We start from the raw sequence: 570,398 nt of genomic DNA on the forward strand, positions 1-570,398 counted from the left end.
AATGAATCAAAAACTCAAAAGTAACACCCCAGTATGATCTATGATGGGATTTCCTGCACTGGATCAGTGATGGTTTGACTCCTCCAACTCTTGTGCTGACCTTGTCTGCTGTAGCTATCCCCAGAGAAATGTGCTAGAAACCAACAAAAGATAGATGGATCACTGTAACTCCTCAATAACCCGCCTAAGTAAGAATATCATCCTGTCAAACCTCTTTATTCAGATTAGTTTTAGCTGAATATATGCTATCCGTGCAGTCACGCAAGCAGTTTTTAGCTTAGACAGCAACCTGCAGTAGATAGCTCCTAGTCTGACTCACAGGGCTCTGGGGTAATTTGGAGGGGACCGTGGGAGGTGTCCAGCCCAACCTTCTGCTTGAGCAGCCACAGCTCTGGGGTCAGAACAGGTTGCTCCATGCTTTACCCAGTCAGGTCCTGTAAACCTCCAAGAACAGAGTGGCATGACCTCCCTAAGCCCCTGTCCCGCCACTTGACCATATGAAATGGTGAAAAATGCTTTCTTTCCTTTTATGAGCATCTGGATTAAGTGACCATGAAAGCAAGAACATAGTGAACATCCTGCTGCGCTCTGACTAACTCAGATGGGTTAACCTGTGCACCAGAGGGCAGCGGAAAGTCTTAGTACTAATGTTCGTAGCCTAAGTCCCACCAAAATGATTTCTATAGCAATTATACCACAAAGCATTGATTGGTTTGCTTGGTTCCTCACTCTTGGATAAACCTTGTCTAAAATTAGGACTCAGATTATGGGCTGGAATGAAAGCACCCTTGAAAACCCCCAAACATTATCTCAGTCTTCAACCACCACACAAGAAATATGTAGGTCCATGAAAAGCCAACAGAGCTCACAAAATCAGTATTAGTGACATTTAAACATCAGAGTTAAAGGTTTCTTGAAATGATCAAACCCTCATGCCTCTGTGCTACTATTGCACTTTTGCAGACTCAAGAAATAGCTAAAAAGGATATGAACTTACTATGAAACCAGGCACAAGCTTGCAAACAACTCCTGTCCTCTCCTCTCCTCCTGCAGACAGCCTTGGGTGAACTTAACCTCACCTTTATTAGCTGCATCTCCTCCTATCCCTGACACTAGGCAGGAGGAAAAATAGCCTCCTCCCCCAGTCGCCTCCCTATCCATATATCTTTTGCTGCTTGGAAAGGATTCTCGCCTCAGGCCATGCAAATCACAAGATTATCTGTAACTGCACTCCTCAGATCTGACCAGGAGGAGGTGGGGATAGCGCAACCCCCACCCTGGAAAAGCACCATAAACCCTAATCTCTCCCCACTGCCCCCAGTTTGGAAATGTATCCCAGCTTTTCCTATACTTTAAGCTCTGCCCCCAGCATCAGAACGTCCTGGCTAATGTCAGTTGTTAGGTTTCAGAGTTAACAAGCTAGTAAGATGAATGGAGCAGTTTGCACTCCTCTAAGAAACACAGGTTTTGCTAGTTTGCAGACTCAGGAGAAGAAGCAACATTGGAGATCAGATTTAGAAGGTGTCCTTTACTACCCATAGGCCTGGAAACTTGCTTTCTATATTTAATTGCAAACTTAAGCACTGCAGAAATTGAGAGGGCCACCACAGAAGGGCTAGTACTGTGCCCTACCATGTACTTTACCCTGCCTGGTGCTAAGAGGAGACAGTGGAAGAAACAGAAGCATAGAAGAACATTAACAAAAAAAAGCCATTTTATTGAAAATGAAATTAAAACTTCAAATTAATATTACAATCATGAGAAAATGCCAAAACAATTCAATTTACAGTTGCAACATACAATACAAATAGTCCCTTTGAAGTTGAAGTAAACTGATCCACAATCATCGTCTGTGGCATAAAGCAGAGTGTGTTTGTACAATATGTGCATGAAAAGCAAATCTCAGGTGACAGCACTTGAAAAAATAAAAAATTAAAGCTTGTATTTACACAAAATGCTACAAATATTTTGTTCCAGCGGAAATTCAAGACTGGTAAAGCATATTTAACAACAACAACAAAAAAAAATTGGAATGTCACTCATATTACCTAAAACAAAAGTTACTGTAAAAGTATGGGTTTGGCTGATATACTTAAAAGTACTGCATTAAAAAAAAAAAAGCAAAGAGTTATCTGTAAACATGGAAGTAAACAAACATCTAAAAAAGTTCTCAGAAAATGTTAAAATGAAATGCATTCTATTTAAAAACAAGAAGAAGTTCAGGGGTTCAGAGAATGGGGCTTCTTTGAGCTCATGGCTGATCCAGGTTTTAATTATTGCTTTTGCTCATGGCTTGTGGCCGCGTGCAGCCCGGCGTGGGGCTGAGCTTTGCTTTGCTAAGTGTGAAAGTGCAAAATTTTCCCCACTCAAGATGGTACCTGTGGAAACCGATAAATCTTTGCTCAGGGGACTGCTGGCAAAAAAAGTTCAATGCTAAGAAAGACACAGCAGCTGGTCTTTTAAAAGAAACAATAAATGCCACACGAATGATGCTGTGGGTTAAACAAATTGCTTTACTCATCCATCCCGACCCACTGACCCCGATCTGGTTACCCTTAGGAAGAGGGAGAGGAGGATTTAATCCCTCCATTTGGCAAAAGGGACATTGTGCCTGTTGTGCTGGAAGTAAATCTGTGGTAGGGTAAGAGAGCTGGAAAGTCAAAACCAGCCATTTTTAAACCTTTAAATCTATGACTGGTGCCAAAGTTTGCCGCTCACTGAAGGGAAGAGCTGCCGTACCTTTGAGAAAACTCCTTTCTGCTGATGCTAAGCACCTCGCAAAATGTCAGATAATCTGATATGATTTACTGCATAGTGCTGGTTGGGGTTTTTTTTTGGTCTGAAATCCTGATTCAAGAGTATTTCCAAGTGAACTCAAAAGCATTTTCCAAAAGCTTTGATGAGCATCTCTGCCTCAGCCTTGACACCTCCCTCTGTGACCAGCCTGATGTACCAGGAGAGATTTTCCAAAGGCACCAGGAGGGTTCAGGAGCATGGGAGTCTACTGAAAGTCAAGGGGCTGGTGCTCCTCCATCCATAGGTACTTAGAAAATCCTTTCCTTCCTATCTCAAGCAGGCAGGGCCAGACGCCTGCCTGTATGGCCAGGAAACTGAGGGTACGGGTTGGGCATGTGCACCTCGACCAGGCGGAGAAAATGTTTTCAACGTCTGTCCCTAACGGTCCAGCTGAAAAACCACGGTGACACAAACAGAGTCCTGTCAGTACTGAGCAAAACGTGTCTGGTCTGTGCTGGATTTATCCAGAAACAAAACCCAAGTGCTTGAATTTTACAACAAAGTCTTAAAAAAAAAGAAAAAAAGAAAAAAAAAATCCCACCCCCAAAAAAACACCAACCTGGGTTGCTGCCTGCAGCCACTCTTAACAACATTTCAACACAAAAGCACCCTAAAAATTACTTAATATGCATACAGTAAACCTTAAAAAGCCCTTCTCAGCAATAACAAATAATGTACAAATATAGTACCTTTTATTAAATAGGAAACAGCTTGCACTGGCAGTACATCTTTTTCTCTTGCTTACTAAACAAAAAACAAAACTGAAATGTGTAACCAGACACTGGCTTTTTAAGTGCTGCTGAGACTAACAAACGTATTTTACAGTTACAAATAAATGGACAGTGGTATGCTTCAAGCTACCACAAACCAACAATAAATAGAATCAATTACAGCTTCCATCTTTGAAGGAAAACTAAGTATTAGAAGAAAAACAAAGTGTCTTACTTATACTTTAAGCATACTTGGTATACAACCTTTAAAAGGCAAAGACTTTATTAATTATTTTTTTTAAGAGCGCGTCATCACGCAAATCAGAGGAATGTACCATGCTAACGTCAACTCGTTTAACAGCTTCGCTATTAACGAGTGGTGATGGTGTTGTCCAGCTCTGTATGGCTATGCCCAACCGATGATTTATTGCGATACTTTGGAGGTAGCCAAAGTACAGCCAAGGAGCGGTATGGTGGCCAACAGCCCCCCCGAGTAAGCTGCAGATGGCGACGGCTAAGGCAGGGCAAGGAGGGAGCACCGGCAAACGCCATCAGCATGTGCTGAACATCTCACTATAGCAGGCTTAGCATCACCTGCTTAGGGATAGTGTGGGGAGGGCGGTTCAGCTCCCACTGCATCCATCCGATGCCACGTTGCCTCCCTGTTTGCCATAGCAGCCCTGGGCTGGGCAAAACTTGGGCCCCTCCGCTGGATAGTTTGGTGGCAGACAGGTTGGTTAAGGGGTTTGGGTGCAATTTGCTCTCCCTGTATCATGCCTGAGAGCCCCAGGGTGGCTTTTAAGGTGACTTTTTACCTTCAGCGTTTGCAGAGGTGAATACTGTTGCCCTTGTGCTTGTCCCTCTAATACGGCAACAGCCACATCAGCTTCAAAGTCAACACAGCATCCTTACAGCTCTAGCATTTAATGCTAATGGGTGGGGATTCCCTACCAGGCAGTTTCTGTCTCGAGTTTTGAATCTTTTTCTTCCATCAAGTGGGCTGAAATTGCAAGGGGAGGGGAAAAAGTTTCACCTATTCTCCCTTAATCCCATTTCTGAGATATTTAACAGCTCATTATTTGTAAAAGAAGGGCTTTGAAATGGTTTTGTTTTTTCTTTGGGAAAAAAAAAACCCTTGTCGAAATTCAAATCACGCTGTCAAAACAGAACATTTTAAAATATGAATATTTTCAAATTTTGAAGTTCTAAGAAAAGTTCTGGGAGAAGAAGAAATTAGGGGAAGGGTGGAAAAATGTTTCATCCTTCCTACCATTTTTCCAGTGTCTCCACAACTACTGATTAAAAGGCAAGACTGTGTTGAAGGCAACCAGACAGCTAATAAAAATATTTTAAACACAATATTTCCTTCATAAGTTATATAAAAAGATCCTACATCCAAAATCATTTGATGTGGATGCATTTGGGTTGGGTTTGTCATTTTTAAGTCACATTGTAAACTGGTTCACACTGGAACTGGTTTTCAGAGCTGGGTAAAGGTTTGAGGTTTACACCATAGCAGAAATGTAATAAGTAAAAAAAAAAACCAAACCCCCAAACAAACCAAAACAAAACCCAAAAGACTTTTAGAGACCGAAGTCAATATATCATTACATTAAGAAACATTTAAAGGGTCCAAATGTCATTAAATAATTATAAATATTCTTTTAAACTTATACGATGATTCATGTTAGCAAACAACCTCAAATTTTACACATTTATAATTTAAAAAAAAATAAAAAAGAACATAGCCGAACAAAAATACTATGTATACCATTTTGGCTCTAGTAATATATATTGCCATTTTCATATTTTGCATAAGTAATAACATTTTGTTTTTTGTTTTTAAAGGTTGCTATTTTTTGGCTAATCAAAGGCAAAATGAACAGATACAAAAGCAAAAAGGAAACCCCAGGGTTGTCTAGCCTAACTTGAAGACTTGTTCTCTTTAAGTACCCAAAAACAAACCAAAAAAGCAATGAACACAGAGAAATTCCAACCATTATCTGCAGCAAGGCTCGGACAGAGTTTTTTGGGACAGCTGTTTTAATCTGAATGTATCATGGCAAAATGGAAGCAACTTGATCTTTGCTTTCCTTTTTATGTGCACCAATACAAGCCAGTTGAATTGCACTACGGGTGTGAAGAGGGTCCCATACGTTGTATGATTGCAACTGTATCTGGAGTTCATGGTCAGGGTTTTTTTGTTTTAAAAATAAAAGGGAATGCAGCCTTTGCCTTGCATCACCATGTTTCTCCTGATAGCCGGGGAGTCCGTTCTCTCCTCATTGGCAATATACTCACTAGTTATCACAACACTCTAGATTAAAAAAAAACAAACAAAAAAACAAAAAAGGAAAAAAGGAAAAAAAATTAGGGGGTGATTTGTGTGTGTGTGTGTGTGTGTGTGTGTGTGTGTGTGTGTGTGTGTGTAAAAAGTACATTTTAAATATAAAACAAAGCAAAATGGTTCCATGGAAAAAAAATAATTATGTTCTTTGATCCGCATAATCAGAAACATAGGTTGTGGTGTGTTGGTAACTCTTGTGTTATTTATGGCCATTATCATCCCATCTACACAGTTGCACATATTGGTAAAATGTATTAAAAAAAAACCAAAAAAAACCCCAAAAAAAAAACAAAAAAAAAAAAACAGAAAAACCAGGCACTTCGTAGTTACTTGACCGTTTGGTTTGGGTTTGTTTTTGTTTTTTTTTGGCTCGCGGAGGTCGGGCCAGCTACAGAAGAAATCTCAGTACGGCCTCCAAACGGACTCATCCATTCTGCCACTAGAATTCAAGACAGTTGGGGAGCTGCTGTGGCTGCCATCCGCCTCCACCCCGTCACTCTGGTTGGGCAAGTTAGGGTTTAACAGCGTGCTGCCGTTGGATGTGGTGGTGCACGGAGGAAGCATCCTGGAGGGGGAGCGGTCCCCTCCCGGCACCATGGGGAACTGGTATGATCCTGATGAAGTGCCATAGTAGAGATATGGAGTGCTGCTGGTCTGGAAAGGTCCACTTTGGTTTTGGGAAGAGCCAGGGTAGGGTGGTGGTAGGTAGGTGTGGTAGTGAGTGGTTGCGGACATACCCAGTGACATGCCTGAGGTGACTGGCGGTGTATAGGTAAAGGTGGCTGGATAGTGCATTCGTGGGTTGGAGAAGCGGCTCTCAGTGAGGGATGAAATGCTTGTGAACTGCCTGGGATCTGAAAATGGGCCCAGCTCTGAAGCACCTAAAAAATTATAACAAAAGACGGGGGAAAACAATTCTGTAAATACCATTTTTCGTATCAAGTGATGATAGAATTTTATTTTTCTAAGAACACCCACTTCTTTTGGCCCCCAAGAGAACAGCAGATCATATCAAATAATACATTGCAAGGAACAGAGTCATACACCTGTCTTCTACAAGTGCTGGGCCAAACTCATCCCTGGTCTAACTCCACCAATGCCAATGGAGGGACCGGCATTGCCGTCCTGAAGTGGTCGAGGGTCACAACAGGGGGTGTTGAAAAATAATCTCAAAAATCAAGAGACTGAAAAAGAGCCAAAAAGAAAAAGATGGATTTGGAGGTGATTTGCCTTCTGGTTTCTGAGCTTTGAGGGTTACGTATCTCTGGGTTTTTTGCCTTAGCCTCTCAAGAAACTCAGGTCTGGTTGCTGAGATTCCCACCTGGAAGCTGAGATTCCCACCTCAGCACACACCTTTGGGAGCTGGGGTTTCAAGAAAAGCAGAAATTACTGTGCAACTTGTAACAAAACTACAAGAGCTGGCAACACCAAGTTAGTTGCACCACTGACACCAGGGGAGTTACACCGGGGGTGACTAAGACCCACTTCTTTCCTTAAATCAATTTATTTAGGTGAGAATCTGCTCAGCTACTTCCTATAGCCAAAAAATATTACTTGTTGCATCCAAAGGATAGGGAAGGCCACTGAGCCGATAGCAAAGATGCAGATCTTACTTTTCACTGCAATTGATGGAAAATTACAAGCCCAACACTCTTTTTGCCATTGAAAAAAAAGTTGTTTTCATATGTAGTCTGTGCAGTCTGGTTGAAAAAAAGACCACACAGTTTATGGCAACTGTGAACGTCTGGATGGTAACACTGTGGATTGGAGGCTAACGCGAAACAGGGATGGGTAAACTCATTTTGCCTAATTTCAAATCCCACATCAAACACCCAAAGTTTCGGAGCAGAACTGGAAAGCAAACATTAGTAGCTTGGTGATCTGCTTAGGAGACTGTGGGATGGACAGGAGCAGAAGAAAAAGATGGTGAAAGCTCGCGCTGAGAGCCAGAAATGTGGAAAACAAAAAGGGTGTGGGAAAAGGGAGGAGGGAAAGAGAAAAAGACTAATGCAGAAGTGCAGTGCAGGAGGAGGCAAATGCTTTGGCCACTCTGCAGTAGATACATATACACATACTTATAGAGAGCTGAAAAAAGTGGGGTAGAAATAAAGGGGAAAAATAATGAAATCAAATGGACTTTCCCTGTGCTTCCCAGCTGACATTTCTACAGCTTTACAGTCCTCTAGATCCAAGGGTTCACTCATCTCTGCCAATCTGCCAAATCTGATTTAACTGAAAGGAAAATACAGCATCTTCTAGATGTCAAACTGATGTGCTAAACACTGAAACGCTCTGTGTATCCTCAATATAAGATGAAGCCATGCCTGCCCTGGCAGAGAGGCTTTGGATCTGACCTGCTGCTTCTGGTGTGAAGAAGGTCCCTTCAGCCCTTCTGCCCTTGGCTCCCTACAGCACCCACCATGGGTTGCTACCATAAACCACAAACTCAACAGACCCTGCCACCTTATGTGGGACATACTGTGATTTAGATCACTGTTCTCTCCTGTTCTACCAGCTCATTTAACCCACGCCTTCAATGACCCCTAAAAGCAGCAGGGGGGCAAAGCTCAGGCACAGCTTGGGTTCAGGCTGGAGGACCTGGGCCACAGCCAGCCAAGCATCCTGATCACAGAGCCTGAAACCTGGGGATTATAATCTGCCCGTCTCAAAAGATGTTTAGTGCAGAGCTTTAAATGGGCTATAAAAGCCCATTTTTAACTCTGATGACAATGTGATTACTATTATCTTTATCTGGAACTGAATCAGTGACCTACGGGTGAATGGGTCTGTCTCCATCATCAACCCCTCCAACCACAGTCCCATGGAATGTAATATAACTTGTACCTTTACAGCAAACACTCTACTACTTGATGCAACTTCTTTCGTTCCCAACTGCAAACAATAGCCAGAGGCGATACCACCCAGATTCAAAGCTGTAATTTTGGAACACTATCCTTTATATTGTGAACAGGTCTGATACGTATCTGGAAATATAAGGTTAGAACATAATTTCCCCAGCTGCTCAAAATACTGAGTTTCAATCTGCTACTGCTTATTCTCCTTTATTTTTTTTTCTTTTATTGTTGTTGCAACTCTCCCAACAAGAACAGAGTTGCTCTTAGTTTACCTTGATAGAAGCTAAACAGGAGATTTATAATCAAAGGTAGAATTGGTATGAGTGTAAGGGTGTAGAAGAACATCAGCATTTTGATTTCTTTGCAACCAATACTTTTTTTTTTTTAACTTAATAACAAACTATCCATACAGTTTTACACATTAAAAGGCAATCCCCCTTTCAGGGCTAGACCCAAATATTATCTGTATGGGTGCTGCCAAGAGATCATGCATGTGTTGAATGACTGGGAATGTGCACACCACACGTAGGAATTTCTAATGTGGGGCTACAGACCTCCTTACATACCCTAGTAAATCCACACTTGTTTGTTTTTACGGTTGCTTGTAAAGCGCAATCCTATTTACCTAAAGGCCAAATAACCATAACCCTTTCTTATCTCACGGATGGCTGTGTCTGCATGGCTCCTGCACACTCACTCCTCCAACCCCTGTTTTGTCCAAATGCCTTTTGCTGTCTCCATAACTCCCTGCACTAGGCTGCAATTTGTTCCCAGCCTCCTGTATCTCCATTGTGTAAAGCTATTTTTGGAGATCAGGAAGTTTTCTGTGATATTTGCTCTGAAGTGTCCTTTCTAAGTGAGTCTAGAAACTTCTTAAAAAATCACCTCTAAAACTCAGCTCCTTGCCAGCCTCACTGCTATGCAATCTCACTGACACATTTTCACCCACCTCCTCCTCCTCCTCCCTCCTCCTCTTTCTGTGCGACCTCCTTGTCTTGAGGTTGATTTTGGTTCTAACCTGGAAACACCATATGCATATTCATGTATATGTATTTAGCTCTTTGCCAGAGTGGGAAGATAAATAGCTCTTCTGGGTATGGCACCCATCTTTGTATATCTAGTTGTGCACAAATAGTGATGTCGATCAGCAATATAGTAACATGACAGTGCAAGTAAATAATTTATTAATTCATCTCCCCAGCAGGATTAAAGATTTATGCTGATTTTAACTCCGTCAGAGCAAGAAAACAATTTGCATCTGTGAATTCCTGCTCTCGTGATAGCTTGTATAAAATGGGTGAAGCACAAATCCTCTGCCCTACATCGTGGCCGCAAGATTGTGAAACCACACTTCTACAAAAAGAAGAGACTTTTATTTTGTGCCACCAGAAAGAGAAGCACAGCAACAAGCACAGCAAGTGATCTTCTTTTCCTATACAGTCTGACCAGCTCACTGTGCTTGACAATATGGGGGGGCGGGGGGGCAGGATATTTTTAAAAAACCTCTTTACATCTGAACGAGTCCGGGTTAAACTGTTTTTAAATCTTCCAAGCTGATTCCTCCCTAACCTAACACTCAAGTTTTCTGAGAGCTACAGTTTAGAACAGAAAAGTGGTCATGTTAATATGCCAATATATATGCTAACATCCTAGATTCAAGAATACTGCTCCAGTGTGTTTCATATTTAGAATAAGAACAATTAAAATTCCATGTGGTTTCACTTATTTTGATGCAGAAGCCTCATTAAAAACCCTAGACTTGGGCATTTGCCAGTAGCCGACTAAAATGGTTTTTCATTCGCGCTTAAAAACCAATTTTACCTGTTGCAGCTTTGCAACTCTACTGTTTCCAGCTGAATGCGTACCATGGTCATTTCTCTTTTTCAGTTTACAGATGCTAGGTAATGCCAGTTAATGTTCATTTCTCAATTAATAAGGTGTGCTTGTGGTTTGCAGAAAATAAGGCAACAAATTTCTGCCAGGTTTACAGCACTTTGGCCAATCGCTTCCAATTATTAAAAATCATAATGTACCATGGATAGATTAACTCCTTGTGGGTATAGCAAGCTGACGTCTACTTTAAAGGGTTATAGGATAATTTTATAACTTACAAATATTGCGATTTGCTTTGTTATTTTACACTGTAAGTGCACCACCGAAAAAAAAAGGCCTTCTTGGCTTCTCACGTATTTCCAATAGAGAAACTTCTAGCACATCAAGTCAATGCATAATCATTGGATGCAAGAAAACAGAGGGGTGCTGTATTGAAGAGTCACTGAACAGTCTGTCTCAAGGAAATTTGGCTACATATAGTTAAATATATTTACCAGTAGCTAAATGATTTACTTGTGTTTTGGGGAACTTGAGTGTTAAGACATTTGCTGAAGTAGAGACTAGGTTTTGTGGGTTTTTGTTCAATAGTTTGATTCAGGCTGGGACATAGCACTAATTGATCTATTAAAACTGGTTTTTCCTTCCCTAACATCTACATCTATGCATTATATGTACAGCTTGGATTACTTACAGCTGATAGTATTGCCTCGTATGAAGTGTGCCGCGCACTTCCCACGATGAGACAATTTTCAGTCTCTTACAGCTTTGCCAAACTTTAAGCATTCTGGCTGAAATTGTCCATGCTGGGCGTCTGTCTCAGACTAAATTGTGATTTATGCATTTATTTGTTTTTAAAATTTCAGCTGAAACTCTTCTGCTGGGAAAAATATATTGTTTTACTAATCTTAAACTCTGAGGAGCCTTCCTTTGAAAAGCTGTACCAGTTCCATGCTTTGAAGTAAGGACTTGAACTTTGGAATAGGAGTGGCTTTTGTGTGAGAGCTGTTGCCATGAAAATCCAGCCAAATATGAACAAATCAGAAGCATTCTGACTAAAAATGGGCAGAAGAGTCTGTGCCCCTACAAAGACACTTGTCCAGAGACTGGAATGAAATCCAGGAGTCCCAAGTCCCAGCATTTTTTCTGCAAATACTGCTGGAACACGGGGACATCCCCACCCATCCCCGTGTCAGTACTGATCAAGAATTGGTTCATCGGTGGCTCCATTCGCACGAATGGCAGAAGTCAAAGGAGCCCATGCGGATGTTTCTACGGTATCGCAAAGAAAAATTTAGGAAGGAGGGGTTACTTGGGTTTTGCTTTTTTTTTAGAAATCTGAGAAACTATAAACACAACTAGAGAGAAACAAAAGGAGATTATTAAGGTTACCATGTGAAGAGTGAGAAAGTTAGGCAATACCAGCATTCACGTTATTTCTCCACAGGCACTATGATACAGCATTCAACTACGGGAGAAGATGCTACTCCTTTTACACAAAACCTCCCTGCAGGCATCATGGAAGCTGACCTCCCCTGGAGTTGTATCAGAGTTGAGGAATAGAGGAGACCGTTGTCTATATATACCCCAAATCCACTGCTGCAAGAAATCAGAAGGGGTGTAGTGAACAAGGCAAGGGAGACCCGATTGTTTCCTGAGCAAACTGGATTTTGTACGTCTTTCTGCCACATGGCTCCTACATGACTCAGTTGAAACCTCTCCAAATCACATTTTCATTTCTCTCATTTTCTGTGCCCAGCAAAGATGTTGGCTTCTGATTCGCATGTGTGCTAAATATTCACAGCTGCGGCTGAAGCCAACAGGATCATAGGTGTCCACAGAAGGCCAAAGACAGAAAAAAAATCCTGCTGTAGGTGACACAAAGAAGGTGCACTGAATTACACCAGACCTTAGAGTCAGTCTCAGTATTCTTTTTAACACGTGTTCTTTCTTTCTTGGGAATATTGCACTGCAACAAACTGTATACGAATGCTACGGCAGAAATATTAGAACAAAGGCCATCAAGAAATTAAGAATTGCTTCTTCAGAGCAGATTTTAATGCTCTGCAATAAGCAAGGCCTGAGGAAATGCAAAGAACAAGAAGAAAACAAAATATTGAAGAGCTGCTCATTAAGTTAGCACTGTCCATCTTGTGCACTGAATGAGACAGGAATCCCGTGGGAAAAATATCATGTGATCCTGTAATTAAAATCTGTAATAAAATGCATAAGCAGAATGAGGCTGATTTAAAGTTGCACAGGCAACGTAAATACTGAGATTTCCCAATTTCTGAGCACTTAGTTTTGCAATCTTCAGGATTCTTTGGGATGTGTTTGGATGGGTGGGGAGTGATTATTTGCTAGCTGCATCTCTGTTTTCTCCAAGCATCCCTCTGTATCAGGGGTAGAGTGTTATTTTGCTCTTCATTTTCCTGCTAGCAAGTGTTTACTGAATCACACACAGCATGATCCTTCTCCTGCCTCCTTCCAGGCCAGCCTTGACTCTCCAAAGGTGCTGTACCACCTTCCCTCTGGACGCCACTGCAGGATGGAGCCTGGGACTGCAGTTTCCAGGGATCCCAAACCCCTTCCTCCTGTACCTGTCCCTTGCTGTAGCTGTTAGGTCCCGATCCTGCAAACCTACACTGGCACTCAGCTCCGTGCCAGAGCTCAGGGACACTCCTCCCACACATCCACCACTGAGCATGTGTCTACGTGCTGCAAGGGCCAGGGTCATGCAGTGCCACAAAAGCAACAGACAGGACTTCTCCCTCCCTGGTTCAATTTTGGGATGAGAGTGCGTCATTTGGATACTTGCAACCATTTATCATAAGAAATGCTATGTTTTCAAATGCCCTTTACCTCCCTTTAATTCAGAAAAAAAAATCAGGAAAAAAAATCCCAACCATTTTACATCTTTTTTTATTTCTTTTCCCTTTTTTTCCTCAGGTTACCCCAAGCAGGTCTGGCGAACAATAGCAGCAGAAAAGCTGTGAACTCCCCCTCCCCCCTCTTTCCTTCACCTCAATAAGGTGTTAACTTCAAGGCCTAGTTGGGACCATTTAAACAGCAACATTATTAAGCACAGCAGTCTCACAAAAGTCAGAGGGAGGAAGGAACATTTTAACCCCTTCAGAGCTTCACGCACAACAGGTGAGAACATAATTCTAGTGCATCTCTTCTCGGCATCCTTCAGAACCCCAGTTCACACGGTACACTGCATGCTTGTGCCTTCTGTTGTTTAGGTAACAGGGCTTTGGCACCTAAATACTATGGATTAATCTGCAGATAGTTGTATTCACTGAATTTATGGTGCAGCACCTAAGCCCTTTGCTGGGAGAAACACCCCATAAAAAACATAGTTAGCAGCGACCATTAAAGTACCACTCATGCAAATAATGGAGTGTTTCCCAAGCAGAGCTGTTACATTGCTTAACGGTAAAATCGGGGTCTCTTTGCACTTCTCCAGCCTGGGCTACATCATTGCCTGCCCTGCTCTCTCAATAGGACTTTTCTGCTGGATGAACTGTGATTTTCTTTAGGCATCTAAGTCTTACTGGGTGACACTATGCATCTAAACACAGGTGGCTGCTGGCTGCACCTGAAGAGGTAGCTCATCTTAGGAACATCAATGGGTAGAAATTCCTCCCATGTGTGGAAAAAAGCAACAACACACCCCTCCTAGGTGGACTGTTGGGAGCAGAAATGGAGCTATGAAAGCATCAGTCATCACTATCTCATTTATAGATGTTGCTTCTTGTGAAGCTGCACTTATACGGGACTCATAAACCTTTCTAATGAGAACCACAGGAGGGGGACAAATGGTCACATTACAGAAATGTGTTCTTGGCTAAAAGTTGTGACCTTCCACCCGTGGATGCCCGTTGACCTGGTGTGATGGGGAGCCTCTGAAGTTCTTAGTCTTTGCTATCCCATCTCAGCGACTTCAGTCTGGAGCTGTCAAGGGTGATTCAGGTGGAAGGGAATTGGTGCTATATCAAAAGCCCCCTGCTTTTTTAAAGTCTCAGGCCATCTACGCACTGCATTGGAAGCAAAAAGTAAATAACATTTCCTGGAAATAAGTCTAGCAGCAATACAACACTGCACGGCACAAACGCACGTGCAGGCGCGTCTCACTCTTCGTTCAGTTTTCCCCAGTTTTTCCTGCCTGAATTTTAGCCACTGCTGTTTTTCACCAGCCCCAGCCGAAATGCATCAGAAGGAACATTTGAGGCTTTTCTTGGATCGCAACCTCAACGGCGCTGCATACAGCAAGGGGGTGAAACCACAAGGCTGAGCACTGCGATGCATGCATGGCGGTGGTGAGCGTCAGTACAAGAATCCGGTATAAATCTAGTGAATGGGAAGATAATATACGTTGGGGCTAGCAGTCTACTTTATTACTTTTTTTTTTTTTTTGGCAGAAAAATGTGCCTTAACTATCCAGTATAAATATTTGTTTCCAATGTTGTCATGAATTGTACTTTTCCACTGCATGCTAGCAACTCAGAAATACCATCTGATCCTCAAGCAGACACAAAGAAACTATGTTTTGCAGGGGTGGGGAGAAGGGGGGAAGCCCTTGGCATTGCTCTGTAATTTCACCCTTTAAACCCCTCTTTTTTCCTCCCCATCCAAGTTTTCCTTTCTAATCTCATTCAACTAATATGCGTCCCTCCTGAGGACAGAGGATTCCTTGCTGGTTCTTGATTAAGAGTTTTTAAGAAGCCGGGAAGGAAGATATTCTTTGAAACTGGATCTACTGTAGGATGGGAGCCAGCACACAGGACACCGTGTCTTTCAGAGAGGGCCACACACAGTGCCACTCCAGTCATATGACTTCTCTGTCACATCCTGAAGCCATTTCCAGCTCGTGTGCGAGTTTGTACTCCCATTTAGAAAAGGATGGGATATATTGGGAACACACATATGGAAACACTTTCAGGGAATCAGTTTCCATGAAATCCATAATAAGCCAAGTGGCTTCAGATGTGGCAGTGTGCCTCAGATTAGCCAAAAAAAAAAAAAAAAAAAAGAAAAAAAAAAGAAAAAGAAGGGGGGGGGGGCAGAGAAAATAAGAGAAGGAAGGACAAACCTACTCTTTCAGCCTTTATTTCAGTTTCAAGGGGGAAAAAAAAAGAAAGACATTAAAAACCACAAATGACTTATGGCTACCAAAATAGGGAGCAAAAAAATGCAACTAATGAGAGCACTCCTCCCTCCCCCAAATAACGGCACTGCTATCAGTGCTGCCGCGGCTCCCGGAGAGCCCTGCCAGCACGTCGAGCGCGCGTGGGGCTGCCGGAGCTGTTGCCTTGTCTGCACCGGCACGCGTGGGTCGGGCAGGGCGCCCACCCTCTGATAACGTCTGCAGGCGATTAACAGCATTTCCAAAAAGTGCAGCTTGGTGATAAACTTGTTGGTTAAATAAATCTCCCGAGAAAGGCTGAATTTAGGAGGGGACATCCTCTGGATGTGGTTGACTGTACCCGGGTTGTATTAAAAGCAGGATTTATGGTGGGGATGATGTGTTGGGTGTGGGGCAGTGGTGTCAGGCAGGGGGGTGGGTATCATCTGCCTGGTGTGCTCTGGTGGCCAGGAGCCAAAGGTCACAGGTAACTCCCAGGTGCCCTCAGTGATGGGCACAGTGAGCAGGAGACAGGGAACACCTAGCGCAAGTTCAGCTGATCCCAAACGGCACAGCAAAGGGCCGGGGCCCACATCAGTCCTGGGCATGAGGGAAGCGGCCACCTCATCCAAGCTAGCGTGGTGCTGGGATAATTTTTGCATGACTGAGGAAGTGGGAAGAAGATGGAGCAAGTGGCAGGAGTTCAAGCGGGAACCGATGAGATGCTACGTGCATCTCTGTGACAGCTAGCCACGTTTTTATCACGAGAAAATAACCAGGAATTTGGCTGCTAATTGGGGCCGTATACTACAAACCCTACTTTTCCTGACAAACAAATGACTCCACAAATAGTCCCTCTGTTTTCAATAGGGTTATTTGCGGTAGGAGGGACCACCCAACACGAGAGGATCAGGCCCTCCACTCCCTCTCTCTGCAGCTCACTTAAACTTTCCACAGCCAAATCCCAACACAAAAATCCCCACAAATGGCGAAGTTTTTTTTCTCGCTGCTGCTGGAAAAGCCCTGGACAAGAAGCTCTGTGGAAAGGTCTCGTGTGCTATTAATACGACGCTCTCCCTGACTTCCGCCTGCAAAATGGGGATTTGCAATTTGTTTCTCAGGCTGCCTCTCTCCACTTGAGCCCCAGCACAGCAAACTAACTGAAAACTTCTGCATCAAGGAGAAGGTCTCTTTTAAAGTTTTGCTTGGCTTTGCTTTCAAAGAGTTGTCTGTATATTTTAGAATATGTAGAATTTGCCTTTGATTTAAACCTCTCTCTTAACAATAGACAAGAGACGATTTCTCTACTGAGCAATTTAAACAAAAACAAACATATTTTGGTTACCCGGGCCTTGTTCACAAAATGCCGTTTTTTGGTTTTTTTTTTTTCCTTTCCAGAGAAAAATCAAACCCTACAAATTCTTATGCTTCTGGCCAAAAAAAATTAAATTCACAAACGTAGATAGTCCAGTATTTTTTTCCCCTGAACAATATTGTACACAGAGGAAGAAAAAACACCTTCCAAGCCTCCAGACACCCACAAAACACACACCACCACCCCATCTAAACAATCAAAAACACACTTTTCCCCTCCAAAACAATTTCTCCTTTCAATGGACACTGTCAGCCTCAGTCCCTGTCCATGTCCAGGGCTATGGTGTTGGGGTTTTTTCTCCTCCCTGGTCCGAAGTCCTGTGTCCTCGCAGGCTAAACAGACACACCTCGACCTACGGGGAGGCAGCTGAAAGCAGCCGCTTGCGTTCGGACCAGGAGCTGTGCAGGAGCCCGCAAGAGCAGCCGCTTCAAAGGGGATGAGGGCACTTAGCCCACAGATTGCTTCTGAGTACTGGAGAAACAAGAAGGGAGATACCAGGGAGGCATTTCCATCTTAGGTTAAGGATTTTAGCAGCAGGCAATACAACACTGTTGGAGTGAAAACAGTGGAAAATAACTCACCCAGTGACGGTCAGAGCTCTTTCCCTTACAGTGAGAACACGTTTCCCCCAAGTAACACAAACAGTGGTAACATCAGGCCAAGATAAAATTGTCAAACATGCCAGCATGACCCAAGATCCACCAGTCAAAGGAATTTCAGGAGGACTTAGGGTGCGAAGAAGCCCTACAGGCAGCTGAGTGGGGGAACACCGAGCTGACCCGCTGTGCCCGTCTCATGGAGCAGAGTGAGAGCAGCTGGGGGACGTCACAACCCACAGCATCGCAGGAGCAAAGTTGTGGCTCTCGACAAGCCACAGAGCAGGACTGGCCACCATGCAGTATAGACTGTCCCAAGTCACCACAAGACAGAGAAAACTGCACGCAACCTTCGGGCTGTTTTTGCTAGAGCTGCTGCTTTTACATCTAAGAGTCAAAAATACTGACCAGCGCAAAGACTACAGCGGCTTCAGTCTGTGTGTTTAGGCCCTCAGTGCCCATATAGATACCAAAATGCCATCAAATTCAGCAGGACACAGATAGCTAAACATAGTTGTATAAGCAGGGCTAGAGGCACTGCAACCCTTTTTATATTTGGCATCATGTCACTTCAACAATGTATGATTGTCAATCTCATTTAATAAAAGCAGTGTAAAGCCTTCCATTTTTTTATTTTTTTTTCATTCACTTCAGACCTACCCTGAGTTTCTTACTAATTTAAGGCAAACTACTGTAAGGTCAATTTCAACCCATTATACGCTTGTCCATACAGCATCTCCATTCATCTGCTGAGCTGAAGCTTAAACCAGGCCAACTTTGAACACCTCTAAATAAATGCTTCTTCTCCATAGTGTAAAGTCTGAATATGGTTTTTATCCTCCCAGGAAACTGTGATGAGAAAGAGAAACAGACTTTGGTCTGTAATAGCTCACATCATAAACATGCTTTAGGCTGTTTGCCGTATGGCAGCTTAGGCTATACCACTAGCAGCTCAAATCACTATTGATGGTCTAAACTTAAACCCCAAGTTACCACGTCCCAGATAAACCACAGTAACAGTCACTTGAATGGGCACAGCTCATGGTAAATGTCAGATACTACAATTCTGTAACAGAGGATTAAGTTAAGGCTCACCGCCTTGCGCTTGCCGTAGGCTGTAGAAATGCACACTCCTACCAAAGTCTAACTAAGCCCGTAGTTAAGCCAGGATATCCTGACTAGTCTCTGAATTTGCTTTATTTCAAAAGTGAGCTTGGATAACTTCTAACTGGGCTGGTAAAAAAGAAATGTGTCATGAAGATATAGCACAGGATAACTGCATATCGGCAAAAAAAGCATATGTTATTGAGAAGTTTAGAAAGCCCACTTATCCATTAAAGCTGTTAAAAAGAGAAATGTGAGGCATTGCTTTCTGGCTTTTGCTACTGATTTGTTTTGCGACTTTGGGCATATAATTTAATTTTCCTGGCTAAATTTTGCTTGCTATAAGAAGGATATTTTAATACTTCGTATTAGCCAAGTGACAAAGGTCAGTAGCATGGTTTGGAAAATACTATGAAATCCTTCATTGGAAGATGTTGTAAAGTTACAAAGCTTAAAGGGAAAACCACCAGACATTTTTTATAAGCTCTTCAACAGGTGAAGACACAGAAAATGTCGAAGTCAGACAGAATAAAGCGAACGTGGCTTAAAAGAAAACTTTCATATGCAATCCCAATATCTGAAATAACGAAGAGGAGTACAAAGTCAGCCTAAATTATCGCCCTCATTTGTCTTCATCTGCTTGAAGAAGCAACAGCTAGAATTGCTTTCAACTAAGCGCCCCTCCAGCGCATCTGCAGAGCAGACCAGTGAGAGCAGAAGCTGGCCCTGCTGAAGACCAGGCACCGTGCTCCAGCTCCACTGCGGCTGGAATGGTTTCCTCCACGGGCAAGCAGCCTGTCCTCAAAACAGCTCCAAACCAGTCTGGCCCACCTACGTGGGCCAGGCCAAACTAGGAACTGGTTGGGTTTGGACTACCCTTAAACCCAGCTTCCTATCTAATTTTGGAATCTAATACGATGGCTCCTAATTAGGCTCCAGCGATACTTAGATCCTCCCCCACGCTCCTTTTCACCCATTAAAAAAAACAACATGGGTTGGCTTTTAGCGGGAATCAAAATGAAAACAAAAACAAAAAATCCCTTTAGAGGGAGATATTTGAGAGAGGAAGAGGGAAGAAAGGGGGAAGAGAGATGCCTTTTTCCCGTTGCCAGGATTCCTCTGTGGCTCCTCTGGCCATGCCAGCATCCACATCACAGTTCCCGGGGACTTCCTCTGAGGAGCTTCTGTGAGATGCCTCTTCCAATGAGCCATTTCATCTCAGGCTTATGTTGCAGAGATTTTGGGTCAGCAGCTCTCCTGGTGTTTTTGAGGCACTTGCTTCCCTTCCTAGTTGGTAAGACAGTCACTTTTGCAGAAGGTCTAATTTTCAGTTCTCAATCCCTAGCCCAGATCCCAGCCTTTGCAACCTGTGCCCCAGAGGCTATCCAAACGTTTATGCTCTTTCTCACACAGGTTTCTACTCTTCACCTTCCCACCGTCAATGCTGACAAACCCCACACAGCTCTAGCTCTGTTCACCATGCTGCAGCGATGACTCCCACTTTATGCCCAGCAGTCTCATTCAGAATCCCAGGGATATTTTGAATGTGTTCATACAGCTCTCATCGCTTCTCAAACATGTATTCTTTTATAACATTAGCTTTGGCTTCCTTTGGTTTTATTTTCTAAAAATCTTTTAACTTTACTGAAATATCTGCTTCAACCTTAATCAAGTTTTTTTTGGCTGGGATCTTTCCTTCTTTGGGACATGGTTTTGGTTTTGTTTTCGGTGGCAGCAATACACATGACTAGTTGGCTACACTTAACAGGAACGACCTGCAGACGTTTGATCCTATTTCCGCACAGGGGGCACAGATCCTATGATCTCATGAAGTCCCTGTCAGTTCTGTATGACTACAACACTACAGACCTATAGGAAACAGAAAAGTTGATCTAGTGGCTCCTCTGTTCCCACCTACCAAAGGGTAAGAAGATTCACAGAGCCCTATCAACAGCTACTAAATGGAATCATCCCGATATAAACCTCCAGTTTTGGAAACCCCCTACAGCTTGGGAATATATATATACTGGTCTTGCACTCCAGGGGAACTGAGCAAACACTTTTGGCCATGCTGAGAAGGTGATGGGTCCCAATGGACATTTGGTCTAACCTGGTGGGGCTAATATGCCCCACTCAGCTTTTCCAATGCTGATGCTGACAAACAGTGCTTGCCTCTTATTGCAGGCTGTAATGAGCAGCTTTGTGCTTTCTTTCCTGCTGCCCCTGAAGCCTGGGAGGAGGTGAAGAGCCACCAAGCTATTTCAATACCCTCCTTCAAACATCATTCTTGCACCTCCTTTTGAGCTACTACCACCTGGCTCTAGTGAGGATGCAGCCAGAGCTATCACCTCGCTGGCTCTCTTCATCTTTCCTCAGTTCCCTCTTGTATTCTGTTGTACAGCTTGTAACCAGTTGTACTGCATGTAAGAGTGCAAATTAATAGAGGACAGGGCTGACCTCTTCCCCCTCCCCCCTTCTTTAATTGTGTAGTCCTTAGCACAATGGGATCGGACTTCCAGATGCTACTGCAGTACGAACAGTATTAGCAGCTGCTGCCTATCGCACGGTCAGCCGTGATTCCAGCAAAGGCCCATTAGCTGTTCACAAATACAACCATGACTTTGATCACTGAACCACACCACCTGCAGCAGCCAAACTTGGGTGCTGCAGCTAAAGTCAAAACCTCATGTGAAATCTTAGAAAAGGGACTGGCAAGGGGACTGATCTCCAGTTCATGGAAATCTTTCTATCCCATGTTTAGCTTTCAACAAAACCCAGAACATAGTTTCAGCACAGAATTAAATACAGCAAGCTGTGTTTTTACAGACATCTATCACCTAAAGATGATGTGCCTCAGAGACTCAGTCTTGTACCTGTGCTGCAATCCTGCTTTCCAAGCAAGCCCATTGCACAGCCTGATTTTATATAAACTAAAACAAGGGGGACATGCCTTTAGCTGACGGTTTCATAATATTCTGCCAGTCCTAGACAGTGCTTGTTTAATAGAAAAGGTCATAAAAAAGCACTGATGCCTATGGATCAGACAGTGACAGCCCAGTTAACCATTAAAAATACAGAATGGAAATGATGCATCTGGCATCACTAGAGCTTGTGTAGGGACTTTTCATCTCAGCTAAATGAAAGAGGCTTTCTGGGTACCACTCCTAATCCAAGCATACCACCTTCCACTTCTCACTGCCAGAGAAATGTGATATTAAGAGGCAGAATGATAGAATGATATACGTGACATGCCCTACCCATCCATTTTGCTTTCAGAATCGATCCTTGGTTTAAATCCTCTGAGCTATTTTTCTCTGCTGGTGCTCTCCTTCTCTCAGCGTGGTTGCTCCTCTTTCTCACAAGAACCCAGGGCAGCTTTCTCCAGCTGCCTACACTCAGCACTTGTGTATTACAAAATAACATGTTAGGGCAAACATTCATGGCTAGCATAGGATGAAAGGTCAAGTGGGTGGTTAGAGAGACCTTTGGGAAAAATGATCGGGAAGCTTGGAGGTGACATAGCCCAGACAGGGCTGAAGACGCAGCACACCGACTCCTCTCCTCCTTTAAACCACAACCACCTTTAAAACACCACATACCCCCCCTGCATTTAGTGTCTGATACCTTTTTTGGCCAGAACTAAACTTCTTCACACAATGAGAGCGTTGCCTGGTCCAAGTAATTCCAAGAGTTTAACGCAGTTTCAACCCTCTTTGCAAATTTGCCCATGGAATAATTATGAACGTGGAGAGCAAATAGTCTGCTCTGTCTGGGTGACACGCTACCCAACAGGGCCACAGGCTGAGCTCTGATCTGCAGGCTTCTCTTCGTTTTTGACAGTTCAAATGCTAGCTAAACCTGGAGGAAAAAGCCCCCATGACTACAGCAGTGTTTCTTAAAATGAAAGGCTGAACACTGTATGGCAACTAGGGGAGAACATGTATCTTGTTGTCCTATTCCTGTATCACTATCTACAGTAGTGGATGAGGAATTAAATTCATTTTGTTAGAAAAAATGGGAGGGACTTTACAATTGGGCAAATATAAAAGCAGAAAAATTCCTAAAGGAATTGCAGAAGTCCAGAAAGTCAGTGAAAAATGCTTTCTTAGTGGGTTTTTTCAGGTGGGTTGGAAAGTAGAGTTTCACTAGTAGTTCAACCAAAAATAACTCCTTTTCACCTGATACCGTAGGAGTTTGGATGATTAGGGAAGGGAACTTCCACTATTTGATAGATCATACTGAAGCCACAGCAAAATTAAAAGACCAAAATACTTCTGCACAGTGCCTCTCCAGCCTCCTTGCAAGTCAAACCAGTTCTGCATCCCACAACTTCCAGTCCCCTGTGGCTTCTGCCATCTCCCCGAGACCCACCACAGCAACCTCCTTCCTTACCCACCTCCTTGTTGTATCTGTCACCGCCACAGGAACCTCAGAAATAAAAATCAGTGCTGCAATCTGGCAGACAAAGTTATAGCAAGTTCAAATAACTGGAAACTAAAGTTAGACAAATTCAGACTAGTAATAAGACACACATTTCCAAAGTGAGCTTAATTAGTGTCTGTAACCAAAGGTTGTGGTGGATCTTGCTTCCCTGGAAATTTTTAAATGAAGACAAACTGAGTTTTTGTGTTGGTTTTTGGTGTTTTTTTTTTCCCTCGAAGGTTATCCTCAAGTTCAAATGAGACATAACTTGGGGTAATCTTACAGCTGGGTCAAAGCAGATGATCACATGAGCTTCACTGTATTAATAAGCTATGAATCTACCTATGAATTTGTGTATCTGTGGAAAGCTGCTTATATGAAATTATTCTTCCCTAAGCCTTATAGATGAAACTCCACCATTACTAAAAATGCTTGGACTCCACAAAATCTCCTTGGACACCGAAGCAGCATTGAGCGCAGCATGGGTGCAGGGTCAGGTTCCCCCCCAGGGGACCCTGCACCGCCCACACACTGCTCTTGCGGACATGGGGAACCTGTCCCAAGTTCAGGAAGGCACCTCCAGCTTTGATCCCTTCCCTCACTCTTTTGAGTCAGTCTGAAAGCAAATATTAAGAGATTTCCAGATTAGTGTCCCCAAATACCCTCCCTTTATGCATATGAAATAGTTGCGTCTTTCTTAATAACATCCTTTATGAGCTAGATTAAGGTGCGCACCTTCACTTTATCTCATTCATCTTCCTCTCCTTCGCTGCCTATGTTTTTTTCTTTTGTACAACCACAGAAAGCCTGAACTTCTTGCACAGCTCTTACTTTCTCTTTTGGTCACCAGTATCAGCAATATCAATGCTTTTTTAAATCTGACAGCCAAGCTGGCATGACACCAGATCCTCTTCTGCTAAAACATCCATCAAGAGGGGAAAAGATTTGGACACTTGTAAAATGGGACCAAACAGCCATTACTAAACCACTTCAGAAAGGTGTTGTGAAGCTCTGCTAGGCTCTAACACTCCCTTCCTGACCAAATTCAGCATGGTCAAATTCTGCATGGCCAGAAATGCAAGGAAATTCCACCGTAAGTCAAGGCAGCTCCAGCTATTTCTACTAGCAGCAGTTTTTGCTTCTTGAATTGTGTTTTTTAGTGTAAGATTTGCAGAACTGGGACTTTAAAACTGTACAGCTCCTGGAGGGCATAAGATACTTTTCTACCTATCTTGGACCAAACACAGGCACAGTCTAAGAAGGATCAAAGTCTCCCGCATTTTACGGGACCATTTAGTAAATTCAGCTTGTGCAATTATTCAAACCAAATTCGGTGCAACAGACACTCAAGAGCCACAGAGACTTAAGGGCACAAGTGATCCTAATCACCCTGTATGTACCAGAGAGCTTCACGTATGGAGTTAGATTCCCTCTTCGTATCAAGACACACGTAGTCCTACATCAGCAACCACCACTGGCTCCATCCTAGGTAGAATATCAACAGTGATTCCACCAAGGGAATCAAGAAATCATCATACACCTTTATACAGGGATGAAACAAAGAGCTTGCACCCACAGCCTTCCTGTTAGGAGCTTATTGACTTTATTGGGAGCACACATCTAGGTAATGACTCAGGATCTGGCCCTTTGAAAGTATGGAATCAAGCACCCGGTTGCCCCATTAACAATTAGCATTCTGTTTACAAAACCCAGCAGAGTCAGTAAGAATAATCATTACAAAACATGCTCAGACTGTGATTCCGGTTTAAGTTAATATAATTTTAATGAGTTCTTCAGAAAAGGCCTGGCACTTATGGAAAATTTCCTTAATTAATATCAGACCCTAAATTAGTAATAAAAAAAAGCCCTGAATATCATTTGGTCTCAAGCTGGAACTAAAGTATGTTTTGGCATCATTACTAACTGTTAGCAGCAAGCTCTGGAAACAGATGCAAATCTTGATATGTGTCCTAAATATAAAACACATTGCAAAAAAAAAAAAAAGCTCAGATAAAAATATATCTATACATCCACATATATTTGAGTGTGCTATTTCCTGCCTGTATCAGCAACAAATTTATTCCATTTAAAAACATTCCACTTGTTTCTTTTCCGTATTTTTTAAATCCTTTATTTCAGGAATAAAACTCTTTCACTCTGCCTTCATTTTTCCTGTTTATTTCCTCTCTCAACAGCCGTTTTAAGTAAACAAAAAGGGCTTAAAGAAACGCATTATAATATTCAAACATCTGAAAATCAGCCCACTTGTTTTACCACCTAAATACGGGTATAGGTGCCTAATTTGAGGCCACCCACACTAGAAAAATTTGGCCTTAGTCTTTGAGGTAAGGATCATGCAACGCATCTTCTGGACAGTTACTCCAATGAGAGATTCTGCCCAGCAGAGAGGCTGCCACTGAAACCCCACAGATGAGTGCCAAGGTGCTGAGATTCCCAGGTGACACCAAGTGGGCAGGAGACTAAAAATGGAAAACCTGCGGTAAACAAAATAAATAGAACCACTGAAAAATAATGAAAAAGAGGGGGAAAAAAACCCCAAAAAACTGAGTTACAAGTTTAAGGAGGGTAGCAAAATGAGTGGGTTGTTTCTGAACACCCAAGCTCCCCCAAGTTCTTTACTTTGCCTTAACTCAGTGTCACCTCGTAGGGAAAGCATTGAAAATTAGCTAGGAGAAATGGAGACAGAGACATCCTTGAGTCTCTCTGCTTCCACTTTAAAAAAAAAAAAAAAAAAAAAGACAGAGTGAAAATTGTTATAGTCACCAAGAAAAACATCACAGCATAGCAAGCGCACCAGAAACAGAGCTGGTTTCTTGGGTTTGCCAAAAGCCTGAGACAATATTGCTGAAGCCTGAACTGCTCATTCATTTCAGGAGCTGCTACCACCATGGCCATTGCTGGTGATAGCCGTGGTATTAACTGTTTCCCTATTTCTCAGAGCTCATAAAGAGGAAAAGAACTGTATTTTGGAGGCAGCACTAATGCCTAATCTTATTAAGGGTCCCATCCTGAAATGTGTTTATTACCCACAATATTTAATGAAGTTAGTAGGAATTGAGAGGTGCAAGAATAGCTACTTCACATGATGGCAGTTTTTACTTAGGGGCTGTAAAGTTTTCTGAGCTCCTTAGAAGAAAATAAACAACTTTTCTTTCTTAAAGTTAGTATTTTTCAAAGACTGAATCCCCCTCAAAAGGGAAAAATCTTATTATAAAGATTATGTGTGTATGTGACATTAAGCAAAATCCAAGGTAATTCACATTCAGGGTTTGAAAACCAAGATGACAACCAGTGCAGGACCTCAAGAAAAAACAGCCCATCACTGTGAGCAGCTTTCTCATTAACATACAAACACTAAATCCAGAGGTTCAGCCGGAGCTGCTTCCATTATATGTGGGGAGGTTTATTTTAAGATCTGTAGGCTTAAAAGAATGAACCTTAGATTGTGTAAAGGAACAGCATTGTCACTGATTAGGGCATGGCTGGCATTTGCAGGGTTGCATTTACACTTGCCAGCCCCCAGTGACCTGGGAGAACAGGAACGTTTTTTAAATTCAACATCTGGTGAAGGTTCAGGATGGTCCAAAATGCTGCAGTGATATCTACAGACAAATTAATGGGAAAGCCTGGCTACACTCAAACTAGCAAACAGCCCCAGAGTCAGGGCCCGTTTTCTGGTTTTAAATCCAGCCAGGATGGTGTGGCCACAGCTGTAATATTAAATCCTTTTAGCCTCCACAATGGAGTGGCTGCCTCCAAGCTGCCCATAGGAATACGTTCGGGACTCTGCTCCTTTCCAAACCACAGCTGGGACCTGTTTGTGACTGTGCTGGCCAACCCCACTCAAAACCAACCTCGCTGACAATTTAACAGTACTGTTATTTAAAAGCCCAGACCCTATCGCTCTGTAATTTATTGGTAAAGATACTACTTTCTGGCCATTTTAGTTCAGATGGATGGGTCTGCAACCTTCTTCTGTTTAAAGGCTGAGCCCAGTATGTTCGTCGTCTATCTTAGTGTGTCCCTCATCTGTCTCAGCATGTCGCTATTCAATGACAAAGTAACTACAAAGACAGAAAAATCCACCCTACACACTGCAGGGACCCCAGCGTGTGGGACGAGAGTTTGGGCATGGCGGCATGAGGCCAGAATCCCCAGGTGACAACTATCTGCAAAGAGTGCAAGCCCAGGGCTGGAAAAGGTAGGTTTAGTGATTTGTCCTGTTATTTAGATTCAGTTTTAATTTTCTCCTTTGTCATGTAGGCATTTGTCAAACACAGTTGTGTAGGACAGGCTCTTCCACAGCCAGCACTGAACATGTTCATGTTACACTTGCAGGACAGGTCCTCCAGCATCTTAAGACCTTGACCCTGCAAGTCTGTCTCAAAGGTGAAGCAAAAAGCAAGAGACTAGCACTTAGGCAGAAGGGTGAGGAGGTGTAGGAAAAGTGCAGGGGAAGAAGTCTCCCCACCTCCCATCTCAGTATTTTCAACAAAATTAAATTCAAGCTTAAACCCTGCAATCACAGAGCACGCAGAGGTCAGGGTGAGGCAGATCATGGCAGGGTTAAGCCAGGACTGAAGCGTAACAAGGCTGTGATACAGATATGTTTATGGGGCAGTTAAATCGTCTCTTAAATCACCCCACCAAAGGCAGACTATCAGATCAGGCATGCTTGTACCTGAACTGTTCACCTAGGCTCGCTTTAGAGCCCCGGGAGAAAAACAGGCTCTTCCAAGGCACTGCCAGGGACCAGTATGGCTCATCTGCAGACTGGTCAAGTCCTGCAAATGCTAGTTTGTCCCCACTGACTCAAAAGGGAGCTGGGGGTGACTGTCACGGTTACGGATGTCTACCCTGGGGACATCTAATACCCATTCCTCCTTCACCTGCTGCGGAGCAGCTCTCTTGTGACTGCAGGAACAACTTGACCTGTACTCCCTGCTCCAAACCGTGCATGTGCTGAGGACTTGCTGGATCAGTCCCAAAGATTTATGTAAAATGGCTGTGATGTGTATTTATATGAATCATATACATTAATTACATAATAGACACTCATGCTCCCCGTCCCACATGCACTTTGGTTATGCATAGGGCACAAAGGCTGAGTGCATTCACTATGAATCATGCAATAAGACTATGTCCCTCAGGCAAAACTCTCTCTAAAATGACCATGTTCATATATTCCCATGGTTTCCACTACAATATTATTTAATTAAGAATATTAATCTGCTAGGCCACCAACTTTCACTGTCTTCTGGGGAAGTCTGAGCAGACAGATATTTTAATAAAATATGGGGAATCCTGCTCTCTTTGTGACTGAGTTGGTGCAATAAGGTAAGTCAATTGCATGGCCTCGTGGGCTTGTTTTTTATTTCTTCTTGATACGAACATGAGACACACACCAGAAAGATCACTGGTTCAAAAGTTGCATGAGTGATGCCAGATAGTCTTTTTTTGCTTTGCTTTTCAGCTACTGATGTTGAATACTGCCCTAATACATGCGGCATGTCATTAATTAGTTGTATGACACTGCAAAACCAGCAAAATCCCCATTTGCAGAATAAAAGATGAATACTTAAAGTTCGACAGCTCTGGGTGCTCATTTGCACGTGCCTGCAGCATGCATGCAAACATTTCAGTTGTGCAAAAGAAATCAGTCTAGACGCTGACACGACCAGTTCAGCTACATTGCAGCTGCCCGCCAGAGTCACTCCGCAGGGTTGCAGCCTGCTGCCCTTTTCCCCTCTCCCATGGGACAGAGAACCACATGAACTGCTATGGCAGTCCCTCATCACCTCCTGTCCTACAGCCCCAAACTCTTCTGATGGTCAGCTTAATCTGGGAGTGAAACACAGGTGACCTCATCATCAAGAGATATACGCATCCCTGGACGGGGAGGAACACCACCAGTTTGGCCATGGGATGGATGTGCTACTGGTCATGGAAGTACCATCAAAAATAGCTCTTGAGGGCTGCCACTGACAGTACCACCAGGAACCACTCTTTTGAAGGGCACATTGCTTTATTAGATGGTATATTTTCAATGTGTGGGTGAGCACAGATTAAGCAGTTGTCTGGGCAGAGCCACGGAGGCCTGTGAAAAGGCTGAGTGATGTGAAATTGTGGCAGGTAGGAAGTCCTGTGCCTGTAGGTGTGACATCCAAGGCCTAAGGGGGAAGTTTTACCCATTTTTCCTCCTGCATGATGTTAAGCAACAGGCAGTAAATATGGCATTCATTAAAATTGCCTTGTATACTTTTAACAGGCTTGATAATCAGATTTCTGCCACTGTATCGGAAAGCAAAGTTTGTTTTTATTCGAGGCCCTGTAAAACTCTAATTTCTCCCTCATGCACTGGAGGTGCCTGAAGTTTTCTAATGTTTTTAGTGTTTCTTAGCAGTCATTTTTTCCCCCCATCAAAGCTCTGTTCTCTGAAAGATGTATCGAGTAACTGAGTGGAGATTTGCATTTCTCCATGTGTGAGGGATGGACTGGTTGCTGTAAGGGGCAGCTTTAAACTTGCATTTCTCCCTCTACTTCATACACAAAAGAGGTTGGATCCTGCCCCTCCCTCCCTGTGGCCCTGGTAGGTAGAAACACTTGAGAGGAACCCAAATTCCAACGTGCCTCCTTGCAGCCTGAGCATCCACTCTCATCCTCCAGCCAGGAACACCGCTCTGTATTTCTGAACATCAGCAAACACTGCAGACAACCTCTAGCAGCTGTAGAAGATCAAAGTCCCCTTTTCAACCTCGAATCTAACTAGAAGCAAGATCCCCATGCTGGTGAAAGGTAAGAGCATTGCAAAGGCATCAGTTAAGCCCCCAAAAAATGAAGGACAAGAAGTGGGAAGGCAACCGACTGTAGAGTACAACAGAAAAGTTCAGTCCGCGGCCACATAATGTGTGCATCCAGGTCTTTTAGTCATTCTGCCTGCGCCCACACGCCAGGCGCTCACGTCTGAATACACACAGACAAGCAAGGGCTGCAGGGCAAGTATGCCACGGTACAGCTGCTGAGGTCCCAGCCGAGCCTCTCCTGGAGGTATTGCTGGGGGCACAATTGCAAAAATAACCCATTCGACATCATAGACCATCAGGAGGCATGACTCAAAGGGAACCTGTTTCGGGCCAAACAAAGCATTTCCTCCGCATCAAGCTGATCAAGTTTTTTTTTGAACCAAGTCAGCGCATTGCACAGACAGCCCGCAGGAACCTGTTCTACCACCCTCCAACCCTTGGCCCACATGGAGATATTCAGCATCTCTAAGAAAGCAGAGTGCACTAGGACTGGAGAGGTTTTTGCAGCTGTTTGTTTGAGAAACAAAGCTTCCCTCCTCCAGGATGAAAGAAATCAAGGAGTCTACGCTAATCAAATCCTACACGCCTGCTGGATGAATTTCAGCTTGTCAATGTTGCAGCTCAGTGGAGTGATCAACATTTCTAGCACTACGAGCTTGGTGGAAGGGGAAAACACGACAGCAAGAAATTCACCTGGCTGCAAGTCAAACAGGTGTATGGCAGCAGCATCCAAGATTATAATAATATCTTGCAAACATGCAAAAATAGATGTAATAAGACTGATTCTTTGGTTTTCATTAATGAATCATAAAGGCTTTCTTTACATTACACATGCTTTTTTGGCATACGCTGCTAATATTTCCACACTTGCAAGGCTGGAGTTTTAATACTGAGCCTCCCTCCCCTAAGGTTCCTCATTTTTGGCAAGATATACAAGGTGACTGTGTGCCATGACAGGCTCCATTTTACTTTGGGGCAATCAGATTACTTCACACAGATGGTTTTATCGCTGAGACCATTAGAGATTAATTGCCAGTATGTAAATGTACATTTGTTTGATAAAAAAAAAAAGTCTCAGTTCCTCACTGCTGTCTTGTCTATGTTCCTAAATGTATTTATTTCCTTTCTCCTGCATCATTCCAAAGCACAATTTGTCCAATCTTTACCTAAAGTGACTCAGCTAGTTTTTGATAGGCATCTTAAGTACACATTAACTAAGGAAACAGGCTTTCTTGAGCTACTGGATTGAAAAGCTGGAGAATGAACCTTAGCCTTAACTATGGAAGAAATAAAGGCATCTATCTGTCAGGACGCCTAACATCACACACACCACAAAGTAAAGCACCAAAACATAGAGAATATCACAATTACTTTAAAACATGCATGTAAACATCCTCTTGTGGGGGAAAAAAAAAAAAAAGGAGATAATTTGTTCATAGAATCAGGTTCACAATGTAAAAATAGTCTGATCTGAAATGGACTTAGAGACATTCAAATGATACATGTTCAGAGCAACACAGCAGCTCTTCCATTTCAAAAAAAAAAAAAAAAAAAAAGGGACTTTGACCCCCACCCACCATGCAGTAACCCTGTTATCACTGACTGAGCTTTGCTCTTCTCATCAAGGTTTGTCTGAGGCCACGGCAGCCTCTGCCAGTCCTGTTCCTATCTGCATAATTGTTTTAGGCAAAACAGAGTCTTTACCTGAGAGGCGTCTGGGCACATCGGTAATGGCTGGAAGTCCTGTGCCTCGAGTGGAGGACAGGGGAGTTGTGGAGTGAATGGATGGTGAAGTCATCTGGCTCAAGTAGGATGGGTAAGATTGGTCATAGGACCATGGCGGGGATGACTGCGCCTGCCTGGGGTCTAGGGAAAAAAAAAAAAAAAAAAAAAGAGAGATTTTTTTTTTAAAAGGAAGAAAAATTTTATGGCATCAACAGCCTAATGGAAAGAGGTGGGGTTACTGAACATACACACAGCAGCGCTATAAGGAATGAGAATGTAATGAGACACAACCTGCTCCTCTAGGACTCAACCCCTTCAAGCCTCACTCTGCGCTTTTCCCTCCCCGTAACAATTTTGGGGGGAAATGAATGGAGCAGTGAGCAAAGTTTTAAAAGATATAGCAGCTGTGCTGCAAATTCCTGGTGTCTGTTGCCCAGGTCTAACAGTGTGTTATACCAAGACTCGCCAGTCCTCTAGAATTGAGGCAGATAAGCAGACAGAACAAGAACAAGACCCAAGTCAGCTTGGGAAGTGGACTTCAGAGGTGGGGAGACTCTGCCGTTATCGCTTGACATGCCTGTCAAGTTGTTCTCCGGTTCAAATACTACACAATAGTATTTCCAGTGCTGAAAATACTATCCAAGAAGGAAAATGTCATTAATCTTATCAGCATCCAGCCAAAAATGCCACATTTGGATGCTGGCCCAATTACCTACAGTCACCTCAATTACAACAATATGAAACCAAATGGTTTGTGGTTGCTATCGCAAGGTAATGATGCCTTTTGATGTACTTGGAACAGCTCACTATGGAGGAAAGGATTTTAAGGATAAATACAATTTATTTTTTGCTGAAGCACCGGTGGATTGCACTGAGTGAGAGAGAGGGAGACCTAGTTTTATTCACTGGTGTTTGGATTTATAAACTATTTGCTCTCTCAGTTAATATCTGGTGATAAACATAGAGCAAATGCCTCATAAATTATTATTTTTACTTCTTTACATCAATAAAACCAAAGCACTTCCAACCCCAAAGTTTGTTTTGGGCACTGCATGATAAACAGAAAACTGTCTTTGAACTGGCTCATAGAAATTGTAGCACATCCCTCCAAATCCCCCCAGTATTTTCAGCGAAGCCCATCAGGTCCACTCCATTTGGAGAACCTGCTATATCAGAACACACTAAAGTCCTTCTTTGTAGACGGCAACGTGATAGCCACATGGCATAAGCAAAGGCACTTTTTCAGGAAATTCAGCCTTTTTTTTTTTTTTTCGTTTTTTTTAATGCCTTTCCCTGCTCTTCCACACAGCCAAACCTTGTAGTTTCAGCTATTCCTTGTTTATTTTTTCTGTTCAGACACGATTTGTTTGAAGAGATGTCTGGAAAGCAGATACTTCCTTGAAGCAAAATAGCTATATAGATATATAACCCCCCCCTACCCGTCCCCAAGTTTCCAATTTAATTTTAAGAGGATTTTCCTGGAGTTTTCCATTTATATTAGAGCTGAGTAATATAAATGGTTAACATAAACTCGTCAGAAATCCAAAGGACACTTGATCATTAAATGTAATGAACTTTGTTTTAACAGTTTCAAGGCTAAGGCTGTATAGATTGGCACAGGTTCAAATCTGACTGACTGCTTGTTGTTATATCTGATATCGACATATTTCTCTGCCTCATTCCCCTACTCTAATTCACCATACAGTCAATGGTAAATGATCTTCAACTGGGAACGGAAAGCCTAGGCTTACTGGGAAAACAATCTTAAAATTAATGATGTGTCAGGAGCACAATCTCAAATCCAAGCTCCTTCAAACTCCAAAAGCTTTTCAATCTCTGCTTCCAAATCCAAAACAGAGTGCCATAAAGTTTTGGGTTTTGGTCAGTTCCAATGATGGAAGGAAATTATACAGCAGGTAAAGGCCTGGGGGGAAAAAATCGTGGTGGAGGATGTTTTTACAGGATTTTGGTCTAAGATGGTGAAAGCCTTAGGAAAGGAGCAGCCTTCTGGAGGTTCATGCCACTTCTGGTAGTGCAATCCTCACAACACGAGAAGATCTTAAGCATCTCAGACACCCTCACCACTTTGAACACCCATGCTAGACTTGGGTCTACACCTAACATCCTTAATCCAACCACCATGAATGCCTACGTGGACACAAGAAGGATGCATGGAAAAAAGTGGTCTTTCAAAGGTTTGTGTGGTCTTTCAAAACAGTATCAAATACTGTGCTGTCCGAGGCAGAATATGGGGCTCAATGGACCATCAGTTGACCTGAAAACATATCATATATTCTCATGACATCTGACTTAGATTTATACATGCCTTAGATTTATACATAGCTCATTTCAACCTCAGAGCCACAATATCACGTTTCTTTTTTAGATGTATAAATTTCATTTCAGCTCTCCATGAGTCCAACACTGTAATATTTTAAAATGCAAAGTATGTCAGAGAATGAAGAAAAAGAGGATGGACTGTTAGTGAAGACACTGTGCTGTGTCTTAACTGCTTCTGGTCCTGAAGCAGATCTCCTGTTTGACTTGGGTAACTCATCCAACCTCCATTTGATGCAATTCCTACCTAAATTTAAGGACAACAATGATGAATTGCATATTTTGTTGGTCATTATTTTAAGGTGCAGGCACTCTCCAAGTACCTCACTCACAAAATGAGGTGCTTTTCTTGGCTGGAAGTTTTCAACCCAGATATTGAGGTGCAGACTTCAGCCTCTCTGAAACTAGAGTGCGAGCAACTTAGCTCCAGGGAAATGAGATTATGTCTTCTCAGGGAATAGGAAATAAGAAAGAGGAAAATCCTCAACCAAATCGAACATCAGAGCTCAGTGACTGAGAAGAAGGTCACAGTACTCCAGGCTGGAGCGTTACCGTGAATCCTCTACACCAAGACATGGCTGAGGTCATGGTCGAGGCAGGGTGGGGATTTTGTCCTGGGGCTGACTGACTTCCAGTTATCTTCGCCCCTTAGGAAACTAGAAAGCGAAGATACAAGTTGCACCAGAGTAAATGCCCTAAAACCAGCCTCTGCTGACTGGTTAGCAGCCATGGTTTGCATGGACATGACAGGAGCAGCCAAACGCCCTTGCCTTGCCAAGTCAAATGTGACCTGCTAGCCCACAGGATAAACGTCACTGCTTGGCCATGTTGCCCAACCCCCAGAGCAAAATGTTGTGAGGCAGAGTGCAAAGCTGCCCTGTGTAGTCCTTGAAGGCAGACCTGCATTTGGGTCTCACATGGCATCTTTTAGTCCCACCAGCAGATGTTCCTTGCAACACTGCAGCAGCAGAGACAGCTGAGGCCCAACCTGCCCACCTCTTCTGGTCCGACACGCCACCACATCAAACCTCCTGGGGGGAAGGAGGATGCAGGGGCACCAAGTGGATCTGCCAGCTGTCAGAACAGCACTTCCAGGGCAGATCCACACAGATGCTTCTGAGGGAGACACAATGATGTCCTTAGGAGGCTCACCTCCTCCTTGCTCAGGCACAGAAGGGGTGGAATGACTACTTAGCATATACCGGCAGGGAAGGAGCTACAAGCAGATTTTTGAACAGTTTTCCTTGACCTCCTACACCAGAGACCAGCTTTCCCGTTCACTCCAGCTGGCAGGCTTGTGCATGTCTGCTGGGTCCCTGCAGACCACGGGCTTTGCGCCATCACCCGAAGCACCATGTGCTCTGCAGACACAGATCATCTTCCCAATTGTGAAAAGCCCAGAACTGATGAGAAACCTTACAAGCTCTAAGGCAGACTGAATGTGGATTCCTTCCTAAAGGAATCCCTCTAAAGCAAGGGAAAACACTAATATAAAAGTACTGTGAATGGCTCAGGAGAAAGCCCCCTGTCTTCCTGTATGGCAACCACTGGGAAGGGGTAGCAGAGCCTTCGACAACAGCAAAGGAGGCAGAGGGCCACTTTGAGTTGGCATTTGCACTTCAAAATTTTGGAGTGATTGCTAAGAGCAGTCCTCCTTTTGTAAACATTTCTGTTATGCCTGCGTGGGTGTGAAGGAAAGTGCAGCTTTCAGCATACTCCTTCACAACAGGGCATATCGTGTGTATGCTAAGAAAGCCTGGGCATAGCTCAGCTGAAACAAATCAGCAGGGCGAGGTCTAAACTAATGCACAAACAGCTGCATCCTGTTTGCCCTTCCAGGTAAACCTTGCCAAAGCAGGAAATATTGAATATTGCAAATTATTTTGTGTCTAATTTTTACTGCCACATTTATAGCCAGTGGGAGATGTACACAGTTCTTGACCCTTGTGGTCTGTGACTGACTGCATCAATGGACAAAGGACATTGATGCTTAATGGACAACAAGCAGTTTTAAAAATCAGTCTAAGACTGGATGCACTGTATAAAAACTGGAAGAAAAAAAAAGGATAAAGAATGAATAAAAACCCCAGTGACCCATTCTCCCACCGATGACATTGGCTCTCCAGCAGCATGACTTCTCTTCCTTCAACAGAAATATTCCGAAGTGTCAATGCAGAGAAGAAAAAAATAATGTAAATAGCCTTGAAGAATAAGTTTCTCCATTGCTTTTGCACTGGATTATGAAGCACACAGATTTATTATAGGAAAAAACCCACAACAATCTTGCAAGTTGAGTTACATGATCAGAGCATGATCACAAGCTCGCAGCTCCTTGGCACGCCATGATAGCACCCCAACATCACGTGCCTGCACGTACTTTGCAAAATCACTCTCATTTAAATCTAGCCATCAGCTCTAGCACTGACTGCTGCTGATTGTATTAGTGCTGCTGCTGCTATTAAAATACAAGCTGTCTGGAGCTATCTTGGGTAAACACTTAAAGCAAATGTCCTCACTTCTGATCTTAACAAAGCCAAGGCAACTTTCTGCATGAATAACCTAGCGATTATAACACATACACTACCACCATCACCCCGGACCCAGCAAAACAACAACAAAACACAGCCTCCTTCTCTATTTCTTAGGCATCTTTAAAAAGCCAGGACTTGATCTGGATTGCCCAGCTCAATCAGCGCACTCAAATCCAATGGAGTTACACCCCAATGTACAGAAGCGTAATTAAGACCAGATTTTGGCCTGAAGAACCTCTAAAAACATTTCTCCTCCCACCCTGCAAGAGTCACATTTCTAACAGAAAAAAAATACACTGAACAAGTCATGCCAGTAGGGTGACTAAATTGTAAAGAGAAGGGGGAAATAAAGGAATACTTTAATAGGAGGGACACAAGCTTTACCAAATGGAGGTTCACAGGGGCAACTTGCCAGTCGCCTAAAAGGATGCAATCAATTTGCACACATACAGCAGACTGCAGCCACCCATGTGTTCATGGCAGCAGAAATCCCAGCTCCACCACCTCATCCACTGTCTTGTAGTTTTTATTCCAAGTTACAGTAAACTGAAGGCATAACTCACCCCATAAGCCTATTACTCGGGCTATTTCTAAATTATCTGTTCCAGGCAACCATGTACTTTGTCTGATGTGCTCTCAGACAGATGCACACCAGCTACAAACTGGTGTGTGCTTCAGAGTCCTGTTGGTCCTAGGTAAAACACAGCCAACGCTGGCAGGGCACTTGCATAGTGCTGGAGTAATAACAGCTACACGGCTGCTGTTTCAAACCTGTCCTGCAGCTGATGGTCTCAGAGAACAGACACTGGACTTTGAGGCAGATGCTGCACAGCTTCATATCCAGAGCCTGGGACAACGTGGTGATGAGCACGGCTTTCTGCCTTCTCCCTGACTCTGCAAAAGGGCAGTATCCAGCCTCCTGCCTGCAAGTCCTGAGCGGGGGAATTAAGGAGGTCCCAGCTGGTACCATCCCCATTCTCCATCTGAGAGTCGAAGGTGCTTTCTGCCCATGGTCTTCCCAGCAGACTCAGTTTAACTGTCCCTGCCTGCCACTGGAGATGGGTCCTCTTACTGACTTTCAGGTAAGCCAGCTCTGAAGCCTTTAAATCTGCTTCCTACAACCCTAAAAATGGTGAGGAACGAAAGCGTAACATCCCCAAAGTGCATGGGGAGAGGAAGAGGAAAGGGGGAAAAATAATATTTAATAGGACCTGCTTCAGAGTGCTGTTATTGCAGCGATGAAAGTCACAGGTTGCCTATAGATCAGACGGTGTCACAGTGGTGATGGAGCATGAAACCTCACTTAACTCCCACTTTGCAGCCCAGCTGCCGGGGTCCTCATGCTGACCACATTCCTGCCATCACGCCCGTGGCTTTTCCTGGCCAATAGAAGCTAATCCTCACTGGTTGCATTTTAGAAAAACAACAATTTTCCTCATTTCATACTGAAACACTGATGCAACAGCTCAGTGTCTGAACGGGAATGTAATCGGATACAAGAGTAAGTTGTGTGAGTGCTATTAGGGAAAGGGAAAAAAAATAAAAAAGCAAATATACCAGTATCCTAATGTGAACAGACAGGATTCCAGATTTACGGGCAGCAAGCGGCGTTCAAATTAAATCTGCATTGCCTCAGCAAAGGCATCTGCTTATTGGATGATTTGTTTTTTAATGACCCTTCGATGTTACTTTTGCAGAATCCTAGTTAAAATGCCATGTTGAATAAGGGCAACTCTGTGCCTTGTACTGCCACAGCCTGCTCCTGTTGTAGGTTTAGATCTGTGCTGTGATTTGTAAAACCTGTACTCTGATACTCTAGGAAAATAAACACAAGCTAGACAGAGAAAAGAAATATAAGAGTGAACTCCAAAGTGCTGAGTTCTTTTCAGACTCAGGTGTGGGCCAGCCAGGCTTTAAATATTATTTCTGTTTAATCATGCAATAGCTATGCAAGACCTCAAGCGGAACGAAACAAAAGCAGTTTATGTGCTTACTAGCAAGAATATGGATTTTGTCATAGGAAACCAGTATTTACTGTTAAAGTTATTAGGAATTAATTGTTTTCCCTAAAATCACTACGTAAAGAGATGAAGAAACAAAGGTATTTCTAAAGGAATGCTTGGTTAATTCCAACAAAGGTCATTAAAAAATCCTAGGTTTTCAGACAAGGGTCTATTCTCCTTTTAATGCATGCCCAAGCCATACCATCCCAGTGGACCATGTTAAGAAGCCAGTGGTATTCCCACCAAATAACGCACCCCAACAAGGAAACTGGTGGAGGTGGACAGCCCAGACAGCTCTCTCCCTACTACCATACCAAACAGGTGGACTTTTAGCAATTTCTCATGGTCACCTCACACTCGATCAAAGAGATGCCTTGCCTGCGGCATCCACTGTATCTCTCGTTGGCACCGTATGTGTGGCAATGGGCATCCATTCATGCCAGAAGAACTCAGAGGTACTGTCCACAAAAAGCATCCCAGCACTTTGGTGGAACATCAAAGCACATAGAGCTTTACAGATTACAATCAACGTCCTGAAGAGCACCAACAAGCCTTGCGGGGAAGCCAGCGTCATTCACAGAGCTGGCACTGATGTCAAATGCTCATGCTAATCACCTTATTAAATGGGAAGGCTACCAGAAAGCCAAAAAGTAGCCTTTGAGGGCTGGGTTTTGACTTTCCTAAATTGAGGAGGTTACCAGGGTGGGGAATAATGTGGCAAATACTGTACCAGACCACTTATTCTCTGCAAACTTTAATAAGTAGCTGACTCCTCACTGTTTGGGGGGAAATATAAGCAATTTGGGATTCTAAAGTATCACAAGACCATGAGTTTATCTGGCAAGAAAAGCACATAATCTGCAATAGATGGAAAAGTCAACCTGCCTTCCTCCGTTCAGCTCACTTCCCTCTGCCCTACCAGCACTGTGTCTTCCCTCTCTCAATGAAGTCTCAGCTGGTACAGTGAACTGCTAGCACTTCAAGCTGCAGGGAAGACAGGGAATGCCACAGAGCTTTGTTTCCAGTCAGGCTTATTTAAAGCTTATCTGAAGTTTTCACCTCCCGGATCTGTAAATGCTGCTGCTGATTCATAATGAGGCAGAGAAGTACTCTATTAATCAAACCCAGCAGAACATTTTCTACAGGAGGCATTTATGTGAATGAGAGCAGCATATGAGGTTACACTTAGCTAGGAAGAAAATTACAAGGGGATCTCAGTTCTCCTGCTTCAGGGCATAAGCTGATCACCAGATGGGGTCAGGAAGAATTTCACCCTCCTTCGTTCCTAGATATAGTGTTGCACAATAGGTAAACTATGGAGGCACAAGGAAGAGGGAAAAAAGCTGATTATAGCACCAGATTTTCCCTCTGCTTTCTCAGGAACTGTGTCCACAAGCACCACCAGGCAGAAGACAGTAGGTTAGAAAAAACACTGGGCTTCTGTCTGGCAGTTCTTATCCAGAAAATTATATGCAGAAGAGCCCTGACTTCACATGTCCAACAAACAAAACACTAAGCCCAGCCAAAAAAGCTGCTCTGGGAAGCTGGTGGACAGCACGTACTGTGTAATGGCTACTATCAATACCTTTAATATATTATAAATATTTTACATCAGTTAAAGTAGGACTTCTAGATCTGGGAGAACTTTGCCACAGCTCATGGGAACAGTTTTTTTGTTTCAGTTCTCTGAGTGCTTTGGGTTCAATTTAACCCATTTACTTCTCTTTCTTACTGCAAATTAATAAACCAGTTGAACTTAAGAAAAAGAAAGAAGAAAGCCACAACACTTTGTTAAAACCACTAAGTTTCAGCTGGTATCAAGTCAAAACCACTTGAAACATGAAACCAGAAATCTTCCTAGGTTGACTCAAAGACTGTGTCTATACTAGGAGTGCTTTACCAGTAAAGGAATATTGGTATATAACATTGGTAAAGGACTTCTGGTGTAGATGCAACTGTAGCAGGAAAACTGAGTTTTAAATCGGTCTAGTAAATCGAGCCAAGAGATATGTTGACAGACTTGCATCTAGGTGAAGTTCTCCAACAGTTCTAGCAAGTGAATTGTTCAGGGGCAACAACTCTTCACATCTTGGATAGACACAAATATGTCAGCAAAAATTTTTAAATGTAGAAATACCCAAAATCAGGTAGAGGTTGTTTCAAAACTCTTTTGAAAAATTTAACCAGCTCTGAATTTAGAAAAATGACAAAATTGGTTTATTCTGTGGGCTTCACATTTTCTTGCAAACTTCTGGCATAGCTCCAGTTAAACATCTTATTTCAGTCTTATAATCTGTGACACATGGTACTTTATGATTTCTCTCAGCACAATGAAATCTGTCTCTCAGCATGCAATCATAAATGTTGCATACAACCCTCACAAGCAACCTTTAGAGATTTCTCCATAACCCAGTTCGTTTATTGTAACAGTGGTCAGCACTGGTGCTAGAAGGAAACCGCCATGTGAGAAGACTGTATTATTATTATTGTTATTACAATAGGAAGACCATTAAATGCTGGCTGCTTCCCTCAACATGAGTGCAAAATAAAAAGGCTGAATAAAAATGTTCATTCCATTATACACAGATACGTACTACTGCTCACACAGAGGAGAAGGCAGAGTAACATGGCAGTTAGAAATTCACCAAATTCCTACTCAGTTTACCCGGATCGACTATTTTGGATTATTTTGCATTTATGGCAAAAGGATATTTTTTAAAACAGAAAGACATTTTTGGCTTCAAACGCTATAGAAAAATCCACTTCCCACCTAGCTTTGCTTGGAACACGTCTGTCACTCTGTAACAGCCTCTTTTACTGCAGTTGAGACACAAATATCCATAAGCAATTACTACCATTGCCTGTGCAAGTCAAACCTATGGTTCTGTCTCTTACCTGTAATCTGACTCTGTCCTTGTGGATTAAAAGGACTTGGTGCAGAGTTCAGAGAGGGCCGTGGGCTCTGGGTCGGGACCCCTACTCTCATACTGGGATGAGGAATGCGCCCTAAATCACTGAGGCGTTCAGAGAACAAACTAGGTTTAGAGTCATCAAGCTTCTGTCTGTGCCCTGGAAACAGCAAATCATAAAATAAAAGCGTTAATAACAAGATTTAGTAATTTAACACACCCCAAAAAAACCCAAAATGGCCTCTAAGGACCTGTTATCAGATTTAATGGACTTACAGGTATCTCGGCTACCCCCGATCCCACAACAACATTGGGGGGGGATGGGGGGGTGGGATTTGTGTTTTGGACATGCTTGTGCTGGTGAAAGCCTTATCAAGCACAACTGTGTCCACACAGATGTGTAACATTGCAATTTGGATCAAAATAAGCCCTTATCAGGACACCCACACAAGGTCTTTTTTGTCCTTTTTGTCTTTTTGTCTTTTTTTATTATTATTTTTCTTTAATTGATGCTTTAACTACACTTGGTAGTTAAAGAGACAAACTTCCTTTTCCAAAAGCAAGCCTCGTATGTAAGTACAAGTTATCAAGTGGGACAATTATTCCATGCCTGGTTTATATGTTGTGGATTTTTGCTATGAAAATGAAAGCTTTTCTTCTCCCGTTATTTTTTTTTTTTTTAACTCTGTCACAGTTAGTCATTAGCTTTCATTCCTCTGGGAGATTTTCCAAAGAGTAAATAGTCACTATCATTTGAGAACAGCAGTATTGCAAGGAAAACTTTCAAAGCTGCTGGCCACGACTGGGTCCTACACTCCCTTTGTGTGGTCAGCCTTCCTCAGTGCTCCTACTTCTCACCCTGAAAACAGACTAACTGCCCTCGTGACATATGCTCACATCAGGAACACTCATTTATGGGTGCTCAGTTGTCCAAATGTGAAGGGGGGAAATGGAAAAAGCAACAGGATGCCTCAAGCGCTACTGCTCATATTGTCATTGAGACATTTCAAGAGTAAAAGTTTCACTTCTCTAATTGTTGCATTTTTGCTCCTAGGTTTAATTTCTTTCCAAGGTAGCTATAGGACGCTCCTTGCCCAATGGTGCTTTTGAATGTGAGATGCCGAAGGTGTTACTTCTATTATTCAACGTATGGAGAAACAGCCGTGCATAGAGATTAAGGTCAGGACTAATTTTACTTAACTTTAGCCATTTATAAATCAGGCATCTAGTCTAAACTCTCCTAATGTAGACTTCCTCTACAGTTAATGGAAAGAAAGAGCTACTTCCAGAGGGCAATTCATCTTATTTGTCTCTGACACCAATCTTAAAATGGGATGATTCACCTTCTGAATTTGCTTTCTCTTCCTTCTTTGATCAGAGAAGGAGCACACATGACTAGTTTAATTAGACACCCTCACCATTAGTCAACACTAAATGGGATTAATCTTACCCTAAGCTACCAACCAAGGTCACACCGAAAGCCTCTGGCAGAGCTGAAATGGGGGCCAGACCCCGACATTGCAACCCAGAACCACATCTGCCTCCATCCCTGTAAGCAGTGCCACGGCACTGGCACGGGCAATAACTGAGTAGGATATTTTTATGCTTTTAACAATAAGAAGGGTCCCTGGTAGGGTTTGGACTTAAGCCCTTCCGGATGATCCCCAGAGGCTTGAGATAACCCACGTTGTCCCCCAGCAGTATGAGTACAGCTGTTTGTCTGGAGGCTATGAGAGTTCAGCTTTGCAGACATGGTCAGATTGTCCCATCGGTTTTAGGCCAGAGAACGAATTTTGGCATGGGTTGATTTATTTTAAAAGCATAAATGAGGGCACTGAGTTTTGAGATTGAGCTATCAGACTACCACTCTCTAAAAAAATGCCTTTTAATGGTACCTCTCACCACAGTACTGAAGTACTGAAGTACATGGGTTCACATCACCTAACTGGGATGTCGGCACTAAACAACTAAATACAAACGAGATTCAGAAAAATCATGGTTCTAGACAGAAAAGTGAAGGATTCAGGCTGACAGATGAGAAGAAACTGGATGGAATTTAATTCTGGAGAAACTTCTCTAGCAATTAAAAAACAAATAATTAGTTGACCCAATTTTTGTACTTTGAAGTATGATTTTTCTCCCCCAGGATGACTCAGTCTAAAAGCATGGGGTAGGCAGGAGCTTTCTCCTTAAGGATAAGGTGCTGCTCTGGTTAGAGCTGACATGGGTGGCTACTCCTTTCTTCAGGAGGTATCAATCATGTTAAACGGGGAACAATTTTTCGTGGGCCCGTTACAACTCTGTAATGACAGCTTAATTAACAGCATGACATCTAACCAAGTTGTCTTTAGCATTATCTTTTCAATCTATTTAAATGACAACTTGTACAAGCTGGGTGCTGCTAAATCTGAAGAAACTATTTGCGCGCACACACACACAGAGTCTGTATTCTCCTGGGATTTCTCCTTCTCCATCTTCTTTTCCTCTACAATACCTATGTATTTGCTTTTCTCTTTTCCAGTCATATTTTCCACTCTGTTTTTTAAAGGCATCTCCATCCCCTCCCCTTTTGTCTTCTACTCATCCCTAATCACATCCCAGCAAATCCAAGAGGGCTCAAAATAAGGCAAATACAATTAGCTTATCTCTGGCCTCACGCATCGGGGCTGCCTTTACCTGCCTTTATCCACCCCCAAAGTGAATTTTATTTTGAATTTTTGCAGACAAATCCTGTGCTATGTTCATACAGCACCCTTTTTGCTAAAGAATCACTAACAAACCAGTGCACAAGCTATTTTAACTGTCTTCAGATAACTCAATGAACACTTGTTCTACAGGTCATCACTCCTGCACTGACCTGTACCCAATAACCCCCAGCTTTGTTCTTATCATGCTCTGTTTGCCCATGCATAGTTTTGCTAGAAAAGAGTTTCTTTCTATTTAATTATGTGTATTATTATGATGATGAACTAGGTCTATCACAGAAAGACAAAATTCAGCAGGATAGCGGTGCACTTTAGTATACAGGCAGAGGGAAAAAAAGAAGAGGGAAAAAATGAGGGGGAAAAAGAAAGGGAAAAAAGAAATAAGAGGAAAAATACCCACATCTGGTTGAATTGAAATGATCTAGAGATGTGTGGGTTTGGGTGTAGCCATCTCCCGCCCCCCCAAAAAAAACTGTAGGGAAAAGAGAGCGATATGCACATCTGGAAGACCCCAGGCATCAATGGAACTGCAAGTCCCCAGAAGCCAGCAAGGAGCCAAAGGCAGACTTGCCTTCCCCTTCTGGACATTTAAAATTGAGGGTTGTAACACGGAGTCATGTTGTGACAAAGAGATCCACAGAAAGAGCCACACTCCCCCAGTGAAATGTCCCAGTGAGATGAGATTACATTAGAGCTTCACACATTACGGGTTATTATGCTTTGATAAAAGCTAAGACGTGCTCACATTGAAAGTAAGCAGGAAATGCAACAAAAACTTCAGGAGTTGCTCACAAAGAAGTGTAAGCAGCTTAAATAAATCTCTTGCCCTGATTCCTGTGCAGAAAAAAAAAATATCCTATTAAGTACAGAGGAGCCATGAGGTATGGGCTGACAACACTTTAAGAAGGCCTTCTGAGTAGCACATAAGCAGCAGCAATGAAATATGTGATACATGTTTAAAACTCATTCCACAAGCTGCTTTTCATCTCTCATTGATATATGTGTCTGTTGACAGAGAAATTCCTGATCCCAGGGGAGTGTGCTAAGAAAAGCTGTATTCCTTGGTCTCAGTCATGAGGCGCAATTTTATTTCAGGAAAAAAGATTAGGGTAGCAAGTGTGGATAGCTCAGGGAGAATCTGTGATCTGCTGCAGCAGTTAGTACATTAAAAAGCAATATAAAAGCTACATAAAGGATATAATAAAATAATGTTGCAGCTATACCAGTGCCTGCAAAGCTGCATTTAATGCCGGCTGCTCTGTTACAAAGATGATTATGTAGAATGGATTGGGCTTGGAGGGGGACAAAATGGTTATGGGCACAGGCAGTCTTGAGTATGAATTGAAGTCAAAAAGACTGAGGCTGTCCCATGAGTCACTGAATGAGGATGGGACTCAGCAGCCATTGGAATACATCAGGTCACAGGCAAGGAGATGGGAAAGAGATGAGAAAAACTGAGCATTAAGAGACAAAAGCTGTACAAGCTGTTCTGATTTGTTTGATTTGTTGGTACAAAACAAGTTAGCCGTTAGAAATCCATTATTCGCTCCAAAATGACAAGCAATATTCTGGTCTTTCACTGCTACTCTGCTGTTTCAAGCCAAACACCAACCTGAGTATCAGTTTCTGGAGACAGAAAGCATTGCCAGTAATCCCCGCCCCCCTCTCCCCCCAACAATTTTGGCCATTTTTCATGAATCAAACCAGAAAATAGTACAATAAAGTCAGTGTAAACTGCAGCCAGCCAGACGGTGCTTGCGCTGCTGCTTCAGCTTGCCAGTCCAGGATGGCCTCAGAATATGTTACAACGGCCCATAGAAGCTAATGTTCAATTATCACATCCCAGGCATGGCAGAAGATGTGGGGAGGCTTCATCTCCAACTTAATCATGTCAGTTTAAACTAAACGAAGGAATGCCTCCCAGATCAAAGCAAAGCAATCTTGATTCTGCTGGATGTGGTAACTGGAAAGGGACGTGAGCTCGTCTCTCATCACTGAACTTCCACCACTCTGCTGGAGAAGTCAAGATGTAAATTGGGCCATGGAAGAGGCTGACTTGCAGAATGTAAATATGGTGTTGATGCTTGAAGATTTTTACCTCCTCAGGGAGGAGGGGTGTGCGTTTTTATCTTTTAGCTTGTGGGTGTGGAACTGAAAACTAATCAGATAATGCTACACGTGGCCTTGCCAGATGCTGACACTCAGGGACTCCCTTTCTTTGTACCGTGTGCACCACCCACCAGTTTTTTTTGTGTGTGTGTGTTTGGTTTTTGTTTTTTTTTCCTGGTACCAAGGAGATCTGGTTACCAGATTTTCAACAGATGTTTTTATCACTCTCAAGTGGGTTAGCTATTTTCAGTCATCGCCCAGTTCTATCTTTTTTGCCTCTGCCTTCACAACAAGAAGTATCGTGGGAGGCAGGTGTCTTGATAAAAGAGCCAGGGGAAGGCAGGAAATTAAGTACCTGGGCTCTCACCTGGTGGGGGCAGGTTTGCTGGGACATCCCAAGGAATGGAGGTTGATGACCCACCATGAAACACCAGGGTTTCTGTTTGTTACATGTCATGAGTGCACTCAGCATCAGCTAGTGAAGTTTGGAGAGTCACTCCATGGAGTGACCACAGCTGGAAAGGGCAAACAAAACAAAACATTTTTGAACCCCAGGGCCAGTAACTGAGGCTTTCTATGGCTCTGGGTTCAGTGTTGTCATTGAAAAAAAAGAAAGCTTTAATGGAAAAGGGACTTTCCTTCAGGCTAAGGGGTGGCAGAAAGAAGAATCATCTAGTTTACAAGCTATAAAGCCTATACACCCCAAGCTTCCCCTGACTTCAAGAGAAGCACAACAGAAACCAAGAACTCAAGTTTTGATTATTCTCACTGTTCTCCAAAGGTGAAGTGCTTTAAGGAGGTAAGGAATGAGCACATATTTTCCTACCAACATTATATCTCTTTGAGACAAGTATTCTGATTATGTCTCTTTTAACACCAGCACATCGGTAACATACTTCTGTGTACACACTGTAGAAGACAATTTCACACCATAAAAAAGATAGGTCACATGTCCTCTGAATTTCATCACAATTTCTCCTTAAATTCTCTTTGGATGTCTTCCTGCATTTCATCCTATTTGGTCCTATGGATCAGCTGTAACTAGAAGATACTGATATGAGCTTGACTGTGAATTCAGCTACAGGCTTGTAAAGCTGAAGTCAAGGGAGTTACATTTATGACATGGTAAAGGAGTTGAGACCTGAGCCTAAGGCTTCTTAACAGCTGTTGTGCAGGGACTGAATAATGCTGAGCATTCAGCATGAAGCAAAAATATGCATTGTTCTGTTATAAATTTCAGACAATACATCATTGCAGGAAGATGTCACTCCAAACCACTGTCAATCTGCGCACTGGAGGTAAAAATAAGAGACCTGTAAACCAGCAAAAGCTGAGAAAATGCATGTCAGCTCTTTGCAAGGAAAAAATCTCAGAAGCAAGTAACAAGGGTCCCTCTTGTGTCCCTTGTCTTGTGATAAACTGTCATCCCCAGGCTGGCTTCTCCCCACCCAGACCTACTGAATGCACCCAATCCAAAGTTCATGAAAAAAACCCACAATCCAAAACACAAAAGAGCCAAACAATTTTTACCCAGGAAAGGGGAAAGCTTGGAACCCTTCCAGTCTCTTGGGTAAAGACACAATTATGAGAAGAAAAATATAATCCACCCAAGAGACATAATTACATAATTAGGCCATAGGCTGTGCATAGGAAAGGTTCTTATAGATCATAAAACAAGGAGCTACATAGGTGCAGTAACTGCAGTTAATTCACTCAATGGAGAAAAAAAAATAATGTTTGTTTTTTTAAATAGCTGAGGGCACCAGTTTGCCTTAGACTAGAGAGCTTATTCTCCCCACTGTACACAGAGCCCTATTAGTGTCAACAGGAGTCACTCAGACGCAGGCAGAAAACAAGACCTGTCTCTCTTTGTTCTTAAAAAAACTCGACACATTTCTTTGCCCAAAGCAGGTAAGCCCTCTACCTGAAATTACTGCAGAGAAATGGAAATAAAGACAGAGGAAGGTACACTGTGGATGGGCTCAGTTTCTGTGCAACAGATCTAACGTGGCCCATTGCCAAAATCCCACTGAGCTCCTCCACCCTGACCCCTGTCCCCCTGAAAGTCTGCAGACTCCTGGTACGGCTCCAAAAGGGCCAGATCCGGCTCCCAGGGGAACCAGTTATGCTACTGTCTTCCTGGAGCTGTGGTTCCAGCCCAGGGTGCGCAGAGCCAGGGGCAGGTTTGAACCTCAGCATAGAGGTCAGGCCTGCAGAGGATCCCTGGTGTCAATGGTCAGCTCCCCGCTGACTTACTGGAAGCAAAAGCAAACGTCAACTCAGCTCATCTCACAGGCAGCCCACCCAGCACAGGATGAAGTCAGAGCTTCCAGCAGGTTGAAGGCAAGAAGGTGCAGGAAGGGCGAAGAGAAATGATCCCATGGATGTGTAACCTGTGTCCCTTCATGCCCATGGGAATGATTCTAACTCAACGGCTGCAAAGCCTTTGAGGATATAAAGCGCTATCAATGGTTTTTAAAATTCAGCTGGTGTCTGTGAAAAGCATGCGTTCAGCCGAAAGACAGACCCAGAGCTTGAGGTTTTTCAGCAAACTGCAACAGTGGCAAAGAAGCCTCTGGCTCTCAAAATTTCTCTACCTTGAAAGGCAAAAAAATCCTGCTCGGAGCAGGGCTCCAGGCTACTTCTCTGTCACACAAGGGACTGATTGATGGGGGGCATGTGGTGGGGGCTGAGCTGGCCAGGAAGGCTGCCCAGGGAAATTTGTGTTAAAGCAGCAAAATCAGAAGTCTTAATGAATTACACAAACATGGTGCTTTGAAAAAAAAAAGATTTTGTTGTTGTTGTTGAATTGAAAAAGAAAAGGAAGGGGCTGGAGTGGGATTGCTTTTGCACTGGTTCCCTCCCAGCCTTCAACTCATCCCAGCACTGCAGCATCCCCACTGCCCTCTGCTCTGCCCCTCTGCTGTGGTACAGCCTCAGCTCGCTAGTAAATAAGCAAGGTCTCCCCTTGGTGTAGCACTTGGGTTTTTTCTTTCTCTTTGCAAAAAGCTTATGAATTCTGATTTGGCTCTTGAAGCTTGTTCTGCAAAGCTGAGCAACACCCTGCATGAACATCAGCACAAACCAACCGGGCTGGGGAGGGAGCAGGTGGGACTCTCGCACCACAATGTTCTGCCTTCACCTTTATCCATCTTTCACGAACATAAAGGAATCTGTGTGCACGTGTGCCAGGAAACCAGCTAAATATTGCTGGCATCGCTGCTCAGAGACATTAAAGACAACTCATATAAACAGAGACTGTCACGCAAGTCTCGGTCCTCGCCTTAATTCCCTCTGCATGCTGGTATCTGTTACGTTCTCCCCCTTCTCCTCCCCTCCTTTTTAGCAAAGGGGGGAAAGAGGGAGAGCACGGGCTGTCCTACAAAAGCGCAAGAGCTCCTCATTCTGACTTTATCATCCTCATCCTAACCCAGCGATATCTTCGAGGAATAAGGCTTTCCCCCCTGCCAATGGTAGCTATCCTGTAAAGAGCTCACCAACTTCTGTTGCTTGCTGCAGCGACCAGCAGCGAAGATCATAGCAAATGGAGGGGGCGAGAGGAGCGGGAGAGAAAAAAAAATCTCCTTGAACTGGCCTCCCTCCAGCTGGCAGGAGGGGCTGGTTTTCTTAACGCTTGCGAAACCTGATTACTTTAAAAGAACGAAAAGAGGGGTGATGTAAACACAGCCATTAAACCAGATTTAAGGCGCTTAGTTTAAATCTAGCCTAAGAGCTCTCTGATGCTATGCTGCTCTGCTCTCTAGACATCAATAATGTGCATTTTCAGTTTTGGTTTTCTTTTACACCCCCAAAACCAGGAGTGCATTGCAGGCTGAAGACTGCGGTTACAATGGGAATTCAGGCATGGAAGAAACAACAGTTAAGCAATAATAGATGGATGTGTGCATGTTTGCACTCTATCTTTCAACAGATTGTTTTGCTGCATTAGAAGACTCCTGTGTTTATATCCATGCAGCAGGTTTTAAGCAGATTGTTTAAACTTGATTAAAGTGGGATATTTCTAAAATAACCTTACTAATAAAACTCAGATGGTTAAAGAAACCTGAAAATGTGGTTAAAAATAAAAAAGATGCCATTTCAGTCTACACTGGTGGGGGTAACATGATATAAACTGCAAAAGAAAACAGTCTTCACAAGTTCAACTCAAAGGATTATCTTGTGTATCAGCACCCTCTGTGGCAGAGTAGCACTTATCCACGTATCCACCCGTGTTAATGCTATTGCACAATTTACTACAGCTGTGATAGACAGATAATTGCTTTATCCACCCAAGTGTAATAAACGGAGTCTACAATGTTAATCCTGTATTCTTATTGTCTGCGAATGCCAAGTAAGGGAGAGACGTACACTGAAAACCCTACCCTCTCCTTCCAAAACTACTGGAGTTTACTCACCCTCAGACCTGCTAAAGTGTTCTTACTGCATTCCACTCCCCTGCTTGCAGTGCCAAAGTATTTTGAGTAGTATCAAGTTATTGTTATATAAAGGGCACCTACACTCAGGCTATATGGAGGCAGAAGCCAGGATGCAGCAACCTTAGGAAAAAAAAAAAAAACACAACCAAACCAACCACCCTCAAACGTCTTTTCCTATTCGGTAAGTAAAACAGCCAAGTATTATTTGTTCCTGAGCATAGCACAGAAAATAATTAACCTGTCCTTCTAAAACTGGACGTCTGTTCAGTTTGTGTGGAGTCTGTCTGACTGTTGAGAAATGTCATTTAGCTGCTGGCCCATCGGTGTTTTCCACAAAAATCTATAAAGATTTTTTATTTTGAATGTCAAAAACAGGCATATCCTTTAAAAGGTTTACAGATTCCTGGCGGCTCCATGAGCTTAGGTTTGTGGCATCAAATTTGTAATGACAGTTTGATGGATGTTTCCCTTTCTTCCTCCTGAAAGGTACAAAGAATTGGTGGTTCCCTCAGTAAAAATTATGCTTAACACCGTTCTTTGCTCTTATTTATACACACAAGTGTTTAAAAATAAAGTCTCATGCTGCTGGCAATGAGTGGGTTTATTGGGGCAACTTTCACGTTGCAGAAGGTATCCAGCTTACTGTGTAATGACAGCCCTTGCGCAAGCACCTACACAATGTGCAGATTTTGAAGATGGACAGCCTTAAGCAGCACATAAATGATGTAGCTGGGCTTAAGAGAAGAAATGTTGGCCTGAAGATCCTGCCAACAATTCTGCAGCTGAGTTGCACATTTTATCCCCTTGCTAAGCTCCACCTCTACCTGCCAATGCCAGGAGGGACATTTATGTCTCAGGTGGAAACTGGGATGGATTAACCTCTGCTTTCAAGTCTTTGAGGGAAAGCAAGAGTCATTGAAAGGCTAAAACACAGCCATAGAAGATGCATGGATGGATGTTTGGTGTCTCAAGGTTGCCCGCTGGCTATCACTAGTGATACTGAAATGGAAGGTATTTTATGCATCTTTGGCCAATTAGTATTTAATATTTTGTCTAATAACTCAGATTATGCAATACAAAGCATGACTATAAAATCCTGAGGTGACTTCCAGTGGGAAGGAGTCCTCCAGACTTTGGAGAAAGGGGTCAGAATTCAAAACAACATTAGCAAATTGGAGAAATGATATTTGACATGTCATTAGTCAAATGGCATGCAGAAAAAGTGCGTTATACTACACTTTGGAGCAAGAAATCAAATGCACAAATGCACCACAATGACAAACCTGTAAGCCAGCAGCAATGCAGAGGAAGATCTGGGGACAGAAGGGAGTTGCAAGTTGAATGTGAGTCAATAGTAGGATTCTGTCATTATTTATATTTTTTTAAAATGAAGTAAATGCAGTTCTGGGAAAGATTAATGGTTATGTTGCATAGAAGACATAGAAGGTAACTATTACACTCTGTTCAGAAGTGCTGAGACATCAGCTGGACTGCTTTACCCAGTCTGGGACACCACCCTCTAAGAAAGATACAGGCAAATGAGAAAGAATCCAGAGAAAAGCAACAGGAGCGATAAGAGATTTAGAAACCATGACCTACATGGAAAAGTTGAAGGAAATACATTTGTTTAGTCTAGAAAAGAGATGAGCAGGAAAGCACATGATAAGAGTAAAATGTTTTCTAAAGAAAATGGTAATCAATTGATCTCTGTGTCAGCTGAAAACAGAACAAGAAAACACTGGCTTCATTTGAGGTTGAGGAGATTTGAGAGATTAATGTATGGTATTAGCAAACTCCTTTTTAAGTATCCCAGAAGAAAAAAAAAAACACAAAACCCAGACTTAGTAAGTAAGTGGAAGGCACAGTACTGGAGGATTTAAGAATTTGGACAGATGTCAGTGATGATCTAAGTATATATAATACTTCCTTTGAGGAAAAATGGATTAGGTCGCCTGAGGTTTCTTTTAGCCCTACCGTTCTAGGACTGAGTGATTGTCTGTGCTTGGGTAAGTCACGTACACAATATTTTTAACATGAGTACACCCAGGCAGGCAGCTCGTGCTAACTGGGGCCTGATTCTGCAGAGAGTTCAGCATATCCAGCTGCCATGAAAGGGCAGAGTGAAATGCAGGCTGTGTCTTCATAGGTGTTCCAGACCACAAGGAACCTGAGTTTGGAAACGCTGGTCTTAACTCTGTGCCAGAGTTTCCTATGGCTCTAACTTCATAACTGTCATTTCTTTGCCTCACATTGGATATTACATGATTGATTTCACCATTAATTTAGCAAGCATGACTCTGAATTTCCACTAGTTCTCAGGACAGACACAACGAAGTAAAACTGGAATTTCACACCCAATGCTCAAGAGTGTTCCTGCATCCCCAGATGAAGGTCCAGATACTAGTTCATCATTGGGTTTGGTTGTTGCTTTCTTATTTGTCCATCTGCTGGTTACTCAAAGACTGGTCTCATGCAGTGAAGCCCCGGCCATCCCCTTCTGCTAAAACCTGTGCTCCTCTCCATGCCAGTATGAAGAACAAGGGACATCAAAATGACAAACTTATTAGGGAAGAAAAACCCACTAAGCCTGGAAGCAAATGTTTTGGACAACCTATGCCTTCTATGAAAGCGTTGGGAGGTCCTCAATGCAGTGAGATATTATAAAATCCTGGAGTTTTCCAGTAAAACTGCCTCATTATTTGCATTATTTGCTCCTGGAAGTGTTTCATTCATAAACTCTGCTGGATTCTTTTCTTCTCTTTGGCAGGGAAAAAAAAAAAAAAGAAAGGAAAAAAAAAAAGAAAAACTACATTCTGCTGTGAGCTACACAAACACAGACCCTGTCCTTGCTATGGAAACTCCAGCCCTACATACACTTATCTCATACTAAAGCCCTCAAGCCCCAAGGCTGACTGCCTCTACCCCGGACTGGCTGTTTAATTTAAACATCATGCCCAGAAGTCAGCAAAGCATTGCAAGTGCATGAGATGCAAAGGCGTTGGCCCAAGCGAAGCCTGTCCTGACGGGCTTTGCAGGTCACTCATCCAGTGCCTAAGCCAGGTGTTTAACCTGCTCTGGGGTGATGCCTCCTACCAAAAGCCCCAGGGGGCACAGAGGGGAGGGAGGTGAGGGAAACTACTGCATTTGGCTGTGAGGAATGTCATTTTTTTTTTTTTTTTAAGGGCTCTAGCAGGGGGCTGACCCTTTTGCCGACAGTTGTAAAGTTTGTTTAGGAACGGGGAGCCTCCCGCGAACTTAAAAACAATAGGAAAACAGTCGTGGAGAATAAATCTCACCCCCTGCCCTGGTTGCCTGCACATTTGGCTAGCAGAAGGTAACAAATCCCTAGGAATGCGGGTGGTGTGGGGAGAGCGCCTACGAGATGGGGCTGGAGGGTGGCCAACACAAGCAGCGGGCGATGCCATTCCCGGTGCCGCGAACTGTGCTGATGAACACCTGGGGAAAGCCTGGGAAAGGCTGGGGCTACTGCAGGCAAGATGTCTCCTCTGACTGCTCCGGCTGCTTCTGCAGGGAGCTCTTCAGGAGCTCATCCCACAGAAACCCCGAATGCATCTTCCACTGCTTCCAGATGTATTGAATTTAGTAGAAAGTGGGCTTCTCCTCAGGGCCTGGTGGAGATCAGTCCAAACAGGACCTCCATATCGAATTTAGTAGAAAGTAGGCTTCTCTTCAAGGCATGACAGAGATGATCAGTCCAAACAGGACCTGATTTTTCTTCCTGAATTCATGAGTCTCACTTGCACATACACCAGGCAGGCTCAGAGGGCGTTAGTTTTTGGTCACTGGACAGGACCTAACATATAAGACAGGGAAACTTCTGTCTTATCACCAGCCCCCTGAGCTGCACAATCCTCCCCCAAGTTCATTTTTTAAAAAGGATTATAGCTTATAGGCTTTACTTTGACCCTCCTGTAACTAGTCCATTATTTCACTGCTAAGCAGAAATCCACTTGGGTGTTACATTGTGGGTGCAATCCACTGGAAAAAGGAAAATCAAAGAAACAGAAGCTGTAAATGCCTATTTACAAAAATCACAAATGGTTCAAATGGGCAGCTGTGAAGTTGATAGCTTTCAAAGATGTGCACAAGCACATACATACAGCCCTACCTATATATATATATGTATATGCTTTGAGCTTGGAAAGATGTTAGGACGTGTTGGATCATCACTGGCACATGCTTCGAATAATCTCTAACTATTTTAATATTATTATTTTGGTGAGTCATTACGTCTGGATACCCACTACAGTGCACCACTGGAAAACATTTCTGCAATGCAAGAGTGGCAAGGATATTTTATTCTGCTCTCTTAAAACAGGCAGAAATAACATTAAAGTACTTAAATTCTGGAAATACTCATCATCCCTGTGCTATTAAGATTGCCTCAACAGCTCGTTCTATTTAAAGCAAGTTTCTTTCTTTGGGTTTCACTTTGTGGGTGGCAAATCCTCATTTAATTCACAGGATAAAAATGTATGAACCTACAATTGGAAAAATGGGATTGTACGGGGCCCAAGTCATCCACCAGAGCCATGAACAGAGGCTTTGCAACCATCTTCAGTGGGACACAGCCTGACCCTGAAGTCTTTACAGCTTGCATAAATTTGAATTTTATTATTTGCTTTGTTTTTAATGTCATATGACTCATTTTAAGTAGTAATATAGCTGCTTCCACTGTAACGGTTACAGTCATGTCTCTGCGAGACCAAAACTTGATTCCTTGGTTATGGAATTTTATATACAAGTGGTGTAATCTACTTTTTAGCCCTGCCACTTGCTTTTATTCCACAGAGAAAGTAAGGCACAACCAAGCTGTTGGCACCATTTGTTAGAGGACAACACATACATATGAGGGTTTCCTTTTTTTTTTAAGTCCAACTCTGATTTAATTCCATCAAAGAATGATGGAAAATAGAACACAAAGTGTTCTTCCCCTTTTGTCCAAGAAAAGTAAAAGAGGCAATGCTGGTGATGCTGAAGAAATTGGATATCTTTTAGTGGTACATTGCCTTGTGTTTTTTTACAAGTAAAACTCATCTGTCTTAACCAATTTGAATGAAGTAAAAAAGCAACAACAGAACTGAGGGATGGAAAACTTTTTCCAGTTTCAACACAAACTGTGAGAAAGTCAAAGCTTAAAAAAAGTGATTTTTTCGGTAAAAGTCTACAGAGCGCTCAGCACTATGACGAAGGAAGACATTTCAGGTTTAGGTCTGCTTTAGGTAGGATGGATCATTCCTTGTCTTTCCGCTCCAGCTTCCCACAAGGCCCACAGGATTATTCTCCTTTTGGCAGCAGCGAAGGAGTTTGGCTGTCAGTGTCCCCATCACTGCTCAGTTCTGATGCACAAACAAGTTATTCCCCCCTTGACAGAAGACTCTGTGTGCTAATGATTCCCCTTCACCAAAAAACTAACATTAGACTAGGACTGAACCCAATTTCTAATCTCTGATGGATTTATATGGCCAAACTACTGCCAAGGGTGATCTGCTGTCAAGTCTACCCCCAGCATCTGGCAGTATTTCCAACAAAACATTGGTTTAAAATTATGTATCTTGTATACAATAGGGAAAATATGCTCCCCTCTCCATGATAGCGGTATTTCACTGCATCATTTGAACAGAACGTCTATCCTCAACACTCACTCTCTCACCAGGAGCAGTGGCAATTTAATTCCTGTACATCGCTGAGATTTGAGAGTGAAAAGTGGTTTTTTCCAGTTTTGTCTTTCACAAAGTTTCTTGATAGTGTTTGAGAATGACTGGTATTACTGTTTGCTAATGTTTTCATAATGTTTCTTCCTTTCTTGTTGATTGTGGCATAAATCTTCTCTAAAATAAATGGATGCACACCGATATAAAAGTGATGTGAGAGAGAATTGTGGCTGCTGAATTTAAAGTGAAAGTCAAGGCTTGCTCACCTGACAGTTGAGAAACTGTACAATTACCCAGCTCTGTGGTTTTCACACCTTCATATTTAGTGTTTGAATGTTTCCTTCTCTGCTTTCACAAAAATACCAACACAAAAATCTGGTGAAAGGCCTTCTCCTGTAAGGAACAGCTCCCGCATCCCTGGCAGGCAGGGGTGGGTACCCAGCTCCTGAGGGCTGCTGGGAGTATCCTGAGCACAAGTTGCTGGGGTCTGCCCATGCCAACCCAGGCATGGGACCACAGTCCCACAGCAGGGCAGGATCAGAAGTGCCACTGCATTGCCTAAAGCCATCACATCCCCCACCACGTCAGACCAGGGTATCCCCATAGTCACCTGTATAACTGGCAGGAGGTGACATGCCAGGGCAAAGAATGAGGCATACTGTAATTAAAACCTGCCCTTCGTATTTTATTTTGTGTGTGTGTGTGAGTTAAGTGGCCCCATTGAAAGTCAGGTAATATTTCCACTGGCTGTAGCTTCTCAAAGTACCGTTGCATATGCTAAACTTAAGCATAACTCGTTCTGATGGAGTTCCTCTGTCAGGCAGTTTTGGTATGTATGCACGACGGTACATTCCTTCCATGCCTCTAATTTTGTTCAGATGCAGTGCCATTTATTGCTGCTTCAGTACACTGAAAAGCAAGCTTACGGGTGTATGCAAACAAACACACAAACACTCTCACATATGCTGAAAATGACATTTCTGTGTCTGCTCACAAGGAAAAAGAAGGATTAATTATGCACAAACATAACAACTTTCTCTAACTCTGCCTAGAGACGTGAAAGAGAAGTGGCCCTGTAATCACATCTCTTCTGAGAATACTGCCATATGGTTTTAACAGAGGTTTATTTCCTGAAGCAAAAGAGGACTGCAGATTCTCAATCCAACTAAAATAATTATGCAGACAATTTCACTCCATTACTTTCAGTGGAACCCAAGCTGTGTGGTCCTCACATGCTTGCTGACACCTTTAAGGAGACATTAAACCATTTTTTACATAAAATTCCCTTAACGGGTGGGATGTAGGATGAATTTCCTGGAAGATTAGCACCTGTCGGATTGCATAAGGCTTGCCTCTGACTGCTGCATTAATTTCCTTTGGTTTATAGACAGCAAAACTGCAACTGAAGCCTCCAAAATATGGAGCAGTGAAGCATCAACCGTATCTCTACAGAGGGAAACTTCTCCCCTTGCTGAGATTTCCTATGCAATTATATTATCTCCCACATTTGACCCTGAAATAGCACAGGACTTAAGTACAGATGGGTGCCCCACATCAAGTACAAGGAAATTGAAATAATTTTTCAATTTAAATTTCAGCGATGAGTTATGCTACAAGCACAATGCAGACACTTTGCTGAGAACTTTTTTCAGAGGCACCCTGGGCTGCCGATCTTTCCCCTCAGCAAAGTAGACCACAGTATAAAACTTTCAGTCTTGTAATCAACATGGGTAAAAATCCAGGCAAAATGAAACCACTTCAACTCAAAACAATAAAACGTGTATTAAAACATCACCTATACAATTTTGAATGTAAACTAAAGGAATCCTGCAAAAACAGGGATGTCAACCAAGATACACAGTGATTAAAGGATATTTTAAAGGGAGAAGGAGACCACCCTTTAAAGCATGGAAATATCCCTTTTGGACTAAAATGCAATCTGTCTTTTTTTTCTTTTTCTTTTTTTTTTTTTTTCCCCAGCAACTATGCCCGATGTTAGTTACAGTAGCTAGTTTGTGGAATTAGCAAACACCCTACATTTCAGACTAGCAAATCCAACTAAATCAGAAGAAAGCATACACATACTTTTAGTGTGCCCATCTACCTATGGTATTAGAATGACATAATTCTCGGTAGTGACAGGGTGAGGGAAGGGGAAGAAGGTTTGGCACAGAATTGGGGGATTTTTCAGAGTGTAAAATGCTAATTTATTCAGATCACAGAAGTAAATGTAAAGAAAAAAGCGACCGGGACTACAAGATCAGATCAGAAATCAGGTATAAACCAGCAGCAAACCAGAGGGCACAAACAAATGGTGCACAGGTTTGTTTTCTTGATACTTTGCAAATCTTGGTGAAGCTTGAGGCTACCGAACAAGCACCTTTCTCCGCTGGGCATGGGAGCTCTGCAACGGTTAATGGCGCACTCTGCATGTGTGTGGCCTGAGCAGCAAGGAAACAAAGCAGGAAGGATGTTTCTAATCTTTTCCTAGTGGCAATTTCAACAGTAAGCTACAGATAAATTATGGTAATGTAAATAGTAAAATCCATTTCTCAGTTCTTCAGCTGGGCATCTGCCATCACCTTAGGTTTCTGCAGGCAGGATAGGCATGGGGTGCTCTGCTTGGGGGCAGAGGTTTTGTGCTCAGCTCCTGATGGTGCCATATGCAAGTCAGTCTCCTCTCTGCTTTCCCTCCCATGTTTTATCCCTTTGCATTGTAAGCTCTGGGAAATTTTCTCCCATTTCAAGCCTGGGGAGCATGGTACTGAACCCCACCCCCCAGCTGTGGTGTTGATATGTCTTCCTGCAAAGCAGTTGCACCTCTGAGCAAATTGTAGAAGTGTTATTGACCATTACGAAAGCTGCCCTTACCAATACAGCCAAATAAGGTTGGTGTGTTAAATCAACAGTACTTTTTCAGTCCCATGTCTGAACAAAATGCTCTGACGGAGCCTTTCAGCACAGCAAGGAACTACTGAAGACATTTGTAGTGGCACTGTCTTTCTGTGACACTCCAAAAAATGCCACAAACATAGATTTGTCCAAGCTGGATTTAAAAACGATCTCTCTCCCCTAAACCTGCTGTTTTCAAAACAAAACCTAAGTTTCAGGCCAATGTTTCCTGTGGTGATTGTTGTGGTTAAACAATATTTGTGAGTTTTGCATGCTTGCTAAGGTCTCTCAGCTCCATAGCAGAGGAACTGCTTGTCAGCTAAGGGGTGGCAATTGGAGACAGACATTAAACCCAGCAGAAACGGCCAGACCCAGTTCTCTGAGTTTATGGCAAGACACCCACTCACTTCAAGAAAAGCAAGATTTAGGCTGATACAGCTATTACAGTGAGCCTTTGGCTTTGCGGGGAGGGGTGGCAGCTTTTCTTGTGTTATTTGATGAAACCAGAGGAAAAAGCTCAAAAGGATAAGACTGCTGGGGTTTGGCCAGCTGCACCTACTCTTCATGCTACATGCCACAAATGTCTAAAGTGGATCTTGGGGAAATTGCCCATAGTGGTTTTGAGGTTTTAAATAAGGACCAAAAAAAAAAAAAAAAAAAAAAAAAAAAAGGACAAGAAAACTGCACTCAAACACTGATTCATTCTATAAATTGATTTAACTTTCTGACAGTTGAACTGCAAGTTCAAAGAGGCAAAGATAAACCTATTTTATCAAGGTGCAATCCTGCTTTGAAATCATTTAGCCACAATGTCACCTTCTTCCTTGAGAAGATTTTGGCTCTCCAAAAGTATTACCCATTAATTTGGGATTATTAAGACTCAGGTATTTAACACACTTTCTCCCCAGTCTGACATGGACAAGCGAGTCCTGCTCAATAGGCAGGACCATGGCTATCTAAAGGGATTCAGTCCTAGTTTAACAATAAAAACAAGCACCAGTGACTTACAAACAAGCAGCAAGAATTGTTGTCCTCACCAATGAATAATACCAGGGAATTTGGGAACTTTGCACAAAAGCCAGGAACTCAGCAGTCATATAAAAATGTGCTAATCCCATGAAGCAGCAGTGAAAACTCCTACATGTATGGTTATCACGGCTGGCGTTCATGGGCCAGCGTTAACATGCTGGTGAAAGTCCAATGAGATCTCTGACCACAAACAATAAGAACCTTAGGTTTATGATGCACCCTGAAGGCAATACGTTGGAAAACTCCAGTGTTCCCCTGGTCTTTTCAGAAATGGCACAGACTGTTGGTTCCTTATCTTGATGGGGATTTCCATTCATCTTGGTTCTGTAAGATAGAACCTGTGAAGCTTTTTTTCCCCGTACGTGAATGCATTGAATGCCTTCTGACTGACATATGCAAATTTGGACTCTCTTGTCCAGGTCAGTCTGGGGAGAAAATGTGTTTGATAACTAACTCACAATGCTCCAAAATTAATGGCTGATAGTTTTGGAGAGAAAAAATCCTCTCAAGGAGGAAAATAAGTCTATCTGCCCTGTACTGAATGAGGTCTACAAGAAATAGCCCACGCTGAAAATAACAACATGATGGGACATCTCACCAATTAATCTTAAAGTTATGGGCTTATTAGGCATCATTCCTTTCCCATCAGCACTGCTCAGAGATTATTAGCAGGTTCTAGAGCACTCTAGGTTATGCTCTGTCCCATGTCTTAGAAATTACTGAACTTAAATAAATGTGATTAATATGATCATCTAAAACATGCTGTATCTTTGGCTTTTAATAAAACAACTAAGAGGGAAGCAATTTATCAGCTAGCAGCACAGATAAATAGTATTCACATATTTCTTTCCCTGCCTTTTTCCAATGTTTGATTCCTCACACACCTAATCCATTGTTTTGTCTTCCTCTTTTTTTTTTTATTCTGGCAGCTTCCTTCAGAAAACAAACCAACAGAGACCAGCAAACATTTCTTCTTTGATGTCTTTCATTCATCTTATCTTTCCCTCCTTCTCTTAGCATTTGCTGTACACGTATTTTTGGGTGCTTTTACCTCCTCCCATTCACTAACCTTTCACTGGTCTAGCTATAACACTAGACATTTAAATGTACTTTCCTAAACCCTACAATTTTAGTAATCTGTTCTGCTTCTCTGTGAACTGTAAGCCTTTAAAGATGGGTATGCTACTGGAGAAGTTAGTTATTTCTTGACTGTACCAGGTTCCTTTTACTCTATGGTCGTACCCTGGCCAACATGTGCGGATCAGCAAGAGAGAATTCACCATCTCCAAAGATTTTCTTTTCTACCTGAACTTTTCTACGCCAGCACTTCAATGACTGGGAGGGACATGCTGGACAGTAATGCACAGAGGAACACACCCGGCATCCCAAATTACTCCCATGTGTTCACTGTTGCTAATGAAAAATGATGTTAACAAATACGAGAGGCTCCATTTCAGAAATATTTATATGGGCAGTGCGGAGAAGTGACAGAAAAGTAAGTCATTAATTACAAAAGGCAACAAAAAAGGTCATTGCAATACTGTAAGCCAAAGTGAAATGTGATTTCACAGCAACTGCTCTGGTACCTTGCATTTAGAAATGCATCAAGCCAAACTCTGTGAAAACTTGTCAGTTTATTACTGCCTGTAATGCAGAAATGAATTGGCCAAAAACCGGCAAAAAACCACCAAACTTTTTCTCATTAATGTCAGGCTGTAGAATTCCAGATTAAATCAGCCTGGAGGCTCTCTCCCCTCTGATGAATCTCAATTACTTTTTCCCCCTTAGGGGAGAAATGACCAACCAGGTCTTGTAGCAGCAGGTTTATGGCTACTACACTGTCAACATTTCCAGGAGAAGCTTCTGGTTTGGGGGTTTTCTGACACTGTTGTAGAGCTCACTCAGACTAACATTTTTTTTTTTTTTTTTTTTTGCCTAACCAACTCTATAAATTTTTAAATAATGCTTTAGAAAACAAAACTTGCTTAGGCACTCAGCTAATGGGAACTGACTTTTTAGGAGCTCACTTTCCATTCCCAAAGCAAAAGCCGATCTCAGCGAGACGTTTAATTGAAACCTGGTCACTGTCCACTTTGCAGCCCCTGCTATTCATCAGGAGGCTTGGACAAGCCACCAGCATGGGGGGTACCCCAGCCTGACACAATCAGGGCTGTGTTCATGCAGCCTCTTCAGGTTGCAGCTGTGCCAGCTGACGAGGTTATCGCGCCTGGCCTTTCTCTGTGGTTAATCACTCATCTTTGACCACAGTTACCACCGATTTGGAGCAGGACTCTGCTAATCCACCTTGTTTTGACCGATGCTGATTAGAGGAACATGGGGGAATGCTGACCTCCCCAGACAGCACAGCTGTGGCTGGAAGAGGACACCCAAGGAGCCCTCAGGTCCCCCAGCTCCTGGGATTCCTCCTGCTAGAGGATGTGCAAGGCAAAGCATTGTGCCTTTCTCTGGCATGGATTTACTGTCACACTGGTCTACAGGGCTCACAGACTTCCCAGTTTCCCTGGAGACATGCAGGGAGGCCAAGACACTTATGGCAGATGCCTCCATTCTGACACTTCTGCCTTTCCTACTGTATTTGCAGCAGGTTCTGCTATCAGCTTCCCCCGCTGGATGTGATCATGAGAATGCTGAATGCAAAGTCCACCTGAGCTCAGGAAGGAGCTAACCTACCTTCTTCTCTTTTTCTCCCTTAAAAAATCTTATCCTAATCCACAGGAAAAAGATGGGAGCTTACCCATGGGCATGCATGTTTACGAACATTCATGGACAGCTCACATTTACGTATAATAAGAATCAAACAACGTTAAGGACACCAAAAGGTTAGTGCAGGGACAGACATCATTTTCTAGACCGTTGCAGACACAGAGTAGAGGAACAACCCAGAGGACTGTGAGTTCAAGAACCAGGAATCCTGTTCAAAGAGGCTGCAGAAAGCGGAAAAAACCCGAACTTGCTACTTTCTCAAATCCTTTGTCTAAGAAGAGTCACAGAATGTTAAGGAAGAGCAGATGAAGGATATGTTGTTATACATGCAGAAGTAAAAGTTTAGGTAACTCACTCTGAGTTGAAACGACTAAATAAGTTGTCATTCACACCGACAGCCAACAGCAGAGCTCAGCTGCAGCTTGCTGGGCTGGGCTGATGGTCTGCCCATGCTCATGGCACGGTCTCACTTTCTCTCACGGAGCTCACGACCGTGCTTGTTGCCTATGTCCCGGAGAAGTGTTGCAACTTCACCCTACTCAGCGAGCAAAGGAGGCCACAGGGGATTTCAAAAGCTAATTTCTTAAATCAGCCTTTGGTTGTTGTATACTAAATATTATAGACTGTGGCAATTACAGAGTTCAAGGTAAACAAATGCAAGCTATTTTTCCATATGCAGAATATCTGAGAAATCAAGACTGGTAAAATTTAGGGCCTAAAATACCTGTCAAAGTCTCTCTAAAGAAGTCTCTCCCCAACCAGTCTGAGAAATCAAATAATTGCTGTTTTGAAAGAGACACTCAGAACGCCATTCTTCTGTGAGCAACAGTGCTTATGAGGCTGACAGAAAACTAGCAAACTGTCTTTATGCAAGCCAATGAACCCAGCTGTGTTAAGGATTCAACAACTAATTTTTAAAAGAGAATGTAAATGCCAATCTAAAAATTGGCTTGATTACTGCCAGTATGGGACCATACAGCTACAGAGCCAATTCCTGGGGCGGAATGGGTTACCATGTCCTGGACCTGGATGGTAACCATCTGCGCATGTGCTCTCTGCCTGTGGCAAGTGTGCAGCGATTCTACTTATCTTAAGCCTCTTTTATTGAGGGCTAAGCTAAATCAAATCAACTTACATTTATGGGGGGCCAAGAACACCTCCCGGGCAGCTGCTGTGGCTCAGCTGACATGTGGAAACACAGACATCCCCTGTAACTTGATCACGCATCTAAGCCCTGAAATTTGCTCTGTATGGACCCAACTGGAGGCTGAAATTAAGTGCAATTTCAGGTCTACCTTCTTTCAGATTGAAGTGGTGCACAGGTCTAGTGTTAACACTTCACAGTGGGGCAAATTCCATGCATACATACCAAAGCTATAATGATTCTGTAAGTTAAATATAAACAGTTTTGTTTGTGTTGAAATACTTGAACATCTGTCTACAGTGTTGCGAGCCTGAATAATGCAAGTACGCTACCGCACAAGAATCAAATGATAATTACAGAATGGAAAACAAAAACTCATGATAGGCTTTTTCATAAGCACGCGGTACTATTATGTACATATATATACATATGTAGGCATATAGCATAATAAAAGAAAATGCAAAAACTCAATAAACACCAATAAGAAAAATCTGAATATTAAAAGTCTGTCTCATTGAATAAGTGAGACTGTGGTTGGAAACACAGCAACAGACATACAACAGTCATTTATACTAAAGGCTTCAACATTTCAACTCTCTTTGCAATGTAAAAACAATGAAACCAAATGAAAAGGCCACATTCACAATGCAGAGATTGCTCCTCCCCATCAGACAGGGTATTCATTATTATTATTATTTTAAATATGCAGAGTCTAAAAGGCTATACAAATACTTGAGCATGGTGTGTATCCTTTTAATTCTGCACATACTCATCTTGTTGTTCCATCAAGCACTTGATATCAAAGGTTTTCTTTATGTGCAGGTGTGAAAGGTGTGTGTACAAATTAAGGAACTATCTCCCTAGCTATTCAGTCTGAAGGAGCACATGAAAGAACCTGATTATAACAACCCAAGGGATTCATTTTTACACTGAACTGGGATTCCCTGGCTCCAGAGCTGCTCCTATCCTCTTTGCACATCCAAGACTCACACTGAATTCTGCAGAACTTTGCAGGAGTCCCCATTCCAGAGAAATGTTCCCTTACTACAGAGTTGGATATAAACAGCTACTTCTGCTTTTTCTGTTAATGATTGTTGTTCAAAAATGTCAAAGGTATTGGGTGAGATTCATTTTCAAATGAGCTGCACATCCTAACGGGTGCAAGCGATCTCTTCAAATGTATGCATTTTTTCAGTTTAGATAGGGAAATCGCCTTGCCCTTACAAAATGAGCTTTGCCGAGGGCCCATGCCCTCCCTGCAGCTCCAAACGGCTATGACTTCAGTCATATATTCTGGCCCGTAGTCTCAAGGCTGGGGTTAAAAAAGCAGTTTGTTCCTCTCTTACATAAGCACCGAAAGACAATACTACATTCGAGCTCATAAAAATATTTTAATTGGTGATGATTTCCAGACAACTATGTCAAAATTAACTCAGAGTTGATGCCCACTTGCTTAAATTTCATTCATCTGGGTTCAAATTATTTGCTTAAAAGAAGAAACATTTCCTTTTATACACACTTTGGTTTCAACCTCCAAAACCATTGCTAGAAATTAGTCCTAACCACCCAGTCAGCTGCCTCAGAAACCAAGCTCAAATCCATCACTTTAATGACATCAATAACAAATACACAACTTTAAACTCTATTGTGAACAGTGGCATACCAAGAAGCACGTGTAGCTGTCATCTCGTTAGTCACTAGAAAAACACCAATGAAACCCAAAGAGCCTAACCATGACAAATTATTCAAGAGTTTAACCTGAGACATTAATGAGTGCTAAATAGCTTGTTTTCATGCTTGCTTAAGGAGATTTGTTTAAAATCCCACCAACCTCCCCTGAATGTCGCTTGGCGAAGCCGTTCATTCTTGTCAAGCTGGTTTTCCTATTCCAGCTAAAACAGCAGGTTGCAAATGTTTGGTTAAGGATGGCTGCCTTCCCCACCCCTCAAGACACACACGCGCACAGAGGCAACCACACCGGCTGTAAAGCTTCTCTCCCTCTGCTGCACAAAAGTGGCGGATTCACATCCCAGCGTCAGAAAACTTATGGTTTAAAAGCATGTGCACCTGACTGTGGTCACTCAACAGTCAGAGGTATAATACAAATGTGAAAAAAATATTTATCCCTCCAGGAGTTTCATCTTTTCAGACTTTTTTGTCTGGTTTTTGTCTCTCTGGGCTGCGCTAGTGTGAAGCTCCTAAGCAGGTGCTAGAAGAGCCCAACACTTACCATTCTGTGAAATGTATTTAACTCTGAGTAAGGGTTGATTTGATGAGAGGATCGCTCCTATGAGCCACCTTTACCTCCTACAATACCTTCAAGGAGATTAAGGAATTGGGATCTGGAGCCTGAGACACCGGTGTTGTTCTGACAGAGCAATACAGAGCAGCAATGTATGGTGGGAGCTCAAAGCTAACAGGACAGAAAAAAACACCTATTTCTTCCCATGCTGAGAATGGAAAAATATTAAATATTTTTTTATATATATCTTTATATAAAAATATATAAAGATATTTCCATTTATCAAAGGAAACTGAAGCTTTGTCACTCATATTGTGATATACCTTGGACAGGAATATGCCCTAAAAACACAACTCGAGTAAACAAACACCTCCATCTTCACCGTCTTCCAGTATTTATGTCATTCCTGGGGTAGGGTAGTGCCACGATTCCTACTGCACACAAGGGGAACTGAGGCTGAAAGAAAGAGGTTTCTACAGATATCAGTGAGTCTGGGTATCTGCTTAGAGGAACTTTCAAATGTACAAATGTCATAAAGATGTCAGTCAGATGACAGACCTGGAGGACCCGCATCCAACTGCGTCAGTCACTGCACCACCTTCCTACGCCCCTGACTTACTCATGCAGCCACAGAGAGCTGGTCTGCACAACTTCCTGATATGAGAATTAGAGAAAAAAATGGCATAGGGCAGGAGCGGTTTGCTCTTTCAAAAAAGAAACACTTCTTCTAACAGACAGCCTTTACGCTGTCGTTTCAGATATGTTAACATTGCTTTTTGCTATATAGTTTAAATCATCATTCAAACAAGACATGAGCAGGCTTCCAAAACAGAAGCAGTCTCAAATGCACTCCAAAAAACTGCACTGTGCTCCAATGTAAAACTATTCATCAGTCCATATGGGAGATCTCAGGCATTTGCTAGTCTGTTTCTTTTAAGGGAATTTATGTTGGAGAAACCATTTTACTTTGACCAGCTTGGTTTTTATGCCAAAACTTTTCTTTTTTCTTTTAAATTTTGGGCCAAATTTCACTTGACAGTATCGCGTTTGAAGAGATGACCAAGTGGATGCAATTGCTCCATGTTGCATATAAGCCTTTAAAATCTAATCCCTCCCCAAACTCATGTCCTTATAAAAATGTGAAGCCTTCTCATAATTTTAAGTTGTTCTACATATTGAACGTAAATTAAGTGAGGGGTTTTGGAATTTTTTTAATAACTCGTAAAGTTGGGAAGTTTTTAGCATGGATTCTGGAATGGAAGCTCAGGGCACACTGAACTAATTTAAAAATGTAAATGTAAAAAGATATGACTCATAAGTGACAAATTAAAGAGAGAACATAAATGGTTTGCAGAGTGCGCTGCCCTCCACCACTGACTGCTTACACAGAGCAGCAACTCTGGGGTCAATATTTTCTGGCAGCACAAAGACAATAAAAAATACATAAACTTGCCGCGCATGGTAAAGCTACTGTGTCTGACATAACACTAACGCAGAGGCCCAGAGAGGTGACTGAACCCTGGCTCCCAGCTGCATCAATCCCTGTTTTAATCACCCTCCTGACAACACTTCTCTTTCAGCTCTCAAGCCGCTTGGCTACCAAGGATGGGAACAACATGATAGTAAAAGACAGGGGGAAAAGCTTAAATAAAGTTGTAGCAGTGAGGGGAATAAAACTGCCTGTGAAGATGCCTTTTGCCCAGCACTCAGATCTGTCTCCAAAGAAGTTTGTTTTAGCTTGAAATAAAAAACCATGCAGCAGACCACTCATCCCCAAGCCCGGTTCCAGTGAATGGCAAACAACTGCTCCCTGCAGCACCATTTCTGGTGCTGAGGCAGCTTCAAAGAATGGAGCACAGGGTTTGCACAGAAGGAGGGGAAGGCTCCTCTGCAGGTGCGGATCTCAAGGATAGCTTGCAATGCTGTCTGCTTCCAGCCAGCTCCTCCAACATACAAACCTGTTAAAACAACTCTTGCTGCTGGTTTTAAAAGGGCCCAAAATCTTCAGCAGCTCTGAGTCGCATAAAAGAGGAGAAGGTAACAACAAACAACTATTTTTTCACTGGCTGACATCAGAGCATCCCGAACACCCAAGACCATGCCTTGGATGCACCTAGCACCCAGTGTATTTTTGCAGGACTGGCCATTTGCCCCAGGTTTCACACAGCTCCACACCCTCCCCAGGAGGCTCTCCGGAGCCTGAAGTGCCTTTCTTCACATTTGCTGACTCCAGCTGCCCCTCAGCAATGAGGCTGGATCTGGATTTTGCCCACCTTGAGGTTCAGATGGTGCCAGGACACAGGCTGTGGCTGCCTTCCACCTGCGCTAAAGGCGACTCCGACAGCAATGCATAGTCAACCCTGGGAGCTCTTTAGGGCAGAGGTTGGAGGGCAGATTTCAATGGAAATTTCCTATGGTCATTATTCTTAAACACAAGGGGGGTTGCCTAAAAATACTGCTTTTCAGGAGCACCGTTGCCCAGGCTGGATCTCTCAGTGTGGCAAAGGGGCACCGAGGTGCGGGCATGCTGGCAGCAAGGAGGCTCAGCTCCGCACCCTGGGCACGTTGGAGCAATCCTGTTCTACAGCCTAAACCTCTCTCAGCTCGCACCCTGTGTGTGTTACAGCCTGCAACATCTATGCAGACTGTGCCAATTCAGTTGAAGTGTACGCACACCAAATTACCCCTCTGAAGAGGCTCAGGGTGGGGAAGGAGAGCCCTGCCAAATGCTGGTGCCTGGAGGCACGCTGCCTTCTAACCTGCAACACCTCCAGAGGCCCTGCAGGCTGCGGTGGCCCTTGTTTCATCTTTTACAAAGGTTATTGTCTTCTCCAACACGTCCCCAGCACACAGGTAAGAGTCACATCACAGTCTCCTGTGCTACTGGACATGGCACGTCACTCATCGCCTGTTGGTCACCAGCCAAAAGTCTGACCTCTTGAAGTCAATGCTGGAGCTGCTGCAGCCATGAGGAGACCCTGCCAACTGCCAACTTCATTTTCTATGCAGGATTTCCACTGAAGCTAATGGATTATTTTTCAGTGCAAATTAATACCATGGTAGATTAAGTATGTCAGAGGTGGGGCTGGTAGGACTGCCTACCATTAAAGTTGCCCAACATTTCCCATTATAAGACCCAATTTTCAGTTGCTTGCAAGTTTGCTGGACTTTGACAGTTAGCATTCCATTTTTTCTTGCATGAGTAAGGAACATATTTCTTCAATTTCAACCAAAATGATATTCCTGGAAATGAGTTAGCTCAGGGAAAACGTAACGCCTCAAAAAACATTTTTGGCAATCTTTTCTTGAAGGAGCTTTTTTGTCACTGTATTTTGGAGTGAAGATTTGAAACTTGACTCAGCATGTTGGCACTTTTTTTTTTTTTCCCCAGAATCTCCATGGTAATCCATCTAGATTTGGTAAAATTATAGAACTTTGAAAAACAGAATTTCATAGAATGGAAATTCCTTAGATTTTATCAGCTAAGAGCTTTGATTACAGCTTGGCAAAAGTAGCTGATTGCTGGCCCACAGACTTCATGTTCCTGCCACATGATTTTTTGTTATGACAATAGTTAAGTTGATTAAAACAAAGTGTTCACAGATCATATTGACTGTGTGTTCATACTTTTTCCAGTGCCTAGTATAAGACCTTCAGATTTATTCTTCAGAAACACTGACCGTTCACCACTAACTCAACCCAAGAGTCGCATCTTGAACATATAAAGAACTATACATTGTTAGAGCTCTAAAAAAAAAAGAGTAAGTGGACATGCTCCATCCCACAGGATATTGCTGTCCTGTGGATAAACCAGTACATGCTCCTACAGTGAAGGACTATTTTGTCACACACACGACAGGAATGAATTAAAGCTGCACTGGTAACCGTAACCTTGGCATGTTTCAGATCTGAGTGCTCAGACATGGACTTTTCCTACTGTAATTTTTGTCTGTAGTGTATGCACGAAGTAAGACTTAGAGCTAGAGGTATCTGCCTCTTAATAATAAAAAAAAAATCTATTTCTCTTATGTCAACAAGTTATTATTTATTTGATGTGTAAGTATTCCCTTGTTACATACCTTTAATCTACTGTTTATTCCCTTAAATACTGGAGAAAAATAGTTCTCATTTTAATTCTCAATGATGTATGTCATGTATATAGTTAGTGAGGTGTTTACTTTGCATCCCACATGGAAGTAAACACACTTCCCAGAAAGCTTCCTTCATCCTTGAGCTGAGTTCTAAAGAACAGTCACGGTTATATGGATTTGGCGAGCACCAAGCCCTTACTGCTCTCTCCTAGCTGTCTATAAAAGGCCACTTCTACAAGCCAACTGCTACTAGGTTTCTCTTCTGCTGTTATCTTTCAGGAAGAGCAAGTATCAAGCAGAGTGAAACTAGTAACCCAGATCAGCGAGTCTGCATACATGCAAAGCACAAACCCTACCTAAATACCGGGTCTGAGTATCCTTCATGCACTGTAATTCTACTGTCCTAATTCTCAGGGATGCTTATGACTGTGTGTCATACTGTAGGCAATGAATACTGCTGCGTGAGACCTCTTCATGGCACTAACAGACATAGCCTGAGCTCACTCTTCCAGAGCAAAAGATAAAGGCTAATTAAACTGTCTGACTTTGCCGTGAAGCTGATGAGGATCACGTATAAAAGCCAGACTACTGCTGAGCTGCAGGGGTTACAGCCTTTGGGAGAGGAACAGTAACAAGTACATCAGCGTGTGGAAAGACATTTTAAAGCAGGATAGACGCTTCTGCACCGAGTGCCTCAGAGTTTCAACCAAGCAGGCACAGAAGAGGTAAATATAAAAGACCACACAGTGGTTATTTGTGTCTAACAAGGAGGGGTTCACCAACACCCTAAATCGTAACAAACTACAGACAGCAGCCCTTCAATGTGGCTGTTGAAAAAGCAGGCACTAAAGCCCCCTTTCAGAAGGTTTAAAGAATGATTAAAGGAGCATAAATAAGCATTTCAAAGCGGTGTGCTGGTGCAGTTAGCCCGGTAGCTTGTTTCAAGCTAGTGCAGGTATCTGCACAGCACTGAGCCCCAGCCCTGTGGTCCAGGCTGCTCCATGTTCCCTCTGCAAGCAACGTTCACCATGGCTCACCTCCAGAGATCTGCACGTTAACACTTGTAGATACTTCGGGGGGGATAAATCAGCTTCTAACACAGACATACATCTTTCTCTTGACTGCAACAGGCCAGAGGTGACTCGCTGAGGCACCATATCTAGGTTTCAGGCAACTACAGTTAAGGGGAGTCAATCCACCCTGTGTCTCTGAAAATTTTACCCATATGTCCCTTTACAAAAAGGATTTTCATTTTGACTGCTTAGCTGATGAATTAAAACACTGAATAATTTACATTCACAGCTCTGTCACTGAGCCCTTTTCAGCAGTCAACACTTCTGTCTACAGAGGTGGTAATTTTATTATAGCACTGGTTTTACAAGCAATTGTTCAAAGACATCAAAAAAGACCAAAAGTGGGAGTGGATCTATAGCCCAGATCATTAAAGCCAAAGAGTGTCCGGTGTGAAAGCAAAAGGTACTTTCCACAAATCTAGAGTTTGCAGCGATAGAGATTCAAGGAATGAAAAATTTAACTGGTATCCTAGAAACCTGGAACCAACTCTATTGCACTTCATATGTCTACAGTGCTTGATAAAGTCACTAGATGAATTAATTGAAGTATATTGTGTCTAAGAATCTGAATCTGGGTCCTTGATTCATATGATGTACACAAGTAAAAAAAAAAAAAAGTATTCCATGTATATTTCTATCTGTACTCCCAACCAGTGGCTGGTACCACACAATGACTGTGTATTGTATTTCCAGGTCTCTAGTTTTTCCATCTTCTATACTACCAAGAAACACAGGTTTGAATTCTCAAACTGCAACAAATAATTGTGAGTACCATCCCTTTTTCATGGCTAATCTCTGGACTTCCGATCCCTTTTATTTGTTTATTAGTTTATTTGTTTGTTAGTTAAAATTTGGCTTCTTTTGCAAATCTAAGATTTATCATATGTAAACAAACACATCAGTGCCTGCAAGTGCCTACTCCTTTCCAAGAAGATGCTGCACCGATGTGAAACTGCTGTATATAATTGCCTACCTGTCCTATGACATGTGAAGTGATACTCTGGAATATAATGAGCTACACGCCTGTTTCTAGCAAATTAAACTACAAACACAAGAGCTGGTCTCATCCATTTCTTCCACAGCGTACTTCTGTGGTGCTTGTGGGGGTGATGATTTTCCTGTTGAGCTCTAAGAGCAATGAAACAAAACACCGTCAAGTGCCTCTGACTGCACGTGACATTTAAGACCATGTCTACTACTGCAGGAATGCAAGAATAAGAAAGTGTATGAAGATTTAAGGAAGCAGACAACTAATTGGCATTACTCATTGGATTACAGACAAGCAGATTCTACACTTGTAAGCACCCTGATTAATACCTGTTTGGCATCCTGAATTTAATTTAGCAGGGCTACTAAAGAAGCCAGGTATTATGAAGTGGGAGTAAAGTTCACAATATGCAGGTACAAGAGTTTGAAGACTGATGGAAGCAACAAATACTTATGCTGGCAATAATCAGGTAAAAGGGTTTGCCTTCCCACGCTGTGGGAAAGATTATATCTCAGAACCAAAGGAGAATGGGCAGCATGTAAAGTTTGGATAAGGAAGGAACAATTAATATGTTCTGATGTGAAACAAAGCAGGAACATTGGAAATATGGAGTATTTCCCAGTACTAAGAAAATCTGTAAATGTGTTCCCCAATATTCTTCACCTTTAGGTAACACCTATAAAATGTATTATCACCTTTATATTGTTTCTTATGCAGATGCAGTATTTTAGTTAGTGTGAGAATCTTATTGAACACTACACCTACAGCTAAATAACCTGAATGTTAATCTCAGCAGTTCACACAACTTAAGCTGAGGAGGACCTGAGCAGTGCTTGACTACCAAAATCCTGCAAGAGGTGATAATGATGCCTCAGTAGATAGCATCATTTTTTAAGGTATCTGTGTATTGCACTCATTATGGCAGCTGTATAGACACTTCAAAGACAGCTTTAAACAATTCCTTAAATTGTCAGAAATGTAGCATGGACTGTTCTACCACAAAGCATCCACCCAAGAAGCTGGGGAAACAGTTGGTTCACCCATGTGAGTTCCAAGTTATCTGTGACCGTACTGCTGTCACTACCTGAGCTACCTGCTTTAAAGCTAACTCAGGTTGTCTGAATTTCACAGCAGTCATTAGGTACAACTTGGGGCTACAATATCTCATAATCTTACCTGATTTCAGCTATCTCAAAACCAGGGTGCCTAGTCTAGGCTAGTCATTTAGCCTCCATTTATAATCAATGGAAAGAGACCAACAGCTCTAAAGGGCAGTTCATTGCACGCTAAGATATGCATTAAGATAGGTGGGATGAATCACTCTCTGCAAGTGCCTGTGTCTCTTCATTCACTTCAGAGGAAACCTACCCTACATGTCCAAATTTTGGAGAGTTAAAAGCCACCCTCAGTCAACAGAGAGCCACTATTGTGCTGAGTAAGCTTGTCTACTGTAGGTGAGATATGTAACAGGGGATCTGAGAAGACACACATTAAGGAACCCAGTTCTTCATAAGAATAAGGTTTCCAGCATCCTAAACATATTGCAGCATGAGATCACTGCTAAGTTTCTTCCCCTGAAGTTTCAATTAAGTATGATATTCGTTCTCATTTCCTCTTCTGCATTCCTTGTCTGGTTAAATCAGCATCTGTGTTTCACGTCTGGGATGACCATGTTTCAGTGGAGAATGAAGTTTATATGGAGATTAAAAATAAATTTTATAAAAAACTTGTAAAGAAATTTGGGATTGCCAGCAAGGAAGAACTACATAAGTATTCTACTTGCACTACTCTGTGTGGTGTCTCCCAAATGTATTTGCTGTGTCCCCTCCTTCCCAACCCACTTTGGAAAGTGGAGGAAGAGGTATAAGAGGTGCTACACTGAAGAGTGAGAAGAAAATGGTGATAGTAGCAACAAGCTAAATGTATTTCAAAAGTGAAGATGTACAAGAGTTCCCTTGGGAGGAAAGTATGGAACAAAATGGTCTGGGAATAGCTACTCTAATGCCTTATTTATACCATCTTCCTCCACGGTACTTACATGGAGTAGAGTCACAGACTTATAAAAATGTTTTTCACTTTTTCTTTCCTTATAATCATGCTGTATGTAGATACAGAATGAACTCAATTTTACTGTTGACTTCATTTGTTTAGTTATAAGCCCTTTTTCCCATCTGTATTTTTAACGGAGAGTGTAAGCTATTCAGGGCAAAACTCTCTATCATACAACTACGCAGCACAACTATGCAGAGGGGCCATGATTTTATTTGTGGCTTGAAGAGACGCTTTGAATACAAACAGCAATATCTGCAATACCAAAAAAGCACCATGATGATCATCTTACATGCCAAATGTACTAGGAATACACTGTTTGGAAGCAGTGTTCCCTCTACAATAGGACAGAATCAATCTGTTCTGTCGACAAACACAAACCGAGACTGCATTACTATTGGTGAGGACATCTTAGGGAATGGTTTTATAGTCAGACTTGCCTATTTGTTTTAAATCATTTTCTCAAGGCCTTATCCCTCTCACCATAACGGTGAATACATGGTCACCCTGTCATCTCCCTGGGCAGCAACGTCCTCCTATGGAGACAGCCTGTGGGTGTCATGTAGGTCACTGAGATTTCAGAACTGCAGTGTATGAATTCAAGCCATGAATGAACTAGGCAGGTTTCGCTTTCATCTTACCATACACACTATGACAGCAGATACAAGTTATAATCACCGGAAAAGAAATTATTTTTACTTTCATAGTCTATTCCTTAGATGATGAGGTTTTATGCACCAGTTCCTCTCTAGCCACAGTGGAAAAAACAAGAACTGACTGGTCCTTGGGATGCAGCTACCACCCCCAGCTGCCCCCTGGTCACCTTCTCCTTCTCCAGAGGCATGTGTCATGCTCGGAGTAACTGTAAGAAGCCTTGCTCTGTGGGTTACACACCGACCTCAAATGTAAACCTAAACCACTGGAATATATAATGCTGCGACCTTTGATGAGGAACACTTGAATCATCCCACCAGCTTCTTACAGTCTCTGGGAACGCTCAGGACCTTCAGTCCCCAACTTGTACAGTTTTGTGAAATTACACATTTGCAAAAAATAAACCAGAAGTAAACAATAGGGAGTGAATGTGTCATGATGTCTTGCATTTTACACTGCAAAGAGGACCTGGTGTTGTACCACTGAAATCTGAAACACCAGCTCCTTATGGTCACCTGAGCACAGGAGGTCAGGTCCCAGCCCATAAGTGGACTGTGGTCATGCTCAAATATGTTAACAATAGTCACAGAAAAGAACCTAAACCCCATAGCATAGCCACGCTAAACATTTCTTTGGCTGTATAATCACATTTTGCCTTATTTCTTACAAAGAGGCATTATAATGCAAACATTAAGCAGTTACAATGTCATTCAAAGCAACTTGCAAACTGCCAGACTGCCCACTCTGCCTTCCTCTGCTCCCACTTACGCTGGGAGAAATTCGGAATAACCCAACCTATCTCAGTAGAGGCTTATCACTCTGAAAGACACCAGCGCGAGTCACAGATTTTCTAACTATGGTTTGGATCAAAACCCAGGACTCATTCATCGTATCTCAGGGTATTTAGTATTGACTTCAATTAAAAACCTCCTCGCCGTGCCAAAATGCTTGCAGATGCAAACTTCCGCGTTCAGTGTCTGCAACACATCGCTTGAAAAAAGCTGTGATGCTACATTTACAGGCTGAGGTAGATGGAGAAAGTAGGACCTGCCTGTAAAATTTCCCCTTGTTCTGCAAACTCTCTCTCTCTCTGCAATGCACCAATTCACCACAGTGCAAAAATACACACTTCAGTCAATACATTCTTGGGAAGGAATGGGGGCTGGTAGAGTGGTTTTTGAAGGCAAGCCACAGAATATTCTAAACAGGGGACACGCAGCGTGTTTTAACTGCTGTGATAATTCTGCATAAAGAGATGTTAAGGATCTAGCTCCTTGCTGTAGCATGCCATGTGTCCCTGAATAAAATTACTGCCATGCAGGCTGTTAGCAGAGGAATGCGTAAACAGACAATGTATCCTTGCATCAGTTCCACAAAATGTTGCACAACACAAATGCCTCTCGATGTGTCATTTCCTGCTTGGCCACCAGCCCAGCTGCTGACAGGCAGTCAACAAGAAAAAAAAAAAAAAGAAGAAAAAAAAGAAAAAAAAAGTTTTTCTAAAAAAAAGAAAAAAGAAAAAAAGAAAAAAACCCCCAAAACTGACAGATTTAAAGCTGTTCTACTCCAAAGGACATTCCACTAGCCCCAGACTTATCCCTCCACCCTGCGCCTTTGAAAGAAAAGGAGGAGAACTTCCTAAAAACTCTTACGGTTTTAAGTCTAGGAATCTCAAAAATCTCAATCACTTATCTGCTTTTTATAAGCCAGGTCGGCCAAACAGTTAATACAAAGGCTGAGCAGAACCTCTCACTGGCTTTCCCTGGCTTCTGCAGCGTGCATAGACAAAAAGGTGATGTTTGCTCATACCTTTCATCACGTGTGCACCTTGCAAGCTGCAGTGGCAGAGATATTTGGGAGCTGAATGAAGCAGAGCAGCTTTCTCCTACTGAAACGCTTCACTTCAAAGCTCAGAACTACTTTTCCACTCATGCTGATAAAGAAAATTGTAGTTGGTGACTTTGGAGACTACCTTTAATTAGAGATGAACTAAAGTCTTTGGAAGACAGGCAAAGTATGAAAATATATAGACTTCTCCTCCCTCCTTTCTCCTGATTTCTCTCCTGAATGGGTTTCTACCAAAAACAGCCAGAAAGAAGGACACGTCTCCTATTCAAAAGCTACCGCTATGGAAGGGCAAATAAATATTTCTGTAATTATAACAAGGTAAGGAAAAGGCATTAAATGAGGATTTAGGTAAAGGTCTGGGGGGGGGGGGGTGTTCTGGGTTTTTTGGTTTTTTTTCTTCTTATTTTAATTACTTTACAGTGATCTCTTGCTGTCAGTCAGTTATGACCTCATGACAACTTATTTCTCCAGAAAACTCCTTTCAGCCCTCCCAGCTGGAAGGCAGCTCTGCTGGCCAAGATGTGCATATGGCAGAGGTTTTATCCTGGATGTGAGGAGAGAAAAATATCTGCAGGATTTCCCAATGATTCTCAAAGATCTTATACAACCCTGCCTCCACACTCTGTCACTCAAGAGTGCTATGTGCTGTCTCAATCCAGTACAAAGACTGTGCAACACAGTAGATGTCCCTGGATGGTAATCTAGATAGACTGAAATAGATAATTAAAAATAAATACATCTTTTCCAAAGAAAAATCATCAGAAGACCTTTTCTCACATAGAAATGGGAAGTTTTCCTAACAGAGCAACCTGACATCACTGTCTCTATTAAACTGTTTTAAAATAATAACAGAGAGGCAAGGCAGCAAGCTTCTACAAGCATCTGTTTAATACAACTAAATGGCACTTACATTTAAGAACCTGACTTTCTGAAGTGCTGAGCATCCAAAACACCAACTGGAGTCACTGCATGCCACGACTGTTCAGCACTCTTAAAGTCAGGCTCTAAATGATTGTGATATCTGTCATGGTATTGCTGCTACTCCTACTGCTGCTGGAAAGCACGCAGCATTCGTTCGCTCCAGTCAACTTGCCAACAGAAGGTCAGAGTGCCTCGCCTATAAACAAGCCTTACAAATTCACGATCTAAAGCATGATGTCATGTCTTAAAATGATAAGCTGGCAACAAAGTAAATGACATTTTGTAAAGATGTGCATAATTTTATGTTTACGCTACTTAGAATGAAGGTTCTAATAAGTCATTGGTTGTGTTCCTTTAAAGGGAAGTTTTATAACTGAGATGAATCACAACTGCAAAAGATCAAAGTTTAAAAACATCAATGATGCCATGGGGTACTTTTTAATCTTGTAATGAATGATGATCATGTGCTCTTATGAAGTTGGTCCAACTGCCAACGCCAGATGTGTATATTAAGAAAAAAGTTGTTTGTAATGTGACAGCTCTGGTTGAGCTGCCAGAGAGAGGAAAACTAGGATAACATGCTTGAGATGTCGAAGCAAAATACTGATCCTGGCAGAGAGGGGCACTATTTGCCGATACATAATTTTTTAAGAAAAACAGATTAGCTATCACAGCCGCTCACTGACTTGAATTCCTTATTGCCCCCAACCACCTAATTTTCCTTATGCAATGTAAATGCCAGATACACTTCTTGAACAATTACTACCAAACGGCAATAAATCTACATGAGTGGAGGGGCTCTCAGAAGGAAGCAGAACATCAGTGAAATTCCCACAGCCCACTGGAGCTACTCTTTCCCTGAAAATTCAAGTTTAAAAACTGGTGATCCTTGAAAGTATCAGACTGCAATAACAGAACTTGCAGAACCAAACTGACCACAGAGTGGAGCTTCACTAAGCATTTAGCCAAAATATTAAAATTCAAATGGACATTCAAGCTCAAATTCGGCTTTAGAAAAATATTTATGAAGAAAAAAGACACTATAACTCCTGTAACTCTAGGCTATAAGGACTAAGTTACTGAGCATTCCTAGGTACTGAGCATTCAATGAGAATAGCAGACAGGTAACACGTCTAGAGGCCTTTCAGGCCTAAACTAAAAAACTCCAGCAGAACTGGGAAAATTTATTAAGTTATATGAACACAGCCTCACTTTTAATCCACTGATCACCAAAATACTTAGTCCCAATGCAGGCAGGTTCCCTTTCTGTGCTACACCGGGTAGTCCGTGCTAGCCTCTGTGTCATTTTCAAACTGCTCTGTTCTTTCACAGTGGTTGTGTCCCTGCTAGGAGGCTTCCTCTTTTGTGGATGCCCTAATACATACGTGGAAGCAGCCTCCAGATGGGAATGGCTAAATGATACATAACTTATTCCTGGTTTTTACTCCATGAATGCACTTTTCCCAGTGTCTCCAAGTAACCTACGTGGAGCACCAGCTGCAAGTGAAAATGAAAAATGGGAAGTGATTCAGCTCGGGATAGAAGACCGAACAAGAATCCCCTCGCTGTGACAGACTGACACCTCAGCTGTAGAGCAGGTAGCAATTTAACTATCTACGTGATGAAATTTATCGAGAGCTACTTGCTTTTTATTATCTGTTATTCAAGATGAAACTCAACAGTCTGGACAGTTCTTACAGAAGGCATTTCAGTTCCTTTCTCTCAGTGTAAGAGGAGGTGACACTGCAGCATGTATTAGCATGAGAAATACTTAATTGCGTGAATGCTGTCTACGTCTTTCTGTGTCTTCTGCCTTTGTGATATTTCAAACAAAACTCCAGAAAAGCTTGTTAAAGGTCTCATTTGTATGTGCAGATCAATGGTGAAATAATTACTTGAGATGCCTCTCTTATAGGGATTTTTTTAATGTGGTTATTCATCAAATAATTCTTCATCTCTAAATGTAATTTAAATACAGCTATACCTGGTTAATCCAATCAATTTAGAAAGGGTCGTTCCAGTTAAATTAAGAAAAAATTCCAGTACTGGCTCATCAGTGATACCCATATGATGTGAGACTGGTTACCAGCTAAATGTGCTAGACAGAGAGACAGCTGTATAAATCATGATGGATTAACCAGACTTGACTGTATCTAAAAATAAGCACTACCCATAACACTGCTAGGGCACGACAAAACACAATTGTCATAAAAATATAGTCAGTGATGATTGCAAATATATCCTTAGTAAGTTAGGAAGGTGCACTGCTATGGCATAAACGGCTGAGTGAAAACCTGCTGGACTATGTTTAAACAAAACATACTTTCCATGCACAAATAAGAAACAAAGACCATGCTGCTGATATGCTGTTTTTTTATCTTTCTTTGGCCCCCAGGGGTCTATGATGAGTCCATAGCTGAAAACCAATTTCAGGTATGATGAGATTAACCAGGTGCATTAATTATCTGATGGCAAAAGAATTTAAGGGCAAACAAAAAGGCACTATATTATGTATTTTCTCTCTGTGCTAGGACTGATCCTGAAAGATCAGTCTCCTGTTTTGTTCTAAACATCTTCAGTTGGAACCTTACAGGAGTTTAGGGAATTCAGCATATTGCAGGATTGTACCTATTATGCCTACATCAGATTATATATAAATACAGTGGGTTTAATTCTCATTTACGTTGGCACATAATGTATCAAGACCTTGATGTGAATGAGAATCAGGTTCGTGATTGCCCAAATTCAGCCAAACACTTAAGTGTGCGTTTAATGCAAGTATGTGTGTGGTCCAGTAGACTCCAAATTAAGCATGCGCTTACATATTTTGCTAAGCAAGAACCAATGTTTGACAAAGACATATATTTCATTTATAGGTCTCCGTTAAAACAAAATTAAGCAGACGTTAAGTGCAAAAATGAGAATATAATACTCACTTCTTGGCTCCCTTGGCCCATCCACTGTAACCTTTATAGCTCTGTGGTACGTAGCGACTTGGGGGGGATTTGTCAGGACAGTTATTGTCAAAGTAAAGCTCTTTCCTACAAAGGGGAAAAAACAACAAGGAATGAGTGATTACAACATGAAAACAGTCACATGCATGTTCAGTAAAGAATCAAAGACGTTTAAAATTATTCCCTGTCGTTACCACAATCGTGAAAATTAAAAACAACTGACCATAGGAGTTTTCCTTCCCTTCAGTTTTACTCTATGTCAAGAATATGTCCATGTGTTGACAATCTAAATGTTTCTTATTTAATAATGGGTCATCATACAATGACAGAACAAAAGTGATTCACTGCTGAGGACAAGCCAAATTCTTTGCTGCATTGAAAGTGGTGTAAATCCAAAGCAAGTCAGACAATTTAAAAATTTACTCCAGTTTTGCAGCTGTGTGACAGAGAGCAGAATGTGGCCACATGTTATTTACTTCACACAGTTTTATCATTTCATTTGTTTGACTCGACTACAATAAGATGAGGAAAGAATATAATTTCCTCCTGGGAGTTATTTTAGCAGGGAATCAGTGTCTCCTGTCCTTCATATGCCAGGGGTAGTATGATGATATCATTCTTACTGGAACACACTTTTTCCCTTACATATAGTCCATCTATGAAATATTAAGAAAGCCCCCAGCTTTCCGGTGAGGGTGAGAAACTGCTATGTGCATGTATGTTGCTATCAGAAGTTTGTATATTTTTTTAAATTTTATTTTCAAAATTCGAATTCATGCAGAGATTGCACAAGATCATCCGCAGCCTTTAGCTGAATCAAAACGTTAAAAAGAAATAAATAAAGGGAGCTGCCTGCGTCTGAGTGCACATTCTCACAAGGCGCTGGCCCCCGTTCGGGAGACTCACTGACAGTTGTAATCTGTTAGATATGCAACGGTTAGTCATGTCAGATAGTCAAAACTGAAAACTGTTTCAAGACAGGAAAAGGTGGGCGTACAACAGTGACTCAATAAAACAGTCAGCAGTCTTCGGCCTTCATGCTCATTTAAGCTGTTACTTTACCAGACACTTAAAACTCTCTTTCCCCCCCCTCCTCCGCCTCCTCGCTGTGTGTATACGTGCATTTTTGTTGCTAGGGCTTTTCCTCTCACTGAACTCTGAAGGCATTCAATCAAGACACAAATCTTAAATGATATGTAACAGCGCAAACTTAATGCATTTTTTTTGAGCCTAATATAGAACAGCTTATATATAAGGCATAATACAGAACAGAGCTTTGGCTGTCAAATCTGGTAATTGGTCTTTCTTTCTGGTCCAAGTCATATATCCCCCAAACCTGCCTGAGACACGCATCATTTATTATCAGGAGTGCAACTTCAAACTGTCTTGGCTATATTTTTTCACGAACTAGAATGCGACATGGATATTTTTTAAGGAAATATAACTGTCATTTAGAGTAAAATGATTTTCCAGGTGTGGCTGTGCCCCAGCTGTGCCCACCTCTCCAAGAGACACAGGTTAGAGGGAAGGTCAGAACCCAGCAAAGGTGCAAAAATCTCAGGAGGCTGAATCCCATCTCAGTGGAGATGCATGGCTGAAAGTGGCTTTCCCCAGTTTCATTGAGAAATGGATTATTTCTCAGATCTTTTGAGACTGATCATCACAAGAGGAGAATTAGGTGTATGTAAGGATGTCCAGCCTTTGTCAAATCCTGCCCATTCGCCATCCCCAGAGGTAAACTGTGTGTCCTGCCAGAGTACAGTGTGTACAAAGGCATCCTCCAGGCATACAGCAACAGCTCTACTTAAGCACATAGTGCTTCCATGCCTGCTTCTTTAGGGCTGAAAAAGGTCTGTGCCTTTTCTTCCTCTCCAAGCAGGTATTAGCCTATTGCTTGTATACGTATCATTCACCAGGGATAGGTTTAAGGCCTCCTGCAGCACCAGCTTATCATGTCAAAAAGTTCTGACTATTAAATTGTATGATGATGACATTCAGATGACAATTACCCATACAAAATCAGTGGCATGTTATTGGTAAAAAAGACACTAAAGGGATTTTCTATATACCTTCCAATGAAGACTTCAGCTTTCCAATGCTACCGTTCTGCTTATATGCCAAATCAGTATAAAAGTCCATCACAACTAAAAATTAACCCAACAAAATATACTGTTTGTAAGGTGCTGTGAAATCATTCTATAGCAAAGCACAGCAACATTTTCTACACTAAGTGTACCTCAACAGGATGCAGTGGCCAGAAAAAAAAGCCTTCCTCAATATAAAGAGCTATGTTTTGACCTCACCTGTGAGCATTTCTACCTTGTCACCTCTGAGCCAGCCTAAGTTGAAGAGGTAAGTATCTAATTTGAAAATGAAACTGGTTTTGTTCCCCAAGTGGTATTCTCCCAGACTAAAGCATTAATGAAGTAACACTGCTGAAGCCCACTCGCACTCAGTAAACAGTACATCACTTCATCGCAGGGAGCTAAGCAGCCCTGCCAGTGCACTCAGGTTCCAGGGCTTTCAAGAGATGATTTACATATTACAGGATTAAGAACAAAATAAATTTTTTAAGGTCCCCTCTTTCAATGATGCTTATGTCTTCCGCAGATACTTCACAGATATCCCTCTTCAGCCACAAAATCCTTTAATGCACTTTTTATCACCTTTCTTTATTGCTCTTAGTCATTTCAACTACTCACTTTCAGAGGCTAAAGTCTAATTGTAGTTCTCTTTTATTAAATTCCCCAGCCAAGCAGTCATCTGGCACTATTGCTTCAGTGTGTCTAAACTGTGCATTCTTTGTTATTCACACATGTGAGCCGAGCTGACACAGAGGAGGACGAGATGGACATATGCTGAAGCACAAGGCAAACCCCAGAAATTAGCTTGAAAGGAGACTCGGCAGCTTGTGTGTGTTGCATATTTTTTCAGTTAGATGCTAATGTGATTAAAGTATCAGGACACAACAAAATTAAGGTTATGATCCTTTGCTTATTGAAGACAGGAATTCTTTCTTCTCTGCGCTGTGGATCAGGCTTGTAAAAGTGAGCTACCGCCTGAAAACCACATACAAACAACTTCTGCATTCACACAAAGCACCCCAGTTCCTTATTCTTATGAATCCAGAAAAGGTGTTTAAGAGAAATTATACAAACAAAAACGTGAAGCTTCTGTCAGGCAAGCAACATTAATATGTATAAAACCCCAGTTGCTTCGTTCAGCCATGGGAAGCAAGAAAAAACGTGGGAGAGGAGGTGAAGTGCTAAGTTGATGATTCAGACTTCACAATCAAATTTAGAGATACAGAGATCAAAGCACGAGCTGTTTAGAAAGATGTAAATCTAAAGTCAGGAACAGGTGTGGATTAGTTTCTCGCCACCGAAAAATGATTTCTTTATTACTTTATTTTTCCTGTTCTACTTCAAGATCTGCATCTACCGGTATTTTTCTACGTAAGGAGCTTTCTCACTTCTGTTTGCAACTACTGCTTTCTTTTCCTGCTATTTTAAGCCGAGTTCTAAAAATCTATCATTAATGATAACTCTTTCTCCTTCTCTCCCTCTCTCTCTCTCTCTCCCCCTCTCTGTTCTAAGTCTGGAAGACAAGTCTGGACCAATTTCTCCATCCTGCCTCTGGCAGCAGAATGCAGCATTTCAGATCCTCCACCGAGTCCCGGCTGCTTCAAAGGAAAAGCCCTACTTTCTTCCGTTAAGATCATAAGAAATATAGGGGGAGGGGGTCAGCTCTGTTTGGACATAATTACACTTCATCAAAAGAAGCTTTCTTCATCTTCCATGCGTGAAAAGTCTGCAAGCAGTTAAGTCTGTCTTTTTTCTTCCTTTTTTTTTTTTTTTTTTTTTTTTTTTAAATATAAAAATTGCTATTTGGGAAACTAGCCAAAACTCAGAAAGCCAATATAGTAAAACAGTGCACACCCTTTGTTTTTCTTTGAAGTCTCTTAAATAAATATGTTGAGGGTTTGAAAAGTACACTATTGCTTTTCCATAGATACTACCCAGACTGATCAGAGAAAAAGTCTATTCCAAGTCTGCTAGACACAAATATAAATTAAACTACTGGAACACAATTTTAGGAGGTTTGTGCTTGTATGTGTCTGTAGCCGTATCTACTGGAGCTTTAGGCCCTATATTTCATTTCCTATGCTTTAATAAAAAGTATATATCATCGGTTTCAAATGAAATTCACAGATCAGAGGTAGTACATCACATCTCAGTTCTTTTTCAGCACTACTGAAAGACTGATACACTAGTGAACTTTTACTGCAAGGCAGCAGTAGTGATGGAGCCAGAGAACTTTCAAACCTAATCCATCAGCAGAATAACAAAGCAGACTGGGGTTTTTTAAAGAAAGCAAGACAAATGGAAGAGATAGGTAACACCTTATCCAAAAGGGCAGTGAACTCCATATTTATATTGCATTACTGTTGCAATAGTCATTCAGTCTTTCAAGTTCTTCTTTATTAAAAATACTTTTTAAGTTGTAAAATGATAAAGAGAATTGTTGACCAGGTCACTAAAATAAAAAAATAGCCACTGTAAGCCACGCTTATGGACACACTTTCAGAAAGCACTTCTAAAAGCGTGCCAACTGATTTAGATTATCTAGGCCTCTGTCATATGTTTAATATTTTTTTTTGGACAAATACTCTTCCCTTCATTAAGATGAATTACAACTGCTTTCTGAAGAATATTACTATAAAATTAGCTTTATTGCTAATTTCCCAGGACAACTCTTTGGCTTCTGTTGCTTTGTTTTGCCCCATGCAAGGCTAGTTAAAATAAAAATTAATAATTACTTTAAATACATAGAGGAAAAAAATGTAGGTTGGATCAATGACTGATAAAACAAACCCCTCTGAAGATTCTTGCAGCAACAACTGAAGTGCCAGCTTCCTTCGAGCTATCCTTTCAATCATTACCTGAAATTTGAAAGCAGCTACAAGGCTCTTAAAAAGGAATTCTTGCAAACTTGCAATAATTACAAAGGCTTTCTATAAGTGCAGTGCAGTTTCCAGATTATAGGAAGCTCCTAAACAGCTGGAAGACAATGACAGCACTCTACATCTTCAAAAAAAACCCCAACCCATATTGAAAGTTACCCTGTCATTTAAAGTAAAGGTTAAATTTAGTTCAAGCCCAAGCTTACCAGCAATTCATAAAAAGTTAACCAGTTTACTAAAAAGAAAAGTACAAACTATTTTTGCAGGTCATATGCAGTTTGATTGTAAAGGCCAGGGAAGTCACTTGAAAGCTTTCCACCAATAGCTGTAAGCCCTTAAAGATGTAAGCCCTTGAAGAATATAACCTATAGCACGTGATATGCAAATTCCCCTTAATTATAGGTCTTCTGCAACAGCTTCAGAAGCAGCTCTACTGCTGAAGGGAATTCTCCACCTCTCACTGCATGGCCTGAGATACACTCTCTGACTCCAGATAACCTAGATCACAAATACCCCCATTTTCTTCTACTTCTGTTGTGTGATTATAATAGGGAAGCAGATACTCTGCAAATAATTTTTCAAAATCTGTGTCTGATAAAAACATAGACACACGATGAGTCAGAAAAACATGAGAGAAACTCTTAACTTGGTTTGCACAAATGCTGAAGATTGCAAATAAAATATGCATTATCCCTCCAAATAAAAGGCCAACGTGACATTATTTACAGATTAATCAGTATTTCATTGCAATGTAAGTTTTACATCTAGACATCAGTTTTACTTCATTATGGATGCATAAAATGCAGTGGCCTACCTCTTCCACTTCTGCCCACAAATCGTAAGTCATTAAATCTGGCCACCTGGTTCTTCATCACAGCAGAAGCATTTCGTAGCTCTGCAGAGTAGTTCTCATCGTTTCCAGCCATGACAGTGACCACTGTTCCATCAGGCACTTCTCCTAGGGCGACCACCTGTTAAAATGGGAAGACAACCACAACTCGTGAAGCAACACTTTGAAAACGCATGTCTCCATCCCAGCTTTGCAGGCTGCCATGCTCATTACAAAGCTCTGTGGCAGCTTCTCCAGCCTGCTGTGGAGTCATGTATTAGCTGAACACAGAACAAAGTGCCACATCAAACAAAGAAACATCTTGTATTGTCTCCCATTCGCATAGCCTAATAGGGAGTTTCTTCTTTGTTACAGTTCTTCAGAAACATTCAACATCCTTATGTAGAGTGCATGGTTTAATGCTTCCTGAAGGCCAACTTTGTTCTTAGCAACCAGTGAGAGGCCAGAAAACATGAGGCATGGCTTGTATCCATAAATTATATGCGGGAACGCATTTGAAATGGAAAGTTAGAAATTACTATTAGCAGCCTTATCACCCAGATTTGGTTCTACTTCTCTGCTGGTTGCACTCATCGCCTTGACCCTAGAACTCCTCAAACTTCAAGCTAGAGAGACACACACACACACACCCCCCACCTACCTATCCCAGGAGTGGCACCAGGGGCATTAGCAGACAAAGCTCTCCACCCAACACGCTGTTGCGATGGAGCACTTTATGGCTGGAATTCAAACTCTTCAGATGCAATATAAAACAAAGGCTGTACTTCCTTGCAGGCATGCAAATTCTCATAGCACTCACAAGAGTTGCTTGTGGTTAGCACTGATACCTCCCTCAAATTCCAGGATGGGTGAACAGAAAATATCAAAGTATTTCTCCCTATGTTTCAGCTACCTGATAGTCTCACTTTTATGCTTCAGTGGTTGTGTAGTGCTCCATCACCTGATTACATAAATGCCACAGAGCAGACAGCTACTGTCTTCTAATCTGTAACCACCAGGGATACCTACAGTGTTACTGCACTGTGACTTTTTAAAGTAAAAATAAAGTTAAGCAGGAATATACTAAGTTACAAGGAAGAAATCATACACATGCCTCACATGGGGCAGAAAAGTCCACAAAAGTATCAAGAAAATAATTTTGTTTTACCCAGTTAGCTAATACCCACAATGGAAATAAATTGTAACAAAAAGAGATTCAGAAATATGGTATGGCTGAGCTCAAAGTTGGAAAAAAAATATACCTTGAGATACAAAGTCTGTCCCCTTCCAGTTTCTACTAATTGACATGGTCAGATACAACTTTTTGTATTATGCAGAGTAATTTATTCTGTCTCCTGAAATATATATTACATTTTGTCATAAGCCCTGCTTGAAATTTCTTTCTTGTAAGTGATCCTGGCTGAAACTAATAATTGCAGGTTGCACTGTTATATTAATTAAGTGGAAAGAATGAAGAGCTCTGCATATATAGGGAGAGCATTATGTCGTCCAATGCGCTGTACAATTTTTCTCTAGAACAATAAAAACTAACGACAAGGGTATACAAAATCTGAAATTATTTTAAATGGACTATATTACTGAAAATTATAGCTTGTCTTATTTAAAAGAAATACCGAAGAGAAAGAATAAAGCAAAGCTGAAAAGGATCTACCCTGGTGCTTTTCTGTCTTTCCGTAAAACACCAGGTAATACCACCCGAAACTGGAAACTGAGTTTTGCCACAAACAACTGTGAGGTCTCCATCTATCAAGCAAAGATTTTACTTTAAAGTGATGTGAACGTCCCTGAACATAACAACACAGGAACCACCGCTGCGGATAAGATCTGAGGTCCCACTAGCTCACTGCCTTGGGTCTGACAGCAACCAGGTCTGCCAGCTTCAAAGCAAGGTGTAAGGAATAATAAATAATAATCAAATAACAAATAATAAGCTGCTGAACAGATTACAGAGCTGACTCTAACTCTTAATAAATGGATATTGGCTTACACTTGACAGCATGGGGCTTGAGATTACTTATAAAACACTCTCCAGGTTGTGATAGACCACGTTATCTCTGGACAGTGCTGTCATGCACATTAGCATCCAGGGGAGTTGCAACCTATGCTTTTTATATCTCATGAAACAAGGAGGAAAAAAAAATAAATCACACCAACTCCAGAAATGCAAAGAAGCCGAGAACACAGGAGGAAGTGTGAGTCTGCCAGGGGCCTCGGAAGAGGGAGCAGAATGACTGCAGCCTCAGCTCACCTCTTTCTCTCGAGGTAACCAGAGCACAGAGCAGGCAGCAGCATCGTATCTCCCTCTCACCCCAGTCTCCCGAACACAGGTACCGCTTGCAAAACCTGGGCAGGCGGAAGCAAGACCTCTTAAAATGCCCCCCCTGTGCCCCACTGCTTTTCAGAGCTTTCCTCCCTACCCGTTCCACTCAACGATGTCAGTTCAATTTGTCAGCTTAGACATCAGCCTAAAACTGCACGTGCCGCTGCCAGAGTCACTGGGCTGATAGCGCCTAATCAAGAACTGCATCATTACTGCAATGCACTGGCTTTCCGATGCAGTATGATGCAATATCACTATTTGTCTAGTTAGCAGAAGACCGAAGGAAAAGACAGACTGAAATCAGAGGTGAAAATAAAAACTTTGGCTAATAAAAGAAAGTCATGGGAAACTCCCCTGCTATGCAACAGGAGTAAAATGCTTGTTCTCTTCATACTTTTTTTACCATGAATTAGCAGAAGATTATTGCACACATACATAATAGCACTGGTTAGAAAAAAGCTTTGCAGAACAAGTTTGAAACCTGGAGAAATACATATCATTTTGAGAATTTAAAATAGTAATGTTACATACTGAAAAGCTGTTGGCATAAACCCCGATTTGGTAATTTTATGCCATGTATCAATCCAAAATTATTTACATATTCTTAGAAAAAGGATTGTAAATGCACTGTGAAATTAACTGTGTAAGAAAATAAAAACTAAAAGTAGCCACAGTGCACACTCCTTACCTATTCTTCAAACACAAATATCTCTAGTATTTCAAAATCTTTATTTTCCGCATTAAACCACCTACACATTTTGGTGATTAAAGATAGATTTTGCTTTTGCTTTTTTTTTTTTTTTAACTAAAGCTCAAAAAGGTACATGAAGTCAGATGAAGCCACAAAATAAAACCAAATCAATTCTTACAAATTGAAAATAACTATGTATTTTTTGTATAACACAATTCTTGTCCGGTTAGGCAACCTGTTTGCCCAGTTTCGGTCCACTGAGATTTGAACTGGCCAAAGTATGTACCCTAAAGACGGAAGTTATAAGCATGAAGCAAAACTACTATACAACAGCAGGTACTAAGACTTGCTGCGGAGTAAAAGGCTTGTTTCAAAAAGGAAAAAAAAAAAAAAAAAGCTAGTATACATGCTAAACAGTTCCTCTCAAATACTGATATCTACCGCTTCAACAACTTTTCTAGTGAAACACTGCATTCAAACAGCTTCTGAATGCAAAATCTTCTGTATTGAGAACGCTTTTTCCAGAGATTGCCAAAAGAGCATCTGATACTATTAAAAATATTTTAATGTTCTGTAACTTAAAACAGAATAACTGATTTGCACTACTTTTTGTTTCAAAATATACATCTGGGCTGACAATTTATACAGCAGGTTTCAGCTTGAAGCTATTTAAAACAGCTGAGTTATAAACTCTGAAAATTGGGGTTTGGAGTGGAAATGCTGACAGACCCTTAACTACTGTGGTGCTACTGGGGAGAAGTTTTAGACCCCATGTCCCTTTCCCCCGCCCCTGCCTTTAGGTCCGTTAAGACTCTTTGCTACTATCAGTATCACACAGAAGCCACTTGTAACATCTAACGTGGCAAGTTGAGTCTTTATGACTTCCAGTAAAAAATCCAGGCAGACATATAAACAGAGGGCCGAAGTCTGATGACTTAAATAAAGTCCTGCTGGACATTAAGATTAAAAAGTGAATACAATTTGGACCTGGGTGCACAATATCCATTTATTTTATGCTGGAATACTAATGGATAGTTAGAGCTATACTAACAGGTACAAGTCTAATGCTCTTCCCAACAAAACCAGTTTGCAGTAACAGTCTTATTAGTTACTACACACAACAGGGACTCCCTCCCCAGTGCGTGTAAATATTAGTAATTAAAATTCAAATCTAATACTAAGCCAACATTATTTCAAAAAATTATAATCAAACCAGCACTGTTTATAACATACTTCCTCTCCTGCATAAGATTTATGTTTTTTTAAATTAAACCAGTGCTATATCCAGAGTACTTTTTAACTAGACATCTCTGCAAGAGAATTATGACACACTTAACACACCACTCAAAACATTATCATCAACATATTATTTATTGCCAATAAAACTTCAAAAAGTGTGTTGTCTGTGAGCTGTTTTACTTTCAAGTTACTCCTTAGCCAAGATTTCTATAGCCCAAATCTCTCTCTTTCTCCCTTTCAGAGATAATTCCCATCCTGTTGTAGCACAGTCAAGTGTTTCACTGTATGATACGTGCAGCTTCTTTGGTCTAAAAGTACTGGACAGCTGCAAGCAAGTCAAATTTGAAAAATAAAATTAATCTTTAAAGCTGGTCAAAATTATTTCCACTGAGTTTCAAATTAATTTACCAGTAAATAAGGGTATGTACGTCTTCAGTGTATTTTAAAAAGTAGGCATCGCATACTGCAAATGAAAACACAGATGAACCTACAGCAGAAGGGAGCAAGGGGTGATGCGTCTATCTGACACATCAGTAAATTAATGAGATCTATACCTCCCTGTCAGCAACCAAACATAGGACCCAAATATAAGATGTGTATAACTATATATATTTGAACACAAAAAGATTAGGGAACTGTCTAATCCTTTTTCTACCTTTTTATCACATATAAGGATTCTTATTGTAAAAACATTCTGAATACTTTAATATTTAGTTTAGATCTTTCCCTTATTCTAATGAACTGCCACCGCATCCTTCGAATTGCTGTAAGGTAGGAGATGGCTCTGACGTTTCAAATGAAAACTGCAATGCAAGTACAATAATGCAAGAGCTCTATCATCCCTCCTATAAACAGCAACTATAATACCAACTTAATCTAATGCCTGATTAAATTATAATCACAATTTTCCAAAAGCTCCTCCTTCTCACCCCACAGCCCCTGTGAATCAGAATCACTGTGATCAACACCTAGAGTGCCTTGGAATGCGACACCAAGTCACGAAAACAGAAAACACCCTTTTTTTTTTGCCATATCTACTTCATCCGACCATCACGACCTGCAGAAGCAGGCCCTGTGCACAGGGTTCCTCCTGCAACTCCAGGCTCTCCCAGCTGCTGCCCTCACACAAAAGCACTTTAAAGTCAACTCTAATCTGCACCCCTATAACATTTCCAAAGCAAAGCTTCAGCTTTACCACCACTCACTTTACCACCAGCTCATTTAACCACTTCTACTAATTTTTTTCCCAGATAAATGGCAACGATAACACAGCTAGTGATGGGGACACACGAGAACAAGGTGATGTTCTGGAAATGCGCTGAGTGAGACTTTTTTTCCAAACTGTTCTACCTTTTGAGTGATTTCCAGGCACATTATTTGGCACATCGCGGGTGAGGGAGTGGTAAGCCCCTTGCAGGGCCACTCCACCCCGTCTCTGACCCCGCACCCCACTCAGGCAGGTGCTCTGGGACACCTGAGCCATCACCATCACCCTACCAAAGGCCACAGGAGAGAAAGCTCTGGAGAGAATACTTGCAAATACTACCAGGGGAGGAAAAGGGGTTGCTTTAAAGCGTGGGATTATTCTTGTTTATTATTACAGTTTTTCTAAAAAAAATCGTTTCCTCTTATTAGCACGCCATGGGGATGTAGACAGAAAATTAAAAGCAGCATCCTCGGTGCAAATCGGGGTGGTATTTATTACTTAAACGAGCGAACCCTGCCAAGGAGAGGTCTTCTAGCCAGACACTTCCTCGCTTGTCCACCAGGAGAAGTGAAGGGGCCCTGCGCCCCCCCCCTCCCCAGGAGCCCCATCCCCCCCTGCTCAGCCCCATCTCAGCCCGGGCTGCCTCTGGGGTAGGGGGGCAAAGCCCCTCTGCCCCCTCTCCCACCCCAGCGCCCCCAGCCTGACCCTCGGACCCCAGCCTCCAAAGAACGTTTCACCCACCCCAGATCCCCCAGTGCCACCTCTGGGAGTGGGGAAGAAGACAGGGGCACCCCCAGGGGTGAGGTACTGGGTTTCTCGGGGGGGGGGGGGGGGACACGACACGACACGCTTTGCACCCCCTCACTGAGCTCAGGCCGATGGGTAAATAACCCCTTCCTCAGGGAGGGAAAGCAATTGATTTTTTTTTTTTTTTTAAGAATGCCCAGGAGAGGGTCTGTGGAGAGAAGGGGGTGTCCCCAGGGGTGCTGCTGAGGGGGGCACAGGGTGCCCGGGGGCTGCGTGGGGGTGTCACGCCGGCACTGCCCCGCGGGGACGGAGATAACGGGATGGCTCCCGGGGTGCGCGCGGGGCGGGCCAGAGCACGGGGTGCATTGCCGGGGGGGGGGGGGGGGGGGGGGCACTGCAGCCGCTGCAGGGGTGAGGGGGCAGAACAGGCACTGCAAGGTGGCAGGGCAGAGCGGGCATTTCGGGGGGCACAGGAAGCATTGCGGGGCGGGGGGGGCACGGGAGCCACGGCAGGATGGGGTGTGTAGGAGGCACCGCGCGGGCTGCACAGAAGGCATTGCGGGGCGGTGGGCGGCGAGGACGCTTCGCGAGGGGGGATGATGTGTGTGTGGGGGGGGTGACAGGGGGCACGGCAGGACAGAGGGCACAGAAGCTACTGCAGGACGGGGAGGGGGGGCGGAGGCACAGCAGGACGGGGGAAGCACTGAGACACTGCAGGACGGGGAGCACGGGAGGCACAGCAGGATGGGGACAGGATACAGAAGCCACGGCAGGACTTGGGGGGGTTGGGGGTGTGCAGGAGGCATGGCAGGATGGGGGGGCAGAGAAGCCCCTGTGGGCCGAGGGGGAGCACGGAAGCAGGATGGGGGGCCAAGGGGAGGTACTGCAGGACTGGGGGGACACAGAAACCCCTGAAATCCGGGGGGGGGGGGGGGGGGGGCACGGGAGACATTGGAGGCATTGCAGGACTGGAGGGGCACAGACACCCCTGCAGGACGGGAGGGCACGGGAGACATTGCAGGACTGGGGGGGCACAGAGACCCCTGCAGGATGGGGGGGCACGGGAGACACTGCAGGACTGGGGAGGCACGGGGAGGTATTGCAGGACTGGGGGGGCACAGAGACCCCTGCAGGATGGAGGGGCACGGGAGACACTGCAGGACTGGAGGGGCACAGACACCCCTGCAGGATGGGGGGGTACGGGAGCCATTGCAGGACTGGGGGGGCACAGAGACCCCCTCAGGCCGGGGGACCGAGTGAGACACCGCCGGACTTGGTGGCGGTGGGGGGTGGGTGGCACAGGAGGTACCCAGGCCGGGGAGGGGGGGGGGGCAGTGAGGCCCCTGCGGGCCGGGGAGGGCAGAGGCGTCTCTGCGGGAGGAAGCGCGGCGCGGCGCGGGGGGAGGCAGCCCCGGCCGGCGGCGGCTGCGGGAGGGGGTGTCTCACCTTGAATGCCACCGGGAGGGTCTTGTTGCAGCGCCAGTGCGAGGGCAGCACGGAGCAGAGGAAGTTGGGGCTGTCGGTGCGGACCAGCTCGGCGGGGTGGTCAGCGATGATCTCCACCATGGTGCGGTTATCGTGGGGGCGCAGCCTGGGCACGGCGGCCGCCGCTTCTTGCTGCTGCTGCTGCTGCTGCTGCTGTTGGGCTACTACGACAGGGCTGACTTCGCTCATCTTGCCGGGCTGCAGGCTGCTGGAGGGGGGGCTGAACCTCCGGCTGGTGCTGGGATCTACGGGAATACGCATCACAACAGCCACAAGTTAGCGAGTTGGGGGGCGGGGGGGGGGGGAGCGGTAGGGGGATCGCTTGAGGAGGCGTGTAGTGGGGGGTGGGGGTTGTAAAAAAAAAAAATCTAGCCGAAAAAGGGGTGAATGAAAAAGTGGAGGGGTGAGGATATGGGGCAAAAAAAGCAAATCGGAGTGGGCGGGGGGGGAAACCCAAAAAACCACACACAAAAAAAAAAGCAAAAACAGGAGCGGATTAAACGCACGAAAAAAAAAAAAAAAAAGTCAAGTCTTTTTGTTTTGGTGGTGTTTTTTTTTAAAGAAAGATTGAGGGGGCGGGGGGTGATGCCGGTCCGGGGGCGCCTGCAGCCTGGAGAGCAGCGAGGAGACAGAGTCTGGCTGGGGGGTCCGGGGCTGCCCCTCTTAGCAAAGCCCGGCTGGAAACTGCATGGTCCCGGCTTCTGCCCAGCTGCAAAGCGCTGCTGCTTCTCCTCCTCCTTCCTTCCTTCCTTCTTGCACAGTCTCTCTGCTCTTTTCCCTCCTTCTAAGCCACCGTTTCTTCCCTCAAGTGCTTGAATTTCTTTCCTTTTTCTTCCCCTCCCTCCCCGTCCTCTTTTCCTTTTCGGATTTGCAAAAAGGTTGTCTTGGGAGAAGTCACACTCGCTGCTGGTTCAGTTTCCTGGGCTGCTGCTGTTGGCGGCCGCCAGAAGAAGAGCGTAACTCTCCAACCCGGGAGAGGGGGTGTTCAGGGGAACGTCCCGATTTCCTCCGAAGAAATCTTCCTCCTCCGGACAGAAAAAAAAAAAAAAAAAAAAAAAAAAAAAGGAGCAAACAAAAAGCCCCGCTGGGACAGAGGCGAGGAGCCGCTGGGCTCCCCCGCTTATTGCCTTTGGCTTCAGGAAGCGGAGGGAAGCAGGAGCTCGGGAAGGGGCTTGGGAAAAGTGGCTCCCCCCCCCCCCAGAAAAAAAAAAAGCAAAAAAAAAAAAAGCGCTCCCGAAGAGATTTCGGCGTGGAAAGAAAGTTACTGGGGTTGCTGGGGTGAAGGGGAAAGTCACAGGACTACTAATTAAAAGTGAGACTTTAGCCGGCTCCTTTGGGAGGATTCAGGACTTAAGAAAAGTTGAACTTTCGGATTCCCAGGGAAAAAAAGCGGGGAGCATAGCTGAAACAAAAACCAACAAAACACCCCTCCTTAGGCTGATTTCTAAAATATGACCAAGTAAATTCTGGGAAAAGGCAGCCTTGGTGCAGTCCGGTTCTTTTAATGAAGTCGCTGCTGGATCCGAGTCCGTTGAGTTGAATAGGCTAACAAAAATCTTTTTTTTTTTTCCGCCCTTGATGAACAACAGCAGCAAAAAGATCATTAAAATGTCGGTTTGTTTGAGTTATTTTTCTTTCTGAAAAATCGGGATTAAAAAAAAAAAAAAGCAACCAAAACCAACAAACTTCTTTTGGGTCCCAAGAAGTTGAGGTCGGGGAAGATGAAGGAGCCGAAAAAAAAAAATATTACGCCACAGTTTTTTTGTCCTGAATGTGGTTTTTGGAGGCTGGGATTTCTAATGATTAGGTTTTTGTGGTTTATATATACAGGACTCTCTGGCTAAGGCGATCATTATGCTGATGAGAGTCAGCAGCACGTGGTGCTTCAGTCCTCAGACTTCTGCAGCCTTCAAAATAAATAAAACAATGTGCATCCCCCACAGGAGGAGAAACTTTGCTTTAAGTCGCTCTCACCCACGGGGAGGAGGACGGGGACGGGGAAGGGGGGGAGCAGGAGACGGTCTCCGATCTCCACTTCTCTCCGGGTTTTTTCCATTAACACTTTTGGTCTTGTTTGTTTTTAAAAAAAAAAAAAAAAAGCATGAAAAATCTTGTTTGCAAAAAAATATAATAACAGTAAAAATAATCTGGTGCCAAACGCTTTTTTTTTCGCTAAGTCTCCGGTAGTCTAAAGCCTAAACCATTTCCTTGAATGAATGAAAGCTATAAAACCCCCTTCAGACTATTAAGGTAAAGGGAGTCTGGTTTGTTTTCTCCCTTTAAAAAAAAAAAAAAAAAAAAAAAAAAAAAAAGGGCAGATCTTATTAAAAACAATTTACATACCCAATAGTAAAAAAGTGTAACCGCCTCCCAGCGCAGATAACAACCTATCACAACCCTCTCTCTAATTTCTAAGGCTTTACTTCGACTTGCTACTTCCACCTTCTTGTAAAAAGTCGGCGCTGCGTGTGTGCTCCTTGCTCGCCTCCTGTGTGTGACTCGGGGCGCTGTGTGCCTGCCTGCCTACCGGGGCTGGGGGCTGCGGGGGTGGGGGGGGGCGGAATGCGCCCTTCTTGCGGAGCCTTTGCAAACCCTAAGCCCGGCACCCCGACCCAGCAGAAAAGCCAGGTTTGTCCTGCCTGCCCCACGGCCCAGCAGCCCGGCGGCCCCACGTACGTGGCCACGGGTGGGGCGATGTGTGCTTTCTGCGGGGGTGGGGTGGTGGAAACAACCTCCGGGGGTGTTTCCGCGCTCCGCGGAGCCTCCGCGCCCTCCGCCAGCCGGACTGGCAGCGCTTCCCGCCGTGCCCCTCACCGGCCGCTTTTCTGTCCCCCCCCCCGTCCCCCCCAAATTTCAGCCCCCCCCCCCTTTGTCCCTAAGGACAAAACCCCCGGCTCTGCACGGGGGGAAGGGGCGTGCAAATGCAGCAGCCAGGCAGCCGTGCTGCTCCTTCCGTCTTTGAATTTAAAGAATAATAAGAAGAAAAGATCTGATGTTCGGTCACAGGGGAGAGCTCTCGCTCCGCGCACCGCGCACCGCGCCTGCCGCCTCCGCTCCGCTCCGCTCCGCGCGCGCCCCGCCCCGCCCCGCCCCGCCGGGGACGGCGCGACGGGCACCCACCGCTGCCGTTATCCCTCGCTCCTCTGCCTTTCCCACGGTTAAACCGGAGAGGAACAGCCACTGACCCACTGCCTCGCTGGGCTCTTTTTTCTTTTTTTCCTCTTTCTCCCCCCCTTTCCCCGGGCTAGCCTTGGAGGGGCTCCGGAAGTTCCCTGTCCCGCGGTGAAAACGCGATCGCTGCGGGGAACGCCGCAAACCCCTTCTGAGCTCGCCCCGCGTCTTCCAACAACCGCAGGGATCTGCTTTTCCCCAAAAGTGGCCGCAAGCATTTCCACAGGGCAAACTGTAAGACCTAGTACATTCAGCAGCCCTGGTTTGCTATAGTTGCCATAGAGAAAATATATTTTATCATAACTATTTTGGTAATATGTTTATACCATAGGTTCTTTTGCCCTCCTCAGCTGAAGGGGAAATACATTCCATTAGAGCCATTCCAAAGGTGCTAGAATGAAGGCAAGAGGTCATCTTATATCCAAATCCTATATAAGCCTGACAGTCACGATTTACTCTATTTCAAAGAAGATACATTTCCACTTTTAATTAGCCACACTAAAAGTTTTACAGTTGCCTCTCTTCCTACTAAAATAAAATAAAAAGTTAATTAGGATACGCTAAAATAAGTTATTGGAAGCTACCGGTTTAAGGTCACTTAAAATAGTCCATGGTTATTTATAATGTCGAAATAAAATTTTCCACTGAACACCCTAACAAAGTTTCAGGTATCTGGCGCAGCTGATTTTCAGTCTCCGTGCAAAAATATCTTTCTGCTGAACATTTACACATTTAACAGGAACTTACTACAGCCTGGAACAGATCACAGCTCAGAGCACTAGAATTTTATTTAAATGGTTATGGACAAATTAATAAAAGTACCAGTAATGTTTATGGACCTGCATAAAAGCTGGATGTGATTTTTCAGAAAAAGTAATTTATGTTATGATATATATATATAATCTGGAACATTGGCTTGGATTTGGCTGAGACGGAGAGCAACCCTGCTGCTCGGTTTTCCTCGGGTTTTATTTCAGAACTACTCGGAATTTTAGCACTGGTTGCAAAATGGGTCATATTTTAAGATGTTAGAGAATTGTAGGAGGCTAGTGAAAAAATGTGCTTGCACTGTGAATTATGTCTTAACAAACACCTTCAGATCCACTTTATAGAATGGGATTTTCATTAGTACGGCTACGTCTGCTGCCATTGCAGTTGTCTTTTAGCTCTTCCACTTTTAACTATGTTATGAATACAGCCATAATTAGATTGCTTGTAGACAAAAAGGTAGTGTTTGAAAGAGCACCGAGTTTGTTTATCGCTACATTTATAAAACATGGGCCCAGCATACTCCTGTTGTAAGCATTGTGTGCTCAGAATGAAAAATAATTGTCAGATTTTAAAGATTCTAACCTGGATGATGTTCCCCAAATAAATAGTTTTGATGCCGGTTTGTTGGGCTGGAATGTGCTGTAAATACGATGAATACAGAATTTACTTTGAGCTTCTCTATATATGTAAATAGTGTTTGTGAAACTGGATTAATTGAATGGGTTCACTGGGTTTGTTATTGTATTGGGTATTTTTAGTCAGAGCGACTACAGCAATGTCAGCAATTATTACTAGAGTTAAGGACTTGCCAATATTCTCTTTCCAACATCTACCTTCCCAAAGTTTTTTATTCAGTCGTGAAAATGTGCACCGAGCCAAAATGTGTGAACTGAAGTAAGCTTAAGGCTGGAGAAGGTTTTGCCCAAATTTCCATTCATTTCAGTAGGGGCAAGATAAGCTCCAGTGTCTCTTGGCAGCATTTTGCTTTCGCTTTGGTTGTAAATTGACTGTTTGCCCAGCTATTCTTTGCTTTTTCTTAAGTATGACAAATAGTAACTCTAGATTTGCACATTATTTGGTCAGTTAAGTAGGCATGTGGTAATGAGTTCTGTAACTACAGCATTCATAGTCAGACTATGGACTACTATGGTTTGTTTAACTACTGTGTCCCTGCCCCATTGATTTACAGCCCAGATAAAAGAAGACTCTTTGCGTCCCAAAATTAGTTGAAAGCATTTAATATTTCAGCACCACGCACTGATTTTTAGCATTTACAGTCCCTGATACAAACATAAGCATAAAGGCTTGAACAACAGGCTGGAAAATGATTACATTAAAAAAAAAATCGATCTTGAGAATATTACTGTTTCCCACAGCATTTTCAGTAGGAAGTGAGGACCGAGAGCTGAGACTCTTGGCATTCTGTCTCAGGATTTGGTGCTGGTTTGCTGTGTGACCTCGGCACAAGCCTTTTAGCAAGTTTTCCTTCAGCATAAAATGGGGCACTATTACTGTATACTTTTTGAGATATAAAAATATTTGTTAAATTCTCAGAAGTCCAAAGATTAGCAGGGCTCCGCATCTGTAACACATACCAGTAATACCAGAAGAAAAAAATCTAAAAGCTGGTAAGAAACCTGCTGTGTCACTACTGAAAAATTGTCGGCTTTTCCATGGCACGCAGTGAAATGCACGTTATACAAACAACAAAGTAAATAGTTACTGCTTCAGATTTTTTTTTTTTTTTTCTAAATGATGTATTTTCTGCTTCTCTAATAAGCATGGGCTGCAAGCCTAGGTCTCGGTCCTACTGTAGGGTTCTCCCATTTCCCTCCCTGTCTGCAACCTCTTATGCCCCATTGGAATTGCATGTATTTCAATGAGGTTTAAAGCAGCAAATGACCATGTCATCATTGCAAAGTAAAGAAACGTGGGCCTACTTGTCATCTTATAACAGCGTTTGAAAGAGAAAGTATGGCCTGTGCTTTCTGGTAGTAAAAACCTGAATGTGTTGTATGATTAAAAAAATGTACGGCCTGTCTTTTTGAAAATTTTTTTTTTTTTGCTTGCAACGTGCAAACTGAAAATTAACTGTAGAAAGTTGTTAGGGTCCTCATATTTAAGGGAAAACTGCTTTTTTCATGGCAAGACCAACTTTGTCCCTTTCCATTAATTTTCCTCCCCAACTTCTGTGTGACTAATTTCAGAACGAGAAAAAAGGCATGTTTTTTCCTTGAATGCATTCAGATAAATTCAGCATGTTGTTTTAGAGATATAAAGGCTAAAAAATGAAAGCTTAACATTTCTCCCCCCCTCCCCTTCTTTCAGCATATATAAAATCAGCATGAGCCAGAAACTTCACGGTTATTTTTTCTGTTGACCTCAATGAAAACTGGTTCCCTAGACTAACTGTGGGGAAAGTGGGTGGTATAACTGTTTGTAATTAAAAAGGGTTTATACATTTGGAACCTTGCAGAGTCCCTACATTTTGCATGCTGGTTTTTAAGAGACTAATGAAGTGCACTCTGGCCAGATACAAGCTCCATAAAGCTCACACAGAAGATACTACAAGGCGTAAGTCAGTCTCGAGTGGGAGAGGTGGTTTTTAATGCTCTCAACCACAAGCACACCACCAGACCCTTGCATTTACACTGCCAGTGCTGCAACGGTGAGGATTCCCATTGTGAGTCTATTCTCGATAGCATGAATGGCAGAAAAAATTTTCAGTCAAATTCTTTGTTAATAACATGAGTCTTGAAATTGAAACCATAGAAAACAACCAAACAGTGATAGATGTGTTCTAAAAAGGATGAAAACATACAACATTAAAGAGGTGGTGCAGTCTATGGGAGTGAAATAGAAGAAGAAAGCATATGGTGATGGCAAATGTAAACATAATGGCCATAGCAAACCAGCTCTCGGAGGTACTATAAAAATTAATCTATTTTTGCCCTTTTTTTCCTGAAAATTCACTCAAATGATGAACAAAGCATAGCCACGCCAGACCATAGTCATATTTACAGTATGATATAATGTAATCCTGAAAATCCTGAGCATTCTGGTCACATTTTAGCATAATGTATGTGTGCCACACATTGTGTGGCCTTAAGACCTTGGGTGTGCAGGGCATAACACAGGATCTATCCCTTAGTCGACTTGTGGAATTGGCAGCCATGTCACAGGAGACAACAACATCAGTCCAAAAACAAGCCATAAGAGCAGATGACAAAACATTAGGCATCACAGGAATGATTCTCTCTAGTAATAAAAGACAAAGATCTGGCAGAAAAAATATTATAGGTGAAGCTGCCAGCAGTATCTGCAGTTAAGCTTGTCTACCACTTTCCAGTATAAGACCTTGTTTTCACTCACATAACGTTGCCAATTTTTAACTGTTCAGGATGAGCTTTTCAATCCTGAGTCTGCCTCAAGCTGAATTTTTTTGGAAACTTCCAGCAGAAATACTTCTGCTGCTTCTGAGATTGGGATTAAGAGAAAACACATTGTTTCACAACAGTTTAAAATTTCTTAGAATCATCCTAATATCTATTTTAGAGCTGGGATGGGAAGTTTTACTAAGTAGCAGAGGAATAAGGAGGAAAAATCAGATAAGTGCCTTTTGTTACCCTTGACCAAAAGGATCCACCCGAACTTGGCCGAGTTAGAAGTTGCTGAAAATTGTTGAGGTTTTTCTTGCGCATGCTCACTACAGATGGAGTAGTTGGCAGCTAAATTTTGCAAAGCCTCCACAGCAGCACTGGGCTTGCTAGGCTGGATTGGATCTGTAGTCAGTCTAGTGTGACCAATCTTCTCCCCGACAGTAGGCTGCACTGTTTTAGAGGTAAGGATAAGAAACCCTGGAGTCAGCACATAGATACGGGATCTATTCCTCCTTTAAGGTCTCATCCTAGTTAATAGTAGCTTATAAAATATGATCAGAAGGACTGTCAGCAGTTTTGTTTAAATTGTGTCTTTTAGAAGTCTATAATTCAACCATAAAAATTCCTTACAGCCTGAAATCTGGCTTATACTCTCAGTCCAGAAGTCAAAATTCTCTACAGATTTTTTTCAATAGTCTGTTTTGAAGTGATAGAAAAGAAAAAATAGTCATGTACAAATTCTGGGTATTTCTTTCATAACACACTTAATAAGTCAGTTATGGTAAGTATGATAAGTTTTAAACTATTAGTTTAAAATGCTGGTCAGGGCCTAGAAAGAATGTGAGTAATTCAAATCTTCACCACTAACACTAGACATTCAAACATGAGTAAGATTCTCTGACCTTGGGATATTAGGAGTATTATGAAATTAGGAGCTTATGTGATGTAATACCAAAACCTGTTATTCTAGTTTATCTTGTAAGTATTTAGATAATTTATTAAATGCATACATATTGAAAAGCAAGGGCTGTCCTTCCACAGCAAAACCTATCGTGAAGACAGTCACTCAAATGTTTTCATGATTTAAGGATAAGAAGACAGACATAACCTGGAAGTATTCAGGAAGAACAAGTAAGAGGTCCTCAGAGGGCCAAAGAAGATGCAAAACCTCTCTTGGAAGACCACAGCAGCTCTCATTACTACCAAGCTTCCCTTTGTAGTAGAGAAGACAGAGCAGCTCTTCCCATCCTTGGAATGCTTTCAAACATACTGTGCTTGGCACCCTGAGGTTAGCATGATTTTTGAACAGATAAAAGCCCGTTACATGAAGTGGCAGATCCCACCCTCTTTCTTTTTTTCTCCCCCTTGGTAAGAAAGAAAGAAAAGCCTTATTCTGTCTCCAGTTCCACTGATTTCAGTGGGAGCCTTCATGGAATAAGGTGCTGCTTCATGTAAGAGGAGCAGAGGCAAGCCTATAGGTAACTTGCTACTTCAGGTTACTCTCCTTATCCTTTCACATTTCCATGTCTAAATGCCCATCTTGCTGAAGAATATGTAAAGTCTTTCAGCTCTTCATTTCCACTCCATTTTAAAGAGCTAGAATAATTCATATTTTTAGGCAGGAGAAAACCATCTTCCACTGTTTTTGACAATGGAAAAACATGGACTGAGGGAATCAGAGGAAAGCTCTATTTACTAAACACCACATGTAGATTACCACTGATAGTTTTTCTAAGGAAATTTATGACCTGCGTGGAGTAAATAAACTCCCTTTTTGGTAAAGAATCTGCAAGCCAATCATTCATGCTTGCTTAGAGACGTTACTGTTCATGTTGCTTTTATGTGGAAGGCTACAGTAAAGGGTGATGTTATGTCGAAAATAGACAGTTGGCAGCTCTGGGGAAAAAAAAAAGAGTGAGCCACTTCTGACATTACTTATCATGAGATTTTTGCTAGATTATGGCACATTCACTCTGATTCAGGAAAGAAAGAAAAGATAATGATAGGACAATTATAATTCTTGTAACTAATATGTTATCTTCATGCACGCACTTGCATGCCTAGCTACATTTACTGGCAAGTTATGTCATTTTACACATATGGAATAAACAGAGAGCTCCCAGTACGTACAAAATGTTTAGTAAGCCTGAAAGCTGTTTGCTCTGTATCTCAGAGTAGATGAGAATGAGACAGGCAATTTTCCTCTCCTGGCTGCCCACCCTGCGCTCCTATCATTGCGCTCCTTCCCTGCTCCCCTTCCTCTGCCCATTTTATGCTCTGGTTCCAATAGAGACATAACTGTTTAAGATAATCATGAAAACTAAGTGAGAAGAAGGAACTTTATTATGTGTCTGTATGTCATGTTTTCAGAAATATTGGTATTTTTTATGTACGAGTAATTTGGTGGCTTTCAGTGGTACCCCTCTTGATTTACACAGTGGTGGGAGAGGAGAACTGGGCTGTTATTATCTATTAAGTCTACCTAATTTAATAGAAGCATGCAATATGTGTGCTTATTTATTTTCGACTATCATATGTGAAATTACCGATACAACCTGCAGTAAATACTATTCTACCTGTGAAAGTATTACAAATTTAAAAAAAAAAAGTGAAGTGCCTTTCTGAGTGATGATCCCATGCCCTTAACTCACCCCACTGCACTTCAGCACATAGGCTCTTTAATGTCACTGGGGTTTTGCCTTCTCTAGAAAAACGATCTGTTTTTGACGAGGAGTGTCAAAAATAGTTTTCCACCCTTGGATCCACTCAAGTACTAGTAGAAACGGTTGCCTCACTGGTGTGGACAAGGTCAGGGAAGTTCACTGCTTACTGTAGCAAATCATGCCTGTCGAGGGCTCATGGGACAACTTGCCTGCCTTGGAGTGCACAGAAGATCTGTTACAATAGGTATTGAACTTGACTGACGCTGTCTGCACTGGAAGAGCAGTTGTTTTCAACACTGCTCCAAGATGTGCAGAGAGTGGGTAAGCATTTTAACAACAGTTGTCAAAACCACGTTGTTTGTCTGGGGTGGGTGCATACCTACTGACATATCGATGCTATAAAAGGCCCAATTCAGTAAATGTGGGATAGTGCAAAGTCTGCAATGTCAGCGTGGACTGTGACTTCCTATGCTGACATGCACTTGCAGGATGTTGGATGATGAACAGGATTTTTAATACATAGTCACTTATCATCTACATAAATACAGGATTCAAAGCCATAAGCCAGTCAGCTTGTGATTTTTAAGCAGGTGATTTTTAAGATTATGCAGTCTAATTAAAAGAAAAGTTGACTTTGATAGAACAGTTAGTGGAAAAAAATACTCATGTATAAGCAAGTGATCAATACTCTTTATTACTTGAAGCTGTTGACATAATAAATAATGCTGAATCTTGTAGCCCCTTCATACACTATGTGCTGTTTTGTGCTCTTATGTGAGAAAGCATAAGAAACTATTTTGCCAAACCAGACTGGACCAGGTATCTCTACTTCTTGGATGTTCACTAATAATTGATTAGCTCCATGGAAGCACCATGAAAGAAGTGGATTGTAACAGAACTTTTCTTTTTCTATAGTATTTATTTTTGCAATTGCACAAAAAATAAGATAGCATACGAGGAAGGAACCTGAAGCAGAAGATATTTTCAAACTGGTAAAAGGAGATGCTATTTTGTATGGAACAACTTCTAGTTGACCTTTTTTAATGAGTCCCATAAAATTCTATTTTGGCTGCAAATGGAACAACATTTCTAGAAGGATTGATGTTTAATCTGTCTGTCTGTCTGTTTATGTATCTATCTGTGCAGGATTTAAAAAAGACTAAAGGAAGCTAGCAGCTCACTCTCACTTATAAGATCTTTCTCTACTGTGCTGGATGCCATTAACATTAGCATACTACCACAGAAAAAGAATCTAAAGGAGACGGTGACATTCATAAGAAATCTTCCAAAAGCATTCCATCCCTCAAAAACTCTAACCCTGAACAAGAACCTGACTTTCACAAAACCCGTTAAAATATATGAACTGTTCAGTACACTCACAGAATTGATAACAGTCACAGCATTTTTTTATAATGATAAAATCCAGAGCTATATTAGATGGGAGAAAGTAATTTTTGAGGGATTTTGAAACTCTTCAGAAATTTCAGCGTGGTCAATCAACTGCACTTATACTTGGGGGATTTTTTTTTTTTTTGGCATTGTCTCTTTTTTGTTGGTGTTGGTACAGGTTTCTATAAGTCTGCCTGTCTTATAACATTCACACAATATTTCAGAAGTACAACACAGTCATTCTTTATCTTTCCTGGTCTCGGATGTTTGGTGAATGTGAGCCTTATAAATAAAATGGACACACAAGAATATAGATACTTTACAAATACTTTGTAACAGAGGGATAAAAAAAGATAGCAAGAATAGAGGAAGAATCTTCCCATTCAAGAGTTCTGCATTGGCACTTTGTAGCAATTGCCAGTAAAAAATGCTTTAGCATTTAACAATCCCAGCTGCAATAATTGGTTCATTGGAAAAGGTGACTGGGTATGTCCTTTGGCTGATCTGAACACATTGCCTACGGTTTAAAACCAACATCCTAACATTTTCATAATTTAAAAAAATGTATCTCGTTCATTAGTTTAAGCATATTTTTAAATGCTTCTGTATTTTCCATCATGATTCTAAGTTGAAACTGGCATAATGGAAATTGGAGAGAAGTAGCAAAGAAATCAAAAAGTAGTCTACTCTTTCCCAGCTACAGAAATGACCAAAGCTGCCAGAGAGGCACCTTATACAAAAGGAAGACTGTCTGGGGAAGAGGTAAGAATATTCTCAGGAGCTCTGCTCAAGGCAGTGTTTCTTATCCAAAAGAAAGGCAGAAACATGTAATTATACCCATCCTTCAAAACTAGGTCTTACTGCTTTCCTGTGTGTTTCAGATCACATGTTATTTTACATTGGAAGCTTAGTGCTAAAATCTAAAATGTAAGGGCCAAGTTCTGCTCTTAGATACACACGCACAACTCCAATGAACTCAAAGAGAGCTGTGTTCATATGTTTAGCAATGGAATTTGGCCCTAAATATTTAAACATTTATTCAGAGGGAAAAAAACAAAGCTTCTCTGATACATTTGTATCTCATATCTAATGTACACAGATTACCACCACTGGGCACCCACATTAAGGGACAAAAAGTTTTGGGGAACCATAATCTCAGCATTCTACCTGCTCTGCACAGTCAAATAACATGAATTTGTTTCAGAACATTGAGGAAATTAAATCCTTAGCAACCTGTGGCTGATGTTATTTATTCTGCAGTCCAGGAGTAATTTGATGCAAACTCCTGCCACTTTTCCTATATTTCAAGAAATTACTGTTTTGAATGGACTGATTCTGGAAACTTTCATTATATTAATATGCAATCCAGGAAGAACTAATGCCCTTTGCTTATATTTCCTCTGCAGAGGAAGGCTCTGTGCTCTGGCTAAATCTCACTTATCTTTCAAAGGTTTATGACAGGAGTCCATAATAATCTAAACGTAATTTGGAAATGGTTAACCTGAAGATCCCACCTGCTCCCCATGGCAAAATGACCCTGGATGTATTTTTATTAAGGATACAAAGAATTCAGAAACCTGCAAATTTTCTTCAAGCAACATAATACTCCAGTTTGTATATCTATATAAATAAACAATAACTACATATACATGTTATTTTCCTTGGACAAATGACAGCTAGAGGAGAGCTGAGTTTCAGGTTCAGACAGCTAAATTTGGTTATCTACAACGTGAAGGTTTATATTTAAGCTAGCTGTTTAAGCTCTCATTATACTCATAGTGATCTAAGGCTCAATTCACTTGCCTAAAATTAAGTCTCTGGTGTCATTACAGATGCCTCGGGCTACCTAAGAAATCGCCACAGGGCTGGCACATATGAGTCCGGACCTACGTGAGGCCCTTCACCCTTTGAAAAGGCAGATGGAGGCCAGACAACATAGCCCAGAGTGCTTGACATAGATAACTAAACTCAGCCCTAGCAAATGCAGTCAGTGGCTTCTCCAGAAAAAGTCTAATGACCGAAAATAGGTGTCTACTTTTGGATGAACTGAATTGGCCTCTTGCCTGCACTGACCATGTTGACTGGGTTTCCATTGACTATAATGGGAACCTAAACACAGCCCACATGTAGAGACCTAATTTTAGGTGACTGCACCTGAAATTGAAACCTACTCCTGATATCGTAATTACCAGAATAAATACTGTTATTAAGAGCAATTGCTATGCTTTTGGTTCAGCTGGGGTTAAGCTACTTTGGTTATGCATTTTGTGCAGTACGATGGTTTCATTTAAATGGTGGCAGGCAGGAGAGCAAGAGTAATAGGCAGCTATCATGGGTGATGAATCTTTCTTCATGTTGTTTTGCTTCAGTGAGTTCCTTGAGATCCATATGGACAATGTTTAGTTAAAGCTGCTACCTGCTCCCTAGCTAGAGGAGTGTCTGGCTACTAGTGTGGGCTCTTCCCGTTCCTTGGGAGAATCAGAGCTTTGCCTCCCCTTTACAGGTCTCATTTTTAGGTGACCAGAACATCTAGCGTACTGCCAGGGCACTCTTTGTAGAGCTACATGTTTTTTTTGGCACAGTTTGCTCCGTAAGAAAGACTCTGCACCAAGACATCATTTCTGTGTTGTTAGAGCCTTCTGGCTGGAGCAGTCTAATCAGAGAGGTTACTGGCTATAGAGGTGCAATGCAGGATGCTGCCAAAATTGTGACCATTGTAGGAAGTAGGTAGGAACAAAAGCATGTGCAGACTTTATGTTGATTAATAATCATCGTCGGTGGGGCCTTCTATCCAGGTCTTGCAACAGTGCTAGCAAGGTCAGTTAAAAATGACCTAGGACCATTGTTTGCTGGTAGAGATCATGATTTTGGTTTGCTCCGGTGGTTATCTTGGTTGAGATCAATCCTCAAGCGTTACTTCAGATAATATATACAATTACTAGCATAAGTTCCTTTGAGTGTGGAAACTCCCAACCTCATTTGTGGAAGCCATGGTTTTGAATAGTGTACAACAAACTAACATTATTTAAGCTATAGTGTCAGTTAGGGCACTTAATTGGAAAGGCTGAGGGAGTCAGTGCCTGCGAAAAGGACTCCTCTAAACAGGTTTTTTTTCAAGTGATTTGACTCAGATCAGTCAGGAACAAAACTCTGCTGCTTACTTAAGGGTGTGCCAATGGTGTCGGCTTCCAAGAGGAGCATTAATACATGTGCAAAATGACTATTACAGACTGAAGGTCTTGGTCACAACCGGATTATGCAACACAAACTTCTATCTGCAAGATCACAGTGCTACCTAATTCTGTTTCTCTAGGTCTTTAATTTCCAGGCATTGGAATTGCCTTAAAACCATTTTGGCACAGAATACATCATTATTTTCATATTGTGCTAGTCTGCTCTCCTGCTTTCATCCATATGAGCCAGGAGTGAATAAGAGTTGGCAACTTCATACTCGACTATTACATTGCAGAGCACACTTTAATCAGCACCCTAATAAATAGCATACCCAATTAATTGGGACATTTGCCAGCAAGCCAATTCACTCCCCTACACTTCAGCGGCTATAAATGATGGATAAATAGCATGCTTGCTGTTGTCTGCGAGCATATTTGTTGTAATTAAGAGGTATGATTTGGTGTTCACTGGCATGCATTTCTGCAGTAGCACTCTGCTCATTTTTGAGTAGGCTCCCTGTTCCAGCGCAGTTGCTAAAAATAAATAAAGGACAGATTTCCCTTTCAGTATTTGCTTTCAATCAGTGTAGTGCTTTTGTATTAAGAAAATAATGAATGTTATCTATGTATTTCTGTGTATTACTTTCCTATATGGTTTTGACAATAAAGGTGAAAATTTAATTAGCATGTTTCTGTTTTAATTAGTATAGCAAACAGGACTTTGCCATACTGTGGGATATTTTATAATAAAGGGAGGGGTTTCTGCTGCAGCTTTCTAAGGCTACCTTTTTCACCAGGGGTTGCATGGTGGTTTGCTTTAAAGTGCTGTTTCTTGAGGGAGTTCCACAGAAGTATGATCCATTTTCTGGTACATGCTGTGATTTACTGTATGCATGTGACACTTTTTCTTATTTGGAGACTCTCTGCCAAAGAATTAAATAAAATTGAACACAGCAAACCTTTCTAATCCCTGCATTCCTCACAGACTGCTTTAGTAGAGACTGAAAAAAAATATTGAAAGTAAATGAATATGAAAAGGGAAATGGTACTGGGGAAATCTCAACAAGGGATCTTTAAAAACCAGGATGGCTATGGATCAGCAAAGGGTAGAAACATTCATGTAATTAAAGGAGAACCTAATTTGTGGGCTATCTGAAAAGAATTGTCCGTGTTGGCATTTACTTCGACTTTTTGGCAGGAGGGAAAGAAACCGCCCTGTACCACTGCATACGGTTTCTTATTAGTTGTGGCTTCTGCAGAGGCTCCATCTCTTCTTTGGAGCATGGAGGATTTCTTTCATTACATAATCTAGATATTTTTTTTTTTTATAATAGGCTAATTTTTTTCTCTTGTGTGTGCAAATTCTCTTTGCACCAATGCTTCTATACTGAAGATATTTTGCCAAAGGAATGCAAGCATCTAGAGTAACAATGGTTCATTTTCCTTTAATGACTTTGTCGACAGGATGGAGACATTTTTGTGGTGTGATGAATTCACTTGGTCTCCCGTTGCGTTTTCTCCACATGCTTTGGAAACTCTCTCTCCCTCTTTCTCTGAGAATTGTGGCCATCCACTCCAGCAAGAGCTTCATTACTTTATATTCATTGTATTTAAATGACACCCCAGTGGTACTGACCTCCTGGGATGATTGAAGTAAATTATATGCTATGTAGGGGAAAATAAAATCTTTTTCTGACTTTTTATGTTCTGCAGAGAAATAAAAAGTGAAAACAAATGACAGAGAAAATCAGGCCTATTCAAAGTGAAACTGTGTAAGCATTATGGTTTGAGCAGACTCCAGTTTGTAAAAGTGCTGAGACAGTTTATAATGACCTTATGGTCTGAAAGGTGACCTGAAAAGGGAAAATAATGTTGTATGTGCCCTTTTTTGGTTCTGTATAATGCATAAAAAAACCTCAATCAGTTTTTTTCCTTCTCTGTGAAGTATAGTAAGAATTCAGACTCAAGTAGGGAGCAGCCACTGCACTTTTACCAGCTACACAAAGCCACAGTAGTAGAAGGGACATTGTGTTTCTCGGTCCTCTTTCCTCCTGTCTTCTAGCAAATTTTTTTGTATTGATTTAAGCTTTCATAGCCAGTAAGTATCTGTCTTGCTCAATTATTCTGCCAGGAGTTATCACCTACAGAAGTCTCAACAGGGGGAATGTTCTTTCATCAGCCCAGCTCATCATCAGGCAGTTAACTTCAATCACTTCTGAACTGATAACCTCTCACTGCAGGCAAAAGGGTTTTGCATAGCAGCAAAATTTGTCAGAAAATGTTCTGTCAGTGCTTTTTCAGGCACTTACTAAGTCACATTGCCTCTATCCAAGCTCCTGGAAGTTATGCAGTTCACGCTGGACATGCTCAACCATGTTACCCCAGTATTTCCCTTATTAAAATTACTATATCGATTTGGCATATTAATTTCTCTATTTTCTATGTTTTCATAATGGTCTGTCCTACAAATTCTGATATATGTAAACACATGCGTGGTACGTATCATCAAAATGTTAGCAATATGCTGCCTTTCCTTCCTCGGTTTAACGGAAGGTTTTGGCATATCACAGAAGTTGGCTAAAAACTTGAGTCACCTCAAGGAAGACCCCAGTACCTTTCATAACTTGACAGAATACTTTGATTCGCCCTTTGGCCAAGAAAATGCTTATCAATAATAATCCTGCTTTGGCTGGGGTTGCCCAGGTGTTTTAAAATGTGTAACAGCAAGGAACAGTTCAGGCCACCTTCCTTGCAGCAATAACTAGACTTTTCTGTGCATGCAAGAATCAGAGCACCAGGCCTGTGATTCTCAAGGATATTATCTTAGCTGTTTGGTGTTTTGCCCTGTTGCTGTCAGTACTTGGGCTGGTATCGGCTTTACTTTCAAAATCGTAAGCCAGAGCAGACGGTAAAGAGGCTGGCAGCAAGCAGCAGAATTGCCTCGCCTTTCTGAAGCTGGTGTGGGAGGTGGGAATGGGAAGGAAGCAACACAGAGAGGACTGCTAGGGTGTTTATGAGAGGCAGTAAGAAGGATGGGGAGTGAATGGTAGCAAAAAAAAAAAAAAAAAAAAAAAAAAAAAAGGTAGCAGAAGGAAGGGAGAAGGAAGGGAAAAAGGCAGAAAATAAGATGACTTTCTAATAAGCTGGATTCCAGCTGGCCCCTGAGTGTTAAGATCATTGCGGTGGTTGCCAGAGCTTCCTCCTTCCTCCTCTTATCTCTCTCTCAAAAAAGAAGTAAAACACTAAGATGTACATAAAATTACAAAGCCTCTAAGCTGTCAGTTTCTTAGAATGAATCCTAGTAGAAAAAATATGGATCCTGTTCAGTGTGCAGGCAGGAATTTGAATTAAAGATGAGAAGGGCAAAGCAAAAGACAGACTAACTCTGGAAGTTACACACCCTGCAAACTTTCAAGAAAGGCAAGATTTTTTGTAGCGAAGAAAGCATGAACAGTTACTCCATTTACCTCTGTTTGTTACATTTATTAATTCCAGTTTTTACCACTGTACAAATCAGCCTGTCTCCTAACAAACCTGTGTGTGTACTTGCAGATGAGTGGTATGACTGAACTGAACTCACAAAAATCTACAATTAGGAGGTGTCAAAGCAAGAAAATGTTGAAAGAAGAAGGGAAGGGCTAAAAGAAGAAATAAAAGGTAGGTTAAATGCTCCAGCCCCGCTAATCATGCCTGTCATAATGAACCTGTTGAGCTGGCAGGACGCAGAAATCAGAGGGAAAACACAGGCCCTGCTCATAGATGGGAGGTATTTACCCACCCCAACGCATTTAACCACCTCAGCACAGAACAGGCAATTTCAGATGGAAGAGACCTACAAGGACCATCTGGTCCAACTGCACAGCCACTTCAGGGCTGGCCAAAAGTTGGCCAAATGCCTCTTAAACACTGACAGGCTTGGGGCACCCACCCACCTCTCTAGGAAGCCCGTTGAGCGTTGGATCACTCTCTAGGTAAAGAAATGCTTCCTAACAATCGGTCTAAACCGCCCCCAGTGTAGCTTTGAACTATTAATTGTATGGTTGAGGTAGTACAAATTGCCGTGCGGTAGTAAGAATCCACCGGCATTTCCAAGGTCAAGAATAAGGGGAAGACGCTATACGATTTTCAGCCACCGCCTCAGCGCTGTCGGTGCAGAGGGCGAGCTGGTAGCTGCCCTGAGGCCCAGCCACCTGCGCTAGCGCCCACGACCCCCTCCTCTCCCCACACCCTTCCCGGCTGTAGCACTCGGAACAGCCCTAACGCCTCTTATCGCCACCCGCCAGCAACGCCCGGGCGCTGAGGGGGACAGCCGGCGCCCACGGCCGCCCGCGCCCTTCCCTCAGCCGCCGGGCAGCACCTGCGCGCGACAGCGGCGGCGGCGGGGAGGAAGCGGCGGGCGGCCCCGCCCCGCGCTGGCTCCACCCCTCGCCCTGGGAGGCCGCGGCCTGCCACACAGCAGATGGAGGCGGCGGCGCGCCGCGGCCGCTGTGTGGCGGAACCGGCCCCTCCCCGCCGCGGGCGGCGCCATTTTACCCCCCCTCGCAGCCTGCGCGCCTCGGCGTTGGAGCTGCGGCTGCCGTGGCGGCGGCGGGGGGGAGAGACAGAGCGAGAGGCCGCCGTTTCGCCTCCCCCTCGTTTCTTGCCTCGGTCCAGGCACGCGTGGAGGGGAAGGGACGAGGTTCAGTTCCTGCCCCTCGCTTTTCCCCTTTCGGATAAGCCGCACACGGGGTGTGTGTGTGTGGGGGAACCTGGGCACCACCGAGCCAGGCTGCTCCTACCCTCCCTCCCTCTTCCTTCCTTCCTCCCCTGCACATCTCAGCCGCCTCCTCCTCATCCATCCATCCATCCATCCATCCACCCGTCCCCGGGGGTGAGCCTTTTGAGTGAGTCACCAGCGAGGGCACGCAATTAAGACAATATATCGCTGTTAACTAAGGCTGCTCGGTTTTTTTGGGGCCTTCAGAAATAATTAACCTCGCGGGTTCCAGTCGGCGGTACCTGTGAGGCGCCGCTTGGCGGGAGGGGCCGGGGGGGGTGCCTGTGGGCGCGGGGGGTTCTAGCTCCATCTGTCTCGGTGGTTTTGCCGCCCCGGGGGTCGCGCCGGCCGGGGGCGAGCGGTGGCCGCGGGGGTGCGTGGCCGGCTTCCCCCCGCCACCCAAAGCGGGCTCCGCTCCGCTGCCGGAGCCCAGATGCGGAGGAGCGGCCCTGCCTTGCACCAGGCAGCCGTGCTGCTTGGGACCCGGCCGCCGGCTGGCCCCCGGCTCGGCAGCCCCCTGGCCGGGCGGTTTTGGGGGGAAGCCCAAGACCCGGGGCTGGGAGGTTGCAGCGAGCCGCTCTTCCCATGTTTTGCTCTTGTGTTGGTTTGCTCGTGCCCTGCGCTGGTGTTACACGTGTTGGACCCAGCCCTGTCTGTGGTGTTGCCTTGCTACTAATGCTGAAGGTGTTTTGAGAACTTTTATTTGATGGTAGGTTTAAAATCATGTGATGTAGACCAGGCTTTGGCCTGCAGTATGCTGTGTGCTGTTGGGTGTTGTTAATTTCTGCTTGTTGCTCTGATGCTGTGAAATGTCAGTGGTTTGCACTTTTTCTCTGGAGAAAGTGGATTTTACACATTTTGCACAAACAGGCTTGGTGTCTTATTAATAGGAATCCTGGAATATTCCTTGTAGAAACTTTTAATCCTTACGGAAATTACTGGCAAATGGTAAAAACCTAGGAATAACAGCTTATTAACAAATAAAACCCTAGGAATAGTGCAGAATACTTCTCTGTGTAGGCTTCAAGTGGTTTTGCCACTTACTAACTCTGTTTTTATACATTCTATGTAGAGATCAACTGCTTAGAATTTCCTAGAAGTTATACAAATGAATGCTTTGCGGTCTATGAATGCAAAGCACAATATACATGCAAAATGCTTATTACTGTGTATGAGAAGGGGAGGTAGGAACCTGATGTTGTGGACAACCAAGTTTGCTGTATGGCATCACTATTAATGATTTATTGTGAGACATTTGATTTCCTAAGTGAATCTGTTTCAAGGTTTGCAGTGGTGTTGGTGATATGCTTAAATTTTTTTTTTTGAGGCCTTTGATCTAACTCCCACATCATTCTCTATCTTGGTACAGGCCTCTCTCCCTTTGGCTTACAACGCTGCACCCTGTACAGCACCAACTTACTTGGCAGTGTGCAGTGCACCCTCCCTTTCTCCCTTTTTGCCTATCTTTTTTCATTGTTGGCCACACCCAAGTGGCATGGAAGGCAGCATCAGTCTTTCTGTTAACTTTGGTGGACTTTGCACAGCCTCTGATTTGCATGTTACCTACAGGCAAATCAGATTTTACTTTGATTCCTTTTTGTCCTGTGTATTGTTACTGTAATAGATGGGGATGCTGATGTTAAAAGTAGCATTTCAACTGTAGCAGCATTCATTTATGGTTTTCTGAAAGCCCCGTCTCTGAGTCGTTGGAAAATATTACTTTTCATTTAGATAAAGAAATTCTTAGCAGTGATGGTTCTGAAGAAAATCTTGAGGTCTAACCAGAATGTGCAAAAAGACAGGAGGAAAAAATCATGTCTCTGAGAAATAAACAAGAAATCTTTCGATGCTTTACTGGCATTTTACTCATGATTTTCAATTATATGGATTTGGAAACATTGCTTAAGATTTAACAGGATTCAGTAGCCTTTAGATTATTTGCTAAGCCTCTGAGTGTCATAACCAACTAAATTACTCTCATGGGCTCAGTTCTGAATAACATAGAATGGAGCTGTCTGAAACTTGATTAGTCAATTAGTAACTTGTCAGCATAAGCAAGCTGTAATTTAGTAAGCTACAAGTGTTTTAAGAATTACTTACATATAATAGTCTAGAGCAACACTGAACATTGTTCATGTTGTTATTGCTGTTCTGATGTGATGCCCTCAAGCAATGAGACCAGCTAGACAGTGTATTTCTAGGTCATTATTGCAAGGGTGTTTTAAGGCATGAGGCCAAACCCAAGCAGTGTAATTATACTGTAGAAACTACTGGAGTTGACGCTCTCGTTGAAATTGTGAAATATCCAAATGTGTAGACAAAGTATATAAAGAAAAGGAAACTAGTTAGGCCTATGTTCTCATGGAACCAGGCAGTAGTGACTCAGTTATGAGCCTATCTGAAGCTGATCAGAAAACTGCATGTCAAATGCATTGAAAATGATATTTATTAGATCTGTAATCTGTGTTTCAGGTACTTGACATTCATAGTGCTACATGTAATCACTATTCATTTGAAGTAATCTTAGTAAGTATGCATTTGCAAGCTAGCACAGAATAAATTTATATTTATAAATAATTGTTGGCTTTTCTTTACCACTGTATTTTGCATATGTTTGAAGCTTTACCTTTCATTACAATCAGATATTCACAGAGTCAACTGCAAAGTTTCTAGTTCACACAGCTGTTTAAACTGTTACAGGAGAAGGAATAGTAATGGTAAAAAGAGACCAAGAGGTTGTATGAAGGAGATGATTTTAAGCACCTAGGTATTGGTGCAATTCTTGCTAGCATCTCTCAGGTAAACCATAAGAATTTCCAATATGGCTCTCCAGTATTAAGTACTTTTAAAAATTGTGCTTAAGTAGCAAAGAGAAACGTGTGTTTTCAAGTAAACAAGAATGCGTTTTAGCAGGAACCTATTGGACGTTACCCGTGACCGTGAGATCCCTGAAAGGGGTTGGTGTCTTAGATGTTACTGACTTACTGTTAGACCTACTTCTTAAGAGCTAGTTTGCATGGGTGTAATGTATATCAAAGCTGTGACTGTTTTTTCTGTAGTTTTCCTTGTGTTAGGTGGTATGCAAATAAGCAGCAATTGAGGTAGATGTTTTCTGCTCTAGAGAATTTAGACATGATGGCAAGCAGCGATTTCAGAAAGGAGAGGAACAGTTCAACAACAAGAATTGGAGAAAATTCTTACACTCTCAGCTATGTATCTGGCTAATTTCTTGATTAGGAATTTTTGTTACAGACATCGGTACCCTAATTTGAAGGCAACAAATGGGGCAAAGTAGGAAATGCCTGGTATGCTAGAATGTTCGGTTGAGGTCAGGGTGGAATTATGTTATGGGATGGTCTTAATTGTATTTCAGATAGTGAACTAAACATAGTCCAGGGTGATGTGAAAGGAGGAGGACTGATGTAATCAGCGTGATAGGTTGGGAAGATAATCCTATCCTGAAAGGAGCTGAACAGATGAAGGCAGGTGAAAGTCTAGAAAGTATAGTTTAAAGCTAATGCTAAGAAGAGGGCAAATTTGGTTGTGCTTTACAGAGAATCAAACTGCATTTAGTTAAGGCTTAAATTTTAAATTACTTTAGATAGAATGAGAGGTACATGGGAACTATGATGACTAACGGATTTGCTGGTTGGCAAATAAGTGCTAAAGCATACTGGCAGAACTAACTTGACACCAGCATATTCATATAAGAATGTTTTACTCTTCAGAAAAAGCAAAATACTGAGTAAGTTACAGTTTGGGGTCTGTTCATCTTTGCATACTGGAGTTGAGTATGTGAATTCCTAATTACTTGAAGCGAATGTGCTACGTTGCACATCTATACAATTATTAAATAACTGGTATGGAAGATTCAGAATACTACTAAAATAAAGTGCTTTTTAAAAATAACTGCTAGTGCAAACAAAGTTTTGGTTACAGGACTCATTCTGGAAACTTTGCTGTTAGTTACAGGTTGTCTAGCCTATAGGCTGTTTTGTTAATGTGTTTTAAGGAAGGAGGAAGAAATTAATTGGTGCTTAATTTGTACTGCCACTACCAAATGTGGCATGGAGTTCTGCAAAAAGTGCTGCACGTTCAGAGAGAGGAGGGCATGTATATTAGATTCCTTTTCCCTGCTCTCTTGGTTAAAAATAAATCACTTCTGGGGAAGGACAGAGCTCTGATTAGACTCCAGTTAGAAACTCTGAGAGAAGTGTTTGTAAACATCTCCAGATGTGGAGGCCTACCTCACATGTAAGATTATGCTGTATGTTTCTCAGTCTCAAATAAAATAGTCATATCTGTGTATTAATAGTCTTTCAGTAATCCAGACCATTCTGTGGTCTGTTTCAGAAGCTTAAATAACTGTCATGTTTAACTTCTGGATGGGCATATAATACCTTGAAGTGCGAGGACATGCAGAGTCATTTCCAGTAAAATACAGCGGTTGTTATGCAGAATAGAGTCAGAAGGCTGTGCTTTAGTGCGTAGCTGGTTAGTGACTTTTCTTTCCCTGCAAAGTCAGTGAGTTGTGCTTGTTTACTGCTTTCATTTAAGGTCTTGAGTAAAATTAATGCACAAATATACCTTCTTAGGAGATACAGAAATGAACATTAAGGATTATTGTATCTCTAGGGGTGTCTAACGGGGCAGTTTTAAAGATAAAATCAGTAAGATGCATTTTATTCTTTGGATCAAAGTCTGTACCTACATGTATTTGAAAACTTGTTTTACCCTTTGTTATCAGACTTGCATGTTTCTTCTGTAACTTCTAAATGGGAATGAATGACTGAAATACCTTATAAATGGAGAGGGGTAAATGATGCTCCGTTGTATTCCTTATATTCGTGTGGGCTTTCCAAGCATGTTTCTTTCCAAGAAAGAGTGTCATGGTTGAAGATGAGATGCTTATTTATCTGGGTGGTGAAAGCTGGGCGGTGCAGTGGCAGCTATAAATGAGTATTTCTTTCTGGTATTCGCTTTAAAGTAAAACTGTCCTAAGCATCTAGTTTATCAGGTAATAAATGGAAGCAGCAGTAGCAGATGTAATGTGTTATCCTTAGCATGAATAGTGCATGCATTCCACTTCGTGATACTTTGTTAATTAATTAAAAAATGAAAGAAAGCTGAGATTACATCCCTAGCTTTGAACAATATTACTGTGTGCAGACTGTACGCAGATGTGTCACTGCCTGCTTACAGATTGCTTCTTATCCTGGATTGGGTCTGGCTGTTACTTGAGAGTTTGTGCCTTTTCTTTATCTGCTTAGCTTTTAAGGGGCTGTGTTTAGGCAATATGGAAGATACTCATCTTACTGCTTATAAGAAAAGCCATTTCATAATTGTTAGACAAGAAGCTGTTTTTATTTTTTTTTGGCCTGAACAGGTTAAAGGACAACAAAGGAGTTTCATTATATATTTTGAATCATTAATTTGTCATAAAATCTAAGTTATCTATGCATTGTGCTTATCTGAGGCCCTTTAAAGTGTTTCTAGTTCCAGCGTGCTTGAACAGCTCAGGAAAACTTAAGGACTTCATACTTTGTTTTAATTTTCAGTTATTCCATGCTACCGAGGAAGTGGGTGATCAGCAAAACAATATGTGTACTCTAGTATTCAGTTATGGGTTATTGTTTTTTTTAAACTTTTTAAATAATTTTGAGCATAAACTTAGAAACCCAGCCTTGCATGTATTTGACAGGGTTTATGGTTGTGTTTTTGTTCTTTAAAAGAAATGCACTAACAAAAATCTGTTTCCTGTAGTTAATCAAGTTATATATCCAATGCTAGAAGACTGTTACCTTATACTCTTGTCTGCTGGTGAGGCCACGCATGTAGTATACTTAGTGGTAACAGACTAGTTAATCTAATTACTCTGCAGTAGAGGGTGTGAAACAAAAGCATTCATTTTAATTTTGTGTTAATTCGTAGATATCTTGGCTTTTATTTCCTTCCTGTTTTGTTTGGATTTATATAAATGAAAATGTCAGTCTTTAAATCTTTGCATGGTTTCAGGTTATATGCAAAATGTATTTATGAAAGCAAGAAAAGAGGACTGATGCAGTAACCACATTAGATGTATGTTTGAATTAAGTCATCACAGTAAATTCTACTGTAGTGTATTATTTAATTTAAAATTTATGCAGGGACACTGCTGTTTGTTTTTTTTTTTCTCTCCTAATTTACACTTTCTTTGGACTATAACAGAGATGACAGATAAAATCTGTGAGGATCCACTTTTCTTTTAACTGACCCAGTTTAGACGTGTCTTTTTTTTTTTTTTCTTCTGTGAAATGAAAGCTGTAGTAATATTAATGTTTGCTGTTCCTGATTGAGTTTAGATCCAGCTATTAAGCAGATATATTGGAGAACTGCTCTGTGGTGACAGATCTGGCTGCACCTTTCTGCTAGATCCTCGTGACATTTTGGCAGCGGTGGCTGGTGAAAGTATTTGAGTAGAATTTCGAAAGACTGAGTAGTTGACTGTGTGTATGTGTATATATATTTATTTTAAGAGTCCTTATGTATGTCCCAAATGATATGAAGTGGCTTGGAGATTTGCTGCTGTACAGTTACTGGCTAAATGTGTAGCCTGTATATTAAATTTAAGTCTTAAGAGCAGTAGAATTTCAATTTTTATACATCTTTCAACTGGAGCTTGACTAAATAGATAGGTTATGCAGATCACCCACTGATTGTACAAACATGAGTGTGAGTCAGTATTGCTTGGTAATCTCGGAGTGGATATGGATATGAGATGAAAGTCTGCCCAGGTATCTTACTTTGGTGAGAAGGATGGGCCTAATCTCGATGAGAAATGACTTACAACTAGTTTCGCTCAACTGAGAACTCTTTTGTTCTGATTCATATGGAACAAGTACTGTTTTCTGTTGTGCCTAATGCAAAAGACATTAGGTTACAGAAGATGCTTTTAGATATTTATATTAATGATTATATATGCCTTTTAATGTGGATTTATTATACATTTGATTACAGTATTTTACCTACGGGAAAAGAGAGTTTGTAAAAGCTGGACCTCTTTGGATAGGAACTCATAATTACTAGTCCAAATAGCAAGGAGAAGATAACTTCTGATTAACACTAGGGTTCATGATTAAAATACAGCATGTTGAAATAATCTGTGACTTAATCTGAACATCTGAATTCATTTTGCGGAATATGGCAAACAGCTGCATTTCAGTTTGGAGCTAAAACAAATACAGTATATTGACCCACTGAAGGTTACAGTAGGCTTTTCAGTTCCATGCTAACTGTACTTATTGAAGAAAATTGATTTGAGAGTGCTTCTGCTTTTGAATGACTTTTTTTTTTTTTTAAGTCCGGAAGAAAGGAAATGGAACATACGGACAATGGGACTTTGATGTGTAAAGAAGTTAATTATCTAAACCATCAAACAAAACATGAGCTGTGGAAGTAATTATTGTAAAGGGTCTGATGAAACTTGACAAGCTGTTGGTTTTTTTATGTCAAGAAAATGCTGTACACCTGCTTGATTTGAAAGTTAAATCGTTTGGTTGCAATAGGAAGACCAAGTTTTTAGTGAAGCCCTAGCTGATCAGCTCAAACCTACTGATACTTTCAGGTGTATAGCCCTTCAAGTTTTTTTTTTAATTAAATTGTTCTTTGCCACTTGAGGGGCAGGAATCTTCAAAAAGTATTTGCACCAGAACACACATGAATCAGAAAACTTATGCTGTGAGGAGGCAACTGTGGAATAATATGCCATGTTTTTTGGGAATTTTGGGAGAAGGCTTCAGAAGTTAACAGAACCTCATGGATAAAGCAAAATGTCTGCTATGGATGTTCAAAGAAAATACCCATATGCTTTAAATGATATAGTTAGTTTAAAAAAAACACAAAAACAAAAACCCAAACACAACCTAAAACTAAAAACCCCCTTAAATATTTTTACATTATTCAGTTTTGAAACTTTAAGGCACATATGATTGGTATGTTTCAGGATTTTTTTTTTCTACAGCTGTTTTAGCAAGTATTAACTGAGGTGTTTCCCTAACTACTTTCTTTAGGGTCTGGGTAAAATACAGAATTTACAGTGTATTAATTTGTATTTAGAAATATTGGTACTGTGGTATCGGATATAAATATATAGCTGCGAAAATGAATCTTAATTAGTACCAATCAAATAATGAACAGTAAAATACATATAAACTTCCAGATTGTTGGGCTGTTCCTGTATGTAGATACCATTGCAGATTCTTCTTTGCTCCCTTACATGTGGATGTAAAGCTTTCCTAGAAATCCTCCATCAAGTTCCTTCATGTTATGATGTTTCTACTTTTTTCTTTCTTTTTTTTAAACTTACTGATTTGACTGTTGAAATTATCTGACACTGGTAACTGCTGATTGTGGCAGCACCTTGCCAACACTTAAGCCTGGTGTGTAAGTACTCATGTGACTAAAATCAGACTTCAATGGGAGTAAACTTGTCATTGAAGTTACACATGTGCATAAGTGCTTGCAGGATGGGGACCTAAATTAGAATCTGCTTGAACATGAACAGAAGTCTGAAAATCTGCTTTCAAGCATTAATAAAAAGTAAACTTAGGACACCAAGTTGTTGGGGAGTGTTGACCCGCTGTAGGGCAGGAGGCTGTGCAGGGGGATCTGGGCAGGCTGGATCCATGGGCTGAAGCCAACTGTATGAGGTTCAACCAGGCTCAGTGCCGGGTCCTGCCCCTGGGTCACAGCAACCCCAGGCAGCGCTACAGGCTGGGGGCAGGGGGCTGGGAAGGTGCCTGGTGGGAAAGGGCCTGGGGGTGCTGGTCAGCAGCCGGCTGGGCATGAGCCAGCTGTGTGCCCAGGTGGCCCAGGTGGCCATCAGCATCCTGGCTGGTATCCGAAAGAGTGTGGCCATCAGGAGCAGGGCAGTGCCCGTCCCCCTGCGCTGGGCACCGGTGAGGCCGCCCCTGGACCCCTGTGTTCAGCTTTGGGCCCCTCACTGCAGGGGGACGTGGAGGGGCTGGAGCGTGTCCAGAGCCGGGCAGGGGCTGGGGCAGGGGCTGGGGCACAGGGCTGATGAGGAGCGGCTGAGGGACCTGGGGGGGTTCAGCCTGGGGAAGAGGAGGCTCAGGGGGGACCTTACTGCCTTCTGGAACTACCTGAAAGGAGGTTGTAGACAGGTGGAGGTCAGTCTCTTTTCTGAAGTAGCAAATGATAGAAAAGAGGAAACAACTTCAAGTTGTGCCAGAGGAAGTTTAGATTGGATATTAGGACAAATGTCTTCAGTGAAAGGGTGGTCAAGCATTGAACAGGCTGCCCAGGGAGGTGGCTGGAGGTGTTTAAAAAGTGCATATATGTGGCACTTGGAGACGTGGTTTAGGGGTGGACTTGGCAGTCCTGGGTTAATGGTTGGACTTGATGATCCTAAAGGTCTTTTTCCAACCTAAACGAATATATGTAAATGCATAAACTTCTTATTTTCATTGTTCATCCATATGCTGTTACATCACTAGCCTTTGAAAACACTAATTCTTTTGTTAGTTTTTGAAGGTATCTATTCTGCCTAAAGTATTATGTTTTCTTAAATGAAAGTATTATTTGTGATTGATTGCAGTGCTTTTAATGGCATTTAATATAAATCTGGTCATGTACTTTTAGATTTTTTTGGTTTTGGAAAGTAATCTATCTTACATTTAACATTTAAAAGTGGAGGAAGGTAGGCTCTCTGTAGAGGCCTTACAGCAAAGTAAACTATATTCCAGGTTTGCATTGTCATTACTACTGCTACTACTCCAAGTACAAGAGATGAGCAGTACAACTCAACTTTTACTACTGTGTGGCAAACTAGAAGAGGAAGAAATGTAGTGGGAATATATCCTGTTTATCCGGAGACAGCATGTGCAGTTCTTAAAAAATATCTTGAAGGGAAAAATGAAACTCTCTATTTTATATTTATGGATTTTTCATTTGTCAGTCTGTTAGTATATTAAGTGATGTAAAAAACATGTTTAAAGGCATTAGACTTCCCTTTTAGAGGAAAATGTAGTTGTGTTAATTACGTCATAGAATAGAAGTAGAACTGTCCTGGCTTTGGTTTGAAGCTTTTGATGAGAAATTTATTTATAAAAGCTAGTATCTTCAGTCATACAAGTATTATGATGATGTTCAGGTCCCACTTTTTCTAATGCATTTCTGTTTTGAAGACTTAAGTAATATGTTTATGTAAAACAAGCTTCTTTTCTAAAACACCAGCTTTATCTGGCTTTTTCTGTGATTTGATTTTACTCTTCTTCGTCTCGGTGGAGACAGTATGGATGTGGTTTACTAGTGCTTAGGATAGTGCAAGAATATAAGAGTATGTTTTGCATGGCAAGATACTGGTGCCTAAGAATACCATGTATTCCAGAGTAACAGTGTTTTTATCCTAATGCTTTTTCATTCATGTTGCTAGGGTACTCCTAAATGGTATTTTCAGAAATAATGCATGTTTCTAATACTTTGGTTACAGTAAACATCAACTCTATTATGTTTTCTGCAGTGTCCTAGGCTTCTTTTTGCATGCAGAGCCTTTACATTCAAGTCTACTCTAAATAGCTTTTATTTCCTTTTGAATATGAAACATAAAATGTAAGTATTGTAAGTGTTATTATTTCTTTGTTTACTCAGATGAGCAACACTGTGGCTAGCCCGATGTCAACAGTTTCTTCTTCAGGCAGTGGAAGAAAATCTACAAGCTTTACACCTGAGTTGCAAAGTATGATGTAAGTAATCAGTCAAAATACCTAGTAATTTCTGCATTTGGTATGCATCTTTTAGGTGGCTATGGTTTCTTAGGATGTGTGTGTAATGCTGATGGGGGAAAGAACAAGTATTAGTGGTAGAATTGTTAGTGTTTTACTTCTGATTTGTAAAACTTTTTCAGAGGTGATTTGGATAAATAAAATTCCTATATCGAAAGGAGAGAAAAATCCTACTGAGCAAAGAAATTTTTAATACTACTTTAGAAGTCTTGCAGACCTGTATTTCTCAGTCCTTCATCAAAGAAAGCTAAGCTTCCTGTTGTTATATATACTTATTTAAATAAATATTTTGTATTAACATCTTTCAGTGCTAATACAGAAAGGTAGACTGCTGAGATCATAATATTGCTGATGAAATTAAGATATGGAACACTTGTAAATGACTGGGTTTTGGCAGATAGGAAGTGGTTTGAAAGATAAGTTATTTATTGTAAATTAACAGCAAATTTCTTAAAACCCCAGTTCCAAGCTGTGATACTATATGATATTTGCAGCTTACAACTTCTGAAACCTTCAGTGTTGTTTCGACAGGTGGGTTTTGTCAGTGTTAAAGATACTTCCATAATTAGAAGGAATCCTTCTGTAGAAGTCTTTATCTTTACTGGTAACCCAACTACACTGGGCTGACTGCAAATCTTCATTTTGTAGAAAAGCAACACGTTCATCAAGAAGTTTGACCTACCACTAGACAGCATTTCCCCCCCCCCCTTTCTCTGCATATCCAAGACACTGTACTGTCAGTATGGGGGTGGGGTGGGTGGGAAGTAATGAGCTTGTTTCTGTTTGGATTCATGCTCCTGATTTATCAAACGCTCTAAAGTATTTTCAGCCTAGAGCTAAAAGAAATCGTAACCTCTAAGGCTGCAGATAGACTTGAGCCACTACAGCCTAGCTCTCTAAATCATACATTTTTTTAAAAAATAAATAATTTTGAATGTTACTTATGGAGTAGGGGCGAGGATGCATATTTGCCAGTTGCTGAGGTCAGCTACACATAAAAGGGAGCTTTGCTTTATGAAATCTTGCAAAAATGTCTTAAAGGATTCTTCCCTGTATCCATTTGTCAGAGTTGAAAATGAAATTGAGAAAGCTAGTCCCAGAGTACTGAGACATAAATCCATGGTTTCAAAAGATAGTGGTAATTATTGGCTCCTTTCACTGAAGTGTTGGCCCTGGAAGATTGTCCAGGGTATTGTTTAAGATAAGATGAAGGAGGGTGGACTTAAATGGGAGTTTTGGGCTACTGATCTCTACTTTGAGTATTTTCAATGATCTTGCTGGTAATTTTTTACTGTGTTGCTTTTTTTTTTTCATAAATTTTGAATCGGCTATATATAAATCAAAATAATTACAGCGTCCACCTTCTGACCCATAGATGGATAACTATGTTGTAATGACAGGGAAATTTTATTTATTAAAATTATAGATGTGTCCTGACTGTTACCATGATATTATCCTTTTGACCATTTTTCTGTAGGTCATTAATTGTTGAGTATCTATTAATTTGTTTGCATGTGGCTTTTTGTACATGTACAAATGAAAATTTTTAGATAGTTTTATATGAAATGTTCCACACTCTTTCTTCCCCTTTCCATAGTGTTAGAGCTGAAGATTAGGACAGGATGAAAGTTAAAGCTTTATTTTTATAAATATGTATAAATCTACAGTCTTTTTCCTGCCAGCTGCCTTCCATGACTGTAAAGAAGTTAAAATTTCAAGCCTCCACAGATAGTAATTACCTGCATAAAACCTGCATTTGGCTTTTTAATGTAATGGAAATATTTAACATTTTGGTATTGCTGTATCACACTAGATATGCTCTTTGTTTTCACTTTTGCACTTCTGAAGGAGTTAATTTAAGGAGGAAGAAGGTGGTTTAGGTCACTTCAGGCTACATTTTAACTGCTTTGGTTGTTTTATCTTGGTCAGTTATGGACTTGACAACAGTTATATAAGAAAAATACTAAGTCTTCATGTTGTGTGCCAAGTCCCCAACCTTCCCTGCTCTCTCACGCTCAGCCTGTTCATAATAGTCCTCTCTGGCTCCTTGCTGCTATGAGGATACGAGATTTTAAGCAGGTTAAATGGTGGTGAGAATAATGCTGTCTTGCTTGTCCTGTCATGTGTTGTAGACTGACTGTCATGTGACAATTTCTGATTTGCTCTACAGACAGTAGATAGGAAAGGAATTACTTGCCTCTCAAATTCTACAAAGTTCCCTGTCCAAAAGTAGAAGATGCAATTTATTTTCAGTTAAATGTCCAAAGAGACCACTAGATTGTTGTTAAGTGGAGCATAGGATGCATGCCACTGGAGTATTTTTCAGTATAATGCAAATGAGATAACAAACTGTTTCCTGTGCATTGTATATTCTAAAGTAGATGAGTACTTTTTTTCAAATGCAGTGGTTTGCTGCACCGAGTTCTGTTCAGATAGAAAAACATTAGCTCTCTTCTTCAGGAGAGTTCTATTCAGTTATTGTTCACATCTATTATAGTCATCTGCACTGGAAAATGTAAGTGTTGTTCTTGGTGGAGAAAATAACTGTAACTGTGTTTAAAAAACAAAAGAGCAGTCGTGAAGTTTGGAGTGAAAGAAGCTTCTGCATTAATTTGGATCAGTATCTGGGGAGCCTGCATTTTATTTAATTGTGGACTTCCTGATAAAGTATTTTGAAACTTCCCTCCCCGCCAGTATACACACGATTCTGTCAGAATGTAGAAGTTATTGTTGGCCATATAAATGGAAGAAATGGACGTTTTCCTTTTGCTTCAGAACTGCTGCAGTTATACTTTGAAAGCTATGCAAACAGATCTTCTGTGCTTCGGAGTAACAGATTTCACAGTTTCATTAAACTAGCAGGAACTGAGGAAATTCCTTGAATGTAATGAGCACATTGAAACTTGCCTTTTTATTGTTTCCTGGAAAAAAGGGGAGACTTTTGAAATGATGGAATGCCAGGGATGAGCCATGGGGAGAGAAAAAAGACAGCTGTTTCTTTTAGCCAGGACTGGAAAATGAAGCTACTCCTTTAAGGGAACTTTCCAGGCTCTGACAAAACTTGATGTTTTTTATAAACTACATAATTTAGGAAGTTACAGATTCTCCCATTTAGGCAATTTATAATAAATCCATACTGACATCTTAAGATCCTGGGAAACAGTAAAGGCTGGAGCATTACAGTGCAAAAAAGGTAACAACCTTCTTAAAAGAAAACAAAGACTATATCTGCATAGTATGTTATTGTGAAGTTCAGTAGGATCACTAATTTCCTATGGATTGTTACCCATATCGAATAATATGAAGAGTAACTTCAACTTGTTGGGTCTTTCTCAATAACAAAAAAGGTGTGCAGCAAGAAGATGAACTTGTGAGAAATAAGTCCTACAGGGACATTGGGTGCTAATGTGCTGTTGTTAAAAAATGGGCTGCGGGATTTTAGGGACTTAAAAGACAGAAGGAATGCAGAGAAACTATCTTTTTGAAGTGGAATATCCAATCCTGTTATAACCCAGTAGCGAGATCTGGAAGTCTGTGGATAACAGTGCCTCACAGTCTAAAGGTGGTATCTTTGATTAGTTTATAATTTACATCACTTGTTTTCAGTCGGGGTTTGATTCCCTGGAATGCTTAAATTTATATGTAAAGTTTGTGAGTAATCCCATTTAAGATGCGGAGGTTATTCATATGCTGCATCTGTTATGTATGCTACACCTAATTTTTAAACCACAGCACTGGAGAATGAGCTCAATCCTTTCGAAGAATTGCGAATTGCATGTTTATGATAAATAAAAAAAAATATTTTTGAGCTTATTTGAGAAGGCAGGAAATGTATGAATCTTGAAATCGTAAAATACTGCAGAAAAGATGTACTATTTTTCATAGCATACATATATGTTTACTTTTTTAATAATAAAATAATTCTGTTTTTCCATTAAAAGTATTTAAAATATTTACTTGGATTTGAAGAAATTTTTTTGTTTGTCAGGAAAAAAATCCATTCTGTGTGACATCTAATGCCTTCGTAAATAGTATTAACTATAGCTGGTGATAGTACTTAATGTGCTGATTATCTTAAGAGGAATACAGAGTTAGATAACAGTATCAGGCTGTCACAAATCACCCAAACATGTCATTTTACAGTACATTGCTTTTTATGTGGATATGTTTGGTTTTTAATTAAGACCTTTTTGCTATTTATTTTAAATTCATTCAAAAGAACATACTACTATGTAGGATTTGCTTTGACGCCTACATCCTTTATTTGTGTTTGGATATTTTATTATGTTACCATCAAACTTAGTGGTAGGTGTTAATAATTCAAAAAGTTTACCACACATCTAGTGCGTTTTGGTGAAATTTGTTTTACATAGCTTCATTTGGCTGATCTACAACCTGTTTCCAAACTAAGTGATAACCCTAGGTCAGTTGTACTTAAATCATAGTTCTGCCTGTTAGATTCACAACCATGATGATGTAGCCATTAAAATTCATAATTCGGTTGATATAATCTATTTTTAAATCTAAATATTACTTATAGAGCAAATTTCTGGAAACCATGACAGTAGAAACACTTGTGTTGAACAACTTGCAGATGAAGAGTGTTTTTTTCCACCCTCAGTAAAATATCTTGATTTCTCTAAGCTATTTCAACTATTTACAGAAATACTAATTACTGTGATCTGAAGTTAACTGAGTAGTTGCTTTTATTGATTCAGTGCATTTTTTCCCCCTGAAAACTCACACACAGAGGGAACAGAGGCCATAGTCAAGGTTAGTTGAAGTTATCAACAGAATACTTTTACAAATCATGTGAGCAAAACTTTCCAATGGCAAATATATTTTAGACTAGTATGAATCAAATGCTTCAGTTTTCTGTACCTTACAACTTGATCCTGAGGTGACCAAGTGTTTAGCTTTCCATGTTTCAGTAATTTTAAGAAAGCTAAACATTTGTAGGATGTGAATCTTTGATTTGTATTGTATTAAGTACAGTTGTATTAGTTAAACTTCTTCAATATTTGCCCATTCAGACTGACTAGTAGAGAGCAGTTCTAGAACTCTGGTCACTCATGGAGTGTTTAGGTTGAGCATACTTTTATTTTAGACTCATGGGCATTGCATGGGATTTTTTCTTTCCTATATACAATGTGGTCTTATAAAATCTACTCTTTTTATTATCTGTTGCAACCTTGTCAATCAAATAAGTTACTTTCAGAGGTTTTTCTACTAAGGATTTATCATCCATTCTGAGATGACAACACCTTAAGGAACAATACTCTAAATTTTTGAATGTGAAGTGAAATCATCAAAAGTATGATCTCTGATGGATCTTTTCTCCAACGGATGTATTTTGATAACCACTGCTGACTTGAGTTGGATTACAGTTTGTTCAGCACTGAATGCCCTGTCAGATGTCGCTGATTTCTTTTAGTATTGGACGTAAATTTTTGAACACAGAAATGCAAATTGTGTTTGATAATAACAGTGCTTATGTGTGCTAAAATAGTGTTTTGTTATCAGTTGGGAAGTAAGGGAATTTTTTGCTCACTGCTGAAGAAATGCACGTCATACGTAATGGTAAAGAAATGTAGTGGTTCATACAGCTGTGCTTTACCAGCTTGGCTTGTGTTTGTATTAATCCTGTTTCAAATATCATAATAATTGTAATCAAAGTACTTGGTGTCACTCAGATTATATGATAACTAAAAAAAGTATGCAACATGCATTTTGTGCTGTTTGCGAGACATAATTTACTGTTGAATGATTTGCCTAAAGTGTTTTATTATATGCTTCAGTAAGATAACTTTTAAAATACACTCTCTCTGATTTCTAGCTCTTGCCCAAAAACTTTGTTGTTCTTTTTAGCTGTTACAGTCAGCCTGCTGCTTGGTTTTTGGTAAACAAACATCTAATTTTGTTATCAGTCTTCAAAACACAAATGGATGTTTTAATGTCTCTCTGAAAATGGGTTTTGTTGCTGGTAAATCCAGTTTGCAGTTGTTAAACCATGGCCTTGATTATTTTGTGGTTTTATTATATTTTTTTTTCTGTTCTACCCAAATGTCTAAGTTTGACTCACCCTTGTGAGGCAGGTATAAGCATAAAAATGAGAGTTGCCTTTCCCCTTGTCCCAGGTTCCTCATGAGGTTTCCCCTCATGCCAGATTCAGTTTTTTCCCAGGAAGAACAGACTTTTTAGTGTTGGTTTTCGTATGTCTTGGGTTTCTTGGAACGCAGAGCAGATGCAGACCCTGATTCTATTTGAAACAAGTAAATGATTAGAGTGATGAGGAAGCTATGCTGAACAGTCTAGATTGTTTTGAGTAAAAAGATCCAGAATTTATCTAGCATGCAACACAATGAGTGTATGCTTGAGTTGTATTTAATGATTTAGCTTATCTTACTGTATGATGAGGTATGGTAGTACTCACATTAACCCTATTATGACTCATACCTTATGGCTTCAGTTGGTTGTATGTACCCTCTTCGCTTTGAAATTGATCAGTAAAATCATCTGACTTTGGATAACTTGTTTGGAATGATAGTGGAAGAAAACAACAGTAATGACCTGGCTGAGGGAGCATTTTGGTTAACCAAACTGTAATTTGGGATTGTAAAGAATTTCTCTATTCTGTCCCATACTTGTTTACCATATTTGAACCCAGAATTGTGCTGAGATTGCATTGTTCAAAAATAACCAGTATAGCCTACTGAGCTGAACTGCTCTGCAAACATGCATAGAAGACTTGCCCCCCTCCGCCCTTTAGTAGAGAGACAACAGAAGGGCAGTGGCAGCAGATTTGGTACTTGTTTATCGGATTGTGTGTTGCTTTTTTTCATCTAGCTCATTAAATACAGCAGGCAAGAGTGGTATGAAATAGTTCTGCTCTTAAGTTTTCCTTTATAGGTGGGATAGAGTACAGGAAGGACATTCATTAGAGAGAGAAATTACTACAGCTCTTTCTGCTGCTGCTGTGATATTTTTAAGCTTTTAAAGGCAGAGTCTCTTCTGTGTATGGTGCTTAGTGCAACAGGATTTTGCTGAGGAGGCCTGATGGGGTTCGCACAACTGCTAATAAAAGATGCAAGAGCTGAAAATGGAGTGAGTTTTGAAAGCTATTTGAAAACTCATTCTTTCAGGCTACCACATTTCTGTACTGCATTTTAAAGTGTAGTTATTTTAGACCTCCCTTTTTTAATCCTGCAGTTTCACTTTACCTTTCAGTAGCAGAGGTCACTTGAAAGACAGCCTGAACCTTGGCCTTATTAGTGTCAAACATCCTGTCTGAAATACACTCCTCCTATCTCTTGCTTCTCTCTTTTTGTTTTGTTGGTTTTTTTTTTTGTGTGTGTGTGGTTTGTTTTTTTTGTTGTTGTTGTTGGGTATCCTGTCCCTACTTCTGAAGGGGGCAAAAGGTGATGAAGGATCTTAATTAACATATGGAGTAGTACCTGGGCAGTCTTTTACATAGAGCAAATAAATTGCTCTATGTATAGAGTCTCTTTACAGACATAGGAAAGAACATTCCTGTAACTAGTTTCAAAATTACGTTTGTATTCAGAAACTTTTAAAAAGAAACACATCAAGGGTGTTTTTATGAGGAAAGACAGAGATTTATCTGGGCAACAGTTTTTACTATGAATAAAATTAACTGAAGTTTAGCATGACTCTGGGTTATGTGTATCTTGTATTTCTGCTCTACTAGTACTACATTTTTCTCTTGCTAGTTCAGAGTTAATGTAGGTTTTGCAGTTAATCTGTGAAATCAGTTTTGATTAGTATGAGAAGAGCTCTTCCAAGGTTATGATTCATACAGTTTTACTCAATTTGTTCTGAGTTGCATGCAACTTCTCAGGTATATCCTGTATTTGAAATTTGTTTTGAATTGAAATATTTTAAGATATACGGTACCAGGATTTCAAGCTCAGATTCCCAAAACTTTGTTTCAGGTTTTGACAAGTTGCTTTAAAATATCATTAATACCTAAGCAAAAGATTTTAAAACTTCGAAATTATCTGTTCTACTTAAGTGAAGACTTACATATATTGTAACCAAATACTGATCAAACTGTAAACTAATACATGAATCAAGTTCAGCATTTTCTACTTCTTTTCCCCAGTGTAATAAATTGTAATACATTAGTTCTAGTGGGCTGAACCTGAAAATCCAGTTTAACTACAGTTATGACTGTAACAGGCAGATGTGTATGTTCTTGACTGTTGAAGTCTTTAAACTGCAGGTGCCTGCATGACTTGCAATCTCAGTTTATTTGTTTTAGTCATGTTTAATTTGACAGCACAGATTGTATTTTTATGTGTCTGTGTGCGGTGTTGTTATAGGACACTATTGATCCATACAGAACAGTAGGGAGGTGGACTCTATAATTAGTGATGACTCTTCCATTCTTCTGAAGTCATTGTGCCCAGTGGAATTATTTCCAATGTTATCAGATAAATTATTGAAAATTAACAATTAGAATATATGTTAAGTGACCAGACTTAGAAGAAGTAGAAGGAAACAGCAGATTGCACTGCATCCTAGGTAGCTAACTCAGAGTGTCTTTCTCTTCTAGGTCCTATTTCTGGCTCATTCAGATATCCGCTCCCTGGCTTTGGAGCGCAATACTTACACCCACCCCCCACCCCCTCCAAGGCACAAAGCCTGTATAATCCTTCCCAGGTTTTGCTGGATTGATGGTAAAGTCTGCCTCCCCTGGTACATGGCTGTCTCTTTGGAGGTACAAGGTAGCCCTTAGTGGTTAGGGAAATGTGTTTATGTGTTTTTCTCTATCATTGTGAGTTCAACATAGTAATTTAAACCATGACGTTCTCCCTAAATTGGTCTGTAAGGTGATTAGTTTATCCTCAAATCCCACACTGGCTCTGGGACTCACAATGGAATAACTTCTCCTCTTGCATAGTTTCTAGCACTCTACAAAAATGTGACACCATTTTTTTTACATATAACTACGTGTATAAATGGTTTTATCATACTCTTGATTTCCATCAGATTACTTACTCTTCCAATTTAATTATATATTTAACAGATATAGATAACAAATATATAGTACACTGCATATTAAATATCACTGTCTCTTTCTGTTACTAAGTTGATTTTTAAATCTCATAGATCAGCATTGGATCTTTTTGTGTGTTTCTGTAGGACCTTCTATAATGATGCACTAAGGTGTTGCAGCGGTTAGAAGGGAACCCACCCTCTCCTCCATACCTCCTGTGGCTGTGAAATAGCTGCGTACTTTTTCTTCTAGCTTGGCTGTAGAAATGGGAAGTAATATTTTAGCAGCTGTGATATAACTGGATGGAAGAAATGTCAATAAGACTAATGGCTAAGTTGGAGGTAGGTAAAGAAAGGACAAGGAGAATACTCTAATGGCATGTGTGAGGTTATTCTACAAAATCATATTGGCAGTTTTTTAATGTTGGCAATGATGAGCTTTCTTAGTTTCAAAAAAACACCACTACACAGAACATGTAGTTTGTTCTTAAAGCTTTCTTTTTTTCTTTTTTTTATTTTTTAAACAAAATGCTGAGCACACAACTTGTTTGCTCTCCTGATTTGGTGACTTTTTTTTCTGCTGCAGTTTTTGAACAGAAAGCTATAAGCACTTTATGGTGTTAAAAAGCAGCAGCTTCTGACCTAATGTACCCTTGTCTGAACGATAATGTTACTTTGTTACTTATTTTTAGCTCAGATTGTTTTTCTCCCCTTTCCCCCAACATGATTTGTACAACTTTTAGAAAATTGAGTAGTTGTGGTTTTGAATCATCCTCTTTTTCTAGACAGAATGAGTATTTCTGAAGAAGCACTAGCTTGCTTATGAGTGGATCTTTTTCTTACTTAAAAAGGCAACAGCCATGACACAGCTTTACCCCCTGAAAAAAGAAATACTATAGACCCTTAGTAGGCTGTATTGTGACCCTGGAAGGAACAATGTCTTAAGTACTGTTGTTTGTGCTTTTGGTGAAGCACAGCAAGATAGTATAAACATCTGATATGTACACACCAATAATAAAAAAAGAAAAGACAAAAAACCTTAAAGGAATAAAGTTGAATTTCACAAAGTATAAATAAATGTAACTGGCCATTTCAAGTGCCGGTGAATACAAATAATTATTTTCATGGCAAACTATTTTTTTCCTATTAAAAATTAACACTTTTGTATTAGAAAAGGTTCCTGCTAATTCTATAAATAAGGTAGCTCCCTTCTAAACAAAGCTTGTAGCTTTTAGTTGTGTAGTTGTTATATTCTGAATTAATTCATAGGAAATCGAGACCCTGAGGAGCAGACCCATGCTTTTTTTGTGTGCTCATATTATATGAGTTTTCATTTAAATGGGTATACATTCATTCTCAACAGTTTGGCAGTATTTCTGGACCAGTTAAATAATACTACTAGAGAATGGAATAATAGAAAAATTTAGGTTGGAAGGGACTTCTGAAGATCATTTGGTTCAACCTAACCTGCTTCAGACCTTAGATCAGGTTGCTCCACAACTATATGAGAAAAATGTGTTTTTATTTTACAGTCTCCTTTGTTTAACTGCTATAGCCTACAGTAGTAAACTGCTTTTTCCAATATAGCTAAGCTAGTGTAATTACTCTGGAAAAACTTTTAAATGTAGACTAGACCTTAATATCAAGCAGCATCTAAAATTACTAAATAATATTTAATTTTGAATTTCTGGAAAGTCCTTTTAACTAGCCAAGTTGAGGAGAAAATATATAGTCCTCATGGAAGGTATGTTTCAGTGTGGTTTAATATGTGACTCCATACCTATGACTACTTTTTCTGCTAGACCGCAAAGCTACTGCAAATCTATATTTTAAAATGTAGACATCAGCGTACTTCTGCATATTTCCCTGAAAAAATATGATTTAATGTTATAACACCCAAACACTTAGTATTATGTGTTTCCAATTTTTGAGGAACTTGAACAAAAAATCAGTAATTACTGTTTTACAGACCTGCTTCTCAATTATGATAAAATATTGTAACTGTTAAACTGTTACTGTTAAAACCAGAGTTTATTTTATATGCATGTTACAGTGCTGAAAGTTGCTATGAAGGAGTGGTTGGTTTTTTTTTTTTCTAAGTAAGGAGTTTGAGTGATCTTGGAGACTTGATAAAGTATTGGAAAACATGAAAAACATGCCCTTCTATTCCTCCCTCTTTTTAGGAAAAAAAGTATTCATGTTTTAATTAAACTCTGTCTGTTTCTGTCCATGTGTTTATAAGCTTGTATACAATCATAACACATTGCTGACTTCCAGTTAATATTAATCTGCTTGTCTAGCTATCTAGGAAGAAACAGAGGAGTAAAAACGTTAGCATACAGGAAGAGGTTGATGTGAGAGTGAATTTTCTTAACATCCCTCTACCCCTCAGAAAAGCTACCTGAGGAAGTCAGTGTTTTGTTCCTCTCCTAGTAACTGTATATTGGATGCCTAACTGTGTAGTTGGCAGATTAGTTGCAGCCAGATCTGTCTTTCATCTAATAATTTGATAAGGCAGTTCAGTCAATAGGAGCGAAGGCTGCAGAGTAATTTTTTTCTTGATTTACAGTCTTGGTGATGAGGACTTCACTGTGGTATACTGGATAGTATAAAAAAATTACTGTGTGGTATTTCTTGTTGGGTGTTTCTCTTTGTAATGTATGCATGTTTGTGTATATGTTTACAGAGTTTAGAGGAGAGAAAAAACATCTTAGTTGCAGTGTGCTGATATAAGGGGGTGATTATTGACTAAGACTTTAAAACATCATCCGTATACATTGTGTGACTGAGAACCATAGAATTGAGGATGGCTTCATATTACAAGTTCTGATGTAGGAGAAACCAGTTTTCTCTATATTAGCTACTAGGAGGGAATGTAACCTTTTTCCAGATGGTCATAGTAGTCTCTTGCTTTGTTCTTTATGCACAAAAATATTGTTGTTACCTGTTTAACTTCCTAAGCCTCTGCTGATGCCCCAGTAATTCAGATTTTGCTTTTGACAGTGGACAGAACAGTTGTGTGAATTTTATGTAACTATGAAAAATGTAATACAAATAATGTAATTAAATTTAACCGTATGCAAATTAACTTTAAAAAACATGGAGGTATAAATGCTGATTGTCCCTGAATGGGATGTGTTAGAGAGTTATGGAAATGCTACTGAACTTGGACTAGGCACTTCTAGGTCTGTTTATGCCTACTGAATTGAAATTGTGAGTAGGTAGCCCTGTGATGTGAATACTGAACACCTACTAAACTGATCCAGCTTTAATACATGTTGGAACAGGGCTAGATATATATCTGGTGCCTCGCTAGAGAAAGGCTCAGTATCTAGATAGTGAACTTCTGTATTCTTTGTTCCTCTATTAAATGCTAATTGTATTCCTTCAAGAATGAGACTGTCTTTTGGAAAGGAGTGTATTAAAACCAGGTCTGCCTGTGAGTTTGCACTGGCAGGATCTTCTACTCCACCTGCCCAGGTAGGACCCTTCACATACAACTCTAGTTATGTGCCCAGTGCTGACTTTTAAAGTGTCAGCTCAGTATCTGTTGGGTCCTGCTATGGTTCACATGACTGAAAAGATAAGTGCTCAATTTATAGAAGGAAAGGTTAAACTCTAGGGGTTCTTTCTAATGAAGTCTAGAATTATTTTTGAAAAAACACTAGAGTGTTTTTGTATACAAAGTCAAGTATCTTTCTGGAACTGGGGTTAGGATGTCAATATTTATCTTTGAATTCTTAAGAGAGATAAAAATACAAAAAAAAAAAAAGCTGGTGATTTGGGCTTTTGAATTTTTAGTTTAATCTGGAAAAATAGACCAAAACTTTGAAAATTGCTTTTTTAAATATGGATTGAGGAACTAGATATGGGGCACTTGATCTTTTTTAAAAAAGAGACTATTCTATGCAGCAACATAGGGTTTGAGGGAAAGATATTAATTGATGTATCATTATGATACTTTTGAAACAAGGAAGTCATAACACACTTCTATGAGTTGAAAACTGAGGCCCTGGGCAGAAACTGCTGGACACCATTTAGTGTTAATGGAGACCTTTGTCTTACCTGCTTTAATAAAGCTTTGTCCAGTCTGATGTAGTGATAGTGTTGCCAACAGAAAAACCAGACATCCTTGCAGATCTCAAACATATTTCACTATTTTTTTCATTCTCACCCAAGGGAAGAGAATAGTCTTACTCAAGAGAAGTAAAGCAGGAAGTAGACTTTTTTTGCATCGTTATTTGTTACGTGTAAGCTTGCCATGTGGCTTTCCATGCATGCCACATGTTTCTTGTATAAGCATCTACTACAAAAGGCAAGTGTTGGTAGCTAGTATCACTAACAATTCACATGCACTAGACTGAAAAGCTAACATCTTCTCCAGCTGATGATAGCTGTCATAGCTGTTTTGGTAGTCTTTTGTTGCTTTAAATGGGGATTGATAAAAACATGAAGAACAGCTGCAGCTACTTTAATACTACAAGGGAGGTAATATGCTTGTATTTGTTTTTGTTATTGGTGAAAGACTCATTTCTTTCTTGTTGTAGGATGAAAACAAAGATATTGGGAATATTTTACTATTGATCATAAGAACATAATTATCACTCGTGCACTTGAGAAATTCAAAGAGCAGTCCCTCTATTACAGCCAAAGATAGAGAAAAAAAATCATTGCAGGGAATTTTAAACTTAAAACCCAAAATAAATGGTTTTTGGACTGAAGGAATGAGTAGGTGTCAGCACGCTTTAAAACTGCAGTTTATTTTTTGTGCCTAGAACAGCAGTTAGATTTTAAATTACTGAAGGTTTTTGGATATGCTTGCTTATAATTTATGCATGTGTAAGTGGTCTTTGTTTTTTGCCAAATGGAAAGGCAAAGTATTTTCTTCTGAGAGGTAGTGATGAGCTGGTGCAGTCTTTCCTTTCACCTTGTCAGTATGTCTTTGTCATATGCCTCAGTTCTGTTCTTTTGAGACTATTTGTAGAGGGATCTGTGTGATTGTCTTCATATCTTAACCTTAGGGCTTGGCATGTTCAGTCTCGGGTTATGAATTAAGAGTCATGTCTTCTAAGTCTTGGTCAAGACCTCTGTCTTAAAGTAATCCTCTTGATTGATAAGCCAAAGTAGGGTGGACTAAATTCAAATGTCCTTAGAGTTGAAAGGCTAGAAAGTAATTTATCTGCAAAGCTATCACTTTTCAGAAATCTTTACTACTTAAAATTTACCAGGAATAGTCCTTTAACAAAGATGAAACACACTTTTTTTTTTTTTGCAGGACTTTTAAAACCTATCTGAACTTAGTACGGCACCACTCTGCAGTGAATTCCATTAGTTGAGTCCTCCAGCCATTTCTGCTATATGACTGTAAAAAAAAAGCAGCTGTAAACATGACTTAACTAGTTAAAATGACAGTTCAGCTGTTATCTGTTACTGAAGCAGGACAAACCTACCAAGTAACTTTTTGCTGAGTTTTTGCAGTTTTCTCTTAATAATGCATAATGTAAACAAAAAAAAAGTATCCACTGTTCAGTATATTCTTACAATTAGGATATGCACTTTTTTATTTTGTCTCCCTGTTTTTGTTTGCAGTCAGTGTTTGGATGCTTTAAAACTTGACTGATGTTATCTTGCAGAAATTTAAATATTTAAAAAGTGGAAGTGATTCCTATTGTCGTTTGATTTTATTATTGTAATTACAAATTAAAAATGAGTTGTGTGCATCACTTATCAAAAACAGTAATAGAAACTGGGAACATTTTATATGCACTTTATATGTTGTGGACAGACTTTGAGCAGATTATTTGGATGATTTCAGATTGAGTAGGGTATTAGCACTGGCTTTAGGAATGAGATACAGGTAGTTGTGTGTGTACTTAAGTGTTTTGCTGAGTAAGGCCTATTTATTTATATATAAAACCTGTCACTGAAGTCTAGAGATACCAGGACTCATGAAAATCCAACCTGGCAAGTCATATTGTGGCACAGATGGCATAGTTATAACCTAGCCATGGAATACTAAATTGTTCAAACTGTCTTGACACCTCTTTTGCTTCTGACTTCTATGTCTTTTACTGCAAGACCAGGAAAAAGTTGATCACCAGTCTCTTTATACTGACTAATCCAGTACCTTTAACTTTTTGACATTGATTATAGTTTCTAAACCTTACTAACATCTTATTTTCCACCAGCGTTTGAGATTCCACCCCCTACCCAAGATGGTGTCTAGAAGGGGAAAAAGGTAGAAAAGAAAGTTTTCCTGGTGAGCTCTTCTCATCAGTAAGATGTGCAGAAGCAATCTACTTTTTCTGTATATGGCAGGCCTGATAGCATCTGTGAGAATGAGTTGAATACCTGCCACCAGTTTAGTTTTAACCCTTTTTAACGTACAGATTTTCTTCAAATTTGCCATTCTTTAGAAAGTTATTCACCTTTATTTAAACAGCTGATTTGCTAAGTCTGCATTTTTACACTTGTCTGTTTAATCCTGTTGGTTTTGGGTTTTCTCTAATTGACCAAGACTATCACGTTCTCTTCAAATATTTGCGTGTCATCCAGATTGATGTCATAGTAAATTGTGATAAATATGGTTCCTGTTCTCTCATCTGGACTGAGAATATTAACCTAAACAAAACTGAGCATAGTGTGTCTCTGTGGGTCTCTTAAAATACCATGTTTTTACAGGGAGTCATTGTTACCAGCTTCAGTTCCACGTACTCTGTACTGCAACACTTGGCTCTCTTCTGCGTTTACATATTAACCAAGGCAACTTTTAAGTAGCATCAATTGTTTTCCAAAGTCAAGTTGCTTTGATTGTGCTGCTTAATATTTACTAATAAATTAGGTTTTTCTGTGAAGTGAATCAGTTAGGTTCATGTGTAATTATTTTTTCTTAATCAGTTTTGGTGTTTTTTTTACCTTGCTACTCTGTTTCAGTTTGTTCAGAATCTCAGGTGTGGCAGTGGCTTCAGTGAAGAGTATTGCTGTATGAGGACCAGATGTGGGACAAGAACTTAATATATAGTGTAAACTGTGCTTTTAGGGAACTGGCTGAGAAAGAATGCAGTAATCAACTTTTTAAATTGTTTTTTCATCAGAATCCTGTATGGTGCTGTTGACACAACCAGTCAGTCAGTGAGGTTTTTAATTGCTTTGAATTTTTTGAATTTTTAGTTGCAGTCAGAACCAGTTTTCTAGTTGAAAATACCTTCAGGATCCTACCCAAAGTAGGGAACAGGCTATATTTGGTGGTGGCACAGTTAGCATTGCTATTTGCAGGTTTAAAATATGCTTACACAAAGAAAATGGGAGCATTTTGCTGAGAATATTTGCTAAGCATTTTTCCAGCAAGAACCAAAATTACCAAGTCCTGACAATGTGAGTCATCAGTATGCCTTTTTAATTTATTTTTTTTTTTTTAGAACAGACTTCTCAAATGTACATCAAAATAAGTTAACCTTGAAGGGAGATGGCTTTACTTTGTGCTGAAATAAACAGACGCTCAGCACTGCTGAACTGATAATGCTGTTTGTAAAATGTTTTGCTGTTACTGATCTGTTGTCATATAGGGGTAATACCTCTGGATCAGTATTTTTATCATGGTGGGCACTGAACAAAAGTATAACAAAAATACAATCTTCAAAAGTCTTCCTAAAGAAATGAAGGATACAGGTTTTCTGTTAAGATATATGAATTTCCAGGTGGCTCTGACTTCTACATGAGACAGGACCTCTAAAAGGCGTACCAGATAACCACTGCCTTATGACAGTAAAGACAGCTGAAAAACCTTTAGTCAAGAGGTCATATTATTTTTGCTGATTTTGAAAGTGATAGAGTATGATTTATGATCATAATACATTTGAGCAAATTTGGAATCGGCTTCTTGCAGGAGCTGTGCCCTGTTCTGTTGGAAAATAGACAGACAGTGTTGAAGATGCTTAGAAACACCTGAAAGACCAATGGCCGAGAACAGGCTTTTGAAAATGGAGCCAGTCCTATACTTCTTACTTTCAAGACCTGAGGCTGAGAAGGTCAGAAGTATGAGAGATGGGTAGTAAAGTGCTAAGAGACAAGTTTGTCAGAATCAAAATACTTGGCTGTGAAATGGTATTCTCCTGCTATTTTCACCATTAGAAGACGTGGAGAGAATCATTAAACCAAAAATATAATCCACTGGGAAATGGGGAGGAATTATCAGAATTGCCATGAAAACAAGCTGTGTTACTCAAATTATACATTGCCATAATGTGTGCGTTGTCTGACCCCTAATGCTCCCATCATTCTAGGCCTCTGTGTGTCACAAAGGACAAGTATTTTTTGGTGCTCTTCTGTTGTGTAATACCAGTCACGTGTCAGAAAGATAGCTTTTCCTCAGCTGTGCAGCTTTCCTGCCTGAGTCCCTATAAAACAGCCTTGCAAAATGTGTTCCCAGAGTTTGCTGTCTCCTTCCTTTGTTTTCCCTTATTTAAAACACTAAAATCAAGCTTTAGGGTTCCTGAGGTATCACAGTTGCTCCTTTAATGGTTTGCAGACTTGAGTAGTCAAGTATGTTGTTTTTTACAGACATATATGTATGGATATATGTGTGTGTGATTATATATATGTATATATAAAACCTTTATGAACTGAAAATCTGGAGGCAATTTTACTGTGGCAGACCTGTGTAGACAGACTTACTCGGAGAGCTGCCATGGTGGCCAGCGCTCTTGAAGGTGAATGTGCACATGGTCTGTTCCATTGAAACAGAGCAGAAGGTTCCCTGCGTGAGTTCTTGGAAAGGCTGTGGGTCTCCCCTGCTAGGACACTTGTTAGTAGTCAGGAAAGGAAGGAGTTTACAGATTAAGAGCATGAAGTTCATTTTCCACCATCTGACCTTTCTCACACACCAACACAGAGTAGCTTTTCTGTAGCATCAAAAGATGTTATTGTTTGCCAGGATAACTATGCTAATAAATCCCCTTATACAAATGTATCTTTTATGTTATAAACAAAGTGCGCTACTATAAGTAGTTTTATTAGTGTAACTGCATTTAAACTAGGCCTTTTTCCATCATCGCTGTCTTAAAAACAATTTGCATTTCTGACATATTCCACTACTTTCCAGTTTTGCCTAGGTCCTTCCTTAAGGTGCACTGTAATAGCAAGTGACAACAGAAGTTCTATTCTGCAGTGCAACAGTGGAAGAGACATACAGCTCTCGTTACAATTTTCAAATGTGTATCATCTGAAGGATTAACTTTTATTATAAAAGTACTAAAGTTGAAATGAAGTATGTGTCATCTGATATGCTTCAGTGATCTTTCAGGTATCTTGTTTGGAGTTACCAGTTACTTAGTTGTCAATAGTGTCCCCGGTCTGCATGCCATAACTGATCGAATGCTCTGTCTACTGTACTGCATAAATGCAAGTACTTATGTGATCAGATCCTTGATGCGCAGCATGAATGTAGGTAGAACTGGGCTGTCCGTAGAAAAATCACTGCAGTATGCCACATGAAGCTCTTGGTTTCATCTGGTTTAGCAAAGTGTAAGGCTAGTGTCAAGGGATATTTTATGTATGGCTATTGTGTTTTTGGGTATGGATTCATCTTTAGAGTATTACTTAGAAAAAGTGGAAGAAGAAACCAAGTTAGTGATGTATTTTCTGAAGGACAAGACAAGCTTTGATTGAAAAAAGAAAAAGAAATTTGTAAGAATTTGCAGAGACCTATTTTTGATATGCAACACAATCTGTTACAATTAGTTGCTTTGATGTCTTGTCTACCTTATATTTGTAGATAGGCACTTATCTCACTAATGAATTCTTCTGCTATTTTTCTTTTTTTGTAGGACTGCTATGTATTTCCTCATAGATGAGATGTACCTTACTATCAGTGGCTTCTAGATGTTGTTGTCTTCAGAAAAGTGTAGAGATAAATCTTCCTAAAACTGGTGATCTGTGTCACAGTATACTGCCCACCTAAAGTGTGCCTGGCTGTACTTCCTTCTGCTGTGAAGAATACCATACTAGAACTTCATGCTAGTAACTATTAGGAGTAAGAATAATTTTCATTACCAGGTTTTCTCTCTTTTTTTTTTTTTTAAACAAAACACCCCTCCCATCCTTCAATTTTTCTTTACAAATTACCTTACTTCTATTTCTCATAACATTAGAATATTTGCTTTTGTTTGACTAACTCTTCAGTCACTGCGTTCACTTCTGCTTTACACTGTTAAGAAGTTTACCATAATAAGTAACTCAGAACAGTTTACTTTCTGAAAAACAAGTGACTCCTGGTAATGTCCAAGTGTGGTTTGTAACATTCCAAAGAACAGCAAATACTAAAATACACTGTTTTTTCAAATCTAAGTTTCAAAATAATAGAATGTGAATCTGACATCCAGAAATACTGATTTGAAATATGTATGAAATGGATTTCTGATGAAGAGGGAATTTGAGAAGTACTTCTTTAAGAATTCTGGTGAGATACACAAACCACCTTCTGTAAGCTCTCTGAACATAACTAGCATGCTGCTCAGTTTATTCAACAAGGACTGTAAATTCTGGAAGTTTTAACTTGATATGTTTGCAGGTAACATGATTGATGTGTAACTCTAGAATGAAAGGAGTATTTAGAGTCTTGGCTATCAGTTCACCAGTTCTTATTCCTTAAACAAAGACAGGTCAGATACTAGTCTTGTCCTCTGTAAGTGTTACAGTTTCTGACTTCATCCTATGAATACAGACACATACAAACTCAGAAAATATTCAAACACTCGAATGCCTATTGATCACTAAATCAGAAAAAACATAATAGTGGAGGGGGGCTAGCCTATCTATCATAAGATTATTTTCTTTTTCGTAACTTCTCAGAGGTATATCATATTATAAATGCATTAGAAATGTTTTGCTCTGAGGATATGTAGCATTCCTATAAAGGTTAAATCAATAAAAATGATTTGGCCACATTCCTAAGCATGGCTAGAACAGGTAGCCCGTTGTTTAAGGTACCCTTGAATTTCTGGATCAGATTATTATGGTGCAGCAAAAAGGCTTACTAAAGGTTTCTTACTGTCTGCAGACGTTCTGTGTTTCTATGTGAAGATATCGTCAGCCTAAAAAAAACTTCAGATTTTCTGGGCTACTGAAAAAAAAGTATTTTTATGTATATAGGTCTCAAATGTTGTGCTGTGTGTGCTGTAAGTTTTAAAGGAAGTTTTGCAACAAGGAGTGAAGACACATCAGTAATTGATTACAACCAGGTATGTAAAGAAGAAAAAAAACCAAAAGACATCTTTTAAATCAGTTTTGAGACTAGTAAAATTGTTGCCCATCTCAGTATCTTTATTAATTTGTTTAGATTATTATTATTTTATGCATATCTGCTCAAGTGGAATAGGCATTATATTGTGTATATTTACTATATATATAGCCAGTTCGGTAAGCAAGTAAGATTATTAAATGTGATGGTTGGAGATTTCAAACAATTGTTAGTTCAAATTCTTCTGACTTTATACAAATTTAGTAGCTGTTAAGTAGTGTTTATTCAGTACATCTGGTTGATTCCGTAGACAGTGTTGAAGTCTGACAGTGGACTATTTTTATAGATTTAGTGCATTTTAAAATCTTTCATGCACATTGAGGAGCTAATGTATGTTATTGTTACAGGGCAGATTTGTGTCTTACATTGCGTGCATGTGCTATGCATCTATGGTTCTGACACTTTTATATAGGTTTTATGGAGCACAAGCTTACTTTAAGAACATGCCACTAAGATTAGAGTTCAGACTGTATGGGTATCTTAAATTTATTTCACTCAGTCTTACTGTGCCCTTTAAGAAAGCTGGAACTGAAAACCAGTGCCTCTTTATTTCTTTGTTTCTTCCTTTTATATTTTTTTTAAATGTGAGAAAAAGATTATATTATTTTGTAAGGTATGTCCTAAAATGTAAAATGATGAGTAATTCTGATGATAAAAGTAAAAAGCACACACTACTGGTAACTAGCACTGTATGTTTCAAGATGTTTTTCAGTTGTGAAAATTTGATCAGTGAATTAACCGCACATCCGGCTACATACATCTTTGATCAGAATTGGAACATTCCAGCTTGTGTGTGTATATGTAAGCTGGCTCCATCAAGTAGTTTTTACACATGTGCACTACACATGTGCCTTGAAATTAGTTAGTAAATTAATATTATAATTTGAAGTAATAAAATTATACTCTTTCAAGCCTTTGTTTTGTACCTAACGAGTATTAAAATAAATGAAGACTTGAGCTTGTTCAGAAAGGAAGATAAATTATTGTAGTGTTGTGTTAATAAGCATTTAGGTAGCTCAGCTGTAATCAAGATTTTTGCCTTTGCTTTTAAAGGTAATATTAAAGTGTTACTTTAATGAGCTTAGAACCCCGAATTATTATGAGGTCATGACTGAATTCATTGCTATACAGAATAACAGAGCACGATTTTAGGTCCTCTTCTGTACTGTACTGTAAAATGAAAAGTTGTTCTAGTGTTTGCTTATGCAATACTCAGTGTTGCATTAGAATGAAACTGTTCTTGCAACAGTACGAAAATGATGAGTGTTGTGGAAGGTATTTAGCATCAAATAGGAAGAAATACAAGAATTTTTTTTTTGTGCTACCTAGATGGTGTTATTTTATTATCTGCAAATGACTGGACTTTTTCTGACTGATTTCTTTAATAAAATTTTGGTACAAGGAGTGTGCCCTTTGAATTTCTTTCAGTGTTTCTGTTTATGCCTTTTAATCAGAAAGGAGGAAATAAAAATATACTGAATAGCAACAAAAATACAGCACTTAGTTTTGAATGTACAGAGTTGGATGTAAGAGGGGTGGGAAGGAAGCAAAGTGAATGCCCTTTATGCAGAAAATCCTTTTGGGAAAAGAGAAAATTTTTACTGGTGTATACTAAGGTACGCCGCCTAAGTAAATAGTTGCTGCTTTCTGGTCCTGTCAGTTTTAAATAAACCATTCATTGTTATGGCTTGGTTATTCCACAAATAACCTAACACAGTGGAGTTAAACTTTGATACCACTGACTGCAGAAATGTAGATGATGGAACTCTTAATGTGAATTTATACTGGTGGTCTTTACTTAGAGGAAAGAAGTGTTGCGGATAAGTAAATATACTGCAGACTTTTAAGTACTCTATTACAAAGCTCCTGTGCTTGAGTATTATACAATAACTAGTAGCATTAATTAATCAAACAGTTGTTAATAAAGTCACTAAGCTAGACCATGTATCCCTGCAATACTGAACAACAAAAGTGACACTTCCTTCCCCCCCCACCCCCCCCAAAAGTTGTCTATGTAAATGTGGAGGATTCTCAGCTGAGTAGATGTAGTTGAATGAAAGCAGTTACTCATGGAGTTTGTACAGAAAATGCAGCATAGATACTATAGTAGTTCAGTATTATGGTTCATTTAAAAGGCTTTTTGAGACATGATAAAGTCAAATAGCAAACTGACACAGTCTTTAGAACTAATTTTTTTTGTTGTTGCTAGTCATAGCTTAAAATACCTTTCAAGTTCTGTTGAATCCTAACTAATCTGTGAAAAATTACTCTTGCTGATTCTACATGAAGGTTGGTATTTATGGTAAATTATTGATGTATTATATTAATATAAAATATTATGAAGTAATATCAATTTTTGGCAGAACTGCATTTCACATCAGAATTCTTTCAACGTAAATATGGTGTGCCTTATTTTTTTGATCACTTTGAGAAGAAATATATTGCACTGTGTCAAAAACAGCAGCTGACTCACAAATAAGACTACTTTGGCTAAAATGTATGGTTTCACTTTGAAAATTGAGGGTGAGTGAAGACTGGCCAATCTAGTCCACAAAAACAGTTTCTCTCTTCATGGGACTATGGGAAGAAGCAAGAAGATACCAAGAGACTTACTCCCAAAGATCTGTTTCCTCAGAAATACTGCTAAATATACTAAAATGAGTACTTCTGCACCTATTATTTCACTACTAGCACTAATGCTTGTAATTTATGTAGAAGAATTTAATAGCACTAATCTACATTCTTCTTTACAAATATAAAGACAAGACCCTTGCTGCAAGTTCTTACAATGCCTGTTAGCAGAGTAAGTAGAGATATGTGAAGAGTTGGGAACGTTCTTTGGGTATTTGTACTGCTGGCAAATCTAAGTGCGATAGCATAGTCTCTCTTACTTAATGTTAGGATAGAAAAATATTGTACCAATACAGATGTTTTCTAAATTTACGCTATTACTGTTTTGGTTTTTTTTACTTGAAGAATTTCAAAATTTTGGAAGTATGGATTAGTAGGAATTAGAGGTTTGAACTGTGTACACGTGCATGTTTGCACATACACAACTCATTAACATTTATTGAAAGAAAGAATACCCTGTTCTAATACCACACATGGATACATTAATATACTATGCTTTTTTTAACTCTGTCTTTTCTGGTTTGAATTTAAATACATCACAGATATTTTGGGGGATTAACACTACCTGGAAGTGTATGTACTTAGGCATAATTATTTGTCTGTATTTTTTTTTTTTTACTTACACACTCCCCACCCCCCAACAAAACACAACCCTCTCTTTTGCTTATGTGTATAGGGTCATATATATTAAGTGTGATTGAAGCAGTTCAACTCAACAATTAATAATGACTTTTAATGTCATCCTGTTCAGATTTGTTATACCAGACCCACTTTCAGAAGAACTGCACCCAGCATATGGTGGTTGATATATATGTGTATACATGCATATAGATGCAAACACATCTTATTTGTGTTATAGTTAACTTTCATTGTGATTGAGGCTGGGTCCTTTTCCTCTGAACAGTAAAATATTATGTAACTGGCAGTGGCTCTGTCTTTCTGTTTTAGTAAACCACAGACTGGATTTAGATGTAAGATATCTGACCGTGAGGGATAAGTAAACAATGGTTTGGCACACTTACGTTTCAAATGAATTCTGGGGAAAATAAATGTATGTAAGGTCATCAGCTTTTAACTTTCCTTATTCAAGAAAATGAATGATAATAAATTTTAAGTCATTGTGAAATGCTAGCAATTCTGATGAAATATAATATGTGAAATAAGCTAGTGTCTATCAGAAGTATAGTAACCATATTTGAATGAATTCCTGCCAAAATATTTTTGCCACGGGGTTTTCAGCTATAACATATTAAAACTTATAACTATTGTTAATTCCAGAACTGCCTGACCTTAATGAATATGGCATTTTTAAGAGACAGACAGCAGAAGAAACTGATTTTAGCCTTTGCTATAAAAATAAAGGTAGTTTTATTAGAGATGAAAAAATATTCTTAAGCTGTTAAAATACAGTAAATATGATACAAAAATACCTTACTTCTTAAAGCACCATGTGTATTTAAAGGAAAATGTAGCCCTCTTCCTTTAATCCTTGCTGTGCTAAAATTAATTTTTTAAAATAAAAATGTTTAATAAAGAATAGGTTGCACAGAATAATTTAATTGCTCTGATAAAAATGTCTTCAGCACTTAAAGTGAGTCAGTAGAAAACCTATGTTTTTTTCCCCTCCTGGGGCAAGTTCATACATGAAATAGGAAACTTATAGCTTCATGAGGAAGGTTAGAACAGTACACAGTATGGTAACAAGCAGAATAAAAAATATATACAGGAAACAGATGCATGAATAATGGATTTTTTTTTTTATTGGAAGTGTTAAACTGTTTTATGATATAGTAACCGGAGTTTATTTTGTCTTTGTGCTCATCTTTAAAATATTCTCTATAGGGTGTGCTTTTCGGTATGTTAAGTGGCAGGTTTTATATTTATTTGTAGAAGAGAGCATGTTTACATAAGGAAACGTGCTCTTAGATTTAAGCTTTATTAACTTAAAAACAAAACCACCTGAGAGCAGAAGATAGACCTCCTTAGTCTGTTCCCCATAAGACTTCAGAAGGCATTTTGAAATAAATGTATACAATAGAAATTAAAGCTATTATATATAATGTGAGCAAAAATTAATTTGTTGCTAACAGTAGTTTCTTGTGGGGGTTCTGTGGTGGAGGAGGTAGATATTCTGCATTTTGTGGGTATCTGCTGTCTTGGTGAAAATCTGTGGTTAATTCATAAGTCTGGCAAAATTTACAAGGAAAATCTCTTGGAAATAGCGCACAGTTTACTAATTTATTTCTGAGTACACTTATCAGAATGTTGCATTTATTCCTATTAGACAACTTTTACATTTAAAATAACAGTTGAATATTTTCATGTTGCAGTTTCTTAACTGTTTGTATGAAACTTGGATTCTGGCAGTGCCGAAGTTAAGACTTTAAAATCTTCAGGTTGTGCAGTCTTAAACTCACTATTTATCTTGAGGCTGCCTTAATTAAAATATTATATACTCTAGGGCATATTAAACGTTGCAATTTATTGTAATTCTTATTAATGGAGTGTATTTAATGAGTTCTCAGAACCAACTTCATCACCTACAACACACAATGTTGATTTTTTTTTTTTTTTTAGGAACATAGAGTAAATCATACACATGGTCTAATTTTCAAGAGGTACCACACTGACAGCTGCCGTTGGCTCCTGTCGCAGCCAAGCAGCAGAAATGTGGGTGCTCAGCACCTTTGCAGCCTGGCAAGCACAGGATAATTCCTCCCTTTCCTCTCTGCTTTAATTTCCACCAGAGTGTGCTGGACTTGTGCATAGAAGAATGCAATGTTTTGCTTGTATTTTCAGCTTCTTGTGTTAACTTACAGTTTTAGAAAGTATTTCTTCTTAGTTGCTATTAATGCTACCCATTGATGGGTGTGTGCCACAAGGTGTGACATGTCCTTAAACAGTTATTATCTAGCTTCTGTTTTTTTTCTGTCTGCACTGCATAGTTAGCATCTCTTGCAAGAATTACTTACTGCTTAATTTTTCCCTTTATACTTAATAAATGGATACAGAATAAGATGTTCATTTACTTAAGACTGCTCTGAGGTTTTTTTTCCTCATAAAAAGTACAACTGTGTTCTGAAAAGCAGTCAGGAAAAATAAAGGTATAAAGAGCAATTTGAAGATTAATATTAGTTTGACTATGACCAAGAAATCATACTGTTTGAGGGGAATTTTGGTATTATTGTTATGCTCTTAATGTGGGGTGGCAGAGCCTTTAAATATTTCTGGTAGAGTAGTTAATACAGCATGGAAGTTTGATATTTGTACAGTTTGTAAAGGAATTTGAGGTGTTACCCTATTTTGACTTCAGTTTTCAAGTATGCACTGGTGCATCATTAATCATAGGAAATGCAAAAATAAATAATATAGTCCCTTTGGATTTTTCATGTGAATACTTACCTTTTCCTTTTTTTGTATATACAGTTGAGGTATTTAGGTAACCCCTAACCTTTTGCTTCAACAAGGAGGTACAGTATAAAAATATTACCACAGTCTTCATATGAGCAGTTCTCCCTAAGAAAACCTTTAGATGAATATTTATTGAAAAAAAGCAAAGTTGCAATACAGAATGACTTAGCTTGGCCTGAATATTATATTTTAGACCACCAGTGAATAAAATTAAAAGCACATGGATTTTGAATAACTAGAAAAGGTTGTAATTGATTAGCACTGCATGAAAGTATTGAAGTGGATTAAGTTTTGATTTGTGAATAGTTCTATTCAATAGAGATTAATCCTATATATTTGATAAAATCTCAGTGCTTCTAATGAGTGAGTTGTTTTTTTTTTTTCCTCTCCTTGGTTTATTTAACCATCAGATATTTTGATGTTCTTCTAACAAACTGGAACATTTTAATCTTAGTGAATCTTGTATCAGTGTAGTTGATTTAAACAATATTCAGTATTAATAGTTCATTTGAGACAGATAAGTAACTATCAGTGCATTTTGCTGCCTAAGAATCCTGTAAGTGGTGTAGTACAACTCTGCATGGTTTAGGGGTTTCATACACTGAAAGCCTTAATGGGAAGCTTGCAGCTTTCTTAATGCACATGAGAATAGTCATTCATGCATAGTTTTCAGTATTATTTTTTTAAAGTCCTAGTATTTTGAATTATATTTTATGCAAAGAGTAGTGATACTTGAGATTTTGCTTAACATTCATAATAATATGAATATATTAAACAGAGCTGGAACATATGAAAAGTTTCTGCTTTATGTACATAGATAATCAGAAAGGATCTATTTCTCCCTTATCAATATCTGAATTAAAATAAAACCCTAAGATTCCTTAACAAATAGTAAAGCAGTTAAGAATTGAAATGTACAAATGGTTTGTTTGTTTGGAGAATAAATGAGAAGATACTGAGTATTATAATATATGCAAAATAAATTTTCTGTTGTTAACTTTTAAAAAGTTTAATTCAGATTTTACCATGTCTGTCTATTGGGATCAGCTTCCAGAAGTTATATGTGAAATAACTGATTAAAGTATCAGCCAAATTTTTATCTGATTTACTTTCTTTGGTGAGATCTTCCTATGAAGATGCACAGAACACATCTGAAAATGTTGTGGGTTGTTTTTTTTATTTTAATTGTAACTGTTGTGGGAGGCATTTCAGAAGTATTTCATTCTCTTGAAATACTTTGTGTAAACACTGGTTACCAAATTTTCTAATAAATAATGCTTTTTGGGTTTTTGCATAGTGTTTATTTTTGAGCATTTTTCCCCCCCTTCAATATAATATAATATAGCCTTTTCTGGTTGAAATGAATGCAGTTATATTTAGAAACTTAAAAGGGTTTAGTTTACATAGGCATGATGCAGTCAAAACCTGTGTATAACTAGAATGAGGTGGGAATACTCTGGATATGAAGCATAGTATCTAGTTATTTAAAATCTAACTAAATTGTAGAGGAATATATATATATATGTTTGCATGAATTAGGAGAGGATCCTTCGTCTTCACTACTCTTGTGTTCCCTTTCATATGAAGCAAAAAACATAGATAAAAATAAGTGAAATAAGAAATATGGTTAATGGCATAGATTAGCAACCATGTGAATTCATCATCGTAGTGCTGTTTTCCTTTCCTATTGTTACTCAGCATTGTTTCATCAGTTAATCCTTGAAGAGAAACATAATTAAATTCAACAGTCTTGAAAGGAATAAGGTGGAGACTGGAATAGAAGGAGCTATAGACAGTACAGAAAGGAAGAATAGATTGTGTGTTCTGACAGACTTCTGCACCATTGGTAGGGAATGGCAAATTCACGAGTAACTAGGGTCTTCTAGCTTTTGTTCTTAGTAAAATATACTGTTTCCTTTATAAAAAGCTGAGTTTTTTAGTTTTGGTTTATGCTAAAGATCTACTGCTTACATAGTGATAGAACTGATGAGATTTTGTAGTTTCTTGCATCCATTGTGTGTGTCCAAAGTGAAATTTGTGCACCCAACCCTATTTAGAGAAGTTTCGGGAACAGTATTATTCATGTTACAGTACTTCTCACTCGCTTTAGGAATGATCAAAAGTAGATGAATTAAGCAGTCAGCACTCTGTGTTTTGATAATTTTAGCCAACTAAATTTCTTCTAATCTCTTTTGGAAGTCAAAGCAAAAGAAAGTCCCTATACATGTAAACTGTATTTCCTGTTGTAAACACTGGGATAATGTGGTCTGGCTATGCTTCTGCTGTGCTTCATTAAGACAGCAGTTTCAGTAGAAAAGCTGCCTACCAGTTTTGTGCTAGCATTTCAGCTCGGCGTCCGCTGTGTTATAGTTACGTGACCAGCCGAAGGTTAGGTTACCTCTTCTGGTCTCCATCTATAGATCATAAACTGAATTGGTCTCTCTTCTGGAAGAAGCTGTTCTTCATTTCTTTTCCTACACACGGTCTGATAGCTTATTCATGTGCTTAACTGGGAACCAGTCAAAGCGTGTGAAGTAGGAGGGGTAAAAGGAACTCCAGTCATCAGTCCATTACAATACAAGCTTAATCGGGATGTATATACTGGAAATGGTTCTAGTATTGTTGTTTTTCTTAGAAGGGGGGCAGGGGAGGAAAAGGAATAGGTTTAGCTACAGTCCCCAAATAGTTTCAACATGATGGACACCATTAAGAAAATCTTGTAAGTTTTCAGATTCTTTTTCTTGATCTTTCAGAATTTTCATTTAACTTTTCCTGATCTGTCTCAGTAAAAGATGCTTTGAAAAAAATTTTGAATATACTTCTTACTACTCATCAGAGATGACTAGAATACAGCATTCTCCAACTCGCTTTAAAATATAACTTTATTTTACTTGCAGATAAATCAGTGAAAAGTCAAATTTGGTTTTATTTAATATTTTGTGAGTGAGGTGCTTTGTACTAATTTTAAGACTGTGTCTGAGAGGAAGATGCTTTTCAAAGTTAAGCTATGGTAGAGATGCAGTTTTATAGTGTATTTATGATTTTTATGGGCATGTATGTATGCAGTGCATATGAATAATTACCTCAGTATACATATATGATTTCTTAAAGGAATCTGTGTTTACAGTTCAGAATATTGAAGTAAATATTTGGCAGTGCTGTTCTACAGAGTTTTCTAAATCCCACTTTAAATTAAAGCTTAAATTCATCAGCATGTTAATCGTGGGGTTTTTTTTATTTCATAGCTTAGTATTTTTATGCATGAATATTTTGCCTTGTTCATAATAAGCATAATGGGAAGAACTAGCTTTTACAAATGGATAGAGTACCAAACATGCTTTGGTGTGAAACGAGGCAACAAAAGACTAGAGGACTGCAGATTTACACTGATAACTTCATCTGATATAAATGCTTAAAAATGAGATAACTGCCCTATTGTTGCTCCAGACATAGGTAGGACAGGCTGCTATATGCCACATGCTACTCATTTTCATCGGGTTAAGAGAATTAGCAGTCTTAAATCATGTCATTTAAGTCTCTTACAATAACTTTCGTTAACCAGTCATGGTGGATGCATCTAAAAGTGTTATGCTTTATGCCACAGTTCTTTAGTTAGTTGGTGCTGTTGTTGATTAACTCACTAAATACTTTATCTTTTTCCCCAAGATAATATTAAAAACTATACCAGATCCCATCAGCCTTTTCCAAATGTGTGTAGCTATACCTTGACCCAGGTGACAGCTGAGCACACCTGCTGTCAGACACTAAGGGCTAAGCTACTGCCTTCATTTTGCTCAGCTTGTCAGCTAACAACTTTGTTCATAAATCTGCAGAAGTTATTTATGGTGCTATTCCCCCCCGCACCCCAAACAGGTATGCTTTTTTAACACTCTTAACATCCCACTCAGTAAGTTTTTGCCTAGATAACTATGAGCAGCATTGCTAAAAGTAAGAAAACTCCCGACAACGGAAAACAGAAGCTCAAATATTGCAGTACTTACCCCAAAAGAAGTTTTGCTGACATGGTGTCACTGAGCTGAACAGGCTGTTTGATGCCATAGTCCCTCTGTTCACGCAGAGCTTTCACCTTCTGGTGTAAATACTTCTTGGATCCTCAAACTGAAAACACAAACCATAGCCAAACCTTGTTTTAGTTTTACAGTGTTCCTGGATTGCATAGATTCTATAGTTGGTATTTTCCCTGTCAAAAAATTGTGTAGCACTGGTAACATGTGAAAAGCAAGGAAACAAAACAAAAAAAAGAGAATGAGCAAATATTTGAAGGACCTACTATTACTGCATAGACTGTGGTTAGAGAGCACTTACTGACTCTGTTGGTCTCAGTGGCTGGTAGTGACCTGCGGAGATTAACCATTTAAAAACCAGAGACTTCTTTGCTGTCCTCCTGGAGAAAGTTTGCACCGCACTTGTGGTTCTGTGGTTGTTTGTGAGGCGAATGAAGCATTCACACAATCCAAAAAAGCAAAAGCTTTAAAACTCCTTTTTTTTGCAAGCACTGTTACTGGAGCGAGCGAGTCATGTGGCTGTGACATCAGAGGACTCCAATTAGGACTGCCTACACTGTGGCTTTTTCTTTCTCTCTTTTTTTTTTTTTTTCTCTTTTCTTTTTTTCTCTTTTTTTTTTTTTTTTTTTTTTAATATTTTGACAAAAGGCCCGTGGTAAGGCCCTTCCTGGCATCCAGAAGGATATAGCTTTTTAATTTTTGTGACTCATGAGGATTTGGAGAGAGTACAAAATGCTGTAAGAGCCCAAACTTCTGTACAGTTAAAGCATATGGACAGCAGAACTTCATTTGTACTCTCAGTTCAGGTTCCCCCCACTCTTCTTCCCCCTCCTTTTTTTTTTTTTCTTTTTTTTTCCTCCCTTTTTTTTTTTCCTTCCCGTTCCCTCTCCCTACTTCATTATTGTGTCTGTGGAAAAGTGAGCAAAATTGGCACAAGTGGCTGTGTGAAATTCTGAACAACAGTGATGATTTACAATAATTTACATCTTTGGATTGTATCACGATCTTGGGTCTGCTTCATATTTGCTGGGTGGCTGGATTCCTTCTGTTTTACTTTTTCTCCTTGTCTTCTTATACTTGTGAATCTGTAACTCATTGTAAGAAACTTTACCTTTCCTAAGGTCTAGTAGCAGACTGCTTGTTGGGGTTGTGTTTTTTACTGTAATTGGCTGTCACAGAAGTGTTAGTCTGGGGATTCCTTTGCAAATCTTAAATCATGTCTGCCTTGCTTTACATGCCTTCAAAAGTACTTGGCAGTTTTATGTAATGCAAATTAAGGGCAATTATGTTTTTTATATTTGGGGTAAAATATGTCATTTGAATATCATAATTAGTTGTGTACTGCAGTCTAAGTGATGCTTTTGATTACCAGTCTTGCTAGGATTTAATGTAGATGTTGCATAACAGAATGAACTGTGAGAGTTGGGAGGTTCTGATTGTGCCTACATTAATTGCTTATTATAGTTTCAGTGTTTAAGAGAAATAGAACAGTCTTAGACTTTTTGGGAGACTATAAATAACTTTATTCACCAGTTAATGTTAACACTTCGTTTTAAAATGAAACATAAATTTGATGCATATGTAAGATTTAAATACTTAATATCATATGTGTGCATGTGTGTATAATATTTTTTATATACTTAACATATTGTAACTTTGACTTTGATTGTGTAATATAAGCCTTTACTGTACCAGTATGGAGTGGGTTAACAAAAGCAGTATTTTTTTGTTTATAATAGAGGCTTTGAAATAAATTGCAAAATGCTGTGTGTAGTAAGGAATAATGTGCACAGACAGTGTGTATTAGTAGTCTTGATTTGCTCACTCAGATTCAGAACAAAATTGGAAACATCTTTGGGAAAGTATCTTACTTTTTGCCTCTTTGGACATCTGTCTAGAACTTTTCTTATTAGCCTGATTGTATCACAGATGCACTGTATTTTTTTTTTTTGTTTGTTTTAGCTGAGTGATTTTGAAATTTCCTTTTCTTGGGTCATATTTTTGGGAGCAGAAGAATTGTATAAAACATTTTCTAGATATTGTTCAGCTTTTGTTTGTAAAATAAAATACATGACTTTAAAGCTGCTATACCTCCTTTTTTATTTTCCAGTTTGTCCTTGGCCATCCCAGTAAGAAATTGGCTAGGGATGATGTGAGATAAATAGCTGGAGGTGTGGGTGGAAAACATGTTCTCTGTCTTGTGGGGATGGAGAGCAAATGGGAAAGGAGACTACAGTAAAAACTAGAGATTGTGTTTAGATTTTTACTCTCTATTTATCAAAGCAACATAAAACCCTGTTCATGAAAACTAATAATATTTAATATAAGGTAAATGGCATTGTTCTTAATTCAGTACTTTAAAAGTTATTAGATACTGCCAAATTTGCAGAATTCTACCTTAAAGTGAAAAAGGAGTATTCTGCAAATCACCCATCTCATATAAAAGCAAGGGTGCTGCTTAATTCTTCTAATGATGGATTGCTTTTATTTCTTTATATTTTCACAGTATAGTTAAGAATGTCAATGGAAAATAGTTGAGTGTAAAAATGATGGAAAGTGTGGTAATCTTTTCATATAGACAGAATATGTTTGTGTGCATTACAATTTTAATCAACTTTTGATGCAGCAAAAGCTTTTGGTGCTGCTTCTGTTCTTTGTGGAACCCTTAATTGTAAGCACAATGTTTTTTCAGCTACAGTTACGCATTGAAGATACTTAGGAACTTCTAATTGGTAGGTAGATTCAGTAAGTTTATAGATATGGTTAACTCAGGTTTTGATTTTAAATATTTGTTTTCATTCGTATGAATGCAGTTGTGTGGTTGTTTTAGAAAAAACACCAGAATTTATTCTTAGTCACATCTTTAGAATATTGAACTTCATACAGAAGTCATAATTTTTAAAACTTACTGCTTTGAAATGCTGTGCTCAGGCTTTCTCTGGAATGACTTTTCAGTGCTTTCACTTGTGTACATAAAGTTAGAGAATAACTTTGTTACTGTTTTGATATGATACCTTTATAAGATATTTTTTTACTGTACATAGTTTACCACCTGTCTTGTCAAGATCAAGACCATTACAGTGAAGTCTTCATCTAGTAAGGCAAAAGCCGTTAGAAGCAGAAACACAGGTAGTTTAACAGATAATCTAGATGTAGTTTGCAGAAACTGTCACTGAAATAAATGCCAGTTTTTCAGTACAGAGGCATTATAAACTCATGTGAAACTCATGGTTTCTAGTATGGTTTACACTTCTAATGAAGCAGAGGCATGAATCCTAAAAATCCAGTGTATAAACCAGTGTCTCGATTGCAGACTTACGCTTGACAGCCTTTTGTTTAAAAGGTAGGTCTACAAAAATTCAACTTAACTTATGTGTTCCATAGGGGATGCTTTTAAGTCACAATTACGCTTACAAAGGAAGCTAAGGAATTTCTCTGGTAAACTATGAGCTTGATCTTTGATGACAAATGAAATCTTACTTAATCAATTGTAATGCAACACTAAAAGATAATTACATCTTTCACCTTTTTTTTTGAAATGTGTTTTGAAACTTTTATTTCATGCTTTATTTCAAAACATTTTGCCTTATGTCACTCAAAGTTCATACAGTGTATGAACAGTATGATACCCTGCTGAAAGTTTATTTGTACTTAAATGTTTGTTTCAATTCTACAACTGGAGAGATATAAATATTCTGCTTAAAGCAGTGTGATGATGAAGTTGTTAAATTGCTCTTGTAAGTTTTACAACATGTACTCTAAGAAGACACTGACTTTCATAATACAGAAAGTCCTAATGCAGTTTACTCAGATGCAGGTATTAATTGTAGGTGTTAAATGCATCTCTTTCCACTAGAGCAACATATTTTTTTAAGGAGTGAAACCTCTCTGCTTGGTTCTGGTTTTCATAACTTAAAAGTAATTATAGTTTTTAGAAGGATAATACTGTGTTTTCTGATGGCTCTCAACTAATGTATTTAATGTACCAGTTGATATAAAATATTTGAACGTTTTACGAAATGTTCTGTTGCTGGACTTGGGTATCTTCTAGACTTCTAATTTTCAACATCTCTGTAACAGCTTCAAATGCTGATATCACATACTAATCTGTTAAAGCAAAAGCTAAAGCTGCCTGTTAATTAAAAAAAAATTGTAAGAGCTAGGTTATTTTAGCAGCCCTTCATTTTAAAATGTTTTACTTGGTTTACTGGTGTCTGAAAGGAGTAGTACTGAACATCTGAGTTATACTGCAGCCTTTTTATGATTACTGTTCTCTGCCTTATAACTTTTTTCTAAGTAAAATGTGGTTTGAAGTAGACAGTGCCTGGGACCACTAAGCATGTAGAGAGGGTGAAAAATGCTGTTACATTTCTAGTGTAAACAAATGTTGTCCGTTTTCTGTACAGTGGAATGAGGCTATTGAAGATCAAATTAAACCTTAAACTGAATTGTTAATCAAATTAAAAAGATGATCATCTTTTGTTAACCAGTGCATACATCAGGTAATAGCAAGCAGTAATAAGTTGTTTTTATTCATCTTGAGTTGCCAGCTCTCTCACTTTTTCATAGAAAAGATATTCTCCAGTGAAATAATCTGAGCCCTCATCAGGCTTTGAGTAAGGTGACACATCTGACCATTAAGATACAGCCCATCTTGAATATTCTTGCTGCTCAGACATTTTTTCTGATAAGTGTGACTTTTGTGTTCCTCAGATACATGTCTTGTAGACTGTACAATAATTTACAAGAAAGCCTTTTTGATTACATGCATACATTGTAAACAGTCAGTATATGGTGTTTAAGATCATCCTAATCTAGCTATTTTCTCCTGTCTGTTTTTTCTTTTTTCTTTTTTTTTTTTTTTTTTAAAGTTAACTTGCAGAAAATATGGGAAACTTGTCTCATATAACAGCTGAGGATGTGGCTAGGTTAAGGCAGGAAACTGCTACCCACAATGCAATGTTACATACACTACCACTTAATAAAATTTATTTCAAACATGCTACTGACAAAACCAAAGAAAAATAATATCCTAACTATGCTAGTTAGTACACTAAATATATCTAGGGAAAAGCGAAAGTAATCTCTCTAGAGCCTTTCTTGCGTCTAGGATACAATGCTACCAGTAGTTAAACCAGAACAGATCTCAGTAGTTAAAAGCAGCAACCTATTTTTAGAAAATATTCACATTGCTCTGGAAATTAATGATTATATGCTTTTTAATAACAGTAGCACTTATTTTATATAGACAGAATTCAGATAAGCTCTCTCCTTAGATTTTTCTGGTTGTCAGAATATCCTCTTATGTAGTTTTAAAACTGGCAGCTTTTCTTTCTTCGGGTCACTTTCACTGATTCTTACCTTCACTGTAGCCAAGCAGCCCGTTACCTCTCCTTCCCACTTAATCTATTTGGAGGTTGGTGTCAAAATATTTTCCATATCATATGTGGGAAAGGAACGGAGAAGAGGAAAGTTCATCTTCCCAGATTATATGAAGATTTAAGGTTTCTAATAGTTCTATTCGATTGCCTGCAATTTGAAGAGCGTAATGATTTGTGAGAGGTAAATGCATTTAGTTCAATTCTAAGTTAAATTTAATAGACTTCAACCTTCTGTGATTATCTCCAAGTATCAAGACAGATGCGCATGAAGTCACTGATGCTGCTTTGCTATAAATGTCTTGAAAGTCTTGTTCTAGATGTATTTTTGTTTCTGTTTGTTTTTAAATGCACGTATGTTAAGGGCGATCCTCTTACAGAACATTTTTGAAGCATTTGCCTCTATAGTTAGAGAACACTTATCAAGAACAGCTGCTGTAGTGCTGTGGATCCTATCCATGGACTCATGGTGGTCTGCTGAACAACGTTCTTCAAGTTTGACAGGTGAGACAGAGACTCTCCAGTGCCACTGCTTTTGGATGAATCTAGCTGTGGTTGGAGAAAGTGCATCTTGCCAAAATATATGGGTAAGACCACACACAGTCTTTAAAATAGTTATTGTAAGCTTATTTTTAGGCAATATATGTCTTGACAGTTCCTTTATTTGCATGCCAGTTTCACTGCTGCTTATAGATTTTTCATTTATTTTAGTAATGGCAATTGCAGATTTAGATCTATGTTTGTAAAGCTTTTGCTTTTACAACATTTACACTGGAAAAATACAGACTTGGTACTTTCAAACCTTGGTCAAGATTAGCGAACAGATTTTAAAAATTATTAAAGCAGAGTATTCACGCTCTTCAGATTTGGTGTAGGTGCTCTCATATTAAACCCCATTTTCAGGAGCATGGTTCGGCAATAAAAATTTGCTTCTGGTTTTAAAATTATACCAGTTTCAGTAGCTTCTGTGCTTGTGTAAGTCTGCAGCAATGTAGATTTAAGACATGGAATTATTTCAGTGAGTAATAAAAACAAAATGTTTTTTTAAAATTACGTAGTTATTAAATACTGAATTTAGAATCTGTATTTTAGTTATGTTATAACTCCTGGACAGTATTTTTCTTGTGTATTTTAACGTGTAGAATATTCTTTGCATTCTAAGTGCCTGTTTCAACAGTTGGCTCCATAATGTACATTTAAAATATTGTATGTTTTTAACTGACAGTATAGAAGGAGGTTGCACCCTGTAGAATTTCTGAGTAAACAATACTCGTGCGGTAACTTTCAGAACAGATGTTTTTTTAAATACCCCAAGAGAAATTAAATATAATACTGAAATGGAATATCATAAACCATTCATTGGGTAGTGATGCTTTAAAGTTATGGATTTATAATTACATGTTTTTTTCCCCTATTTCTGTATTTTTCAGATTATCTTGCATAATTAATGCATGACTTTTTCTCAACAAAACGTTACTCAATTTTTTTATTACTTAACGTTGCATAGTACTGTTGTTTATAGCAGCAGACTTTACAGACAATTAAGGAAATAGTCACTGCCCTGAGGAGTATACAATTAAATATATGCAGCTAGCCATTTAAGAAAAGTATGAAAAAGGAGGGGAAAAACTCCATATAATGAACTGTAATAAAAATGAGTGATTTGAGGAACTTCATGGAGAAGGGAAAACAGTTAGTTATAACTTTAACTTTCTCCACATATTCTAGTATGAAGAGTGTTAATTATTTGTGTGCAATTGGCTGGTCTTGCTATCTGCTTGAACTTGAGTCTGGTGCTTGATCATCACAGTTGCTTCTCTATATCTTTTTGGGAAAAAAAAAGCAAGTAAAAACAAAAAAAATCCCAACCCCATAACATTTCCTTATGGCATGAATACAAGTAGAAATATTTCTCTGTCGTTTATGATGTTTATGTAAGTTTGAGATCTTTAGTCCTGTAAGTGTTTTTTAGAAAACAAATTAAATAAGGTGGTTTCATCCTTCCTCCCGTTTATCTCTCCATGTCCTTTTTGTATTTTTTATTTTTTTTTAAAGTATTTCGTACCTGGATATATTTCTTTTCCACAGCATGTCAACAGTCTAAGCTTTCCCTTGTAATTAAAAGTATATTGTGTATTTTTGTTGAAGAGATCTGAAGATCCTTCATGAAAAGGAGAGCTGAAAAGAGGATGAGAGGGGAATGGAGGGAATAAAATGGGAAGCAGGAGAGTTAAAAAACTTGTAATGAGTTTCTTTTTTAACAGCATCACTCCCATTTTGTAGAGAAGGAATACTGAAGGTGAGGAGAAATGAAGACACTGAAACAGGATGAAGAACAAAAACATGCACCTCTTTTCATGGTGACAACATGCATAGGAGAAAGCTGCCCTCCAGTCTCCCAGGCAATGTGAAACACAGTTTGTTTTGAAATAGCCAGTTCAGATACTGGCAGCGGCTTAGCTGTATTTGGTGGTGTTGAACTCACTTGGAGAGGATTGGGCTGCTCTTAAAATAGCCTGTATAGGTATGCCTAAAGAATAATAGAAGACAATCAGACTTAGGTGAGGTTGGGAAGAGTGGGGGAGATGTTTGTATTAAATTGCCAGTGCACGATGTGTTCTGTGCCAGAGAGTTGACTGGTTGATTTTTAACATCTGTAGGAGAAAGCAGGCAGTATTCATAGACAGTCCATTCACCGATGTTCAGTTAAGCAGGTGGCGATTCTTTTTAAGACTTTTTTTTTGGTTGTTGTTGTTATGCTTGGAGTAACAGACTGATTAACTTGAATGGTGGTAATGAAAGAAAAAAAATATAAAAAATTAGTTGTTCCTTCCACTCGTACCTCTTCCTCCTCTGACCTTCCAGCCCTAAAAGTGAGGAATTGGTTGGGGTTTTTGTGTGGTGGTTGTTTTGTTGGTGTGGGGTTTTTTTGAGAGAGAGACCCCGTGGTTTGGTTGCCAGAATCCAGACTTGTAACTTCTAAGACAAAAAATGTAAGCTTTGAGGAAATACTCTGTGTGGATAAGACAGTATATGTGTTACTTATTTTTTAATACTTTATTTCTGCTCTGTTTATGTGGATAAATAATAATTTGTTTTAAGAAGATACACCACTGCATATACTTTTTAGCTCCGGGAGGGAAGTGCCTAGTAAGCACCCAAACCGATGGGCTCAGTTGGGTAGACAGTGTGCTTTTAACTTGGAGACCCAGCCTATCATCCAAGTGAATCGTTACGTTTCCATTTCAAGAGCAAACTCAGGGTCTGGGTCTGCCGCCTGGCTGTATGTGGTGTGAGCGGTCAAAGGTGCCAAGCAGGATTTAATTTTACATTTTGGCATAAAAAGATGATGGTGGAGAACCTACAGCCTACTGATTACAACACAGATGAGGACAGGCCATAGTAATGAATGGGCACTTAGTACCCAAATTGCTTTTGGAACTGTATGGCCAAATCCCTTGTTAGTGATTGGAATAGGAGTGTGTTGGAACAGGGGTGCTGAAAAACAGTTTTGTTGGAAAAGTTGGCAGTGTAGTCACAAAGTAACCCAGAATGAAAAATCAGCAGTGTTTGCTAGTATTTTCTAAATTCTTTTCCTGAGAGCATTCTGCTTCTGGTCTGGTGTTTTTTATTTGGTCTGGAGCTGAAAAAACTTTTAGCTCAAGGTTATTACTCTGAAGATTAGGTCAAGAATCAAACAAATCTGTTTCACCTCTTTGCGTATCAAGGAGCATGTTTATTGGTTAATATATGCATGGAATAACATTTCTTTGTACTTTATAAGCTTGGTATTTTGAAGAAAACTGTGTTTTAGGAGGATGGGTTCTAAATTATAGATTAATGCCTATGACACATACTTTGTACTGAAATCCATTAGATGAGGTAGGTTATAAGAGTTACATCCTTTGTGACATTCGTCTCCTTTGGATTTCTGCTGTGTAATTGTGCTGCCAGAGCAGGTCCTTGTAGCCAGGATTCTTCATTTATTTGGGGAACCCATGGAGCTGTACAGGTTGATGCTACCAGACCATTTTGTGAGATCAAGCAGGGCTCTGGGCAGTTGGCTGCTTTGCCAAAGACCGACACTAAAGGAAGTGTGGCTTTTCATGAGCCAGAGTTTATTCTTGTGGCATGGGCTTTAAGATTGGGGCCCTCAGAAATAACTCTATTCTCTGAGAATTGTAAAATGAACAAAACTTCTTTCTTTCATACTTTGTGCATTTACATCTGTATAGGTGGAGTATATCTTATTTTAAAAAATCTTCAGTAACTGTTGGGATTTGGGAATAAGGTGGGATATGCAGAATAAATGATTATATTTTGCCATCTTTATCTTGCTCATTCTGTAAAACTTATAATTGTTGTCTTTTTTAAAATTATTTTTATTTCTTCTGAAAACCTAAATGTTTTCTTGCTTTTTAAGTCCAGTTTTGCCCGGTGTGCGTTTGAAGCAGCTCTACAGCAGAATGTTTGTATTTCAGTTTGGGGAAAAATGATACCAGCCTGTTCAGAAATGGGAGTATTTGCAGTAGCAAGTGGCATCTTTACAAGCTAAACATAATGATCAAAGAGTTGAAGAAATAACAAATTTAGTTATTTTTTAGACAAAATTACAATGGAGAATAGCATTTGGTTTGTCATTAAGCTTCAGAATGATTTATTTTTCTTCTCTCCTAATTGAAGAACAAATCCAAATGCAGTTCAATCTAATTTTCTGATGTGGGTAGCAAATACCAGTTTTATCTGTGCATAGGAGCTACAGTAATTCAGGCTTGTTTTTCCTTCTGAATAACTGAAATAAACGGAAAGAGTCAGACATTCATTACATGACATTATTGTGCCCAGACACATTTTTAGAATTCATGAATTTCACAGAACACTTAATTCTTTGAGTGCTTTTCTTTTCAACTCTCAGTAACTATTCAAGATTGAACACATTACAGATGTGCAGCTAAAATAGCCAATCTTGTAGAAAATCTTTACTATTAATTTAGAGGTAGGATCTGAAGAACTTGCAGATAGAACTATTACCAACTGATAGAATTTTTGGTTTTGTTTTGTTTTTTTTCCTTAAATCTGTGTTCCTAAAAAAAGTAGGCTTAGCTAAACTCTACACTGGAAGAATAAGTTGATGAAACTAGCACCACAGAAATGCTAGAATTAAGGTTTCCAGTGATCCTCCATACTGTCCCATTGTATGTGGCACATTATAATAGAGTTAACTGATTACATTTATTTTTTCATCCCCAGAACTCCTGACTCATTCTTTGAAGTGAGCAGTATTCATTCCATGCAGAGTTATTCAGTGATTTTCTTTTTATCACTCATTGCTCATTATATGGCCGACTGCCATCTTTCCTGTACAGTGTTCAAACCCTACTATGAAGAAGAATTACTAACTTCCATGTGCTCTTTTGTGGCACATGTCACACTATGAGAGTACTTAGTAAATACTAATTCTTTTCTTCACAGTACTCTTGGGACAAATGTGTTATTCTCTATATCACATAGGTAGTTTGGAGGTACAGAGAGAATAAAACTGGGAAAAAAACCCAAAACTGATTAGTTAACTCCCAAACTTCTTTGTCACTCTGCAGTACCCAACTAGGTTGTACTACTTCTGAAAATGCGTAGCTTTATCTATACATCTTTAAGTTGAAACATATAATTTTTTTTCAGTGATGCATGTATGAACTTGTAAAAATCAAATACCATGGTTTAAACAAGGAATGGATAATTTTTGATAACTTCATAAAAGGGGGCAGGTTAGATGGAGTGTTGTTGTGGTCTAGTATGACGTTTCTTTATTGTGAAAGGCATGGCCTGCTTGATGAACCCACTCTCCTTCTATTACAAGATGACCCACTTAGTAGAGGAGGGAAAGGCTGTGGATGTTGTATTCCTGGACTTTAGTAAATCCTTTGACACCATCTCCCACAGCATTGTCCTGGGGAAACTGGCTGCTCAGGGCCTGGACGGGCGCGCTCTACACTGGGTAAAAACCTGGCTGGATGGCTGAGCCCAAAGAGTGGTGGTGGATGGAGCTACATCCAGCTGGCAGCTGGTAACAAGTGGTGTTCCCCAGGGCTCAGTATTGGGGACAGTCCTGTTTAATGTCTTTATCAATGATCTGGATGAGGGGACTGAGTGCACCCTCAGTCAGGTTGCAGATGGCACCAAGTTGTTGGGGAGTGTTGACCCGCTGTAGGGCAGTCAGGCTCTGCAGGGGGATCTGGGCAGGCTGGACCGATGGGCCGAGGCCAATGGCACGAGGTTCGACCAGGCTCAGTGCCGGGTCCTGCCCCTGGGTCACAGCAACCCCAGGCAGCGCTACAGGCTGGGGGCAGGGGGCTGGGAAGGTGCCTGGTGGGAAAGGGCCTGGGGGTGCAGGTCAGCAGCCGGCTGGGCATGAGCCAGCTGTGTGCCCAGGTGGCCCAGGTGGCCATCAGCATCCTGGCTGGTATCCGAAAGAGTGTGGCCATCAGGAGCAGGGCAGTGCCCGTCCCCCTGCGCTGGGCACCGGTGAGGCCGCCCCTGGACCCCTGTGTTCAGCTTTGGGCCCCTCACTGCAGGGGGATGTGGAGGGGCTGGAGTGTGTCCAGAGCCGGGCAGGGGGCTGGGGAAGGGGCTGGGGCACAGGGCTGATGAGGAGCGGCTGAGGGACCTGGGGGGGTTCAGCCTGGGGAAGAGGAGGCTCAGGGGGGACCTGATCGCTCTCTACAGCTGCCTGAGAGGGGATTGTAGGCTGGTGGGGGGTTGGTCTCTTCTCCCAGATAACAAGTGACAGGACAAGAGGAAACGACCTCAAGTTGTACCAGGGGAGGTTTAGATTGGGTATTAGGAAAAATGGCTTCACAGTAGGGGTTGTCAAGCATTGAACAAACTGCCCAGGGAGGTGGTGGGATCACTATCCCTGGAGGTGTTTAATGAAAGTGTTTAAAAAAATGCATAGATGTGGTGCTTAGGGACATGGTTTAGTGATAGAATTGGCAGTGCTGGGTTAAATAGGTTGACACAATGATCTTAAAAGTCCTTTCCAACCTAAATGGTCCTGTGATTATTAAATGTAGACCTTAGTTTGATTTCTAAACATAGGATCTTAGGAGTTGCAATGGAGCCTTTGACCAGTGTCTTTTTTTTTTTTTTGTTGGCTTTAGGCTTGTCACTTCAGCTTGCCATGCATCTGTATTGGCTTGCTTATTCTTTCAATTTACTATAAATCGAGTGACTATACTGAGGTTACTGCAATTTTATGGAGATAAAAGGGCTGTAAAAAAAGCAGAGAGAATGCTTATAGTGGCGAAGTGCTGTAGCTTGGTGCTTGAGAGGTGAATTTAGCTCTGGTGCTGAACCACAGACTTCTCTCTGAAGCTTCAGGAGGTTAGATAAATTGTTCAGTACTTCAATTTGTCATCTGAAAAATAGGAATAATAGTTCTCTTTTCCATTTTTTTTTTTTTAACTTTAACTGGTGTCATTTGAAGGATGTTCAGATAGCAATGATGAGGGTCATAGGAGTACCAACATTAAGACTGAGTTTGTCTCTTGCATTTAGTAAGAGTTTTTAGTCCCCTCTAACTCTGACAAATTGAGAAGACTGCCTGGAATATTACCATGAAAGTGAAGATTTACACTACTTAAATATTTGAAGTGCGAAGCAATAGTACATTTTTTTTACTTTGTCCATCAGTCAGTCGTGTAGAACATGTGTTTAGTAGAGTATTAGCATCTCCCAATGGATTTAACTCCCTTAATGGAATCTCCTACAAGTTTTTGGATGCCAGGTTTTCTGATGCATTTCTTCCCAGTATCAAACTTAATATCCTAGGAACTGCTTGAGTTAGCAAAAGAAATTGCTAGTGACTATGGTACTTTAATATTTGTAGATTTATGTTGCTACTGAGGCTGTAACTATAGGGATCCTTTTTAAATTTAAGGAGGGTGCAGAGCAGAAACAAGTGTTATACTTAATCCTGTCTATTAAACATCACCATGGAGTCATCAGAGTACAGTCATTGCCTGTCCCTTGTGCTTTTCTCAATATAACTTATTGCTTTGTTTAAAAAAAAAATAAAAATCAGGGCACTTAACAAATCTTCTGTGAAACTAGACATTTCAACTGAGATCAACATTTTGTTGTTCAAAACAGGGTAACAGCTGTGACTTTGTAAGCTACTGTTAGTGGTTTTTAGAAGCTAATTTGTCAGCTAGCTGGCACACTGAGCTCATTTGCCGAAAGAAGTTGATGTCATCTCCCATATCATTCTTTGTCAAAGCTCAGTGTCTCTTTTTCTTTAACCAGTGATTCTCAAATAGAATGTTACAGAATGGGGCTGTTTGCCAGTGACATTAGTTTTCTATTTATGTAACTTCAATTTAGATCATTCATGGCTTAACACAAAATCCAGTTGTCATGTGCAAGTTGATTGCTCTCTTTTTGTGTCCTGTATTCATGACATGTAGCTCCTTTTTGTGTGCTTTGAATAAAAAAAAAAGCGAAGAGCAGAAATGTTTATTAATTTCAAGTATTGCTACTTAATTTTATTCAAACAGTATTCAATGTAGTTTATTACTGCTTGTTCCACATGTACCACAAAATAAGGGTTTATTTAATGACTATTGATTAAAAATAAGGTTTCTTGGAAGAATGAATGAATGTCTAAAATTAGTGATTATTAATTAAATATTGGTACTGCACATTGTTTCAACAAAAGATTATTTATAATTTCTGTTGAACGTGCTGTCTAAATAGGAACTGAAAAACGGCATGTTTTCAGGTTCTGTCGTATTGCTAAGAAGTTATTCCAACACCGGTGGAACCCCAGTGGTTTTATTCTTAGTAAATTATTTAGTGGCTTTTTAGTACCTTCAGCATCTCAGTAGCTTTACAAAATGTTGTGGGCTAGAAATAAGATGTTCTACAAGATGCCAACTGAATAAAAGATGAGAAAGTAAGGGTAGGAATAATTTTTTTTGCACTAAAGTTACTAGTGAGATCTGCCTGGGATCTTGGAGAAGTGAGAAAGCTGCTAATGGCAAAGTTATTTAGAGTACTGAAATCCAATGCTGATTGTGTAGAGCCACTCCAGGAATTCACAGAATTGAGTGGGTGATAAAACAGGTGAAATCAGCTGTTAACAAACCCGAAGTCATGTGCATGAACTTTGCTGTTTATTTTCATTAAAAAAAAATAAAATCTGAGATGGACAATGAATAGCTCTCAAATCTTAATAGTTGAGGTGTCAGAAGTGGGTTAGATTTTAAAGGAATTGAGTGTATATGGGGGAAACAGTGTTAGTAGTAGTTCTTCTGTTGTGCCTACCCTGTTATACAAAAAATATTCTAGAATTCAATTTCTAATTGGAAAAGAATTGAGTGAATTCCGTACAAGGAAAGCTAAATTGGCAGGGTGCTAAAGCCTGGAAAGAGACAGCTGGGAGGCGAGTGTGATAGAAATCTAGAATTATGAGCAATGTGGAAAAAGTGAATGGAAACAATTATTTCCCTTTTTCATAACAAAAACTAGGGGGCACCTAATTAAATTATCAGATGGCAGGCTTAAGATGAACACAAGGAAGTATTCTTTTTAACAGCGCGTAATTAAATGCTGAATTCATAAATTCACTGCCACGAGGTACAGTAGAAGCCAAAAATTATAGTAGTTGAAAAAGGAGTAAGAGGAGATCACGGAGGTGAAGTTTATCTATAGCTATAAAACACAGTTGTCTAGTCGTAACCTTAGGGTAAACTTCAGCTCTGTTAGAAAAGCAAGTAGGGGCTTTCCCTATGAACACAGCACTGGCCCGCGGAGAGGTCTCTACAGATCCCTGTTGGGAAGGTTTTGGGTAATAAACTGATAACAGCCTCTAGATTAGTGCTACATGCTGTGTAATAGTGTATTACTATGGGGCTGGGGAAGTCACCAGATCTTCCAAGATTTGATGGTAGTGTATAAATAACTGGTATAAAACCGGGTTACAGAAACGTAAGAACTTCACTTGCTTATGCTTATAAGGCTAAGTAGGCTGTGCTTGTGCAGAAGTATTTTCAAAAGCATGTAACCTCAGTAGTTATAACTAGATCTGTAATTTATTGGTCATCCAAACATTAATATTTCACTCTGAGTTTTTTTTAAAAACAATAAGGTATTTTTCAGTTTTGTTTTACCAGGGTAGTCAGTTTGTGGTTTTTCAGATTTCACCTCCCCCCCCCCCCCCCCCTCCATTCCAATGTCATCTTTATTTTGTTAACACTTTTAAGCCTGGTTCTTTGAATGGTGATATTTTGTGCTCCGGTTGTTGATCTTAATGATTTTTGCCTGCTCTATCTAGAAGAATTGGTCTATTGAAAGCTGTATGACTACTCTTAATGCCTGTACATATCATAAGTGAGGCTTCGAATGGGATAAGGGGTTACCACTTTAAAAAGTCTGGAAAATGCTACTTTAAATAATCTGCACCTTAATCTTGTCCTTTTCTGAAGGAAACAGCCCCATTTAAAGCTATGTGAATACCCATTGTATTAAGGCTTCTATATTTCTATTAATTTATCTAAAATGACTGACTATGGGGAGAGATTTGCTTGTGTACTTACTATTATTTTACTTTATTTCCTAAAAGTATGCTTTGATGAAACCCTTTTGGGCATAGATTTTGTTCCATTTCATCCTTAATTACAGATGAAATTAAGCCTTAAGGTGTGCTTAATAATAAAAATGCTCTAGTAAATGTTAAGAATATAACATGGTAGATGATAATCGATAATAACTCTTAACATGCTGGACAGGCAAAATATACTAAAACAATCATGTGTGTATCTGTTATTAAACATTTATTTGAGATTGTTTTTAATTTCAGTTTTGAATCCAGCATTTATCATCTTAGATTTCAACCATGCTTTTATATGTGCCTGAGGTTGAGCTTTATACATCTTTTTATAGATTAGAAACACAAAATGTTATCGCACTGCCATCTGGACTGATTTATCCTTATATTGTCACAGATTTATGATGAGTATATTCAAACACTTAATGTTTTCTCTTTCAAACTTTTCAACACAGTAGACTAGTAAATCAAAACTTCCTTTTGAAAGATTGATTAGTGCAAATGTGTCTAATCACATCCGAAATATATTCAGAACTCTATTCAAAAGCGTTGATACTGTGTTTTTGGATTACAGAAGGACCACACATATTGTAAGTGGTTCTTTAATGGCTGCATAAAACCTGTTTTCCCTGAATCCTGATTATTTCCAGAGGTAGTAGGTAAAAATTTCTAACTTCCCCTTCCTCTTTCTCATCCATTAAAGAGTTTTGTGAGGTAGCAATTTTGTGGCCTGACTGTTGATTTCTGTATCGCCATGTGATTATTTAAAAGTTTATGCTTCTATCAGTGTGACAACAAGATAATTGAGCTACTTTTCCTATCTATATTTCTTAGGTTTAAAATGAAGTATCTGTAGTGAGGCATGCATAACTGTAGACTTCTCTTCCTCCTCTTCCTGCCTGTGAATGCCCCCCCTACCTTAAGAAGTTTTTTGGGGATGGTCTGTTGATATTTTTTTTTTCCAAGTGACACTTAAAATTCAGATCAGAAATTGTCAAATGTATTTTTATATTTTGAGAAATTGTTTAACAGGGCTGGATGTTAGGATGAAGTTTTTGTTGTATGTGAACCTTTCGGGGGATAGCCTGTGCAGTGTACCTGCATGTTTATATGTATTTTCAGTGAAAATGGACTGGCATTATAGTGTGGCTGAGGAGGATGTTGGAGGTGAAATTACGGTTTTCTTGTTTAAAAGGGAAATAACACCTATTTCAATGCATAGACTTTTAAGTGCCTCGTGTTACTGTAATAGTATAATAACGCGCACAACCCTCTCTTAAATAGCAGATTCAGTTTGGTTTTGCCAAAATGCCATTATTTTTTTTTCATTTGTATAATTGTTACAGCAGTGTGAATATTTTGAAGCATGTAAAACTGGAAACACTGTAGCCAGATGTACTTGCTAATCTCTGGAAAACCTCAGAATATGGATTAAGCAAAACAAGTAGCATAATATGGGGATACGTGTGGCATCAGTAGTAGTTCCAAACAAGTACCATGCAAATACAAATGCAAGTTGATTTGTGGTTGGTGTGTGTTGGGGTTTTTTTCTCTTTTTTTTCCAGAAGTAGCAAGCAAATAGCTTTGTTAAAATGTAAACAAAGTGTTTATCAGGAGGAATTTATGGCTTGTTATAATAAGCCCATATTGAGTGTCTTGTTCATGTATTTTAGTATTTTGTCTATATCAGCAGCCAGAAGTGGTTGCTTAAGAAGAAAGTATAATAATTGTGAAAGAGGACAGTTGTACCATAGCCTGCTTGTATTGGGGGGAAATGACGTGGACACACAATAGGACAGGACAACAGGGAACACCTGATCATCAGTTAGTGACGTAGATTTCTGAAATACAAGCATATTTTGTAAGTTACATGTAACAGGAATTCAGGAATTCCTGATTTCAACTGTAATCTGAGGTATTGTGTTGTATTACCATCACCACATGTTTTAAAGGAAGATGAGAGAAACTTTGCTGTAAATATATGGGATAATCAGCTTTCCAAGGAGGTCTTGTTGTAATCCTTAATACAGGGACAGAATTTTAAACTTGAGATCTTGAGGTTTGTATTCTTTTCAAAATATGTTTGAAGACTAGCTCACAAGGATCCAAAACATATTTGTGTACTGATGGATAATTGTTGTCCATTTAAGCGTTCAGTTATAAAACCATTGAACAAAGTACACAATGAGCTTACTTTTCTTGATTCTCTCTTGTCCAGAAGCTCCAGCTCTAATCTTTACTGCTTTGATTTATCAAGGGAACTAGATCACAGCTGATTTAAGGCTCTTTTCTTTATACAAGTTTATTGTTACAAAACTTCTGCATCGTTATTACCCCTTTGCTCTTTGGCCCTGTTCAGCAAAAGTGACAAAATTAAGAGGCTGGGGGTGGTAAGTGGCTGGTCAGTGCAGTTGTGTAAGCCTTGTTTCTTAACACTACAGGCACTGAGTGTTAAGAGGGATACTGAGGGATCGGTGAATCCATCTTCCCTTTTTAAATAGCAACTGTACTTAATATTGGTGCATCTTACATTTGTAAGGCACGTTAGCAGAAATTTTAGCGTTCCCCGTTTAGTCTTTTTAAGGCTTCCCTTTGCTTATCTTTGAGTCTTGCTAATTTGTCATCAACACTGTCAACTGCAAATGAGTTATACAATGTAAGTGCATTCTGTGGGAAGGTTACTTCTTTCAAGAAGTAGATAATCTTAGAGCTGGGCTACATTCTAGAAGGAAATAAGCATTTATGTTCATTGGAACTCAATGAAGAGAGTGAGAAGGTTCCATGAAGTCTTTCTCTTTCCATCAGGGCCATGACATACAGGTGACCTGTGATGATATGGTACCTTATGGTTTTGATGGTATCATCAAAAGATTCTGCACTGACAGAGGGAATAGTTCTGTAACCCTTCTCCTGTTGACTTTGGACACTTACCTGTCATGCTGATGGAATGATTTGGGATTTTACCCACCACACAGTTGTTTAAGATTGATATTGACAAGTGAGAGATTTGCTTTAAAGGCCTATGCTGTTTTCAGTCATTAAAAATAAGCACAGATCAATGGGGTTTGTTGTGAATTCCAACAGAAATCTCTTCTGTGTAAAAGCAGGAATGAATGCAATCTTTCCATCGAATGAAGAGAAAGATTTTGTGTGTTCCCCCTCCGAACCCTTCTGTTATCCAGAATATTTTTAACCCTCTAGAGCTGGATAAAGTTTTAAGAATACTGGGGCAGTTGTAGTTCCAAGACCTTTTGGTTGGTGATACCTTCTGGTTCCAGGAAAGTGTATGTCTGAACCTTGCTAGTTTCTCATTACAGCATCCCCTGGATAGAGGATGGGTCTTGTTGAAGGGCATGTGCCCCCTTGGTGGGAAACCTTTCACTGGTGGCAGAAACTTCTGTTATAACTTGAAGTAGTTTTCATTTCTGGTGTTAACCAGGCATGAATCTTCTCTTGCTATTAATTTTTAGATAAATAGCTGCTGCAAGGCAGATTCATTTTGTGAACTTCACATGCCTGCGCTGTCAGTGTACGCACCTGGGAGAGTGAGCAAACCCTTTCTTTCTGTAGAGCAGCAGAGAGAAAAAAGCAGCTTTAGCTAGTGATTCACTTGAAAAGTGTCTAAAATCACCAGAGGAATCGTAACACATTTCTCTCTACTGCCCTTGAAGGAAGCATGGGCTGACTCAGATGTAGGTGTTTGGTCCCCCTCAGAAACATCGTGCTTCACCCATAGCATAAATATTTTGTACTCAAACCGGTGAAGAGCAGGGCCATGAAGTGCAGTTACTCTGATGTTACCGTCAGAATCTTTGCTGTGAATGTGTGCTGCTGTACTTTTGTCGCACAGTGTATTTCACTGGGGCAGGTCTTTAAAGTACTTCTACATTGTTTTATGTGAATGGTGTAAAATAGTGTTGTTGTTGACATCAAAGCTTCTCTTCTAGGCTGTATAGCTGGACCTAGGTCTCAGGTTGCTTGAGGTTTTTTTCCTTCTTTTTAAATGTGCTGACTTAACTATTTTTTCTTACAGTACAATCACTTGTATACATGTTATGTTTCCATATAATGATTGAATCATTAAAACTTCTCAAGTAAGTACACTAAGGGTTTTTAGTTTTGTTAGGGCAGGCTTTGTTATCTTTTTTCTTCAGTAATTAAAAAAAAAACCAAACCAAAAGCAATCAATTGGTCAATCCGAAGCTCTTATGACATTAATCATGTTTCATCTTTGAAACAGATCCTGCATTCACTTCTGTAAATCAGCATTGTTGCTTGTGGAAACAGTTCAGTGGGTCTTGGCTAGGGTAGGATAATCTCCTGTCGGTATTACATTTGTAAGAGCAGCCCATCAAAGAGCCTCATGCCCCAACAGAGAAACTACACCTGTCTTCAGCACTTAAACTGGTTTATTGGAACTTCTGATTTTGGGATCAGACCCTAGATTCTTTGAAATCTCAGGAAATTCTAATGTTAGTGACTGCAGCTGCAGTTTAACTTAGTCTGTGAGCTAAAGGAAATAACTTACCTTTCCTCTTAAACATATCCTGTCTTCTGTGAGCGTGAATGGTATGTTCCCTGTTTCCCAAGCTTGTGATTTAGATGTCATCTTCAATGTCCCTAAGATTTACCTTGAAGCAATTATGGCATATCTTACTGTTAAACAATTTGCAAGATAACAATATCTTCTTCAAACTTTTAAGTTAGTTTAATGCCTTGTGATTTGTTGTAATTAACTCTGAAAAGTAGGTTTTTTTTTTCTTTCTATGGCATGTGGACTCCTTTGGAGATGTATCTGCACACTTTCTTTACACTGTGATTGGTGCATGTAAGTAATCAGTGATAACAGCTTAAAGGCCATTCAAAGAAGAATGAGAATAGTATGTAAAATCCTGAATTCATTTTTGTGGGTGGATAATACTTCAAATGATAAATTCTTTTAGTGCAGGTATTTGTTTTCTCTATTTCAAGTTGACTTTCGTTTGTTGAGTTATGTACATAGTCATCTCAGCAATTGAAAAGGTGAATGTATTCTCACCACCCTTCTTGTATTTGTGTTGTTTTTAGAAAGTTTATCTCTTTGGGGGGGGGAGGAGGGGGCAGAAAAAAAGAATAGTCGCTATTAAACACTTTTGTCAGTTCAGGTGGAACTAAAATAATACTAGGAGCAAATCTTGGTTCTAAGCTTTGAAGAATATTGTTGAAAAGCAGGAAATTCATATTGGGACAACTTATAATAAAATCAATGATCAGAGTTGCATTGTGTTTAATGGAAGGGCTCTGAGTCATTGTCAGCCAAAGCTGAGAGCAATCACTAGAGTCTGTGCTGCTCAAAAGGACTGATTCCACCACCCCACCCCCCCCAAAGAGGAGGTTCATGTGGACTGAATTCCCTTTTGCAAAATGGGCATGTTTCCCAGGGAAAACATGATACTTCTTCACTAATCACGATGGAGCCTTATCCTGCAATGGGACCTACATTTTGGTCTTTTTGCCACATCATTGCTGTTTTCTACATGGACAAAAATAGATATAGAGTAAACCAACCCAAAAAGTCAATTATAGGGTTTTATAGTGATGTACTGTGAAAAATTTGGTCATGTTTTTCATTATACGGAATGTTCTTTCCGAAGACATAAACAGAAAAAAGCACATATGTTTGATTTTAAAAATAACTTTGCTTAGCTGTTTAGAAACGCTGGAGACATTTTGGATAGTTCTAAATGATCAGCATCATAATTATATGATAAAACTTCTGCGTAAAGACCTATCTGGTTTATAATCACTTAACTGTTGGGATTTTAGGGTTCAAGAGATATACTTTGAAAAATTTCTCATACATGTCTGAAAAGTCTTGAGTTATTCATCTTCCTCTCTCCTCTAATCAGGAAGTAACTGTTAAATCTGTCATGTCAGTTCAGGGGGAATAATTTAATTTAAAAAGTATTAACATGTGAAAGAAATGTTGGAATGAATGAAAACAGTTTGGGCGGCTGACATTTAAACCAGTGATTATTCTAAGATAGTGTAGTGTCAGAGAGATGCTGAAGTAATAATTACAATTACAATATCAAAGCAATAAAAATTAATATGTTATAATAGAACTATGCATGAAAGCCACATTTTACAGTTGCGGGTGCCTGAAGTTCAATAGCTATATCCATACTGGGACCTCTGCAGGAATGTGGTAAGACTTCCATAGGTGTGGAGCTCTGGTACTTCATGTTGTTTTCGTGGCAAACTGCAAGTCCTCAGCACTTTTGCAAATGAACACAAATCCATTTAGGTTTCTAAATATGACCGCTAATATCTGTAAAATGCAAAAGATTGAGAGATGCTAAGAGTTATACAAATGAGAATAACTACTTTTTGAAGAATAAATGCTGGTGGGTTTTTAAGATAGTTTTAAATTCAGTTTGTTAGATTTAGTTCTTGCTAGATTTGGTTTGGGCCTGATTCAGTTACTAAGAAATTTAGTGGGAACTTTTGAAACCTTTATTTATATGTATTATTGCTGACATGTTTTCTGACTAAATTTGCTTGTTGGTTTGCTTGACACTGAAACTTGAGTAAACAGTTGCTTGCTTAGATTTATAAACACCCTTTAATCTTATTCTTTAAAGAAAGAAATAATTCATAAAAATCACTGTTCCTTGAGATTATTACCTATGCTGAAATTATCAAATGTATAATGCAGTAGTAGAGATGCTAAGTTGGTTACTAATTTTTTATGATTTGTAAGTGGTCTGTTTCCTGTTCGCAAATACTTGGTGTTAGTATGGTGACCGCAGTGAAAGAGTACCTTTACCCACGAGCAGCTCCTGTCATTTGTGTGGTGTCCTCCTCCTCTCCATTGTCAGGCTGCATCATCTTTTTTATTTCTCTGCAGAAACCAGACCTTTACCCCACCACCTTTTCATTTAGTTGCCATATTTATGAGGTGCTTCCTTTGCATGTTCTGGGTAACCCAATATATATATTGTCCTACTTATTTCCTCTGTACGTCTTTATTTCCCCAAGTGATACTGTATTTCACTTCCTTGAACTTCAGTGGCTCTAGCTGAGCCATTGGACATGTCTTTAGTTTATGCGTTTAAAGGCTAAAAGTGTATGTTAGCTTATCTGGCCTAACCTGTTAACATCAGTTATCCCTGTTAAAAAGTACTTCCACCGAAAATTTTAGTGAATGTTTGACTAAAGCTTTTCTTCCAAAATTTAATCTGGATTGGATTTAAACCATGCAAAGATAATTAATCTACCATGTCCCTTGGTCCTCTGTTTAATTGATCACTGTTAAGAAGCAGTCATATTAAATCAAATCTGAGTGTCTCTAGTGTTGATTTCCAGTCAGTTTGGTGGTCTCCACTCTGTCATGCATCTTCCTCTAGGAAATACACTTCCATTAGGATATAGAGTCACCTCTTGATGATGTTCTTTTTTTTATAGTGGTTTGTTTGTTGGTTGTGTGTGGGTTTTTTGTTTTGTTGGTTTGTTTTTTTTTTTTTTCCCTAAGCTAGAAGGTTTGGATTCTGTCTTTTGCTATATTTTCTAGTCAATAACTTGTTTGTTTTACCTTTTAAAACTGGTTCTGGGACTGGGAACAGGATTTAATGTTTGTATCACAAATAAGGCATAGAGATGTGGAATACCTTTCCACTCCTACATCTGTGGCGATCTCATTAAATGGTTTTAAGTTGTAGTGTGCACTCCAATTAAACTTAATATCTGCTCTAAATCTTAACTTCTTTTCAGTGTTGCCTTCTAGAATGTTGTCCATTTTGCAGGTACACAGTGTATTTTTTCTCTGAAATACGTAGCTTTACTTTGACATTATATCAAACTGTGTTTTGTTTGAATGAACTCCTGTTTACTAGGTAATCCCCATCATGCTAAATTACTTTAGTCTCTTGCACTGGATGATGCTGGGATGGCATCCCATTGTGGGGGCAGTGAGGGGGTGGGTAGCTGTGGGGGTGCTTAGCTGCTGGCTGGGGTCAACCTACCACATCTTCAGGTTTTCTGGTCTCCCAGCATATAACCCCCGACAAAGGTTGAAACAACAGATGCATAGAGTTGTGTACGTGAAGCAGAGTGAGAGAGAGGATGTAGGACAGGACAAGCTGATGGAAGAGTTGAAGAATGGAAAGGAAGGCAGGATGGCAGAGAACAGAGGTGACTAAAATGTGGAAGGGAAAAGGAGAGGAGGAGAAGGGAGCTCAAAGAACAGTTGAAGTTGTCTCATTCTTCAGAAAAAAAAGAAACCAAAACAAAATGAGAGTGTGATGAGGTCATCTCAGTTGCAGCATTCCTCGAAACTAAAACATGAACAGAAATACTTATTATAAAAATTACTTTTTTTAATTTTAACTAGGTTAAATTTTCTCAGAAACAGAACTGCATGAGAGGTCCTTGGGATCAAGGTGGTGCAGGAGTTCCAAAGACAAATTATTCTGATGTATGCCCATATATATCGCTTCTGGGCTTAATGGAATCAAACTGTGGTTACAATAAAGGGAACTTTGTTTACATTCTCTGGATCCATTTTATGTAGTTAAGTCTAAGTAATGTTTCTTTTATAGGGATCATCACATACTTTAAACTAGGGCCCAGCAATGGAATGCAACAAAAAAGTGTGACTAAAGTATCTATGAAATTCATTAAGTCTGTACTCAATTCTTCTTAGCTTTCATAAAACGTAAAGTTTTTTTCACAGCTGCATTCACTAATACTATAAAGTAGTCTGGCCATCTGCCTTAATATCAAACTTTATTTCAGGGGAAGAAAATATTTTCAGATTTCCGATTGCTGGAGAAGGTCAACAAATCTTTATTTCTTTGATCATGTAAGTGGATTTCTTGGTGACCAGAAAATTGGCTTCATATAATGTATGAAATAGAATTAATTTCAGTTACTCCAGTTGTATTTTGTACAAGTGAGAGGATGCATTCTGGCACTGCATTTGAACTGGATCGGACAAATTGTCTAGAGGTATTTATTCTCATTTCTAGCTCTTTTAAATATTTTCTTGTTAACTTGACGAGAGGTTAATCTATAGGTAGAAATTGTATTAGCATGGAAATGAATTTTAGAGTAACACATCCAGTTACGTGTGCTTACATTTTTGTGTAAAGGCATGTAATGACTTTAATCAAATGTCAGAACAACAGCAAGGTATAAACCAAGCTTTCAGAGAAGACGTTTGGTGTGGCCTCTTGCTGTAAGAAAATGTTGTTGTAGAGATAAACCTTTTGAGGTGTAAAATGGGTTTAAGAAAAGCATGGCTTTCTTTTCTCTGCTGCTGGGAAGTACATGTTCCGTTTTGATCTTCCTGAGCAGCATAATCTTCAGGCATCTCGTTTTCTGAACACCAGCTTTTTTTTTTTTCCTCCTTATTTTGAAATTCCTCTATAATGCCACAAATAAATCATTCTCTATCATTTGTTTACTAGTTTGGATAATTCTTGACTTTATAAGTAGATACTGTGTATTAGCACTGCTGGCCTTGTCTTACTCTGTACCTTGCATTTGTGATTATGGGCCAGAATGCATTTTTTTGGATCTCTGAAGAACAGAACCGCATCTTCTTACTGTCTAAAAGTAAGATGAGGTAAAGAAGGTAGACCTGGATAAGTGAACTCCTACAAATAATTCATACCTCTGCATTTTGCTCTCTATGGCAAAGACAAGAAGAACCTACTACTAGATCATTCATAGAGCCTATCTTAGGAGAAAGTGAATCTCTTGAGTTGCTTATTTTTCTTTTCTGAGAGTGTAGGACGATTGACATTACTCTAAATACTGATATCTGATGTTTAACTATCAAAGTGTGAACCGAAACATTTAAATAAATGGAGTAATGCCTGCCCCTCCCTTAGCATTTGGAGTTCTGTTATTGGATCTCTCTTCTCTGTCTAGCTGCTCTTTTTTTTTTTTTTAACCTGAACTATAGAAGGTTTTAATTTTATTTGGGTCTTTTACCTCTTTAGTAAGATGTTAATGAGCTTGTGGTTCACAAGTCATTAAGGAGAAGCTGGCAGATAGACCATATGATAATATAAACATATTTATCATCTGTTTTCTTAGAAAACTAGGCTAAAGACATTAAAGGTGTAGATCAATGCTAATCTTGAGTCTGGATGTAGGAGCAAGTTGTAGACCAACCTGGAGAACACTATAAAGTTTTGGAAACAACAGTGAAATAGGTAGTCAGAAATCTCAGTAGTTTGGGGAAGGAGATGGAGAATCATCTTCATCTGATCCAGGGACCAGCAGCGTGATCCTTGAATCATACACCCTTCTGTGGATAGCTGTGTTGGTTAAGTGCCATCAGACTGTAAACACGACTGTTTGTTTGTGAAGTGGAATCAATTTAGAACAGTCCTTGAGTTGTAACTTAATTTTTCATTGAGGACAAGCTCTAAAAATGTGTGGAGATAAGTTCTGCCATAAATTTGATGTTCACTTCCGTTAAGAACAGTGTGGGTAATCAATGCTAGCAGAATGCTTTCATCCACAAATGCTGCACTGAAAATACAGTCCTTCAATTAATCATGTATGAGTTCTCCTCTTCATTTTGGTTTTTATTCCAAGATGCTGCTTGGTACGTTGCATTGCTTGTTGACTTACGTGACTTAGCTTGCAGATTTTGGCTGCTTGTTACTGTTGTAGCATTCTGAAGTTCAGCAGACGCTAGGACCATTGTATGGTAGGGACTCTTTGCTGCTGTGGTAATTTTTCAGTATATAAAACTAAATACAAAGGGGTTTGAAGATAATTAAATTGGTGTATGGATAGAAATTTGTGCCTTTTTTTTTTTTTTTTTTAATGATTTAAAGTTTCAGAGTTGCCCATTTATCCCTTAGTCCATTTGCTGGAGAATGACCTTATGCTTGGTAAGGAACTGGCCCATGAATAGTGCTAAGGGAACAAAGATGATGGTATCTCTTGGTAGGAGCATCTCATACTTAAAGTATTTGTTAGCACTTGATTTGAACAAAACTCAGATAAAATTTCAGGTGATTAAACAGAGTAAATTTTTGGATGTTATAAGGAAATGATTTGAATTAGCTGTGTACAGGAATGCAAGAGAAGAAGAAAAAAAAAATACTGTTAAGACTTCTCAGAATGAAGACCCATGATACTTTAGAAGAAAGAGAAAGACCAGGAGAAAGTGGTATTCATCCTTCTGTTACTACTTCACACGTGGTACCATTTTATCTCTTCTAATTTGTACACTTTGATACTTCTGTGTGCCCAATGAATGTATTCAAAAGTTCATTCACTTGGGGAATGATGTGATTCCCTGGAATGTGAGTTGGGGCAATGGCTCCGACTCTATTTCCCAAGTACTAGCCAGTCTGTTTTCCATGGAAGGCTGAAACAAAGACTACACAGTCTCTTGTCTTCAAAAATAGAAGCAAGCTTGCTGGAGGTGTTCCTTTTTGGAACGTTTTTGTAGTTTTCCAATGACTCTAAGTCACTTGACTGAATGAAACAGTGAAAAGGGTGCGTGATTGTGTTTATACCCAAGTTGCATGCTTTCTGCTATAGTGTGTGAAGTGCCGGTTAATTGAGAGGCAAGCCCTTGGATGCCAGTTGTTGGCCACTAATTTTGTAACATAACTGATGATGGAAAAATACATGTTTGAGGGAAGGAGGAAAACTTAGAAAGAAGACATGCTAAGGTCTCAACAGGATGAAGCAAATAGCATTTAGTTCCTTTTCCATTTTTAGCTTTTCTTCACCCTTTTTTTTTACGTAAACCAGTGACAGGCACAAATTATTTCTTTAGTTGCTAAAATGTTAATTATACTAATTCCATAGTAAAAATGATTTTTGTAGACATGGTGTCTGTACGCTTGGACCAGTAGCAACAGATGGATTAATAATTTTATAGGTACACATATTGCCTTATGCTTTGGATTTTGAATGCAGAATTTGGCAAGAAAGAAATCATCTTTTATGTAAAGAACAGTATAAACTGCTGAGATTTATATTTGACAGTTATGTACATACCAAGAAATACTTTTTAACCTTTGATGGTTTAAGACTGCCAGGCTAAGAAAAAGGAGTATGATTTTTCTCTTTAAAGCGAGTGTATCTTTGTATTTTGTCCCAACGTGGTAGTGCTAGTTGATGGTAATATTTTTCCTTTTGGTTTTCTGAGCTGATAGGTGAAACTTTTTGGATTAACTATTGCCCTAAGACTTTCAGAAAGTTTATAGTGGTAGTCACTGCTAATTTAAGGAAGGCAGTATTAAATATTTATATTTATCCTGAAGAGCTTTTGATCATAGCTCCATCCCACTCCATCTCAGAAGCCAGCATTTTTCTCCCGTCTGTATCAACAGTCCCAACTTCTTAGAAGTTGGAGATCATAAATAAGTATTTAAAGATATCTTAAATCTATTTAGTTCCACAGATTCCTCTCTATTACCCGCCTCCATGCCACACACATACATGCAAAGGCAGAGCTTGGTGGCCCCATAAAAACTCAATATTGACCCTAAGGCCCTCTGAAAATCTGCTTTGAAATCTTGGTTTTATTTTCTTCAAGTTTTTAATGGTTAAAGTTCATATTCACAAGTATTTAAAAGGTGTGGATCAGCACCTTATTTGCAGTGTGTTATTTAAAGTCCTTGGTGTTCTCAAATCTGATCTGAGTTTTTTCATTGGGTTAATTATAGTGGGATTTATTTTTTTTTTTTTTATCAAAAAGTATTACTTCGTCCTTATGCCTAAATCTTGAAAATTCCCAGGAGAGAAACTTTTACATTCTGGAGTTTAGGACAGAGTTTTGCAAGACGCCTACTGTGTTTGGCTATTTCCATCGTAATAAGAAGGGCTTTATGTCTTCTAAACCACTATTTCTACGTTTTTCTGGAATTGGGCAGTGCCCGCTTCCATAAAAAGCCATTGTACCGTAGCTGTAGCAGCAGCATTTCTGCAGAGCACCTACATGAAGCAGTCTGTAATAATTTCTAAAAAGTTAAAAATTGAATATAGAAACTTCAGGAAAATAGCTTTTCTAAAAAGGGGAGAAAAACTGCAGTCGTTTAAGTTTGTGTGATTTATCTGGAGTATTTTATTTTCACAGTCACTTGGGCATCTCGCAGAATGAGAAGATAAGGGAAAAAATCTAGAAATGAATTATTTTAATATTTTCTGAATATTTCATTTACCTAGAAATGAATTATTTTAATATTTTCTGAATCACTACTGAAATGCTTTGAAATGTATTTGTTTAGTGTAAATTGTTTATGTCCAACATAGCATCTTAAAGCTTATACTTGTAGGCTTAAAGTTGCTGGGTTTTTTTTCTGCAGGTTTTGGTGTATGTTTAACAGGTTCTTGTGTTTATAACTTTTTTTATCCTGAATATTTTCATATTGACATCAGTGATAACAAAGGAAGGTTTTTGTGGTGCTATTTCAGTGCTGTAAAGTGGTAGTCGGGTAGAAATTGGTAGCTTTAGTAGTCCCATTAGCACCTTCAGTGCTAAATAAAGAACTCTTCAGGGCTTTAAAAAGCTAAGCTCAGTAGCATAGATGCCTACAAATATTGATATTATTGGTAATATTGATATACACACACCGCTGTGTGTTTGACTTCCAGCAACACTGAAGATATATTAAATTCATATAATTAAATAGTAATTTCTCTCTCAATATTCTAAAGATTCCTGAGGTGGTTAGGACTTCCTGATAGAAAGTAGAGGATTTAATATGAGAAAAATTATCTTAACACAAGTGATGCTGCCTCTTCAGCAGTTCTCTGTTGACTTCATAGCGCATCGAAGAACATCAGGCTATGGACAGAAACTACTTGTGTATCAATATAGTGGCTTTAAAAATACAACAAAAATGAGTCTGTTAAGACCAATTTGTTCTTTTGCAGGATTTTTGTACATTACACGTGTAACTTTGCAAGAATGAAATTCTTGTAAAATCCGTTTTATAGAAGTTGGTTTCCTTTAGAAATGTTATGTTTTTGATCTGGTTTTATAAATGGTGTTAAGTATAAATGCAACATGTGTGGTACTGAAACATACTTATGAAAGTTTCAGAAAGATTTTGGTTTTGAAGTGCTATTTGAATACTGTTCTACATCCTCCGTATGGTTTTATCTTCAAATCTGTAGTGAAGTATGACATTGTATCTTCCTGTAAACTCAGAGTGGCTGTACGTAGGATTTGTCCATGTTTTGTTTGTATCCTTGTATTAGAAGCTAACTGATTTGGTGTAACAGGATCACACTGATTAAACCATGTATCTTGTGGTAAGACTTAAGCAGGAGCTGTGCTTTAAAGGAGCTGTGAAGTGGGGTATAAGTTTCCATGTTATCACGTACAGCTTAGACATATTCTGGGTGATTTACTTGCCCTCTCTTTTATAGTAAGCTAGATACCTGAGCTCTAAGCAGAAATTGCAAAATTGGTCACAGTGTGTATGTATCAGAAACCAAATATATATTGTTAAAGCTAGTTTACTTTCTTAACTTCATTGTATTTTCCATTTAATTCTATGTTGTTGTGTTGTTTGGTTTTTTGAAGGGTCATATTTTCAGGGTCTTTTAAATGCAGTTTGCTGGAAGAATTTTAATGAAATAAATTCATTTTTCATCTCTTTAACTTTCACTGTAGTCTTTTTTTCTACTGAAAAAGGATGGTATCAAATACGAATTGATTGCTTAAAGATAATTTTTTTCCAACATGTGGTTGGTAAAAGACACATTATCACACATAGGTTAATTTTCTCTTTCCACCTCTTGAAATTATATCAGACATGCTAGTTATAGCAATTAGACCTGAGAAAGTTACATGGTTTTGCTGAAATATCCCAAAGGTTTGTGGAATTTTTTTAAACTCACTATCCTCTGATCATTATGATTGTTTCAACTTCTCTAAGATGGAGTTTCTGAATTGTGACAGTATTTTTCTGCATATAATGCAATGTAGCCATGTCAACGTTCTTAAAGGATCCTGCTGAACTTAAGGAATTGGAGGGTATGTAATAAACTTTGATTATTGTGGTGAATTTACCAACTGTGGTTTTATCAACTTAAGTATTAATAATGGCAAATTTTGGAGGATGAAGATAAAAGAGCAGGTTTTATGTACCACCAAGCAAAATACTTAGGTCATTTAGAGTGGTAATGATACATTCCTACATTTTTTATGTTCATCTACTGTTTGTGACTTTTGAGGACGCTTCTGTTTAAACAGAGATACACTGTGTAAAGTTATTTTAAATTTTCTTGATCTAAGGTGAGCTTACACCTGATATGCCATATTATTTTTTTTTGCTATTGTCTCTGTCATAGGTAGTTGATAAATACCAGTGCTAATTGATGGAAGTACAGCATTAGAAAAAAACATCAGGAAAAATCAGAGCACCTTTTAAACATGTTAAAGGTATTTTTCTTACTGCATGACTTTTTACTGCAGGTATATACAAGTACTTGGCTTAATATGCCGTTCTTGGGGACAAGTGTGTTATTACAAGTCTTGCTGATGAAGATATGGTTTATATTTTTAATCTTTGAATTGGCTTGGCAGTTTTTTACTGTCAACAATGGTCAGTTTGTCTCCATCTTTTTGAAATGGGTTGCTTGGGTTCCACCACTGAACAAATGCTATTTGATGTTCACATGCATCAGAAATCCACTTAAAGTACTCATGAAACATGTATTTTTGTACTGCATCAGAGTAATGGTCATTCACTGGTCAAGGACAAAAATCTTTGAGCTGAACAGAACCCAAAAAACCAGAAGTCATTGTTGATCAAAGAATACTTAGTGATGAAATGTGTTTTCAGACACAACTTCAGGTTTTATTTTCTTTCATTACCACCAGTTGATTGCATAAGTAGAAGAGGACTGTGGATTGGCCACAGGCAACATGATGCCCGACATCTGCCTACTGCCCTCTCAGAGGCTTTGTTGCTGGATAACCCAAGGACCAGAGTAACAAGAACTTGCCTTTATTGGCAGCCAGGGGATCATTAAGGAAGGTGTTGAAACAGTTGGACCCAGTATTGATCCCTGAGGTGCACCAGTAGTTACTAGCCTTGAATTAGACTTTGTTCCACTGATCACAACTCTCTGGGCCCAATCACTCAGGCAACTTTCAACCCACCTCACTGCTCCTCCATCCCATACTTCATCAACTTCATCTTCCTCGTGTACAAGCAAAGATCAGAAATTTGTTGCCCTAGTTGATCATCTAGAGTTTTCAAGCACTGCTGCCTCTGGCTTTGCCTGGCAGATCTGCTCTGTCTTCCCATGCTGCAGACTTAAGGATAATAATGTATTTAGCACTATTTTGTAAATTCGCAAAATTAAGGAATCTAGAGATTATGCGTCAATGCTCCTCAGCTCCTAATTGTTAGTCACTTTCACCTGCCCCCATTTCTTTTTCTTGTCTGTTTCAACCCTTTTTATTCCATTATTCCTTATTCTTGAAAATTCTTTCAGTACTAGAAGAATGAAGTCTTCCTTTGTTTTCAAACTCTCCCTAAAGCAAAAACTGTGTTCCAGTGATATGTGCATACACCAACACCCATGTCTATTGGGACAGGGATATTTTTTTGTTTGGTCTGTTTTCTTAAACTTTCTTAAATGTAACTTTCTATGCCTAGTAGGAACATGAATGGATTGTATTCTTCTCTAGTTGTGTTTTTTTCTACAAAATTTCCATGCTTTAGACGGCTTAGTAAGTAAAGCTGTATTCCACTTTTGACACTTTTTTGTATTTTGATACAAATAAAGGTATTTAAGCATACTGACTACTACTTAATTTATGAGAACTTTGGAAAAAATAATCACTATGGTCAAATATCCAGGCTGTGGATAGTGCAATGAATTGTTATTTGGGGGGGGAAAAAAACCCCATGACTTCTACAGAAGGTGTAAGTGGGACCACATAAGAGTCGAAGTCAGAAGGACTCTCCAGTGGTCATCTAACTAATCCAGCCTTTTCAAGGCAGGGTCAGCTAAAACAAGTTGCTCAGAACTGTGTCCAGTTGTGCTTTTTAGTATCTCCAAAGATGGGGACTACAGAAGCATCTCTTAGCAACCTGTTCCAGTGGTTGACCACCCTCACAGTAAAAGTGGGTTTTGGTTTTTTTTTTTTTCCTTATGTTTAAGTGAAATTTCCTGTATTTCAGTCCATGCCCATTGTGTCACTAGGTGGCTCCAGATAGGCTTTGGCTTGCCTGATGCCATTGCTTGGACGTCTCTCTGTTCCTCCTGGAGCACCTGTCCTTCCTTCCACCTCTTATGTGCTTCCTTTTTATGTATGAGTTAAGTTAGGAGTTCCTTGCTTATCAAATAGGGTTCCTTCCTCCTTTGCTAGATTTCATGCGCATTGAGGGTGGACCCTTCTTGATCTTGGAGGAGGTGATCTGTGAAGATCAGCCAGCCATCGTGGATCCCTCTTCTCTCCATGTCTGTATTCCATTAGATGCTTCTGTAGCCTTGTGTCCTTGAAAAAAAAGACTGAGCATTGTCCTCACATTGTGTTTTTTGTCCCCAATGTATTTTTAGTTTTTCAGTTATAATTGGCAAGGCTTAAGCTTTCCTTGAAATTTTTTTCAATCACGGATAAGTTTAGGCTTGTTAAAGTCATATTGTAAAACTAATGCTGTTTCCCAAGCCTTGGGGATATCCTGCCTGTGTAATTACAGGTTTATGCTGCAACTATGCAGACGTGATTATTACCAATAGTATGAATAATTGCACCACTTGGCTGGTTTGTGGTCAGGCACTGTCTAGTATGTAGATGTGGAACAGTTAAAATAAAAAATAAAACAGAAAATTGCTGAAATCCTTGTAAATAACAATCCTGACTGGCAGTTTTGTTTGCTATGGTTGTGCAGGTATGATGAGATTTAATTGACAATAATTCCACAAGGTGAAAACTGGGTTTTGTTCTAGTTTACTGGAAAGAAGATAATGTGAAGGGCGTGTTACACAGTTTTATTGTTAATTTGGAAGCAGTTCTTTCCTACCCCTTCTAGAAATACTAATTCATATAAACAAATGTAAATAAATGGCAGTGTATGTTACACTGGAAGTTAGTTCTGATTAAGAAACTACTCAGGAATGGAATTGGTTATTATATGAACATTAACGCTTTTATTGCCTTGTATTGTTTAATGATTTCTCTTATGTTTAAGAAGTTGACCCAGTTTTTTGCACCCATCCCTCTGACAAAATTTGACTTCAGGGGCTTAAATCAGGATGTTGTTCCTGTTCTGTGTTCCTGTCCTCCCCAGCTATGACTCTGTAATGATCTATGGTGAACACATGCCTGGAAAACTTTACAATTTGAGGTTTCCTTTGCACTCAGAAACTAAGAGAATGTGGGAAATTAACAGTAGCTGGAAGTAGGATTAGTACTACTTAGGAAAGCTGTTGACTGTTAGTATGTAATATATAATGGATCAATTCTCATCGATTAGTTTTCATTTTTATGTACTTCAGTGACATTTAAAGCTAGGCAATTACTATGATGGGGTAAATGATCTTTTGTAAGACAATATTTATTTCCATATAAATCATGCATTTAAATTGCAGTTAGTACTGTGCTTACTAGCTAAGCAGGTGGTATTCACAGCTGATTGTGGCCAAGGAGAGATAACATTCCCAGTGTGAGAGTGCCAGTGATAAAAACAAAGTTAAAATACCTTTCTGATTGAAGTATTTGTGTTAGATAAGAAGAGGGTGGTGTTCAGAGGGAGAAGGAAAAGAAATTAATCTGTACGAATACAAGCTTGAAGTCTTGAGATGCTAATAAACTGTCACTTGGACCACGTAAATCAAGAGAGACCTTTGAGGCACAGCTTAAGTAGCATTTATATGCTTATTTTTCATTTTGGTTCCCCTGTTTACTTAATTTTCAGCTTTCTTGCCTGTATGTATTTTTCTTCAGGGTAAATGGTAAACACCAGTGGATACTGTTGCTGTAGACACCTTGATTGTGACAATGTGTATGCTAGTGTAGTTGAGCAGTGCCCAGTGTCTTGGTTATGTTGCTGTAAGATATTCAAAGGCTATTGGGTGTTTTTCCACTTCGCTGCCGCTTAGTTTAAAACCAGCAATGCAGAAATAGGTGTGACAAAAGTTTCTGATGGGTAGGATTATCTATGCAAGCTTCATTAGAGATTCAGGGTAGCGGGGAGAATACTTGCATCCAAAAGGCCATCAGAAAATGTAACACTATATGTAAAATCAGATCTGAAAACCATTATATGATAACTTAAGGGTAAGAAATGTGGTTAAGACAGAGAAGAGCACAGGTAAGTTAGTGAATGTACAGCTTCAATGATTTAGAGTCCGTTTAGTTCTGGAGTAGTTTCAGGCTCACAGAAAACAGTCCTTTATTATTCTCCAAGCGTTTGCTTTTTCTACGGAATCCTGTAGCTGTAGCCCTACCAAGAGCAACAGAAGGGCCATGAGCCACGAATTCCTTTAAAGCATTTTGTGTTTATTCCTCTTATTATTACAGAATTTCTCCTTGGTAAGGGAATCCCCTCTGTTTCTGAAGAGGATTTGAGGAGGGGAAAATGAGATGGAAAATAATGATTTGCAGATAAGCAGGAAGGAAAGACAGCAGCTAATAAACAGAAAGTGAGGTTCTTGGGAAAATAAGTGTAGTAACAAGTAACCAACAATCTTTTTAATTTTCATTTTTGTGGTGTTATACTATTCACTTCTTTAAAAGTAATGTGAAAATCTCAGTTACACATGAATATTTAACTGATATGTGAGCTCTAAAGCTTTGGTTTGTGTTTTGTCTCAAAAAATGGTACTTTGAAAGGAAGCATTCTAGAGTGGCAGATCACAAGTTATGTGTTGAAGCTTAAAATGTTTTTCTTAGCCCTTAATGGTGTTTTCTCATCAACTTTGTATATATTGTTAGTTATTTTTTCTAGGAGTTAATTCAATTTAATGTTTGGAGAGAACAGTGCTCTCAGAAATAAGAGCCACTTTCTTATGACTCAGGGATATTTTTTTCTTATTTTAGAAATAATTTTAAGATTGTAGATATGTTGGTGCCATCTGAGAGGAAAGACTGCTGCTTTGCAGGTTCATGTAAGCACAAGTGGAAGGCTAAATGAGGTCAATCACATCGACTCAGATTCTGCTGCAGTTGGCATAACCCGCTCCACAAGTATGGAGAGTAAGGAGAAATAATTTAAGCTAGATTAAATGTAAATTGGGTTTTATTTTTCAGTTTCTCACTTTAAGACCCATATTGATATAACAGGGTGCTAACCTATCCTTTATTAACAGGGTTTTTTTCTAATATCTGGAAGGATTCTTGTATTTAATAGGAAGTCTGTTTAAGCTCTTTTTTTTCCAGAACTGGACTGCAAATACTGTGAGCTGTTGGCATTGGAATTCATTCACTTTGTTTAATTCTGTAATGGTTTTCAGACCTGTGAAGTGTCATGCTCATTCAGCCTACCTTTAACTCTCTCATCGCTACCAGGGTGGTATCAACATCTCTAGCATTTGCAGAGTTGTGCTGTTACTTCTCCCTTGCCCCTTGACACATAGGACCATGCACTGAAAGAAAAGTATTGGTTTGTTACCTTTTTTCCAGTCAATCAGTATCAAATTGCAAACCTTTCCAGGTGGTCAGATACACGTGACATCAGGAGGTGGGCATCCTAACCCTAACTGTGGCGTGATGTGCTTGCACTGACACATGTTTTGTAGAATTCCAGGAGTAAATTCTTTTCATCTTTCTCCCAAAGTATATGGGAAAGAAGATCATATCTGTAAGCATCCTAGATTTGGAATTTTGTTCTAGGGAATGTATCTGTAATCCTCAAAGGCCATTTTCTTACATCTACAGACACGTGTGTTTTGACACTACAACTCACTTAAAAATTGAGCAATTCCTTTGACTCAAATACATAAAATGCTCATATCTCACTTGAGTAATGCTGCATGCCCCGATAGCTGGGGTTGAAACTGGGCTGAATCTAGTGTTGCGATCAAATTGATTTGTCACGAAAAGCTGTAATATACTTCGACGCTAGTGTTTAGAGAACTTTAGAGGATTCTGTTGTGAATAAGTAGAGTTTGAAAGCATTTTAACAAATAGGATTACACTACAAAAGGGGTTTTGATCCTGGTTTATGGGGATTGATTATTTTTTTTCTACTTCCAAACCACCTTTAATTATTTTTCTTCTTTGTATAGTGTACTAGATTCTTCATTCAAATGCTCAGTAAAGCATTTAAGTTAAATTATTATATTGAAGTAATAAATATGAAGTGAAAATGATTTTTGGGGAAGGGAAGGCTCTGTTTCTCTGCTCAGGTTTAAACACATTGTTTGATCATACTGTGTAATGCAATAATTCAAAATTCCTAATGTTTTAGGATATTGGGGAGGAGAACCTTAACCAGGGCTGCAGTTTCCTCACCTGGTTTTTTTGGGTAGTGGATCAGTGTAAACTGGGAGACCCAAACATTTCTTGGAAGAAGATGAAATCCAAATCTGAACTCCAAATATTATCTGTAGTAATGACAGTACATAGTCAACAAACTTGAAAATGTATGCAACTTCAGGTTATAAACTTGGCTTCAGTTCTTCCATTATTTGTTTAAAAAACTGTGATAAATACAAGGGAAACACCAAAGGAAAAAGGCTAACCATCAGGATACATGAACTTAAATATACTGAACTAAATGAAACACAAATTAATCCTTTCAAAATACCACTAAATAGCATGAAAATGATAGTGAATAATTACACAACAATGGGATAACCTGTCAACTAGCTTACATAGATACCTTGTAAGAAAAATTATTGCTTAATAATAGGGTTTAATCCTACCTAAGAAGGTAGGATTAGAAATTTAAAGCTTTATTGCCAAGGCATCTAGACTGACTTTTAAACTTAGTACTGGGATGAGACCAAAGCTTCATTTAACCTGTTATCTCCAGTGCTGGCCACCAGCAGATTTTAAGGAAGGAATATGAGAAAAGAGGAAACATATAGGGATACTTCCACAGGATGCTTTCCTAACCTCTAGCTACGTGTAGTTTAGAATTCCTGAGCCAGAGGTGTCTTTGTTTTTAGTAGCTCTTGATGAATGTTTCTTCCATTAGTTTATCCAGCTGCTAGTTGAACCTATCTAAACTTTTAGTCGTCACTTGCAGCAAGTCCTTTACTTCTGTAAGTCTCCTGTTCCTGCTTATACAGCATGACTTCTAATGGTTATAAAAATACCCTGATCTTTGGGTAGGAGGAGTGGTTGGAAAAGTTAATGGGTTTTATCTGTTACTTTTGTAAGATAGTCTAGCAACAACAGTTGTCTATTTGTTGTATGATAAATAAACTAGAACTTCAGTGTAGGACCAAAAATTTATGATTATTTTTTGTCCTCTGTCAGTGGCTGATTAGCTCTACAGTCCTGAGCAAAATATATCACTTTTCTATGAGGCATAATATCCTAGTACTGACTCGTAGTGGTGTTAATGCAGGTGAGTGTTTTCTGAACCAGGACTTATGCCCTGCTGGCTTTGAGCAGAGTTAAGTGCAAAATTTCCTACACTTGTTTTTGTAGACATGACTGTTTCTCCTTTTATAAAATGAAATGGTCATTGAAATCATATTTAGTATGATAAATGTATGGTAATACACTCTGACAACTATTGAATGTGCTGAGAGTTACTTAGTCTTTTTAGACCATGTGAAGAAGGGACAGTATGACTGCTACACTTGGTCTGTGGGTCATCTTGTAGGTATTTTTAATTATACAAGTCACATCAGCACTTAAGATTTGTGTTGGTTTTTTTTTTTTAGAATTGGACAACACTGGCAGTAAGGCAAGAATAAGAACTTTACACTTAAAATATGTTCTGCTTACCTTCTTATTGTATAAATTCGCTAAAATATCTGTAATGCTCTAAAGCTCAATATTTATTTTCAAAACGTATTTAGCATAAGAAAATTTACCTTTTGTAACCTTTTCCTTAAACCCCATGTGCATACAAAAAAGTACAGCTGTAACCACAAAGTAAAACCTTTGACCAGTGGCTTGTAAAGTTGTTCAGTGCCCATCTACTCCCCCAAATCTAACTCAAGTCCCTGCCTTATCGCTGGTTGGCTTTATGGAACATGGCTGAATTTTGAATAAGTTAATGCTAATCACTTGCATGGCACTGAGTTCCATTTATTTTAATTTAGAAGGCAGTGAAATCAAGCAATTTTCTAATTGACTAAAGATTTAATACATGCAATGAGAAGCAGCTTTTGGATGAAAGTCTATTTTTCTCAGCAGAAGTTTCTGCTCGTAATGTGTGAAGTAAGCTGATTTTGTCAGATTTTTACTTTTAAGGGAGTGAATTAGGTGTGTTATGAACTTCATCTGCTCATCTAAGCTCTAATGTATTTTAAAGATTCTGGGAAGTAATTTCCTTCATTTATCACCTGTCCTCTGTTGAATGACACTAGTGTTTCAGTGAATTTTTTTCTTTTCAGCAGAGTATTTAGTGTGGAGGCCAGAAAAACCTGCAAGAAAACAGATTTTGAAATGGATTCTTTGAGTAAGAATGGGTATGTAAAAGGTACAATGGAAGACCAACATACTGCCAGCTGTATGAGCTTCAGACTCTTGCTGTTACGAGCAATGGGTTTCTAAGCTTTGTAGCATTATAAGCTTTTTCAGGATTTAGTCTTCATTCATGGACAGCAGCCGTGGTGATTAAAGTGTGTGGGGACAGCTACATGGATCATCACAGTAAATCCTGTATGTTGGCGGTGTGTGGCCCTTCTCAGTGCTCCGGTGCTGAACCATGGAAGTGAGAGCTAGATGAGGTCGTGATGCCTAAGAGGAGCAAAGGCAGATGGATCTCAGCATGGGACGTGGTGCGATTTGACGTGTGCGTTTGGAGAGACTGAACTCTGGGACAGATGTTACAGATAAATGCTAGGAAGATAAGAGGAACCTGAAATAGGATAACGTGGTGGCGGGTGAGCAATGAGAAAGAAAGATGCAGGGGGATGGGAAGTAGTTATGGATAAGGGTAAAAACTGGGCTGTGAGAAATGAATATTGGGCCTGTAGGCGAGAGGTAAGCACTAAACATAGATGATATTTGGCAATTCTGTAAATTGGAACTGAAGAGAATAAACTGATTCCCGAGATGTCTCTGTTAATGAATCTGGAAATAAGATTAGTTCCAAGTCTCAGTATTTCTTTGCTTTGTGTTAAGCAGTACTAGATCCTTCGAGTATCCACATGGAAAATCTTCAGAGGTGATAAATAACTTTTCATTTTTACCTGCTACTGTTTTAAATCAGGTGATAGGTGATAACTTCTTGACTCTGAAGATTCTAAAATTGCTCATGATCCATGCATACACTAAATGTTTGCATTGAAACAAACATGTACAATTTATGATTTTTGTTTTAAAAACAAAGTATGGCACATGGAATTTTATGGACTGTGTTAAAAACATCAGTGCTGTAAAATGAAGTATCAAATTATTGCTGCCACTTTGTTAGGACACTGTCCTGGAAAGCTGCAGCAGTTCCTTAGCACTGATTAATAGTTAATACCATCTCACTGACTGACTTACCTAGACATCAAGCCTTTGCTGAAGCCGTTTATGGTATCAGTTGCACTGTTGATAAGCTTGATATACATGGCTTTCCTCTCTCAAAAGAATTTTTGTGAATTGTCTTCAATTTCACCCTGGAGGGAAGGAGACTAGGGTTGGGACCTTATCGCACTCTACAACTATCTAAGAGGAGGTGGTAAACAGGTGGGGCTTGGTCTCTTCTCCTGGATAACAAGTGACAGGACAAGAGGAAACAGCCTCAAGTTGTGCCAGGGGAGGTTTAGATGGGCTACTAGGAAAAATGTTTTCGCTGAAAGGGTTGTCAAGCATTGGAACAGGCTGCCCAGGGGCCTGGTGGAATCATCATCCCTGGAAGTCTTTAAAAAACCACATAGATGCGGTGCTTAGCGACGTGGTTTAGTCATGGGTTAAGGGTTGGGCCTGATGATCTCAAAGGTCTTCTATAACTTCAACGATTCTATGATTCAAACAGATACTAGAATCTTGTTTTATGTATTACTACCAAATCTGGCACCTTAAAAGTACCGTGCCAAACAGTGAAATGCACCACTTCTTATCTCATTGCGTACAAACAGTAAGGATTTATTCCAGTTCTCCAAATAGAACTTTTGCAAGAAACATAGAAATAATGATGGGAATAGGTGCTTTGTTTTGTTTTGTTTTTTTAAGAAACAATGCTGCCTTTGTATCTGACTGTAGGTGCATTTGTCGTCTCTCTCAATTTCCAACTTCAGAAAAATACCTTTATTTCTGGTAAGTCTACTTGTGCAGATAAATCTGCTACAGGTCGTTTTACTTTTTCAGTCCCAAATGCTGGACATACTGATTTTCTGAATTCCCTTTCCAGTTTTGGTGGTGCTTGCTTGTTTTTTTTCCTTCATGTCATTGGATGCTAGGTAATGATGAATCATGGCTACAGCAAATTCTTCTAAAGTAGTGGACCCCTTGCTTTGCAAAGACAGACTGGTTCAGCAAAGCCTGTCCCCATTTCTCTGCTAACTGGAATCCATAACCCTAATTTTTTCTGATGGGGAAAACCAGAAAAGAAATAATGGCTGCTAATTATGACCAGGATGCTCTATATCAGGTGAAGAGCATAAGTGTGAAGATGCAGAATTGACTTTTATGTAAACTAGGTGTCTGCAGTCCTTCAGTACATGATAATACCCTCTGGGTAACATAGCATAAACATAACATAAATGGTTAGTGTCCTTAATATTTGAATGAAAATTCATGCTTGTGATCATCACTTCTTATCAGATGCTGTCTAAAAATGTTTGGTTTATGCAGTTATTCTGTACAGGAGTTGCTACAAGTATATGACAAAAAATTTTTATAAGCTTGATTGAATTTATTTTCTAACCAGACGTAGTATATTTTTAAAAAATCTGAATAAAAGATCCTTTCTTGCAATGATTCCCTTTGAAGGCTATGTAAAATCTGTTTTGTTAACTCAGGAGGCTTTATTTAGCATAGCTTGATTACGATTTTCCATTCTTTTGGTACTGGCTGTTAAAGACCATTATATTTTACACATATCAACATGTTGGTATTTAAAGGTTTATTCAAAATTTCCATTCTTGGATCATTATCTGGAAAACCATTGCTAAATTTCAGTTATTTACATTTTCCTATTCCTTAAATTTTGGCATTCAATAAAGTCTTAACTAACCTGTAAATAGTCTCCATCAGGATATTTGGAAACCACCCTGTAAGCACTTTCAAGCTTTCTATTCATTTTGGTAGTTTGAGATAATAAAGAGCGCTACTTTTATTTTTATGATGCTGTTGCATGTTTCAAGGCTGGCATTTATTTTAAGTGGATAATAGTACACCACAGGTTGTTAGTTTTTCCCCTTATGATGCTGAACAGTTGAGTATGTTGGTCAATTGCTGATGGAAATATCTCTTTGATCAAGTTGTGTGTGTGGTGAATTTTAAGACAGAGAAGATAATATCCCAAAGTAAGAGTTTTTTGTTCCAAAAAGGCCTCCTCCTTAAGACATGAAATGAATCTTGCTGATTAATTATTTGTTGATATTTGTTTTTGAATGTGTTGCTCTCCACAACAGAAATGGTTTGGAGCAGAGAGTATTATATAGGAGTCACAAGTTCTGTGGCCAGCTTGAGAAGGCTGGAAATTGTTTGGATTAAATATTTAATTAAGCAAACACTTAATTTCAGTGTTATTAACTGGAATAATAGTTTTTATTTTCAGCAGGTTTACCACAAAGCATAGGTGAGTATAAATACCTTCTTTGAGTGAAAATCATTACCTAATAATCTTGATCTGTTACTGTTTGTAGCCAATGGAATGAGTCAGCATTAGGAGACTTGAGAAAATTGCAAGTAAGAAATGAATTGTGGAAAGTTCATTTCTGTAAAACATTAGAAAGGAAATGCTGGTCATTTTTTTTCAAGATGTTCATGCACCTTCATGGCTTACAGCTAAGATTTTGTACCATTTTTCAAGATCTGGAGTTGTTTTGTAACACCTGCATTTCCAGTATTTTTATTGAGGATACCTGCCTGTTAAGGAAGGCGGAGGGTTATTTCATTGTAGCATAGTTATTTTAACACTTAGAAACATAGGGATGCACTGACAGAAAAGGGGTCTCTTTGCATACTTTCTGAGAGACTTGACCAATAAAGAAAATGTTATCTGATCTATAGTAGCAGGACTGGTACCGGTGTATTTTAATGCATACTGCAGGTAACACAAGGCATTTCCCTGTATTAGAAAAGCAGTTCTAAGCTAGAAACATGTGTTTAAGTGCTTAAAATATATAAAAAATGCTCCGCTTATCTACTGTTAGAGTAATGTTATGGGAAATGTAAATAGCTAGACAAGAAAATAGATATAGTCCTGACTTTTAAATTGTAAGTCTAAAAAAAGCCATGTGTAGTTAAAGTATTAATAAACTCCAGCATTGGTGTATTTTTGTACACGTGTAGTACCGTACGTTGGAAACAAACGGTATCCTATGTATAATATGGATGTATTTTGTTTCATAACACCATGTAGGTCTAAAACAAAATTGTGTATTTAATTTTTCCATTAAAAAGAGCAGAAGAATATGATTATATATTCTAATAGGGATGTATACTGTATGTTAAAATGATAGCTTACTAAAAAGTTCTTCTTTACTCATAGTATGTATAAGGTAATTTTGTCTATGGTATCTTAACACTACCCTTTAATTTCATTTGTTTGCTACTGTCATATAAAAGTTTGTATTGAAGTGATAAGTAGTTTCTAATAACACCAGAGAAATAAAGATTGATACATGGTATTGGCCATTGAGAGCTTGGGATCCCACACAGATGAGGGAAGATAGTGTGGTTAGAACAGTCAGTGTAACTGTGGTTCTCAAAGAACCTTATTTCTACATAATGAAGGAAGTTTAGGTGGAGGAACAGAAGTTTTTTGTGAAACAGAAGTGTTCCAAGATTTGCAGCAAAAAAAAAGAAAGGTTGTTATTTGATGTGCTAGAAAACAGCAAAAAGTCAAGATGAGGAGCATGGATATTTATAAGCATAGTTCTAAGAGAATTTATATGTCTTTTATTGCCTTAGCTGTAATTCGTAGAGGCCACTGCTGGTAGTAATTAGGCAGGTAAGAAGACGTGATTGATTATTCCTTGATATTAACAAATCTACCTGTTTTCCAGTTATTTTCATATACACATGTATTCCCTTTTATGGCTGTTTCCTATTATGTTTTACGTTAAACATATATTGTGGGACTTTTTGGCAGTCCGTGTATGGTTTGTGTCTCTGCTTGTTTGTACTTTCAGCTGTGGACCCTCAGCCCAGCGAGCCAGCCGTGCCCTGGGCTGTATCACCAGCCACGTGGGCAGCAGGGCGAGGGAGGGGGCTCTGCCCTCTGCCCTGCCCTGGTGAGACCCCCCTGCAGCGCTGCATCAGCTTTTGAGCCCCCAGCACCAGAAGGACATGGACCTGCTGCAGCAAGTCCAGAAGAAGCCATGAAGATGGTCAGAGGGCTGGAGCCCCTCTGCTGTGGGGACAGGCTGAGAGAGCTGGGGTTGTTCAGCCTGCAGAAGAGAGGGTTCCAGGGAGACCTTATAGCAGCCTGCTAAAGGGGGCTAATAGGAGAGGTGAGGACAGACTTTAATAGGGCATGTAGTGACAGGACAAGGGGGAATGGCTTTACATGAGAGAGGGGAGATGTAGATGAGAGATGAGGAAGAAATTCTTCCCTGTGAGGGCAGCGAGGCGCTGGCCCAGGCTGCCCAGAGCAGCTGTGGGTGCCCCATCCCTGGCAGGGCTCAAGGCCAGGCTGGACGGGGCTGGGGGCAGCCTGGGCTGGGGGGAGGGGGCCCTGCCCGTGGCCGGGGGGTGGGAACTGGATGGTCTTTAAGGTCCCTTCTGACCCAAATGGTTCTGTGATTCTATGATCCCTTTAAGTCCTCATTGTTACTATAATACAAAAAAAACCCCAACCCCCCAAAAAACCCACAAGACCTACACACACAAAAAACCAAACCAAACCAAAACCCCAACACAACTAGCACCACCGCCACCGCCCCCCCCCCCCTCCCCCCCCCATTTAGAGAAGCTGTGCCTGGCATTTTGAGTAATGGATTTTCAAACTTGCATACTTTACATACAGTACTTCTGTTTATGTAGAGTTATTACAAGGTATTTTGAGGCTGATCTGCCTGACTTAGAATGCATATAATAACTATAGATTTTAATTTCATTGTAATTAAACTTCATTATAACATTTCAATCCTTTCAGTGAAGATTTCGTTTAAAAGTGAGAAATGGTTTGTGTCTCCTCATGTTACTGTCACTTTTTCATGGCTGGCTTTTTCTGCTCTTATTTCAGGCTCTTGGACATTATCAATTAGAATTTGTTTAATAAAACACATTTATAAACTTCTGTTTGCTTAAATTTAGACTGTTTTCCTTAGTGTTTTTCTTTTTTTGCCACACAGCCTTTGTGTGGTCAGGAAATTTTGAGATTGTTGTAGGAAGTGTGTTGTTGCTTCTAAACTTCTCTGTAGTTGTATGTTCATTGAATGGCTAGATACTGTCACTATGAGCCATGCACCTTCTTTATACAAAGCTTTAGTGTTCAAAATCTATTCTTGAAGTTAATTGCTGTAATTATATTGGCATTTTTCTGGGTTTTAAAGGTTTAATTTTCAGCTTCATAAAGCTTTTGCTAATGTGCTCTCGGCTTGCTTAAATTTGTTATGGTACAGCAAAATTTAACTTAACAAATTATGTTAAGTAGTATGTATGACAATGTTTTTCGTTCATGTTTCTGCAACATCATTTCATCAGCCATACTTTTCAAGTGATTAGGAGGGTTCATAAAAATATTCACTTTTGGTATAGCAGCAGATCAGATTGGTTTTCAGACTGCAGATATACGGGCAGTAAAAAAAGGATTTAAATTGCCAATCTGAAAAGACATGGGCTTGTCTGCATGCTCTGTTCTCTACTAGGATGGATGTAGATGGTCTGGGGCACCTCATTTGTTTGATATCTGGCTGCCTTGCTTTTCAAAGGACAGATATACTGGCTTTCTCAAACACTTTTGGATTTATGGTAGGTTGGGATATAAGGTAGGGCTTTTGGTTTAATGTATGTTGAGATGTTTTTTACATGTCAGCCTGTTTGGTAAGGTGAGGATCATCCTTACCTGTTAGTTGTGAGCCACAGAATAAAACATGAAAAGGAAACAAAGTAAAAAGTGCCTATATCCTGTCAGGATTTTGGTGAAGCATCCTGTCTTACAGCTTTTGTATTACTTATTACTATTATTTGTGTAGTCATTTTAAATAGCTAACTAGGAAAAAACTCTCCAAACCTGGTGATAAACCTGGAATGGGAATTTTCAGCATGATAAAAGTATATATCACAGGATAGTTGAATTTATATATATTGTTCTCTGTAAGCAACAGTATCTTTCAGAGGTGCTGAGTGTTAGGTGATTTTTACTGTACTCTTAGTCTTCACTGTAAGCATAATGATGTCCATTGAAACTGGGCTCTTCTCATGTGTATTCCCTATTGTGACTAGCTACAGGACCTAACAATTTAAGCTAATTTTTGTGTTGTACCTTTATAGTCTCTAGCATTCTCAGAAAAAGGACAACATACCTTGTTTCGGAAATCTTACTGCCCAAGCTGACCTAATAGGCACAAAATCCAGTCACCTATCAAAGAGAAAGTAGCTGAGTAAATCTCAGTGTAACACTCCGTGGGTGGGTGACTGTGATTTCCAAGTCTTACTGGATCATCTGTACGTGACCTTCTTCTAAAATAAAAATAAAGTCTGTTTTCAAGTAGAAACAGTTTGTTAGACCTAAGAGTATTGTGTGGAAGTCTTCACGGAAATGGTGAGTCCAGAGTGGCCAAGGGGAAGGAAAGGATTAGAAGTTTAATATGGAGAAAGGATAGGACAGAAAGAAAGTGTTGAGCAGGAGGAAAGTTTCTGCAGGAGCATAGTTACAATGTGCGAGAATTAAAAAAAATTAAAAAAAAAAATAGATTGAAGGTGAGGGTAAACCTTTGGAAAAATATTTTGCTGAAAGGTTGAAATATTATGATGCCTTGAAGTGATAGCAATGTACAAGGGTTTCATCAGCACTTGGAAAACTTTGAGTAAGATAACAAGCCAGAAGAGATGTTTAAGGAGGTTAGGTGGAAAAGGAGTTGCGTATAGTTTGCTAGTGGGGACAAAGACAGATGGATTTTTGAATATACAAATAGTTACTATGCTCTATTGGAAATGAAGGTAGAGCATTTCAAATTGCAGCTGGCTTTGTAGTTTATGTTTATTTGCAATGGCAAGACACTGGACTGTGCAAATAAGTAGGTTTCCATTAATGGCACTCATAACGAATGCTTGAGGCAGAAAAATGGAAATTTCAATATGTGAACTTATGGATTGCATTAATGAAAAATTAACCTCAGTATTAGGCAAAATTTAACCAGCATGAGTTGAGATTTGGACACTGAAATCCACCTAAGGTTTAGACAGCAGTTAATTCCTATAAGCCTTTGGAGGTTACCCAGTCTTTTATATCATTTATAGATTTTAGCACCCCCTGTGGAAATTTAAACAGAATGATGATCAGGGGTCCTTTCCAACCTAAATTATTCTATAATTATGTTTAGCTTGATAGCTTACAGCATACTTAGCTTTGCTTCCTCAACGTATGCTCAAAAATGCCTATTTCGAGAAACGCACATCTGTCTCCCATCTGTCTCCTACCTACAATTGGGTTTAGAAAGACAAACACTTGAATTCTGCCCCTATATTCTAGATAAAAGTTAAAGCATATGGGCTATATTATTAATAATGCCCATATTTTTCCAGGGTGCCCTCATGGTATCTGGAAGAAGTTGTAGCCTGGACTGCAGCCAGCTGAATGGGTCTTGTGTCCTTGGGGTTTGCCTTGCGTCCGTAGGATGGGTATCGGCCCCAGAGGGTCTTAGCAGTTGCTCTGTGCCTTGATTCTGTTGAGCTGGACCAAGGTGCCACCAGGGATAGAAGTCATAGATTCCAAATTGAGAACCTGACCATTCATGGTGTGCATGTTTGTGGAGAAATTACGGAAAGCTGGAGTTTGATACCTGTTGATAGAGCTGTTTTTTATCCAGCTGTGGGATCAAGTGAATATACTGCTGTTTGGTAGGGAGGTGGTTTGGAACAAGCTTGTAACCTTTCCCAGCTGAATGCCCTACGCATCTAGGGCGGCAGGTTTGGGAACAGGATTATCTCACTGGTGTGGAATAGTCAGAGGGCAGAAATTTATTAGAGGAGAAGACAGAATAAATGTAATGAGCAGGTGTGACACTGTAGAATAAGAAGCTACTGTGAAGAAGAGTGTTTTCTAGTTTTATTCTCTGTAGTGCAATGGCTTCTTATAAAAGTTACTCTGTTATTGTTAACTCAAATTTCTTCTGAGATGCTGCAATTTAAAAATCATTGGGTGGTGTGTTTCATAGTCAAACATATTGTAATTAATACTTGTAGTCTGATTTATAATGACATGTATTTTTCATTTAATTTTAACGTTTGCCTTGTGCATGATATCTCTTTCTTCCTTTTCTCTTTAAATACACATTTCTTTTAGCGTCTACAGATCTTACTTCAGTGCTGACTATGTGAAATCTTACTTGCTATGATTTCAATTGTGGCATCATAAATTAAAGTACTGAGAGGTTACCAATTTTATTTTCCTGCCTGGGCAACGTACTGCAGAGAAAGTAAAACAAATTTAACAAATAAAGAAATTTAAAATGCATAGGTTTCTGTGCTGTTAACATAATTTTTGAATGTGAGTATTGAAGTTGAGACCTTCTCTTAGTATATTGATGTTGGAAAATGAAGAGTCTGTGTGGTGACTGAATTTCCATTGACACTTTTTTTGCAGTTTCTAGCAGTACTTACTTCAAACATTGAACGTTTAGCCCCTGTTATTTCAACTGTTCCTAGAAAATGGCTACTTCAAATCAATATTAAAGCTACGTGTCTCATGCTGGCCTGTCACGTGATAATGTCATTTATTTTCACTTTTTAAAATCGCTGATCACAGTGGAAAATAACTTTAAATACATTTTTAGCAATTTTATTATATCTATAGGTATTTTTACAGCTTAACTCTCTTAAGAGGGGCAAAAGAAGAAACTGATTTTGTCAAGTACTGTTTTAATTTTTGCTATTAATTTAAATAGGAAAGTTTTGCTCAGAAATGCTGCTTCTAAGTTTCATGTATTTTTATTTGAAATGCATTTAAATGAGACTTCATAACAAAACCAGATTTTTGTCTCATAATAAAAACATACTTCAAAGATGGATTAGAAATACAGTACATATTGATCCAAATTAAGAAAAAAAATTATCTTTGCTCACTGAGGAGAAAAATGTTATTTAGTGATTATTACAAGATAGAAAAGCAACATTAAGATTTGGCTTGACTTTCCAAGTTGTTATTTAACTGTGAATTTATATATTTTTAAAATGTGATAATTCAAAAAAATCTAGGGAAGTGGTTGAAGTTCAAAACGATTGGGGAAAAAAATGCTGCTCCTTTGTAATAACTTTTTTTGAATTTTGGTGTTTCAGCAACATAGAATTTTCAGTGATTTGACTGTATTTAACTTACCTTAGCAAGTACCCATGAAATAATTTTTTACTAAATCAAATTCAGACATGTGGTGGAACATTTGCCAAGATTATACTATAGTAACAGCTATGGCTACCTTTGAGATAATCCTAAATTTTTGAAAATAAATTTAATGTAACTTATTACACCAGGAAAATGTATTTTTTTTTTTAAAATGATATTTAAGCAGCGTATTTTTCATTTTCTAAAAAAGTTGTCATGAAGCAGAGATGTAGATATGCTGATCCGACCATCATTTGCCAGTTCTCACCCTTTCTGCGCATGGAAATAGGTGCCACCTTAGCTTATTCTTACAAACTTCTAAGTATTAAGTGCTATTATATGGATACCATGTGTTTAAAGCTGTTGATTCTGTTTCTGAAATGAGTGTATTCTAAATATTATGTTCTTGGAAATAGATGAAGCTGAATATATGAAAGCACTGTCTTTGGGTATTGGGCTGATTTTGTTACGGATTCGGAGAGGCGTGATCCCTTCTGTTATGCCAAATGAAACTGGACTGGTCACCGCATAAATGATACCCCTTTCTTTTGGCATCTGAACATAAGTTTCAAGTATGTTATGCTGTGTAAAAGTTATACAAAAGGTGACATGGTTAACTGGTTACAAATAAGTATAGCAAATAAAATTTTATAAAGATTCTATGTGTGGAAAATCAGCAATAGGGTAAAATGATGAAGTAATTTTAAAATGCAATTGTCTTTAGGGGCGTTTATCCAGTCACAGCTTAGTAATGGAATTTTGTTCAAGTTGTAAGGTTACTGAACTGAGGAAATTCTTGTATAAATTTTTCAAATCAGAAATCAAACAACTGAAGTGGCTTCAGTCAGCTGCAGCTGTTTTGGGGAGTGTCCTTTGGTGAAGCCGAGGAGCAACACATGAGTATGTATGGAGTAGCTGAGGAAGCAGCTCTTTGCTATTTTAGAGTTAATTTTAAAAATAAGATCACCTTGGAAATCAGCTTATTTTGGTGCTTTAATCGGGTTTTCTGCTTTGTAGGCTAGCAGTGTAAACTGTATGAAATTGAGAGTGTTTTGAAAAGTAAGCATCTCATAGGTGAGGAGCCCTAGTAAAAAACACTGTGTAGTTATGCATATTTTAATATTTTTGGAGTTTTTATTTTACACATTTGAATATAATTCAAACACTGTATCCCTTCTTATTACAAATTTTTAAATGTAGCTTTTGAAATCGTTCTTCTTGATACAACTCAGAATGCCAAAACAGTGGAACTAAATCACAACTTATTTGAAATCCGAAGTCAATAAAACTGCTGCTTTGACAGCTAATTACCCGTTTCGTATTTTTGAGACGCTAGGTGTTATGAGTAGGCATTTTTAGGCTGTGCATGATGGACTCAAATAACTTGCATAGTAAAGTATATATATTGAGGTATGGGAGGAATAGTTCATTTTCCATTGTCAACTGCCAGGCAAGTCAAATTCCGAAAGAAGAATGTTATTAGTTACACATAATTTTATAGTAGTCTGAAAAGAAGCAGTACGTTTACATAATCTACATGTGAATATAAGTTTTGAGCAGTGTCCTTTTCTGAACAAAATTAAAACAAGAAACTGTAATCTGTTGTAAGTTAGCTCAAGGCAGCTTGCTAGAAGTTAAATAACATTAATGTTTTAGTTGGAACTCGTGTAGAAGAGGTATTATTTTAAACAAAAATGAATTCTACAGCTATCTGGTTGTGAATGTCTCTCAATTACAGTGGCGTCCGTGGATCTTGGATCTGAATGAAGATTTGGCTAGAAATTCTCCACATCCTTATTCTGTGTTTTTCTCTGAATAAGAAACAGCATGTGTGAATTACATTTACTATAATCTGCTCCATAGAGGAGGATAAAAATTATGTGAAAAATGATTATGCATGGCTTAAAATTGTTCTGATTGTAGTGGGTAGATTCCGTTTTACTTAGCTAGTTAGAAGTTAAAGATATTTTGAGAAGTAATGCTGAAGGGCTAGCATTTTAATATTTAGCTAAACACAAACCTATGAATAAGAAGTAACTGCAGTTGCAGACAATCGCATTCCAATGGTGGTGTAACTTCCTGCATTTAACTGAACATGAAACATTATTCAGTGAAAAGGAAAAATACCCTTTTTCCTGAGTGTGCTACCCAAGCAATTAGAATGAATTGCTACCACTGTAAAGTGGGGAGTTACTGAATGAGATAATCTGTATTTAAGCTTCCCATAATACAAGCCTACGGAATAAAAACATGTTCTCTTTTGCATCAACTTAAAATATTTTTACAGTTGTAGCTACCAAGTTTATAGAGAGTTTTCTCCTATTTTCACAAAAACGGAACATTTTTTGTATGTTATGGAAATAAATTTCAATTTAACTGCTCAAAGTGCAGTGACGCGTACAGCATTTGCAAAGGAGTTACTAGCTCCGAAGATAGACCCAGTTCCTCACTTTCCAGTTCCAGTCAAAACAAGGACTTTTTTCACATTAATGCAGATAATATGAATACAATCAAATGGAATTGATGGTTGTGTGGGTGTTTTCAGGGGAAAAGATAGAGCTCGGTGAAAAATTATCTATTTCTAAATTTTTTAACTATTAGTAGTTTTTTAAAAATGAAACAGCATGAGTAATTTTCAATACAATACTGTTAGACTAGAATCAAAGAGTACAATTAAGACAAAAATTTAAAGCTATATATTTAGTGCTTAATTTCCAGCTTCTTGTTTTTAGAATACGATGTGACCTTCATGTGGAAATTCAGTCTAGTATTGTAATTAAAAATGGCATTTGCTCAGTTTCTCATTTAGAACTGAGAGAAGGGATTGTCTGTGTCTTGTATAAGTAATATTCAGTATACATAATTTTAGCTTGTTTTTTTTTTAAAAAGACATAATGAATAAACTAATGATTGAGTAGTAAAGTATTCATAATTCCTGATACCAAAAAAAACCACCCCAATAATAAAAAGTCTGAATTTGTCTTCGTTCATACGGAACCACTTAAGGAAAAGGTGAAATTCGGTTTGTGAATGTCCAGTTTGGGCTGTTAGCTGAGGAGGTTACTGAAAAAAAATAAACTACTCTTTAGCTTCAGATTCTAATTCATGCAGAAATATTCCTTCTCAGATGTTAATTTTGAATTAAAAAGGCTAAATTGCAGCTTTTACTGCAATTATCTGTACATCTTGGCTACTAGATCAATGAAGTTTGTCGTGAGAGACCACTATCTCAGAACTGGAAAGTCTCTGGTGAATAAATACTACATAAACTTGTGTAAAAGAAACACAGAGAGAAAATATTCATAGTAGCTAAGAAATATAATTTTCAAGGTGCTGTTTCCACGTCTCCCAGCAAATTAAAGAGGTCAAACTCCTGGCAGCTTGTAAACCAGAAACAGTTAGCCCATGGCCTCACATAAAAATGTAGCAAGCTATTGCTTATATTCCACCTTTGCATTTAAACCAAGAACTAACTGCTATTTGTATTTTTAAAAATAGAACTCTGTTTACTTTGATTAAGCAATCTTGTGAGCTGCAAATATATTTGACCCTCTCACACCTCTCCCGTATTTTTTCTTTGGTAGACGTAATGAATTTCATGGATTGTGTTTGGACTGTCAGTGAGATATAATATAATTTACTTTACTGACTGGTTCCTTTCCAGATGTCTATATGGGTTGAAAAACTGGATTATGGTATTTAAGATACAAACTGTCTGCCCTTACTTGTCATAGAAAAATACTTGTCAGTTAAGCCACAAACTCATATAAATAAGACTTTGGTCTTAGAGCAACATATTTCTTAACTGATCTTTGAAAATATGAGTTCAAAAGCTCTGTTCTGCAGAATTTCTGATTTATATATGCCTTATGTGCTTAACAGGTAACAGTATTTTATTTATGGAATTTTAAAAGACAAATAGGGAAAGGGAAATAGAGATGTTACATACGTCATTATTGAATGAACAACTGTAGCATATCTGAGAAGAAATAAGAAATGAATAAATACATGAGGGGATTAGTTAAAAATACAGATTTTAATATAGAAGACATTGTTCCTAGTATTTAGCCAAAGTAGATTTTACTTGATATATGCTACCTTAAAGTTGTAACTTAAAAAAAAATTGTTGTGCACACATTATCTAGGCATTTCTCTTAAGATATTTCTTGAAAATAGTCATAACTAGAGTAGTTAAACAGTAACACACCTTTATTAGTGGTTTTTTAAATGCTGACTTCTGCTTGATTAGAACTCATCCATACTTTCATACTGTATTAGGTATTTAATATGCTCTGTAATTTCTGTGACCCTCAAAGAAGAAAAAAATAATTTGCTGACCTTGCCAACATGTTAACAAGATACTTATTTGAGAGTATTTCTGCTATTGCATTTATTCTGTGTCTGTGTCAGTCCTTTTAGGAAGCTTCTCTGCATGGTACAAAGATGCATATGATTAAAAAAATAAGAAGATTACCCAGACATTATTTTTGCTTCATCCTGTGAAATATTTTTTTTTATATTGGATAGTCCAGCTTGTTCTCACTGAACTACAAAATATGTGATTTAACTTTGCTTAGGAAACTTGTTCTGTTTGTTGTTAAATGGTCTAAAAGAGTGGTAATTCTCAGAACAGAAATACATAAATGTTTCCTATAAATAACCCAGCCATCGTGTCAGTCTCACTCCTGTCAGGGCCATTGCCTGGATGAAGGTTCCTTGACCTACTATGGTTCTTCTGTTTCAGTAGCTTTGCCATGCTTCAACCATTTGGATTGAAATTCCCATTGAATTGAAAAGCTCGTATGGACAGATGTCCCCAAAAAAGGCTGGTAGCATGTTAGATTTTCAGCTGGGCAGTAAAATGCTCTGTGTTGCATCCCTACTGAGCGCACTTGAACTGGGGGCGGTTGGGGTGTCGTAGATGCTTTTTCTGGCAGCTTGCAGAGGCTCTAAGTGATAACTTCTCTTGGTGCCCCAGGACCAGGGAGAGAGATTAAAATGGCTAGGGCAATGAAAACGGAGAGGGTATTAAAAGAAAGCGAGGGCAGGCATCTGTGTTATGAGGAATGGGACCACACTTAAGTAAAGACCATATGTAAATTTGCTGGACCAAAATAAATCTTGTGCAGCAGAACATACTTCCCTCCACGATGTGAGGGAAGAGCCCAGGACTTTAGTTTAACCCTGTGTTCTTATAATTTCTCTGCTGTACGCAATCATTTGTGAAAGCTGGAGAGGGCCTGGAGGGGGTGAGTCATGGATTGGTGGGGCAAGGCAACCACACTTTGCTGGATGAGGGGAGAAGCTGGGGATGGCATGGCACACCAGGCCCTGATGGCGGGCTGGGACAGAGGCAGGCATTCTTCCAGTTGAAAGGAGAAAAAAATACATGTCATCTTAAGACAAGCAGACCATCTTAAGACTGGCATTTCCCAATTTATGAATGCAGGCTTTTGCAACTTGAAATGCTGTTTAATGCAGGTTTTGTGTGTAATTTTATTTGTTTGTGTTGTGGTAGCACTCAAAGAGCCCAGTCATGATTATGGTGGCTTTATGCAGATAGGGAGACAGACCCTGTTCCAGCGGGTTTGTACCGTAAGGCTTGGCGTCCGCCAGATGCTACGCGCAAAAGCCGTTCCTTTTTAAGACGGTGGGTGTGCTTGCATGAGCTCAAATTAAGCAAACCTATACGTGTTAGCAGGGTTTTAGCCTTAAGAGTGAGCTGAACTTCAACACTTGGAGCTGTGCCAGTAAATTCTAACGAGCTGCACGTTATTTGCTGTTACAGACCTGTGTATGCCTTTGAATGACTGGAGCCCAAATTCTTCTGTGTACGAATTTTCTAGTGAAGACTTTTTTAATTTTTAGGATAGGTTCTTGTTAAAATTGGGCAGTATGTGCCCGCGGCCTGTTGTTAGAGTGGTGATAAAATTTCCTTTCCTTCAGAGGTTACAACATTGCTAGTACTGGGCATGCATGTTCAAGAGCATCAAATTAAGGAAATGATTATGTAGCACTTACGCTGATGTTCAGTACCAAAGAGCTCTTCAATGCAGCATATAAATTTCATTTATTCAGCTTTTTCAGATTTAGCTGCAGCACTGTCCCACTGCATCTCAAGAATCTGCTCAGGAAATTTTGAAGAGTATTCAAGGAAAACTGTATAACTTACTTTCTTAAATTGTAAATATTGCTGACAGATACTTACTGTATCTGGGGAAAGGACCAATTTCTGTTGCTGCCTGTTTGGTTTAAGCAGGCATATTTCTAGAAGCCAAATGTCTGGATATTCTTTACAAGAATTAAGATTTCTCCTAGTTTGGTTTTATGGGTTGGGTGGTTGGTCGTTTTTTCTTTTGTTATTTTTTAAAATTTGCTTAAGGTGATTTGAAAGGAGTAATTGGATTAAATTTTTTTTTGTTTGTTTTAAAGAGGAAAAAAACAACCAAGGCTTAAGTTAAAGTATTCAAGTTTTCCATTGAGAAAGCCTTATAGCAAATGGACTGGAAAAGCCAATGACTTTCCTCTTGCTCTATCTCCCCTCTGCCCGTGCTGTCTTCTATTTCCTTGTACTAGTATCTATACTCATTCTCCTACTGTACTGGTTCTGAACCGTATCTCCTCCCCTGCTTCCTGGTAAGAAATAAGGCAGACTTGAAACTTCTTTTTCTGTGATATTCCCAGTGGCATTCTACTACTCAAATCTTCTATGTTTTTTCTTTTAAAGAACATTTTTGTAGTTAAGATAAAGGTTGGACATTTGCTGCACTTCTCTCAGTATTTTTGTGAGGGGTATACATTTTTTTCACCCTGCCTGTTGAGTGTATAACTTAGTTAACTACAGCTTGTAGAGGAAAACATTTTCTTGTGTAAGAGTGCAGTACGTTACAGTTAGAAGCATCAAATTTTTCTTTCTCTGGGTTCAGTGGGCTTAGGTTGTATCTTTTACTACATTAAGAATTTTTTATTTTTTTCATAGCATATTAAGTTGTGGTTTACAAATATATTTTATCCTTTAAACCTGTATATAACAGATGGACAAACAACATTGTTTCTGTGTTAAATTTATTTTTTGTGTGCCTTAGTTCTGAAGATGATTTTAAAAAAATCATGTATTTAAATATTATTCTTCATATAAGTGCAAAAGTAGGTACTTAAATTCTGAATGTGTGGATATTAGTAAACTGGATGGAGTATTTTTTGAAAAGGAATGAAATGATTCCTTTAAATAAATTCGATCAAACATTTATTAGCACTTTTGCCATTATTTGTGTGTCTCAAATAATTTTTCCCTTTAAAGTCTATGCGTAATGTTGCACAACCCTTTTGAGTGGCAGGTGCAGTTAACCACATCACAGCATTTCAGTTCGATATTTACAACAGGAATTTTCCTAGTTAAAATTATACTTCGCAAACAGTTTAAATTTTAAACTAATATTTTTCTTCTAATGAGCAGTTGCGAAAGGTTTTCCATCACAAAGCATAATATCTGGTGAAAAGTACCTGCATAACAGTTTTTGGGAGAAAAAATTAAAAAAAAGGCAATTACTGCATGTCCCCGCTGCTCCCCGCAACCAAAAAATTCCCAATTGTACAGGTAACTCTATAGTAATGCAATGTGATGTGCACATCAGTTTATTCTTAGTTAATTAAGAGAAGATTCTGTATTTTCTCTTAATCTTTATTTATGCAAGACATAATTTAAATTCTGAAATATTAATGATGGAGCTTGACTTTTTTTAATGTTATGTATCAACATTTGAAAAGTAAATACAAAAATGTAAGGCCCTCTCTATAGAAAAGATCTTCAAGTTAGACTAAATGACAAAAATAAGTGCCAATTTGTGATTTCGTTTTAGACTGAGTTGTTTGGTGTTTTTTTTTCCTGTCATATATTATAAACCAATCAGAGAGCACAAAATTGCTATGGTGTGTTCTTAAAATAAATCTGAGGATGCATATAAAAATATGAAGGAAGTTGGGTCATGCCCAGCTGACACTGCCTGGGGTCGCAGCCTGTTCCCGTGTCTGCTGCTGGGATCCTTTGCAGGCTCATGATATTCCATTGTTATTTCTATTTGAGGCTTCAACTCCCAGCTTGGGAAGTTTTATTTGGGTCAAGTACTAGTGGGAAATGCAGTACAAGAGAAATTCATCCATTTCCATCTTTTGGAGGGGGAAATATTTATCCTGGGAGTGTTTTAATCACAGTATCCTACTGTCAGAAACATGTAGTGTTTCAGATTCAGTAAATGGGAAAGAAAAAATATCAAGTCAACAGCAAAAAATGTATCTAATGGTATGTAACGTGTGGATTTTAGCCAGTGTGTTATGGCCTGGTTGGACAAATTTTTACTTCATAGTTTGACTGTGATCATCTTACTTCCAGTGTTTTTTTGTTGTTTTGTTTGTTTGGTTGGTGTTTTTTTTATATATATATGACAGATGGCAAAATTATGCATACATGTCTGTAATTCAGTCAGTTCACTCGGAAATTGATTTCTGCCAATTCACAAAATGTCTACTCGGGCAAAAACTCAGAAGTGTATGGAATTGTTTTAAAGAACACAAATATATGCCCATGCTGCCTCCAAACTGGGTGGTTAGTAATGCTTGTAGTAAGTAACCTCTGTACCAAAAGAAATTCCTCCCCAATTATAACAAGTTGTATATATTTTTAGGTTATCTTTATAGCTACAAGTGATCAGAAAAAAAAATCAAAATTCTCTCCATCCTTTATAAAAATACACACTTCAAAAGGATTTGTAGTTGTATAATCGTGGATTGTTGTGGTTTTTTATTTATTTATTTTTTTAGGACTGTCCCTTCTCAAAGGTTGGGGTTCCTGGTGTTAGGCCACTGATAGACTGTTTCTATTGCTATAGTCTGCTGCTTTTGATCAAAAGGAATATTACCTGTTTCTACTTTTAGTTGCGTTTATGTCAGGATAAAATAGTTCCCAAACAGCACTCGCAATAGATGTTTTTCTTTGTGAGCTCACTTGAATTCGCACACGCTAGGGCTGAAATCTCAGCCCCATTGACTTTAAACTCCCATCAGCTTCCTTGGGATCCAGACTTCTTTCAAGAAGTGTACTTCAGACGAAAAAATATTGACATTTCCTTCAGGTTTTCAGACTTTTGATGTTCATCAGAAGAATGTAATCACATTTTTTAACTTGTGTACTTTTACCTTTACCTAGAAGATCCTTTGCTGTTATGTGCTGTGTTTCTTGAAATAAATCCATGTAAAAATATGATATTATTGGACTACTTAAGCTTTTAATAGAAATATGTACATAAAGCTCCAAATACACGAAAGTATAATTGTGAAGGGTTGGATTATTTTGAAATGACCTGTGAAATTGAGGGAGGGAAAGAATAATTTGTACATCTCATTTAGTGATCGCCTTTAAAATGATTTTGTCAAAAAGTAATGTGCCTTGGAGTATTTGAAATCAAACACACTAATGCAAGAGGATATCTAAGGTGAAAGATGTTTGTGTAATGCTAAACATAACCAAAGAAACTGTGGTTTTAGCAAAGGTACCATGCTCTATTTTATCAAGTGCCAGAAGGTTGCATAATGAAAGTCTTTCAGTTAAAAAAAAATATAAGTAAAGAAAACACAAAAATGCCACCCAGCTGGTAGAGATCTTCCTAATTTTTACCTGATTGTATTTCTGAAGAAATATGGCAGGGCCCTCGTAAATTTTCAACATGAACTGCATTTTTGTTGCCAATTTCCATATCCTTTTAAAAGTGCTGAAGCGTGCATTTGCTATTTATGTTTGCAGTAGACTGAGTACACTTTTACTATTTGTGGTTTCAGAAATTGGAAACAACCAAACAGTGGTGCTATGGTCTAAAAAAATAAATTTTAAACAGCTGTGGGACAGTATTTTTAGAATGGTAGGAGTCCTTCTGAAGACAGACTTGTAACTGTGTCTCTGTGCACAGGAATGCTGCAGAGGGATTTTAGAAATCAGAATTGTCTTCACACCTTCGGCTGTATTGTCTGGGGTAATTAAACTCTGGGACAAATAGAACTTACTCGGAGGAGTATCTTCACCCCTGTATTTTCATGCTATCTCTATGGGTATTCAAATTACTTTAAACAGTTCTTATATCAGATTCTGTATATCCTATTCTCTCTAGCTTAACTGTTCCTTATAAATGCCCTACAAAATAGATAATTACTATAATCTTATTTATAAAGATAATAAAATTTTGTATGAGGCCAGAAATCCAATGTTAGAGTTCTTGCTTATTTTGGCATGCCAGTTTTATTTGTTCCCTAAAAGTTGTCCTGTATAGTAAATTATTTCTTCAGATATAGCAGCATTTAATACTTTTAAGTAATTTGATTAAAATAAATGTTTAATTTCTTTGCTATTTAAATAGTGAATGTAGTCCTGCCACAGAGAATACCATACTAAGTTTTGGATGGATTGCTCTCCAAACAACTCACTATTCCAATTTTCTTTTTTTTTTTGTAAACAGATTTTTTTTCATAATGATTGTCTCCTAACATTTCAGAAATAGCAGGCATAAGTGTTTCTTTTACTTAACCCAAGTAACTAATTAAATCATATACTTAGTTTAGCTCAATGGCCTAGAAAGAATCCAAAATGATAACATGGTTTAACCCTCTGTATAAGAACGTCGTTGTAATGTGGCAGCTCCTTTGTGGAGGCTGATGGATATGCAAACTAAATCATCGTGTGTACCATGGGTCAATGATTTCATTGATTGCTATATTTGATTTTAGTTATAGCTTATTTTTGATCTAGGGTTTCTTGGGTGTTAACTGTAATGACTTAATACAAATTTTAAATCAGTTGAATTCTGATTTGTTAAACTTCTCACACTTCAACTCTTTCTAGAACTTGAGGGGTGACTATATAACCATACCAAACTTTGCAAAATCTTTTTCCAATGTACAGAAGAAATGCAGTTATGCTTCTGATCTCAGCGATGCTGTTGAGTTCTGTTCTTGCCATGGTTCTGTTCTGCCTACATGGAGCTCTTTCTGCTCTGATCCTGCAACTGAGTGGGTTATTTACTTTTTCTTTTCTTGTATTCCAAAATTGTGTGGAATTGTTGGCTGTTGGATCCAGCCTTCTAGCTTTGATTTTAGGTGACCATCCTTGCATTTGGATGTGAGTTTTACTGAGGTCATCTGTTCAGGTCAGTTATTTATCTGCTGTATTTTGGGATCCACCACTAAAAATTCTCTGTGTAGTAATTTTTACAGCATATTCTAATTTATTTATACAAATAGTGAATATCAAGGATGTTGAAATGGTCATGTGTATGATTGCACTCAGTAAAGAGTGAAAATAAAGCATACCACTGACACTTTATGAGGTTGTGAATTACCTTACTGTAACAAAATACTGTAATTCTTAAAAAAAATTGTGCCCTTCTCATTGTTAAAAGTTGAGGCCGATTTAATATTATTTTTATATTCTGACAATGAATGGCACTGCATCTCAGTTCCAAGAAATACACTGTGCGTTCGAGATATTTGCTGTCAGTACAGGATGAAAGGAACTGTTGCAATTTTTCGTTTGTTAATTTTAAGAAATAGAGGGAGATACAGCATATTCTCATGTGAGTTAGAGCACTTTGGTACAGTTACTTTTTGAAAAGTCATTGAGTACTACTTGGGAAGAAACAATTATAAGTGTCTGTTCAAAAATGTTTTAGTTAGTAAGGGGTTATTGTATTAAGCTGTGAGTAGGGTTAGGTAGTTTCACGCTACTATCAGGGTCTCCTTATAACCCACATCGCTACTAAGGTGTGATACACCAGGATTGCTTTCTTCATGGCTTTCAGGCAGTGCTTGTAATTCTTTGCATCTTCTGCCTATCAAAGAACTCTGCTGCCAGAAATAATATTGTGATCATAAGGTTAACCATTTTGTGTGGAATTTGCTTTCTCAATGAACCTCCTAATGCCACTTCATTAAGTCCTTATCATTGCCCCCAAGATATTAAAAATAAAAAAACCCTCAGTATTTAAAGACTGCATGATCCATCAAAAGATTCAAAAACTGCTAGGTAAGTGTATATATGTGTGTATATGTATACAAATACATATGTATATGTTACGGAGATGCTAATACTTTCAGATGGAAAGCTGTTGTAGCAATACATTAGAAATAAAATGTAAGTAGTGTTTGTCATTAAAAAATAATATAAATTATTCACGTATGGAAATGAAATAATAAAGAGACTCCAGAAAACTATCTTGATATCAATTAATGTAAATAATGGAAAGGCTTTCCATAAAAATGGAAACCACATGTAGTATGAAGTAGATACCTGGTGTACCAGCTTTAGAGCTGGTTTTGACAAAACCTTTTTGCTGCATTTCCAGGTAGTTGTGTTAATACATTTTTTTACGACCTTTCAGATGGTCAAATATAAAAATAATAAAAAAAAAAGTTTTGGGGAGATTCATTTCAGAACAGCTGTGTTTTGGCTACTGTTTGAATTATGTTAATTTGTACTCAGACTTGAAAGCCAAAATCCAGACATTCTTGAATTCTGTAGACTGACAACTAAAGTTGGATTGTGAGTTACAACCATGTCATTTACAAAGGGCAGTGCTTCTCTAGTGTTAAAAAAATAGCTGTTAATTGATTATTTTTTTAAAAAAATCATTCTGACTGGATTTTTCAGTTAAATTGATATATTCCCTATTTTAGAAAAATACTTAAAAATTGAATATACTATGAAGATTAATATAATCAAAGTAACTTTTTTGTTGCTATGGCATTGCTGTTTTATTATGCTATGTTTGAAAAGGTTTAGATGATCTTACACACTGTGAAAATCTGTTTTGTCATGTTATTGCTTCAAAAGAAGGTCTTTATATTCAGTAAAAACTCAAGTGCTGTTTACATAATATATTTTCTATGTCTAATTATAGTTGCCAATTAGTAGTTACATAGCCGGTATTTGGATTTCTGATACAGAGAATTGGTATCTTAATAGGATGTACGTATTTTAGATTAATGTGTGAATATCCATTATCGTTCAAGGTAATGGTTATGATAAATGGATTTTATTCCACTGTTACAGGTAAGGCAGAAATTTAGCAGTTTGCCAGATGTGTGATCCTGACAGTGACCCTATAGGAGGACCCAGCGTTAAAATTTTTAGCTACCTGTGATTGCCACTAAGATGTTATGATCCTATAGTTCAGCTAATCTGCTTTGGTCTGGATCTGCTTTGAGTTTAAGCACCAAGTGGACCACAGCATCTGTCTTTGTAAAGATTGGAATTGTTGTGGTGATTGAAAATTGATTATCCCAGTGATGTTCAAACAGTTTTAAATATTGAAACGGATCTTATCACAGGTCCTGGTCTCTGTCCTAACACATCTAGTTAATTGCTACTTTTTTAGGGGGTCTTAAATCTGAATCTAGCAATCTGGCAAGTCTTGGTGATCTCAAAGTGGACCTTGCTTGTGCATTTGTTCTGTGATGTATGGTATAATTTTTGTCATATTCAAACAGGTAGGGTTCAGAAATGTGTTCTGTCCTTGGGCCAATCTGATAAATGCTAATCTGCAGGTCAGTTAACTATGTTGTTTTAGGGGGTTTTAAGGGCGTTATGTTGGTTCCTACTCACTAAATAGAAAGCATTCTATAAATTCTATGTTTCTTATCTCTAAATTCAGAAAGGTATTTAAGAGTCAATATAGACTTGCATCTTAAAAAGGGTCTCAGCTTTAAGGACCTCAGTTAGACCTGCCATAGTTTCTTCTGGAAAGTGTGCTGTTTTCTTTGGTCCAGAGGACTTCCTCTTTAAATTTCTGAGCTTTGACCAGTTAAAATGTCTTTGTGTGGTCTGATGCCTGAGGGTTTGAAAAAGGAGGAAAAAAAAAAAAAGAGAAAAAAGAATTTGCTCTTACTTTTTTCATAGGAACAGCAGCTACAGACATCCCTTTTCCATTCCCGTCTTTGTAGTTATTTGTACGTTTTAGCCAGATACTTGGTCATAGGTGGAAGTTTTAGGATCATTTTTAATAGCGAGCAATTCTTCTTTGTTTAGATTAGTACCTGGCAAAAATGAGAGATGGCTGAAAATATAGCGGTGTTTCTATAGTTATATCAGAGCCTTGTTTTAGCATTTGAGGCCAAATTCTAATTCAATTTATGATTAGATTAGGTGAGATTTGATCATATCTTTCTCAGTTTAAAAAAACAACTGAACCAACCTCCCCTCCCAGCTCTGCGCTACTCCAGACTTTTCACTGGTGAAAACTCCTGAGCACAACACATGGTTTGGTGGTGAGAAACAGGAGCAGAAGCCATGTGCGTGTGGCAGGGTCCTGAGGCTGCACACAGCTTCCCATGTTGATTAGGCTTCAGACTTAAAAGAACTGGTAATTCACGCACTGAGAAAATTAGGTAGTGACAGAGAGGGCAAGACTGTATAAAAGGAGAAAATAGAACCTTTTTTAAAGCAAGTACTTAGCATCCAGCCAAACTTCATATAAATAACCTGCCTGAGGTCCAGCAACGGAAACTGTTACATAGGAGATAAGATGCCATATGGTTGGAGTGGTGGCTTGGGTGTCAAGAGAACAGTCACCCAGTCTTTACAGCGTTGCTGGTGGTGCTACTGGGTAATCTTAAGCAAATCTTCCCTCTATGCTCATCACAGTTTCCTGCTATTTCTAAAGTAAGTTTATAAGTACCTGATAAGCGCTAGATACAAATTAGAAAGCACGTAACACTGATGATTATTACTTACAGATAACATAAAAGTGTAATTAAAGGACATTATTTTATTACTGAGTGTTGAAGTTCTCTTCCGTGCATGATGGCTTTAACTAAGGATTTCCATTCTAGTGTGGTGTGCTAAAGTGATGAATTTGTTCAATTACACTGTCTTGCTGATGCCAACTAAAACCATTGGTGTGTTTTAACCACATTTAGCTGAGTGATGATGATATCAGAGATACTAAATTCCCCCCTCGTAGGCACAATATCTGGGCAGGGAGCAGTTTGTTCGGCCCAGCAGAAGCTGGGAGGTCAGTGTGCACCTAGCAGCCGAGTGGTACCAGCTTGCCGATGCATTTGATGCGGCACATGCTGTTTCTTGCCTCACAGGCAAAACGTAAGGAGGCATCTGGCAGGGGTAGGTGGATTGATAGCTGCTTATGCAGCTGATGTGTCATGGGGTCCACTGTTTGAAATACCAGAGAAATGAAAGCCCAAGCAAAAACTTATATGCTTAAAAATTAAGTTTCACCACTTTCTTGCTTTGCCTCCGGGATTGGGCTGTGTGGTGCAAATAAACTTCGTGCTCATCTTTTTTCTGCCTTTAAGTTGTTCTGTTATATTGTCATTAATAAATATATTAGAGACAATGAGTTAATTCTTCTGTAATCTAAAATACTGTCCCAGAAGACTGGTTTCACAAGGGTATCAACCATAAAGTTACGATGCGTCTCTCTGAGAACTGTGGTATGTTGGAGATGGCTTGTGCCTGTTGTGTCACTTGCAAGGGCTCACGGGATCCTGCTAAGAAGGTGGGGTTGCACCTGGCAAGATGCAAATATTCCATGTCTTACTCAGGATCTCCTTCGAGAAGATCTCTCTGGCAACAGAAACTGTGTCTGCAAGAGCTGAGTACCAGAGCTGGCAAGGTCTTTGCTGCTTTGCAGTGATGGTTTTAAACAAAACACTGTCGGGGATGGGGGTGGGGGGTGGGGGGTGGTGCAGGTTACATAGCAGTGATATGAAAGGAGCCTTAAGAATTGTTTGTGATTTTATACTGAATTTGGGTTTTTTTGCCATTCCCTAATAGCCTTAATTAGTCACAGTCATGGCCTATTTCCAAAACTTTGATTGAAATAAATTAGGTGATTTAAGTGATCATTGAGTACTTACAGAGATAGATTTAAGTGAAGCAGGATTTGTAGGGAGAGGTGATTTATTACATAGACTGAGACAGCTGGTTACAAGTGAGGGGCTTTTGAGTGCTTAAACTGTTTTTCAGGACTACTTCATGCTGTTCTCTGGGTGATGATACATGATGAGCGATGCAGATTGTGGATTTAGGAAAAAGATCTCCTTGAAGAACCATTCTAGGTTTGTTATTGGGCACACAAGCAAGAGATCTCTATCTTTCCTCCCTGTCCCACTCCAAAGATTTTTTTGATGCTCTGCTATTTTTCATTCTAAGCTGCAGTAAGCTTTATGGATGTGCATCTACAAAAGGAACTTCTAAAAATCAAGTGTTACCATACACAATTATGAAAAATTGCTCCAGATCTGTATCTCTGAACTTCTAAACCTTACGGGCTCTTTGGGGTAGTCAGCAGTTTATAGAGCAGAGTCTCGTGGCTTGCTCTGGCTGTGGTTGCATGCCTGTAACAGCTCACTAGCACTTTCTTTATGACCCTCCCCTAAGACCATAGCTTTACTTCCTACATTGCCACTGTTGCAATTTGTGCTACTTTCACTTCTCTGTAGGGGTTTTGCTTTTACAGCAGTGATTTGCTGCAGATCCAGAAGTGGATCTGAAATAGCCAGTGCATAAGACCTATAAGAATGTCATTTGTTGCCACTGTTCTAGCAATCAAAATCGGTAAGGATGGTCATGGACAAGCTGGGAAATTTTGTATTTTGATGAATATGGGCTATTCAGTCAGGATAAGTACTCTGAAGCAATATTTTATCTTTTGGGTTTTTTCTGATTACACCTCTAGTGTTGTGAAAATGATGGAAATTATTTAACTAAAAACTTCTAGTACCTGTGAAACTTTGAGAAGATGCCCTTCAAAACTTGAATCTTTGGAAGTCCTGCAATGACCTCTAAAATAATGTAGGGAAATACTTGCTTCAGTGCACTGAAATCAGCAGCCTTGGTAACTGTCACTAAAATACATCAACACAGAAGAAGAAAAGGGAGATTAGCTCTAACCTGTGGGCACTTAACAGTTTAAGCTTTGTAAGGATTTTGTTGCTCAGGTAAATGTTTAATATGAGAGCACCGCCACTTGGAAATGTGGAACATCCATCCCACTGTTTGGGGGTACACAGATTCATTTTCAGGCAACCACTGTGCCACTGAGGGTACAAGCAGCGCATCTCTTGAAGTATGGGCTTGCTTTGGATGTGGATGCGGTTCTCTATGAAACAGTTTACTTAGACAAGCAAGCGTTGCTTTAAACAAAAATTTTAAATACATTTGGGCAAATCTCAACAATATACTGTGAGATAAAAATGGACAGAGATAATGGATCTAAAAATCAGACAATTACTGGAAACAATTTCTAAAAAATAACTCTTGAAGCTGAGAGTAGAGGCACAGTATTTTTGGGGTGTACCATAATGTCTTCTCTGTAGTAAATCAGACCTATGATATAACTCCCAAATCATTGCTAACCATTATAGTTTATTTTTATTTCCTCTGTTTACAAAAAGGTACATTGATTATTGATTGTTTTATAGGACCTTAATGGCTCTTTCTGTACTGTTAAATAATATCTTCATCAGAAAAAAACCCCTGAATTCTGACTTTCAGTCAACCTTTTTATCACTTCTCATTTGTAAATTTTTCCACCAAGGGTGCTCAAATCTTGCAAGTTGTATAGAAACTCTTGCTTTGATTTTTTTGAACCTGTGATACTTATATCTTCAATAAACACCAGCAGGAGCTTTGCAATTAAGTAGTTTATAAGATGCAACTGTGTTGAGAAGGGTAGGTTCCCCTGTGTCACTCAGCTGGTGTGTGTCTCATGAGTAAGTAGTAAAATGTGTGCAATTTTATTGCTAGCTATCAACCAAGCTATTGAGATAGTCCTGTGACCTATTCTGTTCTCTTGATGAATTTTACATCACAAATTCTGATCCAGTCACAAGCTTGTGTTTACTGTGGACCCAAATTTCTTGAAGCCTCCCTTGAAACTGTTACCTCCACCTGAGATGTTTTTGTGGACCTAGTCCCTGTTCTTTGCTTAAAGCAAAACTCTTGCTCTTCTTCCTGGAAGTTTTGCTAAAAATAGGAGTGTGAAAAAGGTTATTAAAAATCTTGTTGTTCTTATCATGGTGTATGTTTGGCAAATGAAGATTGTTTTGGAAAATTGATGTTACTTGCAATTGAATTTATTTTCCTTATTTTTTAGTGATTGTGAAAAATTAATTTCATTTACTTTCACAGTACATTTCCCATACTTCACTGAGGATAATGATTGCTCACCTTTTAATAAGCGTTTTCCTAATCTACAAAACATTATTGAAATGTTAGATACAATCATTACTATTTCCTAATAGTATTTTTTTTTTTTAATAAGGGAGGGGGGGAGGGGAAGAGAAGTTATTTCAAGTACATAACCTTTCCAGTAAAATGTAGTTTCCAAGACTTGCAATTTTAAAAAATTAATTCCTTTATATTGACAAACATGCAATGTAAAAATATGAATTGTAGCATGATTTAGAAACTGTAGAAAGCAATCATAAGCTGTTTTAGTTGAATTAATTTTGAAAGTTCCATACAGTGTACTTTAAACCTTGGAAGCTTGACGAAACTAAACAATGAAGCGAATGATTAGGATTTATAACTAAGATACATTTGCCTTTGGTTTTCTACAACAGCATTTTTGTAGCCTCTGTGTTGAAACCATATTCATTATTTTATCAGTAGTTGTTATCTTTTTCAGATGCTGTACACCTCAACTGACTTCTAAGACATGCTAAAATCCCCTCTTCCCCAGGGAAAAAAAACAAACCAAACACAACACAGAAAGACCCAAAAAGCTGTTCATTACTGAGCTAAATTACAGGCAACAGGAAAACCCACCATAATTCACTTACATATGCAAAAAGTTGTGTTTTCACCACCTAAAATAATATTTTTAGTTTCCAGTTCTGCTATGCTCTGCAGAACCCACCAATTTTGTTTGCATCCATTTTTATAGACATGCTTTACATGAAGACTTTTGTTTATAGAAATCTGATTTTAGAGTAACTTGCAAGTGCATACTTAGATATGTGAGTTTGCTATCCTTTTTTTCTTTGGCTTAAAACATTCTGTCTGTGCTACAAATGTAACATGAATTAAATCATAACATAAACTTAGTTGTTAGTATACATGTCCAGGTCATTCCTGGTAAGGGAAGGAAAGCTTAGCACAGGGTTAATGAAGACAGATGTTACCAATTTTTTGTTTTCATGTCATTGTCATTTTGATATTGAGAAAAAAACCCATGGACCTCAAGGAAAACATTGATTTTGAAGCAAAAATTAATAAATGGTCAGGTGGTTGAAATTGTTAACTCAGTTCTGAAATATACTAAATTAAGAAAGTGAAGGAAATTTTTGTTTTCTGTTATGGATGTGGGATGTTTACAGGCTAAAGATTGTAACAGAAGAGCCAGAAGATACAGAATGACCTGTGTAAAAAACAAGAATCTGCACTATGGTTTTTATCTCTGGATTCAAGCTTAATTCTGCACTTAACACAAAAAGAAGGGACTTAAATAGTTGGATTTGGTGTTCTTGCTTTAAAGTACATATAGCTGTGTCTATATCTGTATCTATTTGAAACTTGGGGTCTGGTTCCACAGGGCTGTGCCATTGGCTCTGTGCTGGCTTCCATGACTTTCCTGCCTAAGTTTTACATTTTTAGATTTATTTGTGCAAAAAGTTTATAAGGAAGTAGATTAACATGTAAATTTGCAATGATTGTGATTGCCACATCTGGTGAGGACATTACCCCCGGGGGGCAAGGGAATTAATGTTGAGTCATAATGGGCTGTAAGTTTTCCTATGGCTTATTCCTCTGTGATTTCTCTAAAAGGACAAGTGAAGAAGATAGCAAGAGGTTATGTTAAAAAGAAGCAAGTGTGTTAACACTGTGTATGGAGATGTTGCACCGTATAAATCCGGGATGTGGCTGTGAAGCAGGTTGTGTTGTAGAGGTGTGAGGAATGTTTGTGTTATGGATTCATTAAAGTAGTAGTTTAATGAGTTTATACTACCCATTGTCATTTTTTTGAAGTAATATCACCTCTTTTAATCAGTTCCTTCATATGATCCTGAACACTTCTCAACGTTTATGAATATATAACAAAGTTCAAAATAAGCATCTTTGAGGTTACATCTATGGAAACAGAGATTAGATATTGACTGGACACTGCTGTACTACCAAGTGGGGTAACAGGAGCAGGACTTCCTCGGGGGAAGCTGCAGGCAGAGGATGACTAGAAATGAAGAGCAACCAAAAAACATCTCTAGTTGTTTTATTTCTGACAACCCTCCCCAAATAGGAAATAAGTATGATTGCAGAGAGGTTTTCTTCTGAGTTCGGACTGATGAAACTTATCTATGTTTTTCCAGGTGATGTTTCTTTTGCTGATTGGAATATAAAGATCCATATTAACTTGTTCACTTTGACTGAAACATGTAAAGGAGGATTAACAGACAGTTAACAAATGCTGGGTATATATAGTGTAAATATGAAATAAAGCTTATGTAGTACTATATGTAACCATCAATAGAATTACAAAATGTATGCATGGAGAAGCTAAGCAAACTTAGCTTTGTTCAAAGGAAGTTGGGAAAATTGAATGAGCTCAAAAATAATGATAAAATATCTCTAATTGGTTTTATTCATTTCCCCACTAAAAGGACAGTACAGGATATTATTAAAAAAAAAAACAAACAAAAACCAAACAACCAAATCTTCATCTTTATTTAGATTTAGCTAAAACATCTGTAGCATCAAATAGGTTTGTGTCAAAACCTCAAACCCTGCAATTTTTCAGATTTATTTCTACAAATATTTGCAATTCCCAGTAAGTTCTGATTTTCAAGCTCTAATTAATGTGTTCCAAAACCTTCATTTTAGAGATATGTGTCCCAACCTGATTTTTAAAAATTGGGCTGGATAGGAAGTGAGAGGTACCATCTATAGTGCATATTTCAGCCAAGGAGAAGCCTTCTTCTTGAAAGTTTTATAACGTCTCTGACAGCAAATATAAAAATGAAGGACCTGTGCAGGCAAAGTAAAAAAGTTACTTGATAACATGAAACCAATTAATGCAGTTAATTGTTATTGTTAAATTTATTATTTGCTCTCTGACCCAAAGGGTCTGAAGTAAAATAAAGGTCAATCTCTCCTTGATTTCCTGAATGGTTTTAACTCTGATTATGACTGCATAACAAAGCATAACACTTTGCAGTGTTCTGTTTTTGCAAGAAAGTTGACAAAATACTATGTATTTTTCAGTAAAATTTGTGAGGGCTGACAGAATTTGCCACCATGAGAACTATTTTTGTCAACGTCTGTTTATAGCCTTTGAAGTAAGTACTAATAGCATACTTTATTTGCAAAAGTTCTTAGATCAAGCCAAGTAAAAGCAGATTTCTTACTACGGAGTTGCCCGTGCATTATTGGCTAAGGAAGATACAATGCTGCGTGTTTATATTGGTCAGTTAATTTTTTCGTATCTTGTCAGCAGCAAGCCAGTAAATTCAGAAGTTTAAGAACAATTAAAAATTAGCCACTTCGGTAGCAGACATTTTTAGCTTTCCAGAAGAAAAGTTGTCATATTTGAAGCTAGGTGTGAAGAATAATTAGTAACCCTTCATTAGAGCTCCTAATTTTGTATTTTGGTAATGGATGAGAGTATGGAAGGAGATTTCAGTGATACTGCCTCTTCTGAATATCCTCTTGCTCTTAGCATGCATGCATGCTCATAGCCTTCCAGTCCCCCAGCTATGTGAGCAAGGTTGCATGAAGAGAATAAAATATGAGTGTCATTGAATCTTAAGAACCTGTAGTGTGTCCAGAAGTCACGTCATGAAATGGTCAGTTGTCTTCCATAAATCTGTGCTGAAGAAGAGCAGGTGAAAGTCATGCTTTACCCACCTTGATGATCCTGTTTTTTCAAATGCGCGATGGTAAGGGTTAGGGAAAGAGTTGCTAATTTTTTTGCATTACCTTTGTTGCAGGAAAGGTCAGGAAGGATGTAGTAATTTTGTTATTTAAAAACACTATACAAATTTTGAGGATGTCCACCTGACATTGGTAAATTTAAAGCCCTTTGTCATCCTGTGTGAAGAGTAAGCCCAGGTGCCTGCCAGCCTGTGGCTTAGGATGTGGGTTTCTTTGGGCCAGGTACATCCAGAGGCAGGGGAAGCAGGCAGGGTATGCAAACTGGGCAGCCGTTTGGAGCTGCTGAGATTTGCGCTAGGATCTCACATACATTTGGGAGGTGTGATCTCTGTGGCTTGTCCTCTTGTGATGTACAGCTCAACGTTTTCAGGCTGTGTGTCAGTGATGTTAATGGCCAAAAATGAATTCTCTAGACCAGGTTATAAGAGAAAGTGTGAAGTCTTGGTTTTGAAGCATTTCAAAGGGCCTTTCATAAGATTTTATGAGTACGAACTTCTTATTAATGGTTTGATACGCTTTTTATTTTCTTTCACATATATGGTAGCTGTCCCTCAGCAGTCTCTTATTAAGTATTTAGTCAGTAGTAACTTATGTTACAAATAGCATATGCTTATTAAATATCTTGAAACAGCTTTGCCTAAAATCTTAGTGAAAATTTTAGTGATTTTTTTTTTTTTTTTCCCAGAATATAGGACATTATAGGGCAAAATTTGTAGCAGGTACCTGGTCATTTCAGCAGTTTGATATTTGATGGTAGTTTTGTTCTGGTTACTTTATACCTGAGTGGTTACTCTTTACTTGAAGTGATTTGAAGTGAAAGAATTTAAATGTAGTAAAGAAAAGACTGCTCTTTGTCCTATCCTTGGATGTAAACCCCTTAATGATAATAAAAAGTTCTCCAGCATTTGTAGTGGCATTTTCATGTCTTGCTTTTTTTTTTTTTTTTTTTTTTTTTTTACCATATGCCATATAATTGGTTTCTGTGGACTAGATGCTGATGCAAATGATTTAATTTCTGGATGTTGTTTAAGGTGAAAAGAGAAGAGGGCTGAAATACGAAAGGGAAAAAAATGGGAAAAAAGGGAAAAAAATGGGGTTTGCTTTACCTAAAAGTTTTTTTTTTTACCTAAATACCTAAAAGTTATTTGCAAAGTTTCATCTTTGGAAGCAACACAAAGACTGCTGTCTGATTGATTGCCTTCTAAGAACCATGTTCGAGTCGCAGAATTACAAGAGGGTATTTTGGTGATGGGATTGCAGCCTGTAGCTCTGGGCTGGGACACAAAGGGCTTTCCAGCAACGTTTCCCACTTGCTTTTCCAAACTACAAATTTTCTGCTGCGTTTACTGAGAGTGCGGCACAGACCGCTGTCTTATGCCTAGTTATCTTGTTACTTGAAAATCTTGTTAAAACTCATTTAGTTTAGTGACAGTAATTCCACAAACAAACAGATGTGACTCCATGTGGGTTATCCTTTGCAAAGGTTATATTGTGAAGTGAAATAAACTTTTTGGATAATCTTAGGAGCCTTTGGAAAGCTGAAAGGGACAGGGGGAGCTTGCTATGCAGAGTCCTTAGGCTTGGTTTTGGGGGCATATTTCCTTAGAGTGTTCTTTAATGAAGAATTTGAAAGGGATTTACAGAATCTGTTAAATCAGAAGTTTAACATCTCCCCTGAATCTTATTTGCTGTAAAGCTTTCTGAGTGTCTGCTCTTCCCTGGTACTCCACCAGAGCCCAGGCCTGTGGGTTGTCAGTGTGTTTCCTCTGGTGAAGTGATTATAGGCATTTACACTCTATATTGAATATATGTTCTTTTTGACTTTGGTCAACAAGTTAGGATAGTTCTTTTACAACTTTTTGCAGTGCTAGGCATGGGAACAAGGTGCTCATATATTATAAACTTAAAATGATATAGTATTTAGTGCCAAGGCTTATTTTGCTAGGGCTTGTTGGTTTCTCATATTAAGCTTTTCAACTCTAGCACATGAAAGCCTCCCAGATACTCTAAACACCCTGAATCTCTGCAAAGATGCTAATGAAACAGTAGTTAAGAGATTAAAGGCTTTTGGAGTATACAGGCTGGATGAAAACCAAGTCAAGAGAGGAACTAAACGGTCCCATTGTATCCTCATCTAACCTGATTTGTTTTTGCTAGCTGTAAAGGTCTTTGATATTTGGAATCCATGCATGCTTCACTCCTGATAAGCATGAGAAACCAAAACAGTAATTAGAAATGGTCATTAGTTGAGACAATTTTGTTTCTCCTGCCCTTTATTCAGTTTAGTAAAGTGTATTTTTAAGAATCTGTCTAATGATTTCTGTGATTCTACATTTTCTTTATTTTAAAAAAATTTGAACAAGTCCAGATTAATGACATTTTTCCAATTTCTCCAAGCTCTGTATGAACATCTGACATCTAAGTGTGAACACAGCAAGTTAATACACTTTTCAGTACCTCTTGACTTATATATGCATGGATTAAAGTTGTGGTAGTCATGTTCTTTAAAACATGAATTGGCATATTTTCAAATGTGCTGTATTCTTCTAGCTGTAGAAAATCATCCATTTTATGTTGCAAGCATTAAGATGAGTTGTATCTTAAGTGGCATACTTAAGGGATACTGCCAGTGTTTAGAATAGCTGATGCAATTTAGGAAAGGGGACTTAAAAATATAAGATGATGGTGTTTTGAAAAAATAGGAAGTATAGGAAGAATTTGTTAGAATTATTACTATGCCAGCTAAAAGCCAGCATAATCAACTTCGTTATTGACCACAAGCTTAATCTGTGATGTTTTTTTTTTTTCTAAACTTACTTATGAAAGCTTTAACTGGTGGTTCAAAATAATCTTGTACTGCATGTAAAATGGCACTGAAATGTCATGGGTTCCCCACATTCGACCTCATAATCCATGCCAACCCTTTCTCTGAGTTTTCAGTCCTTACCTGCATTGCTGTTCCATTAATTGGAATATAGGAATGTGGTAGAAATATAGGGATGTGATTGCATGTTCATTGTGCTTGCGCATTAATTATTCTCACTAGCAGTACTCTTGTTATTTTTTAGTTGGTGAAAAGGCATCTGAAGTCTTTTAAACATATTTCCTATGTATTTTTTCCCAAACAAAGCACCTCTATTTTATTACACAAAGAGATTCAGAATTAAAATCATATGTAAGGACAGTGAAGACTAGACGTTTAACGTGCCCTGCTTATGGCTTTGCAAGAAATTATGAAAAAATTATTTCCATAAAACTGTGGATAAGGGAGGGTGTGTTGTTTCAAGCTTGGGTAACTCCTGTTAAAAATAAAATGATAAATATACATTATGTCACTCATTGTTACCTGATTCTTTTCCAAGATAAGTTATTAGCGATTTAGAACAAAGGGCTTTGTATTTTCAGAAGCATTATATGCTAATTGTCTATGCAGTTGATGATGATACTTTGGTAAGAAACATCCAGAGTCAATTTGAAATCTAAAACATAGAAGAGACCTGAAAGATGATACCATCAGGATTTTACTGGTTATAGACATCTGTGATAGATTAACTGTATTATTTTTCATTAGTGTAGATGAACAAAATCAGTGTTAGTGACATCTTCTATATGACTTCTTATGTATTCATCATGTGTTATGCAATGTTTGTCATTCATATTGGTTAAAATGGCTGTCAAAATGCAAATACTTAAAAACCTGTAGCATTAATTAAGTCATGTTATTTGAAATAACCTTGAAATATTTAATGTTTTTAACATGCTAATAGTTTTTGGCTTGTTACATGTGGTAGGGTTTTTTTGTGTCAATGTCATGGCTCAAAGTATAACTATCAGACTAATTAGATCAGATTTATTAAGAATCAAAGGTAATGATATGATCAGTAGCAGATCATGATTGGTGGGTGGACTCATGTGAACCATCTGGGTTTTAATCTAAATATTCCTGTCTGGCTTTTGGGAATAGAGGGGTGTTGTAAAAACAGTGGCAGATATGAATCCAAATCTTACATAGTTTCTTTCTATTCTCTCACTGTATAATTCATGAAATAAAATGTCAGAAGGTGCTTGGTCACTGTTAACATGGAAAGTTAAGGTATGTAATCTCACAGAACTGATCAAAACAGCTTCCAATTAGTGTGCTGTGGAAGTCTGAAATCCTTTTCTAGTTTGCACTGCCTGGAGATCCAGTAGTATCACCATAATGTTGACCCTACATTTGGTCAACTGGGTTGCTGTCAATTGTATATATTGCTGTCTGGTGACTGTATCGACTGAATCTCTTAATGATTTTCAGAGCGTTGAATCCTACGTGCATGATAGATACTGGTTGAAAAATGAAGTGAGGTACATAAATAACTAAAAGCAAGGCATCTGTTTAACAGTGACATACTAAGTGGAGGAGTTCAACAGAGGGAAGCAGTGGTAGGTTCTTCATCTGCCTAATCTTTGTGGTCAAACATGAATAAGTCTTTAAAAAGTAGAGGTCAAGAAAATGACACCTGTGACTCTGAGTTGATCCACTTCCACTACCCTGTGAAACCTTCACCAGCTAGATGCATGCCTGATTTTCAGGAAGGCTTTCTGGTCGTCCTGTCTTATCAGTGTTACCTCAAAAGTAAGTATGAAGGCCACAGATCTATGGTGTGGGGTTTCATTGGTTTCAGAGGAAAGGGTTTGGAAGAATCCCATTTGTCTTCATACTACTGAGATGTTTTGTTTCCAGGATTCTTTTGGAAAGTCTGCATGTGTCATGGTCACCAAAAGATATCTGTTTGTGCTCGTACAGGCAAGTTCTCTTGGATATTTACAAGGCAAGCTAGGGTGCAGTTAAAGTTGATTTGGAAATAGCACCTTTTGGTGTTCCTCTTGCCTGGGATTATTGGTAACAGATTGGGGAATGCTTGTCTTCAGGCATTTCTTTGGGTTTTGTTTGTGGGGATTTTTTGAGTTGAGGACTTTATTCTGATAAATATGGGTACATTTTATACAGTAGCTGCTCTGAGTCTTCAAAAACAGTAGACATGAACCTAATTTCATCTTCTGGAAAAGCAAATTAATTAATAGATATCAATCAAGCCCTTCCTCTGAATTGATTCCTCTAGGACAAAACTAGCACTGAAATTTAGGAAGTGCCATCAAATTTTAGTTCTTTGTCTCTTTCAGTACATGTATATTAGTGGTTGATCTGCTGTTATCCTGCACTATCCTACAAGATCGTCACTAGTAATTTGGCAATGTTCCTGTCAGTCCTAGTAAAGGAACTGTGGACAGACATTGTTCTTGTTAAGAGTCTGAGGCCAGCCAGCTTGCAACCCAAGTTCTTTGTCTGAGGAATTGTGGTCGTCTTGATGTGTACCCAAAACTTATTTTTGTGTTTGAGCGCACTGGTGAATTTAAAGCAACAATAGTGGGAATCAGGAGTCATAACAGGAAAAACGGGCACACACACAGCCCCCTGAGCTGGAAGACAAGGACAGGGAGCAGAATGAAGCCCCCATAATCAGAGGTAAGGGTCAGTGACCTGCTACACCACTTAAACATACACAAGTCTATATGGGACTGGATAGGATCCACCTGAGGATATTGAGGGAGCTGGTGGAAGTGCTCATTGGGCCACTTTCCATCATTTATCAAGTGTCCTGGCTAACTGGGGAGGTCCCAGGAGATGGGAGTTTAGCCAATGTAACACCCATCTACAGGAAGGGCCAGAAGGAGGATCTGGGGCACTACAGGCCTGTCAGCCTGACCTTGGTGCCAGGGAAGGTTATGGAGCAGGTCAGCCTGACTGCCAGGACAGCCAAGGGATCAGGCCCAGCCAGCATGGGTTTATGACAGACATGTCCTGCTTGACAAGCCTGATCTCCTGCTATGACAAGGTGACCTGCCTAGTGGATGAGGGAAAGACTGTGTCTTGGACCTTAGTAAAGCCTTTGACACTGTCTCCCACAGCATTGTCCTGGAGAGGCTGGCTCCTCGTGGCTTGGACGGGTGCATTCTATGCTGGGTAAAAAACTGGCTGGATGGCCAAGCCCAAAGAGAGGTGGTGGATGGAGCTACATCCAGCTGGCGACAGGTCACAGGCGGTGTTCCCCAGGGCACAGCGCTGGGGCCAGTTCTGTTTAATATCTTTGACGATCTGGACAAGGGGATTGAGTGCACCCTCAGTGAGTTTGAAGACAGCACCAAATTGGGGGTGTGCATTGACCCACTGTAGGGCAGGAGGCTCTAAAGAGGGTTCTGGACAGGCTGGACCGATGGGCCAAGGCCAATGGCACGAGGTTCTACCAGGCTCAGTGCCGGGTCCTGCCCCTGGGTCACAGCAACCCCAGGCAGCGCTACAGGCTGGGGGCAGGGGGCTGGGAAGGTGCCTGGTGGGAAAGGGCCTGGGGGTGCAGGTCAGCAGCCGGCTGGGCATGAGCCAGCTGTGTGCCCAGGTGGCCATCAGCATCCTGGCTGGTATCCGAAAGAGTGTGGCCATCAGGAGCAGGGCAGTGCCCGTCCCCCTGCGCTGGGCACCGGTGAGGCTGCCCCTGGACCCCTGTGTTCAGCTTTGGGCCCCTCACTGCAGGGGGACGTGGAGGGGCTGGAGCGTGTCCAGAGCCGGGCAGGGGGCTGGGGCAGGGGCTGGGGCACAGGGCTGATGAGGAGCAGCTGAGGGACCTGGGGGGGTTCAGCCTGGGGAAGAGGAGGCTCAGGGGGGACCTTATCGCTCTCTACAGCTGCCTGAGAGGAGATGGTAGTGAGGTGGGGGGTTGGTCTTTCTTCTAAGGTAACACGTGACAGCACAAGAGGAAATGTCTTCAAGTTGTGCCAGGGGAGGTTTAGATTGGGTATTAGGACAAATTTCTTCATGGAAGGGGTTGTCAAGCATTGGTACAGGGTGCCCAAGGAAGTGGTGGAATCACCATCCCTGGAGGTATTTAAGAGGCACATAGATGTGGCAGATGGGGACCTTGTTTAGAGCTGGACTTGGCAGTGCTGGGTTAATGGTTGGACTCGATCTTACAGGCCTTTTCCAACCTAAACAATTCTATGGTTTTAAATGATGCCAACAAGAGGATAGCAATAACTTTGCTAGTACCTTACGTATTGATAACGCCAAACCATGGAGAAGCTTGAGAGAAAACACTCCTCCATGTGAAGGCTGCATTCAGATATAGGTATTCATATAAATCCATTACATGATCTCAGTGTAGGCCTCACTGGAAAGATGTTTGTGTGTCATAAAACTACAGCACTTCATAGTATTGTCTTTGACCAGCCCATAGAAGAATTACGTTATTGTTGGTGTAGAGTGTGGGAGCCTTCTGTTTTCTGATAGTGTTAAAGCCCACATTTTTTTGGCAGAGACCTGTTTATTTTAAGCAGTACCTCCTTTCCCTAAAAAGCCATTTGAGCTCCTCTAGCTTGGACAGCATCTCAATCAGATTCTTAAAAGAGAAACCCCAAAGCCCCCATTCCCTCCCCACCCCAAAACAAGCAGAATAACTTGTTTTCATTTGGTGAAATGTCTAGCAATACCAATAGCTCAAATCTTGACACTTCTTTCTGCTAACATGAGTTCTTTAATGTTGCACAATGCACTTTTCATTCACCCTCCTCTTGCTTGAGCTTCAGTTTTCTTGGCCAAGTTTATAGAGAGACAGACTGAAAAAAGATGCCATGATTTGTCTGCAAAATTTACAGATAGAGATGAGAAGATGGGGAACTTGGGGAACTGTGTCTTTTTGTTTTCCCTTTTGCCCTCTAAGGTATGACATCCATTTACTCTTGCACCTTCTGATTCCAGTCCATTTGAATACTTGCATCCAACTGAAGTTTAAGCAAATAGTTTTCTACAGGAGAGGAGGACCTACTTGTATAATGTGAAAATCTTTCTGCCTCCATAAAATTGACTTTGCGAGCTGCGGTTTACATACACAAACCATTCACACACATGCAGGAAGTTTTCTTGACTTTTGCTAACGACAGTAAAGTCAATGAAATTAGAGAATAAATGATTCGTTGTAAATACTTAGTGAACTGTGACTAAGCACCTTTTAATAGAAAGTGTCAGTGTTTTAATTCCAGAGGCTAGACTGTTTATGAATAGTTATATTTTATAAGGTACTTTGTCATGGCTTGCGAGATATTTACAGCAAATCTTTTTTTAGTGATTTTTTTTTTTTCATTAAGAAAACTCATGAGAATTTCCTGAACATACAAAGCAGGCTCATGATTGCACGGTATGTCACTGAAAACAACTTACCCTGCAGTTTGTATTTCCTTCTATCTTGATGGACTGGGTTTTTAAAACTAGTGTTATTACCATACCTACCTTTGTAGAAAATGCCTTTGTGGGAAAAGAGAGGCAGCGGGGGGAAAGAGAGGAAAATGTTTGTGTAGTTCTAAAAACATATTTATACTCCCTACTTTTCTGTAACTGTTCGGACAGCTGCCAGAGAACGTTCCTACCAGTTAGGATATATGAGTCAGTTGGGGTTATTTTCATTTCATTAAAAGAAAACCAAAACCCCAACCAAACAAAGAAAAAGACCCCACCCACCTTATTAATATTTTGTTTTTAAATTAAATATTATATGCTACTCCCTGTCATAGTGATGGAGGAACAGTAACCATTAGATGATGATTAAGCTTCTGGGGAAGAAAAGGGAGGAAAACCCTCATACATGGAAGTGATTTTTTCGATCCAGCTTCGTGCAATTTTGTGTTTTACCCTGTCAGCCATTGATGAACAAATTTATCCTCCTTAAATCCTTCTTAAGCCAAGGTTTAGGAAGGCCCTCAGTTGCAAAGTCTTGCAAAGTGATTCAGTGAGACTTCTGTGCTGAAATCTTATGAACGGCTAGAGCCAATAAGGGATTTGGTGTTTTCTAGGCATCAGGCAAAAGCTCTTGAGAATAGTAAAAATTACCTCTCTCATCTGAAGGAGGAGGGAGACATTAGGAGCCTGACTTTTTTTTTTTTTTTTTTTTTTACTGCATTTATTTAATAAATAAATCCCTGTCTCCAGCGACTGTTTTCCTAAGTAAGAGTAACTCGTATATAAGCATTGTTGTTAGAATAGTTAGCAGAATTCAGAAGCTGAATACTTTCATTTTTATCTTCTCTAATATCCAGTGTATTTCTCCTTAAAGGTAGTATAAAGCACGCTTGCGCGGTTAGGGACTGACTTCTCTCAGCTGTACTTTCACTAGCAGATTGGAGTCTGCTAGTTTCATGGATGATTAAATAAGAATGAAAATAAAAACAGTATAAAAAGAGGCTTTTCTTTGTTCAGCAAATGTTCCCCATTTAATATTTTTATACAATACTTTTTAAGTTGTCTCCAGTTGATTTGATGAGTCTCTTCTGATCAGTCAAAAGCAAGATGAAAGTAAAGCAAATACTAAGGCAGTAGAGGCTATGTGGGAAATTTATTTGAATCCTAGAAAGTTTTAATTTTTTTTCAAAAATAAATGTTAAAATAGCACAATTCTAGTTAGTGGGTTGTGGCCAAAGTATTTTTTGGAAGACTTTTTTCTACTTTTCAGGTTGGTGAGTTAGTTTCAGACGTTTCTGCTGTACCTAGTAATCTCCAGTTGCGTATAAAGCCTAGGATTTTTAAAAAATATATAAACCTACAAAAATCAAGGCCAGCAATTTCACGTATTTTTTGATCCCATTTGTAGCTTGTCTATGTCTTTTTTGAGAGCTTAATCAGGAAAGTGAATATGACTTCATGTGTGTGTATTTTTTTTTCTTCCTGCTTTTACTTCATAGCAAAGTATATGCATATGCATAGCAAAAAAACCCTGCAACTTGTTTGTTTGTTCCTTCATCCTCATTGATAATAATGAATGTGTCTGCAGAATTTTGGGAGAAATAGATTTAAATTGTTCATTTCAGGGAATGGAGACACAGTGGTATTAAGACCATGGCTCTCAGGTGGGTTCCCACCCCCCTCTTAATAAGGAGGGTGTCTTGTGCATCTTCTCCCATACTCAGCTGTAAAGACCACCTCTTCTCCCACTGGCTGCTGAATATCACTTCTGTTGCCATCCCTGGTAACCACACTAATTGCTTACATGGAAAAGGAATATTAGGAAAATATTAAGTGAAGCTAAAAATACATTAAATATGATATAGCAGCTGGAAACAGGGAAAGCCAGCACCTTCCACCAGCCAGATCTCCACGGACCACCAGCAAAGTGCTCCGGGGGCCACTGCAACCATGCAACCACATAACGTGCTTTGGAACATTTACATCAAATATCACCTTCTGCTTTTTACCTTGACCTCAGAAGACTTACCCAGCAAACGATAAACAATAAACTTACATAGTGTGCCCCAGAGGCTTAGTTTCTAAATAAACTCTGTATGATGCCACACATTTTCGAGGAAGCAGAGCTTACCGTAGACCACACAAATCTCAGCCACGAGCATCATTGCTTGTGTGTTGAGTGATGCCAAGCTGGAGCTTTAAGAAGTGACGACTGTGCCTGGATATAGAAGCACAGTCAGGGTGTTTTAAAAAAACAAACAAAACAACAACAAAAAAAAACAACCAAGAGAATACCTCAGCATTTTGTGGCTGCCCCCTCTGTGGCACCAGTGTACTGTGAAGCACAGCTCTTGCTCTCTCTTCTCCGGCTCCAAAACTGAAAGGAAGGAAAGAAGACATGTTCAGTAACTGCAGCATGAAGGGAGACATTAATTACTCTCCTATAACAGATCATTCTGATACCAAAAATTACATTTGCTTTTGACTCTGTAGTGTGTGATTCAGTGAAACCACAGCTTTTCTGGGAGAATTTGGTCTTTCCCTATGTCCAACCAATCATTGCTTCCTTGGCTTCTAAGGAGGAAGAGTAAGGGAAAGATGAGAGGCTGAATACCGTTCCCTCAAGCACGGCAATTCCTGACTTTTGTCTATAGACACTAATTCTTATTTTGGAAACTTGGTTCTCTTTAAAAATTGCTTGCCACTGAGCATCTGTCGGTATCGGTTAGGATGCTGCATGTGTGCCTAATTTCAAGAATCTTGTCTTCTGCAATCATAGAAATGTGTTCTAAGTAGTTGGAGGTGCTCATTGGAATGACTTATGGACTGGTATGCTTTTTTATTTTGCCTAGCTTATCTGTTTTAAAAAGTAAGGGAATTAGGGTGTTACTTGGTGTAATTTCATATTATGTCCTGCAGATACAGATAAGAAAGCAAAGTACAGTATCCGTGGTAATGATTTTATTTGTTAACTCATGTACTGGCATAATGCTGGGTGGACTGTATATAAAACAACCCCAGCCTTTTAAAATGTTTATACTTGATTACTGGTTTTACCCCTATTTGAGCACTCTGAAATTTGTAAATTGAAATTATAATTTCGTATTAAGATATCAATTCAATCTAACTAAAATTTTATAGTAAATTATCTCAGAATTGTCAATTATTCAAATCTAAATGCTTGTCGGTAAATAGGAAGTCATGCACATTTGGCCTGAATGAGCACAGCTCATGTTTGTCTATTTTTTTTTTTTTTTTTTTTTTTTTAAGGCAAAGTTGAATGGATGCCAAGTGGTCCTTTACATGAACCCCTTTTGAACTACCATCAATAAATTGAAATAATTAACTGTGCATTTCTTTCATCTGATGTTCAATTGAGCTCTATGAGAGTGACACTTGTCCCTCTTTTTTTGTGTTTTATTTTTGACTCATATACTATATCATTATTAAGCAGTCAGTGCCTATTTGGTGCTTGTAATTTTGCTACTTTCCTTTGTAAACTAAATAATTTTCCATGTTTTTGAAAACTAAGTTTTTGATTGAAGTTTTTTAAGCTCTTATGCTTCAACCTTAATTTGCTTATGAGAAAATCTTTCTGAAGTCCAAATATTCAAATTTTCAGTTTCCTACTTTCCACGGAGCCACTTTTCCTTGGAAAAAAAACATAACAAAACAAAACAAACCCAAAACAACAACCAAAAAAACAAACAAACAAAAACCCCAAAAAACCAAAACCCACAAAACCCCAAAAAACAACCCCGTTTGAAAAATCTAAGAAAACTGCCTCTTATTTCCTTTTGATCGTCTTTGTGCTCAAAGTGATTATTTAATAATTTTAGTGCACAAGAGGGTTAACGTAGCCTGTTGCTTCTGTGTAAATCCCTATCCTTAAGTCTTGGGAGGGACCTGAGGTGTGGAAGAAGAGGGAGTAACTGTCTATATTGTCATTTGGACATATAGGAAAATAGAGGTTTGATCTATAGGTTGTGTATACAGGAATATCTTTTGCCAGTATTTTCATCCTTTGGTTTTTAGTTTGGGTTTTTGTTTTTCTTTTTTTCTTCATCCCATATACTTCATTAAAGAATATATTTTGTCAGTAATAAAACAAGAAAAATAACTGTGTTTTTAATGAGGCATTAATTGTCTAAGTGACGATTTAGTGTCTGTGCTCAGTATAACTGTTTGAGAGAACATTTTGGACAAAATTAAGAACTAAACTGTAATTAGTAGACACAGATGTGGTCATCTTCCAAAGTCCTTGCTTTTGCTTTTGTAGCAAGTAGGTCAAGACTAGGGTGACTGTAAAACATCAATATTTTGTAAAACTCTTCTTTTCTTCTTCCAAAAATTCTGCCAAATTGTACTTAAATGAAGTCTTCTGAGGAAAAAGCCTGTAAGAGTTCTTTACTATAAATACATTTTTGTGATTTTAAGAAGAATGGGGTATTTATAATGGATTGAACCAGAGCTTCTCTGCTCTGTGTTATCTTTATAATGTTTGCCATAAAGTGCTTCCAGGCGACATCTTGACTTCTGTAATTTTTTTCTTCCTTTTCATTGGTGCCTGGAACAGATTATTGTGGGTTATAACATTTTAAAACATTTAAGTAATCCATTTGAAAGCAGGAAAAAGAACACACCATTGATATGAAATTGCACTGAGTTTCCAGAAAAGATTTTATCAGACAACTTCCAGTTTCTTACTCTGGGGAGAAGGTTGCATAGTTTGATTTCTGAAATAAAATACATTTTTTAAGCATTTAAAAGACACAAAGTATGTCATTTTCAGTGAAACTGATGTGTCTTACAGCAGAATTTTACTTTCAGAAAAAATGAGAATATTGGTATGCTTGGTGTTATTTGAAGTCAAACCTAAATTTAAACCAGCTCTTCAAAAGAATTAGTCTATATTTTAATTGTTGTGCATCTTTTCTTCTTAGTTGGATATATTTTATCTGTGCCTGGTGGGAAAATAATTTCTGCTTCTATTTTTCACTCACAGCTTCAGTGATAACATGGAGTAACTACTGTAACAGTTTAGAGTAGGTGTGATTTTTTGGTAATTAGGAGCTTGTGGTGCTTCATGAGTTGTAGAAGGCATGAACTGCCATGCCCCTACATCGTTAACTGTAATTTAGAGCACTGATTTCCAAGCTATGATCTGTGGACCACTGATGATCCAAAAGTCCAGGTAAGTATTTTACAGCAGTTTTGTTTAGTGTGTGTACTAGCTACATCCCCCCGCCCCCCCGCCTAGGATGACTGCATATATTACTTTCATAGTTAGTTTTTACAGTGTTTGTGAGAAATGCTGACATTTTTAACACTCTTTTGATCTCAAATATTTTGATATTTTTGAGATAATGTTTTTGACACCTCTTCATGTTTCTCCCCATTATTACAGTGAGTACTGTAGCATCTATCTGACACATACTGTGACAATGAATAATGAGAATAAATGCATAGGTGGACTTTTCATATCATTTTGGTTTACTTTTAAAACCAAATCTAATTTTATCATTTACCATTAAAATAAAACTAATTTGCAAAGCCTGATTTGTTAGTAGAGCACTTGTTACCACCTGGCCGTGGGAGGCATAGGGGGGTAACTGTTGCTCTTTCTGCCACAGACCACCTGTGGATGTGTTGCTTCCCTTCGCCAGGCACTGACTTCAGGAAGGGTAGTAAAGTAAAAAAACTGATGTTATAAAGCATGTTAACATCTAATAAGGAAGTGCGTTCTTTGAGAATTGCCTATAATTACTGTCATGTAACACCCAAAGATCTCATTCGTGAGGTTGTGATGTGAATTTTTGAAACAATGAAAAATGGTCTCGATGTTTTGGGGAATGTAAAAAGAATAATATTATTTACTTAAAAATTAGCATAAAGCATTCATCCTTGTTTATATTTTGTATCTTGTGGATTAGTTTAAATTGTCTTGTGGGTTTAATCTAGATTTAAAATACCTAGGGATTTCCACATTCGGTTAACACTTATAATGTATGTATACAGTCAAATGATGTTTTGACTTCCCGCTCTCCTCATCACTTTTTCGCCCTGTCCTCATGAGAGCAGACTGAAAATTCATCTCTTTTGGCTTTGTTAAATTCCATTTGTGTTTGGGTATATTGTTGAGATGAACTTTTTCCTAGAACAGAAATGACTGATCATAGTCCAGTCTGCCTAGTCTAGAAAGAGAGTTGTCTCATTTATTTCCTGAAAAACTGAACCCCTTTGTGAATGAGCAAATGGAACATATTATGCTATACAACTGGAATAAATTATATCTTTTTCCTTTGCCAATCATAAGGATTTGTAGAATTAATTTATGTTTAAGGCACTTAACTGTTAGTTTGGTGTATTCTGATTAGTATACAATGGTACTGAAAAGGGTTCTTGCCACAGCTTTGTGTTGGGATAAATCTGCTGATTTTCAGCAGTTAGAAAGTGTTTACTATAGTGTAAGACAAAAAAAAGGAGCCCCGAACCCACCAGGGTGAAGTCTACTGTTTTTCATTAATAAGCAGGACTTTTAAAAGTACCTGTATAACATAGCTGCCCATATTCTAGCTTGTACTTAGGTTACAAAATCACACTTATTCTCAGCAAATGGGTATTGCATTTACAACAGCTTACAAAGAGTAACCAAGTTAGTTCAGTGAAACCATATGCAGAAAGATTATTCTGCAGAGCTTTCAGCAAAACTGAGAAAATTAGGTTTTGATGGAATTTAGACATATTCACCCTGAAAGATATGTACCTGTAAATAGTTTGTTGGAAGTAGACCTGTATAGCATCTTGCATCAAAATTGACAACATTTTGCATATTGACAGTTCATGAGGTAATAGACCAGGCAAGAGGAAAAATATTTTGAAAACAGTTTGCTTAAATGCATTTTCTAAGTTGTGTTTTTCATATGCATGAATCCATTTTTCACGTCTTAACTGTAGTCACAGCAGTTTTAAGTATGGATCATCTTACAACACTTTCTGCTTGAAATGAGACTTTAATTTACATATTTATTCTTCCAATCACATAATACACAGTATTCTGCTTTGATTTTATGTACGATGTTCCTCATGAAGAGAAGTCATGGCAACTGTGGGAAGCTTCTACCAGAGGAGTGAAAGAAAGCAAATGCCATATCTGTCTCCAAAAAGGACAAGGAGGATTTGGGGAAATGACAAACCAGTCATCCTCACCTGGATCCCTGGGCAGAATCATCCTAGAAACCATTTCTGAGCTTGGTAAGAATCAGAAGGTGATCTGGAGTTGTCAGCATGGATTTATGAAGGGGAAATCATATATGAACAACCTGATAGCCTTCTGTGATGAAAGAACCAGTGCCATGTATGGGGGAAGAGCAGTGAATGCTGTTTACCTTGACTTCAGCAAGGCTTTTGACACTCTGTCCTGTAATGTCCTCATATAGAAGCTGATGAAGTAGATAAATGGAGGGACAGCGAGAAGACTGGAAACTGGCTGATGGGCTGGGTTCAGAGGGTTGATATCAGCAGCATAAGGTCCATCTGGAGGCCAGTTATTGGTGGTGTACTTCAAGGGTTGGTCCCCAGGTCATTACTGTGTAATGCCTTCATTAGGGACCTAGATGATGGAACACTGTGCACCCACAGCAAGTTTGTTGATGATATAAAACTGGAAGGAGTGACTGATCGACCAGATGGGTGTGCTGATATTCAGAGGGACCTTAACAGGCTGGAGAAATGGGCCAAGAGGAACCTTATGAAGTTCAGCAAAGGGAAATCCCAAGTTGTGTCCCTGAGGAAGAATAACCCCAGCCACCAGAACAGGCTGGAGGCTGACCATCTGGAAAGTAGCTTTGCAGAGAATGCAATGGGGAGTCCTGATGGACACCAAGTTGCATGTGTGCCAGCAACATGCTCTTGTGGAGCATCCTGGGGTACATTAGGCAGGCTGTTGTCAGAGGGTGAGGGATGTGTTCCTTTCCCTCTGCTTAGCTGTGGTTAGACCCATCTGGATTGCTGGCTCCATCGCTGGATTCCCCAGTACAAGAGAGATGTGCACGAACTGGGGCAAGCCACTAAGATGATTAAGGGACTGGAGCATCTCTCATACAAGGAGAGGCTTGAGAGAGCTGGGACAGTTGAGCCTGGAGAAGAGAAGGCTCAGGGAGATCTTATCAATGTCTATACATAACTGATGGGATGGAACAAAGATGACAGAACCAGCTTTTGTTCAGTGGTGGTCGGTGACAGGGCGAGAGGCACTGAGCACAGACTGAAATACAGGAAATTCCATTTAAATGTAGAGAGAAAACTTTTTTACTGTGAGGGTGGTCAAACGTGTGGAGCAGGCTGTGCAGAGAGGTTGTGGAGTGTTGATCCTTGGGGATGCCCAAAACCCAACTGAACTCAGCCCTGAGGAAACTTACCTGAGCAGAGGAATTGGACTAACTATCTCCACATGTCCCTTCCAACCTCACCTGCTCTGTGATTCATGGAGTAGCAGTGGTATAGTGGTATCTGCTTTTTTCCCCTTTTTTCCTTCTGTCCTGCAAGATAGTAATTTTCCAGGTATGAATATGAATTTATTAGGGCAAAAAGTGATATAAAATTTGTACTGCATATATTATAGTGTACTCAAAGAAATATTAACAAAAGTTGCCCTTTCTAAAGGGAAAATTTAGGATATTTTTTTGTTTCCACAAGTCATTTAAACGTTCAAGATCAGCTTAAGAACGTGATTCAGAAGGTTCATGCTTAAACGAAACACTTTGGGTCAAGACAGAGTGACCTCGCATGGAGTTGGGAGACTTTGACATCTCTGAAATCCATTCCCTGAGGATTTTGTGTTATTCTTGATTTATGGTGATGTCACTGAGGACAGGGTTTGTCTTTTTGTGAGAAGAACTGGACTTTTCATTGGTGAGATGTTACACATAGTTAATCCTGTTGTCTGGCAGACCTTACCATTTAAAAACTCATGATGTAAACAAGCTACTTCCATTTTCAAGTAGACAAAATTGCTCTTACAAATGTTTTATCTTGTTTAGATCTTACCTCAGTGGAGCAATGAACTTGGCTGATACCTTTGGGTGTTGCTTTCCACCATAGTAACTGAGAGGTATCTGTAGTGAAAACTATAAAGTAAGCATTAATATCTTTTTAATAAGCTCAAAATAATTATTCATTATGGCATCTTTTCCTGGTTTTAGAATGTTATTAGTTGTAAGCATCAGTGCAGCTTTATTTCAGACTCGATACAGAGTTCAAATAACCATTGGTTAGTTCCAGGTTACATACTGCTTTAGAATGTGGTCATATCTAATTTTAAAGTATTTGAAGTCACATAGTCCAGATTTCTTTTTGTGTACTTGTTTAACATCAGAAGACCTCCCAGTTCTTGGTTAAGCTTGAGTTTTCAGTGTTTCCAGTGGTGAAACTTCTGTTCTTTCTGAGATGGTTATAGAGGGTTTTAGCTCTTGTTTTCAGATGTTTTCCTTCTAGTTTGCTCTAAATGTTCCTTTTCTAAATTTTATCCCATTACTTGTCACTATGCACTTTTGAATAATTAAGTGGGATTTGGTAGTGTTTCTGTTCTTTTTGTTTACGCTTTTCCGATTTCTGCAGACATCATCATGGCTTAATTTTATACTGAAAAATACCCGTTTTGTAGCTGATATTTCAGTTTCTTCCTGTGCTTGCTGTTCTCACTACCATACACATTTTGGAAAAAGCATTTTCATTAAACTGAGTTCCTTTTAGTAAAGATTAAATAATTTAGTAATCAAATTCTTAGAGTTAAAATTTTAAGAAGTGAATAGGATGTCTCCACTTGCTGAATAAGTAGATGGTAATTAATTTTAGTAACTTCCTATAGCTTTTCTTGACTTTGTAGAAGTAGGAGAGCAGGGAGTTACTGCTGTTCACATCATCAGGGTAGTGAGATACATTCCTCAGTTATTAGACAAGAAAATGTGACTAATTGTCTACCAGAGTGTAAGTCTAATAAAAGGAAAAAGCGTGGTCTCTCTCCCTTCAGGAGTTAGAGAAAGGTGTCGATAACACTTTCAAGCATTATAGAAGTACCGGAGTACTACCCGGGTGTGATGGGACAGACATACAGTAATGAGCTGGTAGAGAAAGCAATGCTGGAAGACAGTTTGAAGTCATTACTGATCAACTCAACTTCATAAGCAAAATAACATAACTGTTCACCAGTTAGCTGGATATTATATAGCCAGTTCTCTATATACCTACCTTTATATCTACTTTGATATACAAATTACCTAGTCTGTGCACATGTGTATGTACAAGCAAGTTCTAGTCTTGTGTCAGTGATGCTTGTTTAAATACATGCAGCAGTGGCAGCTGGGACCATTTTCATTCACTGGCAAAGGTGTTAAAAATGCAGGATTTTGACCAGAATTAAGGCACTGAATTTAGTGCTTGAAATACAGACACTTCTGTGTGCATCCATGTGTCTTAGTCAACTATAGGAAATGGAAGCTTTTGTACGTACTGTTCTCAGCCATATCTTAGCGAGCTTAATAATGTAAAACTCTGCAGCAGTTTGTTAGAACAAATCCATAAAGTTTATAATGGACAGGAGGAAGGACCCAGATTTGGGCACTGGGGAGCACTCCCAGGTTCTACAGTTCAAATGTAATGTATGTAGGTAAACATATGCCTTAAGGTTTCTCCTGTCCTCTGAAGAGGACTACTTGAATTTGGGAATTGTGGACCCTGTTGCATTCTTCATTAATTGGGGACATAAGACTAACCATATAGATTAGATAGGTTCATTTTAAAAGGTTGCATGATTCCTAGTTGGCTCTTGGGTCTTTGTATTGGAGAATGAGGCTATTCTGCTCGTTTCTCGGGTTTTACGATAGCATGGTTTTGTCCTGAAGTGTTCAGAGTAACATGGAGTAGCTCAGTGCAGCTCAGAATAGGGGACCTCACTATTTGTCCTTGCAGCTTTTAAGGTAGCACAAGGAAGAGTGCCATCCTGGAGTAAACCGGATTGTCAAAATATCCAGTCTACTTTTTCAGCTGTTCCTTCTGTGAGGATGTAAAAAAAAAGCATGTATGCTTTGTCTTGACGTAATTTGGCACTTACATTTGTTAGTACTTTTACGTAATGGGCTTAGCGCAACCTCCTTTTAAGTTTACACCACCCCTGTACTAGGGAGAAGCTGTGTTTGCTGATGTTAGTGTAGACTTTGCTTGATATAGCGCGTACGGACTGCACAAGCTGAAGTCTGCGATATTGTGTGAATCAGCATTTCTGCGTTCAACTCATCACGTTTAGGACAACTCCCCTCGGCGCTGAGTTAGGATTAGGTTAGGATGGTGGTAAACACTCCCAAGTCAAAAGTCATGGAGACACGAACTCTCCCATTTGATCCCTTTCTCCTGATAGACCAAACGACTGCTTGGGCTAATTCTCCCAAACGCCTCTCAGTAATGCAGTGCTGTTTGCCACGGTCTTGCCCGGGGTGGATGATCTGCTTGGTGGGGCTGTCAACTGTACACAGCAGTTGGAGTTAAGGAGCCCTGGAGCTGTGGGGGTGCACAGTGCAGGCAGGTTATTTAGAAGCTGCCCCACAAGCTTTTTAAAACCACTGTCGGGTGATTACTAAGGTACCAAACAGCACGAGACAATCTGAATCTCCAAGAATTGCTTCTTGCAAAATGTGCAGGTATTTTCTTTCAGGTTTAGCCACTGAAGGTCTTGGCAGAAAAAATTTGGAAAATAACCCCAATTTTTGTAATTTATGTATTAAAATTGCTGTAGGTTTTGAATGCTTGTTTGTATTGCAACAAACATTTTTTTAAAAAAAACTTTAAAGAAAAAGCTAGCAGAGGTACAAATTGCAGTTTCGCTATATCTCTCATGCTAAATCCTGGTAGAGAGCTATGTTCAGTGGACGTTTGAAACCTATGTACACTTGGTGTCATTAATCCAAGCAGATAAGTATATTAACTATGCACTCTGATTGGGATTAAGATTGCATTTTCTTTTTAAATGGGCTTTGGCGGAAGTTACTCGATGCACAGATAAACATAAAAATAGCAATACAAATTCCAGGCCTTTTTCAGGTAGCACTGGCAGAACATGCTGGTTAGTTCATAACTCGGTGCTTAAATTGTTCCCTTTTTCATTAAGCTAAGGCAATAAGAAAGCAAGATTATTTAATTTTTAAGTTAATGTCCCTTTACTGAGTTCAGTGATGGTATTAGGAAGGAACAGTGTCTACAAAACAACAATCTGGCATGTCATCTCTGATATAGTGTACCTTAACATAAAATAAAAAGTTTGAGACCTCGTTGTTTACTGCTCTTACCCCTATAGCAATCATCCTTCTGCACTGGGCAATTTCTTCCTCCTGGATTTTTTTCTTTGTTTCCTCTTCCACTGTCTGTGCAATGTATCCTCTTGTGTGTGTCTAATCAATTTTCTGGTTTGGCACTAGTCATCTCTTTCTTTTCAGACTCTACTGCCTAATTTGTTCAGCTACAACCGTGACAAAAGAAAAAAAAAAGGAAAAAGGAAAAAGAGGAGCTAGCTTTAGAGACTATATTTTCTTTGGGACATCTATTGCAACGATACACTTGTTCCCATGCTTGTCAGAAAGAAATGAGTAGTCTCCCAGTTTTCTGTCATCTAAGGGACCAGATCTCCATATTTTTGTCCTTCTCTTCATAGACAGCATCTTGTGGTACCAAACTGGATTACTTCAACATGTTTTACATGTTTTATTTTTTTGTTTGGTTTTGTTTTGTGATTTTTGGGGTTTTTGGGGGGGTTGTTTTTTGGTTTTTGGTTTTTGTTTGGTTTTTTTTGGTAGTGATTTGCAATGCTTGTCCTTCTAGTATTTGAATTGCTGGAACATTTCTAGATGTTCTGCTTGGTATTGTAAAACTGATTTTCTTTGTCAACACCTGGCTGTCACGTCTCTTATAATTCATTTAATTAGGAAGACACTTCCATATAGTATGGAAACATCTCTGGGAATTAATATAATGTGTATTCCAAATGCATTCCTGCCAAACAGCTGACAGAAAAGAAATTTACTGTGTATTCTTACAGTACTGAGGAGATGTGAGCCCAGATATTATCCAGTCCAAATATATCTAGTAGTTGATTTGTCCTCTGTGATTTTTATGGGATCCTTGCCTGGTTTTAGATTTGTAACAGTGAATTAGCTGGTTGTGTATGCAGTGAGCACTTATATCTGACCAACCAAGCAGAATATGGTTAAGATAAAAATGCAGGGTGGGAATCAGCTTGCTGATACAGACATGCAGGTTCGAATGTCAGCAGGTAGCTGTCTGCATGTGAGTTAAGTCTGGTCTCTAGGTTCCCATCATGTGTTGGCTGAACACCTTCCAAGCTCCTTTGATTTCTTAGAGTCACAGAATCATTTAAGTTGGAAAAGACCTTTAAGCTCAAGTCCAACCCTTAACCCAGCACTACCAAGTCCACCACTAAACCGTGTCCCTAAGCACCGCATCTATCTGTTCTTTAAATACCTCCAGGGATGGTGGTCCCACCACCTCCCTGGGCAGCCTCTTCCAGTGCTCTAAACCTCCCCTGGTGCAATTTGAGGACCTTTCCTCTTGTGCTGTCACTTGCTATGCTGGAGAAGAGACCAACCCCCCACCTACCCACAGCCTCCTCTCAGGCAGCTGTAGAGAGCGATAAGGTCCCCAGTGAGCCATCCCCTCTCCAGACTAAAGAACCCCAGTTCCCTCAGCCCCTTCTCATAAGGAAATATAAAGGAATATAAAGAATTAAGATTATTTTGAATCTTCTCAGTATATTTTTGTGTGTTTTTTCTCCATGTGCAAATACTCTTCTTCGCAGATACACCTAGTCTGAGTCTGACACTTAATGTCCTAAGTTAGGAGCCATGGAATCTGGTAGCCTCAAGCTCGGTCATTCACTAGTGGAAAGCCTCAATCCTCACATGCAGAGATACCTGCGAGCAGGTCTCTTGAACTAGCCCCAGGTCCCATGGTCTCCCCAGCAGCTGGTGTGGGCCTCCTGGTCCCTCCAGTAGCCAAGTCACAGACTGTCTGGTCTCTCCAGTATCCAGCCCGGATTCACGGCTGCTTTGATACATGGATCCCAAAACTCCTGTACTCGTGGGCTACACTCCCCCCCACACCATGTGCACCCATTCAGATCTCTCCTGCTGCTGGCACTGCGGCATGTGGACCCCTGTGACCCACAGTCCCAGTCCAGTTGCAGGCAGGAGCAAATAAATGCCTCTGTGCTGAGGACAGAGTAAGTATCTGCTTGCTCGGTATGAGACCTTCAGATGTGTAAAAACCTCTCAAGCCTGGAGGTCCCATATCTGTTGCTGCAAATCCTTGCATGCAGAACCAGAAGAGGAAAACAGGGATTTCTAGAAAAGAGGGAGGGAAAAAAAAGTATTTCCTACCAGTCTATCTCACCGCTTTTATACTTTTCTTTGAATAAATGTGATGAATCTAGCCTAAGTGGTAAATTCTACATGAGTTGGGGCAGCTTTGTTATGGTATGAACTCAATAGAAGCCCCAGTAAGGGAAACTATTTATTCTAGCTTAGTGCACTCCCAGCCACCCTGGTTATAGTTCCTTTCTGGCCAGGACAGCTTTGCAAGGCAGTGGAGGATGGGAGACTGCAGCAGCTTTCTGTCTCCGCAGCCTACTCTCCTGGTGGTCTGGCCACCTGGAGAGCTCTGCATCAGGCTTTTTGAAGCAAGCCTGCACTGTGCCTGGCCCAATACCTTTCTCAGGCATTTAAAACCCCAAGAAATGTAGCAAACAAAGTGCTTTGTTTCTGTAACTGCCGAAGATTTTGAGGTTCTTACCAGTGTAGGTCCCTGCACCATGAGTAGCTGTCGTGCCTTAGCACGTGCCAAGTATGCGCGTTGTGTTTACACATAGTATGCCATGATACTTCATGTAGGCATTTAGTGGCTTGGACATTTACCCTTTTGATGAGCCTGGAAACATCATTACAGGAACTTAAATACATTAGAAATAGAAGCTAAAAGTAAACAATAAAAGAGCTGCAGCAGTCTTTTCTTTCGCCATGCTACTATTTTAATCCTCCTGTGAAAATCTGGGTAAGTTGATCACCCTGTTGTAAAAATGTTTCCTTAAAACAGACAAACCTTTGAAATTGGATCTTCCGAGAAGGCTTTGTTATTGTATGGCATGACCAACGGGTAGACGCTTCTATTATCGGGACAGTCTTCCATCCTGTTTTACTGGTTTGATGCGCTACTAATACAATGTTTTGATACATTGCCTCTTCAGTATTTGCCTGTGGGGAAACAGCTTTCCTATTTTGAACAGAATTTTTATATGTTGTGTAGGAAGACTTATTTATACTTCTAGTGAATGGAAGGTTCTTTAAAAAGACTCTAATGAACAGTTAAAAGCAAAGCAGACGTGAAATGAAATTCGTAAGTTATATTAAAGTACCAAGTTCAGTTTCAGTTCCCAGAAGCAAGGGCACCAAATGTTGGTTTCCTTTGACTTTTTACAGTTTTCTTTTGGTTCTTAACCTACCTCGTATTCTGCTACTTGGCAAAAATTTGAGCCCCCTGACTCTTAGTTTAGTGTTTATTCTGCTACAGAGAAGTACAATGGCAGAAGTGAAGAAAAAAAAAAATGAAGAGTTTATTACTTTAACTGCTTGTGCATTTGTAATTATTACCACTGGTAGCAGAAGGGGTTGAAAAAACATTGTGGTTAGTATCTTAAAGTATGTTATTCTAAAAGCATGTTACTATTATAATAATCAAGGAGCATATCAAATGTTATATGAATACAATTAACAGGTATTGAAGCTTTACTTTTTTTTGGGTGTCTGAAAAATACCGTGTCCATCACACAGCGAAAGGAAGCGGCTGTGGGTAGGTGTGGTGGTTTTTACTTTTTGCTGAAACCACCATGCCAGTATCTAGTTTTCTGTGTGTGGGAAAGCAGCTGGCAGAAGTTACGTGGGAAAATGGTGAAGGCAAACTGAGATAGAGCTTTTGAAGGTAGAAAGAGTATGAGGGAGGGAGGAGGAAAGTAGGTGGATCTGGAGCTTGATTTTCTATGTAATCAAGCAGTGCAGCTGACTTTGCATCTGTCCATGTTTCAGCATCAACTCTGACATATCCCTTTGCATTAGAATGAACCAAAAAGATTTGGTAACTGTTTCTTCTCAGATGAACGTGCTTTATCTCGGTGGCATCTCTTCTGCTTCTTGTGCCGTTTAGGGAACTAATGTTACCTGTTAGTTACTTGTGAGTTATGAGATAGTTGTGAGAGAGGCTTCTAAACACAGACAGGGAGAGCATCTCAGTGCAGAGGCAGCATCCTGCGTCAAAACCAGAGTTCAGTTCTTGCACTTTGTCTTTGGAAAAGAAAACCAAAAACCTTTCATTTGTATACGCGGAATGCTTAGTAAAACTGAAGAAATGAAATTTACGTTCAAGATGGTTATACTGGCAAACAGGCATTTCCTACACTCTTGCGTAGCTGTTTTATTTTCCATTTTCAGTCTTAGAAAAAAAAGAAAAAAAATTAAATATTAAAAGGCCAGTATGTAAGAAGGGACAATGCATTATATTATGGTTGTAATAACTAAATTCTGTTTGGTTTTTTATACCTTGTGTGATTAGGGGAAAAAAGTACATTTTCCTGTTAATTTATATAGTTACCTTAACTTATATATAAAAAAGAAACATTTAAGTTTTATCCTATAGGAGCACTTTTGAATCTGTGATGGTCTTAATATTATTTTACATTCCAGTGTAATATGATAATAAATAGTACCATTTTCATATGTATTTCTTATACAATATCCAGGTACTTGCAGTTTGTAAAATATTTAATAGTATCTGCATTGTTTGCTGCGCTTATAGTGCGAGGAAGTGTCTGACATTATAGTTCATGTACATGTGCAGTCCTGCATAATAGAGAAAAAAATTGAGTTGTGCTCATTTTAGTGGTGTTGTACAGCACATTATAAACCATGACCATCTCTTTAAGATGCTGATAGTCTCAACAAGAGAAACAAATGATAGGGAACAAATATGAGTGTAATTTCCTCATGCTATGACTAGTGTAGTACAGTGGGTTATGCTCAGATGTTGCCTGAGTAGTTCTTCTTGTGCTCTTACTTGCAGCAAGCTGAAATTTAATATCGTTAGAATTTCAAATGCTGTTTGAAGAATACTGGATATAATTTCATTATTAGATAAAAGAAATAAACCCTACTATATAACTCTTCAGTTGTTTATAGATAAAATACTGATTTGTTTTATTGCAGGATATAAGAATGCTTCTGTAAAGAAGTAACTGATATATTGTCACCTGTGGTGATTTGAATCTGGCTTATAAATAAAACTTCACTATTTTTATAAGAATCAGTAGTGTTATTTTTGGCCTATACTGTTTAATTTACAATGAATATATTTTACTGTACAAGTTTTCTTTTTTAAAAATTCAGCTTTAGGAGGGGAGAGAACATTTTTTTAGAAACGCCTCGAGGAAATTCTGGAAAGCATAGCAAGTTGTCTTTCACTATAGTGATGGAAGACTGGAATGGCATGTTTTTTATATTGATATCCATGTAAAGGTAAGGTATTTTCAGTGCACATTGGGCCCCATTGAGACCGTTTTAAAATGAACAGCTTTTAAGTTTTAAAAATAATATAGCCTGAAGTCAGATATAGTGGGACTGAAAGTAGAGCAGTCGGTAAACCTTTAGAATGGTTAATGACTTTGATTTCTTTAATGCCTTTGATTTATTGAGACTTCCATTGATGGATAATTTTATTTCAAAAATATTGTGGCTGTTTCGGGATGCTGGAGTGCAAATAGCAGATACTAGGGTTGAGAGATTCAACTTTCATAAAACCTGTGATGCTGCAGATGTCCAAGCAACTGTAGAGCATAGCTCTTCATGAGCCTTGCACTGCGTGTACGTGATGTGGGAAGTCAGTTGAGAAAATTTCTTGAAGTTACCAGTTACTCTGGCTGACTTTCGTTTGACATTGTCTTGGGAAACCATGGGGGTTTGCTGTCAGAGAGGGAGAGCTATGGGTATGTGAAGTAACTGATGTGGCAAGAGGACTAACCCATTATTCTAGAGCTCTCTTAGCACTTCTTTATCCCATCACAGTAATGTTTCTCTGGCCCTTCATACATAAGAAGCAGGACAACATTTTACATATACTGTGAGAATGCTTGAGCCAGTTCTTGCTCCTGATCATTGTAACGTGGAAAAAAAGGTGCCTGTCTTTTATATAAAAGTGAAAGATCTTAGATAAGAGAAAGGGAAGGATTTTGATGTTCTTGAATCCTCTGTCACTTACACAATTGACTGAGTAAATAGGCAAAACCAGTGTTACTTATTTATAGCATCTTTCTTGAATAGGTTGTATGGCTGATACATGAAGACATTGCTTCAAAGTTGTGTGTAGCACAGAGGTGTATGTGTGTGTGTATATATATATATATATACACATACACACATATATATACAGGAATCATAGCCAGAAGCCTTGAATACCACGTTTCTGCTGTGTGAGGTTGAACTGAAAATGTAGGTTTCAGAAGCAAAAAACAGAGAGTAGTCAGCTAAAGCAGACAGCATCTTTTTGCACTTTGTGTGATGAAGGGAAGCCACATGGAGAGACCTTTTAGTTTCTGTAGACTGCAGTTCAACTACCAAGATGAAGGTAGGGCATAGGGAGGGCTTAAGCTCTCTAGACTCACTGAGCTGCGCTGATTAGGGGTGGAGTTTGGTTGCAACCTACAATTGTTTGTTGACACACCTGAGGGACAGGATGCCACCTGTAGGGACCTAGACAACCTCGAGAAGTGGGCCTGTGTGAACCTCATGAGGTTCAACGAGGCCATGTGCAGGGTCCTGCACCTGGCTTGGGGCAACCCCTGGCATCAGCACAGGCTGGGGCACTGGAAGGATTGAGAGCAGCCCCGTTGAGAAGGTTTTGGAGGTACTGGTGGATGAAAAACTGGACGTGAGCCAGCAATGTGTGCTTGCAGCTCGGAAAGCTGACTGAATCCTGGGCTGCATCACCAGCAGTGTGGGCCAGCAGGTTGAGGGAGGGGGCTCTTCCCCTCTATTCCACTCTCATGAGATCCACTGCTGCAGCACTGCATTAGTTCTGGGGTCCCCAACATCAGAAGGGCATGGACCTGTTGGAGCAAGTCCAGAGGAGGGTCACAAAGATGACTAGAGAGCTGGAGCACCTCTCCTATGAAGACAGGCTGAGTGAGCTGGAGTTGTTCAGCCTGGAGAAGAGAAGGCTCCGGGGAGACCTTATTGCAGCATTTCGATACGTACAGGGGGCTTATAAGAAAGATAAAGACAAACCTTTTAGTAAGGCCTGTTGTGGTAGGGGTATGGGTATTCAACTAGATGAGTGTTGATTCAGACTAGAGAAATTCTTCCCTGTGAGGGCGGCGAGGCGCTGGCCCAGGCTGCCCAGAGCAGCTGTGGATGCCCCATCCCTGGCAGGGCTCAAGGCCAGGCTGGACGGGGCTGGGGGCAGCCTGGGCTGGGGGGAGGTGTCCCTGCCCGTGGCAGGGTGTGTGGGAACTAGATGGTCTTTAAGGTCCCTTCCAACCCAAACCATTCTATGATTCTGGACACTAAAAGGTCTTTGCTAGGTCTTCAACAGCCTCTGTGAAAGAGTGCGGCTACCAACAAGTACTACTTGTCAACCCTACTTTGATGTCTTAGACCAGGGGTCCTCAAGCTTTTTAAACAGGGGGCCGGCACGCAGATGAAGTGGCAGGCAGTCATCTGCGGCCGCTTGATTCCCCCCCCAACCCCCAGTGGGGTGTGTGTGTGTGTGTGTGTGTCTGTAAATACTGGGGGCCAGATTGAGGACCCTGGGGGGCTGTATCCGGCCCGCGGGCTGTAGTTTGAGGACCGCTGGCTTAGATGTATCAAATTAATTGCCCATGTACTCTGCCTGGTTCTGAAGCTGAAGCCCACCATCCTAATTTCAGATGAACAGTTTTATAGAGCTTTTGGGCCATTATGTGGGAAATGCTCAGGCTCTTCAATGGGTCAGAGGTGCTACAAAGTGAAGGTCTAGCATTCAGATTTTCTACAGCACCTACAGTATCCTTTAATAGGCTGGTGATGCCCATCCCAGATCAAAGGAGCAATCCCAGCTGTAGTTGAGTGACTAGCAGTTATAGTAGGTGTAGAGAGCAACTTCTGGTATTTCTTAGAGAAGATAAAACCTTGCAAAAAGCCCATCATCATGATTTCTCATTTCATGATGTCCGTTGGGTGTGATTTTGCCTTTTGTTTACTATGCTATATGAACAATACCATCTCTTTATGATCTAATGTAATTTAATTGTGCAGTGTAGACTTTAAAAGCCTCATATTATCATGTATAAAAATGTTTACCTTTAATTCATAGTAGTTCCTTCCATATCTTAACACTAGTGTTTAGATTTGGGATAAAATACCTGTCAGCATTCTACCTTTTGAAATAGTTATCTGGTAATTTTGTAAGCGAAGGGGGCTACAAATACAGAATTACTCCTAGTAGTGCACGTTACACATTTGCTTACTGTTTGTTCAAAAGTTCCTGCAAACTGGATTGTCGTCTGTTTCTTCAGTTTTTCTAACCATGTGCTTTAGTATACATTCTGGCAGCTCTTTTGTTCCTTTAATCAGATTACTGTGGTTTGTATTCCTTGCACCGTAATGAGTAATCCATTTCTGTACATACAGGTGTATATAAGCTTGTTGTTATTATTATTATTTTCTTTTTACTTTTCTAGAGACCACCTTCATTGTTTCTTTTTAACTTACTTTCACAACCTTGCAATAAACCTCTTTCTTTCAGGTTTTCCTTAGGGGATGCTCGCAGGCCACTCCATGAGACTGCAATACTGGTGGAAGATGTCGTCCACACCCAGCTGATAAATTTGGTAAGAACATAACTGATAAAATAGTCTTCACTTTGAAAGATGACATTTGTATGATCAATTGACTAAGTACAGATTGTTCTGGTTTTAGAAACAAGTGAAACAGAAAATAAGGGTAATTTCTGGTGCCAGTAATCTGTAGATTTGCATTTTTGTAATTGTAGGTTAGGTTTGCAGATAGAGAGTGTGCACTTTGCTAATGGTTATACACTGTATTTCTGTGATACCTGCAACCCCACCTAGCCTTGGGAATAAAGCTGATGTATTTTTTTGTTAATGACTTCAAGTTGTTTAAAAGAAAAAAAACCTGGCTAGTCATCTGAAAACTTCATTGCCAATTTTTTGATGTTCTAGTATTTGTGCTTAATGCATTATTTGCTTAATATTTGTGTTCTAATATTCATACTATTTGATGTTTTAATTTCTGTCAAAAATAATGCAGAAATATTGAGTGTTTTTCCTTAGTGAAAGCCAATGAAAGTGTTATGTAAATGAAGCTGTTTGGAATCTCATTGGTCAGAAGCGGCTCTAAATTTGAACTTCTCCGTAGTTTTTAATTAAAATTCAACAACACCTCTTCAGAAGTGAATAATGCTGTTTTACACCATGGCATGAATCTGCCGTCTGACATGTTGTACAGAAGGGCATACTGTTATGTGTCACCCATAGCTTGGGAAGGATAACACATGTTCTTTTCATGTTATAGTAATTCTTCAAATGAAATTGCCAACACATATGGGTATGGACATTATATAGAAGAAAAATGCTAATATACATTATAAGTAATATTTGTGCATGATGAGTCCCTGGATCAGCTAGAGTGTTGAGCTGCAAGTTCCTAGATCTTTTCTCCATAATGAGCCCTTTCAGCAATCAGAAGGGGGTTTAAGTTTTGAGCTAGGTTCTGTTACTACATTAACTAGAATTAAAAACTTTTGTAAATGGAGAAAATTCAAAAATAGGTAGACCGCATATTATAAATGTATATGTGTGTGTATATATATATATATAGTGTGTATATATATTTATACATGTAATATTTGTATTTTATATACATTATATGCTTTATAAAAATATAATATAAATCAGTGTCCCCCTACCCACTGTTTGCCTGCAAACAGGTGCTTTCCTTCAGCTGTGCACTCAATCCAGCAGCTGTTTGGTGGCTTCCTGCATCACAGCAAATGCTTTGGGGTCACTTCCAGCTCTGGGCAGTTTCTTTCTGCTCGTACCTCTGAAGCCTGGTGGTGTGTCTCTGCAGTCTCCTGGCATCTTTGTGCTGTGGCTTTTTTGCTTGTTGTGCTCCTCTTGGTCTGTCCCAAATGTGCCCTGTGGCTCCTGGGGAGGGGACAACATCTCTCTCCACGGGTTTCCCACTGGTTAAACACACTGCTCCAAGCATATATTTGTAATTCTTATTCGAACTACTACAAAATAACATTTTCTTTTTATTAGTGACCCCCTTAATTTATGCAAACTGATGTCTGCGGCTTCGCTTTTCCTTTAACAGTAATGTGGTGAAGAGTCTGTGCTGCTACGTCCTGCCAAGGCTCAGCTGAGTGGAGCTTTACATCAATATGTGCGTTTTGAGAAAATGCGACCTGCAGCCATGTGGTCTTTGCACTTAAATCAAAGCTGGGCACTTACTTGGGGAATGACCATGACCCAGGGTTAACCCTGCGTGGGGTGTAAAAGCATGTATGATTTCCTGACAGAAGGAAGAATGGGAACGGAGAGGCAGATAAACAGCTTTTCTAACCTTTCCCCTCCGAGCCCAGGACGGCACTTTATTTCTGAGGAAGTGAAAGTATCTTTAATAGCTCATTGCTTTGACCTCTGACATTCACATGCCGGAACTCTTAAATCAGGAGCTTTTTATGTGCTCCTGATTTCTGATAGGGATTTTTGCACATCTGTCATCCTTAATAACTGCACATCCTTATTGAGCTGTTGCTCATAGTTATATTAAATTTTCACTTTAGATGTAGGTGTTCATCAGGGTATATATCCAGTCCTAGAAAAAAGCTATTTTTATAATTGAAGCTGAGGGCAGATGTAAATTTATTGTGTACTACCTGGATTTTGTCACATTACTCATGTTGATGGACTACACGGTTCTCGTTATGTGATTTAATGATTTCTTCTCAAAATTCACGTCCATATTGCCATCCATAAATAGATATATAAGGCTAAACTGTAGAAATTACTTTATGCCTGCAATAAAGCTGGCACATTGCATACATCTTTCATAACAGACATTTGTAAGAAGAGCTTGTACTTGTTGATTAAGCCCAGGTTTGAGTTTCTGAATTAAAAAGTTGCCAGCATGATTACCTTTGGTGGACTTTTGATAACTCACAGGTTTATAGTTCCAGCTTCCTATTTTCAAAATTGACCTGAACTCTATTAAATCAGGGTCTGGTTTGAACAGACTTATACAGCCAGTGCTTCAAACCACTATCTACTTCATGAGGTCTGACTGCTATAGCAGATGACTGCACTAACAAGTCAAATTCTTGAAAGAAGACCTTTTAAAATCTGCATCATATTTTATGATGGATTTTTTTGTGTATGTTGAACTATATGTACATTGCTTTACATTAAGTTAATTTCTTCTAAAAGTATATACCAATGTGTAGAAGGAAATGAGCATCTCCAGAGGATGATTCACATCATCCTAAAATTAGTTTCCAAGTGAGATGAGATGAATTTCTTGAGGAATTTATTTTCTCAGTTGACTAAGGAAAGGATCCTTTGACAGCTGGCTGGGCTTTAAATATCTAGGAGATAGGCGTAAAAGTTCTGGGGTAAATTCTATTCAATTTGTCAGAGTGCCTGCATGAGTGAAAATTTTTTGCATCTATTGTGATTAGAATAAATAGGGTTTTGCATATTAAGCAGTATAAAACCAAAAAAACCCCTCATCCTAGAATGAGAAAGTTCTGTACATTTTTTGTTCCAGCATAATGTATCTGAAGAGCACAATGAATTTAAGTTTTAATTTGAAATTAGTTTCATTGCTGACTGATAATGTTTGTTCAGTAACTGATCTATATGTATTTATAGATGCCTTAACCTTACCCCTAAACCTGTATTTATTCATGCATGCTAAGACTAGAGGTTTCAATCCATGCTATGTTGCCCTTTATGGGTAAGCACAAGTAGTAGATGTCTGTTAAAAGGAGAATTGTGCCTATTAAAAAAGGTTCAACAGGGAATTCAAAAAGATGTTAATCAGAAGGGGACAAGCTTTTGAATTAATTACCATTTGAAGTGGAACGAGGCCTCTTTTAGTTCGTTCTTTCATCATATCCAATACAATTTGCATGTGCGATAAGCTTTTGAAGCATCGTCTTTTATAATAATCTTTTTTTTATACAGATTTTATAATAATCTGTTAATATCTATTCGGACCCTTAGAAAGAGGACTCAAAGATCCTGCTTTAGGAAAAATTGATACTATTTAGGACTTTGTCAAAAAAAGTCTGTAACTAAGAGAAACGGAATTTTTCTTGGTTTTTAAAATACCATTGAGGGGTTTGGCATCAGAATAGCTGAAGTCTTGCACATACAGGGATGTAGAAGCATCTGGAAATTGTTTCATGTAATACTTAAAGCAGAGGAAAAGAATCTCTTCACCTTCACCATCTCTGTCCCGAATTTTTGTCATGCTGGGCTGGATCATTGGAAAATGTAGTAGTATTAGACTAATATTAAAAACTAGAGATTACATAATATCTTCTCTTGATAGGGCCGTAGCTCCATGTTCTTGCTTCAGCTGTCATGTTTAAAGGCTAATGGACAATAAGATCACGACGTACGACTTATTTAAATCAAAAAGGGTGTTAAGGAGTTACCTTCTTGTGCTGAGAATGTATCAACTGCTGTTATTACAATGAGCTACCAGGAGTTTATTCTCTAGGCGTGCTGAATATGGCCCCAGACACCTGCTGTCACAGCATTCACTGCTTCAGCTTAGCACTAGATTTGAACTTCAGTCCTTTACGTTTTGTTTCTGAGATATCAGACGGCTTCTGGGAAGAGATCAGATGTCTTTTCACAAAGTGAACGACGTTATAGCAGTCGCACAGAGTTCAGCAAGGGAATAGGCAAAATTACACGTAGGCACACCCAAAATAGATGTGCAGATAAACAGCAGAGCCCCACAGTCCCGCCTGCTGGTAGGTGACCTTGCCCGTCGTGAGACACTGGCTGCTCAGAGGGAAGGGCACAGCACAGCAGCCTTGGACTGCAGCCTTTACATGTTTTATCCACTGGAATGCTTTGTAAAGTGTGATAAATCATCACTGAGACTGTCACAAGTGATAGAATTCATGTTAACAGAGTTGTGGTTTACTCCCTGTCAGCTAATGTGTGTCCGCTGGAAGATGGACTCTGATCTCTTCAATTGATGTCAAATGATTTAAGCCAAACCCTCGTGGCTGGCTTCTTTAGAATGCAGTGGTGTCAACTTAAAGGAACTTCATGTGCCAAAAATCATGTTGTACATGATATCTGTTGGGATTTTTTTGATTACTTACTTTTATCTTCCTATGGAAGAATTTGATTTCACACAACTTGTGCTGCTGCCTAATACTTGTTAACATTCCACTCTTGGTTCCTTTGTAGATGCATGATTTGGGTCTAGCATTACATATATGCATATATGAACGCTTTGCACACACACATAGATAATTTTAATGTTTTCTGGTTTATTACTATTGGAAATTAATTCTCTCTTACACAGGCAATATAGTTAATTCAGAGTCAGCCCTTTGATCTCAACTGAAGCACAGAACACAGGTCGGCAGGTGAGAATAATCTATATTAGAATACGCAGATTATTTTAAATTGTGGCTCTGATTCATAGGTAGGACTCTTACAGTGAGATGCAGAGATTGAGCTGTATGTCAAGTCCTGAGTAAGTCCATAGTAAATCCATCTTGTGGAGTAGATTGCTTTTTATAGTAGGAACTTAAAGATTGGGTGGTCATTTGCCACATCTAGGAAGAGGAATGGTGAAAACACAAAGACTAGCATAAGGGTAGGGTGCTGATACGAAGTGCTAAGTACTTAATCATGATCAGTGTGAATTTTATGTTTTCAAAGGGCTGTACATTTTCTGGATGAGCGTGGTGTGCTTTTTGTGCTTCCCAGCTTTATTCCTCCAGCTGTTAACCATTTGATTGCAGTTTAAAATCAAAGGAGAAGGAGGAGGGAAAACTCACCTTCACTTGCCCATCCAGAGGAAAAGGCTGTAGCAATGGGAGAGGGGAGTATTTAAACAGAAACAAGGATAGAGCTTTCTTGGATCTTTACAGGCTGCTCCTACAGGTTTTGATTTTTTAAAACCAAATCACACTCATTATTTATTCACAAACTGGATGAGTTATTTTAATGTATGTAACCTCTATGCTTTCTGAAATCATACAGTTCCAGGTCTGTTTACTGCGTTTTTGAACTGTTCGACTTGTGACCTTTATATGCATAGTTGTAGAATTTTTGACATTCCTTTTAAAAAAAAGAAAGAATTGAAACCAGCTCGTTCATTAACAGAAATTACCCACTGATAAAAACAGTGTGAAGCACTGTTCACTCTGCATTCCACAGTTATATGCAACTGTCACTTATGCCACCCTAGTAATGGGAAAAGCCCTTGTTTTATGAGTCTGTTTTAAAACAGTAATAAAGTTTCCTGTGCAGGACATTAATTAGAGGGGTTATCAAAATAAGACAAACTAATATAATTTGTGATTGTACAAAATAAAGGAAGTAGAGTGTACCATAGGGACCTAATGAATCACAGGATGGAAACAATCTTCTGGCTAACTAAACATTCAGACTTTGTACTAAGTCACAGGGTGTATATACAGCTCAGCAAACCGGAACACGCTGTGTGTTTACACGAATGGGATAAAGGAGTTCACAAAAACCATCTGGGAAAAATCCTTCCACTATTCATTCTGTTCCTACTGTGGAGTAAATTAAGCAACATACATGCATTTGCAGGAAACACATGGCACACCTGCCCTGGAAGAAATCAAACTGGAAGATAAGTCTTTATTACAAAAAATTCCCTGGGTACCAGCAATGTGCATTTATTAGTATTTCCCATGTGTGATGGAAAAGAAGAGAAGGGACTTTAATCTCTAGCAAGTACTTGTTAATTGTTTCCTCTGTCATTTAAATGGGGTCTATATTTAGATTATGTTATTGCATTGGGAGGAAAATGTTTTAGGTTGTTTTTTTTTGTTTGTTTTCTTTTTTTGAATGAAAATAGCATCTTTGACACCAATTTCTGCAGTTGCTGTTCTCAAAATTGATTTTGCAATTTTTTTTTAAAGATACCTGTGTTGACTGTAAAAGGATGGGCTGCTTTTCAGAAAACTTTTTGTTCAATTTACATAATACTATAGAGAAGGTTTTGTCATTCTGGGTATATTGTTTTTCTATACAGTGAAAAAGCCTGAATAGACTCAGCGCATTCACTGCCATTCTATAGAGTTCAGATGTTATAACTTGAGTATCAAAGGAGCTCAGAGACAGTGTGTCTGTCATTCATGGGTGAAGACAGCTCTGGTTTAGAAAGGCCAACATCAGACACAAGACAATGTTTTATCAATTTCTTGTTAAAAACAAAATATTTTTTTTTCCTTTCTGCTGTTTCTTGGCAATCACTTGACTTTTGATTACTTGAGCAAATAGACAGCATTTTGTCTTTAATATACTAGGGTATTATAAAACTTCTTTTAAGGAGGTGTTTTATGGAAAATTTAAATTGAAAACAATGAAGTCTGTTTTATGGCTTTTGGTGACGTCTTGCCTTTTCTTCGTTGGTAATTTATATGAAAAGTGATGTCCTGAGTTTTCTGCTCCTAATGTTAACTGCTGCTTGTTCACCGTATTCATATGTATTTATCCTAAAGCACAGAATATACTTCAGGATAAAGTTCAAAAGTCCCAGTTAGGGATTCCGGCCACTCTCTGTGCTTTCTGTTAAGATGAGAGCCTTGATGACTGACTGACTTTCTGAGATGTTTTCTTTCCCATGGATCTTTCTGCGGAGTTAACACATGCTATGAGACAGAGCTGCTGCTTTTTGCCTGGTCATGCAGAAATGCTGCTCAGCATCCAGTGGTGATGGACTTCACTGATCTTAAAAAGTGGAAAGACTGAGACACTGTTATTAAGAACCTAAAAAAACCCCAACAACCGAACAGAAGGAAATGAATTATGCCCACATAATTGTAGCAACATGTTCAATAGTGAAGAAAAAAAATATCCAAACCATTGAGTAACTTGAATGGAAAAAACAATGTGATCAATGGTTAAAGATTGTCTTGTAGTGCATATAAAGTATAAAGAATGAAGGTAGTGCAGGCAGCTACAATCCCAGTATTTCCTGATTTTCCTGTATCAGTCTTTGGGCCTTTCCTAACAACATAGCTTCATGTGTGTTGCACATGTGTGTGTATATATGTGTCTGTATGTACAAGTCTGGTTTTTTCCACCCTTCAAACATCAGATTCCCGTTCAGGCTCTTGAGCAAGATAAATTAATTATGTATGAAACCTCACTCATGGGGGCTTGGAATCTATGGCATTCTTAAATATGTATGTATTCAATTACCTTGGCTTTTCTGAATCAACTCATAAGCTGATCCCAGCCTGAGTTTCCAAAATACAAATGCATCCTCTATATAATAATTTTTTAATGTATACTGTTAGGAGTAGAGCATAGTTTAATAGCTATTGAAATCACAGATGAGCTGAGGCATTCTGCGTGCAGATACGTAGTGTCCGGGGTGTGCTGGCTGCTTATATTGTTGTCATTATTTTGCTGTAGCTCTACAAAATTCTAGGTGACTAACTCTTTAGAAAAGAGCAAATGAAAACTTTAAGAAGTTATCATTAGATTTTTATTGCACAATATGATACGCTCTGGTAAATCAATATTTTATCAATGGCTTTACTCTGTAAGCTCCTTTATTGAAAGTGTTTATGACTGAACAGGCTTTAGCCAAGAGTATTTTTGACATAGCCTAAAAAATGTCTGAACTCATTTAGCTGGGCTGAAATGAAGGAGCAATCTTTCCATTTGGGAAAAGTTGTAATTACATCCCAAGCTTCAGAAGTCAAATGGAAGACTAATACTGAGAGTTTCATACTTTAATTGATTTGTATGATATAAATTTAATATTATAAGTATATGAAGCTGTGTGGGAGACTAATACTGAGAGTTTCATGCTTTAATTAATTTGTATGATATAAATTTAATATTATAAGTATATGAAGCTGTGTTAAGGTCCGTATCTGCACACAGAGACTCATCTTGTCTAGTAGTCCAATTCTGGCAGCAATTAGTAAACTCAGTGAAAAGGACCTGTAATGTACCAATAGTGTGCAACACACGGATATTTGATGAAGAAGACTGACCTCAAGTCAACTTTCTAAAGCATCTGTGTATTTTTGAAATCAGCTCCAGAATCCAGTAGACAATGGGATTTTAATTATTTTTATCATCTGACTTGCTTAGTTTCAAATAGTTGTCCAGATATGTTACCCTCCACCAGGTGCTGACAGTTAATGTTCCTTCTGCTTTTCTTCTGACATCCTGAGTAGATTTGCCTCAACAGACATAAAAGGCAAACGCTGTATTTTTCGATACCTGAGATGATGATGCCAGATCATCTTTTGTGTCAGGGGAGATAAATGGGTACTTCTAGGATGTGACTCATCATGTCCTGAAGTAGTTAGGTAACATTATGGCCAGCTGTTTAAAATCTGGACTTAAGTGAAGTGAGAAACATCTCACCTCTGACTTTTGGCGCTAGCTGTATTTTTTTTTTTTTGATATTTCACTTTTCATTGATTCACTCAAAACTGTAAACTTCAAGTTGTGAAGGACACAGACTGATTTATGGGTGTCTGTGGCGAAAAAAAAAAGAGTAGTGTAAAATACTGCATGGTCGTTAAATGTAACTCGTAAACCTTAAAGGTCATCTCAGAGTGTTTAACAGAGCAAATTCATTGTAGTTTTTAAATCACCTTATCTGATTTCAAGCAAACCTGATAGTTTCAGAATAACTTTTTTTAAGACTATTGGCTTGTTAACAGTGTTACGCAGTTACAAGGAAATGTGGTCACAGCTGGTTCTGGTTTCTTAACTAATCCACCTGATTGGAAACAACAGGTTTTTGATATTTTTCCATTTCTTACACTGACACCTAGTGTTCAGAGGTCTTGGATTTCTAATATTGCACTTTGTTATTAATAGATAACTGTCAATACAGAATTTCTCCACCTTTGTCAACATCTTCCACTTCTGTTCTGCACAAGAAAACAGTAACTGAAGGCAAAGTGTTACCATCATTTAAAAAAATTTTACTTCGGAGATACAAATAGTAGACCACTACTGGAAAACGTGGTAAAAGCTGTTTTACTTCTTGAAGCACTGCAAAATTTGTTTTCTTAAAATCCAAGTGCTTTAGTTTTGGGAAATACAGCTCTTTTGTGTCTGAAAGTGTCAGTAGCCAACAAAAACAGTGATAAGCCCTTAGATCAGTATTTATTTAATTGTGGGAGATGTGCTTTTTATTTCTGTATTCTTTTATCTCCAAGCCATGAGTTCTACCTGATAGGATTGTTGATGGCAGCACAGTCCTTGAGCGGACAGAAAATACACAAAAACTAGAACAAACAATCTTTTATCTCATACTTGCAAATAAATGGAGTAATCCAAGTATGGACTGTAACCCATTCCTGACAAAGATGACAACTGACAGAGTAAAATTTACTCTCAAATTCTTATATATTTTGTTGTATGTTAACAGGAGAACTTCCATCATTTGAGATAATATAGTAAGAATTTTGTGTTGCTGTGTCTATAAGTATCAATGCAATTTTGTGTTTTAGAGATGGGTTCCATAGAAAAGTCAAAAATATTCAGGCAGAGAAAATGCATATTAAATTGGCCTTGATTTGATCATTCTTCCCTTTTTAATTTTGTTACTTTACCTGTAGCTGCACTGATAAGCTGCTTTTTTAAACTAAGTCATACAGGTTTTACATTTCCTATACTCCTAACTACCTTGCCTTCTTGGAAAACAAAGCATCAATGACAATTCACCGAATACCCACCTGGGTGATGGTCTCTTCTGAAGGAAGCCCATGGTTCTTACCCAATTTTTGAACAAGTCAGAATACGACTGTAAGAACATTCTTTTCCCATAAACTTTGGTAAACTGTATTAGCCAGATGTCAAAGTTTAATTCCACTGTTCTAGGCTGAAGCTTTCCCTCCAGACATGTCTCCTTTCTTCAAGATCCTGTCACCTACAAATTTTGTAGATTATTGTGCTGTTAAGATAACTAGTGTTTAAGAGAGTGGTTGTGGCTGGTCCAAGACTTTTCTGCATGAGGTGATGGAGGTAGTAGCTTGGTCAGAGGAGGGCATAAAGGAAATAAATTTAGGGAAACATGTGAGGAGCTCTGTACCAATTGATAAAGAGGTGATGCTTTCAAAAAAAGTGTAGGCATTACAGTCAGTCTGATTCAGGGAATTATTTTCAACACAGCTTTTTAAGTACAGTGGACTCCATGCCATAGTTGTATCTATGATTTACATAAATATTCCCAAACTCCGGTAACTCTGTTTTCATGCACTTTTCCTTTAAATTGCCACATATAATCTACCAAGTCCACCCATTTTCTTTTCTCTTGGGTAACTGCATTTTACTTCTCGGTGCACATGGCATATTATATGCTATAGTATGTTATTGCCTATCCGTAGGTTGTATTCCTGTGAACCAGTCATGGTGTGCTTATTGGAGAAATAATCAGAGACAATAGAGAGAAATGTTACTTGTAGGACGTCATTTCTTTGACTTCTTTCAGGCATTTATTTTCAGGTTCAGGTGACTTTGGAGCCAGAAAGGTGATTTCTGTGTAGTGACTATATAAATGATGCCTTGTATGACCAGCTTAGGTGCAGACATCTGTGTTTATATGTATAATATATCCCACCTGAAAGAGAACTCCCTCATGACAAAAGCCTCAAAAAAAAAAAAAAAAAAAAAGGTAATTAGAACTTCCATGATGGCAAAAGGAGATAACATTGTCAAAAGCAGCAGAAAAGTCGGAAAAAATAAAGACATACTAGAGGCCCAGATTTCTGGCCAGGAAGAGGCACATAGTGTCCCATATATGAACAGTTTTAAGCTAGGGAATTTAAGAAAAGTCAGGTTGGAGCTGATCCAAGACAGAAGAGGTGAAGTATGTGCATTAGCTGAAAACTGCATGTTCTATGTTTTTTACAGATGAAGAGAGAGAAAGAAATGGGAAAAGATTTGGAGAGACAGGCTGGGTTGAGATATGGTTCCTTTAAAAGAGAGTATAGACTGAGGACATCTGTGCACCAAGAGCAAAGAAAAATAGGAAACTAAATAAGCAGGGTATGATGCATCTACTGAGGTGGGTCAGAGTTGGGAAGGCTGCCAGTGATATTTATGACAAGAGAAGGTGGTCAGGAACAAAACCTAGGTGCAACTTCATGGGGATGCATTCTTTCTTGTAGTAGAAAAAATATGGAGCTAAAAGGGGGAACCCAGGTTGCAAATAAGGAGTAGGAAGCCTGAGATGCTGCAAAGAGTTGTTTAAAGAAGTGAAATAAAGAAAGATGAAAACAAACTTGCAATGGAAGGAGTTTGGAAGAGGATCTCGTGGCGCTCTCTCAAAATGGTCAATAGCAAGGGGATAGGAGTAGTTAATAAGAAATAAGAGGCAGAGGATCTTGAAAGAGAAGCTATGCCTGGTGCATTGGAGCTTACAGGTCTGGTCTCGAGAATGAGTTTTGGAAGTATCTTTACAGGACATAAGTGCTGATGACAGAGAAGCCATCAAGAAGTAGCAAATGCAGTGAGAGTCAGCAGATGTGCTGCTCCCAAATCGAGTCTCAGATGAGGCCAGAGAAAGTAGGTGGGGTAATGATGGAACAGGTGGAACGTGGCTACTGGTGTCACTGTGAAGGAGACCACAGGTCTATGAAGAAAGGGAGAGACAGATTCTACATTTCAGTGAAGAATTAATGGTAAAATAGCAAGTCTTGCAACAAATGTTTCTTCTGTGGAAATCACCATACACATGGAAGTCTGAATGTGTGTATCTTTGCATCATCATGTGCATGCAGGCATATATGCATAGATACATAAATAATGAGCGCTTGTATGGTGAAATACAGCCTGATGCCAGTGAGCACTTGTATGGTGAAGACCAGCCTGATGCTAGTATATCAACGGCAATATACTCACAAGATACTTTTCCTAGCAACCAGTCTCACAATACTCAGTAACTACATCTTTTATAGTCTCTAATTCTTGAATATGTTTGTTCACCATTTTTGTCTTACATTGTGCCATCTCCATTCCAAATTAGGGGGGAAAATAGCATCACATTCCTGATGACAAATTAAAGTGCAAAGACGACTAACTGGATTTTCCCCATGTCATGAACCGAATGGCAGAGCTGAAATAAGTTGACTGGTTGTAGTTGAGAGGGAAGCCGTGCAAAGCTATTTTATATTGATGGCCTATGTCTCAGCCAATTGGATTTTTATTTGACAATCCAAAGGTGTAATAACTTTTATTGTAAGAGGAAGAAAAATACATCAAGGCTAATAAATAATGGAGGACCTACTAGGGATATGCATAAATGCATATCCTGTTCCTATGTATATACAAGCTTAATTGTGTCTCTTTTAATTTTGCTGTTTGATTCAACAGGATTGTCAGGTAATCATCCTATTGAAAGAACAGAAGAGGATAAAATTTCAAATAACTTTGTTAATCTCTTCTGGCTGTTAAAAGAAAAGATTTATTGGTATCAAATTTTATTGCATTCTTAGAATTTAGGGATTGATTGGCTGCTAGTTTAGCTTACTTGTCTCTTCCAGTTAGAAACCCAAACACAACAGAAGAAAGACATCACATTGAAGCTGACATGCAACAAGTGAGTGAAAGTTCACTTGGCTTTTTCTCTCGGCACCAGGTGCAAAAGTTGGCTTAAAAGTGCTGTGGTAGGCAGTTATTTTAAAGCAGTTTCTGGTTTAGTGTTTTATCAAGCCCAGGAGTAAAATATTCTGCAACTACTGCAGTTTCACAAAGCTGCTTTTTAAGGTAGAACTCTGAATTGTTTAACTAATTAAAATGGCACAGTACAAACATTAATCATACCATAACCATTAATGAGAGGGTTTACGGGATTTATGGAGGGAGGGCTGATATGATATTTTAAAAGTGTGTGTATCATTTCTTTGTTTCATACACAATATGCTTGCATTCTCCAAATGTACCAGAGGTTCTTGAAACCCTTAGAAGCTATTTGTGATTTTCTGCATTGCCTCTTCTAAATGCTGGAGGAGGTGTATTCATTTCTGGGGAAAGATGACTCTACCAGTGTCCTGATTAGTGACTTAATCTAGTATGGTTTTTTTCTTGAATAGTTGCTCCATTACAGCTTTATAGTGTGCTTTAAAATAATAGTTCTCTAAACTGCAGCTTTCTCAGAGTGGAAAGGTGGTGGCTCAATGATGACATAAGCTCCAGAAGTGTAGAGTTCAAGTGGTTTGCATGTGGGATTGCCAAATAACACGGTTTTGGTTTGTTTTCATTTTATTACACCAATTCTCCTCCCCAGATGTCTTGGATTTCTGTGGTACCCCCTTTCACCTTTGATTCTTGCTCCTTGTAGCTAACAATTTTTATTAGTCATCCCACTTACACTCAGGTTTTCTGCTTGGCACCTGTTGTCTTCAAAGCACTTTGCCATAATAACTAATGCTCATGCTTGCCCTGAATTTCACTGTCGTTCCTCTTCACATGTGAAAAGTGAGCTCAATGATTTGCCTAAAATTGTATAATGGTTTTGACACCTGTGTTAGGACTCAGTGTGCCTATTCCTTGTCTGCACTACCCAGGCTGATCCTCGGCCCCTCTACATGCTGAGTTTGTGGCACGTCAGTCATAAATTGAGCATTTCCTTTTGGTTAATGACACATTTTTACCCTGATTGCTCTGGAATTTCAATCCTGAACCTTGTAGAAGAACTATGCTGGAAAGAGCCTCAAGAGGTCATCTGAGCCATATCTCTGCTCCTGAACCAATTTTTGACTTTGTTCAGGGAAGCTCTTCAATATATAACTAGATATGTATGTGTATATATGCATACATACACACTTATTCATTGAATCAGGTCCCATTTTTTGAAGAGTTACAGATAACTGCCCAATCAACGTTTGATGTAAGCTACCAGCAATTGCTTTGAAATACTTGCACGGAATATCATGATTAGTATTGCTGTGGAAAGTACTAGTACTACAAAGAAGTTTATGCTGGGGAAGGCGGGGCTGTTAAAATCTACTGTTATGACTTCTGGAAGTATTGCTTCTTTTTTTTTTTTTCTTTTCCCTTTTTTTTTTTTCTATTTCTTCCTAATGGACCTGTAGCAAGAAATATATTCACTCCCTCAAGTAAGTTAGTGATTTTGCTTCTATAATAAACCCTTAGCTAGTCTGACTATTCTTGGCCTGTCCATCTGAAAGCTACAACTTTATGGAAACAGAATGAAATAAAGTGTTCTCTAATATGTCACAAATCATAGTTAAAACTGGAAATCCAGTCTGACACTGTGGTCTTGATTTGTATGGTTTGCGTACTCTTTTTTGTTTCTGCAAAGCTGTATATGTATTTGAAGGCTGGAGTTCCAGCCAGGATTTTCAGTCTTAACTGTGAATTTCCTTCCTTGAACAGGTTTAAAGCAAGCCTTTCAGATTGCTTCATTATAGCTTTTAGGACTTGAATTTCCTTTGTGCTCGTTTTGGTTCTTTTCCAATATTTATCCATACATTTGAAACTCCTTCAAATCTCTGTGTATGGGAGCAGTTACAATAGGAGGCGGTGGCATTTACAGTGCTGTTAGAGTTGATTCAAATGATGCCTGATTTTGAACTCAGTCAACAGTGCAAGGCTAAAATTCAGGCTCTTGCTCAAGTATACAGGGTTCATGTCCTGCTCAGAGGTGTCTATAATTACTGTGTCTGGATGGAAAACAAGAATTGTGATTCCTGAAAAATTCAGAGCTTTTGACATTTGCCTTACTATTTCATCAGAACAAAACTAAAAGCTTTTTTAAAAAATTGTAATGGTCTACTGAGATGAAGAGGACCCTTATCTAGCTGATAGTCCAGTCGATAGGACAGCAGTGTTGGAAAGACCGGTGTTCAAGTCTCTGCTTGCTGGAAGAACATAAATTTGAAACAGTGTGTCCCATATGCTGAGTGAGTGCCATAATATAAGACCGCTGAATACATCTTTCAATGTCATTATTTCTGTCTATGATCTTAACCATAGACTTACGAGATATTGCTCAGTACCTGGATACAAAATTGGTTCAAGTAATATGATTATACCGATGGAAAAATATTTCATTTCAAGGTACTGACCAGTGCTCATAATTAAATTATTCATATATTTCACATGTGCATTTAATTCAAAACAATACTTAATAGTGATCATTTGTAGTTCAAAATCGAACTTAAGTTTTATAAATCTTTTGCTTCAGCTATAGCTGCAGGGTCTCGTAAAAGCTTGACTGCTTCGTGTTTATTCTTTTTTAATGGTGATTAATTCATATTAGTGGTGAACATTATTTACAAAAAAGTTATTTTAAACCTTTTGCGGGTTTAATTCTGTTACATTATTGTAATACAATACCAAATGCAGCAAAGCCTCGTCTGAACAGATTATATGATTCAATGTTAGATGTATCTATTGGTAGTCTGATCTAGTGCTAGAATTTTCTATATTATCATATGCAATCCTCTGATATTGCTTATAGGTAAAGAAGAATATTTCCTTGTTTAAGGAGAGCTTTCTTCCTGCTCTGTTTATTCTCTGTAGTTTCATATTTAGGACAGTTTTGAAAAGGTCTACAGAGAAAACTCAACCTGAGCAATTTAAATCTGAAGGGAACAATGAATGTTCGTTCTTTTCCAAAAAAATCAGTGGACTTGTTTGTATCAATACGACATATTTGCATGTTTGAAGTCTGTCAGAATGCTCTGCTATATTCTGTTATCATGGGTTGGTGACCTTCATCAGAAAAATTATGTAAATCTCCCTTAGAATAAAGTCAGCATTGTAAAGGTGGGGTTTTTTCCCTATCCATTGTTATGAAGAAAAGGGACTTTCTTCAATTCAAAAAGCAAATATTGGCTTCTTCCAAATTCTTGCTGAACTTCCCATCTGTTCTAATATGTGCAAAACCATCCATGGCAGTTGAATTTCTGAGGCTATGTTTGTGTGTGTGTGTGTGTATGTCTGTCACTTGCGATCCATCATCCTGGACCGCAAGCTTTGTGTGACAATGTCCTTTTTTTATGTGACTCTGTGATGGCCAACGCTGCAATCCTGTAACCCACCCGGTATCAGTAGCATATTGTTTTGTGCTACTACAGTATAAATAATAAACAACTGAATAATTATATAACAAAAATAATAAATGAAAAAAGGAACTTTTGTTTAATATCTTGGAAGATACTAGAATTTCAAGTGAAGGCCTTCAAATGACTCTAGGCCCTTGTGATGTTTTGGTATAACTATGGTCTAATATAACTAAGCTGTCTAAGCTACTTAAGACTCTTGTCTTGCAGGACTATGTGTGATTGAAACAGCTGCTCAAAATCATGGTAATGAAAAGTTTGCATCTTACTGTTATGCATTTTATATGTATAATTTATATACTTGCGGTTATGAAATTGTATACACACCTGTTTTGGGGAGCAGGAATTGGATATTCCTTGTTCATAGATTTGTTACTTTAGTCTTACCTGCTAACTACAGCTCCTGCAGACCTTTTTGCCCTGCAATATCCAAGATGGGTAAGAGGTATGTCTACTTGGATTTCTGTATCAAATCCTTTATCACATAAATTTTGGGGGGTGGGGTGTTTTTTTTTTATCAGCAGTTAGGCCCTTCAGCAGTTAATCTGACAGAGACTTAATGTTGTACAAAAGTTATGGATACGGTGCAGTTCTGGAGGATGGTTAACTCAGAGTTTACATTTCATATTCTAAGGGAAATGTAGTGCCGTGACGCCGCTGTATGCAGTGCGTTTCATTAGTGTTGGAGACAGCAGGAGGCTATTTTGTGGAAATGTTTCTGTCACTGTCAGTAGAAACATGCCTGTCTGGTTGAAAAATAGCCTGTGTCTTGCCAGTTCCCTACTTCTAAGCAATTGCAGTAGGAGGATGTTAATCTTAACCTGTCACAACCCATTTCAAATCTAAATTTTTATTAAACTTCCAAATGCTTCAGTAATAGAAGTATGGGAGACATGACTGTGTTCTTATGCAAGAGCTGCTGCCGTTCTCAGATGCAGGAAATACTGTAATTAGTGTTTATTAGTTGTTACTAGTTAAGTTCGGTGAGTTCTCAGCCAGGTGATGTGAAGGGATGCGAAGCCCTAAGGTGGGCTTGAGTTAACTCAGGAGCACTGGACTGCGCATCTGTCTGTCCTGCTGACTGTAGATTAGCAGTTGCATGCTTCCAAGAAAATTATAGCAACTTTGTTGTAGGTATCCATGCCTTTTTGCAGGAACCCTGAACACATCTGTTCTTACAGCCATGTCAGGACCCTTTCTGGGAAGATTAGTTCCCTAATGGATGATACAATTTCTTACATCCATGGTTATTATTTGAAAATATATTTGTGTTAGAAGCTTCTCCTGTGATTTGAGATTCCTCTTTTGTTTGGTTGGGGTTTTTTGCATTGCGAGCCTGGGCTGATGGTTACAACACATATTTGGTGGATGGGCTGTTGCAATGTATTTGGAATGAGATACTTTACATCTTGGTTGACAGGAGTGGGCATGTGTATAGGTGCTTAAATTCCCTCCATGTTCCACTTGAGGAAGTGAGATGTTTGTGGATATGGGCTAAATCTTTGCACTGGACAGATTATAATCTCTTCCCGAAATGTGTCGCTGGAGAGGTTAAAGGAAATTTTTTTTTTTCCTTCCTTGGCTCAAGTTGTTAGAGCAAAGAACTAGAGGGTGTCCTTCTGCAAGAATCACTGGGGTTGTCTGGGCATTTGGGGGCTTTTGCCTTTCCAAGTATATAATACTTGACTGAGATATTGAGATAATGATGTTCAGCAAGTGGATTTAGTGTTGTAATACACAAGGAATGCTTTTACCACTTAACTGTGATGCCTTAGCTTATTAGCTGGTTACCTCTTCTCTGAACCAGTGTTACTGTTACTCGTGATCGAAGACTGAATTTAAGAAGCTTGTTGTTTTATTCCTCCCTGTTAGCCAGCATCCAGGCAATGAAAATTCATTTGTTGTTGGCAAGACAGGCATACTTGCTTCAGTCATTGCAGCAGCATCTTCCTGATGGAATTGATGTAGACTGAGAAAATCCAGTATGGGATAGGACTGCAGGAATAGCCCAGAGATCTAGCAGCTGGAAAGTTGTACCGTTTAACCAAAGGAGTTAATAATTAAGATGATATCACTACTGTATTTAGTATTTGCTAGAGGCGGGCAGTCAACATAAAGCTGTCTGAATTCAAGACGTTTTTATGCTGCATGTTTTGGGAGTTTCCCACAAGACATACTGTAGGCAAGCTGCAAAAGATGTGTCATGCCACTGAATATGAAATGACATTAGAATTTTTTTGCCAAGGTGCTTTTTCTTCACAGCATATTCCTTATGTTATTCCTTAGTTCTTCTGTTATTAAGCATGATGTTCAGGGAAAACATCCCATCTGGATAGCATTACCTGTAGGATGTGCAGCTTGTATGTATCTTCTGGAGGTTAGCCTCTAATGTTAAACAAAGGAAGCTGATTAAAAACATCTGTAAAGCATTTTCATAGTTCAGATTTTATACAGTGGGTATTGAATTACCTTGCACATGACTGCATGTCTGAACTAAAAATAATAAGGTAAATCTTTTCCTTTTATTAAAATTAGTATAATATTAATTTTATAGTTAAACTACATTTAACTGTTTCCCTACTTGGCACTAGAATTTAATGCTGCTGACATCACTATGTATTTTACATGCCACTGAGAAATAATTGTTCATTTATTGATGCAGTAAGCTACAATAAGCACATTTTAGGTGCAGTCAAAATATAAACATTAGATTGAAATACAATTTCTTATGTAAAAGTGTGGCATTTATTAAATGCTAAAGGAGAGACTTGCCAGCTAAATGTGTAATGTTTCTGACTGTTAAATATATTACGTGAAATGGTTATATAGAATATATAAAATGATTGTAGTACTGCCCACTTAGGTATTATGTTGATTTATGAATTCAGTTAGAGTCCCTAGTAAATACCAAAATTGCTGATTCTAGGTCAGTATTTATTAGGTTGGTAAATTTTATGGAGAGGAAGGATTTGTGCATCCCAGAACTGACAGAGAAAGGTGTTATTTATGTAGTTAGAGCAAGAATGCAATTGTAATTTCACAGCTGAGCTGAAAAAACGTTATATACTTTCTTCATATTCTAAATTACTTTCTAAAGTAGCTTATAAACCCATGTGTATTACAATAGTAAATATATCTAAGAGGCTAATGCTCAAGATTTACTGTTCAATAGCATAAGCAGAAACTTCTTACCTTTCCAAAGATCCATGCAACATACTGACTCAGATGCATGTATCAAAACAGAGAGAGGCAAACATTATTCTCTGGGAAAAATATTTTGAAGTTCAGCAAGTGTTTTGAAAATTATTATCATTATTGTTTATTGTAAGTGTTCTAAGATTGTGAGAATGAAGTGTTGCTCATAAATACCACGCAGGCTGAATGGCCAAGGGCAGTTCTCATCTCTAACATGCAGACTCCTACTCAGAGCAGTTTTATCCAGTTTGAGTGCTTGGTTTTATTATGTTTTTAACTAAAATTAATAAAAACTGCAAGTGGAGCAAACAATACGGTATGTATATACAGTTATTTTTATCCAAATTAGTGTATCAGCACAAAAACATTTTTTAGAACAATGTAACATGAACCATTTCCGTTTCATCAATTAGTGGCCTTATCCGTAGTGAGAGGTGTCTTGTATCTTACTGTGTGCTGAAAAGACAGTGAGGTGTTTTATCATTTGAAAAATAAAAAGGCGTGTTGTACCATGCTAGTGAGATTTACAGAGTTTATTTTGCTATCCTGCTGGGGAGTGTGTTTCGGCACTGATAATGTAGCTCATTAAACAATTGAGAACAAATAATGCTCTTTTTTAAGCATATCTTAACACAAAGTGTCTTACAATCATTTCTTTTGCTTGTTGAGGGCTTAATATTGTTGCCCGTGTTATTGCATGACGTGTTTGGAGTTGACTGATCTTGTAGCCCAGGAGAAGTGAGGCTGCTGCAGCTGCATGTCCCCAGCTCCGTCCAGTACCAAGGCTGAGCGTGGATTCCCACTGGGCACACACACATAAACATAGGCACACACACATATACACAGGCATGCTCACACGTGTATAGGCATGATCACACTACTTACATGATTGTACACACGGCCAGCCACAAAGATCAACACAGGCAGAAAACAAAAAATTTGTGCAAACACAGACAACGCCATTGGCCTCATCCTGTTGCCTTCTGTGACTGATCAGGATGAAAGGGTGTTAGTGGAAAACGTATAAATATGCATACATACACATATACATATGTAAATATGTGTGTGTATATATATATTTATATATATACATACACGTATGAACACTATAGGTCCCTCCAGCAGTTTGGCTTACATGGTCTTGTAATTTTGGAAAACTACCAAATCACTAACGGGAATGTAAGCAGATAATTATTTAAAAAAAATACAATTGGCAAATTTGTGATCACATAGTTGCTGTGCCTTAGGACTGAAATTGTCCCAAATGCCTGTCCTGGGAAGGTTTGTAAGGAAAAAATTTGGGAGTAGGTGGGGAAAAACAATTTTCAGTAGGTTTGGAACTGTATCAATTCACCAACTGTGTGTCTCTGCTGTGTAAATGATATTCCCCCATCATATGCTGAACTGGGTGATTACTTCAATGGGTAGTTTTATGGCCAAAACCAGCAGCCTGGGGCTTGTGTGTCTTTATCACAAACTATACTATATGAAGTGCAAAGCTGCAAAGTTTACTTGACAGTTTGAAGCCGGAGTAATTTACTTGACCGAGACCTTAATGCAACTCCTTACAGTACATCATCATCATTTGAACAGAAGGGATGTGCTTTAAAGCAGAAATTGGTGGTGTTTGCCAGACGGGGCTCCAAGCTAAATGCTAGATGAAGAATTGCTGTTACTGAGTTTGCTTACTTTGTAATTGCAAGTGCGTTGGGGATACTGGGCGAACTGTTTAAGAATGTTGAAACACCTGCATATGGCACAGCACCTTTATTTTAACAACCCTATAGGTGCTCATACAGCAAATTATCACCCCAATGAATTCCCTTCATTTTGAGTTGAGCCTTTGCCAAACAAAAGACTCAGCTGATAGAAAGCTGGCTGAGACACAATTGATTTTGGATTATAACCCTGAATTTAACAGCATGGGTCAATGGATGCTTTTTTTTAAAAAAAGATGCCATGGTGACAAACCTGGTAAAGCTGAAGTAATTTAAGCACAGATTTTATTTATCAGATCTTTTAGAACCGGACTGGGATATGTCCACGATGATTCAAAAATGACTGTACTCTTCTTCACACTGGAAGTAATATTCAACTATTCATGTCTTTTTTTGTGTATGTGACTTTCGTATAATGCTTGACCTGTGGAGGGGTTGCCTTGTTCAGTCACAGAGCTTTTTTTATCTCTTTATTCCTGAAGTTTGTCAGCTATATCACAGATAAATTGGACTGAATAGTCTAGAATCATTGCTCAATGTGTTTTTCAAAGAAAGCATCACTTATAAATAATTAAATACATTAAAATGAATAATACTTTTACTTAAAAATTAAATCTGTGCAGGCCCCAACAGGGTGAAGATAATACACATATGCTGTACTTCATCACCACTGGAAGTTAGGGGGTTTTGTACTTTTTTTTTCCTCTGTCATGAACTTTCCTGTTATGTTCTCCCTCCTTCCCATTATCCCTGTTTGTTATTTCTTGTTTCACTGACAGCCTGCTCTCTCAAGGTGCTTGACTGAGTGTCATCTGATGAAAAGACATTGGTTTTCTTGTCTCAAAATGCTGCCTGACATGATAAAATTTTCAGATTTTAAATTTCTAAGGTAGGGGTTTATTCCTTTATTTGTCCTTGGAAGATGCATATCTTTGTAACAATTGAATTCTTATAACAGCCCCACCAACAAAACTGTTCCAGCTATAATGGGAGGGTGGAGAAAACTTGCCTGCCTATTGAAGTGCATCTTTCATCATCCGAACAATAGCTGGTTCTTTTCCCTTGTCAACTGACCATCTTTTTTCCTGCTGTTAATTAGCTGAGAACTTGAACAATTCTGTCCTGTCCTTAGCCTTCCACTGCTTATTCTGATAATCCCTTGGGATACTTGGGATAGGGTGACAAATCACAAGAAAAGGTGTACCAGTTTTTGTTCTGCTGCTGATGGGGTGGCGATGTGCCTTATAGGTCTGGAGGTAGAACTGGTTTCCTGAGCTCTGCCCTGACCCTTGTTATTTATTGATTGCCTAAGTGCAGGCAAATTATCCAGCGCCTCTGAGCTGCACCTCTCTGTAGAGAGGAATATTTCTATGTCTTAAATGCCATAATTAAAATTTATATAAGTGCTATCATTAAGCATCCATGTAGGAGGAGACACCAAATAGGTCTCTCCCACCAGTCTTTTCATATATGCTGCTCAGCAGAGCAGAAGGGGAGGCATCGAGAACACAAGAAAAAACTCATTCCCTTTTCTTTTCATGTGCCCAGTGCTGCATACAGCTACTGGGGAGAGCTTTTAGGAGAAGAAACTGTAGGGGAAATTCTGTTCAACTTCCAGCCCTCTGGCTGCTGCAGATGGAAACTTTGTAGATTTTGCTTCTGAATTCCAAACAATTATCCACTGGCATGTGCAAATACAGTTTTTTTCATAGGGCCAATCAGCCACATCTGGTGGCTGATTTTTCTCAGGTATTGCAAAACCCTTTTTATGAGGGCAGCATTTTATTCAGCTGAATAAAGATGTTCATAATTCTTAAAAAAAAAGAATGTAAAACCTTTTAATGTTTACCAAAAAATATTATTTTTTTTCTCCTTTAAACAACACCGGTAAAGTAGTGAGCTATTTCTGCTGTGCTTTATCTCAAGTGTTTTAAAGGAATCAAAATTATAGAAAGCACATCAGGCCTATGCTTAACTTCAGACATTATTACCTCAGTAGCTTGTAATTTTGACAGATCACAGATTATCCTTTCTGGGTCATCAGTTCAATGACTCATCGTTCACATCTCTGTGACTAGAGGTGGTAAAGATCTTGAGGTAATAAAATTGAAGGTGGCAGTAATTTCTAAGAACCCAAGGAAGGTTTTGAGAACTTTCCAGCCCATGTTGGTAAATGGTGGGATTCAGGATGTGTATCTGTGTGTGTCATTTGAGTACTAGAGTTGCTGAATGTGCATTTCGTAACTCTTGGTGAAAAAGACAATGCAAAAAAACCACCAGATGTAACTGAACGTATGTATATTAAACATATATGGCATTGTATTAGCTGCAAAACTATAGTTTTTCATTTCTTCTGAGGCCTGACTTACCAACCTCATCAGACAAAATATTGTGTTGCCTGTAGTATCTGCATTGTCATGAACAGATATTTTTGACTAAACAGATCGTAAGCAAATTATCTTTCTCTAACTAACCTAGGAGAAATGAATTCATCTGTGTTTCCACTGGAACTTAGTGCTTCTCAGACCTAAAGCTTATGGTATGAGGTTTCCAGAACAATAATTATTACAAGGCTTGAAAAGTGACTTGTTCTGTATTTGAATGAGCCTAATATATTTTGAAGTTTTCTTTGCAATCCAGAAGAGAATGTCCTCTGCACCAGGGTTCAGTGGTAGGCATAGTTGCCTGGCATACACAGGAGGTCGATACTCAAGTTTCTGCCCAGTTCAGGCAAGGGAATTTAACTTGAGCTTTCTCTCTCTCCTACACAAGATCCATAAAAGTCTGATTCTGTTTTGTTCATTCCCCCCCCCCCCCCCCCCCCTTCATGTGAGCCCTTTCACTTTTTGTGAAAAATTAAATGTCTGTTGGCCAAGTAAAGTGACACAAACTGTGTCCTCATCCCACCAGAGTCTGGTTGTTCATGTATGGTATGCTAAAAAAAAGAAACCCACTCCCCCCCAAAAAAAAAACCAAAACAAAACAAAAAAAAACCACCCAAACAAGCAAAAGGTTTGTTTTCTGATAAAATAAAATAAGGAAATACTGATACAAAGAGGAGTCCTTCAAAGAGAGAGTAAGAAAGATCGCCCATGCTTCATAGTTGTGTTTTGGCCTTCAGTAGTGATGGTTGGTCTCAGTCTCTCGCGTGTGTATTTCCTCTGAAAGTTTTGGAGAATCAATATTTTCAAAAGAAAATGCAGTTTGTCAGAAAATCGGTAGCAAATTCAACTTAGGCTTCATTTGGTCTCTCTGGCTTCATTTTTTCTTTTCATTATATCCTACACTTAGTTGCTAATCTGCTCCAGTTTTCCAGTTGTACACTCTCATGGCAAAGCTCTTGGGTTTTGCACTTTTCCAGAATTTCATGAGCCCAGCTGTAAACAGATACTGCTATGACACATAACGCTTGCAAGTAGTTCTCCCATTCTTTATGAATTCATCAAGCCTGGCATTTTGCTTGACATGCCTTTTTATTCACATGCACTGGAGAGAGAGCTCTGCAGTTAATTTGGAATTGAAGATGGTGGAGGAGAGGATTAGTAATGCTAAAGTGTTAGGAAAATGTCTAGTCCTCCTGAATGCTTTAAGAGATGGAGGTACTTGAATGCACTCGCTGCATGATTAAAAGAGTTAGGTGTTACTTTACTGAGAAATACTGCTACTTCTCTAACAGAACCCATTTTAATGTATGCATCTCTCTGACTCGTCTTTTAAAGCTCAAAATCCAGTGAATGGTGTGAGAGCCTTTCCTATTTTCTTGCCTTATTCTTTCCACCGGTGGGCAAAAGTGGTATATGTCATTTTTGTGAGTGCCATATTTCACACTTCAGTTTAATTTGGCTGATAATGATTTGTTAAGCAAATGTAAGTATGTAGAGCACATGCTGGGTCTCACACATAAAGTGTTCAGTCACTTCAGCAGTTCCTTTAAAATCCCACTCCTGCCTTATAAAAGCTGCAGGTGCAAAACAGTTTGCCTCTGTACTAGCTCAAACAGAAGATAAAGGTCATATGGAACTTTATATTCCACATAACTCTCTGGTAAGTACAAGTTTGTAAGAAGGGGCCTGGGTTGGAGGATTCCATCAGAAATACATGTTCTAATGAGTGGGCTTCCTGTTACCCCATGAGCTGTGGAAAAGGAAGGACAGCTGACCACGATGTGCACCACGTCTGTGACAGTAAGCATCATAAATGGAGTAGACAGCTCTTCCGGCCTCTGGAAGGAAGAGCTGGTCTGGAGGCTCTTGATCTCCGGGCCCCTAATTATGAAGTGATTCTTCTCACAGGGGTTACAGAATTACTAAATCTTACTTTAAAGGGGAGGTGGGTTATTTTTCCAGCCTAGGGAAAAACACTAGATTCTTCTAATCTTCCTCTCCCTCCGCTATGTAATTCAATGTATCTTTCAACAGAATTTTCTTTGTGCATTCCACAAATTTCTGTTCTTATCCCATTCCCTTTTCATCAGTGGGCTTTCTAGCCTCACCTGCTTTCAAGGATTCAACATAGTCTTAACACTGGTGTTTTGGATATTTCTCTCTCCACTCTCAACTTGTCTGTGTTTACCCAGGACTGCACTATGGCGTGTTTCCCGAGAAGTACTTTTTTATCCACTGAAATTCAGGAAGGACAGAACCAAGCTCCTTATCTTTTCTGCCTTACTCTGAGAGTTGATTAACACTACAGTGTTCTGGGACCTTCTGCCCATTTTTTCTCTCTATCTTCATCCTGGCCCATACCTAAATCTTGCCTCTTTTTCAGCAAAATATTTTAGATAGTTAATCTTCGTGTCCAAATTGCCAAAACTATCATCTGCTTCCATGTTCAATAGGATAGGAGTCATTCCTTTTTGTATTTTTAGAGTAGCATTTGACCATTTTGTAGTTCAAGGCCAGTATTAGTGTTATGATCAAAATTCTTGCTGCTTTCAGCTCAACTGTATTTAGCATCCACTCTGCATCTATTTTGTAATCTCTTAACAAAACCTGTAAAACAGGAAACAGTGAGATTTTAGGAAAACCTTTTTTTTTAAATTGGATTACTTAGTTTGCTTATTTCTAACTTAATTGAACATTTATTACATTTTTGTAACAATTCTTCACTGAAGATTTGTTTTTTTTCAAGAGTCATGTTATTTAAGTACATAAAAAACCTGTAAGCCTTTTGAAATAAGACATTTATTTTTGTCTTGACTAACTTGAAAATGACCAGGTGCATTTTTCTCAGATACTCATACCAAAACATTTTTCTTAACTGAAATTGGGCATAGAACATGGCAAAAGAAAAGCTAATTACAGAAGAGAATAAGTGAGGAAGGGATTTGTAGTAAAACTTGCTGTTAAAAACTTAGCAATACATTTTGAAAGATAGAGAGTTTTAGAATATTAAATATATGTGTGTGTGTGTGTATCTCTCTCTATATATATAAACTTGAAAGGGTATTGAAAATAAGCTGTCATATGAATCCAGTCACACATAGCTGTGTTTGGTGGGTTTTGGTTTTGGTTTTTTTCTCTCTAAAAAGCAGGAATATGGAATGATTTTGAATAGAGATCGTGTTTTACTAGCCAGCATTGGTGCTACTGGAAGAGATGTGGGGAGGAAATAGTAGAAAATTTTAAGAATGCTGTAAAACCCAGATGACCTTTTGAAAATTAATATCTGTATTTTGTGGAAACTGTGTTAGAAGCTTGAAGAGCAAGAGGTGAGATGCAATCACAGCCCCATTTCCCACACTTCCTTGCCAATGACCTCAGCCTTGGCTTAGGCTTGAGTGATAATTAGCGCTGTGCTCGTCTTTTCATGAGCACGGGCTGCCACTGATGTCAACTTGCAGCAAAGTGTGGAGAGGGTATTTTGTGAAGGGAATGGCAGCTAAAGATCAGGTACTGATTTAATTTACTACTTCAGATCAAGTTCGAATTGTGGTACCAGCGGTGAAGGGGAAGCACGTGACTCAGTTTTCGCTTAATCTTACTTGTTATTGAAATGGCTACTGATGTGGGAGGTGGGAGCAGGCATAGGAAAGAAAAAGGGATAGATAAAAATAGGAAGGGTACTACTCTGATCACCTATTCCCCCATCAAAGTGAACATGACTTAAATTATTTTCCTTGACAGGGAGAGAAACTGCAGCACATTATTGTTCTGGTTTAGATGGATGGAGAGAATGGCACACTTGAAATTACCACCTATAATTATAAAATAGGTGTTCCAACTGGCTACTCCACTACTACAAAAAGTGAACGTGCACTAAAGCACAATCTTTCTATCGAAAATAACCTGCGTAAAACAATGATGGAGAAAATAAATACGAAGTGGAGGACCAGGACAGGAAATCATTTCAGTGTTTAACTCTGCCAAGACCAAGGGATTCACTTTCTACTGGGGAAGTGTGAGTTCAAGTGCATTGCTGGATTGCAGGAAACTCCTTCTGACATAACTATAAAGGCTGAAAATGAAAGTAGTATTTATAGACTTACTTTAATACTTGGCATTTACACACTGGAATTAGGAGCAAAAGGAAATTTTGAGAATGAATACATTTAATTTCTAGGACTCATGTATGCATAACTGTGCTGAAGCCAGAAATATGATGGTATGCACTGAATGGATAATGCACGCTATTAGTAGAAGCTGCTTAATAATACTTAGATGAGGAATTTGTCACTTTACATCTAAGATAATATTACTAATATGATCAGATCCACCGCTTTAGTCTGTAGTTGATCAAATACAATACTATTTCTACTTCATTAAAAAGCTCTTTCATTATAAGAAAGTATTAGCACAAGTACATTGCTCTTTTAAGGATACAAATCCACTGGAACAGCTAGATTTTCAAACTAGGGACTATTTCATCCTATGTCTGGGTATAATGTATGTCAAAAGTTTCCTGTTATTGCTGCAACACTCAACTTTGTGTTTGGGCCAAGTATCATCCATCAAAATATCATTTAGCCTTGTTTTGATGTTGTTGAATACAATCTTCAAGACAATACATGCAGATTTACTAGGCAACCTGATGTACATCTTAAACCAGTATCATGATGGATGATGCATTTCCCAGAGACACAGTACATGTGAATTCTGTTGGTGATTCTTTGTTCATGTTAACTGTGCAAGCCTGAACTTCTGTAACTGACTGAAGGCTAAAGAAATGTGAGGCACACAGATGCATGTTTCTGTGCACTGGGAGATACAGGAAATCAGCATATGAAAATGTCTTTTTATATTTAATTTCTGACATTAAATGACATTTAGCAAAACATTCAGGCCTCATCAACTGACTATACATTAGATATCACTAACCTTAACAGTAGGACAACAAAAAGTGGACATCAGAGCAAAAGTGTGCTTTAAAGAATTCTTTGCACAGATTGTCATCCTGCTGATTAGATTGAAGATGATTGGAGGGAGGTACCTGAAATATGGTTTGTCTCTGAAGACAAGCAGCAGATAAAAGTGATAAATACTCTCTGGTGGGTCATATTCAGGTACTGAAAAGATGACCTAGAATCAGTAAAATACTATGTTACCTTAGATAAATTAATTTTTGTTTCTGTGCCTCAAGTATTAAATTAGAAAAACTGGGATAATGTTACTGAGTTTAAAAGTATTTTGAGACTATTAGAAAAGGGCAGTATAGTATATGTGTTTTGTGGTGTTGCCTGTTTATTTACAACCTGGAACCTGTCCTGGCGTGGGAGACCTTGGCCATAGTTCCATCATCCTTGCCGCTAATTTTACTTCAAGTGTCTGTACAAAGCAGAAACACTATGGTGCTGCCTTCTCATGAGATAGATGTCCTCTATATCATTAGCTGATATACTACAGTTCATTACATCTGTAAGGTATAAAGAGAAATATATCTAAAGAGAATCTAAAACTCCCAACAGCCTTAAGTTTATTAACAATAGTAACTCCAGGCTATAAATCACTGCTTATGTGAATCCATTAAAAAGGCCTCAATTCTGGAGCTATTCTGTAGATACTTGTGTTAGGTCTTTTGGATTTAGCTTATAGGGCTTTAAGAAGGCACATCTTAACTGGATGAAATTAGAAAGTTAACTGTGAGGTATGAGCTCAACCACTCTGCGTTTTATTGTTCATTGCAGTACGTGGCTAAGTACACACAGCAGAGATGCTCACATCTGTAACGAATAACTTTTTTTTTTTCCTAAATGAAGCTCAAAGACATATTAGCACAGCTTATTTATCTGAATTAACCAAGGCTGCAAATAATTAAGGAATCTACTCTGGGAATACTTAGACCATCATAGAAGCTGATTTTCATTCAAGTTGTATCAAAAGAAACCCCACTAACCTTGCTCAACTCATTTTACACATACTGCCATTCATCAGCCTAGACAACTTGCTGTGCATGAACCTGTTATTTTTACATATTTATTTATTCTTACTGAAGGAGACAGCAATTTTCATCTTGTCCTAGGTCTGGTTTAGCACATGGTGAGAGTGCTGGTGTGAAGTAGCAGACCTTATTTCTTTTATTACTTATTGCAAGTCTCATTGCAAGCCTTTTTGTCCAATCGTTAAGTATTGAGGAGCTGGCAGGGGCTGACAGTTGATGGTTGCATCTCGAAGATGGGGTGAGGTTTGTCTTACCTCCACCTACGTTCTCTTTCTTTTGCAGAGTCTGCAGGGCTGGCTTTCTGCACTTTCACTTTGTTGACACATGAGTTTTGTTACAAATTTTAATTTTGGGGTAGCAGTAGATAGGAGACCCTGTTCCAAATGGAAGGGAGGGTGACTGCATGTGGAACCTGCACGAACAAAAGTAAGCAGTTTCCTTTACTCAAAAACTCTGTAAGAATACAGAGGGGAAGGAAACTATCAAAGCCATGGAGACACCTAGCCTAACCTGTTCAATAGAGGCCTGTCACCTGTACCGGATCTGGTCAGCCATGGCTTTGTCCAGCTCAGGCTTTGGAAGCTCCGTGGAGAAATTTTCCAGAGCTTCTCCTACTTAACTGCTGCAGGGCTGTGCAATCCTCCCATGAGAAAGGTTTTCCTAACATCCTGCTCGATCCTTCCAAATTGCTATTTCTGGCTGTCACCCCTTATTATATCATCTGACACTACCAAGAAGAATTTGGATCCGTCATCTTTCTAATTGCTCTTCAAGTATTTGTAGGCAGCAGCCTATAATTATTAGATCCCTTTAGCTTCCCAAAACTTAGCTGATTTATTTGAATATTAATACCAGCAGACATTCAGTTATGTTTACAGTTCATTCACATCTGAGATATCCAGTTCCAATGACTGGAATGCATTAAAATCCTTGAGTTCTACTTCCAATTCAGTACATTAGAAATAATTTTTTTCAATATACTTCTTCCATGAGTCGTTGTACCTTTGCTCCCTTGCTCAAATTCTCAGTTCTTCTCAATGCTGACTGAATTTTATTCTCCTGTTTTGGAACCATGTTTATATTTTCCATCTCTATTTCATTCTGCACAGATTATCTTGTTTCATGCTGTTTTATGTCTGAAGCCTCCTTTGCTTTGCTTCTTAATTTGAACTTGCAGACCTAATTAGGCTTTACTTTTGACAGTTTATTACCTTACTGGTTGACCTCCAATGGTATGGCTTTACTGTGTGCTGCTGATCCTATTCCTCCTCAAAAAGCCACTGATTGAAAAGTGATTTCTTGTGAATGCAAGGATTTACTTTGATAAGATTCCAGGTCCAGGTTCTAAACTGCAAACTAGTGACCACATTGACATTGTTTATGATACTTTCTCTTAGCTTTATATTAAAATGACTGATGCTATTTGTAAAACTTTATGGAGGTTTGCAGGTTTTTACTTTAAATGTTTAGTTAGTTTTTGGTTTAAATGTCACTGGGAATTACGATTATATATGATATAAGGCTAGACCACTTACTCTAAATTAGAAGAAAAATATACTGGGCACAATTTTTATAGTTTGCATGTCTGCTAAATCATCTCTGCATTTCACAGCTTTAGGCGTTGGGAAATATTTATAGTTTTTGCTTAGGAGTGCACACAAGTTTACATACAAAAACCTGTTAAATTAAAGCTCAGAAGAGGGTTGATTGTTTGGTTGGGTTTTATATCTATATCTATATATCTATATCTGCATTATGTTGCAGGTTGGATGGGGCTCAGAGCAACCTGGTCTAGCAGAAGGTGGCCTTGCCCATGGCAGGGGGGTTGGAGCTAGGTGATCTAAAGGTCCCTTCCAACTCAAACTATTCTATGATTCTGTGCTTTGTATTGCATTAGAGAAGAATTGTTAGCAGTGAAGTGCTGCTAATTGGTTGGTAAGGGAGGCAAACGGGGTTTTTCTTTTCCCAGTCCTGTCTTTGCCCACGTGCAGGGAGTTGTTCAATGCCTCATTCTGCCTATTTGTAAAACTGATGCAGAACAGATATCACTGTCATATGAACAAAAAGGTAAATTTCATGTAGATAACCTAGCTTTTCCACAGTAAAGAAACTAACCTTAAAAGCAACCCAGAAATTTATTTTAGTATTAATAGAGACTGTTCTATTTATTGTTGTTAATAATCTTATCCCCTACTTCCTTGACCTGTTAAATCCCCTCAATCATCAATTCTCGTTCTTAAATCTTACCCAGCCTTGATCTTTTCTTCATGTGCTCTACACTTCACTTTGGATCACTCCTTTCTCTTGTCTTTTAGAAAAGCATCATCTACTCTGTCATTCAGAGAACAGAGATTTCTTTCTACCTTTGTGATAGCTGTATTGATTTTACCGATGCTTGTTTTCACTTTTTTGGCAAACATAGTCTGTGACTGATACTTGAGTTTACTTTCTTACAAATATATGATAAAAATGGAAGTATTCCATTTTTTTGAGGAATTAATATACTTTTCCATTTGTTTTCTGTGTGGTTTTGTGGTGTTGTGGTGTTTTTTGGTTGGTTTTTTTTTTGTTTTTTTTTTGTTAGAAGTTCATTGGTTGCACTTTAGCCTTATCTAGTCTTCCCCCTATTTCTGTAAACACTGCAGAGAATACCTCTAATAATTAGAGAAATATGTCTCCTTTTGCACACAGTTTAAACTCTGTGCTTGTGCAGAAATGTCAAGGTCTCTTCTTGAAGAAATCTGTGTTACCATTTTTTAGGAGCTGAATGACCTGAATTCTGATGATTTTGCTAAGGCTCAGCCTTTACCATGGTCAGAATCACTTTGTGCAGATGCCAATGTACAGCATGGTTTTCCTGCTCCTCTTGAAGATTTTTGCGATGTTTTTGTGTCTCATGAATTCAGATCTGTAGTGCTGATGCTTTGCTTTGTGGCTCCCAAAGGATAAAGATAAGTGCTGGAAACACTAGTTTCCCTCCTCCCCACTGGCATCATTGACATTATGTTCTGACTCCTCTGGTACCAGTAATGGATATCCTGGCTTTGTTCTCAACCTTACTAACTTAACACACGAGCAGTTTCAGTGGAGCTGCGTTTAATTACAAGATTATACAGTTGGGATTCCCAAAGCAGAGATCTTCTCGGGGCAGGGGATATTGTCTTCTCCTAATGGATGTATATAGGTCCACAGCTTGGACCTGTGGTCTGTTTCCAGAGCTTTTTTTTGCAAAAGACTGAGTACTTCTGTCCCTTGACATGAATCTAGTTTCCTGTGTTTTATCAGACTCCTTGCCCAGTCAATTGATAGGTTTTTTGGATTGACTCTGGGCTGACTGTCTGCCAAAACCTTTCTGCTTCATAACCATCTTGAGAATGTGCAAGTTTTAATTGTGAAACATTTGTAAGTAAAATATTTTTTAAAAATTAATGAATCTGGCCAGATGTCCCCATAGCCAATTGAAATCTGACAGTAGCCAATGTCTTCAGTTTCAAGAGAATAATAAGAAATACACCATGTACAATGAGATTCATGGCATATTTTCTTGGATTCCTGCATTCAGCAGGTGAAGTTTGGGTTCTTCAGATACAGACTTCTACTCATTAGAAACAAGTAGCCTCCTAGCATTTTCCATTGAAGATCAGACTTCTTTAAAAAATACAAGAATCATGGAGTTCTGTGAGACACGACATGACCGAAAGGTTTTATTTTATGTCTGCTTTCATAGAAGTTTAGACGTAGACCATGGACCAAATACTAGGAGGACACCGTGAAAGTCTTCAATCTAGAAAATTTCTGCAAACAGCTTTTGCTGTCTTATTTCCTTTATACCTCTCAATATTTCTCCAGAAAACCTCATGGCATATACTCACTTCCTTCATGTCATCTATCCTGCAGTCTCGAGAGGTCTGTCCAGTCTCTGATGGGTGTAGGAAATCAGTCTCTGTTGCCTCCAGAATAGCTTTTTTAAAGAAATGCTTTTTCCCATACTGCCCTTAGGCTTAGGAGAAGCTTTCGTGAATAACTTCAAAGATATTTTCTATTGTTCTTCAAATTATCTGTGAAATGCCCTCATGTTTTAATGTGTTCTAGTTTTGAGAAATGATAGTATTTCCGTGAAAGGTAACTGCAGAACATCTCCACACAAGTCAAAGTGAATTTAAATTATATAAAAGATTCCAGCATTTGCACATTCATATCCCCGTTGTGGACTCTAGACCAGTTGCCAAGTTATCTATTCCAATGTCTTAGAATTCAGCCTATCTTTTCATTGTAGTTTAAAGTCATCCTATTTTTTTATGTCAAGAACATACTTAAGAAATAAAATGCTTTAACTTTTCCAACAGTTGCATTTAATTTGAAGGATCTAGTAAACATTACTGAAGCACAGTTAAGGGAAATCCCTTATAGCTAATAAAGTTTTGGTAGTAATAGCAGATAAATTTTGAAGTTTTCGTAATAGATTATCTAAACATGTCCACTGCAAAGCATACAACAAAGCAGCCCAGAACCTATTGTATAGTTTTTAAGCTGTCTTCAGATTCAGGAGCAGATCTGAACAAATGTAATCATTTTCAAACTATTGATGTTCTGGCAGAAACGTTGCTACTTTTTTTCCCATATTGTTACCAGTATTGCTTCGAGGAATTTCAGAGTACATTTAATGGGGTTTTTATCTTAGCAAGAAGATCTTCCTACCTCCCAGTACTTGTGATTTTAACCATTTCCATGGTTTTGGTCTGTTAAAACTGTCTTTTAGCAAGAGGAAGTGTAGTAATTTATCCTTACAGGGATGTTGTGACTCGAACACTCCATTCTCTTCCTGTTTCTTGATCCAGTGTAATTAAATAATAGATTTCATTTCATAACCTTGTAGTAGCAATAAAGAGGAAATTATGTTCAGAAAGCATGTTTATTTTTTTTTTCCCCCAGCCTTTTCGTGGCTTACAAGTGAATCTTTCTCTTTGTGCTAAAGTGATGTGAAACAACTTTTCAAACTTATGTCCTTGGGAAATGGTTGTTAATTAAAGAATGAACTTTAAATAAGAGTTAGGAAATCAGTGCTGTTTTTTAGACACAGATACCTGTTGTTCAGATTTTACATTTATGTTCCTTTGTGTGGCTTTCATTTCTTTCTCTGAGTAAGACCTCCCTCCTTTTTTTTCTTCCTTTCTTTCACCTTCCCACGAGAAAATCTGCCATGTTCATTCCATCATCTGTACAGTTTACCTTGTATTTTTTTAAGCTCTGAGAATTATAATTCATATAAAAAAGAAAACACAGCAAACCAATGCATACATGCAAAAATCTGGACTTCCTTTCCTCTTATTTTTCCATGAAAATGGGTCTACCTTGGGCTTGGGACTATTGCTTTCATAAATTTCCCTCTATTTTTATATTTGATTAGAAGATTCTTGGAAGAAAGCTGCATTGGATTTAGTATTTTGAAGCCACTTTGAAATGAAGAGATTTCTTGATAGAAGAGAAAAATTTCATAGAACTTCCTATTTGATTACACATTCAGGTTACACCTTGTCCCCATTGACAAATAGTTTTCCCTGAAATTAAAGATTACAAAACAGACTGAGACTTTCTCTAGGGTTATAACATACACTCCACACATACATAGTGGGCAAAAAAGTGTTGAAACTACATATATTTCACTTTTTTTTAAAAGAAATCTTATTACTGTTTTCTTTTTCTATTGCTGATTTGGGTACATCTTGCAAGATGACGCTTACCTGTCTGTCAACACTCTGCAGGCAGTATAATTTACCTTAAGCCCAGACACCCACACGGCCTGTCTGCTATACAAAACCATCTAAATCAGGAGTCATTTGCATGTATTATGTGTCTCACTTTTTAAATCTGTGCGATCCTGTAGCATTTAGTTGCCATCACCATGCAAACAGAGAAGCTAAATTATTCCATTCCCCTTTAACGCAACATCTCCCTTGGTCAACGTGTGCATTTGATCAGATGAGAATAAAAATTAAGATAGACCAATGTGAATCATTGTAGGTAAAATCTTTTCATTTACAAAGTCTTCCATCACTAGCATAGTATTTCCAAGTATGAACATAATGGTGTATCTCTTCAGGCCTGTGAATAATTGTAGAGCTTTGTAATGGAAAACGTTGCCATTTTGTATTTTTGATTGAACCTGAATCCTTTTTTCTCCTTCTGTCTCCTAGTCTAAATCTTCAAAGCAATGTCTTGCTTATGTAATTTGCAGGACTTAATTTTTTAAAGTATGTTTTTGTCCTTCATTTTGAAGTGTTTGAAGAAAATTTTTTTATGACTTTTGGGATCAGTTCAGCCAGAGGATCAAGGTCCTGTCTTCTCTATATTCAGTGCGCTGATGGTTGCCTGCTCTTCATAGTAATACTTGCTTTGCAGTTCTTTTATTAGTCTGAGGCTTGTTCTAAAATCACTTTATCTCTGTGCTTGGAATAGGTGAACATGTGTCTTATTTTCCCTAGGACAAACAGTGAAGCCTGATTCCAATTTGCTGTCATATGGAAAGGAAGAGTATTTATTTCGAGTCCTGGTGAAACTAATATAAGGCAGTGATTATTTTCCTTTGTGAGCAATGTTAAGGATGCATGATTTAAACAAATGTTACTCTCTACAGCACTGGGAGAAAGAAACCTGTTTATATTAGATGGTCTCTCAATCAACAGAGAACAGGTTTTTTTCTGCTTGCAGCATTGGAAACTGCGTAACAATAATCCTGAATGGTGGTTTCTTCTGGGATTTGAAACCAAAGGACAGGAAGCTGTGGTATAATGTAAACCTCTGCTGGTTTGCATGCCATAGTAATATTGGAGAAAGAAAAGAAATAGAAATAATTGATGGAGAAGAAATAAGTCTGACTTAATAGACTAAATATTAAAAAATAATTTTATCTTCAGTTCTTAAGAAGGGTAAATTCTAATTGCCTTTTTTTGTTTTACTAAAGGAAGGGTGAATGCATTTATTGCTGAAGAGACTGCACATTCCTATTTTGTCAAAGTAATGTTTAGTACTAAAAAGGCATTTGAGGATGTAACTTGGAAGTAACAGTTAGAGCTGAGACTCTCAGCTTGGAATATAGTGAATACTCAACTTGGAATATAGTGATACTGCTGTGAAAACGAAACAGCTTGTTGTGAAAGTTTGAGTCCAAATGTAGTCAGTTTTATTATAATTTGGACTAGATGACCTTTAAAGGTCACTTCCAATCCAGACTATTCTATGATTCTATGATAATTTCCTCCAAAACATCAGCATTTATTTAATCTAGGTATATGGAAAATTGATACCAGTGAATTACAGTGGGGTGGTACCATTTACCTCAGCATCTAGAATATCCTGACAATTCTAGAACATGGACAGTCAATAGAGGACCTTGTGCTCATCTTCAGAAATACAGAGATGTGTTTGTAGTGGTTGGAGTGGTTTTGGCTGTAAGAGTTTTTCAGTTTCATACCGGCCAATGAATCTTTCATACCTGCAAATTTCACATTTCACACAGACTTTTCATGGTCTCTTCTTTGTTCTAGACAACACTACTCTGTCATTTCCCCTTGGATGATATTTTTCAAGCTTTTTTTTTATATATATCTTTGTAATAATAATAACAACTAGAATAGAATTTTCCAAGTTTTTCTTGCCTGCTGTTATCACCGGCAGTGGAAGAGAGCGTCAGCAGCAGCCATCTCCAGCACTACACCAGATCTTGAATTAAGGTCTATGGAGCCACTGAATAATTTGACCAAATTAAAACTGGATTCAATGAGTCTGAATACTTTTCCGCGCTTGGAGACTTTATGGTTTTAACATTGGTATAAAATTTAACATTTTAACATTGGTATAAAGTCACTTTGGTCAGTACTGCCTGCTATAAATGAGAGGCGAGCAGTAGGGTTTCTTTTGTTTCATAGAGAGTAGAAGAATTGCAGGTATAAAATATTGGCCCAAAATGTTGATTTTGGAATTAGAATTGAAAGAAGGAAAAATAAGAAAATGTCATGCCTGAAACTTAAGTTGAAAGGTAGTTATTGTTCATAAATGCATTAAGTTCTTTTCCCTGTGTGACAGAAAATGCAACAAGCAGCTCTAATTTAAGAAGTTGAGCTTAAATTATTTATAAAGAAGAGTTGTTTGTTTTTGTTTTTTAAAGACCTTGATTTAAAGCTCATCTTTTGAAAACTAGCAATATTAATTTCACTATTTACTTGGAAATTTATTTTCCTTATTTATTCCATTTAATTTTAAAAAATTATACCATCTCCAATAGATGCAAATCTTTGCTTTCAACAGCAGAGCTTAGGCTGTTGGGCTTTAAAAAGAAGTTATCATTTTTCTGATAATTGTGCCTGCTTATATTTTAAACAAGAATGGCTCAGAGTATCAACAAATGTGGGGCTCAGCTATGATTATGCCTGCTAAAAGTAAAAAATATAGAGCACAAGGATTCATCTTTCCTTAATCCCAGTTCATGGGATTCAGCATACTGAACTGCAGGAGTTACTACACCGTACCCAATGAGCTGGACAAACATGCAGAATCTGTTATGAAAATTGCATCTTTCCACAGATGAGAAAAGATTTCCACCTACTTTTCCCCCTCCCTTTTCCTATGGAGCAACACGTCTCTTAGATGTTGGTAAAGAGTAGAGTAACAAGGCCTGTGTGTCTTCTTCAGCAACCTGGGTGGGTGACACAGGGTATGCCCAACAACTTTGTTGGTAATACTGAACTGGGGGGTGACTGACAAATGGCCGAGCTTCACTCCAATGGGAGCTTGATAAACGTGAGGATCAGATGGACATAAATCTAGTAGGTGTCTGCACCCATGAGAGAGTACCCCCATGTGTCACTGTGCTTTGGCAGTCTGCTGCTCAGAGGTGCACAGGGGGGTACAGCCTGAAGATGCCCTGGGTGGCCAAATACAATCCAGCCTCTTCTGATGTAGTAGTTGTACATTTCCTTGAAAATAAATAGTATGTGCTTTAAGTTAGAATTGTTTAATTATGTTAAATTTTATAACATTGGTCAGTAGAAAGCCTTCCCCTTCCAGTTGCAGGGTTTTCCCGCGGGTTAAAGTGTGGATACACCAGAAGTAACCTCCAGGACCATGGTGCATTTTTCTGTTAGCCCATTCCATTACACAGGTTGAGTCCATGTCATTTTCTAAAGGCTGTGTGTATCTGTCTGATTTTTTTTCTTGTATATTTTTTTTGAATGATCTTGTTTGTAACATGAAGAACATCAGCTCAAACAAGGTGCGGGGTGTTCTGCTCTTGCTATTTTCACTCCCTATAAGTTGTGTACCTTCTTTCATTGCATTTTTTCTACTCCGATTGTACTGTGTTGCTAAAAACAAAAAACAAAAAAAAACCCCAAACAACCCAAAACAAAAAACCCTCCAACCTTTTCTGTCATTAAAAGAAGTACATGGGTTGTCAGTAGAATGAAGAGAAAGGATGATGCCCAAAATGATATTAAATGTTCCATTTGAATAAACGGGAATAGTAACAAGACATCTTCTCTTCATCATACTCATCTGTAGGGGTCTTTGATAGCAGCGGCGGGGTTGAAACTGTGCAGGATGAGGTGTAGGGGTGTTGACTTTCACACAATCTCAGTCTGAAGGCAGCTGAGGAAAGGGCAGTTTTCTCCCGTCTTTGCTAGAACAGCCTGACTTCTTACATTTATATCAACTGCTTGTTGCTTCTGATGTCAAAACCACTGTCAATTGCCAGACCTGTAGACATACTCTTCATGCTTTCGAAAGGGAAGAGTCCTTGTGTAACCTGCTTATTGCTGGAGTTGCTTTTGGAATAACTCTTCTGCAGCTGCTGGTAACTGGCTGCAGACTGTGTCCAGCTCCAGCTCTTGGGGCTGGCTGAAGTGTGGAAATCAAAAGCCATTGCCACCTGCTTGAAGGCAAGATGAAGCAGTCAGTCTCACTTCAGAGACTAGAGTAAGGGGTTTCTTTAAGAAAAAAAACAAAAACCAAAAACCAAATTATGTTCTTGAAAACAAGTTCTCAGTAAATGCCAGAATGCCAGGGACTGGGGGGTATAAACTGATGTTTTCTTATTCCCATGATCTGTGTGGACTGAAATTCACTGGATGTCAGGCAAGAAATTGCTCCTACCGCTATCTACAGCTACCTGAAAGGAGGCTGTAGGCAGGTGGGATCGGTCTCTTCTCCCAAGTAACAAGCGATAGGACAAGAGGAGACGGTTTCAAATTGTGCCAGGGGAGGTTTAGATTGGATATTAGGAAAAATTTCTTCATGGAAAGGGTGGTCAAGACTTGGAACAGGCTGCCCAGGGAGGTGGTTGAGTTACCATTGCTGGAGATGTTTGAGGTGTGTAGACGTGGCACTTAAGGACATGGGTTAGTGGTGGACTTGGCAGTGCTGAGTTTATGGCTGGACTTGACCTTAAAGGTGTTTTCCAACCTAGATGATTCTCTAAAGCCTTAAAACATGATGCAGAGCTTTTATCTTCTCAAGTCACACATAATCACCTGGTCTTATATTAGATTTGAAAACAAATACTAGTAGTAAGAAGAAAATTGATTGTCTTTTAATCTGCAGATGAAAGTTCTGTTTTGGACAGCTTGTGATGATTTTGTCACACTGTTTAACCCTTGTGTGGTGATCCTAAATCATTCCCTATTCAAGTGCTTTAATGGACTCCATAATGTAATTATCTTCCCTGGATGTACTAACTGCATAAAATGAATCCCTGTGCTGACTTGTGAAATCAAATTCTATATTTTTCCTGTGTGCGTGAGAATTAGAAAATCGGGTGTCAGCATTAGCAGCACATGAGATTCTATATGGAAAGTTGTAAGTGAAAACCTGTATTTACCTTTTCTATTTAATTGCCTTCAAAAAAGTATTGAGATGTTCTGTTTAGAATACATTTACAGCACTATATCTAACTTCAGGATGTTCTTTGGTATTTTTATAGTTGCGTACTTTTGCTTTAGAAAAGATGAAAAAATAGGACATTTTCATGCATATTTAATAACAAAACTTCCCTGCCGCAGAAAAAAATCGGCCAGGTGAACTATGATCTAATTTTCTTCTAGAATCAAAACAAAATTATAGCTCCCGAAGCATTATTCTTGGCTCCCAGCAGTTTCAAGGCATGCAAACATTACTGTTTCAACTCCGTCCTGCAGTTTAACTGGAAGGATTATGTCACAACATAGTATGTTTGTTTTCCAGCTTTTTGTCTGTTTGTCCATCAAGACAGTTTTGTAGAAGAAGTATTGGTGATTGTTGACTTTGGAGGTAGTGGAAGAAAAAATAATTATTAAAAAAAAAAAAGAAAAGCAGACAGTACCATTGAAGTCACTGTGCTTCTGTCATAGGAGAATGAATACTCCTTTCAACAAATCTATAATTCGCAGAAGTTGCAAAAAGAAAATAGCCGTAAGGTGACTGTTAACATACTTCAGTTCATCCTGCCAAGAAAGTTAACTTCATAAAGTCATTAAACCAGTGATTACATTTTAAAATATTATTCCCCAGCCATTTTTTCTTAGAGTTTAAAATATAGTTACTGTATATACTACCTTCTTTGTAATGTGAAAAATTGTAAAATACACTTATTTTTCATAAACTCCTAATTATTAACAGAGCTATTTGCGCTCTATAGTTAAAGCCATTTCAACACTTCCGTTATTTAAACTTCGCTTTTAGGGGTTCATAATTTGGCTGTAATAGAAAAGATATTCAGACTCCGAGGACTCAAATATTGTCTGCTGGTATTAGGAAATTTAGCCTGGTTTTCTTTCAAAAGCTACGTAATTTGGATTGTTTGCTGTTTCTCAAGATTATCCCGAACAAATTATTTTGTAATGTGGACTGAATAATTTTAATCATTAAAAAACCTAGGAAAAGATAGTGAGGATGTTGGAACTCTTGCTGCCCCAGATTCTGTGAGTGGCACCGAATATCGCTGAGGCTTGGAGAAGGGAGATGGTGGGAAATCCTTGCCCTGTCCTCACTTTTGCTATATAGTAACCTCATATATGAAAAGTTACTGTAGCTTTTATATCATGCCTATCATGGGCTGCTCACAGAGTAAACCCCCCTCCATGCCCCCACTGCAGTGAAACGTGCAAGACCTCCTGACTTTGAGGTTGTATAGCTGAAAATTGCTTTTCCGACATGATAAATGCTCGGGTGTTCAGAGATGGATCGTTTCTCTGGTACAGCTTCCTGAAATCCTCCTCCATCATGTAACATGCCCACGGTAATGACTCAACAAGGCCTTCAGCTCCGGAAATTAAGGAATTGGGGCTTGTTGCATATTAATGGCAACTCTAGGACAGTCCAACAAGACAGCTTGTTATAATACTAATTATAGCGAAGCACTCACGTTGAGGTTTTAAGGAGTCAATTACGTGTGTGTTAAAACTATAAATACATCTTCCCCCCAACCTCGGTTGTGTGGTATGTGTTTTTTTTTTTTTTAATTGCTTGGATACATATTTACCGGAGCATATCCTGGTTTCCCAGGTAAATATGTGTACCAGTGCAGAGCTCATTATGGTCTGTTTGGATAAATAATCCATATTTTATAACTGTACAGGAAGTAATTATTTTTGTATTTCGCTTTCTTGAAGCCAAAGAAATTAAATGCTGTGTGTTCATTCCTTAAAATAAAATAGATGCAAAAGTTGAGGCAATAAGAGAATAAAGTTTTCATTGTTACAGTTGAAACTGAGAATATTGTTCCAGATTTTGATCTTGCATTTAGCCCAGAATAACTCGGTGAAAGTAAACAGCGTTTATTCAAGATTGACTTAGATGCAAATGGGATGTGAATTTGGCCTCCTCTCCTTACTCTCCCTTACTTCACTGGGAGGTTCCTGGAAGCAACTTGCACACCACCTTTGCTTTAAATCATGTTGTCACGTGTTTATCATTTGGGAAAATAAGGTATTTCGGCAACACGCAGAAATTAACATTTCTGAATTTTATGGTAAGAAAATTAATGACTTACAGAATCATAGAGTGGCTTAATGGTTTGGGTTGGAAGTGACCTTAAAGATGATAGTTACGGTCCTATACGTGTTAGAGAACTAGAGCATACTTTCACGTCGGATATCTCTGCCGGTGTTTTATATGATTTTTGGAAAAGCTGTGTTGTGTTATCACCATGCTAAGGTCAGGTTTTGTAACACTTTTAAGCTTAGCAGGGCCAAAGTCAGCCTTGGCATCCATCCATTAACTGCAATAGATTTACGCTAGAGATGAATATTGGCTCGTTCCTGGTAAATTTATTTTTACCCAGCTCTTTATATTTTATGTTAGAAATATAAGTAGCTTATGTGCCCTCAAACTAATCAGAATAAGAAACAGTTTTTGCTTATGCCAAAAAAATAGAACTATCGTTTTTCACATTCTTACATTTTTCAAGTAAGATTATATTACTGTGACTTCTGAATTCCTGAAATCTCTCTGGTCTGTGGGACTGCCAGGTCCAGGAGAGGGTTTCAAGGGGAAAATCTGAAACTCTTCACGCAGTATGTTTTGTGTTGTGCATACAAGACACAGTTAACGTTTTGTATGCATGTGATTAGTGTGGAAAAAAATTAATGCAGTCCAGTATTATGATTTATGGACTGAATCTTTTGCCCACTGAACACTTGCCAAAATGAAAATCTTTCTCCCCCCGCCCCTCCTCCTTTGGATATTAGAAACAGCTACTGTTTTTGTTGATCTTTTTAACTTCTGAATAGGCCTATTTCAAGTCATAGCAGCATGGGAGCACAGATTAATAATATACTTATTCAGCCAGTGATACTGAGTGAAACCATTGCTAGTGTGAGTATGATGGATAGGATTTCTTTAAATTATTTTCAGGTGCATTAATGCATTTCTGAAAGAATAATATAGAGACATTTGAAAATAAATTAAATTGCTGTTTATTGATTGTGTTACAGGTGTGTATGAGTTTTAATATTCACTGTCAGTTCATCCATCAGATGGTTAACGAGGATAAGAGCAAAGAAACTATGATTAAATCTTGCCTTATGGACAATGTTTCTGAATTTAGAGGATAAAGGTGTATTCCATGCTGGGAAGTATCCTTTCTATCCAACCTCCTCTACAGTGTCATCTTATGCCAGAACCAAAGGCTAGTGAGTTGAAAGAAGCAAATCCCATAGAATTCTCTTGTGCATTTGTGTTGGACCTTCTTAGCCCAGTAGTTCAATCGGCTTGCACAAGATTGGTTTCTAATCTTCTATTGGGTTTGATATGAACTATTTGTGTATGAAAGAGCCCGATTTCCTGAACCTACTGAAGGTGAATCCAAAGCTGATGTGCTCAGTCCCTCACAAAGAGATTTAAGTTGAGGAGTTTAGGTCCTTTGGAGGCGCTGGTGCAATGGAGGTGAGGACAGTTCCTTGCTTCACACTCCTTTGGCAACCTCTTATCAATTTTTTGTGTCATTCGTTGCTTAATTCCATCTTTATCTTACTCATATCTGAACGGCCTGGTCTGGTCAATAAAGTTTTTCCTATTTATTAATAAAGTCAGTGTTTCCTATCAATTCATTTTCTTTCTCTCAAATGAAATAAGAGTATGCCTAAAAAAGTTCTTCATGTGAGTCTGGTTTGTACTAATGATAAGTCAAGTAGGGATAGAGTTTCTTTCAAAAAATACTTAGGTAAGCTGTTTAAAATTAATATTTATTATTCTAAAAAATTGTGAGAGGGATCAGCCACCTTTCAGCAGTTGCAGATAAAGTGCTATGGCAAGAATTTGGCATTTTTACATTGCCTGAGAGAATTATACGTTCATTTTCCAATATAATGTGGTGCAGGAAAAGAAAAAAGGGGATGTAGTGCTTTTTAAAAGCAATCATTTTGAATATGAACAAAAAAGCTTTTGCTTGAGATTTGTCAAGTCTTTCAGACTTTTTGTAAAATTGTTATTCGCTTGGCTAACAAGAGCCGAGTGAGTGACACCTTTGAGAGTCCCAGCTTGTGTTTTAATGCATAGCTTGTATTTTGCTGTGCACGACCATTCAAAATATTATCTGAACTTATTTAAAACAAACCCTGGTGAATAAATTTTTAACGCAGAAACAGCCATCCTAATTTATTTATTTATTTTAGTTGCAGCAAGCGGCTGAAGTTTCTCAGCTGAGAGGAGCTCGAGTCATCTCTGCTGAAGATCTCCTGTTCTTAATGCGCAAAGATAAGGTAAAGTAATACATCAGAAATTTCTTACTTTACGTAGTAAGCTGCTTATCGTGTTTTAAAGGGCTTCCTTTAATATATGTGAAAGGAGTCCATCATCAGGAATAGCTTTATTTAAAAGTATAGTTCTCTGCAACTGTACTGTATTGCTCCCAGTACAATACTTGTATAGCATTTTAATTAATTCTCATTATTTCCCTGTAACTTAATTATCAATAGATTTTTTCAACCAAGCTTTAGGGTGGGTGTAATGTACCTTAGAGCTCAAAACAATTTCTTAATAAAGGTATTAATATTGTTCCTTATCCTTTCTATCCCTTTCATTAAAAATCAATCATTCTAATGTCCCCCTGGTTATGCAGGATGGAGATGTAACATTTGACAATGTGGCCATTAACATTTCATCATCTAGGCTGTCAATAAATACTGTCTTGATTTTCCTTTATAATATTTTTCCTACGCTTTATCTCACTAAAATCTCCAAATGTAGAGATGGTCTTGCTTTCTCTGGATAGCAAGTAGAGCAAGACAGCAATTTTAGAAAAACAATTTCCCATACAAAGATTAAATTTATTTTCTTTCTTCAAATTTTAAAATTATTAAAAAATTACTGTCAACTATTTTATCAACATTTTTTATTCTTCCTTTATCTCCTTTTCTTCCTTAGTTCCTGTCCTTTCCCTGCCCCTTTTCTCTCCCCTTTATTTTTCTTTCCTTCTTTGATAGGCAAAACCTAATCACCAAAACCGTATCAAGATTAAAAAATACCAAAACTTGAAAAACAATTGTAGTTGCTTTATCTGATGTGATGCGTAAGGTTATGCAGAAAATAGTCCCTCATATGCATGTCAAAGTTCATGAAAATATGCATTTGTAGGTTTGCATTTCCAAACTAAGCAAAGATTTTTAGAGTGCCCTGAAGAAGCCTGGTTTCTGAATTTCTGCTTTCTGAAAGTCAAACCCATTTCTTTCTCAAAGTTGGCAAGCAAAATACCAAGGATCTCAAATGAATAATAATTAATAGGGAATTTTCACTGACCTTGATGTACTTTCAAATTATGGTTTTTCTGCAGTCAAAAATTATGAACACTTTAAAAAATTATATTTACTGAGTAATGTATTACACAGTCATATGTTTGTGTGTAACAAAGTTAGTCTGAAAGCAAAGTAACTATATGACAGTAATTAATATAAATGCATTTATTTTCTTTTAGAAAAAGCTTAGAAGGCTGCTAAAATACATGTTTTTTCGAGATTATAAATCCAAAGTTGTCAAAGGAATAGAAGAAGACGACCTCCTTGAAGGTAGAAAAAAGAAATCACTTAAATTGGGGGAAGCTTGAGATTATAAATGCACTGAACAGCTCAATACAAAGTATTAATGTCTTGCTTAATAGTTGAAGACACACAAATATTTTCTTCAGAGTAATTTGTTTTAAAATCTCTGCTTTTCTGTTTGACATACTTCTGAAGTAAGTATTGGCACATACCATCCAAATGATAAGTAAGACTACTTAATGTCAGAACTCTGTTGAAGTAAGAAACTGGCGCTGATTAAAGAAAGGGCTAATTGATTTCAGCATGTGTAATTTAAATGTGGCAGCTACTGCATGCAATTTAATGGACATTTGTTAAATTCTTATCAAAGGGTTTTCACATGTTTTACAAAAAAATCCCATAAACTGAAGTCACTGAATACTAATATATGACCTGGGTTTGTTTTTAGTGTGGTTTAACATTTTGTATTTTGAATCTGTAATTTAAAGAATGGGAAACACTTTTGTTTCCCTATTCCGTGAGCAAGTCACAGATTTTATAACCAATGTGTTTAAAGGAAAAGCTCTTTGCATTAAAATGTATTAATTTATGCCATATAATTTGTTAGTATAAAGTGTTGATTTATATTAATCAAAGAATTAACACTTCCTAGTAAAAAGTTAGGTTAAAGTTTATCATAGCAAATCTAAACCTTGCCATACTTGTTTAACATCTAGCAATGTCCATACACAACTTTTTGTATTTAACTTAGCTCCTTTCTCAGAGCCTTTTTTTTTTATCTCCCCCTTTACAATGAATTCCTTGTGTTTGGTTCCTCTGAGCATCCACACTGATGTTAGGTAAAAATTGTACTCCTTGCTTTGACTTGATCAATCAAGGGATAAGTTTTTGTCAACTCATTTGAGATTTAATTTGCCTGTGGCATTTTATTTTCACCACATATGAAAGTGTATTGTTTCGCACAGGCAATCTGGCAGTACAGCTTCCCACCTGACAGCTTTGGTTCTTTTAATACTTGGATCTGTGTCACTATTAAAAACAAAGAAATAATTTTTATAAGCCATTTTAGATGCTCATGAAATGCTTCCTAAATGCAGTTCATCTGGGAATTAAAGATTGCATTTTCTGGCAGGCTTTGGTAATTGAAGCCATTAATTTAGTTTTGTGAAGCTGTCTTTATAGCTGCTATTCTGTTTAGAAAAACAGAGAGATCACCATGCCAGGCATCTCTAGGGGTTTTTTATCACTGTAGAGCAATGGTTCGTCACCTGTGGAACTGCGTCTTAATGTTTGTGTTATGGTTTGCTTTAGCCTGTAGGTAATGAAGATGCTCTGCATGTTTTGAGGAAAGAACTTTTCCTCTACTTACTCCGTTCTGTGAGTCATGGTGTTGTGCAACCAAAGAAGTGTAGTTTCTTCTACAGCTCTGTCCACTGTGGATCCTTCAGTAAGAAATAATGATACATGAGCAGGAAACTAGGTTTCTCTAGATTGCAAAAACCCACTAGGTTATCCTAGAAAACACTAAAGGTGATTTTTCACTACCGTTGTACTGCAGCACAGCAGTGATATCACCTTGGTCGGGTAGCACAGCTTGTACAGGGACAGTAAGAACAAGCTTTTTCTGCATAGTGCATCTGATTCTAAAATGTCCCTCCTAGGGACATCAGTTGATGTTTGGAGAAGCCAAATAACCTGTTTATTGTTCTTTGCTTACCTTTGTGAAGACAAATTCAGCAGTAATAACACTAACAAACGGCAGAAGCTTGCTCAAGACTTTCTCAACTCCATTGACCAGACTGGAGAGCTCTTAGCTATGTTTGAAGATGATGAGATTGATGATGTCAAGCAAGAGCGGATGGAGGTAATTTTTTTCTTTTACTGGTACCCAACTCCAGCAGAGAAAACTGTGAAATATTTCATACATCACGCTGGTCTGATGCCTTTTTCATGTTGCATATTATATAATTGTTACATGGGGTCTTTTCCTTTTGCCCAGATGGTCTAAAGGAATCCTATTTCCATATTTTCCCTATTCACTCCAGTATTTCCTGATATTTAAGCACACATGCTGAGAAGGAAGATTATGAAAGGGTAGTTATGGATCTTTCTGTCGGTCATGCATTTGTATTTCCTTCCTGTAAAAAGTAGATTCTATTTATAAACATTTCACACATTTTTCACAATCTTTTTTTTTCTTTTTCATTATTTGTCTCATCAGAAAATTGTTTCAATAGCATTTGAAGACTCTTTTCATGTAACACAAATTACAGGTTAATTAAAATACGCTGTGCAAGCATGCTTCAGTATATGCCATTGCCATCCTTCTTTCAAGTCCTATTTTCTAACTGGTGTACTTATGAAAAAATATGTCTACATTACAGATGCAGTACCACATCACTCTCAAAAAGCTGGGTGGGATCAAGAGGCAGTTTAGCTGTATTAGCATGGGAGCCTGTGGAACGGTGGTACTGATACCGGTTGGTTTTGATGCCAGTTTTACTTGGTTTTGCTGAGGTTTAGCTATACTGGCACAAAATACTTCATTGTAGCAAGTATGCCTTATAGATCTTATCAACCCTATGTCTTCTCTATCAGTAGAGCTTCTTCTTCAATGTAATTTGCTCTGAAGTATGTATAAGATCCAAAGGCTGTACCTGTATGAGTTAATGAACTAGGCCAGGGCCAGATCTCTGGTGACATGGCCTGGGTTGGATCCCTATGGCCAAATTCTCTGTAGGTGGACAGGACTACCCTGCCTTTTTCGGTAGTCTTGTCCACAGTGAATACAGAGAACGGTCCATGGCCCCTGTTCAATGCTCAGTTGCTCAGTTCTTCCTCATGTCTTGTGTGAGCAACTAGATGTCAAAGGCAGAATTGCGCTGGGAGCATGCTCATGATTCCACACTGGTGTTTCAGCCAATTTCCATCCATTTTTAGACAGCAATATAGTGCACAGGGCTGTTGGAAATTTGTTATTTTTAGAGTGGTTTTTATACCCTTTCAGCGCTAGGAGCTGGGTGATTTTGTTTGATTTTCTTTTCTATGACGAGGTGGCTCATCTGTTGAGTAATATTTGTGTATTAATATTTGACTGCTAGAGTCTCATTTCACTGAAAGGATTTCATGGAAAATTCTAGGAAATAATAATATTTTTATGCTTCCCTGGGTGTAATTCTCATCTTTTCTTCTTAATGGAGTCCCTTTTCAGAACTGGGACTTTCCCAGTCTTGTTTCCCCTTCCTTCTCCTCTGTAATGTGGAGAAATCAAAACCTAATCAAGAATCTCTTCTCTGTAAGAATTTGGCTAGGAACAAATCCCTTTTCTCCACAGCTAAGAATTAGTGTCATAGAACAGTTGTTCCCAACCACTGTTTGTGTTTTGGAAACTGATGGTTTCTTTGCTTTGCTTTGCTTTCTTATATATTTATGCAAAATACTGTTTTGCATAAAGGCAGACAAATACTTTGAGCTTGTACAAGCTAAAATACATAAAAGCACTTTTCTGAATGAATGGGTTATGTGCTTGACTTCACATTCTCTTCTGCCATTCCAGTATAATAATTTTTTGGTCTAAAAACCTGCAAAAGTTGCTAGAAGTATGAGGTTCCCTGTCCTAGACAAAGACAAATCTGACTTAATGTTTGTCTGTAAAGGAATGTGTTCCTGTAATCAAATAGTTACCTTTCATCTGACTACATGTTTTGTTTATTCTCACTAGACTGTAATTCATGAACTGTAGAGTGAGTGTGTGTGTGTGTGTATATATATATATAAAGTAATTCTTATCTACTTTTTTAGATTTTCTGAACTCTTGATATGTTCCCATGTTAAAAAAAAATAAAGATCTACTTATTTTAGAACAGATCCATGAATTATATACCGGTATGAAGTCATTACTATGTATTTTCTTTCTTATTAGTTTTTAAAACTAATGACAAAACATGGAAGATTGCTCAAGACTTGCTATTCAAAATCTTTAACATATTTTTGGCTTTGTTTTGTTAGGGATGTCGTCGTCACTTTCAGGTAGGTGGAAGGGAATCAAAGACAGAAGGAAATGTGATCCATTCTTAAAGGAAGAGTTGTTAATGGATGGGCTAATCTCATGTATCACATTTTCTTTGTGCAGTAGATTGTTTAATCCACACTAAGTTTTGGAGGAAATCCAGTAGACACTTTAACAGCGTTCTTTAAGGAATTAGCATGCTTGAATCATGAATTACAACCTAAAGGCAGTGTTCCTTTTAGGTATCAATTACCTCAGAAATGTGTGGTTATCTTGGTTTGGACAACTGTAAAAGATTTCAGTTCCACTTTGCCTTGGGCCAAAATCATGCTAAGTTGTCCAGAGCAGATGATAAACATGTATTTCTGATGTCATTATGGGCTAAACAGGATATGATTGTTTAGCAGTATGGTTTCAGTTATGATACAAAAAGAAAATATTGCTTATACTCATTTCTTTTAAAACATTTTATAAAATTAGAGCTAAGACTTCACGACATCGCTTGCCATTCTGTGAGGTCTATTCTGTATATGTACCACAGAGGAGCAGAGCAAAGCTCCAAGGCACTTTCAGACATTACTAACGAAGAGCAAACGATGCTACACTTTTGACTTGAAACCACCCACTAATGCTGTCATATTAAAAAGAAAGGACATTCTTCTAGGACTGTATGTAGAACTTATTGATGTATCCTCTGGTTTTAATTTGAACCGAAGGGACTATCTCTAAAACAGTAATAATAGCAACGTGCAAAGGAAAATGGAATGCTCTTGAAATACAGGGCAGAAATTAAGAACAAAATTCACATGACTTTGTCGTAATACATGGTTATGTTATCGGTACGTTGTGATTAGATGACTTACAAAAAATTTCAATAATAGCAATAAATAGTGGCAAACCTGCCAACTGTATTGGCAAAAACAAAAATTAAAAACTGGAATAGCATCTCTGTCTAACTTTGTAACAGTTAGTATTTTGCCCTCCTAAGACAGCAGTGAAACACCAGTGAAATGCTGCTGCTCAGGGTAAGAGCAGTTATAGATGGAATAAACTATTCTTGCTCATAGATGTAATTGAACTGAGTGTGTGAAGGAGAGTTATCCAAACCATAGAAGTTGTCTTTGTAACAGGTGACAGTCTCTTGCGAACAACATATGTACTGGTGCTCTACCTAACACCCCTTTGTTATTGTTTTTATTTGTTATTATTCCAGGCTAGGCTCTGGAAGAACCAGAGCTGGTGGTACTCTGGAATTCCATTTCTCTTCTGTGCCTATTGTATGACAGAATCCAGGAGAAAGGAAATGTTGCAAGTGGATTGCAGTTTTGCTTTCCTCTGTCTCTTAAAAATCATTTAGAGGGGGGAGTGGGAATTCCTGTGGGATATGACTGAATTGGTGTGGGAAGAAGGGGCATGTAAATTTTAAAATCTCTGCATTTTTCTGTATTTTGAAGTTTGGGTAGAGATGCAGATTTGGGTGCTTGTGTCCTTATGTTGCTACTCTGAACCTCACAGGTGACCTGTCCATAGTAAAACTGGCTGCAGGTTTGGCTGTGATTTTGTGAATGGTAACTCCAGTTCTGCATTTTTCTATGAAAACCACTATCAAATTCTCCATGTCATTGTTAAAATCAAGTACAGCTATTTTAAAACGTCAAGTCCAATGTTGTTGGAAAGCTGACTTCTTTCTCAGTCTGTAAATATCAAATTTTTTTATCATTTGATTTATTGTTCCAATACCTCCCCCACCAGGAAAAAGTCTTCCCCTCAGAAATCTGAACTGACATACAGAGGAATGCATAGAGCATCATGCTGTGAATGCTCTGTTTCGCTTTTGTTCCCCAAGGATTAAGAGAAACACCATTTTTCTGTCACTCTGACTGCTAGTTTAGGGGTATATTTCCAACACTCAGATGTTATATGGCAATAATTCAGTTGCAGTAGCTACCATAATGCTTTCATAGTACATTGCAAGTTTGAATAAACAGCGGAGGGAAAATAACTTCCCTAGAAGATTACACTACCTTGAAAGCAGGCTGGAAGCCATCAAAATATTAAAACTAAGTTACATCCCTATGGAAAGGGATTGACAGAAGCTTGTGGTTCTTTAAGGCGTACTGTCCTATGGCTTACATTAGGTATTTAAAAATTACAGGTACATACTGTTGTTCTAGGAAGTTCATTGTGGATGTGATTTTTCCTGTGCTGCTCATTAGTATGCTTCTGTTAGTGGGATATCTGCATGAAGCTCACAGAAATGCTATGGGTCCTGTGCAAAACACAATATATTGCAATGAAGTTTAGGTGCCTTTGGAATATATCGTTTTTTCATGTGAGGTTTATTTACTCCTGTTTAATTTTGTCTTTGTTCAGACACGGTTAATTTGTGTTACAAATTACAGACCCCTAAACACACCTAAGTGCACCTTGGGGTACGAGGAGCTATGCTCTGGAAGTCCACTCTATTTCAGAAATAAAATAGACTTGGGCATGTAGTAGTAAATTAGACAGTGACCAAGAAGATTCCTTCCTACTGGAATACGATCAACTTCTGAGTGGTCACACTTTGACCTGAGCAGGTCATGTTGTCCCAAACAATTCCTGGGAGCTAGCCAGGGCCAGGAGCTCTTTCCACCACACGGTCTGGATGTGGCCGTGCTCTCTGGAAGGCTCGGAGGGCAGGAGCACAGGCACAGGTTGCTCCATGCTGACTTGGGCACGTCGTTTAATTGGGACAGCTAAAATTTGATGGCGTAAGTCAGAAAAAAATGTATGAGCTCTTCTGTTCAGGGAGGATACGAAGACGGGGTTGAAGTACTCCGATTAATTTTAATAATTTGGGGAAAAATGTACAAATTAAATAAGCAGGAAATTATTTAGAAAGAGCTCTAAGGCCTTTTAAGTACTACTGTGCTCGTTTGGCTGGCGAAAATTATGCCAGTGTAAGTGCTGTGTGGGGTCATTACTCTTTAGGGAGTATCTGTTCATGCAGGGTGTATCAATAACAAACTGGAATTTGATTTAAAGCCCATATGGAAAGCTTAGTGCTGTAGTACAGACAACACATACTTAATAGAAACTGCATGCCGGCAGACAAGCCGAGAAGTTTTATGTTACTAAGCATCAGTGCATTGTTGCTCGGAGCACATCTTTTTTTGCTATGTAATTTTTATGATAAATTTACTTTTTCTTCAGAAAGAATTGGTTTTAACTTTCTTATTTCAGATTCTTGTTGGCAGAATCTATGTTTTGGGACAGAATCTTTGCATGTAGTTGTGCGGTGACTTCTGTTATCTCACAAGATTGTGCCCAGATATATAATTTATTAATTTTTAGAATCACAATTTATAACCTTTTTCTATTTTAACAGCCACACCATATGAAGGAATGCATCTTGGGATAAGATTCGTCTGCAGATGAGAATGTTTAAATTCATTTTGGGTTTTTGCATGTGAGCTGAGTGTGTCATCTCCCAGTGTAATTACTGGACACCTCGGCAGTATAAATAGCAGAGTTTAGAGACCTGTTCAGCTGATGAAATGTTAGTGTCTTCTTTACAGAGAGCTACACAGTTCTGTAGGCTCCTCGGGATGTATTTGTCTTGCAGGGAATTTCTTTGTGTTGTCAGTGACCATTCTGCTTCTGTCCTGGCCATATGTGGGGAGTGGAGGCTGAAAGGCCAAGATTAAAAGCGTTAGAAATGGAAAAGGCTTGTATTTTGGGGAGCTAGGAAAGGGATGGAGTCTATATGGCTACAAGTAAGCATGGCTGCACAGGTTCACTTGAGAATAGGAATGTAATCCCTGTTACATTTTTGTGCTGTCTCTAAAAAATACTCTCACAGCTCTGTCATCCATTTATATTGTGCTGGTCCACATGTACAACTGCAGCTTTCTGATATTACATCATTTACACCAGCAACTCAAGTTCTAGCCTTAAATTTTAAGACATTAAATTTTGAAAAAAAAAGGGGATAGAAAATAAGGTTCCTTATTGTTTACCCAGCACTGTCAAATTCTGGCAAAGGGATCCCAGTGATGGGACGCAGAAGGACAAGCCATACCATTGAAAACCTTGTGATATATTATTGTATGGACTAAATAATTGCAGCCCTAAGGTAAACCGGTGTCATCCTCATCTGTGTGTGCAGGTCAAATAAGAGGAGATTGCCTTGAATTTGAAAAGGGACTTAAAATGGCTAAGTAATATACTCAAATAGGAGTGGGAAAATTCCTGCCCAAGAACACTAGATTTCTGGGACAATGATGAAAAAAACCCCAGGCTCTCCTTTTCCCACCCACATAAGCTGCTTTGAGAGCTCAGTGCATCACTGCCACAGTTTGGCCTGAATTTCACTTAATTGTACCTGCCTACAAGTTTAAACATCCCAGTAACTTAGGGCACCTTCCCTACTCAGAAACAAGGGAGAAACGATCCAGGGGAAAGTTAGTTCTTTAGATCAGAGAGAAAAATGCTTTTTCTTTTCTTTTCTCTCTGCCCCCCCCCCCCCCCCCCCCTCTTTTTTTTTTTTCCAAAACCATTTGAGTCACATTTGAGTGTAATTCATCAGATGTTAGGAAAAGTACTTCTGGTGCCTCTGGGGTGGCTGTTTTTGGAGACTGAAGTTCTATGTATGCAGTGGGACCTTGATGATATGAAAGAGTGTAGTGATGATCTCTAACAGTCTATAAGGTCACCAGCTCCCTGTATGCTGTCTGCTTCTTTTGATATACATAGATGCAAAGATTAAAAGGAGTGTAGATGGAACATCAGTCAAGAAAAAAAGCCTTTATTCTCTAGGCAGTGGGTTTTTTCAATATTGCAAGACATACTTACCGAAGTTAGGAATGCAAATATAGAGGGAATTAATTTCACTGCATCAGCCCAGTGTTTCCAGATGACTGCAAAGATAGCACAACTAGTAGCATCTCAACTGTAAATTAGCTGTCTGGGTATCAAAGTGTTTGTAACCATTATTTGGTGTAAAAATAAGCCTGCTGGTATTAATGGTTTCTCTGGTTACACGTTGCTTGGGAGTGTTTGGGATACTGGGAAAACAGTGTTTCTCTTGGGTAATGGTTGAATTGGTTAACAGTAAACAGAAAATAAACAGAAACAGTTTTTCGTTGTTATCTGTATGTCTGTATATTGTGTCATTCTCATTGGAATGGGAAAAAGATATCAAGTGGAAAAGATTTCTTGTTACAGGCTGCAATACCAATGGACTTTTTACTGTGGTAAAAATCTCAGATTATTAGGGTTTTCTCACACTGGGGTTGATTGCTATGGTTACGTAAAGTGTGCTGTTTGTTTGGGTCTTCAGTCCTGGTAAAATATTGTTTGGTTTAGAGCATTTTAGTGAACAGTGCTCATACTGCAAGTCTGGGCAGTTTTGCTGGGAGGACAAGGTGTTATTTGCTTTCCTGTCTTTTAGTTCTTTGAATATTTTTTTGCCACTGTTTACTTTCTCAGAGGAAGAGGAAGAATCTGGGCTGTTGCATTTTGTATTTTTGACACACAAATGACTGTTGTAACAACTTTTGGAAGGAAACTTTAAATATACACACACACACACACACACATAATTAAATGTAGACACACATATACGTAAACATTATTTCCACAGAGGGTTTGATTAAGATCTAAATGTAAGACTAGGGAAACATTCTCCTTCTACATGTATTTTAATGCTGTGTTTATTTGTGATCCTATGTTTAACGTGTTTGTGGCTTAGATAGACTGGTCACCACGTATTGGTACTCACAACACAGTTATTGTTTATGTAAATGTTGAAGTACTGGGAACAAGGAATGATGCTGAAATCTGGCAATTTGTTGTAGGTTATTGATTGGTATTAGGTTATTATTAGAAAATTTGTAGTACGTTATTGAAATTGCTGTCGTACTTTGAAGTAACGAAACAAATCAGCACTGATAATGATTTGTATTTCTGAAGTTGCGTAGAAATGTGATGATGCAAATCTTTACAAGACAGAATGTAATTCAGATGGTTTTGGGGGGAAAAAATTTATTTTTTTCAGTTCTTTGAACCTTTAAGTAGCAAAATAACTAATCTTTTAAGCTCCATTACCTGAATATTTAAGTCCTTTCTGAATGAAGAAAAAATGGTAACAGTTTATTTCTTAGGATAAGTTAACCAGGCCTATACTGAGAAGTGTTTTAACATCTCAAGCTTTCCTGAACTAGTCACTCACATAAAACCATTTTTGAGGCTGTTTTGCACAGGATTCACAAAACTCAAAAGAAAAAGCCATAGACTGGCCACACCAGTGAAAATTACACAAAAATTTCAAACACAGAATTAGTCTAAAGTCATTCACACTTCTCACCTGTTGCAAGGAAGAGATTTTCTGACACTATTATGAAGAGCGAGACTGAAACCTCAGCACAGAGACCTCCATTTTTTGGCAGAAACCTTCACAACCGCCTGCTTCTCTCGCTCCCACCTACAAAGCTCTGTGGTGCAGGAGCACCGTGGATCATCAGCCACTGTTCGACCAAGCTTCAATGCCTGCTTCTGAATTCCTTTTTCCTTCCATTTAAGCGTTCGTATCCCAAAACCTTTCTGTGGAAGAAAATAAGGTCTTCTAACAAGTGAAGACGATAGCAGAAGGTTCCCTGTAGCATGAAATAGAAGGGGGTTTGATGGTGGTCTTCTATTTTAGCTGCTGCATGTAACAGTAACAGTAAGGTCCTGGATTTAACAGATAGGTGAGAACATTCACAAACCAATACTAACGAAAGGATTTTTTTCCCTGCTTCATCTGTAGGAGGCTGATGCACGTCTCAACATAAGGCAGTGCCAAATTAATTTATCTGAATGTTCATTTACCTACTATTGCTAAACATGACAGGTATAGTAGGGAGGCCCCTTTCTTCCTCTCCTTACTCTGTATATTCACTAGGGAAATAACAATGCCTTTCTCAGTATTAGAATCCAGCAGGGAACCAAAACCTAGTGTTAATCAGGCTCATGGGTTAGCCCTGCAAATACCTTCTACAGAATTACTGAGGATCCCTTTCTTTCAAATTGGCATTTACCCTCGATAGCAGAGTGAGCAAGCCATGTGTCATCACAGCCTCTCCATCCACGGTTTGTAGCTTGTAGCGTATGGACAACACAGAGGAGCAGTGAAAGTAACTTCCAAGCTGCACTCCAGCTAAATATAGCCAAAATGAGCTAAGATCTATTGAATAGCACTACTTAAGGGGTGGGGGGGTGGGGGGGGTGGCAGGAATCTATTGAAAGATATTGAATACAAAGGCATATTTGGTTAAGAAAGTGCTTGAGCCACAGGTCACTGGGTGCTGTATGACTATTCAGGGAAATAATTATTATAAGCTCATCTTGTAGTTATACTAGCCCCTAAGCCTTCACAGCTAGCTACAGTTGGAGCCTGGGCTAAATGGAGATTTGTTCTGTCCCTTCTTATGTACGTTTGATCTTTGCTTTCCTCCTTTTGTTTTTAGTTTGGACTTTTGTTTTTCCTTTTTCCTCCTGACCACAGGATTAGCCAGGGCGAGTGCAGTTTTTCTCCTCGGAAGTAAAGAGGTCATTTTGCTAACTTCTGGTTTATATTGCCACAGGTATTTAGTTGAATTCAGATAAGATTTTGTGAACCTTTGTCACAGACACTTAAGCAGAAAATCAAGAATCTCAATTCAGTAGTTACTGTCTATGTATCATCCTCCTCCTCTGAGTCCATTCCAGCCTGAAGGCTAGCATGTCATGAGATTTGATTACATATTGCCCAGTTCCTAAGTACAAGTGTTGTCATTTTTCATTCCCATTTGCAAAGCTACCAGGGGCCAAGTCTTCCCACCTACGTTCACACTGGAGTTCAGATGTCATTAGGAAAGCCAGATGATCTGTTGCCTAAGGTGAAGGTCATTAAGATAATCTACTAGTGACCACATTGCTTCCTGTTGAATTCAGAAGTATATTAGATATCCCAGCACTGTTGGTTTCACAGCTCATTCTGATAGGGCTACACGTGCAACCTCATGCTTAGACTGTCCTTAAAATTGGATCCTACGGCAGGTTTTTAGAGGAGCTATCATTTTATTACTGACAATAAGAATAAGAATACAAGTGCAATGAAGAATGCAAAGTGTGCATCTTCATGTAATTTTAGTTTTATCAGCTTTCCATGCAAATTAATGTGCATGGCATTGAAGTAAGCATAGGACATCTCTTAACCAGGGTCGCTGTCTCCCTTTGTACTGCATTTTCTTGAAGCATTTCTTTCTCTTTATGCCTGAAACTCAGACGTAACTGGCTGTTGAATCTTACAAATGAAATAAAAGCAGTAATTCATAGCGTGGTAAATAAATATTGAGTCATAATCCCAGAGCAGTCAAATCTCTGGAAAGGAAGCCTGCCGTTCAGAAGGATCTTGTTGATAGACTGGAGACATGGGCTGATGGGAACCTTGGGAAGTTCAACAAAAGTAACCGTGGGATGCAGTAACCCCATGCGACAGAGCAGCTTGTGGGGCAGCCACAGCAGGCTGCGTTAGCCAGAGGTTAGCCAGCAGCTTGAGGGAAATAATGCTGCCCCATTGTTGGGCATTTGTGAGACTGCGTCTGGAATCTGCGTCCAGTTTTGTGCCCCCAAGTACAAGAAGGACTTTGACATACTGAAGTGAGTCTGACAGAGGGTCACCAAGAAGTTTAGGGGGCTGGATCACCTGACGTAGGACAAAAGGCTGGTTGGGAAGAGCTGGTTCAGCCTGGAAAAGCAGAGGCTAAAGGGAAATTGTATTGCTGTCTATAGCTGACTAACGGCAGGATATGGAGGAGCCAGAGCCAGACCCTCCTTGAGTGTGCATGGTACAGGGCAGAATTTGGACCGATACGTAATGCAAGAAAAAAAATCTTAATCAAAGATTGAAACTGGTTGGTCAGAGAGCTTGAGGAAGTCTCCAACTTTGAGGATACTCCAAACTTCACTGGTCAAGGTCCTGAGCCACTGGATCTAATTGGACTGCTTTTGAGCAAAGAGTTGAACTGGAGATCTCTGGACATGTCCCAAACTTTTTCTGGTGTAAATTATTCTGCCATTCTATGATTCTGGACTGAAGTTTCCCATTTTAGATATTAAAATGGCAGGCAGAATGGAAATAGAACAACTTTTCTAAAACACATAGATGATAAACCATCTCAAATTTCTAAAAACTCTTTAAAAATCTAGGTAGCGTATAATTGGACTTTCCAGCTTCTGCACTTTCTGTAATCTGTAACTGTTGGTATTTCCTGCAATAGACGTTTTATGTATATAAGGAACAGGGTTTTCTGTCTTTCATTTTGTCTCAAGTCATTGTGGTTTATTTTATCTACAATGTTGCTTGCTGTATTCTTCCGTAAGAATATGATCTGGCTGCTGTGCAAAATTGCACTCCGTGATAGCTTCACACATGTGTCACAGCTATGGAATCAGAAGCAGTAAGATTTAAGCATCTGAAGTGTCTGTTGAAATGGTAAAGTACTATAATTAAGCTCCACATGTTGCAAAATGGGAGGTGCATCCTTACCCAATCCAAGGGAAAACAGACCCAGAACAGCCGGGATAATAAGCCGGCACAGTTTACTAACTATAACAAGGTAGCATATGTTTCCATTTGTAAGTTTTGTCCTTCAAGCTTTAACTTTTGTCTCCTCTCTTTTCTTGCATTTTGCTTTTCCATCTTTGATTAAAATTGAGGATACCTAGACAGTTACACATTTTCATTAAATGAATCAGAAAAGATTATTTTAATTTGAATACTCAGGAAAAACAGTAATGCTTCTCATGTTTAGATGGCTACCTTACATAAAGTCCTCATGGACTGAACATGCAAACTTTAATCTTACAAATATTCTTGAGATCAACATTTCACTCTTAATAATCTGGGATTCACATTTAGCTGACTTTAACGTGGCAGAAATCAGGCATCGCTGCTACTTTGGCTTGAACAAGTACATCCACAGCTAGACCTAAATTTTCAAGGAAGACAGGACCATGCTACTCTCACTAGAAAAAATATTAATTTTGCAAGAGAATAAATTTCAGACATCGATTTATGTGAATTCAGTAAAAGCTTTATCAAGTGGGGGGCCACAGGCTTATTTCTGAAAAGAAAAAAATTCTTCTCGAGTGAACGTGTGGATTTATGGCTTAAGGTGTAGCTCTTTTCACTTTTGTATGCAGGCAGTGGCAAGCTTTTAGGATTTCTTTGGTATAAGGGTATCTGTCGTATACACAACATGCTTGATGTTCTAAAAGAGATTTCTTTAAAAGTAATGGCAAGAAAGCAATGTAAAGTGGTAATATAAAAAATACATTAAGATGCATATATTTTATTTTCAAATAAGTCTCAAACATTTTTCCCAGACTCTTCTTTTGAGTGGCGCACGTCAGGGGCAAAGATAGGGGCTTCTTGGTAGCAGAGTTAACTGCTGTTGAAGATTTGCCTCTGGAACCTCAGAAGCAATCATTAAATTTAGTTTTCCATTTGATCAAACAAACAAGGGATGGGTAGTCTCTGTCAGAGGGCTGGACTTTATTTCCCGATGCTAACAGCCATTTCCAGGACTTTGTCAGACCTACGAAGAGGGATTTTTTTCTACCATTGTCAGATGGTATTATTTAAAATCAGTTCATCCACTTGTGTGGGATTCATATCCTATATCATACAGTGACTCTGACAAGAAGATGCTTTTACTAGGAGTGTTATTCAAAGCACTGTTGATTTTCTCAGGCTGCAGACATCTGCAGAAAAAGCTTGTAGAACATACAGCATCTGGTATCGAGTCCTAGCTCCTTACACAGACCATATCAAACAGCTAGAAACGGAACACATACTCTACATCCGCTTGGAAATATTTTTTTTTATGTTTATTGTAGATGTATTAGCTGTCAGCTCATATCATCAGCTAATTATTTTATATCTGAAAATCGTAATAACATCCTCAAATGTACTAAACTCAGGCAGATTTCCAGCTACTAATCACACCCTTCTTACAATAGGAGTTAACTCTTGATGTATCCGAAGGCTGGAGAACTGGTTTCTCATTCTAGTATTTAAAGAACTGTATTGGTGAGATGAGTGCTGTGTCTGCTAACCTTGTTACCCTGAATTGTATTTTAAAGAGAGACAAAAATGCTGAGGAGATATGGGCATCTTTGAGAAACGATAGATCTGACTCTAAAAATGTCAGAAAAATTCAGAAACCCTGAGGAAGCCAAGCAACCACCAGCGGTTCTCCAGCAGCATATATGATGGCATGAGAATCTACAGCAGCTTCTAACAGCACAGTCAAGTAATTGATGCCAAACTGTGGCTGTTAGTGTTGCTACACTATAAGAACCTTTAATACTAAATAGACTTCAAAGCTGTGTTTAAAAATCTTGCACTTTTTTTTAATCTTTATCTATATTCTTTATTATCCAGTTATTGTTCTTTGCATATTACTTATGTTAAATTATTAAGTATAATATTTTGAACTGAAGACATTTTTCCATTATTCTGTGAGTAGAGTTGTGTGATTTTTAAGGCTTTTTTTTCCTTTTTCTTCATGGATCTTTGATTCCTCTTGCTACCCCTCCATCTCCAAAAAAACACCTAACTCTTCCAGTTCAGTTAGCCTGGACCTCCAGGAAAATCTAAATAGAATGAGAGAGATCCTTAGAAGTGTCAGTAGGTTTTGACGTTTTCAAAATTAAATTAGTTTCATTCTCAGGTTAAATTTACAAAGCTGTCAGTGCCCAGCAACAAGAATATCAACCTTAACTATGTCATACATTCAATGCCTTTATATCTGATTTTGAACATGAATTAGAGCCATGGCATCCCTTTCAGGAGCTTATCTGGGTAGTAGGGTTCTGAGCTATCTCTTGCTACGGTCTTGAATTCAAGGCTTTCTACCTTATTAAAAAAAATAATTTGACCAACTGTAGGATAACAGTGGGGGAAAAAAAGAATTCTTTCTATATTTAAAAATGTTTTCTGTTTTCCTCTTTTGTAAGTGACTGAAAATTTTGCATGCTGAATTGAATGGTGCAAACATCCATACAAACATTGGAATATGTTGTTTTCATTGCAAGCAGATTTAAGAATGTGCACAGGGAATAGTGTCTTTTTAAATTTATTTCTGTATCAGGATGGATGAATGAATACTATGTTCAAAAGCTGTTATTAATGCATCGTAACGATTTGTGTCAGGCACTGCGAATTAAGAAGATTGAAAGTCAAATTCCCTAAACTACCCCTTTTTGTTTCTTATAGTCTGAATACTCTTTATATGACTTTTAATTGCTGATTTGACATAAACAGTGGCTTCTCTCTTATGATGGGGGACTCGTAGGAGCTATGCTGATTTAGAAGAACTGCAAGTCCGAGCAGTTAGTTTAATAGTTCATAATTAAATTTACAAATCAGTTTACATTTAAATGAATTCTTTTCAAGTGATTTTAAAATGACACATTTCTACAATGTACAATTACATTAAGACTGGTGGCGTTGCTTTAAGTTATTACGGTATTATTATGGCAATTTAGAAATGTTTCAAAATATTTTCCAATTATGTGTATCCAAATGAGATAAAAGTAAGCAAAGCTTTTTATAAAAAAATAAATGCATTAAAATACTCTTAGTAACTCAGAATATTATGCCTCAAACTTCATAATAATTTATAATTCTGATACACTCGAAAATTTGATTTTTGTGGGTATGTGCAGCTAATATGAGTTTAGATTTACATCCAAAAAGGAGAGTCCAATGTCTGCATCCTTAGACAGCGCATCAAAACACTTAATTTTGGACCTAAAACTAGCATCCAGTATCCAGCTCAATTAATGAATTAGTGCTATGTTATTAGACAAAACTGAGAATTTTAGAGATCATTAGCATACAGCATTCAGATACTTTGAGTGGTATGAAGATCTGTCTTTACCAAATTATGTCTTGTTGCAGACTAAAGGAGTTTTAAAATAATTGCACACGTGTAGCATCGGACAGTGGAAGAGTGCTGTAGGATTTAGCTGAGATGGTGTTGACGTTAGCTCATTGTATCCATATTTGTAAGGTTCAGGTTCTCAAGGGCTGGTTTTTTTCGTAAGCTGCATATATTCACTATCAGTTTAAGCCATCAGTATAACAACTGCCTTTGTCTTGGAAATATAAATAAAGACTTGTCAGTGAAGATGAAGACTCTACCACTTTACAAGCGAAGGAAATTTGTAACAAAGGCTGTAGAAGTTTGAAATTTCAGCTGAGCATATTACTTCCATGGCATGTTCCTTTTTTTACTAAAAAACTTCAAATATTTCACAAAAAATGTTTCTTCTAATGTGTTGTTTTAAATTCTATATTACTTAAGCAAATATTTAAATATTATATTAGTTTTTCTGCATACTTGACATGAATATAATTCTACCTTCTTGCCAAGTATGTCAAAACCCAAATTCACTTTCATTTGCCAGGGTAAATGTTTATTTTGTTTTCCCACATAATGTGCTCTTTAAAGTGTCACCAGGATACCAAATCTGATTGCTTTTTAATAGAGACACAGTGGGGGGTTTTTTGCTTTCATTAGGAAGCAGGATAAACTATCAGTAAAGCATATGGTAATGAATCCATATATAGTAGATGCTCTTTGCTCTCCTTCCCCTCATCTCAGCATTTATAAAAAGAAATTCCCATCAAAACTATTGTAATGGTACCTCATTTTTTATAAACAGATGAAGGGTCTAGGGTGTTGAGGGGGCAGTCAGTGCTGCAGAGCAAGAGACCAGGGTACGTAGGATTGGTTTCTTCTGTTAAAGGTAAGCTATAATCACTTGAGAAGGCTCCCCAAAACAACATTGTGTTTGTTTTGCCATGAAATGGTTCAGATTATTTAAGATACAACTCATTGGAAGTTTGCTATTAACAAACTGTGGTTTCACTGGTATGGAACATCTACATTTCAGATACTAAAAGCTGCCGGCATGTGCTTGCATAGTTTTCAAGAGGCAGTAAGTTTCACTGACTTTCAGCCTTGAAAGCCTTCAAGTATTCCTCCAGTCTTAACCAGACTAACAACATCTGGCAAATTGTGTTCACAAAATAAAATTTTGAATTTTCTGCTTTTAAATGATGTATCAGTAAAGTTTCATCTAAAACTTGCAGTTCTACTTCTTATGCAAAGTGTAGCTGGTTTAAGTATTACTGTGAAAGTTTTGCAGAATTCAAAAATATATTTTTTTGAGGTTTCTTTTTTTTTTTCCCCAGAGAAATGAATGGGGATGTTTAATAAAAGAACTCCTGTCGTGTCTTTGGATGGTGGTGATCGTTTTGAATTAATAACAGCATATGTTTCTTTAGTTTTATGTAAACGCTTAATAATTTTGTGGTATATTTATCAATGGGCATGGTGTTAGGGACTAACAAAATAGATTGTTCCAAATTAGCTGATGGTTCAAATTAACTTAATTCCAAATGCTAAATTGTTTTGTTAAATCCCAGAATCTTCACTTTTTCCTTTTTCTCTCTAACATCAGAAAGATGAAAGAGAAAGTAGAGGAAAAAAAAGAAATGTTTGCCAATTAAGCAAACCGCCTTGGGGAAAATGATCTTTTTATGTTTTTGTTTCTCATATATATATAGTGTAGATAATGCTCACAATGCTACTATGAAGGTAAATTTGCTCATATTTAAGTAAACTAAGAAAGAATAACGAATATCAGCATAGAAAATCCTGCATAGTTAAATAAACAGCAAATGTCACACAGTCATTAACATTTGACTAAGGAAATAATCACCCTGGGCCAAATTCTGCTGTCAGTGTCATGAAGTAAGTCCCAATTAAAAAAAAAAATAAAATTAAAAACCACTACTGCTTTTGTTCAAAGCATTTCAATTTGGATGGAGAATTTTAGGGTCTCCTTGCTTTTCATACCTGGGCATGTTGTGCAGTTGTGATTCTGCTTTTCTCTCCCCCAGCCTGTGCACTCTGGGTGTGCATGGCTAGCGTGCACCATGACATCGCCGCGCGCAGACTTTGCACTGCTTTAGTATCAGGGCCAATAACCCCATAAACTCTGCAATAATGGTGAAACAAGCCCTAAACCGTGATTAATTCAGGGCTTTGTTTGCACTCAGTCATGCTCAGATGGCAATTTACTAGCAGAACCCAGGTAGGAGTTTGGAATATCGAGGTCCTGGTCTCTTTCTGATTGGGAAACCAGGGTTGTTTGAGAGGCAGCAGGCAGCCAAATCCAGCCTGGGAAGTTGTGAGAGACATCTCTCTTACCAATTATTTTGAGCTTGAAGAGAAATGTACTCTTTCTTTATAAAAAAATATGCAGATTATGTGTAATGCACATCAGTCACTGCTTTTCTGGGGGAAGCATTTCCTTTTTAACTCAGTGTATGACTCGCTTATACCCTGAGTGGCGTGATGTGATTTTGATCTGGAGTTCCATGTTGTGCAATTATCAAATTAGAAAGGCTTTTCCAAAAGAGTAAAAATCTAACCACAGGATTGGACTCAGTGGTGTAAATGCCACGAGTTGAATGTGAAATGTCTATAGGTGCACTTCTTGTGTTAAGGAAGCAAGAATACATCTTTGAATGGCACTTTGTAACATTCTCTGATTGCAGGGGACTCTAACAGACAAAGGTAACTTGAGTAACTGCGTTCTTTGGTCACATGCCAAGGACAGCCCATCTGTGTACACATAGTACTGTGTATTTTAATTTTAATTCTATTCAATGAATTAATTTTAATACTTTTCTTATAGACATTAGTGAATGTACTTCTTACACAAGTTAATCATAGAAGTTGCCAGATTTGGATTTGTCGTGGAAAGTGGCTGAGCTAAATTGTTTTACTCATTTTGTTAATTAAGAGGTTATGTAAATGAATGGATTAGTGGCCTTCCCTTCAAAAACCAGATCAGTGTCGTGTGCTAGGTGCATCACCTAGTTTATAATCTCCTGGTTTGCATTAACATGTCTGTAAGGCTAAAAGGTGAAGTTCTCAGCTGGCGACCAGACAACTATTCCTACCGGTCATCTGCATTTCTCTTTCCATCAGTGATCTGCATTCCTGTGTCTACAGGGAGAAGGGCACATCCAGAGGTGACACATTCTCTTACCACACCTGCAGTAGGTGTGATCAGCCCACTTTTCCCACTTTTTTTTCACAAAAGATCCCTTTTCCCATTGATTATAAAGTGACTAAATTATACGAAAAGACACAGTGTTGCGTGAGGTGAGTCCTAGCCCAGGAGGCAGGGCTGTAATGGCTTTGTGAAGAAAACCAGCCAGATGAACAGCAGCTGGAGTTCTCCTCTGTAGAGCCCTACTGGCCTGTTTTCATTCCAAAATACCTTTATAGAGAGACTTTAAGTTGGATTTCTAATCTGCATGTGGGAGCATAAAAAGAAAAGGCTCTTTTAGGATCTGTGTCCCATCTTGAGAGCCCATTTTTCTGCTTTCCTTTGACAAGAGGGTGATAACAGTCTGTACTAGGTGCAACCATAAGGTCCGGGAGATGTTCGTAGGATGAGATCCCACAGCACTTTGAAGTTAATGAAAGCTTTGCTGGGGACGCTGTAGAATCAGGATTTCATCTATAAGTTGTAAGACCAAATTCAGGCTTGGGAATTGGATTGCTATAATGCACACCAAATTACTTGTGCACATGGCAACGTTTTGTGTCTTGAATTTCTTATTTCTGCATGTATGTTCTACCATTATTTCTGAAGTTGGATTTTTTAAATTAATTTTTTCAAGAAGCAGCTAAAAAAAAAGCATTTTTAATTATAAACCTTTTTCATTCCACTCTGATGGAAAGAGCATCACCTGCAAAAGACGCCTCCATGGATATGCCTGTAGTATTTGTGAATCTCCTGCGCAGAATGGTAAATTTCTTGTGCAGCATGGTGATGTCCCACAGAATGGCAGTTACCATAAGAATTGGCTGTGCTACTGGGAACGAATATAAGACAAGTCTGATTTTTTAAGGGTAAAGGAAAAGACAGAATTGTAATATTCACAGATAAGATAGCAGGAGTAAAACGCATATGTATTGTTCATATGGTTGGAAAATTACTCATGTTTCTCCTAGACAAACTTTTCCTTAAATTTCTTATGCCTCTCCTTTTACTGTAGAGCTCCAGAGAATTATTCAGGAGGCCACTTTACAATGTCTGTTAGCAGGCCTGATTCACAAAGAATTACAGAGATATGCCTTACAGGATAATGAATTTTATCAGGTATTGCTTACTGCTATGTACTTTGAGTTCACTTGGCTTGCCTTTCTTTTCAACACTGGAAGCGTAAGAACAATTCTCTTGAGGACATCCTCCGCCTTCTTCATTTCTCATTTAACATTAGCAAAACTCTCAAACTACAGTTTTAGAAGCATATATTGATACTGGATATTAACAGGGCAGAGTTTTGTGGTGTCCTGCTTTTTATTTATTTTTTTTAATTAGGTTTGTTCCCTTACTTACATTTACCAGTTAATACCAATGAATGAGAGGGCTGGTCCCTAGCTTTTCCCAGCTTACTTACTGTTAAGTTTAACTAACTTTACTGGACTGTGAGGATGGTGAGGCGCTGGCCCAGGCTGCCCAGAGCAGCTGTGGGTGCCCCATCCCTGGCAGGGCTCAAGGCCAGGCTGGACGGGGCTGGGAGCAGCCTGGGCTGGTAGAAGGTGTCCCTGCCCATGGCAGGGGGGTGGGAACTAGGTGGTCTTTAAGGTCCCTTCCAACCCAACCCATTCTGTGATGCTGTTATTCTATGTATTGCTGAACAAGTCATGGCTGTAAAGTGCATAATTCCGGACATAGTGTAGTTGGGTGAGTAGATAGAATATGCCTGGGAATTGAGTTCCACTGAAGCTGATTATGTCTAGGATTGATCTCCTGGTGAACTTTGAGTTGGAACAGCCTCCTTCGCTTTATGCCATTCCATTTGGATCTGTAGGAGCAGAGCTGGATCCTATAACTCTTCTAGACCCAGGATGGTGAGCAAGTGTGATAGGCACGTTGTGCCTGTACCACTCCGAGCCAGCTTCCATCCAAGACCATAAACAGCCTCTGAGCAAAAAACACACCATGAGTTTATAGCCAGAAATCCAAACAGCACTTCAGCCTAGTGTGGGAAGGATTTCAGTAGAGTGGAAGGAGTGCAGTTTAAGGGAGTCAGATAAGTTGTAAAGCAACTCCTTAGTTATTCAGCCCTACGTTACCTATCCTGGATGCAAGTGGCTGTAGCTAAATTGGATTCAAAACACAGCTCTCTGCAAATGGCAATGGGGGAAAATATTATGAAGGTGAGAGGTGCTCAAGGATTTTTTGAGATGACATATAATACAGTATAAGAAAATTGCAGAAAATCCAATATAAATATTAACTATACATTTCTAAGCTGTCTGTCCTTTTATTTGACCATCTATCCAGATCTCTAGTCATAAAGCTAAAAGAAATATTTTTAAAATTTCTCATGGCTTACAGTATTTTCCTTTTGTTTACAAGTGAACCTCTATAATTGTATTATTGTTAAATAGTGTGTGATGGCTGATTTTGACTGCAAATAATAGAAAAAAAAAAATGAAACTCATTATGTAGAAGGGGCTGCTTTGCTGCTGGTATCTTCCGGACGATGCAGTGATGGCTGTTTTGATGACTGCAAGCTTTACTTGTGAGATGCTAAAGCTGTTTATATGAACCTCATCTATGAACTGATACGGAGTCAGGATAGGCATTCAGCAGAATGCTAACCAGAAGGCATCCTAATATTAATGTGGTATTTAAAGTTTTTGATGTACAGCCGGATGGAAACCACAGAAGGGTGTTACAGTGTCCTCAACCAGAAAAGTGAGGGAAGGTCAGTTATCTTAATATATTAGTAAATCCCACATAACTTTTTAAGTTTGGTACATAGTTGATCCACAATTATTTTATGGTTTTTTAGAAAGCACTGGTAGAAGATAGCCATAAATATAACACATAGTTTTACAAAATTCATGATGATACTTATTATATAGTGGGGAAAAAAAAAATCCTGTAGAAATCAAAGCTGTTTCATGAAATGGAAATGTTTCATTTGCAGGTTCCAGCTCCACATTTCAGACTAGCAGTAATAAATTTAGACCAGGAATTTGGATATGATATGGAGCTGGTTCAAATGAATACAGTATGTGTAGATTTTGCATATGTTCAAGGGCAAAGTATTACAGGGGCAGTGAGTCCCTGTCAGGAGGTCAGTTTCATTTATTCCTTAAGCAATGAGATCATGACTGCTGGGAATTAATCCATTCATTTTATTATTGTCTGTGCAATTTCATTTGCTTCCTTTCTTCATAATTCCCTTGAATTTTTTACGTAATCTTAAATAGCCTTGCCAGCTCCCTTCCCCCTACTTATCTGCACATACTTTGTTAGATTACATTTTGCATACTTTGGGGAAGATGAATGGGGTTACCATACACCCGTGGTACAAAACCGTCTTTGTGTGTACTTGCATTGCTTTGAGATCAGAGCAGGAACCAAATTTACTGAGTCATTCTTTAGTCTTGGCATTTGCTTAGCCTTAAAATGGAAGTTGCCCTGTGGGTGATGGTGTCCATTGCTCATCTGTCATCAGAGTAGGATTCATCTTGCTTTTCTGAGGATGTCTGTACTATGGACATGTAGACCTAAGCCAGTGCTCCTAGGGCTCCGTTGCTGATGTCTGCAGTTGGTGAACTTCAAACAAATTTGTAGATGTGGTTTATCTGGCTTATTTTAAACATCTAGTTTAGGATGAAGTTGTTCTGTAACTGCCTAATTTCTTTTTTTACTATAAAGGGACTTTAGGTGACTAATTTAGATACTGCAGATGTCTAACTTGTTCAAGTGAATCCCATCTTTTGTCCCTGGACAGAAAAGCACCAGTCTTCTATAATGAAAAATTATAATTTAAAAAAGACTTATTTTAATTAATATTTGTCTACGTGAAAGGAAGCTGTGGATGTTATTTACAGTTGTAGATCCTTAACATCTCTGTAATAGTTAAGATTTTTAAGGTTAAGGTCTTAAACTCTGTTTATTGGGGGTATTTGGGTTATTAATATTGTAGAGAAAATAACACAAAACTGCTTTTACTATTTATAACTGTGAAAATACATTAAAATTGGGATCACCTTGGTCAGCCAGGAAAAGACCTCATGTTTTCTTCTAATATTGGGAACTTTGTAGTAAACACACGAGCACTCAAAAACAGTATTACATCAGAGGCCTCACGTTTGCTATGCAGACTTGCTCAGATGAAGGCTTACTGCAGAATGGATGGTATGCTTTACAAGAGGTGGGTAAAAATTTTAAAAAATCTCTGTATGTCTGTACTTTATAGCCAAATCAAGTATTAAATTGCAAAAACTATTGATCTTTCCCCAAGTGGCATGTTTATTTTCTGTATAAAATTCTGAGTAAGCTCAATCTTTGAAAATGCGTACTTTTAAAACCCCTTTTTTCCTTGCTTACCAATTCAAGTGATTCTCAGAAGAGTAAATACATTTTTCCTTTATGTAACAAAAATCTTCGGATAGTGATAATGCTCAGATAATTTCAAGATACAGAAGACTAAAAATGTATTTTCAGCATATTTTGTAAATGCTTCTGTATTGAACTACTTTGTGCTTTATTTCTCAAATGATTCTTTTTTGATCTAGGTAATTTCTGACCTACATCCCTAGAGCTGTCAGTTACAGCATACAGTGCTCTGTTATTCTCTTATCTAAATATAATAATAAAGTAATTATTTAGTGTAGGCTAAATAATATCAGCCATCGCAGGGCAACTTTGTTTTTTCCCTAGAGTAGTTCCCTAGCCCCTTTGAAGCCGTGATGGGTACACAATGGAGAGGTCTTTAGCGATGGACATCAGGGAATAGCACCACAATATGAATATGCAAGCAGCTTGGGATGCTGACATCTTCATCATCAACATTGTTGCCAAACACAGGGGTGTCCAGCCATGCTGCATACATTTTTGAAATGTTCCAGCTTAGCAGCTACTCGGCACATTTCCTTCAAACACAAAATAGTTGGTAAGCAAGTTAACATTTGGCCTCTTGCCTTCCTCCCACACAAAGAGCTTTATATGTCAAGTGTGAAAACCTTTAAAATGGAATCATAATAAGGTTATTTTTCAGCCTGGATGGTAAGTGACAACATGCAACTCTTTACCTTTCCTTTCCTTTTTTAGTCTTCCTTTTTAGTTCTTGTTGCTGAAAGAAAGATATGATGCAACACATTTTTGGAAGACAAAGCATACGTTTACTGTGCCAGGTCCTATCTACTGCATCCTTCAGCATGTTCCAAGGAAAGCACGCAAAGTATTTTAACTCTGCTGTACACCATATAACTCAGCTTCTTAGCTGCTTAGAGTGACTAGTACTACTATAAAGGGAATAAAAACTATGGTTTTTTAATTATTTTGATAAACTAGTGTGGCAGTGTCATTGATGTCATTTATTATATCTGGTTTCAAGCTGAGATTGCTTCCAGGTGGCATATCATTAACGGGTTACAGGGCTTCTTCATGTAGGAAAAAGTCCCAGCAAACTTGCTTTTATAGTGATGAAAGAGGACTTTAGTCCTGTTGCAGTGACTTGCTACTCCCAGAATTTGGAAAATTTCGCTTCTATAAAATTGAATTTATTTCTTAGTTAAACCATCCTGTATAATTTCTTGGTTTTGGAAAAAAAAAATAGATGAAAAATTAAGACTGTGAAGAAGAGAAAGTAGGTATTCTGTAGACTTAAAGCATTACTTATAAGTTGTAGCATTTTCACAAATTTTCTGTGACTTCCACAACTTTAAATGCCTTTTCCATTAAACCCTTGGCCTGGAATAACAGTGTGTTCACAGTGATGTGCTCTGTCTTCTCTTTTTTTTATCCCATGTTATTGATTCATTTTCAGTTTATGAAATATACCTTAGAAATATAGAGATAAGGCAACATTAAATTTTTCCAAAGAAGGGATGATCTCAGGGAAAATAATTACTGTTTGTAATCTTGAGAAGCAAAGAGGAAAGATGATCCGCTGTTCATTTCTGCTTCGGTGTTTCCTTGAAGACGATACACCTATGCTATCCATCTTTATTTCTCCTGCATTTGCTGGTTATTTATAGTCTATTCTAAAAGCGGTAGGACTGATAGAATGGCCATTCTTATCCCTTGAACCATGGGTTTCCGTATTATGATGTGTGGGGGGGTTGTTAAAGTGTATTGGGAACAAAATATAGTCCAGTTATTTATGATAGAAGCTATTTTATTTGGTGGTGGTTTACAGCATTGCTTTAGAACCCACCTTTAAGAAAGACTCCTTTTAGAGAGGACAGTTGAAAGGAAAAATCAATTTTATTTCACAGATATGTAGTTCATCTTACTACCTAAAAAAAATATACAGAGGGAAAAAAAGTATTCATTTAATATATAATTGCAAAATTAAATCCATTGTTTAGACAACTACTGTAGGCAATTTGTAGAGAAAAATGAAGCTCCTGTGGGAAAATTCCCTCAGAAACATCTTTCTTTTACCAAATCTTTGATGGGTATTTTTTTGTTTCACTTCTTATAAAGAAACTTGCAGTTTTTTGATAGTGAACATACATGACTAGCCTTTGACAGCCTGCATTTTGAAGTTTTGTAGCCTATTTTCTGAGAGTAACCATTGCTAAATCATCTAGTTTAACATAACTGCTCTTGAGATTAATCTGTTTTTGCAGTTTCCCTGTTACATGAAGGGATGCCTGTGAAAATTAGAGTAGCTTTGTCAAATTTTTAGATGTCTTTTTTTCTTTGTAATCGCAGGCAGGAATTCAAAGCATAACTCCTTATGTTAGCATTTCATGTCATTTTGCTTTCCTGTGCCTTCCCTGGTGTTGCAAAGGGTTGTAAAACCCTGGAGCTGCTGGATGTGGAGGGTAATAGGCAATGGTTTGACATAGAGATGACAACAGGTAAGAACTGAATATCCCAGGGTTGATAACTGGGGGCCATACCGTTCAATATCTTCATGAACAAGATGGACAAAAATGCGGGCAAAGATCCAAAATGCATATTCTGCAAAACTGTTGATGACACTTAAGAGTGGCTGGCACACTGATTGATGGAGCTTCAGTCCAGACAGGTCTTGAAAACCTTGAGAGATGAACAGACTTCACTGAGTTTCTGCATCTGGGACAGGGTAACCCCATGCATCAGTACGTGCTGCATAACAGCTGTCTGGGTAGCAGCCCTTCTGGGAAGAACCTGGGAGGTGGTAGTGAACATCAAGTTGAACATGAGTCAAGAGTTTGGTCTCATATTAAAGCAAGACTCACAGTTTTGCAGAAATGTGGCTTGCAGACCGAAGGAAGTTGTCATGCCCTTCCACTTGGTGCTGTTGAGCCAAACCTGGAACACGTAACCCAGGTTTGGGTCCTTCAGTTCCACAGAAAAGCTGAGAAATTGAAAAGATTTAGCTGAAAGCTACTGAGAGCTGAGGGCCAAGGAGCACATGACCTGTCAGAAGAGGCTGAGAGAGATTACTTAGTTTTATTATCTGAAGGAGGCTAATAGTAGATAGCAGCCTACAGCTGCTGAAGGACAGTTACAACGAGAAGCAACCTTTTCTTAGTAGTGCTGGGTAGAAAAAAGAAAGTCTAGAACTGCAAATTGTTCCTTGGCAGTTTCAAGTAGGACATTACATATCTTTTTGACACTGGAGCAGGTTAGCCAGAGAAGACATAAAATCTTGGTCCTTGGAGGTTTTCAAAGACTTTCCTAGAGAAAGCCATAGCTGACTTCATCTAGTGTTGGAATAATCCTCTCTGATGCTGGACATTGGGCCAGAGACCTCTAGAGGTAGGGTTGTTGGAGAGGGATCTCAAGCAACATTTCTGGAAGCCTCCATATTTTGATGTAAAATTTCAAGAAAATTTTGTCATTGAAAAGTTCAGTCTGTTTGATTACCACCTAAAGGTAAAGTATTGCGATATTACCTGGGAGTACCCAACTAGTAATTTCTGACTTACAAAGACACAAATGATTACACAATTTAAATCATATTGCTTAAAAAGTTGGCATTTTAAATTATTTGAAGAAGCTATCTCTTCATATGTCAAAACTTTAAATCCAAATTAGATGCCTTTCTAAAACATAGTAAAATTGCACAAGAAATTCTAGGACTGCCATTTTTAGGATGTATTAGGTGAGAAGTGCCCTGCACTATGCAGAAGTTCAGATTAGATGATCCTGGTGGTGCCTTCTGTCTTCAAATATAGGACTGAATTAATTTGGAGGCAAAACAGATCTCTGTTATGGTTATGCTAGATGACGGTTGAAGTTACAGCATGTATTGTGAAAATTATTTTTAAAGGATACAAAATCAATCTGGACTTAATGTTTTGGTGGAATAGATTAACAGAAGATTTTTACTTATCTGAAATGGCAGCTCAACAAAATGTAGTCAAGATGCCAGAAGCATGCATAGGAGAACTGAAAAATGCCCAACTACAACAGTTTCTGTCCTGGTAACTAAAAATCAAAATACAGTAGAAATGATTGACTAGGTAAAGAAAGAAGGAATATCCATGTATGTTCCTGGATAGTTAGTGGTTTAGTTTACAGCTAAATTGAACATGTTGACTGTCAACAGATCTCATAATTGATGGATTGGACTGTCATAGAAGAGTGACCTAAAAGGCAGAGAAGAGAGGAAGAAACTGTATTTCAAGTACTGGGTTGTGGGGTTTTTTTTCTCCTGATTTGAAAAACTGCTAAGGCCAAATGCTGGTTGTATAGCCTGTCTCCAAAGACACTTGTCATCAGCTCTTTTATTTCCCATTAAATCAGATTAAACGTCTCTGCAATTTCAGTTTCATCAGATGTAGAAGTGCTTGTGGATTCAGAGCAAAATTTGTGTGTATGTGTGTGGGTTTTTCCCTGTTGGTTTTTATCCTTTATGCAAACACACCTGTACTTTACCTCCTTTGTGCATGATTTCTTGAGCTGTATGGACTCACTGCAAAAGTCTCGGTGCTATCAGCCACTCCTGATACCATTTGGTATCCTTAGTTATGATTCCGTTCTTACCAGGTGTAATGGTTTACTAATTGAGTTATTGTTTGGAAGATGTATTCCTTTCCTTGATGTTTAAGACAACCTCTTTTCCTTGTTTGAGAGACCAGAGTGAGCTGTCTGCTTCTGAAGAGGATAATCATTCTCTTTAATCTAACTTCCCTGCTTTCTGCCTTTTGATATGTGAAGGATTTAATCTCTTCTAGAGATCGGACCCTTAACTTGTGAAAATTGCCCCTGCTCTGTGGAAGTAAACAAAACCTCAGGCACATGCTCAGACCTAACTATGAACTTCAATGCTGCTCCAGCCGTGGTTCAGCTCTGGCACAAGGCATACGTGGAGGGTAGGGTGTGCACGGGGTGTTCATGGTTTCATACCTTGACTGTTTTGAAATGTACTCTTTTGGTTGAAAGTGGACTCTGTGAAATATGGTCTTCAATCCAGTAGTGAACATCTTAAGCCATTTTTTCTTGAATGAGCTCAAATCAAGTCTGATTTCCGTTCTTGTCCTGTAGGTGTTCAGGAGTATAAAAAAATCAAGCATAGATTAGCAGTGAGGAAAAAAAAAAGAAAAGATACATTTACCAGTTAGTTATTGCTGTGTATCGAGTGTGGGAAGGGGCACTTCCACGCTCCCCTCTGTCTGGTGCATCCTCAATGTGTTTGAATGTATGCATTCCACTACTGCTAATGCTCCCATTTTAAAAGCACATAGATTCAGTTCTGCTCACTGCAGAACATGTTGGCCTTGGTCCAGGTGAACGTTTTACTTGTCTGGTCATCTGTAAACATGTAGCCAGGCTACTCATGCGCTTCAGTTGAAATGTGCACCACGGTCAGGGCAAGAGTGCTCAGCACCTTTCCTGACTCAGTCCTTGCCACTGTCGTAGATGAGTCGTGTGCAAGCAGGTTTTTAAAATAAGAATTGACATGCTTCTCAGGGAAATTTAACTCACAAGATTGATAACCGATCTGTGGTTTATATTTCTGCATCTTAATCTGTTCAATGCATGTTTAGTTTGGAAGGGTTACTTCAAGGTTATGGCAGGGGCACTTTGGTGCTGTAATTTCTGTTGGGGAATGCAGTTCTTGTTGGAATAAGGTACATCATGTACTTCTTCTCTTTTGTCAGAGAGCAGAAAGACAAACACGAATGATGGACTCGGTCCAATATGCGGAATTTTGTGAAAGTCGGCAATTGAGTTTTTGTAAGTATTATAATGGCTGCACTGTATTAAGATGTTCAATTATTATTTCATGTAATTGAGAACACAGCACAACCTCATGTTTTTTGAAAGCACTTGTGTTTCATCCGCAATAATAAAACTTTAAATTCTCTGTCTGCATAACTCCTGGGAATGGTTAATTTAGCATAGTTTCAGGCTGTCAGGCAGAATATTTCACTTGAAAATTTATCAAGCTTTCTATATGCTCAAATATCGTGCTGGTAGGGACGACTGCAAAGACAGAACTAGTAAAGAGTTAATGGATTAAAACAACCATACTTGCCTGAAGTCTGCCATGGTGCTGTTATAGTCAGCATATTAGTAAAGTTTCATGGTTGCAGGTTTTTCGAAATGCATCTAAAATTAGAGAAGAGCAGCAAGTTTTGCTTTTATTTCCCTGTCCACAGAGACACAAAGAACTTACTAAAGAGTCTTTTCTATTTTAAGCTGTAAGCTCCTACTGTGGAATTTATTCAGCTTTAGCCAAATTCATCAGTATATGCCATTCCAACACTAATAACATGATGACAGAATTAGGGCTTTACTAGCACTGGAAACCAACTTACTAGAAGTACTTGTGGGCCACAACTATAATGAGCGGTAAATTAATGGGCTTGATCATGTAGCAAAACATCATTACAGAAGCAGTTAAGTGATGACTAAGGTTTTAGGTCAAATGTCAGAGAAAGTGAGGTGAAGGAGCCAGTAAAATCATGACAAACCAGCACATGATCCTACAACACAGACTCGAACACAATGGTGTCTTTAAATGAGACTTTATCTTGTTCTTCCTTCTAAGTTCGAAGAAAGCCTGACTCATTTATGGCAAATAAATGACACATTTGAAATGCTGTTCTCTATCAGCAAATGCAGGAAAACATGTTTTGTAAGCATTTCTTTTACTAATTCAGTATGTTTTGTAAGCTTAGTTATAAATTGGCATCACACATCTGTGAGCCATTAGAAGAATGATACTTCAGATTAGGGTGACTTCAGGAAATGAGAGGTTTGTGATAAATTCATTTTTTAAAACCCCGAAATTATCATCTGGAGACAGAACAAATAGAAATCTTAAATTTGCAAAATAAAATTGAATGTTGCTGACCAAGGAATTGTGATCTATAAAAATACATCAATGATACTTTCACAGTGTTTTTAAATGACCGTGTCTATGCAGTTCTTGTTCACTGACATTTAACGTCATTAAAGAAAAAGAGAATTATGGTGCTTAGAAAATAGCAGTAAGACAGACCTATGCACAAATTCAATTGCATAATATGAACTCAGGTATATAAAGTGTACTAAAGGCTGTGCAGAACATTCATTCAAAACTAACGCAAAGGCTATTTTGTACTTATCTTCTTGTATTTTCGTAAAAATTGAATATATTGCTATGTTTAAAGTAGTAAACCCTTTATACTGTAATATAAACCCATGAAAACTGTGTCACAAGAGAATAAACCTGGAAGGGACTTCAAGAAGCCTGTTCTAACAATATATATGTAATTACAGCGCCACATATCCCTGTGCACTTAAAGGCAGGCAAAGGAAAAGGTCCATCAAAGGATCAAACACTACAGAATTAAACATTTAAATTCTAAGGAATATTGTGTGGTCCTGCTGTCACCTTCATACTTCTTTGGCTTTGTTTTGCGTTTTTTTTGTCTTTAGTGACCCAATGTAGCCTTCTTATTCCCTCCTAAAAAAACCCAACCGTTATTTACACCTATTTTCTGTTTAACACCCGACTTGTCTTTAGCTTTTTAGTCCTCGTTGAATACTGTCTTTGAAAGACCTGTTTCAAATGACTCTTCCACTTGGTGTTTACATAATTTTTGGTTGTCCTGTCTTCACAAACAGATCACATTAAGACCCCTCTATATTACTAACTCATTTCTGTCCAAGTCTCCACAGCTTTCTGTGATCAGCTTGTCCACCACCGACCCTAAGTAAGAGAACCCTTTTTTCCTCCCTTTACTCTCTCAGCAAATACCGCACTTCTTTGTCCCGTATTTGTCTCTCTACTTTCTCCTAAGCAATCTCATCCGTGAGTCTTGTGAAGTTCTTGTATGAATGTTGAACATGTGTGAATCTACATCTATACTTATTACTGTCTATCCAAAGCATGTTTTAAAAACACTCATCTGCAACTTATTTTGGGTAGCCTGTCAGCACCTAATCCCTCTATAGTTAACACAAGGACTTCCTAGTTCTTCTGTCCTGCATTTGTCTTTGCTGTTAGTACAATTCCATCATTTTATCTGGACTCAGATTTGTGTTGATTTCTTCTAGTGCGTTCTTTCATTCAAGATGTGACGCAACTATATTCTTTCTTTTACAATAACATGTTCAAAATCAGGTTTGTCCCATATACAGTCCTCTGAGGTACACCCTTCCTTGTTGTTAAGTCTCCCATAGAATGATTAACTGTGTGTTTTTCTCTTTACTCCACGCTGCTTATGAGTCTCCAAAAGGTTGTGTATGAATAACAGCCTTTCCCCACTAGTTCCATTTTGGTAATTCCTTCCTTGGCCAATGAAATCACATTCACATTCCTTGTTTCACATTTGCAGTATTTTCTGCGATTGGAAAAAATGCATTATTTTGGCCTACCTGTTGTTAACTTTTCTCCTTATGATTTTAACTGACAGCAAAGAAAGCATCCAAATTCCGTGACTGGTTGGACTGTAGCAGTATGGAAATAAAGCCCAATGCAGTTGCAATGGAGATTTTGGCATATTTAGCATATGAGACTGTGGCGCAGGTAAGGGAATATCCTGACTGAACTCTGATTAAACAAAATGAGTTAATTACTGTTGGATGTACTTCATCCTCAGGCGACTGTGTGGTGAGCCCCTTCAGAAGTGCAGTCACTCCTTCAGCTAGCCAAGCTGACTGGATTCCTGTCTGTCTTTCAATTTACTCTGTGATAGATGCGTACTGTGCCGTACTCATCCATCTGATACACAAATAGAAATGCTTTATAATGGTTACAGAGGAGAGTGGAGTCCAGCATGAGCTCATGTCCAAACTGAAACCACAGATTTTGCTATGTAACCTTCAGCAGTGTGCTGAGGCTCATTCAATCCCGTTGCACAATTTGATTTAAAAGCAGGATTTCCTGGAAAACAAAATGTCACCTTAGTGCCAAGCCAAGCCCTCTTGGGTAGAGAGAGTATTCTGTATATTTACAGAAGTGGAAAAAAAAAAAAAAGATTCCTTAGGCTGAAATATCTCTGAATAGTTTTGTTTTCAACAGTAAGAATAACCTGCCTTGTCCCACAAATCCTCTCTCTTTTCATTGTTACAATGGCATTTATAGTAAGTATCATGTCAGTAAACCCACCTGTTTATCGACTGGTTTTGCCTCTCCAGTTGGTGGACTTGGCCCTTCTGGTGAAGCAGGACATGGCTCCCAAAGCTGGTGACCCGTTCAGTCACGCCATATCTGCCACCTTCATACAGTATCACAACTCTACCGAGGTAAATCTTGTTTTCTCATGTAATAATGCATTTTATCTTTTACTTTTACATGCATTTGGTAGTTTGTTGCTTTCAGAGTAGATGTTATTGAATCTGGTATTGATACAGACTTCTGCTGCGGAGTTTATGAACATTGAAGTTACGGGTGAGACAGAAAGACATTAAATTATAGCTCCAAATGCTAACCGTGTCTTTGTCTAGCAACATCTTTATATTTAAATGTAAATCCTCTTTTCTTGGGCGGAAATTCTTTCTCTCTATATTGAAGTCTCTCTCTGTTGCAGATTTCGAGATTAAAGTTGTCAACAGTGGCAAGTGCAATAAGTGCTGTATGGCATGAATTGCTATGATACAGCTATAGTAACCTCTGGAATGACCAAAAAGCATTCTGTATTACATCTCTTGTAGCAGTAAATTGAAGAAGGCAATAATTTTTTTTTATTTTTTTTTTATTTGATTATATAATGCCTGTTTGACATCCTGCTTTTGTAGCCACATCTCTTAGGGCAATCTACAAGTGTGAAGACCAGTCTTGACTCTCCTGAAAACACGCCTCCTCCTACACCCACGCCCCCAGCATCAGCAGGCCAGCAACATCTTGGGAAAACTCCTTCAGGAGCCCTGGGGAATGGTGGAATTGGACAGGACTCTACCAAATCCAAACAAAGGAAAAGAAAAAAGGTATTTGGTGTGCAAGCCTGATAAAGAAACCAAAATGTTTTCAGGAAATGTGTCTGGTTTTAATTATTAGTATTAATCTATATCCCATGTTAACTACTGATGTTATCATAGGGCCAAATGTGTAGTTCAGTCTTTTTTTTTTTTTGTATCAGAACTAGGCTAAAGCTTCTCAGTAATGCCTGCACACTGAATTTTGTTAACAGCTCCTGCTTCTATGATGAGCTGCTCTTCCACAGCCAGGGCAGTAGACACCACCCCAAATAGTCACCCCCTCTCTTGACACTAGCAGCTAGCATAGGTTTGGAGGCTCAAAGCATAAGCAAAGTAGGCAAAGAGGTGGTTGTGATTTTCCGGCTCCCAGCAGCCTTAGGCAACTGCCTTCTTTGCCTAGAACAACTTTGCCTGACCTGCTTTATTTTTATGCCAGTCGGTTGCATTCAATCTATTTGTTTACTTTGCATAAAATATGGACGTCTCATATTCAGAGTGTGAAATGTAAATATTACAATTCCTGTCTTCTCTTGTAGAGCCTTGGTATTCTATCTGAGAGGGATATATGTACCTTAAAACCACAAGGGAAATAGATTTGATTAAATAAATTGGATAGGAAGCACTGTGTTAGTCACTTAGGGCTTTTTTTGGAGAAAAAAAAAAAGCGATGGCAGTACTCATTTTGCTGCAAAGCAATAGAGTGACTTGTGATTTTTCTCATGTGTGCTATTATTCTCCTAAAACAAATACTCATTTTTCACAGAGTTAAACCAGTGATTTTTACAAGGACAGACAGAAAAAGATGTATTTTCTCCTAGTGTCATCAGTGCTGCAGATACTCCTAATACATACAATTTTCTCTTTAATTTTATACTTTGTTTAGAAAGTCTTTAGTGAATCCTAAAAACTTCTCTGAAGACTTTTGCTTTTTCTTCTTCCTTTTTTATATTATATTTGATTATGTTTTCTTTCTGTGGATTATTTCCATTATGACTCCTAGGAACAAGAGTTTTGCTGGGTATAGAGTTTTTGATGCATCATATTTCACTAGTGTTGTGAGTTTATTTTAAATTCTTAGTGTTTGACTTAATACCTTTTTAAATAGTTACAACTAAAATGTGCACGGTTTTAATGAAATGTTCCTATGACTTCTCCAATTTGGTTAGCTATATACAGAGTATAACTGAGGCATCGAAACAAACGAGTTAACTTGGTGGAGAATGTTATTCTTAGTCCATGAAGGCCCAGTCCAGCAGAAAGTTTTTGAGTTTCATATTCACTTTATGAATGTCAATCGGCAAGGGAAGAATCTGGCATCAAACTGTGAATAAATCTGTGTGTTCAAACACAAGCTCCAGAGGGCTCAGCAAGCACTCTTAAAAATAAAACATTTTGTAAAAAGTATCCCAAGTTTGGAATCATTAGTATATAGTGTAAATGTATGAGGGAACCATGTATGTGTCTTCATTAAACTTCAGTCTATAATTTCAGGGTTTGTCATTCTTAGTGCATTCACTAGTACTGTTTTCCTGAATTTATTACCAAGTAGCCATCATTCTGATAAGTCGTCTGAATTCTGGCAAGCAGCTGTGTCTAGATGCAACCTAAACCAACATTTCAGTGTAACTAGCAAGAAGAGAAGAGTAACTTTTTCCTTTTAAATCCTGGGGATATTTTTGTAAAATCAATGGACCAGTAGGAGTGAATTCTTATTTTTCCTGTTTAGGGTACTTAATCCAAAAAGTAATTTGAAATTTGAAACGTTCCAGTTTGAAGTAATTAAAATATTTCTGCATCCCTCTTACCACCATTATGTCACATGTTTCATCTTCAGATTTCATTCTGATATTACTAAATGGCGATTTTTGTGTCAAATTGCTTTCCACTTTGGGTACTTGTTCAATATTTTCCCCACCCCTTGACATCATAATGAGAGTCTGAAATGTTTTAAAAATAGTTTCTGTGGTTATTGCAGTATGACTTATATGACCCTTTCATTTTAGTTTGAACATTTTCTGCTCTTTTCAATTGCAACATACAGCAGCACTAGGTGAAAGATTTAAGAGGACAAATATGGTGTTCTTTGGGTCTCTTAAGCAAAGTTCATGTAAAAGTCCTCTTTGATTTGTTAATAGCTTTTTTTCTCTAATGTAGTATGTGGCAGCAATGATGTGTATCCTCAGGAAAAAAAAAATTGGTCCATTTTATAAAGGTTTATTTTCATACTTTATGCACTGTAGGTCTGTTGTGTGTTTTTGATTTAGTAACAATTTATGTGTTTTTCTGTTGCAGAGCACTGCAGCCTGTGGTATGGAGGCTCAAAGCGATGCCATCCAGCCCAGCCACATCAGAGAGGCCATTCGACGCTATGGCCACAAGATTGGCCCCCTTTCCCCATTCACAGTACGTAATAACAGAGTTATAAAAAGTTATATTTATAATCTTAAAGAACTTTGATTTTCAAGTGGTCAAATGAAGAAGCTTTGGAATTGTTGAGAGCAATTTGTGGTGACTGTAATTTTCTTTATAAAAGTGGCATAATTCTCTTGGGAAATAAAACTTAGTAATTTCTGTCTCTTTTTGGAAGGACAAAAAAGTTTTTTTTTCCTTTTAAATATTATTTTCTTTCAATTACAAATTATGCTTTTTTGTTAGTGCTTGAATTTTCTGTTTTTGCAAAGTTTAGGTTTACAGTTATTTTAAATTATATGTATTCCAAGATGGTGAGGAGCACTTTATATTCTAAAATTAGTTGTGTGTCAGATACTGCTCCTATTGGAAGTTGAACTCTCAAGTGACACATTTACAATTGGAGAAAGAAGACAATGGTTTCTTTAGACACTTTGAACCTCCACTAAAATGTAATAGAACTGAGCTTGTGGCAAAACACTGATGGTTTATGAGGTTTTGCCATCATTTTTTCTATGCAAATTGCAAATCCATTGTTCAGAGCAGCCAAATAAATTCTTTATTTAATTCTCTCAGCTGATAAAAATGTGAAAGTAGTCTGCCTCCAATGTCATAATTTGGGGTCATTTTCTTCTGATCTGTTGTTCTATGGGGCATATATCCTTGCTTACCTCAGACTCTCTACATTTAGGAAAGAATGAATGTCAAAGAAATTGTTACAGTAACAAAACCACCAAACTAGATCTGAGCTCCTAAAAATCACGAAGAAATTGTCTGGTTTTGGAGGGATTTTATGAGAGGAATATTATTCTGAATTTGGAGGAAGTTCATCTTCATAAAAATATAGAAGTGTATGAAGACCATAAATATCAAGAAAATAGTGGGACTTGACCTCAGAGGCAAGGAACAAGAAAAAATAAGAGTAAATGAGTATGTGAAGTTATAATTTTCCTAGTGTCAAACTGGTCAATGCTTTAATAACTGGCAGTAAATATTTAGTTTGTTAATAATAGTTTATATGTATGCAATTATCTTCACGTAATTTTTCCCCTCTCTTTTGCCACTTACAAATGCTAGATTAATATCACGTAAAGCATAGCATAGAATTTCTAGTCCAAAATAGAGAAGTGTCTTCATCTGAAGTTTGCTAAGAGATGTAGCTAATAACACGGCAATAGCTTCTGAAAGCAGAGAATGTATTTACTTTTATTATAAAGAAGAGCTCACATAATAAACAATTACAGAGATGTAAGTCTTCCTTCCCTGACTCTCACTAAAAATGTTTTGGTTAATTATTAACCAAAGTCTGAAATTTCTCTGCGACCGCAAGATATATTAAAGTACTGTGTTTTGGGCTTCGGGTTTTTATGTCCTGCAATCTTGTGAACTTCCCAACCAATACAACCAACTGGACGGTTTAATTTGTTGACATTACCTACTGTCAATGTGGTTGATGAGGTGAGCAGATCTTGTTCCCTCTAAACAAGCTAAGAATAAGAAGGAACCTTGGGGCATCTACATGCTGTAGATGGAAATTTTGTAGAGCTATAATACAATTCCCTTCTCAATGAGAAAGTTCAGGAAAAGTGTTTTGAGAGCTTTTATTGAGTACGCATTTAGGTCCGCTGATCTGCCCACTTTTCCTGTCAATGCCTATATTGGCAATTTTGGGGTAAGTTCCTTACAGGTGCAGAAAGCATGAAGGTAGATTGATGCTTCCTTTGACGCTGCCTTTTTGTATCACCAGACTCACCCTGTTGTATTAAAAATATTATCTCTAGACATTTTGAACAGTACTGTGGCAGCACTTCTTGCTCCTGTTGCCACTGTCTTCACAAGAGTTTCTTTGTGTGTCAGCATAACCTGCTAGACAGGATGACAGAACCAGGAGGAAAGATGGCTTTGTTCAGTGTGCATCTTGTGATTCTGTGGTGACACTTTAAAAACTGCATGGAAAGAAATATTGAATGGGTATCTCTGTCACTGGATCCAGTGAAGTTATGGTCTCAGCTGTTTCCACTCTTAAAACTAACCTAAAGGTCATGTAGAGTAGTTAGGAACATTTGCACATTGTCTCTTCCATTTCTCTTAAGCCTGTTGATCGTCCTTCTACATAAAATCTGATTTTATAGCCCTGGCAGAGTCTGCTCTAGGTGAGGAGGAAGGAATTTTCTGCATGTCCAGATGATCTACAGTTTTCTGATGGCACTTTATCATTCGTGTTACCAGTCCTATTACAGATGGAAAGAAATGAATAATGAAACAGCCGGTTTTGTGGGCTATATACATGTTCAGTACAGTCCCTAAAATGTATAGATTAGACTGAAGTTCAAGTAGAAGACATAGTTCTGCATTTTTACAATAGTAACAAGAAAAAAGCGCAACTCTGCTAATAGTAAAATGCATTATTATCATAGACTCATAGAATGGGTTGGGTTTGAAGGGACCTTAGAGACCATCTCGTTCCACACCCCTGCCATGGGCAGGGGCCCCTCCCACCAGCCCAAGCTGCCCCCAGCCCCGTCCAGCCTGGCCTTGAGCACTGCCAGGGATGGGGCACCCACAGCTCCTCTGGGCAGCCTGGGCCACTGTCTCACCAGCCTCACAGCAAAGAATTTCCTCTTTATATCTAACCTAACTCTACCCTCTTTCAGTTTAAAACCATTTTTCCTTGTCCTGCCACTACAGACCCTGATAAAAAGTCCCTCTCCATCTTTCTTATAAGCCCCCTTTGAGTACTGACAGCAAGTTATCTCAATTTTCCATATGCCGTCTCACATCTTGAGCACAAGGTTCTCAGCGTAGCCCCATTTCTTGCACACTACCTCTCCAGAGGATTTAAAGAAGTGAGTTTAGTTTTCCTTACTCATTTGACTAACCTTTTTTCATTCAGGTCTGTATTTTTAAAAAGGTGAAATGCTTTCCATGAGTAGCGTTGGCATACGGTTGGTGGCTGTCTCTCCACATCACCCATCCTTGTGTAGGATAACACAACGTTTCTTTCTTCTGGTTAGAAAACTCATCCCCTAGCAGTTTTGGTTCAAATACTGACTTAGTGAATACATCAGGCCTTTGACAACTGCCAGTCTGTTGGTTATTACATTGATCCATAAAAATATCCCTTCTAGTGGCTTCAAAGAGATGAGGGGAGGATTTAGATTCTTCTGATACAGTTTTTCCCTCAGATACCATAGAGAATAGCTCAGACTTCTATCTAACATTATGTCAAGGTTTTGCACTACCTAGAAAATAAACATAGCCTATATCAAAGTTCCTGTTACTGAGATGTAAAGAAATAGCCATACCTGGTTATAAAAAAATCTGCTGTAGGACTGTTAATATATCTCCTCCACGTTTAGTTACATGTGTGCCACCAGGCCTTTACATCATTGAAGTGTATTTGTTGTGGAAATCTTTCTTAGTGTAGCTCCTAGGGGGCTACTCAGTACTCTGTGTACATTTTCTTCAAATTAAGACACAGTGGTCATTGTTATTGCATGAAATTATTCATTTTGCATGAAAACTCAGAGGTGTGCTTGTGCTTGTATGTCTGGGTAGCAAATTTTGTCATTGGATTGATGCACTGTGTGAATGCATGTGAAAGTATGCCCTTGAAGGTTGATTTTCTGTAATGGATTTGCATATATTTTGATTGTATATTTTCCCATATGCCTGTCTTTTCTCACTTTTTTCACACTCCCAGGCGGGGAAAAACAAAGGGCTTTTGTGACAGTTTAGCTAACACAAAAAAGTAACTTGATTATGGCTAAAAATCAGCTTGACTGGGAATTGTAATGGCTTCTCAGTACTTCAGGAAGGAGCTATTCCCAAATACACCAAGAATCATTTTTTACTCAGCATCCAGTGTTTAACTGGGTGTGAATCTTATGCTAACTGCATTAGTGTCCTGGTATGCTTTGCTTCCTTATGTGAACAGGTTTCCCAGGAGAATCAAGGAGTGGTTCCTAAATACAATCAGAGTGGGCCAGTGACGGTTTAGCCCAGAACTAGTGAAGTCACTATCTGAGAATTAATGTGAATTGTTCTAAGTGAATAAATAAATATTTCAGGAATGTTAGGTAACTATTAGTTTTGTTAGACAATTTTTTAAAATACAAATGGAGATAGTTATAAGGCAGCTTTAGAAGAAGAGTTAAGCTGCGTAATTTATTCTTTAGCAGCATTTGATGAATGTTGGTTTGGACAAAAAGAGCACTTTGAAAGTTTTGTAATCATATGGTAAATGAGAACTAACATTAAACTAGTGAAAATGATCTGTTTGCATTTATTTTGACCTAAATAGCTATGTCAAAATGACTAACATAATTAAAGCATTTAGGTTTTGTCTCCAAGTGCAAGCCATAAGGGAAAGCAGCAAGTGTACTCTAGATTCTTCTGCATTGTCTCATGTCTAAGGTAGTCCAGACCTATATTTTATCTACATATTCTCTGCTAACAATATTGGGTGGTACTCAGTATTGCCTGCTTTAAAGCATGGTCCACACTTTCAAGGAACAGAGAAATAAATAATTTAATTTTTAAAATAACATCATATAATTTTGCAAGACGGGAATGGGAAATGTGTAAATATTCATCATGTGGGATGATGCAATGCTATGGACTTACCTGAATCTATTTCTCTGTGCTCTGTGCATTTAAGTCAAGGAAGTGAGACATTTTATGTGTATTAATTCATTCCAGGCTAAATCTTGCTTTCTTGATCAAGGAAAATGGGGAATTTGTCTACATAGGATTAACAGAATTTTTATATTGAGAGTTGAATTTACATTTGGATAGAAAATCAGTAGATACGAATATTCTAATATTTTTATATCACATTAGTTTGTAATTGTACTCTTCTACACATATTCTTCTTATTATTATTCATTTAGATAGTTAAGGAGTGGAATAATCCTGAATGCCCAGTTGTTAAACATCAGTTAGTTCATCCCAGATCTCAAGTACAGTGATATTGGTATTACCACCCTGTACATGGAGATTATACATGATTAAGTAATTTCATGGTTCCTTTGGACGAGTGATCTAACTATTAGACATGTTGAAGTACGGCCTAGGATGAATAGAGTAAGAGGGTTGCTTCTCTTACATTTACAGAATGTATTGGAATTCCATGGAAAGTCAGTGGAAAGTAATTTTGAGAAAGAGCACATTGTCATATCTTGTAGTGTGACTTGGGTACATCCCTCTTCATGAAATTTTGGTTCTGGCCCCTTGCTTACTTGACAACATAGCAGCATCATGGATTTTAATAAGATTCAAGATTTAAATGAGATCAAAATCAATACCAAACCAATTATAGTAAGTTCAATCTTCCTATAGACTAGTCAATAAACTAAAATAATTATATGTTACGTTTAGATTAATCTAAAAGGCTCATCTCTGTAAAGTGCATAGTGAAAATGATCTGCAGTCTTGACTGGGCCTATAGATATAATCCTAATGTTGATCTGAATATTATTCTAAAAGATAATATTGAGTATGCCAAGGTTTTCACAAAGATATCGGATTATATTTCTTACCAGGAATACAAGCAATAATGTCTTTAGAGAAATGATTTTAAATTACTTTAATTGAGTGTATTTCTAACAGCTGGAGTAACAAACAAAAAATATTTTTAAAAATATTTATTCTGTGATCAATATATAGCAATTATCTGAAACCTTGATATGAACAGTTTTCTAAGTAGTATGTGAACAGTTTGTAAGTAGTACTTGTGGCCATGGGAGAACAACTCTAGGAAAAACTACAGCTAGCATCCACTACTCTGAAATTAAAAACAAAGTGGTCAGCTACAACAGGGGAAGACCACAGGCAGAAAGAATAAGAAAATGTTTCCAAAAGAGATTCTTTGTCCCCTCTAGTTCATGCCAGTTCTGAAATGAAATGTTTTAGTTAAAGAAAAATGGAGTTTCTAAATTGTAATCCTGCAGAGACTTGCGGAAGACAGTGGCCATTGTTCAGCAGCGCATGCATGTGTAAATGGAGCGTGTTGAATGAACAGAGAGTATAACCGACTTCTGTTTGGTTGTTAACTTTTGGGGGGGACGCTCCTTCAGAGTCCAAGTCATTTCAGTATGAAATGAAAAGGTTTGCTAGTCTAAACCTTCTCTTGTTAAAAATTTCAATCCCGTAAAAGTGCTTAAGCATCCTAAAACAATGAATATTTACAAAACCCTGTTTCTGATGCTGCTTGTGACATTCCCTGCACGCAGAACGTGTGACACCAGGGAATGCTATAGCAGAGACTTACATTGGTTGGGCCTTATACAGCCCTGCCTATACTCTTCTAGGTTCTTCAGTAATAAATGCAAATATTCCGTGTAGACTTCAGTATGTTAAATGTACATGTAAATAGTAGTTTCACAACCAAATTATACATTTAGCCAAGACCTTTCACTTCTGATGTTTTAAAAGTGCTTGTTATTGATCCTGATTGAGCTCAGCTTTTAGGCAAATGCTTAAATCCATTTCTGTTGTGAAAAATACTGAAGTTTGTCACAAGCCTTTAGTAATTTCAATTTCATATTGTCTCTGCCGATTTCCTTTAGAAAAAAACATTTGTGAAATAGTAGCTGAAGACCTGACAAAGCTGAGCTTGTGAGAGGTAAAACCAGCAGATTCTGGGGGTGGAAAGAAGAGAGGGAAACTTAAAAAATTTAAAGGATAGTGTGGTAGTATGATATTTGTGGGGATAAACAAAACAGAACAATTTGAAAAGCAAGGGGTTTTTAGGTGCTTTAAACATCAAGAAAAATTCAGCTTCACATGTTGGTCTTAGTCTTCTTAACTGAAAAAAAATCTGCATATTTCAGACCAAAATACTAGTGAGAAGAAGTTCTGGAATACAATCTTCAATACTTGCTTTAATATACACAATGTGGATACGTTACATCTAATTTTTTTGTAAAGTGCTTGAACGTTAAAAAATTTTGAATGCTGTTTCCAAAAGAAATCAGGTACATAGAAAGGAAATAAGAAAATTCTGGTATTTAGGGTCCTGTCTATTATGTACTGCCCCTGTTGATACTCAGAATCAATTGATACTGATTTTGAAGTCAGGATTTCATTCTGAATCGGTTTTCAAAAATGAAATGTATGTATTTATGTCAAAAGGCATTTGAAAACTTTTCCTTTGGTTATTCAGTTTCTGATACAGAAAAAGTCAAATAGACATTTTTAGTGTTTCCTTTCATTTTGAAAGCAAAAAAAAAAGCATTTTATTTCATTAAACAGTTATATGCTTCTGATGTCTTTATCTATATTTCAAGCTATTGTCTGTAGTTATTTGTTATTATACAGTGTTAACACTGTGCATTTGAAAAATCTGAGCTATTATTCTATAAAACCAGTAGGAAGTCAAGTCTCAGTTTGAAAATCTCGTTCCCTTCTCTCCCAACCCCCAACCCAAGGTTCCTCCTTTCAGATTTATGAAAGAAAACATTTCTTTCTCTAAAAGGTTTTTGTATGCCAGCATCTGGAAGTGTTTATTTCAGTGGTGTGTAATCTATCTGTGGATTTAGTTAGCACCAGACCCCCTTTTGTGTACTCCTGACTTAAAATTTTTATAAATGATCTTGTTGAATTTGTGCCAGTGTGCACATGGTCTGGCTGATTGCTGCATATATCCTTTACCTGCCAGTCACCTTTGATTTATATTCCTTCCCCTCTGCTTTTGCCTTCCAAAAATGGTGCCACTGAACTGTCCTTTAAATCATCTTTTTGGATAAATTACTCCAAGATGAGATGGTACGGTTTTGGCCGACTCCTCGACAGAAGGCATTCCTATAATCCATCCTTGCCTGCTCTGTATAGAACCATTCAAAAAAGAGAATGAACAGGGGGAATCAGGCTCCCTCTTCGAGCTGAGCACTATTTCTTCCAGTGCTATTCAAAAATGCAAAATTGGACGCTTGATTTATGTAGCTCTTAATACCATCTGAAGACACATAAACTGTTTAAGAATCTTTCACGTACCCTCTCCTAAACCAAACTTCTTCTTTATATGAGTTTAATTTGGAGAGTATGGTTAGACGGTTCTCTCCCAGAAATATTAATTTGTGAATGAATAGCATATTTCAGATTATTTTAAAGCCTGTCACTTGGAATAGATTATACAATATACATGACAGTTCTTTCCATGATAAAAATCCCCGTTGGTTTCCTTAAACTAAACAGCTAATACTCCTTCAGAATAACAACAGTTCTGTAAGCTTTACTTAATGACATTGCTAATTTGGAGAGTTTTATGAAGTTTCCTGCAGAAAAGCAGGTGGCTTGGCAGTAATTTAAAAGGTTCACAATTTGTGGTAGCGGTTTCAGGGGGTTTCATGTTTCTAAAGAGGGAGACCAAGCTGCATATTCCTTAAGAGCGTCTGACACAATGATGTATCATTTTGGACTAAGTTTCCAGAAGTTCATTGGTCATTAAATGTGCTTCTTGACTTTATATTGCAGTTTCCCAGCTGTCTCTACTGGGGGTAATCTTAACGCTCAAGAATTTATTAATGAAGGCATAAGCTTGCAGTACTGATGAAACAGTAAGTTGCCCAGATGATTTTATTAAAGAGAAACATAGATTTTTCGATAAGACAAAAATGTCATTTAAGGAGATGTGAAAAGAACTGGCTCGTTTTCTGCAGAGCGCTGGGAAAGTATTTACAAACGGTCTGGATAGTATTTGATATCCTGTGGGGACAGTTAAAATTCTTGGATTGCACATACATCAGTGTCTTACTACACAAAACAGTACATGAATTGTTGCAAGCAGCGCGCAAGGCTTTCAGGCAGTACAGATGTGGTTCTGTTGAGGTAGGAGATACTGGCATGAAATCACTGTGCTAATGTACGTTGCACAACCATGTGGAGGGCTGCTACTCCATTGTGTCGCTACCTGCTCAGGCATGTTACTCTGGAAGTACTGAACAAAACGTGCATCTTGCTAAACGTAGGCACTTGCAGTGTAGTTTTGTATTACTTTTCAGATCTCAGAATTTAAAAAAAAAATACCTGATTTAGCAAATAAATTTATTAGCTCTGTTAATGAGAAGATAATAAGTAAGCTATCAGCTGCATCTCTCATAGAAAACAAAGCAACTCCTAATCTTGTGAGCCTTAGGTAATTATTTTTTTCCTAACTGTATCACCGGATTCAAATACATACCAGAAATATTTTACACACAGAAGTACTGATGTAAAAGGGTCTGAGAATAAGAATATATTACTTTCTAAATGAAGTGTATGTTCTTATATGCCACCTGAGAAGCTTAAAAAACCTTAGTATAAATGAGAATCTGACTTCTGGTACTTTGCTCAAGGCAATCTCACATGTAATACATAAATATGTATTTCCAGGCTAAGGTGAGAAAATACAATTCTGCAGCAGATGCTAGGAGAAAAAGGTAACTTAACTAAGTGTTCCAAGATATTACACAAACATAAACATGCCCATCTTTGATAATTTACATTAATTTTTATAAAGATAGTGACGTTGCATCCATTTAGCATGTACATTCTGCTGCAAAGGTTAATAAATAGAAACTTGGTAGTTGAAGAGCCTTAAGAACAGAGTGGGTTTACTTGTCATTACTCAGAATAATAATGCAGCTCCCTGTAAGTTTCACGTTTTGGTGAGTCCATTAGATTTTGCACAGTATCATGTATATATACCCTCATATAATGCAAGACGAGTTGCTGTAGTTGTACGCTGTACATATATGTCGGATTTCCCTTGAAAATGAGCCTTCATTCATATTTTTCTCCCTGAAAGATTTAGAAGTGGTTTATGAACTAAAGCTGCTCGTAGCTGTCAGTTCATCTGTCCACTGGGCTGGGCCAGCCCCAAGCTGAAAGGCAGCAGCTGTGTGTGCCTGCAGCAACGCTGTGCAGCTTTGTAGCACAGGATGTGAGCTGTCTAGATGAAACATGATGAGAACCTGAGGATCATGTACTATAACTGTTTGAGTTGGAATTAATCTACGGTTGAAGAAAATTGCATGGAACTTAAATTCTCCTGAACAGGATCTCCATTTTAGATGTTATGTCTACCACTTAACACTTGACAGACTTGTCCTGTTGTACAGAGCTTGGGTGGAAGCGATGCCTGTGGGCATCTACGGCATCACTGACCCGTCGCTTTGCAAATAAAGGATGTAAAATCTCTAGAATAACAGGATAAATCTGGAAAGGATCAAATAATAATCTGGGAACACCAAGACCAAGTGGAAATATTTTTTGTATCTCTTCTTTTCTGTCATTTTTGTTCTAGTTGCCTACTCTCTTGTTTGTGAAGCCCTATAATAATATTCAGACTTGAGCACCTGTTGAGCTGGGCATTGCACGCAGGAGAAGACAAAAGATTTCGAATGTTTAACCAAGGACTTTGTGTTTTGTTTCTGTCCATTTATCATGCCCCACACAGTGAGGTGTCGGTTTTTATTTAAATCTTTGATACTGTTAACAGCAAAAAAAGTGTTTTAGCAAGCAGCGGTACAAATGATACCTGATTTCCTTTGGTTTGTCCTCTGCCCTCCCTATCCCCCATGGCAATGCTGCTCATTCTCCCTTTACCTCTCTGATACGCCTCCAGGCAGAAGGCGGCAACACTGCTATATGGTTGCTAGAAAATCTCTTTTTAACACCTCCGTTTTCCTTTTCTCCAAACTAATCCCATTCCAGGGAGCCTGGCTGTGCACTTGGTAATGCTCACAAATATTTCTGTAGCAGAATGAAACGAAAACACCAGGCTTGAGGCAACTGAACACAATTTACGAATTTCAGTTTGGGGTTTCTGCGTTTCTTCCCTTCTTTGAGGTTTTGCATTGTTCCAGCTTTCTGACTTGAACTTCAAGGTCTTGTAAACCTCAATTCAGAAAAGCAATCATCTGCTTAATTTTTAAACTATACCTTCAGTCTGACAAAAGCATGTTCTAAGTTGAGGCTTTCAGTATTATTAGTAATACATGTTTTCTTTCATCTGTTATTTCAGCATTCTTCTTAGTAAATTTATTGCACATAGGAGAAGACAGAGGAGGATGCTTGTAGGAAGAAAAGATTTTCAGAGATGTAAACAGATGCAGGGAAATATACGTTTATATATGTATATCTAAATATGTATTAGTAAATAAAACTAAGAAAATAGTCTTTGCCATGTGAAAAGCTTTACTATTTTTTATTTGTACTTAAAGTACAAAATTCTTCCTGGTATCTTGGTTTCTCTGAACGTTTAATTTATGGTAATTCTTTGTCAGTGATGGTGACCTTAAAGGCACCAGGAGTAGACTTAATGAAGATGACAAGATCCTGGCATTTGTGCTGCTGGGATGAAAGGTAGAATGTTTCAAAAATATAATTAGTGGAGAGAAGGAATAGTTTAAGCAAGTGGTAGACTGAAATTAGAGATTTGGTTATTTTTAATGTGTTCCATTTCTGTAAATAAGCGTGGACGCTACTCAGCTCTGTAAGTGCAAATTATGCATCTGTGTGTACTGTAAAGGTAGGTGCTGGAATAAGAGAAAATAGCTAAGGGTCCATAAAAAGTACTAAAAGTACTAGCAGTAAGCATAAAATGGGATGAAATTAAGATTAGATCCTTTTTCTGGTCTTTTTTTTTTTTTTTTTTGTCACCCCCTCTTTTTTTGGTTTTTTTTTTGGTTTGTTTGGTTTTTTGTTTTTTTGCTTCACTAGAAAGTTTTGGAAGATACTTAAAGGATTTAAACTTAAATAGAGTAGAGAACCGGGTCAATATTGTGTTAGCAGAACTAGAGAAAAATCATGAAATGAAGGGAAATTCTTGAAAGCAGTATCAGAGTCTAGAAAATGAATAAAGTTTATCAGGTACCAGTCATGTTTTCAGTTCCGTGTACTACTCTACTTATATTTCTGACTGTGATGTCCAGTTTACGACTAAGTTTCAGCTGAGGTTTTCAAGTACATGTCTTGTATTTACTGTTCTACAGTGACAAAATGTCACGGTCAGGATGGTTTTCTGGCTTTGAAACCATGAGCTTCTTAATCCTACTTATATTACCCTGGATAATTCAGTTCCCTTCTCAGTGATTAAGATCTTTAGTTATTTGTTAGTAGAAGTTATACCCTTTCTTCCATGTCACTTAGTTACAGGAGAGAGGCTGTGAGGAGGAGGGATTTTTCCTTGGTGAGCCACTCTTCTATGTCTTTATGAGTATTTATGTTAGTTAATATGCACATGGATACAAATGTAATGCATTGGTCTTTCATAAAGATCCTGAGCTATTCTGCAAAGCCCTGAGAATATGTGTCAAATAGGTGGTTTCCTTCAGGCTTCACTTGCTGAATGACTGTGGAACCTGGAGTATACCTGAGTGGTTAAACCCCATCCTGTTCTCTTTTATCATTTTGGAATGAATTCCACAGCTAAAAGCTCTGCCTAAGAATTATAAGCCTCTAATTTAACCTAATTTAAATTCCAATAATGCTAGGAGAATAATAAAACCAAGAAATAAGAATAAAACTAAAAATAAGAAAAAAAGTATCACATGGTAAATGTTTGCATAGGGTTGCTAACACTGGCAGGTTAGGTAGCGGGGGAAGAGGCGGGTATCCAGCCTGGAGAAATTGTGTTAATGCAACATTCCAGGCTGTGTACTGGCACAGGTTGGTCTTTAAATGTGGTGATGTGCTGACAGGATTGTCATTTTGACGGTAAAGAGTTGAGACAACAGGAAAAAAAAATACAAGACTCTCTAGAGAGCTACATGTGTAAGTTTTACTGCAGAAGGTGATAAAACTGCTGGAAGCAGGCAGACTCCATGCAGAATTACTGCAATATAAATGGCCTGGAAGTGATACATATTAATTTCACTAGGTTAATTTTGTCACTGCTGAAGGGTTTGGGTATATTTTTTTTCTTGCAAGAAGCAGGTCAAATCATTAATATTTACCATCAAGAAGACTGTAGTTCTTATTAGTGTTTAGATACAAGACTTAAATTATCATCAGAAGATGTAGCATAGCTTTGGAGTGTAGGTTAGGTGCTTCTGAGAAGAAGCATGCAGTTTTTCTGCACCTGTTAACAAAAAAGTTGAAACAATCTCACTGTTGTGCACGGAGCATTTAAAAAAAAAAAAAAAAAAAAAAAGAAAGAAATGTATGGTACAAAAGAAAGGTGTATCCTTGTTGCCACTTTAAGAAGCTTGGGATTTAATAGCTTATCAGGTAGATTAGGTCCATCTTTGTCCATAAGTTGTTACGGTAATACTTAGGTGATAAAAAGGATAACTAGGTACAAAAGAGAGAAGCTGGATGGCTCAGCAAATGGACAAAAAGCTATTAATCACAGCTCTTTTAGAAAATGTTGAAAGCCATTCATGTGATCAAGGAATATTAATTTTGAGGCATACTTTTATAACTAGTTCCAAATTATCAAAAGTGACTGGACATTTTGAATGCTTAGCCTGAAATATCTAAAAGAGCACTGGTTTTACTGTGGGTGGGTTTTTTTTCAAGTTGCATGATGGCTTTTCCTGAAGGTGGGATCTTTTCTGGAGTCTAAGCTTCCATAACAGAAGTAAATTGTTTAACTTTAAAAAAAGGGGGGGAAAGTCTTATTGCTAGTACTTTTCAATGTAAGAACATTAGTCAAGATCCAGGACTCCTCTGTATTTGTATATTATTTGTAATACACAAATGCAGAACAAAAGTTAATGATAGCTCAATATATTTTTTATATATATTAGACAAATGACAAGATTTCATAAGGTAAACAGGAGAGTACAGGGTAGATAGTGTTGTGTAGCTTGTGAGGAAGTGGTCTCAGTATGTAAATTATCCCATCAGTATAAGATTTTTTTTTTTCTGTAGGAGTCATAGCCCAGAGTTTTAAGAATTAATTGACGTGGGTGACGATGTTAGTCTGCTGTTCCTTGTTCCTACCAAAAAGATGATGCAAAAGATGTGCTGGCTTGAATGTTTGGTGTGTGCACAGCAATGAGTGGCAAATGCACAGATCCAGGTTGGAATCTGCCATTTGATGGTAGGTGTGCTGCTGCACAGGAGGAGGATACGTCCCGCAGGAAAATGAAAAGTGGCTTCTAACGCTGCAGCTGAGAGGAAGATTCAAAGTGATGGACAGGAGCAATGAGCTTGGCAGGAGCCTTGTGACTTGGTACAAACCAGAAAATGATGGTTTTTTTCAAAGCTAGATTCATAAGTGTTTCTGTAACTTCCTCCGTGAGAAGATCAGAATTTGCAGGAAGGGTAAGGAACGCAGTTGCATGCCACTAGGATGTGGAAAGAAAAAGATGAAGTACAGCTGCAAGCTGAGTGTGAACATAGAGGGCATCCAGAAACTGAGGTGACATCCCTGTTATACACCTTGATGGTGGTGGTCACAAGGTTCTGGATGAACAGAGATGGGGAATTTGGAACAGGCAGGAGATGAGGAATTCCAGTTTATCCATGTTTAGCCTGAGCTGGCAGCTTGACATAAGAGCTCTCAGAGGGGCATGAAAAACTAACTAGCCCTGAGTTATTCAGCCAATAATCTTTATCGGTTGTATTATAGGGTAAGAAACGCTTACTGCCATGTCTGTGAGCAAAGGTTACAATGCATAGTATTATTTGCTTCCCCTAATTTATTACACACTTCCCAATTCATCAAAGCACAATTTCCTTTAGCTTGCTGAAGCAACCCCTTATATTTCTTATTTTTTCATGGAAAGAATTCATTCCCAACTTCATAAACTGTATTTTGAAGAATTTGTGGGTTCAAGGTTTCTAATAATGTCTTTTTCCAAAAAAGTAATATTTCACTTTAAACTAATATGGCAGTATTCACTTGCCTGTAGTCAGCAGCAACCTTTTGGCTTCAGTGCTTACTGACGTATACCACAGGAACAGCACTAGATACTGGGAAGTTCTGACTTCCACTGTTATAACCAAGACTGACATTGTCAAAGAAGCTTTTCCCAGAGGGACAAACCCAGCCTATTCACATTTGGGTATCCTCATCTGTGTATTATGCCAGGAAGCCTTGCACATGCAAACACCCATCAGGTGTTTTTAAGCCACATATCAACTCAATTCAGCACATACCCTCCATTTCATGCTGTGAAGATGTGATCCTAGGAGGGTAGCCCCAGCATCATTGCAGATACTTAGAATTAAAACAGACACACAGAATAACATTCTGTCTTAGGACCTTTGGACGCCTTGTCAGGGGCAGAAGAAATCTGTACTGGAGTGCAGTGTAATGTAAAGGCAGTAAGATCATGCTGGTTGGTCTGAGAAGTTCCTGATGCTGCTGTATTTTATAATATAGATATAGGTGCAGTGACTGGAGCTCTGGATTCGTAGTTGGTGTTGCAGGTTTGGAAAATTTATATTGCAAACTCTTAAACTTTCCAGTTCTCCAAACATAGTTTAATTAGGGTCTAGTTTCCTTGTCAGATATTTGGAAAAAATGTTAATTGGGGATTGTAAAGTAAGAAAGAGGACATGTTCGTGACAGAGAGTTACTGAGCTGCCATTTGATAAATTGTAAGGAACTATTTTCATTCCAGAAGAGCCATTTGTTAAGTATTTCATTTGGGAATGAAGAAAATGGGCAATGTTTGCAGGCTCTGGGGTTGTATCTTGCAGAGGAGTGTGCTGGAGTCTTGAGGAATCAGCGGAATGTGGTGGGTCCAGCACACCACTGTAGCTGAAGGGGTTGCTGCAGTCCTTGGGCACACAGGCAGGCAGGAGGATAAGAAATAACAGTTTTCTGCTGTACTGGGGCAAGCACGGCTAAAATACTGTTCCAGTCTGGGTATTCACGTTTTAGTAAAAGCGTCAACGATTGGAGAAGGCTCAGAGATCTAGGAGAAATTGTGAAAGACTAGAAATCCTGACGTGGAGATACACACGGTGTATCTGTGGAATTTATCAAACTAAAGGAAGTATGTAGTCAGTCTTTAAGGACTCACCAAAGAAGAAAAATCTCATGGTTTAGGGTTTTTCAGCCCTAGCATTCAAATGTATAAGGATGTGCAGGGTGGGATTCCTCTGTCTAGATACAAACATCTGTATCTGAGCACAATGGCAATATTTCCTGTATAGTCAATTGAGAGAAATCAGCATTTTGGGGCTGTAATTTATCTCCTGCCAAGGTAGATGTTTAAGAGGGATCAAATGAACCGTGCTGTGGAAGCGCCTTTTTCTCCACTTTGACAGGATGATGTATGTAGATATTGACATTGTGGAGCTCTAGGTTAGGTGAGAGGAGTCCTCCTATTATGCACTTGACATTTAAGCTAGGCCAAATTTAAACTAGAAATAAGGCATATATATTTTCAAAAACATAACTAAGTGCTGAAATAACTTAACCAATGATTGTGACGGATTGACCATGCCTGGAAATCTTAAAATCAAGATGAGATGTTTCTGTAAAAGTTATGCTCAAGTTCAACCACAGCTGTTGGATCTGGAGAGCCAATTCAGGAGAACTGTGTGGGGTTGTGTTATGCAGCAAATGGTCCTTTCTCTCCCGAAGAGCTATGAATCATACTTTGCCGGTGCTTTGGTAAACTGTAAATGTGAAAATCCACTTTGAATGCAGGTCAGCAGCTTACCCAGTGAGAATTCCTGATGTTCAGGTGCATAGTTTGAGAGGAAATAATTTTGCTTTCTAAATAGAGCAACTTCACTTCAGAGCTGGAATTTTCAATACCTTTTCATTAGTTTTATGCTACACAACATAGTCTGATCTTTTTTCTAGAAAAAATAAACATCACATGTATGTAACAAGTTTTGGGGAGAAACTATTGATTAGGTAATTATGACATCTCTTTTAAGAAATAAAATTTTGGTAATCCGTTCCTAGAAGAGGCAGATTAGAAAAAAGTTGGCATTGCTTTTAAAAGTCAATGGAATAACCCTTTTCTCAAACCCTCAGAAAATTTGCGTCATTATTTCTGTATGCAGTATCTCTATACATTCTTACAAATATTCATATTGCTCTTATATTTTGACTAAAATAGGCTAAATACACAACCTTAATTAGAGTAGTGGAAATAACTTGTTATTTCCATTCTTTGAATGTCTTTGGCAAATTTCCATTGTGTCAACATAATTAAGATATATTAATATTAATCTGGTAAGTACTGTAACTTTACATAGTGGAAAAATAAAATAAAATGGACCATGAGAACATTTTTCAATATCAGTTTCAATTTTAATACTTTATATTGTTGTGAAAAGTTATAAAAATGTGTTATTATTTTATTACCCCATTAAGAAAACAACGCAGCAACAGATGCTTGTTACCCTGATTTTCTCAGTCTGTTTATGGGGATGTTTTATCAAAATAGGTCTTTTAAAAGTTATAAAGATGTAATACTCTCCTAAATTAGGTCATAAATGCCTAATGTGGAAAACTAATACATTTTATTATTTTTCAAGTATGGGTTTATGTATATTAAAATATGCAGCTGTTAGGAAGTCTGGAGAAACATATTGCATTACAAGATGTTAGTGTCTCTCTCCGAGTATGTACATTCTTTATGCATATACCCACACGAGCTTTTGGCATGTGGAAGAGACTACATTAACATTTTGGCTCAGTATTATTTTCTAATATTGTAATTATTTTTTTTATGAATAGACGTAAATGCTAAATATACTGAGCGCATACATGTATTTTTATTCTGTATTTGCCAAAATCTTTAGTGCAGCCACATACACAAGTTGAGCAAGTAGATCTAAAATGTGTACTTAAACAATGTTCAGTTCCAACATCAGCAACTGTATGCTGTGTTTCTGCAAAAAATGATAGATGTTCCAGTACCAGCAGGGGTAACAAAGTAATCTCTTAGTTTAAACCTGTCTTCCATCTGACCAGCTGGAATGGATTTGTGGTGGTGAAGGGATTCAAGCACCTGCTGGTTGCAGGTAGCATGGTGACCCTGAGTGCTTTAGGAAATGGTACAACCACAAGGATTTTCAAATTTCCCTATAATTTGAGGTGGATAGACCAGTTGTCAAAGATGGACCTGCTGAATCCCAAACTTCCCGTCTCTGTTCATGGCAGTCTTTAATGGTCACAAAAAAAAGTCTGTAGAGAATACATCAAATGTGGCAATGCACATGGGAGTGCACCAGATTAATAGGGGTCTGTTTCCCCCCTGCACACACACACATCCTCTCCCTTGCTGATCTATGTATATGGGAAAATCGATGTATAGTATTATTTTGTTATAGTAGGGAAACAGGATTGCATGATCTTGTGACATTTCACTCTAATTATTGTGGCTTCTTCTACTACTTCATTTTAAAAAAAGCACAGCCAAACAACAATATTTATGCTTTCTCATGTTCAGACCCTCATACTTGTGGACTGATAAATACACACAAAACTATCTTTCCGTCCTTCAAATACTTTCTTCAAAACACTCCTTTTTTCACTGTGTTTACAAAATCCTTGTCAGTAATTCGGTTGTTAGTGTGCTGATAAGTCATATATGGCATACATATTTTTTTCTTGGCATTTCCTTTTTTTTTCCATGTGTACCTTTTGCCCTTATGTGAAGATCGGTAACGTCTTGGGAAGAAGTTTTATTTTGTTTAATGTTCCTCTTGTACTTCAGACAGTAGGTTCCTGGGCTGTGAGTATGGACTCCACCACAGCGTTAAAATAATTGCAGATGTCATAAAGCAGCAATTTAAGTGAAGATAAATTAGTGATAGATACTTCTAATATAAACAATGTGAAAACTGAAACTTGAACCAGGAGAACCAAGTTAACCTCTAAGATTTGTAACTTCAACTTGGGTGTTTCTTGGAAAGATCAAAATATCGACAAACCTGATCCTGACACAAAGGAAAACTCTTCCTTCTTGCTAGGTCTGCTCTCACTGTGCATGGTTTCATCTAACACTATGTGGAATCATTGCAGACCTCTCTCCATGCATGCTTGCTTTAGCCTCACTTCTAAGCTTTCTGTTTGCAAGAAGTGCTGAGCTGCAGAGCCCGATTTCCTCCAGATGCAGAGGAATTTTCCATTTGAAGAACTGCAAGCTTGGCTCTGCCTATGAAACCCTTTCTTTCTTCAAAACTGTGAGCAGTTGGGTTTAAGCTGTAGTTTGGGTGACATGCGAGTCACGCTGCTTCACTCACTTCTGCCTCTGAAGTTCCCACTAGTTCAGAGATATCTGGGCCAGGGTTTTGCTTTTGACCTAATTCTTAGCTGGTAATTTTCTGTCTTCTTTTGTGTTACATATATTTTTGGTGAGGACTAAAAAGTTTACTACCTTCTGTTATTGACCAGCAAATATTGTTCTGTTGTGGCTGTGCTGATGTTGACACATAGAGTTTGTTAGAAAAATCCACAGCATGGTGCCCTCTCTTGTCCATGTCCCACTCACTTGTTCTCTTGTGTCTGGTTGGCATGGCATGGTAGTGCCCTCAGGGTGGCTTATATTCAGCTTTTCAACCTACATTGGATTCTGTTATCACATGGGGTCTTTCCACAGGGAAGCATCTGGAAAAGGAGCTTTGCAGAGAAGGGCCTCGTGGGCACCAAGCTGGCCACGTGCCAGCAATGTGCCCTTGTGGCAAAGGTGGACAACAGCATCCTGGGCTGCATCAGGCAGGGTGTTGCCAGCAGATGGAAGGAAGTGGTCCTTCCCCTGTGCTCAGCACTGGTCAGACCCATCTGGAGTGCTGGGTCCACTGCTGGACTTCCCGATATGAGAGAGACATGGGCATACTGGAGCAAGTCCAGTGAAGGGCCACTGGATGATTAGGAAACTGAAGCATATCTCCCATGAGGAGAGACTGAGAGAGGTGGGACAGTTCAGCCAGGAGAAGAGAACCTTCAGGGGGACTTTATCAAGATGTGTAAATACTTGCCTGGGGGGAATGAAGAAGACAGAGCCAGCCTTTTTTCAGTGGTTCCTTGTGAAAGGACAAGAGGCAATGGGCACAGATGAAAATACAGGAAATTGCACTTAAAAAGAAAAAGCTTTCTTGCTTTGAGAGTGATCAAACATGGGAACAGGCTGCCCAGAGAGGCTGTGGAGTCTCCATCCTTGGAGATATTCCAAACCCCAGCAGACATATCCCTGAGCAACCTGCTCTAGGTGATCCTAATTTGAGCAGGCGACTGGACTAGACAATCTCTAGAGGTGCCTTCCAGCCTTAATGAGTCTGTGAATATTTGCAAATTGCAAAATTGGAATGAGACCATATTTAGGGATTGTGTGAATTCAAGTTTTCTGTCTTCTCATCATTCTCTGGATTCAAGACCTGCATTCAAAAGGCTTTATAGATGTACCCGCTACAGTTAAAGTCATGCTGTAACACGTTTGCCTCCCTTCTAACCATGTCAGGAATTGCACATGAAGCCTGCACGCCATATAGTTTTAATTAACCTAATTGATCCCAGTAGCTGTGCTGCCAACCACCAAAGTGTTGATAGGACTTTACCGGAAGCTCAGCTACTCTGTCATCATCTGGTCTCAAAATGTAGCTAGGAAGATCCTCCTTCTTCAGAACTGCAGGTTTTTATGAAGTCTGAAATTCTAGCCAGTGTGCAAAGGTCTGAATTTGCTGTCATTTTCTACTTTTCAGGCTTTGCAAATAGGTGACTTCCTGGAGCACCCGGGATGTAGTTCACATGAATGAAGTAGATTCTGTGATAGCAGCATAAGAACGTACCATGGTTTTATTATCAGGAGTCCATGGTCAACAAAGATTTTTGTTAGTCCTTCTACCAGGAGTTTGTGCTTCAGAGAAGATCAGTCAGAGGTGAGCCTTTACGAAACGGAAAACTGGAGATGTGTTTTTCTGAGTGAGTTTCACCAGACATCATTTCTGGTGGCTAGATACGCCTGTTGCTTCATTACAGCCTGATAACGTATCTTACGGTCTGTTCTATGTTGAGGCATATTTCTTAATTTAGCACTGAGTCAGTGTTCACAACAGAGTGGAGCAAGGCTTGGTAAACAGTTGGTTTGTGGCTTCAAGGTTGTTTTTTGAGATACCTTTTCTGGATTAAATACTTCAGAACCAAATTGGTTATCTGCTCGTCGCTTCCTTCTAAACCAAACTAAAAGGCATTAATGCTTAGTTGTATGCTTTTCTAGGCCCAGGCTTCATTAATATAATCTGTCTTCTCTGCCATCCACAGGTAAGTGGGAGGATTAATAATAATAAATCAATATTCTATCTGAAAGTCAATTTTTCTCAGCTGTGCAGCCAGATTAATTTTGGATCTTTACACACTACTGATACCAATCCTAGGACTGCCAAAAGAGAATGCTGAAAATGGTACATTGCTTATCCTGAGAAGGCATGGTAGATCATCAGGAAACATCCCCAAACTATGCGGTGCTGAGTGTGCTAAACTGGACCAGCCTGCAGGGCCACCCACATGCTTTTGCTCAACAGGGACCCAGATGGCTGCAGTTGTGCCAGTTGGCTCATGTTATGGGAAGGTACTGCTGTGGCTAATTTAAATTCCCATACATTTTAAAAACCAACAATATTTAGGGGTAGCTCAGTGTTGTAGGATACACTTGCAGAGGATGCAGTCCAGTACTGCGACTTTACTATCGTGTGGTCTAAGAAAGCCACAAGGATGGTTCTCTGCATTCTCATTATACCCTCAGACTTCATAAATGTAATGTTTTTGTCATCCTAGCCATGAATGAAAGGTGTATGTTTTTCTGAACTGTTCACTTTCCGATTTGTAAGGTGTGTAAATTCAGAGCAGTTATACTTTGGGAACTTCTCCTTTTTTTACAAAGAGGTCTGTGCACTCTTGTTTTCATACAGAGAACTCATATCTTTAAGGTGCGTAAGCTGGGAGGGTTGCTTGGGTGGCAAACCACTCTTCAAGAATGTTGCTTACTGAACTTTGCAGTCATTGGCAAAAAGGAACTACAGTTTCAGGAGTTTCACTTAACAGTCTGATTTGTTGACAACTGGCTTGATATTTAAAGGAAGCCACTAATAATTTATCATTTGATGAAAATGTTCATGATTAACCACTCTCTTTTTCCAGAAAGCTCAGCTTTGTATGTCTAACATGGTAAAATAACATATATCATCAAATAAATTGTGGAGTTTTGTATGGTTACGCTAAAGAAGTTTGGATTTTCTAAAACAACGAGATTGGAATTTATCTTGCCAAATGCAGGCATATAGAAGGCACCTTCAGAGATGTATTGTCCTTCTAAACAGCATATATCTCAGCACCGACTATAAATGGAGGAGGGGATGACTAGCTCAGGTTGAGAGATGTCTGTGGTCTAAACCAGAAAAAAAAAAAAAAATGAGGTAAATGCATCATAAATAAGCAGAAAAGCTTTTGGGATGTCTTTTAATTCATAAAGAAGGTGATGTTAGCACTGCAGTGTCATAATGATAGGATTGTTAGATACAATACAAATTATGTTTTATTCAGCCTAAAATATGAAGAATTCATGCAATTTTGTATTCATAATACTATCTCCAGATTTTTATTGTATATCTCAATACTTCTTAGTCATCTTAAAAGTGGGTTTGGTATTATTATCAGTAATTAGTAACAATATTTTAAGGTGGAAGTTGATTTTTCTCTTAGGTTTTTCCATCTCATGTTAATAGTAAGTATTTGAAAACTATACATAGATAGACTATTTTATGTTTCTAAGTATATTATATAGATTTAAAGTTTTTAAAAAGCTTTTTTTAACAGCAGCAGCAGTTCTATGCAATGTTATTACATCCTACCCCTTTAAATAGTTTATGTGTCAAGAATTATATACAAAAAAACCTACATTTTAAATGTATGCTTAATAGGAATCAGTTTCAGTGTTATGAATAGACAGATATTTACTTGCAAGTCAAATACAGTAAAACATGGCACCCAGAAGTTTAAACTGATAGGTTAAATTGATTAAGAAGATTAAATTGATGGATTTGAAAATTTATGATCCTGTTGGAGATTTTGGTCATTTTTTGTCATGTTTGCTAAAATCACATCCCAAGGCTCTTAACTTTAAACTTGATTGAGCTAAGCAGTGTACAAATGCAACTCTCATTTTAGATGCATGAAGTGGATTAAAATGAGAAATATTTACTTGGAGCTGCCAAGGACAATGATGGAACAGCAGGATCAGACTGAAAAGAACAGAGAGAAGTCCAAAGGCAGATATTGGTGCACATGCCATTAGTTCAAGCCAGCACAGAAATTAACTACAAATTACATAGAGGGTAAATAGAAGGGTAAATTATTGTAGGCCCCAGAGAAAAGGACTGAAGAAGTAGGTCCCTTAAAGGGAGGTCTGAAAGGGATGATGAGCAGTGGGTGGTGGGTGGAGAGAGGATAAAGTCATGACTGCTAGAGGAAGCTGTGGTTTTAAAAATATACAACTGACCATACCCAAAGCAGCTAAATAAACCAGGACAAGTAGGCTACAAATGTACCCATTAGTTCTGATCTTGAAGCCACCTTTATGCATCTTGGTGAAGGTGATGGAGCTGTAGAGGTAGCAGCTGTCAAACTGAAAGAAATTTCTGACTGAATTGAACATTTAGCTTTGCTGCTAATGGGTTATATTGATGTGAATAAGGCTTACTAACTGCACAGCCATAACTGTTCTTATTTTTATGCATAATATAAATATCACATTGTATAATAGCTGTAAGACAATCCAGAGCATTTCCGAGGGATTATTGCACATCTCGGGTAGTTTAAGTCATCCAGCCTTTTGGCCTCATGCCTTAAAACAGTACCAGAGACATACTATAATCGTCCAGAAATGCAATGTCTGTTGCGAATTACAGCTTAAACCAAAATAGTCAGTACATTACATGTATACCCAAAATATACAATTTAACCAGGTAATGTGATGTGCGCATTTTCAAAAAACTAATATCTTCATATGGACAAGTTCAGTATGCTCTTCCGTAAATGGAAGAGTAAATTTACCTACCCATCCAGAACAGCTCCAGAAAGTCCTTGCTAATTTGCAATGTCATTTTTTTCTGCATTTGATGACCTCATACAATCACAGAATGGTTTGGGCTGGAAGGGACCTTAAAGACCATCCAGTTCCCACCCCCCTGCCACGGGCAGGGACCCCTCCCCCCAGCCCAGGCTGCCCCCAGCCCCGTTCCAGCCTGGCCTTGAGTCCTGCCAGGGATGGGGCACCCACAGCTGCTCTGGGCAGCCTGGGCCAGCGCCTCATCACCCTCACAGGGGAGAATTCCTTCCTCATATCTAATCTAAATCTACCTTCTTTCAGCCTAAAGCCATTCCCCCTTGTCCTATTGCTACAGGCCCTATTAAAAAGTCCCTCTCCAGCTTCCTTCAGGCCCCCTTTAGGTACTGGCAGGCCGCTATAAGGTCTCCCCAGAGCCCTCACCTCTCCAGGCTGAGCCACCCCAGCTCTCTCAGCCTGTCCCCACAGCAGAGGGGCTCCAGCCCTCTGACCATCTTGGTGGCTTCCTCTGGACTCGCTCCAACATGTCCATGTCCTTCTGATGCTGGGGGCCCCAGAGCTGATGCAGCGCTGCAGGGGGGTCTCACCAGGGCAGAGCCCCCTCCCTCGCCCTGCTGCCCACGTGGTTGGTGATGCAGCCCAGGGCACAGCTGGATTTTTGGGCTGCAAGTGCACATGAAAATGGAAGGAGGAATAAATTATGACTAAAGCTCTAGCACAATCCCTGTGATGTTCCTCTAAGTTACGCTTCCCAGGAAGATGTTTTCCTGTACCAGAACTGTGTCCGATCCAAGTCTTCATCTCAGTCCCTGTATTAAACTGTCTCAGTGATAGGATTAAATGCCATTACTTACTCATTTTCCTGTCTTCTCTTACATGAGATGTGTAATGACAGATGAAATAGGAGATCCCTGTTTACCTTCTCTCTACCTTTTTCTGCTGGTCATCCAGTCTAAACTCTACCATCTTTGGCTGTTCTCTCTCTCATTCTGATGAACAGGTTTCTCAGCCTAATGTTTTTAGTTGATCTGTCTTTATCAGCCCTATGATAGTTTGCTTTGAAAAACATTCCCCACTAGAAAGGGTTAAGGAGCTGCTGGCAGCCAGGCACACCTTATGTTGTTTCTTTTTCCCCAGGCACCTTGGTTTTGTCAGATAAAATTGCAAGCAAAAAGCAAATTACAATGTTTTCTGATATTAACTGTAATATTCTGTCTTCTTCCTTGTAGGCAATTTAGCTTGAGCTGGCGGGCTGCCCATTGTAATGTGCAAGGACACTTCTTTTCTGGGAGGCTGTGTCGGATAAAACAGTTAGCTTTTCTGAAAGTGAAGGCTATTTTCCCCCCCCCCCTCGTTAGTGGAACAAGACCTTATCAGCCTATAAGCACAGCCTGCATGGCAACACAAAAGATACCTGTTTTGCCTCATATTCGACTTCCTCAACAAAGCATATTTCTCATGTGGATATTAAAATAATAGCTTTTAAGTTAGAAAGCATGCGCGCTTGCACTGGGGTTATTAACTACTCAATTAGGACACTTTTCCAGCTATCTGGGCTGAGGTTTTCAAAGGAGCCGAGGGAGTTGACTGCATAAGGCTGTGTCTGTACCAGGAGATTAACTATGTCTGTGCTCTCCGACACTGAGGCTAATAAGCATGGGATGGCCCGTGTCCATATTGTTCAATTTTTTTATCCTCCAGAATAGGGTGGCTGTCTCCAAACCACCTCCTGATAACGGTTTCTGGCCTCCACATACCTCAGAGCTGTGTCCCGGCACTGGGGAATGGCGGTTGCCCTGTGCCAAAAGCATTCCTGGGGCTAGTCAAACAATTTAAGTATAAAGGGGTCTTTTGAGAATATTCCCTGAGAATGTTTTAGCTTGAGGTTAAGCCTTAGTGTCGTTGGCTGCTCTAGAGCTGAAGTCTTAAACCCTGGCCCTCAGAGCAGCCACATGTGCAGTCTTCGTGGTGTTAACCGCATGCTGCTTGATCTGTGAAAAGAGGTGCCTTCCACTCAGTAACTTCGTGTGGTCAATTGTGTTTTTTAAATAAGTCACTTTTAACTATTGAAGTATAGAAAGTGTAGTCGTCTTTAAGAACTGCACAACTCTGTCATGCTAGATCCCCTTCAACAGCGTTCAGTAGCTGATGTATCTTTTCATATGGTGCTTATGGTGCTTATAATAATGGTATCTATAACAATAATAATATCATAGTCTCTCATTTTGTAGGCTTCAGCGTTCTGAAAGGTTGCCCTGTCTTAGTGCATGCTGTGTAGCTCAGGGTTGTGTGAACCACAGATATTGTTGATGACGTCGTCCACTTGCTGCTGACAAGCAGAATACAAACACATAATTTAATTATTTTTTTTTTCATTTGGCTTTCCTGTAGGAGTATCTTTTATCTTCTTTAATACCATTGGGAGGGTTGTTTTCAAACCATGCTTTGAGATCCTCTGATCAAACACTGTAGAGCTGTAACTGGTGTTTTTGTGTACCCCAATGTGGTCTGTACGTTTCCTATATGCTCCTGATGGTCAGGGACCTGCTCCAAAGCCTCTGTTGGTTTTTGATTCAGGTACTGGATATCCGTCATGTGGACTGGTAATGTTTTCACACAATCCTTCTATGTTCTGTGTACATATAATGAAGTCATAGCACTTTCTGTGTGACATCAAAGCTTGTTGGCTACGAGAGTGAGCATAATCTAGCAAACAATGATCACATTGTGTCCATAAGCAGGGAAAATAGAAGGCAAGCTGCAAAGCAGAACCTTTTTTATTTACACAACAATGTTTTAATAACCAGCAAATCTGGGGAAAAGGGCTGGAAAAATAGTAAAAAGATAAATGTACTTAAGTTTTAATGTTGTGGTTTATTTTCTTTTTAACAAGTACAAAAGTTCATTTCTACGTATTAAAATATAAAATGCCCTTGAATTTCAGGCAGGATCCTGAGAGAGCTATTGGCATTCCTAATCAGTGCTTGTCAGGATTTTTTAAATTTTTTTTTGTCCCCAATCCTTCTATGGTACTATTAATGCTAACCTCCTTAGCTGCACACTTGGAACAGCCCAGTGTGATAGCTTTACTACAAAGGGCTTCTGTATATTCCAGGAGTCAGGATATAGCACTCTTCTGACAGAAAATGCCCTGTAATGAAGGTGAAGCTTAGACATTATTTATTCCAAATACTGGATCTTTCCATCTGCAAGTTTATAGAGGCTGAGAAATTGTTGAATTTGGAGATTTGCAAATACAAATTACAAGCTCGACTCTGAAAATATTCCCTCCTGGAAAACAAGTCCTATTCCCTCTTGTGAGCATTATCCTTATGCAGCGTCAGATTGGGACAGAAGGCGTTTCTAAGGTGGGCAGCTTTGCTCATAAAGACATGGCACCACCTTCTCCTGGAACGAAGCTACTAAAACATTTTGATCCTGCACTCAGGTACCTGGAGGGAACAGACTGTCACTTGTGTTGAATTACGTGGAATATTTTTTGTGTCTCTTAACCAGGTCCACTTTTTAGGCTGCAGCAGGTTAAAGTTAGAGCTGTGCAAACTTTGCGCAGCCCAAGTCCAAATTAAGGCTGGCTTACTTCCAGAAATGGCTGGAGCTGGCAAATTTAAATCATTTTCAGGTTGGAGTTGTTTTTTTCTGGGTTTTATGTCATCACTTATGAGTTAAAACTGAGGAAAAACCCGGTTGTAACTGATTTAACCTCTTTTTGCCTCCTGCCTTGGTCTGGAGTCTTTTTCCCATATGTGTGACTTGTTTGTTGAGAACTAACCACTGATGGGATTATACAGTGTGTCAAGTCTCTGCAGCTGCCCATCTAATAAAGCATGGGATTTTGAAGCTCTTATTTCAAACCTTTATAGAGCATCAATTGCTGGAGTATCTAGAAGAAAGTGGTTCTTAAATCGTTGTCTCTAAAATAAATTATTTTTTGACCTCAAGTTTTTATGCAGTTCAGATAATAAATGACATTTAAAAAATTGACTGACATTACCAACAAATTGGGAGGTGTCACGCTTCTGGTTTAAGATCAGTAATAAATTAGAAGTTTCTTAGCGCTTCTGTTTTCAGAATTATTCCTGTGGTAGGGGAATAATTTATATACATAATGAGTTTACAGGTGAAATCACACTGAAGCCCCAAACCAGCACCTAACTTTTTGTATATGGGTGGTTATGATGAATGTGGATAATCTGATCTGAGAGGCTCTGGAGAAGGGGGTCATCATCATGGGAATCTGAGGAAACAGCTTACTTCAGTAAAATACAGGTGTCTGGTTAGGACCTGACCTTTTGAAGAGCTCTCCAAACATTTACTCACTCTCACAGCACCCTTGTGAAGTAGAGGATAAATATTATCTCAATTTTATGGAACAAGAAGGTGAGCACCAAGAGAGTCTGGATTAAAACTCAGGAATCTGTGGCATGCAGTTGCTTGCTTAATCCATTAGACCATGGTGTTTGGTTTGTCAATAGTCCCGTGCTTTATAAACTGGATAAAACCTTTAAAATACCAGTTAGTTTAGATAGGCAGGAGTTCAGTTCTCTGCATAAAACAGAGAGAAAGCCATTTCACATCATCATCACCATAGCCAGACTTGGCGAATTTGTTCCGTATTTGTCTTAAAGTGAGGATTGCTCCTGAAGGTGGTAGTGTATCAAACAAACCCCTTCTTCTGGAGGAAGGGGAGCTCGGAAGAAGGGATGGTATTTCCATGTTAAATGAAGCAGATTGTCACTTTAGCTTTAATTTACCAAAGCACATCATTAGGGAGGCAATAGTGTACATGTAATTATCTTGGTGAACAGTTCTATCGTGTTTGTGTACAATGAGTGTACAATTTTTTTATGCAGAATAGGATTTATGAAGCATTTATATCACTTACACCAAGTCCTTGCGATGCTTTCTGTCACCCATCAGTTGAAACAGGGCTGAAAAGTACTGTAGAAATGACAAAGGCTACCGCCATCATCTCTTCCAAACTGCAGTGGAATTGAAATGATACAGGACAAGAGGGCAAATGTCGAGAACTGGAAAAATAGAAAAACAGAGGAGCATGAAATGTCAAACCACATTTTTAAGGCGCTTTTTACTATATTTCCATAAATGCATGAGGGAATTATGTTGCAAATACTTGAAACTGTTTATTTTCATTTTTGGCTTGATTTTCTAGCATTGAAAAAACCATGTCTAATGATCTTGAGCATTCTTAAAGAAAAAAATTATATTTTACATAATGGTTTGCATGTGTGAGTTCCCTCTGGCAGGAGCACTGTAATTAGCCTGTCGTCTCTCAGAGAAGAGTCTATCTGTCTTAAAGATGCAACAGCAAGTCTTGGCTGCTAGAGCTAGAAGCAAAACCTTGTGATTTTGTTAAAAGATAAACATTATCCCTTTTCACTTATTCATCTTTCTTCTCTTCCTGCTTCTTTGGCTCAAAGCTAGCTGGAGAATCAAAGGACAGCTGAGTACAAACAGTTTTCCTCCTTCCTCATTCAGCAAGCCATAGCAAAAGATCTTGGCTTCTTGACATCAATAACTTTGCTTCAGCTCAACTTGGAACTGTTTGGGCAGCCTTTCAAAAATAAAAAGGTACAATAAAAGGGGACTGAACTTCCTCTTTTACTCATAAAGTAGCAGATTCGGCTAAGGCACACTTTCCTTTGGGATTGTCCGTATACTGCCCAGGAGAGTCATAGGATCGTAGAATCGTTTAGGTTGGAAAAGACCTTTAAGAACATTGAGTCCAACCATTAACCCAGCGCTGCCAAGCCCACCACTAAACCATGTCCCCTAGTGCCACATCTACATCTCTTTTAAACACCTCCAGGGATCGTGACTCAACCGCTTCCATGGGCAACCTGGTCCAATGCTTGACAACCCTTTCAGTGAAGGAATTTTTTCCTAATATCCAACCTAAACCTCCCCTGGTGCAGCTTGAGGACCTTTCCTCTTGTCCTGTTGCTTGTTATCTGGGAGAAGAGACCAACCCCCACCTTGCTAGAACCTCCTCTGAGGTGGCTGTAGAGAGCAATAAGGTCCTCCCCGAGCCTCCTCTTCCCCAGGCTGAACACCCCCAGTTCCCTCAGCCGCTCCTCATCAGACGTGTGCTCTAGACCCTTCACCAGCCAGTCAAGGATGTGAATATTATTCCTTTGCACAACTTTATTGTAGCTATTAAAAGACAATCATCCAGAATAGGGTGGTGGCAGACAGTGTTGTGCGTTTCAGTCTTTTGCGGTCTTGTTACTAAAGGAGAGTAATTTTGGTAGAAAGACTTTGCTGCTTTTGGGTAGCCATGTGTGTCCTTGATCAGAGAAGGGGGAAGGAGAGAAGGAAAACTCAAAACCACCACAGAGGCAGAAAAATGTAACTGGTTTGAGCTGGCATAGCAGTGCTGGTGTGTGTTAACTCTTGGTATTATCATGCCTGAGGTTTTGTTTCCAGCATTGACAGAGAGAGCTGTAATACAAGAGATGATCACATATGGCATCTTTCCAGGCCCAACTGGTTGCATTAGCAAGGACTGGGTAAGAAGGTGAGGTTTCCAATAGGGACAGGAGTATACTGAATTTCATTTTGTAGATTGTCATGCACATGTGCCAGTCCATAAGAGGAATGTGTCGATATGCTGATGAAAACTTAACTGCGGTGGCAAGGACATTTCTGCACAGATAATGACCTGTGGACCAGGTTCCTTGAAGGTGCCCGTTGTCATATTCTTTGACTTGTGCCATGTCTGTTTATTCTTGAGCTTGTTTTGTGATCCTTGTACTGTAGCTGTCCTTATGCCCCTCTGCCCTCTGACGCTGTGCAATTTGTCTGAACAGTATAATTTTCTTTCCTTATTCCTTACAACCTTTCCCTCTCCACCCCTCTGCTTTCCTGATACTTTCCTTTGCCAAATAGTCAGAGATTTTCTGAATTCTGAGTTCCTATGTAAGCTATAATTTTATTCTGTTATGAGTGAGCACTGCTACTGCAGGCCTGGAACTGATTACTGTTTGCATATATCCAGCATTACCAGCCAAAGAGTCAAAGACCAAAGAGACTTCTCGGAACCTTACAAGGTTTTCAAAATCACCTTGTTATTCTTTTCAGATTCCCCCTTTGTTGGAAGTTTCTTTTTTTCTGGAATATCTGGAATTCAAAGACCAAGTTTATCTTTTGCAAAGTTCTTGTAGATCTTGGTTGCCTTCCTAAACAGTCTAAAACCTAAAATCTGATTTTAAATGAACACCTATTTCCAGTCTCGCACATCCCAAAAAGACATTGATTAGATCAGCATGAACTCTGTCTGCTTTTGTCAGCGGTGTATTTCAGATGTCTGGATTGACAGACCTTTGCTGGGAGGCTAAGAGCAAAGCATTTGTATGTTTTGTGTTGGTATTTGGCCCTGGTTGGAAAAGATTATTTTCATGGTCTTTGTAATATTTCAGTACTTTAGTTCTTCATCCCAGAAAGGAGAAATCACAAAGATAAAAGGAATAATGAATAAATCCGTTCCTTGGAAAATTGAAAGTATTAGAAGGAAAAAGGAGGGGGGGGGGGGGGTATTTTCTTTTTGTAGTGAAACACTAAAGAGAGGTTTGTGCTCTTCTGAAAGTGCATGCTGAAATTTCTAGTTACTGTTTTTCCCTTTATATAAGTTACATGTTACTATTGTGTTCTAAAAAGATGGGATATTTGAGAATTGTGATCTAGAAGAGGTCATACCAACCGATCTGATAGCACTTCTGCCTTTCAACTCCTGGAAAGGAATACCTACAGGAAATATGATTTAAAAGATGGTTAAATGCATAGTGACCTAAGACTGCAACGGTTCTTACTTCTGTTGGGTCAGTCACTTCCCTAAAGGTCTCTGTAATAAGTCTTGGTCTGCCATGCTCACCCATGCATGGAACTCCAGGAAGTTTCCTCAACAAAAATAGAACATACTTTTAAGTGACCATTGATCCAACCATCTTCTCTGTGCTCTTTGCTCATTTCTTGGTAGTTTCCATCCTACATAGAAACACTTATTTCTGAGAACGGCACTGCTGGTCTGGCAGCTGCAGAAAACAACTTTCTTAAGTGGTCTTATGTGGAACTGTATGTCTCATTTTAAGTCACTTTTAGCATGAAATGTTTACTTGACCTATATCTCTGAACAGGGTAAATGGATGCAAGTTCTGAAGATGAGTTTCTGTTCTTCTTCCCTTTGGCAGTATAATGGTCATTGACTGGAAACAAAAAATTAAACCAACTATATTCATTGTTTCTCAACTGTTCTGGAATAGCCATTTCTTAATCTTGAATTCTGTTATTTCTTAGATCAGGTGTGGCTTGTTGTCCTTTTCAGTGTCACTGTCTCTCCTTATCTTTTCCTTGCAGTTCTCCTAAAGCGCTTTGTTTCTGACTTCGTCTTTTCAGGATGAGCCAGGTGAATTAGTCCACATTTGTTATTTCCTAAACAGAAGAATACCACAGAAAAAGGAATTCTGTTGGCTGTATTACGTTCTGATCACTGCCATTGTTCTTCAGTTATGGATTAATACCCAGCTATTGTTCAACTAAATTAATTACTCCAGTTACTGTTCTCCTGAAATGATTTGCTAAATCTTGATTTTCTGTTCTCTGCTGCTGCTGGCATGAGGGTTTTTTAAAGTCAGGGGGAAGCTCAACGTGACCCAGCCATGTGCACTTGCAGCCCAAAAATCCAGCTGTGCCCTGGGCTGCATCACCAACCACGTGGGCAGCAGGGCGAGGGAGGGGGCTCTGCCCTGGTGAGACCCCCCTGCAGCGCTGCATCAGCTCTGGGGCCCCCAGCATCAGAAGGACATGGACATGTTGGAGCGAGTCCAGAGGAAGCCACCAAGATGGTCAGAGGGCTGGAGCCCCTCTGCTGTGGGGACAGGCTGAGAGAGCTGGGGTGGCTCAGCCTGGAGAGGTGAGGGCTCTGGGGAGACCTTATAGCGGCCTGCCAGTACCTAAAGGGGGCCTGAAGGAAGCTGGAGAGGGACTTTTTAATAGGGCCTGTAGCAATAGGACAAGGGGGAATGGCTTTAGGCTGAAAGAAGGTAGATTTAGATTAGATATGAGGAAGGAATTCTCCCCTGTGAGGGTGATGAGGCGCTGGCCCAGGCTGCCCAGAGCAGCTGTGGGTGCCCCATCCCTGGCAGGGCTCAAGGCCAGGCTGGACGGGGCTGGGGGCAGCCTGGGCTGGGGGGAGGGGTCCCTGCCCTTGGCAGGGGGTGGAACTGGATGGTCTTTAAGGTTCCTTCCAACCCAAATAGTTTTGTGATTCTATGAATTAGGCTGTCACTGCTTTGCAGGTAGTACAAATAAGAGCAGATGTGCAGAAGACAAGTAGCTGGTGCTGACCCAGTGTGCACGCGATGAGCATTTCAGTGGGGTTTACTTTCACTTTAGCACTAGGTCTCCTCTGGCCCCATTGCCTGAATGTCTGTTAGTGGTTGGAGTACATCTTTTGATTTGGTTTTATCCAAAAAGAGTCCAGTGAGCACTCTCTGAAATCAAGCCACGGTGCAAACCGATGTGCAGTAAGTGGTGATGAATGGGAGATTTGTTTCAAAATCGTACCCGTGATCCAAACTAAAATGCTTCTATAGATGCATTCTTTCGTACCTGACTCAGACATCTCAGCAAATCCAATAATGGGCTTATCTGGATCAGCCAGTGCTTAAATATTTCTGTTCATGGGGCCAAAAGGCTTCTGAACATCCTGATTGGACATGTTCTTTTCAGATTAATGTTACCATTATTGTGGAGACAGTCATAATTGCTGTTCTTATAACTTGTATTTATGTAGAAATGGCATACCAGAGAAATTCAGGTTAGAAATAAGACACAAGGAAATCAACAGTGGAACAAACTACCAAGTGAAGTTCTGCATTGTCTAGTTCCTGATGACTCCAAATGGAGGTCAAATGAATTTCTGGAAAATATTCTTTTGTTAAACTGGTTACTGGCTCAAAATAGGGGCAACTGGCTGAAAGTCTGTGGTCTGTGGTATGCAGGAGGTCAGACTAGATGATCTAATTTTCCCTTCTAGCTTTAAACTGCATGGATGTGAGCAATTCCCCTGATTACAGGACACTTCTGGCTATTGAAAACTGCAGGATCAAGCTGTCGCTTACCAGTAAAGAACATTTGCTATTCTGCCATTAAATTAAGAAATTAGTTTTAAGGTATCACATTGTTGTATCCTGGTTTATGATGCAAAGAGCTTTGTGCAAGCAAGGGGAAAAAACTCACCACCTATAGCATGATTTAGATTACAGCAACAGTGTATTTTAGCCTTTGGTATTGCTTATCAAAATTCATATTCAAAATCAGAGCTGAAATAGGACTTTGTTTTAGAGTTTCAGTGCCAGGAAGGTTAACGGGTTATTGACAGCTTTGGGAATGAAATGTCAGGGAGGAAATCAGAGCAAACATGTATCATGAGCCAGCACACAGCATGGCTGGTTTTAATAGACACAGCAGATCTTCTGTAGTAACGCCTCCATTAATAGTGCAGTTATCACTGTTTCCAGATGGCGTGATCATAAACACACAGAGCTTTTGCAGGGACCTATAATTTATCCTGATCCCTTCCTCCTCTGGATTCACCCAGAAGGAAGGCAAGTGGTACCACAGCCCACCCCAACTGTTTTCTTTTTTTTTTTTTTTGCCAGGAAGTGTGGGGTGGGGCAGGATTACATCTGGGGGTCTGTGGAGGCCACCAACAGAGACTGCTCCAAGTCCTTATGGAACAAGAACATGCACCGCCGCTTGTAGCTGCTTCCTTCTCCCTTCACTGTTTCATTGTACCGAGCTGGGCCATGCCCCATGTTAGAAGATAGGTTGCATCTCCTCTGCACCCATTTTAGACCCTTAATCTGACATTTTCTTTTTCTTTTTTTTTTTTTTTCTTTAAATCAACATTTTATTAACTAAGCACACATCCGTTCTCAAAGAGTTTCACTCAACCAATGCAAGGTCATCATTACAGGTAAAAACCTGGAAAATCAGGAAATGGGGAATATTTCTAACTGTATTCTTGACAGAGCATATTCCTTGAAAAATTGATAAACTCCTCTAGTCTTCACTGTAAGTATGGGTTTGAGCACATCTGAGAACTAGAAAAATAAGGGATGTCTCCTAAATTAGAAAAGTACAGCAAAAATATTTTTTTCTCTTCCCATCTACTAATATAAAGATGCAGCACTGTAAAGAAACGTGTCTCAAAATATACTGAAATGATAGAGTTTCCTTTTCAGAAATGTCTGGGAAGTAGGAGGATACAGATGGGAACTAAAAAAAAAAACAAAACTGTTGTAAATGCATAGAGAAATTTTACACTTCCCAGTGTAGATCCCTGGGTTACCCAAGACAAGTGTATGTCTGAATAAAAGGTACCTACTTTTGGTCTTCAATTGTACAAATAGGAACAATGTGCATTCCCAGTGTATTTCTTTAAGTTTCTGTCTTGCACATTTTGGAGGAAGGAGTGGGAAAAGAAAGAAGGATCCAGCTTGTACTAAGCTTTGTTTGGTTTTGAACTGTTTGGGTATTTCCAAAAGCCAGGTCTGGCGCCTTAAATCTTGCTTTCATCAAGAAGACGGTAATTCAAAATAGTTAGCTGAATTTTGGTTAGTGTAGCAGCAGGTCTCTTCATAGCTTGCTTTTTGGTACTTGTAAGTAAACACACATGATTTACAGAATATTTTATTTCAGTTATTTTGACTTTGCCTTTCACCTCTTTGACCTAGAAAATCTAGAGTGCTATAATAACCAGTGTCCTTGTTAGAAACTTATTATGTGGCTCTTTTTGGAAAGGCAAGTTGAATATGTGGCATAGTGTAAGGAATTTTGATGTAATTTGTTTAGAGAGGCTGTTGCTTGACAAACCTTTTCAGAACAGGCTACATGGTAACTGAGAAATTGGAAGTCTTGGAGCTAGACTGGATAATGGACAATAGATGCTTTCACTTCTGTTGCCTGTTCAAATCCAATCTGTCAAAGATTGAATATTGTTCCCTTTTCATGCTGAGCAAGTGGCCTGTGAGTAATTAGTTGGTTGACTCTGCCTGGTGCCTGAGTAAAATCTGCCCACAAGACAAAAATGCTACCCTGTTTGGCACCCTGGCTGGTGGCCTCAAAAGCCAAAGCTGAATCAGCAGCCGTCTTTGCCGTATTCTCTTCCAGATCAGGACCAAGATGTTCTATTGTGCAGCGTGGACATGCTTATATTGTGTTGTCCCTGATTTTGTTCCCTTAACACCTGTCACAACTTAGCAAAAAGGGATTGTTTCCTTGGGGATGGATGAATTTTGTCCCCCTAGAGAGGGCCGGGATCAGTGGTTCACACCATCAACAGCTCCCCTTGGGGAATGAATAGCACCCCAAAACACTCTGCTGCACAGTTATCTGCATTTGCCAAGAGCTACATGAGATTTAGTCATGGATTTTCAGTTGATGTGTGCCCAGGTGAAGACAATGGGAGGAAATACTACAGCAGTTAAGTGACACCAATTTATCAAGGAGTAATAGAAGCTTGCTAGAAATGGCAGCTTGCAAGTTCATGTAGTCTTGGAGGAGGGCTTCGAGCAACCTTGGGGCAACTATTTCTGGGGCCCAAGCCCCAGCATTTCACAAGGGAACTGTTTCCACAGAAGTGGTTTTGAGCAGTCTCTTCAATGGAGTAGGCACAAGCATTCTTCTCTTTGACACAAAGATGGCATGTGCCTTTTTTTTTTATTATTCATTTCTATTTAATATCCAAGATTGAACTTCAGCTTGTGGGAAGTATGAAAATGCCTTCAAGCTTCTGAGAGCTCTGTGCCCCGGATGCCAACTGCTGGCAACTCCCAGTTGACATTTGTGATCCTCCTGCTCCTATACACAAATACGGAATTTTGCTTGCATCCCCAGTGGCCCCTTTGGTATTGCCAAAATTCTTCCTCTGTCCTACAACTACCATAAACAGTAGATTCGGTTTTCTGAAGTTTCTGCAATGACTGCTAATACAGCTGTAGAGCCAAAAGCTGGGTGGGAGAGGATGAAGTAAGTTTTGGATGGAATTATATCAAGACAGAGAAGCCCTTCACTTCTTCACAGAAGAGGTGATGTCAGTAAGAGGCAAGCACATGCAGAAATAAGGTTGGAAAGAAAAACAGCAGAAAGAGAGATGCTGAGCTAAAGTGTGTGAGAGTGATGACTTCAGAAACATGGAAGAACAGGCTGGGAAGCAAGGGGAGGATAAGCAGAGCTGAAGGGCAAAGACAGAGATAAATAGAAGGAAAGGTTTAATTAAGGTTGAAGACAATACAGTTGGTAATTAAGAATTAGGAAAGAATGCTGTTGTGAGGAACAGAAAAAGGTGAACAGGAAAATATGTTGAGAAAAGGAAAGATTTCAGGTGATCGGGGAATATCTTGTAGATTCTAAGAAATGAGTCAGTGGTGGTGCACATTTTAGAAAACTGAAAAGGAAATAAGAAAGAAAAAGCAAAGAAGAAAGAAGAAAAGTTTAAGTAGATATTATCTAAGGTTTATTTCTGAGCCGACTTAAAGTTTTAGCCGCGTAGGTCCTGGTGAAATGACCAGGAGTGGAATAGTTAAGATCACTAGTTGGCTTTCAAAATCTCAACATTACAGTTTATTTTGTAAAAATGTTAGAGATTATATTACCATTATGCAATATTATATAATAACTAAAGACGAAATATACAAACTATTATCTATATATGTTACAAATACTGGCTAGAGTGAAGAAACGTAACGCTCCAGTTATAAATTAAATGTAGACTAACACGGACAGTTCCATGCCTTGTCTAGGCCAAAAGTGTAGGGAAACAGGCAAAAAGGATTTTTATTATTTTTTAACACAAATTCTGTGTTTGTTTGGGTTCTTTTTTATTCTGAAGGTTACTGTTTTTGAGCTAAGATAGTTATGTGTTTTGTGAAAAGAGCGGTTAAGGTGTGGAAATGCCTCCATTACATGTTGAACTTTTAGAAAGTCCCACCTGCATTCAAGATTCAAGTGTTAGAATAGCTCCAACATCCAAAAAAAAAGTATCAGGATTTATGAAAGGACAAAACATCCTAAGTACACCTAGGGTGATGAACTCCTTTGAACCATGCTGTAAGCATGACAAAATGGTGCTTTGGAGCTCCAAGATCTTTTGAAGATGCAATTCCCATTACAGGTGCCGAACATTTGGAAAAACAGCTCTGCTTTCTTAAAAGTCCAGCTGTGCTTTTAAGTCCATTTTAATTATACCTGTTATTATCTGTTGGATAGGAGCAACACAAAACATGGGGCAACAGATCGTCATCCTGTGTGTGTAACTGTGTACCAATGTCTGCAAACTTGGTCTTAGACCCACTGAGATGCCTCAGATTCTTCTCCCCTTAAAATCGTGACCTTTTATGAGAGATAATTTTCCTTCCTGCCCATAAGGATTTGAGGGAGAAGGTGTTGGACCCATCAGCTGATGCAGCATGATAATCTGCAGTAATGTCTTCTAATTTAATCTTTTTTTTCCATTTCATCACCTTAGCATCTGAAGCCTCGTCTGGCTTCTCTTGACCACTTACCCCAGAGTATTTGAGCAGTACACTGGTAAAACGGGAAGACAAAGAGGCAAAACGTTCACCATAAATGGGCTCCAGTAGTGCGTGTGCCTGCCCTCTACAATGAAAATCAGCTTGTTCATTTACAGTACGTGCTGATGGAGGCTTCTGTGCAATATCATTTACAGCCGTGTTGTCTTTGTAGATGCCTTCTACGATGTGAGAACAGTGATGAGTGGAGGGGGAAGGGGCCGACCTTCTACTTACCATATGGAAAACATCTGTAATGGGCAACTTAGCTCTCTCTAAAGAAATGTGTTGCTGTTTCATTGTTTCTTCAAAGTGATACATAGACAAAAGGTATCAACTTGATTTTTTACCGGAGTTTACTGTCCCAGCCTCTGGAGCTGTTTACTGTAATACCAAAGTATCTTTTTAAACGAGACAGGCAGTAATGTTTTACACTGTGTCACACAAAAAAAATGTAACATCAACTGGAAAAGTATAGAGTAGTCAAAGTGCTCCAAAAATAAAACAAAAGAAACAATATCATGCCCTTTTATTGTGGCCCCTTAACTCCAGTCCTCTGAGAACAGTGCTGATTGATGTCGGTGATGCAACCTAAAAATTAATGTCAATTACCCAAAACAAAATGCACATAAGCAATGTTAAGGGTCTGATTTCAGTCCACAAAGCCAGGAAATGCAGAGCTACTGGAGAGACGAAAACCTGGATTTGACATTCCCATCTTACCAACAGCCATTCTGCTGGGAGGAAGAGAAGAAACAAAGAAAAAGAGAGTTAAGTCATTACAATAAATAATGTGACTGAGACAACACGCTCTCTTTTTGCTGAAGTCTGGATCCACTGGGTCCCATTAGCTTTAAGACCAGGAACTGCAATGTGTTCTAGGTTTGGGGCTCAGTAACTCCCCACCACCACCACCTTTCTACCTTTTTTTAATCTAAACTGGTCTTGCTTTAGTAGCAATAACATTTGGTAAGACCAAACGAACTCTTCATTTACAGTAATTATTTACTGTTCTTGTATTTCCAGCCATCGGAAGTGGGGGTGTTGCTGTCAGCATGATTAGCGCATGTTATGTATTTGAAGCAATAATTGCGCATCCGAACAGGATCGACCCTGCGTTCTTTGATAAATGAACATGCAGTAATCGAGATGTTCTGGTGTCAGCATGCACACAAATCAAAATGTTCCAACATCAAAGAAGTACTTATGAAAAAACTTTCATACAGGATTTAAATATTCCTCAATGTTATTAAAAAAATATGGGCTGCGATATCATGAAAAGCCCTTGGTGGACTTACAAGCGGGTAATCCATCTCCCTCTTTGTAAGCCTGTATGTAATGACTGAATGATGGCAATCAGCCAGAAGAGTCTCATGGCCTTGGCCACTTTATTTTCAGATAAGTATCAGTTTTGTAGATGTGCATATAAATATATGTCTTCTGTGAAAGCGGATGCAAAAGAAAAAGACAGGATGTGGTGCTGAAGAAGAGAGTTCGATATTCTTAATGGTCAAGAGATTCTTATTTTCATTGATTTGTCTTAGCATTTAAAAATAAGTCGCGATAACAAGTGACGTGTATAAGTGGGTCTATGGAAAGGGAGTATAGCATGGAAGGTCAGAGTCTGCCTAGTTGTTTCACTTTGTTTGCAAAGTAAATCTTACTGCCCCCTCCTCAGACCAGTCAGTCAGAAATGGTTGAAAGGAATTTTTTAGTCAACTCTAGGAAGGACATTTTGGAATTCTGTTCTCAGCAACTGTCCAGTGTCTCTGGCATGGCCCATTTTGCCAAGTCATTAGTCAGGTAAAGAATAGATGAACAGAAAGACATTTGGAAAGGTAACTTGAGCCACACATTAGAGGGACTAGAAGGCCATCTTGCTTTTCCAGCATATGCATGTAGATATAATGTAATTTTAAAAGTATAATGTAAAAAAAAAAAAAAAAAAAAGCCTGGCCTTCCTTGGGATCCCGACTTTCTTGGAACATCCTTGCAGCTCATAACTTGCCAGAAGGTCTTGAAGGTTCAACACGGCTCTTTTCTGTGCAGGCTGCCTTACACAGGAGCCGGCGAGGCTTTGAGGAGTCTCCACATGCTGGCCAGTGTGCCATTGGCACTGCTAGTGCTTGTTTAGACCCCTGACTAAATACGTAGAAGAGCCTGTCTGTCTGTCTGTCTGTCCTGCAGGTAGCTGCTGTTGGGAACTGCTGGGGAGGGACCCAGGTCCTGGAGCAGCAGGACCAATTCCTGCAGCACCAGTGGTGATCAGGAGGAGATTGCCCTCTCCGTGTGTCCCCATTTGCTCATTCACAAATGAAGCCACCCACAGTCGAGCTTTTCATGCGCTTGGCGTGTTTCAGCGTTGAGTTCCTAATTGCAGGCTGTCAGGATATAGTGAGCAGGGCCACTATCACACAGACCAAGTCAGAGGATCTGGTATTGTTCACAGATGAGTAGATCATTCCTGTAGCACGCCCCCCCCCCCCCTTCTCTTATTCACTTTGCATATACCAAAGAAATCTGTTATTCATACTACTTTCTTTTCCACATCCTCGTGCTTAGATCTGGCTTGAATGGGATAAATGTGTCATTGCCCTGACGTGGCTGGCCAATACTAAAATGGGTTGTTACTTAAGGGAGGAGCATCTTTCTGTGATTATCACTGATTACAAGTGAAGTGTTAACTGTTCAAAGAAATTAAGTGCTCTGCTTTATATTTTTTGCAGGCACATAGCATTCTTTTCATAAGGAGTAAGATATCCTGCATGTAATTAAAGAATAATGTTTAATTGCCTAAATTATAAATGCTTCCCGTCATCAAAACTCAAATAACTGTATGAATATATGCCTGGATTAAAGTTCAAATTAGGGGTGGAGCTTTGTTTTGAAGGATAAGGGCATTTGGCTTTCATACTTAATGGACCATTTTTTAAGTTTTAATTTGATCCTGGTCTTCAGAAGTTCAGGAGGGACCAGAAATTTTATTTTGATTCAGGGCTATTTCTAATATAAATGTCATAAAACCTAGTAGTGTATAATAATTTATTCGGATGTTAAAAGTATTGTTTTAAAACTGCCTCAGCACTTGGATTTTTTCTCTAGCATGTTGCAGAAATACATGTGAAAGATCGATTGGATGCCATTCTGCAGCCTAATCCTTGGTAAATTATTTAGTTTTACCTGAGAGAAAGGTCCAAATATATGTTCTTCTGTTTTTAATCAGTCTGACTACAATTGATTCAACTTTTTGCCTGAAAGGAGTGAGTATAAACTGAGTGAGAGCCTCAAGATTTGGCTCTTATTCATTAACCTCAGGGCAGACTTCATTTTGTATGATTTTTAAGCTATTAAAATGTTGGTTGGCTTCCATTGAGCTCGAATTCCTAATATCACCAAATAATTATGTGTAGATGATGAAATGAAAAAACAGGCATGTAGTCTCTAAACGTGCATTTCAGTCTGGGTGGCTGAAATGGCTTATAATATTCAATGCATGAAAATGGGGTGGATTGAATAAATTAGCAGAATCACAAAAGGAAACCACTATAGGAAATAGCTTTACACGTGTAATCACTGAAATACTCTAGTGAATGTGTCAATCTGTACTAAATAAATATATTTGTTTATAGACATGCTCTGTATTAGCTTCCACTCTTTCACAGCACTTTGCCAAACAAAATCCCACTAGAAGTAGGATGTTCGCACCCGAGTAGGAGTTTCTTGGATAAATATTTTTTCTATATTGAGACCAAAACCACTTCTACAAATTTCAGACTTTGATTGAAATAGTATATTTCTTTTTTTTTTTTTTTCTTTTTTTTTTTTATTCTTTCACATCTCCTCCACTGGCAACCACTGATGTAGTACCTTAATTCCTCTTACCTCCCACCGCTCCAGTGAGCGGGTGCCCCTCTGTAGACAGAGTACATTAGTCAGTAAGGAGAACAGCTACAACTGGCCGCACCCGAACGCCGCCACCAGCAAAGGGCCTCGGAGCCTGAGAAAATTTCTCTGTTTCCAGACTGACTCTCTGCCCTGCGTGGTTGGTTGGGTTCTCCTTTCCCTGGTGAAATGCTTCGTTGAATCCAAGGGAGAATGGAGATGCTGTGCCCTCTGCAGAGAGCATTCACAGGATGTTTTCAGGGGGTGGGGGAAGAAAAGTATGTTGCGAAATGTCATGAGATGCTCCTTTTCATTAGTTTCAACAGTTTAAGGAAAGAATGTAGGTGGACTGTCTTGCTTTGCCCTAATAGTTTAATTTATTGCAGAGCAATACCCGCTCCTCCTATCCAATAACTGCCAGTTTCACCATCCGTTTGCTGTACATCTGGTATTTTCACCGTTACAATGGAAGATATAATGTAATGAAAATAATAATTGTGGAATAGCATATGGCGTTTTCAAAACGCCGTTTATTAGCTCTGTAATCAAGCAATCCTCAAAAATGGTTTGCAGTGAGTGATAGTATTACTGTTTCAAAGGCGGGGAAAATTGAAACACAGAGACATTAAGTGGTTAGTCTGAGGCCACACAGCGAGTAAGTGTCAGAGCTGGGAGCAGAGCCCAGCCCTGGCTCCTGCCCTTGTACTCAGACGACTGTACCACACCATATTGTTTCCAAATAAATTCTCTCCGAATCATATGCCAAGCTCCTGAGGAGTAGTGACATCGAGGGGGAATTTAACCTTTTCCGTCACCTCCTACAGAAAAAAAAACAACCTTGAGCCTCTACAGCAGTAGACGGGGACCTTAAAAAGCCGAGAACAGCCACCCTTGGAGAGAGGGAGCCATCCAGGTTATTTCATGCTGAATTACTCTCAGGTTGAAGGAGTTTTTATTATTAGCGGTCTGTTTTCACATGGGAGTGCTGTGACTGTGCAGTGCCCTGAGGTTTCGGTATCTCACCATACCTCAATCTTTTTTTTTTTTTTAAGTCTCAAGGCTTCTCCTTCTTTCTCAGACATAATAAAGTTGCCCGCATACATTATTGCTGCCGAAGAGCTCAAGCAGCGAGTTGAGACACATCAGGAGAGGAGACGTTGGCCTGCAAGCATCTAAAAGTGTTTTGACCAGTTTGATGTAAGGTGGTAAAATTATTTAGGGACGTAATTGCAATGTTCACAAGGACATCAGGGATCCTGGGGAACCCCTGCGTTTCCATTGCGATGGAGGGATTAAGCTTTCCTGGTTATGCAGGGGGGTCCAACAGGTCGTATCCATCACTCATGGGGACCTGCCATGTGTTTTGCCAGTAGCACATCCTGGGCAAATAGCTACGGCCTGTTAGACCCATGGCAGTACTAACTTGCTGGGTTTCACAGGAGAAGCATCTTGCTCCCTTGGCCCAGGGGTGGGTGGGCATGGAGCCCAGCTACAGGTTTTGCAGCCCGGGGAAGGGATCTGAAGCCAGAGAGCAGGGTACGGTTGAAGTAGGGCTCAGAAGAGGAATTTCTATCTGTGTGCTAAGCAGCGTCGCCTTTTCTCTGTCAGTTAAAAAGGGTTTCTTGCTCTCAGACAAAGCCTATTAAAGTTGGTGGCAGTGATGGGAAGAACTTTGCAAAAATATGTTTGTTTTGCAAAGCTGGCTGCCAAGTATTGTTTTATAGTTCCATTTTTTCCTTCTTTCTCCACTGTTTACAGTACCCTCTGAGAAACTTAAAATGAGCTCTCTCTCCCTATCAATTTTGTTCCTTTTTTTCTTTTGGCAGGCGTTGGTACCCCACTCCCACACCCCAGTTCTTGCTGCAACAGAAGCCATGATCCTTTCGCCTTGTTTTTCTTTCTTATAATACCAGCCCAGCCCTGAGAACTGCATTTGCTAGTTAACTGCAGCATTGCAAATTTGGCCAAATGAGCTGAAGGACAGCAGCACAAGCCCTACATGTCTTCTCCTTCCACTGGTGGTATTGCATGAGGTGCCTGAGAAATGCATTTGGTCCTTGTTTTTCAGAGATCCTCCATTTCCATCGACCTTGAGAATGTCGTTATTCCCAGTAGGAGAGAGCAATAATAAAAAAGTTGGGTAGCTGAGATCTAGGCTATGTTCTTTAATAGCCTTGGATGATACATGCTGGATGTATCCTGTTCCTGGACACAGCAACACAGTTTTATGTGATTATTGCAAACGTTTACACCCCTGGCAGATAAAAGGTAAACCAAAGCCCAGAACTGACTTTGCTGGAAGGCATTTTGTTACAAGCTGTTGAAGGCTGGTTTACTGAAGCAGTGCTTTTATCAGTGCATGATGTTTGTGGTCGCGTACATGAAGTGTGCGGGTGATCTCGGCCCCCTTCCTGGAGGGCAAGTACTCACGGCAGCAAAGCTGCTGCCGTTGGTGGTGTCTCACTGGATGGCTGAAGGCTCAGGGAGCGGACCTGAGGAATGAAGTTGTTTCGTTGGTGTTTCTTACACCTACCTGTGGTTTCTTGGGGAGTAGCTTAAGTACAAATGCGGTTGTGCTTCCAAAGGGACCGTTACTGTGCAGATAAATGGATGCTGTAGCTTTCAGCACATCACCCTGGCCCCATCATAAATGAAATCCATGAGATTTCAAGAAGATGGTGGGGCAGGGCACTGTACAAGTGCGTAACCTGCGAAACCTGCGTGTTCATAGTTATATATTTGGGGTTTGTTCTTCATTATTGACCACGTACTAGACATTATATACATGAATTATGCCCTCACCCTCTGAGTAATATCAGACATCTGTGCTTTGGCTACCGATTAAAGACGGGTTTGTAGAATTAGAGCCTTCATTGCTATTGTTTTAAATTGGAGAGAGAATTATCCATTATATTTCTTTTGTAACATGTATGCAGTTTTAATAAGGAGAGTTTATATCCTCACGTATTTATTTAAAATTAAACAGAAGCAACTAATTCTAAACAACATATGGATTTTCTTTTTTAAACAGTGTTGCTTATACTTTGCCTCCTAAACTAATTATTATTTCAATCTCTAAATAAGCTGACACTTCTTTGCATGTGGTTTGTCTATGCAGGCTGGGAAAAATTAGAAGAGTAACCTTTTAATCACAGGGGGTTTAATGTAGATATTTTTTTTATGTACAAAGAGCTATGAATCTGTCCAGGATGACTTGTTTGATATTATGGCGGGCTAATGAAATTTCAAAGTTAACATTCCCCAAATAAAATGGAAAGAAGACACAGGGAGAAAACGAGCAGATTTAAAATTAGAGAATCTTTGTGGTTTATGGGTTCCAGGTTATTTGGAATGGAATGAAAGTTAATGCTACATCCTTTTTTCCATCCTGCCAGCCAGTGTCTGATCCAAGAATGTCTCTTATTTAAAGGGCAGGGCTCCCTCCACTGTTCTTAAATAAAGGCTTTCACTGTCTGAGAACGAACCCTCCCTGATTTTCACAGTAACATTGTAAGACTGCATGAAGAGAATTATTTAATGAAAAGAAGTTTTGCATATGATTCCGCTATCGTAAGCCTGTTCAAGTCATATGTTTCGATTTACATTTATGCAAATATCAGAGAATAGAGTAAAATTACCAAAGGAGGAAAGGACTGTGGCATGTCACAAACAAGATGTGCCTATTTGTATTTATGTTTGCTAATGAAGTTCAGCCAGGACTTGCTCTTTGATTTTGATGTCTCTGTCTGCATTCCACTTTATGCATTGTAATTAAACCACTTGCCCACACACATACAAGAGGACACCAAGAAAGGGAGACTTCAAGTTTTAAAAACACTGTTCTGTAACTTGCTTATACAGGACCTATAATTCAGGATTTATCATCTTTAAGCGATACAACAGACTTGTAGTGAGACATTGTGCCTTAGCTTTAAGCAGAACTGCAGACTTAAACCAATGGAGGATTTGGTCCAATAAACTTCAGTGTCTAGAATGCCTTCTGAAGATGTTTTACCTTAGACTTTCCAAAATTTATCCCAAATCAGAATTAAACATCAGCCCACTCAAAAATCACAGCTGTTTCTTTCTCTTGCCAAAATTATTCTTTCTCATCGTGCTACAGCTGTGAAATTATGCACTAGTGTAAATTGTTAACTGGAAACCATTTCTAGCTAAGTTGCCTGTTCAGAAGCCTTTAGTTTTCTAATCTGATATGTTACCTAGTTGAGGAGTACTCACATCTTCAGGTTTGGCTAGGACTTGTCTCTGTAAATCACAGCTTCAGTATATCTGGTGTTAATGAACATGTGATTATCTGCTCCTAAATTGGTCCTATGGACTCTGCAGTAAACTGTTTCATTTCATGGGACTTGCTGTGGGGACAGGAGTTTTGCTGCCCTCTTCATGGCGTGCTTCTTTGTGGTCCTTCATAATACTCTACTTCAAGCTACCACTACAGGAGAGACTCGGGATCAAAGAAAAAAGTAGAAACCAGATGATTTTTCATGAAATTTGAGGCATTGCTTGACCAAGGCCTCTTGTTTCAGGGCACTTTCTAAGCTGTTGGTTTTCTCCATTTTTCACCAAACTAAGGGCAAAGCATGGACCTTGCTTTTAGGCGACTGACAGCAGTGAACATTGCTTATCTTTTGTTCTTTGTGCCTCCTTTCTGGCCATTTGGGAAAAAAACAACTAAAAACTACCTTCCTTTATTAAATAATGATAACATTCCTAGAGAAGATCCTTAATATCAGAATCCAATGTGCCGTGATAACTTGAAGGAGCAACATTTTCAGGGTAGAGGTCCTATACTGTAGGCAACTATCAGATGCCTGAGAAGCCATGAGAAGGTTCTTCACATAGTGCCTAGATGGCTGGCACCAGGACTGGGAAATAGAGGACTAGGCAGCAAAATCTTGCCTCTGCCCTAAAGGAGCAAGTGGGAAGAGTGGACTGAGTGAGGTGAAGGTCATGTTTCTGCTTTCACTTTGGTCCAGCCTGCTTAGCCTCTGGTTGAGGATAGCACCGATCTGCCCTGTAAGCTTTAACGAGGTCAGAGGAGAGGATGCAAAACCTTGTCGTATGTTAGCAAGGAGCAAGAAGAGTTTCTGAGACCTGGGTTGGCCAAATAAGGTTGTATCAGCTTTTCGGAGCATGGAATCTATTCTGGGAAGATGAACTGTGGAATCAGGGCCAAGCTAGATGATATCCCATGTCCAAAAGTTTATCCCTTGATCACCCATGCACATAGCAGGTATAGGAACGGGCTGAAGGACCTTCCATCATGGCAAAGAGTCAGCTCACAGCAGGAAAAATCAAAGCACAGTCTGGTAGACAGTAAATTTTGAAAGAGAGAGCACACAAAAAATTTGGATCCAGTAGACACTTTTCCAAAAAGGGCTCCAGGAGGGACCATGGGCTTATGTTATCTCCTGACATTGGGCTGTAGCAAGACATACCCAGCAAAATGGATACTGCCATTTTAATGCCACATCAAGAGTCTGCATCATCCTCTATCTATAATTCTGAGCCAAATAATCATATTTTTTTAAAAAGAATTGAATACTGCCAAAGTGGCATAAAGCACCCAGAAGTGTCATCCAAACCCTTTACATTTATACCAAACCACATTAAATGACTGCCACATACATATAAACTTTCTCTTGCAAGGGCACATGCACATGCAAGTTTTATAAAAAACATCTTGCAATTTCTCTTTGCAATTCTTGGCATGTATAATTATGTCTTTTAGTATAACAGATTCAGCTGTATGGATCTTAAAGATATATGGTATAACTCAGAACCATGGAACGAGTGTAAAATAGTTTTGCTATGCATAAAAGCATTTTGGAGGTTAACCTTTATTATCTAGAAATGTATCAAAATAAGAATGATGTGTTAACCTTGTTATGGAATGGGATGAATCAAACTCCCTCCTCTGAAATAATGATTTTCAAAACAGTTACCCTTTAAGCTGAGGTTGAAGGTAAAGATTGTTCCTGGGTAAAATGCTTCAATTTATGGCTAAATTCCGTAATAAAATATGCATATATCAGAATCACTTTCTCTGGCTTGGGAAGGAAAAATGTGTTGTTTTCATTATTGCTGAACTTCAAAATGGCTTAAGGAATTTTGTTGGTCCTTTCCAACGAAATTGAACTTCAGGCAGAGATTAAAGCAGAGGAAATTTCAGCCCAAGGGCAAATGTTTCAGAAAGTTTAAAGTATGTGAAACAGGGAGTTAAGTAGGAAATAGTTTTCAATCCTAACTATAGCCACACTAGTTATAATATATTGCTAAATATAGACTGGTGGGTGTGTCCAACTTTCTGAAGGTGTTATCCTCCCTCCTCTGAAACTTGCTTCTGAAATGACCTTTTCAGGGATATAACCAACTGTATAATGTTGCCCGTGTTGGAAAATGTTAAACTTCATTATTTCCCAGGTGAGCCCAGCCAAGCCCAACTTCGCTTTGCAACCAAAATTCCTTTCACAAAATTTAACCTTCTGCCTTTCATGTGGATCCAGCTTTATACTCAGGTTCATTTATCTTCAAGCAAACTGCACAATAGCCCTGAATATTTAGTTTATGTGTTAAAGGTTGTCGCTTGGATTAGAAAGCTCGGTAAAAGTATCGGGGTCAAGGAGCTAAAAACATTACTTTTGCATTGACTTCAAAATGCCAGCCAGAATGGTTTGGGCAAGCTGCAGATCCAAACTCCCTTGGACTTGCTGCTTGTGGTTGTGGGAGTATATTGGATCCTTTCAAAATTATTGGCTAGTTTGTTTTTGTGCATTTCATGTTTGGATATAGAGTCTTTGGATTTATTTTTTGTTTTGTTTGCGGTGATACTGTCATGTCTGATGACTGGCTGTATATCACAGAGCTGATATTCTGCTCTTTGACTTGAATGCCATATGCTGCTAGATCTCTGTGTGGAAGTATGGTGTTAATGTAAAGGATGCTGTAATGAACATCTTGTACCTATTTCCTTTTGCATATTCGGTGTCTGTAAATGTCTCTCTGAATACATGCTTGCTGTTTTTGAAATTATTTCCTTACAGTTCAGTATAAATACTATTTATATACAAAGTTGTTTGAGGTTATCCTTTGCTCTTAAGTATACTCTTCTAATTCTAGTTTAAGAGAGGAGAAATTGATCTCACTGAAATTAATTAGGAAATTAGTAGAGCCACTAGAAATAGTAGTTATATGTGGCACTTCCTGAGTGCTTGAACTTCAGAGGTACAAAATAAATCTGACAAAGCACTAACTGTAATGAAATAGATGACTGTATTTTCATTGTCAAAACTTAATGACTGCTGAAGGTGAACCAAATAAACCAGAAGTATTTAAACTCCTTTCCTTTTTGAAGATATTATTAATATAAAAAATAAAAACCAACCCAAAAAACCAAACAGCAGTACATTTTTAAACTGAGAATATCCCCTTAAAATATAGCGTTTCCAGTGTGCCTGGCATAAAAAGGCATAGTTTCCTTTATTGATTCAGAAAGAGATGTTAAAAATGTATAAAAGGTATTTTAGTGAGACAGTGTCACAGGACCTTTTAAAATTGTTTTCTCAAATGCTGTTTAACTCTTGTGCTTCTTTACCATTGGAAACGCTCAATCCCACATTACAATGGATGGGATATCAAATTATTTTATACTGACCAGAGGGTCTTTGAGATTAATTTTGTTCTGGGGGGTGGGGACTATCCCAATGTCTGTTTATGTAGCTTTAGACTCAGACTATAAAGTAGGTTTGGAAAACTGTAATTATTCAGTAATTTATAGACTTTTAAGTTAGGTTAGAAATTATTCTTGAACAGAGTGAATAGAGAACACATGCTTATAAAGGACAAACAGATTCAGCATAATAGCGTATTTTTGGTCTTATCCATTTTGCAGGCAATTAGCAAAATAGGATGATACATTTTTGCATATCTCTTGCTCTCCTGAAATAGAGTCGCTAACCACTTGTTAACCACACTGATTTTTTAATAGGCAAAGTGGTTGCTTATAGCTTCCCCACCAGAAATGTTCAGATTAAGCACACGATTAGATTGCAGCCAGAATAGCCTAAAAAACAGGAAGAAAGCCTTGCCTTTCTCTCTGCCTTCTTCCCTTGTTTAAGTTGATGTGATAATTCAATACAGATTTTCTCTTTCTTTGACAGAGTGCCTACCGCAGAAACGGGATGACTTTTCTCGCCTGCTAATGTGGATGTGGCTGCAGCAACAGGAAAGACAATGTTATATTAAGGTGATTTTCTTTTCCCCTCCATGGAAGGAAAAAAAATACAAGCTCCAGTGTCTCTGTGTACCAGTGAGTGGGCTGGTTTGTTGTGACTATCTGCTGGCTGACTCTGTCTCTTTTTTCCAGCCCCCTCAACCGTTATTCTTGTTTACTAGCTGGAACATTTAGCTAATTAATGGCAGGATGTTTGGGATAGGGTGTAGGTGGACAAGAATGCAGATGGGATGATTCTGAAATTTGCAGGGGACTTGCTGCTGTCAGCCCGTTTTTGAAATGCGATGTCATTTTTATTTAAGTGTTTGGAAGTCTGGATGTTTTCCTAGAGAGATGTTGGTGTTTTTGCTTTGTTTTGTTTTGTTTTGTTTTTGTAAAGCAGGACAGGACAGAAAGAGGCCAGAGATAAGAGACTGGGTGATACACATTTATATATGTTATATAAAGATTATGCAGCTTTTCCTTGTGATTTTTACACAACTGTTATCCACTTTTCCACTGGTGTCTCTCAACTAATTTTTAAGTGTTCAGGCAGTGTAACCCCATTTAATCTAGTGAGGGGCTTTTTGATGGGAGTAATAGCAATTTCAGATCCAAAGATACGCAGAAAAAAGTCCAGGTAAACTGTACTTTGCCAGTGAGAGACTTGTCTGTCTGCAGACCCAAGGACCAGCTGAGCAGTAATTCTCAGTATTTGCATCCCCTAAGGCTCGAGCCACCACTCTCTGAAATCAAGGCAGGCCTTTGCAGTGGCCTGGTGCTGGATTGGGCCCCTATTTAGAAAAATACATCCTAAAGTATTTCAATACCTGTGTTTGTCTCAGTGGTTCTAGGCAACGGCTTAACATTATGTACTTGCTCAGCATTTGCTGCAGGAAGCAGATGCTGTCTCTGTTGTTGACAAAGGCAGTGTTACTGTTGGGTTTGGTTAAGGAAGAAATGGGTTCTTTTTCACCTTTTCTTAAAATATTTTAGCTCACGTTGTTTGTTTTCAGATTTATTTTTTAAATCTCAGTCCCTCCCTCTCTGCTCCTTCCTGTCCCCTGCTCCTCCAGCCTTTGCTGGCCTCACAAACACATTCATTTCTTCCCATAAAAACTGTACAAATATAGAGCTAACCACGATGGTGCCTGACCAGAGGAACGGGCTCATGCTTCAGCCCATCATCAGGACCTACAGGCATGTACTGCTTGTGTCCCTGTGGTACCCCACAGGCTCAGGGCTCTGCTTCAGCCCCTCTTAGCCCAGGCTTGAAATCCAACTTAAACCTCAATGAAGCGAGAACACTCTAGAGAACGAGAGGAGATCAGCAAAATATTACTTTTATATAGTGCAGCCATCCTCCTCCTTTGTGCTTAGCATGTAAGGTCTCAATTTTTAGTCCCACTGTATGCTTTTGTGGTCATTTGTAAGTGGTTTTCTTGCCTTGCTTTCCTGGACCCGCTTGCAAAAACTTTAAAAAATATATATATCTTTTAAATAAACAGAAAAAATGCCTCTTCTCTTTGCAACCAAAATACTGTAAAAATGAGCTTTGTATATTACTGCCACTCATAAATTGCTTTTTTCTTTTACCTGCTGACGCTTCTTTTTTCTGGAGTTAATCTGTGTGTAAAGGACTAAAAGTAATGTGCACAGTGCAGTCTATTAAACAAGAGGGGGGAAGTTTTCTGATGTTCCATCTGTGCTTCTTGAAATATATGATTAAACTTTTCTTTTTATCATCACCCTTATTTTTGTTGGCGTCCTTAATCATGGAAAATTATATGCTTGCTATAAACATCCAGACTTTTTAAAAGGACACCAGCATTTATTGTATTTGGTTTCGATCTGCAGGGATATAGACAGAAGAAACTGTTTCAGGCACTGGGTACTGGAATCAAAATTCCTTCCGTAGCTGTATCTCTCCCAGATTTTACATTTTAAAATATGCATAAGCAGGAAAAATACTGGCACTTATTTTTTACTGGTCTACTTAAAGTCCCAGAGAATGAAGACTCAACATACATTTCTCTCAGAAATATGACAGATCATGTTTTTGTTGGTCTGCTGTATGTTTGTCTATCTTGAACAGCCTGACAGGCAATTATTTATAAAATCTGGGTTTGCCCAGTAAACCCATATAATAACCTTTCACTTCTCTAGACAAGTCAGTGAGCTGAATTTAGAGTAAAACAAGGTAGGTTATGTCTCCCTATCTCAGATGAACCCAGTTGATTCTTCTTTTTTGGGGGGAAATAATCTCTTTTTTTCCCATCTTCAGAGTTTTCTGTAACTATTTAAAACACAAACAAGACCACTGAGACTCGTGCTGCGTGTGGAGGGTGTCATAACACCACTTTACCTGCTGCAGAAGCACAGATGTGTGTTTAAGCTGATACCACATGTTCTACCTTTTGTCTTTGTGTTATGTATAAAAATCAGTTTGAGACTCAGTTAATGACTGTGTACGAAGAGCTTTGTGCTTGTGTAATTTCAGCTTGCAAGTCATTTTGGTTCTAGCAAGGATTTATAGTAACTGAACCAGGTTGTGCTGATTCTTTACCATTAGCTGCCCGAAGAAGGGAAGCAGAACTAATTTCAGTAGGAATAAGACTGCGTTACATTTAAGGGGGTGCGAGTTTTGCTCGCAGTTCAGTGTCTGCCTTGCTTTGTGGTTATGCTACCTAGTTTTTCAGTTTCTTAGCCCAGCCATCTGTCAAACAGGGATAATAATTCAGCTTGAAAATTGTCGGAGGTGGGGGAGCCCAACGCAGATTTCTAATGGGGCTTCATCTCATTTCCTGACCTGTCCTTCCTCAGGCTTTCTCCTGAGAAAGTAAAGCCCTTTTAAAAAGCTCTTGCCTTCACCTGGAAATCAGGGAAAGGTGACAGTGCTCCATATTTCTCCAGAGACACTCGGGACCTTGCAGGATTTCCACCCCCCTGGGTTTTCAGAGTACACTTCTCTTTGTCAAGTGAAGATGTCACTGAGGGGGGTGTAGGGGTGGGGGTGGGGGGGTGGGGGTGTGTGGTGTGTAGTTTTCTGCCACTTCTTGAATTTAGATGAACCTTAGCATTGTATTAACGTTCTGCCATCAGCCATGTGTAGATCTCATAAAATGTTTTATAGCTTCCCGTCTAGCTCATACAGAATGTTTCATAGTACATAAACACTTCTACTAATAATTTCAGAATAAACAGATAGTGACATTAGTCACAAGTCTAACCTCTAGTTGAAACTTACGCAGTTATAGGGTTGGTGTTTTTTTATTTTCCTAAGTGAATCATCTTGTCCAAGGTTAGGTTTTTTTATATCTCTACTATATATCTACACTGAGCAGCAGTGCAGCTAGGGAAACGCGGTGGTGGCATGCATTAAATCCACAGCTTTATTCAGAGGGCACAGAGCCAGCGCAAAGCAACGGAGCCATCCCTGAAGGAATTGAATGTAAATTTGATGGTTTAAATAAGGCCAGATGCCTTAAAAAATTATTTTGAAAGCTGTATCTTTAATGTAACTCTTAACTTTTTTTCTTTTTTTTTTTTTTTTTGTTTTTCTGCTGAAGATAATGGCATTGCCTTTACGAAATAATAAGAAAAAATAGCTCTCATCTATTGTGGAGAGACAAAAGTCAGATACTTTGACTTCTATAAATCACTGAAATGTTGGCAACTGAAACAAACTTTTTGAAGGCAGATGACTGCAAATTTGAAGGAAACCTTCATATTTTACTGTTAAAAGCCTTTTAACTGTCTGGAGAGCACTCTGAGACACTACATTAATAGCCATTCTCAGTAATCAAGCTCCACTGTACTTACATACTATTTTTCCTAAACAAGATAGATGAGTCGTAGAAGAGAGCTGGAAAGATAAATAAGGAACATCAAGAACTATATTATAATAATACAGTTTCATTTTACATTTCATAGCTGTCTTCTATATTTGTAATTGATAATTCATCTTAATTCCTATCAGACAGAAATACTGGCACAAGAGTCTTATACCAATATCCGTGCATTTCTGGACTAGTCTTCATCCAGATGCTTTGCAGATTTCCTTACTGATTTTGTGAAGATGTGATCTGTCAATCTTTGGTACTTGTATGACTTTGATTACTGTAATATCTGAGTGCCTCACAGTATTCCATATATTTATGCCTGCAGCACCACTTTGAAATAATAATATCTCGTTATCTCCATATCTTCTGAGGCATGGAAAGGCTAAATGACTGGCCCCATGTTGGGAAACCTGGGATGATTCAGAAAACCTGGATTTCACTAATCCATACTGATGCTCTCGGCTCTAAGTCATCCTCCCTCTGCAGTGAAAATGATAGGTGTCTCAAAAAGCACATAACCCAGTCCCACAGCTTAGGACAGAAAGTGGCAAAAGCAGAATCCAACTGCATCTACGGGAGGCATCTGGGGAGGAAGAATGCAATCACTCAATTTGGTTCCAGTCCAGGGCTCAATGCTTTAAAACCTTCCAGCTGAAATGTGCCACAGCCACTCAATGACCTCGTGCAGAAACATAAACGTTAACATTTCCACCAAAACACGGACTGTGGGATGCTTTCCCTCCTCCTCACTGTGTTGGATTTCTGCATCAGAGATCACCACGAGGTATGTACTCATTAAAAAAAAAATCCTATTTTAGCAGTGCCAGTGTGTTCTTACCTTGATCTCCTCCCAACCTGCCTTTGCATAGTGCATCAGAGCTGCAAGAAATAAAAGGAGAAACAGAATTAAGAAATGTAAATGCCCTCTTTTAAATGAGGCAGCAGCTGTGAAGGGTGTTCACAAAGATAAAGTAAAATGTTATTTTTTATTAAGTGAACTGGGTCTGAATCTAATAAAGTGCAGCTGAAGTGTGGTGGCTGATCTTCAACCCCTACCTAGACCTGCAAGAAGAGAAGGTGTAAGATACCTGAAGCCATAGCGGGATTCGGAGAGTCAAGAGTCAATAAAGCAAGTTGGCTCAAACCAGTTCTGTTTAGCTCTCATTTCCATAAGTATTTAATTAATCTGCAAAATAAATAAAAACCCCAAAGAAACTATTGCATTTCTTGTACTGACATGATTTCTTCAGATCTGCAAATGAAATGGCAGCAACTGTGTGTCAAGCCTAGGTGAAAACAAATCTGAAACATTGCTGCAGAAGGAGAAAGAAGGCTTTTATAGGAGCAAGGCTCCAGCTGAGCTTCTCTCCCTGAGCTCCTTTGCTCAGATCATTGTGTATCTGCCCATCAGCAGCGCTGAAACCTGCTGCACGTGCACAAATGTTGTTGTAGCTTCATGTAAATGATTTCAGTAAATTAGACATGATCTGTCTAGCGTTCTCCATGTCACCTTGCCCTTACTTTGCTATTAAAAGAATTTATATTCCTCTGTTTTGGAATGTCATTAACATTTTGCTAGACCTAAGTTTTCACTGTTCGGCAGACTTCGCTGCGGACAGAACAAAAATAAATTGAAGCAATTCTTAAAGGGTGCTTTTATCACCTCGGAAAGGGTGTCTTTAAAAGCCAGTTTCTTCGTGGAAGGTGCTGCTCTTGTTCATCTTTTCTGGGATGGTGGCAAAATTGATGCATGGCTTCTGTAGGGCTTGAACTTGTACAACAAACAGTTGAGGTCAACTCCCTCAAACTCGTATGCATCCCACTTGTCTCCTTGCTCTGCAAATCAGACACAAGCCCAGGAGGAAAAACATGACAGATTCTTCCACTGGAAGACCAAGAACCACAGCACTGAATATTCCAAGGTAAGACAAAATAACCTTGGTCTGACTGGACTTGGCTACATTTGACTTGAGAATTATTATTTTTTTTCCTATTTGAGATTATTATTTTCACACTCTGGTGATCAGAACTTTCTCTGCATACATTCAGCAGTGAAATAGTTAAGAAGAGTTATTTCTCATGTGTGGTCAGGTTTCAGAATCAATACAGTGATAAACAGCTCTCAGTCTTACTGCAGATGTTGTATTTAACTAGTGGGTTAAGACCTTTCACATTTGAAGGGCAAATGTATTTTAGAGCAGAATCTTAGTTACTTTTCTTCATGGTACCCAAATGGATGTAACCATCTAAGCTAGTCCACATTGCTCTGCTGATGTGTTCAGAAGAGAGGGAGTGTGCGAATGCTATCCCTGCAACAAAGTCATCCCAGAAATGGCCAAAGCTCCATCCACACATGGGTTAATGGGGGCAGTATGAAGATTATTCCCCCAGGACTCTAGAGTTTCAATAGCTGTAAGTCTCTATGCTCAAAACCCCATTAAACCTCTTTGGACAGGTGTTTGTGAAGCAGAGGACTGTATCCTCATGTCTGTGAACAGGGCTTGTGTAGGAAATTAGTGTTGCCTTAGGATCAGATGTACCCTACTGTCAAACTCCATGAGAAGGAGAGGCTTGGCCATGGCCTGTGGGAGGAGGTGTGGCCATGCTTTTGCAGGTTACCGTCTTCCCAATGTTATGGTAGTGAAGACAAAATTTGGTATAATCAGCCAAACTTTTGAAATTTTGGCCAAAGTCCAAACCTTCCCATTTTTTGCCACGGCTAGTTTTTATATGTGTTTTTTATGGTGTTGAAGTTGGGCTTGTAGATGATGCTGGATTCATTTTTATTTTGTTGAGGCTTGTTTTATTTGCACTTTGGTATGTATTTGTGGTGCATAGTCTGAAAGGATTTTGCATCTTATTTGGTTTCTTTGGTGGTCCTAAAGGCAGGGTAAAATTAATGCAGCACTTAAAGAGCCTGTTATTAAAACTTTATTCATAGGTGAGCAGGAGAAGTGTAGAAAATGCAGTTCTTTCTATGCATATATATTAAATGAATATAATATATATTCATATTTTTCAGAAAGACTGAATTCCAAAAAAACAGCTCTGCTATTACAAATCCAAAAGCAAACTTGACCCTGTTTTGATACCAGCCTCTCTCTGCAATGAAAGTAGTTGTATCCTTGTAAAGATAAAGATTTTTACTTTGTGGAAGTAATTTGATTGTAACCTTGGTTGCTTTGCTGTCTGTATTACTCCTTTTTCTCTTGCACAAAGTTTAGTGTCGTACTGTGAATCTTTAAGAGATTGTGAAGGCTTGTGAAGTTTTTAAAAAATCATCTCTGAGCTCCTGTTTGAAAAAGGTATTTTGAATCTACAACTGAAGGTGGGGTGGGTTTTTTTGTTGTTGTTGTTGTTGGCTTGATGGGGATTTTTAACATCCAATAGAATATTGTTTAAGAGGGAGAGATCTCAAAGGTCAGGGAATAAGTCCCCAGTTTATGCGCTGAGGGCAACAGCAGGTATTTTTATGGCATTTGAATGTTGAAGGGAGTTGTCAGAGTTGGATGCTGCAGAGATACCTCATTGCTCCCTTAAACTGTGTCTGAAATTTCCTTGTATTTTATAGTACATGAGTTATGCTCTTGGCTGCCATTTCCTTCCTTCAGACTCCCAAAGGTAAGTGGATTGTGCCCTCTGGGGGCTCTCTACTGCTCTAACTTAGATTTAAGGGTGGTGTTTTTTTCTTGTTGTTCTTTCTTTCTTTCTTTCTTTCTTTCTTCCTTTCTTCCTTTCTTCCTTTCTTTCTTTCTTTTGTTCTCTTTCTTTCTTTCTGTTTTTTTCTTTCTTTCGTTCTCTTTCTTTCTTTTCTCTCTTTCTCTCTTTCTCTCTTTCTCTCTTTCTCTCTTTCTCTCTTTCTTTCTCTCTTTCTCTCTTTCTCTATCTCTTTCTCTCTCTCTCTCTTTTTCTCTTTCTTTAGTATAAAATATCACATTGATTTCCTCCCCGCCCCTCCTTGTGTCTTATGAAGGAAGAAATTTATGGCCTTTTTACGTCAGGAAGTCTAGCTTTTCCTGACATTTTATTGCTTTGAATATTTGAAACATTTCAATCCCAGACAATAAATATTACATGATTATTGTTTTCATATGGATAGGCTATTTCCCCCTGGTTTTCCTATCCAACTTTTTTACTAGCAAGTGACACCCAAAAATTTATGGATACTAAAAACATTACTGTTCAACCTTGCTAGGAAGGTCAGAGATGGTCCCTCAGTTTGCATGCGATATATAGGGAAAACGAAGTTAAAATAACCTCGTATGTTTTGAATCCTGTAGTGATACAAACTTACAGCAAAAAAGAAGGTATGATATTTTTTCTTTCAGAAAAGTGTTTGTATTATAGGTCAAGCCTTGTTTCCAATGAATTAAATGATAGCCCTTGAGGTGTAGGTGGGAAGAGTTGTGAACCCCAACTGAGCGTTTCCCAAATCAGCAACTGGTAGCTTGCAGGTGCAGAGTTTAAGAGTTTTACTTGAAGTTGGTGGGATGGGTTATACGCTTTCGTAACTCAAAGTGTAGGTTTTCTGCTCACCCAGGTCAGCATCTTGTTGCTCTCATGGTGAAAAGAATTCCATGTCAAGTGGGAATTGTGAAGTCCAATCTGAGGTTACACTTTTTAATGCTTTCTATTTGGGAGAAGGCAGCTGGCTCTTTGCTATATGTATGGATGATCAACTCTGCAGTATGAACCATGGTGACCAAGTCTGTCTTGCAGTCCCAGGTTTGATTTGATAACCAGTAGATAAAGCAATATCTGAATTTGATTTGAAAAATAAAAAAAAAAAAAGAAATCTCTGGTCAAGTAGCTATGATTATAACAGGCACAGATTCCACTCAGAAGCACTAGATTGTCTAATTTTTTTTATATTGACAGTTTCTTATGGATACCATGCAGGACCCCACTGCCCATGCTCCATTAACCGTTGTATTGTCAATGGCTTCATATTGATCTTGGTTGAAAAACTGGGTCCTAGATAACCAATAAATCTCCCTCTTCCTGTCATTTCCTTATTGAATGTTTCATCCAAACTCAGCAATGTCAATAAAACTCTGAAGAGAGTAATCCTAATGTGTTTCAGGAGGAGGCAAGCTGTCAAATTGTGGAGGCGGTAAATGTATGTTTAGGTCTTTGGGAGTTTATCTTCAGAGATGCATCAGATCACTCTCAGGCTGGATAAAGGTTTGGTACAGGGATAAGCAAAAAGACAAAACCTATCAAAGTTTTTAACTGCAGCAATGCCTGTGAGCTGGTGGTTCTTTCTCTCCTTGCCTTTCTCTCCCTTTGCAGACAAAGGGACCTAGAGTCTAAATCCACGGAGAAAGAAACACCATTAAGTACTTATTTAAAGTCTTATCGAAGTGTTGTGTCTTTACCCTCCCTCCTGTCTTATCCTCTTTTGGGAATGTTGAAAATAACATTCAGTTCTGTGCTGCCTTTGTCTGTCCTCCATGTGGTAAACATGGACCTTTCCCTCCTTGTTTCTTACAGACTTTCAGCCAGCTCAGCTTTTCCTGTTTACCTCCTTGTCAAAGGCATCATTGATGATCCAAGTCTAGAAATAAGGGGTTTGCTGCTTTTCCTAACTACCTGCTGCTTCATTTTGTATCATACCGATTTTGCATCATATCAGATTTGGCACAGCTACTGAATTGTTTATTTATTTTTTAAGGAAAGCAGATGCTTTTTTCTCCCCTTACCAACAGATGCTGAAGGTGAAGGCACTGAAATGGCTTTCTGGAAACCTGGGCTCCCATCCAGACCTCCCAGTGCCTCAACTCATTATAGCTGTATCATGGGAATTAATTTGTGGACCTGGTCTTTTTAAAATAGTAATGATAGTAATGATAATGAGAAGCCTATAGGCCCCAAAATTCAGATGAAAAGATGTTGATATGGAAGCTGCAGTAGGTCTGCAACTGAAAAAGTGACCACTGCAGCTTTGCAAAACCTGTTTTCTTCTTCTTGCAGAGACGGACATGAGTGCAGCAGAGCAGCTGCTTCAAAAGCAGTGTTTGTTTCTTCTGATTTGGAAACCCCAAATATTTTAGTGCCTTGGGAAGACACTGAGTCCTGATAAAGGCAGTCACTGGCTCAGAGTTCCTTTTGTGGTTTGCACACAGTTCTTATACTCTATGCCATAGAAAGCAAAGAAATTAAAAGCGTGATTTCACGTAAACCCTCCATAGTTAATAAAACAGGCTCTGATTTAATCTCTCCCAATCTGTGATTTGGCACCAAACGGTAAAGGTAGCACATGTAAGGCAATATTTGAGTTCTTGACTGGTGATATTTGTAAATCTACAACAAGCCCCTCATGAAAGCACCAGCTTCATGGCTGAAATCAGAATTTCAGGTTTTCATTTAAGAAAGGAAGGTGCTGCTTTCAGAGCACCGCTGGGACCTGTGCATACCCACTTTACTGAGGTCTGGCTGATGCCACTGGCAGCTGGGAAGAATACCTCTATGAAGAAGAAAACAATCCATTTTCTCAGCAAAGTATCAGGAAACACCTACTTGTCCTCAAACCCTTACATTGCTAATTACGTGCTGTCTTGCCAACATCCCTGCATTTGCAAGGACCAGGGGCAGCATCTATCACCCACCTGATCTGAAGCTGGCTTGATAGTGGCATAATTAGAGCACACCCTTACAGGAGGGCTGTAACTAGGAATGTTTTCCTGAGGTCTACGTGATCAAGAAAGAAGAAAAAAAAAGAAAAGCCTATGGACATCTAGGAAGGAAAGAGAGTGGTGCTCTACAGCCATCAGTGAGCCTTGCTCGCTAGAGCTAATACCCTTACCCTTGGGTCCCTCGCCATTTTATTACTGCTCTGTAACAGGATGTGCAACTGCTCTGCATTAATACGTTATTACAGATTGGCTAGTGTAAACTCCAGGTGTTGAGAACATGATTTATTCTATTAGTATAAAAAGGTGTTTTCTATGGCCATATTAAAAATTATACTAACTGTTGGGCTTGCCACCGCACTGTGTGTGGCACATGCCAATTTAAACCTGTCATTTCCTCTAATGTAAGGATATGTCCACAGAAGATCATTAATTTGGGGTGGAGTTGGGGATCATGGTACAGCTGTGGCCTATTAACCCCCACCTGGCTCTTAATTCCTGCAATGCACCTTCCCCAAAGATGTCTGCTACTGCCATATAGTCACTGAAGTGGAGACCAAAGAAATTATATTTTTGTGTGTATTTTATATTTAAATCTATTTTACATTGCATTTTTAATTTGGAGTGAATTTTACTATTATGGGATGTATGAACCAAGTAACCCATAGAGCTTATTTGTAGTGAATTCACTATTTAGCAGACTGCGCAATTGTAAAGAGCTATACAAGAGCCCAGAATGTTTCCTTTATATTCCCCTGGGCTTATCCCAAAGCAGCACATATTCCTGCAAGCACCGCTGGGATGAGCAGGCATGGGCTTGTATTCCTCCTGATAGGGCTTCCCTCTCCCAGAGGGGTCCTGGTCATGGATTAGACTGGGCGGCTGGGGATTCAGTCTCTGTGGGTTATATGTTTTGTGTGTGTGTATGAAGGCAGTGGAGTGACTTCAGCCTGTCCCAGATGACTCCTAAACCCCCAGGATTAGCCATGTAATACTCTTGCTGAGAACCCCCAAATCATCTCTGTGCTGCCTCCCCTCCACATCTTTCTTTGGGGGATTTTACCATTTTACTTTCCCACTCTTAAATGCTGTTAACTTTGCTGGGCTTTACACTCAACCCCAATAAGCCAAAGGCCTGGCTTACTTTCCCAATGCAGCCTGGCAAATGTCAAAATCAGTATGTTTGGGAAATCCGCATCAGCTCACCTGCCAAATGCTGGAAGCAGAGGGGCTGGGTGAGGAATATGGCATCAACCACAACAGGATGAGTTGCAATATCTGACTCCACGCTACTTGGTTTTCCAGTTCTTCATGCCTTGTGTCCATACAGCTTAGATCCAAGTCCTTGTCCTAAGGGATGATTTGAGATGACCTTGGGGAAAGCACAGAGAAAAGACTTGGGTGTCCACATGACCCAGCCTTGTGCACTTGGCTTAACTGCAACTTTTTTTGCCACCTGCCCTTTCAGTAGCATTGCACAATTATCTCCTAGAAAAGCCCCAGTCTTGCCTGCTGTAAAATCAGCTCATATTTTTTAAGGCATCTTGAGAGTGGATTAACTCTGTATGCTGCACTGAGCTACTAGCAGCCTATACCCAAGTGATGCTGATGCACAAAGCCTGGCCAGAGGCACATCAAGCTTCAGGACATCATTCAAATGCACACAGAAAGCCTGCAGCGGAGTTGCCTATCTTAAGCAGGATCCCTTATACCTGTTTTTCCTGGCAAAAGTTTATCCAGCCTGTGTTTAAAGACCCCCAAGGATGGAGATTTCACAGTCTTGAATCTACTGATGTTCTTGATCCTCATAAATTTTTTCCTATCTGGTTTGAATTTTTCTTCGCAGCAATTGTAAAGACATTTCTTAATCTACCAGTGAGGATAGATTGTACCAGTGCACTTTGCAGCAGCCTTTTCTGTACTCAAAGGCGGTTATATCCCACCAAGACTCTCTCTTTTGGCTCGTAAATGTAACTCGATCAATCTGTCCTCCCAGGTTGTGTTTTCTGGATTTCCAGCACTGCTTTCTGTTTTCACAATGAGCCATTGATAACTGCTCTCTGGGTGCATATATCTACAGCCTTGCCCCAACTCTCTAGCAGTTTTATCTAGACCCATGTTTCCTTCACCTGATTAAGAGAGTGAATATGAGTCTCTGTCAGAAAAGCGCAAGCGCCAATGATGAATCTATTGCTTTTTCCTTCACCGTAAGGCTTGTTGCCTGTCACAGAGATCCCACAACAAGAGTTCAAACGGCCACCAAAAGTCACACTTTACCTGGCCAAGAGCAGACAAAGGACTAGTTAAAAGTGGGGATTATTCAACCTGCTGGTGAGCGGGGTGACAGAAGGACTGAGGTGCCAGGTGAGGGGCACCCTGACCTGCAGCCAAACAGGCATCACAAGCAAGAGGTGGAATGTGTCTCTCCAGCATCCCATGCTCTCACTGTGCACTGTCTTCACAGCAATACCAGCGGCCCCGTGACAGGTCGGTAAATGCTGACAGGCAGCAGTTGCGACGTCTGCTCCCCTAATTTATGGAGTGAATGACCTGTTGTCACCACGCTGATAATCAGGTATTTTCCCCCAGCTTCACTCAGCAGGTGAACTGAAATGAATATCCTTTACAGTGAAGTTAAATTAATTTCTAGTGATTATCTAATGGCTCTTTTAGTTTTGTCTGTGTTTTAAAGGTTTGGGTGTGTTGTTACTACATGCATGGAGGGAGCCAGAGTGTTCTCATCCATGTGATCCTCCTACTGATCTGGATAAAAAAGCATCAATTTTATTTCCAGGTTTTAATTTCCTGCATCCTCCTCTTCACAAGGCCATGAAATGTAAGGAGCATCATCCCTTGGAGCCTGCATGGGAATGGGACTCATAACTTCCGGACATCATTTCTAGCTATTTCTCCAACTCCATCAGCATTCCCATCACCTCTGCATGCCTCAGTGACCCCATCTGACAAAACACTAACATCTTCCTCGGTTCATCCCTAGCTCACAAGGCAGTTTTCAAAAGAGGAAGAAATCATCATCCTGATTTTATAGATGGAGAAACTGAGGCCCAGCAAAGGAAAGCAACTTCTGTTAGCTTCCTGCAAGGCATCATGCCCTCGGCCGCACGGCTCTGTGCTCAGGGCTTGTCTGCCGGACCAGACAAGTGCTGGAGTGGAAATAAATATTCCTCCTGATGACTGTGGTCTCTGTGGTCAGGGCTGAGGGTCAAAATGTTCACACAAGGCCTGCACACAGAAACCACAGAATCCCCCACAGCTCTGCTGCACTTTATTAAAAGTCACTGCTTCTGTGAAAAATGGGGTTTATAGGAGTTAGGTGCCTTAATTATAAAGTCATGTGCGTTTGAATGACTTCTTCCCTGCTAACTGTTTGTGACAGCCTACAAATGCGAAAAGTATTACCAAGCCTATTTTTAATGTGGCTATGGAGAGGCTGTAGTTGTGGAAAACCCAATCCTAGAGGATCCTAATGAGAAAGACCAGCGATTCTTTGAATATGATTAGCATTGTCTGAGTTTAGCAATGAATGCCGGTGCTACCCAAAAACCAGGAGACACAGGAGTCTTGCGATAGCAGTCATGTGGTAAATACGCAATAGGAGCAAGTGGTGTGCAAGGCTAAATTTTTCCCTGGGGAGTGGCCGAGCGGTTAGTATGTGGATTTCAGAAGGGTGCTGGCCCTTGTCAGCAGTGTGCAGGTTTCGCATGTGTTTTCTGCAAGGCTCTAACCTCTTGAGAATGTATTGCATTCCTGTTCTTTACCAGACAAACTGACATCTGAAAAGGTGTGCGAACAGCATGGGGTCCAGTGCTTTGTAGAACTGAGTCCTTGATACTGCTTTTCTATGGGTTATGGCGGGCTTGAGGCCTGAAGCATCATCTTTATCACCAATTCTTGGCTGTAGGTTCTGCAGGGGAGGAGGAAAAATATGCAAGGTCCCTCCATCAGCCTTATTGCCTGCATCCAGTAACAAGGGATTTAGCCCTTTTTCTGACACTGGGTTAGACATTGGGGAAGGAGAGCAGGCCAAAAGCGACATTAATGTTAGAGCAGTAAGTGTCAAACTCGGTTTGAAAGAAAATGAAAATGGTGAAAAGGAAATATTCCGAACAGGAGGAAAGAGAGAGAGAATGCTGTTCTTTTTCAGTTAAAAGATAAAGGTGCAGAAGATGGATTAAAAGATGTCGTAGCTGTGGATAAAAGTTTTATCATGAGTTAGTTTTAAGATTGGTGGACACCGTTATGGGCATTTCCTCTGATCAAACCTATAACTCTAGTTTTACCTCCAACCCTGTGATTCTTCCTCAGTCTGTGGCTTCTCATGGGATTATAGAGACCATGATCTTGGCATAAGGTCTTCAAAGAGTAGTACTTCATCCCTGGATAAATTCTTTTAGTGCTTAAGTAACAGTACAAAATTTACACCTTCTTTTCAGTCAACTATGTTTATCCTTATTTCTCCACCATTGAATTATGTCAATTTTTAGTGATAAATGAGTTAGCTCCCCCTACCCCAGGATCAGAAATATCCTACACATATAGTCCGTAATGAAGTTGCTTCTTAACCATTTCTTAAATAAATAAAAGACTATATTTCTGTAGGCCAAGGCAGATTTTCTGAAGTTAATTGTCAGAAATCTATGAACTTTTCCAGCTTCATCAGCACTTAAAAAAAAATGTAGTCAGCAAAGCTGGATGTAGCATTCCAAAAGCACTCCCACTCATACCATGGGCAATGGTAAAATCCCTGTGGTACTTAAAGCTTTTATAGTCAAGGAAGGGTTGGTTTGCATACATCTTGGCCATCACTTGACCTTGAGGGTCTCCTTGGCTTTGTGGATAGTGGTAAGCAATGGTGGGGGTCATCCTTGGAGGCCACCAGATGAGTACAGCCACACCAATGCCATTAACTTCTCCATCAGCCAAACAGCATGGACATACCTAAATTTCCTCTTAGAAGTGGGCTCTAGACCAGACCAGTTCTCATATTGTTATTTGTGATGTATACCACACCTGTGTTTCTGTGTATGTAGTGCATCCCTAGGTGTATATATAGTTACATTTATGAAGACAGTATACCTGTGTGCCGAGGTACAAGATGGAAGGTAGGTATGCATGTAAGTACATGCACTTAGGTATGAATGTATATATCTGCAACATATGTGCACACATCAGCATGTTCTTTTTTAATAAGCGTTAATAAAATATTAATAACTGTCAAACAAGTTAGATTAACTGTATTTTCAAAAAAATAGCAGATCGTAACTCCTAGCTGGCTTGACAAGAAGCAAATCTAGTATATTAAATATTTAAAGTCCCTATGGTGTCCGGGTTACTCCCTTTAAAAAAAAAATGACCAAGCCCTAAACCAAAATACTGGCTATCCAAGGCTGCATGTAATCTTGCTCCTAGATGCTTCTGTGACTAAAACTCCTGTGGTGCAAGCAGCCAGCAAAGAGACTATGTGGCAATATGTCTGCTTGTCTTCTGCAGCTCAGGTGAGTAATGCTGAGGTCCAGAGCTGGCCTTCTGCAGAGGATGAGTTTTCCCTTATTCTTTGCTTAACAAGAGCTGAAATCTGGGGTAGGATCATTATGCCAAAGGACTGGAGTAATGTCTAGAAGAGAGATGCCTTCAGAACTTTATTCCCCTATCTTCTGATTCATCCAGACACTAGATGCAATTCCTTTGCCCCGAAGTGGATTGGCAGTGGGAGAGATATGAAGACTGTGAACCAAAGAAAGGCAACATCCTGCTTCCCCCTTTTTTTTAGCCACTTAGGAAAAACAGGTAGATTTGGGCACCCAGTATATTTCTTGTATGACCCTGCGATGGAACCTTTTTTACTGCTTACAGATCTGTGTGTTTGCGCTGCTGTGAGGAATAGCAATGCATTCATAGAGGTCTAAAGAAAGACACTTTAAGTGCAACATTTCTTCATCCCTTTATCTTTTTAGCTGTAAGAAACTTTATAAAAGCTTCAGAATAAAAGCATATGTTATTTAAAATTCTGTAAAGATAAAGATTGAATATGATGTTCATGAGATCTTTCACACCATAACAGAAAAAATAAGTGCTTTTGTTTTCAAGCCTTTCTCATTTCTTTAGTTGGATACCATGAATGTGCAACTGAAAAGAATTCTTTCTCTTTGAAATGCAGGCTGAGACTAAAGCACATCTTATCCCTTGAAAAAGCTGTCAGTACCAAGCTGTCGAGGCACTACCTGCAATCAGACAGAGCAAAACTAAAAGGTTAGAACTTCATTTTACATATTAAAGCTTCAGTTAACTTCCAATGGGACCCTCTGTCTTTCCTCTACATTTTTGCTTTGCCTTCATATGTCTTTCACGATGCCTATGGCAAATTTGTCAGAACATCTACCAGCCTGCAATAAGCTCCAGGGGCTCCACAGCTAAAATTGCAAAGGAGCTTTTAATTTCTCTGCCAAGTCCGCATGTGTAGGCATGGTATACATAGACTTATCCAGTGATGTTTATTTAAAAAAAAAAAAAGTTAAAAAAATTAAAAATATTGAAACTTCTCAGAAGAATCAAAATTGAAGTTAAAAATAATGATGAATAACGGTATGGTAGTGGTAACAGACTGCAAATGTACATTGGGGATATAAAATGCTCACACTGCAGCTATAAATCTAGGGAGAGCAAGTGGCCTATCCAATGAGCGCAAATTGTGCCTAATCTATTCCTCTCGCACTGCTTGTAGGGTTTGAACTCGCAATCCACAGTGCTAAAAGGGATTGTTGCTACTATTTAAGCTAAAAGAGTAGTTTTGACGCTAGATCTTCCCTAGTTTGTGGGCAAGCCACAGAGGCACGTCTGTACCTTCCTAGATACTCTTTAAACAGTGACAATTCCAAATATCCCCGTCACTGGCAAGACAAGCCCTGCCGTGGCCCAGGCCCTGGTCTTTTGCTTGTCCTGTGCTGGAGCAGAAAGCAGGTGCTATTTAAACCTTGTTGGCTTTTTGTTGCCGCCTATACATTTTGCTTGACAAAACCACAGAAATATTTTCTCATTGGCATATTGAAACATACTTATTTTGTGATTAAACCAAGCCCGTAGTCATGAGGCTCTGACATGTTAAGGCCTAGTATTGAAGTCTAGGTTCGTTTGTACTGGTTTCTTTCATGACAAATGCTGAACCCAGATTTTCGCTGTAATCACACTTGTCTGAATAAGGCGTCTGTCATGAGTTTGTCTGACATCTTTGTCATCGCAAAATCTGCAGTCCATCTGGAGACCTGAGGGCTCAGGGAGATGAGTACATAAGGGAAGTAATAGGGAAATTTGCAGAAGGAGATGGGAGATCATGATTTTTCTGATACGTTACTTCCCTGGTCATGTCTCTTTGCAGATTTTATTTTATTATTTTTTTAAAAAAAACTAATAGAAACTCCTTTCCAGTCTAAACTGTGGATGAAAGAGAAAAAAACCTGCACTGTGAAGGTGAAGCACTGGCCATAATAGGTCTTGGCTGACTTAGAAACAGCCTGTGATTATAAGGTTGTGTTTACCACTGAGGGAATCAAATTCAGGCTGGTTGTGGCTCTTCACTGGAGGTGTTACTCTCTAAAGTGACTCTTAAATTTGAGAAAATTACCTGGAAATCTTAAATCTGTCCCTTCCTCCCTGCTGCAGGCTACTAAGCTGCAGCAAGGAGACACAGCTGCGTTTCTCACAGTATTCCCTATATTCAGACACAGCACAGAAGAAACTTACGGCTCAGAAAAAAAAATGTAAAAAAAAATAGTTTGGCTAAATAATTAACAGTGCATTGCAGAGAATGTGTCTGGCTGCAGAAACCAGCAAGGGTTTGGGAGCTGGATGGTTATTTATACTTCCTCACCAATATGCCTGCCACAGTCTGCATCTCTTATGTGTATAAAAATTAAGCACCTTCAGTGTGTCCCTAGTATGTCTTTTGACCAACTGAGTTGATAATAACGTGCTGAGGTTTTTTTGTTGGAGGGGGACAACTGGTGAACCTGTGTTGATTCGCAGTGCCACGTTTTTTAGGAGAGATAAACACAGGAGAGGAGCTCGCAGTCTTACCCAGGCAAGTCCAGTGATGGGTGGAATAGGAACAGGAGACCAAGTGACTGGCTTCAGGCAGGCAGGGTGTAGGTACCAGGTTGAGATGGGCATGGAGTCACATTTCCTGGGTTGTTGCATTCTGTGCTGTTGTGTCTTCAATGATGTAATACTTCCCCCAGCTTTTTCCCAAATTGTTTTCATAAGCTCTGGGAGATGTGCACTGTGCTAAGAAATTGCCTAATACTATGATCCCATGAGGGTTTGGAGCTTTAATGTTTTTAATCAGTTCTAGCTGGATTAATTTCCTGGGATTCCTGTCATACAGGATTGGCTATTACTGATTTATTCCTCATTACAGCTATGACGGCTTCACATTCTTACCTACCTAACAAAATACCAGAGGAGTTTATTTTATTAGCTTTAGCTAATGGTTGTATACTGATCTCGAGTAAGATGATATTGCTGCAAAAGTAGAGGGGTTTGTGCTGAGCCAAGTCCGTGTGCACCTGTGTTTTTCCAAGAAATCTTGGAAAGTTCGGTTTTCCCATGTTGCTCAGGTTTGGTCACATCATGAGCTTTCTAACTTTTGGCTGCTCCTGGTTTCCTACTCCAGCCAAAATGAGGCTATAGGTAAACTTCTAACGTGGATTTCATCCCACCCAGCATTCACGCTTCAGGTCCTTGTCGCAGGCTCCCCTTCCAGCCAGTGGAGGGAAACAGACGCTTTCAGGGAGTGATCAATCTGACCTATTTTGTCTACTCATCGTATTAGATGAATTGCACCCTAAAGACACCTGTTTCTTTGAACAGAGTACAAAAGGAGAGTAAACAAGTAAAAAAGTTGTTGACATTGCAGCTGTTTGCACTTGATCAGATGAATGCTGCCCTTCAAGACATAATTAAACTTATGTATGGTGGGATGCATCTGACAGAAGACTAATATCTGTTGTAGCCTGGATGTCTACAATCTCTTCATAGTCAGAGCAAATAGACTTCTTTTTAGGGTGGATTCTATCCAACATAATGGCAAATACCTGAAATAACTTTCTGAACAGCTATTGACTACAGAAGGGAGCCCAGAATGACTAAAATTTAATTCTGCAGTTGGTATATACACCTATAAAGTCATTTGAGACAAAATCCATCCCAAGGAAAGATACCTGACTTTTTTTAATAGTGCAGAGCATCCCGCAACTCCTTCTGACACCAGTGGGCATTGAGCATGTTGGATAAATATGTTGCTCATTTGCATGGGTAAGGATTGATTCAGGAATCTACCTGGGCACCCACACTAGAGAATATGGGCTTTGAGTCGTGATTTTTTCTTCCTTCTTTGCCTAATATGCTTTTGGTGCTAATGCTAAAATAAAAAATAAAAATAATCTGAGAAAATAAAAATCCTCATCCTCCTACTCATAAGATTTATTTCACAGAGCCAATACTCATGACAGAGGTTGTGAAGACAGTGTGTTACGAAATGGAAGTATATTACATCTGCAGGCTTTTTATAATTTACAGAATTTTTCATCCAGGGTCATTACCATCATAGTCATAAGAAGAATACAATGAAGAGTGGGGGAATAGTAAACCTCCGGCATAAACCAAAGGTTGTCACCAGACTGATTTCTCCTTTCTAGGCATCCAGGAGAGACGGGGGTGATTCTACCCTGTAATATGGGATAGATTATCCCAAATTGCAACTGCATCCAACTGTGTGTATGGGGCAAAACTGCTGTACCTTTCTCCCTAGCAAACTATGCCAGCCATTCTTTGTGCCAAGGTAGCAGACCTGCTGGTTTCCAGTTACCTTGCAATGAACCCATTGTGATCTGGTTTGGTGGAGCTGTAGCAGTCCCAGACATTTGGGTCTACTGTGATGAAAAAATTGTAATTTTTTTTTAACAGATGTTGGGCAAGATTTGAGTGCACCTGGGCCAGTTTACAGTTACAGACGAACACTGCAAATGGTGTGATTTCAATCTGAAACCAGGCAAAACACAGTGGCTTTGGCTGGCTTTGCTCCGAGTTAGGAGTTTGGAGGAAACCAAAGCTCAAAAGGGGATAAGCCCACGCAAACCAAAGCAAAAACAATGATTTACATGAGTGCCCACAAACTGAAACTGCACAGTTGGGTGAGTTACTCCATGCCTCACCTCCCAGCAGCCTGGTGTTGAGAGTCCCGTGGTGGCTGTTGGTGCTGCAGAGGCACTTGGCTCCTTTCCTGATGGTACCTGGGGGTTTTCCCCATTTTGATGTTTTGTTGACTAAGATAAAAGTATACAACCATTTTCTTCTGAGATGAAGTAGGTTTTTGAGATTCATTTCTCTCTAACCATGTCTCTGCTTCACTTCATGTTGCTTCTCTGATCTTTGTAGCACCTGAGAGCTTGATTCTGGTCCCACAGAGCCACTTAGCCATAAGCTGCTCTTGCGCTCTCTCAACATTGCTGGTGCCAACACAAGACAAAGGCATTTGTGTCTAAACTTTCACAGAAGCCTTTTCTAGAGAGCTCAGAAACAAAACTGCTGCAAACTGATGCTAATTTAAGAAGTCCTTATATTCCACAAAATAACAAATCCAAACTCTTCTAACAATGATGAGGCTCACTCAGCGTAGTGCTACTCCTAGTATTTCTGGGTTTGTCCACAGATCTTTTCATGCATAAATTTGAAAATCTTTTTCATTATTCATGTTTACTGTGAACTTTGATTTTATTTGCAGGATCTCTGTGGCAAATGTTAGCTAAGATATGTATATGTTGGATAATCAGATTCATTAAAAGCAATGTTTAATTGTTTCCAGCTGCAGCAAATTAAGTGAAGATACAATATGGAAAGAAGAAATTTCTTATGTATGCTACATAAAAATCAGGATAGAATTATGATGACTACAGCTAATGGAATAATTCACCACAAATAATTTATTCAAATGTAGCCTTTTTTCCTGCTGAGGGAATAACTCTGTGCTAAGTGCAGTTTCCTACACAGTGCTGGCTTGGACAAATATCATTATGAACTTTTTTGCCTTCTGGCTTATTCATGAATAACAAAATTTGAGATGTGTTGGTCAAGCCAGTCACATGGTGCTATTCCTGCTCACTCCACTGAAATATTGCTGCAACTGCTTCCAGTACAAATATCCAGGTGCACACATCTTAAGATTCTGTTCCTCTTGATGCTCTTCTGTTCAACCTTGAAGTGTTCTGTCCTGGCCCATTTAGGCCTGTGAAGTTCAATCATAGGGATATCCAGATGGAAGCTGAACCCAGCTGATGAACAAGTACATTATAACAAATATTCACTATATGAAAAAAAATAATAATAATCCAAACCCAACTAACTTACATGTATGTGGAAGCTGCCATACCCCATGCTTGTCATTGACCCAAAATATGCAATGTCAGCGCAAGCCCTGACGTCCAAATTTTCCTCCTTACTTTAAAAAGTGAGGTGAATTCCATTCTTAATTCGTTTGGTTGTGATGGACATAACCTTACGTTTCTTGCTGAGCATAATCTTACATTGTACATACATACCAGATGGACTATAATACCAATCTTCTTTGCGAGGGAGGATTAACAGTACTGCAGCTACTTAACTGTGAAATTTCAAGTCTGATATCATCAATCATCAGTGTATTACAATGCATACTGCAGACGGGGCTGGTTGCCTATTATTGAGGTTGTCTGACACTTTCCATTACAAGACTCTGTTTTCAGTTGCTTCAAGCTTTGCCAAGCTTAAACCGTTTGGATTTAAATTCTTCATGCTGAGTGTCTGCCTCGGGCTGAATAATTTTAGAAAATGTCAGCCAAAATCAGAAAAATGCATAAAAATTCTGACAACCTTGATGTGAGCTGCTCTTTAGCCCCCGGTACTTCGCAGGAAGGGCTTGACATCTGGCAAACAGACTGACCTTTGTGGCAAGTATGAAAATACATCGGAATTCTGTATGAAAACTCACCGAATCCCAAACTTGCTGAAGTCTCCAGCCTTTTGCCAAGTTGCAAGGTGCAAGGCCAAGGCGAGAATTTGATTGCTCCCACAACACATGTGCTTTTTGCCTGGGCTGTTGTTGCTGTCACGGGATCCAAGAATGTCATTCATCATCATCACTGAAAACAAAAAGAGTTCTAACTTCTTCAGTCATTTTCAGACCTGTATGTACCTCATATTGGCTTGACTTCGTCAGTCATTGTTCTGTTTTCATCCATGTGACTGAAGAGAAACTTTTTTATTATTCGCACTATTAATCATTTGAGATGACCTATGTCTCAGTTCCAGTTCTCACTTTTGTCCTGCATTACTTGATTACTAATCTACAGGCACTGGCACTCCTCTGTGCCTTGTGAGCAGTCTAATAACTCCTAATAGTCAAGACAGATGATCTTATTCAGTCCTGACAATGAAACTCGGTACAGCAGAATCCACTAATGGGACCTCTGTATTAGTTAGAATAGCACTTCCTAAAATGCTTAAAGTACCATTTATATGAATTGTCCTGAAGGCATTTGAAGTAAATACGGGAATGAAGAGCAAGACATCATAATGGTAAACCATTTATTTGGCTTTCTTACAGCTGGCATTTTGTCTGGAGAGAAGGATGCCATCCCTTTATCATGTGCAAAATTGTGGCATTCCAGAAATACACCTTGATTTTCCAGATCGTGCAACAGACTTTCACGTGAAGTTCAATATTTAATTCAGCCCTTTCATGTAAATCTCTGAGCTGGGCAATTTGCAAGTGAAGGAAGTAAAAGAATCCTAGCAATCTGTTATGAAAAGGCTGATGATTACAGCTGAGATTCCTCCTGTATGAGAAAACCATCCTTTGGCCAACAGCACGGCTGCATCTTGAAACATCAAGCACAGTCTTTATGTAAATCTCAGCGTTCTTCTGCTTGTTCTGCTGCAAAAGCCATTTTCACTGGGACACAGAAGGAAATCCAGTAAGACAAGGTAATAGAGATTGAAGGCTGCTAATGGAAAGATTAGGTCTCTGGGCTGTCAGACTTGCCTCTCCTAAGCACACGTTTATGCTTTGAGTTAAATAATACAGCATGCTTATATATGTGAATATATATATATACTGCATATGTATCTGAATGTATGAATGGTAAGATGCTGTTCTGTGTAAGAAAGGTGCAGCAGGGACTGGTTTCACATTTTTATATATTATATTACATTTCATTACATTTATATTACAATGTAAAAAGTTTCTCCCTTTCCCCAGAAAACATGATCTTAACATTCATGTACTCGTGTACAACAAGCCTGTGCATACACAGGATCGTGGAGAACAAGTTGTTTTCGATGTTACTAGAATATTCTTACCCTGCAGATGGTTTCTGTGACTCCTAGCTCTGAATAAAATGTGTCCTTCTCATTGAAATGAATGCTTCAATGCTGAACGTGAGTCCCGTTGAGGGAATCGGTGAGTCAGGGTTCTCAGTACTCTGGGTGTCCTTGTCCTTTTGTTCCATAAACGTATTTATATATGTTCCTGTCGCTGAACTTTAAAAAAAAAAAAGAAACCCAATCCATTACCTATTCTACTTTACCAAGTCTTATTTTTCTGCACTTTGCAAACCCTGCTATTACTTGCAGCAACCCATACTTGCTGCAACACAACTGCACTTGGAGACCGGGTCTCTCCATCTGTCTCTCTTTGTAGAGTAAGAGTTTATTTACTGGCTTATGCCTGATAACACTGGAACAGAAATAGCTTTGTGTATTTATTTTCTACAAGCGTCTTTGTAGAGCTCTTCAGAGGTGTCTTGTAGTCCTTGAACATGATGGCAGGGGAGGGGAAGGAGTGGATCTTGCTTCAACTTCTTCCCCATTGTCTTCCCACTTTTTTTTCCGACCTTGAGGGGAAGAGAGGACACTAAATGGAGAACTCTTGCCTCCCACTATGAGGCTTTGACCTGATATGTTCTGTATCTGGTGGGTATTTGTGAAAGCAATGTGCATCAGCAGAGTTTTCAAGACCGCAGTCCTGAGAGGAAATGGCTGAGTTTAGATATCCTGATTTTATTGTACGTTCTTGGCTGAGATGATAAATACTGACATAAGAAGCCAGTAATTGAAGCATTGGGCTAAAATAGTTGTGTCCTCTGATCTAATCCTTCCCAGGCCAATTCACCTTACCCTTTCTTTCCACAATTTTCTCTGTGTAATCCTTTCAGATGAGATTTTACAAACCAAACTATTATGCACAATTTGGGTTAAGAGAAGTTTTTAGATACATCATAGAAGAGCAGAAGGTGTTTAGTGCAAATGACAAAGTTTGGCTAGGCCAGGGCTGATTGGTTTTGAATTGAACTTTTCTTATGTCCTTAGGGAGGAAAGTGTTACTTGCACTTTTCTTCTCCCCGTAGTAGGACGTGGGCTAGGAGAAGATGAATCACATGAGACCTGAGCATATTCACTGTATCCAGGTCATGAAAATCAGGCTAAACTGTTTCAGCTCTTATAGAGGGTTTATATTTGTTTCTATATGTGTGCATTTTTGTAAATAAAAAAAATAATAAAAAAAAAGGAGCGAGAACTCTAAAATCCATATCTGTCTGTGTCTCGGGACAAAAATGGCTGAATTTACAATGAAAAATTGGTAAATCTAAGCATGGCTTAAAACCAGATGTTGTGTACTTTTACTAAAAATGTTTGTCTCAGTAGGCTGCTTAGTTGCTTTCAGGATGTGGTCCTCTGTCTCACCCGCAGCCTGTACTGCCTTACCTAGTTCAAAGCTGCATCAAATTATAAGAAATGCGTTGCTGCAAAAATCTTATTTGATCCCCAATGCTATTTTGGTTTTAAGCAGATTTATGGGGTTTGATTCTGTTTGTTGCTGCGTTCAGCTGTTAATGTGTATTCTCAGATGAACAGGGAGGCTTGGATGCAAAAGAGAAATTCCCCCCATGCTTTCTGCACAATGGAACTAATTGAAAACCTGCTTGCAAAATATGCAGGGGACATCTAACTCAGTATCTGTCCTTTGTACTTAGGGATCCCAGTGGTGTTGGCTGCCAGCTGGGGGCAAAAATTGTCTGTTTTGCTGCTATCAGTAGTCTTCTGCTAGCAGTGCGATGCACTTCTCATTCCACCCCTGCCCATCCTGTCTCCCTTGCAGAAGACCTTAAAATAAGAGCTCCGTCAGAATTATGATAGGAACTGGTAGGTAAAGGGGCAATTTTCCATGACATTTGCATTAACTGTAACCGAATTAACCACAGTCAACACTGCAACGGTGTCAAAGACCATTGGCTAAAAGCCTAATCAGAAAACATTTTACAGCTGAGTAATAAAGCAGAGTAAATACTGCTTTGATAACTACTGTCATTACTTGTGATATTACACTGAGCAGTATTTTGACTTCAGAGGGTTGCTGGCTGGATGAGTCATGTTGGGATTTGATGTGAGCATGATAATCCCATCGGGGATCTATCAGTTGGGGCAGAGCAATGCCCTGGAGTTCCAAAAGACATCCAAGTTGGCCTGCTCAAGGCCCAGCAGTGTTTTTATGAAGGGAGATGAAGCTGGGGAGGTTGGAAGAATCCCATTTGCCTTCATATTTGACAAGACAAATAACTGGGATTGTGCTTGGAAGTGGCGAAAGAAAGCTCTGCAGGGATTGTGGGCTCATTCTAGCTGAAAACAATTTTTTTTTTAGAAAAGTGAGGGATGCAATCAAAGTCAGAGGTTGGGTTTGTTCCACTAAAATTGGGTTGCAGTCCCTGCTCGCTTGAGGAACTTTATTGATGTGAGTAGTCCCATTGAGAGTATGAGTATTTATGTAGCTGAGAGAAGCTAATGAAATGAACTCAAGTGAAAAAAGGATTGTTCACATGCCCAAGAATTGTATGACGAGGGCCCTAATCCAACCATTGTGGTTTAGGGATTTGCAAAATTACTTATTTTTGCTGTTGCATCTATGTCAATTTTGCTAACTCCTTGCACATTCCAGGCCCTCTCCTGAAATCTACCTTGTTTGCTCTGAATTTCTCCTTCCAGAACAGTCATAGCAACATACTGACCTAATTTTTCAGGTTGTGCAGCTGTGTACTCACTATTTTAAGAGATAAATGAGTAACAGTCTCTCCATTCTCTGGTGTAAATTGACCAAAGCCTCTTCATGTCAATGTAGCAACATGAAGCTGTGAAAACTGAAAGCCTGAGGCTAAACATTAGCTGCAAAAAGAAATGGTATCCATTGCATAGTACTTCTAAAAATATTGTCAACGTACAGCATTTTCAGGTAGAAATGGTGATCTAGTTAGAGAAAGAACTATGGCTCTGATGAAAGGACCTTGTTGATAATGTTCACTGGAGTGTCGCAATACAGATCTTACGATGGCCAAGGTCATCACACTGCTCAAGCTGATTTTTCTCAGAAGGGATGTTTTCTGCCTTTTCAGCTGTTCATTTTTTATCAAGGTTATATTTTTTAAGGTGTCTGTACTCTTGCTGGCTGCTGGACAGCTGTATCACAAGGATTTCCCTCTGGTATAAAACACAGAGCTCTTCTGTATCAATGTGGAATGCAGTAGCAAATCACTGTACAGTGGCCCATAAGGATACCAGCTACCCTTATAAACTTTTTATAACTTAGGAAAATAAACATGTGGTTTCAGGGCTCTGCATAGTCAGTACTAGCTGACTTGGAGCTTGCTTTACAAAACTAAGAAAGAAAATATTGGTAGAGCTAATAAATTTCTGAGGGAATCAGCGAATAGTATTCTGAAAGCTCTGAAACATGTGATGGTTTATGGATAACTTTGTATTTTATCTCCTGGAGCATCATCCAAGTTGAGCACTAAAGTACAGTGTTCTCCATAACAACTGCTGTGATCTGGGAGCTCCTACGGGACACCAGCCTCACTGCAAGTTATCTATGGAAAGATCTGCTAATCCAGGGGATCCGATGTGCTCTCGGCAAGGCCAGCAGATAAGATTCTCTCGCTTAGGGAGAAAATACCTGGTCATAGCAACAGCAAGAAAGCAACCAGCTCTATGCAGATATCTGGTAACTCCTTTTATTTTAAATTACTTTTTTTTTCTTTAAAAAAAATATGTTAATTTAAAATTAGTAGCTGTTGGGGATGATCAGAACTGAAAGGTGGAGATTGTAATAATGGGTGTTTGCCACCTCTTTCCAGCATCCTGTAATCGTCGTTATTTTGCAGCCCCTCTCTCTAGATGCCCTGTAAGCCAATTCTCCCTTACAGGAAAAGTGTGCTTATGAGGGATCTTTGACACATGGCACGCAGAAAACAGGAATATGGGAAAAACTCACACCCAGATTGCTTGCCACCAACTGCACAAATTCTAAGAGTGAAAGAAGTAGAGAAAAATTCAAGTGGTTTCCAGATAAATGAAAATGTGGGAGGCTCTAACTCCCTATCATTTCCATAGCCTATGAAGTGCCATTACCAACACAGGCACTTCCAGTGCTGTGTGCTAAGCGGCAGTTTCAGAACCTGAAGTTGCATCTGACAAATCTGTTCTGAGCTGCAGCCTTTGCGCATGAAAGGACGAGCCATGCTGCGTGACGTTTGGGAGCCTTTCCTGGTGACTTCTTCACTTCTTCCATCAGGCAAATGTTGCAGTGTGTCCTGCTGTGACCTCCCCTGTGTCTTGGTGAGAAAACTTCTTGCAGATGGTGATATTTTGGTTTGGAGTCCAAGAGTGCTCACTCTGTGTGTGTTGACTGCTGGCTCTTGGTGGAGTGTCCCTGAGCTCCTTCCATACAACGCGTGTTAGGGCTGGACCCCAAGTCAAATGCATGTGGGGATCAGTCAGCTGAAGGATATTGTGGATGCAGGTTGTTTATTCTGCTTTCTGGATCCTCAGTCTGGGGTTTCCAATCCTAAATCTGCGATCCTATATCCAAACCTTCCTTTTTCTCAGGAACTACCCTTCAGTTTGTGACCCAGTCTTTTCAGACAAAGCACAGTGACATGTCTTGGACAAATTCTGAAACAATAACTGTGCCTCTTCTTGGCCCACCTGAAAGCCTGAGCTAACCAAAGGCATGAGCCTATCTCTTGAACACTCAAACACAGCCATGTCATACAGTCTACACTCAACTGTGCTGTGGCTCAGCTGTCAGATCTTTTAGGCCCCAGAGACAAGAATGGCAAGGAACTGCGGAGAAAAAAAAAAATTACAGATGGGAAACTGAGGCACAGAAGTAAGTGACTCACATACAGGCAGACTGTGGCAGAGCCAGGAATAAATCATAGAAGTCTGATTCCCAGTTTAGTGCCTTAACCAAAAAATGACCCCTTCCTCACATCAGAGCATCCTTTATCACCCCAAGCTGAGGGCAGCAAGCAGTGGGGATGCAAGAGCTGGAGGTCACAGTAGTAAGAACATATGTTTGTTCCGTTTAGGTACTTCACTTCCTGATAAGTCCATTAAAGATACCAGTGTTTTCACCTGAAGGTGAAAGGTTCTGCATTCTCACTGTCAGTCCCTTGGGTCTCTGTATATTTCTTTTGAAAAGCCAAAGCAGGAGAGTTACAAGAAAAATAACATTCATTAAAAAAGTAATAATAAGAGAGCTACAGTACAACAAGGAGGTGAAATTAAGTTTGGATTTGTAGCCTGCAAATGGCTGTGTGAATGCTGAAACATTAACTCTGTTGTTTAGCTCAGATAAAATTGTTTTGGTGCCAGTAGAAAATACCTTTCTTCGGGAAGGTCTTCTGGGCTCTAATTTGGAAATTCCAAAAGACTCAAATGTATCCAGTTGTGCACTTGTAAAGAGGTGAGAGACCTGCCAATAAGTGATTTACAGTATGTTTTCCCATGTTTTACATTTTGGTAATTTCATGTTGCAACTCAATACTTAATAATGTAAAATCCAGCTCCTCCAACTAAGCCAGGAATGAACTCATGGAGGAGTGTCCCATAGGGAAGGGCATATACTACATTACGTGTCTGTGTGCCAGCACCGGAGATGCAAAAACAGCTCCGTGGAGGTTTGCCCTGTAAGGTCAGCCTCCAGAATTGAAAGGGTTGGCTGAATTCAACTTTTGCTACTGACTGCCTGCAGTTCCCAAGACATAGACATCACCACAGAGTCTGCCGAGGTCGGGCTGCTGAACCCTGGGCTCAGATGTGCCATTAGATGAAACTTCCCGTGAACTAAAATTCAAGAGAAACATGAAGGAAATTTGGAGGAAAGCTCCATTTGGAAAAGCTGCTTTGAGTGCAGTGCCTGCGTCAGCATGATCTGCAGAGCACAGATCTACATCTGAACCATGAGACGGGGTATGAATTGGCACCTTGAGGGGAATGTCCCCAAGGTCATGGATCTGCACAACAGCTTGTGCCTTGCTACGAGACAGGAGAGCACGTTTCAGGCACATCTTTGATTTTAAGATGCATAGACATGGTGCAAAAAGTAACACAAAATAATGTCAAGGCCAGAGAAAATGTGTTGCAGTGGAGGACTTAAAAGAGCCTGGTCTGTTAAGTTTGTGAAAAGCACAGTTGTGAGGTGGTTTCCTTATGCCAGGTGATTTATCTTCGTAGACATAAAATAGCAGTACTGAAGATCTGGTCAAGTACACAGAGACATAACGAAAGTTGGTAACAGAAGCTGCACCTGAACTTATATCCTGATGAGAAATAAGGCCCACATTTTTAGCGGTTGGGATGATTAATCGTTAGGAACAACTATCAGTGCGAGTAGGGTATTTTTCATCTCACTGGTCCTTTTAATCAATCCTGAAAAAAATGGTCTACTTGAACGCATGTCACAGCAAATCGAGTGGAGGGTCATCTTTAAGGGTCTGTGTTAAGTAAATAGTTTCTTCTAGGCCTAGACTGTATGGATTTACTGCTCCTTCTGAAGCCTGGAAGACATACACTAGACTTTTCTTAGGAAAACCTGTGTGTGAAGGACATAATTTTGCCAGCGTTCATGCTGTGTGAAATCCTGAGGGTACCCAAACCTCTCTGCTCCTCTGTTGTCTAGCTTGCCTGACTTATGCAAAAGACTGAAGCCACTGGAGATGATGACGCTTTTGTGACATCATCAAATATGTCACTATCACTACAGAACCGAAATGAAAATAGCTGGAGATTTGGTAACAAATTACAGGCTGCTAGGACAAGAACTGGTTGCACAGGCTACAAAGTCTCAGCAAGGAAAGGAAACAAGTCAGATACGGGATATTATTCTTGGTCTGCCACTACCTTACTGCAACATCTTCTGTTTGACCAATCCAACCTGTATCGGGACAAATTCATCACAGCACAGAAATCTGTACTAGAACCAGTGTTTCCAGCCAGACTGGGCTCAGCTAGAAGGAAAGAAAGAAAATAAAAGAAGGAAAGACCTGGAGCTCTGATTAAGTTTATCATTCAAGAGTCAGAGAAGACAATTAAATTGTTGCTTGTGTTCAACGACTGCTAAATAATTTTCTTTGTCTGGGAAAATTTCAAATGAACCTCTGGCCCTTCCAGATCCTAACCTGACTTGTGCTGTTGCCATAGTTCAGCCATGCTGGAAACATCTGTCATATGAATGTAGTATTTGGATTCCCTAAGCTGTTGAGTGTTGTAGCCCCGTGGTGTGACAGCACTATGCCAAGGTGCTGCCCTGACATTCTAGACAATAAGGTGCAAGAGCACTACTAGCTAGCACTAGCCCATCACCTTCTGTTTACATCTCTCAGAGAACATTTTAGGCAGGTTGATCTTATTTATCCCTGTTTTGCTGTGGACAAAACCAAGTTGCAAGGATTTGTCCAAGGCCAGATTGCAAATCAAAAAGAGACCGAAACAGCCTTTTCAGTTCTGACCTCTATGGTCAGTATTTTTGGGCTTAGCCGTATCACAGTCATGCAGCTTAATGTTAACTTCTTAAGCTACCACCTGGTTATTTCTGGTTCATCCTCACAGTGGTCTTGCTGTTCCCCAGCCCTGTCACCTAGTGGATTCCCATCCCATTAGGCAACAACAGATCTGACATTGCCAAAGAACTAATGCATATGTGATGGTAGGGAAGAAGTAATTTTGGGATGCAGTAACAGTGTTCTGCAAGTGAAACTTCTTTATCGTGGCAGGGGTTGGTGCTCACTCCCCAGATCTCCGATTTGGAGCTACAACATGGACGAGGCCTCTGCTCTGCTGAAGACTCTTGTCTGTGCAGCTAAGTGAAACAGGTCAAGGCGACGTGCTTTGCATCTGAGTATGAGGAAGAACTTCTTTCCTCTGAGGGTGACGGAGCACTGGAACAGGCTGCCCAGAGAGGCTGTGGAGCCTCCTACTCTGGAAAGGTTCAAAACCCACCTGAATGCAACTCTGTGCAACCAGCTCTCGGTGATCCTGCTTTAGCAGGGGGTTGGACTAGGTGATTTCCAGAGGTCCCTTCCAACCCTGACCATTCCTTCATTCTGTGATTCACGTCCATCCCACTCCCTGCTAGAGCCAGTTCAACAGCGTGGCTGTGACAAAATTGTTTATTACTAGTAGTCCCTTGCTCGTGGCCATGGACTATGCTATCATTTTAAACCAAGATGATCTTGACATGTTCTTGAGCTCATAGTTTGGCACTGTCTTATTTACACCTTGCCTATATGACTCTATGAAATTAGTATTGCAGCTCTGCCTTTCTCCCATTTTTCCTGTCTTTTCAACTGATTTGTCCAGTCCTCCAGAGGAAAGGTCTCCCAGTCAACAGATATACACAGATGTACCTGCGGTTTCAACTGCATCCTGTGGCAGGTGCTGTTTGAGGGCATTTCTATCCCAGCAGCAGAACATGAGAAGGTGAATTAAGTGATACCACCTTGGACTCCAGGAGCTCTCCGTGGAGTTCAGGATCTGGGCAGAGCTTACTCAGCAAGGGAGTTTAAAATTGCGTTTTGGCTAAGAAAGCAAACCCTTCAGCGTCAATCGGGAAATTGTATTTTTGATTTATTTTGTTTAGATAAGGGTTAAGACGCCCAATTGAGAGCCCCTTTATGCTGTGATGTGGGTGGAAGTTTGTTCAGCCACTGAGACAGACCAGTTGCGCCCTTCCCCTCTCCACTTCACCCCCCCCCCCCCCAACTTTCTCTCACCATGTTTTTTCTGAAACATATGGGCCTAATTCAGGTTAAAGACTAAAAAGTTTGCACAGTGCTGGTTAAAAATTATGGCTTCTTATAATGAAATCTTTGTCAATGGAAACTTGAAATAGCAGCTTGGGTTGTGACTTATGGGGAGACCGATGATGGAAATCAATTAATCATCCCACTTCCCAAAATCTGAACAGGAGGGCACACTTGAATCAGAAAGGGGCTCCGGTTTATGAGCTACTTGGACAGCTTTGAGACTTTCACTGAAACCCCCAGGAGCATGAGTGGGAACAAATATGTTAAGGCTGAATGTTTTTCTTGGGGAAGAAGAACAGCAATATAGATTCTCTGTTGAGGAACATTTGTTGGGTTTTTTTGGGGGGGTGGGCTTTTCTTGCACTAGGGGCAAGCACTTCGCAATCTTGAGCAGTAAGGTCTTAATTTTTAATAAAGGCCCATTGAGTAATTTTATTGAGGTCTTCTTATTCTTCCCAGGGGGTAGTCAGCAGGGAGCTGTATGTTACCTGTGCTGGGCCAGCTTGGTGGTGCACATCACCTCTGTGGCTGCAAGTCCTGGCAGGGCCCTGCAGCTGCTTGCTGTGAAACCAAAAAGAGTGGTAAAAAACATGGGATCTCCTTCAGGAATGTGCGAGACGTCATACGTCTGGGACCTTAGCAAGGCAGAGGGCAAATTTATGTGAGGTCCAGATCCAGACTGGAGCCCACCATTTCAGTAGCCTGGGGCTTCGATTATACTGTTCCACATCTGCTTATTAAAAGAAACCATACCATAATTAGAGCAATACATGTAATGGATTCTCTGGTTCAAAGGGTGAATTAAAGTGTTGGGGGGACAGGGGCATTGGTTTGGATAGGACCAGATCTGGAAGAGGGAGTATCAGTCTGGGTCATCTTAAAATGTTTCACTTGACCTGAAATGACATATTTTTCCTTTTCTGGAATTGCTTAACCCCTTTTTTCTTTCTCTTTATATGTCAGAACTTGGAAAACTTGGTTTAAATGATTTTAAAAATTCACCCATCCACACACCCTGAAACAGCAAAACAAGAAATCATGTAACAGATACTCCCAAAGGTATTTTATTAGCATTCCATGTATATTTCATACTCTTATCTTGCCATAGGAAGGGATACTTGCCTGTATAATTATGCTGTAATAGTCCAAACTAATGTGAATCAACCACATTATTCTCTTTCAGAGTATCCCAAATTTTTGGAGCTGCTGCAGTGGAGTTCAGTTCCCCCAACTTTGCTTTAAAGGGGAACAGCCACCCTCAAGTCCCCACTTCTTTGATACAAGCAAGGCAGATGATTCGGGCAGTCAAGAGGAGGAAGGGACAAGGAACTGGAGGAGGACTGGAGCAAAGGAGCCTGGAGAAATTTCACAGTTTGGCGCAAGGGTGATTTCCTTTGTCATCCTGCTTGCTTCCTGCCAGTGGGTTGACTTTAATGAATAATGGGAGATGAATGATAATTTTGGTTTCTGCCTGGAGTGGGAACAGCTGACAAAGCGTTTAATGGAAGCTGACAGTTAAGTACCCAGCCGCAGCAGTAAAGTGTCAGACAAAGCATATGAAAATAAACAGCCCAAATGAAAGCTATTTCTGAGCAGATTGCTGGCACACTTTCCCAACCCCAGGCAGGTTATCTGAGATGGTAATTGCTGCCAAAAAATTCCTCCTCCTCCTTTTTTTTTCTTCTTTTTTTTTTAAATATACCTTATGAGACTTACCTCAAGGGACCATAGAGCATATTTATGGATACGCTTAACTTCAAAATAAGCAAAATCAATACCAGAAAAAGCAGAGCTGTTTTATGGAGCTTATACTAAGTTTGTTTGCATGTTTAAAAAAGTTGGTCGCTTAATAGCAGCTCATATATAGTATCTGCTTCTATATATGTGTATTTATATATTTAAGAGCTAGAGGCTGGGGTTAGCTAAAGACTTGAAGGAAGTGCCCAGTTGTCACTGCCTTTCTATATGAGCCCTAGCCAAAATGGTCTGGGGACATGAGGAACTGCTCCAAAAGGGTCAGAATGAACATACAGCCAAGATTTCCATCCAGTATTTACGCACTAAAAACCTTGCCATCGTGAGCTGTGCTTTGACATCTTTTTTGCCCACAGTGCACATTAGTTCTGCTTGTGTTGCTTTAAGCCTTGCAGAACAGTTAATCAAAGCCGATGCAGATTATTGAATGTTGCCTTGTGTTTTAAAATAGGTTCATTGGCTTTGTGGCCAGAAGGGACTGCTATGATCATCTCCTCTGACCTCCTGCATATAACACAAGCATGGGATAAGTACTATTATATGAGGGTTAATGTACACAGTGCCTACATTTATTAGCTTTCTACTTCATTTATTAGCTTAGCTGTGAGAGCAGGTGACTGAGAGTCAGCATTCCTGGTCCCACTCTTGGCCAAAATGGGCTGTAGAATGGTTATAATAATATTTCCCTATCTGTGATGCTTAACTGATTCCTGCACAGAAAAGGCAACAAGCTTGTGGTGACTTAACAGTTACTGCAAAGAATAATCCTGTTACAGCAAAAATAATAATCTAAATACCAAAACCAATCCCCTCCCGAAATCCAGGCTTACACAAAGATTAAAAAAAAAATACTTGAAATTCTGAAATCTTGGCTGCATAAACCTAAATGTTTTAAAACAGTGGAGTATGCATTTTCCATTTCCAAGCTTGACTTTGACCCCACATACTTCTGTTCCATTGGTGTGATTCATCTGTAGATACAAGGATTGCATAATTCATCACAGATCTTTACCATAGATATAATTACAGTAAAGCCTTTAGCCTGAACAGCATGAAGCTTCCTCTAAGGTGAGCACAAGAGCTATTTGTAGGTGGTGCTGCTCTGGTGTGGTTTGAAAAATGGTAGCTACATGTTTTGTGGTGACATCTGCAATGGAAATACCCAACAGAGCACTGCTGTGAAATGTCTAAGGAGACAGAGAGGCAGCGAGCTGTGGCACCACGCTCTTGAGGGAAGGCACTGGTGTCGGTTAGTGGACTGAAAGCCAGAGGTGGGAAGCGGTTTCCTAGCCATGTATCATCAATCTGTATTTTCCCCTTCCGCTTTGGAAATTAATATGGCACATGAGATTGCAGTTCTCTGGTTCATTGTAGAAGTGTTGGGGACAAATGGCTCTACAGCTGTGGCCATTGACTGTGTTTCTATGTCTGTAAACTGATTTGCTAGTTTAATGTTTTAAAGTGTTTTATTATGATTACTTTTTGATAGGTTGATCTTCAAAAGCATAACTTTCTCTGAGCTGTTTTTATGGGGAGTTTCCTAGAGGTGAAGGGCTACTAAACCCAGCCCTGTTTGTACCTTAGCCCCTTCAGCTCATTCTGTAGTCTCTCTACAGGCAAAAGACTCCTGCAGGAGTTAAAGCTGGTAAAGGTAAAGGCCTGAAAGGACAATAAGATCGTTTGACCTGAGTTCTGGAATATCTGAAGCCATCAAATTACATCCAGATCTGCTGCTGTAAGCCCAATATATTGTGTTTCACTAAACCAGGTTTTCCAGGAAGACATCCTCTTTTTGGTTTGAAGACATTAAGAGATGGAGAATACACCACTTCCCTTTGGTGGTTTGTGCCAGTGGTTAACCACAGTCACTGTTAGAAATTTGTACCTTATTTCTAATTGGAATTTCCCTGGCTTTCAGGTCTTGTTGTGCTTTGCCGTTTTTGACTACAGAACCTTTAATATCTGGTATTTCTTCACTCAGAGGTATTAATGTGTTACAATCATATCATCTCTTTCAGTCTCCTTGTCACTGAGCTCAGCAGGTTGGGCTCTTGGGGTGGAATTTGCTCCAAGTGGATTGGTTCTTTGGCATCTAATGTTGAAGGCATCTCTGTGTTTGTCTTGGAGTTTCTTCAAAACTTCAGTCACACATATGCTCAGAAGTGCCTGTTCTGGCATGTGGCACAATGCCAGGTTTAAGCAGTGGGATTTCTGTACTCTGCTGGAGGAGTCCAAACCAGTTAAATGTGAGATTGGTGCCCACCTTTGGCACGGCAGCCTAAGGGGCAAATCGCATACCTTGAAAATGGAAAACCTGGATTCTTGGCTTGAGGGGACTAAACCTCATCTCCCATATCCTAGGAATATCACCAAGCATTGGGCTGTGGAGGAGCTCAATGTTCCTCTCTTGCATAAGTAACTAGGGGAGCATGGTCTGGCAGAGACCAAGCAGAGCAGACTGTGCTAAGCATGGACTGACACTTCCCGGGGTTACTCTTCCAAAATCCAACAGTTTATGGCTCAAGAAGTTGCTGTCTTTTTGTTTTAGTAATGCAGATGGGATTTCTTTTCCATGTAATTGTCCAATCTCTCCTTGACTTGAACTTTCAGCATCCACAGCGTTGTGTTGGCAAGCCTTACAGCTTAGCTGTGTGTCTTCTGGAAAAAAAAAAAACAAAACGCACCAGCTCCTGTTCTTTCTTTTGGGTTTGCCAACTGCTAGCTTTAATATTCCATCATTTTTGTATTGGAATAGACAGGGAACAATTAAGCCCACTCACTTTCTCCATGTCACTCATTTTATACAACTGTATAAATATCCCCTCAGTTGCTGAAGTTTGAAGGTTCTTCACATTTTTTGATCCTTCTTGCCATTGTCCTCTCATCTGTTATAACCTGTCTGAAAACACAATATTCAGGATGCAGGTGTGTCATGGATTTGTATTACTGTTTTAACAGAGTCAGATAATGTTTCTCTACTCCTCATAATTCCTAACATCCAGTTTACTTTGTTGTGTGTTACTAAGAATTCAGCGTCCATCTGAGCTGTCTGATGGGGTTCATTTCTGATCTCATTTGCCATCATTCTGTATGTGAAGTTAGAGTGGTTTTCTCCCATTGTGCACAAAGGCAAATCACTGCCTTTATCTGTGTCCAGTTTCATCTGCTGGTTTAACACTCCATCTCTCAGTGTATTGAGCTCCTTCTGCAGTTCTTCACTGACAAGCTTGTCTGTTCCGACCTACCATGTCATCAGTGAATGTGAGCCAAGCCCAGAGAGTGGTGGTGGAGCAATGTTCCCCAGGGATCAGCGCTGGGGCCAGTTCTGTTTAATATCTTTATCAATGATCTGGACGAGGGGATTGAGTGCACCCTCAGTCAGTTTGCAGGGGACACCAAGTTGTTGGGGAGTGTTGACCCACTGTAGAGCAGGCAGGCTCTAAAGAGGGATCTGGGCAGGCTGGACTGATGGGCCGAGGCTGATTGCATGAGGTTCAACAAGGCTCAGTGCTGAGTCCTGCCCCTGGGTCACAGCAACCCCAGGCAGCGCTACAGGCTGGGGGCAGGGGGCTGGGAAGGTGCCTGGTGGGAAAGGGCCTGGGGGTGCTGGTCAGCAGCCGGCTGGGCATGAGCCAGCTGTGTGCCCAGGTGGCCCAGGTGGCCATCAGCATCCTGGCTGGTATCCGAAAGAGTGTGGCCATCAGGAGCAGGGCAGTGCCCGTCCCCCTGCGCTGGGCACCGGTGAGGCCGCCCCTGGACCCCTGTGTTCAGCTTTGGGCCCCTCACTGCAGGGGGACGTGGAGGGGCTGGAGCGTGTCCAGAGCCGGGCAGGGGGCTGGGGCAGGGGCTGGGGCACAGGGCTGATGAGGAGCGGCTGAGGGACCTGGGGGGGTTCAGCCTGGTAAGAGGAGGCTCAGGGGGGACCTGATCGCTCTCTACAGCTGCCTGAGAGGGGATTGTAGGCTGGTGGGGTCGGTCTCTTCTCCCAGATAACAAGCGACAGGATGAGAGGAAAGGTCCCCAAGTTACACCACGGGATGTTTAGATTGGATATTAGGAAAATTTCTTCATGGAAAGGGTGATCAAGCATTGGGACAAACTGCCCAGGGAGGTGGTGGGATCACCATCCCTGGAACTGTTCAAAAAACATGTAGATGTGGTGCTTAGGAATGTGGTTTAGTGGTGGGCTTGGCAGTTCTGGGTTAATGGTTGGACTGGATGATCTTAAAGGTCTTTTCTATGATTCTATAATGTGACCACCTAACTTTAATTTCCTTTTCAAGTTCAGTTATAAATCTGTTGCCATCATAGGTCTCTATGGCATTTGCTGGTTACCCTCCTCCCCAGTGAAAATTCCTACCATTTCCTCATACGTATTATCCATTCCACCTACCGTTATCCATACAAGGATCTTCAATTGATTATTTTCTTAAAAGCCTTGGGCTGAGAAGGGCCTCCAGTTCTCACCAAGTTTTTCATGCTCTGCTGTTGCTTGCCAAGAGCAGAACCGAGCAGTTGTGCCTTACATTTCCTTCTCTGTCTCTATGTTGAAAGTGGAAAAGCTTGGTACTCAGCCTAAGTGCTTAAACTCCTGAGGTCCCTGGTAATCCAAGGAGTAAAAGGCAATCAGAATGGATAACTCCTCACAGGTGCTCAGTGGCGTGTAGTTCTTTCCATCCCAACCACATTTGGAACTGAGGTGTGACGACACTCACCATCGCTCCCTGCCCAGCAGCAGAACACCTGCAATTGCTGTAGGCAGTATCTTAATGAAGCCTTTACCTGGGGCAGGCGACAATCCCCATTTTGCAAATATGGTCTATATTTTTGTTCCTGAGCCTCTGCTTTCACATTCAGGTGATTTTTGAACATTTTCCCTGAACTAACCTGGTTTACCAGGTGAGTTATTGATCACACTCCTGTTCCTTAGTTAGCCCTGCACTGATCCTTAAACACATTTTATTAGTAGTGATACTAAATTTATTTCCAGAACTCACTGACAGAAATGCTGAAATGTACCAAACCTTGGAGCCCTCCCTGCAGAGCCTCAGTGGGTCCCCCCATAGAGTGAGAACTCCCCATTAATGACCTTTCTGATGCTGTCAGTCAGCCCTCTCTTTATGCTCTACTGATATTGCATTGTCCTAATCTTAAATCAGGATTTCAGTCCTGTACCCTCAGGAACACACACGTTCTAGCTCTGCTTTGGCATTGATTTATTTCTGTCTACTCCCAATTCCCCTCTCTGCCTCTATTGCCTTAAAGGTCTTGCTGTTTTTACCCAAAGTCAATATTCTCCTGTCCTTTCCCACAATGATGACATACACAGTGATGAAGCTGGATCTTACTCACACTCACACCCCTTTATAATGTGCAAGCTTTGACACTGATGCCTGCAGGAAGGCGAGTTGATACTACTGGAAAAGCAAAAAGAGGCTATAGTGCAAATGCGCATCAGGTCTTAGAGGTTTTTTTGCCTCAGGTTGTATTACAGTCAAGTGAGTCAGAGATGTGGGAACTGCTAACTTCTTTCACTGGGGAGCATTGTTAGTGACCTGCACAAGAAGCCAGAAAACTGTTATTGCTTGAAATGTAAAATTAAAGAAAAAAAAAACCTGCTCTCTTTCTCATTTCCCTGAACTGGACCACATGCTTCCCTGGAGGAAAATCATTGCTGAAATATGTTGACTGCAAAAATTTCTGTTAATCTGAATATTCCTCTCTTGCTCTGAGCTGCAGGATGCAGGCAGAAACCTGTACCATCTGTTCTGGAGTGATCTGTGCAAGCTGCAAGCATGACCCTGCTGGAGATGATGGATGGCCTAGTACCCTGCCCTTAACTTCTGTGGGATTGCACTGGTAGGATGGGTTGCACTGGAGAGTACAAAATGGTGCCCAAGATTGCATGGTCAGCTGTGCACTGCCAGTGGGGTCACACTGACTGCGACCCTGCAGTAGCACCACTTCCACTGGTGGGATGTGACCACAACACTAACAGCCTACTTGTGAGCTTTGGGAACTCTCATTGATGTTGAGCATGTCATGGCCTGATGAGCCTTCTCATTACCAGACTTGTGCCAGATCCACTTGAAGATTTTTTCTTCAAGTGCAATATGCCAAAGGCGATCTCACAAAGTGTTAACTCTTGTTTTGGCATTCATCCCTGAAGGGTTAAGCATCCCTGAAAGAGCAACCCTTTCCTTTTTCCTCTCATTCCTTATTGCATAGAGTGCTCTGATATATTTTCCTTCTCCTACTCTCTCTCTCTCACCATATGTTAAAGATTTTTAGGAACGTACCTTTTCTGCAGCATCTTTAGCTTTTAGACTTTAATGCAGTCCTGATGCATTTACCATAAATCCCTGGAAATATGGCAAATCCAGGTCAAAACTTCTTGGAAGCAAGAACTCACTGGAAGCAAGTTCTACATATGTGTACAGTCTTCCTTGTCTGGGCACAAGAGTTGCGCGATTAACTGGATGAAGAGAAAATTTCTCTATACCCAATGTCAGCAGAATTTTTGATTGAAGATATTTTTACACTAACAAGCCCTCGGTGTCTACTGTATTCAGCATAAGGGAGAATCATGGCAAGGAGCAGAATGGAAGAAATGTGCTAATTTGAAAAATCTGGACATTTTTATCTATGGGAAGAAAAAGATTTCTATGAAGGCTATTGGAAAAATAGTGAACTTGTTTGTGAATATATTTGAATATATTATGAAAGTCTTTATCTGCTTTCCACTGGTTCCATCGTCAGGCAAATGTTTTTCAGCAACTTCCCCTATACAAAGTTTTCTTTTTAAATCTCTCATTTCCCCTTTACACAGCTCTACCCTCTGGCTCTGAAATCCAGTTCTATGCTTTACCTGCTCTTCATTTTATAAAATAGTCCTTTTTCTCAAGAAATTATTCAGCTCTGGGGGAGAGACTGAAGGTTTCTTAACTGTCTTTATACCAACCAGGCAGTCTGCTGAATAATAACATTCAGTAGCCACAAAATTTAGTTGCTTTTTCCGCTGTGCCCTGTGGAATGATTGGTGCATATTGTGGTCCCAGCACAGGAGAAATGCTAACACAAAGTAAGTAAAGAAGTCATGTAAGTTATCAGCTGAAATCCCAAACCTTGTGAATCCCAGTGTTGTGACTGAGGGTGGGACCTACCCTTGTGGTGGACCTGGCTATGCTGCATGCTGTGGGAATGTGTCCTGCAAAGATTGCTAGTAACGAGAGGTGCTGGCAGAGCGAGACCTTCTTTTTTTTTGCCAAGTTTTGGTCCAGGACTGTGTCCAGGGAGCCCTGTTGTCCTGTTAATCTAGAGCAGAGGAAGAAAGGCAGAACTGGCTGGTGACGAAGTGCATTCACTTCACTTCTTTCTATGCACAATTTCCAGTTCTTTTGTACTCTTCCAAGTCTGTCTTGAAGGCATGCCTTAGTCCAGACAAACAGGAATAAACACAGATTTCTGCTATGAGATAATGAGGTTTTCTTTTTTGTTCTCTGTTCTTTTCCTAGAATCCCTTGTGTTTTATCGGCCTTTTCGATGACTGTTGAGGACTGCGTTAGTCTTCAGAGAACTATCCACAAAACCCAGTATCTCTGTGAACAGTCATAGCTAATTAAGAGTATTGTAACATATGTGTAATTAGGTTATTTTTATCCCATATTCATTACTTTGCATCTATCAACACTGAATTTCTTTCAGTGCCATGAGATCTCATAAACAATGACTATCACTCAGTGTCATGAGATCCTAATATCATCTGTAAACTCTGTTATTTCGTGAGTCGCTGTTTCCCAGATATGAATATGTTGAACAACACTCATCTGCGTGGAACTTCGTGTGACCTCCATCTATTACGTAAATTGACTCTTAGTTCTGTATCTTTTTAGCCAGTTATTAAGTGGGAGAAATGAGATCTCAGTTTCTTTTTAAGCCTTTTGTAATCTAAGCACATTGCATTAACCAGTATTTATTATATTGTTTCCTTCAAAATGCTCTACAAGATGTGAACTCTGAATTCCTTTTGTGTATCAGGGTTCAGCCCCATGACTGGGAAATTATGAGAAGAATCAAAGTATTAGAAAGAAGTCCCATGTTTCTTAACATACCTCTCTTACTCATGCCTTTGGAGTCAGTGCAAGCATCTCCTTACCAAGTAGGCTAGGGCATCGCAGCCACACATCCTCTAAAATGAAGACTTGTGAAGACTTGTAATAAAAATAGTCAGTACCTCAATACACTGGCCTGATTTTGATTTTTCAGCAAAAAAAAAACCTATGGGCAGAGAATGAACAAATAAAACATGAGGTGGGTCTTGGGTGTTATTTCAGCAAGATCCTCAAGCAGATGTCAGGCTGTATCCTGGCTAGACTCCCCTGTTATAAAGTAGCCTCTTGTTAGCACAGCACTAAGAGTAATTGCACAGACAAACCTAAGGCATGGAGCAGCCATGCGTAAATTATTTCTTTTAATATGTCAATGGAATTCCTAAAGGAAAGCTGGCTTTTTTTTTTTTTTTTTAATAATTTTATTTCATCTTGTTTCTCATTTATTTCTAGGAACTCTGGTTATGCAACAGACTGGTGTGGAGTGGAGAGGGAGTCTCTTATCCTCAGCCCAGACTAATCCAAGTGCTGTGCTCTTCCTCTTTGCAGAAACACTAGAGGAGTTTCTATTCTCTTTTGTGCAGTCAGTGAATTCTCTGCGGGGATCTCCATCTATCTGGCAGGTCACATTACAGCTCTGCTTTTGTAACTGATCTGTCCATGGGTTTCTACAGAAGAAGTGTTATTGATGAATTACTGCACATGGCGCTGAGAGTTATGTTGCAGAGTTGTTACTTTTCAGCTGGGGAGCTTTTCTGAGAACTTTCCATGATGTGCTGGACGGCTAAAGAGTTTTGGACAATATGTAGCATACAGCTGCCATAACTCATGACCGATAAACAGAGAGAGCAAAACGGACAGAAAAGTTGAAGATCAAAGATGCCAGCAGGACACGCATATCTGTGAGTAGTGATGAATTTTACTACATTAGAGAAAGCTGGCTGACTTCAAAAGATGCTAGACCTCCTGGCAAGGCATAGAAATAAGCCCCCAAAGTCAGCATGTTATGACAATTGCAGTTTCCCTCAATGTGAGACAGCACTGATTGCGCTGCCAAATGCCAGCTAAACAGATTTATTTTCTCCAAGACCTTTTTTGCTTTCCATTGAAGCCTTCTCTGTACTTTCCTATGAGGTGTAGTTACGAGCAGAATTGGTAGCATCGCCCTAGAATAGGTCCATATTACAGCTGGGCAGAAAATAATTCTGCTGTTCTGTTACAATATTTGACATACTGCAGTACAGCCCCCGAGCACACAGATACAAACACCCAAGATTTTAAAAAAAAAAAACAAAAACAACCAAACCCTGAGAAACTAAAACTCATACTTTAAAGTTTGCACCAAATGAAACATTTGATGTCACTAATTCTGAAACATTGAATTTTAGCAGTTTTCAATTATTTTTTAACTTCACTTAGTCTAGTTTTCTCAAAACAATAACCTTGATTTTTATTTTTATGTCACAATATAGCATTTCAGTAATTTCTTTTTTCAACATATGATGAGTCAGGAGATTAAGTGAAACCAATGTTTTTCTGTAGTGTTTTGGTTACTAGGAATTGTGTTTTTCCTATGAAAAATGGTTTAAAAATTTCCAACCAACTAGTATTTATGCTAAAATGATTCACTTCAATGACTTCACAGACTGTGGAGTCTTAAAGCAAGACAACACCAACAGGAGTTCAACACTGTGTATAAGAGCTGGGTGGTGAAATGAAGTTAAAGTGTCCAGAGCCATTCTTATTCAATATATTCATACAAGACCTCTTAAAAAAGGATCTTCAATAAGATGATCACTAGCTTTTCAGAAGATGGCAGAAAGAAGAGACCATCATCCATGGAGACATGACTGGATCCAGTTTTTGGGATACTGCTTGTCTCCCGTCCTCTGGAGGTATCATGTGGGGGGTGATGAGAACAGAGGCCTGTTTATCAAAATGGGAAGGGAGGAAGGTTTCCCACCCCACTGAAATGGTTTAGAAGGTATGTTAACCCAAGCCAGAAGAGTAACAAATCTTGGCTCTGATTCCCACCTTCCATAAACTGCAAGGGTGGATATTCGATTTTGAGCTTGGATTCAGCCAGTTTAGAGAGCAATTATCCATCCATGTTCTGTAATTCAGTTATGAACTGGTCTCCAAACTCTTCTCGCTCCAAGGTCTGAGTTTCTGTTTATTTGGGTTACAAAGCCCGTTTCTGCTGTTGCTGTCTTGCCCTTGCCTCGCACTGCAAGCACCCACGAAGCCTGAAGATCCTGGGAAACGGGGGTTGAGCCAATATCTTCTTTGTTTAAGATGGGAAGGGTGTAAGCGGGTGATCCATTAATACAGCATTTATTAATACTTCTCACACACAGGAACCAAAAATTGCAAGGCTTGCTTTGAAGCCAGGACTCTCTCCTGTGCACTGAAATGAGTTTCCAGCAAGGTGCAGGTGCATGCCATATGAGCAGGAGGAACCCTGGGACCACAAGCCAGCAACCTGATGACCACTGTGTGCTCAGTGCCCGGAGTAGATTCATATCAAGGTGACACTTCCCTGGCTCAGCTATCCCCTTGTCACTTACTGAAGAGCTGTAGATATTTTACTCTTGCAGGCTCCTTTTCTTGCTTTTTAGTGCCTGATAGATGTTGTTCCTAAACACTTTTGCAGGTGATTACTGTGGGGAATTAGTAGGCTTCTTATTCACACCTTTCTGTCCAGCCCTTCTTGACTTGCTTAAGTCATTAAGGCAGAGGAAACAAGGGATCTCACAGAGCATGCCGAGGCCCTGGCCAGCCCCAGAGGGGCTTTTCAATGGTTTAATTTAATGATCACTGTGGGAAATGCTTGTGTAGATGTCAAGCATTTTGATTCCCCTCCCATTCTTTCTCCTGTTAATAGGTGGTTGTGCCACTGAGACGTTTCTTCAGAAGACCATTAATGTGAAGTATGAGTGTTGTTGCCTGTTGACATGCCGGCTAACAGGGATGAGACATCAGACTTAGGTTCCCAGAAGGGGTGCCTAAATATTTGTGGTTTTCAAGCATTATAAATTTTGCTTTCTAGTGCAGGTGAGGTTCGAACCCCTATCTGCAAACACCTGTGTCCCAAGTGTCCCTTTTCAGTAGTGGGGAAACTGGTAAAGGAAAATGCAGATGTGAAAGAGGCCCCGAAGCCTTCAGGTGTGTCAAGCTTTAACCAGTTTCTCCACACCTCCCCGAAGTGGATATATGGAGTCAAGACAGGAATGAAGGAACAAAGCTTTCTGGCTAAATGACATGGGTTCAGTGACACTGCTTTAGGGCAAAACATCAAACTCTTAGGCAATGTCTACACTACAGAATTGCACATTCCAAAGGAGCATTCCCAGGTGCTTTAATTTGGTTTTGATCCTCAGGCCAGTTCCTTGCACGCTTTTGGCCTCGATTCACTAGCATCCCTCCAAACCATTTCCAGGCACAGTTCGGCAACCGGCATGGCCAGGGACCATTCCCAGTTGGCAGCTTGGATATAGCTGCTCTGTTCTGGAAAGCCTGAGAGTTTAATGAATAGATGCAGGCATTTCTGTGCCAGTTGGCCTCCAGGCTAGAGAATGGCCCTGGCCATGTTTAATTTTCTAAAACAGACATAGCCTCCGATCTCCTTCTTATCTCTGCCATTGACTTCCTGGGTAGTGAGGGCTCAGCTGTTTACCTATAAAAATGACTTTGTGAAAATGGAGCATGCATGAAAGAATGGTTTCAGAGACTATTTATTATGAATATGGTTCTTTTTAACTTAACAAGTCATTCACAAACTGATCTTGGCTTCCTTGGATTGAGTTAGTGTTCAGAGACATTCACTGATCATTTACAGCAAGAAACATTCAGTCTCTGGTTTGTTTTCTTTGCTTCCTTTTTGCAGCATGGGACCAGCCAACTGAGAGGTCTGCTTTTGTTTTCCCTTTCCTTGATTTGATGATTGAAGCTTTTCAACCAGAACTACAACAGACAGCAAATAGCCACGATGAATTTCTAGATAAATAAACACTCGGGCTGAGGTTATTTTGGAAGAGCGGCAGTCTCAGTGCTTCCAAATGGCAAATAATAGAGTGAACAGAGCCCAGGCATTTTCTTCTGGAGCTGGAGTGCTTCTGCTAGCCATCCTGTTAACCTGTGCTGCTCTGCTTTGTGGCTTTGTTCAGTGCCTCTGAAGTACTGTGAAAGGCACAGCTAGGGCTGCCTAAGAGTCAGTCCAGGTCCCCACTGAGAAGAAGGGGACTCTTCCCATTGCCGCACTGCCCAGAAGTGGGGTGAGGATTGCTCCTGGCCTGCATGCTCATGGGGTGAGGGTTCAGGGGTGTCAGCCCCTTGCAGGGAGGTCCACGTGAGATGACCACTCAGCCTTTCCCTGGTGGGATGGCTCAGGAGACGTGCCGGAGGCAGGCTTGCATGGCCTAAGCATAGCTTTTGGCTCCATCATTTGCTCATCTGTGGCTTTGCCTTCACTCACTTGTTTCCTTAGATGAGTTCCTCTGCCTGCTTATTTGTTTTAGGAAAATTATCGTTCTTGTGTTTCGGTCTGTGTCGCTTCCTCTGGGCCTGTTTTGCTATTGCACAGAGGGATGTCTCTAATGAAGTGGACAGAAGGAGGAGGACTCAGGGCTTATTTTTATCCTATACATAGGAAGTTGGCCAGAACAGGGAAAAATAGAGCAGAAAGTCCTCAGAGCATTTCCACCCCTCAAGCCTGGAGACAGCAGTCCCCACAGACTTTGCTCAAATGTTCCACCCCTGTCCGGGGATGCTGCCGAGGAGAACTTTCTCCTCAGTTTTGCTTGTTTGTTTTTGAAAGGAAAAGTGTGCGTTGCTTCCTGCCACAGGGATGGGGCTTGCTGCCCTGCTGTTGCTGTGATCCAAGTTTCTTTTATTAATGAATTAAACCTCAGGCCTCCAGACTAATTGAAAGAAAAAAAGAGAAAAAAAAAAAAAGAAGAGGGAATTTGTATATATGTATTGGTAGTGTGACAGCACCTAGAGGCCCTGATGGAGCTGGCGGCTGCATCACACATTTCTAAAGAGAGGCAAGAGCTGGTCTGAGGAGGGGTCTGAGCAGACGGGCTCAGGATAGCAATACAGGGCAGAAATGCAGAAAAACATAATAGTTATGCAGCTCCCACAGAGAAGAGAAAGGAACAGGATGAAGCCATGTGGGTTTTGGTTCAATGGGAGGCTCATTACGCCATGCTGTTGCCCTAGAAATTTTGGGGAAACTAAGGCATTTGTTTCATGACTAGATGTTTACCTTGCGTTCACATTTTCTTTCTCCCATTAAATCTCCTTGCCCGAAGGACTGCAGGCCATCTTTTTGCTTTTTTCTTTTGGAGTGGTGATGGCCAAAGAGACCAGACCAACAGGCCAGACAGCCAGGGCTTTCCCACGCAGCTTCCCCAGCACAGGCTGGCATCTCCACTGACCATCTTCCTCCACTGCCGCTGGTCCTGTAGCACAGCTGGGCTTCAAAAGGGGATGCTCCTCTCCCATGTGCTTCAAAGAGAATCCAGGAGTCGCAGAACAATTACTCCCACTCACAAGGCGAGGGGAAATCCTCTTCTAACAGGGGATCATCCTGTTAAGATGGGGGTGTCTGGCGATTTATGACTTGCTGCTTTAAACTCTCTTCCCCTACCAAAGAAACACAGCAGACAGCAAAGCTGGAGGCAGATATGAGAGAGAGCTGATGCTGGCAGCACTTGAAATATAGTGGGAGAGATGGGAAAACCCTTTCTTGCTGCCCTCATTACCATAATAATTTAAAATAGTTATAATCTTATCAGAGGTCGCCACATAAGGGATGTGCAGGCTGGAAATCAAAGCTTTAATAAATAGATATTTTAAGACCAAAAAACACCACCAGCTAATTTTGTCTGGCTTCTTGTGTAATTGATACCAGAGGTAGACCTTTTCAACTGAAAAAAAGGTGGGTTTAATGGGAAGGTGTTGTTAATGTGATATTTTTTTGGTAATAATTTTAACAGGAAAACTTCTGAGTGATTTATTGCAAAATCCAACTTATTTTCACTTGATTGGCTTCCATTTTCATTTTCTACTCTAAGTGTCTTCTAAATCCCAAAGACTGCATGCTCTGTAGGGCTTTCTTCCATCTTCTTTTTATTTTTTTCTATTTTTGACTCCAACTTTAATATTGTCAGCCTGGGGCAAAGAAAATTTTGTATTTTGACACTATGGAACTCTTGCAACCTACATTAAATACTGCAAAAATTACTATCTCTGCCATCAGTTTTCTTATTGTCTCTGACATTTTTATAGATATCCCAGCTCATTTCATTTGTTAGCCTTGGCCTGGGTCTTAGATGTGATTGTACCTCTCAATCTCAAGAATATCTTGCCATCTTAATGTCTGGTGTGGCAGTTAGACAGGTTCTTCTCCCAGGAATTAAGAGAAAGCAGAGTTTCAGCAGAAGGTCCTCTGTCACACATTGAAGTTGAATGTCAGGCCATTTTGCATTGAGATCTAGAAATAGGAAAGCAAGATTAATTTATACCAGGTTTTAAGTGGAGAAATGCCATCTCAGGACCTAAAGAGAAGCAGAAGGCAAAGACAGCTGAAAGAGACAGACTTTGATGTGGGCAGTGCAGTGTGGGGCAGCCCTGGGGGAAGAGTCATAATCAGGACAGATCATCCAAATTGCTACCATGCCTCTTCTCCACATGGAGCGACTCATCCAAACGTGAGGTAGTCCGTGTCCAAATTAGGTCACTCCATACCCATTCATGTTCTAAGTATTTCTAAGAAAGCATTACAGCCTGTGAAAGCTCAAGCACACCCAGAATAGCTTTTGAGTATAGAGAAGGTCATGGTTTTAATCCAGACTGAGTCCATCAGCCTCAGAGGATTTTACACCAGCATCACCAAGATTTGAATTTGCACTGGGATGTTTAGCACAGGTCATTAGCAGGACAGATTTCTTGATGGTAAAGTGAGAGAGCATGACTGTGAATTATAAAGCCACATCCTTACTGGCGGCTATAAATTTGGATAAACCTCCCCCCAGTGCTCTGGATTCTCACATGCTGTCTCTTCAGGCTGTTTCCCTCTCACTTGTGAAATATATTACAGTAGCCAAATAACCAGGGGATGAATGACCTCAATAAATTCACTTGTTCTGCTCTAAGAGAAGATACCATGCTGTGGAGAACAGAGTGAGAATGTATTTTTCTCCCCAAAGTTGCAATTATTCCCATTGTGTGTCAATTTTATTGGCAGGTGGTTTTTTTCTTCCTTTGGTTGGCCCCAATTTGAATTTTTCCATTCTGCTTCCCACTGCAAATGCCTTTTCCAATTAGTGTATTTTTGGTCATACCAATGAAATCTGTATGGGGGAAGAGAGTAAAGCAGGGCAGGTCCTCATCTAATGTGTATTTGCCTTGCTTAACACATTTTGAGATGGGTCTCTGCTGCTCTGCCCAGCTCAGAATCCATGCAGCAGTGCTGCAAACACTGAACATAACCCTACCATAATTTTTGTAGACAGACTTGCTCAGCTGGTTATGCATAGGAGAAATCCTCCTCCAGGTTATTAGAGGAAGGGCTGAATTTCATTGTTTTTCTTTTCTGCAGCATATACTTATAGATGTACCCCTCCAATGCGATAAAATTAAATATTTATTTCAGGGGAGCAGAGCAAATTTTTTATATAGATACAAAATCAGCCCATCTTCATCTAAAATTCAACAGAAGTACAGGCCACGCCTTTCATTTTACTAGTAACTTGGCTCAGGGCTTTAAGCAAAGAGCCTAGGGGCAGTAGCATCTGAGAAGCTTCCAGCATCAGCAAAAGAAGTTCAAACCTCCCTGGGCAAAATGTCCTAAGCTCCCTGGGGAAGCCTCAGAATGGCAGTAAAGGCATGAAACACCTGAGAAAAACCCTACCCCAAATCTCTAAGAGTGTGTTTTTTACAAAACCTTGTCAATATTAATGTAGCTTCTCTTCCAACTGAGAACAAACAGAAAGGACTAAAGCTTTGTTTCAGCATCCATCCAGACAGCTTTCTGAAGCAACAGATGCACGAACCCGATACTGGCTGAGAACAGAGGAGATGCCAAGAAGGAGACAATACAAAAAAAAAATCACAAAAACCCTCACCTGATAACCAAAAGAAAATTCATTAATTTTATAATCAGCTCCTAGGCAGCCTAAAAACCCCATGAGCAGCATCTTCAAGAAGTCAGCATAGCTCTGTTTCTATGCCAGGCAAATTACCACCATTCCTGGAAGTGACTCTTGCTTCACCCAGTTATAACCAAGTGAAACATGGCCATCTGGTCTGAACTACTCATGGAATCTTCCCCTGCAGCAGCTGGAGTAAAACTAATGCTTGTTGGGGGATCATCTCACACCATGATGCTCCGAGTGGTGTAAGTGCTAAAATGTCACAATGAAGAACCAATACCATAGGACCTGGAAACATTCAAGGACAGGTTGGATGGGGCTCTGAGCAACCTGATTTCGTTGAAGATGCCCCTGTTCGTTGTAGTGGGGGGTGGACTAGATGACCTTTAAAGGTCCCTTCCAACTCAAACTGTTCTATGATTCTATGATGTTGGACATCTGAGAGTAATTTGTGGCTTGAAAAAGGACTCACTGATGAATTTGATCCCACCGTTGCGTACTGGAGGAACACCCATGCTGTTTGCCTTTTCCCCAGCCAGTTATCTGGATTATGCAGCAGCTCCCATGCCAGCCCAAGACCGTTGGTCACAGCTTGACAACCATCCAAGGGGCTTGAGAAACAGCTTGACCATTGCAGCTCAGACCAGACAGGGACAATAAGTCTTCATTTTATGCACGCTGCTTTTGTGTGAGAGCAAAGCACAAGAAAAGGCTCCTGCCTAACAACCCTGAGCAGAATAATTTCTCTACGACTCAGCACCAACAGTGGGCAATGTTGCAGTAGTGGCAAGTTCTTCCCTTTTGCTTATCTTGGAGGTCAGAGATAGAGATAGAGAGAAACTACAAGTGAATGGCACAACAGTCCCCCACAGTTATTTCCTCTAGGCTGAGGAACAAATGTGGAAGGTCTGATCCAAGAAAGTAAGAACCTATCAGCAGGTACTACAGCTTCCATGAAGCTGCGCCTCATTTCAGGTGGTGTTGCAGCTGTCCCTGAGCAGGGCCGTGGTGGTGGCTGCAATAGCATGGCCCTTAGTTCTCAGAGGCAGAAACCCACTGAGAGGTCTTCACGCTACAGCAAGACATTCAGTCTGCAACTACAGTTGCCCATGATTATTCTAATTGCTGGTAGGCTTTTGGCTATTCTTACACAATTTTCATTTCCCATCCCGCATTCTTGATATAATCAATCTTAGTTTTCCCTCTCTCATCACATATAGGGTGAGCTACTCTTGCCAACACCTACATGAGCCTCCAACTTGCTTTCTTCCCCCTTTCCTCACTGACCTTGTCTACATCTGAATTGTGGTCACAAATGAAAGGATGATTTAAAAAATGCTCTGTTTGAAAGGCCAAAGGCAAACTGGGAATACAGACACCTGTGTCCTGTCTCTGTTGGTGTGAAAAAGGAGAGAAAAGGTCACTCATGTGGGAGTCCCGTAAGAGTTGTTTTACCTCGCACTGTCGCTGTGAAAAGAGAGTGGTGGCTTTGCTTTATCTTCTCTTTTATGACATCTGAAGGTTGGGAGAAAGCAGGATACAATGGTAATAGAAAGCTAAAGTGATTGCTTTAGAGCCAAATCCTTTCATAATGCCCTTAAAATCTCAGTGACTGCAAAGTTTTCAGGAAAGAGTAATATCTTCTGTTGGCCAATTTCAGTTGATAAAGCTGCGGGGAGGGAGAAATAGAGCTTTGGAGCATGTGAGCACTTCTTCGAATCTCTGTAGACTTTGAAATGTCATTGTTTCCTGATTTACCTCACGAAACATAAACTTTACTAAACAGGGTACATTAACGACAAGGTGTGCAAATGTGCCTTTTCAACTCAGGAACAGAGTTACTTCTGTTCCAGACAGAGCTACCTCTTTGGACCTAGGATGACAAATAAGTCAAGTTTAAACATACGTAGTTGTTTGTAGGCCCCAAGACACTTTATGGCAAATTCGTTCCAGCTACTTTTCTCAATGTCCCCATACAAATAAGACCTAAGCATCAAGGCCAGGAACAAGAGAGGAGACAGTTACGTACAGTCTGAGGATATGCAGCCACAGTGGCTTTTATATATACATAGACACATGTACGTATGTATGTATATATATATAAATTAGGAACCCTGAAACTTAAATCCATATGCAGGAAAGTACGCAAACAGACAGAAAGCTGAAGGCATTTTGGAAGAAAAAGATACTGCTGCTTGCCAGTGTGAATGCAAACTGCATATAGGTTTAGTATCTTACGCTTTGGGGGTTTGAGATTTTCAGCTGGGTAGTTTTCATCTAAATAGAAGGCAGGTGTTTTTCAAAAGGCTTTTTCTTTTAATGCATCCAAGTATTTTTCCAATAGAAAAGGGTTGGCTTTTGAAGCAGAATGGAAATTTTTAATTTGATCTGAAATTTTGTTTATTTTAGGAAAAAAAAAGTGAAAATCAACCCTGGAAACATTCTCACTAAAAATGCTGGCTTTAGATCAAAAAAAACCCCAACAACCTCTTTTGAGCTCTTTTTAAATGAAATATTTCCCTTTAAAACTTCAGTTTTTAAAATACTATGCTTATTTTTCTTCAAGTTTTTAATTGGGAAGGAAGAAGAGACTAGAAGGTGATAAGTAGAATCAACATAAAACCTTTGTGGGGAAAATCAAAAAGTAAGCTTATGTTAAAATGATGATATCGTCAATTCAAAATAATTGCCATATTTTGATTAAACAGTAGAACATATGGCCACATCTGACAGGGCTGGCAATGTTGTGTAGGTGGCTCCAGGGGCTGCACCACACTGGAGAAAAGTTGCACTGTCAATAAAACCAGCCACGGGCTGTTCGCTTCCTATCTTCCTATATGTTAGGCTCATTAATGGAACATCAAATCCACAAATGTGGACATAAAGTCAGCCTATACATTCCTAACTACAGATACGAGCATCCGACCACTGCTTGGGGCCTGTGTTTGAAAAGCAGGGCCATGTCCTGAGGGCTGTAAATCCATTCTTTTTTGATGGAAAACAAATCTCAGCGGGTTTCTTTCTTTTTTTTTTTCTTTTCTTTCCTTTTTTTTTTTTTTTTTCCCTACAAAAGAGTCTTGTATTCTGCACTGTGAGCCTGAATTGCAGTGGGGTGGGGGAAGCTGCAAATCCAGCTCAAGACTTGAAAGATTTCCACTGTCATTGCTAGAGCTGTGCAGAGTCAGAGCCCCTCAGTGCCAAGAACAAACACATCATCACCACCACATAATGCAAACATGATGCTCTTGTAATCTGCTGCGGGACACTGGGAATCTGCCTCCTGGGAGGAGAAGCAGGCAGGGAAAGCCCTGGAAATCTTTTTTGGTGACTAAAATCATGCTTTATTGCAAAGTACGTAAAGGGCCGTCTCTCCTTTCCAGGCTGACTTCCCACCTGCAGTGCGTTGCTGATTTAATAAGGGCTGAAAGGGATTATCAAGTTGTGAAGTTGTTTGCATCCTACCGGGTTGTAATGAATGAAGGTTTTTGTTCGGCTCAGCCAAACTGAATGCTTCTTGGAGTGATCATAGCTGGGGAAAGGCTGTAAGTGACCAGCATTTTTAGTACATGGTTAATGCTTGAATGTTACATGATGAAATGGTGGGTGCATAAGCTTGTTAGTTTTGTACCGTGCCACTTTCCCTCACTCCTGCCCCAACACTTGCTTCAGGCTAAGTCCCTGCAATGGTTTTTCAGTCTGCTTTGGTAATGCAGCATTCAGTGAAAGAGGAAAAACTTGGGACCTTCAACTCCTGTAATTAATGAGCAACAGGAAAGTTCCCTCGCAGGTCTCTGTGTTCGCCTTCCTCTTCTAACTCTGCCCCAGGTTGCCTCACCCTTGGGGAGTTTGTATCAGTTGCAGTTCTGCTTACAAAACTAATGGCAAGAAAGATGCTCATTCCCTGCCAATTCCCTGCAAGCCAGTCGCATCCCCTGCTGAGCAGGACAAAGAGCGCCACAGGCACGCTGGAGTAAAAGCCTCTTAATCCACCTCATTTTCAACCTAATAAAAGCAGAGCAACTCCACCCAATTAGCAGACACAAAAACCACCTGTCCCTTTGGAGGCAGAGCTGTCTGAGTGACAAGAATTTAAAACTCTTCTCTTCCTTGACCGCATGTTTTTATAAATCTGCCACCTGCGTGAGGAGCAGGACCCGGTCCTCTCCTAGACTGTCTTCTCTCCCTCTCAAAAGGTCAAACCTGCCCTGCTGCAGTCCTCACCTGCCAGTGTGGCTGGGATTTTCTCCCTCTTTTTATCCCAGGAGACTGTAGTTGTTCCTGGTCTCTCATGCTTCCTGTCCACCAGTGGACTTTGTCTTGAGATGCCAACACAATAGCGAGGTGTCCTCTTGGCCATTCTCTACATTGGTGCTGATGCTAACACAGTGGTACAAACATGAGCTTTACCAGATCAGGAGAAGATGCAGAGCTCAGATCTCCTCTTCATCTAGGAGAGACAAGCAAGCGCAAGCTGTCTCAATGGTTCTGCTCTTACTTGAAATTTCCTCTAGAACGTATCATCCACCATTCAGGAGTCCAAAGCAGCTAAAACCAAAAGTCTGATATCTTCCTGAACTTTCCCCCTGCTTCAAGAAAACAAACAACCTCACCATCTGCTCTCTCATAGCTCTGGTTATCTATACGTCTCCCATCTCTTTACTTGTCATAGCTTTCCACAGCCCTCCTCCATCAGCTGTCCTGTTCAGACATTTTTTCATTTCCTTCTCCCACTCCTGCCTCTGAGCACTCCTTCCTTCCTGCAGATAACGTTGAAAAGGGATCTCAGCACACTTAATCAAGCAGGGTGCTTACCCTATCCCACTTTAGTCTCCCAAGTCAGTCAACGAGTCTTTCCATACTGCTTCTACAGTTAATGAAGATAAAACACTCCTCCAGGGGCCGAGGTACCATCCCTAAGCCAAACTCCTTCTCTGAAACCTTCAGAAGGGCCTGACTGTTCCTCGGGAACCCAGGAAGATGTGTTAAGTTGTCTGGCAGACAGGTGACATTAAAGTGGTATGACTATATCACAAAGACATCACTGTCTCCTATTTCAGGTGCTACCTGAGTGCTCATTTCTCCTGTGATGTTGGAAGAAGTTACAGGAAGAAAAAGCAAGTCAGGAGTTCATGGTGGGTTTGGTGTGGGGTGGTCCACAGTACAGTCCAGGCTCCAGTAGCTGAAAACTTCTGAGATTATCAGATGGAAAAAGTTACTGTTGTGGGTGTTACTTCATTGCTGTGAGAGCTGACCTGATGGTCACTGCATCCCATTCCAGCACCAGCTGCACTGCAAAGTCAGAGGTAACAACTAACATGAACTGAGCTTCCCTTGACATTTATGTGCGCGGAGAGGTCCTGTTGTAGAGTCCACTGGTTTCTTAGCAGCCTGTTCTCCCCTCCCCCAGACTTTATTCCTGACTCATGTTTACCAGCTGGAGAAAGCATGACAAAATAGTGAAGAAAAAAAAAAAAGAAAAAAAAAAGACCTGCTTTGAGCATTAAACTTCATTGCTGAAAGACTAGAGACTACTGTATGGCCTGCCAAGGCTTTAATTGTCAACTTATGTAAGAAAGACTCTTATTTAGTCCCTGTTTGCATTCATCAGGGGGTTCATAAAACAATTATAAGAATCTGGTGATAATCTTCTTTCAGCCTTTATACTCCAGTCAGCCCAAAATATCAACCCAGTAGATGATTGCTTCTATGTGAGGTCACTGAACCACTGACTGGCTCTCTGACTCTTTGACTTTATTATTATTATTATTAATTGGTTTTATTAGTTACCACTACTACAGGGCATGTGAGTCATTCACCCTGTCCACAGTCCTGAATAGCTTCATTGTATTATCCTGATCAAAGTTGGTCCTTTCTGTTTCCCTTTCATGTGATCTTCAAAGTCATCTTTGGGTGGACTGAAAAATAAAAATCTCAAAGGCAGTTTTAGGCTGAAACAAAGATCGACAGCCCCACATTTTTGGTAGTGCAAAGATTAAAATCTTATGGTGTTAGAGTGTCATCTTGTGAACTAAGACAGGCGTGAGACAGCCACAGATCCCAGCTGGAAGCAAGTCAGTGGACTCTCCCCACTAGATTGAGGGGCTCAAAGTGAGTGAATGACAGATTCTGGTACTTCAGGTTAGCTTGAAATCATTTCACATACTGGATATGAAATGTTATACTTTAGTGCTAACTGGTTGCTGAAAACCCTGTCTTGTGTGCAAATGAAAATAAGACTTTAGGACTGGTTTTGTATTCTTCTTTGCAGCTGGAATGCAAGTTGTATTTCATGCAATGTGCCTGTCATTTTAAAGACAAACTGTTGTCGATCAGATCTTTACATAAATCATTGATTCAGGCCTATATCTGGAAAGTTTCAGCTCTTGCAGGACAACGTAATATTTCAGTCTTTGATTTTGATTGCTGCATAGACAGGAGGAAAAGGAACATTTTATCAATGCTATATTATTTTCTAAAGAACTGAAACATGTTAAAGTCTTGTTGAAGACCAGGGTGGTCTAGAGATCCTGAGGTCTCAATTAGAGCATGTGCTTAAGTGTTTTATTAATGTGATGGTCTGCCTGGCCTCCTGAGTTGATGTTGGTATGAAATTCATGTCACAGAGACAAAGCAGTCAGATTTAACTCCCTTCCTCATAAGCTTGTACATCTGACTTGTAGGCAGGATGGTATCAGAATGAAGTGAGGTTGAATTTCTACTTCACTGCTCTTTAAATCCAGTGTCATGACAATTTGAGAACAGAGGGGATCCAATAAAAGAGATTAAATATCAGGAGAAGTGAGACAAAATTTCTTTTTGGTCTTATGGGTTGTCCTTTCAATATAACTGGATAGAAATACGAATCTCTCATGGGATTTTCCATTATGTCATAATGAATAAAACACTCTGAATTAAAAATATTTGTCAGATTCAAATATTTCTAGAGGACAAAATCTGGAATTTAACACTTTTCATCTAAAGATGGAATTAGCTTGGGGAAAAAAAGAAAAAAATCATATCAAGAAACCAGCAGAAGATTCCATCACTCATTGCTTCCAAGATCAGAGAAATTTCCTCTGCTGCAGGAAAGGAGTAATTTATACTTACTTCGTATATAGTGGTGAGAGAATAGAGCTTAATATAGTGGTAATAAGATAAGCTGCTAAAAGCTTTTACAGAGAAACCAGCAACTTGGAATGGGATTTTCACCGCTGCTACTGAAAATGGGCCCAGATTTGAGGGATATCTTTGCTAGAGATCTAAGTACATTAGAATTTGAACAGAACTAATATTTTTGGCTTCTAAGCAGAACTGATTTTTTTTCTCCCAAGTTAAATATTGGCTGATTCGTAAAGTGTCCCTGAACCTAAAAAAAAAGGGCATAAATGCTGCCTTGTCATATTTGTGTATAAGCCAATATTTAGCATGAAGAGAGAGGTGATAAAGGGATGCAGTATGACGTTTTGAAAGGAAGTTGTGCAGAACTTTTACCTATAGAGCATAGGACGCTGCAATTCTCTTCTACATCACAAATTTCCCCTTTAGGTGCCTGATCTCCAACTGAGTTCAGTGAGAGTTCAGCCGTTTAAATCCCTCTGTGGACTGGACACCAAGTTACCACCTTAGAGCTTTGATGAATTAGATATTCCAGTGTTCCTGAGAAGGGATCCAAATTGGCTTTTTTTTTGCTGAGCTCACAGGAGGTCAGAGAATGACTGAGCCTAGAGACAGGAGGAATTGGCAGTTGTAACTCGGAGACTGGGATTTCGCAAGGTTGGAACAAAGGCACTGTACAGCATCATCTTTGGGTTATGATTTGGCAGATTTAAGGACTGTGGGAAGAGGTGTTCTCACAAACAATGAGCAGAACTGCTAACATAGCTTTTAAACATTGCAGCTCAAAGATCAATTTGGCTTTGGCCTTTGCCAAAGCTACTTCTTAACAACTGACTTGAAAACTGCAAGGATGAACTGTCTTTTTTCCTCCCTATGGGGCAACCACATTTTGACATTGTGGTTCCTAAATGACCGGCAAATAATTTCTTATGCTGGAAATGAAGAAAAGGGAAGGGAAGGAAAGAAAATAAAAGAAGCAATCTTTTCTTTTCCTCCCCCAAAGTTAATGAATTTTTTATAAATGTGTAAGCATGTCACTATTCCAAGCCACATCAAATCACTCCTAAAATCTGTATTTTAAAAACAGGAATGTGTATAATATGAATAGCTTAAGGAATAAAATGCAAAAAGATGTTGATGATGCTGGATTGCCAGCCAGCTGGAGAATTAAAAGAGAGGGAGAGAGCGTGATGAAGAGAAGAACAAAAAAGCCCGTGTTTCACTGGCCAAGTCAACAACCCTGTTTTTTCATTCGCCCCTCGTTATGGAAAAGTGTACTCAGGTTGTCCTGGAATCCAAGTTCACTGTTTTTAAGGAGTCACATCAGGGAAAAAAGCATGATGCAGTGCAGAGAATTTGACAGGGAACATCTGGACACCAAACTACTGGAGCTGCCATGTTTTGCAGAGGGATGGCTCTGAGGATGAAATGGAATGAACTGTAACAAATATGGGATTTTGCTGGCATCTTTAATTTATTTAAATACATCCCTGGCTTTTGAGCTTTTTTTTTGTTTGTTTTTTTTTTTTGTTTTGGATAATATTTAAACAAGTCAGAAATCCTCTCTCCTTCCTGCCCTTCATTACACATGACAGGGAGTGGATTGCTCTGGCCATCTGTAGATTAGGAGTGAACAGAGCTGCATCTGGATGGGCTGGGGATCACATGAATGCTCACAGCAAGCCCTAAGCAGTTAACTCGAAACCTGCCCTTCCCTGGATGAGCCAAGACAGTATCACAGTTTTTGCCAGGGTTGTGTGAAGTAGTGTTGGAGCCTTGTAGCTAAACACAGCTAGAGAGCGTTTGGGGGCCCTCCCTAAGTTAAGCACCTCTGCCAATCCTGCATGTGTCTATGAGTTTTGTTTGATAATAGCATTTGGCATTTATTGTGTGACATCTTGAGCTTATGAAGCCATTCCTGAGGCTTCACTGTAGCCCTACTGTGATTATAAAAGCTTCACGGCAGAACACAAAAATAAATGTGTCAGTGTTTAAAAGAGGGAAGAGCTAATAATGAGGTGGACAACCTGCAGGTCCAGAGACAGAGGGCTCGTGGCAAGCCCCAAAACCCCACCTGGGAAGAAGCAAGGTAAAGGGTGGGCTGCTGAGGATGCTGCTGCTGACCCCACCGAGGACCAAGCCAAGCCCTGTGCCCAGGGGTTGGTGAGATGATGGCTGGGAAGCCACTACCATCCCTCGCCTGTGAACTGCTGCCAGAGGTTTCTCCCCCTCCCTCAACTCTCTGATGTATGGGTATATGTCCTGTGGCTGTCAGCCATATGTTGCTTACAGGGATCAGGAAAGATGGTAGGTGGGAATTTGTGTGGGAGAAGTGGCCATGGTGGGTTTTTCCCTTTGAAGCTATTTCCATCTCAGGAGGTATGTTTGGTTCCTCCTTTTACATCTAATATGTTAGGGAGAAGGATAGAACCACCCAACTACAAGAGGAAATCTTTGGGTTTGGCCTGAGCTGCTACACGGTGAGGACTTTCTTCTTCAGTATGTCAGTGTCCTTTCTGAAAGTGATGGTGCACAGAAGGACTTTTTAAAATCTTTTCTAAAGAAAAAGTCTTGGTTGCAGGTACAAAGCTGAAAGACATCTCTTCTGGGGTGGGAATCTGGAAAGAAAACGTTGGAGAATGCTTTCAGACCTGCCCATCAAAGGAATCTGTTCTCTGTAATTTTATTTTATTATATTGAATAATAATAACTGGTCCTTAAGCTGTAGGATTCATTTCTTGTGGCTCTGACAGTAAGAGATGACTGTATGAGACACTGACCCATTGCCCTGAACTGACCTGCCTTTTTGGGCAGAGAAAGTGTCTTTTTCTCCATGCCTGCACAGACAGACCTTGACCCAGGTGGTGAGCCTGCTTAGCAAAGGGCCAATTCATCATAAATGCTGGCTTTCATTATGTGGATATTTCTTCTTTTGAAACTAGAGCCAGGCTGCCAACTCGCAGCATTTTAGAGGATAATTTCACCCACTATGGAGTGGGCAGCAGTGCTCCCTCATGGCAGCAGGGATGGCTGGTGCATGGACGATGGTGCTGGAAAGCCCTTGCTGGTGCCCTGACTCATGGTCTGCATGACCTTGAGCTTGTCCTCAGCTGCTTTGCACCAAGGGAGAGGAAATGTATTGCTCAATGTAGCTCAGGCCTCGCTTCCAGACATTGTCACGAGGGTGAGAAGGGCAGGCGGGGATGGCAGCCAACGCAGGGTGACTAGCAGCAAAAGAGCTGCTGACAGACAGGAGGACAAATTAAGTCAGTCAGTGCTGGCTCTGCTGTGGGGAAAGGTCAGCACCCCTGACAGAGTTTTGATCGCTGCAAAAACTACCCAGTGCTGAGTCTTGGCTGTGCTGGAGGTGCCTAGAGTGTCTGAGCATCCAGCCCAGAGCCGGCTGCCGTGGGGAGGCAGGAGCCATGCCGGACATCCCATGGGCTTATCTTCCATGGCTGGGCACGCTGGCTTGCCTGCTATGGTCCTGTGGCTGCTTGCTGCTCTTATTTGCACCCTATCTAGCAGCCTGACTATTCCTGAGTCAGGAAAATTTCTGAATGCAAAGATTACACCTAAAGGGTTTCGTGAAAGAAAGAAAGAAAAAAAAATCTGAGCTCTCCCTTTGCTGAAGCCAAGCTGTTGTCAGCTTAAAGAAAATGTTTTCTCTTTGTGTTTGGACAGTTTAACAGATTTATTTCCCCCTCCTTTCCCTCCCCCTCCTTGGATGAAGGTTACAGGGATTTCCACAAAATATGTTTGGAGGAGCCAAGGCTTCAACACCAGAAGTTTTTAGTCAGACCGTTGGAATGATCAATAAATCGGTACCAACTGATCTCAGAGTCTGAGGATGTCTACGAGGCACAGGCAGCTCTTTTAGGTAAGCTGGAGCAAGTGAGTAAGTCCAGTAGCTCTGGAGCCAAACCCTAAAGTGGATGCAAAATCATATGGGGAGCCAGTGCTGTGATTTTCAGTACAAGGGTGATGTAATGATTGAGTACAGTTCAAGTAAGTAATCTAGTCATCTGTTCGCAATTTTGAATTATGGCTGATGCAGTCTCTGCCTGCAAGCCAGCAAAAAGAGAGTGAGAATTACAGTTATTGAGTCAAGCCAAAGGCAGGGAGCAGCATCTTGGCATCGGCTTGGGGAAGTGGTGGGGTGGGGGATGCGCAGTTCGAAATGCAATTTGGGGTCTAGCATGAGCCTGAAATTTCAGAGACAGCTGGGATCTGAACAAAAAGGTGGTAGATGGACAGTGCGCTGAGAGGCAGGGACACCTGTGTCTGGTTGTTGCCCCAAAGAAGAGGAGAGACATCAATCCTGAGCACGAGTAACCAAATCCGAATCCATACCACCCAAGACAACTTCTTTGAACACATACTCATCTGTGGTGTTTGAATTCCACTTAAAATTTAGAGCCATCCAGGGCCTGACCTTTAGCAAACCACAAAGGCAACCCATAAACCACAAGGCTGGAATCAGCGAGCGAGGACAAGTAAATCCAACATATTAGCATAGACTTTCAAGTGCAGCTGGTAACCAGGGATATTACGAACGGGAGACAAACCAGTAGCATCTATGTAAGATCTGAGAGTGTAAAGCTGTACTTGGTAAGGGCTCCACTGAGGTCATCACCCAAAAAGGGGAATAACACAGCGTGATGTTTAATAATAGTAGGTGGCTGACTTCACCCCCCGCCGGAAACAAAATATTTTTGTCAGAAACCGTAAAAACATGACATGAGTCATCTTAAAACAAACAGTGGCTCAGGTGCATCTTAGAGCAGAGGATACATGGAAAGTCCCAAGATGAGACCATCTCCGGAGTGCTGGGTTTTGGGCAAAAAGCACATATTGTGAGCTAAGCATTGTAGGGCCTGGTGGAGATCTATTGGGACTGGGATAGTAAAGGATGTACTAGTAGTAACTGGGAAACTAAATCTGGCCCCAAAAATCAATACCAGAGCCGGGGTTTTTTGAGAAGATGAATAGCTTCCCCATACAGTGTACATCTGAGGGATCATCCACTAATGATGGAAGATCTTTGGGCACTGAGCAAAACACTAACAAATAATCCATTACACCAGTCATTTATACCCAACCTGCAGTCTCCACTGAAGGTTATATTTTTCCCACTCTGAGTTCTAGGCTGACTACAAAAAATAAGATAAAAACACCTGTTTTGAAGTTTTTGCAGAGAAACACTATACTTCAAAATATTTCAACTGTTTGTCAAATACTGTTATGCATAATTAAGCCCGGAGGTGGCTGCCTTTCTTGCATGGGAGAAATTATGCATTACACTTTTTGTGTGGATATCTGGTGACCTCTTATTCATGCTAGGGAGGAAGAGATTACTCAGAGCTGTAATGTGGTTGTAATGTTCTTTTGTGTTTGCCGTAGCTGCTTTATCTGGCTCATCAGAGACTTACATGTATGTTAAAAGTCTCATGGTGATTCAGTGGAATTATTTTGACTTTATAGTCATATTTGGATATTTTAAGGGTATTTGGGTCAATAGGTATAAGACCAGATGCAGCATTTACACCCATAGTTGAGTTCATTAATTGAAATACATAATCCTGAAAAGCATCTTGCTTGTTTTGAAGATGTTCTTTCTATTTGCTGTATATTTGATCTTTTTGGGAATTTCTGAAATCCTAGCAACAATAACCATCCTATTTGTTGAATTGTTTGAATTAAGACTAGTCACTCCACAAGTACTTGCACTAGATAAGCCTGGTTTCTAAAGGGTTTGTGCCTCGTGTTGATTGACTTTTAAACTCAATCGCACTGAGGATGCATGTGAACTTCATTAGACATCAGAGAATCCATACTGCAACAAATGAGTGGTGTGAGATGCAGGTGTTCTGTTTTCTTCTAAGTCAGGAGTGCTGGCTGAAGTCTTTGCACAGTTGGCACATATCTACCATCCTCTACATGGAGTCTCAGGTATCTATTAAAAACTGAGCTCACGATGCAGTCCTTTCTTCTCTGGGAAAATTAAGAGGCCTTTCCTTCTCCACTTAGCTGCCTATTTTTATTTTTAAAAATTACAGGGATGTAATGCAGCTAAAACCTCTAATTAGCAGTAACATTTGCTTGAAATGGTTAAAAAAACCTCAATGTGCAGATTGTCAGGTAGGGAAATACAGACAATGACTCAGTATGTCTGAGTGAGTCTCTTTCCTTAAGGAAGGCTTGGTTTTGTCTGAGGAAAATTCTTATGGCATCAGTTATGACATTTTGCAGCTTGGTTGGTCCAAATCTGGAAGGTTGTTACTGCAATTGCAGGTACCTGGATACAAGCCCCAGTTTTGAGGTGGAGGCTCACAGAAGGTGCTGCCTTGGACATCAGTTTTCTTTTTGGTATCTGAAATGTGGCAGCCCTCACCCCTTTTACTAATTAATTTTATCCCCTTAAAAAGCCTCTGGTTGTTCCTAATTCCCATTATGAAAACTCTGGATACTCACTTTATCATGCTACACTCTTGGTTTCACTGCATTTGGCTCCTTGTCCAGAGTCTAAGCAAAACAAGCTTAAAAGAGCAAGAGGATCTCTCAGGGGATGGATCTTCCCTGCTTTGACATAAGCCAGGAGTTGTTCTGTTCAACGTCAGTTTCAAAGACTCCTTGGTAAGAACATGCAATCTAAAAATACTGGAGACCAAGATAAATCTGGACAGATTATAATTGGGATCAGGATGAAGTGGTTGTAACCTCTCCAGTAGTGTGGAGGTGGAGGCTTAAGACCCCAGCCTGGCCACTTGATGTGATCTGGAACATTATTTTACCACTCAGGATCAAATACATCCCAGATATTTTCATCTGTCCTTTCTAAGCATTTGTACCGTTCATTCCCACACGACCTGAGTGCTGATAATGTGGCTTCTGTATATTTTGTTTTCTTCCAAAGCAAGATTGTGATGCTTGCCTTTCTCCTGGAGATGGGCTGGAGGGCAGAGGGGTTGAAGTTCGTCATTTCCTGTTGATATATGGCTGCTGAATAGCACCTTGTTGAAATAATACATACATCTTACGAAAAGTCCCTTTTTCACGTATGCTCTACTTAAACAGAAGAATTTCTGAAAGAATAACACTGACAGAACAGCATTTCTCTACCAGGTTGTGCAGCCCTGCTCCTCCAAGCACTTCCCCCAATGCATGTCAGCTAGGATCTGGGCGGTGAGCTCACATGACGCCTTGGAAAAAAGACAAAAATCTATGAGGCTTTACAGGCACTGCCTACTTTGGTCTAGCTCAGTATTTAACTCTTGGCCCCAATGTATCTGAGTGACTTTTTCAGAAGCTTTTTGACTTGAACGCCTCAGCTGTATTGACAATTATCTCTCCTTTCCCCTCCAGCTACCCCATTGAAAGAAAACCCTAATTTCCCCACAGCAAACCTCGCTGTTGACATGTTATGCATTGTTCTGCTTCAGGGTGAGCAAAAAAAAAGTTGGAGGCAAATCTGACTAATCTCCCCTGAAACTGTGAAATCAGTGAAAAAAATTTCATTTGGGTACAATTTCAGCATTGTACCCACGGGCCAACCACAGTTTTTGAAAGCGCCTTCAGAGCTACCCAAAGATAGTGTTGTAGTCATTAACGTCACTGATATTGTTGCCTGAAATAGTTGCTTTATGCTGCAGTGGACAAAGAATTCCTTCTTATCCCATTGTTTTCAGAGCTACTGTGTTTGGGACGTTCCAGGACTGCTGCAAATTGCTTCAATTCTTTTCTGACGTGTCACTCACTAAATGTTCAGGGAGCGTTTCTCTAATCCTGTCCAGATGAGCTGCGGATTCCAAGAGGTTTCTGTTTTTGGATGTAGGTTTCTGCCTATATGCTACTGTTGGGCTCAAGTTCATTCAGAGGAATTGCATTAGAGGGTATGCAGATTTATTTCTTTGCTTCTGCTGAATGTGAGCTGAAATTGTTTGGTTTTGCCAATTGCCTTTCCTGTGCAGGGGGATCAATGTCCTTCCTTTGCATTTTTCATAAATTAGAGTTATGAATCAGAGCTTGATTTTTATTAGTTTTTCATAGGGGCTGCTTCCTCCTGCCACCACTTAATTCAGTGGGAATTTTTATTATTCCCAGTTCTTTAACAGCTGCATATTGGGACCTCAGATGGATTGGAAACTCTGTATTCACAGGGAAACACACTGACAGAGACAGTTTCTGCTTCAGAAATTAGAATTTCAAAAGAAAAGGCATATATGAAGTAGGAGAAAAATAGTATGTTCTCCTTAATGCAGGTGGACAGAGAGACCTGGATTGACTGATAGACCCAGTATCACCCAGAAAGTCTTCTGCAGTTTCCCACTGGACATCTTCCAAGTCTCAATGTGACACCTGACTTCAAGTTTTCTTGCATCTGTGGATGGATTTCACATTTAAAATTAAAAATCACGATCACTAAGTATCAAGTATGAACTGCACCAAACTCAAACGGAAATATCAACCAATTAAGTTTATTTTGATTGACATGCTCTAACACAATACCCTGCTCTCTGTTGTATACAAAGATTCGCTGGTTTCTGTCCATAAGCAGAGCTATTTTGCAAAATTTTAGCCAAAATTATTCTTAGGTTAATGTCAGAGGAAAAAAACATGGTTACGCTGTCGTGAAAAAAACCCATCTAAACAGCTGTTTTGTCAAACCTTTAGTAGACTTGGTCTGTGGGAGGAGTGGGATGCCCTGAAGTCAGGGTATGGCTTTGGCAGTTCTGGTGAAAATCCATCCAAGATTGGCAAATGTCTCTGAAAAATCTCATTTGGGGGCTGCTCAGCTATCCACTTCAAGCTTATAAGGACTGAGGCACTTGGTTTTTCTTTTTCCAGAGTGCCTCTGCACTGACCATAATCCAGCCCAGAGCTACAATAGAAGACCATGATTTTCTCACCGGTTGTACCTCCCATATGGAATCCATTTCAGTGACATGCTGAAGAGCTGAAAGACTGTAATTACTATGCTTTAAATACTCACCATCCTAGTATCGTACAGAACACAGGGGAAGGAAGCAGCCTCACAGTAATTCATCTTAATCTGATGGTGAGGACGTTGGCAGGCCAACATAATGAAGGAACTGGACGGAGGGCTTGCAGGACTTACACAAAAGTTGTGTGGAGTACAGCGGGATGGAGCTCCAGGCTTTGAGATAAGAATGGTAATCAGAAAAGGTGAGGGTGACTGGGGTGAAGAAGCCTGATGGGGTCAGTAGAAGGCTCTATGCTTGGTGTCACAGAGGAAAACAAATCTCTGTAATGGATATAATTGTCCCTAAATTATTCTGTATGCTTCTGCTGCTGCTACTGACTGGTTTCCTCTGATGTATAACATCAGTTTCTATTTATTTCAGGGTCAGAGAGTGAATGCTTCACACTCCTGTAGTCCCTTCCATGATATCCATCACACTGGTATCCAAATATTTCACTGACATTAAAGCACTTGAAGGTCTTTGCAATATTCCTGATGAAGAGAGGGAAGAAAGTGGGGCAAAGAAAAACCTGACTAAAAGTAGACCATCATTTCAGATGCCCAGTTACTGGTATCTGTGGCCTGCTTTTGCAGGGATTACAGGAGGCCAATTTAAAATAATTTCTGCAGCTTCAGAAAATCTCGTAACTAGTTTGACTAGTTAGTTTTGGGGTATTTTTAAAGTTACCCAAATCTTATTTTATGTTCTTTTGGTGAATAAAAGACATTACAAAACGTGCACATTCGGTACCAATCCTAATCAAGCCCTGGAACAAATGTCAGTACTCTTTGCTCATCAGTTTGGAGGAGCCTGAGGAGTAAGCATGAGAATCCCAGCATATTCTTGTTAATATTGGATGTCACCAAATCATCAGGCCTCCAGCTCACCAGAAAAGTAGAAAAAGGGAAGATGAGGAAAGATGACCCAGATTCTTCCTCATTTCCCTTACGACTCTGATGTAATCTCAAGGTGTTCCAAGCCAGACAGGATAAGAAAATATTTTTTCATTACAGTGGTAGTTTTAAGACCAAATGAATCATATATGCACTGTTCTCTGTTCTAGCCAAGAAAACCTTCTCAAGACACAACGTCAAGAAACAAGACTGTGAATTAAGTAGAAATTTTAGGAGAAAGTTAGAAGGCAGAAGACAGTGAGGTAGAGGATGTGGCCCAGAATTGGGAATCTGGCACCGAGTTCTGTTCTTAGCTCTCCCAGCCCCTAGCTGGGTGCACATCACTTTCCTTTCTTCACTCACCAGTTTTCATGGAGCCCACAGGCTATAGGGTAAGAACGTGAATAGTGTCTGGGAATAGAAAACAAACACTGAAGACCAGTTCAAATCTGTGCAGAACTGGGTGAAGCTCCATTACCAGGACTTTTTTCTTTGAGGAGATGGGGGAGCCATATTCAGATAGATGCTGATGTGTGTTCTTTCCATTAACTCCATCAGAAGTAAGGCGCTGGATTTTTTTTTTATTTATTTTTTTTTAATGACAGATAGCCTGAAGTACTCTTTTTCTCTGTCAACATAGATGCCTCAGAGATGCCCTGTGGCTCATGATCAATGAAGATGCTGAAGTCAACTCCCCACTGCAGAAGACCAGCTTAAACTAGCATTCTCAGTGAATCTTAGATGTCAGCCAGGGAACGAGGTAGAAAAAAGTTACTAATTTGTTTATTTTTCTATAACCCAAAGCAAATTTGTAAAAGCAGCCAAGGTTCATTCAAACTCTTAGACACTAAATATTTGTGAACAATCAGAATTACAGTATTTTCCAAACAGCTTTAGCATAGGAAAAAGCAGGTTGGAGGAAGGGTGGGAACAGAAAGACTTGCACAAATACACATGTGCCAGTAATGCCTTTTTAGAGGAACTGGGGTCCTGGGCATGAGATGAGTTTGCTCTTCTTCATCAGCAGTTTCTTTTCCTCTTTGCTTAGTTTAGGAAATGAGTCTCCAATGTTCTGTTTTCTTTTCTTCCAGAAATCAGACAATTAAATCATAAGCACATGGTCAACGAAAAGAGCTGCTGACATGCAAATACAGATAAACAGACTGGACCTCCATCCTTGGAACTGTCTTACAAGGTGGTCTAGTGGGACCTACCGAGATATTTTTAGCTGTGACCTGATATGGTACTTCTGTGGTAAGGCCTGGCCCTTTTCACTAGGGCTTGTCTGGTTATACTGCTAAATTATTAGAAGAATCCCAGTAGGGCTTAAGTCAACTGTTACTCACCCGGACAATTTCCAAGACACAGGTCAAGACTTGACAAAGGCCAGAACACTCTCCCAGCTGGCAGCTCTATGTCTAGCCACAGTTGCTTTCAGATCGCTCAGCCATCCAGTGTGGGACCATCTTGGCATGTACGGAAGCAGCATAGCGATGATATTTACAAGGCCTTTACGATCCACCTCCTTTCCCTGAAGCCCATGGGTCCTCATAGTTCAGGATATTAAGATCACGCCTAAACCCCAGTCCTTTCTTTGAGACGGTTGCTACTCCTGGCACAACTCACAAGGTATTTCCACCTAGCTGAAAAGCAGGCTCCCAGATGTGTACTTCCCTCTTGTCTCACTGACTAGTTACTAGGTAAGGGGAACATGTTTAAATTATTTAGGTGTCTTCATGAGGATGCAAGTCTTCCTGTTACTTAGTGTAGACAGAGTTAGTTACTTCCAGAAAGCATCATCTGATGCAGGTGCTGAAAACGGATGCTCAGCTTCATCCTTGGAAGTTGGATGTGTGTCTTGTCATAGACTATAGGGACCGTTTAGGAAGGGCAGCCACCCAGAACAGACCGCTACAGCAGCCGTTTTACACTGTGCTGTATAAATACTGCCCAAACAGTGGGCTGGAGGAAAGCTGAGCTCAGCGCATCTGCTGGTGAGCTGTCTGTGGTAGATCCAGTGTTTCCCATGCTCACTGCACCCAAGCAGGATGAAAAATCTATATGTATATGAACAATTAATTTTACATGAGCTCATTCTAGGATGGAGGGCTGGACCGCATATTAGATGAATGGGGGTTCAGGCCTACTTTTTCAGTGAAGTCTTGAACCTCTGCCAGCTCATACCACTTGGGAATCTGGCCTGTTGCTCCTTATTTGTACATTAACTTTACTTAATTGGTAGATTTTCCATGCTTAATGATTACGAATATTTAAGCAGGAGTGTTTGTTTATGCTTGTTTAAGCAGGGAAGGTACCATTTCAAAGAAAAGACATTTCAAGAATGGCCTGACTGCAGTCCCGTGTAAAATCAGAGGTTTGTGTCTCCCGCGTGAGTTGGTGGAGCACAGAGGGTGGCATTCAGCAGCAGTTGGACAGCATCTGCAGCTCGTGCATTGGTGGGAGATGAGGTCAAGTCTCGACATATTGTACCTACATCCTTTTCCCCCATGCCGCAGCTGTCTCTGAGTGACTAGAAATGAACGCAGGTGGGAGTGAGCCATAAGGAAAGTTTAGAGACCCAGAAATAACTGAGTCCCCTCCCTGCGCCAGTGTCTTTGTGTGGGCCGTATATTGCATATGTATTTTCTGGGGCAGACTCAGATTCTTTTGAGCTTGGCACATTCTGGTTAAGATGAACGCATCCAAGTGTTGACACAAAAGCTGACTACACCATATACCATGGCCCCATGCCACCTCCAGCTGGCCAGGGGCCGGGCTGGCATTGGCTTTGGTTACTTGATTTAAGGCAGCTATAGAAAGAGGGAAGGGCAAAGGGTGCCTGAGGTGGGTTTACCTGGCATCCCAGCTGGAGGAAATGGCCTGCGTTCTTCTGCAGAATAAGGAGAGAGGGATGAGTAGAGGGAAATAAAGTAAATAAAGCAAGCCAATGGCGTCATTAAAAAGGGGGTGTATCACATTTACTGTGAGAACATGTGACTCAGACATCCAGACATGAACATTCCTCCAAAGCCCCAAATGCACACATGGAACCAAATTTTTTTGGCTTCCCAGAATGTCTTAATTTTATGATTCTGTGACTCATTAGAAAAAGCAAAGTCCCTAGACATGCTGCATCCAAAGTCCCTAGACATGCTGCATCAGGACCCAGTAAACACCAGTTGCTGGTGGGGACTCGGGGATGAAGGAGCAGGTGAGGGAGGGATGGAGGGATGAAGGGGAGAGCGAAGGAACAAGACTCTTGTCTTCTCTCCCTGCCCCCCACTTTCTCCTTCTAGTGGTTTTGTAAACATGTTTCTCTCTTTTCCTTTCTTTTTTTTCAGATTGGAGTGGAGGGGTTAACAGAGGTCATGTTAGTTTAAAAAATTATGGTTAACCTTACAAGCTGGGTTGCCTTAGGTCACAGTGATACAATCCCCCTCCCTTCTCCTGTGCAGCGGCGGTTCACAAAAATTCCTCCAGCGCAGGGAAGGACGGGGCTGCCAAGGCTATGAGCAACGCAGAACAGGCTTACCTGTTTTTATACACTGCTTAACTAATTATTTTAAAAAGAAACAGCCAAGTTGGAACAACTACCTTTTTCTTCGAGGAGGAACATTTTCCCCTTTTCCTTTTTTCCCCACGTCCCCCTTCTCCTCTCCTCCCTCCCTTTGGTTTTTTTTTCCCCTCTGTTGCTTGGCTTGGCGTTTGCAACAGGTTCTCGATATCTGACACCTCTTGAAAGTGTAGTTTGGCAAACAGGAATCAAGCCCAGCTCCAAAAGGGCCCTGCAAAGGGCTCGCTGTGAAAACACCTGGGTGTCTCTTACGCCTCTAAGAACCAGCCCTGCTTCTGCAGAAATAACAGCTGCCCTCTCCCTTCCCACCCCCCAGCCCCTGCTGTCCCTTCAAAATAAAATTAAAAAATAAATAAAATGCTTGCAGTGTTTTTGTAAAAAACAGGTGGTTCAGGGGCGCTGCGGAAGGGGATGAAGGCCATCTCAGCACGAGTGTGCAAAAATCCTGCGCAGGGAGGGCTTTACTTAACGCACGTACATCTGCAATTCGTTTTCCCAAGCTCAGGACAAATTAAGAATCTCCCAGCAATTAGGGGAGAAAGCTTCAAAGTGCAATCAGCAGTTCTTAAAAGAGCATGTGCTGGGCTTGGAGGGAGGCTAATCCCACTGCCTGTGCTGGGCTCCTCTCTGCAGTGTGCATTTTCCAAGGCCAAAATTTTGGCCTGCTTTTCAGTCACACCATATAAAATAACAAACACGCAGTCTAAGGAAAACAATTTTTAAGACACAGTGGAACCCACTTTAATGAAGAAAACTGTTAAATGCATAAAACCCCCATGTGCCAATGGATAAATGTGCTGGAAGTGTGAACTGTTAAACCAACAAAATTGTTAACACATCATACTGCTGGGCAAAAAAATAAAATAAAAAAAATATAAAAAGGGAGTGAAACGGTTTTCTAACATGCAACCCACTTTGCCTTTATTGTTCACATTCCTGCTGACATAAAGTTTCCTGATTTGTCCCCGGGGCCCAGAAATATGGCAAAAGCGGGAACATTAATTGTATTTGCCCCCTTTAAACTGCCCTCCCTGCTTTTTAGCTCACAGTGGCCAAGAATAGCTTCATGGAATGGGGAGGGTTTGCCCTTTTTTATTTAGGGTGATGAGTGAACAAGTTCATGTGGATATTTTTTTAAAATTTTTTTTAAACTAGCATAAAACATTAAACTATGCTTGAACATCTTTTTTTCCTGTATCTGTGGGGAAAATCAGGACTAGTTTTGCATTTGCTGTTTCTTAAAATTCTGAAGTCCTTCCACGTTCATGGTTTTCCTTGGGGTCGATGCTGAAATGAGGCTGTTCCTGTGGCCTCTATGCTCCCTCCAAAGATGTGAAGCTCTCAATGAGTAAAAGCCTGATCTCGTGAGAGCCCTGAAGGCAAACACTTTGATAAGTGTCCAACCCTGTGGCCGTGCTGGCTTGGTGGAACCTGGATCCCTGCCTCACTCCGAAACATGAGAAACTAAAATCAGTCCATTGAATTTATCTTCATCCGACTCCTAAATTACATGCTGTTCACAGATTTCATTTCCGCAGGTGGTCAAAATTTTCCACCAGAATGTGATTTCCACAGAAGATGGGCTTTTGTCACAAATTAAGATTTTCCCTGGAAAAAAAAAAATTAAAAAAATGCACCAAACCACATCTTTACTGAGCACTGAACTTTTCTTATCAAAAAGTTTTCCAAAACTAGAAGGGTCTGCAGAAAGGAATAAGTTGATGTTTCTTGCGTTTATGTTTCCTTTAATGAGAAAACAAGAAAAAAATGTGTAGTAAATTCAAATGAAAATTAAGAAGTTAATAAAAACACTCATAAGGGGAAAAATTTAAAATATTCATTTCTGTTTCATAAAATGATTCTTAAAATTTTACATTTTAATTGTACATCTTAAATGTACATCTTAAAATTGCAGCAGCCGTTCAGCTAGGGTCTGTGCTGCTGTTTGCCTACCCCAGGGCCCTTTTAGGTGCTGCTCTATGAATACAGGTATGAAAGTGCATTTATGATGACTAAACTCCAACTGTGAACTGCGACAATGAGGAGTTTATTCCTGCAGTTCAGAATGTTCTCACTTTTCTTCACTTTTCTGTGTCCCTTGCAAAATAACACGAGGTCGTGCCTGGCTTGAGGATGGCTCCTCTTTTTCTTGGCACTTGCTGGTTTTGCTTCTTAGACTGGTGTTTCCAAAGACATTCCAGTCCCTAAGGGGCACTAAATATGTCTTGCGTTGCAGAGTCTCCACAGGGCGGCTTTGCATTTCCAATGTGCTTGCATCTCTTGCTCCTGAGGAGGCTCGGTGGCTGTGTCGTGTATTTGAGACTGCTTTACACACCAAATAACCTGAAACCAGAGTCAAGTTTTGTTGTAGTTAAGCAAAAGAGTTAAGTTCTGGGTTACAAAAAAGGAAGTTACACTGCAACAGAAGATTATAAGCCTTAAAATCTGACACTGGCCTCTTCACTGCTTTGCATTTAGGGACTAACCCTGGGGCCCTTTCTAAAGGTCAGCCCACTGAGATCTGGCTGTTTTGTCCCAGTTGCAGGTGAAAACCATTAGGGTGTCACTATGCAAGCAATGCATAGGTTGCTGTCACGCTCTCCACTCTACCATTGCCAAGGTGCATTTTTAACCTCTTCTGCTAATTAATTTCTGGGGCAGCAGTTTTGGTGTCTCCTGATGATGAGGCTGCAGACAAAGTGTTTCAGAGTCGTTTAAGCCTGGCTTTGAAATGAGCCCTTTAAGATGGGTGGGTGATCACGGGAGCTCTCTTTCTGCAAAGAAAGCATGAGAGTGTCCCACTCCCTCTTTCCAGGCTGACTGCAATGTCTCTCACCTAATATCAGCAACCAAAAAGTCAAGTGTCTTGTGTAGCTACTTGTTCCAGCTTCCCTTTATTAGTGGAGGGAGATGGAGGGCTACTCATCCCCATCTTGAAATATAAATCCTATCTTTGCCATTAACTTATGGCCTTCCTCAAGCTTTCAACACAACATGTAGTTGCATACCATTGGAAATGTTATCTGTGTAACATTTTTTATTATTAAGCAATCCGAGGTATAGTGGTGCATTTCCACAGAGACCACCCACAACTGCTGGTTACAGTGTCAGGATGGGGAGAGCTTCAGTTCTTTTTTTTACCATTTATAATATCTTGGGCTGCCACAGGGGCTTCAAAGCAGGAGCTGTGTGATCCACTGAGGTCATCTTGCTATGGCATGAGTCACAGTCCCCTTTGCACAAAATGAGAGTAATCATAAAAATTCTGGGCTAGAAAGAGCATCGAACTATTCCCTTGCTTTGTGGCTGGGTCAGGAAATCTGGTTTACTCCTGACAGATGTCTGTATAATCTGTTCTTAAAGCCCCCCAAAGCCTTCCACAGTAAATCACTTTGAGATCTAAAGGTGAAAAATGCTATGTAAGACCTGAATATTGTTATTATTATTAACAGTGTTGTTTGGAGGACAGCTTAGCAGCACAGTCCCAGATGGCACTTTTAAAAAGAGTCCAGAAGGAATGAGTTATAGCGAGTTTCACCAGTCCTGGTGGAAGTGCTGAGCCAGTGCTGCTGGTTGTCCTGCCTGCTGCTGGATTAGTCTGAAATTAAACTCCACAGCCTTTGCCTGTGTTCACACAGAGGCCAAGGACTGCCAAGGGCTACAGGGCTGGATTGCTCTACTGAAGCCACTGCTGTCATTCCTGAATGATGCTTGTTGTGAAGCAAACTGGGTGATGCTATTGCGGTCCCTTCTGCAGGTGCCATGTGCAGAATGCACGGAGTATGCATCTGCTTCCCCCTTCAGAAACATGGTCCATGGTGCTCAGTTGAACTGGCTACGTAACTGGGAAAGCTGGTAATTGTGTATCTGCTCCATGGCAAATGTGGGCACTGATCCTGCACTGTGGATCCTTGGCCTCAATATATACAAATTCTGAAATAAAATTGCCCCTCAGCTCCCAACCAGAGTGACCCTCTGTTCATTTAGTTTCCAACATGCTCCAGAAAATCATATGTATAGTCAAATATAGGCCTATCATTAAAAGTGCTCTGGGCAAGGGATGTTCTATCGGCCCCTCCATCTTTGTCTCCTACCTACTAGATACCTCACTAAACCTCACGGTTTCCCTCTTCCCCCATTGCCCCTGGTGCCACCCCAACCATACTCAGCTCTAACTGGCAAACGAATGAAACCATTCTCAGAAGCTGAAGGTGGCCAGCGTTTGGACTAAGGGTTTCAGCCTTTGCACTCAAAGCTTGAGGATTTTGAGTAGAAGACAGTAAATTTAAGTATGGTCTTGGAGAAGTTTCCTTTCTAGCTAGTAAATCTAACTCTGCCAAGACACAGGTTCAGGCACGGAAACTCAGGTGCAGACCCTGGCATCTGTAGGTGATACCTAACACCTCCTGAAGCTCACACAAGCCAGAAACTGTTCCTGATGTGGGTTGGATGTGGCTGTCCTGTTTGAGAGACTAAAAAAGCTGAATGGTATGGATGCACCTAGGCAGTGCTCTTTAGACTCCAAACTAATGAACAGATCCATTTACTTCTGGGTCTCTAGCTATATAGTAAATGAAAGAGGAAAAAACCCAGAACAGTTTGCCTAGTTTTTATTCTTATAGAAAATTGTATGGAATCATATCCCTCTTATCATATCACATTGAAAAGCACAATGTATCCATATGAAGATGTTCATTCCCTTTTGAATTTTGGAGGAGGGAAGGTGTTACACCATTTTAACCAAATATATTTGATCAAGTTTATGAAAAAATCTGTGAGACTTTCCTTGAGAAAAATTAGGGTGCTGCGCCCAAATTTAACTTTGTCAACAGCTGCCTACACAAAGCTGGTGTGGTGTCCAGAGATGCAGACTGAAGGCAGGACGGCAGCAAGGCACAACTGTGCACTGAGCATGTCGCTCCGAGTGAGCACTCTCGACCCTCGGCAGCAGGAGCACAAAACCCGTCTCTCTTCTTTTTCATGTGGACTATCATGTCCTTGTCATGGGAATCGGAGATCACGTCTGTGTATCCTGGTGAATAACTTAATCTGGCTCCGCTTCTTGCATTTGTGCTGAGCAACATGGTGTCTTGTCTCCTGGTACGTGCCTGGGATTACAGCGGTTAAAGAAGCTGCTGTATTTTGGCCTGGTATTTGGCACACCTGGCAGAGAGGATCCTTGCTTCGCCTGCATATTTATTTCAGTAGACAGACAATCTCCTCAGATGGTTAAATGTGCACAATATCCCCAGCCAAACACCAAATTACCTTCCTGTGCTCAGGCTCCCGTATCTGCCGTGGGGCTGTGCACTGTCAGAAGGTTGCCTGGCTCTCAGTATTCTTGCATTTATGCCACAGTAACCAGTTTAGAAAATAGGCAGGTATACAAAAACAGTCATATATGTGAAAGAATCCTCTAAAACAATGACCAAGTGTTTGTTGCCTTCACATTTCTATAGGTGAAATCATAGGTTTATTAGAACTGGCATAACTACTCCCCAGGCATCTAGTCTGTGTTCTCCTTTCTTTAGCCAGGGCGTGTTTTACTTCAGTTACCAGCCTTCGAAGAGGAAAAAATTTGGATCTTAATTCCTCCCTGGCTTAAACCTTTGTATTTTTTTGACTGTAGATTTATGTTCCAAGAACTTGGATTTACATAAAGACGTATCTATTTGCACATAATTTGCAAGAGTTCCTTTTAGCCTATAATTGTGCTAAATACAGTTGTGGAGGCCACAGCATACCTAAAGTATTGCCGAATGGATTTTTAGGAGTAATTTTTTTCAAAAGTGTGCTAAAATAGAAAGATCGGAGGGGGAGGGGGGGGGGGGGAACCAACGGAGAGACGAAAGATGGCCTTGCGGTTAAAATCCTGGCCAGCAATTGAAGAAATCTGGGTTCAATTTCCAGCTCTGCCACTTACTTCCTGTGTGACCTTGGGCAAGTTGGATAATCTCAGTGTGCCTCAGTTCATGGGCATGCTAATAATATTGCCTTTGTCTCTCATGCTGCCTAGAGCATGAACACACCACGTGTTTGTTTGCACAGCTCTTGGCACAACTGGGACCTGGTCTCAGCACCGCCTTCTTGCTCTACTGTAATGGTAACAATAATCGCAATAATGTTTTCCCTCAAGATGATGTGTTGAAACAACAGAGTGAGTGGTATAAAGGCGTTTCTTTGAAGGTCTTGTGTGGGTGCAATCAAAAGGAAGGAGCTTCCCTTCTCCTGCAATGGAAGCCCATTGGTGACACCATCACATACAGCTCTGCCGAACCTGAGAACCCAACAGAGGTTGTTGGGTACTAGTCGTGTCTTTCAACACCTTGTTGCAGGGTGTAAGAGGTTGTAAGAGACAAGTGTAGTCTACAAAATCCAACAAAAGAGTATGGAACTACACAATAGTATGGAGTTGTGTGCTCTTAGGGCAGCTATGACTTCAAACCTATCTCACCGAGTATCATCATTCTCCTTCTCTTCACCCAAGCAGGTCTCAAAATAAAATACCTTGAGTATTTTACATCCGAGAGTAAACAGGTTGAAAGCGGTGGGGCTATAATAAGGCTGTTAGCATGGAGTATCTTATCCAGATGTGACCTGCTAAGCTTTGTGATGCCAAATTATGAGATTAGTGTTGTGGATTTAGATCACTGACTGATTAGCCTAAGAATAACTTCAGTTTCTAAGCTCCGTCTTAGTTACCTGAGTTTTTGGAATAACTGTCAGGGATCTGGAAATAACTTTAAAATAACAAATAAAAAGCTCACCTAAAGAAAACATTGTGCTGTGTGTCCTGACAATCTGTCATCTGTCTAGCTTGTGTCAGGAAAATCACTTTTCTTGTGAATGAGAGGAAGAAGACTAGTCAAAAGTCCCTATGTAAAGAAAAGGAGCTGAACAACAGCGAGTAGCTCCCATGAGCTACTGTGGACATTCATTGCTTGGAGAAGACCTGAATTTTAGGGATTTTTTAGGGACATTTGCCTTGACCGTGACAAGGTACTGTTCAACACATCTTTCTAAATGTTTTCCAGGATTTCATGCACAATGTCTCCTTCCCCTCCAAAATATTTTCTTAAGATTTTTCAGGCATCCGGGAAAAATATTTTGACCTCACTGAAAAGCTTCGAAAATACTTTTGTTTCATATATATAACCTGAAACATCTTGTCAAAGCAGGTATGCCCCCCTGTGCTTCATTTAGACGGGAAATCCCCATATTTTTGACTAAAACTACAAATTTCAACACAAAATTTCTACAACTAGAAGTTCCCAGTATTTTGAAGATCAATGATACAACATAATTTTACAAAGATCAGGCATTCAGTGTTATAGCATAATTTCAGAGTCCCGTATCTTCTGGTTACTGTACAGATATAAATACAAAATAATTTATACCAAAATAACTTTACAGTGCACTATAATGTCAGATGTATACCTCTCCATGTTGCTAGATGAAAATGAAGATACCTGCCTATATGAAATAAAAAGTAAAAGAATCTGATACTGCATAAAAAGTCCTTTTTTCTCTCTCTCGTCTTGTTTTCTGTTAACAGTCTTGTGGGGAGATACAAGACACAAAATAAAACCCAAATCTTCCAAGAAAGATGTGTTGTTTTTAGCTTTCCAGTGTCTTGTTAAATCTTAACACTGAGAATTAAATACTTGGCCACTCTTTCACTGCTCTTTCAAGGAAATTACTTTGAGTATTATTCACATATGTAATTTTTACTAATTCCAATGTCCAAAGTTTTAGGATTATACACATGAGTAATTTTTACTAATTTCCATGTCTAAACTTTTTGCAAACTCATTAAACTTTAGTCCTTTCACAGGTATGGAAAAAATATCATGCTCAGGAATTCTTCTTAATAACATTAACTTTGTAACTCATGCAGTTTTGGGACTTTGAAAGTTTCTTCACCTGAGGTTTTTGTTTGTTATTCCAAATTTACTGCCAGAAACTTGACACTTACTCTAGAAACATTTGTCCAAGATGGGTTCCAGAGATTAAGACTGGGTTTACTTGAGTAGTGTGAATTTAAGACTATTAACTACTTTCTCTGTTAAAATCTTTATTTGCAAGTTCAATTTATGCTCATGGGCTTGATTTACAGCAGAAGTAATTAAAAAAAGAAACAGTTCATCAACTAATACAGAAAGCAGTCTGGTAGAGAGGTTAAAAATTCATGTAATTTCTGTGCTAACAGACACAAATTTAATCTACATCACTGTCTTGACAGCTCTGAAATTTTATCGTACTGGTATGAAAACACTGTGAAACCCAGATCAGTCCTTTGATCCAGCAATTACTGATAATTGTGGCTTTTAATCAGGGAGAAGGAAAAGCTAGCAGCAATGATGGGATATGGGCACCATAGTAAGGCATTTTGGAGTGGAAATTTTCTTACTTAACGTTAGGTGCTACAACGTAGATGTGTAGAATTGAGCTAGTAATGCACAGGCTTTTGGGAAATCAATAGCGATGGAAGCACTTTTTTAAGACTTTGATTCCTCCAGTCTGTTTTAGGTGTCCACGTTCAGATGGGAGATGGGCTATTCACGTCCTTTGGTCAAATAGGACCAGGATCACTGAGCTGGTTGAAAATGTTTCAGCTCAATTTTCCTTTCAGAAAATGGCAAATTTCTGTTATTAACCATAGAAACATGTTGTCATGAGATTTCATACAGAAAATGTGAAGTAACAGAAATTAAAAATACAATGTGGAGATGTGTAATATATAGATATGTGTAGGTACAGCTGTTTGTGTGATTATGTGTGCCTGTTCATGCAGAGATGTGCTGAAATTAAAACGAAAGATGTATAGAATGACAAATGGCCAAGGCTTTGATTGAACAGATGTATTTAGAGGGGAGAAGGGAAAATGTCAGTGCAGAGAATGGATTTGCTCCCTGTGGAAATGTTGACCTTTGGTCTCAATTTGTAAGGAGCTGCCCAGGCACTGATGGCATAGGGGACCCTGGTTCCCACATCTGCCTGAACCCCACTTCTGCCTCCACCTTGCTGGATGATCTGACTTTAGATGCAACAGTTTTAAAAATGGCATTGTTCTCTGTACCCCTTCTGGGCCACCAGATCTGGTCCATCATCAAGACTGAATCACCCCAAGGAAGCAGTCATTTTGCTAACCTCCATCTTTCGGTTTCCCTTCACCTATAGATACCACCCCCAGCCCATAATGATCCTTTGCATCCTCGGCCAACACCGCTCACATTGGCAAGTGTGAGCTCAGCTCCAAGAGCTGTAGGCACACAGTCAATTATCATCATTGCTATTAAAATAAAAAAATTTAAAAAATAAAAAAAAAATTAAAAAATTGTCCCAGAGCAAGAGTGTTTCTCCAGCTAGCTTTCAAACAGTGGCTCAAAATCCTCTCCTGCCCTGAAGTAAGAAAGAATTATGTCTGGAATATTTCACTCCGACTTTGAGAGAACAACTCTGTGTATTCCTCAGTGTGTGAGCGCTGGATGAATGGCAACAGCAGTTCAAACTGTTTATTCCTTTCTTAGCAATAATGTTTAGGTTCATGAAAGCCTTCCAAGATATATAGAATTCCTCATGCTGAGTAAGGGCTCCTTCACTTATTGCTGCTGCTACACACTATGGACCATTCTTATTATACCTCCCTCCCCATTCATACTACTATAGTTAGGGGACTCTCAATGTTGTCATTATAAGCCCCTTATTTTTCAGGGTGTATAATTCAGCTGTAAAAAATTTGCCCTGGGCTGAAACTTGGCACATGAAGGCCAGAGAGAGGATTTTTGTGTTGATTATTTTTTTAAAGCAAGTTTTTAAAATAAAATAAAATAAAATAAAGTAAAATAAAATCCGTTCAGCCATATTATGTTGTAAAAAGTGCAGGAAAAAATAGAAGTTAGTGGTTTCAGATGCTTTTTTCAGGCCTCTCCTGTGTAACTCAAAGCCAGCTTTGTTTTTTAAACTGAAATTTTCCAGGCTATTAGTCCATAATATGAACTTGTGCCTTTCAGGTTTCTCTTTAAACACAGGCACACACGAAAAGAAGAGCTGAGTTATTTCAATTAGGAAAGGGGGCTGCTGTAATTTATTTTACATGCACTTTTTCACAAGGATTTTTTTTTTTTCCTTCTGGAAGGCACATGGGTGTACGCCACCTGAATAAGCGTTAGGGTGAGACCCTCTACCCCTGCCTTGCTGGTGTCTTTGTCTCTTTGCTGTGGGTCTGCTGGATCTCCAGTGAGCACTGAACTGGATACTGCTCCGTTAGCAAATCCACCGTCTCCCCCACACTGAATAAATGTTAAGCCAGGACAGAGCTTCCTAATGGGTGGTTTCCTCAGGGCCCGAGCAGGTCTAAAATTTAGTCTGAAGGAGCTGGTGCATTTGGATTTAACCTTCAGGTCTCTTGGATGCCGCTCCGTCATCTTGGCTGCGGATCCATCATCCTGTTCCTGAGGTGGGTTGGGTGATATTTGAATTAAATTCTTGTTGGCAAAGCCCATGAACATGAAGGTTTCAAGCCTGTTGACTCTTGAGGAAACTGGCCTGGAGTTCAGATCCTGTATTAAATCACAATCTAAAATGCAATGGGTGCCCAGTGCCTACTCCCTAGTTTGTAAACGGTGCCTACTCTCTGGTTTGGTAACAGCTGCAAAACCTCAGCATGATGGCAGACTGTCTTTACAACGTGGCTAGGGATGGATTGGCAATGGACAAGGGCTCTGCAGAGGCAGAATTGCTTGCAGGCAACTCATGCCTGTACAGGACCTATTTATTGAGTGTACTTAAATTTTCTGTTTCCCCAGTTATATTTTTCCCAGGGGAAAAAAAGGTCCCTAGTATAGAGAAGGCTTGGTGAGAAGTGGTCTTTCATTTCATTAAAAGCAAAACTAAAAAGAGTTCTCGCTTCTTTCCAGCTTATCCCTAAAGAATACATGAATTTTTCAAACAAGAACTTAGACTGGTTTCTTAATTTTAGTGTTATTTTGATGGCAAAGTTTAATTTTGATTGGAAACCCCAGGAGTTTATACATTTAGAATAATTATTATTATTAGCAAAAGTCTTTTCTAGAAGATCTGTATAAGAAAAAAAATATCAAAATAAAGTAATATGGACCCCATACCTAAAGACAAAGGTATGAAGTGGGACAGCACTACCTCTCCAAGTGGCTCCATCACATTTTGCTCTTGGTGGCAAAGTGTCTGTTGCTGGGTGAATGAGGGGATGCTTATCTAAGTGAGCAGCTTGAGGGGCTGTAAGGAGCCGGGTAAAATGGCAGACCCCAAGGAAGAGCCTACAAAGGCTGGTCACAAGGTTATTGATGCCTTCACCCTGCGCATCTTCTGCTGGCTGCTGGTGCAGCTTTAGAAGAGACTCAGGAGCAGTGTCAGGCACAAAGGGTGATGTCTTGTACACACAGTCATCACTGGGACACTGTTTTAGCAAATGTCTATTTATATGAGGGACCAGCATTGCTTCGCCTGACTGGCAAACTGTTTATGCAACATTAGGATTTCCTGCAAGCCCAGCACCTTCTCTCCAAAGAGGGCAATTCTTTCTGCTAGTTCAGTAGCTCTGAGATCAGGGTGCAAGCTGAACCATGACTTCTTTTCACATCAGGAGAAACTTGGGTGACTTGCCCAGAGGCAGAAAAAGAGCAAATAGAAGCAACTGTCAGATAACCCATCTTCTATTTGTGTGCGCATGTCTATGTAGAGGGCGTGGGGAGGAGCTGGTCACAGTTGCCTTTCAGCATGTTGCAATCCCCCAGCCAGGTTCTTATGGCTCCCATTAAAGCCCACAGCTCCATATGTTACCACAAATTCTGGGTTGCCAAGCCAGATACGACTGTGAAATTCCATGGGGTGGAAAGTGGTTATCCCTAACCCTCATCTCACCTGCTGGCATGGTCTGCATGTGAGGTTTTCTGTTCACGCTGGGTGGCCATAGGATGACATGCCTGGACTCATCAGCTCTGTGATTTTTCAGGGTGGAATTTTGACATTCCTGGAGTTCAAATTTGCTCATTTGTATTTATTTTAGCCAATTAATGCTGGCTTCAGGCAGGGATTCAGTTGAGGGGTTTTTGGTTGGTTTTTTTGTTTTTCTTTGTTTTGGGTGGGTTTTTTTTTTTTTTTTAGTTTTTTTTTTTTTTTTCTTCTTTTCCTTTTTCCTGGTTAATTCAGTGCTCCTACTGGGGGCTTGCAGGCAGGGAATACCACACATACAGGCACGGGCTCCTCTTACACCCCGTGTTGCAGCCACCATTCCTGCAGACAAGGAAGCTGAAGTGAAGCTGCGTAGAAAGCCTGTCATCGCGGCTTGCTAACCAGCTGGAAGCCATCCTGCTGAGCAAGGGGAAGAGCCACCCCTCAAGGAGTGGGAGCCTAGCCCCAGCTCCAGCCCATCCTTGCGAGTGAAGCGAAGCCCTCGGGGAGGACCTGGAGGCTGTTCTTGGTGTGCGACGGCACTCAGAACCCAAGCCATAACAGCAGCACTTTTAAAACAGAAAAGAAACCAAAGTGTCTAATATTGGGTCAAGCCAACATCTATAAATCAATGTCTGTGAATTTATAAACTGTTCGTAAATTTAAGTGCTTTTTGGAGAGCTGTTTGTTATTATGTCAGGTCTGGGAAGGGGGGCGAGGGAAAGTACTTATATTCACTCACTGTCTCCTGCTCTGGACTTGCTCATACGCTGTTTGAGTGGGGAGAAGGAGCAGGAGTTGTCTGGGTGAGGGTAGGTCTGAGGAGGATGCTGCTGCTGTGCCCCAGAAGCATTTGGTGCAAAAGAAGCAGAACGAGCAGAAAGGACGAACCTGACTGAAACCATGTTTGCGCCTTTCAAATTCCCATCTGTCCTTTGGCTGCTTTGGCCCTCCACCAGCTAACACAGCTTTAAAACAGCCAGGGGGACTTGCAGCAGGAGGGCCTCAGCCATTACCTCCCTCTTCCCCTGGCACCTCTGGGAGGGAGCAGAGGCACAGAATCATCTCAGCAGCTCTGCAGCCCCTCTTCTGCCATACGCTGAGACATGCCGACAGTCCCTGATGAGTCTTCCTTCACCACACCTTGCTCCAAAACACTTGATAAAGCGATGTGGTCAACAGGGAATGAGATGCCATTGTTGCCACTGGGAGCTGGTAAACATCTTTGAAGGGAGGGTTAAACAAAAAAAAACCAAACCAAAAAAACCAACACAAAACCCACAAAAAAACCCAAAAAACCCCAAACCAAAAAAACCCATTACTGCAATCTTGCTCCACCCCTGGCTGAAACCTTTTCTGAGGTTCCACTACATTTGGATAAGTTTTCCTCCCACCTCTATTCATTTTTGTTCCTTTCACCACCTGCTGTTTCCACAGCCAGGATAGGGCACAAAAGTGTCCTGAAAGGAGTTGTCCCAGCCTGGTGGGAAGCAGGAAGTATTGGAAGGCCTAAAAGGGTGTGAAAAGTCTTGGAGGTTACGTTCACAAAATGAGACATTGTTCTGGTACGGTGCTGCTCATTCAAGTATCTCAACACTTTGCACGCATGAATGAGTTAAGCCTTATAAAACACCTGTAGGGAAATGGTATCCTCCATTTTACAGGCGATGAAATGGAAGTACTGAGGGAGCTGAGGCCAGATTGCAAACCTGAATGCCTCCAGTTAAGCTTCTAAATCCCAAACAAGGCATTGAAATAAGCGTCCACAGTCTATCAAGTCATGCTGATATGAAGGGAAGGGCTGTGCGCTTAGCCAAACCCAGGCTCCCTGTTGAGCAACCTATTTCTGAAAACTTCGTCCTGAGCTTTTATACCAAAGCCATGCAGCCAGTGGAGACAAGCGCTGGACACTGAGCAGTTGAATCCTTATATGCAGGTGTGTGTTTGAATGTTCTCCAAACCATGTGAGCCTCTTTAGTGAAATAAAAATCCCCTTGGAAGCCCAACTTGTTTCTAAACTACATAAAAATACCCTGGGAAGAACCGTCTTCCTGGAAGCCCAGAGCTCAAGGATACGCAGAGTAGATGTCAGTGTGTTTTCTGAAGACCAGGGGAAGTTAATCAAAACATTTTCAGAGCTCTAAGAAATGGGTTTGGCACCAGTTAAGTAGCCCTGGGCACAGATTTGTGGTTAGTTATCTACTTCACTTGAACATGAATTGAGTCGAAGATCCTCCTTTCTGTATTTCATGTCCTGAGTTGACCTCCATGATTTCTGAGATACTCCAAAGCATAACAACTTTTCCTGTTCTTGCATGTTTCAGGAATAACTTGTCACAGCCTGTTTTCCAGTATTTACAATGTTTCTTTATGTTATAATGATTGTGTGATCTGGTAAACTCGGTTCTTTCATTTCTGTAGAGCACGTTGTCAGCCTTTCTGTGAAAATCAGCTGTCTGCATGTGAAGGGAGTAATCCATTTCAAGGACTTAAGCATTTTACTATTGTCATATTTATGGTGACCCTCTTAGCTCTCTTGTGAGGCTGCCAGGCAAGATTGTACTTAATGAGTTTCAAATGTGTGGATTGGACACCCTATCCAAACACGCTACTTGCAGGCTCAGGTAGATGTTGCTCTATGCTATATATATGTATATAACACTTGTGGCTCTGGTTTCAAGATTTTAAAGCAAGCCTTTTCCCCACAGAAAGCACCACAAGGACCAGCTCTGATCTTTTTGGACCAAAAAGAACTGAGGGCTTGAAGGGCCCTCAAAAGAGCCTGTGCTTGCTTCTGAAGAGGTTTGTGATGGTCTAGAGGCAGGACATCGTAGGGAAGAGGTGTTTCATTAAATACAGTCTGTGCGTACTTCCATCTGCCTGTAACACTCTCACTGCTGAGTCAGTGATCCATTATATACATTATATACAGTAAACATATCAGCACTTGTAACCCTGCACTGGACCAGGGTGTGCAGCACCCTCCCTGGGCAGTGCCATTCATCCTACCATTGCACTCCTGGGTTATCCAGCAGCTTTTCCTTCGGAAACAGCAAAGGCTGCTCTCACAGGAATAATTTCTTGTGCTTTCAGAAACAGTTAGACTGAAAAAGGAGATGACCCTGAGTGTAGAGAGATTGTTTTGTAGAGCCTGATTTTGTAAAGCTGGGATAGGGAAGACAGCAGCTGAGGAACCATACACACAACAGGCACTCAGAGGTCTTTGATGAAATTATATTGATGGGGACCTACGCAGTGTTCTGGCTTGCCAAGGTTAAATGGAGTCCAGATGAGATGAATGGGGCGGTTCACTCAACTTGGAGCACACTACTTGCAGACTCGGGCAGATGTGGCTGCTTTACCAGGTTTTTAGCTTCTCTTAAGATGCAAAACACTATTCTCATTTAAATTAAAAGAAAAGGGGAAAATTCTGGCACGGTTATCTGACTCGCGATGCTCTGGAGTCCCTGGGGCCATACCTCTGTGTGTATCAAGACGCAGAAGCAAAACACTGCTTGCACATCATCTACGGAAAGGTAGCCTGGCAGCAGAGGAAAGGCAGTGCTGCAACCCTGATGGCTGGGATTAGGCCTTCCTGATCGACTCGGAATAGACTTTGCTGCTGACTTAACTAGTAACACATGACAGAGCATGAATTTTCATGGAATGGCTGCTCAGAAAACTAGTAGGAAGCGGCTCAAAGCAAAGTCAGGGAGGCAGCTATTTGCAGGGATTGCCTTCTGACAGCACTGTCTGGTGAACCCAGCCAAAGGACTTCAGATGAGTGAAAAAAAAAGGTTGAAGTCCTGGCTCCAAAGTGCAATTCTGCGTAGTCCCGTTTGCTAGGCATACTTGGTCCCGGCTTCTGCTGGAATAAAAGGTGAGTCAAAGGAAAATGGTGTCCAGAAGTTCAGAGCAACCCAGACAGCTTTAACCACATGACAGGCCCAGAGGGAAGTTTTAAACCACCCACACAACAGCTTGCACAGCTTGCCAAAAAGTCAGATCCTTCGGCTGGGGGAAAAATAGCTTGCATCTGGATTCTGTGTTTGAAGCCCATGGTAGAGGAAGAAGAGAGTGAGGAGGAGGAGTGGGAAATGTGTTCTGCACAGACCAGATTGCAGTTTGATTTGAAGCATAAAAGGAAGGAGTTTATTATTCTGATAGTAATAAGTAATTTCTCCCTATGAACGTAGTACAACCTTCCACGAGTAGCAGATCAGCCAAGAACAGAATTAGGGCCATTCCTACCATGGTTTCAGTCCAGCCTCCCTTTGTTTATTTTAAAAATAAGACACAGCTCAGTGTTTATTTGAATGGGTAGGGAATAGAAGAAGTTCATCAGCTTCTAATCATGTGGGCTAAACATGAATCCTTGGCAGCTGAACCCACCATAAAGGGGCTGGCTGTGAAACAAGCCAGTGTGCTTAGGTTCACAGGCAGGTATCTACGTTTTGGAAAGGCAAAGCTGACCAAATAATAAGGTATTGACTTTTGAGCCAGAGGACCAAAGTGATGCTCGTGCTCATGGCACTGCCGTAGTGCATGTGCCTGAATAAATAGTGACTCTCAATCTTGTTTTCTTCTGCATGGTGGCAGTTGAGAGGCAGTGATGCTTGTCTGTCTTTGAAAATTCTTGGGGACAAGGTATCCACATGGCTGACTCTAGCTGTAGTTTGGCCCCAGAGCCTAAATCTGGTCTAGAAAATGAGATGGTATCAAGCCTGGGCCTGAGTACTGCAATTTGGTTGTTTGTGCCACTGAATTGTTGAAATTGCCTCTGGTGAACTTTTGGCCCAGACCAGCAGTTGCCAGCCATGCTCAGGAATTTAGCTCTCCACAGGCATTTTGGATATGGTCACCATGTTTGGGAAATTTAGGGACTTGAGACTTGGGGCAAAGATACGGCCACACTGTCCCAGCTGATCTCCACAGTGGGGAATGAGCCCTGGCACTGTTTCATTATTAGAACTGATGTAGCCAAAATGTCCATAGAGTGGTTAGAAAAATGCAACCTTGGGTTGTTTGCTGGTGGGTTGAGCTGTGGGATGCCTGAAGTTCTGGCTTCTAGGTCTGGAGGACATGAAGGGAGGGCCTGGACCTGTGCTGGCATGGGGAACCGCAGCAGGAACTTTATCACGAAAATTGACCTACACTACTTCTTGTGCATCGGTGATGTGGCATGTAGGTCAGCACACATGTGGGCTTGGTGGCGTAGCTGGAGCCTGTGGGGATGCAAGGCAAAATGTCTTTTTTCACCCCTTTCTGGGTACCTGTCCCATGCTCACCTAAGACAAAACACAGCTATGGCTTTCAGCACTAGATGACAGTGCTGCAGGAGGAAGATGTGTGGCGGAGCAGAGGATGAGGCATTCTGCTTGCGGCTTTGTCATCAGCTCCCTCTGACCTCAGGCAAATTACTTAACCTCATTGCTTCCATTTCCCTTGCTGCCACATGGGGATAATAATACCATCACAGGATGGTTGTGAGTATTAATTAGCATATGTAGAGCACTTTGAAGATGAAAAGCTTTTAATGACTGCTGGGGATTATTAAAGCTGTTCACGTTCAGTAAGTGTTATTAAAAAGAAACCAAATCTGAATGCTCTGCGCTGAACCTCATCAGATCCTGGGGCTTGAATCCTGGTGGAAGGACGCCTATACCACACTATGTAATTCCTCAGTAAATTGCCCACGGGCTGAATTTATCACTGGAAACCACAATCCTGAGAGCTAGCCAGAAGAACCGAGCATCGTCTGCTGTGACTCACCCCACCTTCCCAAAGGGGAAAAAAGTCAGTGGTGTGGTTGTAATTGGGCTCACTTTTGATCTGAGTGGTACTGCTTTCCAATGCTCCTGAACTCATTGAGCACATTGGGGATTATCTGGGCGCTGTTTAAAGCAGGAGCATCTGCTTCTCTTAGAGACAGCCAAGAGGCACTTGGGTGCTACCTGACTGAGATGTAGGAGCTGGCTCAGGGTCACAGGAGTGAGGATGATGTACTGTGGGCAAGTTCCTCGAAGTCGTCTAGCATGAGTGAAAGCCTGCGAGAGGTCAAGGAAAAGATAGGCAGAGGTTTTTCATATATATATGTGGTGAAATACTGCAACACAGACAAACATATGTTAATCGAATGGGCAAGAAGAAAAAACAATCATTTCAATCTTCCTACGCTTGCCTTTGCAGACAAAATGGAATATCTGAAAGGCTGCTGTTTGCTTTTGATCTCTCGTTTTTACTTGGAAATACTTGGTTGTGCATGAGGAGTGATGCTTGTGTTGTAAGGGCTGGTACTGGAGAACATGCAGGTCTGAGCACTGTGCATTTGCAGTCTGATTACAGGGCATAACTCATCTCTGCCTCAGTTTCCTCCTCTGCCTCATGAATTTACAACGTCATGCTTGCAAATGCACATGACTTTCTGGTGTTTCCAAGTGCTTCCATGCAGCTTGTGGGTGATGCCAAGAATAGCTTCTTTCTTCTACGTGTTTAATGCCCAAGGACAAGGGGTTGACATCCCATAGTGACTCAAGGTAGCACCAGGATTTAATTCCCCTAAGACTTTAGCTAGTAGCTTTCCTCACAGGTTATCACTGAGAAGAATTTGCTAACAATTTGGTTGTTTGTTAGTGTTTTCCTGATTTCTAGTGTGATTTTGTTATTATTATTATCATCACCGTCACCATTATCATCAATATCATTGATATTATTATTGATATTAATATTACTGTGGTTATGAGAGCACTTTGTTATGTGTCCTAATTAACAAAACCATTTTGTTTATCACAAAAGAGACATAGCGGTGCTTGTATGTGGACTTCACAAACCTATTTCACGAAATCACTTCATTTGATGCAGTTGTATTAATTTCCCTTTATAGCTAATAATAACAATAAATAATTATAATTTTTTTTCATGTCCCTCGTTTTTCACACCAGATCTCGTGGCTTTTCATGTGGCTTTCCAATAGAAACTGGTACTAACATCTTTATCACAGGAATGCTAATGCATAGAACTGAGCTCATCACTGGTGCCCAGCCTGGGAGTAACAATAAGTGAGACCCAGTGCTTCAGTTTGCTATAAAACAAATTAAACATATTCTGTGCTCCTTCAGGGTTCGCAGACATTTAAAACAGGAGTGTCCTACTCCACTTTGTTACCCTTGGAGAATATTGCCAAATACCCTAGCATAAACTGCCACAGTGCTGCAGTTTAGTTGGCAATTCAAGTTTCATGAGCAGACACTGCTGCTGGAAGTAGCAGAAGTGAAAACATCCCTCAAACTGAAAATTCTCCTAGAAATTTACCTTTAATCACGAAAAGATCTGACCAGTTTTAATAATGTCAGAAGAGCAGATGGGAAACATCCTAGAGGAATGCTTAAAATCAGGTGGTTTTTTTTCAGGTTTAACAGTGAAAATTACACAGGGTCACTGTTGTGGTGTTTTGTGGAATGATAGTATGACCCTTTGGAAGGGCTTTTTCAACATGTGGACAAACACATGTATTTTAATGGTCAGCTCTTGTAGATTCAGTTTGGTTCCCCGAGTGCCTTATTCTCCTTAGCTCAGATTTATCCCATCCCTCTGGAACAGCCCATTTTTCCCACCTAAGACCTAAATTGCCCCTTGAAAGTGTTTGCCTTCACTGATGATGCAGGAAACCTTGGGATTATACCTCCAGCATAGACATCATAGTTAAATGCCAGTTGTGTTGTGGGATCCCACTGAAGCCAGTAGCTTTACATTTGTGGGAAACAGATTTAAGACCTGTTGGGCTGTCATCAACAGCTTCCCTCTCCCATCCTTGGTTCTCAATGTGATGGGAACCACCCTGCTTAACACGATAGTGTCAAGCTGCCCTTTCAAGTCTGTCCATGTCATGCTTGGACTACTGAGGCACAGCTCCCACTGGACATTTAATCACATGGCAAAATTATTCTTAGCCCTGGGGACACTGGAAAATCAGGGATTCTCTGCTAGCTGCTTACAGTGGCCTTCACAACTGGGCAAGGATGACAGCTCCCAGATGATGAGTACAGCCTTTTGGAGAGGAATCTTGGAAAATCTATTGGTGTGGATGGTGCCTCTCCCAGCACATGCTTCTTGCTTTTCTAAGTCCTCAGAAGGGTGTGAAGGAGGGTGGGACTCAGACTGCAGCTCTCAACAAGAGATAGGCTGCTGCTTTTTCATCTGCTGTCACCCCAAGGTCACCAAATATCTGGCGCCCCAGTCTTCAGCAGCAACCAAGGTACTTTCTGCCACTTTCAAAGACTATGACACGCAGCCTGTGGGAGCTCAACCATCTCCTATTTTTCATCTTTCTGGTATTTTTTTCCCTCTCCCATCCCACCTGAGGGTGACTTTTGAAAGGTTCCTCCATCTGAAGCCTAACGCTTGTCCATGAGAAGGAGATATATTGCACCGAGGGCTGCTATTTTCAGGGGTTGTTGCAGAGTGGGAAACAGCTGCCAGAGGAAACCAAGGTAAGCTGGTGTTAAAATGAAAGGGCTTGATTCTGAAATCACACCGGGTCTGCACTGCTGTAATGCAACTCACTTGAACAGAGTTTTTCCTGATTCATAATGATGTCAGTGAGAATAGAAACTTAACGGACTCTAATTTAATCCCAGGCTTTGGCAAGAACCTTCATCTCCCTTTAATGAGCAGAGGTCCTTTTCATTAGACTCTCAAATACGCTGGTGATGGGTGCCAGTATAAAGCCCTAGATAGGCAGACGTTTATGTAATGGCAGCAGGCAGTGTGCTTTAGAGAAATGGAAAAGGCATTTTAATCGCGGTATTAGGTTAGATTCCACAAGACAGTATGGAAGGCATCAAGATGCGAATGCCATAACAATCTGGAATGTGTTACCACTGCATTGATCTAATATTGCGATGTAGTAATAGTAATTTCAGGGATATCTTGCAAAAATGCACTCTGAGTTACAATGGAAAAAATAGAGGGGCGGGGGGGGGGGGGGGGGGGGGAAGAAAGGAAAAGTTAAAGCCTGCTCAGCTGCTAACACGGGAGAAGCTTTGTATTCGCCACTCCTAGCTCGATTCTCTGCCATTAACAAAGCACAATGCCCAAGGTTTCCTTGGAGAAGTCAGGGTTGTAGAAAAGGAGAGCTGAGTTGCCCTCTCCAGTTATTAATTTATACATAAATCAGTTGCGTGTCCATTATCCAGGCATCTCTGGGCCCTGCGGCCCATTTAAAAACAAACACATGGAAGTTACCCACAGAGCAGTGGAGAAACTTGGCTTGGGCAGAGGCAGACAAAGCCAGTGGAAAGCCCCCACTCCTGGTTCGTTTTTGGGCAGCAGGAGATTTGGTGATTGAAGAGGGGTTAATGAAAGACACTGTCTGCACTCAGCTCTTATCTTGGGAGTGTATCGGCAGCCAGCCTGCTCCAGCCAGCACTGATCTGCATAGAGGTGGAAACATATCACCAACACCAGGCTGGATATTGCCAACAGGGCTTTGAAACATGCCTGCCTGTGTACTTTGGAAGGGTTGTGCCCAGACGTGATGCCTGCATCCATAATAAAACTCATCTCTGAATGCATTATGCATACCTTGGCCACGTTGTTTGGGGACCTGGTACCACACACCTCGTGGGCAGCCTGAAGGAAACCTGAGTTTTGCTTGCACACTGACCACAGCTGCCTTTGCTGTGTCATTTTGGGGAAAAACTGTTCATAAGCCTGCCTGATACCACTGTTGCAAGGGCAGCTGGGAGAAGAGCAGTTTGCACAAAGATTGTGAAACACCTTTGCTTGGCTCCCTAGATATCCCAAAGCTGGCCATGAAGATGCCCTGCAGGAGTGGAGTATCCACAGCAGGATAACAAGGCCTTGGGACATCCCTCGAGCTGTTCTAGTGCAAACATACCTGGTAAGATCAAAGAGCTCACAGAAGACAAGGCTGCTGCTGAGCTGCCATAGCGTTGCAGGAGGATGGCTTGGATCCACAGCTCAGGTAGATACAGCCTGGTGAGGTCTTCCGTGCTGGTAGGATCCTTGGATTGATTCTCCTGGTTTGCCCAGCATGGCCATGGAGCATTTTCATTCTGATCTGGAGGTGAGGTACACGTGCCAAATGATTCACACCCTTTACAGTACCAGAGCCTGCATGATCCGGAGTGGGAAATGAAGGGCCTTGCACTTACCAGTAACTTCGCTGCACCTGTATTCTTTTCTGAGGTGGTTTATTTTTAATATCTGTCAGACTTTTATGTCCTTATTACTGTGCAGGCCCAGCTGAGTGGTTGAGCTAGGTTTTGAAGAAGGTGGGGTTCTTTAATTTCCTTTCAACTTCCACCAAAGAAAGAGCCATGCAGCCATTAGTGAAAAGCAGAGGTGCAGTTTAAGAGAGCAGAGTGATGCATAGATGTTTAGGGAAAGAAACAGGAGTTAGGAACATAGGAAAGAAAGGTATGAAAGGACAGGCTCTAAAGCGCAGAGAGCTTGGTTTCTAAAAAAGTTACTTAAAAGTAAAATGAAGCTCTGGCTAAAAATGCTAAATAAAAGTTTGATTTCTGATCAGCCCTGAAGATCAAGGCTAGGTTTTGGTCCCGTTCCTTTCTTTAGCCACTGTGATTTTAGTTGTGAGCATCCACTCAGTGAAAAAGCGTTGGCTACTAAACCAGTCTGCCCTGTGCCGAGCTTTGCAGAGAGCTGCAGCAGATGGGATCATACAGGTAGTACCCACCATAAAATGGACAGGAGATGCTAGATGTAATTGTAAATCAGATGCTTAGAAAACCTAAAAATGGTGAAAATGAGAACAAGCCCCCCCCCCCCCCCCCCCCCCCCCTTAATTTTAAATCATCCAAAAGAGTGAGTTTGAAATCGCTTAAAACATACGAAGTTTCTGTCTCCGAGCCTTGCAGGATGGTGCGAGCTCTGAAGCGATGTTGCCACCTTGTGGAACAGGAACAAACTCTGTTCATTGGAGGGGGGGGGGGGCAATATTACCTTTCACTGCTTGTACTTTGTGCCAAATTAGACAGAAAAACCCTGTGCGCTGGGAGGGAGGGGGCCCTTTTGCAGCACCAGCCGATGGGCTGAGGACATGCTGGGAAGGAGCCATAATCGGAGTGTGCGCTCCTCCACTGCTCATTCTCAAAATTAAGTGTATCTTCTTTGATTTCCTTCTTTTTATTTCCCATCCACTGCACTCGTTGGTTTTTTATATATTTTTTTCCCTTTCTTTCTCAGGGACTGGTCATCTGCCCATTATCTTGCAAGTAAACCCCATCATTTTTCATAAAAGGCTATATCATCCTGTAAAAAGCAAAAAAAAGATGACCTAGCTTTTATGCACTGCAGTCCTGCTGTCATTGCACAAGCAAAGCTCCCATTGACTTAGGGCAGACTTTTGTCTGGTTTCTGAAGCCACACTTCTCCGTGAGATTCATAAAAGAAACCTTCAAAACCTGCGGGTACGTGCCCAGCTTGTGTGGGCCAACGTTTTGGAGAACACACATTACTTTTATGCTCAGGAAATCAAAACTGGGCACAGGGAAACGATCACTTTAGCTTTCAAAAAGAGTGAGTACCTGACCTGGAATTTGCAGTATTTAATTTCAGCTTGGAACTAGAGGTTTGACTGTGTTCGGCAGGAGTATGCAAACTGGTACCACCAGGCACGGCTGCATATTGTGCACGCTCTTGCTGGCCGTAGAGCAAAATCCAGACTCCTGACACATTTTCCCTCTTTCTTTTTCTTAATAGTATCCAGGATTAACCTGCAGAGCACAAATTTAAGGGAGGTGCTCGGAAAAGGCTCACAGCATGGAAGGATTAGCCTACCTTTTTCTGGTAAGTTTTAGCTTTCCTGAGCTTCTCCATCTCCCTAGGGCAAAGGGACATTAGATTTTGTATTTAGCAGTGGGCCCTAAACACTGGTGAAGTATTATTATCAGGGAATCTCAAAGCATGTTTTTTTTTAATAACAAGAATTTGTCTCTGACTAAATGGGAGTTTCAATTTTAAACCTGTATTAACTAAAAAATGGGAGTCTGGCCTTTAAATGTATGTCCAAATGCTAGGGGTTTCCTGCATTTCTTTATTTCTTTTTTTCTTCTCTTTTCTCCTGTCCTTGCTACTTTTTGCAGCGCTGAAACAAAGTAAAATAAAACACAAAATCAAATAGAATATGAAAATAAAAGAATATTAAAAAATTTACAAAAAGTGAAACCCCATAACTTACAAAAATAAAAAGAGGGATACAATAGTGTAGAGAGGAGAGAAGAAAGGAAATACCAATAAAAGCACATAATGCTTGAACTCTTCCCTTGAAATAAAAAGAAAAAAAACATTCAAGGCATATTTTTTTAAAAATGAAAACTCTTCAGTGTTCCTGTTTCTGGTCAGCACTATTTATAAGCAATCGCTGCTGAATCGTTCAGCCTCTGGCAACATCGACATCCGACCGGCAGTGGGTAAACAGCAACTCCTGCCGTACAATGTGAATAACAAACTTCCATTTACGAAACATGTTTACTCCACTATGTGCTTGGGTATGAATGCTACCTTCTTTTTTTGTCTCCAGGTTTGTATTTCCCTCCAAACTGTCCTAGAGAGCCCTACGAGCTCCGGTGCTTCCCTCATACGTGCACGCACACACGCACACACAGACTTGGAGAGCTTCGGTGCAGAGCCTCCCACCTCCCCACCAGGACATGGTTTAGCAAGTTATAAACCCAAACCCATCCCAAGGAGGAAGGTTTGGGCAGTGTGGCATTCCTGCTTCATGCTGCCCACGGCTCTGAGGCTTCGGCATCAAAGGGACAAGGGGAAAACTGGTGGTTTAGGTTTATTTAAAAAACAACCCTAAACTGTTGGACACAGGTCTGGGCCACCCGAGCAAGTTAAAGGCATTGGAGGATCTTGAGCCAACTGATAAAAATGCATTGCCTTGGTAAGTTTTTCTTTGGTGGCATCAGGGGACATTGTGTCCAGAAACTGGGGGGTTTCTGCCTGTGCCCACCCCATCTCACCCAGCACAGCCCCAAAATCCTCATTCCCACCTGACGTTCTGCAAAACCTCCGGGGTATTCCCATCCTAGCAAGCAAATGGGATGGCAGCCCCAGAGGCCACCACCACCACCCCTGCCCCCCATATTTGCACACCTTGAATCACCTTGAAAAGCCACGAATGTTTCCAACAGGATTGAAGCTGGGCTCCTGCCCGTGCCAGTTCAGCACTGGGATAAACACATCCCTTGAATAGAGTCCAATTTGTCCAGAAAGGGAAACGAAAGAAGGAACACTTACTTTCAACGCTATATGATTTTTATGGGTCCCTCTATTTTACATCATAGGGAAACAAATTTATCTCCAGAGCCTCCCTTGAAAGAGACAGATTCACAGAAAGTTCGACCTGGAGTGTAGTTTAATAGTAATGATAATTTCTTGTAAGGTCATATTTTACCTGGAACCAAGTCAACGCATATAAAAATGCTGTAAGGAATTGACAAAATAATTCCCAGATTTTCTTTTTTCTCCTGTTTTTCTTGTACAAGGGCAATTTTTATTTGCAAAGGCAGATGCAGTTCCTGGTAACTCAAATGCCAAAGCAACGAAGGGCACAGTAGGCATTTTCATGGTCAGTGACATACTTTTATTTGAAAATCATGGTGGGGAGCTAAGAAAAATACACAAAGTTTGCAGATCAGTGGCAAAAAAAAAAAAGCTTGTAGGCAGCTGAGCGAGCCTGAAAGGTGAACTCGTGCCTTGAGCCTGTTCTTCTCCAGCAGGTGCAATAGGGTGCAAAGGGATGACCAGTTTTACCACCCCAAGTCTGTGGTGCTGCTGTGAGCTGCAATAAGTTCCCCCAGCAACTCTGTGAGTGTTAAATGACCTGGGGTCCGAACAGTGATTGCTGAGTGTTTTGACTTGCCATTCTACTTTCCATCCCAGCCCCATCCTTCCTCCGAAAATTTTCTGACCAAATGGCTGAAGATGCTGGACTATCAGAGTTTTCCTTCTGACCAGTGAAGGAAGAAAAATACACCACCTACTACTACATGAGGAAAATTTCAATCATCAAAATGAAATAAAACAGAAGCTGGGCAAAGCTGTTTTTAATGAAGACCATTACAGGGAGAGGTGGCGTTTTCCTCCCCTCTGTGTGTGTGTGTTTGCACATCAAACCCTTCTCTATCCGGTCACAATCAGGGAGCTGAAAAATCTGTCTTTAATTGCAGATGTTGTAAAAATAATCACATAGGAGACTAAACTAGCATTAAAAATGTGGATTCTTGACTTGTTGCCTTGGCGTGGAACATCTTTCTATTGAACTGCTTATAAAGCAGTAAACTATGAGTCAAGTTTCTTCAAGAAGATGCCTTTTCTTGTTATGGTTATTTTACTTCAGAGGGTGTTTCCTGGCTTCGCCAGAAAAAGGAGATGGTGGGGAATGTTTGCTCTGTCTTAAAAGACGTCTTTGTTTTTAATTATCCTTTCTGCAGAATACAGTGAGATCTTTCTGCTTCCATTTTTTTTAGCTCAGATAAAATTCTCGGCATTTCAGCATTTTTTTTTTTCTCGTCTGCAGCTTTTTCCCATTTGAACTGTTATTTATTACTTCTTTACTACCTTTCACGCAGTTAAATGAAAATCTTGATGCTTAATGGTGAAAACACCCCAAAGGAATTTAAATTTATTTTAAGGGTAACATCGCCCTCATGGACAATCTACCTCCAAACAATGAGAAATTGTTTCTCCGATCCCACCTACCCTCCTCCTCCTGCCTTGACTCTTCTGTTGAGTTTTGATCCCGCTAGGGGAAAAGGGGTATTTTGTTAGTTTGAAATCAGATTGCTGTTACCTTTTTAGTACCTTTATAAATCCAGGAACATTAGCTGAAATGAAGTCTGGTGCAAAATGTTTCCTTTCTATGGGACCTAACACATTGAAGGGTGCCAGTAGGTGGTCACTGCTCATAGACTTTAAAATGCAGATTAAGCCCAGCTGAACTGTGCCAAACCTTTTTCAACCCCGTTGAAGTCCAAAATAAATTCACACCTCCTCATTTCTGTCCTATTAATCAATCAATTCAAGAAACTCTAGTCTGTGGTGGGTATCAGTCAGAGACTTGTCTGTTCACTTGGGCTGATGCACAGAATAAATGTTTTCATATATTTTAAAATTAATTTTATTTCCTGTGTCTATATTTTTAATTTTGTTTTCTTTTGCAAGAATGCAACTGTGACTACCTGTTGTCAGGAAGACCATAAATTTCAAAGTTAAAATAACATTATATTCCAGTATTTGTTTTCCAGGGGAAAAAAATCAAAATAGCAATCTAAAAAAAATAAAGAAGAAACTGTGAACCCTGCTTAGTATAAATGTACAATAATAAGATTTATTTTTACTTTGGCTGTTTGAAACTTCTCTAAGTTTATGCCAACAAACATAGCTAGAGTCCTAGAATGATCATAATCCATCCCCACCGAGTACAAAGAAGGGTTTCTCTTTTATGGAGACTTGACTTTCCAAAGTTAAATTGTTATATGGGGCAAGGGCATTAGCTAATATTAATGACCTCTAATTCTTTGCACTTTTAATATTCAAGTTTCCAACAGCTTTGCAAAGAGTCATTAGATAAGCATCCCAGGAACCCCATGGAAAAGGCCATTTTGTACCCTGAAAATAAGGCACAGAAATTTAAGCAAAATCTGATGTTAAGGGAGTGGCAAAACAAGGAACAAGATTCAGATGGCTTCTTGCTTTAGCCACATGACAAAATTCCTTCCCCATAAAATAATAATAATGACTGCCTTCATACCTGGGAGTCCAGGCAGGATGGCAAAGGAGCACCTCCAAACCTGGTACACCCCTTGGCACTGCCCACTTTGCCAAAGTAAAGGGTCCATAGAGGAAAGGTCAGCATCGCTATTTTGTGACTGTCAGACATCAGTCTCCTGCACTTCAAATGTAGCAAAATTCATCACCACTCATCTCCCTCAAAATGAAAATGCAAATGAAGCAACTAAATCTATGTGGCTCCGTTTAGAAGTTGACGAACTTATATACAATTTTATAAACAACTTTCTGCTTTTTTGACATTTCTTTTCCTAAGAATTCCTAATATGCATTTTATCTGACATGACGTCGTGTAGGTGTGACTTACAGACAGCTAACTGTGATGACTCAGATGGCATTCCTGGATGGTAAAAGTGAATTTATACTCCATTATTGGATATAACTCAGTCATATTTTTCTATATGTGTCCAATCTTTTTTTTATTGACATTGCATTTAATTTGTCACTTTAGTATCTGGTCACTCTCTTTCACGAATACATTTCAGTTTTGATGACCTTGGATAAACCATTACTTGGTCACTTTGATCTTTTCCTAGATCATCTACAAATAAATTGAACAGCACAAGTCTTAAATCTTCTCTCTGTTGAGAATCATTATTAAAGCCAGCTATTTATTTCAGTCCTTAGTTTGTTTCCTTTCAACTGTTAATCTATGTCAAGATACTTCCTCCTACACCAGGAAAGGTTAATTTCTCAAAAGTACTTTGCTGTGGGATTTTGTTGACAGCTTTTGAGAAGTCCAAGTAGTCTGACTGGTCCCCCATACTCTACATCCCCTTTTACTCCTTCAAAGGTTTCTAAGAAGTTTATGACTCCTAACTTTTTAGAGATGAGATGCTGTCCTCCTTGTCTCAGATCTACCTATGTCTACTAATTCTATTTAATACAATGTCCACCACTGTCCATTGAAGAGAAGGTTGAGCATTATCCGGCATTCCCAAGATCATGTTTGGAGCTTTAAATAAAAAGATGACTTTATAGTTGCTGTCTTCTTCCTATCTAGTACACGGTCTTATATAAGAGACAGCTTTCATACCATGATTTGGTTTGCTGCTTTGTGAGTGAATTTCTTCAGAACTCATGAGTGAACGACATGTGATCTTGGCCGTTTCTTACTGTTAAATTTTATTGGCTTGTTCAAAATTTCTGCTAATAACATTTCATCTTAACACAGTTCTTGAGCTTAATCTACCACAAAGGAAAGTTTTGTTGCAAGAACCTCTCACTGCTTCTCAAAAAAGAAAATGTATTTAGCTTTTCTGCTGTGGTCTTATCTTGCCTAAGAACTGGCTTTTCTTTGAATCAACTGTTACTTCTTCAGACTCTCTGACAGACTGGTTTTCAAAGAAAAGTATTTGAAATGTTTTTATTAAGATGTTTTTTAATAGTTTTGGCATGGAGTTCTTCAAATTATTGCTTGACCTGCTTTATTAATGTTTCATATTTAACCTAACATAGTATGTTCTTCTTTTTTTCCTTCCTTTATAAAAAGCTTCTGATCTTTTAAAGGGGATAAAATCAAATGAAATTTTAGTGAGAATTTTAGTTGATCAATATCATAAATCATCATAGTATCTCATCCTTAAAATCTCCATAGCAACTGCAGTCATTTCATCCTTGTAGCTGTGCTTTTCTATGTCTTGAAAAACCCTGGCCTCCCCATTTTGAAGTGATTCAATTCTTAAAGTTAAATATTACAATTGTAGGTACTTTTCTCCTTGCTTTTCTGCACTACGGATGCTGTGTCCTGCTGAGACTTAAACAAACCTATTCAGTCATTCCTGTTAGTCCCATTGTTTTTGTAGCAGTTCTCTAGAAATGTTTTAAATGCATCCATCATTCTTTAGGACAGAAAGGAAATGCTTATGATAGAGATGATTATTAGAGAGTCTATCTGGGGGGACAAAAAAAAGAACAAAAAAAAGGCAAACATTTTTAGATATTGTTTGGAAAATACCTTTTTTTTTTTCTTTCTTTGGAAAATTACATAAAAGACAAAATATTCAAGTACGAAAACCCTCTCTTACTCTGCTCAGTTGAAATGAAAGCTTTCCCATTCCCTAGCATGTGAATGGATTAAGACTTTACAGTTGGATCATTTACTTCACCTTTGAAAATCTGGTTATCAAGACTTTGTTTATGTCCTAAAGCCACCAAAAGTCAGTTCCACTTAGCTCTCCTGGAGCATGTAAGGAATTTGGAGTCTTAGGACCACTCACATAGTTGGGAAATGATAAAGCAAAGCTTTCCATAAGACATTTTTATTAATATGCAGTAGCTTATCAAAATCCCAACTCCTTTCAAAGCTCTAGAAGAAGATGTAAGTGGCTAACTAAGAATCCCCAGGAGCATCAAATAATTGCTTAATGAAGCTTGATTTGGCTGAAAGAAGCTAGTTTACCACCGTGTCTTTTAGCTACCCTTTGCATATGACCACAAAAAGTTTAGCATGGTGACCTAATTGTCACAGCATGAGCTGAGCTTGGTAAAACATGTTAAAGAATCACACACACCAGCTCCATTTGTCCCCATGGGAGAAAACTTACGGAAATGTGAGCTGAAACTGTTTAGAAGCCCTTCCCCTTCAAATGTAAAGCTGCATGGGCACAACAGAGCAGCAAGTCATAAAGGAAATTATGTGATAGAAAGTGAGCATGCAAAAGAAGTAACCTCCAGAGAAAACAAAACCTTGGGAAACAGAGAAATGTCTGATGGAGTGTGTCAGCTCACACACTGCTTCTGGAGTTGGGACCTTCCTTGTTTTGTGTTTGCACAGCTGAAACACAGGAATTTCACTGTGGGTGCTCAGTGCCTGGTTCCTCATCACCCATCATGGAAAGGCCACCCATACCACACATTCACCTGTACGTTATAAAGCCACTGGAGACAGGCAGCTGGAGATATAAAACCTGTAATGAGATCTGGTGGGTGGGAGTGGAAGGGCTGCTTTGTTGACTATGTTGTTGTTGGAAGAGGCTGATACAATATGGGACTAACAAGGTCAGAGCTCTGCATTGCAGGATATCAGTGTCCAGCCTGTGGCTAATCTAGGATGGTATGTGGAAACCTCTGTGGAAAAGGGATAACTAATCATGGGTGACATAGGGGGCTACAATGTGGCTCTGATATCCCCCAGCTGCCTGGACACAGAGGTGCATATAAATCTACAGTGGCCTTCAAGGAATCAGGGTTGGCTCCTTGACCAAATCTCTTTGCTTGACTCAAGCCGAAAGTAAGAAATCCACCAAGTCTTTGTTGACATCTTTTTCCTGTCAGGTCATGTGAGCAGATGCAAGTTCAGGTGGATAAGATGGAAGTTTGGACAGCAAAAGTGAAGGGGAGGTAACTGAGTACCAGAAAGGGAACTGTTGGGCCAGGAGGTGGGGTAGCAGTGAGGTATCTCAAGGACTAACCAGCATTTTCTAACAGCTTATATACAGATGGGAGGAGAATGCCACAGCTAGTCTCTGATAGAAACTGGAGGAGAACTGTCAGCGTGGAGGCAGGTATGGATGACAAATCATCAGAAAACTGGTGACAGTACAAAACGCAATGTGAGCTCTGCTGCAAGCTGCAGACTTTCCATGGGAGAAGGGAGGAGGAAGGAAGATTCACACCGTCGGCCCTCTTGGGGTGACAGAAGGCCATCAACTATAACTCTGCTCTGTTGTAGCAAAGAGGGAAGGCGTGATCTAAAGATGTATTTTGAAACTCTTGCCAGAAGCAGGTGAGGAAGCATAAGGTTCACTGAGTTATAAAAGTGCTGCGGGGCTTCAGCTGGAACCGTATACTGCTCTGCTCACATGTGGAAGGAAAGAGGTCTTTGCTTTACAACCTGTGCTCCTGTACTTGTGGGGTTCCTTTGGCTGTGCAGTGCTGAAGGTGAAATCGATGGGTTGGCTTCCAAGGCCACTCTTGCATGCCAAGAGTGTAAGTGAGGAAGCCTCTGCAGCTGAAGTTCACTCGCAAAGGTCCAAATCTGCTGCTGCTGGTCATTGCAGAGAGCCACTCACTTCAGTAGGGTGCCATCAATATCTGTTAACAAGCATCTGACCTGTGGATTCACTGAGAAACTGAGTTGTACATTGAAATGGTCAGGCAAAAAATGCTGGAAAGAAACTGAAAGGTTATTTGGGGGCAACAGTCCCAGCAACCCAGTGATTTCCTACTTGGTGGTAATCGTGAGTATCAGCTTATTTTGTGGATATGTGTGAGGAGAATGTAGTCGTCGCAGTGTGTTATCAGCATTTGCTGCTTCAGATGTGCTTGTGGTCGGGCTAGGGGACTGAAGCTAATAATTCAAGTTATCCCTATTTAAGCTTTAAAAGGCTTCTATTGTGGTAAAATTGAAAGCTTCAGGAAATGTTTGCACAAACTCAGCAAGAAGGGAAGTTATCACTAGTTTCAACTCTCTGTATAGCTCATGTGCTAAAAATGTCTAATGCTTGGAGATATATGGGGCTCTTACTCAAGGACACTTATCTGTAACACAATTCTTACCCTACTGCCAACCAAGGAAACTTGGTCCCTGATTTGAGTGGTAGAATAACCTAAATTGTCCAAATAATTTACTAAAAACTTAATGTCTGTGGGGTCTCATCTGCTGGTTATTTATGTCTATCGGTACCGAATCGCCATCACACCCCATTACCTTAAGTGGTAGTTTACAGCCCTCTCTTTTTTTTTAAATCATGCCCATAAAGGACAGCATTATTATTCCCATTTTTCAGGTGGAATATGAAGATGAGAGAGTCAAAGCTATATTAGGAACCTCAGAGCTATATTAGGAACCTCATGCTGGTTGGGTGGAGAGGAGAAGAGGCATATAAACAAACAAAAAAAACCAACCAAAAAAAAATCCCCTTGTGTAAGTCCTTGTGGAAATTTCCAACAAAACAGAGCAGCAATGAATCAAGCATAGTCCTACATCTCTGACACTTGTGATCCCTAAATTCCATGGTACAGGACCTCAGTCCATGTGAACTGTTCAAGTCTGTGGCCAGGCAGAGTTGACTCTGTTATTGGACTCTGTGTGACCCCGATACCTCTTCTACTGAGGCAACAAAGCAATGACAAAGACAGTGATAACTACCCATGTGTCCTGGAGGGCTTTGAGGGAGGAATTCAGGTTTTGTGAAGTTAATTGGGCACCTGAATGTTAGAAACACTTATGCTCCCTCATAGCAAGGCAATCTCCTTGCCTCCAGCTCACTCCTCTTTGGAACCACATGAAAGTTGCTAAACTGAGACCATGAATATCTAAACCCTGCTGTTAGTCAAAGAAAACGGACAGAGCAAACAAGATTTGTGCAGGGCTGGCCAGTCCCTGGTTTACACAAGCATCCCTGCATCTAGTCGAACCATTTTCCTTGTGTGAAGCTTCTGACTGGCCTGATGAAAAAGGGTCCTTGCCTGGTTTGAGGAATTATGAGCCCACCCAATGACTAGACTGTCAGCCTTTGGCTTTAAAATGAAGTTTTTCTTTATGGAAAAAAAATGTTTAAGTTTTATATCACTACAGCTAGCTGTCTTAATACTGCACATAATCTTAAAATGGAATTATATCTTGTTCACAAAATTTTACAGGGTGGATTACAAATGGGGCTTACAATTCCTTGACTGCTCAGGGTTTTTGAAGCAATTATGTAGTCCCCATGGGTTTAGTTATTATTACATTCTGCAAGATGTTTCCAAAGTAAGTGGCATATTTTGGGGATGTTAGGGGACTGCAGGGTGCCTGGACTCAAGTCACGCCTCTAGCCCAGGACTGGCCCAAGGTTTCTCATCTCTGGGATAGGAAGAGGGCATGTCTCAATGCCAATCTGTTATGTGGTTTCCTTGTGGGTCTGGACACATTCATGGTGTGCAAATTAGCTGATTCACAGCTACTGTATCCCTTAGTTGTGATCATCTCATCCGTTTGAGCATATTCCTCCATCACGCCATGACCACAGAACTTCTGAAAAATTTGCCAGATCTGGTATTCCAGATAAAAGTTCCAGTAAACTGAACAGTTTTTCACTAGCATGTAAAGCAGTAAGAAGACACCTGATGTTCATTATCTTTTATCATTACCAGTCTTGTCTGGACATAAAAAGCTCTATAAACAACGGTCAGCCTGTGGATTATTTTAGCTAATGCATCACCATTACTTCAGCCCTAGTCTTCTACCATCAGTGATAAGTAGGTCTCCAGGAAGAAACAAAATACAGTGCCAGAAATTAAAACAAAATATTCTGAAAGGCAAAGAAATTTGAGGCTCAATCTTTAAAAAAAAAAAATAAATTACTGGAAAGAGGAGACAGCTGTAGGGCTCGGCTGGTCACACCTGAATCTCATGAAAGAGATGATGGAAGAGGATACTGTTCAAGTAAAGAATACTTACTAGCTTATTGTAACAGGAAGAAGTACTAAGGGACAAGAACAGTGCAAATGTAAACCCATTCCACACAAAGAGGACTAAGGTGAAATCAGGGAGTTACAGGTTTGCAATAAAGTTTGATTTTGACAGTAGGCAAAGTCTTGGAGACATTAATAGAGGATGAGATCACAAAACATCTGGAAAAATATGAGCTGATATGAAAGAATTGAGAGAGTTCCTGGAACAGAAAATCGCATTTGACAAATCTGGTGGAGGCAAAATGAGGGGCAGATGAGAAGTGACATAGTGAGTTGTAAGCGCCTCGCATTTCATGAAGGTCCTTAGCACTTTGCCAGCCAGCAGATATAACCGTGTATGTTGAATGGAGGTGCACATCTTCATGAAATAGATCGAGGTCTTACACAGTGATCAAAAGTAGACCAAAATGGCAAAAGTGATGGTTTAAACAGAAAGAGTTGTTTATGGAACACCTTCGCTTGGCTATGCTGCTTCCTGGATCTTGTTCCTGAGTAATGCTCAGGTAGCAAAGTTGGCAGGCTACAACCGGGGAGCAATGATCAGAGGCCACGCCACTGAGTGAACGGTCTTTTCCATTCTATTTTGTACATTCATGCTCTTGAATTAGCTAGTTGCCCTTTCTTTTATATTTCAAACAGATGTAAATAATCTTGTTGCTCAGGTCTGGGACAGTGTGTTGCTTTGAGTTGGAGTCTCCAAGTAGCCTGAAAGCTGTTATTTCATGGTGACTCATGGGGGCTGTTTACACCATGGACAGCTGCTAGCTGCTGAGTTATGTAGAGACAACAGCTGAGATCCAGGATCCTGTAGAACCTGGGTGATATGGACCCCAAAATTCAGTCAGCTCAGTCTGTGTATTGCAGGATGAAAAATTCAGTACTTGCCTCCAAAAGGTGTACCAAAAATAAGTCTGTAATTCCTACGTAGCTAATGGAGAGAGAGAGAACTACTTCTAAAGACCTACAGAGGACAACCTATTTTGATTAACCATGTATCTCTTCCTCTGAGAGTGCAAATAAGCAGGAGTAAACTATAGGGGATGGCAACTGTGTAGGACCCAGGCCGCCCACCATGTTCTCATGAGGAATGCAAAATGAAGAGGAGCCATGTGTCCAGATTTTATATAATAACGATGTCACGTCTGACAGTCTCCCCAAGACCCTGGTCCTGGGGTCTACACAGCCTCGAGGATGTTTGGCTCTCTGTTGCCCATAAGGGTTCCCTCATCACAAAGTCAAAGCCAGGCATGATGCAGTCTCCCTTTCCTCATTAAACCCAGAGTACTGTGTGTCCTGGAATACACCAGTCGCATTGTTAGAAGGGGCAGGATATGACATCCCTGCTCTTTCTCTAACCACTAGACTGTTGTCCTTTTTTCTGTCTGTCTGTCTGTCTCCTGCTCCACAACTGACTAGGAAAAAAAAAAATTGTTTGTGGTGTCCTGGTCAAAATATTGTGGAAAATGTGAGTTCATTTTCCCTGGAAGCAACATCTTCCAGTTTCTACAGCTTTTAGACTCTTAGGAGGAGGGCGGATGCTACCGTATCATCGTCCACACTACTTCTGACTTTAAAGCCCTCTCTAGGAGACTTAGGTGGAGATGAAGTCACGTAGGCTTAGGAAAGGCTAGAACTTTGCTCACAGCAGAATTTGATTGATACATTGAAGAGTCTAGAAAAATTTCTGATGAAATAATGGTGTGTTTAATGAACTTATGAGCCTGTATAATGAACAGCCCAGGAAAATGTATGGACTGGTTTGTTCTCTGTGACAGAAGTGGGATTTAAGTGAACTAGATTTCATTCCAGAATGATTAGCTCTGCCCCTCAGTAATCCAACTGTCCTGGGCTAAGCCCTGGGATAATACAGCTATAACACCTTCATTTCTGGAACTAGCTCATTTGATTCTTTCCCAGATATTTCTTCTCTGTGCTGCTTTTCATAACACTGACATGCTTTGAATTGTGAATTAATTTGTGTGCTCATTGTCTGTATGTAGCATGTAAGTCTGGTACACATTGGCCAGGTTCTATTAAGACAAAATGAAAATAGGTGTTCCTGAGGGTCTAATACTAAAAGCTTGCAAAGAATGTTAATCAGCCCATAGGGGCACATGGACTGATTTCTTTTACCTTATCTGTTCATTTTGCTGTCTATAATGTCACAAAATCAGCTTTTCCTGTGGTTTTCCAATTACCTCCTTTATTTGTCCAAGGCAGAAATAACACAAAAAAACAGTCTGCAAAGTGAGAGTACCTCTACCCTCAGGACTACATGCAGAAAGTATAAAGGCAATTTGAAAATTAAATTCTAAAATTTTCTCTGAAGTAGCCTGAAAGGAGTCTTGTGGATCATCAAATCCAGCCACATGCTACTACAGCCTCCCACATAACATAATCTGTTCATAAATTTAGTGTGCTCCTTCATGAAAGTGGTTAGGTTTCTTGCCATAACTACTCCTATGGGAAGGCTGCTTCAAAACCTCACTCTTCTGACAGTTTGAAACTATCTTCTAATGTCCATATGAGATTTATTCATGGGCAGTTAATACCCATCTGTCCTTATGCCAAAATCATCCTGTAGTTTAAATAGTCATATCATCTTTCAGCTTCTGATTCTGATACCTCTTCTCCCATGGATGAAGTTCCACATTCCTTAGATGATCCCAGTGCTCTTCTCTGCACCATCCTTATTTCCAGTTCAACTTTCATGATCACAGGTGACCTGAATTGTGACTACTGTTCCAGAAGTGAACAGTTTTGCACCTGTGCAATTTTAGTCACCAAGCCTAAAGTTTCCAATTTGGTTCAACCAAGTGAAGACATGTCAAAAGGATTCTGATTTTAGCCAGGCTGGTTGTGTAATGAAAACAATTCCCAGTACGTTTCCACAGTGCTTTCAGCTCCATCTAGATGAGGGACAGGCTTAAAAAACTGTAATAAAAATTATCCTCTTCCATCAAGTTCTCATCAGTCTACGTTAGAATTTAAGTGTCGTTGTCTGATTTGGCTAGAATGCAAATTGGCTGTTCGCATCTGAACAGTTTAGGAGTTAAGGCTTGGGGATGCAAACAAATTGCCACACTTTTGCAAGCTACAATGGGCCAGCTGAGCTGCCACAGCTGACTGTATTTGCTGCAAATGTGATATAATGCAACACAGTTCAGCTTGCAGTGAAAGAGGTTGAAGCTCTGTTGCATAAGCTGCTGGATGCTGTGGGTGAGCATTGTAGTCATCTCCACAACATGACTAATTTGAATAAGCTTCAGACTAAAATATGTAATTTACTGCTCATATGTATCCAAGCTTCTGTTACAGTCAATGTGTGTCTGGTCAATTGTAAAGAGATGGAGTAGACAATGTATTTGGCTGGACCCTTGTCTGCTACTCAGTTGGGCTGTCAGTAGGCAACCGAGAGAGGGTTGCTTGCAGGTAACATTTTATGCCACATGTCTTCAGACACCTGGGTTAGAATCTGTCCCATAGCTTGGTACAATGCAATAATTCAGCCATATGTTCACATGATTTTGGTGGTGATGAACCTGATATATGGATCAAGGGTCAGCTGCAGTAATAATTTTTTCAAGTATTTTTATCATATGCTGTGTCTAGGCAGTGGCTACGAGCAAAAGGCTGCACTCCTTTCTACTGCTTTTAGAGACCAAGTGATTAAAAGAGCTCATTGATGATGTGGTTACTGATGCAGTGGGCTTGGTGGAGACTCTGGGGTCTTCTGGTTTATCTACATGTAGGCGTCTGACTTCCCACTGAAGTTAGAGCATACAAAGTTGACATGGTTAATGAAACCAATGGAGTCCAGTAAGTGCTTCAACTCATAGTAAATATATACATATCATGTGATTCAGCTGCCTAGTGCTACTTGAGATACTTTAGGATGGCACTACTGAAATATTTTAGGCTATCTCAGACGCTGGTCCAGCAAAACCCATGCCCTGTTGAACAGTCTTTGTGTGTTTCCCTTGGCTAACCAAGGCATTTCATCTTGTAGGATAGATCTGCACTACCTATGATGTGATCTTAGACACCTACTCATAGGTGTTTATCTTAACCTCAGAATTAGTCTCATCCTGTGGACATACTCAGTGTTTATCACAAGCAGGCCTTGCTTGTCACTGAGAGCTGCACTCAGCCAGGGGCTTTGGAGCAAAACCCAGGAAGGATTGTCTAGGAAGACATCTCTGTGCTTCTCTCCATGTCTGCAGGATCTTACTGTAAAGATTCCTCTGTCAAGTAGTACTTCCAAGCAAGCCCACATCCTTTATTAAGCACTAGATGTCCTGGATGATCCCAGAGTTTCCAGATATTGTCTCATTGGCTTGCACCAAAGGATGGGGACATACTGATGCTTCTTGCCCCTCAGAGCCATTTCCAAGCAGGTGCTGTGGGAAAATGTTCTTTTTCTTTGCAGTCCTTGCTGTCATTCGAAACAGTCATCCAAAGTCTTTAATCCAAGTCAAGCCACAGGTCAGGGTTGAAAAATGGCTTATAGCTGCAATATTTTTTTCCTGTGTGCTTCAAATACACGAAAAAGAAAGCTCAAGAAAATGCTTTTCTACCTTTCCACCCTCTTCTACAAATTATTTTCTTATTTTCAAAGTGGTTTGATTTGATTTCCTTGAAATATTGCAACACACACACACACAAAAAAATTGCTCCCCAGCTGAGAATTTTTTGTATCAAGTTTCAGCCCTTCTGCTGTTGCATTTTTTTTCAGGAAAAGTTACAAAACCCTGAAAACAGGAGGGTTTATAATGAAAGTGCTGGCAGGGCCTTAGCTGTAGCATTTCCAGATGTGCTGTTGCAATTAGGGCTGGGCAAATAGAGTTGGATAAAATCAGAAGTGACCCAAAGTCTTTGACAAAGCCTTGAACTGAACCTGAAAGTCTTTAGGGGGTTGAAAATGTTTGGTTGAGTTTTCCTCTGTGTTTTGCAGGGTTGCTACATCCCATCTCAAGATGAAATTGAATGCAAAGACCATTTTTGTGGCACAGCACAGCATTTCTGCTTCCAGTCACAGGTAAAATGGGGACTACAGGGGCATTAAAACCAAGGCTCTCCCTTCTTTCTCCCACATTGCTAGGATTGAAGCAAGCAACTCCTTGCCTCAAACACCTCCAGACTTTGGAAACCTTCTAGCAGCCTTCTAGTTGTCTAATAAGCCAAAACAAAACTCTTGGATTTGCCTAATTTGAGCATTTGTATCCAAGTTTGACTCTGTATTAAAGCTCTGCAGTACAAACTCATCTCACAATTACTGAAGGATCTTCTTATGGCTTCAGATACGCACAAACACATCCCACTTAAGGCTATAGGAGTCCCAGGTGTGTATCCACAGCAAGGCTGGCTGATTTTTAAGTTTTCCTTGGTTTTTCACTTTCTTGTTTGAGCCTGGAAAGGAAACAGGTAGTGGGAAATATCAGTATCTTCCCAGAAGGTACTCTGGGATTACTGCAGCAGATCTGCTGTTCCACAGTGCATACGGACATGCAGCACAGGGATTTGGGAGAGGTAAGAATAACATGGAGGAGAGCTTGCCTGTGCACTTCAGGATAGAGGCACTGTCTCTCATAGGGGCTTTGCTTATCAAGCTTCACAGGAAGCAAGAAAACCAAACCAATTCACGTCAGAGGCAATAATAATATCTGAGGAAAGCCAAGCAATCTTCAAACCTATAGCCAAAACCAGAGGAGGTTTCTCATACCTGGGTTTGTTTTTCCATGCTGTCACCTTGACTTGAGGTTTGAATCCCCTGCTTAGATTTCCAGTGGGACCCTCCGTCCATGTCACATAATTTACTCAGTGAGGAAAACAAATCCCAGCAGGCTTTTGAGTTTTCTGAGCCTTGTGTGACATGCTGCTTTTGATATCCATTTCAAAGCTGTGTCTCTGCTCAGCTGAGGTTTCTTATATTCTTCTAACACCCAGTGGCCCCCCTCTGCCATTGCTGAATAGCTGCATATATTAAAAAACAAATTAGTAAGTAAGAGCTCTCCAAGAACACCCAGGTGCTGAGGAAGTTGTATTTGTGCCTCCAGAGGTGGCATGTTTTCCTCTGCAGATGATACCTGATCTAGTGTGATGGTATTGTGTTAACTGAGCGCTATCGTGCTCGGAAGAGCTGCAGCTCAGACGAGAAGTAAATCTGGGGTCCTTTCTGCTTGCAGTGAGCACTTTAACCAGGAGAAAATTTGTAGGGAAGCCAGTAGGGATGAAAAGGGATGGAGGTAAACAGGGATTTCTTGATGTAGGTTGTCCTTTACCGGGATTCATCAGGAAGTTTTTTTTTCCTTTTTTTATAGATCTCCTAAAAATACTGCTCCCCACCCTTGTGCTCAAAACCTGCCCTAAACATAAAATTCTTCTGTGTTACCTTCTCAGTTGTGATTATGAGAATACAAAGGGGAGTGAGAGCAGAAAGCTGTTGGACCTCTCACTTCCTAGCACATGCAAAGCGGGACAGTCATAGCTGTCTTACAATCCCTTGTGGCCATCAGACAGACTAACAGGGCCCTGGTACCTCCTGAATCTGTCCATCATGGTTCCACTGCACTAGCCCCCATCTCTGTGTCTTCAAAGATGCCCCAGCTTGGCAGATCAGGTCCTCAGTGCTGGGGAGGGCTTGCTTTTGCTCGGAACATTCTGCCTTGAGGAGCTGACAAAGATGTTGCATGCCTCCAGATATGTGAAAAACACAAAAACCCTCTAGGATGTACTTCTGGGCAGCATTTATCAAACCAAGGAGAGAGCTGGAGTTTTGGATCCCTGCCATTTTAAAGCTCTGAAGATTATTTCTGGTTACTGAAGTTTGACCCCTGCATTTCAAGTTGGAGCCTGTACTCCCTGGCCTAAATCTAAACCAGTCTGTAGCGTAGCTGTGGTTTTCTTCCAGGGTCAGCAATGTCTTAAATCTGTGCCCAGCTGAGTAAATTGGAAATGGCAGAAGAAGATTCTAGGGTGGTGGCCTGAGAGGAAGATGAATACATCAATCCCAGATAATTGCTGCTCTTTTAAAAAAATTTAGGATGGCTTGAACCTGTTTTCATGTATTCATATATTTCATGTATTAGGCTGGAGATAAGGCTGTATGGTTAAAATGGTTCCCTTCAGCTTTAAATATCCATGAAGGGTTTGCAAAATTGGTTAGCTATGTTTGAAAAGTGCTTTGGAAATCTCAGGGGGAAAATATTGCAGCACAGAAAACCAGTTTTGTTTATTCAGGATATAATGAATGGACAGTACACATACTTTGTAGAATAAGCCTGAACTCTTGTGTTTTGGTAGCATTGCATATTCCATTTTAAAATACTTTTTTTTTTTTTTTTTCCCCTTGCCATAATCATCTGGGTTGTATTACAGTAAACTAAAGGAAAGAGATGAATAATGACAATTAGGAAGCTGGTCATCTCTCCACCCCCAAACTCAAACCAGGATTAATTACAAACTTTCTAGCAATTGCAAACCTGTTTCATGATTCAGGTCATTAATGAGTATATTGTACAGAGCCAGATCAGGTACCGGAAAACTGCTGGATACATTTTTCCATTTTGACTGTGACTGTTACTAACTGCTTTGTGAATATGGACAGCAGCACACCCAGTTTACTACAGTCGTATCTACATTGTATGTCTTTAGGTTGTTCACAAGAAGCTCATATAAGAAAATGTCAAAAACCGTACTGAAGTCTAGGTATGACATGCAGATCTTTAGCTTACTATAAATTGATATTTAATCGGTTTGGCTTGATTTATGCTTGCAAATTTGTCCCAGATAGGTTTTGTAATTTTCTGTAATTTTACAAATTGAGATACAAACAGGTTTAGACTTCATTTTAATGAAGAAAAAAATATTTAAGATTCCAGGAGTTTTCCTTGGAATTGATGTTGAGCCAACCCATACACAAGTGTCAAACTCTTCTTCCCCTCCCCCATTTTTCAAATACAGGCACTGAATTTGATCTAGTTGTCTGTAATCTCACCTGTGTTTCAGGAGTTATCAGTGATAACAACTAATAGGTATTCTCTCACACTTTGCTACTCTTGAACTTTCCAGAATAGAGCGGACAAATTTTCTTGCCTATTTTAATTGTGCTTCTAAATTTCATTTCCTGGGGGAAAAAATCCAAAATGAATACCTATATAGTAAAATAGTAACAACAACAGATAACATTAATGGTGCTTTCTGCTTTTCATGTTCTTTATATATTTTAGTAGATTATTATCCTAATAGTGCTTGTTAAGTAGAAAAGTAGTATCATCAAATACCAATTTGATTTGTTCCTTCTCACAGGAAGAGATATGAAGCCTAGAATAGGCTTTCAAAGTGCCCAAGTCCTGTGCCTGCATTTTCTCCCAAAATAGTTGTATTGAACTGTTTTGTTTGAGGCAAAAGTGCTCAACATTAAGCTAATGGCCCCTGCTGAAGTCAGCTGCATCATCAGCAATGCTGAGTGCATTCAAAGCCTTGACTCTTGATTTCGGTGGTTTTATACCTATATAATGTGTACATACCTATATACCATGTCAAAAAGTAGAATTTATGCCTTTTTTCTTCTCTTGACTCATGACATTAGTATCTGTGATCCATTTCCTATAGGCAAGATGATGCAAACACCTTGTTTTGTAGGTGAGGTAGTTTAATAATATGGGTATGACCTGAGTGTGTCAGATCATCTCAGGGTCAGAGTGTGCCCTGATAGCGTTTAGGTAATATAGATGTACCCTTAGTGCTGCTAGTTTGGCAGGAGGTAAAGTGGACCCAGGCTTTTGTTATAGCAGAATAACAGGGAAATGTCACAGGCTTTGAACTTTAGATTAGGCTGAGCAAATGATGTTGTCCCAAACTGCATGTTGGATCTGGAGCATCAGATGAGCATCATGTGATCTGGCCAAAGGACTCCTGGGATGATTTCTTCCTTCGATGCTACCCAGAGCTCTGACTTGCCTGTTGTGGGCTGCCAGTAACTGAGCAAGAAAAACTACTCAACCTTTCAGGAATTTCCCCTCACTGGACTGAAAAAAGTGCACAAACAAACTTTCTTCTGGTACAACTCAGTGTCAGGCCTTGAGACTGACAGATACAAAGATATGTGCTAATGCTTATCAGATGGACATACCGAATCGTAACTGAAAACTCTAAAGGTAAAGACATCCTGAGTCATTTAAAGCCAGCTCCTGACTTCCTAGGATGCCATGCATCTTTGCAACAGACAAGGTGAGTATCTGATAACTACTGATGCTTCAGAAGTCTGGATATGAGCTGAACCAACTGTTACTACTCTGGTTTGTATTACCTCAAAGCTCCATTTTCCAGTTCTCCTAAAGCAATACAAAAAAAAGCCCAAACTCAACAATTACAGAAAAGCCCAAATACAACAATTTTGTTAGGATTCTTTTCCTTTTTTCTTATTTTTCTTCTTTTTTTTTTTTGTTTTTTTTTTTTTTTTTTGTTCTGCTCCTCAGGAGCTGTGCTTTCATGTTAATATATCACTGTGCTAAGCACTGTAAAAACAAGGAACAGAAAGGCAGAGCCTTCTGCAGAAATCTTATCTAGGTACAGAAGAGACAGATGAACAGACAGATGGGGAACAAAAGGCAGTGGTGACACTATGATGAGGTGACTACAAATTCAGAGAGATGTGAATTGGATGGATGGACTGCAAGGTAGGTGGAAAACTGACAAGACCACTGGGCTCACGGAACAACGGTCACCAGCAGGAAATGCAACTGGTGACCAGTTGCTAACAGTTTTCTTCAGGGCTCAGTAGTGGGATGGGTACTGTTGAACATCATAATTAATGACTTTGAAGATGGCACAAAGAGCACCTCAGCAAGATCATGTATTTAACAGTGAACTAGGGAAAGTGACTGGTATAGTGGAACGTAGGAATGCCGTTCAGTAGGAACCTGACAGGCTGGACCACAAGTTGCATTTGAGTCAGTGATGTACCCGTCCAGCAAGGGCCCCTTCTAACCTACGCTACTCTGTGGCAATGATCAGCACAGTAGGCTGTTGCAACCTGACAGCTCATTGGTTTTTGCTGGTTTTTTCATGGAATCAACCTAAGGGAGTGTTTGGTTAAAGAATTTATCGTTGCATGAGAGTTTAAATACACAAAGAAGCTGGGGGATGGGAACATACTTGTTCCATATTGTCTCTTCCCTGTGGAAATCCTGAAGAACAGCTCAACATATGTGATCTTCAGGTATCAAGCGCTCTTCAGGACTTTGCTTAGTTATTCCTGCACTGAGCCCAGACATTTGTATTTGGGACTCATTTATCATTGGAGTCATGGGCTTGTGGAAGTGAGAAAGCAAGGGGGAATGACAGAGTCTGTTGTCAACAGAACAAAGTTTCTTAACAGTCCAGTGTAAAGATGAACCTGGAAACAAGTGCTGCTTATCCTTTCTACTCCTCCTTGCAATAGTTTTCCCTTGAAGTGAGGATAAATTGATATATTTTTCAGATTTTTAGTGGTTTCTAAGGTATATAAATTAGTGACAGGATCCAGGCAATAAAAACAGTGCAATAAAAACAGTTATGTTAAAAATGTTGCTCTTTGTAAAGGCTTTTTTTTTTTTTTTTTTTTTTAATCGTGAGTGAGGAATTTAATGCTGACATTTTAATAGTGACAGTACATGGAGATTATGAATATGGAAGGTAGAATTTCCAGTGGAATCCTCAGCTGAGATATAGTTTGAAGCCCTGCCTACTGTTTATCAAGTAGCTTCTTGTGTTTCTCACCACGCTAGCCCAGACTGACTGCAATCTTGCCCATTAACTCAGCAACTACTTTGCTGGAAGGGGAAACACGATGAAGGCAGAATTTCAAATGGCTTCAAGGTGCCGGTGGCTTTTACAAACTGCACAGGCACTTTTTAGCGGTTAAAGGACGTGTTTATTTCTTGCAGTATTGGTTTGATTAGAACAGTTCCTCTTGCAAGTATGTAAAAGGTGGCTTTAAAACAGTTCCTGAACACCTGCAGGTCTAGAGCCAGGCAGGTTGTTTTCAGCCACCTTTTCTAAGCCTGTTTAGCAAAGCCAGGCTCTGTATATATATGCGTACTTGCAATGCTCATGGATGCATTAGCTAGGGTACATACCACTACTACTAAGTTGACTGACCTTTATGGCCTTGTTTTCTGGGGCTTATAACTCTGTCATACTTCATCTCTTGAAATTTTGGAATCTCCTTTTTAAGCTTTAGCAAAATTTTCTAGCATTTTTGAGAGCAAAGCTGTGGGTGAGAGAAGGGAGAAGTGGAAGGAGACAGGAGGATTTCTGTCTTGTTTGTGTGAAATTCAGGCTTGGCAAAAAGATTATGATATTAAGCTGAAAAGAGAACTTAATCTGGGTTTGAATGAAAAGATGAAGAATATATTAGTACAAGAATATTAGATATGGAAAACCAGTGAGCATGAGATCCAGTGGGGATCTGACATGAAGACAGGGGAGGAATGGATATTTTAGGAATTAAAAAAAAAACTAAAAAACCCCAAAAAAAACCCCAAACCAAACCAAACCAAACAAACACATGTAAGTAAAGGAGCTGGGAGGGGAAATTCTGAGCCTCATTAGTTGAGAAAATTTAGGGATCACAAGAAAGAGGACATCTGGGAGCACAGCTGTGAGGGCTCCCAGGAGGCCAGGACCAAGAGCCCTGTGAAGAAGATAGAAATAGCTTGAGACTGTGACAAAAACTATCAACAGTGAAGACTGGGACTACCTAAAACAGAAATATGGGACAAGTAACCAGGGATGTGAAAAGGGCAGGCCTGGGTGTGCCATGGAGGATATGGGTTTGCTGAGTGAGCTTAGGATGTCAAGGCCCATCCATCTGAGGATGTCATGGCTGCACATAGGAGCCCACATTGTCACAGCTGATAACTCTCAGCCTTCAGAGGCCCCTCAGGGTTAGTCACAGCAAACAGTGAGACAGCCTGACCCAGAGCCCGGAATTCATTCCATCTGACTGTGTAGCTCCACAATGTAAATGTTGGCATCTGAGCTAAGTTCCCGCTATAACCCTGGGAGGTACAATAAGCACTTGAAAGGCGTATCTCATCTGAGGTTAGTCATCACCCACCGTAAGTTTTTCTCCTTGTTAGGTGGTGATCTTTTGTGGGACTTGTTATCAACAGTTGCTGCAGCCCATGAAGATGGTGCCAGAAGACTGCCAACGTGCTGATGACAACATCTTTAGATGATGCTATATGGCCAGATTTCTGGCTTTTATATTGCTGGTAAATAGCTTTGAAAATTACAGACAGCATCTTCTTGTGTTGAAAGAAAATCCTTAAAGTGACAGATCCTACCAGAATATGTTTAAAACCAGTTTTAAAATGAGAATAAAACCAGTGGGTGATGGTGAGCTGAGCTGGATTCTGAGCTGGCCTCTTCAGGAGAGATCAGTTTGATTTTGCTGTTGAAAAGCCTCCTGCTGACAGATAGCCCATATAAAATTTGAATCAGGGAAAAGTATAAAACAAGCTGAGTGCGTGATTCTTACTCTGCTGCTGACGACGCTTTTGATGTGGATATCTTCTGTTCTGCCTCCATCAACTGCATCACCCCTCTAGGTACTGGATTACACAACATTGGCCTTTATCCTGGAACAAGTTAACAGGCTGGTGTTTATAAATCTTTGATGCAAGACCACAGCTGGTACTGAAGCATGCTGTGGTGTTGCTAATTATGTCCACATTGTGCTCCTTTAAGGTAATCTGTGAATTAACATTTCATTAACTGCTGTGTTATAGGATTGCATGGTGTCACATACTTTCTGTGATGGTTTTAGGAATTAGATGTTTATTGCTGTTGTGTACAACATTTGGAAGTGCTATGGATGATTTTTAGGATGTCAATTAATAATGCATTACAAAGGTGATAGTAAATGCATGTTAGTTCTTTGTTCCGTGAATCAATTGTGTCTAAGCCAGAAATCTTTGAAAAGATCTAACTGTGTAATGAATTTTGAGTTAGGGCTGTCTTGGTTGCAAGAAGACCAGGGAGTGCAGTGATAAGTAGAAGTTCCAGGCAGGGCAAAACACCTTGCGAACGTGCATGTGTATTGCCAAACCTTGTCAAAGCTATCAATAAGAGTTAAAAACTTAAACAGTATCAGGCAGGTCTTGATTCAGGGCTCAGCCCACTGGTTCACACTCAGATTTGTGTCCAAAACGTCAAACGAAAGAATTTTTCAGCTTGTCACACCAAGCCAACTTTCCTGCTCTTCCTGGCACAAAAGAAACCTAAGAATTTTAGCAGTTAAGCCGAAAGGATCAGGCGCAGCACCGTTTGCTGTTGAAACCTCCTGCTCTTCTCAGCATAATGTCTTCCCTGCCCATATAAAACCCCATGTCTGAGGGCTGACTGGAAACATATGGCACAATCCCATGTACATATGAATTTAACACAAGAATAAAGATCACAAACAAGGCCAGGCTGACTGCCTTATCCATTTGCATACCTTTCACTTGCAAACTTGCTGAAAGCTTCCCTGAATTTTCCATCAGAACAGAGATGATGCTTGGAGCTGTATAAATGTACACAAGGAGAGACACCCTGACACAAAGCTCTGCTAGTGTAAAGAAACCAGGCAGACGGAAAAAGAAGATGACTCCAGAGTCCCTCTCATATAGTCTCATTCAGACTACCAACTTCCCACTGTGTCCCAGTACTTCCCCCGTTAGTCTCTCTGTCTCTTGCTTAAGTTTGTGTTATTCAGGGCAAGGACTATTTTTCTGTTCAGTGTTTGCACAACCCTTGTTGTAACAGCTTTCTGGTTTGGATGTGAAGCTGCCAAGAGCAGTAACAATGCTATGAACAGTAAAAATTATCCTATTTTCCAGATCTGTGCTTTAACCTTGAAGTCATCGTTCCAGGCTCAGCTTATATTTGTGGGAGCTCAGGTTTGTTTTTCTAAAAAAAAATAATTCCAGACAAATTGGCTCTTTTTTATATTTGCTTCACACAGACAGGGATTAGCCCACAAATCACTTAGACAACCTGCTTCACCAGCTACAATAAGAAACCAAGACACAGTGAACACATCATTGGGCCAAACACTATTCCCATCATGAATTCATGGCCACGGGTAAGCTAGGAATTTTTTCATCCTCATACTGAAAAAATGAGGGTGGCTGTGGAAATCACCATCATTTTCAGCAGATTCCAGTGCCTGCAGTATCTGCAGAGAAACTCATTTGGCCAAACTGCAAAAAGGAAAAGGGTGTGGGGAAAGGAAATAATAATTGCTACAGCTATCGATGTCTCTGCCATTTGCATGCTGGAGCCGCTCCAAATAACTTTACCTCTTTTGGAAGTCACTGTTTACTCCAGTTGCTTTGTACTGCACTAACAGCTCCAATAAATTCAGTGCTATTCCTATGGCTCAGGGTGGCTGTCATCTGAGTTTATGAATGTGAGATCTGTTTGGCTCTCCCCTCCGTGAGTGGCTGGGGTTAGAAAGTGCGATTATATTTGAGCAGAGGGAGAGAGATGCTGCAAGAAAGCAAACTGAACAGACATTGTGAATATTTATTTTTTTTAGATGGAAGGCAGTTGTATTTATGTGCAGTTGTAAAACAGAAAAGATATTGGGTTCTGGTGCAGGAATTATACACTAACTCCAAAAAATGTATACAGTGAGAGCTTATAATAGAAACTTATTCCAGCAGAATCATTTTTTTCAACAAACATGTAGAGTGGCATGTGGAGCATGCTGTGCTGAAGAGATCGAAGCTTGATTGTGGTTTCGTATCTGGCATTCCTGAGTTAACGGAGAACTGTGGTCCTTATTCATAGTATTTTGGGCTGGGGGTAGGAGAGGGGACGCTGCCATGCAGAATGGTTCTTGGTTTTGCAGGGAATGGAAAGCCAGAGGAGAAACAAGTTCTGCTGTCCCTCATTTTAACTCCTCTACTCTCTGTGGGTCTTTTGGATGAGGCAGCATTGAGGTAAAATGCCATAAGGAAGTAGAAAAATTTGTCCTTCTAAATCATACCAAATGAATTAATTTGCTAAAGCAGGCTTAACAAATGTAATTCATTATGATAACACAGGAGCAGGCTCTTCTCTTTGCGCGGTTTGCTTGGGCTGCACATGAGGACATCAGGAATGCAATTTGGTTATCCATGCTGGAGTAGAGCATACTACTATGTGCTTAGAGATTTCAGGAGAACGAGGCATTTTCAGCTTTGTCTTTTCAGAGTGAGGCCTACGAAAGAGGTGGTGCTTCCAAGTTGTGTTAAAAACCTCTATCATGCCAACACACTGCTGTAAAGGGCCTCTTGTAAAACATAGTCTGTCAGCTGCTGAGGATCCACGAAGACATCAACTAAGCCAAGCTGGCACCACCATAAATACATTTGCATGGTTATGTTAAGCACTTTTTTTCAGTCAGGGAGAGAGGGTTGGCAGGTCATGAAGTTCATCAACATGAAGAGTTGGAGATGTACTGAGAGAGTCATGGAGCATAACTCTCTAAACAGACTCTGCCACAAGTCCCACCAGAGGAACTGAGTTTTAAGACTAGTTTAGGGCTCTTCAATCCTTTAGTGGCCCTAAGCTCTCACACTGCTGAAACTTCCCCCTCTTAGTTTCTAAAGAACTGGTGGTAAACATGGCAAGGTTTTAATATTCTGCCCATTCAAATGGAGCCTGAGATGCTTTAAGGCTTTACCCTTTATTGCTAATTAAGGTTTTGGATCACTGAAAAAATCTCTTGTGTTAAAAGTGTATGTCCCTGATCTCATCCCTTTATAGCATTTTTGCATAGTAAAATTGCTGAGGCTTTTAGGATGGCATAAATTAATAATCTCTGTTTTCTTATCCTTTCAATGACCTTATCTCAGCCTTGCTCTTATAGCTCATAGAAGCAACAGAAGATCCTCACTGGGATGTGATTCAAAGGTGTATGCAAAAAATGACATTTGTTTTCCTGCTTCCTACTGGATTCACTGAGTGATATGCTGCTAAGAAAAAGCTGGCTCACGCTGCAAGCAAGGTACCGGGGGTATGTGCACTGAAAGACACCTGGGGAGGTTGGAAGCTGAAGAAACTCAGGACAGCAAGGCCCAAAGCAGGACTGATGAATTTGATGTATTCCAGTGATTTTCAGACAAGCTAAGACACATTTTCTCCTGTAATACATGACATCATCTTCAGACCTACTTTGTACTCCAGATCTCAGACAAAATGTGGGATTTTTTCAAAGTTTAGATTTAGATAAAAAGTTGCTATGTCCAATAGAGAGAAATTAAGTATTGCTCCGTTGATGGGATTCATACCATCTAACTCCTATGGTGTAGCTCTGTCCATCTAACCTGGTCGCACTAGGCTCATTTTATAGACAGTGGAAAGAACGTGGTATGTCTAGGAAGTGATTTCTGAAGCCTGTTGTAGATAATACCTCCAGCTGAGAGGACCAGTGCCCCAGAGATATGCCTCCACTCCTGTGGCCTACAGAAGGAGGCAGCCACAACCTGTGTTGCCAGGTTTAAGGAATCCTGTCCCTTCTGCCAGGAAGTCTCATCCCTTTCATAAAATGATTATCCTTCCCCTTGTAGCCACCAAGGTATTTTGTTACCACCGTAAGATGGTTTCAGACTTTGGCCATCTGAAAATTTGAAAATTATGTCTAATTTTAAAAGTAAATATACTTCAGGCCAATAGAAGCCCATTTGCACTTGAGCCCCCATCACCCTTTGAGTCATGCAGCTCCTTTTCCTTGATGTGAGGGAATAAGCACCGATCTCCTCTGCTGAAAGCCAACTGCTTTTAGACTCCTTTCAGGAGGAGACTTTAGTTAGGTTTTTTCAAATTTTCTTAACTGAACCCATGATGAACATAAATACTGAACCTTTCAGCTAGAAACATTTGAGTGATGTCTGGAAATGTCTGAAGGATGTATTCAGTGCCCTAGATTAGCAATCAGCTAGAAGTATTTTTGGCTACTCTCACATTTATTCAGAATTTACTGAAGAAACTTAGGTTCTGAAGGAACATATATTCAGATCTGCAAGTTTGTAGGAGTATCTTGTAATACAATGGTGATTGTTATGTCTTATCTTTCTTAAAGAGAGGATTTCTTATTGTATAGTGCATCAAAATAAAACACTGTGTTTTAACTTAGCTTTCTGAAAGACAATATGGGGCTGCATATCCAAAAACACAGAACTGACATATTTAAAGGGGTAAATGATATTGAGTCTTCAGAGAAAAAAAACTATGAAAAAATTAAAGCAGTCTGCTTGAGTTGCCATTGAACATATGGATGCCAGATTGCAATGGTGAAAGCCCTCACATGATTTGAATGCTTTGACTTTTCACAGTGGCCTAATTATGATTAAGAACTGCCCTCTGCAACAATGTGCAAATCAATAGCTTGTCTCCCTAAGCAATGTGGAGGAGAGCTCTTTAGGTTGCTTGGCTGGCCGACGATCAAGGACGTTGTTCTCGAGCACTGATTGCCCTTCATGGTATACTAGCATTCATGGAAATATTGCTTCCCACTCTTCTAATGGTGACATCATCAAATTAGTGAAGACAAGCCCCCTTTCTCAGCAGGAGAGGCGCCAGGATCAGATGCAGGCATGACTGACTGGTCCCAAGGCAGATGCTTTCTGGTTTCTGACTCCTCCCAGTGGGGGCTGTTGGGAGTGCTTGCCAGCAAGCTAAAGTGGTACAGGACTAATCTTAGCAGCCCGTTTTAATGGTAGGCTTAGCTGTTCTCTGCTCACGAACTCGCTTTCACCGTCTTTACAAAGTGAATTTGTGAAAAACATCCCACGAAGTAAGAATAAGTGACTGACTTGCAGTTTATTTGGCCTTATAGTAACGGAGAGTTTTAAGTCCCCAGTTCTTTCTGGGAAATCAACCAAACAAAGTAGATTTATTAAACCATTAGTGTCCCACACAGTTGAATTTGATAACAGAGGTTAAACTGGATTTGGCCAAATGGAGTTAGGAAAGGATTGGGTTGGATCCAGACCACTAATGAAGTAAAGGTGATGACTGGAGAAAAGGTGAAAATAAATCCAAGTGTTTGAGAGAGAAAATTCTCAAAAGAAATAGCCCAGATCATCCAAGATGTACTTTCTGGCAGGACTGGGGAAGTTCAAGAAGGCTGAAATCAGCAGTGATCACAGAAAGGCAGAAATACTCCACTGTAGTTAACAGAGAGAGAAAAAACCTCCAGTCCGGTTAAGAGACATATTGCCTCTGTTAGTGCTTGTCTCTTTACTTTGATTATAGAGGAGCTGAAGGCAATTATGCTACTAATTTTTGTGGCTCCGCTGTGTGCCTGAAGTTAGGCAGGATGAATATGGGCTTTGGAACCATCTTCAGATTACTTATTTTCAAAATCTGTTAGTAATGTATTCAGACTGACAAGCTTTTTCATTTCTTTCCATCTTTTGACTGTTTAGCAAATGGTCTAAATAGCAAGGATGAGTCTACTCAGGGCCAGGCCAAAAGCCAAGTGCCTAAGGCAGGATAGGAAGTTGTCTGGACAGAACCCTGATGGAGCTCAGGTGGATCTGATTATGAGGATTCCTGTAGCCTTGCAGTGTCCTGAGAAGTCATTCCCTCCATTTTTGTGATGTAATGTATGGGTTTCTCGATCTCTTCCATTTCCACTACCTTAAGACAAGTCTGCTTTCTGGTTTGGTGCACTTGGTGCCATCCCCAAGCCCTGACTGCCTGATGTCATGCACCCAGTGCTCCTAAGAATTATCACTGAGCGTTCAGCCTATATCATGAAGGTTTTGTTCCCCACAATTTTGCTTGTGAGGCGTTGACTCTAGACACAGATGGTTTATTGCGTGTGCACAATTTGTAAGGATCAGCTTTGAAGCTCATTGGGAAGGAAGATGTCTTGGTGTGATAGGTCCCGAGCAACTGTACAGGGATAACTGGCTTTACACTTTAATCCCCAAGCAACTTTCACTAGTATTTTTCTCTTCATCTGCTGCCTGAGCTGCTCAGATGTGCCTTGTCAGTGGTGTTATTGCAGAGACTTAGAGCCTGTAGTTCACCCCCAGGACAACTTCTAGTCTTGAGCAGCCTCTCAGGGGTAAGCAGCTCTGAACAGCGAGTTGTCTCAGCAAACTGCTTCATAGTTTCAGTCCCCAAATGGCTAGCTCTGTGCATTTGACCTTGAGCATCTGGCTATGTATAAAAATATATATATATATATATATACACACATACACACTCTGGACAGTTTGCTCTGTACTGCTTACAGTGCAGCTCCATTTAAGCTCTGTGTTTTAAATGCCTCCCAAGAGCCATGGTTTAAATTGAGTGGAGTTGACTACTTATATGAAAAGTCATCTTCTCCTGAATCTCATCCATATCCTGGCAAGTGTCTGCCAAAAATATTATTCCCACCCCCTCCTCTCATGAAATATGCATATAAAATGCCCCCTGAATGGTACCTAAAAAATTCATAGTTCCTGACCACATTACAGTAACACGCATGGTGGAACCCAGCAGTGTAAAAGATGCTTTGTGACTCTGACAGAGATGATGCCCTATTCAGGAAATTAGTATACAGCAGAAGTCTGAGCATACAGGCAAGATCCATGTATATTATTCTGTAAGGGTTATTCATGTCTTTGGAAAGAGTGTTAGAGCTGTACTCATTTACAATATTTAGTGTGCTTGATAAATATTTGCAGTTCAAAGTTACAGAATATATATGTATATCTCTCAGTATATGTATACACATGCACTGAAATATACACATATTCTACTATCAGGTAAAAGATTTTAAAGTGCATTACTTTTAATTGCAATCTCACTAGTAATAGATTAAGAGTAGCCCTGTGGTTGATACATAAGCATTTTCTTAATAAAAAATGACCTGGGATTGACTGAATTTAGAATTTATAAATATTTATCAACAAAAACCAGCTGAATGACTGGAAAAAACACTTCACACTCATTCTGACTTGTTAGGAACCTGGAGGAAATGTTTGGCTTTTTGACATAGACAGAAGTTAGTAACAGCTCTGTAACAGAGCTTTACATTTAATTCCCAGAAACTCTATGGGGAATTGGGAACTGGGAAGCTATCACTTATTCTTCCTGTTCAGTTTTCGATCTTTAAAGTGGGGATAATTGTTTTTCTTTCTGTAGGGAGCTGAACTGACATGGCATGGTCTGATTTTCAAATCTTCAAAAAAGTTTCCAGCTTTCAGTGAAGGCCAGCCTTTCCTTTATTCATTGTCTACAATAACCTGTTAAGGGAGTTTGGGTATAAATGACTCATTATTACGGTAGCACTTAGGAATCTTCTCTGAGTTTGCAACTTGTTGGGGAAGGTCCTGTATCTGTGCGTAACAGGAGACACTGGCTGCTCCAAAGAGTCTTGCAGGCTAAACGAATTCAAGAGAGGAAGGAAGTCTGCAATTTGTTTTTCTCATTTACCAGGAGAACAGAAGAACAGAAGTATCAGATGAATTGTTAGGGATCATACAGGCAGGCTGTAGGAGAGCCAGAACCCAAACTAACATCTCCTGCCTCCTAGTACTGTGTTTGTCCCACAAGATCTTCTTTCTTTTCTGCTGGTGGAGCCTGCATTTCAATTAAGGATGTAATTTTTCATTGTGGTCAAGAGCTGTCAAAGGATGGGAAGGAAAAACAGAAAAACACGAAGGGAAGCTTGCCCTCCCACCTGGTTGTGCCTTGCATTCGTCACTGTTATTAATGCCTCCTCGCCGCGTGGATGGCAGAGTTACCAAATTCACGTAGAGCTCTGTGGGAAGGACTCGCCTTATCTGAAAACCACTTTTTGCAGCATGCGGAGCATCGCGCCTGCACAACAATAAAAAGAGCAGAGAGTGTGAACACATCCACTTAGCAACAGAGACACGGGCAAGCGAATAAACACTCCTCTGTGTGCGTGTGTGTCAGTTCAGTGGGGGTAACTCCAAAAGGCATCTGTCTCCTCCACCGGCAGAGATTTCTGAAAAGAACAGCGTGCTGCATCACTGACTCCTATAACCATTGCACTGTGGCCAGCATGATATCAGAGCTCCAAGAGGCCAAATCAATGCCTGGCTTTCCTCCCAAATCTTATTAAGGTTGTCTAGAGCTGTTTGCATACCATTTTCCAGCAAAGTGATTTGAATTTGTGATTAGTTAAAATAAATTATTTTTTTTAATTTTTTTTTTTTAAAGCAGTCTAATAAAGCAGGGACTGTAGTTGTGAATAATTTAATTGATGGGGTTTGCACTCGTTCTTGAATAACTTGCTTCAGGGAAATCCTGCCAGGAGTCAGTGGAGCTGCACTCACATGCACTGGTAAGGAACTTAGCCCACATTTCTGCCTTTGGAGTACTGTATCGGTATGTTTAGAAACATATAGGGGGCGGGGGGGGGGGGGGAAGTGTTTTGTTCAAATTAGTCAATTCCTTCCATCCATGCCTAGAGTACACACTGTTCTGGCAAAAGGTAATGTTTCAAAAGTTTAGGGATTTTTTTTTCTTCTTTTCCAATTCTATATTTATTTGTCTTTTAAATTTGATTTTCATCTATGCTGGATATAAACTAAAAAATATTTTGAATTTCTAAAACATTTCTGCTTGCAGGACTACCAAAATATGATGGCTTTGAAAAGAAGTGGGCTTTTTTGACAGAATTTTTCCTTATTCCAGCAAGTGCTAGGAAAAGAGACCTCTTGAAGCCCTGCTACTACAGCCATCATCCTGTGTCCATACCATTCCCTAATTCAAGCACTTGTCCAGCTGGGTCCAGAACAGGACAGCTTGCATTTGGGCTTGGTTTCCCCACCCTTAGGGACTGTCCCCATTGCCCAGGCTCTCAGTCACAGCCTTGCAGCAGGGAACCAGTGTGCTTGGAGAGCTCTGGCTCTAGCTGGGCTTCTCTGAGCTTCCAGGCTCCCTGCTGTGGACCTGGGAGCTGAGCCCAGATTATATCTACTCTTCCAAGCTCTTGGCTCCAGGAGAGACTGTCTGGAAGTTTTGGCATCACTCCTTGCCCTACAGCTACAGCCCCTGTAATGCTGAAGACCTTGGCTTTGGGGAGATCTTCTTGGTGGGTCTATCCAGGGGCTGTCCTACTTCGAAAACTGTCAATATGTATTTGATCTTGGTGGGTCTATCTGGGGGCTGCCCCACCTGGAAAGCTTTCTTTGTGAATTTGAGTTGCTCTTTAGTGCAGGAAGAGCTAGCACATTAAATCTTGGGCTGCCTTTCGCAGGGGAGCATGGAGGATAGGTCTCTCCCTTTTGCTCTGTCTCTGGCCCATCTCTGTTGCATGGTGTAGCGGGTAGCCTGTTGGCTGGGGCTTTGTTCTGGGAGGTGAGGTGGGTGGGTTTGAAGCTGTAAAGACTGAGGTGGTAGATGAATCTAGGTGGGAAGTACCACCTGCATACTGCACCCCACTCTCCATTATGATCCAGGGAGTAAGGCAGGTGCCATATTTCTGCAGATTCATAAATACACTGAAAGGATGTACACAGTCCTCTGTCCTCCCAGACAGAACTTCTGGGAAGAAGAACAGGACATATCTGGGATAATGTCTCTTAAACCCAAGTACAGGCAAGGAGAAAACTGAGGAGTTCAACCTATGAATCACAGCTTCACAGAGGCACTTAACTGGTGTCTGTTGGGGACCCAGTCTTCAGACATGTAATTTCACACCTTGACATCTTTCAGCATTTTGTACTGAACTGGCGGGCTCCCTCCACAACTCAGCTGTGTGCCTTCTATTCCTGCCTGACTGATCATCTACTTCCCGTAAAGGCAGGTAAGCATCTAACTGCTCTGTGAAGTCCCACCCAGGACCAGGTTCTTCAGAGGTGTAGTTGTTGGACTGCTGGGAATACACTGGGGGTTTGTGTGGAAAGCAGATACATCATCCTAATTCCTGATGAACTTCATGAAGTGTCTGGTCCTCTCTCATCACACAAGACCACCAATTTTGTCCAAAAAATCCTGGAAATTGTAAGACTGTGTCTGGTGTAAATTTTCCTCACATTTTTTTTTTTTGTCATGAGGTCGAAAACCATCATCAAACTAACAAGGCAACAGCTGATCTTTCATTCCACTGTCTCATAATACTATTTTCAGCCAGAAAAGAAAAAATTGAGGCAGTAATGATAAGTCCTTCCTTCTCTCCCAGTTCTTTCCAAAAAGTTGTGAGTGTTAAAGCCTAGTCAGGGCTATCAAGGTATTAACTGAAGTATTATTTACATAAGAAAGACCTCTTTTCTTTTTACTTTTTGGAACAATCTAGGAAATTAAATGCAAGACAACTTGCATTAATTCCAAGAAAAGTCTCCTAGCTCCCAGGAAAGTCAGAAAATGGAAACTAAATCACTCTCAGCTCTCAGATTGCAGCACTGTATGCAACATTACAGCTTTGAATAGCTGACATCAGCCCTTCACAAATCATGGTCTCTCTCAGGCATCCCCTGACAATCCGCACAACACCCGTTACTTCCAGGTGGGATGGTTCTATTAGTCTTTATTTCCTTCAGTGAGCAATATATTAACTGTCATCTCATGCCCTTGGTCCCTTTTCCCTGTGGCTTGATTTCTTGCATGCATTTGCCTGGCTGGTCCTTCCTTGTTCTGTTGCGTTGCATTGCACTGCAGATGGAGCCGGGTGGTATGTCTTTTTGCCAGGATTGATCACAGAGCAGGCAAGAAACCATGGTGCCCCTTTGAACCAAAGTGAGCGAGGCCAGGTGAGCAACACAAAGGGGGATCTGCTTTCAAAGGACTCTGGGCAACATTGCCTTCTCCAGCCTCTGCTGTCTCAGACAACCAACAAAATGGAGGTGATTTTGCTCCACAGCAGCATGACTTTGCCTCTGAGTTAGAAAAGGAAGTACTTCAGAAGCATGGAGGCTGTTGAGGAAGAGGATGGGAGTGGAGGAGGATCTCCTTGCATTCCCAAAGAGGCAAATGGAGAGCACTGGATCTCTGCAGTCACGGGCTGTATTAACATTGCATTTAGAGCTTGTTTTAGATCAATTACTTTGGGGGTGATTTTGGAGCTCTGTCACATTACCCTGCTTCGAGACACTTTCCTTGATTTATTTTGCATTTCTCTGAATATGACAAAAGTTCCAGGAAGAGGGAGTGTCCCATATTAGGCTGACTGAGGCCTGGTGAGTCTAGGCTTTGCAAACTTCCTGGAGAAATCTTCTCAGAGAAAAAAATATATCAATCCCCAGCCCCTGTGTAGTAAAGCTATGGCACTGTTGAAAAGCTGGTGGATGACTTTGTTTCAGAATTTCCAAGATGAGAGGACCTTCTCAGCACCTCCAAGGACTGATGAATGGTAATCTAGTCCCACTTGCTGAGAAGCCAACATGGAAAATTTGCAGGGGGGACGTGAGTGATGGAGTTTGTAGTTTGATGCTAGTTTGAATCACAGTCTGATGAGAAAGAGAGAAGGAACAGCCAATACAAACCATCCTCATCCTGTTCTCTCAGCAGTCTCTCCTCTAAAGCGTTGCTTGGAGGTGAGCACGCTGGAAATACTATCATTACTCAACTCCTGCTACTGTGAGACCGCCAGCAACTTGTGCAGAAGGAGCCAACTTAAATGACAATAAAGTAAAATCCTTGGCAGCTGGGAGTGTTTGCTTCTCAGTTTCTGAAAAGGGAACCCTGGCCTGTGCTCTGCACTCATGCTGTTTTGGAAACTTGAAGTTGTCCATAAGGCATCGTCTGTGCAGAAGCCCTATCGCCAAGCAGCAGGAGATGTTGTCCTTAGCTGTGACAAATGATTGCCAGCAGTGATTTCAGGGAAGAAAGAGCAGCTTTCAGATGTACTACATCTAGCAAGCCAGGGAGTGAAGCTGAGCTGCAAGAGCCTGTAGTCATGCAAACACAGTGGTGCCACTGAGATGGGCCAGATCCTGTGAGCATTTACCATGCCGTGTGGGTGGCAGGATTTGGCTTGATGCTCACAGTGTCACATGTCATTCCCGATATTACGGGGCCAACTCCCGCAGAGCTGCATTGCACTGGCCGAGATGGAGCTCTGTAATTACAGACAGCTTTCCGTACAGTCTGGGTTGCTCCTGATCTGGCTGATCCTACTTGATACAGCCCTCCTCATCCCACTGTTCTTCCCACATCTGACCTGAAAGGGTGATGAACACCTTCCTGTAAGTACGCATTGTTTTTCTGAATTAATTTGGGAAGGTCTGATCCAGTTTTCAGAGAAGTATGGAGAGTCTTTCCATTGATTTCAGTGGCTCCTGGAATGGTCCCTTATTGCATAAACTCAGATCTCTGCTATTTCACACTTCATTTCCTTCCATACCCTTGGGTGAAGATCATCAACTCCTGTTGATTTACTGCACTTGAACTTCTCAGGTTTCTCCATAATTTTATTTTTTAATTTTTTTTTTTTTTTTGGAAACTTGGAGTTTCTTTCAAGACCACATTCAGATTTCTCCATAAAAATTCCCTGAGAGCAGGAATTTCCCTATTATTTTTTATGGTTGAAGAATAATACACCAAAAGGAACAGAAAAAAAAAAAAAAAAAAAAAAGCCTTTAACTTCCCTGCTTCTTTGCAAGTGTCTCTAATGGCCTCACTTGGCTCAGCTTTGTCTCCTGTTCCTGTAGGTATTATGGTATTATTGAGCTTTACCTGGAAACACCACACTTCTGCTGCGCATAAGTATAGGAATGCTTAAAATCAGACACTGATTACAGGAATGCCTGCTGAATTTTCTTTCACAAATTTAAAACTGCATTCCTGATTACTGGCTGGAACCAGGGTGCTGGAAGATGCAGAACTCTGAAGCTGTAGTAATGTCCATTTAACTGGTTTTGGGGGGTAAATTCACATATAACCTGTTCCTACTCCATACCTTGCATCCTGGATTCACAGCACCTCGGTGCTCAGATTCATTTGAAGCTACAATTGCATTCCTTCTGCTGATTCAGAGGCAGCTATTTTTGCTCCACGCTGTGATTCTTACTTTAATGCTAATAGGGAATGGCATTTTCTTAGCCTGTATGCCTGCTCCTGTACGCATTTGGAACCACTGGCTTTCAGTCTTCCTAGGCTTGCAGAACAAGCGTATTTAAGCCCGAGTCAGCTGCCTCTCACTCCCTGTGCAGTCAATAAAATTACTCATTTTCCCTTCAGTTATTTTTAATCAAATCCACTGGAGTTTAATGAGTTGGACATATATCCCTGAATACCTCATTCAGTGGCTGTAAGGTACATAGAAACTAAGGGTATCACTTACTCTATAGCATCTCAGTTGAAAGTAATGCCACAGGAAAGGAGACTACCCTTACATCTCAGATCTGAGGCTACATTTGCAGGGATGGAAAAGAAAAAATCATCCTGCATAGTGTGTGTATACTTGAGAGGAGATTGCAACTGAATGAACGTGTGCTTCCATGACCCCATTGCTGCTGTGTGGCTTTTCAGATCAGAATCAAATGTCCCATTGCTACTGGCATCACTGAAACACTGATTTTCACCCACATATAGCTCCTAACATCAAGGGTTTGTAATGTTGGAGCCTTATCACAGGAGCTTGGTGAATGAGTTTCCCTCTCTGCAGACTGTTCTTTGTTTAAACCTTGCTTTCTCATATTTATTGCCTTTGGCAGAGAAAAACCTTTCTGTCACCAAGATGACCAGAATCACCAGCAAAGTTCGTGTCTCTACTGGCTCTCATGGAGTGATACTGCTGAAACAGATTTCCTCCCTGAGACTGATCACCACTATGTTCCATTTATCTTAGGGACTCCTTTGCCCTGTTTTAGTGCTGTTTCTGACCTCTGCACCAAGAGATGGCAGGGCTGCAAGGACTAGCAGCTCACCTGGACTTAGGCTGTGCACAGCACCTGCTGATATTGATGCTTCGTCCCACATTCCCTCTTACATCATTGCTTGATTCCCCCCAGTACTACCTTGTGACGATAACCAAAATGTCTCAGGCGATGTGGTTTTGCCCTTTCTGAGATATATAGGTATTGCTACTCTCAAAGTAAAGATGAAAGATGACATACATAGAGTTTAGGAGTCTCTTTATGAAAAGACTTTGTTGATGTTCTGTTGAAAAGCTTCTCACGCTTTAGGTCCTTTGTCCCTAGGTGAAATTCACAGATCCAATTTACCCACTTGGATTCACAGCTTGGAATCTTTTCCATACCTTTCCAGACAAAAGTCTCCTGTTAGGTCTCTGAAAATATGAAAGGAGGAGAAGATGATCATGGGCCCCTCATACAAATTGCCAAATGACAACTGAAGGAGAACTATATTGTCCTTCAGACAGGTGTACCCATCCTGAGGATCGATTCAGATATTCACTTGCTAAGCAATTACAACAACAAAAAAAGCTGCCACTTCTCACATATGGATTGCTGCTTCTTCAGAGGTGATGCAGAATGGACATAGCTTCCTCAGACATTAAGCATCACTGTGAAGCTATTAAGCTATTGATGAATTTACTGATCTTTCCTCTGCAATGAGACCCAGCTCCCAGCTGCCCAGCTCAGACCCTCATCTTATGGGGGTACCCCCCTGCAGTCATGGCTTCTGGCATCACCTGTGCTGCCAGAGCAGAGCTCAGAGACATGACAGATGAGGAACAGCAAAGGTGAAGTCCTCCTCCTCTTTCCCTGTATTGCTAGGTCTGGTGTCACTACCACTGGACCCTGGGAACAGGTCAAAGTAGAGAGCAGACCCCCTCCTTTTCTCTCCCCATCATTCCTGGACCTTGATACCAGCTGAGGGCCAGCAGCCAAGAAATTATTAACAGCAGCTTCCCAAGCCCCTCTCAGCTTTGTGGCACCTCCTCTTTAAACTGAAAAGGAGAAGCAAATCAACTTACCCTGGTAGGTAAGCCATTGCTATGGCCCAAGGGCTCAAGGGTTTTGCAACCCGGGTAGGAAGCTATTGCAGCATGGATTTAGGACTTGCACAGTCTCATTAGAGCTCAGATCTGAATTTGGATCTGGGCTGGGCATATGGTTTGAGCATATTAAAAAAATCTTCATTGAGATATCACCAAGGACATCCTAATATTTCTTCCATATAGCTCCCTACAGGTAGCTGTCAACCTTATTCAACTTCTAGAGAAATTTCAGGCAATTCTGCTATGACCACCTTGTTTAAACACCTTAGAGATTTTAGTGGTGGTACAGGAACACTCAAATACCAACAATTTATTTAATTTATTTCCCTGTACTGGTTCCTGAAAATACATGCTGCCTCTTCAGCTGTGAAAAGCTGAGGAGACAGCCACCATCCCAAGGTGCCACCCAAGCCACCCTTCTACACCACCTTCACGTCAGCCACGTCTCACTCCTCAGGTGCAAGCAAAGAAGCAGAGAGTGGCACCCACAGACAAGGGTGATGTTTGTGCTTGTAATTTACCTCCATAAATCTGCGGAAAAACAGTCAAGACATGGGAGTGGAAATCTGTGCTTAGTTAACAGACAACATGGGGTTCAATTCCAGCATCTAAATCCTGGCAAGACTTTTGCTTGATTTCTTGCAACTCCTGATTAGCTCCTAGGAAAACCTCACTGAGGTCTGGATGTTGAGACTGATGTGCATCTTGGTAAGGACCTGTCCACACCTTTGATGCTGGGGAAGCTTTGTGCTGGATGCACACTTTGAAGCTGAGCCATGCTTTCATTTGAAACAGAGCTTGGCAGCTGAGCTGCAGAGCAGAAGGGACCTGTGCTCCATAGCTGGTGGACAAGCTAACAGAGATGTGTTAACAGCTGTTAATGTGCTGCAGCTCCAATTTTAATTTCAGAGCATTGGGTGTTAAAAAAAAAAAAAAAAATCAGACATTTACAGTAATAACAAGGGAATATTTCACCGGTTTCTCCTTTGACATAATGGAGCAGGAGGCTTAGTGAATCAGGAAAGGCTCCATAATGCAACATCCTGAGGTTGACACAAAGCAGAGAACAGATAAAAAAGCTCCTACTCTGCCTTTAATTTATAGCACATTTTATTATGTGACATGGATTTAATACGTGAAAATATAAATATCAGGGTAACAATTGCAGAGGTACTTTACTGGAGAAAACAAAACTTGGAACTCACATCACCTACAAGGCCCCAGGATTGCATCCAGAACCTCTTATTTCCTCTGGCACTCTCTTCTCCAGGTCCAAACTGCATTCTCTTCATCACAGTCATGGCGTTGGCTGGTGGAGGAAAACATTGCCATGGCTTTGTTGTGTTGCAGTTTGGAGAGGTAAACATGCAGGAGTATCTCTGGAGAGGCACACCTGTATGCTGAAAGGCTGGCAAAAATAAGATTTAAGCACCAATCAAACAGGTTTTGAAACAGATGATTTGATGCTCAACGAACCTTAACAGGATAATAGAAGAATGAGTGCGCTCACACATTAAAGAGGTCACATGGATAGTGGGCATCAGTTGAAGTACACCTGCAAAATACTATGTTTGCATCCACCAGGAGTATTTCCCAGCAATAAACAGGAAAATAATTTGTAGGAGATGGCCTTGCATCTGCATTGACATTAGTGTATTTGCATGGCTGCCTTGCAGATTTGGTGAACTTCATGGAAGACATGGGGTAAATGGGAAAGATTCAGAAAAGATGTAAAGAAGTGATTCAGGATCTGGAAAACATACCCGATAGTGAAGGTGCATAGTTTGTCCATGGGGCAACTAGGGAATGGTTTAAACTGGCTTTGCATAGTGGAGCTGGCCTGATGTCACCCTGATCTTCCGCCACACATCACTCGCAGTGTTCTCTGTTAAACCCCTCTGCCTGCAGCTGACGTGAGGAAGCCCTCTGAGATTGGCCCAGCAGGTTCAGCCTGCTGCCCTCAGCTCGGATACCAACACGGGTGATGGCTTCTTAGTTCAGAGCCAGCTTGGGAAGTTACCCTCGGCTGCTTCACCTCTTTCAGTTGTGTCTTCTTGGCTGTAGTGCTGAGTGATGTCAGGTCTGGGCTTTGGCCTGACAGTTATCAGTCCTGTCTGTTGGTTGCAGCTGGATTGCACTTACATACTCCTCCCTACGGGCCCGAGTAAGGTGGGAAAGGCTTTCATACAGACAGGCACCAGGAACTTCCCTGTCTCTCAGCTGAAACCAGAGCCTGACTGTGCAGTTTCTCCATCTGCCCACTATTTTGGGATATTTCTGGCTGCAACCTCTGGTCTCAGCCCAGAGGTAGCATTTGCTGATGGTTACTACATCACTGTGAGCCAATGCCACTTCCCTCGCAGGTATATGACTGTGGACACTTAAGTTAGCAGGCCAGCTCAGATGTCTGCTCAGATGAAACTTAGAAGCCACAGCCCTAACCATAGCTTGCACGTACAGCTTGGGACAAAGCACATGACAGTATTTTCTGATGTTATTGCAAACTTGAATGTCTTCAACTGGGACTTGCAAGTGTTCTGGGCAAAAATTTGGCAGAGGTCATAGAGGTAAGACTTACTTGTTAGGGCTGTACGCCCAAGGTTGTGATGGCTCCTGCAGGACTTGGTGCTTGGGTGGTTTCCCAGAAAGTGTTGTCCAGCTCCTGCACAAAATGCACAAATCACTGCATTAAATTCTATGGTCTGTGGTGTCCAACAATCAAACTACATGGTCCAAATAGTTCATTCCCTCTGGCTTTCAAAACTGTGACTACTCTAAAAATAAAAGCCTTGAATTTCCCTTTTCCATTCTGCAGTGAATGCTTGGAAGGGGTAAGGAGGCTGGATCTGATTTGGATCCAGGGGACAGGTTAGAAACAAAATAATAAGAAACATTAAAGTGAAAATGAAGAGTAGCCAGATCACTGAATTTTAAAAGAAAAACAAACACACAATAAAGCTATACCTCCGCTGCTTGGACCAGCTCCTACTCCAAACCACCTATCACATCTCATTAGAACAATGTTGAGCGCTTTGGAAAAGAGGTGCCTGCCTAGGATCCACTTTCAAAGAAAACTGCTGGGAGTTTACTTAGAGATGAAGAAAAAAAAATTAGAGCTTTTATAAGAACCAGAGAGAGTAGAATTCCTTACTCCAAAGCAATTGTTATATTTTAAATATTCTATTAAAGAATCCGTTTTCTTCTTTTTCCTTAAATGGCTGGGGATAGGTTTCAACGTACATCTTGAATTGGGCTCCACAGCGTTAGGATTTCCAGTGGCATTTGGTTTTGATAAAGCCACCCCCCCCCCCTTTTTTTTTTTCTTTTGCCTTGAAGCAGTTTGTTCTCTTGGCAAGAATACAGAGACTGGCAATTGTAACTCACTTCTCATTGCCAGCAGTAAGGAAGGCTTGAGGTCCTCTTTTTCAGCTGTAGCACGTTTGGATGTTTGGAACCAGAGCAGTGAAAAGAGGGGGAAAAGAGGAGGGAGAAGGAGGGTAAAAAAAAAAAAAAAAAAAAAAAAAGCCCCTAAATCTGTTCTTTTCTCTACTGTAAATTACAACCCTGCTTTTTTAATTTCCTTTCCCAGCACAATGTTATTCATTCACATCCAAAATAAACAGGGGGCTTAGAGAGTGAACAGCTTGGGAGAACAAACTGTCCTCTTTTCACAGTCTTTACCTGTCAAGAGCCTGATTAAACACATATATGCTGATGGCAAGTATGGTATGGTGGCCTTTGGGAAGCTTCCGCATCCCAAGGGTTGACACGAGGTTGATCCTGAAGCTCTGAGGTCTTCAGAGAACCGATGGGTTCTTGTTCGGCTGAGCTACTGAATGAGGCTAAAAATACTATTTTTGTCTGTAAAAGCTCTGTTTTTCAAACACAAAACCTTTGGGGCTAGCTTGGAAGAGACTGCCAAAAAAGACTTCCCAGTTGCTAAACCTTTTGAGATCCCTGGTTATGGATGATAGATGTTTTTCTTCAAGAAAAGCGAACTGGGAGGTAAAGTCCTTTACTAAAAACCGGGCAACACAAGAGCCTGTTCTAATTACATAAATGTGTGTTTACTGTTCCTGTTTGGCACAATGGACTGGTCCTCTCCAGCATAACTTCATGGACCTTCCAGAGTGGCCTCATGGAGATATGTGATTTTATGTTTCTTGATGAGGAAGTCAGATGCTCCTGCTTCATAATTTCTGTTTCTTCAGTAGATTCCCCTATTTCCTTTAAGGAGACCCTATGGTCTAGCCTAAAGCTAAAAGCTTTAGTAAAGCTAAAGCAGGACTTGTTTTGCACAGGTTCTTTCCCACCCAGTTCCTAACCCATCTCCTAGCCATCCCACCCTCCCTCACCCATCTATTGACTTCTACAGTACCTGTAGAAGTAAAATTAATCACACAGGCCATTAGTAACAAGGGTTACAAAGCAGACTGAGGGGTGGAGGTCTTCAGCTCTGCCTGTGATTCCACTGCTAAGATCCCGATAACCTTTAATATATTTATTAACCTCTCTGGCCGTCTTGATGTGAAAATACCATGGGCTGAAGTCTATAATTTTCAACCATCACTAAGGTGGGTGGGAGTAAATGGAAGCAGGAATACTACTGGGGTGGAAAAGCTGCCCGGAATCATCAAGAAGCTGTGGGTCTGGGTGTCCTCCAGCACCAGCCATTGTCCCTGCACTGGACATGGCTCTGGGTAAGTCACCCTTCCTCCTGGCAGGCATGTCCCACCGCAGGGAGAGAGGGCCACTGTACAGAGCTTCGTGGCTGCAGTTGCTCCCTAAGGGTCTTACTCCAGCGGCAACCTTACCGGTGATGGTGGCAGGGTCTGGGAGAGACCCACAGTGAACAAGAGGGACATGAGGGCCAGCTGTCTCAATATAAGAGATGGGTGACCAGATAAATATATTTTCAGTCTGAAGGACAGAAAAAGAGGGGAAATCCATCTTGCTTTTTTTCCATTTGCCAGGGGTACTGGGGGCAGCTAACTTTTCAAGGTCATTTTCTTGAGTTTTCTTTCTTTCATGCATGTAAGTGACTAAAGATTCTGGAAAAACTTTTGGATTTTTCCTGTTTACGTAAGTAGGTTGTTGTGCGTTTCTTTTTTGTATATATATTTATATATAACTAATGCTGGAATAGAAAATAATGACTGGTTTGTAGAAAAACCATCCGGAAGTTTCTCTATATCCAACCCCATAAAGCAAGGACCAAAGGGGGCTGCTGGGTCAATTTCACAGGCAAGAAAGTTAAAATGGATGCAAGGAAATACTTCTGTTTAAAGCATATAATCACCCTAAGGAATTCCCTGCCACAGGAAATCATTGAGGCAGAGTTAAAGAAGGTCAGAGAGATATTTTTAAAGGCTTGAATGTTTATGTGACTAAACAACAGGCTTTATGTGCTTTTTCTCACTGGCCAGGAAGATGGGTCAAATATTACAGGGATTCAAATATATGCCCATCTTGTAAAAACTATAGACATAAATCAGTGATTTAGGGTAGAAAGCTAGTCATTTCCACACTATGGCTCACTATACACCAGTTAAAAAAAAAGAACCACAAGCCAAATCAAAGTACTTTAATATCTGGAAACACACATTTTAGGGATCAACAAGTTCTAGAGTAATGCAATGATACTACCATATGGTTGTGCCAATGTGTGCAAGAATTTGTAGTGTTAAACTGTCTTCTCAGAGCTTTAACCTTAACTTTTCTCACTTGCCTTGGTGTTTTGTTAGAAAATAATAATGGTTTTCCCCTTTTTCTCTCCCTTCCTGTATGGAATACTTTCTTAGCCTGTTACAGATTACTGTGCAATCGCGTTATCACTGGCCTAGCCACTCATTTGTATTTGAAAACTGAAGAAAGTTCAGAGGCATGCCTTGTTATCTGCCATCTGTAGATAGGGTTTTCAAGGGTGATCTTGAGTGTTTCAGTTTATGGAGGCTAAACCTGTTCCATTTCACAGGCATCTAACTCTAAAGAGCTGAGCACACATTCCCTGAAAATTGCCTCCTCCGCTTTATCTCCAGCAGAACTCCTGTTAACAATGCACTAAAAAGGAACTCATCACTTTCAGAAAATTCCCTTTTCCTCAAGTAGGACTTTCCACAGAAGTTATTTGCTTTGATTTTCATTTGTTCTCAGGGCAATGCTGAGAATGTAGGGTGGGCGTCTCCCACCACTGACTGCACAGCCTGGCACCCCAAGAGGACCTTTGAACCAGCCAGCTAAATGGCACCTGGGAGCGCAACCACCTCTGCCATTGTGCTGCTGGAGCTCACCTTGCCATGGTTTTGGTTGGGACCAACTGAGTGTGTCCAAAGAGTGTCCATGTATGGCTTGGGTAGTAGGACCTTGCTGTCACCATGTCCAACAGGCAGGTTGCAGCTAGCCATCCCATTCTGAAGATGGGGAGATCATGCTACACACAGATCACACCATGCCTGTTGGCCTTCATGCCTAGGGAGTATTCTCATTTAGTAGTAGAAACAGGGCACAGTGGGCTCAGAGCTGGGATGTGGTGTCTCATGCTCTTTGGGCATGTGCCCAGGTTCCCTCTCTGGCATAACCTTGGCATGAGAGGGGAAATGAGAGGATTTGGGATCTTACTTTGACGAGGGATCTTGTGCAGATAAAGGGTTCAGAGAGGCAAGGGAACTCACTCAAATCCTGCAGCATAGACACAGCCACAAACATCTCATCTGATACACACCTCTCAAAGGAAGAAAACACCTTTTTCTGGCCAGATGGAACAGAACTTTGGAAAATTAAGTGAACAAAGTGAACTTTCAGCCAAGAGCTGTTAACAGTTGTCAAGATAGAGAAATGACTTATTCAGAGCTATCAATTAGGCCTGGACAACAGGTTTTGAAGTAAAAATTCACTGTCCTCGCCTTTTATTGTTTTCAGTTCTCTTCTGCTGTCATTTGGTTGGTTTTCATTCTGGTCAGCAATGCCAGTAGAAGGCTGAAGAGTAAATAGCCTTCAATTTTACTAGCTCTTTCTTCACAAGTTAAGAAAAAGTAAGAAAGGAAAACCGGTATATGGGAAAGACCACATACCACCATAACTGGGAGATTTACAGTCAGCAGCCCCGGCCATTGCCTGTCTCTAACAACTGCTACAAATTACTTGAAAAAAAAAAAATCCAAGTTACATTAAGGAGGACAAAAATAGGTCTGAGCAGCATTATGAACCTGTTACCACCTTTTAGCTCCCTTCCTAGCTAACCTTACCCTTAACTGGTCTAAAAATTCTGGTGGTTAAGAGCAACTTGTTTGAATACTAGAGCTCTCACCACTGCTACCACCAGTGGTAGCACAAGTGGTTTTTTTAACAAACAAAGCCTAGCACAGAAACCCTACTAACTGGAGTTAATTAAAGACTCTAGTGTACTGGAACCACTAGATGTAATTCTCTATCACCATACCTCTATTGGTACTTTACATTTTAAGAATTAATTCAGAGGATCCAAACAGTGTATTCTCTCTTTAAGGATAACCTGGCTGCAGTCCTGCATATCTTGTGGGCTGACCTGAAAGCATGGTCTACAGCCCACGTAGCATCTCATCCTCTTCATCTGTGACCGAATCAACTTCCTCACATGAAAGTGTTTGCAAAGGAGACGGCGCTCTTGGGTTTTATGGTGGGAGGTGTCCTGGAAGGATGAGAAACAACTGCAGAAATTCAACAATGAACCAGTCAACTAGCCCAAATTACTGACCAACCTGGCTGATGGCTGCACCAGTCCCACTGCCAGCTGATCAGGTTGGCTACTCAGTCTCTCAGGTGGTGGTTCAAGTTTCAGAGAAAGATACAATCCTCCCTCTTACAACTTGTTAGCTATGCAATGACTGCTGTCACATGGTATACTTCCTCAGACTTGCCAAAATCAGCTGATTCCTTGATGGAGACTGATTTGAAAGTTAATATATGATAATACTAGCCATGAAATTAACCAGACATTAAAACCATAAAGAATCGAGGCAAAAATATCGTGCTTCTCTCCATTAGAAACCTTCCTCTGGTATCTCAAGGACTCTGGCGAGGCTCATGAGTTCAGCCTTCTGAGTTTCTGGCTTCCAACACTGGGAGTTTCCCAGGCTTTTGGTATGGTGCAGCAACTAATTTGTTCTAAACCTACTTGTCATTGAATTTACCATTTTTTCTCATGTCCTCACACTAAGGGTGAGTGTTCTCCAAAACAGGGTGAAGGAAAGAAGCACATCAGAATGACCTTAGAGATGAATTAGACTTTTGCCTCTGAAGGCTTTCAATCAATTGAGAGTGACATTTATTTAACCAAAACAAAAGTTCTGTGGCTTTGATTTTGTTGTCACACAGCATCACAGCTCTGGAAAAAATAAGCAAGGGACTGCTTAAACTCAGATTATAGCAGGTTTGGGTTTCTTTTTTATCCCTTTGGAACAATAAATTGGCTTAAAATATAAGACAATACCAAATGCTTATTACTCCTGTGGAGAATTAATGAACCATGGCATCTAAACTATCGAGTGGTCAGACCATATGTTATTAGAAATGGTGGATGCTCTATATTGGTTAGGACTGTTATGCATTTGTGATTAAGGCTATGAAACTTCACCAATAAACACAGCTGAGAAATGAGCATAAACAGTCAATCCATATGAGGGAAACCAGCCACGTGTAGTAAATGTAGCAAAATGCAATGTAATGAGCCTTATAGAGAAGGCTTGCTATATCCAAGAAACTTTTCTACAAACTAATATTGCCTGAGACCAACTGCTTATCAAAATAATCCTTGCTCTTACTGGACAGTGGTTCTATACACTGAGAGTGTAAGAGACATCTGACATTAATAATCTCATCACTCTTGGGATATTTACTGCTGGCAATATGTATCTGTTGTGGCACTAGCAAACTGAAACAAGGCTTTTACCATCACATACAAGCTTAACTTCAATAAGTAGCTCCAACACAAGGTTTCAAAAGTTTACCTACTGTCCATGCTGTTTCTTCATCCTCTTCAGGCCAGTCCACCCTGCTTCTTGCTTCTGCTGCATCCAGATTCTTTCTTCTCTGGGCTCTTCTTCCAGCCAGCCTGTCCTCATCCAGACCCCCTGCTTCTCTCCCAGGGCCTCTCCTACTTGCAAGGTGCACTCTCTCTCCTCCCTCTGCTTCTTCCAGATCACTCTTCATCTGGAACTTTCTATTCAGTCCTCGTCCTCACATAGTGCCCCTCTGCTATACCCCTTAGAGCTATTTAACTACTCAGCAGGAACCAGCCACAGCTGCACCTTATCTACATCAGCCAACTCACCACCCCTGAAGCCAGCCCACAGCTGTATATTATCACTGCTAATTAACCCAGCTTCATTCCTCTATAATTCCTCTACATGTATCTTCCTTGCTATAGGTTGTAGGGCCAGGCAGCAATGACTGACTGTAAAAGAGATTCTTGTGCAGGTCCAACCACTTGAGCAGCACCGGGAAGCCAAGTCACTGTTCTGTGCCTCAATTTACCCATCACTCTGATGTGATGTTAATACATACAGCCAACACAGCTTCCTTGGTTTGTACGGAAATGGTTTAATCAATGTGTTAATGCATGTATAAGCATTTCAGCTCCTGTATGTCTTCATTGTCTTGAACACCATTTAGCAGATAATCAGAGCAGAGCTGCTATTCATAACGAACATCTTAGGCTCTTGGATGAATCATCTCCGAGTGTTTATGAAATGTTGGTGGAGTTTCAGCCAATATGAATACATGGCTTGCATCTAAATCTAATGCTGGGGAAAGCTGTGAAGCAAATATGCCCACAGGGTATGGCCTGGCTCAGCACTGTTCTCCAGCCACCATGATCCCAAAGCCTAGCTCATCTAATGCTGATTCAGCAACACTGTCCCTAAGAAGAGCTTGGGCCCCCCCATTCTCCAGCAAGAAATCTCAACTTCAGTGAGAGATGTACCCAAAACCACTGGTGTGCTGATTTGATGGAGTATTCTGATTCACTCAGGATGCTTTCATGGATGGGAAAAAAATTAAAAAAAAAAAAATGATGCAGTTCTGCAGTTCTTTGTAGGAGCAAATAGCATGATGTGTGCTAAGTTGTGTTGTAACTTCTTTCAAAAATCTTCAAGAACTTTGGAAAATTAAACCTTGCTGAACTGAGAAGAGGCTAGTGTAAAGCTGTCATGAGAAGGCCTGCTGAAATCCTGGTGGCTGCAAAGCTGAATTCCTTTAATATACATCAGGCTTCTTCTGAGCCCTTTCAGCTTCCACTTGTTTATTATTCTTGCCTGGTTTACAAGCTCCAAAGAAACTCGACATAGATTACGATACATGAACAGGCTCAACACATCTTGAGATGGATTATTTCCTTCCTTCAGAGCTACAAGAAGGCTGGTGTTGCTCGTGGTTTGGTATCTTTTGACATTTCATTGAAAAGACTTACTTTCTAACACAGGAAGGCTGCAGTGGGGTGACGTCTGACCAACACAGGCTCATTTACCTGCTGACATCTCCAGCACTCTGGTCTATAATGAGATTTGCTGTTGCTGGCATGCCTTACATCTGGTTTTGCTGTTCAGAAAGTGCTCATTTTGACCCAAAACAGCACTGATTATGAGTTGCTATAATGTCCATTCCTGTGAGGTGGCCTCATTCTCCACAAGAAGCATATGGTGTAGAATACAAAGTAAGGGGAAAGGGTGGGGAAAAAAAGTAAGTAGAAAAGGCAAGCAAAAAACTGTTGAGTGGTTTGACATGGTTTATTTATTTGTTTGCCAATGTGAGTAATTTCTGAGCTATGCAATTAATGATCATCTGGCAGTTGGAATAATGTTTAGGGTCATGGATGTCTGAGATTCAGACCTTCAGGGTTCAGGCCTGCTGGACAAATGGACTTGTCTGAGTCTGCCTCTATTTCAGGTACAAATTGGGAAAGCACTAGTTATTAAAACTGAAAATCAGGTGCTGATGTCATCTCCTTTTGAGTATCCGAATTTAAGAAAATTGGTAGTAACTCAAAGATGACCATGTATCAGATGGAAAGTAAAAACTTCACCAGGGAACTACCATTGGTGTTTATTACAACGTGCTAGTAGCGTGTCATGGTTAGCAGAGCCTGATGAGAAGATGCTATGTCACACCAGGGACCAGGTCATTATGCTGAGAGTCTAGAGCACAGATGGACCCCATGGCTCAGTTGTACTGGGGATACACAGCCATCAGAGGGAATCAGATCCTGTTAAAAAAAAAGTTCTCAGTAAGATTATTCTGATCTGCAACATCACCTTCCTGAAAACTGCCTCTGAAGCTTACTTACTGTCCTACCAGAATCTAAGCTGAGTTGTTCTACAGTGGCCCTGAGGCATTTTACACATAGTCTGATAGAAAGCTGCAAGCAGGACTCATTGCAAATTACCATAACTCTTCCAGTGCACTGTACTGAATTCAGTCTTCTGGATTATTCCATTTTCCAGTGAGCTACAGATTATAGTATAGCATGTGTTCTGTTTTTAAAGCAATTATGCTTAAATATACTTGTTCTTCAGTTTAATTTTCCTTCTGAAAGCACAGCAGTCATCTTCTATCAACAAATCCATTCCAGAATGTTTTTGCTAGCAACTGTTACTAAGACTTCTTCATCCAAAGTGGAAGCTTGGGAGGGATATAATCAGCTCTCTAGCATGGCTAGAAACATTTGCCAGTAGCTAAAATATACAGTGAACAAAATATCTGCCTTTTGGATGTTTTTAAAACAAACAAAAAAAAAGCCATCATAGCTTTAGGGCACAGACCTCATCTGCTTCTCATCCTGGAAAAGCAGGAGTCATTCTAGTCTAGCAATAGGAGGGCTGCTTTCAACCAAGAAAGAACAGCTCTCTGGTCCAAGCAATCAAAGACCATTATGACAAGAACAACTGGAAGAAACACCATCGTTGACGTTAAGTGACAGGATTGAGGTGTGGGCAGTTACAGGTTTTCTCACAAAATTGAAGTCTACAGTTAGTGTCTTTTCCTGGATCACCACTGCTGCCCAGAGGGCCCCAGACAGATGCAACTGCAACCAGGTTTGACCCTGGGGGCAGTTTTGGCTGTGGATGCCAAGTAGCCATAAGTCTGTATGTAGAAACAAAAGCTCAGTGTCTATGAAAGTGGTAAAACAAACACCAAGCCCTATGCCTAGTCCTTACTCTTGAGGTAAAGCACCATTTTATTTTGATTGAAGCCTTTATTTTACCGATCACTGGCAAGCACTTGCTTCTTCCATTCTTTCTATTCTCGTCATGTTGTTGGGGATCAGAATAAACAAACTTGTGCACTGCTTGTTGCCAAGACTTTGGGCTTGTCACCCAACCTGTGGACTACACACCCATATCCCTATTCCTCAGCTTGTTATAAACAATAACAATTCCTGCTAGTCAGCATTTTTAGAAGATCCCATTCCCACTGTGCATGCTAGTCTACTTGATTCACGAATTTTGGATTGCTTCAGAGGTTTGCTCCAAGAGCTGTTTCAGGTTGCTGTGATGTTATCAGGAGTAGCTAGAGAAACAAAGGGCTTTGTACAGAAAAACTGGCAGGTAAGGTATAAGGAAATTACTCAAATAATTTGTTTTAAGGTATATTTATCATACTCTAAACTTATTGATTTATATTATGGCTTTGGCATCATAAACATTTGATAGGATTATTTATTAAAATTATGCTGGGGTTTTTTGGCTTTCCATAACATACTTCTAACGAAATATTTAAATGCACACACAGTACACAATTGGCTGACTCCAGCTCACCTCCTCAATACAACTGAATTGCATGAATATTCACATCTTTCATGAAGAAATCCAGCACTCCTGAGCGCAGACAGATCACAGAATTGGGCTTCTAAGCTAAAGCTACAAATGGACCTAAGTGCTACTTCCAACATGGTATTTTACAGGGATCCTTCAAATTCCTGTGGTCGAGGGCTATGCACATTCACATTACTGCTGGCAAAGCCCATGGGCCTGAAGTCTCCACCAGAGAAATTACACCATCCTTGAAACTGGCATCCTGCTCAGACCCCTGTGTCACATCAGAGGCAAAGCAGAGCTCTCAGACTGCCTCTTTGCTCTATGGTGCTTTCTTTAGGACCTGCTTTAGGGCATGTTGTTCTTTGAGCACAATTATTATACTTGGCTTTGCACCAACCAGAGGCAGTAATGATACTTTCTGATGTTGCCATGTGCGTCCCATCATATCCCACAGACCAGTGACTGAACTGGACTGGTTTCTTTTGAGTTTCCTACCCCACCAAAGAGATGCTCAAAAAGCTACCCCAAAAGATAAGGCATGGGTTGAAGCTCCTGCCTCCAACAAATGTAGGGGATATCTGAGAAGATAACTCCTCACTTGTCTTTTACGCTGTCAAAGAACAACTCATCTTCCTGGAGGTTTCCACAAAATTGGGCTAACATGATTTAGGTACCTAACCTAGAAAAAGATTCAGAGCTGAAAATCCCAGCTAGAGGCTCCCAGAAAGACTTCTGCTTTCATCCACAACCAGGTATCTAGAAGTCCTGAGTCTTGCCCATCTTCCTGTTTTCTACAGGTTTTCCCAGGTATTTTTAAGCTCTGCTTTCCAGCTTTGGGCAATCCTATTCACTCATCTAAACTGCTTACAGAGACCCTGAGTGCCTGATGCCTGGAACAACCCAAGTCTGCTTATAGATCTAGTTTGAAGTGACTTTTCCAAGACTAGGCAGAAAGTGGCTGCAAGAGCCAGGAATGGAAGCCAAGTTTCTTGTTTCATAAACTCCTGAGTTAACCACTTCTGCTCATAAGAATCAAGTATGAAAAAAACATAACAAAGGGGAATGAGAAGGAAAGCTTTCAAAGAACCAAACCAAACATCACCCGTTCAGTTTTCTTGAATGCCTTGTATTGCCAAACATTTACAGCTTTGAGCACTGCTGGAATTCTCAAAGCTGGTGGGTAATTTTTCCCCACAAATTTTATTACTGTAGAATTTGATTCTACTACCCTTATGCATTTGGTCAGCCCCACTTTTTTCTCTAGAAGTTGAAAAGACCCCTTAAGATTTTAGGGGACAGAAGACTGCCAAGTTCAGAAGCTAACTTATACTTTGTTTCCTTTTTCTCTTTTTCTTTTTATTCAAAAAAAAAAAAAAAAAAAAAAGAGGAAATGAGCAGTTGAAACCCATGTTGCTTTTTTTTCTTGTTAATGAAATTTGCCTTCCCTTGTGATGCTAACTTTTCTCTGCTGTACTACCCAGGACGAGGTAACACTGAATATGAACCAGATCCAGTGAGAAATTCTTCCCTCAGATCATTTTCCTGCCAGGAAAGGCAGATTTGCTGCTATCTGAATGGTTCCTCGAGGTGGTTCGGTTTTGGCAAATCTTGCAGGAGACCTAAGAAAGAAGTTGCACTGGAAATTTGTGTCATTTTCCATCAGCTCAGAAGGATGCTGCTGATTTTTCAGCAGCTGTTTTTAAGAAGGCTTGATGAGGACCTGGGTGCTCAGCGACCAAGGTCTGTGGGTCTTTTGGTAAGGATATTTGGTAGCAGGTAGGATTGGGTCTACATGCGATGAGGTAGGTGCTTTGAGGTAAAAAGAAAGAGAGAGGCTGTTAAGATGGACCTTTTCACTACAATTTAATAGACATGAAAGTAATTTCCACAGCAGTTGCTACAATTAGAGTGTAAACATTTTTAAACTGCCATCTACTATATTTATTGGGGAAAGAAAAATAGGTGAATGAATAAAACCAACAATGGTGAAGAAGTAGCTTCTTGGCTTCTGATCAGGAGGTGGGGGCGAAAAGGGGAGGTGGGGGGAAGGTGGCTGCTGTGCAACATAGCGGAGAGGAAAAGTCCAGTAAACAAGACAGAATGGGAGAGCTGCAGAGATTAGAACTGAAAAACCCAAAGAAAACCAAGGGGAATTGAATAAAAACAACAGTCTGCTTACAAAAGTAAACACAGGGGGAAGGGAGAACATGCAAAGGGAAAACAGATGCACAATAGGACAGTGCTCAAGAGACAGAGGGAGGTGAAAGCAGTCTAAAACAAGAGGGAAACTTGGAGTGGAAAAAAAAACAAAAAAAAACCCAACAAAATACATTGGCAGCAATGCCTTGGTGACCTTCATGTATTGAGGTGCCCGTTTGTACAAGCCCTGGGGAAGTTGGTGGCATTTTATCAACACAGAGGAATTTACTACTGAGGAATCTGAAACACAGAAATTCTGTCTTAGGATTGTTTCTAAACTCTCCTCCTTACTCATGCCTCAGCCATGCAGATCTGAGGTGCAGCAGGTGAGAAGGAACTCTGAAACTGGGTCAGGGTACCCGTGTGAGGTCTGCCTTCAGCCCACAGCATTCAAAGAGAGCCTGATCCACAACCAATCATCTGAGCAGCCTCTCCCAATGGGCTGTAAGTGCACTCATCTCCCATAGGCTTGAAGCCAAAAGGTCTAACAAATCATGATTTCCAAGCACAAGTTAGGTTACTTGTAGGGATGTGCTCTTCCTGCTAAACAGATGAACAAAAAAAGGAACAGTCAGGGGAAAAAGCTGTTCTTTAGAGCTTCTGTGGAGCCTGTGGGAAACCCATGGTGGTTCAGAGTGCTGCAACCACACACAGAAGGTCTTCTCATGTGAAGAAGTTTTTCTGAGCTTAAATTCACAGTCGGGATTCGTACAAGGCTATTCTGGGGAGCTGTGCAAGGAGGTTTAAAATATTGCTCTCTCAGCTGCCTGTCCTCCTCCTCAGGCAGCTCAGAGTTTGGTGGGCTAGTGCAAACCGACTTTTGATAGCAGTTTCAGCTAGTACTCCAGACCAAGTAGGTAAATGTTCCCTCTGTCTCCCTTGCTGTGGTGCAGGAGAATCAGGGTGATAACGTGTGAGAGCCTACCCCAAACAGGTCTGCCTGGCTGTGTGGGAACAGATGGAGGAAGGGCGCTGAAAATGGTTGAGGGGACAAGCCCACGAGTGGCATACACGGGCTCTCCAGGCGTTGTTTTGATGGTGACGCAATCTGACAGCGGTCCCATGGGTGCTGAGAGTGGCATAGCACTCATCTGTGGTATAGAAATCAGACCAGGGAGCTGTGAAGAGGCTCAGAAATGTGATTTCAGCATGCAGTGGCGACGTCACTGTGGTCCTTCCCTGTGCGACACGTGGGAAGTCCAAGGGCATTTGGGGCATGGGGTCATTCAGACCATGTCATCCTCTGAAGAGCACTCGAAGGGCAGGGTGGTCTTAGGTTTTCCTCTTTGATCTTTCTGCTGGGAAATCACTCATGACAGGATACAACAAGGCAGAGGATGGGATCTTAAAATCATTGCTTATGCTTACCATACCAGGGCATGGTAGACACAGAAAGGATCTGTGTCTTTTTTGGAAGACTCTATGCATGTACTTGACCTGTTCCACTTCAGAGTTCAGGGGTTTCCAGAGCATCGGATGAGTCTTATTGACAGCATTGGTAAAAAGAGCAATGACTGGGTCTGGGAGGCTGAACACGGTCTCAGAAGGAAAATGCAACATCTTGCTCAGAATTGGGATTTTTGGGTTAGTGACACAACATTAAGTGCTGCTGCCTGTGTTATTCCCATCTAGAGAAAAAGCAGAGGATTTACAGACCCTTATCTTCTTTCAGCCTTTGTCTCCCAGATTGCTTAAATGTGTCTGTCTCTACAGTTTGTCTCATTGACCTCAATGGCTACATCTATATTAATAAAAACAAACAATGCCAGGAGTCATTCTTTGGCTTGGAGACTAACAGTCTGGTTACGTTCATGCTATCAAACTCTGTTAGCCTCTAAAACAGGGTAACTGCATCAATCCGTCTGTTGGAAGTGGTCCCAGGAGTGGTCCCATTCCTGCACCATCCCTGGAAGCAGCCTGGGAGAGACATGGCAGCTTGGCCAGGACCACTCTGGCAACACGACAGCAGAGGCCATTGGTGAGGTCTGTCCAAGGAAGTAATTGTTCTTGATAAGACCGAGGCAAAGGGCAAACTGTCCTGGGATTGCTCATCATTACCCATTCATTCTCACTATGCTGATACCAAAACTAGTAGAGAACGGTTGTACCTGCCAGGAAAAAAAAAAAGACCAGGTATATATTCCTTAATCAAAATGAAATCCCAAATCCCTTTAGGACAAATCCTCAAAGACTGATATAATTCCTTTACCTTGTAAAATTTCACTGTTTTGCCCATACCTGTGATGTTTGCCAGGAGAATTTTGGAATAAAATGCAATCACCTGTCGAAACACAAGACGGGTAAAATTCTAGTTTCTCCTTCATTTATAGAAAGTTCATGAGTGGCTGTGTTTTGTCAGAACCAAACTTCCTCAAAGCCTAAGTCTCCTACAAGTGGAGGTTTGGATCACTTTTGTTATAAGGAACAACCTCCAAATCCAACATTTGGATTTGGGACTGAGGTGTGGGCCTATTAACAAATTAGGACCGTACATGATGCTAGGTTGAAGATCCAAACTTGCCCAAGTGTTCAGGGAGTGATCAGATCTGTGGTTTTGGTTTAGCTCCATCGCTCATTCAGAGGGAGGAAACTAGTTTAGACTTCGCTGATAAAAGAAGCTCGCGCTTGAATCGTTTTCTATCGGTAATGTGTTAAATATACCGCAGCAGATTCATATGGCAAGGAAGTATTTTAAGCATTGCAATGAGTTAACTAAAAGGAACCATAGGAAATATATACCAGAAGTTAATTTTTTCCAGTTCTTTTTCAGCTCTGCACCCTGCCTGCGTTAGCTCTTGTGCAGGGTGGCTTATTTTCACTTAGAACTGTTTTGGCATCATTATAAAATACAACTCGCACACCACAAGGACACGGGGAGCCTTTTGGCTTATATTTTGCAGATGTCCATAATTTAATTGGACCAGCAGGTGACCAGGATTACAAGGTCACCTTATGATGGTGCTCAGCACATGGCTGAACGTGGGCAGCTCACAGTAACACACTGGGACTGTTGTACCTCTGCTCGAGCCCTGCATCCAGCCACTTTCCAGCAAGTCTGTTGTGGATATTAGATGCTCCCTGCCTGAAATCTGTCCCTTGAGGTTGAGTTTCAAAATCTAATAGTGCCTTCTGGTCCTCAAAAATGTGTCAATCCAGTGAGGTGGTGGTTTTGCTTAAAGGTAAAGCAATCCAGGGAGCTTTCAGGTCTGGATGCAACAATCAGTGATTATGGAGTTTATCTTGACATTTATTGGTTGTTAATGGCAGTGCTTCCAGAGAGCTAAGCACGTTCCAGGCAGCCACATAGCATCCTTGGCCTGCAAGAGCTGGTAGTTTAAGAACACACAAACACTAAAAGAAACAGCAAAAATAAAAAGAGGGTTTAAAAGTTGGGGGGTGGGTGGGTGGTGTTTACTTTGTCATTAAAGCTCACTTGAGTCACTACCAGTCAGATGCAGTAGGCAGTTTCTCAGAGGTGGGAATAACCATGGGGAAGGGAGCTGCAGGCTGAGTTAGGTGGGCACGGTGAAGTCAGTTGGACCTTGGGCTTGGCCCTCTGCAGGTGTCATGGGTGCCAAAACCAACAAGGATTTGGCTATAGTCTGGGCAAGAAAAATCGCTGCTCATGTGCAGAGCCTCTGACAGTGGCAGAGGTTGTGACCAAGAAGGAGGTCAGTGGAGAAGACACCAACAGCAAGTCAGGAAGTCATGTTGAGGAGTGTTGCTCCTTTGAGATGTCAGTGGTGCTGAGACCACCTGTGATGGCTGGTGATCCTGAAATTATGAAAAAAGAGCTGCTCCTTTCCCACTAGAAAGCAAAGTCCCGAAAAGCTGAGATCCTTTTGGGTGGCCTTTTCCATCAGTGTCTGCTGCTGTCCTGAGGATGGAGGAAGGATTCGGATGTCTCTGGGCTCAGGCCAGGCTGATAAATGACATGCCAAGACAATGACCATTACACAGTAAAGTTAAATCACTGAAGCTCAGTGCTGGCTTAACCAGTGAGGACTGAGTCATTTCTGAGCAGAGCTTTTTGCTCGTCAAACTGTTCTCTTGACTACTACTTTTAGGGGCTGCCATGTGACCCAAAAAGACCTTTTTTCTTTTGCCAGGAGTAAACTTTCTTCCAGCAGATAAGAGAAACATGTCATTGCAGCGACTCTTTACAGCAGAGGCAAGTGGATGAATGGCAAGGGGGTGTGTGCGCGTGGGGGGAATGCAACTAATCAGATCATTGAGTCTTTCATTACATATTTATTTATTTTCTGTTTTCCACCTAAGTTCAGAAACTGAAATTCGACACTGAACTCTTCATCTACATAGGCTGGGCATGCTTTTTGATCTGCCTGGGCTTTTCCCTTTGTAAAGTGTGGGTAATGATGTCAGGTAGTCTCAGTAATTGAAGAAAATGCCCACGTGAAGTAGTCTGCAGATCAGAGAGAACAGCATCATTGTTCAGAGATTGCAAAGGACTGTTTAGTGAAGTTTTTGAATAATTATGTATTACTTCCTTGGGGTAATCTCAGATCTCAGCGTCATCTTACACTGCACCCCATGTCTCTTCAGACCATAGCAGCGACACTGGAAGCAGAACCCAAGTTGGATGGATCCTGGCAACACAGATCTCTGCCATTTCCATTGAAGCTGGTGCCTTTAAAATTATTTAAATTATTTAGAGACATTTGTTTAAAATAAAAGAGACTGCTACCAGCACATATCCTCTAACATACCACTAAATACTTTGGATTTCTCCTGGCAGACACCCTACATATGGAAAAATCTCCTTTTAACTAAGTTTATGCCTTACCCACTCCATAACTGCTCTGAGAAGTGCCAGTGCCACACCACAGGTGCCCCTGCACATATGAAAAGGGGCGCTGTATAAGCCCTCCTCCAAAGAGGAACGTGCCTGCTTCCCCTCGGGGCAGTGGCAGAACTCAGTGAAGGCAGCAGCCGCTGCTCCTCTGAACTGTTATTACCCCAGGCTGCTCACAAACTGGCAATGGCATTGCTGATGTCTCCCTGTGCTCCTCAGCTTTCCTTTGCAGGGACAGAGAGTGGGGACTCTCACATCTCACATCATAGATGTGCGGGTCCAGACCCAATGTCACCTTTGAGTCCTAAATCCAGTTTGTCAGGAAGGTAGGAGCCTAAAAAGGCTGCTGAGTCTGGGTTGGGGCATTCACACTGCACATGGCAGTAGGCCCAGAAGGGTGGAAATGGCTGGGCTCAAAAGTTTTACAAGTGCTTGGGATGGATGAGGGCTTGTAAGAGCCAGGCAAGATGCCTAGGAGCTTAAACAATGCTGAGTGTGGCTCAAAAAGCACTCCCTGTGGACAGACCATCTTTCCAACACAGCCAGAGATTACCCATGTGTCTTTAAAGCCCATTGCATGCTACATGTTGCATTGATTGTGCACAGCAGCTGAGCGCTGAACAAATAAGCTGCCGCTGCTGTGCTGGATGGGGGAACATCCTGGTGTTGCTATGACATTTCTTGTCAAGTTTTCAGGCTCAAATGGATCCCACATGGGGGAGCGCATCAGGCTCTGTTGGCAAGCGGGAGATTTGGAGGCTGGAGCGCTCCCCATCTCCTGTTCGTGGAAACAAAGCATCTTTTATGCTTCCTTCCAACCAGGACAAGGGGCTGAAATAAATCATCGAGTGACCCAGCCACTCCCCTGCTATTATAACAAGCAGCTGGAGGGCCACCAAAACCGGGCACCGCTGCTAGTCAAACAGGCGCTTTCCCATTTGCCTTTTATTTGGATTCACTGGTGGCACTCTGGGGGTTTGCCGCTTCTTTCTTTGCCTCCTACTGTCCAGAGACACTACCAGTTAAACCCCAAAGCGATATTAAAAAACGGGAGGCTGGGCTTGCAGCCAGCTGTTGCTAACAGATGTGCCTGTGAGCATCGTGAGGAACGAGCCAATGTAGCCAATCCCGCCTGCTCGCAAACCGGAGTCCGTTGTTTGATGGGGCACAACAAGCAATTGCAAGAGGTTAAATAAATCCCAGGGCTGTAGAAAGCTTCCAGAATGGTGCTTTGGACTCCTCTGTGCTCATTGCCACAAAGAAAGATTGGGGAGTTCTCTGGAGCAGGTAGTAGGTGCCTGAATACGGGCGCTATGCCACCAAGTATATACCTTTGCATTTTTAAGCTCACATTGAAGGCAATAGGAGTGAAAAGGACATTGAAGGGGTCAAAATGCAGTTTCCCAGGTGTCCAGGTTGGACGAGGTTGACTTACATGACCTTGAAGATGAAGCAGGTCTATGGTGGAGCCAAAAGCAGATGCCCAAGCCTTTTGCTGCTGCTTCAAGGCCACCCTCCCTCTACCCTTCCCCTCGTTGAGAGTCTGTCCTGCGCTACACAGAAGTGGCAGCTGCTGCAGCCCGTGGGGGCTCATTTTATACCTCGAACCACAGCTCCAAGGAGCAGCGAAAAGATGAATTTGGAGATGCCCTGCAAACCAGCTGCTTTTCTGGGCCTGCTGCCGCTTCTGCTAGAAAAGGAGAGGCACAGTGGGGGGGAGGAGGCTCCAGCTGGGAAGGTGGGGAGGGCGAGAGGAAAACCGGGAGGGAAGTGCCTGAGCAATTTCACAGCAAAGGCAGCGTATGAAGTTGCTTCGGTTCGTGGTCTGCACTCTGGGGTTTGTCTGCGGGAAGCCTGCAGGGGTGTTGCAACCTGCCAGTGCCAATAAACATCACCACAAGACCAGAGGAGCTCAGGGCCTGCAATATGAAAGGCAAAGAGAGGAAAATTAGAAGCAAAAATATGAAGTTAATAAAAATCCTTTATCCAATCAGACTCTAAAGAGAGCACAGCCATGGGCTGGAAGCAGCAGCCGGGCTCTCCGAGCTCTCACTTTGCTTAATTATCTAATAGCTTGCAGAGCCCCTTCAGTTTTATGAGTTGCACATTTATTTGCAGCTGTCCTGCCTCGCAGGAGCCATGGTAGCTGGTGGGGGGGTGTCTCTGCCCATGCCCCCTGCCTGGATGCAGGGTGATGGGGCTCTGTGGCTCAGATGCTCCAGATCTCAAGGTCTAAACTGGCTAAAGCCCTTTAGGTAAATAATCTTTCTTATTAAGGACATAATTTGCCTGCTAAGGGAAATAAATTCCCTCCTCTGTGCTGTTTGCGCAACAGGTCCTCTGGGCGGTTTATCTGAGGCGATATTCCCAGGACAGTAGGTTGATGATTTCATGAAGATCAGAAATTGTGCCTGTGGCCAGCTGGGGGCTGGAACAGGCTTTTCTTTGGTTTTCCTGCCCTGCTATTACTGCAAGAAAACACCTTCCCAGATCAGCTCCTGTCTCCTTCTGGGAGCAGCTCCCATAGCAGGAGGTGGGTGGGATGCTGGAAAATCTTTCAGCACCCCCTTTGTGGGGCTGGAGTTGGGCATGGACAATGCAGGCACACAGCTGCCCAGGGTATGAGCAGCACCCTGGACCCTGACAAATAATGGGGCTGGGCACAGTAAATCTTCTATTTTGTTCCAGGTCAGGCTGATGCTGGATCTAGTGCAGTTTTTTCTTCAAGCTGGACTGAGGAGGACTGCGGGGGTGCGTTGTCTTCTCCTCTGTCATGAGATCCTTGCTGCTTTCTGGACGTTTTGTCTGTGTGCCCCATCCCAGCATCCCAGTTCTGCCAAAACAACCCCCTGCATTCCCATCCAGTGACTGAGCTGCAGGCATAGGCATTTCAAAACTCCTCTGCTGGCACGAGGCTGTGCTGGTGGCAGGGTCATGGCAGCTTTGTGCTGGCAGAGACAACCAAGCCCTGCCTTCAGCAGACTGTGAGATGCCAGGTAGAGTTCCCTGTGCTGACAAAGAACCACTTGATATCCGCTGCCTCAGCGTGTCCCAAGAATAAGCATTGTCTGAAGACCTCTCTAATCAACAAGAAATTATTTGCAAGGTGCCCATGACTAGAGTGCTTTGGCTTTTGATTAACAGCTTGCTGAGCAGGGCAAAACATAAAGGTACCATATGCAGGAGTGCTTGCCCTGCAACACTGGGTGATTACTTCTGAGCCTTGTTTCTAGCCCGTTTCTGGGGGAGGATGTGTGCCTAGACAGCTATGGAAAAACGTGATGGCTTTTTCAGGGCTCTTAGACCCAGATGGCAGCACTCATGACTGACATACGGGGATAAACACTGGCCATCTGGAAGGAGCTGATGGCTTACTTCGCAGCTGAGCACCATTAACCCCACCTGGTCATTAATCCCCAGGAAATTGAATCATATCACAGAACTGGAGGATAAACGGGTCGAAGGGACCTCATGAGATCATCTTATCTGACCCTCTGCAATGTGACAACATCAGGGAGTCCCTGTTCCAACACCTTTTGGTGTTACAAGCTTAAAAAAATGGAGAAGGAGAGGGAAAGGAGAAGAAAATAAAAGAGCTAAGGAGAACTGCAGTGTTTTTAATTCAATGCATGTCTCATTGTTATTCCCTCTCTGCTGGCAGTTCATCATTGGTATAACCAAAGAGGGGAGATTTCTTAAGGCACGAATCCTCTCGGTGAAAAATTTAGGGTGAGCATTTGATCTCTGTGCATTAGGAAGGTCTTTCTGCTCTCCACGTATAGTATATTACTGCCAAAAGGTGATGGGCCCTCAAAGATTGCCCATGAGCCCTGGACTCTGGCTATGGGGCAGTGACAGCTGTGTGTTTGCAGGATACCTGCACTGGTCATGGCTGTGTGTTCCCACATCTACAAGGTGACAATGGTTGATCGGTTGGTTGACTTTTCTCCTGGGTAGTCGCAGATAGGCTTTGTATGATGACGCTCCTGTGATCCTGCCCTGCGCACCATTGCCTTGGCATTACACTTACGGACAGGCTGGACCCGTAAACTGATATAACTGCACGTGAGGAACGATGGCTGACCTCTCCCACTTCAAAAACAGTGTGAAACCTAAGTGCAGTCCCTCCTAACACACCCAGCTAGTCAACCGAGCAGGCTATGGGGTTTCCGAGCCCCCTTCCCAGATGTTTGGATGTGGACACACACAGCTTTGTCCTGGCCATAGAGACACCCCTATACATGGTTTTCTGGGTGTCTTGCAGGTACCTGGGCCCGAGTACAAGGTGCATCATGCACTACCAGTTCACCAAGCATAGGCTCGTCTTTCATTGCTCTGCACGGGGTGAGGGCCAGATGCTGAGCACTGGCATAGCTCTGATGCCCTGTGCTGGCCAGGAGGTCAGTTAAACATGGCTGGTGACAGAAACACCACCCAGTGAGTTCCCTGCTCTACCTAGCAGAGCTCACAAGAGTGCCTGGTGAAGGTTGAGGTTCAGCATAGATCAACCTTTAAGAAAGGTGAAATGTTCTCGCGTTGGATTTTGTGGTCCATGGGACCCCAGTCTGAAACCTTGGGCCACTGACTGGGTCACCTGCATAGGGCCCAGAGAGCCCAATGCAAGACATATATCTGGTCATGATGGGGTTCGTGCTGATATTATTCCTGGGAAAATCCACTACATGGTCTTTTCTTGGTGAAAGAATAGCTAAGGTCATGTTTCCAGGGAAGACTTGGAATTTTTTGTTCTACTTGAAAGAAAAATGGCAAAAATTCAAAGCAGTATTACACCTTTAGTGGGTGTGTGGAAAAAGTTCACACAGGTATCTTTTTCTGCATTTCCCAGCTCCACTTTCCAAATCTGAGCTCATTGTGAAATGGTTTTATCGCACATGGAAAATACAAGTAAAATAAACATTTTTTTCATACCTACTGATATTTTTAAAATAGAAACTCTAAGGCTTCCATTAAATCCCAGTCAGTTTTAAAAGAGACATAGATAAATGAAAAAGTTCAGGATTCAGAAGGAAACTTAAAAATTAAGATGACCTGGGAATGAAATACAGTAAAATAAAAATCACCTTTCTGTATATATTAAACAGAAAGAGACAACTTCTCTCATTTCCCCCAAACTCTTCTGTGTAGGAAATGCAATGTGACAGGAAGAAAAGTCTATCCATGGTTTTCCCTATTGCATAAGAGGAAGGTGATAGATACTTGCTTAATTGAAGTCATGAATAATTTCTTCATACAAAGGCTTTTGATTAAGACCAAACAAGTCCAAACATTTAATCTCAAACTGCAGCTGACAGAAGCTGTACAAACCTGGCTTTTTGTACCTTCGGTGCATGTTTTGATACTTTTTCCCATTTCTACAAAACATCTCAGAGCCCCACACTGGGCGCTTCTGCAAACCCACCCGTTGTCTAATTGGGATCCGAGCCCTTTTGAAAACGTATCTCCAGTTGGGAGAGCTAACCACTTCTGTAAATCTGGAACAGGTTTTCAAAGGGAATTAGATGTCAAGTTTTGAAAACACCAGTAGGCATTTAAATACCACCAAAAGTTTGACTCTAGGTGCTCTGAGGATAATAACCCTTTCTTCCCTTCATCTAGTCTTTCTTTGGTGTCCTCTTAGATTGTAAATCAGTCCGTGTACAAACTGTCTGTACTGGGGGGGTGTGGGGGGTGTGTGTGTGTGTGTGCATCAGAGCCCTGACTTTGGTTAGAACTGCTAACTATTGCCAGAAATGCATTTAGAAGTATTGATAATCATCCCTTTCATGTCTAGAAGTGAAGAAGGATGCAGAGTTCAGACACAAATCGACTTTTAATCTTAATCGGTCCCATTACCCTGCTTTTGCAGTTTTAGGCCAGGCAATCCTGCAGCAGGTATGACTTGTGCAAGCTGCTGAGAGCAAGCAAAACTTGCAGAGAGTGAGTTTGAGATGAGCTTAGCGGTTACATGGCCTGAAACCAGGTTTAATGTTAGGTCTGACACTTGTGGCTTGAGCAGGGATGCCCAGATGGGAAACAAATGAACGCTTTCTCCTGCTCCTCTGCATCCCTCTCAGCCCCTTAAGCTGTCCTGCCGGTGTGTGATGCAGGGAGTGCTGGGTCCAGCTCTTTTACGGGCTCCTCACGTGTGAGGACTTCTGGAGACGGGGCAGGGAGGGGGATTTGCAAGCTCCAGACACATCCCGGTGGCTGCAGAGGGCGAGTCCATTTGCCGCACGGTGTACACTTACGCGGAGCTGGCTGCCAGCTTCAACAGACAGATCAAAACAGCATAAAACTAGATTAGTATCTGAAGTCTGGATGAAATTCCTTGACGTTACCCCTTAAAAGTTTCAGGTGGAGGATAAAGAAAAATCTTGTAACTCGAAACCTTCTGATGTCCAAATTGTTATGTTACATAGGAAATCTCCTTCTTTCTTACAGCCCCTGGTGGACTTTCACTGATGAGTGACTGGGCCATCTGTTTAATTTCACGATTAACATATGTGTCGTGCAGTTACAAACGCTTTCCTCCCAGTGCTGTCCGGCTGCCCGTATCTGAAGTGTAGCTGATTTTGGTCCAAAAACCACAGCAAGGCGTGTAACTAATAAGGGTAATGTTGTGATATGATAAGTGCTGCAGTTTAGTGTGTGGTTGAGCCTATTGTTAACCCCAGAGCTGTTAATTTCAGGGTAATGTTTTAAGCTGATTTACATGAGAGATAAGTAAATTCATCTGTATTACAGCAATAAGACTACTTAGCACTTATCCAGCTGCAGATCTTAAAGCACTTTATAAACATTAATGAATTAAACTCCGCTTTCAACGAGACTGCAAACAAACTTACAGTGTCATAGCCCCATTGCTAAAAACAAAATCCAGGAAAGTAGGAGGGAAATCACTGTTCTACCTACAGAAACCAAGAGCAACTGCCTCCAGGTTTTATCAGAAGTTGTCACAAGCCTATTTTATCCTTCTTTTGACACCTGGGGTAAAACTCCCTTTGACTTTGATGGTCATTCAAAGCTAGGCTTCACCTTACAACTTCATAGTGAAAGATCCCTTTACCAAAAGCCAGTGTTCAAAACACCACCAACGAATGAAGAAGAGGGAGTGCGCGTGTTTTTCCCATGGTGTTCCAATCTATACTAGAAAAATGTCTTTTATGCTCTGTTTATCTGTGCCTGTATCTTCTCTGTCTCTACTCAACAACAGCATGAAAAAGAAGGTCTACATTTTTGTAGCTGTCAGTAAGGGTCTGTTCCCAGCTCTTTGTGATCAGTTAAAGGGTCCTAGTGCTTTGCAGCAGCTCTAGATAAGACCCTGAGGATAAATGCTCCCTGTTTAAAGATAGGTAGCTCTGCAGGAAGCTAGCCAAACCCTTTGGGTTGAAGATGTTTTAGCTGCTCTGCCAAAAAACCCTCACTGATTAAACAGGACTTGCCTCAGGAGGTTTTGCAGCATGTGGCGGTGTCCTGCAGGCATTATTTCATGGTGGGGTGGGCAGTCAGCAGTAAGACAACTTATTTTGTTTCTATAGGGTTTTGTAGCAGGAATATAGACTTAGGTTAGATGTGATCCTGATTGCTTGTGCCAGGCATTTGACTGTCCAGTAGAAATGGCAAAGAGGAACTTTAAAGCCTCAGCAACCTGCAAATCAAATATACCAACAGCTGGAGGAAGACCATACACTGGGGAGCACGCAAGGAGACGGACAAGATTAAAGAAAAGACCTGTGGGCATCCCCACCTCTGCATGTGGACAACAGTCAGAGCAATATCAGGCCAGATTTGCAATGAGCTCCACACCCAGCATCAGTGGGGCTCACCCTTTGGGTGCTCAAATAAGTGGCCATGTTTTCTAAAGCTTGTGTGACCATCTCAGGCCACCAGCGTCACATGAAGGCAGTCCTCACTCTGCCCTCACTTACACATCAGGGCAAGGTCATGGTCTCCTGATGAGCTCTGAGGACAGGTTCTACTGAATGGAGCACCAAGATAGGAGTTGCATCCTCTGGTCATACCCCAAAGGCTACCCACATGCTGAGCTGCCTGTGCTCATGCCCACCATCACTGCATCCCAAAAGAAAGCCAGTGTTCTGCTGGCAGGGGAACTGCAGGGAGGTGCAAAGCTTCACGCTCACGTGGTGTTGGCAAGGGTCTAGTAATCACAAGAGTTGACTTACTTTGAATCAAGGCATCAGAAGGCAAGTCTGTTATAGGTTTGCTTTAGGTATTGAGGAGAAAGGAGTGGCCAAGCTGGAGAAGTCTTACTCAAGAGACTGACCACCGTATGCAATGGGGTCCATAACACTGCAATTCAAAGTGTCTAGGGCCTGGAGTCAGCCTGGAGAACATGCACCAGCATTTTTTTTTCTCAGCTTCAACATAATTTCTGCATAAATCCTTATTATTATTGGCTGAGATTCTTGTGGGCATCACCTGTGATTCATGTTTGTGTGGAGCACTGTCAAGGAAAGTGCAAGGTGCCTCCAGCTGCAGGTTTTTAATTGCTGGTGTCACCAAAATGAATGTCTTGGGGATTTTTAAAGCTTTCTGAGAGATAGGGACCCACAGGGAAGAGGAATGCTGCATTTATCTGGTTGGCATTCCCTGATACACGAACTGGGACACTCCTCGTAAGCCCTTTGCTCGTAGACAGAAAATAATCACTAACAGGAACTTTCCCCCTTCAGCTCATATGAAAAAGGAAAAGAAAAAAAAAACTGTGCCAAGAAAACTCCTATCCAGGGCCTCCTAGACACTTTCCCAGTGCCAGAGGATGATCTTTAAACATCTGTTACAGCTCTGCACATGAAAGGCTCACAAGCACATTAGTTTGCATGTTCAGTCATCCTATCTCCAAGGGGAATGCACTCATCGGCTGACGGAGCTATCTGCAGGATGCGATTGTTCGTGCTGCATCCAGGTACTTGGCAGGCGAAGCAGGTGACGATGTTCTTGGCATTGCACCTGCCCTGTGTAATCAGCCAGGGGCGGTGATTTCCGCATTGCTGCCTCGCTCTGCCTGGGGAGGAGAGTGGCTGCGAGCTCACAGCTGGAGCTGGCTCCGGAGGAAGGATTTCACCTCCCCTTTCAAGGCAGAGATGTGAAAAGGCTTGTGCTCTGTGGGTTCTTCCTCTATAGCTGGATTGAAGATGCTCAGTGAACTCAGTGGATGGTCTTTTCTGCAGCTTCTGAAATAGTTTTTAGGCAAAGCGTTGCTCTTCCCTGGGAGGGGATGGAGGTGACTTGCAGGAGGTCACAGACTACCCTTGCTCCACCAAATGCATCTGTAGCTTTCTCGGTGGTTTCAGAGTAGCCTCAAAATCACCAAGGCAATGTCAGGAGCCGAGTCCAAGTGTTACCAGCTCCTGTTGATTTGCTTTGACTGTGAAACCCACCTTCACAGGCTGTGGTATCTTATGACACAAACCCCTGTCACTGGCAAAAGAGTTAAAAGAAACACTTGAGTGTCATAAAAGGCCAATTTGCCACATGCATCCTTTCACTACTCAGCCTGGGAATGGTGTCGCTCACCACAGATGAGCATAGGCTTCTAGGACCCGCTGGACATCTCCAGCCTTTGCTCGTCATGTATTAGTGCTGCAATCCTACGGCAGCGTGAGAATACACAAAATCAGCATCCTCTCCTCCCTGTCTGCCACCAGGGTACCAATTTAGATCGTTGTGAGTTTTATAACCATGCTTTCATACCAAACACACCAGAAAACACCCCAAAAGAGTCAGTTGTCTGAAAAGTCTTGTGCTTCTTGGTATTTGCCCAAGCAGAAATGTTTACAGAAGGCAGTGCCTCCCAGGGCAACTCTTTCAGTGGAGGAGGCAACAGAAAAAAGAGGGCTGCTGATATGTCCTGGGGTCTGTGTCACAGGAGCGTTCAGGTCTGGGCTTGTCTTACCTAAAACTCTGCGGTCAATTCTCTCTCCTCCTAGCTCATATCTCCTCTACAGATTTATTTCAAACAAAGCATTTGGACAGTTCTTAGGCCAAAGTCCCCTGTTCAGTTCAGTCCCCTGCTATATATAGCAGTGTGTCCATCTTATACTTGGATTTAAGAGGTTTTATACAGTGTAGACAACTACGTGTTGGAAACCAGGCAGAGAACAACACTTGGTTTCACACACCGCACCAGGCAAACGCCACACAGGTAACAGCATTTGGTCACTGCTGGTATGGGCTGAGGTCACGGCTACTTGCCTGGAGATGCAAAAACATTCCTTCCTGGGCCGAATGCTGATCTGCTTGTACCATCTGTGTGGTTATGGGACTACCTCCTTCAGAACAAGGAGTTGCAGAGACAGGGCAAAACACAATCCTAAATCTTACCAGAACTTCAATATTTCTCCCTCTTTTTCCTCAGTCTCACCCCATTTAATTCAACTCTTGCTTTCCAAATTTGCAATAGTGGGTTATTTTGTATCTGCAGACACAAATCCAAATCCTGATCCCATTAAAGTTAGTGGCAAAACTTCCAATAACTTCAACTGCACCAAAACTTGGCTCACTGTGAAGAAAATGTTGTTCTGAAGGCAATATGTACTGCCACAAGGATTCAGACATCCATAAATCCATCAGGCCAATGAGTATTTCCATCTGCCATCCAGCATTTGGAGCCGGGTGTGTTAACAATATGAGCTAGAGAGTGAAAGTTACCAGCAAATCCATTTCTGCAACCATTTCTCCCACTCTTATTAATGAGGGTTTTGCATTTACTGTCAGAAGGATAAAGAACAGCTTCCAGAGCACAGTAGTTTACGTGCAGGTTGGGGTTTTGGGACAGGACCTTGGGTGACAGTTGTGATGGACACCTTAAAAATATTGCAGTTAGACCTATTTTAAAGAGGTGGATTTCGATCCCAGGAAAGCTGAGCTCATTTCCCAGCTCTGCCACCAACCTCCTGTGTGTCCTGGGGCAAATCACTCAATCTCACTGTGCCCCAGTCCTGCTGCTATAGCATTTCTAACTCCTGTCCTTCACCCATGCAAATTTTTGGGCAATGCTATATATATAAAAATATAATAATATAATAATAACATTAATAATGAAAATAATGATGATGATGAAGACAATACACAATGAGAACAATAATGCCAATCTGGTATATACACTGCATCAAATCTCAGCCACCCACATCTGGCCAGCTGCATTCTGGCAGGACTCTCACAGCTGAGCAGCACACACGGGAACCCTTTAGCTGAGAGAAAAAACAAAACAAAACAAAACAAAAAAACCCCTTTCCCTTTCACGGTGAGTAATTTTAAGGACTAGACTGGTAGCAAAGCCAGAGTGCAACCTGGAGGCAATTTTGCTGGCGTTCTGAAATAAGTTTTATTTAAGTCCATAAATGTTTTTGAAAAATCTGTTTTAACAGAGGCCAGAGTGCCCTGGGGTGACTCTCTTAAAGTGCTTTGTTTTGTTAATAATGATTTGTAAATGCCATCTGTTGGAAGTGTCCGCTGCCACTATCTTGGAAAAGTCTCGGCAGGGAAACACAGGTACCTTGTGTTACTTAATGTGCTTCCAGTGTTTTTCCTTGCAATAATGCCTGTTAATGCCACCAGTCTGTGTGGCCACAATGAAACGGTGCTGTGCTGAACAGCCAAGGTCTCAGGCTAGATTCAGCTGTCGCTTTCTCTGGTGGCACATGGGAGGTCACCACTGGGAGCAGATGGTGTTAGCCTGGCATTTGGGAGGCTAAACATCTTGGAGAACTCACCAGGTCATTTCTGAGTGAGGGCAACTCACCCCTGGAAGATCCCTGCTGCAGCTGCAGCTGGATGCGCTATCATGTCAATAAAGGACCCATCTGACCTGTTGGCGGGAGGACTCAATTTGTGGCACAGTGTCCCGCTAGGATGCGGAACAGCACACATGGGGATACCCTGAGCAGAGCTAAAAGGCCAAAGCCACCAGCCCTGGCATTAATTGTCAGAGAAAGGAAAAAAATCAATTATTTCAATGCCTATATTTGTATTTAGTGGGAGTTAAGCCCTCTAAGTACCTTTGGGAAATATTCAGAACGGTACTTGCTGCTGTTATTTCTCCAAGCATGTACTGTGTGAAAACATGATCACTGCTATTTCCCATTAAAATTCCCCAATGTGGTTTCCCTGCAAGCACCATTTCAAGCCCCTGGGTCTTTTCGGAGGACCCAGCCTCATCTTCTAGGGATCTGCAGTGCTATTTCTGCCCCTCAAATCTACAACAGCAGCCTCAGTTGGGATAAAATTACCATGGCATTCAATCCAGCCCTCATACTTCAGAGCACACGCTAATCACTGCAGAGGGGAAGGAAGCAATTTTCTTCACACTTTATTACCGCGCAGCCCAGTACATTACAGATCTTGGTGCTGCTCTTTGTTTTGCATCCTTACAGAGCATCCGTCATCATCCGCTGATGGAAAGCCTGACGAAAAAGCAGGCTGGGCAGACTACCACGCTGCCCAGATGGGGTTTGCCTGACCTAATGGCAAGTGCCTGGAAGCTTGGCTAATGCCAGGTATTCTTCTCTATTTTGTGGAGAGAGCAGGAGAGGGTCAGAGGCTGATTCATCCCATGCTAAGAGAGGTGTCTGAGGCAGGGAAGATAAATCACCCTTCAGAGGCCCCTACTCTCTGAGTCGGCTGTACATGGACCCCATATGATTTGCCTATGTCAGATGCTTAACTTCTAGATTGCTGAAGCAAGGTGTTTCTGTCCTGCCTTGGCCATGTGTGCTGTATTGCTGCTCCTTTGCAGAATTTCTTCTTCAGATGAATGAAACACTAGGAGATTTTCTTATGCTTAAGAAAAAATTGCCCTGGGCACGCTGCCTCTTAGCAGTTTGATGCAGGATGCTAGCACAATATGGATGTGTGATGTGGTAGTAGTAACTGCTGTTTTGGAGTAGGGGACTGGAACTGCTGAAACTCAGCAGAAAGGGCGGCAAGAAGTCTTGTTCCAAAGGGATTGTGCTGCACTGAGATGGGGTGGAAGAGGAGGGGAAGTTTTATTAATTACTGTGCTTAAACCTGAGTGAAATGGCAAACATCACTGCTTTAAAACATCCCAGCTGTTCTTTCCTTTGTTCTGGTGACCGCTTGGAAGTCTGAGCAGTGATAAAAGCAAGGACTCTTAAACCAGTTTGAAAAGTTGTAGGAGACTTTAAACAGCTGGTATGATAAAACACCCACAATTTCCCCTGACAAATGTAAGCTTCACCAGTAGCTTTTAGAGAAGGGATCCATACCAGAGCCATAAAAGAAATAAAATGGTTAAGTGTAGAGGTGACATTCTGGGTTTTCCCAGCTCAGTAAAGATATATCTAACTGGCCATTATCACACAGGTGCACGTATATCATTCACCATCAGACATCAAGGAAAATAATCGCCTGGAGTGAGAGAGTAAAGTTCAATGAAAGTTTGAAAGCATTACATACCAGCACTCCTGGAAGTATAATCAGACACCCAAAAAAAATTACTCCCATGCTTTTGTTTGGTTGATGAGTTTCAGTTTTCTGGCTGCATCAAATGAGATCTCGTACAAATCTGTCTTCATTAGACTTCTTCTAAAAACAATTGTACATTTCCTGGAAGCTCATTAACAGAGGAGCATTGCCAGCTCTTATTCATAATGGTCCTGATTCAGCAAAGTACTTAAACATGTGCTCTGGGCCCAGTGATTTATAACAGAAGGTATAAAAGTAACCCAAACTTTTTCTAAGCTGTAGAAAATACTAAGCCCATCTTTCATTTGCATTTTTAGTGAAAACTCTAGTCAATTCCTCTTATCTTTGATCTGACGTGTTTTAAATAATAACATATTCTATATCTACCTATCTATGATTCCATCAGTCAGCATAAAGTCATGCAGAGCTCAGAATTGTTGGTGACTCCACCTCTGCATCTGTTGATGCCTCCTCCTCTCCTCTGGAATACTTCAAATTCCCTCGCAGGCTGGGAGGGCAGCAACTATTTTCTGCTGAGCACAGGGACATCTCTGTCTTTGTGAGTGCAGTGTCCTCCCCCCGGTCAAAAATTCAACACAAACACTTGAGCTCATTAACAATCTAAATATCTTCCAGGTTAAATGTCTTTTTCCCCAGCAGTAATACACACTCCTTGCAAATATTTTTTCCCCCTCCTGCATTCCCTTGCTGTAGAAGTGCTGAAGGACCGACTGTTCCCGGTCTCAGTCATTGCTTCAAGCTTTTCTCCTAAAATTCATGCATTAGCAGGTAGCTGCAGAGCTGGAGGGGTGCTGAGTTAGGGCGTTTTGAAGTGATGCACTTTGTTCTGACATCAGGCAGTTTTGGAAGTCCTTTACAAGTGTCTTTCTCCCAGTTTGCTGGGTTTTCTTTGGCTCTTCCCAAGTGAACTGTAATGGAGATGTGGAAGGTGCTGTAAGATGGCAAAGCTGCGCCCGTTAATGTGTACTGCGGGCCATCAAGCTCTGCTAACTGTCCTGCTGGGACATGCTGAAAGCCTCCAAAGATATTATTGCTTTTGGGTCCCTCTGCTTTTCATCTCCTGACTTGAGGCACCTCACCGGGAGACCAGTTTTTGGGAAGCCGGTAAACTCCTGCCTTTGGACACTGGCTGCCTGGCTGGGCAGCTGCCTGGCGCCCTTGCATGCATGCGTTTCTCACCCCCTTGCAGCTCTCAGGATCTTACGGATGGCTCCTCAGTGCGATGGACTGTGGACATGCAGGGACAGCTGTCTCCCTGCCCTGACCCTGAGGCCACCCAGACCCTGAACAGGGCTTCTCCCAGCTCTGGCCAGCACAGCTGCAGCTGTACAAACATGGCCAACATTGACATGTCCACCAAACTCTAAAGGAGAATGCAGGTAAGAGTCTTTCACCTAGTTATATATATTGAAATAGTTTAAATATCTTTTCCTATTGCGCTTTCCTCACTCAAACAGATTTGCCATTCCCTGTTGAACTGCGATTCAGCCTTGGTCCTCCAGTGGACAACTTTATTCCAACCACCTCCAAGGCACCAGTGCCTACTGCTGCTTTGCCCAATTTATTGCTACTTTGCTGTTCCGATTACCATAGGCTGACAGCCCCAAATGCGATTAAGTCCTTACTATGTACTAGGCACTGTACAAACATGTAGGCAGAGATTAACATCCCGCAGAACAGCCTGTAACCTAAATAGATGAAATAAATAAGGAGGTGAAACGAGTTACCAGGAGGAAAAGCTGATTTTCAGATTTGCACCTGACGGCGCCGGGTCTCAGTGCCTGGTCATTAATCCCCAATTGCCCAGGGGAGCACGTGTGTTACCCGCTGGAGGTCCGCAGCTGGAAAGACTTCCAGCTACAGATTTCCTCTTGCAATTCCACAGGAGACAAATCGCTCCTTGCGTGACACGTGGAGTTGTACGAAGTCTCATTACAGAAAATGTTTTATGCTGTTGATCTTCCAGAGCATCGCCATTGGCAGCAAAGCACCGGCTTCGGAATGGGTGGATTCTGCTTCCAAATACTAATTAAAATCATTAGCAGCTCTCTCAGATCAGTTTCCAGAAGCTATCCTTCATGACAGTAACTTCACATTCCCCCTTGTCTGCTTGGGTACATTTAAGAGTTATTCTGAAGTTTATTATCTACCTTTTTAAAAATAATTCATGGTTATTTTATGGTAAGTAAGGGGAGACATCTTAAAATGATTATGTATACCCAGATAAGCAATAAAAATCACAGAGGTCAAGAAAGAGAAGGCCTGTTTTGAATGTTACAAGCGCTCTGTATCTGCTGCAAGGTTCAAGCCCAGAATCTTTGCCAAATCCCCTGAAGTTAAACATCTTTGTGCTCTCTGCCTGTTACAAATGGTAGCCACAACGCTGCTCAGCACAAAGGGAATGGAAGGACGAAAGGAGAATTCTCATCCAGAAAATAGCCACGAGACAATATAATAATTTAGGGGTTTTTTTATTTGGCCTGAGTTTCTAATTCTCATCCTCCACTGTGCCCAGCCTTGCATCCTTTGGAAATGGATAGAAACAGGAGTTTCATGCGAGCTATATGTGTATCTGTGATATGGATAATCATTTTGACAAGGATTTATACGGCTTACCTGAATACTTGTATTAAGAGTACAGCTGCACTAAGTCCCTGGACACAGAAGGGTGGTTCAGTTCACTGGATGTGGGCTGTGACCCTCAATAAATTGAAACAATACTGTTCTTCTCTGAACCCTTACTTGTTTTGTCTCTTTAAAATATATTGTATTTGCCTTTACCATGCTCTATAGTGGATTCTCCAGGTGCTGACACAAAGCATTTCAAGATTTGTAAGCCCCGTTGCACCTGCAATATGCTGGGTGACTGCTGCAAGAGGTGCATTCATTTCAGCTATGCTGAGAGCTGCTGGCCACAAGCATTCTGGCAGTGAAATCGAGTGGCTAAAACAAAGGATTGTGGGCTACTGTGGGCAATTCTTTGTGTGGCTGATTGCTTTCATAGACATGGAAAGTCATGCTGGAAACATGGTTCTAATAATTAAATTCATTTGGATATTTAATATAGAGTGTTGGTTTAGTTCTGTAATAATAAATTCCAGGTTTTCTTCTATTCTCTTTGCAGCAATTTAACTCTTGCTGGAAGAATAATTTCTGCCCTGCTTCTGCTTCCCACTCTGGTTAGCTCTAGAGCCACCTATTAAATGGATGTATCCACCTATGTAGTTTTTAAAAACAACAAGATCCCAGTGATTTCTCTGTATTTGGAAGTATATCAAATGAGCAAATACAAATCCCTGAATTCTAAGTGATTAAACTGGGGCTGAAGTTGCTTAATGACACCCTTGCTGTGCTCTGGCTCTTAAGGTGGGCTGGCTTTTCACATCTCATGCAGCTCTGCCAATATCTAATTGCTCTTACTTCAGTTCTCTTGAGCAAAAAGCACAGTTCGCATTTAAAGATGGTTATTGGCCATAGCAGCGGTGATGAAGAGCTGAGGTCTGCTGAGCACAACCCTGGCTGTAGGCAGTTGCCTGCAGTGCCTGGGTGAGCAGCAGAAGACCCACAGTCCTGCTTTGCCTCCAGCAAAGGCTGGTGGCTGGTGGTACTGTCCTCAATAAGCCTCTCAGAGTGCATAGGTGCCCTTCTCCTGGGTGCCATGCCACAACAAGCTCCACGCAGGACACCTTTATTTTTTTTCTCACTAGTACCTATAAAACTACAGTGTTTGCTGGGTGTGAGCGCTGGCCATGCGTTGCAGTGTAAGGGCCTTGCCCACTGGCTCCTGATAGAGATTTCAGAGGTTTCCTTTACCCCATCCCTTGTGCAGGAGGCTGTTGGCAAGGCTTGCGTGTTCATGATGGACCTGCTTTTCCATGCTGAGGAAGCAATTCCAGTGCCTACAAGAATATTACTCTAGGCCTGAATCCAGTGACCTCTATTCAACCTTTACTCCATCAGGAAAATAATAATGGAAATTGGAGGAGAGGAGGAGTGAAAGGCTTTCGAGGGAATGCTTTCCCATCTGGTGCCACCAGGACTGGAATGGTATACCACACCATAGGGGTACATGTCAGCTGTTGGCTAGAGGTTCAGCCCTGGCTGGTACACTGTCCTTGTGTCAGGTAAGGCTTTGAGGGATCATCCTCCACCTGCAATAACTTACAGATGGATTTTCTGGTACTTTAAGCTCCCTTAAGAAGAGGAGGGGCATCCAAAGCTGGCTGTGCCACCCAAGAGGGAGGCATTCACTCAAATGAACATCCTTGATTAAAGGGTTAACCCACTTTGCTCCTCAGCCTAGTGCCCAGCCTAGTGCCCACAGTTGTAGCTATCTGCCTACTCCTCAGTCCAGCTCTTTTCTAGCTGAAGCTCTGTTCTCCAAGGGCTCCACATGCTTCAGACCATCCCGAGGCACCTGTAAGGTGGGGCTCCCCATTGTCCCTTGGCCAGCCCAGTCTGTGAGCATTGCTTCTGCGCAGCAGTGCCAGTGATTTCAGCACAGCAAAGAGCAGCTCTGGATCATTTTTCCCAAAAACCATGACAGAAAGAACATTCTTTATGACTGTCTCCCACAGTGAGCACTTTCCATGATGATGGAGGGTCCTGGTCCAGTTACTGCCTCTCTTTGAGGGGATGCAACTTCTTTCCCACCTGGATAGGCTACACAATAAGACCTTTTTTAAAAAATCTTTGGCATCTCTGCAGGCAAGACTTAAAGATATTTGGGGGCAGGAGGAAAACAGGTAAGAGAAAGTGGATATTTTGCAACCCCAGCTGGGAGAAAGGCAACGTAAGGCTCTGCTCCCTGGGTTAATAACGTACTGCAGATTGTACTCCTTGGGTATAAGACAGAGACTATCTCAGGAGTGTGGCTGGGAGGACAGGATCCCCTCCTGCCCAGCCATGGGCTCTGCGGCTGCCAGCAGGAGCTGTGTGCTGGCTGGACTGAGGTCTCTAAAACCCCGTGCCAGTGCAGAATTTCCCTGTCACTTTTGCTCCAAAGGCTGCTCAGTGGTCGTTGGGCCAGGATCCTTATCTGCTCAGTCAAATCCAAGGTTTTGAAGGCAATGCCTGAGACTGCAGGATGAAAAGATAACAACTAACAACATTCCCTGGCTTTAACTGAGTTGCCGCTCGGTCAGGATCTGCTCAAATTCCTTGAAATAGCTGGTTAATCCCAAATGTGCCCAGAACCTGAACAAAAGCTTTTGCAAGCCTGATCCCTGCCATGCACGAAGGTGGTACCTGCAGCAGCTGAGCCACACCGCTCAGTGACAGCCACCTCTGTAGCCGTCCTGGGGGAAAGCAGCACTCCAGCCACATTCACCAATTCATGGTGAATAAATATAGCAGCTCAGTGCATCATTCACCTAGCAGAGGCCTGTTTTCAAAAGTTTTACAGCTTCTTTTTTTTTTTTTTTTTTTTTTTTTGGTAGTAGGAAGCATCCTTTGAGTGAACATAAGACCATTTGATGTTACAATAAAACATTCTGTTGGCTCAAATCAAAGATGAGGCACTGAGGTGTTGTAAAAATCTTTGAGTCAACGAAAGACAGCTGGTTGAATCATTTCCCAGATTTTCATATGACTCATAAATTTGTTACATAGTGAGGAAATTCCCTGAAAGCTTCTTGGCAGGCACTACCAGTCTGACCAGTAGCTAAGAAACACATAACCTTCCAGTTATAGTGGGGGAGCAGTGTGGGGAGGAAACAAAGAAGACTCTGCATTCGGGTTTGAGCGTGGGGTCAGTTGAAAATGCGCTCTTACCACCAAAGCCAGAATCCTTCTGCACAAGAGGCCAGGAGATTTAAGGGACAGCTGCTCGGCTGTAGTGCATATGTCCAGCAGAGTCTGCCTCCTCCCTCTTTCTCCTTCCACCCGACTGTGCACGTGCACAGAAACGCGCACGGCCACACTCCATGGGGGTGACATGGTGGCACAGATACCTACACGTCGGTTGGATGCATGAAATTAGACCTTGGTCCTGTTAAACAAGAGCATGAAAATCAGTTTCCTTTCTTGACAGGCAGCCCAAATTCTGTCCTGCTCAGGCATCTAAGTAATGGCAAAATTGTAGATGTTCCTGTGACCAAGATCCACGGGTTTTTGGGTAGTTAATGGTGAGCACCTTTGAAAAATCTCTAAAGGGGAAAGTCTGTCTACCTTGGGTAGGTAGTTTGGGTATTTGTGTTTTGGGTTGTTTGTGGGTAGTCGTGTTCCCCTCAAGACCTTCAAAGGCTTTTTTCTCTCACCACTGACTGTATGTGGACAGAGATGGTTTCCTTCAAGGGAACCAATTAATTAAACACCTATAGCCGTGGCACAGATCAGGCCTCAGTGGTGTAGACCTCAGCTCTCTGATGTAGTCCACTGCAAATTAAGCAGTGTGAATAAATCCCAGTGACCATTTGTGTTAATGCAAGCATTGGGTCAAGATCTTGCCTGGCACCTCCGAGACCTTTTGAGCCCAGAGCTGCCTCCACTAACCCAGAGGAATGAAGCATTATCCACAAGACTTCCACAGCTTCAGATGTCACTGGTGCATTCATCTACATCTGAATTAGTTATCTCTTCTTCATGGACAAAGGAAAGGAAAAGCATGTTCCTCTCATCCCATGTTATTGAAGCTCCATGTGATCTCTGGTATAGTACAGATAAGCTTACAAGAATTTTTTTTTCATGTTACTGTGATATATAAAGAATAAAACAAGGGACACATTGTTGACAGCTGTGATGTAACATCATCAGTACTTCTATAGTAAGATTCTACAATGCAGCTTTTGGTTGTTCCGTTGGGTCTCCAAACTCTGAGCCTAGCTGTCTTCTGAGGAACCACCAAGGCATCTGCAGGGCTTGGTGAGACAAACTCTTGTGCAGCCTGGGTGTAAGCCTGCTCTGTGCTGGGGACGTGCACAGCTCAGGCTGTAGCAGAGAAGCTGCAGTGCTTTGGCATGTTGACAAACCGGTCATTTCAGGGTGGTTTCTCTGTCACTGGGATGACAGGATGAGTCCATAAACCAGCTGCAGCAACTGACCCCAGCATGCTGGGTTGGGTAATGGGAGTGAGAAGTGTCCAGGCTGGAGAGTGTGAAGATGATGAGGGACACTTGCAGAGACTTGGGGACCACCAGAGGGATGTGGGCTCCAGTTTGGGAATCGTCTTCAGAAATTTTAACTCGTGCTTCCGAAGCTGTGTAACCTGGCAATTTGCCCCATGGAGTTTGCACACTTTTAATCAGTTAATTAGGTAATTCAACAGCCACGGACAATCACATCTAAGACTCCCACTGAAGTCCCAGTGCGTGAGCACACACAAGCAGATGGACATTTAATGTAACGCTGCTCCTCACGCCTCAAATCCTGCTGTGTTTAAAAAGGCCAAAGGAAACACAAATGACATTTTGTTTCTTCTCTGTGAAAAACACTTGCAAACTCTGACCAGCAAGAATGGATTGCATTTCAGGGACTTGTTTATTCATCCGAAGCTCAAAAGATTTAAGAGTTTAAATAAAATGTCTGAATGAGGCTCCGTGTATAAGAGCCTCTGAAATGCTCTTTTTAAGAGACAGACGTCTGACGCCTTGGAGGAGCTCCTTGGTGGCAGAGAGGGCTTTAGCGGCTTCAGTCGTGTGCAATTAAAGCTGATCAGGGCTTCGGACTGGTTGACAACAGAGAAAATCATGCCCAGTTCAGCCCTCCAAAACGCTTCTCCATGTCACATATTTGTCACAGCTTTAGCTTCAAACTGCAGCATGAAATATACAGCCAATCAGCAGGTTTAGGAGCAAAAATATTCCTAGGAATTCAGAAACTTTACCAAACCGTTATTCTGACTGCTTGCCAGATTCTTTTTTTTTTTTTTTTTTCCTTTTCTTTTTCTCTCTTTCTTTTGGTTGCTTTAATTTAGTAGAGGAAGTGAAGGCAAATAGTTTAATCATAACCATCCCTAGGGGCAATTTAGAATCATTTTCTCATTAGTGCATATAATATGCAGTATAAGTAATGTTCAATCAGATGGTTGCTACAAAGGCCTGTGCAGACATTGAAATGAAATGCACCCCAACGCTATGAATAGCTGAATGAGCATAATCTTGTCCTTTTGTATGTTGCTGCTTTGGTGGTGGATGAATAGGATTCCCCCCCCCCCCCCCTCCTATTATTCTCTTTTTATGTTAATTTTTTTTTTGGGGGGGGGGGGGGGGAGGGAGCGGAATCAAACTTTCTTCTGAGTAGTAAAATCAACTTATAAAACTTGAGAGATCCCAAGACTATTAAGGCTCCAGGGAATTCAGTCACAGACAGCCAAAGGCAGGAAATATTTGAAGAGGGAGCAGAAAATAAAAACACGAGGGAGCAGGAAATACGTGCTCCATAAAGATGCCTTAACTGGGAGACATGTGTAACACATCCACCAGAAGGGTCCAATAGGAGTACCTGTGGGTATTTTGGGGGAGACAGTAGCTTCAAAGGCTTCTCCTCCCCCATCCAATGATGGATTTTATGCCCCCTCCCAATTTCATCATACCACCTTGTGTGGGTCAGGCTTGAAGTCAGATCATGGAAATGACCCCAGTTAGAAGGCAAGCTATGAAGATCCAAGATGATGGAGGAGGAAGTTCTTGCACCATCTCTCCTGCCAAAGCTGGCACACATGGGATTACACCCCAGGGCACGATGGGTGGATAAGAAAAAGTAAAATGCCTGGTACTTGGATGGCCAGGCAGCTCAACGGTTTCCCTCTTGCTCCTCTCAGCTGGGGTGGGCTGCTCAGTGGCAGCTATGCCACATAGCTGGGATTTCATGGATCACACTGACTGTGATGGGAAGCCCAAAAAACACTGTCTGTGGATTTCAGCACAAGCCGGGAGCTGAGGAAGGTAAATGCTTTAATTTTCTTAGAGGAAGAAGTCAGCAGGACCCCTAGTTGTCTGCCTCTTTCTCTATTTCTCAGTAGGCTGCAGAGTGCGCAGGGTGGTACCTGCTGGCTTTGGTGGACCCTGTCTGGGAGAAGGGACAATTCTGGGATTTCCTACTTTCCAGCTAGCCCCAGGGTGGTGACTGGGATTGGATGTTGTCTCTTGGATATTGAAGTCTCTACATAAAAATGTGGTGGCTTCACTGGCCTATTTTTTATAGGTTGGAAGATACGTGAATGCTGCTCCCAGCATCCACAGAGATCAAAGGTATGAAATAGGACTCCATAGCAAGGGGTTTTGCAGATCATTTTTCAGGATCATTCAATGAGGGTTTGAACCTCCCAAGTTTCACTTAATTCTTCATAACTGAATAAAACCAAAAAATTCAAAGTGAAACTCAACCCAGAAATCCACGTTCAGTTTGGTTTTGGATGGAAACCAAAGGAAATCATTTAATCCCAACATGGTTTCCACCAGAAGCTCTGTATTGGTCTGGGTTTGGTTGAAACTCAGCTTTTACTTCCCTTTGCTGAACAGTTCATGTAAACTACAGGATAAGAAGAAACAAATTCAGGAAATGCTTGTGTATTTTCCTTGAACGGTTCAAAAATATCTTCTGAATAACTATCAAACACATCAGCTCCATGAAACTCCAGGAAATACATCAGTCCAAATTCTCTGTAAATTGGAAATAAGAGGAATCTGTCACTGTTTATCTGCAACACAAATAGAGATATCACAGCACTGGAAGAACTAGGAATATGTAGCCTACAAACTTTTCCCATAGATAGAAAAAAAAAGACAATTCCAAAACAGATTCTTTGCTTTGATAAACACAAATTAAAGACCTAGACAATGCAGTAAACTAGTTTCCCTCTCCACTTTTGCAAAGTCTGAAGGAAGTAAAAGCATCACCCTTACTGCTACAACAGACTTGCAAGTTTTGTTCTGAAATCTTAAAAATTCTGCTATTATACTGACATCCTATTGCGCCAGACTTTTAGCCATTAAGGAAAACTCTAATTATTGTCTTATCTCATGGGTCGCTGCAAAGAAAACACTATTAAATAAAGGTGACGGGATAGTTCAGATGGTATGTTAGTGGTGAGTAGCGGGTACCGAAATTGCATGTTTCTTATTTTAGGATGTGCTTGTTTAAGTCCCACGAGAGACTGTCATACAATGGCAAGATTAGTAGACAGGCTTGTCTAGCTCATATCCGCTAGACCATGAGAACATGATGCTTCATAGGGAGTGACAAGAAACCATAATTTGCACTTATGGGCTGAGCAGTTCTGTGCAGAAGCATTTTGCTCAGCCAGCATTTAGGGGTAGCCTGAACCCAGATGAAGCACTTGCTCCTTTGAGCTCACAGATGAGTTGGTACCAGCAGATCTGGACTATTAGTGCAAATTGGTATTCCCCTTCAGGCATGCTGAGTGGCAAAAATGCTTGTTTCCAGAGTTTTGGTATGATTGTTACCCCATAGGGAGCGCTGGGCATCTGCAAGCTGGATGCAAGGCAAACTCACACCCCAGAGATATTTCGTCGAAATCCCGCTCACTGACTTTTTGGTTGCTTCTCCTCAAATTCCTCGTTAATACATTCTCCACTAATAAATCTTTTCATTGCTCAACCAGCTCTGTAGAAAACAAAAGTACAGTTGGGGGAGTGTTTGATTGCAACATTTTTTTCTGTAGAAATAATTATTAGCCAATAAAGCTGGAAGGAGCTTGGCAGAGTTAAATTGTCCAGTGGGATTGGGTGCTTCCTCATTGGATCCTCTTGAAAAGACTCAGATTAATTTCACCTTTGCCATGCTTTGATTAGCTCTTGTTTCACATGTGGTTGAGCTTCTAAACAGAGATTTATATCTGTGCAGCTAACCTGTGGATTAGCACTTACTGCTCCTTTTGACTTTATTTAATAAAGTACACTACATAAGCATATTTTAAAGACACGTAAAAAAGCAAACATAAAGAAAAGATTTAACATACTGACTCGCACACATCAGGTTATTGTGCTTCTCTCCTCACTTTGTGTGCAGGAACATAATGTGTTTTGGCCAGGCCACTGTCAAAACAGACAGAGATTAATTACTGCAGCCATTTGTTCCGTTACAAAAAAAGACAAAAATAACTCGTGACTCATGACAACAGCGAATGTTGTGAAGCCAAATCCTGCATCCTATTTGCCATTTTCTAGCCTCAGCATAGAAAAAAATATGTGATTTTGAGAAATGATCTGATGCTATCTTTAGTACCTCTGCAGTGTTTACACAGCCAGGGAAGGCAGGGTCTGGCATCGTCTTTAACGACCTGCAGCCATGGTTCGGGAGGAGGGTGTCCTGCTGCAGGCCGTGGGAATGAGGTGTTGCTTGATGGGCCTGGGAAGGGTTTGTGTACATCAGTAGATATGGCTGCAGGGCAGAGACATAACCTTAAAACATGTCAGAACTGTGAAATCAGGGGAAACCCATAGCTTTGCTCAAGCAGAGTCCTTCAGCATGAGCTTGGCATTTCTTAGTGTGTGGTCATTGGACCCTGACCACATGCTTTGGCCCTATGTGGAGAGGACCTCCATTCTTGGAGTGAGCTTTGGAGGACTGAATTTCATCCCACCATGTGGGACAAGTTCTCCCGTGTAGGGGCCATGAATAAGAGTATTATTGCCCATTTGCTGGTATACCCTTAAGTGTTTCTGAGGTTTCCCACCCTTGTATTATTAACATGGACAGGGAGATGGACTTCACCTCTAATGCATTTTCATGACTTTATCCTTGCATGGGCCAGAGACCGCTGTAGTCACCCAGGGAGTGTTGTCACCATCTTTCACACAGTCTTAGAGCATCAAATCCAGCAGGGATGCTCCCCACTGAAATACTGCAACAATACCAGCCAATGGGTCCGCATCCCCCTGCCGCAGGCTCCATACACTGATAGAGAAGGAGGAAGGACACAATGGTGGTTCTGCAGCTTAGCTCCTTGGAAAATGGCAGCCTTATCAAAAACCAGCGCTGGTAGTGCAAGTGAGCCCCATCTCCCCTCCTGCAGGAAAGGGAACCTGCTTAATTGTTTCCAAATCTCGGAATATTTTATGAATGAAGAATTGGGTGCAGGGGGGAAGAAATCAGTCAGCTTTCAGGTAGAGTGAGGGCAGTAAGCAAATAGGCTGGTAGTATTGGCAGAAAAAAAAAGGAACATTTAAAAATCTGAGCTAGACATGCTTGAAAGCATCTTCAGCCTTTAAACTGTGTTAGAAAAATAATTCACTGCAGTCCTCTGCTTCAACAGTTGTAGATGTTTCACTATGGTATAAGAACATCCTTCAAGAGAGATGGGTTTACACTGAATTAATCATGTTATATCCTACCTGACAGCATCAGGCTGCAGCTGTGCCAGCATCTGCTGAGATGGTCAAAGACTGTTTATGGCTGTTCCCTCGTGAGGGAGGCACGAGCCAGCCCAGGGAGGACTGGTTTGGGTCTGTACATGCTGGAAGTGACAGCACTGGGATGTGTAATGTGGCTCTGCAGCCCATAGGGTTGGACACTTGGCCACAAAAAAGGCTCCCGTCACCTTGTCACTTTTGGGGGAGAGGGAGCAGCTCTTCCTTGCCCACTTCCCATGAAGCAGTTACAGATGCATCACAGGGTTATGGGTCACCAGCGTGCTGAACCCAATGGTCTGTATTGTGCAGCTGGTAGGATGCTCCCCTTGCACCACCAATTCCCAAGCTTTCCTCAGATGTTAGCAGGAGCCATGGCAAATTTTTAACATAGTTATCATTCTGGGAGAATCAAATTCATAAAGGCATGGCCAAACCCCACCTTAGGGACAGGGATAGGCATGTTTTTGTTTCCTGGCACAGATGTGGCCTTGCACAGCAAAGAGGATGCTGTAACCTCAGCAGGGCAGGCAGCAAGCAGTGAGCAGCTCTGGACTCTACATGCAGGTCCAAGGGCTGCTCAGGTATTTGCCATTTAACAGTGACTGGATATAATAAACAAAGACAAATCTGACCAGAGCCTCCTAACCTCTTCCTTGAAGTGCTCCTGTCTGCCTGGTCTGGCGAGGGGGGAAGAGGAGCTGAGTGCCTTGTTGCTACAGTGCAAATTAGGCAGCTCCTGGTCCAAGCATTCCTCTGCAGCAGACAGCTACAGGGATGAGTCTCTTCCAGTGGCGGCTGTCCCTTCTCTTGGTTTTATTGGACCAGCTGCTCTGCCAAAGAGCTTGAGCCAGAGATGGCTAAAGACCAAATACGTCACCTGAGTCCCATCATCCCTGGGAGTCTGGTGATGCCAGACAGAAGGCATCTGAGGTCAGCCCTGCATATGTGACATGAACAGAAAAGCATCAGGACGCACTTTTAAAAAATTTTAATTTCACTGGCACACGTCTCATGTGTCAGATCGTTCCTTCACACATACGTATGTGTGCACTTCATTACAGCTCCTTGTCTCCTTTCCTTCCTCCGCTTTGCCCCACTTCCCTGCAGTATTCTCCTTCCACCCTGGGACTTGGAAGCTGTGCTCAGGCTCTGCAAGAAAACTGCTTCCAGCTGTGGGCTGTGACAGGCTCTCAGCCGCTGTGCAGCTGTTCTCGGGCTTCTGCTCCCAAAACCAAGGGGATGGGTGGGGAAAGGTTTATCCTTACTGCTGACTGTCTTCAGACGCAGTTACCCAAGCCTGGGTTCAGAGGTTGCCTTTGGACACTGCCAGAAACAGGCACAGGACCCTTCTGAGAAGCTAAATCGATGTGCAGGGCTACAAGAGCTAAAGGAAGATTTCAGCAAGGTGGGTCGTAGCAATCTGGTGTCACACCATTAATGCAAGAAGGGTCTAACGGCTGCTTGGGGAATCTCCCCTTCTTGAAGGAAATTTGGCAAAAAAGGATCTTGTATGTGCTGTGCCCAGGCAGCTCTGCCTATAGCATGTGCTTTCTCCCCATTCGGTTACCTCCTCAACCTGTCACTGACTCAGTCGGGTTGGATGTCAAGTATCACCGAACTCTGAAGGAAGCTGTTCAAGCCTCCTTAAAGAACTCTCTCTGGTTTTGGTCATACAGCTTTGGATACTCAGGTGACTGCAGATGAAATTTCTCTGTCTGAAAAGTTAAAATTCCTGTGAACATTTCAGCCAGTTTCCTAAG

At 40.2% G+C, this 570,398-nt stretch overlaps 2 protein-coding genes and 3 long non-coding RNA genes across 11 annotated transcripts; 4 read left to right on the forward strand and 1 right to left on the reverse strand.

The window, feature by feature from the left end:
* Positions 1-1,696: 1,696 nt before the first annotated feature.
* RUNX2 (RUNX family transcription factor 2) lies at positions 1,697-97,689 on the reverse strand. 2 transcript variants are annotated; one of them, XM_055810075.1, is made up of 6 exons: positions 94,490-97,689; positions 86,804-86,960; positions 81,009-81,113; positions 41,479-41,652; positions 31,692-31,853; positions 1,697-6,734 (listed from the first exon to the last, which is right to left on the reverse strand). In XM_055810075.1, the coding sequence occupies exons 1-6, from the start codon at positions 94,787-94,789 to the stop codon at positions 6,256-6,258; spliced, it is 1,377 nt and encodes a 458-aa protein (XP_055666050.1). In that variant the 5' UTR covers positions 94,790-97,689; the 3' UTR covers positions 1,697-6,255. The 2 variants fall into 2 exon arrangements, with proteins under 2 accessions (XP_055666050.1, XP_055666051.1); XM_055810076.1 differs by lacking the exon at positions 41,479-41,652.
* On the forward strand, positions 77,161-88,827 carry LOC114012663 (uncharacterized). Its single transcript, XR_003555278.2, has 4 exons — positions 77,161-77,469; positions 79,540-79,670; positions 84,623-84,845; positions 88,525-88,827. It is a non-coding gene; the product is annotated as an uncharacterized LOC114012663 (long non-coding RNA).
* A 15,885-nt stretch (positions 97,690-113,574) lies between the features above and the next one.
* On the forward strand, positions 113,575-391,502 carry SUPT3H (SPT3 homolog, SAGA and STAGA complex component). 6 transcript variants are annotated; one of them, XM_055810080.1, is made up of 12 exons: positions 113,575-113,945; positions 124,479-124,573; positions 255,801-255,885; positions 300,805-300,891; positions 302,103-302,193; positions 303,894-304,030; positions 332,410-332,485; positions 335,155-335,267; positions 335,879-335,986; positions 336,479-336,667; positions 338,951-339,061; positions 389,682-391,502. In XM_055810080.1, the coding sequence occupies exons 2-12, from the start codon at positions 124,479-124,481 to the stop codon at positions 389,724-389,726; spliced, it is 1,137 nt and encodes a 378-aa protein (XP_055666055.1). In that variant the 5' UTR covers positions 113,575-113,945; the 3' UTR covers positions 389,727-391,502. The 6 variants fall into 6 exon arrangements, with proteins under 6 accessions (XP_055666055.1, XP_055666053.1, XP_055666054.1 ...); XM_055810078.1 differs by having other exon boundaries at positions 113,600-113,958; XM_055810079.1 differs by having other exon boundaries at positions 113,600-113,803.
* A 1,868-nt stretch (positions 391,503-393,370) lies between these two features.
* Positions 393,371-397,290, forward strand: LOC129784894 (uncharacterized). The gene is made up of 3 exons (XR_008748100.1): positions 393,371-394,380; positions 395,444-395,518; positions 396,619-397,290. It is a non-coding gene; the product is annotated as an uncharacterized LOC129784894 (long non-coding RNA).
* A 202-nt stretch (positions 397,291-397,492) lies between these two features.
* LOC114012665 (uncharacterized) lies at positions 397,493-466,815 on the forward strand. The gene is made up of 9 exons (XR_003555280.2): positions 397,493-402,803; positions 403,023-406,498; positions 412,881-413,260; positions 423,596-423,796; positions 432,729-433,177; positions 434,633-434,803; positions 451,281-451,427; positions 455,236-455,439; positions 456,395-466,815. It is a non-coding gene; the product is annotated as an uncharacterized LOC114012665 (long non-coding RNA).
* The last annotated feature ends 103,583 nt before the right edge of the window (positions 466,816-570,398 follow it).

This window comes from Falco peregrinus, chromosome 7, assembly GCF_023634155.1.
Source record: "Falco peregrinus isolate bFalPer1 chromosome 7, bFalPer1.pri, whole genome shotgun sequence".
Lineage (NCBI taxonomy): Eukaryota > Metazoa > Chordata > Aves > Falconiformes > Falconidae > Falco > Falco peregrinus.

Excerpts from the sequence above, each read along its gene's own strand:
- RUNX2 (XM_055810075.1), bottom strand. The coding sequence starts at position 94,789 with ATGCGTATTCCCGTAGATCCCAGCACCAGCCGGAGGTTCAGCCCCCCC. Across the intron at positions 86,961-94,489 it reads CCCTCCCGGTGGCATTCAAG|GTGGTCGCCCTAGGAGAAGT; the intron begins GTGAGACACCCC and ends CCATTTTAACAG. Across the intron at positions 81,114-86,803 it reads TGTGGGCAGAAGTGGAAGAG|GAAAGAGCTTTACTTTGACA; the intron begins GTAGGCCACTGC and ends TCCCCTTTGTAG.
- SUPT3H (XM_055810080.1), top strand. The coding sequence starts at position 124,479 with ATGAGCAACACTGTGGCTAGCCCGATGTCAACAGTTTCTTCTTCAGGC. Across the intron at positions 124,574-255,800 it reads CCTGAGTTGCAAAGTATGAT|GTTTTCCTTAGGGGATGCTC; the intron begins GTAAGTAATCAG and ends TCTTTCTTTCAG. Across the intron at positions 302,194-303,893 it reads AGAAGACGACCTCCTTGAAG|ACAAATTCAGCAGTAATAAC; the intron begins GTAGAAAAAAGA and ends ACCTTTGTGAAG.